This window comes from Sphaerodactylus townsendi, linkage group LG02 (genome assembly GCF_021028975.2).
Source record: "Sphaerodactylus townsendi isolate TG3544 linkage group LG02, MPM_Stown_v2.3, whole genome shotgun sequence".
Lineage (NCBI taxonomy): Eukaryota > Metazoa > Chordata > Lepidosauria > Squamata > Sphaerodactylidae > Sphaerodactylus > Sphaerodactylus townsendi.
The window spans coordinates 27,189,607-27,697,460 of record NC_059426.1 but is presented as its reverse complement, the minus strand read 5'-3'; the positions used below and the strand labels follow the sequence as shown (position 1 = coordinate 27,697,460).

The following is a 507,854-nucleotide window of genomic DNA, read 5'->3' as shown; positions in this document are numbered from 1 at the left end:
CACCCCCCCCCCCCCCCACCCCCCCCCCCCCCCACCCCCCCCCCCCCCCACCCCCCCCCCCCCCCACCCCCCCCCCCCCCCACCCCCCCCCCCCCCCACCCCCCCCCCCCCCCACCCCCCCCCCCCCCCACCCCCCCCCCCCCCCACCCCCCCCCCCCCCCACCCCCCCCCCCCCCCACCCCCCCCCCCCCCCACCCCCCCCCCCCCCCACCCCCCCCCCCCCCCACCCCCCCCCCCCCCCACCCCCCCCCCCCCCCACCCCCCCCCCCCCCCACCCCCCCCCCCCCCCACCCCCCCCCCCCCCCACCCCCCCCCCCCCCCACCCCCCCCCCCCCCCACCCCCCCCCCCCCCCACCCCCCCCCCCCCCCACCCCCCCCCCCCCCCACCCCCCCCCCCCCCCACCCCCCCCCCCCCCCACCCCCCCCCCCCCCCACCCCCCCCCCCCCCCACCCCCCCCCCCCCCCACCCCCCCCCCCCCCCACCCCCCCCCCCCCCCACCCCCCCCCCCCCCCACCCCCCCCCCCCCCCACCCCCCCCCCCCCCCACCCCCCCCCCCCCCCACCCCCCCCCCCCCCCACCCCCCCCCCCCCCCACCCCCCCCCCCCCCCACCCCCCCCCCCCCCCACCCCCCCCCCCCCCCACCCCCCCCCCCCCCCACCCCCCCCCCCCCCCACCCCCCCCCCCCCCCACCCCCCCCCCCCCCCACCCCCCCCCCCCCCCACCCCCCCCCCCCCCCACCCCCCCCCCCCCCCACCCCCCCCCCCCCCCACCCCCCCCCCCCCCCACCCCCCCCCCCCCCCACCCCCCCCCCCCCCCACCCCCCCCCCCCCCCACCCCCCCCCCCCCCCACCCCCCCCCCCCCCCACCCCCCCCCCCCCCCACCCCCCCCCCCCCCCACCCCCCCCCCCCCCCACCCCCCCCCCCCCCCACCCCCCCCCCCCCCCACCCCCCCCCCCCCCCACCCCCCCCCCCCCCCACCCCCCCCCCCCCCCACCCCCCCCCCCCCCCACCCCCCCCCCCCCCCACCCCCCCCCCCCCCCACCCCCCCCCCCCCCCACCCCCCCCCCCCCCCACCCCCCCCCCCCCCCACCCCCCCCCCCCCCCACCCCCCCCCCCCCCCACCCCCCCCCCCCCCCACCCCCCCCCCCCCCCACCCCCCCCCCCCCCCACCCCCCCCCCCCCCCACCCCCCCCCCCCCCCACCCCCCCCCCCCCCCACCCCCCCCCCCCCCCACCCCCCCCCCCCCCCACCCCCCCCCCCCCCCACCCCCCCCCCCCCCCACCCCCCCCCCCCCCCACCCCCCCCCCCCCCCACCCCCCCCCCCCCCCACCCCCCCCCCCCCCCACCCCCCCCCCCCCCCACCCCCCCCCCCCCCCACCCCCCCCCCCCCCCACCCCCCCCCCCCCCCACCCCCCCCCCCCCCCACCCCCCCCCCCCCCCACCCCCCCCCCCCCCCACCCCCCCCCCCCCCCACCCCCCCCCCCCCCCACCCCCCCCCCCCCCCACCCCCCCCCCCCCCCACCCCCCCCCCCCCCCACCCCCCCCCCCCCCCACCCCCCCCCCCCCCCACCCCCCCCCCCCCCCACCCCCCCCCCCCCCCACCCCCCCCCCCCCCCACCCCCCCCCCCCCCCACCCCCCCCCCCCCCCACCCCCCCCCCCCCCCACCCCCCCCCCCCCCCACCCCCCCCCCCCCCCACCCCCCCCCCCCCCCACCCCCCCCCCCCCCCACCCCCCCCCCCCCCCACCCCCCCCCCCCCCCACCCCCCCCCCCCCCCACCCCCCCCCCCCCCCACCCCCCCCCCCCCCCACCCCCCCCCCCCCCCACCCCCCCCCCCCCCCACCCCCCCCCCCCCCCACCCCCCCCCCCCCCCACCCCCCCCCCCCCCCACCCCCCCCCCCCCCCACCCCCCCCCCCCCCCACCCCCCCCCCCCCCCACCCCCCCCCCCCCCCACCCCCCCCCCCCCCCACCCCCCCCCCCCCCCACCCCCCCCCCCCCCCACCCCCCCCCCCCCCCACCCCCCCCCCCCCCCACCCCCCCCCCCCCCCACCCCCCCCCCCCCCCACCCCCCCCCCCCCCCACCCCCCCCCCCCCCCACCCCCCCCCCCCCCCACCCCCCCCCCCCCCCACCCCCCCCCCCCCCCACCCCCCCCCCCCCCCACCCCCCCCCCCCCCCACCCCCCCCCCCCCCCACCCCCCCCCCCCCCCACCCCCCCCCCCCCCCACCCCCCCCCCCCCCCACCCCCCCCCCCCCCCACCCCCCCCCCCCCCCACCCCCCCCCCCCCCCACCCCCCCCCCCCCCCACCCCCCCCCCCCCCCACCCCCCCCCCCCCCCACCCCCCCCCCCCCCCACCCCCCCCCCCCCCCACCCCCCCCCCCCCCCACCCCCCCCCCCCCCCACCCCCCCCCCCCCCCACCCCCCCCCCCCCCCACCCCCCCCCCCCCCCACCCCCCCCCCCCCCCACCCCCCCCCCCCCCCACCCCCCCCCCCCCCCACCCCCCCCCCCCCCCACCCCCCCCCCCCCCCACCCCCCCCCCCCCCCACCCCCCCCCCCCCCCACCCCCCCCCCCCCCCACCCCCCCCCCCCCCCACCCCCCCCCCCCCCCACCCCCCCCCCCCCCCACCCCCCCCCCCCCCCACCCCCCCCCCCCCCCACCCCCCCCCCCCCCCACCCCCCCCCCCCCCCACCCCCCCCCCCCCCCACCCCCCCCCCCCCCCACCCCCCCCCCCCCCCACCCCCCCCCCCCCCCACCCCCCCCCCCCCCCACCCCCCCCCCCCCCCACCCCCCCCCCCCCCCACCCCCCCCCCCCCCCACCCCCCCCCCCCCCCACCCCCCCCCCCCCCCACCCCCCCCCCCCCCCACCCCCCCCCCCCCCCACCCCCCCCCCCCCCCACCCCCCCCCCCCCCCACCCCCCCCCCCCCCCACCCCCCCCCCCCCCCACCCCCCCCCCCCCCCACCCCCCCCCCCCCCCACCCCCCCCCCCCCCCACCCCCCCCCCCCCCCACCCCCCCCCCCCCCCACCCCCCCCCCCCCCCACCCCCCCCCCCCCCCACCCCCCCCCCCCCCCACCCCCCCCCCCCCCCACCCCCCCCCCCCCCCACCCCCCCCCCCCCCCACCCCCCCCCCCCCCCACCCCCCCCCCCCCCCACCCCCCCCCCCCCCCACCCCCCCCCCCCCCCACCCCCCCCCCCCCCCACCCCCCCCCCCCCCCACCCCCCCCCCCCCCCACCCCCCCCCCCCCCCACCCCCCCCCCCCCCCACCCCCCCCCCCCCCCACCCCCCCCCCCCCCCACCCCCCCCCCCCCCCACCCCCCCCCCCCCCCACCCCCCCCCCCCCCCACCCCCCCCCCCCCCCACCCCCCCCCCCCCCCACCCCCCCCCCCCCCCACCCCCCCCCCCCCCCACCCCCCCCCCCCCCCACCCCCCCCCCCCCCCACCCCCCCCCCCCCCCACCCCCCCCCCCCCCCACCCCCCCCCCCCCCCACCCCCCCCCCCCCCCACCCCCCCCCCCCCCCACCCCCCCCCCCCCCCACCCCCCCCCCCCCCCACCCCCCCCCCCCCCCACCCCCCCCCCCCCCCACCCCCCCCCCCCCCCACCCCCCCCCCCCCCCACCCCCCCCCCCCCCCACCCCCCCCCCCCCCCACCCCCCCCCCCCCCCACCCCCCCCCCCCCCCACCCCCCCCCCCCCCCACCCCCCCCCCCCCCCACCCCCCCCCCCCCCCACCCCCCCCCCCCCCCACCCCCCCCCCCCCCCACCCCCCCCCCCCCCCACCCCCCCCCCCCCCCACCCCCCCCCCCCCCCACCCCCCCCCCCCCCCACCCCCCCCCCCCCCCACCCCCCCCCCCCCCCACCCCCCCCCCCCCCCACCCCCCCCCCCCCCCACCCCCCCCCCCCCCCACCCCCCCCCCCCCCCACCCCCCCCCCCCCCCACCCCCCCCCCCCCCCACCCCCCCCCCCCCCCACCCCCCCCCCCCCCCACCCCCCCCCCCCCCCACCCCCCCCCCCCCCCACCCCCCCCCCCCCCCACCCCCCCCCCCCCCCACCCCCCCCCCCCCCCACCCCCCCCCCCCCCCACCCCCCCCCCCCCCCACCCCCCCCCCCCCCCACCCCCCCCCCCCCCCACCCCCCCCCCCCCCCACCCCCCCCCCCCCCCACCCCCCCCCCCCCCCACCCCCCCCCCCCCCCACCCCCCCCCCCCCCCACCCCCCCCCCCCCCCACCCCCCCCCCCCCCCACCCCCCCCCCCCCCCACCCCCCCCCCCCCCCACCCCCCCCCCCCCCCACCCCCCCCCCCCCCCACCCCCCCCCCCCCCCACCCCCCCCCCCCCCCACCCCCCCCCCCCCCCACCCCCCCCCCCCCCCACCCCCCCCCCCCCCCACCCCCCCCCCCCCCCACCCCCCCCCCCCCCCACCCCCCCCCCCCCCCACCCCCCCCCCCCCCCACCCCCCCCCCCCCCCACCCCCCCCCCCCCCCACCCCCCCCCCCCCCCACCCCCCCCCCCCCCCACCCCCCCCCCCCCCCACCCCCCCCCCCCCCCACCCCCCCCCCCCCCCACCCCCCCCCCCCCCCACCCCCCCCCCCCCCCACCCCCCCCCCCCCCCACCCCCCCCCCCCCCCACCCCCCCCCCCCCCCACCCCCCCCCCCCCCCACCCCCCCCCCCCCCCACCCCCCCCCCCCCCCACCCCCCCCCCCCCCCACCCCCCCCCCCCCCCACCCCCCCCCCCCCCCACCCCCCCCCCCCCCCACCCCCCCCCCCCCCCACCCCCCCCCCCCCCCACCCCCCCCCCCCCCCACCCCCCCCCCCCCCCACCCCCCCCCCCCCCCACCCCCCCCCCCCCCCACCCCCCCCCCCCCCCACCCCCCCCCCCCCCCACCCCCCCCCCCCCCCACCCCCCCCCCCCCCCACCCCCCCCCCCCCCCACCCCCCCCCCCCCCCACCCCCCCCCCCCCCCACCCCCCCCCCCCCCCACCCCCCCCCCCCCCCACCCCCCCCCCCCCCCACCCCCCCCCCCCCCCACCCCCCCCCCCCCCCACCCCCCCCCCCCCCCACCCCCCCCCCCCCCCACCCCCCCCCCCCCCCACCCCCCCCCCCCCCCACCCCCCCCCCCCCCCACCCCCCCCCCCCCCCACCCCCCCCCCCCCCCACCCCCCCCCCCCCCCACCCCCCCCCCCCCCCACCCCCCCCCCCCCCCACCCCCCCCCCCCCCCACCCCCCCCCCCCCCCACCCCCCCCCCCCCCCACCCCCCCCCCCCCCCACCCCCCCCCCCCCCCACCCCCCCCCCCCCCCACCCCCCCCCCCCCCCACCCCCCCCCCCCCCCACCCCCCCCCCCCCCCACCCCCCCCCCCCCCCACCCCCCCCCCCCCCCACCCCCCCCCCCCCCCACCCCCCCCCCCCCCCACCCCCCCCCCCCCCCACCCCCCCCCCCCCCCACCCCCCCCCCCCCCCACCCCCCCCCCCCCCCACCCCCCCCCCCCCCCACCCCCCCCCCCCCCCACCCCCCCCCCCCCCCACCCCCCCCCCCCCCCACCCCCCCCCCCCCCCACCCCCCCCCCCCCCCACCCCCCCCCCCCCCCACCCCCCCCCCCCCCCACCCCCCCCCCCCCCCACCCCCCCCCCCCCCCACCCCCCCCCCCCCCCACCCCCCCCCCCCCCCACCCCCCCCCCCCCCCACCCCCCCCCCCCCCCACCCCCCCCCCCCCCCACCCCCCCCCCCCCCCACCCCCCCCCCCCCCCACCCCCCCCCCCCCCCACCCCCCCCCCCCCCCACCCCCCCCCCCCCCCACCCCCCCCCCCCCCCACCCCCCCCCCCCCCCACCCCCCCCCCCCCCCACCCCCCCCCCCCCCCACCCCCCCCCCCCCCCACCCCCCCCCCCCCCCACCCCCCCCCCCCCCCACCCCCCCCCCCCCCCACCCCCCCCCCCCCCCACCCCCCCCCCCCCCCACCCCCCCCCCCCCCCACCCCCCCCCCCCCCCACCCCCCCCCCCCCCCACCCCCCCCCCCCCCCACCCCCCCCCCCCCCCACCCCCCCCCCCCCCCACCCCCCCCCCCCCCCACCCCCCCCCCCCCCCACCCCCCCCCCCCCCCACCCCCCCCCCCCCCCACCCCCCCCCCCCCCCACCCCCCCCCCCCCCCACCCCCCCCCCCCCCCACCCCCCCCCCCCCCCACCCCCCCCCCCCCCCACCCCCCCCCCCCCCCACCCCCCCCCCCCCCCACCCCCCCCCCCCCCCACCCCCCCCCCCCCCCACCCCCCCCCCCCCCCACCCCCCCCCCCCCCCACCCCCCCCCCCCCCCACCCCCCCCCCCCCCCACCCCCCCCCCCCCCCACCCCCCCCCCCCCCCACCCCCCCCCCCCCCCACCCCCCCCCCCCCCCACCCCCCCCCCCCCCCACCCCCCCCCCCCCCCACCCCCCCCCCCCCCCACCCCCCCCCCCCCCCACCCCCCCCCCCCCCCACCCCCCCCCCCCCCCACCCCCCCCCCCCCCCACCCCCCCCCCCCCCCACCCCCCCCCCCCCCCACCCCCCCCCCCCCCCACCCCCCCCCCCCCCCACCCCCCCCCCCCCCCACCCCCCCCCCCCCCCACCCCCCCCCCCCCCCACCCCCCCCCCCCCCCACCCCCCCCCCCCCCCACCCCCCCCCCCCCCCACCCCCCCCCCCCCCCACCCCCCCCCCCCCCCACCCCCCCCCCCCCCCACCCCCCCCCCCCCCCACCCCCCCCCCCCCCCACCCCCCCCCCCCCCCACCCCCCCCCCCCCCCACCCCCCCCCCCCCCCACCCCCCCCCCCCCCCACCCCCCCCCCCCCCCACCCCCCCCCCCCCCCACCCCCCCCCCCCCCCACCCCCCCCCCCCCCCACCCCCCCCCCCCCCCACCCCCCCCCCCCCCCACCCCCCCCCCCCCCCACCCCCCCCCCCCCCCACCCCCCCCCCCCCCCACCCCCCCCCCCCCCCACCCCCCCCCCCCCCCACCCCCCCCCCCCCCCACCCCCCCCCCCCCCCACCCCCCCCCCCCCCCACCCCCCCCCCCCCCCACCCCCCCCCCCCCCCACCCCCCCCCCCCCCCACCCCCCCCCCCCCCCACCCCCCCCCCCCCCCACCCCCCCCCCCCCCCACCCCCCCCCCCCCCCACCCCCCCCCCCCCCCACCCCCCCCCCCCCCCACCCCCCCCCCCCCCCACCCCCCCCCCCCCCCACCCCCCCCCCCCCCCACCCCCCCCCCCCCCCACCCCCCCCCCCCCCCACCCCCCCCCCCCCCCACCCCCCCCCCCCCCCACCCCCCCCCCCCCCCACCCCCCCCCCCCCCCACCCCCCCCCCCCCCCACCCCCCCCCCCCCCCACCCCCCCCCCCCCCCACCCCCCCCCCCCCCCACCCCCCCCCCCCCCCACCCCCCCCCCCCCCCACCCCCCCCCCCCCCCACCCCCCCCCCCCCCCACCCCCCCCCCCCCCCACCCCCCCCCCCCCCCACCCCCCCCCCCCCCCACCCCCCCCCCCCCCCACCCCCCCCCCCCCCCACCCCCCCCCCCCCCCACCCCCCCCCCCCCCCACCCCCCCCCCCCCCCACCCCCCCCCCCCCCCACCCCCCCCCCCCCCCACCCCCCCCCCCCCCCACCCCCCCCCCCCCCCACCCCCCCCCCCCCCCACCCCCCCCCCCCCCCACCCCCCCCCCCCCCCACCCCCCCCCCCCCCCACCCCCCCCCCCCCCCACCCCCCCCCCCCCCCACCCCCCCCCCCCCCCACCCCCCCCCCCCCCCACCCCCCCCCCCCCCCACCCCCCCCCCCCCCCACCCCCCCCCCCCCCCACCCCCCCCCCCCCCCACCCCCCCCCCCCCCCACCCCCCCCCCCCCCCACCCCCCCCCCCCCCCACCCCCCCCCCCCCCCACCCCCCCCCCCCCCCACCCCCCCCCCCCCCCACCCCCCCCCCCCCCCACCCCCCCCCCCCCCCACCCCCCCCCCCCCCCACCCCCCCCCCCCCCCACCCCCCCCCCCCCCCACCCCCCCCCCCCCCCACCCCCCCCCCCCCCCACCCCCCCCCCCCCCCACCCCCCCCCCCCCCCACCCCCCCCCCCCCCCACCCCCCCCCCCCCCCACCCCCCCCCCCCCCCACCCCCCCCCCCCCCCACCCCCCCCCCCCCCCACCCCCCCCCCCCCCCACCCCCCCCCCCCCCCACCCCCCCCCCCCCCCACCCCCCCCCCCCCCCACCCCCCCCCCCCCCCACCCCCCCCCCCCCCCACCCCCCCCCCCCCCCACCCCCCCCCCCCCCCACCCCCCCCCCCCCCCACCCCCCCCCCCCCCCACCCCCCCCCCCCCCCACCCCCCCCCCCCCCCACCCCCCCCCCCCCCCACCCCCCCCCCCCCCCACCCCCCCCCCCCCCCACCCCCCCCCCCCCCCACCCCCCCCCCCCCCCACCCCCCCCCCCCCCCACCCCCCCCCCCCCCCACCCCCCCCCCCCCCCACCCCCCCCCCCCCCCACCCCCCCCCCCCCCCACCCCCCCCCCCCCCCACCCCCCCCCCCCCCCACCCCCCCCCCCCCCCACCCCCCCCCCCCCCCACCCCCCCCCCCCCCCACCCCCCCCCCCCCCCACCCCCCCCCCCCCCCACCCCCCCCCCCCCCCACCCCCCCCCCCCCCCACCCCCCCCCCCCCCCACCCCCCCCCCCCCCCACCCCCCCCCCCCCCCACCCCCCCCCCCCCCCACCCCCCCCCCCCCCCACCCCCCCCCCCCCCCACCCCCCCCCCCCCCCACCCCCCCCCCCCCCCACCCCCCCCCCCCCCCACCCCCCCCCCCCCCCACCCCCCCCCCCCCCCACCCCCCCCCCCCCCCACCCCCCCCCCCCCCCACCCCCCCCCCCCCCCACCCCCCCCCCCCCCCACCCCCCCCCCCCCCCACCCCCCCCCCCCCCCACCCCCCCCCCCCCCCACCCCCCCCCCCCCCCACCCCCCCCCCCCCCCACCCCCCCCCCCCCCCACCCCCCCCCCCCCCCACCCCCCCCCCCCCCCACCCCCCCCCCCCCCCACCCCCCCCCCCCCCCACCCCCCCCCCCCCCCACCCCCCCCCCCCCCCACCCCCCCCCCCCCCCACCCCCCCCCCCCCCCACCCCCCCCCCCCCCCACCCCCCCCCCCCCCCACCCCCCCCCCCCCCCACCCCCCCCCCCCCCCACCCCCCCCCCCCCCCACCCCCCCCCCCCCCCACCCCCCCCCCCCCCCACCCCCCCCCCCCCCCACCCCCCCCCCCCCCCACCCCCCCCCCCCCCCACCCCCCCCCCCCCCCACCCCCCCCCCCCCCCACCCCCCCCCCCCCCCACCCCCCCCCCCCCCCACCCCCCCCCCCCCCCACCCCCCCCCCCCCCCACCCCCCCCCCCCCCCACCCCCCCCCCCCCCCACCCCCCCCCCCCCCCACCCCCCCCCCCCCCCACCCCCCCCCCCCCCCACCCCCCCCCCCCCCCACCCCCCCCCCCCCCCACCCCCCCCCCCCCCCACCCCCCCCCCCCCCCACCCCCCCCCCCCCCCACCCCCCCCCCCCCCCACCCCCCCCCCCCCCCACCCCCCCCCCCCCCCACCCCCCCCCCCCCCCACCCCCCCCCCCCCCCACCCCCCCCCCCCCCCACCCCCCCCCCCCCCCACCCCCCCCCCCCCCCACCCCCCCCCCCCCCCACCCCCCCCCCCCCCCACCCCCCCCCCCCCCCACCCCCCCCCCCCCCCACCCCCCCCCCCCCCCACCCCCCCCCCCCCCCACCCCCCCCCCCCCCCACCCCCCCCCCCCCCCACCCCCCCCCCCCCCCACCCCCCCCCCCCCCCACCCCCCCCCCCCCCCACCCCCCCCCCCCCCCACCCCCCCCCCCCCCCACCCCCCCCCCCCCCCACCCCCCCCCCCCCCCACCCCCCCCCCCCCCCACCCCCCCCCCCCCCCACCCCCCCCCCCCCCCACCCCCCCCCCCCCCCACCCCCCCCCCCCCCCACCCCCCCCCCCCCCCACCCCCCCCCCCCCCCACCCCCCCCCCCCCCCACCCCCCCCCCCCCCCACCCCCCCCCCCCCCCACCCCCCCCCCCCCCCACCCCCCCCCCCCCCCACCCCCCCCCCCCCCCACCCCCCCCCCCCCCCACCCCCCCCCCCCCCCACCCCCCCCCCCCCCCACCCCCCCCCCCCCCCACCCCCCCCCCCCCCCACCCCCCCCCCCCCCCACCCCCCCCCCCCCCCACCCCCCCCCCCCCCCACCCCCCCCCCCCCCCACCCCCCCCCCCCCCCACCCCCCCCCCCCCCCACCCCCCCCCCCCCCCACCCCCCCCCCCCCCCACCCCCCCCCCCCCCCACCCCCCCCCCCCCCCACCCCCCCCCCCCCCCACCCCCCCCCCCCCCCACCCCCCCCCCCCCCCACCCCCCCCCCCCCCCACCCCCCCCCCCCCCCACCCCCCCCCCCCCCCACCCCCCCCCCCCCCCACCCCCCCCCCCCCCCACCCCCCCCCCCCCCCACCCCCCCCCCCCCCCACCCCCCCCCCCCCCCACCCCCCCCCCCCCCCACCCCCCCCCCCCCCCACCCCCCCCCCCCCCCACCCCCCCCCCCCCCCACCCCCCCCCCCCCCCACCCCCCCCCCCCCCCACCCCCCCCCCCCCCCACCCCCCCCCCCCCCCACCCCCCCCCCCCCCCACCCCCCCCCCCCCCCACCCCCCCCCCCCCCCACCCCCCCCCCCCCCCACCCCCCCCCCCCCCCACCCCCCCCCCCCCCCACCCCCCCCCCCCCCCACCCCCCCCCCCCCCCACCCCCCCCCCCCCCCACCCCCCCCCCCCCCCACCCCCCCCCCCCCCCACCCCCCCCCCCCCCCACCCCCCCCCCCCCCCACCCCCCCCCCCCCCCACCCCCCCCCCCCCCCACCCCCCCCCCCCCCCACCCCCCCCCCCCCCCACCCCCCCCCCCCCCCACCCCCCCCCCCCCCCACCCCCCCCCCCCCCCACCCCCCCCCCCCCCCACCCCCCCCCCCCCCCACCCCCCCCCCCCCCCACCCCCCCCCCCCCCCACCCCCCCCCCCCCCCACCCCCCCCCCCCCCCACCCCCCCCCCCCCCCACCCCCCCCCCCCCCCACCCCCCCCCCCCCCCACCCCCCCCCCCCCCCACCCCCCCCCCCCCCCACCCCCCCCCCCCCCCACCCCCCCCCCCCCCCACCCCCCCCCCCCCCCACCCCCCCCCCCCCCCACCCCCCCCCCCCCCCACCCCCCCCCCCCCCCACCCCCCCCCCCCCCCACCCCCCCCCCCCCCCACCCCCCCCCCCCCCCACCCCCCCCCCCCCCCACCCCCCCCCCCCCCCACCCCCCCCCCCCCCCACCCCCCCCCCCCCCCACCCCCCCCCCCCCCCACCCCCCCCCCCCCCCACCCCCCCCCCCCCCCACCCCCCCCCCCCCCCACCCCCCCCCCCCCCCACCCCCCCCCCCCCCCACCCCCCCCCCCCCCCACCCCCCCCCCCCCCCACCCCCCCCCCCCCCCACCCCCCCCCCCCCCCACCCCCCCCCCCCCCCACCCCCCCCCCCCCCCACCCCCCCCCCCCCCCACCCCCCCCCCCCCCCACCCCCCCCCCCCCCCACCCCCCCCCCCCCCCACCCCCCCCCCCCCCCACCCCCCCCCCCCCCCACCCCCCCCCCCCCCCACCCCCCCCCCCCCCCACCCCCCCCCCCCCCCACCCCCCCCCCCCCCCACCCCCCCCCCCCCCCACCCCCCCCCCCCCCCACCCCCCCCCCCCCCCACCCCCCCCCCCCCCCACCCCCCCCCCCCCCCACCCCCCCCCCCCCCCACCCCCCCCCCCCCCCACCCCCCCCCCCCCCCACCCCCCCCCCCCCCCACCCCCCCCCCCCCCCACCCCCCCCCCCCCCCACCCCCCCCCCCCCCCACCCCCCCCCCCCCCCACCCCCCCCCCCCCCCACCCCCCCCCCCCCCCACCCCCCCCCCCCCCCACCCCCCCCCCCCCCCACCCCCCCCCCCCCCCACCCCCCCCCCCCCCCACCCCCCCCCCCCCCCACCCCCCCCCCCCCCCACCCCCCCCCCCCCCCACCCCCCCCCCCCCCCACCCCCCCCCCCCCCCACCCCCCCCCCCCCCCACCCCCCCCCCCCCCCACCCCCCCCCCCCCCCACCCCCCCCCCCCCCCACCCCCCCCCCCCCCCACCCCCCCCCCCCCCCACCCCCCCCCCCCCCCACCCCCCCCCCCCCCCACCCCCCCCCCCCCCCACCCCCCCCCCCCCCCACCCCCCCCCCCCCCCACCCCCCCCCCCCCCCACCCCCCCCCCCCCCCACCCCCCCCCCCCCCCACCCCCCCCCCCCCCCACCCCCCCCCCCCCCCACCCCCCCCCCCCCCCACCCCCCCCCCCCCCCACCCCCCCCCCCCCCCACCCCCCCCCCCCCCCACCCCCCCCCCCCCCCACCCCCCCCCCCCCCCACCCCCCCCCCCCCCCACCCCCCCCCCCCCCCACCCCCCCCCCCCCCCACCCCCCCCCCCCCCCACCCCCCCCCCCCCCCACCCCCCCCCCCCCCCACCCCCCCCCCCCCCCACCCCCCCCCCCCCCCACCCCCCCCCCCCCCCACCCCCCCCCCCCCCCACCCCCCCCCCCCCCCACCCCCCCCCCCCCCCACCCCCCCCCCCCCCCACCCCCCCCCCCCCCCACCCCCCCCCCCCCCCACCCCCCCCCCCCCCCACCCCCCCCCCCCCCCACCCCCCCCCCCCCCCACCCCCCCCCCCCCCCACCCCCCCCCCCCCCCACCCCCCCCCCCCCCCACCCCCCCCCCCCCCCACCCCCCCCCCCCCCCACCCCCCCCCCCCCCCACCCCCCCCCCCCCCCACCCCCCCCCCCCCCCACCCCCCCCCCCCCCCACCCCCCCCCCCCCCCACCCCCCCCCCCCCCCACCCCCCCCCCCCCCCACCCCCCCCCCCCCCCACCCCCCCCCCCCCCCACCCCCCCCCCCCCCCACCCCCCCCCCCCCCCACCCCCCCCCCCCCCCACCCCCCCCCCCCCCCACCCCCCCCCCCCCCCACCCCCCCCCCCCCCCACCCCCCCCCCCCCCCACCCCCCCCCCCCCCCACCCCCCCCCCCCCCCACCCCCCCCCCCCCCCACCCCCCCCCCCCCCCACCCCCCCCCCCCCCCACCCCCCCCCCCCCCCACCCCCCCCCCCCCCCACCCCCCCCCCCCCCCACCCCCCCCCCCCCCCACCCCCCCCCCCCCCCACCCCCCCCCCCCCCCACCCCCCCCCCCCCCCACCCCCCCCCCCCCCCACCCCCCCCCCCCCCCACCCCCCCCCCCCCCCACCCCCCCCCCCCCCCACCCCCCCCCCCCCCCACCCCCCCCCCCCCCCACCCCCCCCCCCCCCCACCCCCCCCCCCCCCCACCCCCCCCCCCCCCCACCCCCCCCCCCCCCCACCCCCCCCCCCCCCCACCCCCCCCCCCCCCCACCCCCCCCCCCCCCCACCCCCCCCCCCCCCCACCCCCCCCCCCCCCCACCCCCCCCCCCCCCCACCCCCCCCCCCCCCCACCCCCCCCCCCCCCCACCCCCCCCCCCCCCCACCCCCCCCCCCCCCCACCCCCCCCCCCCCCCACCCCCCCCCCCCCCCACCCCCCCCCCCCCCCACCCCCCCCCCCCCCCACCCCCCCCCCCCCCCACCCCCCCCCCCCCCCACCCCCCCCCCCCCCCACCCCCCCCCCCCCCCACCCCCCCCCCCCCCCACCCCCCCCCCCCCCCACCCCCCCCCCCCCCCACCCCCCCCCCCCCCCACCCCCCCCCCCCCCCACCCCCCCCCCCCCCCACCCCCCCCCCCCCCCACCCCCCCCCCCCCCCACCCCCCCCCCCCCCCACCCCCCCCCCCCCCCACCCCCCCCCCCCCCCACCCCCCCCCCCCCCCACCCCCCCCCCCCCCCACCCCCCCCCCCCCCCACCCCCCCCCCCCCCCACCCCCCCCCCCCCCCACCCCCCCCCCCCCCCACCCCCCCCCCCCCCCACCCCCCCCCCCCCCCACCCCCCCCCCCCCCCACCCCCCCCCCCCCCCACCCCCCCCCCCCCCCACCCCCCCCCCCCCCCACCCCCCCCCCCCCCCACCCCCCCCCCCCCCCACCCCCCCCCCCCCCCACCCCCCCCCCCCCCCACCCCCCCCCCCCCCCACCCCCCCCCCCCCCCACCCCCCCCCCCCCCCACCCCCCCCCCCCCCCACCCCCCCCCCCCCCCACCCCCCCCCCCCCCCACCCCCCCCCCCCCCCACCCCCCCCCCCCCCCACCCCCCCCCCCCCCCACCCCCCCCCCCCCCCACCCCCCCCCCCCCCCACCCCCCCCCCCCCCCACCCCCCCCCCCCCCCACCCCCCCCCCCCCCCACCCCCCCCCCCCCCCACCCCCCCCCCCCCCCACCCCCCCCCCCCCCCACCCCCCCCCCCCCCCACCCCCCCCCCCCCCCACCCCCCCCCCCCCCCACCCCCCCCCCCCCCCACCCCCCCCCCCCCCCACCCCCCCCCCCCCCCACCCCCCCCCCCCCCCACCCCCCCCCCCCCCCACCCCCCCCCCCCCCCACCCCCCCCCCCCCCCACCCCCCCCCCCCCCCACCCCCCCCCCCCCCCACCCCCCCCCCCCCCCACCCCCCCCCCCCCCCACCCCCCCCCCCCCCCACCCCCCCCCCCCCCCACCCCCCCCCCCCCCCACCCCCCCCCCCCCCCACCCCCCCCCCCCCCCACCCCCCCCCCCCCCCACCCCCCCCCCCCCCCACCCCCCCCCCCCCCCACCCCCCCCCCCCCCCACCCCCCCCCCCCCCCACCCCCCCCCCCCCCCACCCCCCCCCCCCCCCACCCCCCCCCCCCCCCACCCCCCCCCCCCCCCACCCCCCCCCCCCCCCACCCCCCCCCCCCCCCACCCCCCCCCCCCCCCACCCCCCCCCCCCCCCACCCCCCCCCCCCCCCACCCCCCCCCCCCCCCACCCCCCCCCCCCCCCACCCCCCCCCCCCCCCACCCCCCCCCCCCCCCACCCCCCCCCCCCCCCACCCCCCCCCCCCCCCACCCCCCCCCCCCCCCACCCCCCCCCCCCCCCACCCCCCCCCCCCCCCACCCCCCCCCCCCCCCACCCCCCCCCCCCCCCACCCCCCCCCCCCCCCACCCCCCCCCCCCCCCACCCCCCCCCCCCCCCACCCCCCCCCCCCCCCACCCCCCCCCCCCCCCACCCCCCCCCCCCCCCACCCCCCCCCCCCCCCACCCCCCCCCCCCCCCACCCCCCCCCCCCCCCACCCCCCCCCCCCCCCACCCCCCCCCCCCCCCACCCCCCCCCCCCCCCACCCCCCCCCCCCCCCACCCCCCCCCCCCCCCACCCCCCCCCCCCCCCACCCCCCCCCCCCCCCACCCCCCCCCCCCCCCACCCCCCCCCCCCCCCACCCCCCCCCCCCCCCACCCCCCCCCCCCCCCACCCCCCCCCCCCCCCACCCCCCCCCCCCCCCACCCCCCCCCCCCCCCACCCCCCCCCCCCCCCACCCCCCCCCCCCCCCACCCCCCCCCCCCCCCACCCCCCCCCCCCCCCACCCCCCCCCCCCCCCACCCCCCCCCCCCCCCACCCCCCCCCCCCCCCACCCCCCCCCCCCCCCACCCCCCCCCCCCCCCACCCCCCCCCCCCCCCACCCCCCCCCCCCCCCACCCCCCCCCCCCCCCACCCCCCCCCCCCCCCACCCCCCCCCCCCCCCACCCCCCCCCCCCCCCACCCCCCCCCCCCCCCACCCCCCCCCCCCCCCACCCCCCCCCCCCCCCACCCCCCCCCCCCCCCACCCCCCCCCCCCCCCACCCCCCCCCCCCCCCACCCCCCCCCCCCCCCACCCCCCCCCCCCCCCACCCCCCCCCCCCCCCACCCCCCCCCCCCCCCACCCCCCCCCCCCCCCACCCCCCCCCCCCCCCACCCCCCCCCCCCCCCACCCCCCCCCCCCCCCACCCCCCCCCCCCCCCACCCCCCCCCCCCCCCACCCCCCCCCCCCCCCACCCCCCCCCCCCCCCACCCCCCCCCCCCCCCACCCCCCCCCCCCCCCACCCCCCCCCCCCCCCACCCCCCCCCCCCCCCACCCCCCCCCCCCCCCACCCCCCCCCCCCCCCACCCCCCCCCCCCCCCACCCCCCCCCCCCCCCACCCCCCCCCCCCCCCACCCCCCCCCCCCCCCACCCCCCCCCCCCCCCACCCCCCCCCCCCCCCACCCCCCCCCCCCCCCACCCCCCCCCCCCCCCACCCCCCCCCCCCCCCACCCCCCCCCCCCCCCACCCCCCCCCCCCCCCACCCCCCCCCCCCCCCACCCCCCCCCCCCCCCACCCCCCCCCCCCCCCACCCCCCCCCCCATATCATCTGCAAACTTGGCCACCACGCTACCCACCCCTACTTCCAGGTCATTTATGAATAGGTTAAAGAGCACTGGTCCCAAAACGGATCCTTGGGGGACACCACTCCCGACATCTCTCCATTGTGAGAACTTCCCATTTACACCCACTCTTTGTTTCCCGTTTCTCAACCAGTTTTTAATCCATAGGAGGACTTCCCCTCTTATTCCTTCATTGCTGAGTTTTCTCAACAGTCTCTGGTGAGGAACTTTGTCAAAAGCCTTTTGGAAATCCAAGTAGACAATGTCCACCGGTTCACCCCTGTCCACATGCCTGTTTACACCCTCAAAGAACTCTAGTAAGTTTGTAAGACAGGATTTGCCTCTGCAAAAGCCATGCTGACTCTTTCTCAGCAGGTCTTGCTTTTCTACATGTTTAATAATTTTATCTTTAATGATAGATTCTACTAATTTACCAGGAACAGATGTCAAACTGACTGGCCTGTAATTTCCTGGGTCCCCCCTAGATCCTTTCTTAAAGATTGGTGTGACATTGGCCATCTTCCAGTCTTTAGGGATGGAGCCTGATTTCAGGGATAAGTTGCATATTGATGTGAGAACATCAGCAATTTCATGCTTGAGCTCTTTAAGAACTCTTGGGTGAATGCAATCTGGGCCAGAGGATTTGGTAACATTTAGTTTATCAATGGCTGCCAGAACTTCTTCCTTGTCTACCACTATCTTCGCTAGTTCCTCGGATTCGCCTCCTAAGAAGCTTGGTTCAGGTGCAGGAATGTTCCTCACCTCCTCTTGGGTGAAGACAGATGCAAAGAATTCATTCAGCTTCTCTGCAATCTCCCTGCCATCTTTTAGCACACCCTTTGTTCTTTTGTCATCTAACGGGCCTACCGCTTCCCTTGCTGGCTTCCTGCTTTTGATGTACTTGAAGAACTGTTTGTTGCTGGTCTTGATGTTCGCAGCCATGCGTTCCTCATAATCCTTTTTTGCCTCCCTTACAGCTAACTTGCTTCTCTTTTGCCACCATTTGTGTTCCCTCTCATATTCTTCATCAGCCAAACTGGACTTCCATTTTCTAAAAGACATTTTCTTTTTTCTGATAATTTAATATTGCTCCTGTATTAATATTGCTCCTATGGTTACTACTAAGAGTAGGGGAATCATTCATATGTCTACTGTACCACGTTGATCAATTGGATAAGCTGCAGTCCAACCGTCACTTGAACGGCATCTCGATGATCATTGACTGGGCGGACAACTTTGTTGTAGTTCTTGAATAAATCTTCAACCAGACGAGTTTCGTGTTCTGAACACAGGACCAGAACAGCTGCAGGGAAATAAACAGCGACTCTTGTAACTTTGCAACAGAATATATGGCAGTATAAACACAAGGTTTCTATTCCAATTAAATTTCTAATCATTTCTATTCAATTCCATTCATTTACATTTATTCCCTGCCATTTACTGTGGTCTCAGGGTGAGTTACAATAAAAACGGACTATCTTATCCAGGTATATTTGATAACTTTTCTCCATGGGCAACTAATTCCCCCTCCCAAGTATTCTGTGCCTTAATCAGGAGCAGGAATGCTTGCGGAATGTGCTGGAGGCAAACTATGGTATTGATTCAGATACCTTGCAGGACAAGCTATCGTTCTCCATTTTTATGTTTATTTGCTGAGTAACACCTTCTTCTGGTCTAGGAAGGCTGAGGCAGGGATTACATCTTGATTTACAGTGCAAACCAAAACAGACAGCTACAACCCTAAAGAGTCTTGAACAGAGTCTCCCCTCTAAATTCACTGCATCACTTGGTTCAAGGTCATCAGCAAGCTTCCATGACCGAGTGAAGAATCAAACCCAACTGATCCAGAGTCTAGTCCAGGATGCTGACTTACCGCTTGCACCCTTCTGGTTTCTTGCTTGCCCTCTCCTTGTTTATGCAACATGTTGCTGTGTGCAAAACTGTATTAATTTACTCTAGTCTTGCGTATGGCTCACCATTTAGAGCAAGGATAGCCAAGCCAACTGGCAGACAAAGGGTTGGACCCTTCCCTGAAGCACTCCAAAATTATCTACACTTGATCGATGGTGGTGACCAGTGGTGGGATCCAAAATTTTTAGTAACCAGTTCCCTCGCCAGCCCCCCCCCCCCAGCAAAGGGGGCAGAGGTGTACCTAGGCAAACCTGAGCCCTGGGCAAAACCTGAGTTGGATGCCCCCCTTATGGGCAGCCACCCCACCACGACCCCCCAAAATTTTTATGCAACAGGTCATTTCTAAATCACATTATAGAAAAGGCCCCAACTCACAAATCTGAACACAGCAATGGTGAAACACACAGGTTCTTTGATAGAGACTGGTGAGATGAAAGATACAAAAGGCTGAGAATCAATGAATTGCAGTACCTGAAAGGGATTAACCCAGTTCAGGGAGTTACATTAGTAGTCGCAATTGCCATATGGAACCTTCACGTTCAAAGGCAGTATGCCTCTCGGGGAGGCGAGGGCGTGGAGATGGAAAAGCGGACCCAATTAGTAACCCCCTCTCGGCACACACAAATAATTAGTAACCCACTCTCGGGAACTGGTGAGAACCTGCTGGATCCCACCTCTGGTGGCGACTCTGTTATGGGTTCTGCCTGACCAACAATTTCAGATGCAGTGTGTACACTGAAAAAATCTCCTTTTCCCTTGATCAGTTTTCAGAAAAGAATATATCACTCTGACAACACAAAAACTGGCAAACCTAGTTTGCAGGCTGTCTCTCGGTTCCAGTTCTATTTTGGATGGACTTGGGGTGATTTCTGTGTTTCATTGAAAGAACAAAGGACATGGATGGGATACAGTTTCCCAGAGAATGTGCTGTAACTTAATGCCCCGACAGTGAAGTTAATTGCCTACTTGCATCTCAGAGAGCAGGCGTGCAAGATCAGATCTTAACATCATGGCCTCATGAATATACTTTCCATCCTTCTATCTTTTTAAACATTGAACATCCAGTCTCAGAATCATATAGTTTATTACAGTCATTGACCAGCTATTACACACAACCAATTTTACAAAAGCAGCAAACTTCGATTTAAAACAAATTAAAACAAAGATCGTTTGAATATATCCCGTCTAAAAGCAAAAGAGATTAAAATAGAAGGATAGGACCTACATCTATTTCATAATTTGAAAGTTAACTTTAACAGTCAAATATGACAGACTATATACACAAATACACAGGACTTCACAATTTGCATAGTAACCTGTGGCTTTTCATCAGAAAGGAGCTTTTCAATCCAAACTGATTCTCAGTGCTCTGAGTTACGGACAATGGCCCCTTCCACACATGCAGAATAATGCACTTTCAATCCACTTTCACAATTGTTTGCAAGTTAATTTTGCTATTTCACACATCAAATCCAGCTGCAGAGTGGATTGAAAGTGCATTGAAAGTGCATTATTCTGCATGTGCGGAAGGGGTCATTCTTAGAGCTAACAGGCGGGGGGGGGGGGGCATATTCCAGGCATTTTACTTTTCCTCATGTGCATATGCACAGCCCCTCTGACCTAGGAACCCTTCTATACTTTGTATTATCGAAGGGTTTCACGGCTGGATTCAACTGGTTCTGGTGGGTTTTCTGGGCTGTGGACCGTGATCTGGTAGATCTTGTTCCTAATGTTTTGCCTGCGGCTGTGGCTGGCATCTTCAGAGGTGTACCACAGAGAAAAGTCTGTTTCACACTGTGTCTAGTGAGAAGGGAAAGTTTAGTGGGGTATATTGTCCATGTCCCAGGGTGGGGAACCAATCAGTAAGTGTTTGGGTGGAACTTGCCATGCATAGGTGTGGTTGAGTGCATTGTATTGAGGGTGGGGTTATCAGTCCATTTTTTAAGTACTGGTAGCCAAGCTTTGCTAATTTTCAGAGTCTCTTCTTTCCTGTTGAAGTTGTCCTGGTGTTTATGAATTTCAATGGCCTCCCTGAGCAGTCTAACATAGTAACCTTCCGAATTGTCCAGAATTTCAGTGTTCTCAAATAAAATGTTATGTCCAATTTTGTTTAACGCATGTTCTGCAACTGCAGATTTTTCAGGATGGTTAAGCTGACAGTGTCTCTCATGCTCCTTAATACGAGTCTGAATGCTGTGTTTTGTGGTTCCTATGTAGACCTTTCCACAGCTGCAGATAGACTCCTGCAGAGAGACCTCCTCACTTCTGCAGGAGTATCACATACCCTGCAGCTGTGGAAAGGTCTACATAGGAACCAAAAAACACAGCATTCAGACTTGCATTAAGGAGCATGAAAGACACTGTCGGCTTAACCATCCTGAAAAATCTGCAGTTGCAGAACATGCACAGGGAGACCATTGAAATTGGATTTTGCATTGACCAATATGGCTGTTCAACTTTCCCCCATTATAAAAAGCCATCTCTGAAATCCTGACTTTGGAACATGTGTCTTATGGCAGCTTCTCTTTAAAAATTACATCATTCATTCATATTAATTAATAATTTATTTTATTGTGTTTTTTAAAACCACACAAACAATTGTGGGTGACAATTAGAACCAAAACTACCAAATATATTATATCTTTCCCTCAGGCACATCTTATTGATCTTTCCTTTTTGGTGCACAAATTTGCAAATGTGCATCACTGTAGATACTGTAGATGGTGGGAAAGCTGTTAGTATTTTAGCAAGCGTCTGTCACACAATCCAGTTACTAAAGGGTTAACTGTCTGTATGCACACCAGTTGCTGAGGTCACTGTTTTATGACCTGCCCTATTGATTAGCTATTGGTCAGTGAATCGCCACTGCTTACATGTTAGCAAGCATGTATATCAGAGGTTATAAAGTTAACTCTATTTCTTTGTTCTACACACACACCACGATGTTATCACGAGGTAAGATAGACAAAATGTAACCAAGTGTAGTACTATAGATATGTAACAGTATAGCGTTCGTTATTTTACTTTCCATGTAACCCTTCCCTAAGTTAGTAAAGTGTTTTTATTCAAAAGCAACTCAAAGGATCTCTGGCTATCTTTTTCCCCCTTGGGAGACTGCTTCCGCACTCTGCTATTAAGAATTCCTTTGTATATGCCAATCCAACAAAAGCTGAGTTGTTGTTTGCTTATTTAGATGTTGATTCCCTGCTTTTCTTCTTGGTGTGAATACAGGGTGGTTAACATCATTGTTCCACCGTCATCTAGTTTATCTTCACAACTACAACCCTATGAGATAAAGGCCCATTCCGCACATGCAGAATAACGCACATTCAATCTACTTTCACAACTGTTTGCAAGTGGATTTTGCTATTGCGCACAGTAAAATCCAGCTGCAAAGTGCATTGAAAGTGGATTCAAAGTGCATTATTCTGCATGTGAGGAAGGGGCCTAAGTAGGTCCAGGAAGGGTGATTAGACCACAGCCCCAGCAAGTTACCAAGTAGTGTGGGGATTTGAACGCAGATCTCTGAGATCTTCGTCTGACACTAGAACATAAGAACATAAGAACAAGCCAGCTGGATCAGACCAGAGTCCATCTAGTCCAACTCTCTGCTACTCGCAGTAGCCCACCAGGTGCCTTTGGGAGCTCACATGCAGGATGTGAAAGCAATGGCCTTCTGTGGTTGTTGCTCTCAAGCACCTGGTCTGTTAAGGCATTTGCAATTTCAGATCAAAGAGGATCAAGATTGGTAGCCATGAATCGACTTCTCCATAAATCTATCCAAGCCCCTTTTAAAGCTATCCAGGTTAGTGGCCATCACCACATCCTGTGGCAGCATATTCCAAACACCAAACACTGTAACCAGATATCATGTCTATAGAACCGAATAAACAAATAAATAAATATACTATTACTAGAGTGAGGAGTCAACAATTAGGAAATGTCTCAGTGAATAAAAGTATAAAAGCCTAACTTCTTGTAAGTCCTTAGGTGAGGCCTTGAATCTTCCAAGCCTTTTGTATGGACTAATGTCCTCAGGAGTTCAACTTCTCCCATTCATAAACTGCTGGTGCTATTTAAAATGCCTTGCATGAGACAAGGGATCATATTCAATGAATTGCAACTGCCAGTACTGGTCTGAAAATATGCCCACGAGGCTCTCTCCCAAGAAAAAAAAAAGTGTCTCCTATTTCTTCTGCAGACCGGAAAGGTGTCTTCTTTCAGAAGGTCTACGATGACCCCGCATTCATTTCTAGGCCAACTTAGATCGGCTTTTAGGAATTTACTGACGAAATTTGTGTCAAGACGCTACATTTGTCAGACAATCCAGCCCTGTTCCATTCAGATAGGGCCCAAAATTATGTATTTTCATTTCGGGAAAAGAGAATGGAAATTGCAAAGCACCCATAATCTCTTAAGAGCAATTTGACTGGAATGATTAACAAGCCTTTCCAAAACACATGTTGCTGTCAATCATTTTGGCTTCCTCCTCAGAGTTCTATATAAATAAATGAAAATATTCAGCCAATTACCTTGTACCTAAAAAATTGAACACAGTTCAAATACCCACAGGTTTTTATGTCGTCCCATCCTTGATTGCAAAACAAGAGATAAGAATCTTGAATTTTGCTGTAAATTCTTACGGTTGTTTATGGTTAGGAATACACTTCGCTATCACACTTCACTGGTTATGGTTAGGGGAAAATGTTAACTGTATACATTTCTTAAGTATCTTCTATTCAACAGAAAGTTCATACAGCTACATTCAGAATCTCATCTTAGTAAACAATGCTCCGCCTTCAAGAAAGTTGTACTGTGAAATAACAAACAAGTCAAACTAAAATCATGCCAACAGTTGAAATAGTTTACCTGACCCAACAAGCAGAAGGATAGGTAGACTGTGGACTTCCATCTCTTTTCCTCACCGGTACAAATCCTTGCACTTCTCACGAGTTCACAGTCTGTTGCTGACAAATGTTTTGCTGTTCCCAGCTTGGGTACTGTGAAACTGTGACCCTGGAGCGATTGTTTTACACCACCTGTTTATGGGAATGACAGCTGAGCGATGCCGGTCCACTTTGGAAACAGGAACAGTCTATTTTTGCCAGAGTCTCTCTGGCTTACAGCAGGAATTCTTTTTGTCTAAGTTACAGATTCCAGGATGTGAACTAACTGGTCTCTGACTCTAGCATAACAGGTCCCTTTGATTAGAATAAATCTCTCTGATTTTCTGAAGGCTTCTTCTACATAACATAAGCTCTACTAGACTGGGCCAGTGGTTAGCATCTTGCTTTTAGGCAGGCGTCAGTCAGTTGTCCTGGAGGTCTAACAAACAGAGCACAGAGGCTGAGGCATTCCTCTAATGTTGTCTCCTAGCACTGGTATGCAGAGGCTTGCTGCCTCTGACTATGGAGGTTCCTTTAGTCACCATAGCTAGTAGCCAATAATGGATCTCTCCTAGAGGACTGCAAACACAATGGTGTCACCAGACCAACCTATGGTTTGTCCGGACACCTAAGAGGTTTGTCCCTCCCTCACTCCCACGGAGCCCAGAGAGGCTGCCTGCAGGGAGCCTCCCTCGGCCCCTCCCCTCCCTCCTCTCCCCCTCCCTTTGCTAGGATGAGTGGGCCTTGTCCAGATGCCGGGCCCCTCCGCTTCCCTCCCCTCCCCTGCATGTCACCCCTCACTCCCTCCCCTTTCCTACACAGTACTCCAAATGAACCATATATCTACACTCTATTACTATATTGGCTGTTTTATTTTCATTTCATTCTCTAATAATCTTCTGTATAAAGTTTGCATTTTTTCCCCACTAATACAGCACTGAGTTGACGTTTTCATTGAACTCTCCATTGCAACCTCAATATTATTTTACAGAAGTCTTCCTAGGACCAAGATGTTGGATGCAGACTAACTTTGGGGATTTCCACTGATTTTCCCTCCTATCTCCATTTTGGTACTCATCCGGTTCCTAGGAGGTCCCCTGCCCCTCAGGGGCAGCATTTGGGGGAGATCAGTAGAATACAGCACGAGTTGGGGAAAAGGAAAGTTTCATCCCACCGTCAGAAGTATTAGTGGAAAATTTAGCCTGGCTCCAAACCCATAACATTAACATGCTATTACATGAGATGCTCAGTACTTTTTAGCATGAGCCACTTGTGAGCCAGAAATAAGAAACAAATAATTTTTCAATCCAACATATATTCTAGCCAATCTGTCTCCCACTCGCAAACTTGAGAAATGCAAAAGTTGATTGAACTGTCACTTCCAAGAATAGCTGCCTATTTACGACTGACTTAATACCAACAGCAATTGGCCAGGTTCTAAAGGACTGTGAAACCATGAGGACACACCAAAAATTATGTTAAGTCTTCTTTGTCGTGAACAGCTGACCTTGCCCCCATGACTGAGTGGACTTTTCAAGGTACTTTGTGGAGTTCTGGCCTAGAAGGTATAGGATGCTGCGAGGGTTGTTGTGTGTGTAAAACAAGCACAATTTTATTAAGATTGAAGACAGAAAGGAACCCAAGGCCTACCAGAGTCCGTCACAGAAGCTAGACAAGCCAGTTTATGGACAGGTATAAGCAAAACCTGGGCCAAATTTCAGTCAAACGCTAGAGCATCATCTCCATGATGCGCTGATGTTATTTCTGGTTGTTCTGGAAGTGACATCATTATGTTGTCAGCGAGGATCACCCAACAGCAGTGAGAGTCCAACTGGTTGTCAGCATTGCGAGAGCTACCATAACTAGGTAAGGCCTGGAGGTTGTCTGGAATTATAACTAACTTCAAGACTTCAGATTCAATTACAACCTGCTGAAGTTCCTTCTCTCTCCAAACCCCGCCTTCCCCAGGCTCCTCCCACCAATTTTCCAGAAATTTTTCAACCCACACTTGGCCACCCTAGTCTACTTTGCAGCGACCGATTCACTAGCTGTAATTTCATGTGGCTGCTACTCCATGTGAGTCCTGTGACCTCAAAAATGAACTTTTCCAGGATTAGACATGGCTACTGGAAGGAGAGGAAAACAGGAATTTCTGCAACATCAGCCCTTTCCACAGACAAAATGCTGTATCCAAGCCATTTTTTAAAATTACAGCTATGAGATGGAGGGAATTGAACATGGGATATGGTGCTGGAGGCAGCGGCATGACTTTGTTCCCCAATGCCCCTTTCCCTGGGGTAAATTTCTCCCACCAAGCTGCTATTTTGCCTAGTGAGGAATAAAAAGAAGGCTAGTATGTCTGCTTCTGTACGGAAGCATTGTTAGCTTGGGTGATCCCATTTTCCTCCCCTGTAATTTTTCTCTATCCCTGACGCTAAAGTGGCTTGCCAAAAATATAATGGATTCCCTTTTTACATGGCTTGCTTTGTAATCATGTTAAGCCGAAACACGTTGTCCTATCATTCATTTCCCTTCTATTACATAAGCATTCTGGCCATAATTAGCCTTTCCTAGGTTGTAATTACACACAAAATCCATAACGCCACAAATTGCTAGGTTCGCTAGAGGATTTTTCATCGCGCAGAACAATTATATGTAGATTTTGAAAAAAGAAATCCAGAATGCTCTTCCCTGCCATGCAAAAGCTTAGCTCAGCAATATGAAGGAATTAAATTGTTTTGGAGATTTATTTCTTTGCTGTGCTGTTTAATGAACCACAACGTTAAATGTTCTTTCTCACTGATGGTCTGCTGTCTCGGACCCAAAAGTTTTGATGGTGCAGCATTCTGTCTTCAGGAACCGCCAGCCAGGTGCCTCAAGATGCTAAGCAGCACAGAGAGGTGATGGCCACCCACTGCTGTTTACCTAAGCAAGTGCTAATTGGAGTTCCAAAGCCTTTAAACAACACAGAGGTCTAAAGATGAAGGTTCCTTTTTTTTCAGATAATAGCCACTGGAGTTCATTTCAGAGCTACTGTGGTGTGATAGTTGGCATGCTGGACTGGAGATAGGGAAAGCTGTGTTCAAAACCCAGACAGGATGAATCTGAGATAGGGAAGTAGAGCCATTTGGCTGGGCCTCAAGCTCAAAGAAGACTGAGAAGTTTGCCTCAGTTACATTAATTGTTTCGCATTTGATAAGTTTTGCTACTGTCAGTGGTGGCACCTAGTTGATTGAATGGCATTCTTAACTCAATGGAGTTGCTACAGAATATAGTGGAACTCGGTTTTCGTTGGTAATCCGTCTGGAAAACCTCGGTGAAAACCGAAACTGACGAACACCGAGGAAACCACTTGCAAGCAATGGAGATGAATGGATCGTCGGTTTTCATTGCAAAATGTGCCAACGAAAACTGAAGCAAGTGACAAAAACTGAGTCAAAATTTTCACTGAGAGAATAGTTGAAAATGGAAACCGACGAAAGCCAACGATGACGAAAACCGAGGTTCCACTGTATATGGATGGTGATTGTATCTGGGTGATTGAGATGCATTCCTGTCAGTGTAATTGCTTCTAGATATATGTACTTATTAGTTTCTACCGCTGTAATGGAACATTCTTTCCTTGATCTTTCTTTCATGGTTTTACATGCTTGGTAGATAACTTGGCTTACCCCTGACACCCTCTACTCCCATGGGAACAGGGATGTTTCCACTGCTCTGTGAGAATAGGAGTCCAGGTGTCTTTATCTCTATCTGTCACTGACCTTAGAGTGCTTATGCTCTGGAGTAACTCTTTCTCACATTCTCTGGGAAAACAGAAGGGGGGATTGTTTCTGAATAAAGAGGATAGCAGAGGCCAGGTTCACTAGAACTGGCTTCTTGCGAGCTGGATGCTTCATTACTTTCCAATAAACCCTGCTGATCAACTATCCAGAGTCCGTTTATTGATTCAAGGGTCGAGATCTGACAGCATCCCCCTTAGATACTTTTGTCTAGTATTTTTATGCTGTTTGGTGTGTTTACGAGAGAGAGATCTGCATTCTTGTTTTGATGTAGATATTTTTTACTAAATTGGAGATTTGTAAACATTGACTGTAAATAAAGTCTACTACTATGACAGCTACTTATGTGCATTATGTTCCATCATTTTAATTTTAACTAGCGGGGCCCAGCCACGCGTTGCTGTGGCTTATTGTGGTGAAATGGGAAAGGAACAGTAGCAGCAAATCAATTGCAGAGGCCAGCAGTACGTGCTCATGCAAACACGCAGCCTGATACTGTGCGATGTCATTGATGTGTGTGCCCACATTCCTTGGGGGGAGAATGGAAAGGTGCTGGGCCCCCTGCCTCCCCTCCCTTGCATGCCACCCCTCACTGTCTCCCCTCTCTCACTTCTCTTCCCTTGCATGCCTCCCCCTCCGTCCCTTTCCTCTCCCTCCCTCTCTTCCCTTGCATGCCACCCCTCCCCCTCCCTCCCTCCCTCCCTCCCTCCCTCCCTTCCCTCTCCCTCATGTGTATGTGTGTGTATGTGTTTCACTTCCACTCGAGTTACTGCCTATGTACTGTTTCCACTGCTCCTATCTGGCCATCTGAGTGAACATTCTAAGCAGCACGAACATTCTAAGGGTGACAGTTACACACAGGCAGCTGCATGTCCTTCACCAGGGAGCGCCAGGAAAAAGGCGTTTTACCTGGGCCAGGTGTGAAATTTCAGGTATGTGAACATCTAAAAACACTCTCGCCTGGCTGACTATAGTGGCTGGGAATTTTCAGAGGAATTGGCCCAGCAGTTACTGAGGTATACTGTCATCAACAAAAACACTGTTAGCTTTTTATATATATAGATAATCGCTAAGGTCCTTAAAAAGGACTAAAGGTTGCCTGGGCTTTTCTTGATTTCTAAGAGAACCTGATCATGGCCCATCATTGTACTCTAGCAGACACCATAGGTCAGGGGTCTGCAACCAGCAGCTCTCCAGATGTTCATGGACTACAATTCCCATCAGCCCCTGCCAGCATGGCCAATTGGCTGGTGGGATTTGTAGTCCATGAACATCTGGAGAGCCGCAGGTTGCAGACCCCTGCCATAGGTGGTACTGGTTTGTTCTCTACAAATGTACGCTATGAGGGTTATGATGATCTGAACATATAGTAAAATGTTTGCTGAAGAGGTAAAAATGAAATTTCTTTACTGTTAAACTGCTGCTAATCCTTCATGTTCTAATTGTGAAAATGTTTTTTTTTCCCTGCTGGAGCCAAATCTTAATACATAGCTGTTGAGGTGCCCTGAACCATCAGACATTTCTTAAGCTAGCATTGATCCCACCCTATTTGGGGAGGCATCACAAAACAAATATATAAATAAATGTGTAGAATATTAACATATATATATTAACATATATATATAAATGTGTAGAATATTAACATATATATATATACATTTTGTAAATAAATAAATAAAATAATTTTTATGGATATATGAATCAGTGAATCAGGAGAGTAGATGGCTCCAACACCTGGGAAGGTCTGTCCGGACACCTGGGAGGTCTGTCCGGCCACCTGGGAGGTCTGTCCGGACACCTGGGAGGTCTGTCCGGCCACCTGGGAGGTCTGTCCGGCCACCTGGGAGGTCTTTCCGGCCACCTGGGAGGTCTGTCCGGCCACATGGGAGGTCTTTCTGGACACCTGGGAGGTTTATCCGGACTCCTGGGAGGACAGTCCGGACACCTGGGAGGTCTGTCCGGACACCTGGGAGGTCTGTCCGGCCACCTGGGAGGTTTGTCCGGACGCAACGTTAACAACTCCACAAACCACAAACGCGCCGCATCAACCGCTATTTTATCAATTGCGCTGAGCCCACATATAAAGTGCAATACATAAAGTGCAACCAGTGAAAAGTGCAAACAACATCAGAGCCTGGACTCTTACAATACTACACATATCACATCACCATATAACGTAGTCAAGGTGACTAAACGATGTCTTCTTCACTTGGTCCTATATCTTCATCCGTATAGGTACTTGGACGGGACCTGTTCTTTGGAGATAATCCATCACTTATCAATAGCTGCATATACTGCATTCCAGTCAGTAGAAGTAAGTCTATATGGCAAAGTGGACCCTTAAAAGTTTTTAATGCCAAACTGAATTCCCAACTTCTCTATGGAATTCCAGTATGGATAAGTGCCTTGAATTGGGATGTCGAAAGCATATAATCAGATTTTTTTACACAAAATCCTTGAAACTCTAAAATGCATGCCGTGTGCAGCTCTGTGCCTTGAAACAAACCAAAGGCTTTTAGCTACCAGAACCTGGCTGGCCACAATTAAATTCTGGCTTCACTGTCATTTCAAAATGGAAGCTAATGGCTTAATTTCCTAGATGCTAACTGAATCCCAGTCATCAGTGTGGCTGAGACACATTGAGGAAAAATTAGTTCAGTAAGGATCTCTTTAGAGTCCCTGCACGGCCTTGCTGAAGAATCAGTATTCGATGAGATTAAGTGTAGATTGTTAGACATAGAAATGCCGGTGTTTTGGAACCAAGGTAGAAGTAGGTGTTCCCCACCGAGATTTGGGCAAATAGCTACTCTATAGCATCATATTTTTCATATTTAACTGGTCCACTTCAACCTTCCTGGAGAGCATATATGCTCACCAGATTCGATGCTCCCCCTTTATCCTTGTTATATGGGAGATATCACAAAATTATGTTTTTGGATAGAGTTAACCCCTGCAGGCAGTGAGTTAGAATCACTAACCCATGATCTGTTATACTGCTCTTTTAATTCTAGAATGGGTGTTGAATTTATTGCTCCATCGCTTTGTGGTAGAGAATGGTACTCGGAGGAGAGCAAGACATCCTTCCTCGTGACTGACCAAACCCCCAGAACAACTGAACCAGTTGCAAAGTTTTTTACAGAAAGGGATTAGATACTATGAATGGAATGTAGCATATCTCAGTGGTTGATTTTGAAACGTTTTATTTACTGTATTATATTTGGCTGTACTGTATATTCATTTGTATCTCTTCTAATGCCAATTAAGTCCTGGTGTATGTCCTCTCCCAGAAATGTTAATGTGTGCTGCTGAGTCAGCCCATTGTTCTAGGAATGAGGCTAGTGTGCGCAACTTATCAATCTAATGGTGCAAAATGCTTGCCCTGCCACCAGCTGTGCAGCGTGTTTCTGCAAAGTCTGCATGTTTGGTAGCCGTTGGACAGCATCTCGGTCTGTGTGCCTTACTTGCTGGGATATTATGTTTCCTGACAGGTGTTTATGAAGCGGGAAAGGCCCCACTATTGGCTACTACCATGAGGATTGGGCTGGCATTTGCCAACTCTTCATTGGCCAGCCGGTTTGTCAGTTTCCTCAGGCGACTGTGGCCAAGAGGGTGGGGCCAGAGGTGGGATCCAGCAGGTTCTCACAGGTTCCCGAGAGTAGGTTACTAATTATTTGTGTGTGCCAAGAGGGGGTTACTAATTGGTGATTTTGCCACATGATTTTGGCCTTAGTTACGCCCCTCCTCTCAGCAGTAGCGCGCAGAACTTGAAGCAGTCTAGCAGGAGGTGCACCGGCGTGCGTGGCAGCCTGCGCCTGCGTGCATTCGTTTCCCACCCAAGGACCGGCGCAGCGGCTGCGTCCTTGCCACATCCCCGCCCAGGAATGGCCTGCCCCCGGAATGCCCAGCCACACCCCCGTCATGCCCCGCCCAGCCCCATTGGCGCTACGCCACAGTTTGAATCCCACCACCATGGGAACCTGTTACTGAAATTTTTGGATCCCACCACTGGGGGGGGGGGGCTGCACTGAGGAGGGGGTGGGTGACTCTGAGATCATGAATGGGGCACTGTGAGCCGTGCCACGGTTTTTGATGGTGTAACTTTGCCCTGGCGAAAGTGGGCTCCCATTCTGAAAGGGCCCACAGAGGTGACTAACATTGGCCTAGCCTCTGGAAACATCTCCTTTTGCTTAGCACAGGCCCCTGTGCCGGAGGTGCACTGGCGTGTGGGGCAGCCATGCTGGTGCCGTCATAAATGCCCCTGACACCAGCGCAAGGAGCGCTTACGCCATGATGACGCCATGACGCCTGAGCACTTCCAGCCCCTCCCTTTAGATTGCGTTGTACAGTGATGCTGTACTAAGCAAAAGGCTTTTTATCATGCTGGACGTCTCTTTTATTTATAGTAATGATTTGCTACCAGTGGACGAGACATAAGAGGAAGGGTAATTAGACATAGATTTATTACAGTGGAGACCTGGAATTTTAGAAATGAGCAGGCAAGATGACTGCTCTGCCTACTTGCTAATTGGGAGGGAGGGGGCGCGAGTATGCAGAGGATTAACCTTCTTTGGGAGAATCCTGCCAGCCAGCTTCCTCCCTCACCACAGAAACGGTTTGTCAGCCTCATCCACTTCAGTGCTACTGATGGGTCTGAGAGGTTGCCTCAGCTGTGGGCGGCTCTCTCACTAATGCTTGCTTGTCAAGGTCACTTGTGGTGCCTGTAGGTGGTTCTGACCGCAGAGTATAAAGATTGAATGCTGAACAATCTCAACCCTGCTTTTCATGCGCAGGAGGATTGCAGCACCAGCTGTTAACATGTGAGACCAAAATTTCAACGCATTCCTGGAGTGAAAAGACTGATTTGACTGCTAGTTGGCATTGCTGATAGCTGGAGATATCACACAGTTTGGGTAAGGAACTGCCAGTGTTGTTGGGTAGGTATCATTAATTCTAACAGCCGCTCTTTAAAGAGAGCAGGACTATCCTTGTTGAAACTATGAATCTGTTAAAACATTAGCCCCATCGTGGTGTAGCGGGTTAAGAGCAGGTAGATTCTAATCTGGAGAATTGGGTTTGATTCCCCATCTCTTCCACCTGAGTAGTGGAGGCTTATCTGGTGAACCAGATGTGTTTCCACACTCCTACATTCCTGCTGGGTGATCTTGGCCTAGACAGTTATTCATAACTCTCTCAGCCCCACCTACCTCACAAAGTGTCTGTTGTGAAAAGAGGAAGAGAAAGGAGCTTGTAAGTCACCTTGAGTCTCCTTACAGGAGAGAAAGGTGGGATATAAATCCAAACTCTTCTCCTTTTCTTCTTCTTCTAAAAAGGCTAGTTTTGAACAGACAGAGTACAGTTCTAGTAAAAGATTCAATAATCCTAAATACTCCTAATATGCAATGCACAATTTACTTGGTATGTGTAAGGAATTCCATAGAAGCAGAAGTAAAAGGCTTTTTGGGTGTAAAAGTCCGTTTATTAAGACATCTTAGAAAGCTCACATACACGTAATGGCAGGAATGGCACTTCCCGCCAGAAGCACAGGTTATAACACCATTCACCCCATCCCCCCTTCCTGCTTCCCATGGGAACGGAGTCTTCATCTCCCGCGCAAAGATAAAGTCTCCCACTGGTTTGAATCTTTTCGGGCTCCATCGCCCTAGGCAGAGAATGCACTCAAGGGGTTACTTCTACTCATCAACACCCAGAATCCTTTACAGTATGTGCAATTAGCAGCAGCAGTGGCGTTGTGGTTAAGAGCAGGTGTACTCTAATCTGGAGGAACCGGGTTTGATTCCCCGCTCTGCCACTTGAGCTGTGAAGAAGAAAGGCCAGAAAGCAAGCCTTTATTGGCATAGACACTTGAGCTGTGGAGGCTTATCTGGGGAATTCAGATTAGCCTATGCACTCCAACACATGCCAGCTGAGTGACCTTGGGCTAGTCACAGTTCTTCTGAGCTCTCTCAGCTTCACCTACCTCACTGGGTGTTTGTTGCGAGGGGGGAAGGGAAGGAGTTTGTAAGCCCCTTTGAGTTTCCTATAGGAGAGAAAGGGGGATATAAATCCAGCTCTTCTTCTTAGAAATATATCAATCAAGATCCAGCCCAAACAATGGCTACTAATAAATCTAGTAACTGGTCTTCCTCACAAGAGGTAACGTCTCTGTTCAATAACAGTAGTTCAGATATAACAATCTTTGAGCAGCCATCATGACCAATAAGTCACATAGAAGGTACTGAATGTTGTTCAAATTGCACGTTCCAAAGGCACCATGCTGGAAACATACCACTTCCTGGCCAGTTTGGCGTAGTGGTGGGCCCTAATCTGGCAAACCAGGTTTGATTCCCCACTCCTTCACGTGAAGACTGCTGGAAGACCTTGGGCCAGTCACAGTTCTCTCAGAACTCTCTCAACCCCACCTACTTTACAAGGTGCCTGTTGTGTGTACGTGTTTGTGGGGGGAAGTCAGTCATAAGCCACTCTGAGACTCTTCAGTGTACAGAAAAGTGGGCTATAAAAACTCTTCTTCTTTTCTTCTTGCAAACACATAAGTATTTTTACTAGAGCATTCCTAAAGAAGAAGAAGAAGAAGAAGAAGAAGAGGAGGAGGAGGAGGAGGAGTTTGGATTTATATCCCCCCTTTCTCTCCTGTAGGAGACTCAAAGGGGCTTACAAGCTCCTTGCTCTTCCCCCCTCACAGCAAACACCCTGTGAGGTGGGTGGGGCTGAGAGAGCTCCGAGAAGCTGTGACTAGCCCAAGGTCACCCAGCTGGCGTGTATGGCAGTGCACAAGCTAATCTAGTTCACCAGATAAGCTTCCACAGCTCAGGCGGCAGAGCTGGGAATCAAACCCGGTTCCTCCAGATTAGAGTACATGAGCTCTTAACCTCCTACGCCACTGCTGCGTAGTCATATATCTTATGCCCCATTCACACACTTTCCAGACACTGCTTCTTTCCCTTTTGCTTCTGGTTCATTCTTTCTGTGTTCCTGGTGTCCATACCTTTTTATCCTGTACTTCCTCTGGCAGTCTGGTCTTTCATTGCCAATTCCTTGCCCAATCATGGAGCGTTGAACAGCCTATTGCCTGGTAGCATAAATACTCTCCAGTTCCCCTTCATTTCTGCTCCTTCCTTATGCTCCTGATTCCAGATCTGGAACAGGATTGCCAACGTGTTCTTGTCAGCTATTTTTTTTCCGTTAGCATCATCCAGACTAGCAACTGTTTCTTGCATGATTTGGTATTAAGGGGAATTGAGAAACTTGTCTGCAAGAGAGATTATGATTCTGCATAATGATCCTGACACAATTTGTATTTTGGACTTCACCAGGTAGCGTAACTTCGTGGTATTTCGAATTCAGGTAGCTGGGGTTGAAGGGAAGATTTCACATGTATTTATGCACACTGGGGACCTTCTTGGTGATGGCACTGAAACTTTGGAACTCCTTGCCCCAGTGATTGGTCTGTCTCCACTAGGCATTGGCTTCTGATAGCAAGTGAAGTTTTTTTTTTTGATCTGGTTTCCTTCTTAGCCCTCCTTCCTGTTTTATATGTTTTTAAACATTATTTATAGCTTTGCATTTTAAAAGCTGTTTTAATGTTTGAAACATTGCCAGCCTCAGCGACCCTGAACTGGGTGGAAAGGTGGCACAGAAAGGATTTAAATTAGTTAATTACAGATCCCTTGCTCCAATCACAAGTGAAACTCGGGGGACATTTTTGCAGGAAAGTACCTGGCATTAAACCTTCTCCTTCCTCTTCTGTACTCTTTAGATCAGAGAAATCTTTAATCTTTCCATTTAAATCATTTGTATTCCACTCTGGTATCGATACTCACGGTGCCCGATTATGCACAAAGTCTTTGCTGCGTAGTGGGGGGCCAGTGTTTGCCAAAGCAAGAGTTCTTGGGTGGACATATTTTCTGGATATGTTTTGTCATCAGAGCGAGACAGATTTGCCAATGGGCACAGCCTTGCCCCGGAGCTCTTCCCTCTGCCCATGACCAGCTTTCTCACTGCTTGCAGCACTTTGCATGCCTTCCTTTTCACATTCCCTTCATGTTGTTGGCTCCTTCCTGCTTCTCTAAGTGCACTGATCAAAAGATTGATCAATAGATCTCTGAGATGTACAGTGGGGAGGAGACCCCTGACATGATATATAAAAAAGAGCAAAAATTCACAAGAAAGTCATCTTCTGAGTTAGCAGAGGTTTGCGAACCCGAAGGCCAGAGACAGTCGGTCTAGGCGGGCAAGAGGTGGCAAACATTGACCTTTAATATGATTGGTGAATTCAACTGTAATTCTAGACCAATGAGAGGCTGTTGTGTGGACGGGGAAAAGTATCCATGATGTATGCATTGTATATGCTGAGTTGAGTTGAGATAGAGACAGAGGCCCTTTCCGCACGGGCCTAATACAGCGCCCTGGGGACGGCAAAAACGCCATGTCTCCTCAGGGGAGCCGCTCGCGATGGGGGCAATAACTGAGCTTCAAGAGTCGCAAATGCCGCTCTTGCTCCTCCCGGAAGCCGGCGCGGAAGCTGCCGTTTTCCCACCTCACTTCCCAAGTGAGGTTTACGGAAAATGGCGGCTGGAAGGCGCCTTCCCTCCCCCCTGTGCCCAGTCGACCTACCTGCTCTTAAGCGATTGTTTCGGCAAGCAGTGTTGTCGAAGCTCTGGGCCTGATAGTTCTCCCTCCTGCCCGCGACGCCGGAGTGGAATCAGCGCAGGGCAGGGGATGTGTCCCTCTGGTCCTCGGGCGACGCCTGGGCTGGACGGTCACCGTGCAGCAGGTAGGGTCGATCGTAACGCATCGGTAAGTTCCGTGGATTGCCTGTTTGCTCATCGCGCAATCGGACCGCTCGCGGCGAACGGTCCCGGGGGGGCTTGGGTCGGCGTCATGTACACCGACCCAACCCCCAATGTGGCCGTGCGGAAATGGCTTGAGTTAAGTTCTGAGTGTGTTGAACTTTGTTCTTGCTGAAGAGTTCTGTATAGTTTAATAGTCTTGTATAGAACAGACTTGTGTAACCTTGCAACTGCTAAAGTAAAAGCCTTCCTATGGAAAGAACATCTTGCGTGGAGAGTATTCTTTTCCAAGTATGGTACAAGGTTGCAGTGATTGCAAGAAGACTAAACATTCTCATCTTACCAGAGTGACTCCGCTTTACACTCTGCTGATAACCCCCTCCCCCATATCTGATGTCTGGGTTCAATCTCTCCTCCACCAGCACAGCCGCAGCACAGCACAGGCGTATGCATGGGGGTAGGAAAAAACGCAGCAAGACATCATAAGGTTCTAAGGCAAAACTTTAATAAATTAATACGCATGCCCAATAAAAATACAAAATGACAGTTTGAAAACAACAACAAATCCATCTTCACTCATTCAGTGTTGTCCTCTTTAGCCAGAGTCATAAGAAAAAGCATTACTTAAAAGTGGCACTCAGAATCTTTTTTTGGCACAAGAAAATGTACTACCAAAAACCCAAAAAGTTACAGAACCTAAGATGAAATTATCCTGCAAAGTAGGAAAGAGAACAACACACAGTGAATTAACAGCTAGAGGCTTCGTTTCACCTCGGTCTGCTTTCCTCCCTGAAACCTATACGAAATGTAAAAACGAATTCACAACAGAGTTACACTGTGAAACATGCCAAAGTACAACCACAGACTACTCCAGAACACAGATGCAGTGCTGTTCTTTTGCTGTATCTTTTGTAGCAGAAGCTGCACAAAAGCGGGGCAGCAGGGAGCGGATCATATAAGCTCGAGTTTCCTGTACCCTTAAGAAACACTGACATGGCTAGGGCTGCAAAGCAGAAGGACGTCTTAACTTTCCCCCAGCGTTGTCTGGAATGGAGCCACAGAAGCAACATATTTAAGCATCTTTCACACAACACCACCTCACATTAAGAAATTCAGCTAGAGCAGCTGGCTCAATTATTTCCAAATATTCCTTCATCTTCCACGGGATTTTCATCCTTGTCCATTTTTAAAAAACACTCTCGTGCACACACCGCCTCACAAATCAGAAGTTCAAAATAGAATATCTTCGTTCTTTATAAGCATCTCCACCACAAGTCTCTGGTAACGGATGTCATTCAAGGCAGCCATGGCGTCTTGTTCCGGCGCTCGCATAAGTGTTGGTCCAAACACAATGCCAAGGTTTTCTGCATTCATGAGGTTCTCCTTTTCCTGAAGCGTTACCCTGCAACAAAGGTGGTTATGGTTACAAAGGAGGATATGGTAACCGACCGCCTTGATCCTGTGAACATGGAAATAAAAACTTAAGAGGCTAGAAATTAAAGCCAGTTGTGCACAAGTAAATCGTCTTGGCTTCCTGCAAAGGATCCTGCAGGTTCTTGTTTGAGAAGGTAGCATTAGAGATCCTCAGACCCAAGCCACAATTCCCAGGGTTGCTTCGGTGGGAATGGCGGCCACCAAGTCTTGAGGAAAGGCTGCTCTGGAAAGCAGTAGCCATAAGGTAGACTGAGGGTGAAGCTGAGGTCACTAAGGTAGTTAAACCCCACTTGGTCAAAGTTCCTTTATTAATTTATTTAGAACATTACCTATGAAGATTGCTAAAAAACAATTTGAGGAATGGGATGGGAAACTGAAAGCATGGGTGTTTGATAAGAAAAATGCAAGAGTAATGAACAAAGTAGTATATATGCCAAATAAACTTCTAGGATGGGGAATACCGAAAACACAGGAATATTTTGAGGCATCCCAGATAAAAAGTTTCATGGACATAAAAGAAGATAATATAGAAGAATGGACAAAGTTTGAAAATGAAGTAAATGAAGGAATAGGCAAATATGGTATTTATACAAATGATTATAAAATTGTAAAACAAAGAGTTATAGGCCCGAGAAAAGTGAATATGGAAATATGGGAAAAATGGAGAAGCAAATGGATGCCTGACATCCTGGACAGCGTGATTGGAAAAGAAGGATGGAAAACTATAAAAAACTGAAGGAAAAAGGAATACATAAAGTGGCGGATCTAGTCCATGAAGGAGAGGTTATATTATTACAAAATTTAATAGAAATTGGAGGGAAAGAGAACGGGCTGGTATTAAGAGGGATTTGGGACAGAAATTTAGAATAAAAGGTGATTGTATAATAATTCAATGGTTGAAGAGCCATGAAATACTAGAAGGAAAAATATTGGGATTAGTTTATAAATATATGTCGGAAGATAAGGATTTTATGTCGAGAATGTTGAAGCAAAAATGGGAGAAAGAAAAACTCTTTGAGGATGAAAAAATAGAAAGAATCATGGATAGTATGAATAAGATAAAAGATTGACAAATATGTGGAACTGGAAAGAAAGGTAATACTTCAATGGTATAGAACCCCAATACAACTAGCCTATATGATTAAGGGATTGAGCCCAAGATGTTGGCATTGTGGTGAACAGGTCATGTTCCTTCCTATTTTCCTTGGTTCCGTACAGCAATCACTTGCAGTAGAAATTCAGCCGTCTTTTCCAGTGTCTCCTGTTTCTTACTATTGAGAAGGAAGTTCATTTGCAAGTCAGCTGGACAAGTTAGTGCTTTAATGGTATGTGGACTGTGGTAATAAGTATCTGATGTTTGAGTACTTAGGACAGAAGAAAATCACGTGATTTAAGGTTTCTACTTGGTTCAGACAATAGAAGAAGAAGAAGAAGAGTTTGGATTTATATCCCCCCTTTCTCTCCTGCAGGAGACTCAAAGGGGCTTACAATCTCCTTGCCCTTCCCCCCTCACAACAAACACCCTGTGAGGTAGGTAGGGCTGAGAGAGCTCCGAGAAGCTGTGACTAGCCCAAGGTCACCCAGCTGGCATGTGTGGGAGTGTACAGGCTAATCTGAATTCCCCAGATAAGCCTCCACAGCTCAGGTGGCAGAGCTGGGAATCAAACCCGGTTCCTCCAGATTAGATACACGAGCTCTTAACCTCCTACGCCACTGCTGCTCCTCCTACGCCACTGCTGCTCCAATAGGGACAAAATCTTTCATTGGACGGGATAGAAAGCAGTTGCCCCTCCTCTATTGCCGATAGAAACACATTGCATCTGGTGCGGGTTAGGGCCCATCTCTGTGTTGGCTCCAGTAATAGATCAATGTAGTGCGCCAGCATGTGGTCAGTCAATGTGGTACAGTGATTAGAGGGGCAGATGAGGATCTGAGGACCCAATCTGAAATCCCTTCTCTGTCATGGAATCTCACTGGGTCCTGTCACTCATTCTCCCTCTCGGTGTAATCAGCCTCCCTAGTTGTAGATAACATTGAAAAAAATGTATGCTGCTTTGAGTCACACAGAGGAAGGACAGGATAAAAATGTACTAATTACATACTACCGGTATAAGTTATCTTGGCATGTCATTATTGCCTGGTCTGAGCCACCCCACAGGATTGCTGAGATGCTATATGACATTACAGACACATCTGGAGAACCGGGTTTGATTCCCCGCTCTGCCACTTGAGCTGTGGAGGCTTATTTGGGGAACCAGATGAGCTTGTGCACTCCAACACATGCCAGCTGGGTGACCTTGGATTAGTCACAGTTCTTTGGAGCTCTCTCAGTCTCATCCACCCTCACAGGGTTTTTGTTGTGTGTGTGGAGCGGGGGAAGGGAAAGGAGATTGTCAGCCCCTTTGAGTCTCCTTACAGGAGAGAAAGGGGGGATATAAATCCAAACTCTTCTTCTTCTTCTAAAATATCATGTGATAGGTCTGAATAGCATATACTTTTTCCCCTAAAGAAACCACAGTTAAAAACATCACTTACAGTTTAGAAACTGTTACCATAACAACAGATGTACATGTTTAAGCAGCTCGGTACACACATGCTGCATGTAGTTAAGTATGTAAGTGCTGTCAAGTTGCCATTGACTTAAGGTGACATCAGCTTGGGCCTTTCAAGGTCATAAGAATCAGCAGTGGTTTGCCACAACCTTCCTCCGCAGAGTCTTCCTTGGCAGTCCCCCAAACCACTGCATAGCTTCCAAGATCTGCAGTGATGGGACTATTCCCATTCCACTTAACTAGTGATATATTAAGACTGACTCCTTCCTTTCTCCAGCTGCTGTTTCAAGGGAATAAGCTACAAACCACTGTCTTGAGAACCTTTGGTTTCCTTTATGGCAATTAATTATCTCTCTCATTAAAACAGATTTCCATTTGTAAATTAATTTGTTAGCAGATTTTTAAAAAACCAGCTCTAACAATGCATTACTGATCCATAACTGAAAATAAATGTTTTTCTGGGTACTGATAATGGTCTAAATATCCACTGCTCAGTAAGCGATGAATTATAAAACCAAAACATGAAAATTATTTTTCCCCATTAAGGCCCTATTCACTCTCCAGCGTGAAATAAAACACTTTCAGATATTTGCTTTGCAGTCAAGAGCTGCCAGTCAGTGGAAGTTGTCTGGAGGGTGTCCAAGCTCAGAAGCTTCTATTTATAGGGACTCCAGATATACTGATTTGTTGGCTGACAGCTGAAGCTCAAAAACAAAAATTCCATTAACGGGTCCCCCACCACAACACCTCTTAGCAAGCCTGCAGGTAAAAAGGTAAAAGTGGTCATTAGGCTGGGAAGTGAAACAGATCTCTGAAAAGCTCATAACACAAAAATCTTATTGTCTCAAGGGTGCTACTGGATTTGAATCTAGTTGAAGCAGGTAAGGTTGACTTCTTACATGCAGCTGCACCTGAGAAAAGTATGTGTTCATCTCATAAACTCTGGGACTTTCCCCACTTACCTTAAGCCTCGCGCTACTCTCCTCAAGTAGTGCGGGGTCCCGGGGCACTCCCCACGACAGGGGCGGCAACAGCGCAGCTGCCGCTGTCGCGCCCCCTCAGCGCGCGGCATCCCTGGAGCTCTTTTAAAGGGCGCCTTTTGATGACAACGTGCAGAGCGCGGGGTTGTGGGGATGCCCAGGCGCACGCCAGGAATGCCGCGCACTGAGAGCAGCGCGCGGCATAGGGCGGATCGGGGTGAGTGGGGAAACGCCCACAGTAAAGGGAGTAATGGGGGGGGGGATTTTTCACCATCTATGATTGGTCTTGCTGTTTTAAATACTGCACTAATGGTTATTTTATTATTGAATTTGGATTCTGTGCTGTTGCCGCCCTGAGCTCTGTTGGAGAGGGTGGGATATAAATAAAAATATAAATAAATAAAATATAAATAAGAAAACTGGTTGCCCTCCCAGAATCTCTGCAAGCACGACAAAACTGCCACATTCAGTTTCTCATCCTGCTTCCTTTTAACTCCCCCCTTCATTTGTTTTCAGATGTGTTTGCGTTTCTATCATTTTTGTGTTTCCTATAGACTGTTTCCTACATATTTCAAAAACAGAATATTTATCTAAATCATAAGATCTAATAAAAATGATGTCTGTGATGACTGGTGTCTCATCTATTGATACCGTCAAGATTCCACTGGCTTTTGATGGAGAAATAGAAAGAAGCATCAAAGAGAACTAAGATGGGCCTGAACATACCTTCGGGACCGCATTACCCCATATGTCCCTATTTGCTGGTGGTTCCCGGCCCCTCCATGATGCGGCTGGCCTCCACTCGGGCCAGGGCCTTCTCAGTCTTGGCCCCTGCCTGGTGGAACACTCTTCCTCCAGCTGTCCGGGCCCTGCGGGATCTTGGTGAATTCCGCAGGGCCTGTAAGACTGAGTTGTTCCACCGGGCCTTTGGAGTGTCCAGCCGCTGATTGAAGTGCCCCTTCTATTCCTCCGATTGGGAGTTCCTCTGCCATCTAAGGGACCCACTTCCTTGTTCTGCTTCCCCCTCTCTGGGAGGGTTTTAATTGGGGTGTACTGCTGACGCCATCTTTGTAATTACCGATGTGTTTTAACTTAATCTAATTTTAATAGGGTTTTGTTGTATATGTTGTATGAGGAAATCATGTTGTGCACCGCCCAGAGCCCTCCGGGGGTTGGGCGGTATACAAAACCCATAAATAAATAAATAAATAGATAGATAGATAGATAGATAGATAGATAGATAGATAGATAGATAGATAGATAGATAGATAGATAGATAGATAGATAGATAAAAAAATGCTGACTAAGCACCATGAGGGCGCATTTCAGAATTATTCATCCGGAGAGATGGCAGTGCCATACTTTGGTGCCACAGTTGTTCTGGCAGAGAATCAGGTGGCACTGGGGCTTTAGGATGGACCTGCCCATTTCTTTGTACACATGCAAGGGCAATACCATTTGCGCAAGATGTCTACTAATCCTCGCGACCACTGTAGATCTTCATGTAAGCTTTTTTACCTTTAAGTATTTTCATCTCATATAGATACATATGAAATTGTTTATTTAGATATTCATCGCCTCTTTTTCTCCCCAAGAGGGAACCAAAATAGCTTACCACAGAGGCGTAGCAAGGGGGAAAAGCGCCCGGTGCACTGGTGCGGCCCTCGGCCCGCTCGGGCCTCTCACTGGAACGCCGCCGGCCCTGCCCTGGAATGCCCCCCCAGACCATCACTTCATAGGGGTTATCACACACTTGGTAAAGGCGCTGTCACTTCCCATCCCTTTGGAGCTATGCCTCTGGCTTACCACACTATTCTACCCTCCTTGATTTTATCCTTACAACCATGACCCCGGATGGTAGGTTATACGGAGACAGTGTCCCTCTACTATATGCCCAGTAAAGATGGTGATAAGCCATTTCTTCTGGTTTAGTTGGCACCAATACGCATCATCTACCCAAGTGAAACAAAAATCTATTTTAAGTTGATGTAAAAGTTGCTTGATAAATAAGAAGAGTAGAAGAAGAGTCTGGATCTATATCCTGCTTTTCTCAGCTGTAAGGAGTCTCAAAGCGGCTTACAACTCCTTTCCTTTCCTCTCCCCAAAACAGACACCTTGTGAAATAGGTGGGGCAAGCAGAGTTCTGAAGAATTGTGACTAACCCAAGGTCACTAAGCAGATTTAATGTGTAGGAGCAGGAAAACAAACTTAGGTCACCAGATAAGAGTCTGCTGCTTATGTGAAGGAGTGGGGAATAAAACCTGTTCTCCAGATTAGACTCTACCGCTCTAAACCACTACACCACCCTGGTTCCCTGCCCCTTCCCCAACACGTCACTTTGATGTTCCTAAGTCCCATACCTTTTTAAATGTGCCATGAGATACCGTAATGTTTCACAGTGTGCTGGTGGCAGCAGTTTCAGTGCTTCATGAAGTATTTCCAACTGTTTGTCAGGATCCGTGGTTTCTGAAACAGAAAAATCACATTTAAACTTAAGTTAACAAATGTCAGACAAACTCTGCTGAACTGCAAGAGACTGCGTTCCATTTTGGTCCATGGAGGTGGACACCCAATACTTATTTGTTTATTTAAAAACATAAACATAATGCGTCACTGTATAATGGACTGCTGTATCTACTTTATATCTATCTCCTGCTTAAAATAACATGGTGTTTAGAACTAGGTAGACAGCCTTGTTTAACTTTAAGGCTAGAATTCTGCAGTCATTTCCGTGTCCCTGAAAATGGAATTCTGCAAGATGATTGGCTGACCTATATGCATGTTGTCTTCAAGCACTGGTGGTGATAGCTTCTCTGGCAGAGACATGTATTTATATGGAATGGGACTCAGCCAGAGGTGGGATCCAGCAGGTTTTCACAGGTTCCCGAGAGTAGGTTACTAATTATTTGTGTGTGCCGAGAGGGGGTTACTAATTGGTGATTTTGCCACGTGATTTTTGCCTTAGTTACGCCCCTCCTCTCAGCAGTAGCATGCAGAACTTGAAGCAGTCTAGCAGGAGATGTACTGGCATGCGTGGCAGCCTGCGCCTGCATGCATTCGTTTCCCGCCCAAGGACTGGCGCAGCGGCTGCGTTCTTGCCATAGCCCCGCCCAGGAATGCCCCACCCCCAGAATGCCTGGCCACGCCTCCGTTGTGCCCCGCCCAGCCCCATTGGCACTATGCCACAGTTTGAATCCCACCACCATGGGAACCTGTTACTAAAATTTTTGGATCCCACCACTGGACTCAGCATATGGAAAGCTGTTTTCTCCTGAAAAGAGACAGCATGGCCAAATGCTTTGCCTATCAGCTGTTTATTCCCTTAAGTTGCAAGTAAATTTAACATAGGGGGAAATCAAGGTAACTTTGTTATTAATTAAGACCACATAAAGCACTAATAGGAAAAACAAAAACTTTGTGGGGAAAAATGTGTAATTTCAAACTTACTTGCAGACTCTATAAACTTTGGGTAGGCATCATATGTGATGAGTGGAATTGGCAAATCCCTGAAGTACAGTTTAAGTGCACCTGAGATAATATTGATATCTTCATACATATTCACAGAAATGTCTGCCTTTTCCCCATCTGTGTGGTAAAAAAGGAAAGGGGAGGAGAAAGAATGCAGAAGGATATGTTAATAGCAAACATGAAAGGTTGAGCCACCATATATTAAGATTAAATACAGCCATAGTATGTACACGTGACACATATACAGATCGCATAATAGTTAACATGGGGTTGCCACTGGCACATTGCCAAATTCTTCGCTCTATCCTACATCACACTGTTTTCCCTCAAAAAGGACAACATGATAATGTCACAGTAAATCGATAAACTGAATAGAATAACAGAGAAGACTGAAAGAAGGGAAATGAAAGAAGAGTTAGTTTTTATAGCCCGCTTTTTTCTAGGAGCAGCAGAGGCATAGTGGTTAAAAGCAGGTGCACTCTAATCTGGGGAACCAAGTTTGATTCCCTGCTCGGCCCCTTGAGCTGTGGAGGCTTATCTGGAGAACTAGATTAGCCTGTGCACTCCAACACATGCCAACTGGGTGACCTTGGGCTAGTCAGTTTTTCAGAGCTCTCTCAGCCCCACCCACCTACCTCACAGGGTATTTGCTGTGTGTGGGGGGGGGGGAAGGGAAAGGAGATTGTAAGCCTCTTTGTCTCCATATAGGAGAGAAGGGGAGGATATAAATCCAAACTCTTCTCTTCTTCTACTGTAAGGAGTCTCTATGCAGTTTACAATCACAGTCTATTCTTCTCCCCACAACAGGCAACTTGTGACTGGCCCAAGGTCACCCAGCAGGCTTCATGTGGAGGAGCAGGGAATTGAACCCAGCTCTCCAGATTAGAGTTTGCCACTCTTAACCATCATACTACACCAGTGATGGCGAACCTTTTTGAGACGGAGTGCCCAAACTGCAACCCAAAACCCACTTATTTATCGCAAAGTGCCAACACGGCAATTTAACCTGAATACTGAGGTTTTAGTTTAGAAAAAACGGTTGACTCCAAGGCGTGCGTTACACTGGAGTAAGCTTGGTGGGAGTCGGTGGCTTTGCTTTGAAGCAACCGTGTAACTCTTCCAACAGGTGAATCATGACCCTAGGAGGGTTTACTCAGAAGCAAGCCCCATTGCCAGCAACTGAGCTTACTCCCAGGTAAAGGATTGTGCTTAAGTTCTTCACATGAAAATCAGTGGGGCTTAACAGCGCTTAACAGGTTTACCTACACTGCTTCCCCAAAACTAAGTCTTAGGTTTAATGCTAATAATCAAGCCCAGTGGCCCAAGCCAGCCTAAATGTGTATGGGAGGGCACTGTGTTTGTGCGTGCCAGCAGAGAGGGCTCTGAGTGCCACCTCTGGCACCCGTGCCATAGGTTCACCACCACTGTACTACACTATAGATTATACCACTCCAGCTTTTTTCAAGATGAAAAGGAAGTAATAAATAAAATGCTTCATGTATTCTCCTGCACAACCCTACAATGATAATTTGTGATTTGCAAGACCCCAATGCTGACATTGATGAAAGATTTCTCCATCTTTTTTTTTTGCTCAAGGAAAGGTTGTAATATTCTCAATTTTTTTCCTTCTGTAAGGTCTTTCTTTGAACTAAAAAACAGCCACTTTCCCCAGTAAAGGCCTGTTCATGCCACATACTGACCACCTAGGCCAGGAGTCTGCAACCTGCGGCTCACCAGGTGTTCATGAACTACAATTCCCATCAGCCCCTGCCAGCCAATTGGCCATGCTGGCAGAGGCTGATGAGAATTGTAGTTCATGAACATCTGGAGAGCCGCAGGTTACAGACCCCTGACCTAGGCAATGGCTGGACTCTGGAAAACTAGTTCAGGCTTCCATATCCCTACAGTGAAACTTTCCACCTTTGAACCACCTCCCACCTCTTGGTTCCCTATTGTAAATTGCTTCTGAAAACAGTCTCATGTTTGTAATTGACTTGCTGTGTGAAATGGGGGCTGCTGTTCTAGAAACACATGCAATTCTCCCTTTGGCGCAGGATTCTAGTCAAGATATTGAATGTGACATTTACAGCAAAGATCATACCTCGGTCAAAAGCCATTTTGACATCTTCAATTAGTTCGCTGAATCCAGACACTCTGTAAAGTCCTTCAGAATTGAGTCCTATTCAGTTAAGAAACAACAACAACGTTAGATTAAACTATATTTACCTTTCTGACCGACAAGATCTTTGCCAGCAGCCACGCATATAAATCCAAATACAGTTTTTAAAACCTCATTTTTCATTCTAAATAAGACTTAACAGCACGCCCTCACTCTTGAATGTACAGCATAGCTATGATCAGTACCCAATCATTTTGTATAAGCATATTTATGCTAATCGACCCTGGAATGTGGAAGATGTCACCAAATTGCAATGAAATTTAAAAGCAAGCCACTCAAATCAGTAAATTAATTTGCATGTATTTAAATATCACAAGAGCAATATTCTAGCAAAAGGGTCATTATTACAAAGAGGGAAACAGAAGAGGAAATGCATGATAACTGGGGAACCCAGGTGTAAATGTATTGTCGAAGGCTTTCACGGCCGGATTCAACTGGTTCTGGTGGGTTTTCCGGGCTGTGTGGCCGTGGTCTGGTGGATCTTGTTCCTAACGTTTCGCCTGCATCTGTGGCTGGCATCTTCAGAGATGTATCACAGAGGGAAGTCTGTTACACACTGTGACCGGTGAGAAGGGAATTATCCATTTCCCTGGGTGGGGAACCAACCAGTAAAGGTTTGTATATGCTCTTTTCCATGAGGACAGAGACATACCATGTTTAAAACAATGCAAAACTACCTATCAATGGTTCAAAGAAATCAGGCCCTTGCAAACCAAAATCTGACCTTTTATTCAGCTCAAACCAGGTGCATTAAAAGGATTATGAGCAATGCAACCAAACACTGGAGGAACGCCTCACCTCTAGATTCAAGCTCCCTGATGCACATATCTACAACCATAGGCCTCTTTGTGAAATGTGCTTTCACTAGTGTGGTCAGGTCGCAGCTGTACACTTTCTTGACATGCTTCAGGTCTGGCTTGCAGTCGTTAGGGACCATCTTGGAACACTGCTTGTGAACATTTAAGCCACAATCTGATGGAAGAAACAAACAAACAGACAAGGTTATCTCAAGATTTAGTGCTGTAAAATTGTAATTGTTCAAATATATGTTATTCCTGAAGAGTCCGATTCTGTGAAGATTCAAGTCCTCTGCAGAACAGTCCCTGCATTGACTCCATATGGGAAGGGAGAATGGGAATGAGTGTGTTGGACCTGCCCTTTCAGCAGTCACGTAGCTACCATGGGGGGGGCACCCTATCCCGGGCCATTGGAAAATCACCCCCCACCCCTCCCCACAGGCCCTGCAGAAGCCCAGAACAGTAAGAGGCTTTCGAGGCAAGGAAGAAGCAGAGTATGCAAAGTCTTCTTTGGTAGTCTTTTTTCCAAGTACCGACCCTATTTAGTTTCCGAAATCAGACTAGATCGGGCTATACCATTTGGTCTTCTCTCCCCTTAGGACCTACATGCAATAGAGGAATTCAAAAGCACCAGGAAATCTCCACACAAATTCCTGGAGAATTTATCTAGGATAGATTCATGGACACAATAGCGAAATGGAATCACCATACTCAGGAAGCGGACCTCCAAGTTAGTCCTTCGAGAACAGTGTGAAAGAACTGGTTGTAGATCATCCAGGGGTATGTGGTTTGCCATTTCTAGAAAGGGTATATTTTACTAGATGGGCCTTTAATCTGGCCCTTAATCTTCTTTTGTTATATTTATTATATTCAAGGGCCATTGCTCCAAGAGAGAATTCATCTCAGTTGGTAACCCTCCCTCGGGATACATAGAAAAAAGTTTCCCAACACGATGCACGTGACAACAAAAGAGAAGCCCTATCTCCTTTCAAGGAGCAAAGAAGAGCAATCATCCCATACTGACTCCGTGCTAGTGGATGTAAGTGGACTAAACAGTATGGTGTAGTGGTAAGAAGGGCAGACCAGAGTCCGGGAGACACAGATTCAAATCCCTGATTTGCCATGGAAGCTTGCTGGGTGATTTGGGCCTCTCTCTCTCTCTCTGGCCCTTTCCCCACTTACCTTAAGCCCCGTGCTACTCTCCTCAAGTAGCGTGGGGGCCCTGGGGCACTCCCCACTACAGGGGCGGCGACAGCGCAGCTGCCCCGATGCTGCCGCCCTCGCGCCCCCTCAGTGCGCGGCATCCCTGGCGCTCCTCAAAACGGCGCCTTTTGAAGATCCCGCGCCCTGGGGACGCCTGGGCGCGCACCAGAAATGCCGCGTGCTGAGAGTAGCATGCAGCAAAGGTCAAAGGTAAGTGGGGAAAGGGCCTCTCTCTCTCTCTCTCTCTCAGCCTCAGCTTTTGCGATGGGGGGAAATATGTATCCCACCCTGCATCCCTTGTAGTAAGGTCAGGATAAAAATGTATTGATAAATAATAAATAACATTTACATGTGAATAGTTTTAATGTCTGATTAGCCCCTCAGAGGAGGTATTTTCCATCCCTGTTATCCAAGATCCTCTTGATGAGAGGTGACGAGGATTGAACCTTCCGCATACAAAACAAGTCCTCTCTCATCCAGCCACGGAGCCTCCCCTATTTTTCAAATGCAAGAGCGTAGCAGAAAACTAATTATCTGAATTCAACATCTGCCTTGAAAACCAAGCAAATCTCGATCTAATTTTTAGACATTCTGGAAATTCACAAAGCGCGGAGGTGGCGGAGATGGTGCTTTATTTGATCCGATTAGCAGATGGCGCTCCTTTTCCGCACGTTACGTGTCAAGAAAGCTCCAGAATGCCGCAAAATAGATTTTCAGATAACACTGCGCTGAATTGTCTCAGATAAGATGTTCTTTCTCTATGCCGGGAAATCCCAGGTAAGACTTAATAACAGAGACCAAGGAAATATCGATTCCAGTGTACTCCGCTGAAAGTTGAAATAATGAGCTTCCATTAATGCATGAGCAAACACAAAAACTGTAAGCGCTGTATATTAAAGAGGCCCCAAGAGGACCCATTTCAAATATTTGCTGAGAGTAGAATAAGCAGAGCTGTCACTTTCCCTTCCCTTCTTGATTTGATTTTAGTCCGCTCTCACCTTCATCTTGTTTCTAATTCACTGAAAAATATAGCTGCTGAAGCTGCCCTATAGAAGCAACATCATATGTTAAATGCATGACCCTCTTTTTAAAAAACACTGATGCAAGAGAAGTATTTTGTCACTTTTGAGAAGAAATTAAAAAACAGATGTATGCGTTGCTTACATTTTTTTTAAAAAAAACCTTGCTCGATGGCGGCTGTAAGATCAGAAATGGGAAACATGGACAGGGTGGATGTTCCTAGCACAAGATAAGCTTCACAACTGATACACTTGGATCCAATTAAGAACATAAGAACTAGCCTGCTGGATCAGACCAGAGTCCATCTAGTCCAGCACTCTGCGACTCGCAGTGGCCCACTAGGTGCCTTTGGGAGCTCACATGCAGGATGTGAAAGCAATGGCCTTCTGCTGCTGCTGCTGCTCCAGAGCACCTGGTCTGCTAAGGCATTTGCAATCTCAGATCAAGGAGGATCAAGATTGGTAGCCATAGATCGACTTCATAAATCTGTCCAAGTGCTTTTTAAAGCTATCCAGGTTAGTGGCCATCACCACCTCCTGTGGCAGCATATTCCAAACACCAATCACACGTTACGCGAAGAAGTGTTTCCTTTTATTAGTCCTAGTTCTTCCCCCCCCCAGCATTTTCCAACAGAATGCCCCCCTGGTTCTAGTATTGTGAGAAAGAGAGAAAAATTTCTCTCTGTCAACATTTTCTACCCCATGCATAATTTTATAGACTTCAATCATATCCCCCCTCAGACGTCTCCTCTCCAAACTAAAGAGTCCCAAACGCTGCAGCTTCTCCTCATAAGGAAGGTGCTCCAATCCTTCAATCATCCTCCAATCCTTCAATCATTCAGGGCAATTTTGGATTTGGGATGAAAACTCTAGTCACCCCAGACCTCAATCTCAGAAGCTAAGCAGGGTCAGTCCAGGTTAGAATTTGAATGGGTAACCTTCAAGGAACACCGAAGTCTTGATGTGGAGAAAGGCAATGGCAAATCATCTCCGAACATCTCTTGCCTTGAAACCCTGAGGGCCGCCACACCTCAGCTATGTCTTGATGGCACACACACACAAAAATCAAGACTCAGCACCATAATAAGAGACAAGTAGAAATTTATTTATTTAGTCACCTCATTTATACCTTGAACTTTCTCCAAACTGGGGACATAAAGCTGCTTTGGTTGTTTTCCTGTCCACCCCTTTATCCTCACCTGTGAGGTAATTTAGACTGAGGGAGCGTGACTGGCTCATAATCATTTGGCGAGCCTTCATCACAGAGTGGGGATTCAAATCTCAGGCCCCTTCCGCACATGCAGAATAATGCACTTTCAATCCACTTTCCCAATTCTTCGCAAGTGGATTTTGCTATTTCGCACAGTAAAATCCAGCTGCAAGGTGCACTGAAAGTGGATTGAAAATACATTATTCTGCATGTGCAGAAGGGGCCTCAGTCTCCCAGATTCCAGTCTGACACTCTAACCACTACACCAGAGGTCTGCAACCTGCGGCTCTCCAGATGCTCATGGACTACAAATCCCATCAGCCCCTGCCAGCATGGCTAATTGAGCATGCTGGCAGGGGAATTGTAGTCCATGAACATCTGGAGAGCTGCAGGTTACAGACCCCTGCACTACACCATATTGGCTTTTTTGGAAATTCCCTTGACAAAGAATTTTTGCAGGGAAGAATCTATAGCTGGGGTAGGCAATCTGTGTTATATGTGTCATACATTAAATTCTGGTTAACATATTTGGCTGGTTCTCTCTCCAAACCATGGAGGCGAGCCCCTAACCTAAGGCATGGCAGAAGGTAAAGGGGGGAGGGGCGTGGTTTATGCCTGTTATCGCATCACAAGTTTGGCCAGTGCTTTGAGACAAGCAAGCCTGGGGCTCAGATACTTCTATTGGGGCTTTTGGTGGAAGGCCAACCATGACTCTTATCTTCCTCCTGCACATTTGCATTGGCCAGGCCACTAGCATCTTCATGGGTAGGTGTTATGCTTTTTTTTGGCACTCTGACCGAAAGGGTTGTCTACCTGTTGTCTATCGTTTGTTTACAAAGATGACAGCAGACAATTTTGGACTAAGTACGTGCATTTATATGACACTTTCCTCTTCTAGGTCAAAGTGGTTGAGGATGTGTTTGTGCACCCATGAAGAAAAACACTGCCCTTGCGGAAGACTTCACTGGCTGTTGTATCCCTCCAAATTGCATGTGCTTTGTAGGTACAACTGACAAGCATATAGACCTCACAAGCAACCACTAGCCTCAGACTTGACGAGGAAGGAATTGGCAATATTTGGACAACTGGCCAATTTCCCGGTTAAATTCTCCCACCGATGGCTTCTCTTTTTCTCTCTGCCCCAGGCAGTCAGTGTTCTCGAAGACTCCCAACAGAATAGCAGCAGCGACTGATAGGTCCTCCTGTTTCCCGCATCCCCTTTGTCATAAGGCACTTGGATCAATCTTATGCTGCACATGTAGTGGAGTGGCCTGTATTACTAACTGAAGCAGGGCTACTGAGCTAGAGGGCTTAAGGAGATGGTATAATCAGAAGTGGAGCCCTTGGGGATGTCTCGCGATAGCTCATTGCACTTCATCAAACATTAGTGCTGCAGCTCCACTTCCGAAGCCTTAAGATTCTCAGGAGTCTTACAGGAGTGTTTTCAGGAGACTCAAAGGCCTATCAGCAGGGTTCCTTGCCATTGTTACACCACGGCAGCATCCTGGCCCCTTTGCCTGATTCTGTAGGCTGATTCTCCAGCAAGCTGTCCTTGGGATTGGTCTGATCAAAGGTTTCCATCCATTACCTGTGTTGCTTTTAGTATCCTAACTAACCATGAATATTATCTGGTACTATTATGTAGCTGTTTCCCAAGGGTGGTTTCTTAATCGAGAAACACAGAAATTGTTTTGGAAAACTGGAGAAGTACATTGCAAGCTATATATTCAATAGTGATTGGTGCTTTCCCTGTAGAGATTAAGAAAAATCAACTCAAGTGTGGATGCAGTTGTATTTTTGTGCAAAACTGGGATAATCTTTAACATTTGCAGAAAGATATGAAAAATTAGAAAAAGTGAGCTAATGGCCTTCTCACCCTCAAAAAAAAGTCTATCTTGGGTGATATCTTGGTTTCCTAAGCACATTGTTATGCAAAAATGTTAACAAAAATTAGATTATCAGAAGGGAAAATCAACTGGGCAAATGGCTGGTTGGAGAGTACAATAAAAACAGGTTAACTGGGCAATTTGTGGGGAATGGAGGAGTTATTCGGCAGTTTGGGGAAGGGGAAATAGGCAGACAGGCGAAAAGATGCAGAACAAGCAAGACCAGGCGTAAGAACCTTCACGGGTCCTCCTCTTGTACCTGTTTAAATATGATGTTTAGTGAATATTGATCTATTGGAGACAGATGCAGTAATAATCTTGTAAAATTCCCTTTTTATCTTGTGATACAACCAACCTCAGTGTGCTGTACTAATAATAAGATAGTCTGAGCCTGTTGCAACAAAATATAAAAAGGAGTCCTGTGACACTTTAAAAACAAATCGATGCACTTTAACAACAAATTGACGTGCAGTTTTTTGTAGAGTTCATTTTGCAAGATACGTTTGCCAAAATGAGCTCCATGTTGTACAAAACTGTATTGCCTTCAAGGTGTCACAAGGCTACTTTTTTTTGGGGGGGGGGGCAGAATCCTGATAATCTGCTAACCCCCAGAGAATGTTGCCCTGCCCATGTGCGGTAAACAATACTCTTGCCTTCTAGCGGTTAAAAAAAGGTACAGTTTGAGAGCCACTTCAAAGGAGAGAGAATCCTTCAAGAGAGAATGAATGTCTACAAAGCCAAATTCCATGCATGGGAGATATCTTCTCCACCTCCCACCTCCAGCCCCCTAAAAAGCTGCTCTCAATAACATAGGATGTAGAGTAGGAGGCATCAGTGGAAGGGGGAGATTCATAAGAAATCAACCCCCTCCATTCACATGAGCAGAAGTATTCTTCTGCTAGTGCAAGAACCCCTCTGAATCCCAGAAGCTGCCCTTCAACCCACCTGCTCTATTTCTCCAAATTTTTATTTATTTATTTATTATCATATTTATATACCGCCCCATCCCCTGAGGGCTCTGGGCGGTGAACAACAAATTAATATTACATAAACAATAAATAATTAATATAAATAACATCATTAAAAACATAAAATTACAGTGTTCTACAAAAACCACTTGGCGTCCAGTATTAAAACTATCAACAAAACCCTCCCAGAGAGGGGGACAGTAGATCTAGGTGTCACAGCTCCCAGAGTGTTAAAAAGGGAGAGGCAAAGAGGGAGCTCACCATCAATGGCTGGCCTCCCCAAAAGCCCGGTGGAACAACTCGGTCTTACAGGCCCTGCGGAACTCTCCAAGATCCCGCAGGGCCCGGACAGTTGGAGGAAGAGTGTTCCACCAGGCAGGGGCCAGGGCCGTAAAAGCCCTGGCCCAGGTGGAGGCCAGCCGCATCATTGAGGGGCTGGGAACCACCAGTAAATTGGCTTCTGCTGAACGCAGAGGCCGTGTAAGGACATATGGGGTAAGGCGGTCCCGAAGGTACGAGGGCCCCAGGCTGTGCAAGGCCCCAGGCCGTGCAAGGCCTTAAATAAGCTCTCTTTGATTATTCAGACTATATACACACTATCTTGGAAATGCTGCTTTGCTCTACTTATGTTGATGTCAATGCAGCAGAAATAGAGCTGCATGCATTTACACATCCAACTTTCATCCAAGAAATTTAACTGCATTCTTTCTTGAGTTTACTTTTTGATCTGTCTGTCTGTCTGTCTGTCTTGCGTACATCCCCCCTCCCCTTGTCTAGCAAGACTCAGGGTGGCCAACAACATCTACAAACATAACAACAATAAACTGTAAGCCACTAAACCGATTGCAGTAAATTAAGCTATTAAAACCATTGCAGTAAATTCAGCAAATTACATCTAAAGCCATAAAAGATGGCACTTAACAAAATCAATAGCCCCTGGATTAAAATATTACAATATAAAAGTCCAGGAGGATAGAGTAGCTAACAGCCCAGGTGACAACACAGAGCTTGGAGAGACTGGATAGCAATTCCACAATCCAGACCGGCATCCGGTGTGAGCCGTGTGAATCTTTGCTGTGCAACAGTCTAAGGCTGGGAGCTGCCGATTTGTTAGAACTGCTAGTGAGTAGTGTGGCAGAGAAGAAACCTGAAACAGGGTTTCTCTTCATGCTCAGAATTGTAGCCTTACACCAGTCAGGATCTAACAGCAGTCCAGACAGCACATCTTAGCTCAGGGGTAGGGAACCTGCGGCTCTCCAGATGTTCAGGAACTACAATTCCCATCAGCCCCTACCAGCATGGCCAATTGGCCATGCTGACAGAGGCTGATGGGAATTGTAGTTCCTGAACATCTGGAGAGCCGCAGGTTCCCTACCCCTGTCTTAGCTGAACCTTGGAAGTTGAAAAGAAAGGCTGCGGTCAGTACCTGGATGGAAGATCACCAAGGAAGACTGAGGTTGCTATGCAGAGGAAGGCAATGGCAAACCAGCTCTGCTCTGCTCTTGCCTGGAAAGACCCTGTGGATGGGCTTGTCACAAGTCTGTTGGGACTGAATGGCACATTTTCCTTCTTAGGTTGGAGCTGACGGTTTCATTCCAGCGTGGTGTAGTGGTTAAGAGCAGGTGGATTCTAATCTGGAGAGTCGGGTTTGATTCCCCACTCCTCCACCTGAGTGGTGGAGGCTTATCTGGTGAAACAGATGTGTTTCCACACTCCTGCGTTCCTGATGGGTGACCTTGGGCTAGTCACAGTTCTCTCACAACTCTCCCAGCCCCACCTACCTCACCAGGTATCTGTTGTGGGGAGAGGAAGGGAAGAAGAAGAGTTTGGATTTATATCCCCCCTTTCTCTCCTGCAGGAGACTCAAAGGGGCTGACAATCTCCTTGGCCTTCCCCCCTCACAACAAACACCCTGTGAGGTAGGTGGGGCTGAGAGAGCTCCGAGAAGCTGTGACTAGCCCAAGGTCACCCTAGCTGGGATGCGTCAATGTGGGGCATGTACAGGCTAATCTGAATTCCCCAGATAAGCCTCCACAGCTCAGGCGGCAGAGCTGGGAATCAAACCCGGTTCCTCCAGATTAGATACACGAGCTCTTAACCTCCTACGCCACTGCTGCTTGTAAGCCACCCTGAGCCTCCTTACAGGAGAGAAAGGTGGGGTATAAATCCAAAACTCTTCTTCTTCTTCCATTAGTACTTGGGTGTTGCTGTGGCACAAAGCACCTTCCATTGACAATTAAATGGAATTAAAGGGGGGAATTCAGCCCTTCACCGTTACTGCCATTACTGTAGCCCATCGTCTCAGTAAAATGCAATCCTTACTACCACCAGTAAGCATCAAAAAACTTTTGCAAGAGAGGTAAGTAACCTAGTGTCTACGAGAAAAACTGGTTTGGAAATGAATATTGAGATCCTGGGATGCAATCTGGGATGTAATTTCAAATAAAAATGGATATGAAATTTTTATAACTTGATTGAAATGCAGAAAATTAGGAATGCTTCTAATATTTTTTTTCTTATATAAGCATCAACTCTTATGTAGGAAAGCATGTATGTATCTTGTTCAAGGTGTAGTACAAATGCCACCTCTCTAGGTACTTGTGTTGGGAAACATACTGAAAAAATGTAATAAAAAAGCTTCGTCATCACTCCTGTCCCTCTCAACTGAGTAAAGGGCAGCCAAACTTAGACATAACGTTGAATAGGCAGTTGCCATTGAAAACAACCTTGCTCCTGTCACCTATTTGTACTTTTTTAATGTCTAGAAGAGTACTTCATACTGACATTGGAGTATTTGTCATCTTCCTGTCAACACTTCACATCGTTGGCAGCCAGTGTCGAAGAAAAGTGATAATTCAGTGTATTATGAAATCATTGCATGAGGAAAGTTCTCCACAGGCATGACAAAGGGTAGAAAATCTAAATACACAGCTATCATTTAGGTTATTCTCTATTTTGGCTCAGAAATGCTGCACCCACAGAAAGGAATGCACAGCGTAATCTGTGGATCTGGAAAATGTGTAGTGCAGGTCTTCATAAAAGAGATTGCGGAAACAATTTTGCACAGCCAGATAAGGGGGTGGTGTGGATATATTCAACAGCAGTTTTAAAGAAACTGATCTGCTGTAGAGGGAGAAACTTGAGAAACAATTTAGTGAGAAAATAGGAGATTTACCAGTCCTTGAAGACAGGGCGCAAAAATTTGCATTTAAGTTATAGCATTTACCATGTGGCTAATGCATTATGAACAGTGTAAAACTGTTTGCAAACATTGTGGTTGATCAACATATATTTTGGTCACATTCACTGAATTATTCGTGAGCATGATCGTAAAACCTTAATTATACTTGGTTACATGATTGTCTTATATTGAATGAATGAATATTATATTATATTGTCTTGTGTCACTTGTCTCTCCCCCTATGTCCCTACTCGGCCTCTGCATTCTGCAGGGGCAAACCTGCTGGTGGTCCCCGGCCCCTCAGTGATGTGAATAGCCTTCACCCGGGCCACGGCTTTTACTGCCTGGTGGAACACTCTTCCTTAGGCCATCAGGGCCCTGCAGGACCTTGGACAGTTCCACAAGGCCTTTTGGGGAGGGAGGTCACTGATGGGGAGAGAGGGAGGTCACTTTTGGGGAGGGAGGTCACTAATTCAGGGAGAATTCCAGAGCCCATCTTGAATTTGGCAGTCCTAAATGGGCATGTAACACAAGGCCTTGGATTCAAGAAGATGCTGCTATCCAAAGGAGAAGCTGCCTAGCTCTGCCCCACTTCCGGTGAGAAAAAAAATGCCATTTTATCTTTAGCAGTGCAAAGTCACGTCAAGTGATTTTGAAAAACTATGGAAATATGAAAGGACGCTTTCAAAAGCTTAAAAAAAATTCAGAATGATACAAGCAGCTACCCCCTCCCCTTCTCCCTCCTACTCAAGGCTTTGGGTAAAAAGACATGGCCCGAAGGGTCTGTTTTAATGTAGGTGGTTGGCCACGGCGTGTGAAAGAACATTTAAATTATATAAGCCGAATCCATGCAGGAGACAAACCACCCACTTGTGTCGGAATGGAGAGAAGGGACAGTCTAGTTGCCATGGCATGTCACGTGCTAATGAAAAGATGCTGATTATAAATTTACCCTGGAAAAAGGTTCGCCTTGAACTCTACTCCCATAAATTAATCTACCTGCTCATCCAGGAAATCTCCTCACTGTATTTCTCTGCCCACTTCTTTTCCACGGGCATGTGATATTGCAAAAGGAACCCTGAAATGAAATGCCTGCAGGGGTTTGTCCCAACATCAAAACAACTTCAGCACAATTGTGAAAAAGTTTTTGTGTGCCTCATGGATGTCTCTGGATATCTCGAAAGTCTGCACAAAATAATTTGCTTAACGTTCCTTCCTTCCACTGAACATTTTGAAGAAAGCAATTGAACTCCGTTTTCAAGATTTCTCAAAGGAAAGGAAAGCTGAAAAATCAACTATGTTAAAATATGAGCAGTTCTAGAAGAAGAAGAGGAGGAGTTTGGATTTGCAAACCCCCCCCCCCCTTTCTCTCCTGTAAGAAATCCTGTCTGGATTTATAAAACCTGTCCCCGCCCCCGCGCTTCTCTCCTGTATGCATTTGACATGCCATGGCAACTAGACTGTCCCTTCTTTCCATGCTGCCACAAGAGGGTGGTTTGTCTCCTGCGTGGATTCAGCTTATATAATTTAAATGTTCTTTCTTTGGATTTATAATACACCCCCCCCTTCTCTCCTGTAGGGAGAGTTTCCAGAAGCAACTCTAAACAGGTCTGCTTAGAAGTCCCATTTTATTCAATGGGGGTAATTCCCAGTACTGTAAGCTCAGATTTTCAGCTTTTATCTGTAATTTAGAAATTATGATCCTTAATTCCGAGATCGCTGTACCAGCAAACTGTGGGTAGAATGTGTACTCTGTCTGTGCTTCGTGGCACTCTTCAGTATTATATGTTCTTGGCATTCAGGGCAGCTGGGCTCTTTCCTGACTCTCCTCACAACTTTTAAATGAGCGTTTCTCATCTGAGAAATGGCTGAGTCGCATCTTCTGAACAGGCTGCCAAAGCTAAAATACTAACAGACTTGCACAGATAGTTATAGATAGACCACAGAGGCTATTGGTAATAATTCCCTCTGTGGTTCTCATATCCATATAGATGTCAATACGCAACCACTAAAACTGCAGTGACCTTTATTCAAAACTCAGCAGCTGTGTGGACACCTCTGCGGGGGGAACGAAATGCCAACTCTATGTGAACTCCTCTCATATTGCTGTGTGCTTTTTAAGCTTTTCATATTTCTCGTTCTGTTTTTCTGGCCTTCTCAGCATAGATGTCAGAATTATATTAAATTCAGACACCTGTGTGAGATCTAAGGCTGCTTCCGCACGGAGGCGGAAGCGGCCGGGTCGGCGTAGTCGACGTTGACCCGACGACGCTGGGACCGTTCGCATGAACAGTCCCAGAAAGAGCCGGGACGACGGCGCCGCAGAGCGCCGTCGTCCGGCCGACCCGGCATGTCCCCGGGCCTCCGGCACGTCACCGAGGCCTGAGGACACGCCCCCCTGGCCCTGCGCGCCTGCACCAGCGACGCGCCGGAGGCCCGGGGACAAGGTAAGTGCAGGGAGGGAGTGGGGGGGGGGAGGCGCCGTAAAGCCGCTGCCGTTCGCACAGCAGCGGCTTCAAGCCGCCGTTTCCGGAAAAGTGCACTTCCAAAGCTTGCTGCTCTGGGAAGAGCGCCCGACCAGCGCTTCGATCCGGGTCGGGCGGCACAGCAAGCATAGCGGCCCAGCGGCTCGCGATGCAGCTCGCCCACAATGCTGAATGGCGGCCTGGGGACAGCGTTTTTGCCGTCCCCAGGCCGCCATAAAACGCCCGTGCGGAAGGGGCCTAAGTGTTGTACAATTGAGAAGGCTCACCATTTTTCATATGTGGTGGACCTGACTTTGGGCCTCAACATTTTGGAATACACTGTATTATCAAACTCCAGAGTCTCTTCTCCTTCATTGTATGGTTTATCTACTGTGGGATAAACAAGCTGTTTGTTTAAGAGGATGCCTCTTTCTAAAAAAGAAAATACTTGTCGTGTAAACCAAGTAGAGATGCCAGGTCACTTTCCCAGGCATCCCCCTCCAATGGTTTCTGGGACCGCAAATCTTGCATAGGAATAGGAGGCAGTATTCTGGAATTTGGGTGAAAACAGGAAGTGATGTCATGGCACTGGGGTTGTCCAAAATCCTTGGCAAATCCTGGAGGCTCACCCCTAAAATCATGATTTTACTTCCATTTTTCTGCAGAAGTAAAGTTCTATCCTGGCATGCCTGTCCCTGCTTCCAATTCATCCCAGGAATTCCAAGATTTATTGCAAGTTTTACCCAGCTGTTACTGCCTGTCCTCTATGTTTATAATTCTATAATCTGTACTGTTTATGATATACGCATACTTTTTTTCTGCATTTCTTGCTAACTTTTGTAATCCTGTTGTATTGTTAATTAGCATCTTATGCTGCCAGATTATATTGTTCTGTACTGTGTGATCTGCCTTGAGTCTCTGTGAGAAAGGTGGGCTATAATTAAAGGACATAAATAAATAAACACGTGAATGGCTGTCAGACTTTTTTCTGCAAAAGTTGGAAACTTAAACTTATATCCAGGAAAAAGAGAATGGTTGGGGAAAGTTAAGGACTTTTTCATCTTATTAAAATACATGGTTTTGCACAGGGGATGCATGGAAAGATACAATTATTCAGATGTATCCGTGCAAATATGATATTTGATTTTGTATTATAGACTTGTCATATCTGTTATATGATCCTTCTATGAATGTTTTCAAGTTTCTACAGGTATTAAGCTTTTTTTTTTTTAAAAGAGAGAAATTTAAAATAAAGAAATCAAAGTTATTTGCAATAGGTAAATTGGCTGGGATCCAATAGAGGGTTTTCCTTGATGGAAGGGATTTCCAACCATGGAAAGCAACTTTCCTGCTTTGCTCCTGCTGCTGCTCCTGGACGACAGTAGACTACAGGGAGGGGGAAACTGGTAAAAATCAACCCCTCCCTTGTGAGCCTGACAATTCTCAGTTGGATCCCAAGCCCTGATAGAACAAGCTGTGTTCACAATGTACGGCTTCCCTGTACATGTCAAAATCCATTCATAAGAAAGAGCCAACAAGCATTCATTTTACAAATGAAACTGGGAACTAACGCCAAGACAAATGTGGGGTTTACATTGCATGTTGAGTGATACATTTGATGCTAAAGGGGATATGAAAACTACTCAACACACATATGAAGTAAAATCATATGTACTCTGTCTATGGATTGTACATCCGTTTACTGTAACCTGTGGACTATTCTATTCCCGAAGACCCTCCCCCCTTTCATGTTACATTGTAGGATAGAGGTATTCTTGCCCTGCTTGTGTTTTCCTTTAGGCTGCATCCAGTGAAATGTAATTTTGTACTCAAGAGAACATAAAATCCATTAATGCAACCAATACTTCTAAGAAAGCATTTCTACTATTTCTTCCTACACATATACACATGCAGAAAGAGAGAGAGAGGGAGATTTTTTAAAAATTTTGGGACTGAAAAATAAAATTGCAGCAATTTTCACCAATTCTCTCCTCAGGACTTGGGAATGTTCCAAAAAAAGCACCAGTAATTAGTACCAACAAGTGCAGTCACAAACAACAACACACAAATATATATGCTTGAAAGGTATGAAATGAATTCAAGTTAATTTGAAAATATACTTTCCATAGAACTGACCATACCATGAGGCAAAGTGAGGTAACCTTCTTAGTCAGCAAATTCTTGGTACCATCAAAGGACCCAAATTTGGCAACTATTACTACTTATCTTTGTTATGTTCCAGGGGAGAGGGTACTATTTAGTGACCTTGTTTTCAGTACACCGATATGTAACCTTTACAATGTGCGTCTTGAACCCAATTTCCATTTCCTCTGTGATGACGATACCTCAAAAAAGTGCTCCTTGGATTAGTGAGCCTGTACTCTCACTTTTAGATACTAGCCACGAGTGACTGCATATCACTGGGAAAGCCATAGTTGGAAGCATTACAATTTAATGATGGATTTACCACTGCTTAATTATCCAATTTATTGCAAACAGCTAGTATGGTGTGATGGTCAGATTGAAAGTCTAGAATCTGGGAGCCACAGGTTTGAATCCTCAATCATCAAAGCTTGATGGGTGATTTTGGGCAAGGCCAAACCCCCAGTTTAACCTCCCTCACAGATTCCTAATGAATATACAGTGAAAGACAAGAAAACAAAATCAGCCCCTTTGGGTAACCATTGGGAGAAAGGAGCAAGGCAAAGCATAAATAAAGCAAATAAAAATAAAACTACTTGTGTTTCCTGGAAAATAAGACATAATTAATTTTTGCTCCAAAAGATGCATTTTCAGGGGATGTCTTATTTTTCTCCATGATTTTGTGCCCCCCCCCCCCACATGACCAGCTCAGCTGTTCCGGGAAATCTGTAACTAGGGCTTATTTTTGGAGGAGGGCTTATATTTCAAGCATCCTCCAAAAATCCTAAAAAATCATGGTAGGTCTTATTTTCGGGGTAGGTCTTATTTTCGGGGAAACAGAGTATGTGAAGGAACACGTCCAAATAATCAGTATGCATATACTGACTAACAGCCCATTCTCCTTATAGAATGGGAATCTTTCCATTGCTTATAGCTGGAGTCACCGGGTTTTCAAATCTGGTTTAATCCTTGCTCACAAAGTACAGTTCACTAGTTTGGATGTTATGGGTGTGTGGCTTTGCCCAAGCTTCCACGATTTGCCACCAAACCTGAAGTATCTAAACAGATGGCCAAATGTAATAGAAAGAAGGAGTATGTGAACCCGACAGCTCTCTAGGTTTGCTTATGCAATACAACCACTGACATGTCTGAATCATATCAAAGCATCAAATCACATTTTCATCTTTTATGTCACTGCAATGTAACAGAATAAAGATTAGTTACCTGCACATTTCACTCCCTGAGCAATGAGGCCCCACATAAAGTTGGCACAATATTCACACCAGTGTGGCCCCCTGAATGTGTGAACCTAGAAAAAAGAAGCAAAAATATACAAAATCTGTAACAAGTGAGCAAAGTATGATTGGCAGGTATATTATTCAAAGTGGTACTTAACAGGGGTTTGTCTCCCAAAATATGCTGCTTATCCTTTATTTGATGTTGTATCACACAGAAATAAAGAAGTCAGACATAACAAATTCAAAGAGACATTTATATGAGAGAGACTGATTCAGCTGCAAAGAGAATGCCTTCTTTTCAGCCAGTGGGCAATTCTGAACAGTGGAACAAGACTTCCTCAAAAGGATTTTACCAGAGGCGTAGCTCCAAGGGGATGGGAGGGAGGCAACGCACCCTGCGGGGGTGTGACGAGGGCGTTCCGGGGCGGGATGGGGGAAGATGTTGACGTTGCAGGGGTGGAGGACGCACCAGTGCACCAAGCGCTTTCCCCCCTCGATCTGTCCCTGGATTTTACTCTACTGTGGTTCCCCAAAAATAAGACAGGGTCTTATATTAATTTTTGCACCAAAAGATGCATTAGGGCTTATTTTAGAGGAAATACAGTACCTTCACAATTCATTAAGGCGGGCTCTCAGAAGCCCTGTTGCTTCCCCATCATATGTGATGCAAGCTGCATCCTCATTGGCCCAGAGCACCCTGCTGCATCACACCATCCTGATCTGTAACTACCAGCAGTGCTTATTTTTGGAGTAGGGATTATATTTTAAGCCTCCTCCAAAAATCCTGAAAAATCACGATAGGCTTTATTTTCAGGGCAGGTCTTATTTTCGGAGAAACACAGTACATAAATGACTTCTGTGTAGATCCTTGGGTAGGATGCAACAGAAAAGTTCATGGAAGAAGTTGAAGATATTTCCCTCAACCAGCCAGCTATTTGTCTTGAAACTTCTCTCTAAATATTGGGAGGACCTCATTAAGCACCATATGCCACAAGATGTGACACAACTGCAGGAAGTTGGAGTTGGGGAAAAAACAGTCCCTTTCTTGCACTGATCTCAATGGCCCAGGCGACCCAATTTCCAAAGCTCAGCAGGATCAACCCTGGTCAGTATTTGGATGGGAGACCACCAGGAAGGTCCAAGGTTGCTACATGGAGTCAGGCCATGGCAAACCACTCTGAATGTCTCATCTTGAAAACCATACGGGTCACCATAAATTGATTGTAACCGGATGGCACTTTCTATCACCGCAGTCTCTTTTTCGCTGTTCTACTTGTAGCTTGTATTAGTGGAGGAGAGAGGAGAAGGTGATTTTACCTGATTCTCCCTTGTTGCAGGAGCACCATGTTCTATGATGTATTTTATTTGCAAAGCTCTCTGGGCCCTCGTGTAAGATTCTGGGGTCAAACAGCTGGCTGCTTGGGGAAAGAAAGGCAGGGAAAGAGCCAGTTTTGGCTGGGGTGGTGGGCCTCGGTGGCAGGCGGCCGTGGTGCCTTCCTGGGCTGCCCGTTGTGGCACCCCACCCTCCCCCCAGGCCAGCTTCTGCCTTTCCCAGGCCCTGGGGAGGGCAAGAGCAGGCCTGCAATCAGGCCATGGGGGGTGTTCTGCAGCAGGTGGTGCCCACCTGGACCGCTCGCTGTGGCATCCTGCTCCCCACGGCCTCCCTGCAGGCAGGAGCTGGCCTACAGAGAGACCATGGGGGGCAGGGCGCCACACAGCCTGCGGTGCCCATCCAAGCCACTCCCTTGAGCCCCACCCTCCTGCTGGCTCCCCTAAGCGGGGCGTGGGTAGCTGGGCAGGGAGAGCAGTCATGCCCCTGTGACCATTTATAAGGTGACCAGATGGTCACCTTTGCTATTTGGGACGGGGAGGTGGCCGTGTCAGCGCACGGGCTTCTGGGGCTCGCGTGTCAGCGCACGGGACGGGGAGGTGGCTGCAGGAGCGCACGGGCTTCTGGGGCTCGCCGTTTGCTGCCCTGTGACAGTGCAGTGCAGCAGCCTCCCCAATCGGGACAATTTGTTGAACCCGCGGGATGCGGGACAAATTGTCCAAAGGCGGGCCGGTCCCGCCAAAAGCGGGACGGATGGTCAGCCTAACCATTTAGGCCCGGCACACCACTGCTGCAATGGCAGGGCAGATTCTCCCTGACTATGGACTATGGCACAGAAGAAGAGAGGGAAATAAAGCAGGGAGGCCCCTTTTCCTGCCTGGCTGTTTGCGTGACAGTGGCTGCAACCCTGGATTTTTCAAAATGATTGCTGTTAGCGATTTTTGAAAATCCTGGGTTGTGGGTAATAAAACAGGGCAGGCTTGTTTGGGGGGCAGGACCTGTGCGAACTCCCCCCCCACCCCCCCCAAGACGGGTTACATAGTATCCTACATCTGTGACTTTTGGCCTGAGCGGAATTGACCAAAGACATTTTAGAAAAAAATTGCGCCCAGCAGCCTAATATTTGGGCAGCAGGAGTGGTGTCCCTTCCTAAATGGAAGAGAAGGATAAAACATAATATGGCATGGAGTGTTTTCTTCCAAGCGAATTTTAAACCTTACATTAAAAGCTTGGCAGGAGAATTATGTAACTGTCAATATGCATGTCTTACCATTGTCGGCAATTTTTGCCCGTTAAATGACAACAAAAATGACACCCAGGATCTGAACCGTGAACTCAACTGAGACCCCACCCATATTATGGATCAGTGTTTTAAAATATCCTATGCCACATTTCTTTGACTTATTACACAAGGCATATTACGCCAACAGGCACACTGACTGAATAACAGATGATAGCTACCAGTTAGCATTCCAGAGATAAAAAAACACAGTTCTATCAAGATTATTTACCCAAAGACAAATTGTGTGAGGAAGCCCAGTATTCTGACCTAATGCATCAGACAGCTGCTCCTCCCTACACAGGATACAACTCCTCCTCCCTACTATGGGGAAAGCATAGACTGCTTTCCTAGCAGTATGGCTCTGTGCTGCTTTTCTATTCTCTAGTATAATGAGAAAACATATTCCATATGCTGTGGGTTCCTGTAAATCTATGCAAAGAGGCTATGGGATTAGGGCATATGATCAGAAAAGATTCCAGTTGGGAATAATATCTTTGCTCAGAGCAGAATTTATGAATATGCAATTAGCACTCTTCTTGGTTCAGGATGAGAGTTGAGGAAAAAGCCCCCTTTTCTACAGACTGATGTGCTTTAGAAGCATTATCTGCGGGACCACAGTAGGTTAAAAAACATAAATAGGAACCTACCTATGCAAAAAGAAAATCTAGGCTGAGGATGAAAGGAATCAAAATCTCTTTAAATCTCTAGCTGTAAGCACTATGAGCTAACTCTGGCTTTATTATGATAGGCTTCCTGCTGAACCACAACATTCTTAGCCCAGAAAATCATTACTTCTGCAGACCGATGCTCTGTAACCAAACTGAGCTTGAGTTCCCGTTCTCTGCAGCTGAAGCAAAACTAAATAAATCTAACCGCTAATTAATTCCTCGGCAGTATCCCCCATTAAATGTGTTGCCGCAGACGTGGCAAAGAGCCGTGTGGCACCTTAAAGGCTAACAAAGAACGCTATTCAACAAAAAGCTTAACCATTTTACATTCTGTTGGTTTCAGGGGCAAAAAATTAAGCATTGGTATAACTCTCCCAATTCATAGCAGACCTTAATGTGCTCAAGTTTGGCTATTGGTACCCACAACAGGTTACGGCAAGCGCTTTCAAACATGAGAAACTAGAAAAGGGATAGTTACACAAGCTAAATTTGATGAAATGGTACGAGATGCATGATGGAATTTCCTGATTTTCTTCGTATTAACAGAATCCATGGAGGTGCTCAAAATGGATTGTGTCTATGGCATTTGGGGAGAAGGCTTTAATTGTGGCCTCTCCACCATTTTTCTCATACAAACACTGAGCTGATATATTTTTCCCAAGTTGTGTGTCAGGGCGGCGGCGGGGGGTGGGGGGTGGGCGGGCTATAAGTACTATAAGGGCCAATGTAAATCAGGAAGGTGAAAGAAAGGGAAAGGGTTAACCTGTTTTCATGTACACACTGTCGAAATAATCTGCTTTGCTATATTAAAAAATTGGGAAATGGACCCTAATCTGAACAACATTGTTCCTCAGTCATCTCCGAACTGCGCTCTGCCATATGCCCGGAACCCCATAATGTCAGAGGAGCCATCAAATATATTGTCGAAGGCTTTCACGGACGGATTCAATTGGTTGTTATGGGTTTCCAGGTTGTGTGGCCGTGGTCTGGTAGATCTTGTTCCTAACGTTTTGTCTGCACCTGTGACCGGCATCTTCAGAGGTGTATCACAGAGAGAAGTGTGTTACACTTCTCTAGACTGCTCAGGGTGCAGGGCAAACACTTTTTTATTTGGGGGGAACTTAAAACTCCAACTTGATATTATTTTTTTACTTTTCAGATTTTTCTGCAGTGGGGGGGGGGGTATTCTGAAAGCCTGCTGGGCGTGAGTGTGCCCTCTATCTGCAGATTTAGATATCTGAAGATTGGGGGCTCGCTTGAGAATTAGATAGATACATTTACATTCCGTGTTCCTCATGTGGAATACAAGCTAATGGACCAGAAAACATGTGCATACTCCTGTTTCCTAGGATGTGCAGTTGCAAAATTTTGGGATTATGCTCCTGCAACCAACTAATTTAGCACTTCTGAAAAGGGTACTTGAGATTTCTTTTTAAAATGTATATGTATTTTTAGCCTACCCTATACCCAAAAGTTGTTTGGGGGGGCGGGGTTAGAAGATAAAATAAAAGTAATAAATATTCTTAAACTTACAATCATTTCCAATATATAACAATATAACTTATTAAAAATCCATAAAACCTATTAAACCTATCAAATCCTATAATACAACTTATTAAAATTCATTTTACCAAAAGGGGGAAACCATTTCTTCAGTCAAAGGTCAGGGGAAATTGCTGTGTCTTTCCTAGTTTCCGAAATGCATATAAAAAAAGATACTTGACACACCTCAGGAGGGAGATTATTCCACGGTCTCGGGGCCACCACTGAAAAAGCCCAATCTCAGGTCTTTACCTTTTTTAACCACTGCAGGTGGAGGTACCACCAGAAGGGCTTCATCTGCTGATTTTAGGGCATAGGCAGGTCGATATGGGAAAAGGCGTTTCTTTAGGTATTACAATAGTCCAATCGAGGTTACTGGAGCGTGAATTACTGTAGCTAGTCTCTGTCCAGAAGGGGCCGTAGTTGATGGAGCTGGAAATAGGTACTCCTGGCCCTTCCACCTGAGCTTCAAATGTCATAGCAGAGTCCAGGAGCACCCCCAGATTTCATGCCCGCCCCTTCCAGCGCAATACAGGTACAAGATGTCTTCCCACTTCATGGAATTGAAACCCACTGACACACAGCACCCACGTCTTGTTTGGATTCAACCTCAATTTACTGGTCCTCATACAGCACTGCCTACAAACACCTGCCAAGAATGTCAACTGCCTCTCCTGATTCAGACTGCACAGAGAGATAGAGCTGAATGCCATCAGTATGGCATTCTCGCTCTACGCGGAATGCCAGCAGTATGGCATCACTCGCTCTACGCGGGCCTACCCTTGCGTTTGATCCGGAAGTTACAGCTGGTCCAACATGCGGCGGCCCGCCTACTCACAGGGGGCGCCTTTCGTGATCATATCCAACCTGTGCTGCGCCGCCTGCATTGGCTCCCAGTTGAGTTCCGGATCATCTTCAAGGTATGGGTGCTAACCTTTAAGGCCTTACGCGGTCTGGGACCCTCGTACCTTCGGGACCGCATTACCCCATATGTCCCTTCCAGGCCTCTGCGTTCGGCAGAGGCCAATTTGCTGCTAGTCCCCGGCCCCTCTATGATGCGGCTGGGGCTTTTACGGAAACCCTGGCCCTGCCTGCAATTGGAACACTCTCCCTCCAGCTGTCCGGGTTCCTCAAGGAGGATCTTGGTGAATTCCGCAGGGCCTGTAAGACGGGGTGGTTCCGCCGGGCTTTTGGAGTGTCCGGTCCGCTGATGTGATGCGCCCCTCCCTCCCCTTCTACTCTAAAGTTCTTGTTTTAGGGTCCCTCCACCATCTATGGGACCCCTCCCCCCTCCTTTGCGGAGGTTTTTAAAATTGGATTTTGTTGCTGACGCTGTTTTATATGTTTTATATGTTTAAACGCTGTATCTATTTTAAATCGATTTGATTGTATGTTTTAGACTGTTGTTCACCGCCCAGAGCCCTTCGGGGGTAGGGCGGTATAAAAAACTCAAAATAAATAAATAAATAAATCAGTACAGTGATGACACCTTACTCCAAATCTTCTGATAACCTTCCTGAGTGGCTTCAGATGTTAAAAAAGATGGGAGACAAAATCAACCCCTGAGGGACCTCACAAGAGAGCACCCACAATGTTGAACAAGAGTCTCCCATGACTACCTCGGTCTTGGAGGTAGCAGTGCCCCCAACTCCCAAGCCCCATAGCTTTTCTAGGAAGATATCACAGTCAATAGTATCAAAAGCTGCCAAGAGATCCAGGAGGACCAACGGTGTCTCATTGCCTCTATCTCTCTCCTGAAAAAGGACATCATTCAGGGCAACCAAAGCGGTTTCAGCTCCATGACGGCATGAATCCAGATTGAAATGGATCCAGATAATCAGCTTCTTCCAAGCATACCTGCAGTTGACTGGCCACAACCCTAATATCTTGGCTAAAGAAGTATGTTAGCCACCAAGCGATAGTTGTTTAGATCTTCAGGGTCTAAAGAAGACCTCTTAAGAAGGGATGCACCACTGCCTCCTTGAGGGCCAGAGGAACAACGGCCTCTCTCGAGGAAGTATTCACAACCCCCTCCCCCCGGTATCCAATTAGCCACACCCAGGAAGCAAGTTTTTATAAACTCAGAGCAATTGGCCATGCTGGCAGGGGCTGATGGGAATTGTAGTCCATGAATATCTGGAGAGCCGCAGGTTGCAGACCCCTGACCTAGAGGGGCAAAGATCTAAAAGGCATGTTGTTGACTGGACCCCAGCAAGCAGCTTTTGCCAAACACCTGAAGATTCTTGTGGAACATGACAAGTGATTTCCTTTTTTTCACCCCTTAAAATTCAGTATTCATTGTCATGTCCTGTGAGATGTGAGGGCACAGCTGCTTTAGTAATCACCCACAGACAAAAATTCCCTCCATAATTTCCAAAGCAAAGAGTAGCATTTCTAAATTATACATTATGAAAACCTTGCTGCTGTATGTTATTAAACATTTGTACAAAAATAAAAGATACAGCTCTCACGGAAAAAGAGTGTTTCTTAACAGCAGTTTTTAAATACGCAGCAAAAAGGTATTTATTCCAATCTATGGCCCTTTCCGCGCGGGCGGTAAAGAGCGCCCCAGGGATGCCAAAAACAGCGTCCCTGGGGAGGGGTTTGCACGGCCAGGGCCGCTGCATCGCAGCAGCGCCGGCCTCGCAATCCCCGAGTGGTGCGAAGACGCTGCTTCCGAACCTCGCTCCCCCAGCGAGGTTTTTCGGAAGCAGCGTCTTCCAACCACTGCCGTTCGCACGGCAGCAGCTGGAAGGCCCCATTTCCCCCGCACCATCCCTGAACACTTACCTTGTCGCCTGGCTTCCGGCTCGTCGCAGAGGCCAGGGGACACGCCCCCCTGGCCTGTGACTCCAGAGCCATTGCTCCAGCCTGCGGGAAAGTGCATGTCCCCTGGCCCTCTGCGAACTGAAGCTGGAAGCCAGGAGACGCAGGGGTTCAGAGCAGCAGCCGCACACGCAAGGCTCAGCGGCTTCGCCGCCTGCAGCCTCCGCCGCTGGACCGGGCCCGTGTGGCGAACGGTCCCGGGGTGTGTGTGTGTCAGCATTGTATATGCTGACGCACCCGTGCACTGTTGCGGTGCGGAAAGGGCCTATTATTAATGTATAAATCATATATAATGATCACAGCCTAAGGTGTACATGTGAAGGCCAAATACTAAACTTTGAAAAGGGCAGAATGCATCTTCAAAGTCCTTGGCCCACAAATCACTTGTGGAATAGTCCCACAGAACCTAATCAGACTTCTCTGGAGTAAATGCTTATCATACCCCTGTCATAAACCCAAAGATATATGGCGTCTTATCATATTCTCCCTTGCAGTTAGCTAGGAAGCTTTTTTATTAACACATGTCACTACCAACAGCCTTAAGAGACACCCAGGCCTATATTTCTCTCTTCTTCCTATTTGACTGTGCGGCTTTGGAAATTAATAATGTGGTTGCTAGGGAGGTCAGTCTAATTTATCAAGAGTCAGGCAGGGAAGTAAAAGTAACCTCCACACAATTTCTCCCTTCCCTGCCTGGGTATCTGGCTATTTTTATAAGGAAGAATCAAGGTGATCACATGCCATAGTTCACTAAGATGGGGGAAATACAGAAGATGCTTGAGGCTCATCGATGGGAATCTAGTTAGAGGAGAGAGAATGCTCAGAAGAGCAATGGGATGTGTAGATTACAGAAGGAAAGAAAGCAAGTAGAAGAGGAAGGTGAGCCCAACAGATAAAAAAATGAGTGATGACTGGGTTCTTTTTATTCTATTTACATTTATTACCTAGACAAAAGTCTCAGTGCGAGTTACAATAAAACATGCATCATTAAAATCATGACAATGAAAACACAATAAAAACCCGTTCTAAAAACCCAATAAAAACCCAATTTGAAGAGCACAATAAAACCCCATTCTAAAAACCCAGACGCAATCTAAAATCTCCCACACCCACCCCACCCATGAAAAAGAAGGGGTGTTCAGATGTCCTGGGGGATCCTCCCAGCGGGGGTGGGGGTGGGGAGGTGGGGTCAGCCAAACACCTCTAAGAGAGTAGGCACCCAGGGAACCTCTAGAGGGAGGGCATCCCAGTGTATACACCACTGTGGAGAAGGCCCCTACCCCCTTTACCTGTGATGGGGGGTTGGACAGCCAGGTTGGCCTCCACTTCTGATCTTAGTGCCTGGGCAGGGATATACGGGCGGATGCGCTCTCTTAGGTACCCAGGACCAAACCTGTATAGGGCTTTATAGATTAACATCGGCCCTTTGAATTGGGTTCAAAACTGCATCAGAAGCCAGTGCAGACTCCTCAGAGTAGGGGTGATGTGATCCTGGTGCAAAGCACCAGTCAGCAGACGAGCTGCTGCATTCTGCACCAGTTTGAGCTTTCGGATTTTCCTCGAAGGTAGCCCCACGTATAGCGTATTACAATTATCCAATCTGGCATTTACCAGAGCATGGGTATCCTGGTCCAGGATAAAGTGGAGCTGGCACACCAGCTGGAAATATTGATGGATCCTCCTGGTTGTCTCCTGATTTCTAGAAACAGCGCCCCATCCAGGATGACCCCAAGATCCCGCACCCAGCCTTTCTGGGACAGAACCACCCCTTCCAGTACCAGATTGTACAGTACCAGATTAGGACTGTCCCTAAATTCCTTGGACTAGGGTGCTCAGCACACAGAGCATCTCCATCTTACTGGGATTCAGTTCAATTTATTGACCCTCACCCAATCAATGAAAGCTGCCAGGCAGAAGTCCAGAATTCGGGCTGCCTCACTTGATGTAGAAAGAACCAAGAGGAACAGCTGGGTGTCATCCGCATATTGGTGACACTTCACGCTGTATCCTCTGATGACTTCCCCAAGCGGCTTCAAATAAGATTTTAAATAACATAGGAGACAAGACCAGGCCCTGAGGAACTTCACAAGAGAATTTCCAAGGACCCAAGCATTTGCCTTCCATTTCTACTTTCTGGAGTCTGCCACTGACATAGGACAAGAACCACTGCAGTACAATGAACTCCAGTCCTAATTTCCTCAACTGTTCCAGAAGGATACTGTGGTCGATGGTATCAAAGGCAGCTGACAGATCTAGAAGTACCAGCAGGGACAACTGACCTTTGTCCCTTTCCCTGAGGACGTCATTCATCAGGGCAACCAAGGCTGACTCTGTCCCAAACTCCCACCTGAACCCTGACTGACATGGATCTAGAAAACCAGTTTCCTCCAAGAATCCCTGCAACTGTGCCACCACCACCAACTCCAGGACCTTTCCCAAAAGGGGGATATTGGCTACCAGGTGATAGTTGTTGAGATGACTACAGGGGTGGAGGGGGATGCTCCATCAGCAATTCCCACTTTGAACCAGACTGCATTTGGTTTATAGTGAGGAACCCCAACCCATAAGACATGCGCATGAGGATGTCCCCACTTAATTTGGGGGCTTTTCTGCACAGCATGTACGAAAAAAAACCAGGTGGGTACAGAAGCAGCCCAAGACTAGAGTCACCAAAAAGACAAGAACGTGATAGGCAGGAGAGACTGCTTGCTTCCCCCACCCTGCACCCCCGGGGATTAAATCAGTACTTATTGAATTTGTGTTTATATTTTAACCAGATAAATGTTTCCAACAGTTATTAAATATACAGAGGAAATGCAATACAATTTCCTCTGAAGTAGTGAGAAAAGCCTTGATAGAGCCACCGATCAAGTGACTATGTGCACAGAGGCGATAAGCATAGCTGCCCAATATGCCCAAGAGGAAAACGAACCTCTCTTAGTGCTGGGCACTTTTAGATTTTTTTTTCTAAAGCCTCTGTTCTATGAGCACAGCCAGGCATGAGTTCCTCCTTCAGCTGCTCAGATAAGATTGTCTCCTTAACAGATTTAGCACCGTAAATCGCGCCCCAGGCTTCAGCCTGGAGGCGCCGTTGCGTGGGGGGAGGGACGAGGGAAAGCCTCCTCCCCGCCGGCCGAGTGAGGCCGTCACGTGGCCGGGTACCGGCATGTGACAGGGGCCTCCAGCAGCCTATTAAAGGCTGCGTCGGCGGGGGCCGGGCCTCTTTCGAGGCCGGCTGGTTGAAAGGCCCACCCTCCCTTCCCAAGTTAAGGGGTTTTTCCGCGGTTGTTTCAATTGTTATACTTGTCGCAGTTCACTGGGCGGTAGGGCATAAGAGCACATCCTATTTGGGGAAGGCAGAAGCTTGCATGCCAGACCTTCCCACCTCGGGGGCCTCCATATGAGGTCCGTGGTGGCGATAGAGCTCTCGAAAGCCAAGCCTGGGGGCTGCGCTGAGAGCTCGCTGCCCGGCAGGGAGGGGTGTCACAAATTGGGTTTGCGTCCATGTGGCACCTAGTAACTTCCTGTTCCGTTCCCTCGGGGGATGTACCGGACAGGGATTCTGTCCGAAGGGCCTAAGGGGTCAGCTTGGGCTGCCCTATAACCAGGTCAGCGGTTTGCTACCTGGGGGCCAGGATGTGCTCTGGTATGCTCGCCCAGCTTCAAAGTTTTAGTTATGTGTTAAATAAATTTTGGGCTGCGGCCGATTTCTATTCCAACAAGTTGTATTAGTGTTCTTCTGGCGAAGTGAGTCTCCACACATCCCCATGCAAATGTACTGCATGTTGCAAAAAAAATAATAATAATAAATCAGACAAGAGATGACACATTTTTACTTTTATATGCACTACAGAACAAGTGGTATCAATACTGTACTTCCCTAACTGCAACTTTGTTAGATGCTCTGGTTTGCATGGGACTAAAACTGGACCTGGTTAATGTTATGAGAGAAGGGCAAAGAGCTGCACTAAACTGGGGGGCTCAGAATAAGAATGGGACATTCCTCAGATCATTGAAGAACCAGTGACCTCATTGGGTGGCAGGGGGGAGGGGCTCTGGGCTGGTGGGCCAGCCTGTCTCAGGTGGGGCAGCTCTGGCATAAATCCAGTGTCAGTGTGGAGCAGAAGGTGGGTGAGCTGAGATTTCTTCCAGCCTGTTCAAAGCATATTAAACAGGCTGGGAGGCCATCCAGGTTCTTTTTTGCTCAGCAGGTCAGCTGTTCGGTAGGAAGCTCAACTTCCTGCCAAACGCACCCCTCCCTTTCTTCCACTGCTTCCTGAAGCTGCAAATAATTGGAAGGTTAATTAGCTAAGGTTCTGTTTAAATTTGAATCGCACAATTGTTAACGCTTATTCTTTGTTTTACCGGATTTTTTCTTTCTTTCAATGCTTCAAAACATGGACTTTTGTAGTTCTGAAGGCAAATATTATTTCCATTCCATAGATGAGGGGGGAAAAATTGAAAAGGGGGAAAAATTGAAAAGAATACTTAGGAAACCGTTGACATTAATGAGATTAGCATATTCATAACGGAGATTGTGGTACCCGAATAGCTTAAGGGGACGGCAAGTTTATTTGAATAGCCTGAAGAAGACATCCAAAAGATTTTGATAAATGCGCATAAGTGGGAGATGTCGTTAGATAGAAAAGGCTTAATTAACAGGGCTCGAAAATCTGGTCATCCAGGAGATCTGATGAAAGGTTTAAAACACTAGAGGTTCTTCAGTAGCTGCTTCCTTTCATCTGATGTAACCAAGTTCAGTTCAAAGAAATGAGAGTTTATCTGAGATGGGCTTCAGGCTGCAGGGCTCAGATAATCTCTCCTGCTTTCATATGGTATGCCAAGACTAAGGTCTTCCATTAACTCTGATTTGTTATGATGTCAAAATATGGGCACTCTAACCAGTGCTGTACCAGAACTAAATTGCACCCAGCGGCACGACCACCTTCCCACCCACCCCCGCACCCCACTTATGGGATCCAGGAGGGGGGCAGTGTGTGTGGCTCGGATGGGCATGGCAGCAGGACTGCTCTTGGGTCGCCAGCCGAGCCCTGCCCCCCCCCCCAGCCTCCCTGCAGGCCCAGGGGGCGAACTTGGGGGCGGGTGCCCGGGGACATGGGATACCCCATGTCCCCATTAGCGGTACGCCACTGACTCTAACAGAGATGAGTTTCCATTGCAGTAACTGGGATTCTGAATTGGGAAGTTGTGGTGGTTCAGAATTCTAATCACTGGGAATAAACACACCCTATTTCTTAAGGCACCCTGATCTGCTCACACTAGCCTGATCTTGTCAAATCTTGGAAGCTAAGCAGGGTTGGCCCCGGTTAGTACTTGAATGGGACACCAGGTATGCCACAGAGAAGCAGGCAATGGTAGTCCACTTCTGTTCATCTCTTGCCTTGAAAGCCATATGGGGTCACGATAAGTTGGCTACAACTTTACGGCACTTTACACACACATTTCTTAAGGCATTCCTATCAGGATGTTACAGATGACTGGAGTTAAAGACTGCCATCTTCAGTTATGGTATGATGCATGAAGGAAGGAGGGAGGAAGCGTGTCAGGGTTGTGATCCTCCACAAACTTTGGTTTGCTTGTGACATCTGAACCAAGCTTAACAAACCTCTATGCTCTGCTCCTTACAACAAGGCTGAGTTTGGAGAAAATATGGAGTTTGCCTTGAATCAAGGCCAACAACTTTACTCAGGACTTCAGAGGACATTGGGGACATTTGTCACTGGGCACTCCAGCATCCTTCACTGCTGCATATAAATAGCATGTTTATCAGCAAAGGACAGAGTGGCCCTGAATGCCGAGTAGCTCAGCATTCTTTTCAGCCCTCACTCGTTCTGGCCAGAAGTTTGGCCATGTCTTGTTTACTTCCCCTACAGTGTATTGATCTGTCAACGAGAAATGCGAAGTGGAAATTGTGTTCTGTGAGGCCACAGCGAAATCAGTACAGGAAATGAAAGACAAAGGAACAGTGTCTTATTAATGTGTGTATATACACATTTTTGTAAAGGCTATAAAGCATGCTTAGGAGTCTAGCATTGCAAAGCTAAGCAGTCTCACACCCTTCTAAATCCACTGAAGTCTCCGGGCTTCGAAAGCCGTAACTCTAGTGAGGACTGCACTATAAGTCACAAATCCTGCAAAGTGGCAGCATTCTTAGAAGGGCGGCTGAACCCAAATACATAACAGAATGTCACAAGAAGTGGACTATGAAAGGCACTCGTTTAGCAATGATGCTCTAGCTAATCTTTTTCCCCTTTGGAGGGGTGGAAGCAGCTGACGATAAGACACTGTGACACGCCATATCAAGTCCTTGAGGCAAGGGCCTCGGCTGCCTCATTAGAGTCCTTCCACACTTCATCACATAGCGAGCATCTCAGCTCCTCAGGCCCCACACGTGTAAGAGCAACACACTCAGCGGCAGCAATGCATCAGTGTGAGATTTGTCGGGAAACAATATAAGGGGGCCCCTGCTAATAGTGGGGCAAGGCCTATTTTAACAGATTTAAACGTTCTGAAACAGAGAAAGCAATGCAGCGTGTTACTTTTGCATGGTGCACATACCAATTAAATGCTTAGGATCCAGAAAAATTCATACTGCTTAAGCCTGGATGGAAATAAGATTTTTTTCCAGATAGTTCCCCCGATTCGTAAAAGCATGCATGCGCGCGTGCACACACACACCCCTGCGAACTGGGGCTGCAAAGAGACTAATGAAACTTTGCATAGCAATCATCTGTAAAAAACAAATCACCATAACACATAGGTTCAATTCAGTGTTTTCGGCGGACTGCAGTTCACATGCATAGAACAGGTGAGACTGCATTTCTTTGGTTACTGTGCGATGCTGTAGGGACATTTCTAAAATTATTTTGGAAGTACAATGTTTAATGACGCCCTGACCTAGACAGCCCCAGAATAGCCTGGTCTCATCAGATCTCAGAAACTGAGCAGGTTCAACCCTGGCTACCAATTGGAAGAGAGACCTCCACAGACTACCAAGGTCATGATGTACAAGCCGGCAATAGGAAACCGCCTCCAAAAGTCTCTTGCCTTGAAAACTCTACCAGATTGCCATAAGTCAACAAAAAAAGAATGCTGAATTAATGAATTCATTTTGCTTGCACAGGGTGCAAGCACTAGTCAGTTTCCCCTTAAGCAAGCTGCCAAATCTTCCATAAGCAGGAAGGGTCAATGGTCTGTATTGCACAATAGAGGACCACGCTGCGTAAGGGGGAAGGAAAGCATGGTACCGAAGCCTCTACCTGCAGACCTGGTCTTGGCTCCTCTGATGACTCCTGCCATCAAGATCATATGGGCAAACTTCGTTTCAGTGTGTGCTCCTGCATTGCAGGGGGTTGGACTTGATGTTGGACTCTTCCAACTCTATGATTCATTCAAGCTCTCTTGAGCACCTGACCTTTCATGAAAGAAAAAAAATGTAAAGAACTATCAAAACAGGAGTTAACCCTGTGTTGCCCTCCTGAAGGAGGGAGAATTTGGGATGAAGCAAGAAAGTGTACCAGCGTTAGTTGGGAAAGAAATTCCAAATTGTCATTACTGAGAACAACTGCTCCTAATAAATGCTGCTCTGCACTGCGTCAGTTCAGGAGCTGTGAACCAAGATCTGCTAACTCCTGCTCTTCAGTAAGTTGCCCAAATGTATACAGTTTTCTTCTACCTCAAGGTTGGCATTCAGATACTGAAGAGGAAATGGGTAGAGCTCAGGAAAACCAGTAAAGGTGATAGTCTCCTAAGAAAACATTACGTAACTTTGGACACAGTGTGTAATAGACTTCTCTCTGTGATACACCTCTGAAGATGCCAGCCACAGATGCAGGCAAGACGTTAGGAACAAGATCTCCCAGACCATGGCCACACAGCCCAGAAAACCCACCACAACCAATTACATAACTTATTTTTAAAAATAATTCTAATGTAGTACAGGACCTTGAAGTGTATAGCCCAGTGGTGGCGAACCTATGGCACAGGTGCCAGAGGTGGCACTCAGAGCCCTCTCTGTGGGCACGCACGGAGCCCCCCCCCCATCTAGGCTGGCCTGGGCCATTGGGCTCGATTATTAGCATTAAACCTAAGACCTAGTTTTGGGGAAGCAGTGTAAGTGCTGTTAAACCCCATTGATTTTCATGCGAAGAACTAAAATGTGATCCTTTACCTGGGAGTAAGCTCGGTTGGTGGCAATGGGGCTTGCTTCTGAGCAAACCCTCCTAGGGTCGTGATTCACCCATTCAAAGTGTTGCACAGTTGCTTCAAAGCAAAGCCACCGACTACCACCAAGCTTACTCCCGAGTAATACACGCATCGGAGTCAACTGGTTTTTCTAAACTGAAACCTTAGTATTCAGGTTAAATTGCTGTGTTGGCACTTTGCGATAAATAAGTGGGTTTTGGGTTGCAATTTGGGAACTTGGTCTCGAAAAAGTTTGCCATCACTGGTATAGCCTGTCCTGTGTGTTTCCTTGGCAAGCGCTGCCATTGCTTTCTACTTGTTAGGGGCTTAATGATTTTCACAATCTCTGCAGGTAACTTTAAAACAAACAAACCACAGACACACGAAGCAATCAGCTTCCCTGTAAGAGCTGCCAGGTCTGCCCTGGCCAGTGGAAGGGAATGGGAGGCAGGGTTGCCAGATCCGCTGTCTACCTGCTTTGGCAGGGAGAACAGGATATAAGTCACATCAACAAACAAACAAACAAATAAATCCAGGCTGGGACACTCCGGGAGATTTGGGGATGGAATCTGAGGAGGACAGGGATTTCATTGAGAGCCAGCGTGGTGTAGTGGTTAAGAGCAGGTGGACTTAAATCTGGAGAACCGGGTTTGATTCCCCACTCCTTCAAAGGAGCGGAGAGTCTTACCTGGTGAACCAGATGTGTTTTTTCACTCCTACATTCCCTGCTGGGTGACCTTGCGCTGGTCATAGTTCTTCTGAGCTCTCTCAGCCCCATCTACCTCACAAGGTGTCTGTTGTGGGGAGAGGGAGGGAAAGGAGCTTGTAAGCCACCTTGAGTCTCTTTACAGGAGAGAAAGGGGGGGATATAAATCCAAATCCCTCCATCTTTTTCTTCATTGGCATACAATGACATAGAGCCCATGCTGCAAAGCACCCATTTTTCTCCAGGGCCCCTTCCGCACATGCAAAATAATGCGTTTTCAAACCACTTTCACAACTGTTTGCAAGTGGATTTTGCTATTCCACACAGCTTCAAAGAGCACTGAAAACAGTTTGAAAGTACATTATTCTGCATGTGCGGAAGGAGCCCAGGGGAACTCATCTCTGTAGTCTGGAGATGGACTGTAATTCTAGGAGATTACCAGGTCCCACCTGAAGGCTGCCATCTCTATTCCTTCACTTCCAATGCACCTTCAGCAAGACTATGGGCCTTCTCTCATCTCCCAACCCAGGCATTCTGGGAATTGTAGTTCTACAAGCGAAACTTTCTGAATGACAGTTCCTATGGTTCTTCATAGAGAATGATGAACTACTGTTAAAGCAATTTCAAATCAGTTTAAATCTGCAGGGTGTATGTGCCTGTTACATTCAAGCCTGGATCCTGCCCTGCAGCTATACTGGGAATACAACCCAGTTTAGATGATCATTAAATCATTTGCAGTGCTGAGGTCCTAAAACATAAAATCAAATCATTTTGTTTAAAACCATCATATCAACGAGTCTAATTTAACGTACGTAAGGATTGTATTGTGAAAGTAAGTAATGGAAAATTTGCATTCTTTAATGGGGTGGTTCCTAGTTTTTTTATGCTCAAATTCCTTCGTTTGCTTTTAATTTTCTGGCTGTTCTTTCTGTCTTTTTTTTAACACTCTGGGGAACACCTCCTTTCAGTGCTCCTAAAAGCACAGTAATAGCTCCCTGAATGTTCTATGTATCAGGGACAGCTTTTACACCAAGTTATTCTAATATTTCAGGTAACTCATGACAGATTTTTCATTGTGTCTTTTGAGTGTCAGGTATGAAAGTTTATTCTTGTTTCCTGACTCTGATTCTATTCCTTGCCCGCCCCCCCCCAGCAGCTAATGCCCAAGCATAATTCAAGCTGATATAAAAGAAACTAAAACTGAGCAGCCTTTTGGGTTGCCAGGGATACACATACATGCATTTTAGCTGCAGAGTTCTTTTTTTATTTTTAGTATTTTAAAGAATTAGTCCAAAACATTAGAAGACGTCCCAAGAGGTTACTGGAGAGGAGAAGGACATCCATTTCAACCTATTAAAATAATACAAGATTTGACAGAGGCATTAGCAACATTTTTTAATGTTTTGCAGGGACCCAGAAAGAATAAATTGCTGAAAAGGACATTTCAGCAAAAGGTCGCTTTTTGTGTTTTATGAACCAGAGTCCCAGTGTGATGTGAAGGGTGTAAAGGTTAAACAGCTGAACTAGGATCTAGGAGACCTGCGTAGAAGTCCCCATTAGGAAACCTGAAACCTGAACTGATAACTCTCTTCCAGTTTTACCTACCTCACAACATTATCAAGAGGGTAAAATGGAGGGGAAACCAATGTATATCGCCCTGAACTCCTTGGGAGAAGGGCAGAATAAAATGTACCAAGCAAAATAACAGACAAATGTGCAAATGAAAACAGCTTCAGTCTGAAAACATTTATGTATCAGGAGGTTGCCTGTGTGACTGAAGTTTGAAAATAGTGTAGTCTGGCTGTAATCCTATGCGCACACCTAAATCCTCTGGAAATGAGTGGGAGACACTTCTGGGTAATGCACAAGGCTCGGATGCATGTTCACTGCACATCACCACAGTGTGAACCTAAGCACAGCATTATTTATTTATTTATTTTATTAGATTTTTATACCGCCCCATCCCCGAAGGGCTCTGCTATTCCATTACAGCTGCAAGTGCCCAGAGAGAGCTGTTGCCAACTGAATAGTACTGAAGGACAATCCTAAAGGCACAGGACATCTTCACAAGTTATGCCTCATCTCTCCCCACAACACTGGGAGAATGAGCTAAATTTCAAATATTTCCAAAGTATGATCTATGATCCCCTAAGCAGTACCACAATAAAATAGCAGGTAATTTGAAAGTGGATTTTACACATCTCTGGTTTGCAGCTCTGTGAACACTCTGGTGTGTTTATACACAGCGGGGCTCAAGACATTTCAGTGGGGAAAAAAATTATCAGGTGCATGCCCATTTCATCCCTAGAGGTGGAGCTCTGTAGGGGTCCTGTTGTTCAAAAGTCTTAGAAGGCATTTCTGGATCAGAGAACTTAAAAAGGCAAGTGGGCAATATTTTTATGCTTGACTACTGCAGCAACTTTTTAGAACATAAACTCACAGCCTCTGGCATACCAAGTTCTCTTTTTTGCTCATTAAGGAAATATTTTGTTTACAAAACCTTAATTCAACATGCATCCTTTTAATTACACGAGTGGAAGAAACTGTCAGCAAACAGAACTGAATTAATACGCACAGCACAAGTACATAATTTATACCCAGTTCCCCAAGAGATAGTGAGAGTGTTCTATTTTTAAAAATTAATTAGGCAATAATTAGAGGTTATGTAAAAATGTAAGAAAAAAAGCCCCAGCCCCTGCTGAATGAGTAAAGAAATACAGATGTAGTAACTTTAAGAACTCTGTGGGAAGACTCATTCTTTTCATCATGGTCAATTCATTAATGGAGCAAAGGAAAAAAAATAGAAAGCAAGAGGATGTCGACCATCTGTCTGTCCAGATGCAACTGAGCATGTTGTTGGCATTTGCTACTATTTAATAGCACTAAGCAGGGATAAGTTCTACTTAATGTTCTGACCAAAGACAGGGAGAGGGGGAGATCTTTGGTACAAAATTCAGTTAAAACAATCCCCTTGACACATTTACACACAACGCTGGTTGTAAAAACTCAGCTTCAATTGTACCTTTCCAATTGTTTAAATGAATGTAAATATGCAAAGTATGACTTTACTCAAATGATGTTCACTGGATTCTCCCACAACCTCCGCTCTCAGGATGTGCCTCCAACAAACCCCAAGAATCCAGCAATAGGTCTAATGAAGCCAACAATTGTCTTACCTTGAAACTGTGAACCTTCTCGTACTTTGGAATGTGTTCATTTTCCTTCAGAGTCGCTCTTCTGACAAGCGATGTCAGCTGCGAATAAGCAAAGAGTTTAAGAGGTTGCCAGATTGTCGTGGATGACTTTTGAAAGCCCAGCCGCATTCCTAAAGCTGCCATCAATAAATCTCTGTGACGGCTCTCCTGTTTCGAGTTGTGAACGGCAGATCTATTAGCTTTTTGCCCTGACCAAGACTCTTTGGATGGCATTTTGGAGAGGGGGAGAGAGAGAAACAAACACTGCACTTATATCGAATTGATTCTTTCAAAAAAACAAAACAAACAGCACTACTCCAAAAGCCTAAGCTGAGCTGCAGAAAGCATCACTTTAAAGTTTTTGTGATTAAACACAATGCAGGAGTGGCTACACAGCTTCTTTTCGATTCTGTTTCTTTTAAAAATCTCTCTAGGTTAAGCTGGAAAACTTATGGATCTGAATGTGAAAAAGAATGGAATCACTGTTGTCAAAAAAATGTCCAGTGTCTTCATCCATTTAGAAACCCACAAAATAGATGTGAAGGAAGCGCTCCTCTAAGGTTCTTTTTTCCCCCTGTTCCCAACCATATTGATGAACATTTTGTATGAAAAAAACACTCACATACTGAATATAATCAGTTTCCAGTTAATAGGTACCCTGCTAACCTCAGTCTAGCAAGAAGAGAAAGGAGGGGTGGGATATAGCCGGCAGTGAAGAATCTGACTGGTTACATTAAGAGGGCATGCAACCAATGGAAAGCCAGCAGTCGAATTTAAGTACCCTGCTGTTTGACTCACTCATCCCTCCCACCCCACCTCCCACATGAGACTTTCTTGCTGGCTCAAGAGAAAAAAAAATCAGCAGGAAGATAATGAGCGGTGAATGAGTCATGCATCATTGCAAAATGGCTTCTCTGCCATTTAAACAGCTAAGGAGATTGCAATTCATTTTGCCGCACTGAAAGTAAAGTGCAAAGCAGAAAAACCTACTATTACACAGACAATTCGCATGAAAACTGATTTAGTTGCTTAAGGCTTTTCATAACAATATGCTTCTGCCAATTCTGTGTCTGTAGATACTGTTGGTAAGGTAATAGAGCAGCCCTTCCTAGTTTTTCTGTAGATAGATCAGCATGCACTTCAAAGGTGTAGATTATTTTTGTGATCTGTTTTCTCCTTTAGATCTTTTGCACTGTTCCCGGTTGCCTCAAAATGAATCACCAAGAAGGAATAACGCTATCAAATCACAGCGCTTTCTTCTTGTTCCTAATATTTCTGCAGAAATTACAATATTCTGATTTACAAGGGATAGTTTGCTCAACCTGTCAGTCTTGGGTTTCCAACTTCCATATGGGGCCTGCACATTTCCCAGAATTCCAGCTGATCCCCAGATGGCAGAGATCAGTTCTCCTGGAGAAAAAAGCTACTGTGGAGGATAGACTTTATGGCATTACACTCTGCTGAAGTCTCTCTCTCTTTCTCTTTCTCCTCTCCATGCTTCATCCCCCAAACCTCAAGGAATTTCCCAACCCAGAGCTGGCAAGCTTAGGCCCCTTCCGCACATGCAGAATAATGCACTTTCAACCCACTTTCAATGCACTTTGCAGCTGGATTTTACTGTGAAGAATAGCAAAATCCACTTTCAAACAATTGTGAAAGTGGATTGGAAGTGCATTATTCTGCATGTGCGGAAGGGGTCTTAGATCAGGCATCCCAGACCTCACAGTTGGGAACAAAATTTGTGCCAAAGATACATACTCATTCAATGCTAATAACTACATTCTCCAAGACAACTTTGAGATAAGTGACTGGCAAGTGCCCTTGTGAAATTAAAAAAAAAAATCTTCTCACAACTTCTCTCATTAGCTATAGAAAATGAGCTGTCCACAATCTCTTGATTTTGAGTTATGAAGCCTCAAGGAAATTCATTTACAATTTGGTGAATGATGGAGCTATTTTTTTTAAATACCCTTTTTAGCTCCTCTCTCTCATGACACCCTTGGTGTTTACATTGAAGTGAAGCAAGCAGTTTATGGCTTGTTTCCCTACCGTCCAATGAACGGAGAGAAAATGGGGTGGTAATGGGCAGCAGCCCATGATTTCTACCCATGTCCAGATTTTTTAATTGGTCAGTGGGGCTGCCCCTTTTGCTGCTCAAACAGTTGTTTGAACAGTGTTCACCTCAACTTCCCTTCCCTTCTAGGAGCCTAACTATACAATTGGCTTTTTCATGTACTTCTCTGGAGTCAGTCAACAGGTATAATCCATGTTCTCAACTTGATCCCCAGGCAAAGAGGGACTCAATGCAGACTGGGGATGCAGCATATAGATACAGGGGTCTTAAGCTTACAGCAAAGCTTATAGATACAGGGGTCTTAAGCAAACAGCAGCTCGCCCAAGGATCATTTCAAGTCATGCCCATGCACCTCAGTCCTAACCTAAATTGGTTTTCTGTTACTGGGCAGAAACAGCGCCCATTAATATCAGTTCAGGGTGCATTCCAGTCTGTCTGTCTGTCTGTCTGTCTGAATGCATGTTTGTGTGTATACATACAGTCATACCTTGGGTTTCACTGGTAATCCGTAATCCATCCGGCGATGCTCGGCGAAACCCGAAACTGGCAAAACCTGAGGTTACGGTGTATATGCATGCGCTACGCAAATGGCGTAGCAAATTTACACAAATGGCATAAATTTACGCCATTTGCATAAACGAAACCCGAGGTGACCGGCGAAACCTGAGGTAAAAAAATGGCCGGGAGCGATTGGCGAAACCTGAAACCGGTGAAACCCGAGGTATGACTGTATATATAATTTCTTTATTCGATGCTGCCTTTCCACTCAGCTCAGGGACTCCAGGTGGCAGTCAAAAACATTAAAACAAGCTTTGGAAATGCACACACAATTAAAAACATACACAGAAGGAACAGTCAGTCAGGGAAGGCCGAACAAAACAGTTATTGGTGGAGGACAATGATAAGAAGGAGAAAGATGAATCTCCCTGAGGAGGGGATTCCATAATTGTGTCTTAGTCAAGGATTCTCCTCCTATTACCCTAATCTCTGTTCCTGTGTATCCCACTGCAACTTCTGGCTTCATTTCAAGCAGCCCAGCACCTATCTCTTATTTCTGGGCTGGTCTGCTCTGGGCTAGCCAAGCACAAAGCACATAATTTGGATCCTAAAAGATAACTTTAATTGAGAAAGGAAGTGCAATTTTGCACTCTAAGACTGGGCAGAATGATTATTTTTATTTGGTTTATGTTGTACATCTGCCTGCTCACGGTTTTCTTCGCAGATTCTCTATTTCTAGTCTGTATCATGTTAAGACAATAACAGTACTTTGCATGTTAACCGCTGCGTTTCTCTTTTTCTCATTGGTCTTAGAATTGCGGTGTAAAAAAATGGGATTTGTGCATATAACAGACAGAAACAAGTTGCAATTTAGCCCCAGACCTTAAGTCTAGGTTGTACATGCCATACGCATGCAGGGGATGCTCTAATCTGCCAGACCCCACACAAAGACCAAATAGATAACACCCCTGCACATCTGATAATCCAGCTCAAACAAACCTGGAGACCTACCTGGCAAAAGCATATCATGCATTTAGGTTGCAGGAAAACAAGCAGACAGAATGAAGACTACACCATGGCTACCAGGATTCAATAATAGCACAGAGGCAGAGGTTTCTTTATTTGCCATTTTCATTTGAATTGGAAACCCCATACTTTTCTGCATACCAGACTGACCCACGGTGGGTTGGGGGAACCCTGCTTTTAAGACAGCTGTATCTTTACTCATCCTGCCAACCCTTGAGGTGGCTAGCAGTGCTAGCCATTAAAAAAAAACCTATCTCACACCCTTCCGGAAGAGATTAAGAGAGCACAATGATCCTGCCCTAGAGAGAGTTCCCATCTCCAGCTCTGGACTGTATACCCATGCAGGACTTGTTAATGTGTTTACCCCGAGTGCTCCTGCCAAGTGTTGCATTAACTCAAGAACTTCTTCCTCTGACTAATCTCTCTAACAACCACCTCGTTTACATTGTCATTGTTATAGAAACTGTAATGTCATTAGTTTCCTCCCACTGTCAGGCATTCCCAAGCTTGGCCCATCAAGATAATGCCTCAACCATTAGATTAATAACTCAAACCATTAAGGTTGATGTCGGTCTCTTGTCTTTCCCCAGAAAGGCAGGACTCCTCTTTGTCCTGGGACATTACGGGCCACTCTGCATAACCCTGAGGGTTCCTTTTTACCTATAAGAAGCCCCCTCTCCCAGTAACCATTGTTCAATATCTCCAGATATCTCTGTGTCTGTGGGTACAGTCCCACAATGTGTTCTTCTTCAGTTCAATGCAGTTCAATGTAGCAAAATGTAAAGTGATGCACATAGGGGCAAAAAATCCAAACTTCACATACACGCTACAGGGGTCAGTGCTATCAGTCACAGACCAGGAAAGGGATTTAGGCGTCTTAGTTGATAGTTCCATGGGAATGTCAACTCAATGCATGGCAGCTGTAAAAAAGGCAAACTCTATGCTGGGGATAATTAGGAAAGGAATTGAGAATAAAACTGCAAAGATTGTCATGCCCTTATATAAAGCCGTGGTGCGACCGCACTTGGAGTACTGTGTTCAGTTCTGGTCGCCGCATCTCAAAAAGGATATTGAGGAGATAGAAAAAGTGCAGAGAAGGGCAACAAGGATGATTGAGGGACTGGAGCACCTTCCTTATGAGGAGAGGCTGCAGCGTTTGGGACTCTTTAGTTTGGAGAGGAGGGGGCTGAGGGGGGATATGATTGAAGTCTACAAAATTATGCATGGGGTAGAAAATGTTGACAGAGAGAAATTTTTCTCTCTTTCTCACAATACTAGAACCAGGGGGCATTCATTGAAAATGCTGGGGGGAAGAATTAGGACTAATAAAAGGAAACACTTCTTCACGCAACGTGTGATTGGTGTTTGGAATATACTGCCACAGGAGGTGGTGATGGCCACTAACCTGGATAGCTTTAAAAGGGGCTTGGACAGATTTGTGGAGAAGTCGATTTATAGCTACCAATCTTGATCCTCCTTGATCTGAGATTGCAAATGCCTTAACAGACCAGGTGATCGGGAGCAACAGCCGCAGAAGGCCATTGCGTTCACATCCTACATGTGAGCTCCCAAAGGCACCTGGTGGGCCACTGCGAGTAGCAGAGAGCTGGACTAGATGGACTTTGGTCTGATCCAGCTGGCTTGTTCTTATGTTCTTATGTTCTTTCTTCTACCAGAGCTAAGCATGGATTGCCCATTGCACCATTCCACTCCAAGGTCAGTTGTCTATAACCCTTACGCCCCAATTCCCTTCATCTATCCCATACCTATCCATTCAACCAGAGGCATAGCTCCAAGGGGGTGGGGGTGTGTGTGACGCACCAAGCGCGCATCCCTGTGGGGATGTGGCAAGGGCGTTCCGGGGCGGGACAGGGGCGGAGGATGCACCAGTGCACCGGGTGCTTTCCCCCCTTGCTATGCCTCTGCATTCAACACTGCTTATATCCTGTGTGTATATTCTGCTGCTCTGATCATTATGTGTTTGTTTACCCCATTATCCCTAAACAAATTTGTTAAACTTTATTTTGCTCTCTTTTTGCGCACTTTCTTGCAAAAGCTGACTTTTGTATACATAGGCAACAAAGATCCCAAGCTTGCCCGACCTCTTCCTAAGCCCAGAGTCTGCTCTCACTAATTCCTCACTCTAAAAGGGACACATTCCCATCATTTTGGGTAACAAGTAGATTCCCTTGGATATGAAGAAACGTCCCTCTTGCTTGTGAGTGGCCCCATTTTGCTGCTGGAGAGATCAGCACAGAACCACACATTTTGCTATTGGAACCGAGACCCTGAAGATGGTGCCACTTGCCAACAACTTTCCTAGCACCGGCAAGTGCTTTTAGAAGAGGGGCAGGGCCAGGTGTGGCTTTAGCCCAGCAAACTTCTGATTGGCTACTGGAGATTTGACTGTCTACATGGATTTTTTAAAACACTGCTTTGTCAGCAGCTGCCACCACAGCCCAAGGCTCTTCCCCATGTGACTGAAAGTCAGCTGTGCAGCCATTTTGGAGTTGCTCTACCTCCTGAAGCAGCCATCTTGGGGTTGTGCCTGCCACACTGCATCAAAATTACAAATGGGTCCATGAGCTGAGGACCCCTGTAATAAAGCAAATGATGGTTTCGAGGCCAACCAGAGTTTAGGTCAATAAGAATGTTTTTTTCCTTATTATTATTGCCTCCAGCAAGGGAAATAGCCTTAAATCTCTGTCTGCTATATGCAAGAAGATTCCTATGTGCAAAGCGATCAGGGCCCTTCACATTTTTATTTAGACCTGTAGCAATCTCAGTAGACAGGACAAGTTAAAGCAAAGTGAACAGCTGACCTGCTTTTTGCTAAACACCCACAAGATTAACTAGGCCTCCATACTCATTTCAGAACTATAAATCAGGACACAGGACAAATTTCTATTCTTGTACTACAATTGATCTGGGACCAACTTATAGAGTTCAGTGGTCACTGCAAGATATACTAAAAGAATGGAACCTACTGAGAGAAATGTGACAATTATAATCCCGAAGACGGTTTTCAAAGGAGACTTGGTAATAAATTAATCCATTAACATCTAGGAGGGTGAAAGTGTGAAAGGGGCAAAGCTGCCATCAGAAATGACATGAAACCAACACTTGCTTGCGGTTAGAATGTCAGGTTAGGTACAGTGGTGGCGAACCTTTGGCACTCCAGATGTTATGGACTACAATTCCCAACAGCCCTTGCCAATTGGCCATGCTGGCAGGGGCTGATGGGAATTGTAGTCCATAACATCTGGAGTGCCAAAGGTTCACCACCACGGGGTTAGGATATCAGAGACCCAGCTTAAAAATCCTGTTCTGCCATGAAGTGTGCTGCAGACAGGCGTCAGGTATGGTGTGTCAGACCAAGATCAAGGTAGGTAGTGGGCAAAGGTGTGGTCAGACAGTCTGAGGTCAAGAAAGGCAGCAGGCAAAGGCATAGTCAGTCCAGAGTCAAGCACGTCCAGGAGTTCAAGCAGGCAGGCTAGACACGAGGCCTGGAACAGGAAACCTGGCATGCGGAGCTTTCCAGTGAAACAAACTAATTACACCAAGACAGAGCCGAGTCCAAGACAGGGTTTATATAGGCAATCTTGGTTAATGAAGCTGGGATCCTGCAAGGACTCAGTCCTTCTCAGATGCAGATGCCTCCATTTTGCTGAGCCTTCTGCCATACCTAGCTGCAATGCAAGCACTTCTCCTTTTAGCACTTAGCTGCTGCCTTGGTCTTTGCCTTCTTTGTGCAGCTGGTTCATTACTCAGCCTGTCTGAGGAAACTGATGGCACTAGGCTCTGTTGGTGGCTCTGCCTTGACTGGAAGGGAAGGGCTTGAGCCTAGCTCTGTTGCCAGCAGCTCCTAGTCCACAGTGCCTTCAGCAGTGGCGAAGCTACCAGGGGGAAGGGGGGGTGCGCGCCACGCACCAGGCGCACGGATTTGGGTCACGTGGGGGGTGCAAAATTCCCCCCAGTCCCTCCCTCCACAGCGCCCCCCCACTTACTTTAGGAAACTGAGCCGGCTCGGTTTCCTAAAATAAATGGTGGTGGGTGGCGCCGTGGGGGGGGCGGGGGGGGGGAGCCAGAGTGTGCACTGGGCACACTCTGGCCCAGCTACGCCTCTGGCCCTCAGGCGCCACATCAGATTCTTTGTCTCCCAGGGACTGGCTCATAACATTGGGTGACCTTGTGCCAAACCTTCATGCAATTTGCCTCATGCAGTTCTTATAAGGATACAATCAGGAAAGGAAAATGGTGTATGCTGTGTTTAATACACTGAAGGAAGGAGAGTGGGATAAAAATACTCCAGACAGACAAACTGACATTGTCCATAGCAAGCAAGAACACAACTTTTTGCTTTAACTTTCGATGCAGGGAGGTTAGAATCAAGTTCTGTGTATGGAGAGGTGAATGAGAATAGCAAAATGCTATATTTGTTCCTACCAGATACATTTTTTACTGAATCTCAGTTTGCCACCTATGTATATGATCAGATTTAAAATAGAACAAAGGTAAAGAAAAAGAAAAAAGGATCAAAGAGAAAAGTATGCTAACAACTGTACAAATAACGAATGCAACACATACATCAATGCCACTGAGGTACTTTTAAAACAGACATCCTATAATGAGTCGTCATATTAATCAAGCATGAGTCATGAACAGCAACCCAGTTTTGCGCTGAAGCAAAACAGTTTACCGTCGTATCTGAGAGAAAATCTCCAAAGTTACCCTCCCAAAATTCAGACAAGCTCTTTTGCCCGTTCTTGCTCCCCTTTGCCTCCTCTGAGGTTTTTTGGAGACTACAGCCAAAGAGGACAGTAGCCCTGGATCTGTATCGTCAGAAAGAAAATAATCTGCACTGAACTCCTCCTGAGTTTCGGCGTTCTCTATGGGGTGGGGGAGGGAGTAGTAACAGAGGAGAGGAGTGAAAAAAGGACCACATGAGAGATTAAGGCTGAGAGTTAATATCACTCTGGCAACAACAAAGATAGACCTTGGAAGGAGGGAAAAAATGGACAGAAACTGGATAGAAATAATAGCTGCTGTGGAAAGGTATTTCCAACTGCTCTCCCTGGGCAAGGCAGGAACTAAACTGAGCTCGGGACTTTCCCACCTGGCAATGATGTAGGTATAGATCAGGGGTCTGCAACCTGCGGCTCTCCAGATGTTCATGGACTACAATTCCCATCAGCTCCTGCCACCGTGGCCAATTGGCCATGGTGGCAGAGGCTGATGAGAATTGTAGTCCATGAACATCTGGAGAGCCGCAGGTTGCAGACCCCTGGAATAGATTTTTTATGGGGTGGGTTCGGTGACTGAGGGCTTTCCAGCTGTTCCATTCCATGCATGGTTTCAAGCGAGCCGGACATGTATTGGGAGGGGTTTGAACCCAAGAAACCCCACCTTACCTACGTCCCTGCCTGGGCGTCAGGAAGTAATAAGTTTAGTCCTCCCTTCCTGAGTGGCTAGTGGGAAACACCCAAGATTCAAAATGCTCTCCTCCTCAGAGAGAGAAATTCTCATAACAGGTTAGGGGTCAAGGGGAGACAGCAGGCGAAATTCCAATCCTTTAACCAGGTGAGATCCCAATCAAATTCCAGTCTGATCATCTGTACAGGCTTCCCGACAGATGCAATGAACCTTCAGGAAAATGTTCCGTACTTCAATTACCAAACAAATAAACTAGCCACTAACTTTGCACTTATATAATGCATCTAATTAGACTGCATCCTCTTAGTTCACTGAATCATCATAAATAATTTTAAGTATTAACATAAATCATTCTGATTTTCCCCTCTTCTTCCCTGGCAAGCAGCCTGTTTATATTTTCAGCATGCTTATTTCTCAGTTGTCAGTTTCTTTCCCCCCATCCATTTTGTGAAACTTGATTTATTTTCAATTACACTTTAGGGTCACATTAGCAGAAAATGACTTCTGGAACCTAGAAAATTAAATCTAGAGAATGCCAATAAAAAGCTGAAGAAAACTACCTGACAGGGAGAGGTCATACGTCTACTACTGTAATTATTATTTTTTAAAAGTTTTTAATCTGAAAAAAGTAGTTTTATAACCTAATTCATGTCTGTGTGTGACTTTGGGTTATAACTATTTATGGGACGGCAGGTACAAAGGTTACACACATTAGTGAAAAACCTCACATAACTTTGGGACAACTTGATTAGTGGATTAAAAAATGACACAAAACTTCAAAATCATGCAATGATAAAGGGGAATGGATACACAAGTACTACTAAACAATGCAAAAATGCAATTAGTATCCAAAAGGATATCACCACATAGGAAATTTGTTGTAAGTTGAAATTCACAACGGTTGGGTTATATTATGATTGCCAGTTACCATACATACATGATAATTATATACATTTGCTTATTTCAGGAGGGGCCTTGGAAGGTTATACGAGGTTAACCAAAAATCCGGAAGGCTAACTAGCCCCACCTCACATTTTTGCAACTTTGAATTGCTTGTAACTAAGAATTGTTTATGTAAAATTATGTATTTATTTCTGATGTGATATAATGTTGGATGAAGAAATGCGCATGAAAATTTTTTTATTTTATTTATTTATTAAACTTTTATACCGCCCCATCCTCTAGGGGCTCTGTATGATTTATTGTAAATTTTCAATTATAAACGGATCAATTTGTTAAAATATACCACGTGGATACTAATTGCATTTTTGGATACTAATTGCATTTTTGCATTGTTTATGTACCAAACTTCAAAATGGGAAATACATTTATACAGCTAAAAGCATAATCCTCCAAATAGTTTAGTATGGTAACTAAGACCTAAGCTGGTTCATCCTGAAGATACCCTGGCACCAAGAATTGAGTGCTGCCAGTAGTGTGTTCCAGGTAGAGCAGGGTTTCAGTGTTTTATTAATCTTCTCTAGCCTAGGGTATGCCTCCAGCGCTGGCATAACATTGTATTATAAGAAGCACCTCAGACAGGACAATGAAAGTTAAAACCCCAAAGCCTTGCACCTCTACCCTGTCCCCAAGTATTCATGCCGGTTGGGACCCACTACAATGTTAAACAGAGTTCCACCTTTCTAAGCCCACTGAGGTCAAATGTGTGTGTGTGTGTGTGGGGGGGGTAACTCTGCTTAGGATGGCATTGTTTGTCTGCAGCCAATCATAGCCCTTCAAAGCAGTATGCCGGGGGTGTCAAATTCATTTGTTGTGAGGGCTGGATATGACATAAATGTGACTTTGTTGGGCTGTATGTACGTGTGGCTGCCTTGATTGGTGAGCCCTCAGTGGCTCATCAGACCAGATCAGCACTGCAGGGTGCGAGGTGGGGAAGGGGTGGCTGCCTGAGCTGGTGACACTGAATTAGACTCACTAGCCCAGGTGGGCAATGGGGGGGGGGGGGCCACCTCAGGTGGCGAACCCACGGTAGGTTTGCCAGCCTGGAACGGCTGAAATGGGGGGAAGGTGGTTGCCACTGCGGGGGGGGGGGGGGGGCTCCCTCAACTGGTAAGCCTACATCAACCTCACCAGCTCAGATCAGCATGACGGGTGGCTGCCTTAGCTGGTGAGTCCACAGCAATTGGCATGGGATGGTGGCTCACTGGGACAGATTAGGAGCGGGGTGGGATGGGAGCCTGGACAAGCAAGCCTGCAGCAGACTCACCAGGCTGGAGCAGGGGGTGGGGTGGCTTTCTAGGCTGGCTAGCCCACAATGGACTCTCTAGGCCACACCGGGAGCAGGTGGGGGTTGCCTCAGCCGGCTAGCGGGTCTGATAAGTCCTTCTATGCTTTCCTGAACCCCCATACTATGCTTTCCACTGGATATATTATATATCTACTAGGATAATAGCATATTACAAGGACTTGCAAAGGGCATTTTATTTCTCCGTCCCCGTTATTTCCTCTTTCTCTTTCCTGAAAGCCCAAACAGCCTCTCCCCTTTTCCTGCTCCGTTCTTTCCTTCAAGGATTATCAATCTCCTGGAGGTGCCTGAAGATCTCCTGGAATTCAAGTGAATCTCCCGGCTACAGAGATCTGTTCCCCCTGAGGGTTGTGCACAGGTTGGGGAATTCCTGGAAATGTGTGGGTAGAGCCTGGGGAGCACAAAGTTTAGGGAGGGAAGCAACCTCAACAGGGCATAATGCAGTGGTGGGATTCAGCCAGTTCGCATCAGTTCGGTAGAACTGGTACCTAATTTTTTGTTGAGTTTGGAGAACCAGTTGTTAAAAGCAGCTTTCAGAGCTCTGGAGCAGCCAGGTGCCTTGCCACCTGGCTGGTCTGAGGTGCTAAAAGCTCGGAACACACTCTCCCAGGAGAGTGAGGGGGCTTTCAGAGCAGCAGCGGCGAGGCCCCGTTGCCCCCCCTCCACTCCCACAAGAAGTTCCTCCACAGAAGGGAAGTGGGGGGCGGTGCAGCGGAGGGGGTGCAGCGGGGAAGGGCAAACCAGTTGTTAAATTATTAGAATCCCACCTCTGGTATAATGGCATCAACCTCAACAGGGTCTAGCCACTACAACACACTGGCCCTATGCAAATGCCACAATTATATTTCCTCATGCAAATACAATCACAGTAATATAATATTTTAGTTGTCAGATAACGTGACACACAATTTTGGAAACATATAGTTGTCAGTACGGTGTTTCTCATGCGAAGATGTTCTTCCACTTGTCATTTTTCCCCCATTGTTTCCAAAGGCATGTGAATGGGCTGAACTAGACCAGGGGTAGGGAACCTGCGGCTCTCCAGATGTTCAGGAACTACAATTCCCATCAGCCCCTGCCAGCATGGCTGGTGACCCATGCTGGCAGAAGACTGATAAAGTATGAAACGATTCTGAGCAGAACCAGGGGTAGGGAACGTGCGGCGCTCGAAGTGTTCAGGAACTACAATTCCCATCAGCCCCTGTCAGCATGGCCAGTGGCCATGCTGGCAGGGAGTGCTCTTCTAGGCTCAGAAGAGCTGCATTCTGAGCAAACTCTTCACAGATGTGCAAGCTTAAAATTCTATCTGACACATTTAATTTTGTAGCTATTCAATTCATGAGGCCGATTCAGCTCAGGGGGAGTCTGGTGTATTTTGCTATTACAAACATCTTTGTTAAAGGTTTAATTAGATGGAAGTTATCAAAACTAGCTGCTTAGAAACAGCAAATGAGAACTGCAAACTGGCCAAAGCATTTCACGGTGACCATTCATTTATCACTAACTCGCATCTTTGCCAAAATAATTTCACTTTCACCCCAGGGAAAACACAGTTCACGATTACACAAAGTGAGCAAAAATCTGAAAGTCAACAGGCAAGGGATTGCTCTGTTTTTCCATTAAAATGGTACAAATCTATCAAGTTTTATTGGATTTCGCCAAACTGCTCAGAATGCTGATGGTGCAACCCTAAGCAGAGTTACACCTTTCTAAGTCTGTGGAAATCAATGCACTTAACTCTGCTTAGGACTGCATTATAAAGTCTTCTGAAGTTTTCCCAAATCAATGCTCTTCAGAGACGTCTTGTCAATATTGCATAAAACTGAATTGCAAAAATGTTGCTGTTGGCCCTTAGTGACCTTTTCTTCACTGTCAAGTCACATCTGATTTATGGCAACGCCGGTTGAGATTTCAAGGCAAGAGACATCCAGAACTGGGTTGCCAGTGTCTATCTCCGTGTCATCACCCTGGTATTCCTTGAAGGTTTCCCATCCAAGTACTTGCCAGAGTTGACCTTATTTAGCTTCTGAGATCTGAGGAGATCTGGCTAGCTTGGACTATCCAGGTCAGGGAAGTGACCTAGTTTTACAGAAATTGAGATGATGACACACAAACTGAATGGCGAACTCAAGGATTCACACAAGGTCACTTCTTCAGTGGACAAGAGACTAACAAACCAGAAAATGCACAAGACTGTCACCAGAAGATATATAAACCATGACCCTCGCCTATTTGCCAAACATCTCAGAAGCTGTTCACAACTCAAAAGTTATGGGTTTCCAAGCAGTACAGGGGGATACTGCAGGGAGGGAAGAGGTGAAAAGTTCCTGTGTAAGAACATCTTGCAGTAAGCAGTGCATTGGATCCTGGCAACAGTCACAAGTAATTTTGCATAGATGCCTATTTCCACAAATGGGAAAAAGTTTTTTCTATTTTTTCCAGGTTATCAAGATTCCACAGAAATGGGGTCATGGCTCAGTGGTTGCATGTCAAAAGTCACAAGTTCAGTCACTGGCATCTCCAACTACAAAAAGATGAAATAAAAGTTGATGAGAGAAAAAACTCATTCTGGAGAGATGCCGTCAGAGCACACAAGACCACTGGCGTTCCTGCCTAGGGACATGGGGTACCCCTTGTCCCCGGGCGCATCGATTGAGGTCACGTGGGGGGCGCCAAAACATCCTCCTACACAGGGAGGGATTGAGCAAGCCCTAGAAAGCAGGCACTGAAGCAGCCTAGCCCCGCCCACTCTGTACGGTGGCCTGGAGTGTCCAGGGGGCGGGGGAAAAGTCCCACTGGGCTCCCAGGAGCAGGACTGGGGAGCTCCGCCTCCCCTCCCTCTAACCCAGCATGCCTTATTCGCCTTAAATTAAGTGTGGCATTTCTCAGAAGCCTTCTCCCCAGCAGCCAGGCGCCGGCAGGCACAGGAAAAGGCAAGCTGAGCAGGGAGCCCAGCAGCAGCAGCAGCAGAACTGAAGATGATGCTGACGTTTGCTTGGTAAACCTTCAGATGGGGGGTGACTTGTGAGAGATTTACATGCTTAAAAGTTAATTCCCCTTGCACTGGCTTGGAGCTGTTTCTCAGGCTAGCAGCCTACCTCACAGGGTTGGTGTGAGGACACAATTAGGAAAGTGGTGGGGAGAGAGCCATGCCTGTTTTGCTGGGGGTAGGAGGTGATTTGTGAGATATGATGCTGATGTTTGCTTGGTAAACCTTCAGATGGGGGGTGACTTGTGAGAGATTTACATGCTTAAAAGTTAATTCCCACTTGCACTGGCTTGGAGCTCTTTCTGAGGCTAACAACCTACCTCATAGGGTTGGTGTGAGGACACAATTAGGAAAGAGAGTTGGTGGGGAGAAAGCCATGTATGTTTTGCTGGTGGTGGGAGGTGTTTTGTGAGCTGGTGCCAAAAATCATTGTTTGGTCGTTGTGGGGGAGGGTGGTCATCCATACCTGGGGTGGGGGTGGGGGAGCACCAAACTCAGATTTTGTCCCCGGGCTCCAGTTTTCCTAGATTCGCCCCTGCACAAGACTGACCTTGATGGACCAAAAGTTCTGACTCGGTACAAGGCAGCCTCATGTATAATGTGTATGTGACTGGAGTATCTGTGTTTCATGTTATCATCTGCTAAAATATGGATTCAGATTGACATGAGAGTGAGTTTTGTTTTGTGCTATTCAATATCTGCTTCGCAGTCATATGTTCCCAGGTTCAATCCCCATCGCTCTCAGGTTAAAAGCGCTCAGGTGACTGGTGATGTGAAAAAGCATTACAAATGATCCCAGACAGCTGCAGCTAGTCAGAGTAGACCAAGCGTTACTAATGATCCTCCCTCCCCTCCTTTGCATGCCATTCCCCTTTGCATGCCATCCCCCCGCCCCTTTCCTCACCTCCCTTGCATGCCACCCCTCCCTCCCGCCCCTCCCTTGCATGCCACCCCTCACTCACTCCCCTCACTCCCCTTCCCTTGCATGCCACCCCTCGGACCTACTAGGGTGGGTGGGCCATGTCCAAGCGTTACCAATGATCCCAGACAGCTGCAGCTAGTCAGAGTAGACCAAGCTGTCCTTGATAGATCAGCAGTTTGATTCAGCACCTTTATGTGCTTGTTAAATGTTATAAGCATTTATTTTTCTGCCTATCTGGCCATTCCATTCCTCAACTGGTCAATCTTTTTTAAGATAAAGGAGTGGGTTTTTTTTAAATCAAACAGATGACCCCTAACAAAAACAGAAATTTGGGTGCTGTGGGGTTTCCGGGCTGTATGGCCGTGTAGAGAATGCTGCTAGAACACGACCATACAGCCCGGAAACCACACAGCACCCAAGTGATTCCGGCCGTGAAAGCCTTCGGCAATACAAAAACAGAAATCTTTTCCATCAAGTCATTTTTATTCTAATGTAAATTGCCATAACCAAGACCCAATTTCCTCAGATGAATGAGAGATTAATTAGATCTCACAGAGGATTTTACCGGGGCGGGGGGGGGTTTTTTGATTTTTGTTAATGTTCCTCTCCTGCAGTAGCCCTCCCATTTTAAATCTTCTCTCTAAGAATAGGCATTCTCGGCAGCAGTGGGAGAGGGGAACAATGGGAAGTCCCACACCATGCACAGAAATTGCATCCATGAAAATCACTGGTGGATTCAAGTCACAGGATCTACCTTGTTGGCTCCAGTCCATGGAGACTTATGCTAGGATAAAAACTTTAGTCTTTCGAATGCCACAAGGCTTCTATTTTGTTTTTACTGTGACACAGACTAACACAGCTACCTCTGTAAGATAGGTGGTCAATGAGAAAACTGTATAAAATAAAGGCAAATGGTTACGGCCTGATTTCAATACCAGGGTCCTCTGAACATGGCCAAACTGTATATGGCCAAACTAGTGATTGTATTGTTGAAGGCTTTCATGGCCGGAATCACTGGGGGGGTTGTATGGTTTCCGGGCTGTATCACCGTGTTCTAGAACACCACAAAACTACTGATTGCAAGTATATACTGGCCAGGGCTAAACAATACAAGCCAGCTTAGAGAATCCTCTGTTAGGAACAGCACAGCATCAGTTTTGCAGAGGGTGCAGGGATTTAAAGGCTGTGGATGGTCAGATGGTGTAGTCCAAATGCTGATGCCAACATCTAATAAATTATGTCATCTTTCATTATGTCACATTCATCTTTCATGGTTCAATCCCCACCCCCCCCACCCCACACACACTTTTTCAGATTAAAAATCTGTTCAGAACTGTCTTTGGCTTAATCTAAATGGTACGTCTTAACCATGTTCCTGGTTGGTGATGCAATATCTGAAAAAAGTACCAGCCATGCATGTTGATCACTGGAAGGATAGAATGCACTGCATGGAGTAAAGGATTTTCTTACGTTTCCATTATGATATATTCTCCTCCTCCTGTCTGCTGGAGTTCCAGAGGTTTCATATCCAATCAGTCACTGACTGTCTGAAGGAAGTTGTAGAAGCTATAGCCAAAGCCAGTACTTTGAAGGAGAACTATAGAAACGTTGCCGAAGAGTCTCCATTTCTACTGATGGTTTGGAATCAGAACTCAGTGGCCGACAGATGCCCCCCATGAGTAAAACACGTTTTCACGACTCATAAAATCTCTTGTGTAAATACTGTTTTCCCCCGAAAATAAGACCTACCCCGGAAATAATCCCTAGCATGATTTTTCGGTATTTTTGGAGGTTGCTTGAAATATAAGCCCTATTCCAAAAATAAGCCCTAGTTACAGATTTCCCGGCACAGCTCCTGCCCTGCCCTGCCCTACCCCACCACACGCCCGGAACACCCCTGCCCACCCCCGGAACGCCCTTGCCATGCCCCTGGAACACCCCCACCCCCTGGGCGCTGTGCCCCTGGGGCGCAAAAAATAAGACATCCCCTGAAAATAAGCCCTAATGCATCTTTTGCAGCAAAAATTAATATAAGACCCTGTCTTATTTTCGGGGAAACACGGTATGCACTAAGTGAAAGCTACACAGGTCTGAGCATTCCTCCCCTCTTAAGATAATTCAGCTAATCGTATAAATATGGGTGTTTACTCACTGAGAATTCACTTTGTGTACCTAGCCTGTTCACAAAAGCTCGCATTACAATTAATCTGCTAAACTTCAAGTCTCCACCCCACAAAAATATGATCTGCCATGCTCATCTAAAAAGAGAAAAAAATCATCCAAATGGTAAGGTATATTATGCTCTAAATTTCTATCTAACTAAATTTGCTGAGCAATAATACATCCCACATTTTTGTCTTCTATTAAACGAGGCCGGCTGTCAGTTCAGATGGCTGTTTCTCAGAGGCAGCTATTAATCACAAGCTTTTGAAGCCTGAAAATTAATTAAAAACTGTCATTTAGAATTTGAAAACCTTCCATTCTGAGAAGGGCACAAATCTATTTGTTGCCTCTTCCAATTTTCATGCATTTGAATTACACACATCCCGACTATCATTCATATCTGAGTCATGGCAATGCTGGAAATGTAAATATTTATGCTTTGTCAACTTTGATTATTATTTTATACTCCATCCATTGATATTTGGCCGTTGTGTCCCGCAGGCCATATATTGCAAGAGGCATAACATGTGCCCATATGAAGAAGCTCTTAGGTAAAATTAAATTTGATTCAGTGAAATACAGAATAACCTGGATGTAGGCTACATTTTCTAGATCAGAAATCTATACATACAGGAAGACTGGAAAATTGCAGCTCTTGAATATCAAGATGTGAAAACTACCTTGAACCTGTGCCCAGAACAGTATTTCATTTCGTTTATACTCAACCTTCTTCCGCAAGAAAGACTCAAACTGCCTTAGAGTAGTCTTGAATATTTAATTTAAAAAACTCATAAACATCATATGAAAAAAGGATCTCAATGAGCAACATTTTTTACATTGTGCAGGTGGTGGAGAGTGGGATTAGACCACCATGCAACTCCCCATAATAGAGTGTCAGTAAGTAGGGTGGCCAGGTCCCTCCCAGCTATGGGGGGGGGGGAATGGGGGGGCAGGGTTGCCAGATCCAGGTTGGGAAACTCCTGGAGGTTTGGGGGTGGAGCCTGAGGAAGACCGGGACATCAGTGGGGTACAATGCCAGAGAGTCCACCCCCCCCCCCAAAAAGCATCCATTTTCTCCAGGGGAACTGATATTTGTTGACTGGAGATGAGCTGTAATTCCAGGGGATCCCCAAGTCCCACCTAGAAGCTAGCAACCCTATCAGGAAACCCTCTTAGCTACAGCTCTCTCCACACTCACTTTTCTTGTCTCTAATTTGCCAAAGGGAAGTCTACAATAAAGTAGATTTGCGGTCTCGGGCTACTAGCTGCTGATTTGCGGTCTCAAATGTTTCCATTTGGCTGTTATGTCAGAGATAGGTCTTTTTCCAAAATATTGGAACCAAACACAAACGACACCACATAGCAATGCAAAGGCAAAACTTGGTTTTATGTATGCAAGTTTGCGAATTCATCTGTCCACACAATTCCAAGTGATGGGTTTGACATTTAGCCCCTAGCAGGTTTGAGCGCAGACTATCTTGAGGATCATATGTACCTAGTGGAAAGCTTCACCGCTACTTCTCTATCAGTGCCATCCTAAGAAGAGTTATGCCCTTCCAAGTCCATTGACGTCACGGGCTTATAAGAGTGTATCTGCATGGAGGACACCTTGTTTCACAATTGTTTGCAAGTGGATTTTGCTATTCTGCACAGTAAAATCCAGCTGCAAAGTGGACTGAAAATGGATTGAAAGTGCATTATTCTGCATGTGCAGAAGGGGCCTTTATGTGTCCCTCCCCAAAGGAACCTTGATGGCTGCCGGAGGCTGAGTACTGATAGCATTGTTGTGGAGGGAAGTCCGCCCAGCCTGTTCCTGTTAATGTTTCATGGCAGCAGAAAAGAAGCGTATTTAACAAGGCTTTAGAGGAGTTTGAAGCAGTGGGGGAGACTTCATTTCTCGATGACAACTATCTTATTGTATGTTGGCTGGTGACTAATTTTTATTCTGCTTATTTGTGGAGTTCTTCCAACTGATTTCACTGTTTCATATTGTTGTAACTTTGGCTGTTGTAGGTTTTCTGGGCTATGTGGCCACCGTCTGGCTGTGAAAGCCTTTGACAATATATTGTTTTAACTTTGCTGCAGATTGTCTTAGAAATCCTACATAGGTAGGAAAGGAAGAGAAAAAAATGTTTTAATCATTAATACACAATCCTGGGACTAGATTATCTGAAGGACAGCGTCTTCCATATAATCCTGGCTATTTTCTTAGGTTATTGTCCCAGCACCATGCTCTTACTTTCTGCAGATGCTCTTAATTTCTGCAGTGGCCTGAGAAAACTTTTAAGCTTTGAGTCCCATTTATGTAATGCGCCCCACCCCCACCCAAAGGGACAATCATATATGATGCTCTTTCTTCTTTCAGGTCCTCAGTTAATATGTTTATTTCCCCAAATATTAAGATTCTTTTTTAAAAATTGACCTTTTATTAATGAACTTGGCAATTTATGTAAATTTCAGTGTTTTATAGGGTTTTAGAAGAGGAAGAAGAAGAAGAGTTTGGATTTATATCCCCCTTTTCTCTCCTGCAGGAGACTCAAAGGGGTTTACAGTCTCCTTGCCCTTCCCCCCTCATAACAAACACCCTGTGAGGTAGGTGGGGCTAAGAGAGCTCCGAGAAGCTGTGACTAGCCCAAGGTCACCCAGCTGGCGTGTGTGGGAGTGCACAGGCCAATCTGAATTCCCCAGATAAGCCTCCGCAGCTCAGGCGACAGAGCAGGGAATCAAACCCGGTTCCTCCAGATTAAATACACGAGCTCTTAACCTCCTACGCCACTGCTGCTCCTAGGTGGGGCTGAGAGAGCTCCGAGAAGCTGTGACTAGCCCAAGGTCACCCAGCTGGTGTGTATTGGGAGTGCTCAGGCTAATCTGAATTCCCCAGATAAGCCTCCACAGCTCAAGCGGCAGAGCAGGGAATCAAAGATTAGAATGCACCTGCTCTTAACCACTACGCCACTATTGCTCCTTTTAAAAAATATACTGAATTATTTTATATACTGAAATCTATGTAAACGCTTTGATTACTTTTATGCTCTCTGCTTGGATTACTTTTTTGGTAAGGCACTTTGAGAACAATAACAAATCATGTAAATAAATCAAACAAGGGTCTTCAGGAAAAGCTCTATGGGGCATTCCTTGGTCTTTATGCTCTGAACTCCCGATCCTTGCATCTGGACAGGTAAATGAGGGAGAACCCAATTTTGGCTTTAATCCTTTCCCTCTTCTTTTGAAATACTGTCAACCACTGTTTAGCTTTTAGCTCTTTGAAATCAAATTAGGAATATTAACAGGATAGACTTAAAAAAATCTACCTCGTGTGGGTCGTAAGCCAGTATGTGGACTCTAATCTGGAGAACTGGGTTAGATTCCCCGATTCTCCACATGAGGCTTGCTGGATGGCCTTTACATGTGTTGCCACCAGAGATACAACCTCCACCTTCTTAGAGAGGCAATATGAATTAAAATGTGCTTCATGCTTAGCTAAACAGATCGTGTATCCAGAAGCTACACTTGGATAGACTTAGACCTTGTGACATTGTACCCCCAGGCTGCCTTGATTGGCTGGTTATAAATAAGGATTCTAATGCTGGCAGACTAACCTCACATTCACATCAAAAGATTCAAACTCTGCAATACGGACATTTTTCCAGAACGGGTTTTTTAAAGCCAGACTCTGATCCCAATATATAATTATCAATATATATTTAGGAAATGAACACATCATCTAAAAACAATGTCTAGTTTTGTGCTCAGTCTGCTAAGCAGTCACAAGCAGCAGCACAGCATCTCTTCTTGACTTGATTTATAATTTGACTGATTACCAAAATTCAACTAAACTGAAATCGTTGCTGAGGAACAAAGCCATTTCCACAGAGCATGTCTACAAGATGAGCAAACTGTTTTGTATATGTGATGGCAACCTTCTAGTGCATCTCACAGGAGTTTGATTTTATCTTCTATCGTAATGTTTTATGTTAACATTTATGTAGCCACATACAGTTTTTGCTTTGTACTGACAACCACAACCTTATCTTAACAGTACATGGGAGTTAAAAGATGAGCATTTGGTGGAGACCCACAAATGCAATTATTATAATAAAAGAACAAGGACTGGAGGGGTTAATTGGAATCAACTGCAATGACATTTTTCCGTATAGCCCTTTTAATTAAGTGTGGGAACTAAGATTGGACAGATGAGTGGTTAGACTGATCTAATAAGGGCAAGAAAAGTACAAACAATTGCAGAGCGCAAGTAATGAACTCTGGAAAGAGGTTTTGGTGCTTGGGAAACAAGAGCTGTCCTTGTTGAGGATTCTTTAGAAAGTATTCCTGGTTGGATTCATTCTTTTTGAATGAGAGCAACGGCGGAATTAGAAGGCCCAGCACCTTGTTTAGAATTCTGATTACCTCTCTCCATTTTATATTAGAATCTAGGATCCAAAAAATTAAACATCTGTGTAAGTCACTTTTCACACGCATTGCCTATTACAACCACCATCAGATGAGACAAGACTATTTGAAATGAAAACTAGATTTGAAGTGGAGACACCACAATGCTAATTGCAGGGCTAAGCAGCCATGGAATGCAGGAAATACAAAGCAAAACATAATTACGGAAAATTCAAATCCAATAAAGAAAAATACACAATTTACTAGCAATGCTAACAGACCAATTCTGACAGCTCCAGCAGCAGGGGACCAGCGCCACTGATGCGCTGCCCCAGGAGTCCTTCCAGGTGGCGCGGTGAGGCAGCAAACATTAGAAACTCTCCAGCCGCCTGAAAGTCCTCCATGGGGCTAAGCAGACTTACGCCACCCTTTTGGGTAGCTTAACTTCAAGGCCTGCACTGGGGGCATTCCCGGCTCCAAAGCCCGGTGGAAGCCAACTAAAGTCAGTTCCTCCCAGAGGTGGGATCCAGCAGGTTCTCACAGGTTCCCGAGAGTAGGTTACTAATTATTTGTGTGTGCCGAGAGGGGGTTACTAATTGGTGATTTTGCCACGTGACTTTAGTTACGCCCCTCCTCTCAGCAGTAGCGAGCAGAACTTGAAGCAGTCTAGCAGGAGGTGCACTGGCGTGAGTGGCAGCCTGCGCCTGCGTGCATCCGTTTCCCGCCCAAGGACCGGAGCAGCGGCTGCGTCCTTGCCACAGCCCTGCCCAGGAATGCCCCGCCCCCGGAATGCCTGGCCATACCCCCGTCGTGCCCCACCCAGCCCCATTGGCGCTACGCCACAGTTTGAATCCCACCACCATGGGAACCTGTTACTAAAATTTTTGGATCCCACCACTGGTTCCACCCCCTGGAATGCCTACAGTTTGAGGTTGGCATGGCTCTGCAAGGTGTAGGCTCTGGGAGCCAGTATGTTTGCCCACCCTGCCAGCATAAGCGGCACTTATGCTGGTGGGGCAAATGGGGAGGTGGGAATGCAGGAAATACAAATGTCCCTGATGCCTGATCCGGAACAGTCTGCGATGACATAATGGTACGGTGGTGCCCACCCCGAAAGAACCCACAAAGTTAGCACCTGTAAAGGGCAACCATCACAGTCAGATAGAAATCCTCAACCTCAGTTCAACCAGTATGTGAGTGTGCGTGATACTTTCTAACTATGAAACTTGGAAATGAACCAGCCGTTTGTATACTGGAGTCTCCCTCTGAAGTGCAACCACTTCCAGGACAAAAACAGAGTGACCCTTGGGTGAAACAGAGGTTTGGCTGATATACCGAAAGGAAAAGAAGATATTAATGTAGAGTTGTTATCCAAATGCAGTGATTATTGTACACGGAATTCTTTATCCATCAACCCTGCTAAATCTAAGGTGGTTGTATTTGCTAACATTTATAAACCCAGTAGATGGATGTTAGATGGTGCATTGGTTGAACAAGTCAAGTTCTGCAAATATTTAGGAATCGTTTTCCATCATAAAGCCTGTTGGTATAAACACAGAGACCTAGCCATGACAGCTTGTAGGGCTACTGTGGTGGGTGTGGAGAACTTTTCTTTACAAAAGGCAATAGGTTTTATCCCCACGAAAGTTAGAGTCTTTAACATGAAAGTGATTCACTGTTTCATGGAATCCCCATGTGGATTAATGCTTGGAGCCAAAAAGTTGAAAGGATCCAGTCAGCCTTCTTATACAAAATATTCGGAGTGTCCACATTGCATTCCTTATGCTGCACTCTGTTTGGAAGCGGGACAGCATCTGCTATTGGCCACCCTTAAGTTCTACCGGACACTGGTAGCCTTATCAATCATATCCTCCCCAGCTCCATGGATCTAAGTGAGTGGCGGGCAGTTGAAATTAAAAATACTTTCCCTGGATTCTCCTGGGAGTCTTTGCAAATGCTACCTCCTTCCGAACTCTTTTTTCAACTGGGCTTAACTCCTTGACCAGGAGCTACAAAGTTCTACAAGAATCGCCGGTAACTGTTCCCCTTCTTTTTCAACATCAAATTCAAAACCAATGTGATGGCAGTCTATCTGAGTATACTCTCAAGAGCCCAAGCTTAGATGGATATAAACAAGGGCTCGTTGTAATTCCTTCCCTTGTTCTGTACTCCAAGGAAGGTTTCTTAAAATTGACTCGCAAGAGCGGAAATGCCCCCACTGTACTATAGTGGTGCAATCCATGGAACATATAATGCTCAACTGCCCCAAATACGAGGAAGCTAGGACCAGGCTTTTGACCTTCCTTCCTGCTAAGTTTAAGGAATACTCTGTTGCTGGGAAGGTGGCATTCCTACTAAACAACTCTTCTTCTGTGATTTTAAATTCTGTAGCTAGGTTCCTTTTAGGAACCTTGGAATAATACCTGTGGTGGTTTTATATATGGAACATCTGTCTGGATAATGTAGAGGGGCCAGCCTTGCAATGAAACAGAACTGATAACCACAGCTAGTATTTCAAATATGTAATATCTTTCAAATAATGGTATCTGAGGCTGGACCCAAGCAACCCAAGAAAGGGCCTACTCAGTTGTGGCACTACAATTATGGAATTTCCTCCCCAAGGAGATTCATCTATCCCCAATGATTACTGTCTTCTAATAGCAACTATTTTTCTGTTTTCTCTGGCATTCCCTTACTGACCCTATTCTTTGTTTGTTTTAAATTGCTGGTGTGTGTATGTGTATACATACTAGCAGTAAAGCTCAGTGTAGTAAGCAATACAGCAAGCTCTAGACAGTTGTTAGTGGTGAGCCCTGCTTGGTTTTGGGGGGAGGGTAGAGGGTGGGACTTGGAGGGTTGATGCCATCCAGGCAGGAGGGCGCTTTGCTGTTGTCACGCTCTGCATTCCTGATTGTCTTGTCCCGGTGACCCCAAGTCCCCCAGGTCTATCACTGGGCCTCAGATAGGCTCTCCTGTGGGCGTTGCCCAAGTGAGCCAGTGGAAGAGGCTGACTGACCTTACTGCAGGGCAGTCGCCAGGTAGCCTTCTAGGTTTTTTGTAATATCCCTCCCTTATGCAACCTCACCCCCAGGCCTGCCCCCATGGTTGGGCCATTCCTGGGTCCCTGCCTTTAAATTCCTGCCTTGCCCTCTTCTCCCCTTTTGCTTCAAGGGAGAGGGAGCGTCCTTGTTGTCGGGCTGCCAGCCAGCCTCTCATGGCACAACTGTCTTCAGATACACCTGGCCTTGGCGAGCCAGTGCTAGGCCCACCCTCTGGCCAGTCAAGAGTTTCCCCCGCCACCCCCTTGTTCCTGGGATGCAGGCTGCTCTTGCGCTGCCCTGTGTGGATACCGACAGCCAACCCGTCCTTCAGGGCCCTCTTCTTCTCAGCCACTGGCCTGTTTCCTGTGTGGTTCCTTGTTGCTGCCAGGTCACTAATCCGCTCGCCTGCCTGTTTTGCAGCTTGCAGCCCCTCCTCTGCTGCCTCCCTCCACGGAGCTCACCCAGGGCCCGTCAGTGAGTTGCTCCTGGGTCTGCTTGAGTGTGGATAGTTGTGGGAGCTGGAAAAGTCTGGAGCCATAGGCCCTGGTCAGTCACCACTGCCCCCCCAGGCCCTGCTTCTTCTTGGAGGTCGGGGTGGGCAGGGGATTGGTGGGCTGGTGCCGGGCCAAGCAGGAGGGCACCTTGCCTTCACTGCCCGGCTTCTTCTTTGTGGTGAGGGGTGGGCGGGCGGGGGAACTTGGCAGGCTTGTGCCAGGTCAAGCAGGAGGGTGCTTTGCTGCTACTGCCCTGCTGGGCCCTACTTCTTCTTTGGCAGGGGGAAGATCAGTGGGGGACTGGACCGCCGGGCCCGACAGAACGTGTGGCGATTGGATGGAAGTGAGTCATCGCCATGCGTTCCATCCTTAGGCAATTATGTCTTAGGATAGATGTATATGTGTGTGTGTGTGTGTGTACAGACACATATGGAGGGAAGGTGGCATGGCATAAGATCTCGGAAGCTAATCAGGGTCAGTACCCTGTACCCAGGGTCAGGGTCAGAGGAAGGGAGATCTCCAAGGAAGGCTCTGCAGAGGAAAGCAATGGCAAAACCACCTCTGCTTCTCACTTGCCTTGAATACCCTTTGCTGGGTTCTCTATAAATCAGTAGCAACTTGCTGGCACTTCACACACAGGTATATCTGTGTATGTGTACTTTCAAAAAAAATGATTTTTAATGTCTGCTTAATTGTTGTTCGGTGTCCTGAGGACCTACTTGGACAGAATGGTGGGATACATACATTTTATATGATAATAGTAGTAGTCAAGTATTTATTGTTTGAGCCATTGGCTATAACAATACAGTAATACATTCAGTATGATAATAGTAAGGATTAAAATAAAATAGAAATGAATATAAACATAAAAGAATAAACTTGAATAAAGACCCCACCTGAACAATGCAAATGCGGACAAAACCCCGCTGTCTGGGAAAGAAGGGGAAATGGTGCAGAACAGAAAGGGGCAATTCTGATGCTCTCATTTGCAAAACTACCAGATTTTTCTTATTTATTCATTTTAGGTATTCTACGCCTTTCTTCAGAGACTTGTTTGTGGTGAAATGCAGCAAGTTTACACGCTTACTAGCAAATTAGACAGAGTCCCAGTTATCAAAAGAAGAGAGTTATTTTCAACAGTATACACACTTATAATAAATGTGGGCTACTTTCCAAATGGAGAATATACCACAAACTCACTTCTCGCCATATAAAAGTAGTTAAGTTTGCTGCCAGCAAAGTACCACATTGCCAGCAGAACAGCAAAAGCCAGGGATACAACAGGGCTAAACAACTGCTTGATGATCTATGGTACATAAACACAAAGCATTTCATGCGCAGTCTACGTTGTACCTACTGATTGTTATGTGAGCATCTCACTTGCCATGAATGTGGCTCATACGCTCTAAGCAACCATCGACCTCTCTCTCTCTCTCTCTCTCTCTCTCTCTCTCTCTCTCTCTCTCTCTCACACACACACACACACACACACACACACACACACACACGGTAAGTCTTCCATCTTGCTTTCCTAATCCTTGTTAAAATTACAAATCAGTGCACACACATTGAAATCAAATATTCTATTCAGTCAACTCATACAATAAATATTGCACCCCCTGATTTCTAATGTTTACCTATCACAGCTTGATCACGTGAGAATTTCTGGGGGGGAAAAATACTTTCCCAAATATACTGCACACAATACAGTTTCTCAGTTTTTTAAAACTCTCAAAATAATATGGCTTAAATACTCAGATTTTCAGAGCAATTCCTTGTCATTCAAGATGGAGGCATTAAGATTCCGAACCAGGGTAAAGCTAACAAAAAAGAAAGTTTGCCTGAATAACTTACCCTTTTTTCAACTATTTCGTTGTCTCCTGTTGGCTCTTTCCCATCCAGTGTGTCTCTGACAGTCACTGCATGTTTCTTGTTTGTGGGCTCTCGGTTTAAAGTTGTATATCCTATGTGTTCATAAATTGGATTTATGGTCATCTTGGCAATGTATTCCGCTGCCTTGGTTTCAATATAAAGGGTGATCAATCCATCTGTCACCAGGTCGTGGATGGACTCGAAACGTTTCTCTCCCACAAAGTGTTTCCCGTCATAGTAGAGTCTGAAGTTTCTGGTTTGATTTCCAAACCTGCCTCAAAAGAACAGAAAAAGAAATATTTTGGTTTTTAGTATAAAAGACTTTGCATGTAATAAACAGTCTCTTGGGACTGAGGCTATTATGTTCTCTGCATGTGCAATGTAGATTGGTCAGTCTTTGGCTATAGTTGCTTGCTTCAGTTACTATGCACAAATCAGAACGAAATAATACAAGCCAAATAAGGGCAGAAAGCCAAAGTCGTGGCCAGCCCTGAAAGACATGATTCGTCCTCTAGTTATTTAATTACCTTTCCCCCTAATAAATGTTTTTATTCACAATCTTGAACAAAATTGGTGTGTCCCATGCCGCAGCTGGCTTAACTCTAAAGAAGGTAGTCTAAATTGATTCAATGTCTTTTGTAAGAACTAAGTGCCTGGAAAGTTCTGCTCTCAACTACTTCAGAAACTTTGCTTATTGCGGCCATTCAGAGACCCAGAAACAGAAGTGATTCCACTTTCATTCCACACTGCAGTTTCTGATTGAGAATATTTTTCAGCAGGAAAAGGCCTAGGACCTGCGCACTAAATCCTTTCCTTTCCCATTTTATCTTCCCTTAAAAATACACCATGATGGAGAACACTGATTGATGGGATGACACACTTCCACCCCGCACAATCCATTCCAGATAACATGATAACACTTTGCCTTTCTGGTTAGATATCACATGGTAACACCTCCTAACCACCAGCTGCTTGACTGTAATGACACTGAATGTTGGCAAACATTCTGACTGTTCAAAGCGAAGGTGTCAACGACAGAACAAACCAAAACCACTTAAAAGTGCAGGAAGTAAAAGGTCAGTACTGATGACAGAGAAGTTCGGATAGAAAGTTCAGATAGAAAAGGGCACAGAGGCTGGCACACTGAGGGCACACTTCAAAGGGGACAGTGGACTAACAGCCTTGCTACACATTACAAAGTCCTGGTGTTTGCTGGTAGACAAAACAAGGGCGTTGTAACAGATATATAGAAGAAGAAGAGTTTGGATTTATATCCCCCCTTTCTCTCATGTAAGGAGACTTGTGAGGGGGGAAGGGAAAGGAGTTTGTAAGCCCCTTTGTGTCTCCTACAGGAGAGAAAAGGAGGATATAAATCCAACTCTTCTTCCTCTTCCTCCCTCCTTTTAAAAAAAAATTTAACTGATATTTTGGATCATTTCTTGTTTATGCTTTACAACATTTTATTACATCCTCCATATCCTTTTACCCCCCTTTTCCCCACCATTTTCTTCCTTCTGTTCTTCAAATGTGCAGCAGCAGGTTCATTCTTTCTGTTCTTCTTTTCCAGTTTCCTTCTGTGATTCCAACTTCATTTAGCCAGTCTATGAATTCAGTCCAGATCCACAGTGTGGCCTTTTGTTTTTCTTGCCATGTTTGCTTTCTTGTCATTACTTCAAAGATTTCTATATACTCCATATATATTCCATCCATTTCTGTATTGTCCAGATACTTTTATCTTTCCAACCCAGTGCTATTAATGCATGGGCTGCTCTGATCATAAATTTAAATAACATTTTTCCTTTGTTCTATTATTTCATAATCCATTATTCCTATAAATAATAGATCTATATTTATCCTTGGGGCGCTGGCACTGGGATGCAGGCACAGCATTGGGGACTGCGGAGGACAGGTCTACCCAATGCCTTTCAATAGGTGGTAGACCTGTCCTTTGAGTGGCTAAGAGTCTCATAGCGTGTCCTATGTTTCTTTGCAGACACCTCATCGAAAATATTTTTAAAATAGGAAAACTATATATAGCTGGAATTGACAGGATGAGCTGAATACATCTATGTACTTTTGGGGCTGAAAAGGTGCCCAGGATTGGAGCCTGCAGACCAAACGTCCTGGGGCAACCTTCAGCAAATGGAGGCAGAGAGAATCTTTTCACCAGCACACAAAATGTCAGGTACAAGCTGAGGAGGAAACTGACCAGAGACCTTCTCCCGTGGCTTAGAGCAGTTTTACGGAAACTATCATATTATGGACTCTCTCAACAACTAACTACCAGCATGAATTATGATAGAGCTAGGGATCTTGTTAAACTTAGAATCATAGATGTCGAGAGGCAACACGATCTGAATAAACTTAAACACCCAATTTTCAGTAAAATAATGCTGAATAAACTTTCAATAATGCCTTATCTTACTTCTTTGTTTAACATTAACTATCGAAGAGCCTACAGCCTACTCCGTTACAACGCCCTTTCGTCTAACTATACCAACGGGATTTATAACAAAGTACCAACTGGGTAGAATTTGCAGTTGTCAAATAGGAGGTATTGAAAACTTGGAACATATATTATTTGAATGCTCATACTATGATGAGATACGTTGGATGCTTCTGTCCTTTGACCAGACAAACTCTCCTTTGGCTAAGAAAGAAAAGGTTAAAATACTGTTATCAGATACCAATAAAAATCTAACGTATTCTGTTGCCAAGTTTGCCTGGATATCAAGTAAAATCAGGAAGGCCCGACAGAGAACTACTGGCTCTGCCAGCTAATCCTTATTATTAATTATTATTAGACTGACCTTCCACTCATTATCTTGAGCTGATGTTCTGAGTTCCTGAGGCCTATTATCTGCATTTTGTTAACTGTTTTAATCTGTATATTTGTAATATCTGTAAATTTTATGATTTTAATTCTTTTGGATCTTGCTGGTCAATGACCGTAAATAAACTATGATGATGACCAGAGACCTTAATGGTCAGTGGGAAAAATAAGATGCCTTCTGAGCTCCTGAGCTCTGCACAGCCAGGCAGGAGATGTCTTGCAGACTACCTGAAGGAAAAAAGTCCACCTTTTAGCATCTTCAAAATTACTGCTGTTAAAGTATAACGGACTGTAAGCCACCTTAGGCTGTTTTGATGGGGAAGGACAGACTAGAAATCATATCAAGCTAATAAACAAAATGTGTTGGGGAGGATTTCTACAAGTTGAAGGTCATTCATTCTCCTTGACCTGTTAGCAATAGAAAATTAGAACAATCTAACTAAGGTCAAAGATTTTTTTAAAACAGTCAGATCTCGAGAAACTAAATACATCCAAAGATTGCAATGATCCTCACGTTTCAAAGAAAAATTCTGATGAATAAGACATGTGAACACATAGTAAGGCTAGAAGGATTTCAGAGCAAACTATTCTATTAGAAAACAAGATCCCAATCCAAATATTTTAAAATAGCATCTACAATCACTGACCAAAACTTCTGCATCTGTGGGCAGTTTTAAATTAGCGGTAATCAGATCAGCTTTGCTGGTCTCAACTCCAATACGTATCTAGTGAACTAGAATAAATTTTCAAGAAGGGATTAGGGATAAGGGTACCAGTGAAAATGTATTTTAACAAAATGTACTTCAAATTCAAATATATTAATCTCGGCCACTCTTTCCTCCTTGTCCAATCCTTTTCTTCTTGCTTGACACCTTCACCTTATTTAGTCACAAACCCATTACCAGAACATTCTAAAATTTTAAGGATATTAAGTATACAATTGATCTTCTCTTGCAAGATAGACCCAATGCCATTATCCTTTCAAACTCTGTTTCAGTTCTCTATACAAAGAGATTCATAGTATGACAGGTTATTTATTGCTCCCGAACCCTAAAAGAAATATTATGTTATTTGAAGGGGATTATGGCAGTGTCACATTTGGATATTATTCTTAGTTTTACTACAGCAGCTAAATTTTGTGCAGCTTTTAAAGTGGAGAAAACCAAAGGCACCATTGGTTGAAAAGTAGTACCAAATAGTACAGAAAAACCCACTAATGATACAATTGTCATATTGTGGAAAACTTTAAGAATGGATTAATGACATTCCACGTAGATCAGTTATATTTTTTATGATGGACTAAGTCCTGGTAATAAAATGGAAGTAGATTGTTCTCCAACTATGTTATTACAGTGCCCAGAATGGGTTCTAACAGGAGGCATACTGGGAGAAATTGCAGTGGGATAGCTGTGTTAGTCTACGGTAGCAAAATAAAACCGAAGCCCAGCATCATCCTAAAGACTAATATTTATTCCAGACTCTCCAATGAACTCGAGAACTATCACAATACGCATAGCTTTTATATGTCTTATGTTACGAGTATGTAACTATAGACTGCCACAACTTGCCAGACAGCTTTAAGCAATTCTCGCTGCCTCATATTCACATAATTTGATATAAGGGAATAATACTAGCTTACTCTTCCAGGATAGTTGTAAGAATTATGGAGATAATGCATGTGCTCTGAATACTTGAAATGAATTATATCAACGCAATTATCATCAACTTGGAAGCATTCCTCATTATTAAAATATTGCTTTTCAGTCCTGGGTATTGTATTTTACCTGAATTCGTTTAACTTTTTTGCCACTGGGAAGTGTAATTCTTCATGGGTTGCAAACCTTACTATTTTATACAGAAATGAAATAACCTTTCACGACAGCTGCTTTTTGTTTATTAAACAGGAAACTGTATGTATATAAATGCATACCCTTATTTCTCAACAGATTGATGGAAATGTTATTCCAGGAGTATACAAAACAGACTCTGACGCTGTCATCAGGACGCTCTTAATGGATCCGCCCTGCATTTTATTTGAAAGCAGCAATAAATAATTTGGCTCCACTAAAAGGTGTTTAGAATTGCTGCGCCTGGTCTCACCAGAGAGATGGAATTCCACATACAAGCTTGGAGAGGGAGTTAATCAGAACGGACAGGGCTGACCCTGAAAAAATACACAACATTTGGCTTTGTATCCTGTGACAGAACAGTGGGCGGTCGGAAGGGTTTCGAAAGCTGGCTTCTTTTGATCACCTGATGGACGGTTTCCTTTCCTCTCCAGTGGATTTGCAAATCTCCAGGTGGTGGCTGGAGATCTCCCACTATTACAACTGATCCACAACCAGCAGGGATCAATTCATCTGGAGGAAATGGCTGCTTTGGAAGGTGGGCTCCGTGGCAGTGTGCCCCAAGGAAGTCCCCCCCCTTTCCCAAATCCTGCCCTGAGGCTCCACCTCCATTTCCCAAATCTCCAAGCAGTTCTCAGCCCAAGCTGGCAACCCTACACTCCGGTGTGCCCCAGCAGGAAAGTCAAGGGAAGGGAGGATAGGAGCAAAACGCCCACCACAACAGGTCCTGTGAAACAACTTGACAAATGTGAACTACTGATGTCTTCCCCCATCTGAGGGAGGATATTTCTGCCTGCCAGAATATGGCAGAAAGCAGAAGAAGAGAATTAAGAATACAACAACAAAGGAAACACAAACACAACCCAAAAGGCCTTTTCCATCTAGCCAGCCCGATCAAATAGAATTAGATAATCTCTTTTCGGCTGCCCGGGATGGGGGGGTGGGTGGGGAGGTGGCGGTGGTGATTAATTATTAACTATTTAATATTTATTAGTCATCACCATCCATTTTTTGACTTGTATTAACAGTTTGGTGTTGAACGTGTTATTTTATTATTTTAATTGTTTTAATGTTGTTCTGATATTTATATATTAATGTTGTTCTGATATTTATATTTTAATACTTTTAATGAGCGTATAATTGATTTTAATTTGTGATCCGCCCTGAGTCCTGCAGGGATAGAGCAGGATATAAATGCAATAAAATAAAATGCAATAAAATAAAATAAAATGAAAATTCATTAGGTACCTCAAAGGTTGAGCAAAAACCTTGTTAAAAATGAATTAAACAAAACACATCAATTTATTGTACAGACCACTTAAAATTCCATTTAAATATATAGGTCTTGAACTTAGACTGTTGATTGAAACCATCGGCTCAGTAGCAGTAGTCAACAATGTACATTAAATAACACAAATGAATATTCACAAATCAATGACATACAAATAAAACCACAATTGCAGTAAACAAGATATATCAGTCCAATGGAACTTCTTCAGTGGTCACTTAGATATACATACACACCAAGAACAATTGTTGGCATAATAAGTCAAAACAACTCCAGTGCTCTGGGGTATTTTGTCAGATTGCTGTGCTGGTTGATGTATACATACACACTATGCTGAAACAAACTGCCAAAATTAAATAGAATTATAACCATACATTTTTATGTATGACCATGAAAGTCATGGAACAAGATCCATGACCTGAATAATGTCACCATTTGGTCACAGAGTATAAAATGTGATTCAATCAACATCTGTTTTGGCTTATTATTCCAACAATTGCTCTTGGGTTATGTTCCAATACTTTGCCTGATCATGTACCTAGGAAACAGAAGCTTCCGTGGCACGGTGGGTCTGCTAAATCCTAGGCTGACAATCTAACCACTACATCAGATTGGCTTTTGAGAGTGTGTGTGTGTGTGTGTGTGCGCGCGCGCTGTTGAACAGTAGCAAGCAGCTGAACCTGAGTGAGTCATACAACGGCCACTAAGTGGGAATTAGTTTCTTAACACTACAGGTGTGGCTTCTATTATGGGGCGGAGGGGTGTGTGTCAGATTTTCCTGCAAACCTGGGGCCACATTTGTAGAAAGATATGTCTTGTCTGTTCATGGCTCCAGTCTGTGGATTTATGTATCCACAGATTTGGCATTGTTGAGAATTAGATTTATTTACTGCATCGGATTTCACCTTAAATTCTGCAACTCTAATTATCATTTAGCAATGGAGGCAGGAACAAGCTATTTTCCAGCACTGCTGAATGTTTATTGAAGCTATTTCTCCTACCACCCCTCCCATTTAACATGAAAATTTATAGGTTCGGGGGGGGGGGAGGGGGGAATAGGGCATGTACAAAGAAATAAATAACTTCATGGTGCAAACAGCTGATCTGAATAGCGATCAGAGTTCATGTGGCAAGGCCGGATATAGTTGAATTCTGCGTAGTTATTTCTGCATGCTGTAAAACCATAAACAGTGGCAGAAACATACACTGTAATTTGTTTTGGGTGTGTGTGTGTGTGTGTTTTACATTGGTGTCCTTGCTTTTTCTTCATCTTTTGTCACATTTGCATAATGTATTTTCCTCTTTGTACATTAAAAGATCTAAATGAATCATGGTGTCTTTCCAACAATAGCCCCTAATTACTAACATATTTCATTGGACTTAAAATTAAACTCCTGCAGTGGCTTAAAATTATTGGTATTAGTGAACCATTGTTTTATATCCATTTTATACTGCTATAAATCCATCGACAGTGCTAGAATTATACTCAGGATAATCTGGGAGACACCAAGTTGTGGAACGTTGCAAACCCATTACACAATGTGTATATATTCTAGCACTGTACATATTAGTATAGGTATAAGATAGCCTGGGCAGTTGTGCTATTTTTTTCTTATTTTTTCTTTTCATCAGGATTACAAAAAGCTATTTAGTCAGAGGTTTTATTTCTTGGCCTTGAGAGCATCAGAGTCAAACACTCTTAAGTTTATGAACAACAAAGACATCAATAGGAGCATGAGCTCATGTGCAGCACAGATTTATAAAACTCCACAGGAACAATCCAACTTTCCCATGTAAATTAGAAGAAGATATTTAGCTCACTTCACACAAACACATGGAGATTAGATGTGGGCAAATTCTCACCTGGTCATTTTGAATAGGTCTCATTTAGGTTGATTATTCGTAAACCTTTCAAACATTTGGGTGCTGTGGGGTTTCCGGGCTGTATGGCCGTGTTCTAGCAGCATTCTCTCCTGACGTTTTGCCTGCATCTGTGGCTGGCATCTTCAGAGGATCTGATGTTGGGAAAGCAAGTGGAGTGTATATACCTGTTGGAGTGTCCAGGGTGGGTGAAGAAACATTGTCTGTGAGTAACAAAGAAGACAACCAGGTCAATAGTTGATGGCATCTGAATAGAAGTATGAGTAACAATGAAGTCTATAGCATGGGAGTGACCTTGCTATCTCCATTGTTACTCCCATGCTATAGACTTCATTGTTACTCATACTTCTATTCAGATGCCATCAACTATTGACCTGGTTGTCTTCTTTGTTACTCACAGACAATGTTTCTTCACCCACCCTGGACACTCCAACAGGTATATACACTCCACTTGCTTTCCCAACATCAGATCCTCTGAAGATGCCAGCCACAGATGCAGGCGAAATGTCAGGAGAGAATGCTGCTAGAACACGGCCATACAGCCTGGAAACCACACAGCACCCAAGTGATTCCGGCCGTGAAAGCCTTCAACAATACACTTTCAAACATTACTTTAAAATAAATATTTCTTCAATTGTTTATGGGCTGCATTTCAGCTCTTCTGTTGGCATCGCTGGCCTGTGAAAAGCTTGGATGGTCTCCGACAATATTCACTTTCAATCTATCTGCTTCCCCCAAACTCACCTGTGACAACATCATTGAGAAGTTGGGGGTGGGGTAGGGGATTATTGCCTGTTGTCACAAGGATGTGTGGAGGTCCCCGGGGCCATCAGGAATTGCAGGAAATTTAGTTCCTGTGGTTCTGGACCAGAATTATACTTCCTATGATTAGTTGCATGTTGAGATAGCACCCAGAGCCTAAGCAAAGTAAAGTTGGCAGGCCTTACTGTCGCTAGGTATATTTAGGCCAGGGGTAGTAGAAGTAGGTTGAGCTTAAGCAAGCTATGAGCTATGGAAAAAAGATTACAATTTTTTTATTAATCGGACCCTATCTGGAAGGAGCTAAGCGGGGGGGGGGGGGGGGGTTGAACTTGGGCTTGCTGGGAAATTCCTGGGGATTTTGGGGGAAAGCCTGTGGGGGAAAGCTATAAGAAGGGAAGGGAGCTCAGCAGAATGTCATAGAGTCTGCTTTTTAGTGCTGCCATTTCCTCCAAGAGAACGTATCTATGTAGTCTGGATATCAGCTGTAATTCCAGGAGAGCTTCATGCTCCACCAGTGGCGTAGCGCCAAAGGGACTGGGGGGCATGACGCCCCAGGCGCAGTTTCCCATCACTCCACCTCTGTGCTTCACCTGGAGGCTGGCAAACCTAGCTGAATGCTACAAATCCATATTTTGAAGCTTATACATTTGCAACTGCACTTCTCTAATTACTAGAGATGTCAAATTCCTTTAAGGAGACTTTTAGATGGGGGAAAACTCATTAAACATGCTTCCATGTGTGAATTGCTTCTTTTGCATTCAAACATAAATACAAATCCTCTGCTTTCTCCCAAAACAAAGTGGATGTCAAGGTGGGCAACCATAAAGCTATCAATGAAGTGTCATGGTTACAGTGTTGAGCTAGGACCTGGGATTTGAATCCCCATTCTACCATAGATGCTTGTTGGATGACCTTGAGCAAGACTCACACATACAACTTAACTCGTCTCACAGGGTTGTTGGGAGGGTAAAATGGGGAGAAGATCATAGAATAATAGAGTTGGAAGGAGCCATACAGGTCATCTAGTCCATCCCCCTGCTCAATACAGGGTCAACCCACAGTGTCCCAGACAACTGTTAGTCAAACCTCTGCTTAAAGACCGCCAGTGTGGGGAGAGATCACCACCTCCTTAGGCAGCTGATTCCACTGTTGCACATTTCCCCCCCCTTAAAATCCATTAGGAACCTTTCCCCTTGTAATTTATAGCTATTATTGTGAGTCCTGTCCTCTGCTGCCAAAAGAAATAGCTCCCTGCTCCTCTCTAAGTGACAGCCCTTCAAATACTTAAAGAGAGCAACCATGTCCCCCCCCCTCAGTCTCCTCTTCTCCAGACTAAACATTCTCAAGTCCCTCAGCCTTTCCTCCTAGGCAGAGGTCTTCAAACTATGGCCCTCCAGATGTTCATGGACCACAATTCCCATCAGCCCCTGCCAGCATGGCCAAGTGGCAGGGCTGATGGGAATTGTAGTCCATGAACATCTGGAGGGCCATAGTTTGAAGACCCCTGCTCATAGGGCTTGGTCTCTGGGCCCCTGATCATCCTCATAGCTCTCCTCCGGAGAACAAAAAGAAAATTACGCAACTTGCTTTGGATCCCCATTGAGGAGAAAAGTAGAGCAGACACATTCGAATAAATATCATCAGAATAAATACTGAACAACTAAAACTAAGCTAGAAAGGAAATTAAAATAAAAAAGTATTATCAGTTTTGGATTTATTCTTACTTTTTATGTTTTGCTTAGTAGCGTAGCAATTTTTAAACCACCAAAGATAAAAACAGCTAAACTTGGTTGAGTTTATTCACCCTATTACTTCTCTTGGCCACAATTACCTAAACAAGATATACAGGGACAAGGTTCCAGTTACAGAGGCAAATTGAATTAAAATATATTTCTGAGTATCGTACAGCTACCTGCTAATAAAAGTTTAAATTTATATGGAAAGAAAATTCAATAAATACTGACTGTAAAAATAATGTACCAGCTAAAATTGCCTGTCCAATGGTGAACTGGGGGGTAGTGACCAGCTCACAGAGGAGAAGGCAACCCCCCTTTGCAATGGTCCTGTTTGCCCTCAGGGATGGCTAAACTTCCCTAACCCACCCTTGATTCCTTCAATTCAGAGGGCTGTCACCAGCAAGATCCTATCTTTGTTTCTCAGAAGAGGACCTACACACTTCTGGATAAAAAAAGAGGGAGTGGGCTGCCTTATGGCCGAGAACGTCCGTCTCCTCAAGAAAGTGAGAAAACCCTCACTCTCCTTTTTATATCCCCCTGGCCAAGATTGTGGGTGGCCTGAGAAAGTTAAAGGACTACTCTCCTCACAAAACAAGTTTAAAAAGGTAACCAAAGTACGTAGGTTTTCTTTAAACAAACACTCAATTCAGAAACTTTATACCATATTCCCCCCTTTCAGCAGAACCCAAATGTAACAAAAACACAAAGAGACACAACCAACCGCATGTTCTTCACTAACCCTGCTATCCTAAGACCCCTGACCTTTTCCCAGTCCACCAAATTCTCCTCAGACAGAACAACCGCCTCAGTCAGAACTCACCAATGCTAGCCTCCCCTTGATTGGTGGAGAGCCATCAGTGGAAAAATTCTGATTGGGTACTGTAAATCCATCACAGAACCACATACTGAAGTTGCCGTAGAGCAGTGGTTCTCAACCTTCCTAATGCCGCGACCCTTTAATACAGTTTCTCATGTTGTGGTGACCCCCAACCATAAAATTATTTGCGTCTCAGTTCCTAAGACCATCGGAAATGGTCTCAGGCAACCCCTCTGAAAGGGTCGTTCGACCCCCAAAGGGGTCGCGACCCACAGGTTGAGAACCGCTGCCGTAGAGACACTTACCATATGATTCGATGCACCTTTTCCTACTCCATCATGGCCAGGTTGTTTGCTATAGGAATCTTTTGTCTGTTTTTTGCCATATCCTTGTGGCAGCTGAAATGGGAGTTTCCTGTCCAGTCATGAAATTCTATGCATTATGGGCTGAAGTACATAAAGGCATGTGAAACTGGAATGTGTATAGAACAAGTCCTAAATTTCACTGTCAATTGATGCAACTCAAGGTCACTGAAATAATTTAGCTTCAAAGCCAGTATGGTGTAGTGGTTAAGAGGAGTGGACTCTAACATGGACAATTGGGTATGATTACCTACATCTCTGCATGAGTGGTGGACTGTTATCTGGTGAACTGGATTTGCTTCGCTGCCCTTCCAGATGAAGCCTGCTTGGGTTAGTCACAGTTCTCTTTGAACTCTCTCAGACCCACCTACTTATTGTAGGGACAGGAAGAGAAAAAAGCTTGTAAGCTGCCTTTTTCTTCTTACAAGATCAAGAGCTAACCACAGAGCTCATGAAGGGCATAAATATGGCTTCTTTCTAACAATTTCTAACTTCTCCAGATTTTTATACATGAACCATCAGAGTAATCTGGAACTGGAAGCTTTCTGGTTTCTCTTTTCTGGCTTTCAAACATATTCCATTTGCAAGGGATGGTGAAGGGAACGTTTGAACGCAGGAAACAAGCTGTGTTTGTACCAATTATGTTCTGATGTCTAAATCCCTCTCTGGGGTGAGGTATGAATGGGGCATTTGTACAGATTAAATACTTGTTATAGGTTCTACGATGTGACAGTGACAATGAGGATTCCCAATGACTTCTTTAGCAGTATTCACTTGGACGTAAGCAGGAGAAGAATGACTGATCTCTGGACCACATTACTCAGTCTTGCTAAAGCTCACGAATAATTACTGAAGGGATAAAAGCTGGTGGAAGGCTGTTGCTAACAGAACAGCGAAGGATGATCTAGGCATTCTGGTGAAAAGATGACAGAACTGACAACAAACGACAGATTGGAGTAGGAGGCAGTGATGGAGAAGAGGAGAACAGAGACACGGCGAGAACCATACGGCAAGAAAGAGATACCAGCCCAGAGGAAGACCAAATGGTCACATAAGTCATTTCAGTCCTGAACGCCATTATAAATATTGCCTGGACCACCAGCTATTACCACTGCCAAAATAGCTGTGATGGAGAGAGATTGCACCATATCTATAGGCCAAAGGGCCTTTTTCTTTTTCACAGACCTTCTACAACAGTGGTTCTCAACCTTCCTAATGCTGCGACCCTTTAACACAGTTCCTCATGTTCTGGTGACCCCCAACCCTCACATTTATCCATTTTACAGATGGAGAATGCCGATGCAGAGAGTCTTAGGCGACCCCTGTGAAAGGGTCGTTAGACCCCCAAAGGGGTCGCGACCCCCAGGTTGAGAACTGCTATTCTACAAACTATAAGCCAGGAAACCTGGACTTTTAATCTTGTGCGGAGTGACCAGGGAGCTGCAGCCAATTGTTTGATGAATTTAATTATTACATTTTTTGTTTTTACTTTACATCATTTATATCCCACTTTTCTCCCCTGTGGGGTCCTAAAGCTTACATCATTCTATAGAATGGTATACTATAGTGGTTAAGAGAGGTGAACTCTGGCAAACCAGGTTTGACACCCCACTCCTCCACATGAGCTGCAGACTCAAATCAGGTGAACTGGATTTGTTTCCCTGCTCCTACACATGAAGTCTGCTGGGTGACCTTGCGCTAGTCACAGTTCTCTCAGAACTCTCTCGACCCCACCTACTAACTAGGTGGATTATCTTTACACATCTGTTGTTCAGGAGTTACACAACAGACTGCCACTAGTGCAGCGATAGTGCAATGAAAGCCACACGCGGCTCTTTGACATGCCACCTGTGGCTCCTCTGAGCACTGCTCCCTAGAGTGCCTCATGGGCCCTCTCCGCACACACAAGGCAACTCAGGCTTGATTCGTGTCCGCGGAAATCGTTACCTGAGCTCGAGTCCTCCGTTTCTCCGCACAGCAGCTGACTCGTGTCTCCGGAGCCGAGTTCAGAGGGCGCGATTACCTCCTCGCGTCTTCCGCTCCTCATTCCCGATTGGCTGCCGTTCTATGGCGGGAAACGTGAGTGCGCGTCCTTTTCCCCCCGATAACTGATGTAGAAGCTACGTAGGAGGATTTTTTTTTAAGGCGTGCTTCTGGCTGCCGCCACGAGTCTCCCGTTCTGCGCATGGCCGAAAATACTGCACTGTGATTGGCTGGCTGGCAGAGTCGAGGCGAGAAAGATTCCGCACTCCGCCGGTTTAGGCTTGAGTGCAACCTGAGTTCAAAAATTTAACGGTGAGAGGGGGGATGAGTCGAATCAGACACGAGTCCAACGCTACGGCTGTGCGGAGTACCCGGGTCGGATCCAAGTCGAACTAAGGTCAAATCCTACAGTGCGGAGGGGCCCATGGTTTAGGAAAGTAGGCAAGCCATTTGCTGGGTGCGGCTAGTAGTCAGCTGGTGGTTTCCACACTGAAACAACCCCCACCAGAGGAATGGGGTTTGATATATCAGGGTTGTTTGAATGTTCTGGCAGAATGTTTTTCCCTCTTACCCATGTATCTACCAATAAAGGCTTCTTAACCTTCCAGTTACAGCAGCAGTACTCAACCTTTGGGCCGCGACCCCTTTAAGGGTCGAACGACCCTTTCACAGGGGTCACCTACGACTCTCTGCATCAGTGTTCTCCATCTGTAAAATAGATAAATGTTAGGGTTGGGGGTCACCAGAACATGAGGAACTGTATTAAAGGGTCGCAGCATTAGGAAGGTTGAGAACCACTGAGTTACAGAGTCTGATTTGGATCATAGATCCGGGGTCTGACATTATCACACCAATAGGTAGGTAGCACCACATGATTAATGCCTCTTCCTCCTCAGCTTGCGAGTAGAAGCCTCAACTGACTGGAAGTGCCTTAAACGAAAATTAACCTAAACGAGAAAGTCTTTTCCACTCCACAGTCTTGGTCTTAAAGCTACTTCAAAAAAAAAATTCTCCATAATTTTCAAATTAAGTTCCCTGCCATTTCGTGTCGCAGCGCCTTATTTTCCTGTACATCTGATAATGCGACAATAGGTTTTGCAGGAAAAGCAACCATGGCAACGTCTTAAAACACACGGTGCGTGGCAGCTATCGCCTCAAAAGAACACACAGTGCTCCTGTACTTCGATGCCTACCACCGGTACAATTTCTTCTTGCTTTCTTTTAATCTTTGTCCTAATTAAACAAGTATCCAACCACACAAAATATCGACACCAGGTTTGAGGTCTTTTGTTGTCATTGTCTGATATAGGCCTTGGCATGAAGCAGAGCCTACTGTTTTGTTTAGCTGACTTTAAAAAGCAGACTGAATACCCTCTGGAGTTAATTAGGAATTTCCTGCTCCTTTCAGCTGTAAGGAATTTCTCATTTCCATTACAATCTTTTTTTAATGCTTTTAAATCGCACTTATGTTTTTAGCCTGACTTTTGGGGGAAAGGTATCCTTTTATGGGATGCAATGAATTAACAAGCAGTTTTCCTATTTAATATTAATAAACAATGTTTATTTGCAGAAAATATTTGATGCTGTTGCATTTTTGGCAACATGTGAAGCTACAATTACAATCAGGTAAATAACTCTTTGGGGGAAAAAGTACAAATTATTTTCAATGTCAAAAATACACTCTTCTTTGACATTTTAACATGGTATTGTGAATTTCAAAGCCCAAATCAAAACTACTGTGCACTGTGAATCATGGAATAAGTGCCCACGATCTCTTAACAAGAGCAGGGAAACAACTGGTAAGAAACTGAATTCAAATTTCTGAAAATTGGCAAACTAACATCATGTTCCTCTAAGGTGCCCAAATCTCCTTCTCACTCTGAACAGTCAGTCTTTCATAATGTTGGTACAGTTAGAGGAATCTTATACAGGTAGCCAGTTGCTGACAAGGAGTAGAGTTAAGGGTATCTATGTTAAGGATAAGTAACCAACCAACCGAGCCTTTAATGGCATAGAGGACGATACAGGTAGGATACAAAAAACAAATTTAAAACAATCCCCAAATAAAATAATAGTAGAGAATCTCTTAATAACAGAGTGACACAACAAAATTAAAAAGAACAGAGCTACCCTTTAGGGTATATCATTTCTAGTGAAAACTTGGCCACCAGTTCACAAACTACAGGATCAGAATTATTTAGCAAGGATATAAGAACACAAGAACAAGCCTGCTGGATCAGACCAGAGTCCATCTAGTCCAGCACTCTGCTACTCGCAGTGGCCCACCAGGTGCCTTTGGGAGCTCACAAGCAGGATGTGAAAGCAATGGCCCTGGTCTGCTAAAGCATTTGCAATCTGAGATCAAGGAGGATCGAGATTGGTAGCCATAGATCGACTTCTCCTCCATAAATCTGTCCAAGCCCCTTTTAAAGCTATCCAGGTTAGTGGCCATCACCACCTCCTGTGGCAGCATATTCCAAACACCAATCACACGTTGCATGAAGAAGTGTTTCCTTTTATTAGTCCTAATTCTTTCCCCCCAGCATTTTCAATGTAAGCCCCCTGGTTCTAATATTGTGAGAGAGAGAAATGTCTTTCTGACAACATTTTCTACATAATTTTATAGACTTCAATCATATCCCCCCTCAGATGTCTCCTCTCCAAACTAAAGAGTCCCAACACTGCAGCCTCTCCTCATAAGGAAGGTGCTCCAATCCCTCAATCATCCTTGCTGCCCTTCTCTGCACTTTTTCTATCTCTTCGATAGAAAAGATAAGATCTTTTGTGCATGTGATATCCTGTCACAGTTCAAGAAAAGAGTATTTGCATCTTTCCCCCCAATTCCCTCATATTTGGTACAATGGAAGAGTGTGCGGGCTAAAGTTTCCAGTTGATTTGAGTTACAGGAGACTTTAGCCCACTCCCTCTTCCATTGCACCAAGTATGAGGGAATTAGGGGGAATGCAAATACTCTTTTCTTGAACTGTGGCAGGATAGATAAGTAGAAACCACCTGCTTGCAACTGAAGACCTTATTTGCCTGAAATTTGGGCAGTCCTTTCTCTCACTGACTCTGTACCAGTTGATGGAATAAGTTTTAAAATTTCAAGGAAAGATTCAAGGTAAGATTCAAACAGGATTCTCTTGGCAAACAAAAGACAAACAGGTAGCTGAAACTAACTTCCTGCTTTACTCGCTTCTTTGACATGGATGCAATAGTAAGCCCCCATTAATCACCTCCCCGCCATGGCTTCCCTCCCAATGGCTTACAAATTAAAGAACTTACTTAGATTTCGAGGAACCTGCTCCACATAATATTTAAGAGCCGGCAGTGCAGTATCAGGGAAATATGTACTTGACTATGGGGGCGGAGGGACTTTTCAGTGCTAGAAATATTTACTTCCTTTTATATTTCTGAAAGGTTTGTTAGAAATGAAACACAACAAAGTGCATTCATACATAACACTTACCCAAGGATAAGTGAAAAAATGCAGGCAAAATGTTAGGAGCAAAAATTACCAGACCACAGCTACCCAGCTTGGGAACCCCACAATGGCCAGTTGATTCCAGCCATGAAAGCCTTTGATAATTCTCCTTGTTCCCTTATGTGGAGAATCCTGGTTAATAAGGAACACAGGTAACCAGAGGCGTAGCAAGGGAGAAAAGCGCCCGGTGCACTGGTGCGTCCTCCCGCCCCGCCCTGGAACACCCCCATCCTACCCCGGAATGCCCCCACCCCCACCCCCTGTGCATCATGCCCCCCCCGTCCCTTGGTGCTATACCTCTGCAGGTAACACATGCCAAACGAATGTATCTGCACAGCACAAATGCATTTGTACATCATGGGGTACCAGAGCTGGCCTTTAGCCACAATTTTCTACACAAGAAAAAAGAATGGAAAAGTGAGCTCTGCAACAAACCTGGTTGTGCATATTTTTAGTGAACTGCAGTTAAGTGCACCCCAAATGCACCCCAAAATAAATCCACTCCAGATAGCAGCCCCAATGAAACTGTTTCTTTGCTAACTTTCATGAATTATGATGGGAAGAGACAGGTGCCCAGAACCAACCAATGCAAAGTCTCGTGTTGTCTGGCATAACTGAACTTCGCTTTTAACATTCTAGTTGTAATTGGCAGAGAACTGCGGTAGGTTCCATTAAAATATCTGACAAGAGCAATTTAGAAATACCAACAGATCTTTCTTCTGGGCTAGAGTAGTAGAATAGCGTAATCACTTAAAATGATGTTGAAAGGAGCTGTAATAATGCTGCCAATGGTTAAAGAAACTGTTTACTTTTTAATCATGAACACAGGAAAAGGATAAAGAATACTTGAAAGAGGCAAGTAAAACTAATGGCATAATTAATGGTAACAGAAGACTTCAAACTTGGACGGGTAGTGAAGAAATACGAGAGCAGGGGACAGCAAGAGACGCTCAGTCAAAGCTAAAAGACAGCAGACGCTTACTGTTTTCTTCCTACTGGGAAGGAAAGGCACATTAGAAAAATTGGACGTTCCATCTGCAGGAAACAATGATGCTCAAAGATCAAAAATATTCATAAGCCAATCAATGCATGAAAGAAAAAGCCGAAGAGAGGAAAAGCAGGGTCCCCCAAAGCCACTGTCACACAAGTCAATGCATGATGGTACAGGCTTGTGTATGTTGGCTTGTATCCCACCGTCATTCTCCTCCCATGGAAGTGGCCTGTTGTTGGCAGAGATATTTTGTGCAGGTTCTTCTGCATCACTTTGGTCCCTTTGCTGTTTATGAAGGTCCAAGAGCAGATTTCTTCTCTGCCCTGGATGGTCCAGGTTTGCCTGATCTTGTCAGCTCTCAGATGCCAAGCAGGGTCGAACGTGGCAAATATCTGGATGGGAGACCTCCAAGGAATACCAGGGGTGTGAAGTGTAGGCAGGCAATGGCAAACCACCTCTGAATGTCTCTTGCCTTGAAAACCCCACAAGGTCACTGTAAGTCAGCTGTGACTCAACAGAACAAAAAAAAGAGAGAAAACAGAACTGGCGGGGGGGGGGGGGGGCTCAAGGGGATGTCGGGGTGGGAGGGGAAAGTTCCACTGTGTGATTTTTCTGCCTGTGCTTCCTTAGCTGTTGAGTTGGATCTAAATTGGAAATTTCCACTGATTCCCTTTTCCTCCTCATATAACTCTTCAGGGTCGCCTTTATCCCCCAGGCACAGCATTTCATGGGGATCAGTGAGATGCAATGGGGTCAGGGAGGCAGAAATATCCTGTTCTGCCACTGAAAACAGTGGTCTGCGTCCAGCCCATCATATATGAGACAAAATAGGCTGTGAAAACTCTCATAACAGGCAGCCATTTCTTGTGCATTATAAAAGAAGCCTTCAGATGTCTGAAATGAGTCATTAGGTCGGTACCCAAGTTTGTGAATCATCTATTCGGGGCAAGTCTGGTACGATGATGGGCAGATGGTGAGCAGGAAATGAAGCTCCTGCTGAGACAATCCAGAACGACCTTTACCAACCATATCCACCCTCTGTTTGGTGTTCTGAAGCTGCTGACATGACACATGAATATTCTAAAAAGAGCAAGTTATTTTTTTCCTGTTCTTTTTTTCAATAGAAGAAAGAGAAATGGTTCTATTTGTCTACCGTTCAAAAGACACTTGTGAAATTAACAGGACATGAATGATTGCGCGTGTCACTTAACTTTAGAAAAGTTTTTTAAAAGGAAAAGGAAACTTTTAAAAAACACTAAAACGGACCCTAATTTCTGCAGAATATGACCAGTACTCAGTAGTCTTGGTAGGGTTGAGGTCTCAAGTACTTTACAACAGTGGTTTGCCCCCTCTATCCTGCCCCCCCCCCAGACACACCACTGCCCCAGGCAATGACCCCAAGGAGAATGTTGCAGCCCCCAGAAGAGCTGTGGCAGGGTTAGCAAAGAAGCCAGGGCAACTGGACCGGAAGTCTATGGGAATGGCAGGGGCTCCAACACTGGCTGCAGCAACTACAGTCAAATTAGGAAGGGAAGGTATTAATAACAACTGCAAGAAAGGTCAATCCATTCTAACAAATGCCACTTTCTATCAGCGTTTTTATTTTCTTACCCTGTGTCCCTTACTTCTGAAACCAAGCAATTTACTTGCAAGTGCAGTGATGTTTCAGAACTACCTGCTAAATAAATAACTTTGAAGGTATTAGAGCTATAATCTAGGCGCGAACGCACGCACGCACTCACACGCACGCAACTACTTTGGTTAAATGCTGACTGTTTTAAAAAGCTCCGTAAAGAAAATAAGAAAATAACTAATCTTAATACCACCTCCAAGAACATTCATAAATATTCTAACAGTCAAAAAAATGAATTATTAATTGCCAACCTTAAAGCCAAAGTGTACGTTCCAGGTTGCCGTTGGCTTTCACGAATGAGATAACTTCCCTCTGCTATGCTCAATAATTGATCTGCTTCCTCTCTTGATATGATCCCGTGAAACCTGAAAAACAAAGTCCATTTTTATCAGTACAATTAAGAGCTTTTTAAAGAGAAATGCACACGCCAAAAACATATAACCCCATACTTTTAATTTTTTAAAATACAAAAGTAGCATATTTTCTTTTTAAGAAACACATAGCAAACTATAGTCAGCCTTGAATATAATTATGTTAATTTCTCTACTTAGCATGCGGCTGACTTTATTATTTTTTGGCTGGTAAGCTTTAGTTGTCAAACTCATTATACATATATACATATACAGCCTAAGGATACTCCCTCCGTGAATAGAAATTCTGTTTATAAGAGGCACTTCTTGTTGGCTTGACTTACAGAGAAGTGTCCATCTTATCTTACGTTTCTTCTAAGAGTTGCACACTCTTCACAACAATGAAGACCAGTCGGGCAACTTGCCAAGAGCCTCTCGGCAAGGCTTAGATTTGAATAACAATCTCTATATTATTCCGCAAAACATTTACATATATTAGTGCCAATATGTACAACCCGTCCAACAGCTTTTTTTGCACTTCTAAGTAGAGTCACGTTAGTTCAGTAGAATTTAACACAAAACATAAACAGCAAAATACTATTGGCATTGAAGTGCTGTGTGGTTTCCGGGCTGTATGGCCGTGTTCTAACAGCATTCCCTCCTGACATTTCGCCTGCATCTGTGGCTGGCATCTAAGATGAAACGTCAGGAGAGAATGCTGCTAGAACACGGCCATACAGCTCGGAAACCACACAGCACCCCAGTGATTCCGGTCGTGAAAGCCTTCGACAATACTATTGGCATTATCACAAATTTCTGTGCGCACGTGAGCCGGAACAGAATAGCTTATCAGTCTTATGGCTGTCTGGTCATCCATCAGTGCAATCCTAAACAGAGTTTATCCTCTTCTAAAGCCATGCAAATCAATGGACTTAGAAGGGTGCAGCTGTTTCAGACTGCACTGTATGTTACTTAAAATGGGGTGAGATTTAATTCTGCCATATATTCCTGTGTGCACCAATGTCTGGAGGCATAGCTGGGCCAGAGTGCGCCCAGTGAACACTCTGTGTTTTCCACCCCACTCTGCGGTGCCCCCCGCCCCCCTTACCTTACATGAGACCCAGGGGCTTGCAAGGTATCCTGGGAAGTGTAGTTCCCACCAGGCTGTTGTCAGCCTGAAAGGAACAGGCTGCTTCTCCAGCCTGCACTGTTTCATGAAGGGGGGGCCGCCGCGGGGCGATATTCTGCCCCCCGGTGTGCACCTGGTGCAACATGCGCACCCCGGCCCCCTGGTAGCTCCGCCTCTGATGTCTGGGGCCTGAATTTTGTTGTAAGGATCCCTCACATCTCCTACATGGATGTAAGGTCATTTGCATTAGTAATCCATGGCTGGTGAAACTGACTGGGAACGTTATTACCAAGAGCTGTAAAGATTTTTGGTTAGAGTTTTCTTTTAAGAAATGTCTTGTTGTCCCTGATTTTTTTCTCCACAGATTTCACATTTTACTACTAAGTAATGTTTATATACTCTGAAACATCTAAATAGTTTTCAGGAGGTATTTTACTGTTTCAATTGCCACGTATGTATCAGAGGTATTCCTTTGAACTGTAAAACCAAACTCTGACAACCCTGAAGCCGTATTCGTTTGTGCGATGCAAGGCTTGGGGTGTGTGTGAATATATACATTTTGAATTTATTTAATGTATTTGTTTAAATGATTTCTATTTAGCTTCATAGCAATGCTTTCTGAGGCATGCAGCAACAGCTAAAATAGAAAGAAAACCTCTTACCAATTAAACTCGAACAACCAAACAAGTAAAATACTCAACAAAAAATACAAACCAAGATTGCCTGAGAGCAGTAGATAAAATAAACCAATAAACAAATCAAAATCAAAGCAAAATCTTTACTAAATGAAGAAGAAGAATTTATATCTCCCCTTTCCCTCCTGTAAGGGGACTCAAAGGGGCTTACAATCTCCTTTCCCTCCCCCCCCAACAACAAACACCCTGTGAGGTAGGTGGGGCTGAGAGAGCTCTGAAGAACTGTGATGAGCCCAAGGTCACCCCGCTGGCGTGTGTTGTAGTGCACAAGCTAATCTGGTTCACCAGATAAGCTTCCACAGCTCAAGTGGCAGAGCAGGGAATCAAACCCGGTTCTCCAGATTAGAGTGCACCTGTTCTTAACCACTACACCACACTGGCTCTCACCACACTACCATCTATGTCTTCAGATAGCCATTTGTAGGCTAACCCAATATTTTGAGTGGCCTGTCTGGCATCGATCAGGGCCCAGGCCTTTTCCATTGTAGTTCCTGCTCCATGGAATGGGCTCTTTGAGGAGATGAGGTGACTCCCTCCATGGAGATCTTCAGGAGGCACTGAAAGGCCTGTCTGTTAGCTATGGCTTTTGTGAGGGGATTGAATAGGATGCATCTTTTAAGGGCAGGCAGGAAGGAAAGATTTGGGGTTTGTTGTATTATTTTGGCTTTAACTAGAAATGCTTCTATTATTGGAAGCCACTCTGAATTACCAGGAAAGATGGAACATAAATGTTTGAACAAACAAATAAATAAACAGCTCCAAATATATTTACACAAACCTACATTAATCCAGGCCAAAGAACCTGTTTACTTAGCACCTATAACTCATAATGCTAGGCTCTGGACAAACAGCTGTGGGAACACAGTTCGAAAGTCCCCTACTGCACCTGTACCTCATTAGACATTTCATTATTATGGTACAGCTACAATAATTTGGGACTGGATTTTTGTGTGTGGAAAAGACAATATAGTTGCAAAAGACTGAAATAACATGCTAATAGAGCAATATCTGGCATTGCAATGATGATGAAGAAGAAGAGTTGGATTTATATCCTCCTTTTCTCTCCTGTAAGAGACTCAAAGGGGCTTACAAACTCCTTTCCCTTTCCCCCTCACAACAAACACCCTGTGAGGTAGGTGGGGCTGAGAGAGCTCAGAAGAACTGTGACTAGCCCAAGGTCACCCAGCTGGCGTGTGTGGGAGTGTACAGGCTAATCTGAATTCCCCAGATAAGCCTCCACAGCTCAGGCGGCAGAGCGGGGAATCAAACCCGGTTCCTCCAGATTAGAATGCACCTGCTCTTAACCACTACGCCACTGCTGCTCCTAGATTACTACAGAAAAGACCCTGTTTCTGCCAACCCCCACCTTGCTGTTAGTGAGGGGGAAACATGAGCAAAGTAACTGGACCTTGCAAAGTATTCTAATTTTATTTCAAAGCAGGAGTGGTTCTGTCCAAACTGACTTGGAGCAGTGATGCTGGAGGACGCAGAGTTAATCCTCCCCTGCCCTACTTCCACAATTCAATTCCCGACAAGCCAGAGCTGTCAGTAGCCCTTTCTAAGAACAGTAACCCCAGACTAGCCCATCTCGTCATATCTTGGAACCTAGGTAGGGTCAACCTTGGCAAGTATTTGGGTGTGGAACTACCAAGGAATACTAAGGTGGTGATGCAAAGGTAAGCAATGACAGACCCCCCCCCCACCCCCACCCCCCGAATTGGTCTTGCCTTGAAAACCTCATGGGGTCACTGTAAGTTGGCTGCAACATCGCAGCACTTTCTACCACCAAAAGAAATGATAGCAACAACAATTCTGGTAATTTTATTCCACGCATATCTTCTCTTTACTCAGGACAGCTACTTACTCTCGTCCATAGTATTTTGGTCTGTTTTCCACCTGTTGGAAAAGAAAATAGGAAAACCATTAAACCTCGGTGTGCATAAATCAGAAATAATTTTCATTTTTATGCAGTGTGTCTTCTAATTAGCTGGAAAGGAGTTTAGAAATTTTCCAGGGATTAACATGTCACTGTATTTTTTTTTCTGCCTGCCAGTCCATAATCTACTACCTCTTCTATAATCTACCACAGTCCATAATCTACCACTTCTTACCCAAACTGTTATGTCTTTAAATAGTTTTGCAGGACTTTCCACAGTTATTTTGGCTTTGCCAAATGCAAACCCCTATACGAGGGTCTACGGTCATGAAGACCCAACCTCTTGAACTGAACCCTGTAACAGATGGGCAGACAACAGAGTGACTAAGATTGGTTGCAATGTGTAACCCCAGCCTGATTGCTGATAATGGCCAAGATATCATATTCTGCACCAACTTTGACTCCAAGCTGGCTTCAACTGCAGACCCAGATAGAGTGCATTGTAGCAGTCTAATTTTGATATTACTGTGGAATGGATCAAAATGGCCAGACTGGCTGAGTGAAGATAAGAGGGACATTTTCCAGGCTGAGGTGGGTAGAATGAACAGGAAACAGAACAAATAGCAAGGGTTAACTTTCTCTGCCACATGCACCAGAAACTGGATTCTATTAGAGATTCTCTGTGACTTTTTATATTTTTAAAAAAGCACAGCAGATTTAGATTACAGATCTCCCACACCTTGTCTTGTCACAGTTCTCATGTATTTAACAGGATTATGAATAAGCAATGTCAAAAAAAGTTGTGAAGATGAGTATTTCCCTGAAATCACTCAGCCCATTACAAGGCGCTAGAACCTTTTCGAGGTCAGGGTACCCTTGATCTCACTCGTCATATCTCACAGTACCCCTGCCGCCACCCTCCACCTTCCCCTCCCATTGCCCCTGCTAGCCACACCTCCCACCTTCCCCTCCCAGGGTGAAGAGAAGCACTGGGGGTGGTGGTGGCTGCTGACCTTGTGGCAGGCCTTGCCCCATGGGCCAGCTCCATGTCCTTGTTGGCGCCGGTGGGAGACACCACAAAAATGAGGGGGAGGGGCGGTAGTGTTGCCGTGGTACCCCTGGGACATGCTCACGGCATCCCTGGGCACCACGGAACCCTGGCTGAGAATGGCTGCGCTAGATTATAATAACCCAACAGAGAGGAATATTAGATTGTGGTACTAATAGTACAAAATATCCTTTTTTGCAGCAAACAACTTGGGTAGGAGATGAAAAACAACAGCAATTCATGTGGATGACTGGGCATCATTGGCCACAAACAACGCCCCAAACTAGATACCATCACAGAAGGATCATTCAGCACTGCTTTGACACTTGAAGACTCACACCAGGCAATGGCTGCACATATGAGCCTCCTCCTCCAGGCCTCAATTTAACAGGCAGCAAACATCCGATCGCTTCTTGGCCTCCTCCGAACAGGCCACCTGAGACAAGACCATTTGCGGATACTGCTCACTCAGGCTTGAGAGTAATTAATGCCACATTAAGACGAAGACTCATCATACGGTTAGAAGGGGGATTGCTGTGTTAATTAATTCAATCACTTGGTTCACTTGATCTCTTTTCACTTGAGATTATTTCAAATCCCTGGTGAGATGCCCAGTGTTGACAGCAAAGGGCAACCTATACATGTGTATGTCATGCAAACAAACAAATGATGGGAGCATCTGGGTTGAAAAGGGGTTGGGGGAAGCAAAAGATTATGTTACAACCTAGGCATTGACAGTTCAATTCAAAACTGAGCTACACCTTTCTAAACTCATCTCTGTTTAGGATTACACTGTACATCACTTTATTTGTCTTATTCACAACATGTTAAAGCTACCTTTCTACTCAGCTTAGGGTCCCCAAGGCAGCTAACAATAAGAACAAGATCAAAAACAGATATAATTATATAAAAACATGAAAACAAAACACGGAAATGAGAGGAAGGGTCCCTGAGAATCAGCAAGGTGCACCTGCCAAAAGAGAAAAGTCCTCATCCTATGGTGGAAAACTTTAATAGAAAGGGACAAATGATATCACTATTTTATTTTCATGAACACTTTTTTAAAAAAATCATCATGTAGAGAAGACTCTGGTCCTTATGTCTGAGGCCCAGCTTTGCTTCACTGTAAAGTTACCACCATAAAACAAAAAACCATCATCGGTGGATTCATACTCGAACATCTTAGAGATATCCTACAGTTGCTTATTTACTTAAGATGTTATAGATTATAATTGTGTGCATCACCCAAGAGAGTGACCATTGTCCAGATGGCTAACCATAGTACAACACTGCTTTTTCCAAATGGCCTAGAGATGTACCCAGGTGTATTCAGAGAATGAGGCTGCCAAGTAAACAAGTGATAATTTGTTAAGGCTTAAAAAGTTCTCTGTCTATGCTGGATGGCCCAAGCTAACCTGATCTCATCATATATCAGAAGCTAAGCAGGGGTCAGCCTTGGTTAGTACTTGGGTGGGACTGGAGACCACCAAGGAAGTGTGCAGAACGAATTCTACCCCAACTTTGACAGTCTTGCAAGCCAGTTCCTCGAAATTCTGTCACTTGGTTCTCCCTCTAGTCCACAGGTGTCAAACTTGTGGCCCTCCAGATGTTATGGACTACAGTTCCCATCATGATGCTAGCAGGGGATGATGGGAACTGTAGTCCATAACATCTGGAGGGCCGCGACTTTGACACCTATGCTCTAGTCCAAAAATATCTGGCCAATCTGGAGCTGAAGAACCAACACTGAAGACAGCATAGGCCCGTGGTGGCGAACCTTTGGCACTCCAGATGTTATGGACTACAATTCCCATCAGCCCCTGCCAGCATGGTCAATTGGCCATGCTGGCAGGGGCTGATGGGAATTGTAGTCCATAACATCTGGAGTGCCAAAGGTTCGCCACCACTGGCATAGGCCTTCAAGGTTAGTTACTAGAAAGGCCCTTTCTGCCCAAACCTTGTACAATGTTTTCAGGCAAGAAGTAAAATGTTTCCTCCATGGAGTTCCGCATTGTTTTTAACCCAAAATATTTTGTTTCCAGCCTTAAAATGTTTTAAATGAATCCCCGTTTAAAACGATTCTCTGGCTGAAATGTTTTGAAAACGGCTTCAGTTGCTGTTTGATCTATTGACTACATTTCCCTTGCTTCCCTGAACTTTCTGCTCAGCGACATTTTTTGAGCTCACTCAGTTCTCCCTCGCCTGTTTATTTGAAGCATTTCTCTCTTTGTTCTTTTACTTTGGAGGGGGGGGGGACTCTTCGAATCATCAAGTATACTTTGGAGGGGGGGACTCTTCGAATCATCAAGTATACAAGGAGTACAGAATTCAGAACGAGCATTGAATAATTGATTCACCAACTAACTCCAAAAAAAAAAGGAAAAAAGATCATGTAATTGCAGCCAAATTGTTTTGAGGGGATGAGTTTACTTTCAGTGATCCACTTTATTCAGTGGATAAAGTGAATTCTACCATCATTAACTGCAGTGTTATCCAACAGTGTTCTGCTGTTTTCTTTACACATACCAGGATTCAGTCCAAATGAAATAAAGAAATGCTGAGGGTGACTGTTAAGCATATTTATTTTTTCTGCTTGTTAACAGACCAGTTCTCCATATTATGGTCCCAGAATACTTTTGAGCTAGATTTCATTTCCCAATATAACCCAGCTGCTTGTACAGCTAAGTAATCCAATTATTTTGAGAAGCTGCTGCTATCTCCCTAACTCCTAACTCACAGAGAAAGCGTTGGTAAAGACTGAAAGACAGATCAAAAAGTGAAGCATTAAGAATAAGTAGACTTAAAACAGAAGACCCCCCCCCATCATCTCACCAAAGTAAAATTAAGAAGAAGAGAATAATATATAAAGGTTAGTAGAAGTGAAGAAGAGAAGAGAAAGAGAAGGAAAGAAGGAAGAGGAGCTAAGAGAAGAAGGAGAGAAGAGAAGAAAGGAAGCTTTGAATTTATAGAGTCCCGCCTTTTTCTCTCCTGTAAAAGAAGTGAGGATGCAAAGGGGCTTATATTATCCTTTCCCTACCCCCACCCACAACAAATACACTGTGAGGTGGGTGGGGCTGAGAGAGCTCCAGAGACCTGTGACTAGCCCAAGATCACCCAGCTGGCATGTGTTGGAGTGTTCAAGCTAATCTGGTTCACCAGATAAGCCTCCACAGCTCAAGTGGCCAAGCGGGGAATCAAACCCAGATTAGAGTGCACCTGCTCTTAACTACTACACCACTGCTGCTCCTTTAGAGTTTCTTGATGAGTCTGCACAGTTGGTCAAGGATGCATGAATGTACCCCATACTTTATATGCTTATCTCTGGAAACACTACTGCACATGCAGCAATCAGGTTTACTGCACAAAAAGTGTAAAGGTGCCCCAATTCACATTACCATTCACATGAAAAGAACTGCAATTTAAGCATCATATATGAAAGTACTAACCTGAGGAAACTTGTCTGAACCTAATTTTAAAGGTTTTTTCCCACAATTAAAACCTCCATCAGTATGTGCACTGCCTGCTATCCTGATTCAAATTAAAAATAAAAAACCTGGCTGAAATTAGGCAATATTTTAAAATGGCAGTCTTCACTTTTCATAATCTTGACAACATACACAAACAATACAGATTTTTTAAAAAAGTATTTTAAGTGCCATTTGTGGAAACACACTAATATTATAGATAGAGCAGCTACATATGCAACTCAAATGATATCTTGACCAAGTTTGCTTTGCTAAAATTCTCAGGACTTTTGAAGGACTCCCATGGCACGTCCACAGATAAATGCAATTTCTGGATAAGCATAAAGTTAATTGCTTCCTGATCTGAGGCTTCAATATCTATGTAATTCCTAACAAAGCATAAAATAAAGTTCTGCTTTCCCAAGCTTTTCTCTCTGTGTTTTGTTGAATTGGATTGGATTGATGACACAAAAATTCTTGACACTCTGACAGTTACAATGTCAGACCTTAGACTACACAAGGAAGCCATTGAAATCCACAAACACAGAGTCAGTTTCAAAGGAGTATTCATTCCGATGCAGAATAATGTGCACTTTCAAAACTGCTTTCACCGCTCTTTTGAAGCTGTGCGAATGGGTAAAAAATCCAATTTGCAAAATAGTTGTGGAAAGTGGTTTGAACGCATTATTTTATCGTGGTAAAGCGGAAGGCAATGGGAGAGTCTGAAAATCAACAAAACCTGGTTACTGGTACTAAAAACCACTAAAATAAAAAACAACAACAGGGGACTTTTCAAACACCAATCAACAATCCACGGGGTGCAACAAACTCCTTCCCTCATCTTCCCACCACCATACCTCATTTTGCAAATAAACGCCGCCAGGAAATATGCAAATGCCCCTCACCTTCGCAACTCAAGAGGCGGACAAAACAATGCCCAACTACATCATACGCTTCCCATTGTGCCACAGAGAGAAACACATCTTACCAAGACATGCCTCTGAAGATGCCAGCCATAGATGTAGGTGAAAAGCTAGGAGCTAAAACTGCCAGGCCACAGCCACACAGCCCAGAAAACTCACAGCAGCCAGTATTTTATTATTTATTAGCTCCATTTCATTGCATGCAAAATCCTCATTCTGCTAACAAAAATGGCTACTTCTGAGGGAAGACGGACACCCAGGATGGCGGGATCTGGCAAAACTACCTCCCAGGAATTGGGTTTATGCATGTTGTCATGAAAATCTAAAGGTTTGTTGCCCAAATTGAATTGCAGATCAACTAGGAAGAAAGGTTAGGAAACCTAAGAAAAATATTTTATTTGCTCAGACAGATGTTTGTCATACACCAAAAACCAGCAGGCCACCCCCAGCTGTCTGTGCTCTAATTTTGTGTAATATTTTCTCCACAACTCCTCTCTTGTACTCTTTGCATCTACAAACATAGCAAGGATTACATAGTTCAGCTATTCAAGTAATATTTCATTAGCTTAATTCTAAGGTTAAGATAATCTTCACCAGTCTGAGGCCGTTTCCGCACGGCCAAATAACAGCGCCCTAGGGACGGAAAAAACACCATCCCCAGGGTGCTGTTCACACATGAGGTGCTGCTGCATTGCAGCAGTGCAGTCCTGGCCACCCCAGAGTGGTGCAAAGGTGCCGCTTTAAACCTCGCTCAACAAGCGAGGTTTTTGCAAAGCGGTGCCTTTGGGCCGGTGCGGTGCGAACCGCACCGCCGTGAGGGCGCCACTTTCGGCCCCTCTGGTGTGTGCAAGGGACTTCCCTTGCTGTCCTGTTCAGCTCTGGGAGCTTGCAAAGACAAGCCCACGCTGCCCTCTGACCCCCAGGGGTCAGAGGACAGCGTGGGCGTGTCTTTGCAGCTGCCCGGAGCTGAATAGGACAGCAAGATAAGTCCCTTGCACACACCCTGGGCGGCTCCGTGCAGAGCCGTCCCTGCGGGCAGCGATGGCATCAGGGCTGCCCTGCGCAAGCGGGACTGCAGTCGCGAGAGCAGTCCCAATGCCCCACCGGCGCATCAGTTTTAAAGCTGGTGGGATGCGCTGCCGCTGGCTTGTCTTGAGGAAACAGCCTTAAACGAAGTAGGATAAGCTTCTAATTTCGAGGACTGTCAGGCATCTGGGTAAGGCACTGCTCTGAAGAGACAGCTCCTAACTAACTGCTCATTAGTGTCCTTTTCTTATTTTACCAGATACAGCTTACCTCAATAATAACAATTATAATTCAACTGGCAAATAGCAAACAAGCATGGAGTTGCTTAGGGCTAGCTTAGCTATTTTTCTATCTCAATGTGCAGTATTTCCTTCTCCAGTTAGAGTTGTGCACAGAATGACCATTGGTACTCACCCATGAAGGATCCTTCTCCTTTGAATAGAAAAGGACATCTGGGTGTTTCCCACTGACCAATCAGGGAGGCAGGATCAAATTCTTGCTTCCATGATGTTGCTGGGCCCCACCCCTTCTTCCCCAGTTTCAGAGACTCCAATGTAAATCTCAACTTGACACTCACTAACTTGACATTAAAACAACAGAGAAGACTTCCATAGAAGTCTGGGTAGAACCGGAAATGGAGGAAAGGCATAGAGACGCCCTGCAGGCCACTTCGTTGCTTCCGCTGCTTGGTGGAAAAAGCGGGAGTAGAACTTGGCAGTTTGCTAATTCAGGTGGGATGCAAATAGGTCCAAGATTGGAACTCCCAGATGCTCTGTTATCCAATGGTAGACCTCCTTGTGGAGGCGCCACTCCCCTGAGTGCAAAAGCGGTCAACTCAACCAGTCAGCCTGGGGGTTGGCAGTTCCCCTGATATGTTCTGCCCTCAGGAAAAGAACATGTGTCTCTGCCCAGACCAAAGCCTTGTGCACCTCTCGGTGAAGAGCTGAGGATCTCAAGCCACCCTGTATGTTCAGGTAGACTTTGAAGGCCATGTTGTCCGTCCTGACAAGGACATGGGAGCCTAACAGATGATGCTTAAAGTGCAGGAGAGCTCGGTAGATCATTCTGAGCTCTGAACAGCTGACAGGAAGACAAGATTCCACCAGAGACCAGGTGCCTTGAACTAATGGCTCCTCTAGGGTGGCCTCCCAGCCAGAGAGACATGTCCGTGAACAACTGCTTGGTGGACAAAATCCAGAAGGTCTTCCCCTGGTTTAGGGGCTGCTACTTGGCCCACCACAATAGGCTGATCTTCACATGCCTGGGAACGATCACAGATATGGCCCTCTTGAGGGTGATTCAATGTTGGTATGGATGGAGAAGCTGCTGTAACTCCCTCAAATGAAGATGATCCCTCTGGACCACTTCCATTCCTGATATCAGGAGAACCATCAAGCTAGTCAAAGTCACAAGAGGTGAGGAGCAAACAAACATGGGGTTGCTTAGGGCTAGTTTAGCCATTTTCCTATCTCAATGTGCAGTGTTTCTGTAAGGAATTCCATAGAAGCAGAAATAAAAGGCTCTTTGGTGAAAAAGACCGTTTATTCAGACATCTTAGAAAGCTCAAGTACACGCAGTGGCAGGAATGACACTTCCCGCCAGAAGCACAGGTTATAACTCTATCCATCCCATCCCCCTCCCGGCTTCCCATGGGAGCGGAGACCTCATCTCAGCGCAGAGATAAAGTCTCCGCCCGATGAAACTGGCCCATCGCGGGCTGTGGAATGTACTCAAGGTTGGCTGCCTTCCCATCAACACCATTGAAACCTTTACACTCTGCCTCCCTTAAAAGAAGACCCCTCCCCAGGTTTATCTTGGGAAAGCAGTGGAAAGCAGAAATAAGGGTAGAGAGCATCAATATTTTGGAATAAACCCATTGATTATACCCAAGAGGAATATCCACCAAGAGACTAAATATTACAAAGCGTTCTGCTGATTAAGCGAGAGTCCAGGGGATAAGGCGTCAATTTAGTGCTTGTGGCCATCAATAATAGTTGGTGGGGAAGTCTCTCCAGAGTCGTGCAAGGCATCGGGCGGGAGCCTCCTTGAGTAAACTGGAATGGAAGACAGGATGAATGTTACTAAGAGTTAAAATAAATCAATCGGGCAGTGACATATTAGTACTTTAGTAATCTGAAAAGATCCCACGAATCTTTACCTAGTTTGGAAAATTGTTATGCCGTCTCTGAGATTTTTGGTAGACAAATGCACCCAAAGCCCACTGCGCAGAGGAAATCAGGCGGTGCTTGTCACGTACAGCTTTGCAGGAGTCTTTAGCCTGTTGTAAAGGCGGGTCTGGATTCGATTCCGCACCTAGACTAGGGATGAAATCCATTGTTGAAACTCTGGAGGATCAATGCTGTCATGGGTAGTTCTGCGGTATGGGAAGGGCGACCAGACACAATTTCAAAGGGAGTTTTCTTTGTACTGCTATATGAACCGCATTGTTATGAAGTGCTCATAAGCGGAATAGGCTTCGCACCAATTATGCTTTGGTGGTAGTTGGTGTAACAAAGCGTAAATACTGCTCTAGGAGTTCTGTTTGTTCTCTCCGACTCACCGTCGCTGAGCGTGGTAGAAATTTGGCGACGCTTGACATTAACAACCTAAAAGCCTTCAGAACTTTGAAAATGAATTGGGGCAGCGATTACGGAGACCCTGCCAGAAGTGGTGTAGGCGGTAAACATGATGTTGAATGAACAGCGTGCTAACTTAGGAAGCGGAGGGATGGAAGCACATGGAATAAAATGGGCTTGTTTAAGAAAATGATCCACCACTACCCATAAGAGCGGTGTTGCCATGACTTTCGGTAAATCGTAATAAAATCCCATGGAGATGACTTCCCAGAGGCCACGGGGAGAGTTTCAACAGCCCATGGGAGGGCTTTCGGAATGTTTTGGCTTCTGCGAACCAAGGCAACCTTTAATACTCGCCTCAATGTCCTTGCGCGTACGCCACCAGAACTGTGGCGGGCCAAATGCAGAAGAGTTTTCAGAAAGCCAAAATGTCCAGCCTTGGCCGGGCATCGTGGCGAACTTCAAGAATCTGCTAGCGGAGGGGGGGAGGCGGTAACCTCCCCCCTCCGCCCAAACTCCATTCTCCAAAGCGCCAATTGAATCCACCTTCCCTCGCTGGAGGCTGGTACAGCCGCCTCTCGAGTTCCGCAGAAAGGAGGCGACTGGGAATGGGAATGGGTGGTGAAGGAGAGTGGGCGTCTGAGATCGGGTGACAGCCAGCCCCAACTGGAGGAGAACAGTCGCGTGGAATGTCACCGTGGGCAGCTCCACCTCCCGGTGGCGGAAGCATCCAGCCAGTTATTAGTTTCCGGGGAAAAATGGACTGTGAAAGCGAGAAAATGGGCTGCCGGAGTTGTTTTGCGGACATCTTGAGGGGGGGTGGAAAAATGACCAGGTTTTTTGTGATCCGACCAAACCTGAAAGGTGTTTAGCCCCTCCAGCCAGTGGTAAGTGGAGAGATGCTACTTTGATAGCGCCCAGTCTCTTTATCCCACAGTCCAGTTGAGTTCAGCACGGAGAATTTCTTTGATAAATAGCGCGGAACCAGCCTACCATCTTTATTTTTTCTGCAGCAGGGCTTGCCCCGGTGCTGCTTTGTCGAGGCATCCAGTGAACCACAAGCGGGAGATCTGGGTCAGAATTGCTTTTAGGATGGGTTGATTGGTAAAAGCAGACTTTAAGAGCTGAAAGGCTGTTTGACATTCTTCAGACCAGGAAAGGGGTGAATGGCGGGCAGTGGATCTTTGCCCTTGGTCGTAGAGGTCATAATGAGAGGGAGAGTCAGTTCAGCGGGTGGGGTATGAAGTCGGTAGAAATTAGCAAAACCCAGGAAAGATTGGAGTTCTTTAGGTTGGTGGGGAAGACTGAGCCATTGGAGGGACCAGCGTCAATTTTAGCAGGATCCATTTTAAGCCCTGTGAGATCCGGTAACAAATAGTCAATAGAGGTCTGGTGGAAACAGCATTTGGAGAGTTTGGCAAAGAGAGAGTTGTTGAGCAAAGCGTTTTAATACTTCGAACCAATGCTTCATGCTCTTCCATGGTTTTGTGAATAAATTAAAGCGTCATCTAAGTACTCTACAACTCCTTGTACAATAAATCATGGAAACCGTTGATAAGGGCCATAAAAGCCCGGGGGCCCACTTAACCGAATGGCATTATTAAGTATTCAAACTGTGCTTTGTGTTAGCAGTCAAGTGTTCCTTGGCCTTCAGCAATTTCTGACCTGTAGTAAGCTTCTCTCAAGTCTAATTTGAAGTAAAGATCGCCCTTTGCCCAATGCGTCTTAAAGGTCCTTTAATCAAGGCAAAGGGTATTTATTGGACAAGGAGACTGCATTGAGACCTCGATAATCTGTGCAAAGCGTAAAGACCCATCTTTCTTTACAAACAAAAGCGGGAGCAGCGTGTGTATTGTTTGGTAGCCCGCCCGTATTATGAACCCTTGGCCCGAAGGTTCTTGTCCAGAACGCGGTTCCTTCTCCTCATTGGGACTCATCACGGTAGATTCTACCTTTGGGCGGATTAAGCCCGGCTGTATACTTGATTTTGCAGTCAGTGTCTCTATGGGGTGGCAACTGATCGCATTCTTGCTCACAAAGAAAAACTCTGGCTAGATCTTAGTACGCTGATTGGGATACCAATAGAATTGGGGAACAATGGCTGATGAAGCCAGGGGAGGGTGTCAGGAGAAGTTAAGGTTTTTTTCCCCCAATTCATGTGTTCACCGCCCAGGAGGTCAGTGAATTCACAGATCCTTTCTTTCCAAATGAACTTTTGGTTCATGTAACAATAACAAGGCATTACTTAGAACTATGGAGTGTTTGCGGCCACTGGCCATAAACTAATTTTTTTCTCCCAATGGTGAGCATGAGGAGAGAACGGTTGTGTTTGAACTGGGCGGTCCTTACCGTTCGAGAGGGCTGCGTCCATTTAGTGTGAATGGTATGGAGCTTAGCCAGGAATTTGGTCGAACCTAGCTCTCACTTACCGCCTGGGGTGCGCATTAAGCAATGGGCAGCCAGAATCCCTAAGGGCGAGGCTATATCTTGGTATGCTTAAGCGGGTTGGCCAGAAAGCGCTTGGACGGTAATGGGGCTGCCTTCACTCACCCGGCGTCAGGGGAATTCCGGACCCATGTCCATGGGGGCTGAAAGAAAGGCAAACGCTGCTTCCCCTCCTCAGGGTAAGCCGATGACCTGAATGGAGCCGTCGAGGCGTGACCCCGATTCGTGGTGGCTTGGCAGATGGGGTGCGTGGCTGGAAGCGGTTGGTTTGTTTCTTGGACAGGTGGTGGCTAGATGACCTACCAGTCCTCCGCGGAAGTAAAGACACAATCCCAGTCGGCGGTGGCTCAGAGAATTGGTCGGTAGAGGCTGGCTGGGCAGCCGGTGAAGAGCGCAGTGGCGGAGTTTGGGCGTGTAGGCGGCCTCCGGCAGCGTATTCAAAGCGAGAGAGCGCCACTTGGGATTAACTGGATCAATCAGCAATAGTCTGGCGAGAACCGAATTAAAACACCGTTTCCGCGCAGCTGCGTCAACAGCATCCGAAGTATTAAGCATTTCATGCGTTCAGGCCTCAGGAGAGTCGAGCAGCCGCGCCTGAAATTCCGCGGAGCAAATTCTGCCATGGCGGTTACCCTGCTGGATAGTTTGATAGATGCGGATAGCTTCATTTTCGGCGCCCGGATCTTGGGCAGCTCTTAAGGCTTGGAGAATCACGGGCACCGTCGCGAGAGTCTTCATCTGCAAATCAAAGAGTCCTGGCCATTCGGCTGCTGCCCATCCAGGACTGAGCGATGTCCCGTATTTTAGCGCTCAGGCCGGTATAAATCATCATAGTCCTCCATGTGGGCATCGAGTTGTAAGATGAAGTAGGGGGGGAGTTTAGGCCGGTCCCATCAAAGCGGGCAGGTATGTCGAGGGCCTGTAGCTAACCTTTCCACGGCTCTTAACCTGCAGTGAATCGCCAGGTTGAGCAGGTTAGGCGGGCAGCGGTTGCAGGGCGGGATGCGGTGGCGGTATTAATGCGGTGCGCTGGCGTTCCGGTGGGAGCTGGTCGCGGAAATTGGCAGAGTTTGGCAACGTTGCCCCTCTGGCGCGGCAGTATCAGTGACAGCGTAGACTCAACTTAGAGGCTTCCTGGTCTGCTTCTTCCTCAGTTCCCTCTCCAGGCAACCAGCTCTCTCCTTGCGGATCAATGCATCACAAGATGCGCTATGCAGAGCTGCTTTCGTTCAATTTAGCCAGTTAGATCCACGTTTAATGGCTGCAGTAAAAGCTCACTTTGCGTGCGCAAGGCCTGAAGCAGCTTCGCGTTGCCGCTGTAAATCCAGTTTGGAAGCGTTCAGGACCTTATCATGGACTGACAGATTCTCGCATATTGTCGTTGGGCGCATCTTTGTACGGTCAACTTCGAGTTGGACTTCTTTGCCGTTACTGTTCCGGTCCCTCTGCGGGTTTTTAGCTCTTGCTGCAGCTGTGCCCGTTCCTCCTCCATAGCTGGCGTTCTGGTCCATGCTTCTTGGGCATCGCCAGTCGGTACTTCATCATCAGCTCTCTTTCGATGGGAGAGGAACGAATCGGCTGAAGTGCAGGCTTTCGCCGGACTCGCCGTGCGTCTTTAGGCGAGACATGAGAACACAGTAGCCACCGGTGGCTCCCGGAGACACCTCAGGTGCAACCGCTGACCGGGATCCAGGGGTCCCGATCGGAGAGCGATGCGGATACCTCCCAATTCAGAGTTTGATCCCAGTGTCGCCGGACGGGGCCCCAGTGCTGTGCCGCGGTGGTTCCTTAGGAGCATCACCAAAATCACGAGTCAGGAATGGATTCAATGGACTCCTGGAGTTTGCCATGAAAGGTGGTCAGGCCGTCTCCTCCATGACAGGTTGCATCTGAGGTTTGTAATCCATGCAGCGGGTAGAGATCCGATCCACGGGGAAAACGATCCATAGACAGCCCCAAGCGACTCATGTAGTCACCATGGTGATACGTCCGTCCCTCGTTCAGCGGAGTAAAAAGGAAGACTTCGTGCTGATCACGAGGGCGGAAAGAAGGTCATAGCGAGACCAGTTCTCCACCGGTTCCTCCAGATCCAGAAGGGAAAGGTCCGAACCCTCTTTAAAGAGCTTCGCTCCTTCCCCAGAAACATCCAACCTCTCCATGCGAGACACCAGAGGGTCCACTGCACTAGGGATGTAGATGAATTAGATTCCTGCAATGTAAAGAATTCCATAGAAAGCAGAAATAAAAGGCTCTTTGGTGAAAAAAAGACTGGTTTATTCAGACATCTTAAACTCAAGTACACGCGGTGTAGGATAACACTTCCGCCAGAAGCACAGGTTATAACTCTATCATCCATCCCCTCCGGCTTCCCACATGGGAGCGGAGACCTCATCTCAGCGCAGAGATAAAGTCTCGCCGATGAAGCTGGCCATACGCCGGGCTGTGGAATGTACTCAGGTTAGGCTGCCAGCACCATCAACACCATTAGAGCAGTTTCGCTTCCTCCATGTTAAAGGCTATGTACACATAGAAAAGTCTGTTTCTATACTTGGACACAGATTTAGATGGATCCGGTCAACTGTGTATCATTTGGGTCAGTCTGATAAAAAGAAGTGTTGAAATTTATTAAAATCTCAAGTATCAGGGCTACACTGAGAAAAGGGGGCATTTTCTTTTGAATACAATGTGATCATCATAAAAAAGAACATCTAACTGGGATACTCATTAATAGTCTGGAAAGCAAACCTAGAAATTATTCCAGATCAATTTTTATATTCATACTCAGGAATCAAAGCTAGATAACTATTAAAATGCTTGCCAAATCAAAATTGGCAAGGACCAGCATTTTCTATGAAAATATGAACTGTTTGCTCCCGTTAGAACTTTATTTTTCTCACTAGAGGTTTATGGCAATATTTGGAAGAATTGCAGTTGGCATTTGAAAGACTTCTGCACAAAGAAATTCCTATTTCATTCAGTAAATTAATCCTATTTGTGATCTAAGCGGAATGAACTATTAAGGCTATGACAGTAATATGCTCCCTGGTATTTAAGACTATGTCAAAATGACAAACATACTTGGAAGATTAATTTTCTCTTCCCTCGGGTGGACGATGAAAGTGTTGCAATAAAATTTAAAACTTTAATCATTTTCAATGCCTGTTAAGCATGAACGGTGGTTTGTTAGCAGCACTATAACAAGTCAAACCCAGCACTGTAGTATATTCAGAATTGCAGTGGATGTTTCTACAAGATCCAGCAACTCGATATAGTACAGATAAAAGCATTTGCTTTTAAAATGATGAAGCTACTAGATTTTTAAATATGAATTTATTAAAAGGCTTCAAAAGTCCAGTAGAATGCAAGAAATAAACAAGATATCATTCTTCCTCTTCCAGACACCTCTTCCGGGACCTTGCTTGAGGTGTTTTTGCAAAATAAAACATAATAAAATATTTTAAAATTCTTAATTAAAACCTAGCATAAAACAACCAACCAGGCCATAAAAACACAATTTAAAATGAATGCCGGTGACCAGACGAAAACATTATTAAAATGGTGACAAAATAGCAACCTTTTAATTAGAAGCCTAGGTAAACAAACATTTTGGCCTGGTGCCTGATGGAGTAACATAGGTACCAGGCCAGCCTCGTGGGGAGTAGCATTCAACGCGCAAATTGCCACTACTGCGCTGCAAAAGCCTGGACTGTGGTTGCCATCCATCTCACCTCTAAAGACAGTGGCATGGGCAGCAAGCAGAGATGGAGCACTCATGGGGACATGTGGGGTCACATGTCCCTGGGGGCACGCCAGCTGGTCACGTGGGGGGTGGAGAATAGCCCCCCTCCCCTTCCCCCCACCCTACCAGGCTGCTCGATGGGCGGTAAGAATGTACCTGGTTTTAGTGCTTTTCTTTCTTCTAAATAGAACTATTTGGTTAAAAACTTAGGAGAAAGCAACTGCAGAAGCTAAAAAAAAAGTCTTGGAATGAGTAGACCACTATAAAGTGGATGAATAATGCATACAAGTTGAAAACAATAACACAGAAAGAACATTCTAGTTTAACCTCTCCAGAGATGAAGAACCAGCTGGGAAAATAAGCAAAAACAACAGATTCTGTATTCCTTTTTAGGTTTCATGGTACTCACTTCTGATGTGCAAGTAATTCTTCTCGGATTAGGAGCTTCCTGTTGCAACTGGTACACTAGAAGAAGAAGAAAGTAAAAGAGATTTCAATTTTTGTTTTACTTTTTAAGTATTTGAAGGGTAGGGAATGAGCCAGGGGGCAGGGGAATACACTTAACACCACCAAGTTATAGCTACTTGGGCTTTGTTATGCTGGAAGATGGTTCAGCAAATTTCACCTTGAAAGAATCTACCCTGAACATCTTTAGGCTTCAAGGTAAGACTGCAGGTAACTGTATTAATTCAGAGAATTTTTTTTAAAAAATAGTGGGATGTCTTTGTATTAAGCCCAGTCACGTTTATTAGAGAGCAGCAGTGACGTAGGAGGTTAAGAGCAGGTGCATTCTGATCTGGAGGAACCGGGTTTGATTCCCCGCTTTGCCGCCTGAGCTGTGGAGGCTTATCTGGGGAATTCAGATCCCAGCTCTGTATACACTCCCACACCATGCGCCAGCTGAAATGGCGATCTTGGGCTTGAGTCACAGCTCTTCGAGGGTAAGCCCAGCCATGTGGCGTGTGTGGGAATGTATCCCACCTTAACAATTTCACAGGGGTGTTTTGTTGTGAGGGGAAGGAGACCAAGGAGATTGTAAGCCCCTTTGAGTCTCCTGCAGGAGAGAAAGGGGGATATAAATACAAACTCTTCTTCTTCTCTTCTTAGTTCCCTACAACTGTTCATCTGGCTAGATTTTCAGGATTTCTCGAGAGAGAAAAAACAAAAAGGTGTTCTTTCTTTTTAATACAAAACATCCCACCTCACAGAGTTCTGGGGAACTCAAAAGCCTGTTAAGTATCCTGTGGTAATTTGGTTGGCCACGTGAACAGATACTTTATTAATGTTTTTTTTGGAAAACAACAGAAGGCAGACCAGGGGCAAATTTTCAACAGAACAACATCCTTCAGCTGTGTGTTTATATGTTGACATCACACTTTATAGTACTTATTTACTGACATCATACGTTACTAAAACTGTTTTTCAAAATGGCACAAAACTGAGGATGGATGTGTTTAATGCCTGTTGGCCCCAGGGTTGTCAGGCCTTGCCTGGTGATCGGAGGGAGTCCAGTTAGTGCCATGCCAGGAGCACTTTAAGGGGTAGTATTGGCCATAGTGTGACATCACTTCCAGAAAACACCCAGAAGTGATGTTATACCTTTCTAGGGATTGCCAGTAACTTGATGGTTTTACCTTTTCAGGTTTTACCTCAGAGTTTCTGGCAATTCTTACAAAAGATTGATGCGACTTCTGGGTTTTTCCTGGAAGTTATATCATGCCATCACTGATGATGCTTTAAAAGACGTTTTTTCTTGTCCCAGCCACTCACAATCTGGTAGGCAATGGCTGCTGGGAGTGAGGGATCTCCAGCACTGAATAAACAAATCACATCCTTAGTTGGCCCTGATGTTCAACTGGGCATACTTTCAATAACTGAAATTAGTTTTCCAATAACTAGGATTCTTTCCCATAATTCAAAACAGGACTGTAGTCAATGTCACTTTTTATGCTATATACTACCCACTTGTTGTATGTATTATCCAGATCTTACTGCATGTTTTCAGCTTTTGTAATTCCATTTTACATATTGTTTGACATATGTCTGGTCCTTTTTTGTGTTGTTCCTAATTTTTTTAAACCAGGTCCTATTATATTGCTCATCTCATGCTATTTGATTACTTTGTTTTGCACTATGTGATCTGCCTTGAGTCTCAGTGAGAAAGGCAGACTATAAAGTAAATAAAGAAACACAATTATATTTAAGGACATCAGTTACTGGGAAGAAAAGTAACCTCAATTAATGAGGGCACCCTCAATGGGGAATTAAAAGGGGTGGAAGTTAGTTTAGGACCAGGGGAAGAAGCAATTCTACCAGGTTTGTGCCCTTCACAACAAAGGTTTGTGAGGTCTGAAATGCAGCCTGAATCTTCCAGTATATGACACAGATGGCATTCCAGATGAAACCAACAAAAAACACTGTAGGCCTTCAATTAAAATCTGGGAATTCAGGAACAGTGCTGAGTCCAAAGTTCCTTCTTGAGCGTATGGAAGAAGCACAATTTGGCTTTGGCCTCAGCGCTCAAAGGATACCTCAAAACTAGGCACTGGTTAATATTTTGACATAAATGTTGCAACTTTTTAAATATATCACAGGTGTCAACAGTTTTTATTCTTATTATCTGAGGGACCGCATCTCCCCGTATTGCCCCGTTAGGGCCCTCCGTTCTTCGGAGGAGCGCCTGCTAGAAATCCCTGGCCCAAAAAAGATCCGGCTGGCCTCTACGAGGGCCAGGGTTTTTACCACCCTGGCCCATACCTGGTGGAACAGGCTCCCTAAGGAGACCAGGGCCCTGCAGGACCTTCAAAGTTTCCGCAGGGCCTGCAAAACGGACCTGTTCCGCCAGGCTTTTGGCCAGCCGGGATGACCATCAGACCCTCATGTCATCTAGGCCTCCCATGGGCAGAGTTGGGGTTAGGGTTGGGAGGGTAAAGTCGCCATACTGGTTGTTTTAATTGTGAAATGTAAATTAGTGTTATATGAGTTTTTATTGCATTAATACATGTTGTACATTTCCCTGAGCCTTCTGGGGAGGGTGGTCTAAAATAGAATGAATGAATGAATGAATGAATGAATGAATGAATGAATGAATGAATGAATGAATGAAAGATGGCGTTGGCACAGGCCACTCTGGATCTCTGAGAGACTCTGAACCCTGCCGCCTCCCCAAGCAGCACACTTGACCTTTTAAGCAGAGGATGACCCTATCCAAGGCAAGTTGGAAAGAGGACGGTGTTAAGTTCCATAAACATTTAAAATCATCAGAATTTGGGAAGGAAGTTCCAAACTGTTCAGTATATAAAGTAAGAACCAAAGGGGTGAGATGTATGTGTGTGCATACATACAAAAATACTGCCATTTTGTTTTGCAGTCCCCGCCAGTGTTGGCTACAGCTCTATTGGATTAGGATTTGGGAGACATGGAGGGCTCTGATTTATCCGTTCTACATACTACAATTCACCTAGGGACTGTACTGATCCCTTCTAGTTCAAATGGCCAGAACTGCTTACAGACACCATCCCCCAGGCTCTCACATAATAAAAGAAACAAAATTACCTCAGGAAAGAAAAGAGAGGGAGAGAAAAGGAGTTCATCTTGAGAAAAGTAAAATAATCCCCCACAGAACTCAAATGAGATTAACTTCCTTTCCTCTGAGAGATTTAATTCCTTTGAGAGATTTACCCAGCATAGCAAACGGGAGCGAAAAAGAGATACAGACATATGCTACAGAAGTGAAGGACTGAACTCACCCTTGCTTGAGGGTGCAAAGCGAGAAAATCTCTCTTTGCTTAGCTGGAAAACATAACAAGTGATTTAGGAAAGAACTTGCTATGATTTCAAGCCAACCAAAGGGTGAAGTGAGGGATTATGGATTCCTAAACAGGCATCTAGTGATTGCTGAAGATGCACTATTTAACATATTGGCCTAGCTGCCAACAAGCATTTTGTAGACCACTTCCTTCCCTCACGTAAGAACAAAATGAGGCAAGTTTGGCCTCTCAGGTCCTGAAACCAATTTGTGTCTTGGGAATTTTGTAATACTCCCAGCAGTCTTTCAACTGGTTTGCTTAGCACAGGGGTCTGCAACCTGCGGCTCTCCAGATGTTCATGGACTACTATTCCCATCAGCCCCTGCCACCACGGGCAATTTTGTTCACATCAGATTGGCAGGGGCTGATGGGAATTGTAGTCCATGAACATCTGGAGAGCCGCAGGTTGCAGACCCCTTGCTTAGTAGGATGAACAAGTCACCATAGACATCACAGTTCAAAACAAAGATATGAAAAGAGAGTGTAAAACCACCACTGAAATTTGAGTATCTTCTTCAGTTACTGCTTTCCTTCCCCCTAAGAATTGCTCCATATGTTAAAAAATATTTACTATCCCCTTTCTCATGAAAAGATGGCAATTCAGTCAGCAGCACACAACCACATTGTAAAGGAGTGCAGATTCTCTTTTAAGAAGAGTTTGGATTTATATCCCCCCTTTCTCTCCTGCAGGAGACTCAAAGGGGCTTACAATCTCCTTGCCCTTCCCCCCTCACAACAAACACCCTGTGAGGTAGGTGGGGCTGAGAGAGCTCCGAGAAGCTGTGACTAGCCCAAGGTCACCCAGCTGGCGTGTGTGGGAGTGTACAGGCTAATCTGAATTCCCCAGATAAGCCTCCACAGCTCAGCCGGCAGTGCGGGGAATCAAACCCGGTTCCTTCAGATCAGAATGCAAACCCGGTTCCTTCAGATCAGAATGCAAACCCGGTTCCTCCAGATTAGATACATGAGCTCTTAACCTCCTACGCCACTGATTAAAGAGTCTTGCTTATGCACCAGTTTCGTCAAAACTATTACTGTCTGCACTGGTAAATATAGCACTTGCATTAAAAAATATTTTTTATTGCTTGGGACAACTATTAGCAACACTGTCACTTTTCTACAGTTGCACCAGCCATTTTGCAGGCTCTGTGCTTCTGTGGGAAACAAAATGGCGGGCGCAACTCTAGAGAAGCTAAAGTGTTGCTAATAGCCGTCTAGAGCAATAAAATGCTTTTTAAAATCAAAGTGCTATGTTTTCCAATGCAGACAATAATGGTTTTGATGAAACCAGTGCACAAGAAAGTTTCTTTAATCTTAATGGAGTATCTGGAGCGGGGACAGGAAGATGTGGTGGTTTGATTCACATCTTTCTGTCATCTTTTCATGAGAAAGGGGATAGCATTTATTTACTATACATGTTATTTGACCTTCTAAAGGAGTAGCTGAAAGACAATGAATCTGTTGTAGTATTTTTGCAGTGTGTCCAAATTTTTGAGAATCTTGGGCTCATTACCTTCTTCTAGAACAATTGAATTGTAATCAGAGCTATCCAGCAATTAAATTATTTAGGTGATTATTTTGTCAATAACATTTAATTGATTTGTACATATTAAAACTCAATATAGACACCTTGTATTGAATAAAGCATACACTTGCAATTTAGCAAAAGCTACCTGTTGTTCATAGAAAGAAACACCATTTTGAATCTATGAGCATCTGAAACATAACTTGGAGATCCAGGGAAGCTAGCAAGAATGTATTCTTAACAGACTTTGCCAGACTAACTTCTTCTTTGATAGAGTAATGAGTTATATTGGATCTTGGGAACATTGTTGATATCGTTTACCTGGATTTCTGTAAAGCTTTTGATAGGGTCTCATACAATGTTCTAATAGGTAAGCTAGACCTCTGCAGACTAGAGTCAAGGATAGTTAGGTGAATAGGGACCTGGTTGGAGAACAACAGCAGCAGCAGCAGCCACAGCAGCGAAAGTAGTCATAGTAGTGGTTTGGATTTATATCCCCCCTTTCTCTCCTGCAAGGGGCTTACAATCTCCTTTCCCTCACCCACCCCCACAACAAACAGCCTGTGAGGTGGGTGGGACTGAGAGAGCTTCAAAGAACTATGACTAGCCCAGCTGGCATGTGTTGGAGTGCACAAGCTAATCTGGTTCCCCAGATAAGCCTCCACAGCTCAAGTGGCTGAGCGGGGAATCAAACCCAGTTCTCCAGATTAGAGTGCAATCGTATTTCATTAGATTTGGATGGAGGTGTTCAGTGGGTTGTTACAGGGCTTGGTTCTAGGCCTGGCACTTTTCAATATTTTTATAAATGATCTGGGTGAGGGAGTGGAGAAATCACTCATCACATTTGCAAATGACACTGAATTGAGAAGAGTAGCAAACATCTCTGAAGATAAAGACAGAATTAATTGGGCACATTGGAAAAGTGGGCAGATGCCAGTTGAAAGGGCAAGTGCGGAGTTCTACATCTGGGTTATAAAAATGAGAAGCAAGCACAATTGATGGGGAATACACTACTGAGTAGCAGTGTGTGTGAACAAGATCTAGGGATATGGGGGGGACTGTAAGCTGAAATATGAGCAGTGAATGTGATGCAGTGGTAAAAAAGTCTAATGTGTTCTTGGGGCGTATCAACAGGGGCACAACATCCAAACTGCAAGGTGTCATAGTCCTGTGTATACTGCACTGGTCAGGATGCACCTGGAGTACCGTGTACCATTCTGGAGATCTCACTTCAAAAAGGATGTGGACAGAATAGAGCGGAAACAGAGGTCAATGACAAGCATAATCTAGGGCAGTGGTGGCGAACCTTTGGCACTCCAGATGTTATGGACTACAATTTCCATCAGCCCCTGCCAATTGGCCATGCTGGCAGGTGCTGATGGGAATTGTAGTCCATAACATCTGGAGTGCCAAAGGTTCGCCACCATGGATCTAGAGCCTGGAGACCAAGCTACCTTTTATCTGCCTCCTACTTTCAGTTATATTTATTATTTGTTTCACAGTAGGGTCCAGATCAGCTTACATTATTCTCCTCTTCCCCTCCCCCCCCTCACAACAAACTTGTGATTTAGGTTAGGATGTAGGTATGTGACTGGTCCCAAATCACACCATGAGCTTCCACAATAAGATGGGGATCCAAACCTGAGTCTCCCAGACCTTGCTTTGATGTTCTAACTGCTACACCATACTGGCTTTCATAGGCTGGCTAATGTTGAAGAAAGCAAGCAGCCAGACCTAGGGAAGTCATGCAGATCAGGTGGTATCAATCACTCAGTGGTTGCTGTCAGGTCTGGCTTCGATTAGTGTTCCCTGGAAAGGACTCTGCCCCCTCTCGCCTGGCCTTTTACTCACAAAAACAAAGACTTGGAATGCCTAGCAAAGGCCACTAAAGGAATCCATCTGTTAAAGTTACAAGAACTCCTTTCAACATTTTGGTGGGGTTCCTAAGCTGCCACACAACATATTATTTTAGATTTCAGATTTTTTCCCCATTGCAAATATGGATGTTGTTCAGATTTGTAGAAAGATCTGTTTTACCCATTCATGGCTCCAGTAACCTGATTTAAGTACCCTCAGATTTGGCTGACTTCACTATTAGAATATAAGATAAAGGTACCATTCTGGACTGTTCCATTTAGTTCTTTAAAATTTTATTTTAATTTCAAATCAGTTTCAGATAGATGTTTTTCTTTTGGCGGGGAGGAATATGATGCATCTGGCAATGTATTCCCTCGCCTCCTGGCAGACTGCCAACAAGACCTCACTATAAGAATGACTGTGTTCCTTAAATATTACAGGGTGACATGTCTGCTAAAGTGAACCCAAAAAAAAGGACAACTTTCCCTGCAAAAGGTTATATTTCAGCCATTTATTATTTTTATTTGCAACTTGAAACAACACAGCCACATGTCTTGCTGACAAGTACTGTAGGTATGGCTGATATGATTAATGATGTTTAATATAAGCGACACGATGAGCACTGATTTTTATCCTTTAATCATCAGCTTGAAGACAAAAGCCTGCTCCAAGTTACTTTTGTGTGTTAATGGTTTTATATTAAGTGACTAGCTTGGCATATGACGAGCAACTAATATAATAATTTATGACTCAAAAGCCGCACAGTGGGACACTTTAAGAGCTCTGAAACAGACAAAGACCCTGACAATACTGATTATGTGATAGCAGCTATGTGGGCAAGGGATTTTAAAGGTGGGGCAGTCCCTGAGAGAAAGTTTGGGCACAAATGAAACAGAATGAGCATTTACATAAATTTCAGGACAGAACAGATTAAAAAATATTGCAGAACGCTGTAATGAACACACTGCTAGACAGGTTAGATCTGTGATCCAGCTACTCTATACAACACAAAATATATACCAGTTCCTCATCTGTTGGTGTAATTTTTTCCTAATTCCTTCCATTGATAGGGTAAATTTCTACAACTCAACTGTATGCAAAAACTAGAAAAAAAGAACTTCCATTGTATGATAATTTGAGATAACTTTAAAAGGTTGATCAGTATTATTTGTTCCTGGTTTTAAGAAAAAATGTCTTGGATTATTACTCTGTATGGGAAAACTGAGGAGCAAATAAAAAGGCTGGATAAAGTTAGAATCTTTAAATTTATTTATCTTATTTCCTCTCTGAGACTCAAGGAGGATTACAGAATACACACACAGAGAGAGATGTAATCATACAGTATAGGACAGTGAATAGTTAGTGTCAGACTTGGGCACTTTCGCACATGCAGAATAATGCAATTTCAATCCACTTGGGGGCAGCTCAGACAGGCACCGCAGTGGCAGGCCGCCCCCCTGGCCTCCTGCAGCTCACCTCCTGTCCTCCCCAGGCCCACAGACGCCTAAAGACAGAGCAGGCCGGCTCTGTCTTGAGGCACCTCCCCTGCCCTGACCCAGCTCTTCCGAGCAGGGTCAGCAAGCGGGAGGAGGGGGGGGGCAATTTTTCACCTCCCCCCACCATTCCACCCAGGGTCATTTGACCCCCCTGTCCCCATTGCATGGTGGGAATCATGGAGAAAAGTCACGAAGAACGGGATTAGTAAGGAGGAGGAGGAGGAGGAGGAGGAGGAGAATTGAGGAAGAACAAGCAAAAAAGCTGACTGGACTAAACCTCTAGGCCTACTTCAATAGCACAACTGGATATTACAATTTTTGAAGAGTTCCGTTTGGGTTCCTAACTCTTGTCTACCACAGCCAGACAGAAGTTGTGAGGAACTACTCCTTTTGTAAAAGAAAGAGAGAGCCCAGACAGGCTCAGAACAAAGCTGTGGAAGGAGGAAAGGCTCCTGCTTCACCCCCACTACAAGCCATTTCCCTGCATGAAAATCATGCCGGGGAGTGATTTTGTCAATTTTGTTGCTCCTTGTATTGTGTCTGTGCACACGGAGCAGCAAAAATGGCAAATAATTGCCCCAGCATGATTTTCACATAGGAAACCAGTTGGGGGGGGGGGGGGGGGCAAGAGCTCTTCCTTCCTTCCTACAGTGCCCTTCCAAGACCCCCGGGCCTCTCCTTTCCCCCCCCTTAGAAGCCGTTCCCCGCAGCTGCTGAGTGACTAAAGGGAATGTGAGTTCGGTCCAGGGATTTGTAATGCACAATATGTCTCAAAAAAAGTTTTTAAATATATATATACACAAAAGACACATTTAATGTTGCTGGCTTCTGTTTATGAAGAAATATGCAACGTCTTAGTTACAAACATAGTCAGCTGTGATCAGTTCATAGGTATCAAACTCTGGGGATTAAGAAAAATGAATCTTCAGCTTAATATCTGTGTTTTTGTTGGATTTGGTCTTTTTCACCTGCTCCCCAATGCATATATGAGTCCCGCTGCAGCAATAGGGTGGCTAGTATAATACAGACAAGCAGCTTCCTTTCTTTCTAATCTGGTCATGAACAAATCACACTTATTTATTCTCCAGAAAATGTTCTTGCCCACCACACCACCCAGAAAGGTCATACATAGCACAGTGCCATGATTCTCCCTCCTCCCACAGCAACTAAATATGTAGTAACTATGGGATCTCTTCTCTTCATGTCAAGCTTGAAGGCTTCCTGCAAACATCTAGATGACTGTTATTAGCAACCCCCATAGTGGTTATGTAAGTTACACATTAAAGCACAGACATTTTGGAATACGGTTTCTATGATACTTATTTTATTTGTTCAATTTATAGATCAGTCTCCCCTGTTGAAACGAGGACTAGGGAAATGAAGACTAGGAATACTTTTGAAGGGATTAGGGGAAATAGTCCCTTTCAACTCTTGAAACGTTGTTGTTGTTGTTGTTGTTGTTGTTATTTGTTTGTTTATTTATTTAACTTAATATACTGCCCCCATCCCGAAGGGGCTCTGGGCGGTGTACATCATAAAATATCATACATAAAACATCATAAAATATTAGCTAGAGGAGCGAATCAAAATTATAATTAACATATACGCTCCATCACTCTAAAATCCATTTAAACAGAAGTTATTTCTTAGTACAGGCATCCCACAAAACCCTTACTTAAAACCTAAACCCTCCCAGAGGAAAGGGTTGCTTAATTGTGTATGAATTATACCTAAAGAATTACAAATAATTAATTACTGTCATCAGACTGGCGTTTGTTTAGCAGTGGAAACAACAAGAATCACAAGAGAAACAAACCTGGCCAGTTAAATTAAGAGAAACTTTCACATTACTATAACTTACTGCAATTATGAGATCTATTGAAGAAACTGAACAACAGGAATATTTCTGGAATGTATGCATTCATGTGGAAATGGTTTCTGCAGACTAAATAAAAAGGCAGGCTTATTTTGATTGAGTTTATCATAGGTATCTTCTTTTTTCTGTTTTCTATTAAATCCTTATATGTGTATGTTTAACTTTGCAATGTAGCAATTAAAAAAAAACTGACTACTGCCAGGAATAGGAGGCTAGACAAGATTGACATTTGGTTTGATCCAGCAAGGCTCTTCTTAGGGTTTTTATGTGTGCCTGAAGGTTTCACGGTTTCAAATGCAACGTTTCACACAAATAATGAATGTATGAATCCAGTCTGATAGGAGTCAAAGTACAAGGTTGGATCCAGGCTGACAGAAGGGGGTGGGGTAATTTCTACTAATTCCCTCTTCCTGCTGCAGACCCCTGATTTGACTCTCATGCTGTGCCAAAGGTCCCATCCCTAAGGAGAAGCATTTTGGGAAATTCAGTGGACAGGGGGGGGGAGGGGGGAGGGGGGAAATGAGCGGAAACCTTTGCATGAGCGGAATGAGCGGAAACCTTAGTCTGCATCCAAACCATACCTCAATGGTGATTCCCAACCAGGGTTCCGTGGTACCCTGGGGTGCCGTGAGCATGTCCCAGGGTCACCGCGGCAACGCTACCGGTCCCCCTCACTTTTGTGGTGTCTCCCACTGATGCCAGCAAGGACATGGAGCGGGCCCAGGAGGCAGGACCTGCCGCAAGGTCAGCAGCCACTTCCTGCACCCTTCCCCCACCCAGTGCTTCCCTTCACCCTGGGAGGGGAAGGTGAGGCGGTAAGGGTGGGGGATGGCAGGGGTACTGTGAGATATGAAGAATGAGGTCAAAGGTATCGTGACGTCGAAAAGGTTGGGAAACACTAATCTGTGAGTTAATGGGTCTTTACTAGAAAGGTACTTAAAGATTTTCCCAAATCAACAGATTATTGGCACAGCGAAGTTCAGAGTTCTGGTTGCCGTAAAATGGCAATGACTTGGCAGCACTTTCTACTACCAAAGTTCAGGGCATCCAGCTTCACATCATGCATGCTGTGGACAATGTGGAGCATCATGTTTTGTGCATTTTTAAGAAAATTAAGAGGATGGATTTTAAAACACTAACAGGATGCGGAATAGTAATAAAACATAACGGTGTACTCACAATAAGACTTCCATACTGGTGGCCTGTATTCATCAGTATCTGAAAGAACAAGGATATCCAAATAAGTATCACAGCAGAAAAGCAGCTCGCCAAAATGTAGAAAAAAAATTGACTGATGCATTTGTAAAATTCATCCATTTATACGGACAAAAATATTCAGCTTCACTTCAGCATTTCGTTTTTCCAAACTGCATTTTACAAGAACAGATCTTGAAACAAAAAATTCCTTTCGTTCAGTTTATTCCAATCCCAAACATAAAAACTAAATTGTCAAACTGCACATAAGGAGGCGAAAAGTACGACAAATTTGCAGGAAGCTGCTATCTTTTCTTTTCTTTTTTAATAATTTTTAATTGCATCATTTGCATATTTCATTTTATATTAATGCTTTTCTTCATTCGTTTTCAAACAATACATTTTCCCCCTTTCCCCCCTCCCCCCTATATTTTTTCATAGTTTTTTCAAACAAACAGCAGTAAGTTCATTCTTTGTAATCTCTTCTATTTCTCCTCATTGACTCCAGCTTCTTTCATCCAGTCCGCGTATATGGTCCATATCTTCAAGATTTCGCTCTGTTTATCTTGCCACTGTTTATTCTTTGTTATTATGTCGAAAATGTCCAGTGTCACTTGTTCCCAGATATATTCCAGCCATTTCTGGATTGTCCATTTTTTCTTTTCTTTCCAGCCTAAAGCTATTGTTGCATGTGCTGCTTTGATCATTATTTTATACATATAGCGCTGCTATCTTTTCAATGGTATACTGAAAAGGCAGAGAGAGCCTGACTTAGTGGTTAAGAGCAGGTGGACTCCAATCTGGAGAACCAGGTATAAATCCCCTACTTCTCCACATAAAGCCTGCTGGGCACCCTTGGACCAATCACACTTCTCTCCAAACTCTAACCCAGTGGTTCTCAACCTGGGGGGCCGGGGCCCCTTTGGGGGGGTCGAACAACCCTTTCACAGGGGTCGCCTAAGACTCTCTGCATCAGTGTTCTCCATCTGTAAAATGGATAAATATTAGGGTTGGGGGTCACCACAACATGAGGAACTGTATTAAAGGGTCACGGCATTAGGAAGGTTGAAGACCACTGCTCTAATCACCTCCCTCACAAGGTGTCTGTTGTGGGGAGGAGAAGGGAAGGTGAGTATACTCTGCTTTCAGAAAAGTGGGGTATAAAACCAACTCTTCTTCTTTGTATAACACAAGAGAAACGGAAGGTTTCAACCTAACAGCATCAGTCAGGTATTTTGAAGCTCTATGGAGATCAGCTTCTCCTGGTCCAGCTCTATAAAATAGCTCCACAGTGCTCCCAAGTGACATCATTTACTGATGCCTGCAATCAAAACTGGGCCTTGGGAATACTTACTATAGAGAAGGGTGGCCAACCTATAGTGCTCCAGATGTTCATGGACTACAATTCCCATCAGCCTCTGCTATTTGGCCATGCTGGCAGGGGCTGATGGGAATTGAAGTTCACGAACATCTGGAGTGCCATAGGTTAGCCACCCCTGCTCTAGAGCCACCTGATCACTTCCCAGATCTTTGATGGGATTTTGTTTCTATCTCATAATCCTGGGGTCTTTTTTTTAAATTTGGATTTGTTTGTGCAATCTTAAAAGGCACTTTACTAACAACTTACAGCTGCATGGTTATTGCAATGTTGTATGCGTGTGCCCAAGGTTACCCAGCTGGCGTGTGTGGGAGTGCACAGGTTAATCTGAATTCCCCAGATAAGCCTGCACAGCTCAAGAGGCAGAGTGGGGAATCAAACCCGGTTCCTCCAGATTAGAATGCACTTGCTCTTAACCACTACACCACTGCTGCTCCTTGTTCATTTCACTTTGCATCAACTCAGACACTACACTTTTCAAAAAGTTTACACAGAATCATCAAGTGATATATGCTCATGTGTGAACTACCCCTTTAATAAGTCTCTGCAGATGACTGTTTTGGCCCAGCTGGAACATTTCTATTTTCTCAGCAACATGTGCATGGGAATTCACTTCACAAGTAAATCTTTAAGTAAGGAACCAAGTATTCAACTACAGAAACACACAACGAGAGAGCAAATGTCTTTTGGAAGGACTAGCAACACTGCAGTTATATATCTTTATCCCCAGGAAGGAGAAACACGATCATCAACTGAAAAGCAAAAGTGTTTTTTTAACCCAAAGCAAAACTTCTTGATCAAACCCAATCAAGAAGCAAGCAAGTTTTTTCCCACATACACTAGTATTTACAATTCAAATACTGGAAAGGAATGATTTATGTCGTGCAGGTGTGCAGCAATATTTTGTTTTCAAAATGCTGTCTACATGCTTTACAACCGTAGTGTTGTTTGCGCAACCTCGGGCCATCTGCATAACTGAACAAAACCACAAACGTTATCTGAAGAAAATACATCCGTGACAGTTAAAAATGAATTGTGCTAGTGCTTTCCTGGAGCAGTTTTTTTAAACGTGAAATATATTAGTGTTGCCTTTGTCAAGAGGACTTTAAAGTTAATGCAAAGAAAATAGGATCTGCTTCCCCTCACAGCAGGAGATGACATTTGATCCAAGACGTTCAGGCAGTGTAATAAGGATAATCTATTTCCTGTATGAAAAGAACACTGGAAAGGAGAAGAATACTTTCAAGTTCCACTTAGCACAACAAAACCTTAAAAAGCATAATGGAGATATGTTCTATTCCTTCCTCCTCCTCTGTGTAGGGTGAACCACTGGTTTTCTGTGCAGTATGAAAAAACTCAGTCAGTCCACAGAGGGCAGGTCTACCCAATGCTTTTCAATGGGCAATAGACCCATCTTCCAAGTGGCTAAGATTCATTTATGTCTACATAGCTATGGAGATAGCTTCTCAAAAAAATAACTACCATATATACTCGTGTATAAGTCGACTTTTTCAGCACATTTTTAATGCTGAAATAGCCTCCCTCGACTTATATTCTGGTCGACTTATACTCAAGCATCTCCCACCCTAGACTGATACACGTCAATAAGTTTTCCCAGTTTTTTGTGGTAAAATTAGGTGCCTCAACTTATATGCGGGTTGACTTATACACAAGTATATACGGCATATATTGCCGGAATTGGCAGGGCTAGCTGAGTACAACTGTGTACTTTTTGGGCTGAAAAGGCGCCCAGGATCAGAGCCTGCAGAGCAAATGTCCTCAGGCAACCTTCAGAAAATGGCAGCAGGGAGAATCCCTTCAGCTGCACACAAAATGTCGGGCTCAAGCTGAGGGTGAAAACTGACCAGAGAGCAAAATGGTCAGGTGAGAAAAATAAGACACTTCTTGAGCTCTGCATTCCGCACAGCCAGGCAGGAGACGTCTTGCAGGTGGCTTATGGGGGGAAAAAAGGTGCACTTTAAAGCGTTCTCAAAAAAAGACCCCTTGAGCATAAATAAGGCATTCTGAGGACATCTTGGGAGGAAAAAGCTGTGTGTAATTCCTTCCCAATTCCTTCCTTTTTAAAGGGCCTCAGGACATCTTATTTGTGCTGTGCGGAATGGACCACCAAGTGTCTTCTGGTAATTTAACCTGGAATGATCAAGTAGAGAAATTTTAATTGTTTTAATGATGTGTATGGATTGATTTTAACAGTCTTAAAATGTAGTTTCATCATGCTTTCAAGACCAACAACTTTCAAGACCAACAACTAATTATGCATCAAGGAGACCAAACGAACAAACGAGTTCTGGAGCAAACCTTCATATAGTCAGAGATTCAGCAGTAACAAGAGCTCAATAATAATAAGATTTAATTCCCAAATGCTCACCGGAAACAAGCTACCCTGTATGATGTCCAAAACCAGGTCAGAGAAGGTTCCATTCTTGTTGCAAGGGGCCATTTCAGAGGATGGGTGCTACCATGAAGAAGGCAGCCGATCGTACAAAGGCCAAATATGCCTTTCAAAATGAAGAAATCTCTACGAGGTGGTTTGGACAAACTTAAACTGATACGCAAGCCCAGAGGTGGTCCACCAGGGAGCAAACCTTTCTATAGCCCCACATCCTAGGCAACTCCTGCTAATTTAGAATCACTATTGAGACACTGAAAATTCCCTGGGGCATTAGAGAAACTAAGGGGCCCTGTAAGTCTCAAGGGGAGGAGGCAGTTCCTTGCCAGGGAGGCTAATACAAGTGGAGGCTTTAGCAGATATGATTTAATAAGGATCCTTAACTGGATTATAAAAATCTTGCTCAGTGTGGAACATTAGGTCCAATGTATGCCTTTTTTCAAGGGCTGGCCCCCAACCCTCTAGAACAGGGGTGTCAAACTCGCAGCCCTCCAGATGTTCATGAACTACAATTCCCATCAGTCCCTCCCAACATGAGCATTGGCAAGGGCTGATGGGAATTGTAGTTCATGAACATCTGGAGGGCCGCGAGTTTGACACCTGTGTTCTAGAACACTTGCACAATTGACACTAAGACTGAGAAAAGCCAAACAGGGTGGACTTAACATGGATGTTGAAATCCCCGAGAATGATCTTTGAGAAAGCCTCTACCAGGGCATTCAGTGGACATCCGGGAGGTGAGCACACCAATATAATCCCTAGCTTGGCCCTGAATGCCAAAGGACACATGTGGTTGTTTGCCAAAACATAAAACAAACAAGATTTAAATATTCCGGTGATCTACGCATTAAAATTTTAATTAAGTAGAAGCCGATTGGTGTTTTCTCCAACTACACAGTACACACGAAACAAAGCCATCTTGAAAATTCCTCCTGCCTAGTTCTATCTTTCCATAATGTATATGCAAAGGACAAATTAATTTTCATAAGGGATGTTTTACTCACATTTTAAAGAAGATAGACTTCATATAGTTTTTTAAAAACACAGTAGTGTTTGAATACTCTCTAAGGTGAACATAAACCTTTGTCCATTATACAAATTAATTTGCTTTTCCCTTTTATCTTGAAAGCTGTTTTATGGTTTTGTTAATATAAAACACCTAATCTCCTTTCACTTAGGATTTTCTAATACATTAAACACTAGAAATATTCATGCAGTGTTAACAATGGGTTTTAATCCATGGCAGCAAAGAAATTAAATATTACAGTCCCAAGGATGCCATTACCGAAGCCCCTGATGAAATATACAGCAACCAGAATTGCCGCAAACGGAATAATTCAAACCTTAAAAATATTTCACAAGGAAAATTTTATTGGAGGACTCACTGCCATAGACATTTGTACAAGACAATGAAAATAGGTGTTCTCACACTACATCTGCATGTAAAGTGTTGAAAAATACTGTTCATTCAAAAGCCACATGAGGTGAATACCCTTAATTTAGTTATTATTTCTTAATGGTTCACACACAGCATTCAAATATTATAATAAACCACAGTTTATAAACCACATTCTATTTAAACTCTAGTTTGCCATCTGAATGAAGGCCACTTCAACAGGTTAATTGGCGGGAACTAAACTGGAATTTTAAACAATGGTTTGTCGATGGATTGTTAAACCGTGGTTTGTTGTGACACTTGAATACCAAAATCTCAACCTGTTCAGTAGGACTTCCTCTTCAAGCTCCTACAGAAGCACAGACCAACAGAACAAACAGCCACTTCATCAGCTTTACCTGTTAAAAGTGCTTTAATTTGTCAGATTTGTAGAAGAGAGGTTCATCAATGGCTACAAGTAATGATAACATCCTCCACATCCAGAAGCAGTAAATCTCAGTGGTAGCAGGAATCATCAGAGTGAAGACTTGGCCACTTCATCTAGATTGTTAGCTATCTAAAGGAACAGGCTGGCTGGCCATTGGACCAGTCTACCAGAGCATCTCTTGATCTTGCGTTTCTCAGGACAGTTCCTCCCTCAACTTTCTTTCCAGGGTTCATCCTTATTAATTGGAACAAGCAGAACTGCACTTTGTGGATGTCAAGGTAGCCTATTCTGAAGGATTTTTTTTTTTAAAAAATCAGTAGAATATAGGCTCTCAGTCAGATGCAGATTGGAAGTATGACAACTAAGGTGGGCGTTCGGTAAATCTGAACCGGAAAACACCCTGAAAAAAACCTGTTCAGTACTTTTTGGGAGGTTTCATCCTCAATAAAGGCAGCAATAAAAGAAAGAAGAAAGAAAGAGGGAAAGAGAGAGAGAGACAGAGGAAGGAAGGAAGGAAGGAAGGAAGGAAGGAAGGAAGGAAGGAAGGAAGGAAGGAAGGAAGGAAGGAAGGAAGGAAGGAAGGAAGGAAGGAAGGAAGGAAGGAAGGAAGGAAGACCCTCTTCCACTCTTATTTACCTGCAACCTGGCTATCTCCACATGGACTTTGGAGGCAGAGTGTGCAGTTTAACAATGGACCTGGCCAGGTCAAGTTCACAGATCAACGCTGGGCTTGGCCTGGCCAGGTCCAGCTTTATCCTGATGGATCCACCTCCAAAGGTCATGTGTACTTCAGAGATGGAGCCTGTAGTTGAACACTGGTCTTGGCCTGGCTGGTCCAGCTTTAAACTGTGGGTTTCAGAAGCTGAGCCCAGCAGTTTAAAGCTGGATCCGGCCAGGCTGAGCCTGCAGTTGAATGCTGGTCTCAGTCTGGCCAGGCTCTGAGTCCAAAACTGTGCCTGCCCCTGGATTCCATGTAGGTTGTGGAAGAAGCAGGTTGCACCAGTTCTTCTCTATACCACATGGAGTCTGGAGACAGGTGTATTTTTGGGGTTTGGGTTTAATAACCTGAATTTTTTTTGGGGGGGGGAAGCTGATATGTAGAATCAGCCTTTTTTGCACATTTTTGGGTGCAAAAAATGCCCACCTAGAATGACCACATTTAAAAGAATCAAAACTGCTTCACACAAAATATTACTACCAGTTCACAACCTCCTACATATCTATTCCCCGCCCCCATAAGAGAGTCTCCATTACATTCAGAGTTGTCTGTCATTGTATTTTGCCTCCTGAGAGAAAACAAGGTTGTGGATTGAAAAGAACAGTAAAAAAGAACATAGGCAGAGGCATATGGTGGGTAAATGGCACCCAGAAACAGCCATTCTCTGGACATCCCCCACTATGCTCAGGGGGGTGGGTCCCCCTGGGGGCTCCCCGGCTCCCAGCTGTAAGTCCATTCTGCCTTCCCCTCTGGGGAGAGTAGAAGCAACTGAGGCTCTGTCCTCAGCTCCTTTGCTTTTACAAGCACAGGGGGCCGCCCCTCGGGGGTGTGGCCTTGCCCCCCAGCCCCGTCCCTGTGCTTATAAAAGCAGAGATGAGGATGGAGCCTCAGTTGCTTCTGCTCTCCCCAAAGGGAGGCAAGGCTTGGGGGGGTGTCCTCGGGTTTCCATGGCCCCGCCCACGTCAATGATGACATGGGCTGGGCCAAGGGCACCAAAAAAGGACAAGGCAGCAGGACTTCCTGCTGCCTTGCTGTCTTCCTGGTCACGTGAGGGGCCGATTTTGCGCCCCCACATGACCAGATTAGTGGCCCCCAGGGACAGAGGGTACTCCCTGTCCCTAGGGCCATACACTACTGGATATAGGGTGTAAACAATCAGATCAGGAATGCAATGAAATGGCTGGACAAAAAAGGGGGGATACCTGCTTGAGGAGAAGGACTATTTCAGCATAACAAGATGTAAGAATTCAGTGAAACAGTTAAACAGGAAGCAAAGGGACACTGACAGTCCTCAGCCAAATGGAAGGAGAAGGTAGCCCACAATTTGTTCCCTTTCCTTTCCCCCTCCTATTTATTGAAGCTGACCAAATAGTGAGCAGGCTGCATATGTAGTGAAGCATCATCACAAGCCAGGGTATGCAAGGATTCTGGCTGGAGGCAGGAAAAGAAGCAAGTAGCAGACTATAAACAAACTATGGTGTTAAATCACGACGGGGTGGTCCTGTTTGTCTGTCTGTAGCTGTAGAAAAGAGCAAGAGCCCAATAGACTTTAAGGACTAACAACATTTCTGGAAGGGTATGAGCTTTTGTGAGTCACAGTTCACTTCTTCAGATATCTGACTCGCGAAAGCTCAAACTCCGGTGCATTATGCACGTTTTGCAGACTAACCATGGTTTGTGCAACCAATTATAACTTAAACAAACCACAGCTGCTTCCACACGAAGGATTTTCCACATTTCAACTGCCCAACTGTCCCCTCTGCCCCATGTTTTCACATGAGATTGTTCTGTATTGTGCACAGACCATTAGTATTAGTATTTCTACACACACAGAGAAAACCTGCTTTATTTCAATACTACTGTCAGGGTCTCTTCCCCTGCTGTGTCTGACAGTGAGGATGATGGCCTGTCATGCTGGTCTTTTGACTCCAACGAAGGTGAGACCCCCGAAGCCAGACCTGGCAGCAGTGACTCACTGCGGCCACACCGGCCCTGCTCTGAACTGTTAGACCTGACTTCTGGATTACAACTCTGTTTATGGACTTTGCTGAACTGATTCCTTGTGGACGTCCTTGTATGACCTTTGCTAAACTTGTGGACTTGCTCTGTATGGACTTTGCTGCACTGGGGCTTGTGGACTTACTTGGAGCGGACCCAGCTGCACCAACGGAGCGGTGAGCTTCTCTGAGTTTCTTTGCCTATGTTATATAAAGTAAAGCTGTGAGTGTTCAATACACCTTGCCTCGTGCCTCCTTTGTGGCCAACCCGTGACACTACCCCCCCGCCCCCCGGCCCACCCTGCAAAAAAGATAGTGTTTTCTGGGCAAGGACACTATCCACAGGAACAGTTTCCAGTACAACTGCAAGATTTGAGTAGTCAATTATCTCAATTGTTTTCATTTGTTGAGAAGCCAGCCCCCGCTTACCATATCAGGAAAGAATCACCTGCCTTTTAGACAAAAGGAAGGGGATTGTTGGAGGTTCCGCGAATACAGTTTTAAAGGGTTTTTAAAAGGTTGTTAAAGGTACTGCATTATTTCTATCCAATTAGTCATTTTTAAATGGAACTGAATCACCCACAGCTGAGCTTGCCTTTTAGGGAGGCAAGACATGAGATCACAGAGATGTCTGCAAATAAGTGAAGATTCTTTTTTTTTTTAAAAGGGTTTTCTAAAGATAATGCGTTTTTTCTATACAGTGCTGAATTACCCATGCTTTTCAAAATGAAAAATTAAAACAGGGTAGGTGAATCCTGGGGGTGACGTGAGAATACAGCATGGTGGGGGGCTTCAACGCATATCAGATGTGAACAGTAAATGAACAGTAAACCATCACACAAAACAAAGAGAAAATGGATTACCCTAGGCTGCCTGGAATCTCCAGTTGCAAGAGCAATTTCACACATAATTGCTTCCGCTATCAGACCACCATGAAAAATCACCCTGGTGTGGATCAAGCAGCCCTGATTCTGGGTTAGATCCCATGGAAGAGATCTGCATAATTTTTTGGGGTGGGGGAGGATCTTAATTTTCACAGATTCCACTCTCTTTCTCCATGTAGATATAATATTTCAACTCGCAGATATAACTTCTAAAAGAAATGAAATAACAACTTTTTGAAAACACTTAACTCTAATACACGGGTGGCCAACCTATGGCGCTCCAGATGTCCATGAACAACTGGAGAGCCATAGGTTGGCCACCCCTGAATTACACAACCTTTAGTAGCATCTTCATGCAAAGTAATGTAGTATCAGTATTTAAATGTATATATCTAGTACTTTTTTCTTTCCTGCTCTTGTTCCCTCCCAAGAGCTCAGGCCAGTGTGCTTGTAAGACATAAGGCATTTAGCTTTTGAATGCTTGTAAGGTATCTGTGTAAGGTATCACCATCTGATGCATAAAAGAAGTCCCCTGAAAATTAACTTTGCTATGGATACCAAGACAATGTTATTAGGAATTTACAAAAGCACATCTCCCCAAAATTGGAAAAACTGTTTCAATATTTGACAACAGCGGCCAGAGTGGTATTTGCAATTAAATGTAAAGCAAAAGAATGTCCCAATCTAAAAAAGAAAAAAACCTGGGAAAACACATTAAGAGAATTTGCTACAATGGCAAAAGAACTTTGTGAATAGAAGACCAAATCAAGCGTTCCAAGAGAAATAGAAGTTGCATTTTGCATATTATTTTTGAAAACAAGAGTAGGTGTATTTTTAAAAAAATTGAGACTAAACAAGAGATTAAAATTATAGAGATTTAATGCTAAAGCTTAGACATAATAAAATCATTTTAGCAATATTGCTCTTAGTTAATGTGTATCATAGGTAATAGTTAATTTTTAACATTATAATCAAATGTCTACGAATTTTATGGAAAATTACTGAGAAACTTAAAAGGCTCTTTTAAGTATAGGATATTACTAATGTTTAATATCCATTTCAGTTAAATTAACGCACAAGTTCTTTTTTTATTAATTATACAAAATAAAATTTGTCAGAAAAAATCCCCAGCCTAGATCTATTGTCGAAGGCCCTTCTCACTTAGACACAGTGTGAAACAGACTTTTCTCTGTGATACACCTCTGAAGATGCCAGCCACAGATGCAGGCGAAACGTTAGGAACAAAATCCACCAGACCACGGCCACACAGCCCGGAAAAACCACCAGAACCCCAGCCTAGACTTTATTTGTAGAAGAAGACTTAGAAGATAGAACCTGACCTGACAATTTCATCCAGTCATCTCTAATGTTTGGATTTTTCCCCCAAATAATGATGCAATAAGTATTACAGTGGACAATGATGTATACTTCTGATACAAGGAAACTTTCGCTGATACAAGGTTCTCTTTTACCCACAAAAAAATCTTTTATGTCCCTGAACGATTTTTTGCAGTGGAGGAGCGTGTTGGTGTTCATGGAACATACTAGTAGATTCTGATCCAGCGTTACTGAACAAGTTGAGTACTGCTCAGTTGATTACAAGATTCATGGTGATCATGAACAATGCCACAATGATTTAGAAAGCTGAGACATATACATAAGTAGCTAAACACAGCCATTGTGGTAGAGCGGTTGAAATGCTGAACTAAGACCTGCAAGGCCCAGGTTTGAATTTCCACTCTGCCATGGAAATTTTATGAGGTGACCCTGAACCTACCATAGGATGGTTATTCTTAGGATAAAATGAAGTAGAGGAGAATGACAATATAAGCGAACTCCTCTTGGGGAGAAAAGTGGGATATAAATTTACATATATAAATGGATTTGTCCCTGTATATTTAAAATGAAATTAATCAACTCCAGGAAAGAAAGATACTTGGATCATAGGGGGTTCTGACTGCATTATAAATTTAAAAATGTGAGTGGAAGAAGAAAGAGATGCAAAAGGATGGTCTATATGGATATGAGGACAGAAAGGAATTAAGGGAAGAATACTTGTTTATATGATGGCACAAAGTACTACATTCCAAAACCGAGCTAGCAGAAGATTGAATTGAATTATATTTAAAATATTCCTCATGATATGTGTTCTTTAGAAAAACTCTGAGGTGTATGACTGTCAAGAAGCTTGCTAGACAATGCATTGATAACTTTCTCAGATATCATTGGGCCTTGTGATTCTAAGTTAGAGAGACCATAAAACATGTGCAGTTTAGCTCAGTTAATTGGTTCCAGGATGCTTCTTGATGAAGTCGATGTGTGATGGGAAGGGAGAGAGACACTAATACATTTTGGGTACTTTTCTTTAGGAGCAGTATGCAGAAAATACTTGGATAGCGATAGATTTTGAAGTTTTAAATTATGAAATGTAATTCTACAACACACTGCAGCAGCAAACAAGTTCATTTAAATGTAAAAATGTGATTCCCAAAAATGATCCCACTAAACAGTCCCCCAAAATGGTCCCACCAAATGGAGCTACACTCTTCTAAATCAATTGGGTTTACTTAAAAGACATCTGGCAAATCATCACCTTTCTCTCTTCCTTTTACTCTGAACTCAATTTGCCCAATTTCCCCTCTCATTTAAATATGAGTTGAATGGCCCAAGTCCCCTTTGTACCTCACAACAATACTTTTAATAGTTTGTTGACTTTATTTCTACCAGAAGAATTAATCTGTTGTGATGAAGGCATTTGGAAGCTTGGAAGAGGAAAAGCGCCATCTTGTGGAAATTAGATCCTCAGCAATGGAAGGCAATATTTCATCTAGTTCTTGCACTCATTCTCAAATTTTCTTGTGTTCCTGTCAAGAAAACATTTGGGTCTCCCCAGCATTAAAGATGACAAAGGAAACAGTCATGCTTGGGTTCAGCTCAGACATCAGAGAAAATTCTCCAAGGAAGGTTAGAGACATAGAGCACAACCCTAAAGAGAGTTGCTTGTTGTATCCAACAAAGTGAGTTTTGATTGAAAAGCTTACACCCTGGAAAATGCTGTTGGCGTCATATTTCGTTCAGCTACTCTTACACAGCTACCCACCTGAAACACTTTTAAGCCCACTGACTTCAGACTCAGGAGGGTATAATTCTGTTTTCACTCTACAAGTAAGGGTGTATAACATGCACAAACCTTCCTTCCTTCCATCCCTTGTCTTTTCTTCACATATATGCTAGTATTTTCTTTCAACAGACTTTTGGTGAAGTTAAGCATTGCTGAATATTGCACTGTAACAATCTTGAATTGTCTTGTCCACACTAGAAAATCGAGTTCTAAATTACTGCTACTATCCCAAAGATGCACAATCCCAAAGATGCACAAATAAGACCTCAGTAAACAGGCTTTCTTCTATCAAGAAGAAGAAAAGAGTTTGGATTTATATCCCCCCCTTTCTCTCCTGCAGGAGACTCAAAGGGGCTTACAATCTCCTTGCCCTTCCCCCCTCACAACAAACACCCTGTGAGGTAGGTGGGGCTGAGAGAGCTCCGAGAAGCTGTGACTAGCCCAAGGTCACCCAGCTGGCGTGTGTGGGAGTGCTCAGGCTAATCAAAAATCCCCCAGATAAGCCTCCACAGCTCAAGCGGCAGAGCTGGGAATCAAACCCGGTTCCTCCAGGAAGGCTGAGTTTTGGGCTGAGTGAATTGCGACAAAACCTACATGGATTCAGGTGCCTAAAAAGAGCACTGAACAACCTCATATAAGTTTTCATTACAGATTAAATGCCATCAAACTCCTTGGAAGAAAGAAGGGAGATACCGTTGCAGTGTCCTCTTTATGGACAAACTACCGTCCAACAATTTTTTCTCATTTGCAATGCACAGCATCTCAAAGCAGGATTTTTGATCCCGAGATAATGTAATTGTTCTCATATACAGCCAATGTATGTCTGTCACTGTTGTGTCGGGTGCAAATTTAACAGAGTTTTGGGCTGATCTGTCATCAATACACTGATGACACTCAGATCATTAGGTTGATATGGAGGGGGGGGGAGGTCTCTGCCCCTGCGGCTCTACAGCATTGTTTGGAGGCAGTGGCTGGTTGGTTGAAGCAGAGCAGGTTAAAACTTAGTCCATCAAAGATGGAGATCCTTTGGCTGGGCTGCAGGGAGGGGATTGAGGGTTTTCAGTCGCTGGTCCTAGAAGTGGTCCCTCTTTGGCTCGCAGCCTGGGGGTCCACCTGGACTCACCTTTTTCCATGTGACTCAGGTTGCTTTTTTCCATCTTCCCCAGGCATGGTGGCTGGCCCCCTACCTTTCCCAAGCTGACCTGGCCACAGTGATCCATGTGACGGTCACCTCCAGGCTAGACTTTTGTAACTCGCTCTACGCGAGCCTTCCCTTGAGGCTGATCCGGAAATTGAAGCTGGTCCAGCATGCGGCAGCTCGCCTTCTCACGGGTGGTTCTATCAGGGACCACGTATCTCCCGTGTTGTTCCCCCCCCCCCCCCCCCCCCCCCCCCCCTCCCCTTGCCCCCCCCCCCCCCCGCCCCCCCCCCCCCCCCCCCCCCCCCCCTCCCCCGCCTCCCCCCCCCCCCCCCCCCCCCCCCCCCCCCCGGCTGCCCCCCCCCCCCCCCCCCCCCCCCCCCCCCGCCCCTCCCCGCCCCCACCCCCCCCCCCCCCCTCCCCCCCCCCCCCCCCCCCCCCCCCCCCCCCACCCCCCCCCCCCCCCACCCCCCCCCCCCCCCACCCCCCCCCCCCCCCACCCCCCCCCCCCCCCACCCCCCCCCCCCCCCACCCCCCCCCCCCCCCACCCCCCCCCCCCCCCACCCCCCCCCCCCCCCACCCCCCCCCCCCCCCACCCCCCCCCCCCCCCACCCCCCCCCCCCCCCACCCCCCCCCCCCCCCACCCCCCCCCCCCCCCACCCCCCCCCCCCCCCACCCCCCCCCCCCCCCACCCCCCCCCCCCCCCACCCCCCCCCCCCCCCACCCCCCCCCCCCCCCACCCCCCCCCCCCCCCACCCCCCCCCCCCCCCACCCCCCCCCCCCCCCACCCCCCCCCCCCCCCACCCCCCCCCCCCCCCACCCCCCCCCCCCCCCACCCCCCCCCCCCCCCACCCCCCCCCCCCCCCACCCCCCCCCCCCCCCACCCCCCCCCCCCCCCACCCCCCCCCCCCCCCACCCCCCCCCCCCCCCACCCCCCCCCCCCCCCACCCCCCCCCCCCCCCACCCCCCCCCCCCCCCACCCCCCCCCCCCCCCACCCCCCCCCCCCCCCACCCCCCCCCCCCCCCACCCCCCCCCCCCCCCACCCCCCCCCCCCCCCACCCCCCCCCCCCCCCACCCCCCCCCCCCCCCACCCCCCCCCCCCCCCACCCCCCCCCCCCCCCACCCCCCCCCCCCCCCACCCCCCCCCCCCCCCACCCCCCCCCCCCCCCACCCCCCCCCCCCCCCACCCCCCCCCCCCCCCACCCCCCCCCCCCCCCACCCCCCCCCCCCCCCACCCCCCCCCCCCCCCACCCCCCCCCCCCCCCACCCCCCCCCCCCCCCACCCCCCCCCCCCCCCACCCCCCCCCCCCCCCACCCCCCCCCCCCCCCACCCCCCCCCCCCCCCACCCCCCCCCCCCCCCACCCCCCCCCCCCCCCACCCCCCCCCCCCCCCACCCCCCCCCCCCCCCACCCCCCCCCCCCCCCACCCCCCCCCCCCCCCACCCCCCCCCCCCCCCACCCCCCCCCCCCCCCACCCCCCCCCCCCCCCACCCCCCCCCCCCCCCACCCCCCCCCCCCCCCACCCCCCCCCCCCCCCACCCCCCCCCCCCCCCACCCCCCCCCCCCCCCACCCCCCCCCCCCCCCACCCCCCCCCCCCCCCACCCCCCCCCCCCCCCACCCCCCCCCCCCCCCACCCCCCCCCCCCCCCACCCCCCCCCCCCCCCACCCCCCCCCCCCCCCACCCCCCCCCCCCCCCACCCCCCCCCCCCCCCACCCCCCCCCCCCCCCACCCCCCCCCCCCCCCACCCCCCCCCCCCCCCACCCCCCCCCCCCCCCACCCCCCCCCCCCCCCACCCCCCCCCCCCCCCACCCCCCCCCCCCCCCACCCCCCCCCCCCCCCACCCCCCCCCCCCCCCACCCCCCCCCCCCCCCACCCCCCCCCCCCCCCACCCCCCCCCCCCCCCACCCCCCCCCCCCCCCACCCCCCCCCCCCCCCACCCCCCCCCCCCCCCACCCCCCCCCCCCCCCACCCCCCCCCCCCCCCACCCCCCCCCCCCCCCACCCCCCCCCCCCCCCACCCCCCCCCCCCCCCACCCCCCCCCCCCCCCACCCCCCCCCCCCCCCACCCCCCCCCCCCCCCACCCCCCCCCCCCCCCACCCCCCCCCCCCCCCACCCCCCCCCCCCCCCACCCCCCCCCCCCCCCACCCCCCCCCCCCCCCACCCCCCCCCCCCCCCACCCCCCCCCCCCCCCACCCCCCCCCCCCCCCACCCCCCCCCCCCCCCACCCCCCCCCCCCCCCACCCCCCCCCCCCCCCACCCCCCCCCCCCCCCACCCCCCCCCCCCCCCACCCCCCCCCCCCCCCACCCCCCCCCCCCCCCACCCCCCCCCCCCCCCACCCCCCCCCCCCCCCACCCCCCCCCCCCCCCACCCCCCCCCCCCCCCACCCCCCCCCCCCCCCACCCCCCCCCCCCCCCACCCCCCCCCCCCCCCACCCCCCCCCCCCCCCACCCCCCCCCCCCCCCACCCCCCCCCCCCCCCACCCCCCCCCCCCCCCACCCCCCCCCCCCCCCACCCCCCCCCCCCCCCACCCCCCCCCCCCCCCACCCCCCCCCCCCCCCACCCCCCCCCCCCCCCACCCCCCCCCCCCCCCACCCCCCCCCCCCCCCACCCCCCCCCCCCCCCACCCCCCCCCCCCCCCACCCCCCCCCCCCCCCACCCCCCCCCCCCCCCACCCCCCCCCCCCCCCACCCCCCCCCCCCCCCACCCCCCCCCCCCCCCACCCCCCCCCCCCCCCACCCCCCCCCCCCCCCACCCCCCCCCCCCCCCACCCCCCCCCCCCCCCACCCCCCCCCCCCCCCACCCCCCCCCCCCCCCACCCCCCCCCCCCCCCACCCCCCCCCCCCCCCACCCCCCCCCCCCCCCACCCCCCCCCCCCCCCACCCCCCCCCCCCCCCACCCCCCCCCCCCCCCACCCCCCCCCCCCCCCACCCCCCCCCCCCCCCACCCCCCCCCCCCCCCACCCCCCCCCCCCCCCACCCCCCCCCCCCCCCACCCCCCCCCCCCCCCACCCCCCCCCCCCCCCACCCCCCCCCCCCCCCACCCCCCCCCCCCCCCACCCCCCCCCCCCCCCACCCCCCCCCCCCCCCACCCCCCCCCCCCCCCACCCCCCCCCCCCCCCACCCCCCCCCCCCCCCACCCCCCCCCCCCCCCACCCCCCCCCCCCCCCACCCCCCCCCCCCCCCACCCCCCCCCCCCCCCACCCCCCCCCCCCCCCACCCCCCCCCCCCCCCACCCCCCCCCCCCCCCACCCCCCCCCCCCCCCACCCCCCCCCCCCCCCACCCCCCCCCCCCCCCACCCCCCCCCCCCCCCACCCCCCCCCCCCCCCACCCCCCCCCCCCCCCACCCCCCCCCCCCCCCACCCCCCCCCCCCCCCACCCCCCCCCCCCCCCACCCCCCCCCCCCCCCACCCCCCCCCCCCCCCACCCCCCCCCCCCCCCACCCCCCCCCCCCCCCACCCCCCCCCCCCCCCACCCCCCCCCCCCCCCACCCCCCCCCCCCCCCACCCCCCCCCCCCCCCACCCCCCCCCCCCCCCACCCCCCCCCCCCCCCACCCCCCCCCCCCCCCACCCCCCCCCCCCCCCACCCCCCCCCCCCCCCACCCCCCCCCCCCCCCACCCCCCCCCCCCCCCACCCCCCCCCCCCCCCACCCCCCCCCCCCCCCACCCCCCCCCCCCCCCACCCCCCCCCCCCCCCACCCCCCCCCCCCCCCACCCCCCCCCCCCCCCACCCCCCCCCCCCCCCACCCCCCCCCCCCCCCACCCCCCCCCCCCCCCACCCCCCCCCCCCCCCACCCCCCCCCCCCCCCACCCCCCCCCCCCCCCACCCCCCCCCCCCCCCACCCCCCCCCCCCCCCACCCCCCCCCCCCCCCACCCCCCCCCCCCCCCACCCCCCCCCCCCCCCACCCCCCCCCCCCCCCACCCCCCCCCCCCCCCACCCCCCCCCCCCCCCACCCCCCCCCCCCCCCACCCCCCCCCCCCCCCACCCCCCCCCCCCCCCACCCCCCCCCCCCCCCACCCCCCCCCCCCCCCACCCCCCCCCCCCCCCACCCCCCCCCCCCCCCACCCCCCCCCCCCCCCACCCCCCCCCCCCCCCACCCCCCCCCCCCCCCACCCCCCCCCCCCCCCACCCCCCCCCCCCCCCACCCCCCCCCCCCCCCACCCCCCCCCCCCCCCACCCCCCCCCCCCCCCACCCCCCCCCCCCCCCACCCCCCCCCCCCCCCACCCCCCCCCCCCCCCACCCCCCCCCCCCCCCACCCCCCCCCCCCCCCACCCCCCCCCCCCCCCACCCCCCCCCCCCCCCACCCCCCCCCCCCCCCACCCCCCCCCCCCCCCACCCCCCCCCCCCCCCACCCCCCCCCCCCCCCACCCCCCCCCCCCCCCACCCCCCCCCCCCCCCACCCCCCCCCCCCCCCACCCCCCCCCCCCCCCACCCCCCCCCCCCCCCACCCCCCCCCCCCCCCACCCCCCCCCCCCCCCACCCCCCCCCCCCCCCACCCCCCCCCCCCCCCACCCCCCCCCCCCCCCACCCCCCCCCCCCCCCACCCCCCCCCCCCCCCACCCCCCCCCCCCCCCACCCCCCCCCCCCCCCACCCCCCCCCCCCCCCACCCCCCCCCCCCCCCACCCCCCCCCCCCCCCACCCCCCCCCCCCCCCACCCCCCCCCCCCCCCACCCCCCCCCCCCCCCACCCCCCCCCCCCCCCACCCCCCCCCCCCCCCACCCCCCCCCCCCCCCACCCCCCCCCCCCCCCACCCCCCCCCCCCCCCACCCCCCCCCCCCCCCACCCCCCCCCCCCCCCACCCCCCCCCCCCCCCACCCCCCCCCCCCCCCACCCCCCCCCCCCCCCACCCCCCCCCCCCCCCACCCCCCCCCCCCCCCACCCCCCCCCCCCCCCACCCCCCCCCCCCCCCACCCCCCCCCCCCCCCACCCCCCCCCCCCCCCACCCCCCCCCCCCCCCACCCCCCCCCCCCCCCACCCCCCCCCCCCCCCACCCCCCCCCCCCCCCACCCCCCCCCCCCCCCACCCCCCCCCCCCCCCACCCCCCCCCCCCCCCACCCCCCCCCCCCCCCACCCCCCCCCCCCCCCACCCCCCCCCCCCCCCACCCCCCCCCCCCCCCACCCCCCCCCCCCCCCACCCCCCCCCCCCCCCACCCCCCCCCCCCCCCACCCCCCCCCCCCCCCACCCCCCCCCCCCCCCACCCCCCCCCCCCCCCACCCCCCCCCCCCCCCACCCCCCCCCCCCCCCACCCCCCCCCCCCCCCACCCCCCCCCCCCCCCACCCCCCCCCCCCCCCACCCCCCCCCCCCCCCACCCCCCCCCCCCCCCACCCCCCCCCCCCCCCACCCCCCCCCCCCCCCACCCCCCCCCCCCCCCACCCCCCCCCCCCCCCACCCCCCCCCCCCCCCACCCCCCCCCCCCCCCACCCCCCCCCCCCCCCACCCCCCCCCCCCCCCACCCCCCCCCCCCCCCACCCCCCCCCCCCCCCACCCCCCCCCCCCCCCACCCCCCCCCCCCCCCACCCCCCCCCCCCCCCACCCCCCCCCCCCCCCACCCCCCCCCCCCCCCACCCCCCCCCCCCCCCACCCCCCCCCCCCCCCACCCCCCCCCCCCCCCACCCCCCCCCCCCCCCACCCCCCCCCCCCCCCACCCCCCCCCCCCCCCACCCCCCCCCCCCCCCACCCCCCCCCCCCCCCACCCCCCCCCCCCCCCACCCCCCCCCCCCCCCACCCCCCCCCCCCCCCACCCCCCCCCCCCCCCACCCCCCCCCCCCCCCACCCCCCCCCCCCCCCACCCCCCCCCCCCCCCACCCCCCCCCCCCCCCACCCCCCCCCCCCCCCACCCCCCCCCCCCCCCACCCCCCCCCCCCCCCACCCCCCCCCCCCCCCACCCCCCCCCCCCCCCACCCCCCCCCCCCCCCACCCCCCCCCCCCCCCACCCCCCCCCCCCCCCACCCCCCCCCCCCCCCACCCCCCCCCCCCCCCACCCCCCCCCCCCCCCACCCCCCCCCCCCCCCACCCCCCCCCCCCCCCACCCCCCCCCCCCCCCACCCCCCCCCCCCCCCACCCCCCCCCCCCCCCACCCCCCCCCCCCCCCACCCCCCCCCCCCCCCACCCCCCCCCCCCCCCACCCCCCCCCCCCCCCACCCCCCCCCCCCCCCACCCCCCCCCCCCCCCACCCCCCCCCCCCCCCACCCCCCCCCCCCCCCACCCCCCCCCCCCCCCACCCCCCCCCCCCCCCACCCCCCCCCCCCCCCACCCCCCCCCCCCCCCACCCCCCCCCCCCCCCACCCCCCCCCCCCCCCACCCCCCCCCCCCCCCACCCCCCCCCCCCCCCACCCCCCCCCCCCCCCACCCCCCCCCCCCCCCACCCCCCCCCCCCCCCACCCCCCCCCCCCCCCACCCCCCCCCCCCCCCACCCCCCCCCCCCCCCACCCCCCCCCCCCCCCACCCCCCCCCCCCCCCACCCCCCCCCCCCCCCACCCCCCCCCCCCCCCACCCCCCCCCCCCCCCACCCCCCCCCCCCCCCACCCCCCCCCCCCCCCACCCCCCCCCCCCCCCACCCCCCCCCCCCCCCACCCCCCCCCCCCCCCACCCCCCCCCCCCCCCACCCCCCCCCCCCCCCACCCCCCCCCCCCCCCACCCCCCCCCCCCCCCACCCCCCCCCCCCCCCACCCCCCCCCCCCCCCACCCCCCCCCCCCCCCACCCCCCCCCCCCCCCACCCCCCCCCCCCCCCACCCCCCCCCCCCCCCACCCCCCCCCCCCCCCACCCCCCCCCCCCCCCACCCCCCCCCCCCCCCACCCCCCCCCCCCCCCACCCCCCCCCCCCCCCACCCCCCCCCCCCCCCACCCCCCCCCCCCCCCACCCCCCCCCCCCCCCACCCCCCCCCCCCCCCACCCCCCCCCCCCCCCACCCCCCCCCCCCCCCACCCCCCCCCCCCCCCACCCCCCCCCCCCCCCACCCCCCCCCCCCCCCACCCCCCCCCCCCCCCACCCCCCCCCCCCCCCACCCCCCCCCCCCCCCACCCCCCCCCCCCCCCACCCCCCCCCCCCCCCACCCCCCCCCCCCCCCACCCCCCCCCCCCCCCACCCCCCCCCCCCCCCACCCCCCCCCCCCCCCACCCCCCCCCCCCCCCACCCCCCCCCCCCCCCACCCCCCCCCCCCCCCACCCCCCCCCCCCCCCACCCCCCCCCCCCCCCACCCCCCCCCCCCCCCACCCCCCCCCCCCCCCACCCCCCCCCCCCCCCACCCCCCCCCCCCCCCACCCCCCCCCCCCCCCACCCCCCCCCCCCCCCACCCCCCCCCCCCCCCACCCCCCCCCCCCCCCACCCCCCCCCCCCCCCACCCCCCCCCCCCCCCACCCCCCCCCCCCCCCACCCCCCCCCCCCCCCACCCCCCCCCCCCCCCACCCCCCCCCCCCCCCACCCCCCCCCCCCCCCACCCCCCCCCCCCCCCACCCCCCCCCCCCCCCACCCCCCCCCCCCCCCACCCCCCCCCCCCCCCACCCCCCCCCCCCCCCACCCCCCCCCCCCCCCACCCCCCCCCCCCCCCACCCCCCCCCCCCCCCACCCCCCCCCCCCCCCACCCCCCCCCCCCCCCACCCCCCCCCCCCCCCACCCCCCCCCCCCCCCACCCCCCCCCCCCCCCACCCCCCCCCCCCCCCACCCCCCCCCCCCCCCACCCCCCCCCCCCCCCACCCCCCCCCCCCCCCACCCCCCCCCCCCCCCACCCCCCCCCCCCCCCACCCCCCCCCCCCCCCACCCCCCCCCCCCCCCACCCCCCCCCCCCCCCACCCCCCCCCCCCCCCACCCCCCCCCCCCCCCACCCCCCCCCCCCCCCACCCCCCCCCCCCCCCACCCCCCCCCCCCCCCACCCCCCCCCCCCCCCACCCCCCCCCCCCCCCACCCCCCCCCCCCCCCACCCCCCCCCCCCCCCACCCCCCCCCCCCCCCACCCCCCCCCCCCCCCACCCCCCCCCCCCCCCACCCCCCCCCCCCCCCACCCCCCCCCCCCCCCACCCCCCCCCCCCCCCACCCCCCCCCCCCCCCACCCCCCCCCCCCCCCACCCCCCCCCCCCCCCACCCCCCCCCCCCCCCACCCCCCCCCCCCCCCACCCCCCCCCCCCCCCACCCCCCCCCCCCCCCACCCCCCCCCCCCCCCACCCCCCCCCCCCCCCACCCCCCCCCCCCCCCACCCCCCCCCCCCCCCACCCCCCCCCCCCCCCACCCCCCCCCCCCCCCACCCCCCCCCCCCCCCACCCCCCCCCCCCCCCACCCCCCCCCCCCCCCACCCCCCCCCCCCCCCACCCCCCCCCCCCCCCACCCCCCCCCCCCCCCACCCCCCCCCCCCCCCACCCCCCCCCCCCCCCACCCCCCCCCCCCCCCACCCCCCCCCCCCCCCACCCCCCCCCCCCCCCACCCCCCCCCCCCCCCACCCCCCCCCCCCCCCACCCCCCCCCCCCCCCACCCCCCCCCCCCCCCACCCCCCCCCCCCCCCACCCCCCCCCCCCCCCACCCCCCCCCCCCCCCACCCCCCCCCCCCCCCACCCCCCCCCCCCCCCACCCCCCCCCCCCCCCACCCCCCCCCCCCCCCACCCCCCCCCCCCCCCACCCCCCCCCCCCCCCACCCCCCCCCCCCCCCACCCCCCCCCCCCCCCACCCCCCCCCCCCCCCACCCCCCCCCCCCCCCACCCCCCCCCCCCCCCACCCCCCCCCCCCCCCACCCCCCCCCCCCCCCACCCCCCCCCCCCCCCACCCCCCCCCCCCCCCACCCCCCCCCCCCCCCACCCCCCCCCCCCCCCACCCCCCCCCCCCCCCACCCCCCCCCCCCCCCACCCCCCCCCCCCCCCACCCCCCCCCCCCCCCACCCCCCCCCCCCCCCACCCCCCCCCCCCCCCACCCCCCCCCCCCCCCACCCCCCCCCCCCCCCACCCCCCCCCCCCCCCACCCCCCCCCCCCCCCACCCCCCCCCCCCCCCACCCCCCCCCCCCCCCACCCCCCCCCCCCCCCACCCCCCCCCCCCCCCACCCCCCCCCCCCCCCACCCCCCCCCCCCCCCACCCCCCCCCCCCCCCACCCCCCCCCCCCCCCACCCCCCCCCCCCCCCACCCCCCCCCCCCCCCACCCCCCCCCCCCCCCACCCCCCCCCCCCCCCACCCCCCCCCCCCCCCACCCCCCCCCCCCCCCACCCCCCCCCCCCCCCACCCCCCCCCCCCCCCACCCCCCCCCCCCCCCACCCCCCCCCCCCCCCACCCCCCCCCCCCCCCACCCCCCCCCCCCCCCACCCCCCCCCCCCCCCACCCCCCCCCCCCCCCACCCCCCCCCCCCCCCACCCCCCCCCCCCCCCACCCCCCCCCCCCCCCACCCCCCCCCCCCCCCACCCCCCCCCCCCCCCACCCCCCCCCCCCCCCACCCCCCCCCCCCCCCACCCCCCCCCCCCCCCACCCCCCCCCCCCCCCACCCCCCCCCCCCCCCACCCCCCCCCCCCCCCACCCCCCCCCCCCCCCACCCCCCCCCCCCCCCACCCCCCCCCCCCCCCACCCCCCCCCCCCCCCACCCCCCCCCCCCCCCACCCCCCCCCCCCCCCACCCCCCCCCCCCCCCACCCCCCCCCCCCCCCACCCCCCCCCCCCCCCACCCCCCCCCCCCCCCACCCCCCCCCCCCCCCACCCCCCCCCCCCCCCACCCCCCCCCCCCCCCACCCCCCCCCCCCCCCACCCCCCCCCCCCCCCACCCCCCCCCCCCCCCACCCCCCCCCCCCCCCACCCCCCCCCCCCCCCACCCCCCCCCCCCCCCACCCCCCCCCCCCCCCACCCCCCCCCCCCCCCACCCCCCCCCCCCCCCACCCCCCCCCCCCCCCACCCCCCCCCCCCCCCACCCCCCCCCCCCCCCACCCCCCCCCCCCCCCACCCCCCCCCCCCCCCACCCCCCCCCCCCCCCACCCCCCCCCCCCCCCACCCCCCCCCCCCCCCACCCCCCCCCCCCCCCACCCCCCCCCCCCCCCACCCCCCCCCCCCCCCACCCCCCCCCCCCCCCACCCCCCCCCCCCCCCACCCCCCCCCCCCCCCACCCCCCCCCCCCCCCACCCCCCCCCCCCCCCACCCCCCCCCCCCCCCACCCCCCCCCCCCCCCACCCCCCCCCCCCCCCACCCCCCCCCCCCCCCACCCCCCCCCCCCCCCACCCCCCCCCCCCCCCACCCCCCCCCCCCCCCACCCCCCCCCCCCCCCACCCCCCCCCCCCCCCACCCCCCCCCCCCCCCACCCCCCCCCCCCCCCACCCCCCCCCCCCCCCACCCCCCCCCCCCCCCACCCCCCCCCCCCCCCACCCCCCCCCCCCCCCACCCCCCCCCCCCCCCACCCCCCCCCCCCCCCACCCCCCCCCCCCCCCACCCCCCCCCCCCCCCACCCCCCCCCCCCCCCACCCCCCCCCCCCCCCACCCCCCCCCCCCCCCACCCCCCCCCCCCCCCACCCCCCCCCCCCCCCACCCCCCCCCCCCCCCACCCCCCCCCCCCCCCACCCCCCCCCCCCCCCACCCCCCCCCCCCCCCACCCCCCCCCCCCCCCACCCCCCCCCCCCCCCACCCCCCCCCCCCCCCACCCCCCCCCCCCCCCACCCCCCCCCCCCCCCACCCCCCCCCCCCCCCACCCCCCCCCCCCCCCACCCCCCCCCCCCCCCACCCCCCCCCCCCCCCACCCCCCCCCCCCCCCACCCCCCCCCCCCCCCACCCCCCCCCCCCCCCACCCCCCCCCCCCCCCACCCCCCCCCCCCCCCACCCCCCCCCCCCCCCACCCCCCCCCCCCCCCACCCCCCCCCCCCCCCACCCCCCCCCCCCCCCACCCCCCCCCCCCCCCACCCCCCCCCCCCCCCACCCCCCCCCCCCCCCACCCCCCCCCCCCCCCACCCCCCCCCCCCCCCACCCCCCCCCCCCCCCACCCCCCCCCCCCCCCACCCCCCCCCCCCCCCACCCCCCCCCCCCCCCACCCCCCCCCCCCCCCACCCCCCCCCCCCCCCACCCCCCCCCCCCCCCACCCCCCCCCCCCCCCACCCCCCCCCCCCCCCACCCCCCCCCCCCCCCACCCCCCCCCCCCCCCACCCCCCCCCCCCCCCACCCCCCCCCCCCCCCACCCCCCCCCCCCCCCACCCCCCCCCCCCCCCACCCCCCCCCCCCCCCACCCCCCCCCCCCCCCACCCCCCCCCCCCCCCACCCCCCCCCCCCCCCACCCCCCCCCCCCCCCACCCCCCCCCCCCCCCACCCCCCCCCCCCCCCACCCCCCCCCCCCCCCACCCCCCCCCCCCCCCACCCCCCCCCCCCCCCACCCCCCCCCCCCCCCACCCCCCCCCCCCCCCACCCCCCCCCCCCCCCACCCCCCCCCCCCCCCACCCCCCCCCCCCCCCACCCCCCCCCCCCCCCACCCCCCCCCCCCCCCACCCCCCCCCCCCCCCACCCCCCCCCCCCCCCACCCCCCCCCCCCCCCACCCCCCCCCCCCCCCACCCCCCCCCCCCCCCACCCCCCCCCCCCCCCACCCCCCCCCCCCCCCACCCCCCCCCCCCCCCACCCCCCCCCCCCCCCACCCCCCCCCCCCCCCACCCCCCCCCCCCCCCACCCCCCCCCCCCCCCACCCCCCCCCCCCCCCACCCCCCCCCCCCCCCACCCCCCCCCCCCCCCACCCCCCCCCCCCCCCACCCCCCCCCCCCCCCACCCCCCCCCCCCCCCACCCCCCCCCCCCCCCACCCCCCCCCCCCCCCACCCCCCCCCCCCCCCACCCCCCCCCCCCCCCACCCCCCCCCCCCCCCACCCCCCCCCCCCCCCACCCCCCCCCCCCCCCACCCCCCCCCCCCCCCACCCCCCCCCCCCCCCACCCCCCCCCCCCCCCACCCCCCCCCCCCCCCACCCCCCCCCCCCCCCACCCCCCCCCCCCCCCACCCCCCCCCCCCCCCACCCCCCCCCCCCCCCACCCCCCCCCCCCCCCACCCCCCCCCCCCCCCACCCCCCCCCCCCCCCACCCCCCCCCCCCCCCACCCCCCCCCCCCCCCACCCCCCCCCCCCCCCACCCCCCCCCCCCCCCACCCCCCCCCCCCCCCACCCCCCCCCCCCCCCACCCCCCCCCCCCCCCACCCCCCCCCCCCCCCACCCCCCCCCCCCCCCACCCCCCCCCCCCCCCACCCCCCCCCCCCCCCACCCCCCCCCCCCCCCACCCCCCCCCCCCCCCACCCCCCCCCCCCCCCACCCCCCCCCCCCCCCACCCCCCCCCCCCCCCACCCCCCCCCCCCCCCACCCCCCCCCCCCCCCACCCCCCCCCCCCCCCACCCCCCCCCCCCCCCACCCCCCCCCCCCCCCACCCCCCCCCCCCCCCACCCCCCCCCCCCCCCACCCCCCCCCCCCCCCACCCCCCCCCCCCCCCACCCCCCCCCCCCCCCACCCCCCCCCCCCCCCACCCCCCCCCCCCCCCACCCCCCCCCCCCCCCACCCCCCCCCCCCCCCACCCCCCCCCCCCCCCACCCCCCCCCCCCCCCACCCCCCCCCCCCCCCACCCCCCCCCCCCCCCACCCCCCCCCCCCCCCACCCCCCCCCCCCCCCACCCCCCCCCCCCCCCACCCCCCCCCCCCCCCACCCCCCCCCCCCCCCACCCCCCCCCCCCCCCACCCCCCCCCCCCCCCACCCCCCCCCCCCCCCACCCCCCCCCCCCCCCACCCCCCCCCCCCCCCACCCCCCCCCCCCCCCACCCCCCCCCCCCCCCACCCCCCCCCCCCCCCACCCCCCCCCCCCCCCACCCCCCCCCCCCCCCACCCCCCCCCCCCCCCACCCCCCCCCCCCCCCACCCCCCCCCCCCCCCACCCCCCCCCCCCCCCACCCCCCCCCCCCCCCACCCCCCCCCCCCCCCACCCCCCCCCCCCCCCACCCCCCCCCCCCCCCACCCCCCCCCCCCCCCACCCCCCCCCCCCCCCACCCCCCCCCCCCCCCACCCCCCCCCCCCCCCACCCCCCCCCCCCCCCACCCCCCCCCCCCCCCACCCCCCCCCCCCCCCACCCCCCCCCCCCCCCACCCCCCCCCCCCCCCACCCCCCCCCCCCCCCACCCCCCCCCCCCCCCACCCCCCCCCCCCCCCACCCCCCCCCCCCCCCACCCCCCCCCCCCCCCACCCCCCCCCCCCCCCACCCCCCCCCCCCCCCACCCCCCCCCCCCCCCACCCCCCCCCCCCCCCACCCCCCCCCCCCCCCACCCCCCCCCCCCCCCACCCCCCCCCCCCCCCACCCCCCCCCCCCCCCACCCCCCCCCCCCCCCACCCCCCCCCCCCCCCACCCCCCCCCCCCCCCACCCCCCCCCCCCCCCACCCCCCCCCCCCCCCACCCCCCCCCCCCCCCACCCCCCCCCCCCCCCACCCCCCCCCCCCCCCACCCCCCCCCCCCCCCACCCCCCCCCCCCCCCACCCCCCCCCCCCCCCACCCCCCCCCCCCCCCACCCCCCCCCCCCCCCACCCCCCCCCCCCCCCACCCCCCCCCCCCCCCACCCCCCCCCCCCCCCACCCCCCCCCCCCCCCACCCCCCCCCCCCCCCACCCCCCCCCCCCCCCACCCCCCCCCCCCCCCACCCCCCCCCCCCCCCACCCCCCCCCCCCCCCACCCCCCCCCCCCCCCACCCCCCCCCCCCCCCACCCCCCCCCCCCCCCACCCCCCCCCCCCCCCACCCCCCCCCCCCCCCACCCCCCCCCCCCCCCACCCCCCCCCCCCCCCACCCCCCCCCCCCCCCACCCCCCCCCCCCCCCACCCCCCCCCCCCCCCACCCCCCCCCCCCCCCACCCCCCCCCCCCCCCACCCCCCCCCCCCCCCACCCCCCCCCCCCCCCACCCCCCCCCCCCCCCACCCCCCCCCCCCCCCACCCCCCCCCCCCCCCACCCCCCCCCCCCCCCACCCCCCCCCCCCCCCACCCCCCCCCCCCCCCACCCCCCCCCCCCCCCACCCCCCCCCCCCCCCACCCCCCCCCCCCCCCACCCCCCCCCCCCCCCACCCCCCCCCCCCCCCACCCCCCCCCCCCCCCACCCCCCCCCCCCCCCACCCCCCCCCCCCCCCACCCCCCCCCCCCCCCACCCCCCCCCCCCCCCACCCCCCCCCCCCCCCACCCCCCCCCCCCCCCACCCCCCCCCCCCCCCACCCCCCCCCCCCCCCACCCCCCCCCCCCCCCACCCCCCCCCCCCCCCACCCCCCCCCCCCCCCACCCCCCCCCCCCCCCACCCCCCCCCCCCCCCACCCCCCCCCCCCCCCACCCCCCCCCCCCCCCACCCCCCCCCCCCCCCACCCCCCCCCCCCCCCACCCCCCCCCCCCCCCACCCCCCCCCCCCCCCACCCCCCCCCCCCCCCACCCCCCCCCCCCCCCACCCCCCCCCCCCCCCACCCCCCCCCCCCCCCACCCCCCCCCCCCCCCACCCCCCCCCCCCCCCACCCCCCCCCCCCCCCACCCCCCCCCCCCCCCACCCCCCCCCCCCCCCACCCCCCCCCCCCCCCACCCCCCCCCCCCCCCACCCCCCCCCCCCCCCACCCCCCCCCCCCCCCACCCCCCCCCCCCCCCACCCCCCCCCCCCCCCACCCCCCCCCCCCCCCACCCCCCCCCCCCCCCACCCCCCCCCCCCCCCACCCCCCCCCCCCCCCACCCCCCCCCCCCCCCACCCCCCCCCCCCCCCACCCCCCCCCCCCCCCACCCCCCCCCCCCCCCACCCCCCCCCCCCCCCACCCCCCCCCCCCCCCACCCCCCCCCCCCCCCACCCCCCCCCCCCCCCACCCCCCCCCCCCCCCACCCCCCCCCCCCCCCACCCCCCCCCCCCCCCACCCCCCCCCCCCCCCACCCCCCCCCCCCCCCACCCCCCCCCCCCCCCACCCCCCCCCCCCCCCACCCCCCCCCCCCCCCACCCCCCCCCCCCCCCACCCCCCCCCCCCCCCACCCCCCCCCCCCCCCACCCCCCCCCCCCCCCACCCCCCCCCCCCCCCACCCCCCCCCCCCCCCACCCCCCCCCCCCCCCACCCCCCCCCCCCCCCACCCCCCCCCCCCCCCACCCCCCCCCCCCCCCACCCCCCCCCCCCCCCACCCCCCCCCCCCCCCACCCCCCCCCCCCCCCACCCCCCCCCCCCCCCACCCCCCCCCCCCCCCACCCCCCCCCCCCCCCACCCCCCCCCCCCCCCACCCCCCCCCCCCCCCACCCCCCCCCCCCCCCACCCCCCCCCCCCCCCACCCCCCCCCCCCCCCACCCCCCCCCCCCCCCACCCCCCCCCCCCCCCACCCCCCCCCCCCCCCACCCCCCCCCCCCCCCACCCCCCCCCCCCCCCACCCCCCCCCCCCCCCACCCCCCCCCCCCCCCACCCCCCCCCCCCCCCACCCCCCCCCCCCCCCACCCCCCCCCCCCCCCACCCCCCCCCCCCCCCACCCCCCCCCCCCCCCACCCCCCCCCCCCCCCACCCCCCCCCCCCCCCACCCCCCCCCCCCCCCACCCCCCCCCCCCCCCACCCCCCCCCCCCCCCACCCCCCCCCCCCCCCACCCCCCCCCCCCCCCACCCCCCCCCCCCCCCACCCCCCCCCCCCCCCACCCCCCCCCCCCCCCACCCCCCCCCCCCCCCACCCCCCCCCCCCCCCACCCCCCCCCCCCCCCACCCCCCCCCCCCCCCACCCCCCCCCCCCCCCACCCCCCCCCCCCCCCACCCCCCCCCCCCCCCACCCCCCCCCCCCCCCACCCCCCCCCCCCCCCACCCCCCCCCCCCCCCACCCCCCCCCCCCCCCACCCCCCCCCCCCCCCACCCCCCCCCCCCCCCACCCCCCCCCCCCCCCACCCCCCCCCCCCCCCACCCCCCCCCCCCCCCACCCCCCCCCCCCCCCACCCCCCCCCCCCCCCACCCCCCCCCCCCCCCACCCCCCCCCCCCCCCACCCCCCCCCCCCCCCACCCCCCCCCCCCCCCACCCCCCCCCCCCCCCACCCCCCCCCCCCCCCACCCCCCCCCCCCCCCACCCCCCCCCCCCCCCACCCCCCCCCCCCCCCACCCCCCCCCCCCCCCACCCCCCCCCCCCCCCACCCCCCCCCCCCCCCACCCCCCCCCCCCCCCACCCCCCCCCCCCCCCACCCCCCCCCCCCCCCACCCCCCCCCCCCCCCACCCCCCCCCCCCCCCACCCCCCCCCCCCCCCACCCCCCCCCCCCCCCACCCCCCCCCCCCCCCACCCCCCCCCCCCCCCACCCCCCCCCCCCCCCACCCCCCCCCCCCCCCACCCCCCCCCCCCCCCACCCCCCCCCCCCCCCACCCCCCCCCCCCCCCACCCCCCCCCCCCCCCACCCCCCCCCCCCCCCACCCCCCCCCCCCCCCACCCCCCCCCCCCCCCACCCCCCCCCCCCCCCACCCCCCCCCCCCCCCACCCCCCCCCCCCCCCACCCCCCCCCCCCCCCACCCCCCCCCCCCCCCACCCCCCCCCCCCCCCACCCCCCCCCCCCCCCACCCCCCCCCCCCCCCACCCCCCCCCCCCCCCACCCCCCCCCCCCCCCACCCCCCCCCCCCCCCACCCCCCCCCCCCCCCACCCCCCCCCCCCCCCACCCCCCCCCCCCCCCACCCCCCCCCCCCCCCACCCCCCCCCCCCCCCACCCCCCCCCCCCCCCACCCCCCCCCCCCCCCACCCCCCCCCCCCCCCACCCCCCCCCCCCCCCACCCCCCCCCCCCCCCACCCCCCCCCCCCCCCACCCCCCCCCCCCCCCACCCCCCCCCCCCCCCACCCCCCCCCCCCCCCACCCCCCCCCCCCCCCACCCCCCCCCCCCCCCACCCCCCCCCCCCCCCACCCCCCCCCCCCCCCACCCCCCCCCCCCCCCACCCCCCCCCCCCCCCACCCCCCCCCCCCCCCACCCCCCCCCCCCCCCACCCCCCCCCCCCCCCACCCCCCCCCCCCCCCACCCCCCCCCCCCCCCACCCCCCCCCCCCCCCACCCCCCCCCCCCCCCACCCCCCCCCCCCCCCACCCCCCCCCCCCCCCACCCCCCCCCCCCCCCACCCCCCCCCCCCCCCACCCCCCCCCCCCCCCACCCCCCCCCCCCCCCACCCCCCCCCCCCCCCACCCCCCCCCCCCCCCACCCCCCCCCCCCCCCACCCCCCCCCCCCCCCACCCCCCCCCCCCCCCACCCCCCCCCCCCCCCACCCCCCCCCCCCCCCACCCCCCCCCCCCCCCACCCCCCCCCCCCCCCACCCCCCCCCCCCCCCACCCCCCCCCCCCCCCACCCCCCCCCCCCCCCACCCCCCCCCCCCCCCACCCCCCCCCCCCCCCACCCCCCCCCCCCCCCACCCCCCCCCCCCCCCACCCCCCCCCCCCCCCACCCCCCCCCCCCCCCACCCCCCCCCCCCCCCACCCCCCCCCCCCCCCACCCCCCCCCCCCCCCACCCCCCCCCCCCCCCACCCCCCCCCCCCCCCACCCCCCCCCCCCCCCACCCCCCCCCCCCCCCACCCCCCCCCCCCCCCACCCCCCCCCCCCCCCACCCCCCCCCCCCCCCACCCCCCCCCCCCCCCACCCCCCCCCCCCCCCACCCCCCCCCCCCCCCACCCCCCCCCCCCCCCACCCCCCCCCCCCCCCACCCCCCCCCCCCCCCACCCCCCCCCCCCCCCACCCCCCCCCCCCCCCACCCCCCCCCCCCCCCACCCCCCCCCCCCCCCACCCCCCCCCCCCCCCACCCCCCCCCCCCCCCACCCCCCCCCCCCCCCACCCCCCCCCCCCCCCACCCCCCCCCCCCCCCACCCCCCCCCCCCCCCACCCCCCCCCCCCCCCACCCCCCCCCCCCCCCACCCCCCCCCCCCCCCACCCCCCCCCCCCCCCACCCCCCCCCCCCCCCACCCCCCCCCCCCCCCACCCCCCCCCCCCCCCACCCCCCCCCCCCCCCACCCCCCCCCCCCCCCACCCCCCCCCCCCCCCACCCCCCCCCCCCCCCACCCCCCCCCCCCCCCACCCCCCCCCCCCCCCACCCCCCCCCCCCCCCACCCCCCCCCCCCCCCACCCCCCCCCCCCCCCACCCCCCCCCCCCCCCACCCCCCCCCCCCCCCACCCCCCCCCCCCCCCACCCCCCCCCCCCCCCACCCCCCCCCCCCCCCACCCCCCCCCCCCCCCACCCCCCCCCCCCCCCACCCCCCCCCCCCCCCACCCCCCCCCCCCCCCACCCCCCCCCCCCCCCACCCCCCCCCCCCCCCACCCCCCCCCCCCCCCACCCCCCCCCCCCCCCACCCCCCCCCCCCCCCACCCCCCCCCCCCCCCACCCCCCCCCCCCCCCACCCCCCCCCCCCCCCACCCCCCCCCCCCCCCACCCCCCCCCCCCCCCACCCCCCCCCCCCCCCACCCCCCCCCCCCCCCACCCCCCCCCCCCCCCACCCCCCCCCCCCCCCACCCCCCCCCCCCCCCACCCCCCCCCCCCCCCACCCCCCCCCCCCCCCACCCCCCCCCCCCCCCACCCCCCCCCCCCCCCACCCCCCCCCCCCCCCACCCCCCCCCCCCCCCACCCCCCCCCCCCCCCACCCCCCCCCCCCCCCACCCCCCCCCCCCCCCACCCCCCCCCCCCCCCACCCCCCCCCCCCCCCACCCCCCCCCCCCCCCACCCCCCCCCCCCCCCACCCCCCCCCCCCCCCACCCCCCCCCCCCCCCACCCCCCCCCCCCCCCACCCCCCCCCCCCCCCACCCCCCCCCCCCCCCACCCCCCCCCCCCCCCACCCCCCCCCCCCCCCACCCCCCCCCCCCCCCACCCCCCCCCCCCCCCACCCCCCCCCCCCCCCACCCCCCCCCCCCCCCACCCCCCCCCCCCCCCACCCCCCCCCCCCCCCACCCCCCCCCCCCCCCACCCCCCCCCCCCCCCACCCCCCCCCCCCCCCACCCCCCCCCCCCCCCACCCCCCCCCCCCCCCACCCCCCCCCCCCCCCACCCCCCCCCCCCCCCACCCCCCCCCCCCCCCACCCCCCCCCCCCCCCACCCCCCCCCCCCCCCACCCCCCCCCCCCCCCACCCCCCCCCCCCCCCACCCCCCCCCCCCCCCACCCCCCCCCCCCCCCACCCCCCCCCCCCCCCACCCCCCCCCCCCCCCACCCCCCCCCCCCCCCACCCCCCCCCCCCCCCACCCCCCCCCCCCCCCACCCCCCCCCCCCCCCACCCCCCCCCCCCCCCACCCCCCCCCCCCCCCACCCCCCCCCCCCCCCACCCCCCCCCCCCCCCACCCCCCCCCCCCCCCACCCCCCCCCCCCCCCACCCCCCCCCCCCCCCACCCCCCCCCCCCCCCACCCCCCCCCCCCCCCACCCCCCCCCCCCCCCACCCCCCCCCCCCCCCACCCCCCCCCCCCCCCACCCCCCCCCCCCCCCACCCCCCCCCCCCCCCACCCCCCCCCCCCCCCACCCCCCCCCCCCCCCACCCCCCCCCCCCCCCACCCCCCCCCCCCCCCACCCCCCCCCCCCCCCACCCCCCCCCCCCCCCACCCCCCCCCCCCCCCACCCCCCCCCCCCCCCACCCCCCCCCCCCCCCACCCCCCCCCCCCCCCACCCCCCCCCCCCCCCACCCCCCCCCCCCCCCACCCCCCCCCCCCCCCACCCCCCCCCCCCCCCACCCCCCCCCCCCCCCACCCCCCCCCCCCCCCACCCCCCCCCCCCCCCACCCCCCCCCCCCCCCACCCCCCCCCCCCCCCACCCCCCCCCCCCCCCACCCCCCCCCCCCCCCACCCCCCCCCCCCCCCACCCCCCCCCCCCCCCACCCCCCCCCCCCCCCACCCCCCCCCCCCCCCACCCCCCCCCCCCCCCACCCCCCCCCCCCCCCACCCCCCCCCCCCCCCACCCCCCCCCCCCCCCACCCCCCCCCCCCCCCACCCCCCCCCCCCCCCACCCCCCCCCCCCCCCACCCCCCCCCCCCCCCACCCCCCCCCCCCCCCACCCCCCCCCCCCCCCACCCCCCCCCCCCCCCACCCCCCCCCCCCCCCACCCCCCCCCCCCCCCACCCCCCCCCCCCCCCACCCCCCCCCCCCCCCACCCCCCCCCCCCCCCACCCCCCCCCCCCCCCACCCCCCCCCCCCCCCACCCCCCCCCCCCCCCACCCCCCCCCCCCCCCACCCCCCCCCCCCCCCACCCCCCCCCCCCCCCACCCCCCCCCCCCCCCACCCCCCCCCCCCCCCACCCCCCCCCCCCCCCACCCCCCCCCCCCCCCACCCCCCCCCCCCCCCACCCCCCCCCCCCCCCACCCCCCCCCCCCCCCACCCCCCCCCCCCCCCAATAGTGTTTTTTAAAAATTAGCAGAACCCTAATTTTTATTTGACTAAATTATAGACAGATCTCCATCACCAGGGGTTTCACCCACTTTCAAGACATATTTAAGCGGAGCAAACGCGGGCGTTCTTCTCTCCATAGGTGTGGAGCAAAACAGGTTTGACGTTTCCTCCTAATCAGTTTGCCATGCAAAAAGTTCAGAGAGAGAGAGAGAGAAAGTAACTTTCTTTTCGACTCGACACAGAAGGAGTAAACACTGAGGGAGGCGTCTCAGGGCTTCTCAAAGAGCAGGAAAAAACTCATTAGTCGAATGGTCGCGCACGCACACACACACACAAAGCAAACATGAATAGCTGTGCGAGTAACAAAGGCCGAGGAGACACACGATTAGATGCAACGTCTGGAAGCTGATGCCAATCGGCTCACCTTTGCACACAATCTGGAGAAAACAAGCACACGCCCATCAGCTCTGCCTGGGAGCGGAAACAATGGGAGAGGAAGCGCCCCCTGATCTTGCCAGCCACCCCAATTGAAGACGGGCTACCAAAAGCACCCAGGGAGCCCGCGCGCCTCACCCACGCCAGCAGCAGCAGAGCACCTTCCTCTATTCATGCCATTATTTTGGGGGTGGGGGGGCTGGAGGGAGCACAAAAGGAGCACCTAAAGTTTAGCGACTGCATTTACTCACCAAACAAGGTAAGAGCCATTGCAAAGCGGAGGAAACCAGGCGGAGGATCACGGCGGGGCTGCCCAGGCGAGATTGGCTGGACATTGGCTCTGCGGCGCGCACCGATGCAAGCCAGGCGGCGGCACCAAAAAAAGTTAGTGGCGGCGCATCGTCGGAGGAGCTGTAGGAAATTAAATTAGCCCGGGGGATGTTTGAATGGGAAAGGAGGGCGGGCGAAGCTGCGTCAGAAATGGCGAGCGGAGAGAAGCGAGGGGGAAAAAACTTGAGGCGCGAGCAAACAGCTGTTGCCTCCCAGCTCTCCCCACCCACTCACTCCGGCTGCAGCCTTCTGGTTCGGGTAGCCATCTTGCTTCACCACATGACCAGCTTTCTCCTCTGTCCTGCCTTGCAAAACCCGTACGGTTACCATAGCAACGGGAATTCAGGTCCCCCCCCCCCCTTTCTAGCCATTACCCCCTCAGACAGGCCCTGGTGGACTGAAGCGAAGAGAGAGACAATGTCACCACTTGCCAAGAATTGGAACAGATTTGCTTCTGAACAGAGGAGTACCATCTTTCTCTAGCAAACTTCACTGAGAAGAGGTTTGGTCTCCTGTCTCCAAGAAGGATCCTGCAATACAACTACTTCCTGACATGCAAAATTTCAGGCTGCATCACCCTGTTGCATACTGGGCTATCACTGGACCCATTTGCAACTGGATTTCCAGTGTGGAAAAAACAATCCAGTTGTGTGTAAGCACTATACCACAGTAGTAGAGCAATAACCAACAAACTAGGGTTTTCCGCATGAGTTAGTATGGGGTAATTAGTGGTGGTGGAAACTGCTGTCAAGTCACAGCTGCCTTACCTGGGTTTTTCAAGGCAAGCAACGTTCAGAGGGGGTTTGCCATTGCCTGCCTCGTTTATAAATTCTCAGAATTCCAAGAACAAAGCGCTGTACTTATATGACAACTTTGACATGGTGGTGAAAAGCACCCCCTCAAACACACACACTCACATTGTGAATACGGAAGGGCTGCAAGGACAGAGCGAGGGAACTGCACCCTGTGCGGGTGCGTGCCCTGCACCACTCCAAGCCCTCATCCGCCCCCGGACTGCCCCCCGGCCCCTACTCCCCAAGAACGTCACTTCACAGGGCTTCCATCCGGTGCGGCTACCCCCCACCACGCCTCTGGCTCCCCTTGGTGCTACACCACTGAAGGGCTGTTCAACAAAACTAGCATATATTCCATCTGAAAACACAAAGGCTAAGTCAGTGGTGGGATCCAAAAAATTTAGTATCAGGTTCCCATGGTGGTGGGATTCAAACAGTGGCGTAGCGCCAATGGGACTGGGTGGGGCACAACAGGGGCGTGGCTGGGCATTCCAGGGGCGGGGCATTAATAATTTCTCTGTTACTGTAAAAAACTCTTACTGTAAAAAAGAAGTTAGTAATTTCCAGCTGGTATCTTTCTGTTCATAATTTAAACTCATTATAGCAAGTCCTATTGTCTACTGCCAACAGAAACAACTACTTCTCCTCTAATTGACTGTCTGAGAAATGCTTAATACTTTCAAATACTTAATTTTGGTCCTAGAAATCAAAAGGATACTTTCCTACAACAATTGCCATATTTCTAAAATATGTTTTTAAAACAGCCCAACAGGGAGAATTATCCCGTTTTCTACCTTCGCTAACCAGCCACATAGGAAACAACAGGACTTTATGATTTTTGGACCTAATGGAATTTCTAATGGAAAGCAGACCCAATTAGTAACCCCCTCTCGGCACACACAAATAATTAGTAACCCACTCTCGGGAACAGGTGAGAACCTGCTGGATCCCACCTCTGGGCTAAGTAATAGCTTTTATTAGGAGCAAAACATCACAAAACAGCAAGTTTTTGAGTTCTCCATAACATTAATCACGAGAGGCGTGGGGAGGAGGAATGGTGCCTGGGGCAAAGCTTACTCCGGGCGCTCACCGCCCCTGTCCTTACCTGGCCTGGCGCCCCTCAGCCCCACCCCACTAGGGGCAGAGGGAAGGGCTGTGGGGGTGATTCTTTACCCCCATGTGACCAGCTGGCATGCGCCCGGGGACATGTGACCCGTGAGTGCTCCGCCTCTGTTAATTAGGCTTGGTGTTTGGTACAAACAGGGCAAGCAGGCCAGGAAAAGATTTCAAGCAATGATAGAGGGGCCTCCAAGTCTGCAGCCATGTTCGACAATTTTTGGATGTTTGACCTGGCTACTTTAGAAATCACACATGTAACAGCTGTTATACTTTAGCAGAAGACCCAAGATGGCTCACAAAAAAAGGCCCATAGGCAAGGGTAATGCAGTTACAATTAATCCAAAAGATTAAAAAACCCCAAAGCTTAGTGGCCGTATCAAGATCTTCAGTGTCTAACTGAGCAATAAAATGCTTTGCTTTTCCCAGAACTGTCAACAATGTGCCTGCCTAACATCCTTGGACAGGCGGTTTCATAAGACTGCAGGAATAAGGGGAGAAAAAACAGGGTAGAAACACCTAAAACAGGGGTCTTTTCCCGGTAATACATGGTTTAAATGAACACAGGACCAGAACAGTTTATTTCGACTGACTTTCCTAGTTTCAGTGCACCAGACTCTCCTATTAAAAACCCTTAACGAAAGGATTTACATACATACATACATACATACATACATACATACATACATACATACATACATACATACATACATACATACATACGAAGAAGGAGGAGGAGGAGGAGGAGGAGAGTTTGGATTTATATCCCGATGTGGAGAAATGGCTCCTTTCCCCCCCCCTTCCGTTTCCTTTTTCTTTCATCCTCTCCTTCTCCAACCAGGTACCAGAGATTTGGAGGACTTAGAAATCCCAGAGAAACATCAAGAAATGCTACCTGACCTAGGGGGAAATGATATCTTGACCCAGCCTGACCTGGTCAAAGGAGGGTGGGGTCTGGGATCTGATAAATTGAGGGGAAGAGAGGGGCGGGCAGGTGTCCTTGGCTCAGCTGTCTCTCTGAGAGGGGAGCAGAGCTCTTGGCCTGAACTGGGAAGGCGGGCAACCATTTTCTGGACCATGTGCTCAGCCAGGTAATGGGAGCTCTTTGCCAATGGCAACATTTTTAAGCTTTAAGGACTCATTCCCTGCTTAAAGCTACCATCTTTAGCCAGGGTGCATGTATTAGTGATAGGAAAAGAGGATTTGCGTTTTATCTCCTTTTCTATTTTGTAACCCTTGCTAAATCTGGTGTGTGCTAAAACATATGGTAATTCATTTTCTTTTTAATAAATACTTTTTAAAACCTTAGCTGTGGAGGAAAGCTTCTCTGTACTCACTTATGCTCCCTCACCGCCTTGGACACGCTTATTTAAACAGGGAGAGGTAGAGGAAGGCTGAGCCGATTTTCCTCCAAGGTATCCAGTCTACTCCGTGGAACCCAGGAGAGGGGAACCAAGGGGAAACTGAGGGAAGGGCCTCGTGCAGTTGGAAAGGAAGCTGGGAAATCCTGATCTTCCCCAGCAGGCAGTCCTCTAATGATCAGGTGGTGGCAGCATACCCAAAGAGAAAGTTAGCCCTCCCCAGGAAAAGTCGGTAACTCCTGGGGGTGTGCAGAGTGCGAAATAGGGCCTGCCAGCCAAAAGCAAGCCCGTTTCGCCACACCCCCCTTTCTCTCCTGCAGGAGATTCAAAGGGGCTTACAATCTCCTTGCCCTTCCCCCTCACAACAAACACTCTGTGAGGTAGGTGAGGCTGAGAGAGGTCCGAGAAGCTGTGACTAGCCCAAGGTCACCCAGCTAGCGTGTGTGGGAGTGTACAGGCTAATCTGAATTCCCCAGATAAGCCTCCACGAGTTCTTAACCTCCTACATACATACATACATACATACATACATACATACATACATACATACGCACGCCTTTATTGGCATAATAACGAAAGGATTTAAAAGATTGTCTCTTGCATTGTGTTATATTAAGAAATGAAGGTTACTTTGGTGTTATTTCAATTTAGGTGCACTTCTTACCAATATCAGGTGGGTCTGTAGTAGAACAATTAGATTTGAGTCCAGTAGCACCTTAGAGACCAACGTGTCTCAAAGTATACGCTTTTGAGAGTCAAAACACCCTTCATCAGTCCCAGTCTTGTTCAGAGGTTTGTCAAGGTTTGATTTAACAAAAATAAATAAATAAATCTGGTGCACTTACCCCCCCCAGCCATTTTTTAAAATTAAAAATGGGGGGGGGGGGCTAACATTATTTACTTATTTAAAAAGTTTATTCCACCTTTCCAAGAAACCTGTCCAGATCAGTGCCCAAAGAAAAGCATAATAAAAACCATAAAACAATAAAAATACTAAAAGAATTAACCCAGCATTAAAAACCCACCCACAGCATATAAACGTCAATAAATGAGCAGCTTAAAAAGATTTTAACAGTTTTCAGGCTAAAGGCACATTATAAAAAAAAGGTGTTAAAAGGCCAAACCCTTAATTAAAAGCCCGGGTAAAGAAGAGAAAAGTTTTGGCCTGGCGCCACATAGTGTAGACACCAGGCAAGCCTGAAGGGAAAAGGCATGCCATAGGAAGGGCTGCCAGCTTCCAAGGAGGCCTGTCGATCTCCCAGAATTAAACTGACTCCAGATGACAGAGATCAGCTGTCCTGGAGAAAAGGGCAGCTTCAGGGGTGGGCTGTATGGTGTTATACTATGCCAGTGATGGCGAACCTTTTCGAGACCGAGTGCCCAAATTGCAACCCCAAACCCACTTATTTATCGCAAAGTGCCAACATGGCAATTTAACCTGAATACTGAGGGTTTAGTTTAGAAAAAACGGTTGGCTCTGAGGCGTGCGTTACTCGGGAGTAAGCTTGGTGGTAGTTGGTGGCTTTGCTTTGAAGCAACCGTGCAACTCTTTGAACGGGTGAATCACAACCCTAGGAGGGTTTACTCAGAATCAAGTCCCATTGCCAGCAACCGAGCTTACTCCCAGGTAAAGGATAGCGCTTTAGTTCTTCACATGAAAATCAGTGGGGTTTAACAGTGCTTAATCGGGTTACCTGCATTGCTTCCCCAAAACTAGGTCTTAGGTTTAATGCTAATAATCGAGCCCAGCGGCCCAGGCCAGCCTAGATGTATGGGCGATCTCCCCCCCCACACACACATGACGAACTCTGTTTGCGTGTGCCCACAGAGAGGGCTCTGAGTGCCACCTCTGGCACCCGTGCCATAGGTTCGCCACCACTGTACTATGCCGAGGTCCTTCCCCTTCCCAAACCATTCTCTCTCCAGGCTCCGCCCCCAAATTTCCAGGAATTTCCCAACCCATGGAGGGGCCACTACTGAAAGGGCCCTGTCTTTGGTTGCTACTCAACTCACCCTCTGAATCACAGACCCATAAAAAGAAGATGTTAGCTAGTGGATGTTAACTACTACAGCACGCTGGCTCTCATGAAGCTTATGGTGAAGGGAACAACTATTCACACAAAGGATCCTGTGACTTGAACTGAACTGCAAGTTCAATTTGTGAAGCTTTTCTTGGCCCAGAAACATGAAGCTGAGGCAGAAAGCATTGCTTTTGGGACTTCTGCTTACCATGAAGATGTAAACGAAAAGGGCCTGCTCAGGGGGTGGGGCAGGTGTGCTTTCAAGAAAGGATTAAGTAAGTATTGCCGAAGGCTTTCACAACCTGAATCAATTGTTGTGGGTTTTTTTGGGCTGCGTGGCTGTGGTCTGGGCAGGCATTCTTCAAAATCCAAAACTGAGAATTTGTGCAGATTCAGCTGGCCAGACAGTAGGTCCTTTTGCTGTTGACAGAGTGCTATCAGCCAATTTGTATCTTGGTATCATACCAACTATGATATGAGGAGGAGGAGAATGGCAGAAGCACATTGTTCTTTGTACACAGATGCTGTAGAGGACTTTCCTTGGAGAATGGGCTGGGCTTTCCTTGGAGAACACTGGTCCAAACTGGTTGAGCTTGCTTCTGTATACTCCAGCCTTGAAGACTATCCTATTATATGAGAGGCTAGCTGTTATGGCGACAAATCATTTCCAATCAATAGCCACACATGACTCACTTCCAGCCAATCACCATGCACAAACAGCTTGGGGGGAGGCATTGCACAGAATGGGTTAAAAAAAAAGAAACAAAACAGCGGAATGTGGCGGTTGTTCACAACCTCATGCGCTCGCCCTTCTCCCCTTCTACTGAATAATTGCAGTCACCATACTGTCTGCAGCTACCTGAGGAGGAGCAGACGCAGGTGTCAGGGTCACGACTGCTGGCGGCCACAACTGCACTGTTAACTGTTGCATGGCAATCTGAGAACAGGAGCATACAGGAAGAGGAGGACAAGGAATAGGGAGCTGGTAACATGAGGCTGAGGGGGGAGGAAAGGCAGGAGGGGTTGCTCCCCTTGGTGGCTGTCATTAACCCTTGCATACCAATGCAAGTGTGCAGGAAGAGGATGAGGAAGGAGTTGGTGATGCATAGCTGGGGCGGGGGGGAGGAGGAAAGGCAGGAGGGATTGTTCCCCTTGGTGGGCACTATTATCCCACCAATAGTTTTCTAGGGTCCACTGTATTTGTTCGTACCACAGGCTTTACTGCTGGTGGTTGCATAAATTCATGCCAAAGCTATAACTTTCAGATGATCTACACAAGAAACCCTGATCAAATGTTTATAGAGAACAGGGAATGCATGCGAACAATCACTGCTGCCGCCATTATTTATTTATTTTTTCTTCACCTGCTCCCCTCTCTTCTCAAGTCATAAGAATGCAAGGAGTTAACACATTCGTTTCAAGAGATTTCACAATATTTCTAACATTAGAGGCAGACAACTAAAAATACAACCATAGAAGCGGCAATCCTTTCTCAGTCCTGAAACAACAATAGTGTAATATCTTAGACAATAGTGTAACATCATAACAAAAACTTTGCAAAGTACTTTGGATTAGATCTAAAGGTGATGTTGCAACAGAGCATTACTAGATAATACTTCCACTGACAAAGCATGAAAGGGTATTTTCTGCTAATTTCCCCGCTCATTGCAACCTTCCCCATTTTCCTGCCACGTTGCTCCTGAAAGTCTTTGGAGTCCCATGGTGTGCGTGTATGTGCGTGTGGAAGATGCAGTAACACCAGGGACACCTACCCTGACAACAGTATATGTGAAAGGGATCTGGGAGTAGACCACAAACTGAACATGAGTCAGCAGTGTGATGTAGCAGCCAAGAAACCCAATGCAATTCTGGGCTGCATCAAAAGGAATATAATGTCTAGATCGAGGGATTTGATAGTACCTCTCTATTCTGCCTCGGTCAAATTTCACTTTGAACACTTTGACCAGTTCTGGGCACAGCAATTCAAGAAAGATATTGACATACTGGAATGGGTTCAGAGGAGGGCGACCAAAATGGTAAAAGGTCTGGAATCCATGCCCTAAGAGGAGAGACTCAGGGAGTTGGATATGTTTATTCTGGAGAAGAGAATGTTCAGGGCAGCTATGATAGCCATGTTTACATATTTGAAAGGATGTCATGTTGACGAGGGAGCAAGTTTGTTTTCTGCTGCTCCAGAGACTAAGACAACCAGTAACGGATTCAAGAAACAGGAAAAGAGATTCCACCTAAACTTCAGGAAGAACTTCCTGATCGTAAGGGCTGTTCGACAGTGGAATACATGACCTCAGAGTCTGGTGGAGTCTCCTTCTTTGGTGGTTTTTAAACAGAGGCTGAATGGTCATCTGTCAGGAGTGCTTTGATTATGCCTTTCTGCATGGCAGGGCGTTGGACTTGATGGCCCTTGTGGTCTCTTCCAACTCTATGATTCTATGGGATGCTTGAATATTTCATGAATATTCTCTACACCCTCATATGATATTAGTGCCACCATGGTATAATGGTTAAGAGTGGTGGACTCTAATTTGGAGATCCAGGTTTGATTCCCTACTCTTCCACATGAAGGCTGCTGGGTGGTCTTGGGCCAGTCACAATTCTCTCAGAACTACCTTAGGCCCATTTTGCACTGGCCACTGCAGTGGCGGCACTTACATATATGATGTTGGTGTGGCCCCGGGACCATTCGCACGCTCCCGTGCAGATGGCCCCAGAGCGGTTTCCCCCAAACTTACCTTCTCTCCCTGAGGAGCTCTGCAGAGACAAAGAAACATGCTCATGCTGCCCTCCGACCCCCGGGGGTCGAAGGGCAGCATGGGCGTGTCTCGTTTCTGCGGAGCTCCGCAGGGAAAGAAGGAAAGTTTGGGGAAAACAGGAAGCGCCTAAAAGCGGCACCTCTAACTCAGTGCCGTTTACACAGCGCCAGCAGGGAAATGGCATTTCCCCGCCGGTTGCAGGTAAAAAGCACGGTGCTGCCTCATTGCAGAGGTGGTAGCCGTACGAACAGCGCCTCTGGAATGGTGTTTTTACTGTTCTGTTTTGGCCCGTGAGGAGTGGGCCTTAGCTTATGCAGAGTTTAGCAGTGACAAACCACCTCCAAATGTCCTTTGCCCTGAAACACCCATGGGATAATCATAAGTCAACCATGACTTGACAGCACTTTTCACCACCCTCATATGTGTGTGGGGTCATGCACAAGGCATACAGTACTCATGTGGCTCTTTTGGTTGATACTAATTGTGAATTTTGCTGCTGTCCCTGTGGAATGAGTACCACTAACCGAGAGTGTCCTTACAGGTTCTGATGACCAACCTTTTTAAACAAGCTGGACTTCTGCAGTTTCCCCTGAATGCACGGAGTCATCACACATGGAACCTGTCAAGACTGTCTAGTTCCAGTTCCCACCTAACATGCTAAGAATTTTTTTGATTCATCCTGATTTATCCAGATCTGCCCTAATGATTATACAAAGGAAACATTCAACGAAAGAGACATGTGCAACACAGTTTAATTACAAGATACATAACCAAGTAAGCTGGTTATTTATAAACAGAAGAATGAAGCATTTGTTTTGAGCTGAGTGGGAAAGAATGATGACTACGGCCGTGCTGTTATGTTGTCAGATACAATTAAGACAACACTAAGCTACCATTATTGTTTGGAAGTTCAATGAAGTTGATGAGGAATTCAGATTGATTTCCCCCCAGGAAAATAATTATCCATGACTGACTGTTATTGTATGAGATCCAAGACCACCCCATTAAGTACCCTATTCTCCAAAAACAGACAGTTCTTCAGGACAATCATGTAGCCAGAGTACATTCTCCATTCTGTGCTACTTATTCTAAATTTCCAAATATTCTATTGTTAACCAAAAACCAACCCCCAGGCTGTGCAACCCAACTGATGGGGAAAGAAGCAATATTTTGGGCAGGCCAAATGGCAAGAAAAAGGTATGCATTTTGGGAAACAATCCTTGATCTCTCAAAAACCCCTTTTGCAAAACAACATTTTTCCACAGAACTTTCTCTAAATACATTAGAGAAAGTAGTGGTCCTTTTTCCACACTTGAAACGATCATAGGAAGGCCAGCCTGGGACTGTGGATTCATGGAGCCTCTGGTATTCTTATTAGCATTCTTTGCATAATGTATATGTTTATGTAAAACATGTGTCTCTCACCTTTCCATAAGAATGAAACCTTCAGGGGACAGGACTAATGGGAGTTGTTTTTTCAAACTGGAAATAATTCCAATGATACTTTTACAATGAAGAATGGAATTCTGTGTCAGGGTTGTAATGTCACATTATCAGTATTGGAGAATTACCAAGGGGTAGCCCTGTTGATCAGTTATTGCAAAATAAAACAAAGGTCCAGAGACACCTTAACGTCTGGCAACATTTATTTCAACATTAGTTTTTCTGAGTCAGATCCAACTTTGTCAGCTATCTGACATAGCAAGCTGTGACTCAAAAAAATCATATTGAAGTAAATGCTGTCTTTAAAGTGCCACCAGACGTCTATATTGTTAACTACAGAAACCAGCTTCCGCCTCCACTTAGGCCTGAAATTCACCAGATACCTTTTAGCAAGTGTATCCTTTCTAACAATGTTGTTGTGTGAATAAAACAGGATACCACAAAACATGTCAAAAGAGCTTAGAATATAATTATCACCAATCTCTCACAAAGAAATTTTAGAGCTTCTCAAATTCATAGAGAAAAAAGAGGCTCAGGAAAGATCAACATTTAGAACAAGAACACAAATGTATTGCAACTTAGAACACTGTATTACTAAAAAAAGGTAGAATATGTTTAACTAGTGGTTCTCAATCTGGGTACATTTTCTTAGGATTTTGGGTTTCAGTCACAAGGCCTTTTTTTTTAAAGTTACCATGAACTGGTGGGGGGAAGAGCTAGAATTATTTCTACTGGGTTGGGCAGTTTTGCCAAAACCTCTTCTCACTGCTCCACTTTATTCCATTCCTAAAAATCATATATCCCCCCAGAAGCAGATCTAGAGGGCTCAGTGGGAAAGAGAAAACAGGACATTTTCGTTTAATTAGCACAGCTCTTTGGATAGATACTTAAAATTTACCTACTGTCCTTATCATTTGGATTATCTGTAAAAGCTGAATATGGGTATTGAAGTTCCCCAGCTGTAATAAACACAGCATTTTTTTTTATAAAATAGATTGCATTGTGACTGGCCACTAGATGGTGCTTTATTTCAGAGAAGTGACATGGGAGAAATGCTGGGTTTTGATTTGTAAGCGCCACCAAGGAAGATAAGCAATGAACGGGGAAGAAGTCATCCTACTAATGGTGCGCAATTATGTTAAATGATTGACCAGTGCATATTCTGCAGGTTACTGCATTTCTTTTTCATAGAACGTTTCACTCCGTTTGAGTCTGTTCTTCGGACTTTTTTAGAATTAGAATAGCAAGTTTCAGGTGGATAGCCATGTTAGTCTACATCATAGGTGTCAAACTCGCGGCCCTCCAGATGTTATGGACTACAGTAACCATCATGCTGGTAGGGGATGATGGGAACTGTAGTCCATAACATCTGGAGGGCCACGAGTTTGACACCTGTGGTCTACATGAGCATACCAAAATTGGAGTATGGGTCTGACGAAGTGAGTTTTGATTCATGAATGTGTACATCCTTAAAAAAATTAGCCTTACACCTAATGCCCAGCTGCCATTGACAGGGTTGGAAAAAATACAGGTAGTACAATTTCTTGAGATAAATGGAACTTAGATACCACCTTGAGTTAAAATTCTAAGCTAGGCTTAAAAACCACGCCTTGTGGAAAGAACTTAGAATGGGAGATCAATTCTGAGGGTTGCTAACTCACTCTCCTAATGAAAGTAACAGTCAGGAGAAAACACACCATCATGGAAAACAGTCCTGATGAGCATGTGGCTAAGGACTCAAACAGCTCTAGTGTTAGATCCTACCAAAGACAGAGACCACTATGGTATCATTGTAGGCTAAGGCGGGTACATATTGAAAAGACCATTTAGGAAGTATTTGGATAGCTTTCCGATTGATAGGGCCATAACTTAACCTTCAGATGTTATGGATTGTTAGTAATTATCATCCCCTGCCAGCATCATGCTGGCAGGGGATGATGGGAACTGTAGTCCATAACATCTGGAGGGCCGCAAGTTTGACACCTGTGGTCTATGTTATCCTCTATAGGAACATGATAGGCTAAGATAGCAGCCAAATGCACTGTCATAAAAGAATGTGATAGGTTCAAAGTTAATAGTCTTAGAATCCAAGATAGAGAACATAGTGAAGAAGACACTCTCTTGATCTTTGCCAATGCTGCAAAATGCCTCCACTTGCTGAGATAAGAACACTTTGTAGATAATTTGCAAGATTGAACGAATACATCTTGAAATTCATTGGAAAACTCTAATGGGTAGCATGGATTCACCCGGCCACGAGATTTAAGTGTGTAACTGGTGGTACAGGGGTCCATTTCTCAGTGCATTTGGGGCATGTGGGAAGTTAATGTGATCCATTTTGGTCAGCCTGGTGATGAATCAGACCAGGAAAGGCCAGAAGGAGGCTGTGAAAATGTCCTGCACACCATCCGCCATAATTGTTACAGTCACTTTGGTTAACAGTGGCAAGAAGGAAAAGGTATAAAACAGAGTTCCCCTCCAAACTAAGAGGAATGTGTCCCTGACCCATAAATGATCATTGCCACTATAAAACAGAAGATTGAAGCTTTAGCATTGTCTTGGATAGCTAACAGGTCCACCACTGGGAAATCCCATTGAAATCCTATTGAAAATAGGCTAGATAAACATGCCCACGAGGGACTACTAGTGATTTGACATACATACTCTGCCGAGAAGATGTGCTTGTATCTTCTGCATCCTCGTGATATAGATGGCTCCCAGTGATGCTTGATGACTCAAATGCCACACTTCTGTGTCCTCTGAATTCAAATGTCTTGATACCTCCATGCCTGTTTGTACAAAATACTGCAAAAATATTGCCTATCTGAATAAGGATTTTCCTGCCACATAAGATATTAGTTAGGAAGCTGAAGTTGTATCTTATAGTTCTCAGTTCAATAATATTAATACGCAATTTCTTTTCCCCAGGCAACCAAGTACCTTGTACGGTTAACCCTTCACACCCCCCCCCCCCCCCGACCCATCTTGTAAGAGAAGCATCCATGGCAAGGACCACCTTGTGTTGTCTAAGGCCACATAAGGTGCTCACAAAGATATTTTTTTTTAAAAAAATTAAAATTAATTATGGTCATTGACTAGCAATATAAAAATGATACATAGAAACAATGTAAAAAGTCAAACAGCCAACAATAAAAAGAGGAATTGCAAGGACAGCAGCAACAAAAGAAATACAAATGGAAATAAATATTACCCCTTTTCAAAGTGAGGAACTTGCATGCTTGTTTATTGTGAGACTATGCTTTCACATACAGAAAAACAAAATTTTGCCAGGGCATATGAAATATTAGGCTCCTTACCCTCAAGCAAAATCCTGGTCAGAAATGCTCTCTCTCTAGTTGGTTCCTCTCAACAATGTAAAATTCACAGTGGAGTAATGTCTGAGTAATTGTCTGTACGCCCTTGGTGCTGCAAAGGCAGCGGTGTGACTCCAATGATATATTTGGAAACCTTCCAGATATTTGGAAACCTACCAGATAGGACAGCTGAGGGAAGGGCATCAAAGTGAGCTCTGGAAAAGGCCCAACAAAAATTTAGGCAAGGTGATGGAAGATAAATAGGGTGCAGGAGATGTTCCTGTCCATGTTTGTAAGGGTCTATATAGCGGTGGGAGGAGTGCAGTCTCAGTCTGTGATTCAGTGTCGCTGAAGCGTTGAAAGATCAAAGTCTTAGCTTTACACTCACCCAGCTCCAGTAATTGCATAGGGTCTAAACCAGTGGTGGCGAACCTTTGGCACTCCAGAGGTTATGGACTACAATTCCCATCAGCCCCTGCCAATGGCCAAATGGCCGTGCTGGCAGGGGCTGATGGGAATTGTAGTCCATAACATCTGGAGTGCCAAAGGTTCGCCACCATGGGTCTAAACCAATTAGTCGGAGCATTTGAATTTCTTCGTACATCAAGATGGAAAGGGTAGGAGCCCTCCAGGGGAGGGCGGTTATATAAAAATAATAATAATAATAATAATAATAATAATAATAATAATAATAATAATAATAATAATAATAATAATAATAATAATAATAATAATAATAGGACAACCACAGAGAGGTTAGAATCCTGAGACCACCAAAGGAGAGATCTAGTAAAAGCTCTAGGTATTGAGAAATACTGATTGGGGGGGGGGGGGGGGGAGGAATGAGTTGTAGGCTTAAATCTTGACAAAAACCAAAGTTGTCAGAGCTGCATAAAAAGTTCAGCCACAGGAAGGACAGCCACGGGGGAGGCCATTAGATCTCAGTCTCTGAATAGAGCTAGCCAACTGGAAGCAATTCTGGATAAAACAGTGAACCAAAATCCTGATCATAACACCACTACCCTTAGGGAGACAACCTCTGCCAGCAAGGGAATCCAGTGTTGCTCCAATAAACTGTATCATTTGGGATGGTTGGAACCTGGATTTCTTCCAGTTAATTAGGAGTCCTAATCGCTGACAAGTTTGGAGTTTATGGCCACCTGATCCAACAGCAAGTCTCTTATCATCTGCTACTGCTAGCCAGTCATCTAAGTATGGAAAGACTGTACATTCCTGAAGGCATGCCGCCACAAGAGTCATGATGAAAAACCCCAGTGCAGTTGCCAAACCAAATGGCAGCTCAGAGTACTTGGTAAACCTTGCCTTCATAACGAAAACAGAGGTTATCTCCTATGCTCTGCATGTATTGCTATATAGAAGGCATCTTGTAGATCAAGTACAACAAAGTAAAAAATATGTTTTAATAACTGCAATATAGAAACTAAGAACATAAGAACAAGCCAGCTGGATCAGACCAGAGTCCGTCTAGTCCAGCTCTCTGCTACTCGCAGTGGCCCACCAGGTGCCTTTGGGAGCTCACAAGCAGGATGTGAAAGCAATGGCCTTCTGCGGCTGTTGCTCCTGATCACCTGGTCTGCTAAGGCATTTGCAATCTCAGATCAAAGAGGATCAAGATTGGTAGCCATAAATCGACTTCTCCTCCATAAATCTGTCCAAGCCCCTTTTAAAGCTATCCAGGTTAGTGGCCATCACCACCTCCTGTGGCAGCATATTCCAAACACCAATCACACATTGCGTGAAGAAGTGTTTCCTTTTATTAGTCCTAATTCTTCCCCCCAGCATTTTCAATGAATGCCCCCTGATTCTAGTATTGTGAGAAAGAGAGGAAAATTTCTCTCTGTCAACATTTGCTACCCCATGCATAATTTTATGGACTTCAAACTAGAGATACCATTTTGAATTTGGATACCAAGAGAAACTTGTTCAGATCCCTTGCATCTAAAATGAGATGGAAACCCCGTATCCTCCTTATAGTCAACCCCCTGAATCAGGACCCAATAAACACTCGATGGGTTCAAGGATTTTATTGGCAGACCTCAGAGAACAAGGAAGAAGACAATTCTGGCAAAAAGGTGCCAAGCACTTGATAATATGAGCCACACTACCCCCACCCCCACATGAGAACAGAACAGCATAACGAAACCCAGACATGAAGCCCATCCCAGCAGTAGACACTCAAGGCCAGACCGAACAGCCAAGCACCTGCAAAAGCTACTCCACACACCACCCCCTCCCAAGCCAGGCCTGACCGGTTATTCACAAGGAAAAACCTGGAATCAAACCTGGGGTTAAATCAGATGTAGGTACATCCTCAACTGCTTCTTTCTCCAGAAAAGAGATAAGTTGTGTGTGCAGTTGAGGCAAAAGATGAATGGCTGCCTATACAACCACTTGGGTTTGGGATAAAGAACAAAATTCTGACTTGCAACGGTGAGCCATAATGGGAAAGATCCATGTTTCATTGGTTAGGGTATGCCATTGATCAGTGTATCTGAACTTAGCGACTGAAAAGTCAGTGTGACCTGGTCAGAAGGAGGATTTGGGCTGGGGGGCCCGAGCCTCCTTAGCAGAATAAGGTGGGTGTCAAGAATTTGCTTGGAAGAGCTGTAGTTCTTCAAAAAAGGCTACTGAGAAGAACAGGACCTCTGTGTAAGACACTGCTGCCTGAAGGATGCATACAGTCTCTGTTCCCTCTGGAAGAGGTACCATTGCTGTCTAAAAGTATTGTCCCCCCAGAGACAATACTCCATGTCTTGGGGAGATGGGGTTCTGTCTACTTACCAAACAAGTAAGAAGTAGGAAGTTGCATTGGTCCACAGCAACGCCCCCCAAACAAAACCTATGCAAAACCTTTTAAAACCAACCAATATAATACAACATAGTGTGTAAGCTTTTGAGTTCTCCAGAAATCTTCATATGGGTGAAGACGCTAAAAAGCAGAGGGAGAGACATTTTTCAGTCCATGATATTAAGGAGTTTTGTCAACATCCTGTAAAGAATCCTTTACTCTGTCAGAAACAAGACACAAAACAAAACAAAAAACCTGAAGCCATCCTGCTGAAAATAGAACCACCAATAGCTGATCAAATCCGAAGCCAAATGGAATGTACAATCCCATTACTAGCAATAGAACAAAGGAAAAAAATGTTATGTCAACACTAATCACAGTTAGTCACAGTTCTTCTCAGCTCTCTCAGCCCCACCTACCTGACAGGGTGTTTGTTGTGACGGGGGAAAGGCAAGGAGATTGTAAGCCCCTTTGAGTCTCCTACAGGAGAGAAAGGGGGAATATAAATCCAAACTCTTCTTCTTCTCTTCTTCTAATGGAAATTAATCTGAGTTGATGACTAGGAATCAACACAAACCAAATTGTAGTAGTGTCGCGTCCTTTTTCCTCCAGTTGAAGCATCATTTCTTTTAGTGACCCCCTTGCAATAATAATGTTTTGTATTGAATACATAATTTCTGAGAATATTCAGACAATTCATGGCACAAACAAACCTAGTCAGGTGCAGATTCAATGCGGGGTTTATGGTAGAATTCCTAATGCATCCTTTATTAACTTCTGGCCCAAAGTACAACCTAGCTGGAACAACATACTTAGACATAAATCAAAATCAGTCCTACTTGCTTCAAGGGTACTAAGATGGCCTGTATCCAAGTACTTCTGCACATAATCTGGTGGTATTGATTCTTAACTCTCAATGAGAGCCATTTAGGAAATGTTATTAACAGCAAATTCACATACTGTTTCACTGTCTTTTCTTTAAGAGATAAGCTCTCAAAGGACAGATTATATTGCAGCAAATACTGTCAAGGAAGTATCCCGAGACATTCCTTTACGCTTCTTAACTTCCTGAGAGGGAAATCATTATAGCTGCTATAAATATGGAAAACCCTTTCTTGACAATCCTATACTGTGTCCTCATAGTTTACAAAAGATCATATAATGCAGTACGGGACTCCCAGAGTGGAGGCCAGAGTAGTGCCAGAATAAAAACAGCCCTATAGTGGTGCCGCAGATAAGGGTTGGGGGAGGCTAGGTGGCAGAGAGAAAGGCAGAACTTATTCTACAAAGTATGTGAAGGAAGTGGACCTATGACTACCATGGGCCCCTTCTGCACAAGCAGAATAATGCTCTTTCAGTGCACTTTGCAGCTGGATTTTACTGTGCGGAATAGCAAACCATTGTGAAAGTGCATTGAAAGTGCATTATTCTGCACGTGCAGAAGGGGCCATGCTTTACAATTAAATGGCACTTTAGCTTTTGTTGGAAAACGTGAAGGATCTCAATGACAGCAACACACAGTTTTATTCAGGCATAGAGAATGGATGGATCCCTATGGATTGCTTCCTATTAATGAGAAATCATTAGACGTTTCTCAGAGAGAAAGCTAAGTCTTCCTCTTGATAGCTACTTCTCTAATTTGCTGTCAAGTCACAGCTGATTTATGGTGGCCCCTAGAGTTTCCAAAGAAAAAGACACCCAGAGGTAGTATGCCACTGCCCACTTCTGTGTCATGATCCTGGTATTCCTAGGTGGTCTCACATCCAAATACTAACCAGGGCCAAGCCTGTTTAGCTTTTGAGATCTGACGAGATTGGGCTTTTTGGGGGAGGGGGGGTGCGGGGTAGAAAGATCCCCCATCTCCAACCTGAGCTGGTACAGCCCAGATACAGATTTACCATCTCAGTAAGGACTCTGATAGCAGAGTGGGGGAGGTGGTTTTAAATAGTGTGACCTGCATATGGAAGCTGAACATTCTTCTTTCCTCCCGCATCCAGCCCCAAAACAAATTGAGACTGGAGGAACCCACAGTTTGTACTTGATGGAGCAGAATCAAGATGTTTGATCTTAGTATCAATGTTTGACCTACAAGAACTTGGACTAAGATGTGTCACTTGTGTCATGAGAACATTTGAAGAGGCCTAGGGAATAGGTGTCAAACTCAGGCCCTCCAGGTTTTCATGAACTATGATTCCCATCAGCCCATGCCAGCAGGGCCATGCTAGCAGGGGTTGTTGGGAATGGTAGTCCATGAACATCTGGAGGGCCTGAGTTTGACACCAATGGTCTAGGGAATTGAAAATAGATTGGTATCTCTCTCTGTCATAATGGAATCGGAGCAATCTCCAGGGAGATGAACAGGAGCACAACTCAAATCCGGACTGCAGCACAGAGGGAATAGGGCTCTTGCATTCCCCCAGTACCCCTTTCACAACTCAAATGGGTACAATGGGGCAAATAATGTCCCCAGAGACAAACATTCCTTTCCCTTCTCCCGCACTGCAAACTGTGGTCCCAACCAGAACTGGGCCCATGCAGTGCTTCTAAATTGAGTTGCCACAAGGAACTTGCGGCTCATATCCAACTGCAAGTCTCTATTAGGACCACACGTTAAACACAATATCTAGCTTGGCCCTTAGCTTTTCTCTGTGGAAGGAATAAGACTTTCCTTCATCTCAAGGAGGAATACATTCAGGGCCTCCCCAAACTGTTTTATCTGGTCACATCTACATTCTAGGGATCCATTCTTAAGTTTCGAAACAACCCAGCTAGTTCTCTTAGCAATACCAGAGTCCTTGACTCAGGGCAGGTAGCAGCATAGGTATTACCTGTGAAATTTAGGTGCAAGGACTACCTTCTAGAGATACTTTTGAGACCTTCACAAGCAGCAAAACTTGCCAGCTTTGATATTCCTGACAGCCAACACAGAGAAACACAACAAACGTTTCCGTCATTCAATGACAAATACACAGCATCTGTTCTTCATTTCGCTGGATTATCTATTCTTTTTCCTGCAGAAAAAAACATTAGACCTTCACTACAACGTGCCTCAGTTTTTGGATGGAGAAAGCAGAAACTAGTATGAAGAAATCAGATCATCAACCTTCTTCTTTAGAAACGGATGCACAAAAATGCGGAAGATGCAAGTCAAATAATTTCAGAGCTTGTGACAGAAGCAGCACCAATAGGAAGAAGTACAGGGAACGAGCTCTGCAGAACACACATTTTGCCTCTCTGAAGCAACCTTGCACAAAGAAACACAGATGTAATTTGGAAAACACAAAACCTATCCTTCCCTCTCTAACAAAAACACAAATCCTAAGTACTCAGGTTAAGACTCGTGTGTGCCATATCAGGGGGAGATAATTCATTTTTATCATGTCTTTACTTTCCAAGGGTGGTCCCTACCTCCTAGCAGATTGGTGATACAGTTTAGGCTCTGTGTGTGTGTGAGAGAGAGGGGGGGGGGGAATAGAGAGAACGAACATTACTGGTTGAAGGTTACCCAGTGAGCTTCATAGCAGAGAAAGGATTTTAGTCCAGGTCTCCCCAATCCCAGTTCAACACTACCCACTCTAGAGCACTGGAAACAAAAAAAGTCAAGGTACTCAAGTTGGAGAAAGAGCCTTCATTTTCAGAATATAGGATCACTAATAAGCTATCTTCCAGAGTAAACGGAGTCTAACAAGAATAATGAGGCCCAAAACCCACGCCCATCAACTACTTGGGGTGCCAGACAGAATAAGCCTCAAGGTAGGACAACAAAACAAAAAACACAGAAAACCAAGCTGGGCTACGTCTTCTGGTACATTTGCTATTATTTGTTCATGGCTAATCCTCTCTTAGAGCCTCTCAGACAGCATGACATTATAGAGACCCCAATTTACAGTAATCTCTCATGAAGAAGTGCATGACCATCTGTGAAGGCAAGGGAGCATGAGGGGAAAAATCTCCCAAACCGCCTTTATTCCCAAGGGCAAGGAATGTTCCCTAATACTTCTGATCTTCTTTGCTTCTGATCTTCATGCTGTTGGCTTTTCTTCTAAAAATAACCTTCTGGGGGTTCTTTTCCTATGCCTCTCACCCAATACCTCTTTAAAATAAATTTGTCTCTGAACCAGCGTAGGGAACTGAGATGATTCCCCCTTCTTTATTCTCTTTCTGTTTTACCATGCAACCATCCAAGAATCTTTTTCAAAGTTTAACACATAAATAGTAGAATTTTATTAAACACTTCAGGGGAATAGGATAGAAGGAAATATTGGTAATAGGAAAGAAGCAGTTCTATATACATGTACGAAGTTCGTTTTCAAATGGTGTTTTCAACAGCTGGTGTTTGGCTGATGTTTAAGATTTCAGTTGGTTACAGAGTTCTTAATGCTTTAAAATATGGTAACTTTCAAAATGTTTCTTAGATCTAACCCAAACAGCATCCAGAGGTTCATGTGGTAACTTTGGTGCATAGAAATTATACAGAAAGAAATATTTTTCCCAACTATCCCTTCAGACTTTGCAAACTTTGGGATCACTTCACAGTGTTTGAAGCAAACTCTTCTAAAGAACTAGGGATGGGAATTCCACACACAGTGTAAACTTCTCTTCAGCCTAGAAAATTGTTCCTCTCTGACACAAACTCTTTCACTGTCCGTTCCCTTAGTTCTACCCACTCTGTCCAGGACGAACTAGCTCTGGTCTTAGAACCTGGGCTTCAAATTCTTTTCTCTCTAGAAGTAAATCCCCTTCCTTGACTATAGTAGTGTCCTGCCAACACCATAGGTCAATGATGGCGAACCTTTTTGAGACCGAGTGCCCAAACTGCAACCCAAAACCCACCTATCTATTGCAAAGTGCCAACACGGCAATTTAACCTGAATACTGAGGTTTTAGTTTTTAAAAAATGGTTGGGTCCGAGGTATGCGTTACTTGGGAGTAAGCTTGGTGGTAGTTGTTGGCTTTGCTTTGAAGCAACCATGCAACTCTTCCAACGGGTGAATCACGACCCTAGGAGGGTTTACTCAGAAGCAAGCCCCATTGCCAGCAACCGAGCTTACTCCCAGGTAAAGGATCTCACTTTAGTTCTTTGCATGAAAATCAGTGGGATTTAACAGCGCTTAACAGGGTTACCTACACTGCTTCCCCAAAACTAGGTCTTAGGTTTAATGCTAATAATCAAGCCCAGCGGCCCAGGCCAGCCTAGATGTGTGTGGGGGGGGATTCCCCCCCCCCCACATGACGAACTCTATTTGCGCGTGCCCACAGAGAGGGCTCTGAGTGCCACCTCTGGCACCCGTGCCATAGGTTCGCCATCACTGCCATAGGTCTTTCACCAACACTAAACACATCTGCTCTCTCTGGATCTCAGAGGTGAACTTCTTCTAATCCTGTCAGAAGCTGACTACGTCTTCTAAAACTGACCATTCCCAGCCTGTCATTTACATACCTTGAGGGATTAACACTTCACATTCAGGCTTTTCTGCCTCTGCCTGCTCCTTAGATCCATGACACCATCCTGTGTCTGGCATCATGGTGAAGCACTAAGACCCCAGTACCTATCTGGGCTTTATGCATAGCACTACAGTTTGTATCTCTTAAAGCCCAGAGAGGCCCATACATTCCATTAGTAAATATTTGTCTGGACTCACAATTGTCAGGTGCTAAGAGGCAGAACAGACTGTAATTCTGGTCGTTTTACCAGTCTGATAAGCTTAAATACGTATGCCATTCTCCAGTATCTAACATTTCACTCCCAGGGAATTCATAACCATGGATATCAGTTCCTTGTAGAGCAACAGGTAGGCATTAGTGTGGAAATAGGTTCGACAAGTGTAATAAGAGCATGAAAGCGAAGTTGAAATATGTAGAACTCTTTCTTAGCAATCATACTCTGACATGCCCATTATTAACTTTCCAAAAGGGTCTTAAGGAGAGGGGACTGAGAAAGAAAAGAATCAAAACAATCTTCCAAGTGTATTTTTGATCTCAATAATTTCTTCCATTTATATCATCTGAAAGTCTTTTTTTTTTAAAGAGAATTCTCTGGAAGCCTAGCAGAACTTTTCAGTTGTCGTTTCATTAACTTACTGAAGAATTGTTGCTGTGGGATGTTTGTATCAGATATTCCAAGTTCTCCAATGATGCCTTTCAGCCCCTCTCCTGGAAGAAGGAGGAGTCAGGACTTTCATGATGCCTTTCAGCCCCTCTCCTGGAAGAAGGAGGAGTCAGGACCATCATGCAAATCAACAGAAAAGCTTCTTTAGTGGATTGTCAAAAGGCAGACTCAAATTCATCTGCAGCTCCCCCCTTTCTACATAAGAAAGAAAAAAGGAAATCCATCAATAGGAAGCAATTGCTTGTTTCTTCTGAAGAGATGCTCTACTTTACAAATGAAATATCACTACACATCCTCATTTTCTGCCTTCTGTATCCACTCCCCGTCTTCTGTCTTGCTTTCATGTAAGTTATGAGACTTTGGACAGTGATTATTATTTTTTAAGATGCATAAGGGGTTTAAAATACTATACATAATCAACAATAATGATTGTATTAGTGGCATAGTTAAGACATTGCAGTTCATGCTTTAGTATGTTGTAATAACTTTGCGGCTGAAGTAGACAAAAGCACGTACTGGACTTTTGAGTTTCTCAGAAAAGCTGAAGGGTTTTAAGATCTGCCTGTGGCATTTCCCTTCAGTATGCTACCATTAGATCTATTGGTAAATGCGAAGTTTTAATTTCCTCTTCTCTCACACATAAAGATTGCTTACTTATAGCTAGCAGTTAACTACCTACCCCTTCAGCTCAGCTGAACTGACATCTTAACTACAGCAGTTAATATCCTCTCTTTATCAAGCTGATTTTTATGGCAGATTCTGTAATCCATCCCTAAATATGAAGGCCAGTGCAGTTAGCATTTCTCATATTTCTGGTGCTTTAATGGTGTTACTATAAATACAAAAGAAAAGAGATTTAAAAACAACTTACCTCCTAACACATCAGTGAAGAAAGTGTTTGTAGATAGATTCTGCGACTCACAGCCGCTGTAATGATGTAGAACACGGTCCTCTAACATGGTGCCCATGGTCACCATAGCGCCGACACCTTTCCTGGTGCCCAACAGGGGTATTTAGAAAGTGGGAGGTGCCAGATGGAAACCTTGCTGGGCAAAAGCCCTGATTTTCCATTGGAGATTTGGTTGGCTGTGCAGATTTTTAAAAACAATTTGGCAGCAGATGTTACCACAACACACAGACCTGATTGTACATTGGAGATTTGATTGTGGTGCAGAGTTTTGATAGTAGTTGCCACCATAACACAAGGTTCTTGGCTGTGTGACTGAAGGTAAGACACAGCAGCCATTTTGTGGCTGCACCCACCACACTGGTTCAGAACTCCAAAGGGGTCAACCAGCTCCAAAAGGTCGGAAGTTTCCTAGAGAAGAACTAGGAAAGGCTCTTGCTCGCAGAGGATACATCTTGTTCTATGAGGGCACCTGTCAGGGCATGTGAAGTCTTAATCTGCTGTTGCTAGAAAAGTCTTGCTTGCCATTTTAACTTGGACAGGGACTTCCCTATAGGTTAGCCAGTAGAACAACTTCATGTTGTCAGATGGTTGGGGACTAGCAGTCATACAAACTCAACTCTTTGTCTGGACTGTCAGATTTGCTAGAACAATATTCTCTTGCACCAATACAAGACTTCACTGTATGTCACAGGCAGAATACAGCAATGAGAATGGGGAAATTATAATAAAGATGGTCAAGGGTATCCTTGAAGACTTTCATGGCCAGATTCAACTGGTTGTGGTGGGGTTTCTGGGCTGTGTGGCCGTGGTCTGGTAGATCTTGTTCCTAATGTTTTGCCTGCATCTGTGGCTGGCTTCTTCAGAGGTGTATCACAGAGAGAAGTCTGTTAGACAGGGAAGCACAGCCCGAAAACCCCACCACAACCATGGTCAAGGGTGTTTGCATGGGAGGACTTGCGGAAGGGGTTCTTGCCACCTCCAAATCCTATGTTTACAGATCTTGTCATTACAATCAATAGAAGCCTGCTGGTGGACAGAACCCTTACAGCAGTGTACTTGTATGAAACTATGATTAATTTCCTCATAAAATAATCACTTAAATTCTTGGACATACACAAAAGTGATAGCATGTTGGTCATATACAGCATTAAGGCACAATCAATTTTTTTTCATTTCCTCCTAAATAGTCTGCAAGTTATAAATACTGGGAAGTATGTCCTGATCTATATAAGGGGTTTCTGTATTTCTCCCAGTCTTTGATAGCAACACTGAATGGTTTGAGAGGGCCTTTTGTTGAGAGGAGTTAGATTATAATTATTTTCCAAGGGCTGTATTTGTGCAGGTAAATGCTGTTGGTTTACTGTTTAAAATGTTGTTAGCTTGCTGAACAAGCTGGGCTTTATTCTACATAACACAAACCCCCTGAGCTACCTGGAAGGGCACCGTAGAAAAGGGGGATAGGATATAGGGAGCCACAGACAGGGGGCAATAAAGATCCCATTGTGTGCATCCAATACAATACAATGGAATGTATATGTATGTATATTTAAGCGGTTATCTCAACTTCAGTGAGCTACTGTTGTTGGGATAACTGAGTCTAAATAAATGAAAATCTATTTCAATATTGGATAAAGGTAATGTACGGCATTAGTTTTCCTTTATATTTTTACAGAGAATTGTTCATGATTATTCGTACCTTACATACACTTGAGGCGGGTTCACCAATGAAAACTTATGTCACAAACACTAGTTTGTTGCAAACACAACAGAACCTCGAGGCACTTTAAAGATCAAAATGCCAGTTTTCCCAACATCCTTCCCTTAATGGCAAGAAATACTCTCGAGCACAGTTGCTTTTAGGATGGGTATTAAGACCAGAATGGCTTGAATCAAACTGTACCACAGATGAATCTTATTTTTCTGGTAATGTGACAATTTTCTACAGAAGTGGAGAAGAGCTTCACAGCAGGTAAGAAATCTGATGCCCTCTTCGGCTTTTCAGAAGTTATTCTTGCAATAAAATAGGTACAATTTAAAGATAGATTTTATTCTCTGATGATTTACTCATGCAAACTGCACACGGAAGATAACAGTACAGTTTGTGAAACATGTCAAATGCAAAGATCTCAGAGGCGATGTACAGAAGTAGTGTGACATACATTTTGAGACAGAATTGATGGTTGTACAACTGGTGGCGGTTTTCTCTTCTGCTTGCTGAACATAAGATAGGATTTTTTTTAAAAAAACAACTAACCCTACTATTAAAATCATTTACATGTTTCCTCACACATATTTAGATTTTACTTTACAACAGCAATAGCTTTATTACTTTAAAAAAAAGAACCAAAAACAACTCTTATATTAAACAAGATTTTAAAAACAGCACCGCCTTATTACAGCACCAGGCATTGCTACTGCGGAAACACCATTCATTTCAAAGGTTTGCCTGGGAACAGAGATGAAGGGAGGTAGCAGAGCAGCATCTAGTGATCTATGCTCATAATATTTTGGGGAGCAAATGTAACCACATTGGTCCATATCTAACTTGTCCAGTCCACAATGGGAGACACTTGCCCTGATCCAAAATGGAGAAGTATACGTGGAACTGGATACAAAGAAGCACAAGGGTGCACCTTTTGTTTGCGCTGTTTCACTCCCCCACTGGAGTGGAATGCATCTCCATCCCCCAGCATATTCTGATATGACCAGAGGTGGATCAGGGCAATTATCTCCAAGGACCCTTCCGCTCATGCAGAGTAATGCACTTTCAATCCACTTTCACAATTGTTTGAAAGTGGAGTTTGCTATTCCACACAGTACTGAAAGTGCATTACTCTGCATGTGCGGAAGGGGCCTGAGAGTTTGCTTGCAAGCTCACATCTGGTGCCTGAGAGTCTCTCATGGTACTTGTGGTACTTTGGAAAAAAAAACACCAATGTTCAGAACACTTGTTTTTGAAAATTAAATTCTTTTAAAAGAAAACCTGATTAAATGAACGCATTTGGAATACTTTTCTAAAAACCTGTATCCTTACATTTTCAATACACAAAATATTTAAATCCTTATTTTTAGACGTAAAGCACTGAAATGATATATACATAATTTAAGATGACTTCGTCCAGCTTCCATTCTTGTTTGGTTGTACATCATACAAATAAAAGTTGTCCTCTGCCAGTACCACCAATTAAAATTCAATGATTTAAAACTGAATGTCTCATAGCTTTGATGGCACCTAGGTTAAAAACAGAGTATAGAACAGAGTAGAACAAATGAGTTACACAACTCACAATAAATGCATTAAAGTGTTCTGTTATATACATAATAGAATTCTGTTTTACTGCCAGATGTCGCTGCTGCGTAATTTACTTTGCTATATACAAAGGTGTCTTTTTTTAAATGTGAAAGAACACACACCTATTTTTGTTCTTTTACAATTTAAATCATAAAATATTATACTGTATTTTAAACATGGGTACAGAATTAAAATAGATAATGGCACATTTAAAAAAACTCAGTATCCTACAGATGATTGGATAATGAGAAAAAGTGTACCTACAATCATCTCATCAGAAAACAAACTACATCATGGAATGTTAGTTATCCAAGTTCACACAGTAAATAACGCTTCAAAACTTCAGTCCTCTATGAAGCCAGCATCACATTGAAGGCATCTTTAAACATTCAAGCACTGATTGCTGGCGTACACTACAGAATCATTCTCCCTGTCTCTCTCACACACAGACACACTTCACGCTATAATTACATTGTTTCCACGGAACAGTAGATATCGATTTTTTATTTTTCCACAAGAAAGTTATCAAAATTTTGCTACTAAAGGGTGACAGTGCTGACACAAGAATAAAGTACAAGTTACCTTGCAAATATTCAACAATGACCCCCCCCCCAAAAGAAAGCTAAACAAAAAAAAGGGAAACAGTCTTGAGTTTGCTTAATGAGGGGAATTTTAAAAACTTCCCTGGTATCCATCTCATATTGGCGCACGAATAAGGTTCTCACTTTAAAGACTCAAGAATCCACAAGACATCGAGTTGACTTTGAAAAAGTATTCCATCTTTCCTAACCCTGTCCGCTGTTCTTCATCCGTCTAGTGAGACAAGAGCAGCTGCAGAAATGAAGCTCCTGATTTTTTTTAAAATGGAAGTGCTAACGAAGCCAACCTCAGCTTTTTTTAAAACAAGAAAATCTAGCTAGTAGTGACCCTGATCAAGATTACATATGTGCATAAAAAGTACTGTATATCATATACTGTACTGGCCCTATTAAACAAAAATCTTTTCAAAAAACAACAACACCCAAACAGTAAAAAGCCAAAGAAAATGCTACACAATATAATCAAACATATTCTCCCAATTGTTTTCCTCTTATAATGTGCAAAACAATACAAAGGCAAAAAGACTGAAAGCAAATTTACTGTTCCTTTTGTTTCCCCCCCTCTTGCCTAGTGCTTTATGATCTCGTTGACTATACAAAGTCAACAGGAATCTATGCAGAACTTTGGCATAAAATGTTACAAGATTACTATCACAGTTTTGGAGACAAGCATTAAATAACTGATCTCGATGGTTCTTGGAACACCACCAAATGTTAGAGAAGCGAGTACATTTCAACTGTACCAACACTTTACACGACGAGCACGGAAAATAACGAGCAATCCTAATTAGAAATGAAAAAAAAAAACTAACCTGGGCGTCTATCAAGAGATCGGAACATTCTGTGCAATTCCTTTGTTTGCCAACTTTCAAAGCCAAATTCAAGTTTGAATTTTACAGATGAATAATTTCTAAGCTACAGAGATTCTCCTAGGTGAAGGCTGATTTCCTTGGTTTCCCTTTGAAGTTGTTAAGGAATATCTAAGAAGCAAAGCAAGTTTTTTAATCAACTTCCTGAAGGCTGCGATTGGGACGGAGGAGCCATTACAATCTGGGAAAGCACCGGCTCTGTACTCTGGTCTGCCATCTGGGCGAGAACGGACGTCGCCACTGCTTCTGCCTTGGAGGTCGAACTTACTCCGTTGGAAGTGCTGACAGAACTATGCTGAATAGCTTCTGTGTGTGGGCTGCTTGGCACGGAAATGTCTTCAGAACTATCGTCTTTATCTGCAGCTGACGAACGACAACAACAAAAAGCTCAGAACACGATCATATTCACATTGATGGTGCTGTAGTTAAGAGCACTCGAAACACAACTGGGATTGGAATTTTTACTGCATGAATTAGAACAACGTTTTAGAAATGGATTTGGATTCAAAGATGTCCTGGGGTGAGCAAAAAAAATGGCCCTTTGTGCATAACGGAAGGTATTAATTTTAAACTTACAGATGTAAGATATCTAAGTTTTCTCTATAAAACTAAGTTTTTCAAAGGGAAGAGCACACTTGCTTCCAGTCACCTGCGCCACTACGGGCACCTAAACCAGGCACAGTTGAGAATGTTATTTAGATAATGATTTGTGTCAAAATTTAGAAAACAAGCTGAATTGAACATGTTCTGCCTAGCATGTTTTGAGTTTTGCTAATAGTATGATATATTGGTACAGCCGAATGTATTCAGTGAAACTGGAACAGAAAGAGGGACAAATCACTTATCAATATAGCACTTATGTGATGCTTAACTTTTGAATTCCATAGCCATTTGTCCGTACCTGACCAAATGTACAGAACCAACACTGAAGTACACCCAATTTCTCTTTCTTATTAGCAAGAATTTGAATCTTGTTTTGACATTTGGCTATATAATGCTTCCATTTGTTCAGGTGTGATTTGAACACAGGACCTCCTAGTTAAATATCTTAAAAACAATAGGCTGCACTAGTATGCCAATTTACACCAGCTGTTTGCTTTTTAATCTGAAAATAGATGGCTATCGAAGGAAATTGTAAGTATGGCACTTAAGTAATTTATTTGACGCCAAGTTGTTGAGGTGATTTTTTCATAGTCACAACAGATGATGCCTATTTTGTTAGTAATCATACTTAAGAATAAACAATAATTTTAAAAAGCCTTCGACAATACAATAATAAAAATGCGACATACTACAGCACAGGTGTCAAACTCGCAGCCCTCCAGATGTTATGGACTACACTTCCCATCATGGGAACTGTAGTCCATAACATCTGGAGGGCTGGGAGTTTGACACCTGTGCACTACAGGAATTAGTGGGAGTTAAAATAAATGGACTGGACCCTGTGCACTGCTTACAGAGAATGAAGTCACAGTGATATCCCAAAAACAGCATCTGAGTTTGATGGATCTTGGGGACACCACGAGGTATCATGTAGGACTCTGCTCTTTTTGTATGTGTGGACAGAGGGAAACTGGAAGAAATCCTTCAGGATTGGAAGAATAGTTGGAATCAACCTGATATTACAGTGAGATAAAAATATTTACAAAGGAGAGAACAACATAAGCTGATTTGGGTCCCCATTTTGAAGAAAGGTGGGGGTGTGAATTAATAATATAATAACTGTAGCACTTTCAGTGGTGCCCTGAACAGAATTATCTTCAGTGTCATACATGAGGTTCTCTATGCCATCTGCCATTTCGAATCAATTCCTGCTAACAGCTTTACGTTAAGGAATGCCTATGTAATTTTTTTTAATCGCGCTGCCATCTGTCTGGGAAATTCTGAAAATATAATTTTTGCTGTTTGAGTTTATTTAACCTTGTTTTAATGCAGACCTCATTATGAGGGAACTGAACTGCTTGAAAGCCTGAAATCGTGTTTTTAAAAGGTTATCATGTTAGGCTGGGAGATGTATCCTTGCTGGAAAATTCAGAAGCCATTCAACATTTCTAGAACAATGTACATTTCCATTGCTTCCTAGAAGAGGTGATCGCAAAAACGTAACTTCCAGCCAAATGTATATAAGATTCATAAAGCAGAGTTGGTATCATTCAAGGCAGAATGTGACTCATTCTTTACATGCTATGTAACTAATATACTAATGATATTGTCACTGATCTTAAATAGCACTATTCAACTGCTCCAGCAATAAACCAACTATCCCTTTGCTATCAACTTTGGCACTCACTGCTGCAGATGTAGGTCTTTGCACGTGAAGGTATTAGTAAACACAAATCTATTTTTTCCGTGAACCTGAACTTGATCAATTAAGGCACTGCGCTAAGTCTAAAAATGTTACCATAGTTATTGCAGAATGTGTGCTCTGAATATTCCCAAGAATCTAGGAAAGGAAGGTTCTACAGTACATGGACCATAAATCTGACTCAATATACATTCTTTATTATATACTTACCATATGCAAGTACAGCTGTTTATGCAAACTATAATCCAATAACTAACTGCCGCGGATGGCAACGCTCAACACTACTGGGTGCCCTGCCCGCTTCTTTCCACAAAATTATGTTGATTTAGGAGTACACGGCATACATTTTGAAGAGCTTTCAGGTATTTAAAACAAGCATCTAGGAAGACTGTTCTCTTTCATAATATCAAATTCAAGGCAGCTAGGCTCATTCAAGAAACGACGTGTGCCTAATGTTCTTCTATGGCAGCCTCTGTATGAAATCACGTTGTTTTGTCAGATGGGAGCCGTAACGGGCTCATCCCGGCAACAATCATTGTTAATCTACACTCAAAACACATTTTTTTTTGCACGGTTTCAATTTGCTCCAAGATTTCACTTTCCATCCTGACTGGAGTTCAAAAGGACTGAGATTTATAAGCTCAAAACCGACAAAAAATCAGCGTCCCAAATATATACGGCAACGGAGAGCTGCTAAATCTCCCCGAATCTTTTAAATTAAAAAATATTGCCCGTTCTGATGAAACTGCTTACAGCGACTACAAGTAAAGATGGTGGCCATTAAGTTTTATCGCAAGCACCTGAGGAACTGTTTGCCTGCAATACAAAATGTTCTTTTATTCTCCTAAATTACTGACACTGGCAAATTAAAATGAAGTGGCTACATATGGCAGAAACAATCTTCACATTTACAAATATCCTGAAATATCACTAAATCATAAAAAGCGAAAGCGGTGGGTTATATATTATGAATGTTGCCTAATGCATTCCCAGCTCGGTTATTTGTAACAAATTTGTGCACAATGGACAAAATTGGCCATTTATACCGCAACAGCAGCTGGTTCTAGAGCTAAGCATTGTTTCCAAAAAAATAACAGAGTATCGAGAAAGAAACACACAATTAACCTCTAAACTGCTGAAAAGGGTAAACAAGCTACGCGCTTCATTTATAACTCTTCAGTTCTACTTGTACGTTCCTGAATCCATAAATATTAAAGCATATTTTCCTTCAAAAGGCCTATCTGTACAGTGGCAATAGAAATAAATGCTTTATGAAAAGATGAGTAAGCTTCACAAATAGCCAGAACATTCCTACACACGGTGTCTTGACTGCAACCTTTCTTTGAGGTAAACAGAAGGGGGAAGGTGGGCTTTAGCTGTGGAGGATTTTTTTAAATTATAGAATTAAGTACTACTTATGTTCAAAGAACATGTATCCCTCCAACATTTGTAAAGCTGCATTAGAACAAGGAGACCTGCATCACGGAAACAGCCGTACAGCTTTTAAAAATTTTCTAGGAGTTCAGAAAGTTCCTTCAAAGTTCGTAATTGCTTTTATCTTGGAGTAACCTTGTAGAAACGGTTACGCTGGGAGTGAAGTATCCGAACATCACTTTTCAGTTTTTAATGTTTTCTCTATTTGCTTTGGCAGTTTTTCACTGGTGCAGCCTAAGGCTATAGGTAATGGAACATTACTCACTATGATAGCCAGATTTCTTTTGCATGGCGGTTACAGGGCAATCTTTATGAGCCAGAAGAAGCTGTTTCAGCTGTGCCACTTCATTTCTCAGCAGGGTGACTTCACTCTAAAGGAGAAGAAAGTTATGCACTTTTAACCAGGATCGAGTTGCATACATTTCAGATTTTGTTTTACAAGCCTCTGTAAAGGCAAATAAAAGACACAGCAGATACTTTTAAAACGTATGTTACTACAACAAGAATCAACGTCAGAACAGGAATGCTGTGCATTTAATGACCCAACTTTCCATCTTCTACTTTGAAGAAAATACTGTAAATCACCTTACACTGAGTATATTACATTCAGGCGTTTGCAAACTCAGGCTTCCATACGTATCCCTAAACTTTCTGTTGAACATAATCTTTTAAGTAGTTCTCTGAGCTAACATTTTTATGTTTCTATTATTAGTATATATAAAAAAACAGAACAGAAAGAAAAGGGGTAACGATTGACCTGAGAGTGTATCCTTAGGACAACTGTCTACGAAATCAAGGACACAGTCAGTCTCTGTGAAATGTGGCAGAAATAATCCCACTTATTTTCCACCATACCTAGAATACCCAATCCTATCCTTCACCTCAGTTACTGGAGTCAGGAGCAAAGAAGCCCACTGTAACAAATATAGAAACCTCCTATGCAAAACAAGAGCAAGAACAAATATAGAAACCTCCTATGCAAAACAAGAGCAAGAACAAATATAGAAACCTCCTATGCAAAACAAGAGCAAGAACAGTAGAGAACCCGGCTTGGGTTGTTCAACCAGCGGACACAAAAGGATGAAACAACAAAATCACATCCCAAAATAGTTACGCAAGTCTGACATTTCTAAGTCTTGGATAATGGCCAGTAGGTTTATACAGTTAATAAAATGAGAGTTTCTTTTTTAAAGCTGCATTCTGTTCACTATTTTTTCGTCTTCAAAATTTAGCATGATTAACTTTTATAGTTATACTACCTTAGAATAAAAAAATAAACATGAAGGCTACTGAGCAACATTAAAAGGGATTTTGTGGGTATGTCATATTTAATCTGAATAAATCATGCACAAGACCATGTAAATAATATCTAATTGCACTGTCCAGTTGTCCTATAAGGAAGTAAGTGCATGCAACCACAGCATCAATAACAGTTTAACAGGTTTGTGGACTGTGACATACGTAAGAGTGCAAGGTAAAATCTAGCCCTAATTAGCATGAAACAATGTTGTCTTAACCTGATTTTGTACAGTTTTAACAGGATACGTTATAAAAGAAACTCTCTGTTGTAACATTTTAGTCATCCTGTTACGTCCATAAATTTTGCACAAGCAAAGTGCATAAATTATAAAATTAACTGAAGGGAACAGAATCCAGAGATACGCAAATCTATCTAACATATAGCAACTACAGTGGAACCTTGGTTTTCATTGGTAATCTGTCTGAAAAGAATCGATGAAAACTGAAACCGATGAAAACCAAGGCAAACTTTTCCATAGGAATCAATGTAAATCCAATTAATCTGTTCTAGGCACTCCAAAAAACATACCAAAACCACATTTTTGGTGAATAAACATAGTGTTTAATGCTGAAAACAGTAACAAACAATAACACTAGGACCAGCTTCAGAGCCAGTGGACCAATGTCGCACCAGAAAGTTGTCCAAAGAGGTCTGTTTCTGACGCCTCTTTAAGATTTGTCTGAAATGGGGAAAGGTATTGTCATTAAACTAGTGGCAGACACGGCCTGCAACAGCTTTGTCCAGGTGATTGTTCTCCACAAACCCCTGCACCTTACTGCAAATCGATGCAAACCGAGGCAAATCGATGAAAACCAAGACTAATTTTTCACTGAAAAAATAGATGAAAACCGAAACCAATGAAAACTGAAGGCAATGAAAACCGAGGTTCCACAGTATTAGGCAATGTATTATATATTTTACAGCACAATCCTGGAAGGGGGTAGATGCCCTCAGGAGGTGCCGCGGCCTTGGTGGCAGTATACATGCCATTTATCCCAGTGCAGAGGCACTTACATCAGTGTTGGGGAGCTGCATGGCAGCATGATCCTGGCACCAGGGCTGAAGGGGGCATTGACAGGGGCAGAACGGGCTTTAGTCAGCTTCCTGAGCCCTTTTGGGCCAGAAATGCCCCCTTTTTGCTGGCACTGACTTACATCAGCAAAATTGGTGGCGCAGCCCACTGAGCTGAATACACCACTTGCACGGGGAAAGGGGCAGACTCGCTTTTTGCTTGCTGGCCACAGCATAGCAAGCCTCTAAGGCAGTGATGGCAAACCTTTTCGAGACCGGGTACCCTAAGGCCCCTTCCGCACACGCAAAATAATGCGTTTTCAAACCACTTTCACAACTGTTTGCAAGTGGATTTTGCCATTTCGCACAGCTTCAAAGAGCACTGAAAGCAGTTTGAAAGTGCATTATTCTGCATGTGCGGAATGAGCCATAGTGCCAACGCGGCAATTTAACCTGAATAACCCCCTCGAGCAGGGGCCAGCCTGCTGTAGCAAGTCCTCCAGCAAGTCCCACATGTGCTGCTCTCCGCCTCTCTAGCATCTCTGCCACCTTTCCCCCCCACTCCGGGCAGCAGCCACCTGGAGCACAGGCACTAGGCACCAGGCCCGCTAGCCTCCCTGATTGCTGAGGTGCACGCACATCAAGTCCAGCGGCCCAGGCCAGCCTAGATGTGTGTGTGGGGGCGATTCCTCCACACAAGACAAACTCTGTGCGCACGTGCCCACAGAGAGGGCTCTGAGTGCCACCTCTGGCACCCATGCCATAGGTTTGCCACCACTGCTCTTTAGGAGATGGTGAGGGAGCCCGTCTTTGGCCATGCCACAACTACCTCCCCGCCTTGGGATTGCAATGTAAGTCTCACTAAAATATATATATTCTGCTCCATCTCAAACTATAAACAGATCACAAACAGGAACACAAAAGTTTAAGATTATTTTGTCTTGCAATTAATTTCTGAGAAAAGGATGAAATGCTGGCACATTTAAAAATGTTCAGGCACTCATGCATCCTGGAACTTTTTCTTCAGTTTTTAGAAGCCAGAAAAATAATTTTGGCATTGTGTTGTGGAAGGAAAGTAATGACAAACTCTCCAAAACACACCTTCTTGTAATTTCTGCACCTACACAGGACACAGCAAAATAGCCAGGATTCCTCTAAAGACCTTAAAGACTAAGAAAATTTAATTTCAAAAAAAGATTTTGTGGACTTCTTCAGACTGCAGAGTAAGACAGTAAGAGTGAAACTGGTTGAGATATCCACAGAAACTGTGCCAGCAATCCTAAGAATATTTTCATGGTAGTAAGCCCCACTGAATAAAAATGTAACTTTCTTCTGAGTAGATCTGCTTAGGACAGCTCTCTATGTACTCTAGAACATTTTAAAGAATCTTCTACAACACACAGTGGTTCTGCGGCAGATATGCAAAGTTCACTTATTCTTTTCCTTTGCTCATTAGAAATTACAGAGTTCAAAAAAGACTGAACAAGACTGAAAAAATTAGAAGGTTAGAAGAAAAACGTCACAGAAATATCATCACCGACAATATGGCTTAGTATTGCTATTTAACCATGTGCTGCTTTAAGAATAATTAAATTAACTAAGGTACACATGTGTAAAGTTAATCAAAACAAATTAATCAGTATGTAGTTAGTGAGAGAGCCAGAAATTAACCAAAAGTTCAACGCCAACATGTAAATTTTCATACAAAAGCTAAAGGGAAAAATACACTACTAAGATGATATATACCTTTATTTGTATTAATCCAAAATGGCATCAAAAGTATACAATGGCCCATTATACAAGGAAGGTTTACCTCAGGTCTCTTCACTGTGTAGTGGGCTCATAGTGGGGTCTCCTAATGTTTCCATATTTACACACAAGGAGGCAGCCCACACCCTGCCACAAAGTTTTTCTGCTAAACTCTGCTGGCTCTCAGTTCCTGGTTCTCTTAGCTCTGCAGATCAAATCAGCCTAAAAGGCACAGATCTCTCCTACCCCACCAAATTCACTCTCTCTTTCGTTCTCTCTCTCTCCCCCTGCCTCTGCTGCTGCTGCAGGGAACAGAGAGGATTGTTTTAAAAGAATGGTTAGTTTGAAATAGCTATTAAAAGCCCTCCTGATTATCAGGGAGGGTGGAAGCAGAGCATGGGAGATGGGGTGGAGTCAAAAAGAGATCCTGCTTGCACTATTCCTTGGAAAGGCCCTCTCTGTTGTTATTATATCAAGATATCAATATCTCAATATAAATGTTTAGAGAAGCAGGAAGGAGCTGGCAACATGAAAGAGGGGGCAAGGGGAAAGAATGGATGGCAGGGTGAAGCTAGGTAGGCTGGCTATGGGCAGAGGGAAGATGTCTGGGGCAAAGCTGTGCTCACTGACAAATCTGTCTTGCTCTGATGGCAAAGCAAATGAAAGTCATGCTAGAAGTGGTCTCACTTGCCACAGAGAGAATGAAAAGTGAAAGCGGGGCTCCAGAAAATAAGCCAGTACAAGAAATCTTGCTGCAATGGACATTCACCCCCATCGCACAGCAGACGCATTGTGCAAAATGGGCCAATGACAGAGATACGTTCCACAATTATGGGATATCTGAACCTCAGCAGATTCCTATGCAAATTTTGGAATACTTATTTACTTTATTTATATCCCACCCCTCTCCCCAGTGGTGACCCAAAACAAATTACACTCTTCTCCTCCATTTTATCCTTACAACAACATTGTAAGGTGGGTTAGGCTGAAAATGTGTCACTGGCCCAAGCTTAGCTAGCAAGCTTTCTTGGCAGAGTGGGGATTTGAATGTCAGTTTTCCAGATTCCAGTCTTGACATTTTAACTGCTATATTATTCTGGTAGGATGGTGGGAGAAAATAGTTCCAATGACTGTCAGCAAAGCTGAGGACAGTTTGATGTTCACAATGTCTTTTGTTAGAAAAGCTGGTATCAATTAATGATATTTAGAAAAGCAGGAATTAAGCGTTAATGATATTGTGGGAGTATAATGTGGCTTCTCTTGGGTGCGAGGCGTTTTGATTGTTACGGGAGAGATGCTGCCTTGATTGTCGGGGTGTTATGGCTCAGCCTGGTCTATTTGGGGACCCCTGGGAGGAGGACTCAGATAGAGAGGAGGGGACAATTTTGCTTCCAGATCCCCGGGCCCTTCCTATAAATGCAGAGCCTGACCAGTCATTAGTCCCTGCAGGACCAGGTCCAGAGACTCAGACAGAGCATGCAGGCAGGGATCCACAGCCAGATCCAAGCTCTGAGATTTCCCAGCCTCTTCATCCTCTTCACATGAGACTCTTCATCCTCTTCACAATGAGCCAGAAGGGACCCTGCCAGCCCCATCCCCCCCCCCCCCCGCCCCAACTCCAGAGCCCCAGGAGTAATGCAGGAAGAGACTATGTGCTAGGTTAAAGCAGAGGAGACACAGTAGCAGGTTAGCAGGAATAGGGCGAGCTGACTTGGATACTAAGTCCTTACAGGAGTCAGATTGAAGTAACCCAGGTGCAAGAGCTTATTGCTCTAGGGCCGTGGTGGCGAACCTTTGGCACTCCAGATGTTATGGACTACAATTCCCATCAGCCCCTGCCAGCATGGCCAATTGGCTATGCTGGTAGGGGCTGATGGGAATTGTAGTCCATAACATCTGGAGTGCCAAAGGTTTGCCACCACTGCTCTAGGGCAGGGGTAGGGAACCTGCGGCTCTCCAGATGTTCAGGAACTACAATTCCCATCAGCCCCTACCAGAATGGCCAGTTGGCCATGCTGACAGAGGCTGATGGGAATTGTAGTTCCTGAACATCTGGAGAGCCGCAGGTTCCCTACCCCTGCTCTAGGGCATAGGTGTCAAACTCAGGCCCTCCAGGTGTTCATAGACTACAATTCCCATCAGCCCTTGACAGTATAGCCCAGGGGTCGGGAACCTTTTCCCCTCAAAGAGCCATTTGGCTCACCACCAAATTTGGCTCACCACCAAAGAGCCATTTGGCTCACCCCCACCCACCCACTCGCTCGCCCCCCGTCCGCTCCCCCGCCGACTTGCTCGCTCGCCCTCCCCCCGCCCGCTCACCCCCCCCCCCGCGGGCTAGAGATGTGCCCGCCCTGCTTCCTGCAGGGCGGGCGAAGAGGGGGCCAGCACCTCCGCTCATGGAGCCGCAGAACAGCGGCGGAAGAGCCGCATGCGGCTCGCGAGCCGCGGGTTCCCGACCCCTGGTATAGCCAATGCTCATATAGGGAGGGACTGATGGGAACTGAAGTTCATGAACAACTGGAGGGCCGCGAGTTTGACATCCCTGCTCTAGGGAATGGGAGATTGGATATAAAAGAGGTTGCAGCTGGGCTATCTTGTGGCAGCAACGTTGTGTTTCGGTCTCCAGGTCACTGTCTCTGTTCCTAGCCTTGGATACTCAATAAACAATTGCAGTCGCTGAATCACTGTGTCCAGACTGTCTGCTGGTTCCTGAGGGCCTGTCTACCACACTGGGCCCAACAAGAGAAGGCCTAGCATAAAGACTGACTTATCAGTTAAAAAGGATGGGTGCATGTTTGTGTATTTTGATTCTGTTCCTTGTAGTATTACAAGCAGAGGGAGACTTCACAATGGGATTAGGACATACAGGGATGGAAAGGGATGAACAATTGCTGTATGTTCCTATTTCTGGCCAGACCAAACATGGACTTTACCATATTTTCATGTATATCAGTACAAATACTAGTAGTGAAGCATCACTAACTTTCCATACCACTGAGGCAGCACAGAGTCATCAAGTAAAGCTGTTCCAAACTGTGAAGGGACTTCTTCATTTGGTCACGGATGAAGCAATACTGAAATGTTCAAACCCCCTCAGAAACATGTTAGCTAAGCATTTTGTGGATAAGATTCATATCTACCAGTCCAATTGCAGTTGCTTGGATATGGGTCACTTCGTACAGTCTACTGTATTAACCCCCTCACCCATCTTGGCTGATTACTTCTAGTCTGTAGGGAACTGCCCAGTTGGGCTAAGTGCTTCCTGAAAGAAAGAAAGAAAAAACTCCAACCCAATGGTCTGGAAGGAGGTAGCTATGAATCCCCTCCTGAAGAAGGCCTTTCTGAACCCAAATATTTGAACAACAGGAGACCCTCCTGTACCTCTGACCTACTTCTGATATCATCATCCCCAGTATCCCATTTATCTGGTTCAAAGAGATGGGAATCAAAGTCACTGCACTGTGGTGGTAGCAATTCTACTGAAAATACAGAGAGGCCTTACACCATTTTAAACTATTGGTCCTTCATGGTCAGTATTTTCTTCTCTGACAGTCAAATGCTCCTAAAAACCTGAGGAATTGTTAACCTCTGGTAATGGAAATCCTTTGACTGGAGATTCCAGGGGCTGAACTGGGCACCCTGGACACACAAATTAATTGCTCCCCCCGGCTTTCCATTTGATTTATCATTTTACAATTGGAAGGATATTACTTTTAATCTCATTTGCTCAGTTACATGATTAAGAGAACCATCTATGTCAAGAAATTATCTGTGAAAAAAGGGGTTTCCATGTTAGTCTGATCCACAGACCTAATGCCCTTAGAAGTATCAAATGCTTTTCTAACATCTGGTGTAACATTTTACTGCATTTGGGGGTGGTGGGGGTGGTCAGAGGTCTGTAATGAGAAAAGGGACTTGGTGTCTCCCTCCCATTTATGGAAATTCACTGCAGGATTCATGCCATTGTTTCAAATGCATTATCTCGTCTTTACACCAATCTACTTTGAAATAGAACCGATCTGACCAATCCAAGTTAATAACTTGCCAACTGACCTTTCAGCCCCCCAAAGGACCTGAGTATTACCACTATACAAGTGGGAGACGTGCAAGGACTTGCGGAGAGCATCTCACTATTTCCTCTATTTCCCTCTTTCTCTTCCCCGAAAGCCCAAAAAGATTCTTCCTCTTCCCCGTTTCTTTCTCTCCTTCCTACCCCACCAGCCTATTTATTTTTACCTGCCTCCCTGTTTTCAGTTTCCTCTCTTTCCCTCCCTCTGGTACACTCTTCCTTGGAAAACTCTGCGCCCTTCCAGCTTCCAGCCTTGGCTTATTCCAGCTCTGTGGAGTCAGCTGCAATACCAAGCCTGGTTGCATGGTGGAGACCCACAAGGCCTTTCCTTTGTAGCCCCCTCCCCACACTACGCAGTGGCGTAGGAGGTTAAGAGCTCGTGTATCTAATCTGGAGGAACTGGGTTGGATTCTCTGCTCTGCCGCCTGAGCTGTGGAGGCTTATCTGAGGAATTCAGATTAGCCTGTGCACTCCCACACATGCCAGCTGGGTGACCTTGGGCTAGTCATAGCTTCTCGGAGCTCTCTCAGCCCCACCTACCTCACAGGGTGTTTGTTGTGAGGGGGGAAGGGCAAGGAGATTGTAAGCCCCTTTGAGTCTCCTGCAGGAGAGAAAGGGGGGATAGAAATCCAAACTCCTCCTCCTCCTCCTCTTCTTCTTTTCCTCCTCCAGGAAACCCCACCTATCCATGCTTCCTTGTCTCCCCCCCACCCATCTTTCTAAGCCCCTGTTTAGCTGTACTGATTATGTATTTACTTTGTTTATATACCGCCTTTCTCCACAACAAGGACCCAAAACAACTACCAACTTTCTTCTCTCTTCCATTTTATCCTCAGCAGTGGCGTAGTGGTTAAGAGCAGGTGCACTCTGATCTGGAGGGACCGGGTTTGATTCCCAGCTCTGTGGAGGCTTATCTGGGGAATTCAGATTAGCCTGTGCACTCCCACACACCCCAGCTGGGTGACCTTGGGCTAGTCAAGCTCTCTCAGCCCCACCCACCTCACAGGGTGCTTGTTGTGAGGGGGAAAGGGAAAGGAGATTGTAAGCCCCTTTGAGTTTCCTAGAGAAGAGGAAGGGGGGATATAAATCCAAACTCTTCTTCTTCATCATCCCCTGTGAAGCAGGTGAGGCGGAGAATCTGTAACTGGTCCAAGGGCAACTATGGGTTTTCATGGCAGAAGGGGGATTTGAAGCTGAGTCTCTCAGATTCCAGCCTGAAATTCTAACTAGGACACCACACTGGCTTTCAAGGGATGGCTCCTGCTGAACAGCAGCAAAAACTAGGCTTGGGTGAGTCAAGCAAGACGTCTGGCATCAATTCACTTGGTTGTTGCTGCCAGGCCTGGTCCTGTTGAGTCCTCCCTCAAAGACTAAAGCAGCTGTGGAAGTGGCCCGGACCCCTCCCCATGCCTTTGAATGACAAAAACCAAGGCTGAGGGGCTAGCAATGGCCACTGAAAAGCTATAGGTGCTGCTTATATTATTCGGGAGGGCGTTAAGCTCCCAATGTAATTTTTTTTAAGATTTCGGATTTTTCTGCAAACCTGGGGCTTTTCTCAGGTTTGCACAAAGATATCTCTTGTCTGTTTACATCTCTGGATTCAAGTATCCATGTTGAGAATTAGACACACTGACAACATTCCATATTTATATGCTCCTGCCTGTATTCCCCGAGCTGTGTATTATGTTGACCTGAGAAAGCTAGAACAAAAACAGCTGGAAATGTTTTGGAGACCAAACTTACTAACTCTGATAGTCAAGGTAAGCATCCATGGGGTCATTCCTGCCCACTATGCTGATCAACGATGCTGGTTTGTCAAGCGAAGAATGACTGTGGAAATGCATCAGCGTTTTCACATAAAGTGCTGCTTAATTATTTCTTTGACATTCAGCTTTCTTTACAAGTGGTTTCGTTCTTCACAGCTACTGGCTTTGCTGCTAGCAGATTGCAAAAGTCTCTCCTTTATTTCTGTTACTATGAGGTTATCTCTCAACCATCAGAAACAGTTTTTCGCCAAAATAATCCGACATTTAACAGAGGAAACTAATGGATGTCGGCTGTATTAATGAAATATAAAAATAATGAATTAGGTCACATTTCAGAGTAGGTAGCAGGAAAAGTGTTAGGAACTAACCAGAGGGTGCATGTTATGCCAGAACCTAAACAGGCATCCGCTAGGTTACTCTGGAGAAATAGCATATAAATATTTTAACAGCCCTATCCAAAGGGGGAGGGGATGGCTCAGTGGAGCCCGCGCAACAATATGCTGGCACGTTTGCCCACTCAGCTTGCATGTTTGGCCAATACGTCTGGGAGGTAGTCAGGTGCCGCAGACCTCGACAGCACCCGGCCCAGAAGGGAGGCCAATGTCAGGAGCTGCGCTGATGTCGAATTGGATGCCAGTGCCGGCGGGAAAGGGGGCTCTAGGGCATTCTTGTGAGAGGAGCCAACAATAAGCTCCCACCCAGGTCTTCATGCTACAGGCACTGCAGCTGTCGTCCCATCCATTCATCCCCATGGAGGCATTTCAGCCAGCTGGGGAGGTTTGTGGTTCTTCCTGTCTTCCCACACTCTGAGAAGAACACTCTTCCCAACACCACAAATAGACATTTTATTCTTTCAAAAAAAAATATGTACCCCACCTTTTAACCTACAAATGGGTTTTTTTCTTAATAAATATTAGGCCAAATGATAACCAATGCGAACAATTAAAAGAAACCATTCTGAACGGCAGCTTCTCGCATAACTGATCTTCAAAATCAGGACTGATGCATACAAAGGGAGAGCTGGAAAAACTCCATTCTTCCACTGCCTGTAATGTATTTGCTCTGTGGACAAAGGGAAGTCTTCCATTTCCTGGTCAATCTGGCACCTTTCATAAGCATTATGCCCAACTTTAACCATAAATAAATAAACAAGCACCTGAAAGAAAGGAAAATGAATTCTAATACAGGTTCAAATTTTAAAAAAGGCAGAATATTGTTATGCAAACATCGATAAAGGAAACCTGACATTAAGAGACAGTAAACTACCGGATACCTGTGCAAGCAGGCAACATCAGGATAAGGCTTCTATGTTCTGCCTTTGGCCCTCTCTAGACTAACTAGCTGGCTACTGCATAAGACAAAATGCTGGACTAGATGCACCACTCGTCTCATCCAGCAGAGTTCTTAAGTTTTTAGGTCCATGTTATCCAGGCTTTTTGACTTGCAGTTCACAACCAATGGACTTTCACAGCGAGTTGATTTCATAAGACAGTCATATTAATATGTAGAACGTGTTCCCAAGTAAGTGTAATGCAATAGAAAACGAGTGCGATCAGTTTTAATACATTTTATAAAGCTGTAGGTGCAGTGTTTACACAACAGTTAAAAGCAAATCAGGCTACTGCTTTGTTTTAAGCTAGACGCTAATAAGGGTAAGGGGGTGGGGGGGAAAACAAGAAAATACCTGTAATTGACCATTTAATGAGCTCAGATCTTCTGCCTTCTTTTCCAAAGACTGTACCCAGACTTTCCTTTTCTGCCTACATCTTGAAGCAGCTGCTCTGTTCCGCTCTAGGAATTTCCGCCTCTTCTCATCAGGATCTTCGTTTGCTGCTCTCCTTCGGCGACCGCCGGTGTTTGGAGTCTGAGGTGCAGGTTGGGCTGGAGAAGCCTGTGGGAACCAAGGAAACTTGTGATTCAAAAGGGAACCCAGCAATCCCTATGAATGGGGGTGGGGGTGGGTGGGTAGTGGTGGAATATGAGATCTGTTTTTTTCAATTAGTTTTGATTGTAGGTTTTAAAAACTGATGTTGAAAGCTGCCTTGAACCATGAGGAAAAGTGAGGTATAAATTTTTAAATAAAAAAATAAAGCAAGCATATAAACGGATAGTAACAGATAGAGTAAAGAATATCAGCTAGTGAAGAATATACTGTTACACACAGAATCCTGAGATATTTTTTAAAAAATTAATAGAAGAAGAAGAAGAGTTTGGATTTATATCCCCCCTTTCTCTCCTGCAGGAGACTCAAAGGGGCTTACAATCTCCTTGCCCTTCCCCCCTCACAACAAACACCCTGTGAGGTAGGTGGGCCTGAGAGAGCTCTGAGAAGCTGTGACTCGCCCAAGGTCACCCAGCTGGCGTGTGTGGGAGTGCACAGGCTAATCTGAATTCCCCAGATAAGCCTCCACAGCTCAGGTGGCAGAGCTGGGAATCAAACCCGGTTCCTCCAGATTAGATACACAAGTTCTTAACCTCCTATGCCACTGCTGCTCCTAATAACAGAATAACAGTCTATACAACTGACATGATGTTCATAATGGGTATATTTAACATAAGTAGGCTGTGTGATGTGAAACCACAACCATCTAATGGCTTGTTTCGATCATTAAAGCAGAATGGGTCAAAGTCACCGTGGTAACATTACAGAAGGATAAATGTTGATTTAACTTCCTCATCTTAAAAAAAAAACCCCATGCAAATAAGTCCCACCGTGCACTAGCAAAAGAATTGTCCAAATAAAAAGGTTTTGCCATTGCCTTCCTCAGTAACCCCATGGAACAGGTTTCAGGGGAAGAAGTTGCACCCTGATTTGGGAGGGATTTCCCTGATTCGGGAAGGATTTCAACCAGATAGCCAAAGAGATCCCTTGCTTGTAAATACTTGAGTGCTTAAATTGTGGCACTGTCCTATACACAGGAGGACATTTAGCCTAATTTAATCTTCAGTCAGACACTGAGGATGCTTGCAATGTGGTGGCAGCTGTTGTCAAAGAAATGTTTCTAGAAATCTCCACCTGCAATCAGAAGCAACCAAAAATACTCTGCAGTCACAAAATGGCTGCCCCAGTTTACCTTTAGTTACACAGTAAAGATCCTTGTGCTGTGGAAGTAGCAACATAACAGGGCCAATCAAAATCTCCAATGGCCAACTTTCCAAAAATCATTCGGTGGCACCAGTAAAAGTACTGGTGGACACCATGCTGGGGATCCCTGCTTTAGTACCTATGCATTAGCTAACGACTACTGGATTTCTTTTCCATCAGCGGGAGGCCTAGAAAAATCCTCTCAAAGATTAAATCTGCGTTTTGCCACAATACTATTTTCTATCTTATCCCCCTTTTTGTGCACGTCTAAATTCGATCAGTGCCACTCAGGGGATGGTATGTTGTATTTTGACGAGTGACTCAGCGAGAACTTCATTTTCTAAGATTTTACTTCCATCAGGTTTGTTGCCTTGGGGATTCTGAAGTTTGTGTAGCCTTTGCCTTCGTGAATGATGTCTTCCCTGTGCTTTCAGCTCGTGAATTACCTCACTCAGAATATGAGTAAATGTGAGTAGCTAAGCTGTGCAGTAGCAACACATGGAGCTTAGTCAGACTGGAACATTAAAAAAAATATTTTAAGGGAATAACTGACAACACGCTGGAAGCCCACACACAAACATGTCACTGAGCAGTGCCAGTTTTATGTGATGCTAAGATTCACATGGTCCATAGCCCTACAGGGTTTCTAGAAGAAGAAAAAAAGCAACAAATTTGGGACACAGCCCTACAAGTCGGTAGAGCAGAGGCTCAAACTTATCCATCAGTAGAAAAAAAATTGTCCCAGCAGAACATCTTTAAGCCTTAGAATTCCCCAAATATAAAAAATCCTTCACTTTGGCCAGTTTTAAAATACTGCCTTCACCTCTTCTGTGAGGAACATACTTATGCATCATCTGTGCTCAGCATGTTTCACCTTGCCAATCAAATGCAGCTGAAACAGCTAAACACGTGATATTATTTCAAAAAAGACATTCGTGCATTATACATCACTCGAATCTCATCCAATTTTCCAGACACATCTGACACATTTTATACGTCCCTTCTCCTGTCACACAAATTCTGTGCTTCGGCCTGTTTAACAAGGAAGCCCATAGTTAAATCATTTTATTAAAGGTGCATCTAGCATGAAAGTTAGATTACCGAAGCTATGAATTTTTACTCTGCCTATGCATTTTGACTGCTGATTTAGGATCATAATATAATTAATTAAACCAGTGGTTCTCAATCTGTGGGTTGGGACCCCTTTGGGGCTCGAACGACCTTTCACAGGGGTCGCCTAAGACTCTCTGCATCAGTGTTCTCCATCTGTAAAATGGATAAATGTTAGGGTTGGGGGTCACCACAACACGAGGAACTGTATTAAAGGGTCGCGGCATTAGGAAGTTTGAGAACCACTGAATTAAACTGAAAAGAAAATCCACATGATGGATCCACAGTTCCCATTCCACTAGTGGTAGGGCCTTCTTTTGATGCAAGGGACTCTCTGTCAGCGCAACACGTCTCTTCTGCTGCAACAGGGCTCCTCATGCCAAATGGATCCAAAACCATTAGATCGCAACCCGTTTGCGGTCACAAACTACATTTGCACCTACGGCAGCACTCTCACTCCCTAATTTATCTTCAGAGTTTTGTCTTAAAGCTGAACAACCACAGGGACTTTTGTGCTACAGCAAAACAAAGGTAAAAGTCAGGCCTCCTACCGGCGTTTCAGTGGTAGATGTGGCAGGCTGTTGTAGCGACTGCGGTCGTACTTCTTCAGACTGAGTTCTAACCAAGCCGCTAGTTTGTCCCTTGGCAGTATCTCCGTTTGTTACCTGAGAGTGCTGTTGGGTCAAGGCAGCTTTTAATCTCTGGAAAGAGAAAGAAAGGAAAAATGCACATGTTCATCTCCGCAATGAGCCACATTCAGTATCACAAGGTGGATACTCTGCAAGTCACCATTTTATACTGCAACAAGTACTTTCCAAAAGGTCAGGTGAACTCACCCCTGCCAAAGTCAAGGAGTATTCACACCGTAGGGGAAAGGGGAAAACACCAACCTTTTGCTCTCAGAGCATCAGCTATCGCTATTTAGGTTCACTAAGCAGACAAAACAACATAAGTAGAAAATGCAAGGGTGTCATGTTTGCTCCAGTGCAGGAGCACAGAGTGGTCCATTAAGCATGGAACGTTTACCTCAGGGCTCTTTTCCGCACAGTGGGCTTGTAGCGGGCTTTCCTTGCATTTCTCTGTTAACATGTGAGAAGGCACTCACTCCTGAGCATGCAGTTTTTCTGCACAGAACTCTCCCAGGCTTGCTTCCCTTAACTCTCCCCATCAACTAATTCTAAAAGGCACAGATCTCATTACACCCAGTAGATCTCATTACATCCAACTGGCCATGGTGGCAGGGGCTGATGGGATTTGTAGTCCATGAACATCTGGAGAGCTGCAGGTTGCAGACCCCTGGCTTAGCCCTTTAAACTCCAAAAGCGCTAGTTTCAGGGGTAGAGATAACTTATCCAGCTGATGCACCGCCCTCTTATCTCAATTAAATTTCATTTAAGTCAGCCTTTCAAGTGATCCCATATACCAGTTCAGAATATTCACTGCCTTCCTGGAATCAGATGGGAGCCAATTATCAGGTACTGATAACATCTCACTCCAGATTTCCAAATGATCTCTTCCAGTGGCTTCAAATAATTGCTCAGTACTACGAGAACCCCATGGCACTTGGAAGCCTAATGGCTGTGGGGTAAAGTAGTCATTTGCCACCACTGAACAGAACTGTTGCAAAACCACACTGACAAACCCTTCACAGCCAAACAATGCGAAATATAGTTGCTTGATACTACTGAAAGAAGCTGAAAGGTTTAGCACAAGGTTTAGCACAAGCAGAGATGAACCTGTACTTTTCAGCTGACTGGTGTAGGCTATCAGCCAGGGCAACCAAGGCAGTTTCTCTCCTGTACCCTGGCCAGAAGCTATGTAACCCGATGTTTAATTTACAAACATGTTTTTCAGGCTGTTTATCCATATTAAGACTAATAGAAATAATTATCACCAGAAACCAAATATCCATGTGTGACAAATAGACTGCAGAGGATAAGCTTGACTACCCTGATTTTTACAGCACCACCACAAATAACTAATTACTCAATCAGATCTGAGAGAACAGACTTAAAACTGAACTGCATGGTGTAAATGTATTAAGTCTTTTGGGGTAAAAATAAAAAGAGCCTTCTGGTACCTTAAAGACTAACATTCTTATTCCACTTGGCTTCACATTTTGAATATTTTTTGAACAGCACGTAGCCCTTCAGAGACATTTTGACGGTCCAGAAGTAGGCCGAACAAGGGAAGATGCTAAAAGCATGTCTTCTCAACACAGTGCCGAAATGAAAACTGACTACTCCACCCCCTCCGACTTGTGACCGCTTTGGCAAGAATCCTTCCTGCCTATGGCTCCAAGGGGATGGAGGAATCCTCTGTTGCTGTGGAAGAAAAGCTTGCTACCCTTCTCTGCGGCAGGTCTGGGCATGCGCAGACTGCACATAAGACCACAAAGATGAAAAAAGGGAGTTTCCTGGTACCTTGAAGATTAACATTTTTACCCCTGGATGAAGGCTTTCGTGCATTACAGCCGACTTCACCAGATGAATGGAATGTGTCTTCACTAGGCAGACATTTAAGAAATGAGGTTATGAGGATTTTTTAAAACAAGGTCAAACAGCTATTAAGGTGAAATGTTGTAAACGTATGAATAAACTTGAAATGACTGATAGTTATATCTAAATAATGTTGAATGCTTTAATGTATTTTCTGAAGCACATTGTTTCCAGTGAAAGGGGAAAAAAAGCAACTGTCACACACTGCATAAATTTAACACATCTGCTTGTATTTTTCTCTTCCTCCAGGGCAATACCTGTATTACAACAACCCTACATAGTACGTTAAATGGAAAGGGATGACATGTTCAAGGTAATCATCTATTAAGCTTTGCAACGGAACACCACTAACCAATGCATGGCATAATGTTGATGTACTGGGGGGGTTTTTTTGGTCTGTTGTGGGTTTTGTGGGCTATGTGGCTTGGCCTGGCGATTTTACCTACAACGTTTCACCCACATCTGTGGGTGGCATCTTCAGAGGCATGTCACGGTAAGATGCATTTCTCTCTGTGGCTGTGTCGCATCTTACTATGACATGACTCTGAAGATGCCACCCACAGATGTGAATAAAAGTGAAGGAGCTAAAGCCACCAGACCACGGCCACCAGCCTGAAAAACCCACAACAGCCAGTTGATTCCCGCAGTGAAAGCCTTAGACCACAGGTGTCAAACTCGCGGCCCTCCAGATGTTATGGACTACAGTTCCCATGCTGGCAGGGGATGATGGGAACTGTAGTCCATAACATCTGGAGGGCTGCGAGTTTGACACTCATGCCTTAGACCAGTTGTGGTGAACCTTTGGCACTCCAGATGTTATGGACTACAATTCCCATCAGCCCCTGCCAGCATGGCCAATTGGGGCTGATGGGAATTGTTTCCATAACATCTGGAGTGCCAAAGGTTCACCACCACGGCCTTAGACAATATCCTGGGGGGTTACATTTCTCTCTCTCATTTTTGGTTACACAAAAACTGCAGTTGGCGTCTATAAATAATACAGTAATATGAACTCCATGACTTTTTGCAATACTGCTGAAACGCTGCGCTCTTCAATGGCAAAGGTGCCGAAAAACATGTCTACCCTTGAAACCAACTCCCTTCCACATCTGTCAGAATTGGTGGGAATTGATCAGTCCATCATCAGTTCATAAAAAACAAGAGAAAACACTCTAGAAACAATTTATGGAAGACTCTGATCCATATTTCATATCTGCCACAAAACCTCATCAGAGTAATAACCCTCCTCCTCCTGGGTGTTATCCTACCATCTGCTGCACTATTACTTATCTTTATTTTGCAACTAATTAACAGCATAATCTTCTAAATTCAGCAAGTTAATTATCATTATTGTGGTCTTTGCAGCATCATCAGTCCTCATGAAGTCTTCTTCCCCTCCCCTCCCCCCAGAGGATGTATGAAAATTAAGTAGGTTGGGAGAGGGTCTGTTCCTTTAGAGCAGGCTCATTAGGTGTTTGCTGATTAGCTCGGCATGCGGAGGCAGGTCAGGAGGATTCTGCTGAACACAAGGTCCCATGCCGGGCTCGACAAAGTTAATGTGCGTTTCTGAACATTTGCCAAGCTGCCCTCTGTCAACCCCCAGTTGTAACCCCCTGCAGAAAACCTACTGGCTACCCACTATGCTTCAGGTATTTCTCAGTTTGTCACCAAAAAAATGGTATATGGATAATTTGGGGGAACGGGGGGGGGGGGCGGGGGAAGCACTGCTTAAAGTTTTGTGTTTTCGAAGCAAGGCAATTTCAAGTGCTTTTTAGTCCGCTTCTATCTGAAAACAGCTCAGCTTTATAGGTTGCAAATCTGACACTTTTAATTCAAACAAATTGGGACAATTATTAAACAAGTTTGCCTTTGCCACACTGCTCCTTTCATTTTACGACACTTTTCACATTCTAGAAGGGATTTTGAAAATATTGGGCAATTCCATTGTTCATCATGAAGGAACAGAAATGTGGGCGTGAATTATGGAATGTGAGAAGCCAGTTCTCATGTAGGCCTCCAGAATTATTTTTTCCCTTTAAGAAAGCAACCTACAGCACCACAGAATCTTTATTAACCAGAATCACTGGGAAACGGAGCCCACTGGTTGACCCAATGGCCAATTAAAAGTTTTAGCTGCTAGTGGGAGCAATGAGTGGCCAAGGTCACCCCCCTGGCGTGTGTTGGAGTGCACAGGCTAATCTGAATTCCCCAGATAAGCCTCCACAGCTCAGGCGGCAGAGCGGGGAATCAAACCCGGTTCCTCCAGATTAGAGTACACCTGCTCTTAACCACTACGCCACTGCTGGGTGACACTATGCCAGCTGGGTGAAGCACAAGTGACCTCGGCAGGCCTCTGCGGCTCAGCCATGCCAGTTAATTAAGACAGCCAATTATTTTGGTGCCAGTTAACAAAACTTTGACTGTAATAAATAAATAAAAATATATATACCTGGCAAGGCTAAATAAAGGCCAAGAGCTCACAAGATCATCCAGTTAATGTCCACTTCAGGTTTCTTTTGACCATGATTATTATTTACTACATTTATATCCTGCAACTCAAGAAACTGCATGCATTTGTTTCCCAGGAGGCTTCACACCCATGTATGTACTAGACCTGTACATGTATCAATGAGCCTTCTGACTAATCTGGGCCTGTGGGATAATGTCAGTGGGTAACAATTATAGGGCAACGTTCACCCAATTTTTATATACACGTAATGCCATTCAAATAGGCACAAGGCAGAGAATGTCATATAACCTAGTGATTTTCCAGCTGTCTCGGGCAAGCTGCACAATTAAAAACTAGTAACATCCAGAAACACCACTAGAGAGCATCCGGCTGATTTCAAACCAAAAGGAAGGAATACTCTCGGAGCAGCAAGCAGTTAGAACGTACGTAACGGGCAGAAGGACATTGTTTGTATGAATGCAGTCATGGATGCAAATTTGGCATGGAAGATAAATTACCCATCCTTATTTCTAGAAGGTGAAAGAAAGCAAAATGAAATTTTAATCATGATGTATGCAGACATCTTATATATCGGTTTAATTCAGCAGTTCCTTTTCACTAAATCCCAAGTCCCAGGGCAGTCACTGCCTACTTGTAAATAAAAATCTGTACACATGTAACACTGGAATTGGAAGCACCTAATTAACCTATCAGTAAAAGATATGTATATGTTTGTATGTATGTACGTACATGCAATTTAAATTTATCTGATCAGCTTATCTTCTTAGAGTGTTGCAGCATCTCCCAATTGCTCAGATAATTAGTCAAAATTTCCTAATTATCTCATCTGAATGGAGGAAGTGTAATAATTACCACATTTAAAATCACATAAAACCTGTTAAATGATGTAAAAAATAACTCATAGCTCTAAAAGATAGTTATGAACAATGGCCTAGAATTTCTGCAGGTGCAAGTGGGCCAATTTTCATCAACTCCTCCTCTGCTGAGCCCTCCCCCCCTTAAAAAGCCCTATTTATGGAGTCGCACATTCCCCAGGAGCAGCATTTTGGGCTGCCAAAGGATCGGAGAATCAGCGAAAGCCACATTCCCCACTGCACCCACTGAAATTCTAGGTAAGACAGAAGCCAATTCTTATTCCGACAATATTAAAGTTGAAATTCTAGGGTTTTTTAAAATCAAAGTAATACCACTACATTTTTATTGAGCCAGTAGAAAAATCAGGACAGTGCTTATGATTCTTCCTCCGTGGCAATTCCAGTCAGATATATTTCTTCGGTTTCTGTCTCGTGTCCGCATGGGCACCTTTAGCTAAAACGGAATGCTAAGGATGTGACGACTAGTCTTTAAAAATTATTTATCATGCCACTGAAAGACATAAATGCCAATACTCGACAATTTGTATCTACTGCAGAGATTGTTAAATTTTAAATTATGTGATTTTATCTTCTGTGCCTTCAATGGGTGCTTGTTTTTCGTCTGTAAAATCAAAAGCCTTTATTATAAGCTTTGTAAAACACAAAGTGATTTTGTTTTTTTTTCTAAAACTGGCCTAATAAATAATTATACAAAAGCCGTTTACGCAAACGTTCCTTGCCCTATGATGCTAGGCCATGCGCCAATTCAGAGTTAACAAAAGTCCTTCTCTAATGGGTTGTGTTCTGCCACCTCATACAGCTCATAAAGCTGGTGTTTTCTACCCACAGAGGGCATCTTGCACCCATAGAATGCACCAACCTTAGCGGTAGCTAAGATACAACTAAGGCCCTTTCCGCACATGCAGAATAATGTACTTTCAATCTACTTTCACAATTGTTTCAAAGTGGATTTTGCTACGCCGCACAGCTGCAGAGAGCATTGAAAATGGACTGAAAGTGCGTTATTCTGCATGTGTGGAAGGGGCCTAAGTGAGGGTACCAGGTCTTCCAGACCAGTATCTTGGGCATTGGTTTGACTGCTAGGCAGAGGACACTTTTTATGATTAAGTATAATAGTGCTTGTTATGGGATAGGGTCCTTGTAACTGAAGATCTTCAAGAGATGGGAAACTATCAGCAGGGGTAGCTCTGCTCCGTTCTACAGCTGCTACAGCGAGAATCTACATTTGCCAAAAAGTTTCCTCCTGCTCAATATTAAAGGTATTGACACCCTGCTTTGTGCAAATCAGTCTAACATGTTGGAGCCCCTTTCTTCAATAACCCATGCCACTACCGAGAATATTTCAAGACTTTCTGAAATGAGCTAAAGAACAGAAGGAGGCATCACAGGTTTCCACTGACCACATATCACAGATACTCAACATTTATACTCACGTCATCTCACTGTGCTTGTCATGAAATGTGCAGTAACAGAAACTACATGTTCCCTTTTCCACTGTTAAACAAAAGAGTGGGTGCTCAGAGTCCTGCTCGAAGCAACCCTACATGCATATGATTTGCCAGATTTTTTTTAAAAAAAGTATTCTCTATAGTTTATTTATGGCATACATCTTCCTCCATTTTACAATAATAAATGGAACAAAACAAGCTGAGTAAAGAACTTATTGAAAGAATTCTCACACTGCGCAACAAAACAATTGGTTCAAACCAGAAAAAATTACAATTCCATACAGAGAGGTTTGTTTAATGCTTGTTTTTGATAACAACATTTCCCGTGTGTCCTTGCAACAAACGCCTATAGGGGAGGTGGTTTCAAGTGACAGACAGCATGGAAATGGTTAATTCCTGCCCAGTCCTGATTGGCTGTGTGAAATTGCCTAAGGGCAGAAAAGGGGGCAGCAAAAGTCCTGAGGAGGGTTTTTTTTAATTTTCTGGGGAGAGTCCCAGGAAGGGGGACTCCGAGAAAAGGGTTTGAGCCCCAAAACCTGACAGGTTACAAAATAAACAAAATTAGGATTAGATTGACTATCTGATCATTGTTTAAATATCATAACTTGGAATATTGCTGGTTGGCATAATAAGATCCAGGATGTTGAATTCTCCAATCTCCGAACCAGGTTTAATATCATAAAATAAAATTAGGGTGACCCTAGGAACGTGTCATTAGGGCTTGTTTACTCTCCCTGAAGGGGAGGTCTCCTAGATATGGCTGCAGGGAAGCACCTGAGGGGGACTAGTTAGTTTTGAAGTGGGAGACCAGCTTCCTGAGGGGAGAGCTGTGACCCTTCTTGGAGTAACCCAGTGGACATAGGAATTCTAGGCAGGGACCCAAACAACTCACCTTAGGACCATATGAGAGCCTAAATACTAGTTTGACAATACACACTTCTGGGTTTTTTTAATATGTTTATGTGTTCCTCAATTTAGCTTTTCCATTTATTCAAAGAAAATCTTTTATTGTTGTGCTATAAAGCAATGTGGGCTCTGGTGCTGATTATTCCAGATGTACTCAGAGGAAAATGGGGAATAATTCCTGAGGAGATAGTTCCTCAGTTTTAGGGCTTGTGAAAGAGGAATTATCTTTTCCCACCTTTTGGCACACTACAGTCCTTTTATCTTGGTAGCCAGAACAGTGTGTATAATAAATATGCTGGCTTGAACACTATGAAGGGGCGCAGGGCTCTCCCTTGTGTTTTATCATAAGCAAGGTTCTCTTGAGCAAGGAACCTTCCCGGATGGGTTGAAGGAGGCAGTGGTCCACCCACTCTTAAAAAGACCACCGTTAGATCCAGGAGATCTGGCCAATTACCGCCCCGTTTCGAATCTTTCGTTTCTGGGGAAGGTAATTGAGAGAGTGGTGCTGGAGCAGCTTCAAGGTTTTCTGGATGACGATCGGCCACCCCTTCCAGTCCAACAAATTGCTGGGCATGGGACGGAGACTGTTCTCGCTAAGTCAACACAGACACACCCGTATCCAGCTTCGACCAGGGCGTGATCGGCGCTTTGCCGGTGCTGTTGTGATCTCACCGCAGCGCTTTGATGGCTTCCACCACCGCACCTTTGGCCCACCGCTTCCGTCCGAAACGTCCAGCGGGATAACCTCATTCCGGACTCAGCAGCGAGGCGCGACCAGGCCTCCCGGAAGTGCCCGGGCCACGCGTTCTAGCATTATTGTCCCCGCCGTTATTTAACATCTTAATATTGAAGCTGAAATCACCATCTAGTGATCCATGCAACGTCATTTCCAGACCCTGACTATTGTAACCGCCTACGGGCCTTCCCTTGCGCCTGATCCGCCAAAACTTTGGTTCACCATGCAGCAGCACGCCTGCTTTTTTTTACAGGCAGCACCCTTCGTCATTATCCAGCCTGTGCTGCGCAGCTGCATTGGCTTCCAGTAGAGTTCCGGATCATCTTCAAGGTGTTGGTGTTGGACCTTTAAGGCCATTCACGGCCTGGGACCATCGTAGGATCTTCGGTGACCGTGATCACCCCATATGTCCTTTAGGCTGCCTCCGATAGGCTGAGGCCAACTTATTGGTGGTCCCTGGTCCTTCGGTGATGCTGGTTGGTTTCCACGCTGGGCTAGGACTTTTACAGCCCTGGCCCCTGCCTGGTGGGAACGCCTCCCTCCAGCTGTCCGACCTAAGTGGGACCTTAAGGGAGTTCCGGGCCTGTAAGACAGAGCTGTTCACTGGCCTGGAGGACCCAGCTAATAGTGCCCTGCCTGTGGCTCCTCAACACCTGGGCCAATGCATTCCATCACTGAGACTCGCCATGCCTCCCCTTCATCGGGAGGGAGGTGGGATTTTATGTTGCTGAAACGCTGGACTTCACCTTACATCTTGGATTTTAATTTAATTTATATTTAAACTTGATCACTGCTTTAAATGTTATTAATTATAATGGTTTTAACAAGGCACCTGAGTTCCTCCCTGGGACAAGGCATAAAAAATCCAATAAAATAAAATAAATAAAATAACAAACATCACACTTGAGGCTATCAGGCATCTTTTCTTACTTCCTTTTTAAAAAATAAGCAATGAAGATTGAAGCACTGTGGAAACTAAACTGTACATTTCTCCATCATTTGGGGGGGGGGGGGGGGGTCACCTACAGGGAACACCCAGGACATTCACACAGAAGATGACAGAAATATGTCGGCCCACTTCATAGCTGAGCCTACTGGTGTGACAATCTGTGGAAAATGTCTACAGTTGTCTAAAATGCTATATAAATAAGAAGCATCATTATTATTATCCAATGTAGAAGGCAGTTTTAGATGTCAGATGAACTAATATAAACGTATTACACAATGATAGAAGGGGTTCACCACTCTCCTTTCCCTTCTGACAACTGCTGTTGCTTAATAAAATTAAAGTAAAGAAAACGAAATATTTGTATAGCACTCTGGCAATTAAAAAGCAGCTGACTGCTTTACATCTGTATTTATAGTAGGGCCCACTGACAAATAAACTACAACATTTTGTGCACAATCATTTCAGCAAACAATTGTGGAAAGCTCACTTACCAATTTAGCTTCTGACTGCACAGGCTGTGGGGAGGAGGGGCCGGGAATTCCTGGGATGCTAGGCACCACGGTGACAGGTCTAACAAGCTGTCCAAGAAATTCAGAGTTAATACATAACAGTGAGCATATCCTACTTCATTAGCAGCTAGGATTGGCTGTTCCTTTCTAGTCAAGGGTCCAAGACAACTGAGCTTCACAACAAACCCCAAGTTGTCCCCCCACAGAAAAGGCTAGTAATTCTATTTATTTACTGTACTTCAGAATGGCGTAGTGGTTAAGAGCAGTCGCACTCTAATCTGGAGAACTGGGTTTGATTTTCCGCTCTGCCACTTGAGTTGTAGAGGCTTTATCTGGTGAACCAGGTTAGCTTGTGCGCTCCAACACATGCCAGCTGGGTGACCTTGGGCTAGTCATAGTTCCTCTGAGCTCTCTCAACCCCTCCTACCTCACAGGGTGTTTGCTCTGGGAGCAGGGGAAGGGAAAGGAGATTGTAAGCCCATTTGAGTCTCCATAGGAGAGAAAAGGGGGAAATAAATCCAAACTCTTCTTCTTCTCTTCTTCATTCATACCTGGCCAGTCTCCTCAGTGGAGACTGAAAGCAGCTTATATCATTTTCATCTCCTCAATTTCATTCTCAACAGTTATTCTGGAAGGTAGATTAGGCTGAGAGTCTGTGACTAGCCCCAGGTCACCCAGTAAGCCTCCACGGCAGAGTGGGCAGTCGAACCTGGATCTCTGGATCCTAGTCCGACACTCTAACCATGGCACCACACTGGCTCTGAGCATCAGGAGAGGCTCATAGATGCTGGAATTCAGACTTTCACTTTGCACCTGGGGAACGGAGAAAAAGCAAGGTCCCTACCAGTGGCTTCTTTTCACTCAATGGGATTTAATACTTCCATTTTCAAAGGAAGGCGGATAAAAGAAAGTTCCAGAGGGTAGCCATGTTGGCCTGTGGTAGAACAGCTAGATGCAAGTCCAGTAACAACTTAAGAGACCAACAAGATTTACAGGTTATACGCTTTCAAAAGTCAGAACTCTGACAAAGGGAGTTTTGACTCTTTATACCCTCGAAATCTTGATGGTCTCTAACTGCTACTGGGCTTGAATCTAGCTGTTATAACAAAAAAGGGAGGATTAATTAGAGAGGGAGGGAGGGAGGGAGGGAGATTTTACAGGCCCAGGATGGATGTTACTTATAAACAGGCATCTTTATAATTATGTTTATGACCAGAAGCTTAAATAGGTTTAAACCCACAAGTGGAGGGTGCACCACCTTGGGGAGGTAGGACGGGATGGTTGCCTCGGGTTGGGGAGACAACTACCTGGAGATCTTTGATGCTGAGTGCTTCTCCCACCCCCATCAGTTGCTCAGAAGATCCTCCCCTTTCCCAGGTGCATCCCCTTTAAGCGTTCCTTCTCTCTGGATCCAGAAGCAAGGAGTGGCTGCTCACGCTTCCGCTCCTGTTTCTCAGCATGCTGTTCTGCAAGGCCCTCTTCTATCTAGCTGGGAACTCCTCACATCACCTTCACTCATATATGCTCTTCTGGATTAAGCAGAGCTGCAGACCACCAACTGGTTTCCAGCCCTGGGTCTAGACCAGGGGTAGGGAACCTTTAACACTCAAAGAGCCATTTGGACCCGTTTTCCACGGGAAAAGAAAACACTTGGAGCCGCAAATAATTTTTGACATTTAAAATAAAGATAACACTATATATATAGGGGTTTTTTAACCTTTTACTCCACTCATTCTGAGAAGCGCATGGATGAGCCCGCCTTGTTGCCTGCAAGGCGGGCAAGGATGAAGCCGGCGACTCAGCCTCGCCAGCCGCCGGGAAAGCGCCCGCCCTGCTCCAACGGGGCGGGCGAGAGGGATAGCCCGCGGCGCAGCCCAGCAGACCATGGGCAGTTGGTGCGCCCACCCTGCTGCCTGCAGGGCGGGCAAGGATGGGGCCGGCGGCTTGGCTCGTGGAGCCACAGTGCAAGGACAGAAGAGCCACATGCAGCTCTCGAGCCGCAGGTTCCCTATCCCTGGTCTAGACTCATGTCTGTATTTGCCTTGTGGAAACCTGGAGTGGACTAAAACCAGAGGCAGGTTTCAGCTAGTTCACACCGGTTCAGCAGAACCAATAGCTAACTGGCTAAAATCCCACCCCCACGGCGGCAGCAGATTGGGTCGCATGCCCGGGCCGGCAGTACGACCTGCCAGGGTGGTCAGTGGCCTGTTGGCTCTCCAGCAGGTCGCCTCCCCAGAAGGCCGTACCGCTGGGCCAGAGGCCCGGGTCGCCAAGCCAGGCAAGCTCGGAGAAGGGAGGCAAGAAAGGCCAGCCGCCATTAGCGGTTGCACGATTACAGCAGTGCTTCTCTCACCATTAAAAGTGGTGCTCCAGCCTCCGCCGTCACCTCCTCCTCTCCTTCCTCCTCCTTATATCCTTCGTTGGGCGCAGGCCCGCTGAGCAATTCCTGGCTACTGCTGGTGCTGCTGCCGCTGGGACTCTCCGCACTGGGATACTCCATGGAGGCCGAAGAGCACAGAGAACAGGAGCTTAGCGACTCCCCTCCCTGCAGGCACCAAGCTGGCCCTGGAGAGGACTGGTAGCCGAGTGCCGCAACCTGCCAGTCCTCTCCCAGGCCAGCTCAGCATCTGCACGTAGGGGGCGACAAGCCTGAACTGCCCAGCGGGCCTGCGCCCAATGAAGGAGACAAGGAGGAGGAAGGAGACGAGAAGGTGATGGCAGAGGCCAGGACACTAGTTTTCCTGGTGAGAGAAGTGCCATCGTAATTGTGCAACTGCCTTTGGGGAAGGAGGCCTGCTGGAGTGCCAGCAGGCCACCGGCCACCCTGGTAGGCCACACCGCTCGCCTCCAACCCCGCCCAACATTGGAAAGGGGGGCCTAGCAGCCAGGTAAGTGGGTAGCCGGGGTGGGGTTGGGGGGGACGGCAGCGAACCAGTGGTTGGAGTTTTAGAATCCCACCACTGGCTAAAACATGCCATTTAAACACACTTACTGGAACTGCAGTTGGGACATGAACATTAGAGTTTGTGATCGAGGCGGGAATAGCAACAGGCATCGTTTGTCCATTAGGAAGATGCAACAGCAGGGGGAAAGGACCTGGCACCGGCCTACGAGAAGCAGAAATAAATAAACAACTACAGCACACTTCTCGCACAAAATATTTTACACTGTCTATAAGTAAAAGCCCTGACAGCACTGGAGCACAACCTCTGCCTGTTTTAAAAGACATAAGTTGACAGATGTTGATATATCTAAGACAACTGCCCAATTATATTTTTATTAATTGTAAGATTGCTCAATACAGATTATAAAAGGAAATGAGACCCACATTTCTGGTTTCAAATACTACATTTTTATTTTTTCAAAACCCAACCTGTAGCCAATAATCTTTCATTCAATCTGCTGCAACTTTAACAATCCAAAGCATGCAAACTGTTTTAAAGACAGATGTATTGCGAGTAAAAGGAGGTGCTTAAAAACAAGCCTTTGGCAATATTTTAGCGTGCACACTTATACACGAAACTCACACTATTGGCCTATTGGAGGATGGTGCCTGTGTTATGACGGTGCTAGAAGTTGGTGAAGGTATGGCTTGCTGAATAATGACGCTCGAGTCAGAACTTGCAAGCAACACATTAGGAACCTGTAGAGAAGGTGGACGAACAATCGTTGACGTCGGCTGCGCAGTTTGCTGCAGAGACACTTCCTGGGAGGGAAGAGAGAGAACGGAATGCTCATCGTTGCACTTTGACCCCTCAGAAGCCCTTTACAATCAGCATGGTATCAATATAAAGTTATCATTTACAATTCTTTTTTTCCTCATTGCAACTGCGGTAGTTCTTACATTCGGGCCACTCCATGGAAATAATCTCTGGGCCAGTTCCTATGGTAGAGATACCAAAACTAGTTTCAGCAGAAATGACTGCTAATGTGAAATGGCATCACACAAGGTGAGCAACTTTCCATGCCGCAAGGCTATAATCCTATAGTAGCACAATTCAAGACAGAAGCTTTCCAGGCAGTACATGACTTGGTGACCCCAGTAGAGAACTCATCAGCTCAAACACTGCATTTTTTCCCAGGTGGGTGGGGAAGGGCTTTTGAAAGTTCTGCATCACAGAGCCATTGACATTGTATAGGACACAGCATAACTGACCAAAGTTCTTGCATCCATAAATGGAACACTGTACATTAAATACATTTATTACCTTATGGCAATGGGTTCACAAGGCACTAACCAATCATCTGACCTATTCAAATACAATTATGTAAAGCATGTGCAAATACAATTATGTAAAGCATGTGCACATACACAGACACGCTCCTTGTAAGCAGCCAGATAGATCAGACAAGGTAAGAACTGCCCTTCAAGTAACCAAAGACACTTGTATAAAGTTTAAGTGCCAAGAGTTATGTCCCACAGTACAGGACTTCTCATCGGACAGAGCGATAGAAGATTCAGATAAGGATGGGCTGAACACCTGACATTACCATAGGAGGAGACATTTGAGACATCTTCAGTAACCCCTTTTGATGTGCAAGAGAAGCCCTATCTGTGACGTATCTCACCTACCTTCTGACTCCACCCCCGTACTCCCCCACACTGGAGCCCAGAGCAGGATCTGACAACATCTCTCCCAAACTGAACCCTGAACCACCCCAACCCCACTGGAGATCTCCTAACGTCAATGGGACCCACTGTCTTTTCCTCTTTGAGAGGGTTTTAAAATTTGATTCAGATATTCGCTGGATGCTGTTTATATTGTATTAACTGTTATTTTAATGGATTTTTAGCTTATAGCAAATGGAGTTGCGTATTTATTGTCTGTAAGTTATTTATTTGTATTAGCTGTTTGCTTCAACTGTTTTGGGTTTGGTTATTTTGTTGGGAAGTTTGTGTTGTACACCGCCCTGAGCCCTTTTGAAATAGGGTGGTATATAAATTTAAATGAATGAATGAATGAATGAATGAATGAATGAATGAATAAAATCAAGCCATCTTTAAGAGCTGGTAGTCTGGAGTGGCGGGGTTTGCATTTCCTTGCAGGAGGATTTAAGGAGTTCACCTTCAGCTTCTGACAGAACAAGATCTAAACTCCATTTCTGCCAGCTCCAGCTGTTTGATTCCTGCATCTCAGATCTTGAGCAGAACGTTAATTCTCTTTTCTATTCAGTTTGGTCGCGTGTGGGAAGACTGGCCTGCCACCCACAACTTCTGTGAATGGGTTTCCAAAACTCTCACATGTCAACTGAAAAGATCCTGACCTTTTCATCATTGGTGGTGGACTCTGGATGAGGTAAAGGACTATCCTGGTGAGTTGTCTCGACAACTGAAGGCTCTTCAATCTTATTCCTTATAATTGGTGTTGCAAGAGGCGATAAATCTAGAGGCATCTGGAAAAAAATAGGAGGAAAACAAAAAACAAAAATCAACTGCACATCACCTCAACAAAGCAGGTCTTCTTTTCAACACGTGGCCAATTTATAATGAAAAACGCAATCCACGCAATACTACTATCAGGACCAATCCAATAAAGCAGCTCATGTCTTGGCTGTAGCATCTTTTTTCAGTGACTTTTGGCAGTAATAAGATGTCTAATGAAAGGAAATTATGCTCTGCTGGCACCACACTTACACTCTTTAAAAAGATATCACTCATGGCACAAGCAGCAAAAGTTCATCCCAAGCAAAAATCAGAAATACGAACATGGGAAAGCAGACTTCCTTTTCAAACTTTTCAAAAATACTTCCTTTTCAAGCAACACTATTTGTTAATATTTCGGTATCTTCTATAGAGTTATTCCTAGCACTCCTCCAGTCTGCGTTTCTTGTCAAAATAGATTTATAATAAAGAGCAAATTACATGTAGGGCCAGAACTCCCTACAAAGGTGATTTCCAAGGCAGTTTATACTTACCATCTGAAAAAGTAACAGTGACCACCACAATTTCCAATGGTACAAGAATCGCAACAGTAAACTCAGTTCCGACAGTTCTGCACAAAATTATTTAGCTTAAAACTCTGTATCATCAACTTACTTTTTTAATATCATCTTCGGAAGCTTTTTTGAATTCATTTTCAAAAGGACTTGCTAGTTCGTTGAATAAACCTACTTCTTCACAATTCTTCAGGAATCGGGTTGGTGTTGGGGTCTGATCTAAAAAGAAAAGTGACATATATGCTGTTATTTTGTATAGTTACAGAACTTTGTCAATTTCATTGTTCCCATGTGCCTATTCTTTTTTCGTAAAGCTTTAAGCCTTTGGCTTTCTTTTAATAGTATATACTATATTTACCTTATGATCATTTACACTGGTCTATCACCCTAATAAAGATTCTGATTCTCCTGTTGTTTTAACACTGCTTAGCTACATGCTCATTTACACATATCTGCATAAACAAGTTGCCATTGCTACTAATGCCCCAGTAAATACACAACAGATCCTAACAAGAATGCAGCATAAAACCAATTATAACTTCACCCTTTTTAAAATTAAAAATATATCCAGAATGCTACTTTTCAACCCCATTTTTTAATTAATTGGTGCTGCCTATACAGGAAAACTTTGAAGACATTTACAAAAAGGTTAAAAACGTTTTAAGATATTTTGAACACTTTTAGACACGTATGGCACAACTATATAATCTTCAGATTAAGGTAAAATGCACAAAATAATCATAAGTGTTTGCTTCACTGCAACTGGTAGCCTCACCCAAATAAACATAAAAAACATAAAAATAAACAGTCATTCATTCTGTTAGTTGTAATTCCATAGTTTACTGATTGAACAACTGGGACTTAATTGACGAAATAGTATGGAACAGGAGTTCCAGCAGGGGTGTCCATCCAGATGTTCATGGACTACGATTGCCATCACCCCATGCTGGAAGGGACTGATAGGATTTGTAGTCCATGAAGATCTGGAGGGCCAGAGTTGGATACCCCTGAGTTAGAGTGTAGGACTAGGAAAGAGGGAATCAGAGATCGAACAAATATTGTGCTATGAACTTTGATGGGTGATCTTGGGCCAGTTCCTTTATTTTAGGGTAGCTTACCCCACAAGGCTGTTGTGAGGATAAAATGGAAGAGGGGGAACCATGCATGTGCTCTGACCTCTCTAAAGGAAAGGTGGGATTTTAAAAAAGTGATAAGATTTGAACACCAGGGTTAGTTTGCCTTATTTATAAACTTCTAATACAGCTAAGTGACTGCAATTATTTCCGTGTTCCTTGGGGAATAATTTCCTTTTGTTCCAAAGGGGTTTGCGCCTAAACAAGTGGGAACAGAAGAGCACCCATCGTCAATACACACTCTCCTTAGAATACATTTTCGTTTCCAGCTTGATAGCCACCATACCTAATATGACGCACAATAAAATATTATTCCAGTTCACAATTAACTTCTACTACAGGGGATGCTAGCAACAGAATACCACTGTGGGTTGGATCCAGACATATGACCTGAAATTCTGTCATGGGAGAAAAAAAAAGATATTCAGGAGGTCCTGTTATATTGCTTTTGCAATATAATGTTTTCTAGGATCAATGCCAACCTAATCATCCTACTTAAGTCTACTCGATGGAGCTTACCCTCAAGAAAGTGTCCTCAGGATCACACTATTACTGTAAAGCTGATGCCTGCCATGTTGGCCAAGATCAAAGTGTCATTTAACTGGACTGTTATTTGCTGTTAAGAAGTCCAAGCTGGCAAGGCACGCTACTTTGACAGGCAAAGCAACAGCCGAATATGCTGCAAACATTTTGTTGGTAAAGGAGTCCCTTTGATATTGCTTTTTTATGAATTGAGACAAACCAGATGTAGGAAATACACAAAATGTGTGCACATTCCAGAAGAGGGATTAATAAAAACATATACTAACCAGCTACAATGACACTGTCATTACGAGCTGGACCAAATTTCAGTGTCATCTCATGTTTATGTTTATGGACAGCCAAATGATCCTCGTTGGTAAAACGCTGTGGCAAAAAGTTTTAAAATAGAGTTAAAAAGCGAATTTTGACTAAAATGATAACAACACGGAGAATCATTTTCATTATAGGTAACAGCTGATTATTTTTTAAAGCCCTGAAAACACTGGTGGTACAACTAAATACATTCCCCACCCATTGCACAAAAATATTTTTTAAAGAAAAAGCTTCTCTGTGTTCTTCATTTCAGCCGAATCACCATAAGTAAAAGTATGAGACTTTCAGTAATTCCAGAGCCAACAACCTTTTTGATGAATATCTGAACAATGATTGTAATACCATACCTACAGCAAGAAATCTAGCAGTCTGTCAAGACAATTTGCCCAGTTATAAAATATGAGGGCATGTGGAATTCTCCCAAGACCACAGCTATGATTTTCAGCACAGTAGCACTGTCACGTGGTCATTTCGTTTTTGGGAATGTAAATCCAAAACTGCTTTAAACAAATTGCTGATGAAGTCTCCTAAACTGTAATAAGGTTGAAACAAGCCCCCTTCCGATAAATCAGTTTTAATACTTCAATGATCATTTACCTCTGGAAAAATACCATGAACATCTCTACTTTTTAAAGAAAAATCTGTTTTCATCCTGGTTAGTGACACAATAAATATAAAGGTAAAGTTTCCCCTCCAGTCATGTCCAACCCTGGGGTACCACTGTGAGCAGTGATTTCATAGGCAAGCCCCTTTTGTGCGGTAGTTTGCCATTGCTTTCCCCGGCTATTCTTTACCCCCTAGCTATGTGCTAGGTACTCATTTACCGACCAAGAAATGGATGGATGGCTGAGTTGACCATGAGCCAGCTGCCAGGATATCTGACCCACAGGGGGCTCGAACTCCTGTGTGAGTGGCAGTGCAAGCACTTAACCACTACACCACGTGGCTCCTACAATAAATATACCACTTAACAAAAGGCTGGAGTAGGCAGTAATATCTAATGCCAAAGAAGTGCACTCAAATTACACCTATCCATACTTTCATCAGTCATTTGCTGCAGAACTACTTCTCTGTTGTGTATTACTCAACGTCTCATCAGTAACTAGACTATAAGTGTCTCCAAACAAAAGAAGGGAGCTGTCAATGCTGGCTATTATGAACCGAGAGCACAGACCTTGGCTTGTGTAGGAGCTATTGCCTGACTAGGCACATCTGGCCATTAGAATTGACAGGGCTGATTATCCCGACAGAAGTTAGTATATGCAATTGAGGATTGTGACCTCGTTGGGATGACTGACTCAGTAGTCATCATAAACAATCAGTAAAAGTCAAGCAACCCCCCTCCCCTCTCATTTTTTTCTTTGTTGATTAAAATGGAAAATTCCAACATATATTACCTGTCCACATCCAGGGGCAGTACATAAAAAAGGTTTGTCATCACTCATATTCCACAGGTCCTTGTATTACCTACGTTGGAACAATAACCAATTCTAATGATTCAGAACAATATACCCAAGTTACAAAACAGGCTGCACAAGACACAAACAGGCTGCAAACCCCAAACATGCAATCCTACACTTGCTAGTGCTTCCCCTGTGCACAAATGTCTCTATAAAGACAAGCTTCAAAAGAGCCAACATCTCAACAAGGCAGATTAACAAGGCAGATTAGGGTATGTTTTCTAACAGAGGCAAGGAAGACATAGAAGCTCAAAACAGATCTGTGCAAGGATGTCCACCAGGAGACATTTCCACAAAATATGGAAATTATGCTTTTGACTAAAAACAGAAGTCGATATTGCATAACATATATAAACATACCTGGCAGATTTCACATGTAAGCTGATTTTCATAAGGATGAACTTATTATAATCTCCTTTTCATGACAATGGTCCTGTAATTCGAGAAAAAAATGTTATTACTTTCTTATTCTATATGGCAGCCCATGGTGGGTTATGAATACATCTTTAGCTGATCCTTTTCCATAGTAACAGAAGTATGTTACACTGAGGACAAAAATACATTTTTGATTGCAAGTTTCTGGGGATGTGTTCAGAGACAACCACAATGTTTGGGCAAGGTAGGACATCAGTGAAAGTAAATCTTTTGATAACAGCACTTTCTACAACCACTAAGATCACACAAATGCTTTCTCCAGGACAGTTGTGCTCAGACATTACATTTGTCCCTGTTCACCAAGCCCCTCCCCAATGTACTATGTTAACTGTAAACCTAGACATAGAAATGAGAGCCAGCCATGTAGTAGTTAACAGTGGCAGACTCTAATCTGGAGAACCAGGTTTCATTCCCCAACCCTCCTCATGAAGTCTGCTGGGTAACCTTCTGGGTCACAGTTTTCTCAGAACTCTTTCACCCCATGCAGAGGCAGGCAATGGCAAATCACCTCAGCAAGTCTCTTGCCTTGAAAACCCTGTGGGTTTGTCATAGCAGTGACTGGGCAGCACTTTTCCCCACCACAGTACAAAGTTTTTATTTATTTATTTATTAGTTAGATTTTTATACCGCCCCATCCCCGAGGGGCTCCGGGCGGTGCTAAATGTGGTCCTATGATCTCACACATACAAAATTTTACCCCATATATCCATGATTTGGGAGGGGAGAAAATAGTCTATTTGAGATTCAGGGTAGTTCCTGAGTTTGCAGAATGACATTATAAGACAAAGAATTATAGTTGTTTGGCAAACTTTCTGGGGGTCAAAGAAAGTTAATGGAGACTGAAGTTGATGAAGTATACAAATTCCCAGTATGCTGCAATGAGGAAAATACCAAGAGATACAGTGGCTCAGTTTGTAAAGAAGAGGATGAGAGATCTTATCCCATAACAGCATTTTGATACGTGATTGAAAATTGATAATGGGGACATAATCATTTTGAAACAAATACCTTTCAAAATTCAGTCTGAGAGAAAAGAATATGCTTTCCTCTCTGAAACAGACAATTGTGTTTCATGAGGGAAAATGGGAAAGCGTACCTTTTATTTTATATACTCTGGAACCCAACTATGTATTATAAATGTCTAACGTGGAACATAAATGGAGCTGATAAAAGAGGAGAAAAATATTTCATCTGAAAAAACTAAAACAAGATATAATCTGCCTACAAGATACCCATATTCGAAAAAAGGATGAAAACTTATTTGTCCCACAGATATTTAGGTGAAGAATTTCTCAGCCATTATTAAAAAGAAAAATGAGATAGTAGTATATATCAAAATGCATTTCAATTGGTTTTGACCAAAGGACATGGCAGATATGTGGGGGTGAAAGTTATCTGGCATGGGATTAAAACTATATCAGAAATTTATGCTCCAAAGGAAGACAAAGGAGTATTTTATAAACAACTTACTGAAAGGAAAATTATTAACCATGTTAAGATTGAAAAAAGGTAAAACATCTTGAGTGATGTCAACAAGTATGAATCGTATGATAGTTCAAAAATTATGTCAAAACATGAAATTAAGTTAAAAAAAATCTATCAAGGTAGAATAAACTTCAGTTACCACTGATGGAGAGAATTTCTGTGATTAAGATTTCTGTGATTAAGATTATACTACCAAGGAAGTTACTTTTGTTTCAAACACTACCAGTGTTAACAAACGATAGTCCATTTAAACAATGGCAGAATTATATCTCAAACTTTGTTTGGCGAGGAAAAATAAAGAGGAGATCTAGATTTATCTGATCTGAAATTCTATTTTACTGCTTGTTGTTTTGTTGGGTTGAAAGAATGGGTTATACTGAGAAACAGATGGCTGCTTGATTTAGGACATGATTTGAAAGTCAACACCCCCCACCCAAATGTTGTTCTGGGCTGGTGAGCCTACTTCAGGCTCACCAGTCCAGGTACCTCCCCCCTTGCAAGTGCCGACCACTTCCCCCAGTGCATTTTGGGTTGGCAAACCCAGAGCAGACTAGCCAATCGAGGTAACTCCCCCTCCAGTGCTGATTGGACAGCCATCCCCCGGCCCCAAAGCACGGCCAAGTACATTTCTGTCTTATCTTGCCCTTGTAACAAATGAGTTCAACACTCTGACTTTAACGATTAATATACAAATGAAACCAGAAGCTTTTCTTTTTGAGTCTTATGATCAAACAGTGAGGGAAGAATGGAATTTCATTCTTACGTATGAGATCAGCAGCAAGATTACTACATGCACAAAAATGGAAATTTGAATCAATACTTACTATAGAAGATTTGTGAAGGTTTGTGAAGTTACTGGAATGGGAGGAGATAGCCAAAGCTACCTCTTTGCTTAAAGAAAATAACTCATCTAAATTCACTGATAATTGGAAAGTGCTGATAGATTTCTTCATGAAACAGGAAAAAAATGAACGGATGATTTATGGTTTTGAGAAGCAGAAGAACAAGAAAATAGGTACAATAGAGAAAGGAATGATTTTATTAGTAATATACTTTGGAATTAGCTCTTTAACTGTAATTAAAGAGTAAGTGGTAAAATTGCTAATTGTGATTAGATTTGGTGTGGGGGAAACCAGGAGCTAATTATGATTACATCTGGTGCAGGGGAAACCCTTTCCCTTTTTAAACATAGCTTTTTCTGTTTGTTCTTGGTCATTGCTTTTGTTTTGTCTTGTAAAAAGTCTTAATAAAAAGTAATTAAAAAATTAAAAAGCCTGAGTTTCCTAATATTTATTTATTTGACCTCCACGTGTCCTATGTTGTTGTTTGAAAATAAAAATGTGTAGCACAACACATGCTTTAGAACAGCAATGACAAACCTATGATATGCATGTCAAAGGTGACACACCATGACATTTTGGTGACATACCAGTGTTCACCAATATCTGACAGCTATTCTCCCTTTTTGAGTTGGAGTCATTTTTGTAATTATTTGACGTTTGTGTATATAATACATGTCACCCCACATAATTGGACTGCATTTTTAAAAAAATGAATATGCAAAAAGTTTGATTCTCTTTCATTTGGGTGAAGGGGTGTGTGTGTGACATGCCAGGAGAGTCAAGTTGGACATTTTTCAAATTTTTGACATGCCAAGCCCAAAAGGTTCACCATTAACTAATGAGGGAAGAAGCAAGGAACGCACACACACAAAACACAGGATAGTTTTAATACGAAGGTTAGAAAAGGTTCAGGGTTCTCGTGAAAATATGGATGAAAGGAAATTCTGGATGAAATAAAGATAAATGCTATCTAGTCCTGGGTCTTCTTCTCAGCACTGGAAGGTGGGGTGGGGTGGGAGAGCACAAGGGGGAAGGCAGTATATGCTACTCCTGCAAAATTGCTCTATTTGTAGTTGCTTGGTTCAAACACACAGAGTTACTCACTGGCCAAACCTAAATCCAGATTTCCTACAGCACTGTTCACTCTGTTAAGAAAAACTAGTATACTAGTATATAGTATATTGGTATAAATACAGTCGACATCTATCAAATGCCTTAAATTTTAACTGATAATTTCCACTTCCATGGATGTGCAACATACAATTATGTAGGCAAAAAGATTGCAATTGAATTTTAAGGTTTGAATTGGAATATTTTAAGGTAAATTAAACTAAGTTTCTTTACTGTCTAAAATGGTTCAAGCCATGATGTCTCAAGCCATGACAAGCACCGGCAACCGACCACAGCCCAAGCAGCAGCATAGCTGCTATCACTGGATACAGGCCCTCTTTCCCCTTGCAACACAAACAGGCTACTCCAAACAAAGATAGGTAATAGCTTGGAACTCTATAGATTTTTCTACTGAGCTGGAACACAACCCTTACTTAGACAACCGCTTTCTTGTAGTAAAGAGATTTTAATGGGTGGGCAGAGAATAATGCCTAGATGCCAGGCATCAATTGCCACCACCTGACTTAAAATCTGAACAGCAGCTGCTAAAAACAATCAAGCACATTCCAGATAATTATGCATTAACTCAGAGAATGACGTAGATCAGGGAAGGCCAACCTATGGCACTCCAGATGTTCATGGACTACAATTCCCATCAGCCCCTACCAGCATGGCCAACTCCAACAGGTGTTATATACTCCAACAGGTATATATACCTCCAACAGGTATAAACACTCCAACAGGTATATATACTCCACTTGCTTTCCTACTATCAGATCCTCTGAAGATGCCAGTCACAGATGCAGGTGAAACGTCAGGAGAGAATGCTGCTAGAACACGGCCATACAGCCCGGAAACCACACAGCACCCCAGTCAACAGTGAAGTTGTTATAGGTGTTTCAGTAATTACCAGAAGGCATTTCACATACAGCATAATCAGCAATGTCCTGTACACAAGGATACCTGAAGTACTCATGCTGGCGACCCTCCCCTTTACTATACCAGTGGCACAAGGCATTGGTGTTGGTGCAGAAATCGAACATACACTATAAAGCACTGCAGAATCTTTTCCTTTTCCAGTGACAACACATTTCAATCATTCATCCCTTATGAAATCTACCAGAACAGACAGCTACGGGCAACTTCCTTTCCTAACTTTCCCTCACTATTCCTAGTATGCTTTCAAGCAAAGTAAGGGCAATGTTCCAGTGACTAGTCTGTTTCATGTAGCGTCTCACAATTCTGCTAGTTTTTGTTACCTCTTGATGAGTTTCAAAAGCAGCACCTCAGCCCCTTAATTAATGGTCAATTATGACGTTTTGTTAAAGCACGTGTTCTGCCATGAAACTTTCAAATTAGCACCATTTTATTTATTTCAGAATGTTTGACAAAAAGATAGCGGTGGATCAGTTTTTTAACATTTCATCAATGAAATACTTTAGAATCCATAACTGACACAAGTCACCGTATATGAAAGAGAGAAGTGAACAAAAGGCATCAGACATGGATATGGGAAAAGGGGCAAGAAGGAAACTAAAACCTGCACTTCATACAGAATGCTCAGTTCATGGGTGAGTCTAAAAATGCAGGAAGGCCAAAAGATGCTTGCCAGTCAACCTTAATGTATGAGCACAAGCCAATGTAGAAACCCGACAGAACAGTGTTTAAAACTCGAAACATGTTAAACAGTGCAAGCAAGGCTCAAAAATCCTGGTACTTATCAGTTCCATCTAGACCTCCATCACACCATTTAAAATCATACACGCAACTCACATTGCCCTAACCCTACCACTGACACATGACTTAACATCATGCACCTGACCCTTTGGGGAACTGGCTGAATAGGGTCTTCCTCCAGCAACAATGGCACAGGTTTCATCTTCTTCTGTTGCCAAAGCAGAAGGCAAAGCAGCTAGGATCTGTTTCCTCTGCTTGTTCACCTGCCTCCCTCCAGCACGAGAGCTGGCATGGCATAGTAACTAAGAGCGGCAAACTCTAATCTGGAGAACTGGGTTTTGTTCCCTGCTCTTCCACATGAGCAGGGGACTCTAGTCTGGTGAACCAGGTTTGGTTCACAAGAAGCCTGCTGGGTGACCTTGGGCTAGTCACAGTTCCCCAAGAACGCTCTCAGCCCCACCTACTTCACAAGATGTGGGGAGGGGGGAAGGCAATTGTAAACAACTTGGAGACTCCTTAAAGGTAGAGCAAAGTGGGGTATAAAAACCAGATCTTCTTCCTTTGGGGCAGTAGTGGATCTCATAAATGGATTCAGCGGCTACCAAGACTGCCCCAAAATTGACAAGCAAGCAAGGAGTGGATAAGTGGATACTCTCACACACAGGTAAGAGAATATATTGCAGTGGCACCTAGCCACCCTCACTGCTCTCTTACCTGGGTGCTTCTTTGGGGTGGTGGGTTTCCACATAGAAGGGGAAGGTCAGTGCGGCAGTTTTTAAAAACAGCAAATACTGCATGCCTGCCAAGGTTTGGCAGAAGGTAGAGAGGCCACCTTGACAACATCTTGCCAATGGTGCCTAATTCTGGAGGTGGCCCTGCTTCACAGTAGGTCAACTGATATTTATCAGGGTGGCTCATTTTCTATGCGAAGGGCTGGTTTTTTAAGGCTACTCCGCACAGTCATGTTAACCCACACAAGAGGTTTCAAGAAGCATAGTCCAGTCACTGGTTCACTACTTTTTAATATATTTTTGGAGGGATTCCTCCTCCTTGCAGATACAATCTAGCAACACTCAATCATATTAATTTCAGTCAGGCGTTTAAGCACATTCGGCCTTTCCTACTGACGTCTGTGGAATTTCAAGAATGTAACACAAGTAGTATAAAAATTCTGGTGTTTATTAAAGAGCACTTGATTTCAGGTGAATGTATTCCCCCGAGAGTTGCAACAATTTCATGGCACTGCTGTGCCACATTTACACAAAAACATGGTAGCAAGTTTTTATTACTACAAAATAACGTCACGTTCCTTTAAGGTGTTATCTCCAGCAGTCCCTAAAGAGACTGTCTGAGTCAGTCCATCTGATGGAACAACATTGCTTGCCATTTCTTGATCTGTCAGGGTTTCTCGAACAAGAAATTCCTTCCAAACTTACTCTATTTGCTACCCCCTCACATGACGACATGTGAGATGTTGTTGCAAGTGAATACATAAGCTGAACCATATCCTTCATAGCATCTCACAACAAGGTTGCTTTTCCCTTGCCTTGAAAACAGCACTGGCTACAACACTAACAACACTGGCTACAAAGAGTATTTGCTTGTGTCAAGTTCCTATGCATGATTTTAATGCATCTGCTTTTCAGATATCTCGCTAGTTGTCAAATTATCTGTACCTTGAGAAAACATCTTCATCACAGCATTATGGCTGATTACTGACCTAAGTGTACAAATACTTTGCGTTTATGTTCTCAGCAGCACAATGGTGCAGGGAGATATCCATTCACATGTAATGCTGATAAGAAAGCAGCATTAGAAGTAGCTAAATCAATAATCATATGGTGCTGACCACGGCACTGGAAGCCAAAGTAGAGTCTCTTATTGGAAAAAAAAGAGGAGATTTTTACACACCGCTTTCCTCTACCTTTAAGGAGTCTCAAAATGGCTACAATCGTCTTTCCTTCCCCTTCCTCCCTATAGACACCTTATGAGGTTTGTGGGAAGTGGTAAGATTCAAATAATTTAACAACCGGCTCCGGTGGTGGAATTCAAATAATTTAACAACTGGTTGTTTACAAGCACCATTTTAACAACGGGTTCTGCCGAAGTGGTGCAAACCTGCTGAATCGCACTACTGTATGTGGGGCTGAGAGAGTCCTGAGACACCTGCGACTAGCCCGAGGTCACACAGCAAGCTTCATGAAGAGGAGTGGGAAATCAAACCCAGTTCTCCAATTAGAGTCTGCCACTCTTAACCACTATGTCACCTGGCTCTCATGCTGACCATGGAATGGAATTCCAAAATTCATCTGAAAAAAAGGACCAATGTGTACCTTAACAGAACATTCTTTGCTTACAACACCAAAGCTTCATAGAACATAACCAAACTATAACTGTGATGCCCACTTATTTCATTACAAATAAGTATAATAGGTGCAAAATAATGTTTATTCCTTTCTTTTTCCTTCTATATTTTGCTGCCCCAGGAATTTAATTCCAAACCCCTTTATACTTTCCCCTTAAATAGCGTGTCCAAGCTTTAAAGCAGTTTTAAAGGGCTATGCGGTCCTGAGGAAATTACTAGTGTAGGATTCCAGGTTGTAATTAACAAATAAGATTTTATTTATATATGCGTGTGTGTTCTTTAGCTTAAACGTTTCAAGAAATAACTTACACAAAATAAAACAAACTGAGGCAACAACTTCCGCTGAGGTGACTTTACATCAATTCACTCTCTCACTCCTTTACATCTCTGAGATCATATCAGGATGTGACTCCTTTTCTAGACAGTATAGCAGAGACTGCTACACTGAAGAGTGAAGTCTCTCACTTCAGCACAGAACACTACCCCCCCCTCTCTGTTCAGCACATAATATTTTCCCTCTCTCTCAAGTTTTGTATATACTCTGATACAGTTTAGCTCAGGCTGACAGCACAGACTGCTGTTTCTCTCCCAAGTTTTAACACACTTGCTCTACTCAGTCACTCTCCATTGTTAACCTCTCTCACCTCCCTCTCTCATCCCCCATCCTCCTTCAATTCATCTCTCGATTTAAAGAAACACACACATAACAATTTAAAACGTTACAGTAACACTTTAAAGGAAGAACCTGACCACTTCAGAGGAAGAAAAGCCAAACCTGAGAACATTCCTCAGAAGTTATTTGAAGAAAGATACAGAATTAACAATGGGTAACAGGAGGCTGAAAGATACAACCCACATGAATTGAATTTATCACAATGGTAGCTATTTACAGGAACTGTACCTTATAGAAACTGTTTTCTATTAATGAACGAGCTAAGAAGTAACAGAACAAAAATAGCAGTTGGTATAGTCACAAACTGTCCTCACCGCCTTGATGTACTTTCATTAGATTTGCAGATAAGATTCATTTGAATTTCATCTTCCCACAATCAATACATGGTAAGCAGACATAAATATCCACACCAAAAAGATGGAGGAAATGTTTAATATCTCTCCATCTACACCTGCATCAAATAGATGGGAGAATGTCTCTTCTTTCTCCATGTACCAGTGTCCAGTTTCCAATCAGTTTGAATGTAGACGGAGCAAATTCAGTCCCCAATACCACCAGTTAAAAAGGTCAGCAGACTAGGCTTTCCCAACTCTGCTGTGGGGGGAAAGTACAAAATTCAGGCTTCGATGCACTCAGGTGGTGAGCTGGGACTCATGAAAACTCACGCTGAAATTAATGTTGCTAGACTTCAAGGCGCCACTGGACTTTTATTTTTCTACAACGGATGAACACGGCTACCACTCTGCATTCATTTCGCTCATCATCCTCATTCAGTGTACCACACATATCCTTGTTCTAGGCCACTTCACTTCCTTCCTCTCTCCCTCCCCAGTACTGGGAAGGGAGGCATTATTAAAGGAGAAAATCCCCACAATCAAATTAACCGTAGGATGTTAAAGTGAATGGAGGGAAGGATGCTTAAATACTGTTTCTCTGCTCCTCCCCCTTTGCACTATTTATACATGAGTAGACTAAACAATCTCCTCCTGTGGTGCAAATATTATAAAAGGAGAGGAAAGTGACGGCTTCCTACAAATAGCATTGGGTGGGGAGGATGCTCACCTTCTATTGCTCCCAGCATTAGGGGGAGGAAGGGTACAGAGGAGAAAAATCCCCACAACCCATATGGGGCATTTAGGTGAATAAAAGACAGGAAAGGACATTCTCCTTCTCTATTATGTTAATGCATTTTTTAAAAGGCGGGGAAGGAAATTATTCATACAGTAAAGAGGCGAGAAAAAGCAAGCACGGAATATAAGGCACCTCCCCCCCCCCTCCCTACCGTCCCTGCAGCCCATGGCTTTGGGGTGGGGGGATCCTGTCCTTCTATGGGGCTCCTCCCAGTAATGCTGTGGGCGGAGGCCCAAGGGCGGCGTGTATTTGCACGGGCCAGCCAGGCTCGCTCGTCCACCGCGAATAACGGGGCTCCCCGCAAGCCGCAAACCGTTCTGCGGGTGGAGAAATAGCCTTGTGTCGGCAGCAGCACCCGAGGCGCCATATTACAGCCTCCCAGACAGGTTCCCCCACCTCTTCTGCCCAGGCAGGGCCCGTCTGTCGTCCACTCAGGCCGCGTCCCGGGGAAGGGGTCCAGCCACGCCCGACCAGGCGAAAGCGCCGCCCTCACCCGCCTCGGCCTTTATTTCCCACAGAAGGGAAAAAAAATAAATCACCGCTCACCCCTCACACGACCACCGGCCGAACCGCACATTAAAGCCCAGGTCCTCCACAGGCTTCCGTCACATCTCGCGAGAACTCACGAACACATCTCATTCTCGCTCGTCTGAGGTTCGCTCGCATCTTCGCCCCCGCTCCCCCCTGTCCCCCTCCCCGGCGAAGGAGGAGATGTCACGTGACGAGAAAGGAGCGCGGCAGGGGCGGTTCGAGGAAGGAGGAAATGACACGTCATTGGAGAGGGTGACGTCGCCGAGGCGGCCCTAGAAGGGTCGGAAAGAGCCGAAGAGGCACGGAAATAACCGAACAGGATGCCTCTGCGCTTAAGAGCCTGTGGATAGAGGAAAGCGGTGGGAAACGAATGGACGGGAAAGAGGTGCGGGGAAATCCGAAAGTCTGCACCCATAAGCCAGGATTTCTATCCCCAAACGTTTACAAGGCACGTTCAGCGTGTAAGAAAACCGAATCATAGAGTTGGAGGAGACCACAAGGGACATCAAGACCAAGCCCCTGCCAGGAAAAATACATAATCAAAGCACTCCTGACCAATGGCCATCCAGCCTCTGTTTAAAAACCTCCAGAGGAGGAGACTCCACCATTCCACTGTCAAACAGCTCTTACTGTCAGGAAATCCTTCCTAATGTTTAGGTGAAATCTCTTTTCTCATAGTTTGACTCCTTGTCCTAGTCTCTGGAGCTGTAGGAAACAACCTGACATCCCTTCAAATATTTAAACATGGCTATCATGTGGCCCTTAACCTTTTCTTCTCCAGACTAAACCTGTTTTAGGAGCCGCGTGGCGTAGTGGTTAAGTGCTTGCACTGCCACTCACATGGTCAGGAGTTCGAGCCCCCTGTGGGTCGGATATCCTTGTCAGCTGGCTCATGGTCAACTCAGCCATCCATCCATTCCTGGGTCGGTAAATAAGTACCTAGCACCAGTAAATAAGTACCTAGCCAATTGCCATGCTGGAAGGGGCTGATGGGAATTGTAGTCCATAACATCTGGAGTGCCAAAGGTTCACCACCACTGACCTAGCACGTAGCTAGGGGGTAAATAGCTGGGGAAAGCAATGGCAAACTACCCCACAAAAACGACTTGCCTGTGAAATCACTACTTGTAGTGGTACCCCAGGGTCGGACACGACTGAAGGGGAAACTTTATTTTTATCATGTGCCCCCTTAACCTGTTCTTCTCCAGACTAAACCTACCCGGATCCCTCAGACGCTCTTCATAGGGCACGGATTACCTTTTACCATTTTGGTTGCCTTCCTCTGGACCCATTCTAGCCGACCAATATCTTTGAATTGTGGTGCTCAGAACTGGACACAGTATTCTAGCTGAAGTCCCCACTGATACCCCTGAAATGCTCACAAATTGTGGGTCCATTTGCGATTGGTGCTACACTTGTGCCCCAAGAGGAAATGGAAACTTTGCAAGGTGGATTCTCTGGAATCGTATCCCCATTGTGCTCCGTCCAGGTCTTCCCCAAGCACCCCACCTAATTCTTCAGTCATTTACCATGCCTGAGTTGGCACTCTGAATCAGTGGTATACTGTCTTGGCATATGCAGGATCTGCTTATCAGTCATGGGTTACATTTTACCCACTGCACTGTCCTTTTTATGTGCATGGTATCTGTGGCTTGTAATTTATTTGTACATTTGATGTTTTCAGGATGTAAATATTGTTTTTCTTTCTAGGTTTTAATGTGGCATTTTTATATGCATGTTGCTATTTGTAGAGTAAGAAAGAGGGGGGGCTTGATGGGTGATTGGATGGTAGCTGTGCACATAAGAGAGGTGCTGCAGAACATGAGGGATTTGTATTAGCCTAAGCAGCAAGTTAGAAAACTAAGCTTTATGGAAGTTATCAGTTGAAGTGATGAGTGAAACAATGAGGCTTCGTACCGAAGTCTAACAAATTTTTCAGAAAAAAGCTGTATTTTTCTGAACCCATTATGCTTATGAACTTTACTATAACTGTTACATTGTGATACTTTCCCATAAACTCTGTTTATGTTTAAGAGAAAATAAAAATTAACTGCTTTATTTAAAGGTTCCCCTTTTATCTCAGAGCAGCCCCCCACATGCTGATAGTTCTGTCAGTCTACCACATACAACTGACAATAAAAATAAGTAGGGAATGCAAAGGCAGGCAAGGAGGCTGGGTAACACAGCACACAACAGAATCTCAGAACACAACAGAGAGAGGGGCTTTCACATAAAGGGATCTCACAGAAAATAAAAAGTACAGTACCAAACACTGATTATTTTCTGGCATCTGCTTCAGGGATAGTAGTGATTAGTAGCAGGCTAGGATTTGACAGACGCAGGTTCAAATTTCCATTCTGCCTTGGCCCTGACCTATCCTCAAAAAACCCTTTGAGGTACAACAAAGAACAACATAATCTGTTCTAGGTCCCCAGTGAGGAGAAAGGTGGAATATAAATGGAGCTATACATATTTTGCAAGAGAAAACCAGACCCATTCTGCTGCTGTGCTGGTTCTCACCTGAATCTCTTAAAATGCTCAAGCAATTTAATTCGGTTACCAATTTCTGGGTTTATGAACCTGTACCTGACCATTTCTCTTCTATGCCACTTACCTGACAGCATCATGCTGGCAGGGGATGATGGGAACTGTAGTACATAACATCTGGAGGGCCACGAGTTTGACACCTATGCCTTGGATGGTAAATATGTGGAGAAGCCCTGGCTTAGGGGAAGAGTATCTGCTTTGCATGAATAAGGTCCAAAGTAAAATCCTCTGCATCTCCCATTAAGAGTCAGTTAGTAAGCAATATGAAAGACCTCCACCTAAGACCCTGGTGAGCAGGTGCCAGTTAAGCATAGAGAACACTGACTTTGAACAAAACAATTTCATGTGTTCCTGCAAAAGGCCGGCTATTCCTAAGAACGGCGTGCTACTGTTATTCAAAACTACACATAACCTGGGTCCCCCCCCCCCCCATTGAACACTGGGTGTCAAATGCTCGAAAATTTGTTTGGAAAATTCCTACAAATATTTGTGCATCACTTTATAGCCTTCCACTTTTAACAGCACAATCCTAGGTCTTCCACCTGAAAGGGCCAAGACATTCAATCCAGCTCACTCCCTAGTATTTATTTCAGGGACTTTGTATTGTAAATGGAGGATTAGTTGTGACTGAGAGAATAGCAGCTTTCCTCAATCCACTTAGGATCAAACTGGACAAATTTATTTTTAAGAGCAGAATCACAGTAACCCAGGGGACTCCTGCTTTAGGCCAGAGTTGTACAGGCAGAAGGATTTAAACCTGTTATACTCACACTACTGATGGAGCACAACGTTAGGGCTGGGGGAGGGGGGGTTAGGCTGAGAAGACTCCTGCCAGGAACATTACTTACAGATCTTCCTACCAGGTTGACAGGGACACAGTGCCTTTTAAGGCCATACATGAATAGACTAAGGTAAGTATGTCCAGGATGAGATGCCAACATCTATAATGCAGCCCCATTAAAGTTTACCAGGAAAGGATTTTCCTAAATTGGGTTTTAAAAGCTTCCAAGGCAAAATAAAACTAGAATTCTCTGGACAGACCATCCCTACTTGATTGTGTGTTCCTGCACTGCCGGGGGTTGGACTTGATGGCCTTTGGGGTCTCTTCCAACTCATATGATTCTACTCTACTGCTCAAGGAGGAAGAAAGAAGCCAACAGCCAATCACAGGCCACAGCCTGAGTTTAAACTCGTTACCATCTTTAATTAAACTGCTTTGGAAGTAGCATACGTTTCCATGATAAACGATTTCTGAGCCCAAGTACACGGAATCACATTTGTAGTTCACTAATGCCAGAGTTCAGCAGTTCTCTTCACATGGCGAACAGGATCAGGAACGCAACCATCAGACAGAAGAGACCCATAGCTTCAGAGAGAGCAAATCCCAAAATAGCATATGAGAATAACTGCTGCTTCAGAGAAGGATTTCTGGAACAGAAAATTATGGCATGAGTTATTTTAATGTATAAACAGTAAAAGGCAGTAATTTAGTTCTAAACGGATGTATCTATTTAGATTTTAGTAACTTTAGAGTGAAAAGCCGAGTGACTTTCAGTTACATAGTAAGACAACTGCGTACATGCTTTAAATTACAGACTGAATTACTGTTTTATGTTTTATTTTATATATTAAATTATGATGTACCACCCTGACCCTACTGGGGAGGGCGGTCTAAAAATATAATAAACAAATGAATGAATGAATGAATGAATGAATGAATAATCAAAAACCCCTTGCCGGGCTGATTACAGAGCTGTGGTAATTTAATACAAATCTGAACAAGATCACAATTGCAACATTCAGCACTCCCTAGGGAGGGAGGGAGGGAGGGAGGAAGGGAGGGAGGGAGGGAGGGAGGGAGGGAGGGAGGGAGGGAGGAAGGAAGGAAGGAAGGAAGGAAGGAAGGAAGGAAGGAAGGAAGGAAGGAAGGAAGGAAGCAAGCAAGCAAGCAAGCAAGCAAGCAAGCAAGCAAGCAAGCAAGCAAGCAAGCAAGCAAGCAGACTGGAAACCACGTGGTGGCCATTCAAAGCTTCCATTTGGTAAGGCATGAGGAAACATAAGACAAAATGGTAAACTTCAAAACAACCAGAACTCACTCAAATGTGGGGAAATAATGTTCTTATGCTTAGATTTCCATCCATCTCTTCTGTTTACCAGGTACTCATGGTCTCTAGCAAAGAAGTCAGCCATTTCCTAAGTTCCCTCCCCCACCAAAGCAGAACCGTGTGGTTCCCACTCAATTTCCTGATGCAGCAATTTTCTACAACTTCATGTTCAAATATTTCACTACTACGTCTGTGCCAAAGTCAAGAGGAGCTGTTAAAGGAGGAGATGTTAGAGGACCCCTTCTGACTGCTCCAAAAGCTATGCTGGGGCTATCATACATAAAATCCATGTGGAATGGGTGAGTGAGAAGACAGACGAGATTAGGTGAGACTGAGGGGAAAAAAATGATTAAATCAAATTTCTAGGCATTTCCTTAGGCTATCTAGCACCACTGTTATTTAGGACTGCGCTATGACCCATTTTTCCAAAACTGTATGGTATTCAAGAGTCCTCTCAATACTGGGTAGAATCATACATGAATTAGTAACAGGAGTCTCAAGAATTAAACCTATTAAGACTCTTTTTCTTCTTTTCAGGGGTGGCCAACCTATGGCGCTCCAGATGTTCATGGACTACAATTCGCATCAGCCCCTGCCAGCATGCCTAATTTGCCATTGTAGTCCATGAACATCTGGAGTGCCATAGGTTGGCCACCCTTGTAGGGACACTACACCCATCAATTATTTCTATTTGTATATGAACAGAGAACCTTCTCAGAGGCTTTACATAAGAACGAGCCAGCTGAATCAGACAAGAGTCCATCTAGTCCAGCACTCCGCTACTCACAGTGGCACACCAGATAACTTTGGGAGCTCACATGCAGGATGTGAAATGAGAGGAGACGTCTGAGGGGGGGATGTGATTGAAGTCTATAAAATTATGCATAATTATAAAATTATGCCCTTCTGCTGCTGCTGCTCCTGAGCACCTGGTCTGCTAAGGCATTTGCAACCTCAGATCAAGGAGGATCAAGATTGGTAGCCATAGATTGACTTTTCCTCCATAAATCTGTCCAAGCCCCTTTTAAAGCTATCCAGGTTAGCGGCCATCACCACTGTGGCAGCATATTTCAAACACCAATCACGCGTTGCGTGAAGAAATGTTTCCTTTTATTAGTCCTAATTCTTCCCCCCAGCATTTTCAATGTATGCCCCCTGGTTCTAGTATTGTGAGAAAGAGAGAAAAATTTCTTTGTCAACACTTTTTACTCCATGCATAATTTTATAGACTTCAATCACATCCCCCCTCAGGCATCTCCTCTCCAAACTAAAGAGTCCCAAATGCTGCAGCCTCTCCTCATAAGGAAGGTGCTCCAATCCCTCAATCATCCTCATTGTTCTTCTCTGCACTTTTTCTATCTCTTCGATATCCTTTTTGAGATGTATAAGACTGCAGAACTGGACCTGCAGTACTCCAAAGAATGCAGTCGCTATCTACCGGCTTTATATAAGAGGGAGCATGACAATCCTTGCAGTTTTATTATCAACTCCTTTCCTAATTATCCCCAGCATAGAGTTTGCCTTTTTCACAGCTGCCATGCATTGAGTTGACATTCCCATGGAACTATCAACGAAAACGCCCAAATCCTTTTCCTGGTCTGTGACCAATAGCACTGACCCCTGTAGCGTGTATGTGAAGTTTGGATTTTTTGCCCCTATGTGCATCACTTTACATTTTGCTACGTTGAACTGTATTTGCCATTTCTTAGCCCGCTCACCTAATTTATCAAGGTCCGCTTGGAGCTCTTCACAATCCTTTGTGGTTCTCACAACCCTACATAATTTGGTATCATCCGCAAGCTTGGCCACCACGCTACCCTCCTTTCCCTTACTATATTAGGGGATGCCTCAGTCTGCGAAGGCTCTCCATAGAAGACTGGAGTTTCTGTTACGCAGACTTAAAAAAAAATTTATTACCTGAAAGTATACCCCTCCCCTTTTCTCCCCAAGGGAGACCAAAGCACCTGACCTAATTCATTACTGGCAATGGGCTGGATCCAACCAGCTGATTTAAATTGAGGGAGACCCTTTGATCATCACAAAGGCTAAGCCAGGGTTCACAGGGCCTGCATGGGCAAAATCCACGCGAGCAGGGGGCAGTGACAGCAATAAGGGGAACTGCAGAAGACTGAGCAAAAGGATGGATGGAACCAACCCTGGATCTTAACACATGCAACAGATTTACTGTAATTAATTTATGCAAGATTTTTTTTACATCTGCCTGGAACTAACAGTGCAATCCTAAGAGCACTTTCCTAGATGCAAGATGCAGATAATAAAACAAGATTTACTTCTGTGTAGACCTGTTTAAGATTTACCAAGCTTACTGGGGCATAATAAGGGAAATGTCCCGAGGTAAGCAATAAGTTCTTCCATTATCTGTAATAAGAGGCATTATCTGTAATGAGAGTAACCAGTATCTGCAATAAGAGGCAAATGCATGGAACTGCCACAGCTCCGCATAGTTGTTTCTAGCTCTCTCTACCCATCAGCTTCATCAAAGTTAAAAGAGGTAGCAAAGGAGGGTAGTACAAGTAGAATATAGGTGACTATAAGGTCCACGAGCAGGATCCAACAACTCAGTGCTTGAATGGCCAGCACAATAACTGCAACATCCATTTATGTAAACAATATGGAGAGTCAGAAGTTTTACCTGGCATAGCCTATGATTAGACTCCCAAAGACTGTTCCAATACCAGCACCAGAACCAGCCACTCCTACTGTGGCAGCCCCAGCACCAATAAATTTGGCAGCCGTGTCTATGTCCCTGCTGACAGCACTAGTTTGAAACTTCCTTAGTGCTAACTGACTGCTGGTTTCCTGAGGTCCAGAAAGGAAGGTTGTGTTGCCCTTCAAAAGGAGAGAGGAAAATTAAGGTTAGTGTACAGAAGTCCAGAGTTCTAGGAGAGAACTATTCAGTTGTATTATGGAAGTCACAGACATTCTACAAGAAACGAAGACATCTCTGTTTGTCAATAACTAAAGGACTTGAACACCCTCATGTTCCATTTCCTTTCAGGGAATACCTTGAAAAACTGGCTGAAGGCAAGTAAGCTTGCAAAAAGGAAGTATAAAATATGAAATTATTGTGATTTGACAACTTTTATTAGCTGGAGATTATCATCCTAGGAGTGTCTAGGAGCAACCAAGAGAAAGCTACTTCCTCCATGGCCCCTTCCGCACACACAAAATAATGCGTTTTCAAACCACTTTCACAACTGTTTGCAAGTGGATTTTGCTATTCCGCACAACTTCAAAGAGCACTGAAAGAGTTTGAAAGTGCATTATTCTGCATGTGTGGAATGAGCCCAAAATGGTCTTCACATTTTTCTTTAGCGTTTACATTAGAAAAACCATTTATCAGTATGAACTTAGGGGTTTGTCCCATGACAATTTACCTGGATAACAGGCTGCCTATGAATCAGAAATTAGTAGTTTCCAATCCTTTGGAGGAAAACTAGAGTATTAATGTAACCATGCTGTTTGATCAGTGGCTACATCTAAAGTTATTTTAGACACCTTATTGCAATAATAATAATAAGTGAAACATGCACAGTTAAGTCCATTCTCCCCAAATTAGCTTTTCAACTTAAGGCCTTGACCAGAGCTAGCGTTTGATATTTTGTTGTGAATTATAGTAACTAGAACAAGAACACACAAGCTCACCAGATAGTTTAAGGATTGGAAGCTACAGAATTGTTTAAGGTACCTCGCCAGTCCTGATTTCTGGCCTAGACAACACCGAGGCAGAAATTGGTCTGTACAGGATTCTTGACCCCGCACGCATCTGAAAGGAAAGAAACGTAATGAGATGTGACCACAATTACCGTAGTTTTCCAAGAACAGTGAAATGATCCATAGAATCACAAAGAACAAAATCTTTGCTCTTCAAAACCTATCGAAGGTGTAAGATCCTCCCCCACCCTGCCTGTCCGCCCAACATTTGCTAGGAGATCATTTTCACCCCTTTACAGTTTCACTACACTGGAGACAGTTAATATCAGTCCATAAGTTCTCAAAACCATCTCCTCCCTGAAAGTCTGATATTCAATGTTGGCAACTATGGGTTGACGAGAACATTGCTTTTCTACAAGTCAGTTCCAACTTCTTTTTCCCCTACAGACAGTAAAAAATGCAATTTGTAGGCATGCTGTGCTTTTCCTAGGGGCAAATGTGCTTAAAACAAATCACAGTCTCCTCCTGCACCCCTCCCTTCCCATTAAGGGATCCATAATATAGAGAATAATATACCAGAGGTTATACAGTTCTCTCTCTCGGGAAACATAAAACATTTTAAGTTCTTTAACAGAGATTACATGTTGGAGTGGAAAAAGGATTTTCCAGACCAGGCTACCTGATAACCCTGATTTGTTCTCTAACATTTCCCACAAGTACCATACATCAGTACCTTACTGAAACGTCATAATATATGTATCTCATGTTCTTGCCAGTGATATGTTACAGCTCAGGAACTACGGGTCACTGTAGCAAGGATACCTAATTCCTACTGCAGAAGGAGCCAGCCTCAATGACCTTGAGATTACACCAACCAAGGAGTTTTATTTGAAGCTATTTTACAAAAAGAGTACAGCAGGACCCGCGACTAGCAACTGAACGAAGCTACCCAGGTTCACTGAAGCAATTCAGACTGCCGGAAAAGCAAATTGCATCCCTCATACCCAAGGAAACCCCTTCCCCAAAGGGTTACAGCACTGCAGGCTGAGTGGCTTCTCACAAGCATTAAAGAGGACAAGGCTGCAAGTCGTGCAAGCTCACCAAGGCCCAATGAATGAATGAGAAAATGAACTCCAGCCCAGCCGCGGCCTGTTCCTGCCCTTGGATTACCTTCGCAGTAAAGGTCACAGATTTGCACGCCAGCCTCTTCCCGGGGCAGGAGCTCAACCGGGAAGAGGCTGGTGTGCAAATCTGTGACCCGGAGCTTCTGCAGCAGGTTTTAATTCAGGCAAAGGAGGAGGGAGCAAGTTTTTTTCTCTCCAAAAAGGGCTTTTGCTAGGAGGAAGGCAACCAAGAGCTCCTTGCACGTTTGCAGTTTTGGCAGGGTGGAAAATGACCCGCAGCAAAGCCAGCCCCGCTGGGCCTTCCGGCCAAGGCGCAGCCCGAGCCCCGGGGCCCCACCCGTGCACCGCAAAGAAAAAAGAGACTAGTCGCGAGAGGAGCCCCGTTGCAAAACCGCACCCCATAACTGCAGAGGCCCCACTCACCAACGCAGGCGAGCCGGCGGCGAGGTTCACGCAGGCGAACATGACTGGCGGTGGGGCTGCGGCTTCTGCTGCTGCTGTGGCTGCCGGGCGGCTGGAGGGGCGGCCGCTGGAGCTCTGCGGGGGCTGTGGGGAGACAAAGGAGAGCTGGAGGGGCTGCAGCAGGGGGGAAGGGGGCGCCGATGGAGACAGATGCACCGCGGCCCCCCGACCCGCCTCGGCCTACTACTTACCCGGCAGCGGTAGAGGTCGAAGCGGCTACGGGCTCTGCACGCAGGCGCAGTGGCGACGTGTTATAAAGTGCCCGGATGCTGGAGGAGGCGGAAGGGGGTGGGGGAAATGGAAGCAGTCTTTCTCAAGGTGACTTTGCAATACGCCTGCAAAGGGACGCGCAGTCTGGCTGCCAGGTGCGCTGGAGAAGCAGTTGGGCAGGCTGCACAGAAGCAGCTGGAGAAAAACCTTGAGGATCAGGAATGTTGTTTCTGAGACCGTTTCCCCACTTTGAAAAGAAAAAGAAAAAAGCGATGGGCTTACACGGGCTTCGTTGACTGGATCAAGTGGTGTTTCTTGAGTCATCGCGAGTCATGTTTCCTCTTCTAACTCTGGTTCCCGGGCCAGCCTCTGCGCGGGGTTTTGCAAAAGGCGCAATTCTGAACAGGGGCAGAAATGAAGTGCGCTGAGGTCGCGAGGGCGGCAGAATCGGGGCGGCTGTGTTGTCGCCGCTCCGGTAGTGGGGAGTGCTGCTGGACCCCACGTTACTTGGAGCGAGTAGCACGCAACAAAAGGCGAGTGGGGAAACGGCCTGAAAAGCAGGACTTTTTTATGCGCGCTTTGCTGCTGTTCTTGCTTTGAATACCGTGCAATTAGCATGGAAGGTACGGTAGGCAGTCAATGAGGCCGCCTTATTTTTTACATATCTCCTCATTCCTGAGTAGAGCACTCGGGAAAGGTTTCTGACAAAGGGAAGGTGCAAATGTATTCAACGGATAGCAAGTCACCGACAGAAGATCCTGTTGTGCTTTCAGTATTCAGTATTCATTAGAAGTGCTGGTTTTGTCTATAAAGGTCTTCAGAGTGGAGCTGTGAGGGTCCAGAAAAAAGAACATCCTGCATGTGAGCTCCCAATGGCACCTGGTGGGCCACTGCGAGTAGCAGAGAGCTGGACTAGATGGACTCTGGTCTGATCCAGCTGGCTTGTTCTTAAGGGGTGGGGGGGTGTTCATGATTTTTTTTCAATTTTTCTAATGGAAAAATTGAAAACCTTGGGGAAGCACTGAAATTAACTGGTTGTAGCAGGATGCAGGCAAAACGTCAGGGACAAGATCTACCAGACCCCGGCCACACAGCCCCAAAAACCCACAACAACCAGTTGAATCCAGCCGTGAAAGCCTTCGACAAGACATTGAAATGAAACTCCCATGAAATAGTTCATTTTTTGGAAAGAAGGCAAAGTTTTTCACATTCAAAATGTACAGCACAAAAAAGTCCTTCGGCTTTCTTAATTTTTCCCATTGGGGAAAAACTGGAGAGGAGAACCTCCTACAACAGCGAAGGCGAACCTTTTCAAGACCGAGTGCCCAAATTGCAACTGAAAACCCACTTATTTATCGCAAAGTGCCAATGCAGCAATTTAACCTGAATAACCCCCTTGAGCAGGGGCCAGCCTGCTGTAGCCTCCAGCAAGTCCCACATGCACCGCTCTGTGCCACTCTAGAATCTCTGCTGCCTCTGCCTCCCCGCCCCCCCCCGCCCCGCCCCGCCCCGCCCCAGGCAGCAGTCACGTGGAGCACAGGCACCAGGCCCGCCAGGCTCCCTGCTCGCTGAGGTGCACGCATATCAAGTTCAGCGGCCCAGGCCAGCCTAGATGTGTGTGTGTGTGGGGGGCGATTTCCCCCCCACATGACAAACTCTGTACACGTGTGCCCACAGAGAGGGCTCTGAGTGCCACCTCTGGCACCAGTGCCATGGGTTCGCCACCACTGTCCTATAAGAACATAAGAACTATCCTGCTGGATCAGACCAGAGTCCATCTAGTCCAGCACTCATCTACTCGCAGTGGCCCACCAGGTGCCTTTGGGAGCTCACATGCAGGATGTGACAGCAATGGCCTTCTGCTGCTGCTGCTCCCAAGCACCTGGTCTGCTAAGGCATTTGCAATCTCAGATCAAGGAGGATCAAGATTGGTAGCCATAGATCAACTTCTCCTCCATAAATCTGTCCAAGCCCTTTTTAAAGCTATCCAGGTTAGTGGCCATCACCACCTCCTGTGGCAACATATTCCAAACACCAATCACACGTTGCGTGAAGAAGTGTTTCCTTTTATTAGTCCTTATTCTTCCCCTTAGCATTTTCAATGGATGCCCCCTGGCATAAAATGTCTCATTTTGAGTGAGGCAAAACATGGTCTTCAATCTCAGTCACTCCAAATGTATAGCATGACAAAGTCTGAAGACTTTGGAAGCATTGAAAAATACACTTCTTATACAAAATATATACAATATTTTGAGGGGTTTTTGTTTAAATGTAAACAATTTTGGTAATTGCTAATGTGCTATAACGTGTTTCATGATAAGACTTTATTAAAAGAGTTCAACATTTCCAGTGCTATGTAGTTTAATATAGTATCATGCTGGCAGTCTGACCAGTTGTGACTTTATAAGAGAGTTTCTGTCCATGTGCTGAATGAGGAGATAATCCCTGAGTGTTTTCCATGTGGGCTATAAATTCTTTTATTTGGGTGATACAAGCCCAGTCCTAAATCTTACTAAGCCAGCATGTCATAAGTGAGATGCTAGCATACCTAGTCAGTATCCTGTGCTTTCTCAGTTTGGTGAGTAATGGTGGTGGTGATGGTGGTGAAGACATTTTTAAAAGAGAGAAAAAAGACTTATCTTCTTGAGGAACTGAAAGCAGAGCAGCAGCCCTGGAATCCAGCATCCACCTATTACAGAACAACTTGTGTCAGCCGTCTATGCACAAAGTCATTTGATGCGTCAAGATGCAACGCTTCTGCAGAGTCCCTTGCAATTCTGCTGTGTGCTGACTGATCACAAGAAGAAGAGTTTGGATTCATATCCCCCCTTTCTCTCCTATAGGAGACTCAAAGGGGCTTACAATTTCCTTTCCCTTCCCTCCCACAACAAACACCCTGTGAGGCGGGTGGGGCTGAGAGAGCTCGAAAAAGCTGTGACTCACCCAAGATCAACCCAGCTGGCGTGTGATGGAGTGCACAGGCTAATCTGAGTTCCCCCGATAAGCCTCCACAGCTCAAGCGGCAGAGTGGGGAATCAAACCCGGTTCCCCAGATTAGAGTGCACCTGCTCTTAACCACTACGCCACAAGCATGCAGATAAAAACACCAAGACACAATTCAGTACATCATGGCAACTTTGTTGATCGTTTTCTTCCACCAGTGGGTGAACTTTTGTTTGGTTTGGTGTTCCCCTTACTACTCTTTTTTGTTTGTTTTAATTCTAGTTGGTTGATGGGGTGCCATTTTGCCCTGGGCAGCATCCCCCCCCCCCCAAATGCCACTGCTGACATAGCAAATGTGTATCTTGGTCATGGGAAGTTCCATCAAGTCACAGAGAACTTGTAGCAACTTGTAGCAGAAGATGAACAGAGGTGTTTTGCCATTGCCTGCCTCTGTGTAGAAATTCTGGGCTTCCTTAGTGGTCTCTCCAAATACTTATCAGTGCTGATCCTACTTTGCTTTCATGATTTAGCGAGTTCAGGCTGGCCTGTCTATTTAGGTCAAGGCGTTCTGTAGCTTAGTAGATATTATTTAGTGATGATGAATTCATGAATAACTAGGTATGTCAACTTGTTATGTGTTTCCCATTTGGCTGTATAAGCTACTGCCAAAAATTGCAGAGATTGGATGGATGCAACTTTGTTGTCCATTAACCTTTAGTAATATGAACCAGACTATTGGAGAAACTTGGCCCTCATTGGGGCTCCCACTACATCACTTTCATTGGGCTCGTGGACAATGACTCCATTTTTCTTTAATCAAGGTGCAGCAAAAACAGCTTGCAAGCATTTCCACAGGCAGAGGCAATTCCACTGCATTCACCTGCAACATTCGAGCAATCCACCTTGTCTGTTTCAGACTAGGTCTAGACAGAGGAGAAGAAAATAACAGTCTGTCTCTCTGGTATGCCATTTAGCTCAAGAAATAATAATCTCACACAGGTACTCTTTCTAGGAATTGGACCAATCCTTTGATAACTGAATATGTAAACATATATACATATATATAGAGAGAGTGCAGTCAACATAGTGTATTTCCCACAGTGCCCCTATCCAAACTTTTCACCCCGCAAATTAATAATGTTAAGCGCATAATTAAGTTATTCTTCTAAAGCACCACCAGTAATCCAGTTTGGACTTTCAAAGGGGACGGCACACACTGTAAACCTGATATTTATTTGTTTATTTTTAAAGACCATTCATACTGCCTGTCATGTTTATATTCCTGGAAGGAAACTTCTCCCTAATGTTAACGTTTTGATGAACACGCTTGGTTCTTTGGCATGGCTCAGATTCATTTCCATCTGTTTGTTTTGGCACTGTTCCCATTGTAAATGTGCCGTGCCAATTTCAACAGGGCATAGGTGTTAACCAAACAGGGCTTTAGAGGAGGGGGCTCTTCATAACACAGCAAGCGCCAGTTCTACTGCCAGGAGATCCCGCTGTTTGCAAATAATTCCTGCTTAGGGCCACATGCTTCATTACATGAGATCACATCTGTAGGTGCTTGTGGGCATCATAAAAGCAACAAATGTCTACTGGAGTTCTCTTTCAGTCTAGCGCAATGTTTGGAACATCGCATGGGAAAGTTACACCGAGTCTGGAAGCAAGAGATTTTTTATATACTCCAAACATTTTGACAGATCCCTACTTCAAATTAAGAAACCTTTGGAGTTTGCACCGTTTGGTGTATTTTAATTGGCCCAGTGGTGTTACAGATTTTGGAGGCATGCAGGATTGTTTTTCTAATAGCTTAGCTGTGGCTGAGATGGCTAGACTCATATAGCTGATCTAATTTGCTAGCAAACCTGTATAAAATAATATTCATACAGGTACAAAGTTGGGCAAATCCTGTCTATCATAGGTTGTCAGAACACAATTACAATCAGTTGTAATTGCACTAGAAGTGGTATGGGATTTGAAATAGCAAAAGGTGATTGTAATCATTACACTTTTAAATGTGGCTTTGAATCTCTGGAATGGCTATAGCCAAAATGATCCGTGAGGTGAAAGGTTTCGTTATTTGGGAGGGCTTATTATCTGTCTTATACCCAAAAGTAGGGTCAAAATCTTTGGACTTGTGCACTACTATGAATCTCATTAAAAAAACACAGATCTAGATTCACTGCTTTGAGTCAATGTGTTTATTTCAACAGCATTTTAAATCTACAAATCTCTTATATTTCTTGCATTCACTGTTATTATAGTTCTATGAGGTAGAATACCACTGTTCCTGTTTTGACAGGATGGCGAGTGGAAGATACTGAATATACTCTCCCTCAAATAGTCCGTGGCAGTCAAACCTCGGAGCTTTCTCCCCACAGACCCACCAGAAGCCCTTGCCATTGCCCAGGTCCACCGGTGTAAAATGCTACGCTGGAATGGCCAGGCTGGTGGGCATGGTCAACCTCAGTCAGCCTCCACTGCCTAGCAGGGCCTTGAGTGCCAGTGGAACAGTTGGCAGAGATACACTATGATTTTCATGGCAGATCTCCCCCATTTTTTTGCTTTTCTGGTTACTTTTTGGGCTTCCCACGCGACCCGGAGCGGCACTGCCCTCGCCTGCTGGGCCTCTCTGGATGGGCTGTTAATATACCAGACTGTGTGCATATCCACTTATCTAGCAATTACAGAACAACCTCCCCTTGGAAGTATGCTTGGCCTCGCACTTTTGATTTTCAGGAGAAGAAGAGTTTGGATTTATATCCCCCCCTTTCTCTCCTGTAAGGAGACTCAAAGGGGCTGACAATCTCCTTTCCCTTCCCTCCCCCAGCAACAAACACCCTGTGAGGTGGGTGGGGCTTAGAGAGCTCCAAAGAACTGTGACTAGCCCAAGGCCACCCAGCTGGCATGTGTTGGAGTGCACAAGCTAATCTGGTTCACCAGATAAGCCTCCACAACTCCAGTGGCAGAGCGGGGAATCAAACCTGGTTCTCCAGATTAAGAGTGCACTTGCTCTTAACTACAATGCCACTGCTGCTCCTGGTAAGGGCCCATTTGATCCTGGCCACTAATTCCTGGTGGCAGCGAAATATAAAGGGAGAAAGAAAGCAATAAAAAACATAATTTTGCCTTACTATGTTTATGTAGAAAGAAATAAGAGAGGGGGCATCACAGATAATGGTTGATCACAATTCATTAAGCCACTGCACCACTGCTGGCTCTCTTAAGGAGTCAGATGAAGACAGTTTTATTTAGGGCTGCATTTGACTAATGTAGTTTTTATTTTTATTTTTTTGGCAGACCAGAGATTTTGAACTGTCATCTTTTTATGTGTTTTAGACCCGATGTTTCGTTTATACTGAGTGCCAAAAGATGGGAAAACAGCCATTAAAAAAAATAAAATACAATTTTCTTGCAGTAATTTTGTTGTCTCCCTCCTCAAAGTTGCATGTGCTCACCAATGTTCCCGTCCACAGAGTGGTCCAACATTTATGGAGGCTTTGTGCATAATAGCTACATAACAGCTGCATTTTCCCATAGGGCCACGGGGCTACCCACAGCCAGGACTGAGCTGCTCCCCAGGGAAAGACAGCGACTATGGAGAGCTTTCAGACTCTGGGAAGGATCTGGTGAAATGAAACCCTGTGAAAAGGTGCTCAAGGATCGAAACAGCAGAACGCTTTCCCAAGCCACTTGTTTGATCTCAAAAGCCATCATGCAGTGTTGGGCTGAAGCTTAATGAGAATTCAGCATAGTATATTATTTATAAATCACAATAAAACGGCTGTGGAAGTGCATGTTTTCCTAATGGGCCCAATGAACGCTGAAATTCATTTTGCAAGAAATGCGCTGTTAACTGCTTGTAAGAGCGAGGCATTTCACTTCAAGAGAGAAATTTGGGCATCCATGCTTCTGTGTTGAGCAGTTTCAAGGAGTGTTTACTTGAATGATGCATGATTACTTCTCCCTCTTGTGGTCAGGGTGTGTTGCAGCCACCTGACCATGCGAAGCCAGGCAAAAAGATTAGCCACAATACAGATGGTCAGATATACACTTAAAACCAGAGATAATTAAAATTGATTAAAATCCATAAAATACAAATAATAAGATGATGCCCCAAGCTCTCGGGATAGCTGAATCCTGAGAACAACAGACGTTCCACAAAGTAAGTGTGGAAACTGACTGAAGGGAGCATTTAAATGAGGAGGCTCTACGTGGTGACTGGTGGATGTAACAGAGGGAACATTTCCATCTTGCAGGTCCTACAGAACTGGGCCAGCTCATGCAGGGCCCAGGTCTCAGACAGAAAGTTCCACCGGGCTGGGGCCATGGCTGAAAAGGCCCTGACCTTGGTCATGGACAATTGGACAGATCTTGGGCCAGGGATTTCAAGTATGAGAACTAAAAAGAACCACCGTTGGGGGACATAGCAGGAGGGGCAGTCCCACAAGTATGAGGGTCCCTGACTATTAAGCGTGTCAAAGGTTAAAACCAGTACCTTAAAACCAGCACCTGATCCAGAAGCATACCGGCAACCAGTGTAACTGGCGGAGAACAGGTTGGACAAAAACTCTCTCAGGGTCCTTGTTAGGGCCTATGCAGCTGCATTCTGTACCAACTGAAGCTTCCAGAGGAGTCTCAGGGGCAACCCTACCTACAGTGAGTTACAGCAATCCAGTCTGGAGATGACTGTTGCATGGATCCCTCTGGCCAAGTTGCAGTGAGACAGGTAAGGGTCTAATTGGCAAACAAGGTGAAGAGGATAATAAGCCATTCCGGTTAGCAGTCGAGATCTTCTGTTCCACGGTCAGCAACACATCTAAGATGACACTCTGACTCCTGACGGGTGGTGTTGATTCTAATTGTGCCCTATCAAGAGCTGGTTGCTGTGGCACCTGTCCTAGTCTGGTCCATCTCAACCACAGGACCTCTGCCTTAGATGGATTACATTTCAGGCAGCGCAGTTTCGTCCACTTTACCATGGCCTCCAGGCAACTAGTCAGGTCCACTGCTGCCGATTTCAACTGGTCATCCACAGACAGGTAGATCTGGGTGTCATCGACATAAGAACATAAGAACATAAGAACAAGCCAGCTGGATCAGACCAGAGTCCATCTAGTCCAGCTCTTTGCTACTCGCAGTGGCCCACCAGGTGCCTTTGGGAGCTCACATGCTGGATGTGAAAGCAATGGCCTTCTGCTGCTGCTGTTCCCGAGCACCTGGTCTGTTAAGGCATTTGCAATCTCAGATCAAAGAGGATCAAGATTGGTGACAGCCCAGCCCCAAACTCCTGACTAACTGGGCAAGGGCGTGCATATAAAAGTTGACAACATTGGGGAGAGGACTGACCGCTACAGTATCCCACGCCACAAGAGGGTGACAGGATACTTTCCCCCATCGCCACCCTTTGTCCCCAACACTGGAGAAATTGGAATCAACACCGTCCGTCAGGAGTCAGGGTGTCATCCTTGATGTGTTGCTGACCATGGAACAGCATTTCAAGCCACTGCCCAAAGTCCAAGGTTGGCAAGGCAGTGGCTTAATGGATTGTGATCAACCATTATCTGTGATGCCCCCTGTCTTATTTCTTTCTACATAAATACAGTAAGGCAAAATGATGTTTTTTATTGCTTTCTTTCTCCTTCTATATTTCCCTGCCACCAGGAATTAGTGTCCGAGCTTTAAAGTAGTCCTGAGGAAATTAGTAGTATGGGATTCCAAAGTCGTCGTCTTCCTTTCAACCCCCTTCCTTCTACAACTTACCTCTCATTTTAAGGAAACAAACTCAGCGTTTTAAATGGTGACAATATCAAATGCTGCTGAAAGATCAAGACAGACCAGTAGCATTTACCTGCCTCAATCAGTTAACAGTGGAGATCATCTGAGTGGGTGACCAGGATGGTTTCAATTCCATGATCAGGCTGGAAGCCCAAATGGAAAGTGTCAAGAGCTGATGTGTCATCCAGGAATTTCTGGAGCTGGGGGTGGAGCCAGGGGAGGGAGGATGTGGAGGTGAGAGACTTCAACCAGAAATAATACCAGAGAGTCCATCCTCTAAAACAGCCATTTTCTCTGAGGGAACTGATTTCTGTAATTTCCAAGGACCTGCAGGTCCCACTTAGGGATTGGAAATCCAACATAGCACACAGATAACCTGTGGATATCGCAGGTTATCACCGAGTTTTAAACATTAGTTCCTCATGCAGCAACCTGGATACAGACTTTGAGAAAATAATGTCAGAGACCTTGTGAAGACCAAATACCTAGCAGCTCTTGAAGAGAGTGGTCGGACGACTCTTTTCTCAGAATTAGTATTCGAGTAGCTATCTGAGGGACTATGCTCAGTGGTGGGATTCAGCAGGTTCGCACCACTTCGACAGAACCGGTTGTTAAAATGGTGCTTGTAAACAACCAGTTATTGGAATCCCACCACCGGAACCGGTTGTTAAATTATTTGAATCCCACCATTGATTATACTGATTCGGTTTAGTAGCCATCCAAAATAAACATTTATCTTGTTTTGATGTTGGAGTGTGGGACTGACATTCTGTCACATCCCCATCTCATTAATATCTAGTGGAATTTACCATGTGATGCCTCAAGGTTTTGAAGTTTACATTCTTGCCGGTGGCAGGCAGCAACATGGGGCAGGGAACACACAACACTGTGATGTCACATCACAATATGAACTGATATTAAATGCCATAACACAATAAGGGTATATAGGCATACAGCAGTGATTGATATTATTCTCTTTTTCCCCACCTGCTGGCTGATCGAGCTCTTGCCAGTTGAGCCCGCCATTTTGTATGTTGATGCAGAGCCTGCCATTTTGTGTGTTGAAGCAGAGCCCGCCATTTTGTATGTTGATGCAGAGCCCGCCATTTTGTGTGTTGATGCACAGATTCTCCTGTCTCTGCCATTTCATGAAGGTTCCCCCTGGAGGTTTCCTCTGCTTGTATCTCCTCTGCTTTGCAATTTCACTGTATAAAGTACATGAATGAAGTTTGTTTTCCCTGGAGATCCTGCGCATGTGTTATTTTTCCTTTTTTTTGTCTTCAGGGGGATGTCTGCGAAGCTGCGGTGTCACAAATATGTACTTATTGCAGATTCTCCAGTTGTGTTGTCATAGCTTTGCAGACATCCCCCTGAAAACAAAGCAAAAGACACATGCGGTGGATCGCCAGGGAAACAAACTTTATTCATGTACTTTTTACAGTGAAGTCATGTACGGATGAGCTGTAAGCGGAGGAAACCTCCATGAGAAACTTTCACTAAATGGAGAAAGGGATGGAGAACCCCTGCAGCAGCACACAAAATAGTGGGTGATTTATATAAAGCCGTGGTGCGACCGCACTTGGAGTACTGTGTTCAGTTCTGGTTGCTACATCTCAAAAAGGATATCGAAGAGATAGAAAAAGTGCAGAGAAGGGTAATGGGGATGATTGAGGGACTGGAGCACCTTCCTTATGAGGAGAGGCTGCAGCGTTTGGGACTCTTTAGTTTGGAGAGGAGACGGCTGAGGGGGGATATGATTGAAGTCTATAAAATTATGCATGGGGTAGAAAATGTTGACAGAGAGAATTTTTTCTCTCTTTCTCACAATACTAGAACCAGGGGGCATTCATTGAAAATGCTGGGGGGAAGAATTAAGACTAATAAAAGGAAACATTTCTTCACGCAATGTGTGATTGGTGTTTGGAATATGCTGCCATAGGAGGTGGTGATGGCCACTAACCTGGATAGCTTTAAAAAGGGCTTGGACAGATTTATGGAGGAGAAGTTGATCTATGGCTACCAATCTTGATCCTCCTTGATCTGAGATTGCAAATGCCTTAGCAGACCAGGTGCTTGGGAGCAGCAGCAGCAGAAGGCCATTGCTGTCACATCCTGCATGTGAGCTCCCAAAGGCACCTGGTGGGCCACTGTGAGTAGCAGAGTGCTTGACTAGATGGACTCTGGTCTGATCCAGCAGGCTCTTTCTTATGTTCTTATGGGTGCAAGTGGCGGAAATGAAAGCAAAAGAGCTGGGGGAGAGAGAGAAATAAAGCGTCTCCTGCCTGCTTTGGCTCTCAAAGCAAACAGGAGATGTCTTCAACCTGCCTTCAGGAAAGAAGATATTTTCAAAAAACCCAGGGTGAGAGAAATAAAACATTGTGAAGACGTTCTGGGAAAGAGAGCTGTGCGAACCTCTTCCCCAAAATGCTTTTTAATGATGTGCTCAAGATGTTATAATTGTGCAGGGCAGAAAAGGCCTTTCTGAGTAGGATGACGCTGTTAGAATAATGCCTAGTTTGGCCTAGACAGGAAGCTTCTTTAAGACAGGTTTAAACCAAAACTACTCCCTTACTTGAAATCTTGTTTTACTATCGGTCTGTGTTTTAAAATTTATGGTGACCTCACTTAGATCTGTGAAGGTCTGTGTTGCCTGAGGTCATTCAGCTCAAAGCTGTACAACAGGATCCCCACTCCCAATTTAAACCCCTTTCTTTAAAGATAGTGAGCTGATTTGAATATTAATTACTTGCCAAGTTTAACACAGCTCAACAATAAACATTTCCTTCCTGTCTTTTAGGGCATGGGACACAAGTGTTGCTCTTGGATAACGCCATAACTTTCTTCTTCTTTTTAATGACATTAGAAAGTCTCTGATTATTCCCAGGTGTTTGTTTCTTTCTCCCTTTCCTCTGCCGTGAGTGTGACCATTAGGGCAAAACTCATAAAGGATGTGTTCACCACTTCCTTCAATGACTGTCTTTTAACAGAAGTGCAAGCCCAGCCTCTTCAATTCCCCATGGTATATGCCTAGTATTTGTGTTGACTGCCTTAATTTTCATCTCCTCTAATCATGCTCTGCCAGATGGTAGTTAAAGTTTAATGGCCCCTGTAAAAAATAGTTCCCTTTCTTCTTTTAAACAGTCACGTGGGCTTGCTGAGTAATCTGTTAACTGTTCATAAAGCCTGCAAAGACCACCAACGTAATTATTTCGAAGTTCCCATCCATATCATGATTTTAGCGGAAAATGAGACTGGCTTAGAGCCAGCGTAGAGTAGCTGATAGAATAGGATTTTGGAGACCCAGTTTCTAAACCCTGCTCAGCGGAAGCTTACTGAGTGACCATGGGCCACATACTCTCAGCCTAACCTACCTCAGAAGTTTGTTGTTGTTGTTGTTAGGGTAACAGGGTGGAGGGGAGAATGATATAAGACACTTTGAGTCCCCATCAAGGAGAAAGATCTAAATAAATAGATTTCTGTTGGCTTATTATTCTTAAGCAGCTAGTCCCTTGTGACACTTCATCTCATCCGGTGTCAGAAGTTATATGCATGTGCATTTGGTTTGGTATGCATTTCGTTTCAGATTTGACAAGCTTCCACTCCTCACAATTGTTGGGAAGTTAACAGACAGTCAAGATGTCATTTCCAGTTCATCAAAACTCTTAATTGTCACTTTAGCTTTGCGAGACGTTAATTCCAGGTTGATAAAGTAACTGCCATGTATGAAAACCAGTTCTCAAAAGTTGCCAATTTTTTATCAACCTGTCAATAGTGGCACACTGATACCAAAAAGGATTATTTGAAAAAAAAACTGTCTTCTTTGAGTAGATTTCCAGTTGAGGTGAATAGGTGGATTTGTAGAGGCCTGGAAATAATGTCATACCAGCCTAGTTGGTAAGAGAGCAGAGAAAATGTTCCATCTAACCAATCCAGAATACAACAGAAAAAAGTAGTAGTTGAAGAAAAAGAGTTTTTTAAAAAAAACCTCCTCTCTTTTCTCTACTTCAAGGAATATCAAAATGGCTTCCAATTGCAGTCCCTTCCTCTCTGCACAAAAGACAACGTGTGAGGTAGGTGGGACTGAGAGAGTTTGGAGAGAGCTATGATTAACCCAGTTCTCAAGATTAGAGTTCACCACTGTTATCCACTCTGCCATGCTGAGTCAATCACTGGAAATGAAATGAACCAAGCCTTTGGGCACTAACATGCTGGTACCCTTTCACACAATACACATACAGCCTTGACATTATTAGTTACCCACTTCACATTAATTTTCCTCTTGAGGTAACTATAGCAGAACACTAATAACCTGACTAGGAATCCACTTGTGGGTATAATTCCCATTCTAACTGGCTTAGGAATTCTTCTTCTATACCCAGAAGATATATTCCTTCCCTTTTATTTATGGTCACCAGTGGAAAGTCTCACTACTATTCCATTTTCAGCCTTGGCCATTAAATAAAACTCCCAGCTTTCTTGTCTTATTTTCTGCGTTCAGCACACACTGGCATTCAGTATATTTCAATCAAATCTACTCTCTGACTGAAATCCCCTCAGAGTAGATGTTTAACCCACACAGTTAAGGGACTTGATGCTAGCTCTGAGGAATCCAAATCCAAAAGCTCACCAAACTTTTCCTCTCAGAGAGATACACCTCCTCCCTCTAAGTCAGATGGTTGTACCACCAATCAAAGCACAAGTCAGTTTACCTAATCAGACCACTTTCCCATTCCTGGGAAGTTTTTTCCCCACTCTGTTGTGATAAGCACCTTGTTACATTGACTGGCTTTTGCATTTTTAATCCTCTGTTTTACTGTGCAGTCTGTCATACATGCATACAAGAAGAATTCTCAGAGATATGCTCTTTCTTATGCACTGCATGAATGAGTCTGATTTGATTCTTATAAAGGATTCGTTTGAAAATCTGTACTGTCTTCAGATTAGAAACAATCCCAACAGGCTCAAAGAATTTTAAGAATAGTGCCAAACTATACAGGCATAGAGCAGTGAGATTTATCCCAGGAAGTTATTTATTTAAAACAGTTAAACCCACCTTATCGCCAGAGACTTAAGTAAGATGACTAAAACAGCCTGGGCATAAGAATATCATGTGTCCATAAAAAAGAGAAAACTGAAGCAAAATTAATATACACGGTTGAAAATCAATGCATACAATTATACAGATCTATGCATTAAAAAGCACTTCCAACTGAATTAAAAAATACTTCCAACTGAAAAAAGCTACCATTTGTAAATATTATGGGATAACATTTTATTATAATGTTATAGAACTGCTTTTGAAATGTTTATTGTAGGCCAGCTCTGAAGAACTGGAAGCACACTGTGGACATTTCATTCAGTAACCACTGGATCCAAAGTTCCTTTCTCTACACTATGAACTGGTAGAGAGGAGGAGTCATAATGTATAAATGAGAATAACTCATTTATCTCATCAGCTGCCGCTCCATCTCAATCTCTATACTGTAGCTCTGTACTCTGCTATTGATTCCTAGAGATGTCCTACTTTTTTGACAGTGTTACCAATGGCAATCCATAAGCAGCGCCACCTAATGGCTCTTCTGGAAAATGCTAGCTTGCCAGATGCCCATATCCTGCTTTTCTCCATATTGGGGTAAAGGTGACTTGAGGCTCTCCACCAACCCCTATAATTCAGATAGTTAAAAGAAAACCATATAACACAGCTGCAGCTCCTGAATCCCCTGGGCTGGCTCCTTCAGAGCCACAGAGCCAATTATGAGGCGCTTCTGGCCACACCTGGCTAAATACCTGCAACAGAGGAAGAAGAGAAGTCCAATTCAGATCCCATTCAGCTGGCACAATGATGTCTCTAATACATATACACTAAGGTGTTATTAGCGGAAGAAGAAGCCTCCTTCCAAAGTATAACTTGGTTTGTAGGGGTTTTGGCCTGTTTTTAGGATAAAACAGTTTGAGTAGACCAGGCCTTAGGTCCTGTTCTGGAATGAGGAGACCCCCCCCCCCAACCTTGAGTTGTGGCAGCTGGAAGGTAGGAGAGCTGCCGCTGCTTCAGAGATATTCAGTGGAAAGTGGAGGCAAGGGTGCAGCAGCAGCAGCAAAGCAGCTCCCGATCTCTTGTGAAGGTTAGTACCTTGTGAGGGCCAGAGGCAATAGGTGGGCATGAGCAGGTCATGTTGTCTTCAAAACAGTTTTGGGGAGTGATGAGAAGGCTCCCAACTACTTATTCCAGGTGGCACAGGAGGGGAAACCCACAAGACAAGAATGAACAGGGTTTCTGGAAACCCCTCCTCTCTTAACCCAAGACCATTGAGCTGGGGACACTGGGGGTGAGCTCAGTGGAGAGCACGTGACCCCCAACCCTCATAGTCCTACTGAACTTCCTACCATGTCGGTGTGGTCTTAGACCAGTGGTTCTCAACCTTCCTAATGCCGCAACCCTTTAATACAGTTCCTCATGTTGTGGTGACCCCCACCCCTAAGGTGACCAGATTGTCACCTTTGTAAACTGGGACCCGGGCAAGCGGGCGCGGTTGCGCGTGCAGCCGCAGAAGCGCACTGCCTTCTGGGGCACTCCCATTTCCCGCCCTGTGACAGGGCGGGAAACGGGAGCGCCCCAGAAGGCAGTGCGCTCCTGTGGCCGCGTGCACGGGAGGCTGCCGCACTGCCTTCTGGGGCGCACCTTCCAGTGCGGCAGCCTTCCAAAAATCGGGACGGTTCAAAAAACCCACGGGACACGGGACAAATTGTTTTAAGGCGGGACTGTCCCGCCAAAAGCGGGACGTCTGGTCACCATACCCAACCCTAACATTTATCCATTTTACAGATGGAGAACACTGATGCAGAGAGTCTTAGGTGACCCTGTGACACAAAGGGGTCGTGACCCACAGGTTGAGAACCACTGTCTTAGACTGTGGAAATAACTAAGCTTGAAGAAAGGTGCTAAAACTAATGGAACACAGTAACAAGAGGTGGCTGGCTGTTGTCACCCTCCATTTTCTTTCTTTTTTAAAAAATGGGCAGTCACATGACAAAACACAAGCCAATCTCCCTCACGAAGTGCAATTGAACTTTGAATGTACATAACAATTCATGCCTGACAGTTATCTACTTTCTGAAATATAATACAAGTGGTAAAGAAGGAGGCCCAAAGTATCGAGCACCGCGAATGTTCCAAGAGACCTTCTTTGTCGAAGTGCCCGGCAACAAGTGGTCATGTCGTCCTCTATGGGTCCTTCAAGTGTTATCAATGTGATTCTCACCAGATGCCCAAAGATAATCTTGCAAGAGCTAAAACAAATCCCTTTGAACTGAAGCAAAGCTTAAGTATACCAGCCATGAGGATTTTTTAATAGTTCTCAGAGAATTTCTGAGTCGAGAGCTTTTGGTTTTAGTTACAAAACTAATACTCATATCATTGTACCATAAAATGAAAACCAAACCACCCCAAAGCTATTTCTGGGACTAGTCTGCATCATACATATTGAATTATCTGCACAGCGATGCCATGTATGATTCATTTTTCTAGATACATATTTTCAAAAGGCTTCCCTATTGCATTACAAAAAAAGGTGGGGGGGGGGAAGATCAGGAAATATCATTTGTCAACTCTTGGGTTAACAACAGGCTGGAGTTTAGAGAAAAATAGAGCTTTTAATACACACACATGCAGCAGATATGAGCCATCAGCCATTCACATTATAAAAATGTAAATTATGCTACCATTATCCCGAGGAGCTGATTCTGATGAATGAGGCACTTTGTTTTTCATTGGATAAATCCACAATGTGTGTCACTCATAACTATCAATTTGAAAGGTTACACAAAGGGTAAAGTTAAAAAAAAACACCACACACACCCTGAGATCACATCCAGATTTCAAGTTTTATGCTCTTATTCAGATCCAGTGACTTCTTACAAGCACGGAATCTTTGATAAACCACCAGTGTTCCTTTATGGGGCTGCCCCATTCAACTGGCCAAAGGACGCAGATCCCCACATATATTCCTTTGTGCTGCATGTGGATTTGCTTCCGCTGCTGAATCAAATAAAAATAACACTAATACTGTTATTTGTTTCAGTAGGGAAGTCTGTTCAATACAGGGAATCTTTTATGTGTGGGAGAACTGTATTATGTGTGCTGATGGGTCTGCAAACTGGAGCCCCTGCCTATCGCCATGGAATAGTTGCAAACAGCTAAAAACAGCTTTATGTTTTACATGACAAACATATTTGCAGAAGTTGTTTTCAACATTACACAAAGTTTAGAGAATGGGCACAAGCCAACATTTCTGGAGAAATCTCCCGAGCACAAGGTAGTTTCCCCCCCCCCCCATGAAATGCTAACTCAGAAAGCACGTGAATACCCGTTTCTCCGAGAATAAGACATCCCCTGAAAATAAGACGTAGTCGAGGTTTTGCTGAAGTGCTAAATATAAAGCAACCCCCGAAAGTAAGACGTAGCAAAGTTTTTGTTTGGAAGCATGCCTGTCGAACAGAGCATGCAGCTGTGGAGCGGAAAAATAAGATATCCCCTGAAAGTAAGACATAGCACTTCTTTGGGAGAAAAAATTAATATAAGACACTGTCTTATTTTCAGGAAAAACAGGGTACTATTACATTGGAAGGGGCGTGGCTATGTAAAATGGCACCTGGGGTTCACTCTTTGGGTACCGTGCCCCTGCCCACAGCTGTGCCCCATGGAGTTCAGGACAAATTCAGGGGTGCAGCAATGCTCCCCCTTCCAATCTCCATGTGGAGATCAGGAACTGTAAGGGCCCATTTGATCCTGGCTGCCGCCTCAGTGAGGCTTAGATCCAGCTTTAAATTGCAGACTTCCAGCCAGCAGTTTAGAGCTTTATCGAAGCCTCGCTCAGGCCAGGATCTGACTGAGAGCTGACCAGCTCTAGTTTTATACGGTTGGCTCCTCCTCTCGAGCTCTACCTGATTGGAGGTGGAGCTTGGGGGTGGAGCCAACACTTCAAAGCCAGAGTGGCAGCTCCAGGTACTCAGTCTGATCCTGGCTCAGCAAGGCTTGGATCAAGCTCTAAACTGCAGGCTGGCTTGCCCCACTCTTGATCTTCATGTGGAGATTGCCCCACTCCAATGGGCTTTCCCCACTCTTGATCTCCACATGGAGATGGGGGGGTGACCCCTGTTGGCCTGCATTCAACTGTACCCCTGTCCTGAACTCCACGGGGAGTTTGAGGCACAGTTGCAAGGTTGGGCGTGGCTCTGCAATGTGCCCCCAGGAAGTGGTGCCTGGGGTTCCCCCCACGCCCACCAGCTACGTCACTGTGCACTCATTATAAATTGATCTGAAGGGAAATTATTTTGGCCCCAGCCTGGTGGAACTCTCTGTCCAATGAGATCAGAGCCCTGCAAGAGCGATCACAGGGTCTGTAAGACAGAGCCTTTCTGCCAAGTCCATGGTTGAGGGCAGCAATGATATTCCAACTCAGCGGGCCTCTCCTCTTGTTGATAGTTTAATTTTAGATCTCAGGTCAAATGCATGGGTGCCATCCTATCGGTACTTCCTACTGTTGATTTTAATAGTTAATTTAATGTTGTACAACCCTCTGAGCCTGTTTTATGGGGAGACTAGTTCAGAAATCAAATAAATAACAATATTGCCTCACTTTTCAAACTTGACAAGTGTGCCACTAAAGGGTGCTTTTTGAGGATTCATTCCCTTTCAGGGCTGTTACCTTTTCAGTGTCTGCAGCCTAAGACTGCTAACCCCCCCCACGTGGGTCTTGGGGTTTTCCAGGAATCGCAGCTGATTTCCAGATTCCAGAGATCAGTTTCCCCAGCAAGTTTTGAGGGTGAAATCTGCGGCAGCAGATTCCTGCTGAGTTCCTTTCAGTCCCTAAGCTGTGCCTTCTACAGGCATCACCTAAAATCTCCAGGAATTTCTCAGACCAGAGTTGGAAATTTCTGCAACCACACAGGCAAACCAGGCCCATGAGTCTTTTAATATTAAAATTCCACCCAACTGGGATTTGGGGTGGCGATTTTGTGTTAAGGCTCTGCACACAATAGATGGTTTTGGTCAGTGGTGGGATTCAAAAATTTTAGTAACAGGTTCCCATGGTGGTGGGATTCAAACTGTGGCATAGTGCCAATGGGGTGGGTCGGGGCATGATGGGGGTGTGGCCAGGCATTCCGGGGGTGGGGCATTCCTGGGCGGAGCTGTGGTAAGGACGCAGCTGCTGCGCCGGTCCTTGGGCGGGAATCGAATGCACGCATGCGCAGGCTGCCACGCACGCCAGTGCACCTCCTGCTAGACTGCTTCAAGTTCTGCGTGCTACTGCTGAGAGGAGGGGCATAACTAAGGCAAAAATCACGTGGCAAAATCACCAATTAGTAACCCCCTCTCGGCACACACAAAGAATTAGTAACCTACTCTCGGGAACCTGTGGGAACCTGCTGGATCCCACCTCTGGTTTTGGTGATTTAAACATGATAACCACCCTTCAGGATGGATCCACAGAAAAGTGGTTCCTACCGTGCTACCGTTACACTTAAAAGATATGACTTCTTAATAATATGATAATAATGATAATATGATAATAAAATGATAATAAAACTGCTGTTATAAAGATTACTAAGCTAAAGCATGCAAAATGCTTTGAATTCTTTGAATGGGCTGTAGAAATGTAAGTGATTAAATGTAAAGTTTACTAAAGGAGGAAGAATCAGGCGGTCTTCCTTTTGGCTGCATCCCACACACCACAAAATCTTACGCTACCCCTGTACTATAGTAATCATTCACAATTTATTATTTCGTCCACACAAGTACATCCAATTGCAAATGATGGCTACAGAGCAGGGCTATCATGGCCTGGGTATTGGGGCACCTGCCGTGGGTATCATGGTGCCTGCTGACACCTTTCCTGGCACTCACCAGGTGTTTTTAGGCAGCAGGTGGGGCCAGGTGGAGCTTTTGCCCAGAAAGGCTTCTGATTGGTCTTTGGAGATTTGACCTATGCAGGTTTTTTTTTAAACCCTTGTTTTGGTGTGGCTGCCACCAAAGCTCACGGGTCTTTGCTGTGTAAGCTCTGGCAGCACATTGTGGCAGAATTTCAAAAGTGCCCACAAACTCAAAAAAGCTTGGGACTCCTGCTATAGAACAACCATCAGTGCACTATCCAGCAATGTGCGGACCTGCAACTATTCCGTGCTGGATTGAAGCAAAGGAGTGGGTTGAATGTATTACTCCTCTCAGGTAAATGTCAACCATTCTCTAGAGCAGGGGTAGGGAACCTGCGGCTCTCCAGATGTTCAGGAACTACAATTCCCATCAGCCTCTGTCAGCATGGCCAATTGGCCATACTGGTAGGGGCTGATGGGAATTGTAGTTCCTGAACATCTGGAGAGCCGCAGGTTCCCTACCCCTGCTCTAGAGTAAGAAACCCTCTTCTAGGAGAAGAGTTTCTTCTGTTGGAGGAAGACACAATCCATGGTATGGACAAACACTTCATCCTTAGCTAACTGGGGTAGCAGGTCACAACCCACTCTTTATCTCCTTTATATATACAGCTATTGCGTTAATTTTGTTACTTTACTGATGACATTAGCGGTACAGAATGACCCAACCTTTCTTGAAACCTTGAACTAGAAGGCACAATTATTTACTCAAAGTGCTTTACAAATCTCTGACCACAACTTGCATTTCTACAGTCAGAAATGCCAACTCTCTTTCATTTACAATGAAAGAAGAGAAGAAGAAGAAGAAGAGAAGAGTTTGGATTTATATCCCACCTTTCTGTCCTGTAAGGAGACTCAAGTTGGCTTACAAACTCCTTTCCCTTCCTTTCCCCACCTTGTGAGGCAGGTGGGGCTGACAGAGTTCTGAGAAAACTGTGACTGGCCCAAGGTCACCCAGCAGGAATGTAGGAGTTTGGAAACACATCTGGTTCATCAGATAAGCCTCTGCCACTCAGGTGGAGGAGTGGGGAATCAAATCCGGTTCTCCAGATTAGAATCCACCTGCTCTTAACCATTACACCACGCTGAAAGAAGAACGCAGCCTCTCTTCACCTTAAAGTGGCAATAATATAGAAGGATTCTCAGATGTGAGCTTTATACATTATCCCAGTACTAGTGTTAGGTCCGAAAAAATTCTGTCCAGGAATTGCAGTTATTTCACAAAAACTAAAAATGCATCTTTTTAAAATGCAGAAATGTTCCCTGTGATTTCTTTCCTACCTGGGAAAAGAACCATGGGCCATAAACTTAATTTAAAATAAAAATATATCAAAACAACGCATTCAAGGACAAAAGTGAGAAAAGGAACAAATAATACAATCCTTTGAAGACTTACAATGCAGTCCTATTCAAGATACCCAATCTAAGTTCCTTGTGCTCAGTGGGATTAGACTTGAGTAACTCTGCAAAGGCTTGAAGTGTTAGAAAAGTAATTTTGTTGAGGCTGCAGTTAAATCCATCAGCATTCCACATGATCAGGTATCTGTCTGGCTGAAAACAGGGCACAAGACAAATAAGAATATTAATGAAATGTCTCCCCTTCTTTCACCCCCTCCACCTATTTCACCCTTTGCACCTTTGATGTAAAACAAAAACAATCTGATTTTCAAATGTTTCTTCCCCAAACATATTTATGCAAGCTGTTAAGAACGAAGGTCAGCGCGTGTTCCAAACTGGCTTGTCACTTTACCAGAATCCTTGTCAGTCCAAGAGGCCCCGGGGTTAATTTCCACACGTCAGAAAGAATCCTAATGTGAGTGATGTGTTTGGGTAGGTAAGAGGCAAATTCCTAGCACCGTTTCAGGAAAACTGTTTAGGATTATTTTACAGATTGTGCTGTGAAAAGAGAAGAACAGGGAGGGATTTCAGCCACAGGGATAGTACAGCCACACCGCACTTACAAATACAATTGCTGGGTTTGCAGGAAGAATAGCGCAAGATTGCCCTGACCTGGATAGTCCAGGTTAGTTTGATCTCATCAGATCTCAGAAGCTAAGCAGGGTTGACCCTGAAACGTCTTTGGATGGGAGACTTCAAAGGAATAGCGGGGGTATGATGAAAAGGCAGGCAATGGCAAACCACCTCCAAATGTCTCTTGCATTGAAACTCCACCAGTGTTTGCTATAGATCAGATGTGACTTGTTGACAAAAAAAGTGGGAGATTGCAGATGATGATGAGGAAATGGAGGAGGAGGAGGATTTCAGTTCGCCTTTCTCACTGGGATGCAAGGCCGATTACCATAGGCGGAGCTACAAGGGGAATGGGGGTGCGCGTTGCAGCAAAATTTTCAGGTTTGTTTTTTGTATTTTTTAAAAGTGTTTTTCAGTTTTTGGCCTGCAGGGGGCAGCAAAAATTTCAGGTTTGTTAAGAACATAAGAACATAAGAACAAGCCAGTTGGATCAGACCAAAGTCTATCTAGTCCAGCTCTCTGCTACTCGCAGTGGCCCACCAGGTGCCTTTGGGAACTCACATGTAGGATGTGAACGCAATGGCCTTCTGAGGCTGTTGTTCCCGAGCACCTGGTCTGTTAAGGCATTTGCAATCTCAGATCAAGGAGGATCAAGATTGGTAGCCATACATCGACTTCTCCTCCATAAATCTGTCCAAGCCCCTTTTAAAGCTATCCAGGTTAGTGGCCATCACCACCTCCTGTGGCAGCATATTCCAGCAACACCAATCACACATTAGCGTTTGGAAAAAGCAGTTTCTTTTTATTAGTTCTAATCTGCTTTTTAGCATTTTCAATGTATGCTTACCCCTGAAATTCTAGTATTGTGAGAAAGAGAGAAAAATTTCTCTCTGTCAACATTTTCTACCCCATGCATAATTTTGTAGACTTCAATCATATCCCCCCTCAGCCGCCTCCTCTCCAAACTAAAGAGTCCCAAACGCTGCAGCCTCTCCTCATAGAGAAGGTGCTCCAGTCCCTCAATCATCCTTGTTGCCCTTCTCTGCACTTTTTCTATCTCCTCAATATCCTTTTTGAGATGTGGTGACCAGAACTGGACACAGTACTCCAAAGTGCTGTCAGCATTATCGTGACTTTATTATAAAGGGCATACGACAAAATCTTTTGCAGTTTTATTATCAATTCCTTTTCTAAATGATGTCCTTTCAGCATAGAGAGTTTGCCTTCTTTACAGCTGCCATGCATTGAAGTTGACATTCTCCATACGGGAACTATTAACTAAAGATGCCTAACATCCCTTTTCCTCGATCTGGGCCTGATAGCGCTGACCCCTGTGGCGTGTATATGAGGTTTGGATTTTTTTTGCCCCTATATTGCATCACTTTACATTTTTTTTGCTACATCCAGACTGCATTTGCCATTTCTTAGCCCACTCACCTAATTTATCAAGGTCCGCTTGGAGCTCTTAGCAATCCTTTGTGGTTCTCACCACCCTACATAATTTGGTATCATCCCCCCCCCACCCTCTCCCCCCTTCCCCCCACCCCACCCCCCACCCCCCCCCCCTCCCGCCCCCCCCGCCCCCCCCTCACCCCCCCCCGACCCCCCACCTCCCCCCCCGCCCCCCGCCACCCCCCCCGACCCACCCCCCCCCCCACGCCCCGTCCCCCAAACCCCCCCCCCCCCGCACCCCCACCCCCCCCCACCCCCCCCCCCCCCCACCCCCCCCCCCCCCCACCCCCCCCCCCCCCCACCCCCCCCCCCCCCCACCCCCCCCCCCCCCCACCCCCCCCCCCCCCCACCCCCCCCCCCCCCCACCCCCCCCCCCCCCCACCCCCCCCCCCCCCCACCCCCCCCCCCCCCCACCCCCCCCCCCCCCCACCCCCCCCCCCCCCCACCCCCCCCCCCCCCCACCCCCCCCCCCCCCCACCCCCCCCCCCCCCCACCCCCCCCCCCCCCCACCCCCCCCCCCCCCCACCCCCCCCCCCCCCCACCCCCCCCCCCCCCCACCCCCCCCCCCCCCCACCCCCCCCCCCCCCCACCCCCCCCCCCCCCCACCCCCCCCCCCCCCCACCCCCCCCCCCCCCCACCCCCCCCCCCCCCCACCCCCCCCCCCCCCCACCCCCCCCCCCCCCCACCCCCCCCCCCCCCCACCCCCCCCCCCCCCCACCCCCCCCCCCCCCCACCCCCCCCCCCCCCCACCCCCCCCCCCCCCCACCCCCCCCCCCCCCCACCCCCCCCCCCCCCCACCCCCCCCCCCCCCCACCCCCCCCCCCCCCCACCCCCCCCCCCCCCCACCCCCCCCCCCCCCCACCCCCCCCCCCCCCCACCCCCCCCCCCCCCCACCCCCCCCCCCCCCCACCCCCCCCCCCCCCCACCCCCCCCCCCCCCCACCCCCCCCCCCCCCCACCCCCCCCCCCCCCCACCCCCCCCCCCCCCCACCCCCCCCCCCCCCCACCCCCCCCCCCCCCCACCCCCCCCCCCCCCCACCCCCCCCCCCCCCCACCCCCCCCCCCCCCCACCCCCCCCCCCCCCCACCCCCCCCCCCCCCCACCCCCCCCCCCCCCCACCCCCCCCCCCCCCCACCCCCCCCCCCCCCCACCCCCCCCCCCCCCCACCCCCCCCCCCCCCCACCCCCCCCCCCCCCCACCCCCCCCCCCCCCCACCCCCCCCCCCCCCCACCCCCCCCCCCCCCCACCCCCCCCCCCCCCCACCCCCCCCCCCCCCCACCCCCCCCCCCCCCCACCCCCCCCCCCCCCCACCCCCCCCCCCCCCCACCCCCCCCCCCCCCCACCCCCCCCCCCCCCCACCCCCCCCCCCCCCCACCCCCCCCCCCCCCCACCCCCCCCCCCCCCCACCCCCCCCCCCCCCCACCCCCCCCCCCCCCCACCCCCCCCCCCCCCCACCCCCCCCCCCCCCCACCCCCCCCCCCCCCCACCCCCCCCCCCCCCCACCCCCCCCCCCCCCCACCCCCCCCCCCCCCCACCCCCCCCCCCCCCCACCCCCCCCCCCCCCCACCCCCCCCCCCCCCCACCCCCCCCCCCCCCCACCCCCCCCCCCCCCCACCCCCCCCCCCCCCCACCCCCCCCCCCCCCCACCCCCCCCCCCCCCCACCCCCCCCCCCCCCCACCCCCCCCCCCCCCCACCCCCCCCCCCCCCCACCCCCCCCCCCCCCCACCCCCCCCCCCCCCCACCCCCCCCCCCCCCCACCCCCCCCCCCCCCCACCCCCCCCCCCCCCCACCCCCCCCCCCCCCCACCCCCCCCCCCCCCCACCCCCCCCCCCCCCCACCCCCCCCCCCCCCCACCCCCCCCCCCCCCCACCCCCCCCCCCCCCCACCCCCCCCCCCCCCCACCCCCCCCCCCCCCCACCCCCCCCCCCCCCCACCCCCCCCCCCCCCCACCCCCCCCCCCCCCCACCCCCCCCCCCCCCCACCCCCCCCCCCCCCCACCCCCCCCCCCCCCCACCCCCCCCCCCCCCCACCCCCCCCCCCCCCCACCCCCCCCCCCCCCCACCCCCCCCCCCCCCCACCCCCCCCCCCCCCCACCCCCCCCCCCCCCCACCCCCCCCCCCCCCCACCCCCCCCCCCCCCCACCCCCCCCCCCCCCCACCCCCCCCCCCCCCCACCCCCCCCCCCCCCCACCCCCCCCCCCCCCCACCCCCCCCCCCCCCCACCCCCCCCCCCCCCCACCCCCCCCCCCCCCCACCCCCCCCCCCCCCCACCCCCCCCCCCCCCCACCCCCCCCCCCCCCCACCCCCCCCCCCCCCCACCCCCCCCCCCCCCCACCCCCCCCCCCCCCCACCCCCCCCCCCCCCCACCCCCCCCCCCCCCCACCCCCCCCCCCCCCCACCCCCCCCCCCCCCCACCCCCCCCCCCCCCCACCCCCCCCCCCCCCCACCCCCCCCCCCCCCCACCCCCCCCCCCCCCCACCCCCCCCCCCCCCCACCCCCCCCCCCCCCCACCCCCCCCCCCCCCCACCCCCCCCCCCCCCCACCCCCCCCCCCCCCCACCCCCCCCCCCCCCCACCCCCCCCCCCCCCCACCCCCCCCCCCCCCCACCCCCCCCCCCCCCCACCCCCCCCCCCCCCCACCCCCCCCCCCCCCCACCCCCCCCCCCCCCCACCCCCCCCCCCCCCCACCCCCCCCCCCCCCCACCCCCCCCCCCCCCCACCCCCCCCCCCCCCCACCCCCCCCCCCCCCCACCCCCCCCCCCCCCCACCCCCCCCCCCCCCCACCCCCCCCCCCCCCCACCCCCCCCCCCCCCCACCCCCCCCCCCCCCCACCCCCCCCCCCCCCCACCCCCCCCCCCCCCCACCCCCCCCCCCCCCCACCCCCCCCCCCCCCCACCCCCCCCCCCCCCCACCCCCCCCCCCCCCCACCCCCCCCCCCCCCCACCCCCCCCCCCCCCCACCCCCCCCCCCCCCCACCCCCCCCCCCCCCCACCCCCCCCCCCCCCCACCCCCCCCCCCCCCCACCCCCCCCCCCCCCCACCCCCCCCCCCCCCCACCCCCCCCCCCCCCCACCCCCCCCCCCCCCCACCCCCCCCCCCCCCCACCCCCCCCCCCCCCCACCCCCCCCCCCCCCCACCCCCCCCCCCCCCCACCCCCCCCCCCCCCCACCCCCCCCCCCCCCCACCCCCCCCCCCCCCCACCCCCCCCCCCCCCCACCCCCCCCCCCCCCCACCCCCCCCCCCCCCCACCCCCCCCCCCCCCCACCCCCCCCCCCCCCCACCCCCCCCCCCCCCCACCCCCCCCCCCCCCCACCCCCCCCCCCCCCCACCCCCCCCCCCCCCCACCCCCCCCCCCCCCCACCCCCCCCCCCCCCCACCCCCCCCCCCCCCCACCCCCCCCCCCCCCCACCCCCCCCCCCCCCCACCCCCCCCCCCCCCCACCCCCCCCCCCCCCCACCCCCCCCCCCCCCCACCCCCCCCCCCCCCCACCCCCCCCCCCCCCCACCCCCCCCCCCCCCCACCCCCCCCCCCCCCCACCCCCCCCCCCCCCCACCCCCCCCCCCCCCCACCCCCCCCCCCCCCCACCCCCCCCCCCCCCCACCCCCCCCCCCCCCCACCCCCCCCCCCCCCCACCCCCCCCCCCCCCCACCCCCCCCCCCCCCCACCCCCCCCCCCCCCCACCCCCCCCCCCCCCCACCCCCCCCCCCCCCCACCCCCCCCCCCCCCCACCCCCCCCCCCCCCCACCCCCCCCCCCCCCCACCCCCCCCCCCCCCCACCCCCCCCCCCCCCCACCCCCCCCCCCCCCCACCCCCCCCCCCCCCCACCCCCCCCCCCCCCCACCCCCCCCCCCCCCCACCCCCCCCCCCCCCCACCCCCCCCCCCCCCCACCCCCCCCCCCCCCCACCCCCCCCCCCCCCCACCCCCCCCCCCCCCCACCCCCCCCCCCCCCCACCCCCCCCCCCCCCCACCCCCCCCCCCCCCCACCCCCCCCCCCCCCCACCCCCCCCCCCCCCCACCCCCCCCCCCCCCCACCCCCCCCCCCCCCCACCCCCCCCCCCCCCCACCCCCCCCCCCCCCCACCCCCCCCCCCCCCCACCCCCCCCCCCCCCCACCCCCCCCCCCCCCCACCCCCCCCCCCCCCCACCCCCCCCCCCCCCCACCCCCCCCCCCCCCCACCCCCCCCCCCCCCCACCCCCCCCCCCCCCCACCCCCCCCCCCCCCCACCCCCCCCCCCCCCCACCCCCCCCCCCCCCCACCCCCCCCCCCCCCCACCCCCCCCCCCCCCCACCCCCCCCCCCCCCCACCCCCCCCCCCCCCCACCCCCCCCCCCCCCCACCCCCCCCCCCCCCCACCCCCCCCCCCCCCCACCCCCCCCCCCCCCCACCCCCCCCCCCCCCCACCCCCCCCCCCCCCCACCCCCCCCCCCCCCCACCCCCCCCCCCCCCCACCCCCCCCCCCCCCCACCCCCCCCCCCCCCCACCCCCCCCCCCCCCCACCCCCCCCCCCCCCCACCCCCCCCCCCCCCCACCCCCCCCCCCCCCCACCCCCCCCCCCCCCCACCCCCCCCCCCCCCCACCCCCCCCCCCCCCCACCCCCCCCCCCCCCCACCCCCCCCCCCCCCCACCCCCCCCCCCCCCCACCCCCCCCCCCCCCCACCCCCCCCCCCCCCCACCCCCCCCCCCCCCCACCCCCCCCCCCCCCCACCCCCCCCCCCCCCCACCCCCCCCCCCCCCCACCCCCCCCCCCCCCCACCCCCCCCCCCCCCCACCCCCCCCCCCCCCCACCCCCCCCCCCCCCCACCCCCCCCCCCCCCCACCCCCCCCCCCCCCCACCCCCCCCCCCCCCCACCCCCCCCCCCCCCCACCCCCCCCCCCCCCCACCCCCCCCCCCCCCCACCCCCCCCCCCCCCCACCCCCCCCCCCCCCCACCCCCCCCCCCCCCCACCCCCCCCCCCCCCCACCCCCCCCCCCCCCCACCCCCCCCCCCCCCCACCCCCCCCCCCCCCCACCCCCCCCCCCCCCCACCCCCCCCCCCCCCCACCCCCCCCCCCCCCCACCCCCCCCCCCCCCCACCCCCCCCCCCCCCCACCCCCCCCCCCCCCCACCCCCCCCCCCCCCCACCCCCCCCCCCCCCCACCCCCCCCCCCCCCCACCCCCCCCCCCCCCCACCCCCCCCCCCCCCCACCCCCCCCCCCCCCCACCCCCCCCCCCCCCCACCCCCCCCCCCCCCCACCCCCCCCCCCCCCCACCCCCCCCCCCCCCCACCCCCCCCCCCCCCCACCCCCCCCCCCCCCCACCCCCCCCCCCCCCCACCCCCCCCCCCCCCCACCCCCCCCCCCCCCCACCCCCCCCCCCCCCCACCCCCCCCCCCCCCCACCCCCCCCCCCCCCCACCCCCCCCCCCCCCCACCCCCCCCCCCCCCCACCCCCCCCCCCCCCCACCCCCCCCCCCCCCCACCCCCCCCCCCCCCCACCCCCCCCCCCCCCCACCCCCCCCCCCCCCCACCCCCCCCCCCCCCCACCCCCCCCCCCCCCCACCCCCCCCCCCCCCCACCCCCCCCCCCCCCCACCCCCCCCCCCCCCCACCCCCCCCCCCCCCCACCCCCCCCCCCCCCCACCCCCCCCCCCCCCCACCCCCCCCCCCCCCCACCCCCCCCCCCCCCCACCCCCCCCCCCCCCCACCCCCCCCCCCCCCCACCCCCCCCCCCCCCCACCCCCCCCCCCCCCCACCCCCCCCCCCCCCCACCCCCCCCCCCCCCCACCCCCCCCCCCCCCCACCCCCCCCCCCCCCCACCCCCCCCCCCCCCCACCCCCCCCCCCCCCCACCCCCCCCCCCCCCCACCCCCCCCCCCCCCCACCCCCCCCCCCCCCCACCCCCCCCCCCCCCCACCCCCCCCCCCCCCCACCCCCCCCCCCCCCCACCCCCCCCCCCCCCCACCCCCCCCCCCCCCCACCCCCCCCCCCCCCCACCCCCCCCCCCCCCCACCCCCCCCCCCCCCCACCCCCCCCCCCCCCCACCCCCCCCCCCCCCCACCCCCCCCCCCCCCCACCCCCCCCCCCCCCCACCCCCCCCCCCCCCCACCCCCCCCCCCCCCCACCCCCCCCCCCCCCCACCCCCCCCCCCCCCCACCCCCCCCCCCCCCCACCCCCCCCCCCCCCCACCCCCCCCCCCCCCCACCCCCCCCCCCCCCCACCCCCCCCCCCCCCCACCCCCCCCCCCCCCCACCCCCCCCCCCCCCCACCCCCCCCCCCCCCCACCCCCCCCCCCCCCCACCCCCCCCCCCCCCCACCCCCCCCCCCCCCCACCCCCCCCCCCCCCCACCCCCCCCCCCCCCCACCCCCCCCCCCCCCCACCCCCCCCCCCCCCCACCCCCCCCCCCCCCCACCCCCCCCCCCCCCCACCCCCCCCCCCCCCCACCCCCCCCCCCCCCCACCCCCCCCCCCCCCCACCCCCCCCCCCCCCCACCCCCCCCCCCCCCCACCCCCCCCCCCCCCCACCCCCCCCCCCCCCCACCCCCCCCCCCCCCCACCCCCCCCCCCCCCCACCCCCCCCCCCCCCCACCCCCCCCCCCCCCCACCCCCCCCCCCCCCCACCCCCCCCCCCCCCCACCCCCCCCCCCCCCCACCCCCCCCCCCCCCCACCCCCCCCCCCCCCCACCCCCCCCCCCCCCCACCCCCCCCCCCCCCCACCCCCCCCCCCCCCCACCCCCCCCCCCCCCCACCCCCCCCCCCCCCCACCCCCCCCCCCCCCCACCCCCCCCCCCCCCCACCCCCCCCCCCCCCCACCCCCCCCCCCCCCCACCCCCCCCCCCCCCCACCCCCCCCCCCCCCCACCCCCCCCCCCCCCCACCCCCCCCCCCCCCCACCCCCCCCCCCCCCCACCCCCCCCCCCCCCCACCCCCCCCCCCCCCCACCCCCCCCCCCCCCCACCCCCCCCCCCCCCCACCCCCCCCCCCCCCCACCCCCCCCCCCCCCCACCCCCCCCCCCCCCCACCCCCCCCCCCCCCCACCCCCCCCCCCCCCCACCCCCCCCCCCCCCCACCCCCCCCCCCCCCCACCCCCCCCCCCCCCCACCCCCCCCCCCCCCCACCCCCCCCCCCCCCCACCCCCCCCCCCCCCCACCCCCCCCCCCCCCCACCCCCCCCCCCCCCCACCCCCCCCCCCCCCCACCCCCCCCCCCCCCCACCCCCCCCCCCCCCCACCCCCCCCCCCCCCCACCCCCCCCCCCCCCCACCCCCCCCCCCCCCCACCCCCCCCCCCCCCCACCCCCCCCCCCCCCCACCCCCCCCCCCCCCCACCCCCCCCCCCCCCCACCCCCCCCCCCCCCCACCCCCCCCCCCCCCCACCCCCCCCCCCCCCCACCCCCCCCCCCCCCCACCCCCCCCCCCCCCCACCCCCCCCCCCCCCCACCCCCCCCCCCCCCCACCCCCCCCCCCCCCCACCCCCCCCCCCCCCCACCCCCCCCCCCCCCCACCCCCCCCCCCCCCCACCCCCCCCCCCCCCCACCCCCCCCCCCCCCCACCCCCCCCCCCCCCCACCCCCCCCCCCCCCCACCCCCCCCCCCCCCCACCCCCCCCCCCCCCCACCCCCCCCCCCCCCCACCCCCCCCCCCCCCCACCCCCCCCCCCCCCCACCCCCCCCCCCCCCCACCCCCCCCCCCCCCCACCCCCCCCCCCCCCCACCCCCCCCCCCCCCCACCCCCCCCCCCCCCCACCCCCCCCCCCCCCCACCCCCCCCCCCCCCCACCCCCCCCCCCCCCCACCCCCCCCCCCCCCCACCCCCCCCCCCCCCCACCCCCCCCCCCCCCCACCCCCCCCCCCCCCCACCCCCCCCCCCCCCCACCCCCCCCCCCCCCCACCCCCCCCCCCCCCCACCCCCCCCCCCCCCCACCCCCCCCCCCCCCCACCCCCCCCCCCCCCCACCCCCCCCCCCCCCCACCCCCCCCCCCCCCCACCCCCCCCCCCCCCCACCCCCCCCCCCCCCCACCCCCCCCCCCCCCCACCCCCCCCCCCCCCCACCCCCCCCCCCCCCCACCCCCCCCCCCCCCCACCCCCCCCCCCCCCCACCCCCCCCCCCCCCCACCCCCCCCCCCCCCCACCCCCCCCCCCCCCCACCCCCCCCCCCCCCCACCCCCCCCCCCCCCCACCCCCCCCCCCCCCCACCCCCCCCCCCCCCCACCCCCCCCCCCCCCCACCCCCCCCCCCCCCCACCCCCCCCCCCCCCCACCCCCCCCCCCCCCCACCCCCCCCCCCCCCCACCCCCCCCCCCCCCCACCCCCCCCCCCCCCCACCCCCCCCCCCCCCCACCCCCCCCCCCCCCCACCCCCCCCCCCCCCCACCCCCCCCCCCCCCCACCCCCCCCCCCCCCCACCCCCCCCCCCCCCCACCCCCCCCCCCCCCCACCCCCCCCCCCCCCCACCCCCCCCCCCCCCCACCCCCCCCCCCCCCCACCCCCCCCCCCCCCCACCCCCCCCCCCCCCCACCCCCCCCCCCCCCCACCCCCCCCCCCCCCCACCCCCCCCCCCCCCCACCCCCCCCCCCCCCCACCCCCCCCCCCCCCCACCCCCCCCCCCCCCCACCCCCCCCCCCCCCCACCCCCCCCCCCCCCCACCCCCCCCCCCCCCCACCCCCCCCCCCCCCCACCCCCCCCCCCCCCCACCCCCCCCCCCCCCCACCCCCCCCCCCCCCCACCCCCCCCCCCCCCCACCCCCCCCCCCCCCCACCCCCCCCCCCCCCCACCCCCCCCCCCCCCCACCCCCCCCCCCCCCCACCCCCCCCCCCCCCCACCCCCCCCCCCCCCCACCCCCCCCCCCCCCCACCCCCCCCCCCCCCCACCCCCCCCCCCCCCCACCCCCCCCCCCCCCCACCCCCCCCCCCCCCCACCCCCCCCCCCCCCCACCCCCCCCCCCCCCCACCCCCCCCCCCCCCCACCCCCCCCCCCCCCCACCCCCCCCCCCCCCCACCCCCCCCCCCCCCCACCCCCCCCCCCCCCCACCCCCCCCCCCCCCCACCCCCCCCCCCCCCCACCCCCCCCCCCCCCCACCCCCCCCCCCCCCCACCCCCCCCCCCCCCCACCCCCCCCCCCCCCCACCCCCCCCCCCCCCCACCCCCCCCCCCCCCCACCCCCCCCCCCCCCCACCCCCCCCCCCCCCCACCCCCCCCCCCCCCCACCCCCCCCCCCCCCCACCCCCCCCCCCCCCCACCCCCCCCCCCCCCCACCCCCCCCCCCCCCCACCCCCCCCCCCCCCCACCCCCCCCCCCCCCCACCCCCCCCCCCCCCCACCCCCCCCCCCCCCCACCCCCCCCCCCCCCCACCCCCCCCCCCCCCCACCCCCCCCCCCCCCCACCCCCCCCCCCCCCCACCCCCCCCCCCCCCCACCCCCCCCCCCCCCCACCCCCCCCCCCCCCCACCCCCCCCCCCCCCCACCCCCCCCCCCCCCCACCCCCCCCCCCCCCCACCCCCCCCCCCCCCCACCCCCCCCCCCCCCCACCCCCCCCCCCCCCCACCCCCCCCCCCCCCCACCCCCCCCCCCCCCCACCCCCCCCCCCCCCCACCCCCCCCCCCCCCCACCCCCCCCCCCCCCCACCCCCCCCCCCCCCCACCCCCCCCCCCCCCCACCCCCCCCCCCCCCCACCCCCCCCCCCCCCCACCCCCCCCCCCCCCCACCCCCCCCCCCCCCCACCCCCCCCCCCCCCCACCCCCCCCCCCCCCCACCCCCCCCCCCCCCCACCCCCCCCCCCCCCCACCCCCCCCCCCCCCCACCCCCCCCCCCCCCCACCCCCCCCCCCCCCCACCCCCCCCCCCCCCCACCCCCCCCCCCCCCCACCCCCCCCCCCCCCCACCCCCCCCCCCCCCCACCCCCCCCCCCCCCCACCCCCCCCCCCCCCCACCCCCCCCCCCCCCCACCCCCCCCCCCCCCCACCCCCCCCCCCCCCCACCCCCCCCCCCCCCCACCCCCCCCCCCCCCCACCCCCCCCCCCCCCCACCCCCCCCCCCCCCCACCCCCCCCCCCCCCCACCCCCCCCCCCCCCCACCCCCCCCCCCCCCCACCCCCCCCCCCCCCCACCCAGTTCATGACCCGTGACTCATCGGGGGGTGAGGGGCGGGGGAGCGGTGTGACCAGAAGACCGTAGGAGCGCCGGTGTTCCAGCGCTCTACTTACGGTGCTGCTGGGTCAGCAGTTCATCCCTACATCCTTACTTACTTACTTACTTACTTACTTACTTACTTAGATCTTCCCATGCTAAGTAGCATATCAGGCAACAAGTCCGCTACTAGAAAACTAACCACATGAAATTCAATAGGAAATGTTTCAAATTTGGCAACAGGAGATTTAAAAAAAAAAAAACCCTTGTCTCTCAAGAGGAGAAATCTTCCCTTGTGTCTGATAGGTCTACGGGCGTAACTACTGGAACTCTTTCCACATAAGTATAGGCTTTTAAAGGAAGCTTTTGGCATGATGTATTGTCGAAGGCTTTCTATGCTTTTTGGCATGATGCTGTAAAATAACCTCTGGGTCTGCACTCAGCTGGCTACTAAAAATCTATATATGAAATAGATGCTCTGTGACACTACTGGCAACTCTTCCCATGGTTTCCCAAGCATTTTCTTTTTCTGCAGAGGCAGGTAGGCATATGAAAACAACCCTGATGCAAGGTGAGCTGAGTGGGCCATAAGTGATACTAAAATAATCAGGGCTACTTGGCAATGCATGTTTTAAATCACCAGTGGCCTTCCAGAGCTACTTGCAGTGGTGTAGCAGCAAGGGGATGAGGGGATGCGTGATGCACTGGGAGCTGGTATGGGGGCATGGCAAGGTCATTCCAGGGGCAGGTAAGGCGGGGCAGGGGTGCAGGGTGCACGTGTACCCCGGGCGCAGTTCCCCCTCGCTCTGGCCCTCACTATTTGGCAACCAACAAGGAACTTTCTTGGTAAGTTAAAGGGCTGTTTCACTCTGCTTGTCTGCCTCTCTAGCTGAGATGTGCAAGGAGCAGTGGAAATAGTGTGTTGTGGATTCCCCTTCCCACACAATCTTAGGTCTACTTTTCCAGTGGAGCAGCTTTTGTTAAAACAAACTAAAATCCCCCAGAACTAGCTCTCAACTGACAGATTTTTTACTATTATCTTAAAGAAGCTTTACACATCTGTTGTTTTTCTAACGTAAATATGCCTCTCTTCGTTTATGCTGAGATTGATAGCTGAATGGGAAATGTTTTGGTTTTAAATTAGCCTTAAAAGCTGGTTTGTGTGTAAGGAGCTTTCAGCTGTAGTTTTCTTGCTCACTACCAGTAGAGGGAGCTCTAAGGATTCAACTTATGAATCCTGCTGCTCTGACACTTTCGCCTTTTTGAAAAAGAAGAAAATAGCCCATAGTTAGGATGTACAAGGCATGTTCCATTCTGTTTGACTTCACTTGTGAAGATTACACAGAAATTCGAAATACAGCTCTTAAATGCAGTTTTTTTAAAAAAAAGGAAAAAAGAAACATTTCTGAATTCAGTTCAAATTCCTTGGTTAGGGCAAGTACTTGCACAAACACCAAATTGATAGCCTGTGTAAATTATTATTATTATTATTATTATTATTATTATTATTATTATTATTATTATTATTATTATTATTAAACTTCATAGACCGCTCAACCCCCGGAGGGCTCTGAGCGGTTTACAAGGCCATGATAAGGCGATAAAACAATAAATAGAAAAGCAAGAATATATTAATACCAAAGGTGGGATCCAACCAGTTCTCTAGAAGTGGTTACTAATTTTTTTCTGAGTGCCAAGAAGGGGTTACTAAAGCAACCTCCCTGCCCAATAGGGACTGGAGGTGCGTGTGTGCGGCGGCACCACTGTTTGAATCCCACCACCATCGGAACCTGTTATTAAAATTTTTGGATCCCACCACTGATTAAAACTCTTACATTACATAGAGGCGTCAACATAAAATGTCTTTCAACTGACAGAGAATGGCATTATTTGCAGCGCCCGGTCCTAAGGCTGGGCTGGGAGAGGACCAGCAGAGCCAGAGATAGTAAACTGCAGTGCCGGCAAAGCTGGGACGGAACCAGGGGCATCAGGAGGGGGCAGACAATCCGTGGCTGGCCTCCCCCCAAACCTGATGGAACAACTCCATTTTGCAGGCCCTGCGGAACTCACCAAGGTCTCGCAGGGCCCTAACAGCTGGAGGAAGAGTGTTCCACCAGGCAGGGGCCAGGGCCGTAAAGGCCCTGGCCCGGGTTTAGGCCAGCTGCATCATTGAGGGGCGGGGGACCACCAGCAGATTGGCCTCTGCTGAACGAAGAGGCCTACTTGGGACATATGGGGTGAGACGGTCACGAAGATATGAGGGCCCCAGGCTGCGAAGGGCCTTAAATGATGTTTATAATGCAGCCATTAGGCAATGCTTAATAGCACATGTCTATAGGGCACAGTAGTGCCTTGCAATAGCATTTTTACAGGATGTACCATCACTCACAGCCAGCAGCACCATCCACTATACTGCCCACTTAAAAAACAAACAAATCAAGCTCAGACAGTGCCAGCCCTACCCAGCAGGAAAATAAGTCACAGGAAGATAGATTTCTTAAGTAAAACTGGAAATTGAGCAACAAGAATTACTGTACCAATTAATTAATGTATAGACTATGTTTCAGTTTTAAAAAATCACCCAAATAATTGACAATCCAACAAAATGCCATTCCGAAATCAATAAGAATCCAGTGAACACAGTAAAAATGGGTTAAAATACAGCAAAATAAATAAAATGGAATATTTTAACTGTGGTGCTCCCCCAGCCATTTCTTACAGATGTAACTAAAGACCTCCTAGAAAAGGCAAGGAATAATTTGAAAAGGACAATTTGCAGCACAAAGAAAACTTATTAGGATGAATATACAAACTTTTACTGCAACATGGCACAGAAATAGAACAAGTGAACACATGTAAGATTAAATGAAGGCAAAACTTTGAGGAAGAAATATGGATGGAAGGAATAAAATTCATTGCATGTCAAACCTTAAGAGAGAACTGGTATAAGATGTTTTACTGTTGGTATATCACTTCAAAGTTAAGAAGATAAACAAAATTACAAAGGAAAATGTTGAAATATAAAGCAGCACACGGTTTTTTAAATCAAATGTGGTGGTTGTGTAAAAAAGTGAAAAAATTCTGGAAAGAGATACGTGCTCTGTTGTGAATTTAGTACAAATACAATTTGAAAGATGGGCAGCCCAATCCGGGGGTAGGGTGCGAAACATCATCTGGGAGTGGCGTGGGCCCACGCTGATGTGTTTGCCCACCCGGCCGACAGAGACGGCACCTACACTTGCAGGGAAAGCAAATGGCACCTTACCCAGAAGAGGCTGGTTGCCCTAGAGCTGCGCTAGCATAACTGGGGACAATGGCATGGCAGGAACAGACTAGGGGTGTTCCCAATACTGTAGCTGACCTTGGTCGGCACTTAACAGCATGAATGCTCAAGACCAGGGGTGTCAAACTCGCAGCCCTCCAGATGTTCATGAACTACAATTCCCACCAGTCCCTCCCAACATGAGCATTGGCTATACTGGCAAGGGCTGATGGGAACTGTAGTTCATGAACATCTGGAGGGCCGCAAGTTTGACACCTGTGCTCAAGACCAAAAGCCTCCCAGTTTCTTCTGACAGGGAGTTAACCTCCTCCCCTTACTGCATCATAGAGTACTTGGCCAATCAGAGCAAAGGAGGCCACAGCCAATCATTTGGTTCCCCTGTTCCTAGGTCTTTCTGCCTCACTCCGACTGTAAACCGTAAGTTGTATTAAACAAAACTGCACTTTAAAAAAATCATATTTCCTTGCAGTCCATTACAGGGGCTTTTCAGGCAGCTGGGGATTCTGGGTTTTTTTGCCTTCCCCAACACCTGGACGCCCTCTGGAGTTGACATGGTGAACAGCAGCTCAGCCGTCCCTGGCTATTACAGCCTCTGGATTGGCTTGAAAAGATAGACAAGAATCGAGGCTTTCCCAAGTGGTCTGAGACCGCCAAAATGGACTTTGCTATTTTTCCATCAGCCCGCTACAATCCTACCCCAATTTATTGTTGAGGAGTGCGGGACCCTCCACAACAACGACTGGCTGAAATCCTGCCCTCCTCACTCTTTGGTCTGTATAGCTCACTCTGCTCACCATTGCGGAAAACACTGCTCTCGCAATTTCAACTCGTTCTTACAAACTCTGCCAGTTTATGTAATGCACCTGGACTACACTGCCTCACAAAAAGCGTGACCACTCTCTCCTTCCTACGAACAGAGTTTTGCATTTGGTAATTAAAATGAGTGTATGTTTTAAAGCATCTGTGAATAAAGACAGATTTTTTACCATCAATGTGATCCACCGTGCTGTTAAATTGAAGGACTGAGATTGATTTTAAAGACTGGAGGCAGATGATTAGCTCGAAGCGATTACAATAATGTTACAGTTCCTTAAACTGGCTGAAATCCAAATCCCAGCACTTAATTGGACTGTGTGTATCAGCCTACATATCGCCTTCCAAACCATGGAGCTTTTTGTGTGCGTGGGGAATGACTTCATGATCTCCTTCCTGTTACTTAAACGCAGTTCTTAAATGCTTGCATTAATTATGCTACTGCTCTTTTTTTTTAAATTCCAAGATTCAGAACTCAGCAGCTGCTAATTTGTGTTTTCTTCACCTCATAATGGCGGAAAATGTGTTTGAAACATTTTAGAGTGCAACCACCGAGGTGTTAAATATAGCATAGGTGTCCCATTCTCCAACCTCCCCTCAGGCTTAAGAGTTCCCCATTTAGGTCATATTTATTTAAGTAACCAGCCATTTGATCTTTCCCTGGAGAGAGCCCTGTATTGTTTCTTTTCATCTTCTCCACATGCTGTTCCCAAATGGCTCCTTGAATGTTTTATGGCTAATATTTGTGTTTATGGATAAAAGGCCGTCGAATCTATAGCAAGGCAAATAAAAGGAAAGTTTATAAACTTCAGTTGTGGATAGAGAGTGACCCTGGATATGCCTGTTTAGTTATGTTTGCATATTGGAGTTTACTGTCATGAAAACTTGTATCAAGGACTGAAGGTTCGTGTGACAGATATAGGCTTGGCAAAATTGTTCTGTTCACTGGAAAAATGATTATTAGGCATAAAAGTGTTGATGTTGATGCAAGATGTTGATGTTGTTGCCTACTTTCAAAGAAACCTACCCAACAGCTACTGTCAGTCTCAGAGGATCTCCTTTGGGCACCTCTGCTCTCTGAGATGGGTGGCATCCCAAGAGGCAGCCTTCTCAGTTATGACACCAAAATCACGGAGGTGCCTTATTCTGCCTGGTGTTGCTTCATTGATTTTCCTGCCTTATTGATTTTTTGGATGGTTTATGATGTATTTTAATGTGGTTGTTTTAACTGATAGTCGCTTTGGTACCTTGAATAGGCAGAAAGGTGGGGCAAAAATGTTCTTTGGATATATAATCAGTGGTGGGATCCAAAATTTTTAGTAACAGGTTCCCATGGTGGTGGGATTCAAACTGTGGCGTAGCACCAATGGGGCTGGGCAGGGCAAGCATGGCCAAGCATTCCGGGGGCAGGGCATTGCTGGGCGGGGCTGTGGCAAGGACGCAGCCGCTGCACCGGTCCTTGGGCAGGAAACAAATGCACGCAGGCACAGGCTGCCATGCACGCCCGTGCACCTCCTGTTAGACTGCTTCAAGTTCTGCGCGCTACTGCTGAGAGGAAGGGCGTAACTAAGGCAAAAATCATGTGGCAAAATCACCAATTAGTAACCCCCTCTCGGCACATACAAATAATTAGTAACCTACTCTTGGGAACCTGTGAGAACCTGCTGGATCCCACCTCTGTATGTAATGTGATATTCCCTCTAGGCTTTTGAATGACTGGATGCTTGAAAGTGCTTAATGGCTGTGAGTTATTTCAAGAGACTAACACGGCTACCCCTCTGATATTGCTATCAAGTTAGTAGGACTTGTTACCACAACTGTTTGTAGGAGGGCAAGCTAAAGGGAAGAGTTTTCTAGTATATGTTTGTCTAAAGAAAGGTAATGGCTTAGGAGCTGGCTGGCTTTGATTATGGCTGTGCATGGACACGAGATGATTGCTTCGGACTGTGGTGCCTTATAAAACTTTCTGCTGCAGTTGTTCAATTTAATTCAAGGTGCTTTAAAACCCTGTAGGGTCTGGTGGTGGTGGGAGGTGCGGTCAAGTCACATCTGACTTACGCAGAGACGTAGCAAGGGGGGAAAGCACCTGGTGCGTCCTTTGCCCCTGCCCCAGAACGCCCTCACCACACCCCCACAGGGGCGCGCCCCCGGTGCGTCATGCACCACCCGCCCCCTTGGAGCTGCACCTCTGGACTTACAGAAACCATGTAGAGTTTTCAAGGCAAGAGAAGGACAGAAGTATTTTGTGATTTTCTTCCTCTGCATAGCAACCCTGGACTTCCTTAGTGGTCTCCCAGCCAAATACTAATCAGGGCCAACCTTAGTTAGTTTCCAAGATCCAACTAAATTGGGCTAACCTGGGCTGTCCCAGAAAGCCGTGGAATACACATATTTGAAAGACCATCTCTTCCCAAGTCCTCATGTGCCAACTACAGATCTCAAGATGCCATCTACTGGCTGTTCTACTTAAGTTACTTTTCTGGCATCCACCAACACCAGTTCCTTTTGCATTGTAGCTCCTACTTTGTAGAACAGGCTCCCTGAAGAGATGAGGGAAATGCCACCTGCAAATATTTTGACAGGTTCTGCCAGGCTATTATGTTTGTCAGGGCGTTTTGTTAGGATTCTGCAAGTCAGTGGCATAGGAGCCCCAAGGGGGTGGGGGCACGACACACTGGGGGCGCGCCGGTGCAGGGGCATGGTGGGGGCATGCAGGGGTGTGGCAGGGGCGCAGGGCACACCCGTGACCCAGGCAAGTTCCCATTTGCTCTGGCCCTGCTGCAAGTGTTTGTCACAACTGTTAACCGTGTGTATGTAAACAAGTTGCTGAACTCACTGTTTATGAACTGATCTATTGATTGGCTATTGGTCAGTCAGATAGCCATTGCTTACATGTTAGTGAACACATACATCTGAAGTCATAAAGTTAACTCTAATTCTTTGTTTGAGCAGACACGACACCAGAGAGGAGACACGAGGTAGAGAACATCTGGTGAGACAGTAGATAGGTAGAAAGATGTAACCAAACATGCAGGAATGTAGATGTGTAACAGGAAAGAAAGGGTTTCTCATTTTATCTCCATGTAACCTTCCCTTATAATTAGTAAACTCATTTATATATATATACACTTAACACTTTTAAGCTGTGGAGGTTTATCTGGGGAATTCAGTTTAGCCTGTACACTCCCACACACGCCAGCTGGGTGACCTTGGGCTAGTCACAGCTTCTTGGAGCTCTCTCAGCCCCACCTACCTCACAGGGTGTTTGTTGTGAGGAGGGAAGGGCAAGGAGATTGTAAGCCCCTTTGAGTCTTCTGTAAGAGAGAAAGGGGGGATATAAATCCAAACTCTTCTTCTTCTTCTTAATGTGGTACAGATAATAGATATTTTATTCTGTGTGTTCTTAATTCTTGATTTGTAAGCCATCTTGAGTCACTAGGAAAGACAGGACATGTTTTAATAAACAGGATATGTTTCAATAAACACATTTACTTAAAGTATATATAGCTAAAAACAAAAGCATGGTAGTTTCTTCAGAAACTATCCTAGCCTACTGGTTCAGCTAATGAGAGATAGTTTTCACGTTTGTGATAAAGTTGGATGCTGTGTATGGCATTAAGCTTCTGAGACAGAAATAGTAATTAAAGTCCACTCCACACACCCCGTGTTTACAGTTTGATTTAGGAAATAAGCTGAATATTGTTTGATCTGTGTACTGGAACCAGTGGAGGTGTTTTGGGTACTGTCAAAATATTTGTAAAAAGCAATCTCATAACTACAATGCATTTCAAGCTTTTCAGAGAACTGAATGCATGCTTGAGCTTTCAGAAGATCAGAGTAATTATGTAACATAGGAAATTGTTCTGTGAGCTTAGCCAACAAGAAGTAAAATTGCATTGAAGGCAATTCGCTTCGATGAAATTTGGCCTGTATATTTCTGCTCTTCTCAGCGACGTCTAAAGCTTTTCACCAGACTAAGGAGCCTTAAAGCAACACTAAGAACTCACATCCTGCTTAAATCAAAGATCTTGAATATGAGCTTCAAATGCAAGAGAAAGGCAAGCAGTCATGATGACTTCATCTGCTCATAAAACAGTGTCTACAAAAACAAAACTGTTCTATGCTCTACAAAACTTGCAGTGTACAAATCCACAAACTGAATACACGTGGCCAGGGTGGATAAAAATCAATCTATATTTTTTAAAAAAATTAAATCAGATTTTAAAAAATTTAAATCAGATTTTTAAAATAAAGTTGTTTTTGAGCAATCATAGAATCACAGAGCTGGAAGAATCCACAAGGGCCATCAAGTCCAGACCCCCTGACATGCAGGAATACACAATACCCTTGACAGATGGCCATCCAACTTCTGTTTAAATACCTTGTAAGAAGGAGATTCCATCTCACTCCAAGACACTTTATTCCACTGTCCAACAGCCTTTACTGTCAGGAAATTATCTAAAGATAAGATTTATCTAAATAGTTTTCTGTTTAAAATAGTTTATTATGTAGACTTATCTATTTAGAGTTATCTAAATAGTTTTCTATTTAAAATACATTGTTGTCCAAAGGTTATTTATCATAAGTATTAGTTTCTAATTATGTAGCATATAGTATTCATGCAACTTTTAATTTTTTGGGTAAATTAATTCTGTTAATCCATTCACAATGCCAAAGTCTTTCAGAGGTTTTGTAAGATTACTTTGGCCTGTTTTTCTATCTAGAAGATAGAAAGGTGGGTTGCTGTCCCATTCTAAAGCTTACAATATGAATCCATCTATGCCCAGGTCTACATGTCCTTCCTGAGAGGAGAGTGCTCTGTTAACAAATTACGTCACACTGTTCCAGGAAAATGGAAAAGAATGCTTCCTTGGGCTTGGTAGTGATAGTCTATAAACATTTTGGCTTTCAACAGGCAGATCGATTAATTCAACCATTACAACAAATAATGGTTTCACTTGAGTAAATAACAGGCAATTCTTTTAACTTGAAGAGAAAAAAAATCATCTTCCCTTGATAGGCTAGATACTGTGTTTCCCTGAAAATAAGACAGGGTCTTATATTAATTTTTGCTGCAGAAGATATGTTAGGGCTTATTTTCAGGGGATTTATTTTTTTCCATGCTTTTGTGCACCCCCCCCCCCTCCCCGGTGACTAGATCAGCTGCGCCAGGGAATCTGTAACTAGGGCTTAATTTTGGAGTACGGCTTATATTTCAAGCATCCTCCAAAAATCCCGAAAAATCATGCTAGGTCTTATTTTCAGGGTAGGTCTTATTTTCGGGGAAACAGGGTAGCTCTCATTGAAGGACAGCATCCACTCAGAACTGTGTTGATTTGTGTGTGTATATGCTGCGATTAGTGAATTCATGGATTCATTTCTCTGATTAATCTATGCACTATTGCAGAGCTATAATTTAAACTCTCTCACACACACAGCTGAACAGATGTGGTATCTCAAGATCTACATTCCAAACTTTCCGTTCGTAAGCACAAACAAGATATTCTATATGTATATTCCCAGGGAAATACAGAAAGTGGCTTTCAATTAAGCCATTTTCTTTGCACCTGAAAAAATGTGCAGATGATAGAACAGGCAGCCGTGATGATTGCTTTACAGATGAGTATTTCTTTCATCATCTTCAAGGACATCCAGATTTATGATCTAATCACTTGGTTCTTTAAAGGGGTGCATTTGAATTTGATTAAAAAGAAAAACAAATCGCAGGGTAGATTTATTAATGAAACGTGCTTGACCTTTTCACTTACCTAACGGTCTCTTATAAGATGCTCAAATAAACAGCGGCTTTCTTGACATAACTGAACAGTTTAATATCTAATGTCCTAATGCGTTTTGGCACACTTTTTTTTGCGTGCTGGTCAGTGGAGTCAGAGGGGTGGGTGGGATGATCTTTTCTCTCTCTTCTTGGACTTTAATTGATCAACCAACATCCTAATTCAGGCTGCCCATAAACCCGAGCCTTTGTTGTAGGTCGAACAGCTGCATTATGTCAGTAGCAAGTAAAAAACGCTTGCAAAGTTCCGGAATGTTGCAAGACATTTTATGAGGACTGCAATAAAAGATAAATTGAATTTACTCCCCCCCCCAATTGTCACTGATTAAAAATGTACAAAGTTAATTGGAAACTCTGGGTAGGTGTTGCCACACAACTAGAGGTGCAAAGGAGGGGTGTGTGTGTGTCCTGATTCAGTTCAGCACAGTGTGATAAAACCTGAGAATGTAAATATATATATCCTGACATTCCTTTAATAACACTACCCTTTATTCCCTGTTCATTGCTTAATGGTGGATCCAGTTTGCCCTCACATGTTTGACATATAAAAATGTTTATGTAAGAATCAGCATTCTACTTCCAGTTCAAATTTCAAAATTATAACCCAAATGGAAACTGGACATGGCTTATATTCAGGCCTGTTGCCAGACATCTTGGGGCAAGCAGACCAACTGTTATACTGTAGGTGTGTGTGAACCAATGGAGAAGAGCCAGACCTTTCATACAGGTAGACTACTACGTTTAAATTTAATTTAATTTAATACATATCGATAAAACCTGATTTTATTTAATGTTTATACTCCCTGTGCTTTGTGGATAGTTTATTTTAGATGCTTTAAGATTGTTTCATTTGAATTTTTTTTTGTTTTAATCTACTGTTTTAGCTGCCTTGAGGACCCATGTGGGTAGAAAGACAGCCTATAAACATTCTTAATAAATGAAATAAGTTAAATTAAAAATAGGCAGGCCTACTGCTTGCCATATATTTGGTGTCTCTGAATCGGTTGGACAGAATGCTGGACGGTAGAAGGCCGTTTGCTTTTTAAGTGAACGATCGGGTAGAAGATTTCTGGCATGTTTCCCCTCACATTTTCTTAGAAAAAAGGGCCAGAGGGGAAAAAAAAAGAAAGAAAGCGAAATATTTAAGAAAAGGATTTGAAATATCCCTGAGGGAGCCAAGCGTCCAAGACTGCCCTGTGGCTTTCAGCCTTATATAAATCATAATGCAGTGTCCCCCGGGAGTCATTTTCAGGTTTTCTCTCCAGCCTTTCCTACACATCTCAGCATCTGAAAATTATTTAAGTCTATCTGTTAGTGAAAACTGAAGAGACTACAGCAACAAATAGTAACAAAAGCAGTCGGCCCTTTCCTCCCCGGAGCTGAGTGAATTATCTCCACATAATCCACTTAACCTTTGCCATAGCAGAACTGGGGGGGGGGAGGAGGGGGGTTGGGGGGGGGCAAGCAAAGTATATTTTAAAACTGAGTCTTTTAATTGCCAGTTTATTGTTCCTCTAGTCCAGCTCAGCTGGAAAAAAAACGTGACTGGATAATAGTTACATGGGGCAGTAGCTTTTCACCTCAGGCAGGAGTCCCAATTATGTCAAATTACGTGGCCTCTAATAGACAAATCCTAAAGATAGTTTTGCAAAAAGCCCTTTCTGGTTGCTACAGGTTTGGCAATCAAATCGTGCATTAAGGAGCACCACCTGCGACCCTCCTGTTATGTGTGGGTGCCATTTGTGTGACAGCAAAGCTATGTACCTTTTCCCAGCATTGACTGGTCCGGTACCCTCAAGTTATTTGGGCTTTTGATCACATGTATCAATGGTGGAACATTCGAGGATTGCCTTATTCAGACAAAATGGCAACCACGTGTACTGAAAGAATCGGAAATAGCATGTTTTCTCCTGATGCAAAGAGTGAGCACAGAAACAATAATGATTAAAAAGGGCAAAAATTCAAAGGATTTGGTAACGGCTTGTACGTTTTCTGTGGTACACCTCCAGATACTGAGTCAAAGGAAACTCATGTATCTTCTGCCAGGTAGACCAGAAGTATTTTCACAGTTCTTAATTCCCAAACCCATATTTGATAGTTGTAAGCGCAAATAACTGCCCGTAGTTCCTTATTTATATAATGTGGTTGTTTGTGTTGCATATTGTACTGCAAAAGAGATCCTTTGCAACCAATCTGAGCTTTCTCCCCTGTTTTCTATGTCAATCGTGTGTGGAATAAGGACAAGAATTTGGAGCATTATTCCATCACACAAATTATGGGAAAATATCAGGTAAACAGCTTTCCTGTTAAAATGGGCGGAGACTACAGAGTGACAGGACAACACTCTACAACAAGAACTCCGTGGAATAATAATCATCATGACACTTGTGCAGCCAGGCATAGACCCAAAAAGCATCACATACACAAGCAAGATATGCAAGTGACATACAGCATTTTTTACAACTTGTAGTGCATGCCAATAGTCAAAATTACACAATGAGAATATAAACACATACAAACATGCCATGTGAATACTACTCATACTGTCTCCAAACTACACCACAACCCCAAAAGAAGGCACGGGAATTATCTGGCTCCAGATTCTGGCTTACAAATTGCAGTGTGGTGACTGAAAAACAGTACTCCAGTCAACCATGGGCAGGAACCCACACAGAGAAGCCTACTTTGGCCATCTGCACATCTTCCCTTCCAACTTCCCTGTAAGGTAGCAAAAGCCTCTCAGTTCAACTGAACAGGAATAATTATCCCTTTGTTCAGATCTCAGTTTCATCACAAATTGCAATCAGGACTCTCCAATATTACAAATGTTTCAAATAATTCCTAAATGATATCTCAAAAGTGTCTCCTGCATGTTCTCACATTGTTTCACAGGTCCCTTGTCTGAGAATATGTGTATTGAACCTACATTTTTTAATTCTCCCTATCAGCCCAAACACTCTAAAGCACAGGTGTCAAACTTGCAGCCCTCCAGATGTTATGGACTACAGTTCCCATCATCCCGTCAGCATGATGTTGGCAGGGGATGATGGGGACTATAGTCCATAACCTCTGGGGGGGCGCGAAAACTCACAAAAATGTGCTTTGCTTGGTTGTCTCAAACCAGGAGGAGGTGGTGGAAAGGAATCCACATGGCTTGCCCCTTTAATACTGCAGCCTTATTTGCTTTCCAGATCTGCTAGAGTTGTTATCCATTGTAAAATATTTATCCAGCACTCTGGGAATTGTAGTTTGATCCTCTGCATTCTGACCATGTACTAACATGGTGAAGGATGATGTCATCTGTACAGGTGCAAAAGCACATGCAATTTAAAAGGGACTTTTAAGAGAGACTTAAGTGACTAGTGACCTGTACAGGATGATCTAGTGCCTTGTGTAATCCATGCAAGTGACGACTATTTATGTACATACACATAAGGTTTGAGGTACAATGAAAAATAAACCACTGTAAGCAGAAACCTGTTTGGAAGCACAGATGAGCCAGTGGGTTTTGTAGTGGTTAAGAGCGCTGGACTCTAATCTGGAGAACCTGGTTTGATTCCCCACTCCTCCACATGAGCACCAGACTCTTGTCTATTGAACTGGGTTTGTTTCCCTGCTCCTACATATGGAGGCTGCTGGGTAAACTTAGGCTAGTCACAGTTCTTCGGAACTCTCTCAGTCCCACCTACCTCACAAGGTGTCCATTGTGGCGAGAGAAGGGAAGGAGTTTGTAAGTTGCTTTGAGACTCCTTACTGGAGAGAAAGGCGTATAAATCAAAACGTATCTTCTTCTCAAATGTTGCCCCCCCCCAAAGTATTTAAAGTTTGCACTTATCCTGCTCATTGCATTGTTTTGCAATTGTAAATGCAGCTGCAAATGAAACTGCAAACCAACTCCACCTGGGTACATGCAAATACCCCCTAAGCCCCCTCCCACCTGTGAGGTGGACAAAACATATAACCCACCACACAATCGCTACACACTGTGCCACGGAGAGAAACACATCTTGTTGTGACATGGCACTGAAGATGCCAGCCACAGAAGCATTTGAAACAGTAGGAGTAAAAACTACCAGACCACGCCCACACCACCCAGAAGACCCACAGCCGCCAGGATTTTAATATTGTTTTTTCTGCGAATAGTTTCCAATTCAAGAAGTAAATACTTAAAAAGATGATCCACCGAAAATAACAGGAGCTTATTTCTAGCAAAGTGGTCAGGATCAGCGCAGGTCTGCACAACTTGTGGAATTGCTCTGAGGGATGAATTCCACAATATATTCAAGGTAAGTCAATGTACTTGCTGTGGTTTATATCTACTGAAAACATGGGTGGGGAGAAGACTACAGTACACGGTTTTTGAATGGCAATACCTGGAAATCCTGGGTTACCTGGAAATCCTGGGTTACCAAACCCAGAATGTTGTGTCAGCATCATGAATTGACTTCAAAGCATACCCGGTGCAGCCAACTTAAACAGGTATCATATGTTGCCTTCTTGTTATTATTGAGAGGAGCGATTTATGCCACAAATGCAGCTTTCAAATTGACTGTATATGAGTAATGTTTGAAATACCGCTGAATGCAAAGGAATGAGGCAACACAGCCTATTTGCTTTACAACAAGCTCTAGGTCCTGCAAAACTTCTACAACTCATGCTCTTTCTTCAGTTCATAGCTCCCAACCATTTGGTATACCATTACTATTGCAATAAGGCTCCTGAAACAAGAAGTGGATAGATTTCTGTGCTGTTTCTTTTCATGCTTCTGAATATATTTGTGATTTCTTTAGAGATCCACACAGACAATGTGCTGTACCACTTGAGTCTCTTGGGAGGACAACCTGGCTGCACAAAAACTCAGTGTACAAATTTAAAATGATCTTTTTCCCAATCCAATTTTTTTCTCCAAAAGGTGTGTGGAATATGTTATTTTATACACATGCATGTGCACACACATGGACACATATTTAACAAATATACATTGTTTTGAAGCTTTTTGCTTTCCACTTCAAATGAAATATTGGATTCCACAATATTTATTTTTCAGGACACAATTCAATGAATGAGGTGATACCAAAATAATATTTAGCTACATGACATTTTCAACAACACCACAACACAAGCCTTTATTGGCATATAAAACAGGACAAAATTTTAAAACAAAACAAGGTTAAGAAATACAGTTAAAATTGCTAAAATTACTAATTTCCAGTAAAAAATTTGCAACCGTTTCACAAAAGAGTACATCAGAGCTGTTCAGGAGATTGGGTATCTTATAACACTCATGCCACTGAGAACATTGCAAGAAAATGGAATTCATGTATTTCATGCGTATCTTATTGTATTTAGGGCATAGAAAGAATGGTCAAGTGTTTCAACCGTAGTCCTATCACATGAACAAACTCTTTTAGAACGTTCCATATTCTTAAATCTTCCCTCCAGCAGAGCTGATGGCAGCACATTACATCTTGCAGTAGCCAAGGCTCTCCTCTGGGTGGGATTAATCAGCAGACGAAGATAGCTACATGACATGGTTCTTCCACTTCAGAAGGCTAGACTACTGGGAACTGAGTAACAAGTTAGGGTTAATTCATCCCCCAAATGATTGTTTCATTTGACTCTGAAATAGTCATGTTAGCAAACGACGTCTGAAGCAGTAGGACATGGCATAAAATTGTCACATTAAGAATTAAGAAACTGCAAATGTGACCAATGTTAAATCACAGGTCAAAAGTTGTAACAAGTCAGAAGAAGTGAAATGTTACTCATAACCCACTTGGGTTTAAGTATCACTTGGTGACCTTTTGTTTTCTAATACTGCAGAAATCTTGAGAGCTAACTTCCATGATGGAGAGATTTGTTCTAACTCAACAGATGGTATAAGTACTTAAGGAAATAATGTTAATAAAATTAATTGCACAAAGAAGGAGCGCTCCTTGGGATTTATTTCCAGGTCACTCTTGCCCTCACTAGGAGAAACTACACAAAGGGCCAGTGGGACAGAAAGAAGTATGTGCTAATAAAAAGTGTATGTGGAGCAGTGGAAAAAATTCTGAGCAAAAGATACTCTGCTTGCTAGGAAACTGAGCAAGAAGATAGTCAAAAGAAGGGAATTCCACAGATGAGCGATGAAAGAAAGGAAGGACAGACTAACTAGCTTATATGTTGAAGAACAGGGAGTAAAATGAAGGCTGAACAGTGGAAACAGATGACAGAAGGAAAGAAGAAAAAAGTAGGGACAGGAGGAAAAACATATTCCAGCAGATAAGAGGTACATTTTGTGGGTGTGACATTTGTGGGTAACATGATCAAAAGAGCTGGAAGCCAGAGGTCGAATCCTCACTTGAAATTTGCACGCAGATTCAAACCTGTTTGTTGTGAAACTGTGTCCTCTTCATCAGAGTTTCTCCCTCCCCACTGCAGCGAGCACACAGCAGACACACTCGGTTGCAGAACTCTTAGCAATCCCCACTACCAGGCTAGCTCGCTTCGCCAGCCTCCCCTGATTGGCTGGCGTGCCTTGATGGGGTGGGACCTTTTCCCACTGCGGAAATGTACATTGTGGGGGTGTGATAAAAAAAACCAACGTGTAAAAGTTTAACGTTTAACTGTCTAACTGTGCAAACAGTTAATCGTCACCTGTGTAAACCATTAATGATTCAAAGTTACGCGTTTGACTGTTTAATGTTTGTATCCCCTTCTGCTGGCCGATCGTAAAAGCGGAAACTAAACCAAGGAAAGGCTGTGCGTGCATCACAGCGCTGACTGGTTGCCCAAATTCTGCATCACACTCCAGGGCGGGAAACGAGTCAGGGTTTCAACCCTCATCCCTCCCCTTGGATCAGCTGTGAACCATGTTAATGGGGTCTATGCCACTTGCAACCAGGTCCTGCCGGAACCTGGATTAATGGGGAGAACGAGCGCCAGAAACGGAATCTGCCACACAAGCAATGGGGAGGTCGTCCCTCAAACCTGGTTAGTTTGTGTTCTGAAACTTGGCTAAGACGGTAGTGGGGATTCGACCAGAAAGAGGGTCATGAAGGTTAGGAAGTGGACCATGGCTGTGATAAATGGAAGGGTGTATGTAGTGATATGGATCTGAAATGACCAATTTGTGGCAATTCTTTTGGTTTTTTAAAAAATCTTTTCATTAATTTAACTTGGGCTTTGTCATTTTCTTTTAAAATTGTTCAGTGTAAAGCAAAACTGTGGAAGATTTTTTTTTAAAAAATCCCTTTAATCATAAGTCCTGATTGCCACTGGTATCATTTCTCAGGTAGCTTTTAGCTGACTAACAAATCTTCAGTTTTATTGGCTGTCTAATTTTGTTCTCTTTCATATTTCACAGTTATGATGCATTCAGACATTTCCCTGTTTTGTTAAGCAGGAATCGGTGTGGTCTTTGATGTAAGACATAATTTATTTGACAAGGAAATATGAGATGGTGCCCTGAATCCACATTTAATTGATGGATTGAGAATTTTTAGTTTTTCAACAAGATAGATTCCCATCCCAAATGTCGTGGAGGTAGCATTTTGTTAATCTATCCTCCTGTGGATTAAAATATATGTAGATATAATTTTGGAAACCATTTTTAAACTTCTGCATTGGAAGTGGCTGACTGGATTTTTCTACATGCCTGAAATCTAATCATAAATGTGATTTATATTACTATCACCAAATAAGATTGTTTTTATACCCTCAGAAAGCAGTGCATCACAATTCCGTCAAATCAATGGTACTAGGTACCTTTCAACACAGCAAATAAGCAATGAGGACCACAATTCTCAAAGCAATTATTCCAGAGCAATCCCACACTGAAATAAGTAATATTGCCACGGTGTAAATGGGTTGAGAATTATAATGGAAGCATATCCAGATTACAAATGTATCTATAATTGATTTTGTATATTTCATAAGTCTGTATGTCATTTTTGATTAATATGAAATTCTTCCTTGGTATATTCTTTTAATTGTTCCAATAACAAGAATGTCGGGTTTGCACATGAGAGGAGACCTTGGTTCAAACCTCTGTACAACGAATTATTAGTTATCGTCTCCTGTCCTGGCTTTGAAAGAACTCTGGAAATAGCATCTTCTTGATTCCCTTCCCACTTCTGTTAGCTCACAGTCCTCTCTGACAAGTTGCAGTGAGGAAGGAGGGCCTTTTTATTGGGGGAGCGGGAAAGAGGGTAGAGTCCTTACAAGTCCTTATGAACAAGAACTAGATTTTTAAAAGATGTCTGAAAAGATGAATTGGACTTACTGTGAAGATGTCTTCTCTTCAGTGGTGCAACATTATCCAAGCTGGTTAGGTCACACTTCCAGCTGTTCAGGCAAGGCAATGCAAATATTTTCAGCTCTTCCAGACTGTAGGGGGCCTCCCTAACCAGACGTACAAAAGCACTACTCCACTATATTAACTCCCTACCCCAAACTATCTCTTTAATTAGGATGGGAATTTTGGATGAATTCACCCCACTGAAGTGAAAATACCTTCACGGTTAAGTCCAATTCTTCTTTCTTCTTCATGTGTTAGGGCCCAAAAGTAGCAGTGGCAAGACCGTGGACAGGGCAGGCGGGGAGCTCTCAGCTTTTTTCACACACAGCTCCCAGAGTCCTTCTGTGAGGTGGCTTCACTGCACTCCATTGAAAATGGCACCCCTTTTGTGGCCCTCCCTCCTGGTCCCTCCCTTTAGAGGTCTGCCAAACCCTCTGTGTTCCACCCTCTCCCCGGGCTCAGCAGGCTAGATAAGCCAGAGTGGAGGTCAGGGTGAGGGGACGCAATTTGAAAGCTGGGTTGAGGGTGAAGGGGCTCAATTTGAGAGCTTGCATCCAGGTGCCGTTTTCTGTAAATATGCCCCTGTCCACCTCCATTTTCTCAGCCATGTTTTGTTTTCCTTAGTGCCTTTCTGAACTTCCTGGGGGGAGAGGCTGATTGAACTGACTCTGAATCCAGTGGTGGGATCCAAAAATTTTAGTAACAGGTTCCCATGGTGGTGGGATTTAAACTGTGGCGTAGCCCCAATGGGGCTGGATGGGGCACAATGGGGGCGTGGCCAGGCATTCTGGGGGCATGGCATTGCTGAGCAGGGCAGTGGCAAGGACGCAGCCACTGCGCCGGTCCTTGGGCGGGAAACGAATGCACGCAGGCGCAGGCTGCCATGCCCACCGGTGCACCTCCTGCTAGATTGCTTCAAGTTCTGCATGCTACTGCTGAGGAGCGGAGGAGGGGCGTAACTAAGGCAAAAATCACGTGGCAAAATCACCAATTAGTAACCCCCTCTTGGCACACACAAATAATTAGTAGCCTACTCTCGGGAACCTGTGAGAACCTGCTGGATCCCACCTCTGTCTGAATCCCTTCTGTCACTTGGATCAGGAGAGGCAGAATGGTGAGGTCATTTTGATGACAAAGGCTCTGTCTATGCTTGACTGCTCGCAGATGTAGCATTCTCTGCCATTGGTGGAGGGTGGGTTTGCTTCAAGCTGATGTGGCTGTGGCTTGTTGTAAACCAGGGAACAAACTAACCATTCAACCCCCTGCAAACCAGGAGCTGTGGAAGAGCCCAGGACATTGCTCATGGGGGTGGTATCCAGGACATTGCCCATGGGGGTGGCATCCAGTCATTCAGCTGGCCAGGAGTGGGAAAATTAGTTGGGCAAAATGGTCCCACCGCCATTTTGAATAACTCCAGAGCAACTGCAAAGCAACTGTTACGGGAGAGTTTCCCACCCAAGGCTGAGACTGTTGAGAAGGGCCTGATCCAGGCAATGGGGCCTGATCCAAGTTCTCCTGCCACCCCCAGTGTTGAACACAATCCCAAGGTAAAATTTACAGTCCCACCCAACTTCTTGATGGTAGGTGCAGTCACTCAGGAGGCATTTCCAGGCAGGAAAGCAGCAGGAACCAGCCCCAGGAGGTCATTGGACAAACCCAGAGGTCTGGATTTCAAAACAGCAGGACTTGTGGACATCTCCTGAGGTAGCGATTGTCCAGCCTGTAAAGCCCCAGTGAGGCACAAAGGTGAAACCTCCCCTTGACTTGATTCAGGAAGAGAGGATTTTTCCTTGACCTTCTTTTCCTTTTTAGGTCCCACAGAAAAAGACGATGATGAAGAAGACTTGGAGCTCTTTTCCACAGACATTTTGACACGAGGTATGTGCTGTAACATTCCTAATAATCAGCTACTATGTACTTAGTAACTAATAGCTAGTAACTGTCAACTACTATTTAAGAGATCAGTGGAGCTAGGGCAATAGAAACTGATGGACACAATTCTTTACAATCTAAGGAGGTTACAAAGAATATACTGTAATGTAGAAAAGTGAAGCCACCTACCCATTTCCCCGAAAATAAGACATCCCCTGAAAATAAGACGTAGTAGAGGTTTTGCTGATGTGTTCAATATAAAGCATCCCCCAAAAGTAAGACGTAGCAAAGTTTTTGTTTGGAAGCATGCCCATCGAACAGAACACCAGAGCATGCAACTGCGGAGCGGAAAAATAAGACATCCCCTGAAAATAAGACATAGCGCATCTTGGGGAGCAAAAATTAATATAAGACACTGTCTTATTTTCGGGGAAATACGGTACTTGTATAAATCAATTAACCGAGCTATACAGACCTCTTGAGTGGTGAGCCCACTCTTGATCCACAGTCATGCCTTTTAGACAGATACATACACTGTCACCACTGATAGCAGACAGAACAGCTCTTCCTCTTTCTAGGAGAAGCTAGCTCTCTAGCATGCTGATTGTCCCAGTCATGAAGTCCCCTCCCCTATCATGCTGCAAAGAGTGCCACAAGGGTTAGACAACCAATAATCATAACAAGTCATCTTCAGATGTTACAACTACTGGGAATCTACCAACTAATCATAACAGGAGTGCAAGGTTATGCAAGGTCACTATTTTGTGTCAGAAGGGACAACACATGTCTTTTCTGTGTACATACTGCATCAGTACAGGTGAACCAACCACTGGATTTTTCAGGTTTTATGTGTGCATGCAACAAAAGCTGCACATTCCTGGAAAATATACGTGTTGTCCCCATTCACAAAAAATGACAACCACATGTACACTATTGGGAGGACTGTGGATGGCTGAACCCCCGTTAAGTATAGCTGATGGACTCCCAGTATTCGTGGTTGCAGCATCAGAAAAGGACTTAAGAAATGTTTGAAATTCTTCAAAACTCCATAGAATGTCTAACTGTAGCCTGTTGATATTGAGTGGAAATGATACAAAATGTTCTACTAATACTTCCCTGGCTTTCCACAAAGTATGCAAAACTGAATTACTAAAGAGGACATTTCTCCACAAATAGTAGGGTTGCACTGTACAAAATGGTTTACAAACTTACTTGGATAAATTATTAGAAGCTGTGGTCTGTACTGTTGGGTATTGCTTATAGTAGATAGGATCATATTATGTAAGTTTTGCACCCCTTAGTGTGTCATATTGAGAAGAGTTTATGTACAATCATTTGACCAGCATAAAACGTGTAATGTTAATGTGCTATGCTTCAGTTCTTTCTAGATGATTACAGATGTCTACAATCCTAACACATTGTGTATTGAATGTCCCATTTTGTTGATTATACTGAGTCACCATAAGTAATCCACCTGGAGTCCCTGTGAGAGAAGCGGACTATAAATAACACAAATAAATAATGCTGCCAATCAAACATATACCATACTTTCATGGGGATGTGCATAAATGTTGGTTTGGATTGGGGCTAATAAATGCAAACCACAGGAAATTAAACATGCTTATTAGACATTGAACTGAACAAGCAATAACCGTATGGTTGAGTTATTAAGTTCTCCTAGCTAAGCAATGTCTGAACCCATACAACCGACTACCCCGCTACGGTTACTGTATTCAAATAGCTGCCCTGACTTGGATAGCTCCAGGCCAGCCTGATCTCATCAGATCTCAGAAGGTAAGCAAGGTTAGTGTTTGGATGGCTAGTATTTGGATGGGAGGCCTCCAAGAAATACCAGTATTGTGATGGGGAGGCAGGCAGATGGCAAACCATTTCTTAATATCTCATGCCTTGAAAACCCTACGGGGTTGCCATCAGTCAGCTGTGACTTGACAGCAAATAGATAGATAAATACTCAGATATTTATCCCAGTGGCACTAGATTTCACCACAAAAAACAACACCCATGTCTTTGATATGAATAGGATCCAAGAACCAAAGTGTTATGGTATGAAGGAAAAGCTCAGGTATACGGACACTTTTTGCTTGGAAAAAGCAATACATAGTTGGACATATTTAAGGGAATTAAACTTTTCTTCTCACTTTTTGTAGTAGGATTCTATGAAATAAAGACATGCATTCTTTCTTAGAGCCTTTAATTCTAACAGACTGTTTCAGTAACTTGGTCGCTTCTTAGATTCCTGTAAGAAAACTCTTTGCTTGTAGTTGCTACAAAATCAATCTTGCTTCACGTTCTGGATCATCATAGAGGATTTGTCGACTGGACTCTGTATTTTGCACATAAGTAATTAATGCATTTTTTCCCTCCCCACTCTAGACTTCTGAATTCAATTCCAAAATAGTATGTTTGTGAAGGAACAAAGCAAGATTAACAGCCAACTCTGGGGGTAGGGGGGGTTGCAAAAGTGCTTGAGGGAGCGCCACACCCTTGCACCAATGCAACTGCCCCCCCCCCCCACACGAGGTACTTACCCTGGCAGAGAAGGCAGACATGTCCCTGAGCCCTGCTGCCGCAAAACCTGGAAGTCCAGACGACCGCAGGGCTGAGCTGGTGTTCCAATTTGATGCCAGTGTGGGGGCTGGGGCGTTCCCAAGGGCAGACCCTCCAGCAGTTGGCTCCCAACTGGGGTTTAGGGCCAGGAACATGGTGCCCCAGCCCTTGGACTTGGATGGAGGACTTTCCAGTGACAGGGTGGTTTTTTGCATTTTTTGCTCCCCATGCCGCCAAAAAGCTCTCTTGGAGGCAGTGGGACGGCACCGCAATGAGGCCATGTTCCTCTGTCAAGGGCTTTGCATGGGTTGCCCAATATTTTAAATAATATAAAGATTAAAATATTTTGTTTTCAATCTTACGAACATTTTCTTGGGACTTTAATTTGAGTAGACTGCTTGGAATTGACCCCTTCAGTAGCTCACTAATATGAATTCCTTGATGACTCACCTAATATGAATAGCCGTGTGGCATTCCAAGACCATTCCCTTCACTGTGTGATCTTCACTCAGGTGGGGAGCAACGTCGTGACTTATCTAGGTAGTAAACAGTGGAATCCAATGAGAATTACATCCATCTAAATTTACTGAAGACTGTTGGCTTAGAAAGGTATAACTGTTTAAAACTGTAAAAACACTAATATGGCACCAAAGTGGAAGCAAATAGGGAAACAGTTGCATTGAACAAGATTTTTTAATAAGGGGAGTAATTAAGGTTTGGGAGGCTATATTTTTCCCTTATTATCATTACTTTCAGCCTCTAAAACAAAAGAGAAGAATATTCATTGTACCCCTAACTAGAATAAAACTTCTGAAAAGTATGAAAAGATTTTTGTCAAAATAAATGTCAATAGCAATTTTCAACAGAACTCTTCAGAGGAAAAGTTACAACCCTTCTGGGATCGCAATCTATAAGAATCTTTTCCTGATGCAGTCCTAAGAGAGTTACACCTTTCCAAGTTTATCAGAGTCAATTGGCTTAGAAGGGCATGATTCTGTCTAGGATTGCATCGCTAAATCAAAGGCATTCCAATTAAATTGTCCCTTTGATGGGCCATGTTAAGGCGGTTACTCTTAGATCCAGACATTTCTCATAGGGTTTTTTTTAGTAGTTTGCCCCTGTTTTCCATGTATGTGTCTGTTAATATTCCCACTAACATTCTATTTTGCAGATAGTGGGTTTTTAAAATATATATATACAGGAGGAATTGTATCTGGTTTTATACAGAGGATCCTTAAAATAAAATTATCGGGGTGGGGGTGGGGATTCAAGACATTTACAAGCTTGCATCCAAAGTCCACTTACCTAATCTGGGATCTTCATATCATTTTCAAAATGTTATATGGAAATTGTTGAGAGACAGCATGGTGTAGTGATTAAGGTGCAGGACTAGAATCTAGGAAGCCCAGGTTTGAATCCCCACTCTGTCATAGACACTTGCTGGGTGACCTTGGGCAAGTCACATACTCTCAGCCTTGATCCTGGCAAGTATTTGGATGGGAGACCTCCATGGAATTTTGTGGAGGCAGGCAATAGCAGACTACCTCTGAATGTCTCTTGCCTTCAAAATCTTATGAGGTCACCATAAGTCAGCTGTGACTTGATGTCTTTGATCCTGAGAATCTGAGAGAGTGCATCAGTCCATATATTCCTGCCCGGGTGCTGAGCTCAGAGGGAAAGGCCTGCCTGGCTGTCCCACCCTTGTCAGAAGTAAGGAGGATGGGGGCGACCTGGAGAGCCTTCTCCACAGTGGTGCCTACATTGTGGAATGCCCTCCCTGCAGAGTGTTGTCAGGTGCTTGCTCTCTTGGAGTTTTGGCGCCTGGCAAATATCATCCTCTTCACCCAGGCTTGCTTGCTTGTTCGCTAAGCCGCCGTCACGTCTAGATTCAACATACGCATCTATGAATTCATTGGAGGGTAAATTCACCCCTTTCTTTTTTGTGGGCGGGTGGGATGTGTGTGGAAGATTTTAGATTATGTCTGGGTTTTTAGAATGAGTTTTTATTGTGTTTTTTGAATGGGGGTTTTATTTCATTTTTGAATGGGTTTTTTATTGTGTTTTATTGTGTTCTTGTGATTTTAATATTGCAAGTTTTATTGTAATCTTCCCTGAAATTGTAGTAAAGGTTTGGTAATAAATGGGAATAGGATAGAATAGAAACAAAAAAGAAAAGGGAATTGTAGTCCTGTTTTAAACTGAGCCTCAGTTTTCATTCCACACGCTGGCCAATTAGTTACATAAGCGGTTTAGTAAGAACAAGTGATATCACTATGATAAAGCACTTTGCATACAATACAGTAGTATAATAAGGATTAATATGCAGCTCAGGGAGTATTATGTGACTTCTTACAACTGGAACAATAAGTTAGAAATGCTGTATGAACAAAGATTAATCTCTAAAGGATAATCCATTAAGAAAAAGAAGAAGAGTTTTGGATTTATATCCCACCTTTCTCTCTTGTAAGGATACTCAAGGTGGCTTATGAACTCCTTTCCCTTCCTCTCCCCACAACAGACACCTTGTGAGGCAGGTGGGGCTGAGAGAGTTCTGAGAGAACTGTGACTAGCCCAGGGGTAGGGAACCTGCGGCTCTCCAGATGTCCAGGAACTACAATTCCCATCAGCCTCTGTCAGCATGGCCAATTGGCCATGCTGGTAGGGGCTGATGGGAATTGTAGTTCCTGAACATCTGGAGAGCCGTAGGTTCCCTACCCCTGGACTAGCCCAAGGTCACCCAGCAGGAATGTAGGAGTGTGGAAACACATCTGGTTCACCAGATAAGCCTCCGCCGCTCAGGTGGAGGAGTGGGGAATCAAACCCGGTTCTCCAGATTAGAACCCACCTGCTGTTAAACACTACACCACGCTGGCTCTCATTAAAGAATAAGAGGTTCTTATAATATAATGACAGCCAGCTTGGTGTAATGGTTGAAGTGCATCCATCTGTGAGTCTCTACATTGTGCATCTGTCCTCCACTGCAGCTGCTCAATAACTCTGATGTCACGGAATCATCTGAATGGGAGAGTCAAGATGATATGGAAATTCTTACCAATGAAAAACCACACAAGGATGGCTAATAGCAAGCTAGGTTTATTATCATGTCTGCAGTCATGGAGAGAGTAGTACCATGGTACCAACTCTCTCAAGTCTGTATCGCAGTACAACTAATTTTAAGACATCCCTGAACTGTCCCTCTGACCACTCCTGGCCAATCCCGGCCGGCTGTCCACGCAGGCTCACAATCTTAACCTTTAGCATAATCAGCACATTCCAATATATGTGTAAAAGAATACATTTTAAAAGCATACATTCAGCATCACTTGGTTACTCATGGAGCTACATATATTTTCTGTCCAGTAAGCATAATCAGCAAAAGCCTAACTAGCAGGGTTACATATCTCTATATACTTAAAAGCCCTAGGTCAGTGCCTACTGTTGACCTTTCACCCATAAGCAAATATCAACTGATTCTTGCCAAATAGCAAACGCAGCAGTTTCAGCAGCACCCAGTTACTGATTTCTCAGGGGCAACCGCAAAATGTATTTTCAGCTATGAATATTTCTCAACTGTGGTCTTGCGACAAGCATAAGTTTATAATTTCTATATCAAAGAGGATGCACGCTTGGCATAGGAGTATAGGGCATGACTCAAATGTGAGTTAAGTGCATTGGAGCCTATATTCATATCCAAATTCCTTTTGTCAGCAATTCTCTACAATGTCCCAGTTTCCCTTCTAAAGGTTTCAACTTGCCTCCTTCTACATGGTGACCTAAGTACACAGCCTTTTTTTGTGTTGGGTACATTTCCATAGCCTTTCCGGTTTCTCCATTCAGAGATCAAATCTACCTGTCATGTTGGTGTGATTTTGCCTTTTGGAATTACAGGATGCAACTGCATCACAATGACGTTTTGTAGTAGAATTGAAGGGCTCAAAAAACTCTTCTGCTAAAAATCTCAAGGAAGGCCACACCCTGGGTTCCAGAAGCCACATTTGACCTGGTTTCCGAACCAGTTTCATATTTTCGAGCCAGTTTCATATTTTAAAAATAACTGGAATTTGTACCACACATCATCCCCTTTCATTCAGAATGAGAGTGAGCTGCGTAACTTGGATTGTGGCCATTATCTCAAAGCAACAGAAAAGAGCAAGAGTCCACTAACACCTTAAAGACTAACAGAATTTCTGGCGGGGCTTTAGTGAGTCACGGTTCGTGTCTTCAGACAGATTAACATGGCTACCCCATCGTGGTCTATCTGAGAGCAAGTTACTGAAATCAGTGGAGAACACTAGCAGGTAACAGGTTTAGGGCTGGGGGAAGGGAGGGATCGTAAAACTACAATCCAGGCTATCATAATATATCTGCAGACTCTTCTCATTCTGAACAAATGAATTCTCATTCCACTTAGCCAGCAAATCTGAGTGATAGCATTATCAGTGTTTTCCATCATTATTCCTTTGATAAGAAAGCCCCCTCTCCTTGTTATCTTGATACACAGCTGTAAAAATTATATATATATATATTAAAAGATAGCAGTTGCCGTCTTTGCAAAACAATGCCTTCTTTAAAGCGCTGGTGTTTAGGCCATGATGAATTGCTGAATGGTTGATTTCCCGACACTTCCTCGCTAACCTTTCCTGACAGATTCTGGATTGCTCTACCCGGTAATTTGCACAATAGTAATGGCTACAGTGAGATGTCTCCTAACTATTTCCTTTACTTTTAACAAGGATTCTGAACACCCTCTGTAGGTGACAAAATGCAATTACAGACCTGAAGTGTTCCCTTGGGCAGCCTGCCGATCACAGATGCTACCAATCCTTTGGCAGCACAACCGTTGGGGTGGAGGGGAGAGAGAGACTCACACTTTGGAATGAAAACAAAAGGCCTTTTGAATTCTCTCAATATCCTGTCCAAATTTTTAAAAATTAATTAAAAGTTATGAAGGCATTTCATTGATTAACAATTTTGGTAATTAAATCTTGTAGTTGGCTAATTTTTTTTTTCCGGTTGGATTTTGTTCTTCCTTGGAGATCTCTAATTGTTGTATGGCTTTACATTTATTGATAACTCTGTTTGATGAATACAGATGCCATCTTTTATGGCTGTCGTTGACAGAGTAATCATATTGTGAGAAACACCAGGCTTATGTGGTAACAGCTGTTGCCGTTAGGCATGCTGACATCCACGGGGAAAGTGTGTTTGCAGCTATCCTGGGCACGCAATAAATGGAAGGTGCAATAAAGCATGAGCTAACATTTTGAAAATCCTTACAACTCGAGGAACTTTATTGCAGATTACCAGCACTTTGATCTCCATCCAGTACTTAAGTCTTAATTATCAGACTAATTGCACAGACTATGTTCATTTTCACGGGTAATCCTTCTGTGATTAGCTTCTCTGTTCAATAACTGACTTATCCCTTAATTAAAAGGACTATTAACCTTAAGGCTGCCTGCTCCAGTTTGGGATTAAACCTATGCAGAATTAATATTTAATATCATTGTGGAAAGATGTTGGTGGAAGGTACGGAATGAAAATATAGACAGTGGATAGGCTGGGATTCTGTCACTTGCTTGACTGATGAAGGAGAAAGTGATGCAGCTAAAGGAAGTTCCTGCCCCTCCAGAAAGCCTTCTATGATAAGAAGAGATGGGGTGGGATGGGATGGGGCGCGATGCCCCAGGTGGAGCCGAGACAGAGGCATGACCAGGCCACGGAGGGGACTGGCGGGGGTGTTCTGGTATGTGTGTGTTCCAGGGTGGGGCGGGGGGCACCACGGCAGGAGCATAGCGCATGCGCCCCGGGCAGAGTTTCCCCTCGCTCCGCCTCTGATGATAAGACAGTAATGGGCATATGCATGATATTTATGTACAGTCAGAATGGCAGTAGAAAATCTGCTCACACAATCCTCTTAAGGCCCAGGGCAAGAGAGAATAAATGGAAGTGCTCTCTGAATTCTCCAAACGTCCCGCATTGCAAAGATCCCTTGCCTCTGGAATGTGGGTGGTCTGAAAAGCAGCCAGAGGAAAAGGTTTGACAGTGAATATTTACAATGCCTGGCTTTTCCTCTCCTCCCACTAATAAAATCTTCTTGTAATAATAGACTGGGAAAGGTACACGGAAGATCTTAAGATGGTTGATAGGTTGTCGGGTTTCGTCATTCGTAAGTCACCGGCAAATATTATTTAATAGAAAGGGGACAATGGAAATCAAGTATTCTGTAAAATGCTTATTTTTGCATTGCACTACATCCACGGCAGTATAGCTGGCTGAGAGATAAAAGAACAAATCCACATTATCACCATAATGGTGTTCCATGGTTGCCAGATAGGCAAATGTTTTTGCAGGGATCCCCCATATCTAGGCCCCACAATGTTATCTTCAGATTCAGGGTTCAATGCATGATTCAGGGTTCCATTTCTGGCCCATCTGTTTTATCCACGCACTGCCATCTATTATGGGACATGAAGATGGCCAAGGGCCAGTGTGGCGTAGTGGTTAAGAGCAGGTGCACTCTAATCTGGGGAACCGGGTTTGATTCCCCACTCGGCCACTTGAGTGTGGAGGCTTATCCAGTGGACTAGATTAGTTTGTGCACTCCAGCTGGGTGACCTTGGGCTAGTCACAGTTCTTCGGAGCTCTTTCAGGCCCCCCCCACCTCAGAGGGTGTTTGCTGTGGGGGGTGGGGAGGGGAAAGGAGATTGTAAACCCATTTGAGTCTCCTTGCAGGAAAGGGGAGATGTAAATCCAAACTCTTCTTCTTCTTCTTTCCGTCATAATGGTTGCATATGTTCCAGCCACTATGACCACAGGAATAGCTGTGACTGTCTCTGCATATTGCATAGTTCATGTTAATAGGTTTGACTCAGAGGTGCCATCCTGTCTGCACAACAGCCCTTCTGTTGGTGGAGGAATGGAACACAGTTTTTGCTGATTCCCCCCAGCTGTCCCTTGACTCCCAGGAGGGCAAAGGCGAGCAAGCCCCACTCAATGAGCTTAATTCCACTTGTGGGCATTTGGATCCAACACAGTGTTTCTACATAAGGCCATAGGGAGCAGCAGTGGTGTAGTGGTTAATAGCAGGTGTATTCTAATCTGGAGGAACCGGATTTGATTCCCTGCTCTGCCGCCTGAGCTGTGGAGGCTTATCTGGGGAATTCAGATTAGCCTGTGCACTCCCACACATGCCAGCTGGGTGACCTTGGGCTAGTCACAGCTTTCGGAGCTCTCTCAGCCCCACCTACCTCACAGGGTGTTTGTTGTGTCTCACCTTGCGTCTGAGAGCACTGTCATTTTAAATGTTGTTATTCCACCTTGGCTTACTCCCAGAGGTGGGATCCAGCAGGTTCTCACAGGTTCCTGAGAGTAGGTTACTAATTATTTGCGTGTGCCGAGAGGGGGTTACTAATTGGTGATTTTGTCACATGATTTTTGCCTTAGTTACGCCTTAGTAGCGCGCAGAACTTGAAGCAGTCTAGCAGGAGATGCACTGGTGTGCGTGGCAGCCTGCACCTGCGTACATTCGTTTCCCGCCTAAGGACAGGCGCAGCGGCTGCATCCTTGCCACAGCCCCGCCCAGGAATGCCCCACCCCCGGGCATTGGCGCTACGCCACAGTTTGAATCCCACCACCATGGGAACCTGTTACTAAAATTTTTGGATCCCACCACTGCTTACTCCTGATTCTGGGGACAGGCTTGGAGAAAAATGCTTAAAGCAATGGAAAACAGTGTGAGAGGAGGAGGCCAGATTTTAATTCCTTTATTTGGAAACTCAATTTTCCCTCTCTTTTTTTGGCCATAAAGTCACAGTTGACTTATGGTGACCCAGGGTTTTCAAGGCAAAAGATGTTTGGAGGTGGTTTGCCACTGCCATCTTTCATAAACAGAGGACTCCCTGGTTATGCCCAATTGTATCCTCCCAAGGTCAATTTTATAAATAGCAGTTAGACACTTGTTGAATGTTCACATTTCCTGATCCTTAAGATTTTAGGAGGCCAGATAGACAGATAGAATTCCAACAAAGAATTCCGATATGGTCTGGTAAATCTCAAGTGCCTCTTTCCCTATGGACAAGTTTACGTCTCATTTTCATCATTTACCATGAAATATCGTTCCAGAAAATGGCTTTCATGGCAGCACCTTGACCACATAAATGAACAAAAATTAAAATTAAAAATATTTTAGGTTTCTCTGTTTATATCTATGCCTACAGTCGAACTCATTAAGGACACTAATATACAAAACACAGATTTTGGGGGAAAGAACAGGTTGAAGAGTTGTTGTAGAATGCAGCGTTGAACACACGTGAAGCTACCTTACCCCACTCATAGGCTGTTTCAGCACGGCATTAATTGTGCTGGTGGAGGCTTGGGACAACACACACGGTGTTGTGTGGGTGGCCCCGAGGCTGCAGCGAACCACAGAGGCGGCTCTGCATGGAGCTGCCTCGGGTTAGTTTTGTTTACTTACCTCTCCTTCCTGTGCAGCTCTGGACAGCTGGAGGGACATGCCCATGCTGCCCTCCGACCTCGAGGGGTTGGAGGGCAGCGTGGGCGTGTCCCTCCAGCTGCCCAGAGCTGCGCAGGGAGGAGAAGTAAGTAAATAGGACACAGAGGGGCCAAAAACGGCACCCTTGTGCCAGTGCGGTTCGTACAGCGCCAGCCTGAAGACAACGCTTTTGAAAAAACTTGCTCCTCGAGAGAGTTTCAAAAGTGGCATTTTTGCGCTGGTTGAGGGGGGTGAGCATGGCGCTGCTGCGATGCAGCAACGCCAGCTGTGCGAACAGCGTACCAGAGATCTGTTTTTACCGTCCGTAGGACACTGTTGTTGGGCTGTGTGGAAACGGCCATAGAGTTGCATGCTTCAGCTTGGGAAATTCTTGGACATTTGGGGGTGGTGCATAGGGAGGGCAGAACTTGAGGAAGAGAGGGAGTGCAGCAGGGCGTGATACCATACACTGGAGGTACATTCAAAGCTGTCATTTCTTCCATCATTGTATTTCACAGTTCATTTATAATACTGAGAGAACCTCAGGCCCCACCTTGAGGTGGCAAGCCTATGCCACTTGTCTACCAAGGCTGCTGTGATTGATAGCAGATCTCCAAGGTTTCAGGTGGAGGTCTTTTACACCAATCATTCCTTTTTCCTGGAGATGCACTAGATTAAACTAGGGAACCTTCTGTGCGAAAAGCACATGCTCTGCCCTTGAGACACACCTGAGCCTCTCCCATAGCCCTGCTGTCAAACTGATGAGAACAACCCACTCAAAAACGGGCATGGATAGAAAACAGCAATGCCAACTTGTACTTGATTCTGCCTTGTCCAGCCCCACAATGGTCCAAACAGGCTCTGATGATTGATGGGATTTGCAGGAAAACAGCATCAGGTTTATTAAGCCATTGGGACAGGAAGTAACCTTATTTAACTGTGAATGTTGATGTTTGTGGATCACTGTGCTTCATAAGCACCACTGTGTATTGGTTTGGCGGGAGGAGAAAGGAAAACGAAGGTTTTATATGATCAACAGATGAAAAGTTCCAGAATCGCTATTTTTTAAAAAATGGCAATGTCATGATTTTTTGGGAAAAAATAATCGAAGGTATTTTGTAGAGTGATAGAAGAGAATCAACTAAACTGAGATGTTATCAGTGCTTGGTGCTGGCCTTAACTCATGTGGCTAACATTACCGATCTGTCATATTGAGCGACGTGAGAATGTAAACAATTGGTTGCCGATCATTGGCCATTTCAGTCAAGAGCACATGTAGAATGTCCAATGACAGGGCTATTCCAATGAGTTGGTGCTCCTGCTAATTACTCCCAAGCGCATTTGCCCTCTTGCCTCTGCAGCACATTTTCTGTATCTTTCACTACATTCCAGATCATTGGTGGACTGACATCCTTTCACACTGTTCTGTGTGTACCTCCAGTGATTTTCAAAAAGGCCAGCGTGGGGAAGTGGTTAAGAGCAGGTGCACTCTAATATGGAGAACTGGGTTTGATTCCCCACTCTGCCATTTGAGCTGCAGAGGCTTGTCTGGTGAACCAAATTAGCTTGTGCACTCCAACACACGCCAGCTGGGTGACCTTGGGCTAGTCACAGTTCTTCAGAGCTCTTTCAGCCCCACCCATCGCACAGGGTGTTTGTTGTGGGGAGGGGGGGGGGAAGGAAAAGGAGATTGTAAGCCCCTTTGAGTCTCCTGCAGGAGAGAAAGGGGGGATATAAATCCAAACTCCTCCTCCTCTTACTCATCCTCCTCTTCTTCTTGAAGAAAAATGTGCCATCAAGTCACAACTGACTCGTGGTGATTCCTTCCATGGTGCTTTCCAGGCATGAGATGAGCAGAGGTGGCTTGCTATTGCTTCCTCTGCATAACAAACCCAGTCCTCCTAAGCAGTTTCCCATCCAAGCAATGACCATGGTCAACCCTGCTTGGCTACATGTGGAACTGCATTCCAAATGGTCACTTGCTGGGGGGGTTTTTTTTGCACATATTGGACTATGGATGTTTGTTTACACATGCCTGGTGAGCTTATTTAACTTCATAATTATCAGAGCCCATTTCACAGAGCAAGAGGAAAAGGGAGAATGCCACCCTGAATTCTTTGGAGGAAGGGCAGTACAAAACTATACGGCATTAAAGGTTGTTTATTATTGTTGTTGTTGTTGTTGTTGTTGTAGATTTCACATCTGCCAGATCTCTAGCTGGTTGTTGGCCTTCATTACAATTCGAGCCAGAGGCCTAGGAAGTTGTAATGTAGCGACGTCGTATTTGTGCTGATCCCAATAGGGCTGCCTTCTGAATCTGACAGATTTTAATTTTGTCGATTTGAAGATGTTTCAAGTGCTGCCCTAGTGTTTTCAGGATGGCGCCCAGCGTACCGATTACCACTGGGACGACCTCAGCTGGTTTGTGCCATAGTCGCTGAAGCTCGATTTTCAAATCGGGGCATTTAGTGACCTTCTCATGTTCTTTTTCAATGACCCTGCTGTCACCGGGCACTGCTATGTCGATGATGGTCACTTTCTTGTCCTCGAACACAGTAATGTCTGGTGCATTATGTTTCAACACTTTGTCCGTTTGGATTCGAAAGTTCCCATTTTCCATTACTTTCTCTGGACAATGTTCCCACCAGTTTTTAGCTGATCTTATGTTGTAATTCTTGCATAAATTCCAGTGGACCATCTTGGCCACTGAGTTGTGCCTCTGTTTGTACTCAGTCTGGGCAATCTTTTTGCAGCAGCTGAGGACACAGTCTACACTTTCGCCAGCTTCTTTGCACAATCTGCATTTTGCATCATCCGAGGATTTTTCGATTCTGGCCTTGATCGAATTTGTTCTAATGGCTTGCTCTTGGGCGGCTAAAATCAGGGATTCAGTTTCCTTTTTCAGACTTCCAGTAGTTAACCACAGTCAGGTCTTTTCGTTGTTCACCTTGTCTTTGATTTTCTCCAGAAATTGGCCATATGGAGCTTTGTTGTGCCAGCTTTCGGTCCTCATTTTAATAACATTTTTTCTGTATTCTTGTTTGGTTTCCTGGGTCGTCAGCAAATGTCTGTTCTTCACCTCAATCAATGCCTGTTCTTGACTTTTATTCACATAATCAGCCAGCGCATTTTTCTCCTCTTCCATTGTTTGCTTTCCTTGTAGTAAGCCTCTACCACCAGATCTCCAGGGAAGGTATAATCTATCAGTATCACTGCATGGGTGTAAGGCATAGTGCATTGTCATAAGCTTCTGAGATTTTCTATCCAAATTCTTATTCTAAAACTATGCTACACAGAAAGGTAATTAAAGCCATGTTTCTTTTGCTGAATTCAATAGGGTTTTAGTTTTCCCCAGAGAACTTCCATAGGCTTCACTGATCTTGTTGATGATTCTGCTTGTGTCCAGACTCTAGAGCAGGGGTTGGCAACCTTTAACACCCAAAGAGCCATTTGGACCCGTTTTCCACGGAAAAGAAAACACTTGGAGCCACAAATACTTTTTGACATTTAAAATGACATTGTCTTTCTCACCTGGACTCAGTCAGGCTGCCATCCACCAGGAAAACCCCTGGAGCTCAGTGGGGCTGCTGGGGGGTCTGCAACCCAAGGTGGTGGTGCTGGGGTCCCCCATGTGGTCCCTCACCCCAAGAAGGACCCAGGGGAGGGGGAAATGAGGCCACCCAAAGCAGGGTCAACCCTGACCCTCCATTCAAGGGGGTGGACTAAAGTTAGGATTGCGCTGGAAATCGGTGCTCCTGCAACTCCCTCCCATTTCCCACCCTTCGCCGCTCACCTGTTCAAGAGGATTCACCAGCGGTGCTCTGCCCCTGCCAGCCAACCAGGCAGCTGGGACAGGGAAGCCGGAAGTGGCTTGGGATAGCTGTCTTGGGCTGTGCCTCTCTAGGAATGGGGACTCTTTCCCATTAACCCTTTGGGCAACTCTCAGAAGGAGGCTGAGAGGTCCCAAGCCACGTGGAGCTGCAGTACAAGGACAAGAGAGCCGCATGTGGCTCTGGAGTCACAGGTTGCCGACCCCTGCTCTAGAGCAATCGTTTCTAGCATGGGGTACACAGAGCATTTAGGATTATTTGAAAACAATACATAATGGGTTTACTAATATGGGGGTACATTTACCCCAAGGGGTAAATGAGTGAAAAAAAGGTTGGGAACCACTGCTCTCGAGTGACCCCTTAACACAACTTGCAAAACATCAAAACTCTTGCCTAAACCTAAGGTTCATTTTCAAGACATGCCACAGTATCACACACACAACATTCACTTGGAGCCTTAGCCAGAAAGAGTGCATTGATGGAGCTCAATAGCACATAGCGGCAGGTATGAGCACATGTAATGTATCTTTAGTCAGTGCAAAATGCACAAATCTGTTTGAATTAGGAGCAAATAACTATTTGTGTATACTTTAATGTTTTTAAGGGAATTAAAGTCTCCATCATTTTGTTCTCACGGTAGGAGAAATAAACGCAAAGTACACACCAAGCTGTTCTGAACCCAGAAAAAATGTCTCATGCCCACAAATTTGTATTCAAGTTAACAAAGGCAATGCCTACCAAACAGCCAAGAAAATAAATGTAACCATAAGCCCACCATCCAACCACAAGCAAAAATAATGTAGATAATTACATAAGGATAATACAGAAATCCTGCTCCTTCTTTGGTTAGTATATACAACCGAGATAAATGAAATAGGATATTATTGATTCATTTACTTGTTCATCATGAAATTGCTTTGCATTAATGGGCCAGAACACTTACGGTAGGAACAAATTTGCCTCTTAATGAACAATTCAATAGATTGCATACAATCTCTCTATTGCACAGAATTTTATTTTCAAAATGGATGTTAAAAATTCAGCTGCTGACAGATGTGTAGTTGGAAGGGTGCCTAATCCAAGCAAAATTATTTCCAACATTTGGGAGGTGCTGGAAGCCTTCCTGATCTGATGGTTATTTTGCTATTTCATCTGGTTTTGATTTGTACGCCAGCAAGAGGTGGGAAGGGCCAAGGCAGCAAGGAGGAAAAGTGACTCAGCATCAGCCAATAATAAATGATAGGAATGCCATCCAATCAGAATAGCTCGAATCCAACACAATAATTCCAAATGATATTTTTGTACTTAGCCAGAGGTGGGATCCAGCAGGTTCTCACAGGTTCCTGAGAGTAAGTTACTAATTATTTGTGTGTGCCGAGAGGGGGTTACTAATTGGTGATTTTGCCACGTGATTTTTGCCTTAGTTACGCCCCTCCTCTCAGCAGTAGCACGCAGAACTTGAAGCAGTCTAGCAGGAGGTGCACCGGCGTGCGTGGCAGCCTGCGCTTGTGTTCATTCGTTTCCCGCCCAAGGACCGGCGCAGCGGCTGTGTCCTTGCCACAGCCCCGCCCAGGAACGCCCCCCCTGGAATGCCTGGCCACGCCCCTGTTGTGCCCCGCCCAGCCCCACTGGCGCTACGCCACAGTTTGAATCCCACCACCATGGGAACCTGTTACTAAAATTTTTGGATCCCACCACTGTACTTAGCTATTCTACTTTCACTAATCACACCTGGTTTGAGGAAGGTTTTCTGAGAATAGTTTAGCATGCATTCTGGTTGCTGGAGCTATTTCATGATCTAGGACTGCATACATGTTAGGCAGGCAAAATAATTTGCTTGCATCTGCTGGGAGACAGGCATGGCAGAAGCACAGAGGTTATGACTTGCCTCCTATATTAGAGTCTATCTGTCTTCCTCCTAAGAAATAAACAGATATTTTGCTTTTATGGACTGGCAAGCAGACAGGGCATTACAAATGGGGGATAGATGTCCAGACTTTATCGGTCCTTGACAATAGGTAGCCTGACTGTCTTGCAAGGGGCTGACAGAAGCAGACAGAAGTCATGAATATAATTTTTTTGCATTTAACCAGCCTAAGATGCAAGAAATAAGTGAAGAGAAAGAACCAGATAATCTCTCTATGTGAAAAATGCTGATTCGAGATATGAGATCCTTCAACATCTGGAATTTTATGCAAAAACTCTCTCACTGCTATTATTAGGAAAATGCCAAGTAACCCCCCTGTTTGAACCTAAAGGAAGAGGATGTCTAGCACACAACATCTAGAAGTAATTAAGGGCACCATCTAAGATTTCAGTCAGAAGGAAGAAGAGCTAAATTTAGGCTTGTTGTGTTTGCAAACCCTGAAAACATAGCAACTGTTTATTTTCATGAAAGAGGGGTACGAATGCATCAGGACGCATCCAGAAAACAGGAATTGGGTTTCTGCAGGATAAAAAGTCAGTGGGCACCAGTTATAAAAACCTGATCAGGGTAAGGAGACGAGGGCTGTGTGCCATGTGGCTTGATTATGACAGCACAAGTTATCTCCTATGAGGGGTAGGATTTCTAACTCTGGATTGGGTTTTTACCAAAGTAGGCAAAAAGTTTCAAATTTTCCTTTGTTGGTTTAAATACTTCACCCAGATGCCTTGATCAATGCTGGGACCCAAACTCTTCTGCAAAGAGGCAGTAGGCTTTAAGGATGCGTTTGCTCCATCTAAACTAAAGTCACTGCCTTATATTGTTGCTTAGCTAGACTCAAGTTTGTGTTCTTTTCCTTAGATCTGGATTTGCTAGGCAAGAAAACTATTTTCCATGTAAGCACTGTAGTTTAATCTTTAGCTTTAAAAGTTTATTTAGTTAAGAAAGCAGACTGTTATTCAAATCCTACCCGCTCACCGAGACTGCTCTTACACACTAAGAACATGAAAATAAGGCCGGGGGTGGGGGGGAGCTAAAGTAATTGGAAAGCTCAGTCCTTTGTACATGCTTAAAGGCAGCCTTATTATGCACTGGTTACATGATAGCCTGAGTTTTATATTTTGGGTTGATGGCATGAAGAGCACACTTTTACACGCAGACAAACATGCAGCATGCATGTGAGAACACACAGAACCAAGATGGATTTGTGACATGGTCCAGTTCTTGAATTCTTCAGAGGTTAAATCTCTTCTTCCTCCCCAGTGCTTTAGCTGTTGCTTTTATTTTTTGTGTATATCTTAAGCTCTGGTTTTAATTTGTTTTAATTATGTATTTATTTGTTAGCTTTTAAGAAAAGATATTACCTTGTATGTTTTAATTTGTTAGCTGTCAGGGCCCTTCTATCAGAGGCAGAAACACTAGGTTAAAAAAACTTCTTATTATTACTGTTCTGCCCCCAAGTGAATCTATTTTTGGTGCCCCATACTTGGCTAGGACAGAGTGGGGGAGACACAAGCCAGGTTCAACAATAGGTTTATTACTGGAGAGAATCAAGACCCTAACTCCTCCCTTGGGTCTCTCTAAATCAGAGTACTTGCTTGTCTTGAGCAGGTTTGAAGCTGTAGACTGTGTCTTCTCTTGGCTTCTTTCAAGAAAGTCCACTGTGTCTTGCTTCCTTTCAGTTCTTTCAGTCTTTGTCTAGCTCTAATTTCTGTTAAACTTAGCTTGTGCTCTATGGACCACCATATACTAATATGTACGTCACGAATATTCCAGTCTCCAACTACCCTTGGCACCTCACTCTGACTGACTGGCTAGAACTAAAACAGGGGATTGCTGGGTAAAGAAAGGAAACTGCCTATTGGGAAATGTCTTAAAGGGACAGGGGCTAACTAAAATACCCTCCCTTAGAAGACTTATCAATGAACTAAAACTATGTTAACTATGGGGTAACTGAATCTTAATGGGGAAATAACAAAAGCCTCTGTGGGGGCATGACAATTATTATCATCAACAACGTGAAAAAGATTCAGTTTAGCAACTTTTGGCAACCTCTGACAACAGGGCAACTTTTACAACAAAAAATATTTCCCACCACTGATATGCTCACCATGAATTAAACAGATAGAATATGCATAATTCTAATAAAATAGGGCGCATCCAACGCAAACCCGCAAATCCTGTCCTGTGGCAATTTTTTAAATTAAAAAATCACTGTTTGCAGTTTGTGAGGCATTTCTTGAACATTTCTTAAGTGCAGATTCTTCTTGCCACTATTAACATTATTACTTAGAATTAACATTATTACTTAAAAAATATCACTCTAGTTAATAATTAACATTATTATTAACCTTAACTGAAAAAGATTCAAACTGAAATAGGACATGTACTATAATCACATCAAGATCTTAAAAATAGTTCTGGTTATTAAAATTTGACATAAATTGTATTGTCATAAAAAAAATTGAGAAGCGTCCTAGAACTTGCTATTACAAATGTAAATAAGTCCAATTTCTTAATACATTTGTCTGCCTGCATATTATTGCTGGAACTCATCAAAGAGGTGTCAAATCCTTCTAGACCATTCTGAGAGTGGGATTAGCATTATGAAGTCTAAGGGCAAGACACATGCTATACTGGCGCACAATAATGACAACCAGTCTAACTAAACAGACTAGCTAAACAGTGCAACTCTAAGCATGCATACTTAGAAGTAAGTCACAGGGGTCAATGATTTCAATGGGATTTAGGTGCGACTGCATTTTCTTAGATTGCGATCAATAAATAGTACTTGGGTTTTAATTTAGCAAGCCGTGAAGCTTGTAGAAGTGGCCACTTCAAAAGCTGATGAGTCCACAGAAATACATCTGCTTTCTCTGGAGATAAACAAGAAGATCAGACTGGAAAATACCAAGAGGGACAAATTTGGGCTAATTGTATAAGCTGCAAGGGTGAATGCAGAACACGCTATGAGCAGTGCAAAGGAAGACTGACGTGTACATGTGCGTATGTGTGTGTGAAAGAGAGAGATCAGATTGTCTGCACTAACATCTGGGAATGTCTGCAAGATGGTTTCATTTCCCACTGAAAGCAAAGTAAACCTCTTAATTGGACTGGAGCAATGAGTCCATTTTTTCCTGCATGAGATTTTTGCTAGTTGATTATAGTTTTGCTTCTTTTCTGCTACACCCACTAACAGGCAAGGGCCCTAAATGCAGACCACTTTCAAAATAATAATGGATCCCTTGAAAGTTCAGTGTTAATGGGGAGGACCGTCGCAAGCCAGTAAGTCGAATAGGATTTTCATTCCAGAGTTAGCAATGAATCATGGAAGGCAATAATGGGGGCATATGTCTCCTATAGCTTTCAAGGAAAGGTTATATTCTTAATGTAAACTAGTGGACCAAAGAAATAGTGAAGATTTATTTTCCCCTTTCCTGAAGGAAACAGATTCCTTTCCTTAGCATATTAATGATAATGCATTAAAAATGTTTACAAAAATACCATCGCAGAAATGGATGTAATTAAAATGTGCACAGGCCCTGAGGATTGTGAGCACCATCTTTAATATTAGTGAGACAGATTGCATGCAGGGGTTTCTAGTTGATTCGTGCACGCTGAGAAGAAGTGAAAACAGAGGAATCTGTCAAAGGTACAAAATGCAACGTGCTGGTTACAGGTGGTGAAGCTGCCACTGGTGTATTCATTTTCATAAAGCTCATAAGCATCTGATAGTTATGTTGGATTTATACACTCTCACCACAGGAGTTCTTAGGCATAACGACACCCGTCACTGGAATTTTGCCTGCATTTATTTGTTCATTTATTTGTAAAATACACTTGTTTAGACATACTTGTATGCAAATAGTATATACAGTTTGGTTTGAGCTTCTCGTCTTCCTCTGTTCACAGGTATTTAAACCCGGGCACGGTCAGTACTGAGTGTAGTGGTTAAAATGTCAGACTAGGATCTGGGAAACCCATGTTTGAAACCCCACTCTACCATGGGAACTTGCTGGGTGACCTTGGGCCAATCACACACTCTCAGTCTTGATTTGGATGGGAGACCTCCAAGGAATACCAGGGGAATGACATGGAATTAGGCAAAAGTAAACCACCCCTGAACGTTTCTTGCTTTGAAAATCCTATGGGGTTGTCCTAAGCAGTGGCGCAGTGGCAAGGGGACGGGGGGTGCGTTGTACACCAGGCGCATGCCTGGGGGGGCGGAGAAAATCGCCCTCGGGCCCTCCGCCTTTTCCTTGTGCTCCCCGCGCAGCTCCCTCCCGCCCCCTTCCCACATTTACCTTAGTTCCTTTTCTTTTTCTAGTACTTTTTCAGGCTGAAAAAAGCAGCCTATTTACAGTTCAGGCTAGAAACTGCCTGAGGAACTACAGTTCCCAGAAGACCTTGGGGCTCACAAGGTCTCCTGGGAAGTATAGTTCCTCAGGCAGTTTTTAGCCTGAACTGTGAAGAGGCCACTTTTACAAGACAGCTTGAAAAAGTACTAGAAAAAGAAAAGGAACTAAGGTAAGTGTGGGAAGGGGGTGGGTGGGGGCAGAAAAAACACACTGCGTACTGGGCACAGTTTGGCCCAGCTACGCCTCTGGTCCTAAGTCACAGCTGTGACTTGATGGCCAAAAAAATGGCCAGTATTGTTGAGCTTGGCATATGAGCCAAAAGACTTTGGGTCACATGAACATCCATGATGCTGTCTTACAAAGTCAGCATTGTCTATTCAGATTGGCAGTGGCTCTCTGGGGTTTCAAGCAGAGGTCTTTTTGCATCACTTATTGCCTGGTCCTTTTAATCAGAGATGCCAGAATTGAACCTGGGACTTCATGCATGCCAAACAGAGGCTCTTCCACTGAGCCACGGCACCTCCCATGGGAACTCCTTGCCTTTAAGCCTCCTGCTCTCAACCTGAGACCTTAACAGCACATTTCTAAGCAGAGTTATACCTTTCAAAGGCTTCAGTAGGTTTAGAGTGGTGTAACTCTACTTAGGAGAGCATTGCTAGTAAGCAGGAAGGATCTAAGAGCAGCCCAGGATACCGTATGTTGTACTGTCTGCTTTATTCCCCCCCCCCCCCCCCGCGTGCAATTATTTTTGTTTTTCACATTTTGTAAGCCATCTTTGGGAAGAAAACCCAAAGATGAAACAAATAAAAAAGCTATAGTAATAAACAAACAAAATTAAACAAACAAACAAAAAAAGTGAGCAGCATACTTGGCTAAGTGAGAATATGGGCTTTGTAAGTCAAAGCGAACATTCAATGAAGCAATGCAAATCAATTGGATATTTTTTTTCTCTTTGGACACGAGCCATTGGTGGTGTGTATGTTAAGTCCTGTAAAGTTACCTCTGACTTACTGTGATCCTGTGAATTAATGACCTCCAAAAGATTCTCTCATTAACAGCCTTGTACAGGTCTTGCAAATTGAGCCTTATGGCTTCCTTGACAGAGCCAATCCATCTCATGTTGAGTTGTCCTCTTTTCCTGCGGCCTCCAATTTTTCCTAGCATTATTGTCTTTGGACCACCCTTGAAATTAAAGTGAGCACCATGAGGACAAAAGCAATAGAGCCCACGCCGGAAAAAAATTCAGGTATATTTTTCCCCTTGGATGCAAAACCAACTAAAAAGCAGAGCTGTTCGAGCTGAGCTGAAGTTGCAAAAGGTGCCAAATATATCAAAATGGCACTGTCATTTAAAAAAAGAAAGAAAGAAAGAAAGCGGGACGTGGGAAAGAATCCATGGAAACATTTGGTATTTAGCTTGACTTCTCTTGCTTAGACAACTGTCTGAAAGAAATCAGACATGCTCTCAACTTCACTGCAAACATATCTGGAGAGCATACGTTGATCAAACAACCTCAGAAGCATGAAAGGTGAGCTCCTGAATGGATGACCTCAGTGATCTCTGAGGAAGTTTTTCCCGAGCGCAGAACTGCGCCAAGCAGCTTGCCTCTGCATTGTGGCCACTTGACTGTTTGCTCAGTTTAAGAGCTAAATAATTTCATCTATCAGAGAAGAGCTCTGAGCATCATGGTCAGGTTGTGAAATCAGCAACACTACGTCTTTTCCAGTCCGGCCACTGGAGCTGTGGGCCTACTGCTGGGGCTGGTCTTTCCACAGTAGGATTCTTCCTTTTTGTAGACCATCATAGGAGGATATACTCAGCCTAGAAGAGGAACTAGTAACGCCTTTCCTTCACAGGAGCAGCAGTGGCGGGGGAGGGCGGTCTATAAACCTAATAAACAAACAAACAAACAAACAAACAAACAAACAAACAAATTAAGAGCTCGTGTATCTAATCTGGAGGAACCGGGTTTGATTCCCAGCTCTGCCGCCTGAGCTGTGGAGGCTTATCTGGGGAATTCAGATTAGCCTGTACACTCCCACACACGCCAGCTGGGTGACCTTGGGCTAGTCACAGCTTCTCGGAGCTCTCTCAGCCCCACCTACCTCACAGAGTGTTTGTTGTGAGGGGGGAAGGGCAAGGAGATTGTAAGCCCCTTTGAGTCTCCTGCAGGAGAGAAAGGGGGGATATAAATCCAAACTCTTCTTCTTCTTCTTCTTCTTCTTCTTCTTCTACTACTACTACTACTAGTTGTACAAAAGATGCTTAAGGATTTTTGTGCTTGGAACTCCAGATGAGTTATTTGGCTCCCAATTGGAGGGAGAATATAGCTTATGGGGAGGAGTTAAACCACCCCAAGGCTTTTTCTAACTGAAATTAGCCCCCCTAGGCAAATTAAACCTTAGTAGCAGGGGCGGGGAGACAAGCCGAGTTTTTCTCCAATGGTACTTTAAAGCAGCTAATGGGAGGCATTTTCGACCAGGGAAATAGAATCAGGGAAGAGTTAACTTCCCATGACCATAATCCATATCAACCTTCCTGCAACTCTTTTACAGAGGTGAACAGCATGCTCAAAGATCCTTAATATCACCTGTCCTCAACATTGTGTGTCATTTGTATTAAGGTGTTTAGGGAGTGGACTGAATCCATTGATCCCTGCTGCCTCCCCTAGATCTGGCATGTCCTGTTCAACTGTTTCACATCAAGAATGTCTAAACTGAGTAATGTAGCCCTTTACCACCTTTCTACTGCAAGCCTGAGAACATTTTCAAGGGACTCCAGGTAGTAGTATCCTACGGGATTGACCTGAGTTGGGTACTGAGTAGACCCGCTTAGGATTATTCTCTTCATTACATTCTGATGTCCTGAGATGCCAATATCCATTGTGGGGAAAAATGCTGGTAGTTACGACCTCTGCTGAAAAGACACAAATCCCTGTAATATGAAGGACTGCTTGCCAAAGTAATTCGCAAGCCATCATCCCTTGCCGAGAGAGTTTATTGTTCGGAGTTGATACATCATCATATGTCTGTATCAGAATATGCCTCTGTACTACTTCCCTGAAAATACTTTTTTATCCGACTGAATGCTCCTTTGTAGCCTCTTTTAGAAACAAGAGCCCATAAAACTCAGCACATGACATATTGAAATTGACCTTTACTTGAAGCTTAGCTTTAACCATGTCAATCAATACTCATGCATTTTCTGCTGTCAGTCTAGGGCTGTTTACACAAAGAAAATCTCCACACCACAGTTCAGTACACTCACTGCTGAACTGACAGTGTGAAATCCACTTGCATTGCGCTTATTAGCTCTTGAATTTTCCGACAAGTACCTGCTACCATTGACAGTATTTCTCCAATGATCTAAGGGTTGTATTCAGTGGGAGTAGTAACTTGCTTGCAAAGCGTTGGTAATACTGGTTGGTAATATTTCCTTACAACTTTTTTTCTTGTTTCGGGGCTCAGCCAGACAATATGTATGACATGTTGGGTTAGGACTCCTCCAAACCCACATACATGAAACATATCATCAGGGAACTCATGTTCCCAAATTGGGGCTGGATTGAGCTCACGAGTGTGGTGTGGAGGAATGGTTTGAGCCTTCCTTCCCATGGCATTTTCTCAAGTGGAAACAGTAATGGAGAGTTCTGTTTGCAATAAAACTCCACGTGTACTGATACCAACCCTGTGGTGCTTGGGAATCTAAGTTTTCTGATGTTATACAGAAGTCTGGTCAAGAAATCCCCAACCTGACTCATGTTACGTATAGTTTCTACCTGAGCCCTGAAGATGCTGCTATTGTGGCCACTTTGGCTTACCTGCTGAGACGTGAATAGAGAACAACCAGAACTAAATGCCAGAGTTTGTAAATTTTACTTTTCTCATAATCCACTTTTCTCTAGGAGGCCCAAGGCAACGAGAAAGGCCCAAGGCAATTAGAAAGGCACTTTTCTCTAGGAGGCGCAAGGCAATTAGAAAGAAACAACTGAACAATCTGAAAGTGGGGGGGATGGGGACAGAGGCGTAGCTCCAAGGGAACCGGGGGGTGCACAACGCACCAGGCGCAGGCCCCTGTGGGGGTGTGGCGAGGGCGTCCTGGGGGCATGGTGGGGGCATTCCAAGGCTGGGGCAGAGGACGCACCAGTGCACTGGGTGCTTTCCCCCCTTGCTACGCCTCTGGATGGGGATGCGGTGTGAGAAGAATCTAGGGGAAATCTTTGTCTGGGAACCCATAGTGACTCTCAGCAGTTCTGGTCTCTCCTGCCTTAATGAACAAGAGTAGTGCTTACTTATTAGTAAACCCCTGGAGACAGGGTGCCGGAAGGGCTTTAGGACTGCAAGATATTTTTAAATGGTTTGATTTTTCCATTGCTATATATGATTTTAGCATTAGTTTTTTAAATAATGTTTTTATTTTCTAGATCAGTAAATTGAGTTCTGAACCACAGACATCCCAGTTCCAATTTCAGGGCCTTAACTTGCTTAATGAAGACAAGGAGGGGGGATTTTCCATGGGTCCGGATGCTGTGGGTTAGAACCCATGATTCTTTTCTGTAAAGGAAGAATGATCGTTCTAGGGAAAGGAGACTTGATTTACCGCAAAAGATTACTTCTTCTAGAGCACAGGTGTCAAACTCGCGGCCCTCCAGATGTTATGGACTACAGTTCCCATCATCCCCCGCCAGCATGATTCTGGCAGGGGATGATGGGAACTGTAGTCCATAACATCTGGAGGGCCACGAGTTTGACACCTATGTTCTAGAGCAGCCATTCTCAACCAGGATTCCCTGGTACCCTGGGGTGCCATGAGCATGTCCCAGGGGTACCGCGGCAACATTACCACCACCCCTCATTTTTGTGGTGTCTCTCACTGGTGCCAGCAAGGACATGGAGCTGTCCCATGGGGCAGGGCCTACCACAAGGTCAGCAGCCACCCCCCCCCAGTGCTACCCTTCACCCTGGGAGGGGAAGGTGGGGGGGTGTGGCAAGCAGGGGCAATGGGAGGGGAAGGTGGAGGGTGGTGGCAGGGGTACCGTGAGATATGAAGAGTGAGGTCAAGGGTACCCTGACCTCGAGAAGGTTGGGAAACAGTGTTCTAAAGTAATCTCCCTACTTAGTGGAAGGGAACTTAGGAGAAGGGGTTGGATCCTACAGACATAGTGCTGACAGAAGAGGGAGGAGAGAGGGGCCTTGGCTGCTCCCCCTCTTCACTGCCACCCGTTGTCTACATGTCTGCGCAGGGTTCACAGAGGAAAACCAGGGAAAGTCAGTAGAATCCACCCAAAGACATTTTGCAGCTGTTGGGCATATGGACTGTATTTTGAGAGGGCATGATAGGAAATCTGGCCTCTGTAACTTATCTTAAGAATCCTTTATGGAAAATATTTTTTTCTCCTCAAGACCATTTTATAACTATCAGTAGCTAAGAGATATTAATCTACATTTATGTTCGCTTTATTGCTACTAAAATTACACTGGCAATAAAACTAGACTACGATTTGCACAGAAAACTGTTTTTATTTTTAATAGCGTTTTCTCATTTGACAAGGAATAAGCTACTAATTTCTTGAAGCAGCAGCTAAGAGCTGGAGATAAAACCGTTTCTACAGAGCACATGGATCAGAGAAACAAATATCCATGGATCAAAGGGAATATAACACAAGGACTAGTCTAACACTCACCTCAGTTTAAAGCAATGTCTCCCTGATGAGCCGCAGACCGTCTGGCCCAGCCTGTTTGGCTGCTGTGGAAAGCAAAACAGTACAGAAAGTTGTTTTTTTTTAAAAAAAAAAATATGAAGGGTCCTTTGTAGTTACTGATCTTTAATACTGCAGAGCTCCTAAGGTTCCTACCATGTTCAGTTCAAGTTGCATAATACAGCACGAGGCTGTCTGAATGTTTGTTTGGTATACATTTTCACAGGCAAGTTAAAGTAGTAGCAGACAGACACAACTGCCTGGGAATTTTTCATGTTCTGAGTTTGGCACTGTAGCGCTGTGTCTGGAGACAATCGCTTTTAGGCAAGCTAAAAGTGACTTTGGAGAAGTTCCCATGGGGGTTGTGTTACGTGGTTTTTGTCCTCAACCATGTTAAGCCTGTGGGCGCTTGAATTTCTGAGGCAGAATACTATGGGCCACCACAAAATGGCTGCCATGGAAGGCAAGATCAATCACAAAATGGCTGCTACAGAGATACAGTACAAAATGTTCGAGGTTCCAAGCCAAACTTCCTCCCAAGATGGAGGCAGCTGTTTCTAAATGGGCACTCCCTGCAGACTTGAAGGTCTGTGGGTTTTTCTACTGGGGCAGAAGAAAGCCGGAAATGACGTTTTGCTTTAAAGAAGAGGAGTTTGGGGGATGAGGCAAGTTGTTGCCAGGAAAAAAAATTGAGCCCACAGGTGTCAGGTCACGCCTGTAGCCATAGTGGGGCAAAAGATGCTGGGCACCATCACAATAATTTTTCATGCTCCTCCAATCAGCACTAGGGTTGGTGTGAAACCCTTAACAAGTCTTTCAAGACTAAATTCTTTATGGAACAAAAGGAAGGAGCTGAGGTAAAAAGGTGTGACTCTTATCATAAATCTTTTAAATGTGAATCTGCAACTGGCTAGAACAGAATTGGCAGTTAGCAGGGCTGAAGCGTCCTAATTTTACAAAGCCGGGGGCAAGGGGTTCCACCCCCTCTGGTATGAATGCCTGTTTTAAAAGAAAGCACCGTTTCTTCCATCATACCAAGTTTGGCCCCGATTTTGCCTGCAGGTAGAACTGAATCAGTTTAATTATTTATTAAAATATTTATATCCCCTTGAACCACTTCCATGGGCCAGGGCTTTTTTGGTCCTGGCCTCCACCTTGTGGAATGAGCTCCTGTGCGAGATCAGGGCCCTGCAGGATCTGAATTCTGCAGGACCTGCAAAACGGAGCTCTTCCACCGGGCATTTTCTAGGGGTCATCCAGGTTGACATATATTATCACTTGGGGATTGTGGGGTCTAAATCGTCATCTCGTATATAAATGTTGGACTATTATATTTTAAATATTCATTGCCTATTTTACCCATATTGCATTTTAGATTGTTATATAGCCACCCTGAGCCCTTCGGAAATGGGCGGGGTAGGAGGTTAAGAGCTCGTGTATCTAATCTGGAGGAACCGGGTTTGATTCTCCGCTCTGCCGCCTGAGCTGTGGAGGCTTATCTGGGGGATTCAGATTAGCCTGTGCACTCCCACACACGCCAGCTGGGTGACCTTGGGCTAGTCACAGCTTCTCGGAGCTCTCTCAGCCCCACCTACCTCACAGGGTGTTTGTTGTGAGGGGGGAAGGGCATGGAGATTGTAAGCCCCTTTGAGTCTCCTACAGGAGAGAAAGGGGGATATAAATCCAAACTCCTCCTCCTCCTCCTCCTCCTCCTCCTCCTCCTCCTCTTCTTCTTCTTCTTCTTCTTCTTCTTCTTCTTCTTCTTCTTCTTCTTCTTCTTCTTCTTCTTCTTCTAACTACTGTCTCAGGTGCTGTTGAGCGTTTGTGGGTTTTTTTTAACTATGTCTCACAAAAGGGTCTCAACAGTAAGGATGAATGTTTTATTTGCATTAGGAAACGGATAAAGAATTTCAACTTGGATCAGTGTTGTACATGATAAAGACCTACTCAGCATTAGATGAAGAAATAAGCAGAGAATGCTGGTGGCACGGAACCCACTGTAAATCCGCATGCCAGCGACGGCGGCATCTCTCACAGATTGTGCCTTCCCAGTTAAAAAGCACTTCCCTTCAATCATCACAGCTGCAAAGCTTCATTTGGCAGAACAATGCCTAACTGAACTGGCAGCTCAGCTCACAATGCATAAATATTTGGACCCAAACACTAATTGCTGCCAAAAAGATTGGATGGTACTTCATGGAAAATATTGGCTAAATATGAGAGTCACAGGTGGAACATTCTGAGGCAGGATCTTCCTTCTCTGTCTGAATGTGACCTCATTGAAACCAACTGCAGGATGTTTGAAACAATGAAATTGAAAACGATGGTGGGATTATTAAAAAAAAGGCTTCAACATTCCAAGGAATGTTCTCATTTCCACTTTGCCTGACATGGAAATGAATCCTGTTCTGCGTTTTTTGCATTTCTCCAACAAAGGAGTATAGTGCTTTTTCATATTAAAAAATACAATCACTTTTTGTGAGCACGTTTCCTATCCACCCTTGATAGAAAACCTTTTATTTTTTTTTATTGCCAAAAGCGAACAAGTAGCCCAATCCGGCATTTTTGCTTTGCTCAAGTTGTTTTCCTCGGTGGGTTTTACTTGGGTAATACCGTGTTTCCCCGAATATAAGACAGTGTCTTATATTAATTTTTGCTCCCAAAGATGCGCTATGTCTTGTTTTCAGGGGATGTCTTATTTTTCTGTGTTCTGTTCGTCGGGCATGCTTCCAAACAAAAACTTTGCTATGTCTTACTTTCGGGGGATGCCTTATATTTCACACTTCAGCAAAACCTCTACTGTGTCTTATTTTTCGGGGATGTCTTATATTAGGGGAAACAGGGTAGGATGCTGTGCAACTTATTCCCCTCTTTCAATGGGAGTGCATGGGTCAGTTGCACATCATGCTTCTTGTCGGCCTGGGCCACATGGAAATATCACACCAAATGGTCCATATGAGATCTTACAGCACCAGTAATTTAGCGTGTGGCAATGTCCGGGAATTAAATCAACCTTCACTTCATCCCAATGATCCTCTGGACCTACTGAAGCGAAAGAGATGGCCACATGTTTGGATGGTACATGTATAGATTCTCACATATTTTGGTGCACACACTGTTCTCTATTAGTATTTCCTAGAATTTCAGTTTTGTTAAAAATTACAATTCCCAGAGACATTCACTTGACTTCATGAGAAACACAGTTATGGGCTACAGCAAGCAAAGCTTAACTACTTGGATAATGGTTATAAATCACTTTACTAACTTTTACCTTCTGCTAATTCTGGGGTCTTTGGCACTCCTTTTAATCTTGAGGTAAATGAAGATCATTATTGGTTCTAGTCAAATGTGACTGAACTTTGCCCCTTAATAAGTCCCTGATGGTCTTAGAGACTATGGTTGATAATACACTGCTCCAGCCCCGCTTTCACTTTCCATTCTCTCTGCAGCAAGTGAACAACTTTTGGCATGACTTTTAATCTGTTTTACTGTTAGAATGGGAAGATTCACCAGTGAGCACAGCTTTGCCCCAGACATCTTCCCTCGGCCCAGGGCAAGTCTTTCCATTCTCTCACACTGTTGTTCACACCTTCACCTCACCCCCATTCCAGGTTGCTGGCTCCTTCCTGCTTCTCTAAATGCTCTTATTGATATATCAATATATTGGTATAATAACAAAAGAGAGTTAACAGTACAAACAGGGTCTCTTTTTGGCTCCACCCTTACCTCCTCTGCTCTGCTTCCGTCCTCCCTGATGATTGGGAGGGCTTTTTAGAACTTTATTTCAAATAAGACTCTATTTTAAAACAAATATCTCTATTCTCTTGCGGCAGCAGTGGCAGGAAGAGTGAGAGAGATTGAGTGAGTGAGTGTGTGTGGAGGGGAAGGGAGGGGGAGAGAACATCAGCTCTAGTCTTGAGACTACTGAATGTGATGAGATCATTACCTTTAAGGCTGAGCGGAGTTAAGAGAACCGGGAGAAGCAGAGGCCTGGCAGAATTCAGCAGACAAACTGCATTGCAGGCTGTGGGCTGCCTCCTTGTGTGTATACAGAAAACACAAGGAGACAGCATACCAGCTCTACAAGGCCACTGTGCAGTGAAGAGCCACGAGGTAAGCACTCCATGTATAATTGGCCAGCTTTAATCTCTCTTCTCAGTTTCGTATCATTGAGAGTCTGGTTCATTTGCAACCTTTCAATTTCTGAGAATTTAGGATATCTGCAGGTACAGATATGTCTTTGGTTACAAGGCTGGCACATGCCGTTTCTGTAATTAGGATCTGAGTAATACAGCAAGTAGCTTGAGAAGTAGACAAGTGGACACAGCGGGAGAAGAAACATAGAAACATAACCTGCCTTTCTCTCATGTAAGGAGTCTCAGGGCAGCTCATAAACTCCTTCCCTTCCTATCCCCACAACTGACACCTTGTGAGGTAGGTGGGCCTGAGAGAGTTCTGAGAGAACTGTGACTAGCCCAATGTCACCCAGCAAGATTCTTGTGGAGGAGCAGGGAAACAGATTCAATTCAACAGATAAGAGTCTGCCACTCTTAACTGTTACACCATGCTGGCTATCCCGAGCTGGCAGGAAAACTACAATGTGGAGATAGAATGGGTGTCTTGAACCGAGAAATAAGCTAAAAAGGTGTTGGCATACCTTGAGGTGGAGCAGCTGATTGGGCCCAGGGCTTTTGATGGGCCTCAATGCCACCAGTCTCCCATTCACATGCCATGCTGCTAGCTAAACATTATACCCTGCATTATTGGGGAACAGCATGCACATGGTGCCCAGCAGCAGTGCCCCTGCAGCCGTGATGGCAGCTCCTTCAAGTACTTCCACTGCCAAGTGCCATCAGGTAAAAGGTGTACAGGCAATGTAGGCAGCTGTGAGTGCAGGAAGTGGAAAGGCTTGCAAGTAGGAGAAGGACATGGTGAGGTAGAAAGAAAGATGCAACTGGTGGGGTCTGGTGGTAGGCAGAGAGGGGATCCATGGAATCTCTGCTTGGCCTCCCGCCAAAAACATGACACCACCCTAGAACTAGTCATGCTGCAGGAAAGACCGCAGCAGTCTCCACATATTTTTTATGAACTTCCTTTCCTTTCCTGGCCATCGTGTCATAGCTGCTTCATGGCAACCCAGTAGGGTTTTCAAGGCAAGAGACATTGGGAGGTGGTTTGCCAATGCATTCTCCATCGTCCTGGCTCTGGTATTCCTTGGAGGTCTTCCATCTAAATACCAGCCACGATCAGGGCTGAAAGCATGTGACTGGCACAAGGTCAACCAGCAGTGGTGGGATCCAAAAATTTTAGTAACAGGTTCCCATGGTGGTAGGATTCAAACTGTGGTGTAGCGCCAATGGGGATGGGCGGAGCACGACGGGGGCGTGGGCGGGCATTCCGGGGGCGGGGCATTCCTGGGCAGGGCTGTGGCAAGGATGCAGCCGCTGTGCCGGTCCTTGTGTGGGAAACGAATGCACGCAGGCACAGGCTGCCACACACGCCAGTGCACCTCCTGGTAGACTGCTTCAAGTTCTGCGCGCTACTGCTGAGAGGAGGGGTGTAACTAAGGCAAAAATTACATGGCAAAATCACCAATTAGTAACCCCCTCTCGGCACACACAAATAACTGGTAACCTACTCTCGGGAACCTGTGAGAACCTGCTGGATCCCACCTCTGTCAACCAGCAAGTTTCTATGGCGCAAGTGGCGATTCGAACCTGGGTTTTGCAGGTTCTCTAGTCTGACACCACGCTGTTGTTTTTGTTACGTAGTTGTAGGAAGGTCAAATTATCACCTTCCAAGCTGCCTCCTTAGCTTGATACTGGATCCGTTAACTGTCCAGCAAGGGAGAGAAAGATCTCAGAGATGGAAATGTTGATGCTGGGAAAGGATTAGGCCTCTTTCCCTTGCTTTTGTTCTAATCAAATCTGCAACTCCTTGTGCTTGAATATTGGGAGAGGAGTACGCCTGACGATTGGCCATGCATCTCCTCGAAGACAGGGCCGGAGTGAGGGGGAACTGCACCCAGGGCACATGTGAGCCCTGTGCCCCAGTCACGCCCTGCCTCTGCCCCAGAATGCCCTTGCACTGGTGCGCGCCCGGTGCGTTGCACCCACCCCCCGCCACAGCTCTAGGATGTTTTGTTTGGCCTCTTGGGTTCCACAGAGGTAGGTTCATATGGGTCTTCTGAGCAATTGGACGGTCTTGATGAGCAGAGGAATGCCCACCATTCCTCTATCAAGTTTTCTTTTTAAGGGGTAGGCACTTGAAGGAGGAGGTTTCTCCCAGATGAATTTCTGTTCAAACTTCCCTTAAGAACATAAGAACATAAGAACTAGCCTGCTGGATCAGACCAGAGTCCATCTAGTCCAGCTCTCTGCTACTCACAGTGGCCCACCAGGTGCCTTTGGGAGCTCACATGCAGGATGTGAAAGGAATGGCCTTCTGCTGCTGCTGTTGCTCCCGATCACCTGGTCTGCTAAGGCATTTGCAATCTCAGATCAAGGCGGATCAAGATTGGTAGCCATAGATCGACTTCTCCATAAATCTGTCCAAGCCCTTTTTAAAGCTATCCAGGTTAGTGGCCATCACCACCTCCTGTGGCAGCACCTTCCAAACACCAATCACATGTTGTCTGAAGAAGTGTTTCCTTTTATTAGTCCTAATTCTTCCCCCCAGCATTTTCAATGAATGCCCCCTGGTTCTAGTATTGTGAGAAAGAGAGAAAAAATTTCTCTCTGTCAACATTTTCTGCCCCATGCATAATTTTATAGACTTCAATCATATCCCCCCTCAGACGTCTCCTCTCCAAACTAAAGGGTCCCAAACGCTGCAGCCTCTCCTCATAAGGAAGGTGCTCCAGTCCCTCAATCATCCTCGTTGCCCTTCTCTGCACTTTTTCTATCTCTTCGATATCCCTTCCCTCTCAGTTTCCAGCAGTACCTCTTCTACATGTGCCCACAAAGTGGTTCCAGAGCAGAAAACAGACTGATTTGCAGAAGTATGGGACACTGCTATATAACATACCAGCTCTGCTTAACTGCTCTTCAAGTGTCACGTGCTTGTGGGAATTTACGTTTCAGACCTCTCTTTCTCTCTCTCTTTTGCAGGCAGCTTGGAAACGAACTATTACCACAAAACCTCATGTACCTTCAGTATGTAGATAGCTAGAGTATCATGCAGGGGGTCAATCAGATTAGGAATCTGTTGCCATACAGGGGTCTTTTCCTTCCCCCTTGTCAGATCAGAAGATTTCAGAATTAATTAAATCTCCTGAAGTACTTGGACAGCTTGCCGAGTAAATGCTAAGGTATTAAAGACACTGAACTTGTTCATTTGATTTCATCTCTGTAACCTTTCCAATTTAATATTGTATCTTCTAACCTCTCAGAGATTAATTACTGCGCCAGTTAGTAAGTCAGTCCGTTTCTTCCTCATGTGACAAGCATTCATCAGTAGAAATGTAATGCAGGTATTATGCTGGCTTTACGCACAAGAACGAAGAGGGCAGGAAATGCTTGGTGGAACTGAACAGGGAAACTTGCGGTGAGTAGAGTGTAGGTGGATTTCTCTTATTTTAAGGGACACACTTACTTTAAAAGGGTTTAACATAAATGTTATTTTGCTAAAATAAAGTAGATATAGCTCTCTATAGGTGGTGCCCAATTTTCAAGACAAAACATATGGCAAATTCATATGGGTCTAATGTATTCAAAAATGAGAAAAAGATGAATGTTGGTGGGTACTAACTCTATGTGCTTACTACAGCCATTCCACCATTTAGGTCTTGGGTAACTTACAAATAAACTATGTTGTTTTAAATCTCAGAGAAGGCAGGTCCCCCCTTGCAGATCTACCGTGCTAAGACAAGCAAATTGTCCCACTTATACCTAATATCTACAGCACAAGGTACACACTGTATCCATTCCTTCATTCAATCCAATACCAAAGAAAAGGAGAGTATGTGGAGAGGGAGGGGAGTTGCCCCTGCCCAACAGTTTTCCTCACAGACTTTCACACATGCAGAATAATGCCGTTTCAATTCACTTTCATACTTTTTACTGTTATTTCACACAGTAAAATCCAGTTGCAAAAGTGCATTGGAAGTGGACTGAAAGTGCATTATTCCTCATGGGCGAAAGTGCCCTCGGTGGCCGTTAAAATCCCCACCTTGCCAGCAAAATCTTCCCTTGCCGGCATCAGGGAGGGCTCTGGGTGTCTCATACTTTCATTAGAAGAGAACTACTGGTCACTTTTACCTCTGCATAAAAGTGTAGTGGTTGAGAACGGTGGACCGTAAGAACTGGGTTTGATTTCTCACTCCTCCACATGAGGCCTGATTTCTCACTCCTCCACATGAGGCCTGATTTCTCACTCCTCCACATGAGGCCTGATTTCTTACTCCTCCACATGAGGCCTGATTTCTCACTCCTCCACATGAGGCCTGATTTCTTACTCCTCCACATGAGGCCTGATTTCTCACTCCTCCACATGAGGCCTGATTTCTTACTCCTCCACATGAGGCCTGATTTCTCACTCCTCCACATGAGGCCTGATTTCTTACTCCTCCACATGAGGCCTGATTTCTCACTCCTCCACATGAGGCCTGATTTCACACTCCTCCACATGAGGCCTGCTGGGTGACCTTTGGCTGCCACAGTTCTCTCAAGACCCCCTCAACCCGACCAATCTCACAAGGTGTCTGTTGCGGGGAAAGGAGGGGAAAGGAGTCTGTAAGCTGCTTTGAGGCTCCTTACAGGAGAGAAAGGTGGGGTATAAATCCAAACTCTCCTCCTTCCTCTTCTTCTTTGTGCACAGAGGTGCGTGTGAGAGAGAGACTGACTCTACATTTTCACAATGTTAACTGTGGCTGGGAGGTTCCTGGAGATTTTGAGGTGGAGCTTGGGGAGGGAGCTCAGCAATAGTGTCCACCCTCCAAAGCGGCCATTTTCTCCAGAGGAATTGATCTCTGAAGAACTCCAGGTCCTATGTGGATGCTGGCAACTCTAGCCTAGATTCCTGCATATCAAAATTTGAGTTTTGCTTTTTCACATGTTGAGCTGAAGACAGGCTGCTCTTTATTCAGCCTGTTATATCAGTTTTTACCCTCTGCATGGAGGAATCTGCACAGGACAATATAACGAGTGTAGGTTGGTATATAAATGGGGTTTTTTCGGGGCGGGGGGGAGACTTTGCACAGGTCCCATCCCCAAAACAAATCTGACCTTTTTCCCTTAACCTGGGATTTTGCAAAATCTCAGGTTGGAGCTGCTCCCACGCGAACAGCCAGGCAAGAGGCGTTTTATTTCCCTCCCTTCTGCTGTACCATCCGCAGTCAGGGAGAAACCACCTGCCACTCCCCCGCTATGGCAGAGGGGCCCCTTTTTCTTTTTTTTAAATTTTGCATGTTGCACATGTGCAGCTACACAAGTGCAGCCGATCGTATTGCATGGCTGTGGGGGTTCATGTCTGCATGCCTGCATAGCTATGAATGTATTGCAGGAAATTAAAAAAGAGAGAAGTGTCTCCATATGAAGACGCAAAAGCAACCCATGGGCTCCAATCGCTGCCTGAATGAGTGATGGGCACACATGTGAATGGGAAAAAGGAAAACGGGTTCCTTCATAACGACTGCAGCCCATGATCCATTTGCTGTGCAGAATTGATCTACATGTCTTGTAACTTCCAGAACGACTATGGTGCGAGGATTCCATTTGGCTGCATCAATGATGACCACACATCCCTGATAGTGAATATCAGGAAGAGGTTGTTCTTTAACAGTATTTTTATTGGAGGGACATTGGTCATGCCACTGGATGTGAGGAATGCAATGGGAACTGATCCTCACATGTGCTGAAAAACAACAGCGCATTGAGTGAATTCTTCCCAATGAACCAATGTAAAGGAATTTTTAAATTCATGATTTCCTCATCAGGTTCACTCCTCTAACCAAGTTAGATGTTCACAGGATTCTATTTCTCAACTGTGTTTTACTAACTAATACTACGTTATAACCATGACTTGCATAAAGTCTCAAAGGGACTTACACTGCTATCCTATGTTGAGTTAAACCCTTTGAAATCCATTTGAAGTTGATGGGCTTAGAAGGGTGCGATTCAAGTTTAGGATTGTAGTTACCCTTCTATCTAAGGACATTTTGTCCCCTGCACAGAAAGTACCATTATCACTGTCCTCATTGGACATACATGTTGACCATCACAAACTGGGGAGGGGGAGTCTTGACAGCTTGCATTGCTTGATTTCATTACATATATAGAAAGTAATATCTTTGTTTTCACTGCATCTGAAACTGCTTAATATTTTTGTCAAAAATAGATCATTTGAAAACTCATGCCATGTAGGCAACATTTTCATTTTTTAAAAAGTTGTTTGTAGACCACTGCATTACAAGGATAAAGGAAACTTTTCCAACTCCAGACCTGGCAACTTTACCATATTCTAAAGCCAATCTAATTCAAACGGTTGATTAAGACTGCAATCCACTCAACGGATGTAGAAGTTCATAATTCTTATTTTGTGTCATTGAAACGTTAAAGATAATAGACACCTTCATGCCTCGTGATTAGGAGACTGATTCTGAGCCAATATCCAAAACTTGAACAATTCAGCAGAGTAATTACCAAGCCTCTCTCATTTTTGTTTGACTATATGCAGAAGTTATAGATAAATACGAGTCAAGGGGAACCTAGTGTTAAGTAGGTTTGACCTATGTGACTTGTTAATGCTTGCATTTTGACATGATGGGCTGAGAAACCCAAGTAGCAAAGTAAATCCACCAGCATTTTCCAGCTCGCTTAAATTCTGATCTTTTTGAATACGGACCTTTTAGTTGAATCATGCAGAATGTTTCTATGGGTGGAAGGTTTTCCACCGCAGAATGTTTAAGACCCCAAGAAACAACATCTCAAGGGACATTTTTGGCTGCAGTGGAAGGCCAGAAAATCATACTTGGTAGGTGAAAGTCCTTCTGGGACCTTCGCATTTTTGGGACCACATCTCCCCATATTGCACCCAGAGAGAATTTTGCTCTACTGGTAGAAGCCTTCTGGTAGTCCCTGGCCACAGGGACATCTGACTAGCCTCAACCAGCATTCATAGCCCTGGCCTAGTGGAACTCCCTATCATCTGACATCAGGGACCTACCAGACCTTGGTCAGTTCTACAGGCCCCGCAAAATAGAGATGTTCCCTCAGGCCTTTAGTTGTGGCAATCATGGTCCCTTTCCAATTTGCTGGCCCCCTGATACGATTTCCTCTTCTCCTCCCCCTCCCCCCCCACAACTGCTGCAGAAAAATTTGAGGGGAGGGGGTAGAATTTTTAGGCTATAGTGGGACCCTTGATGGGATTTTCCTAATGGAATTTTAATTCTTAAGTCGCTATCATAGCTGAAATTCAGGGTGGTGATTTTTAATAGTTATTGTGATTATATGGCTTTTATTTGTTGAGTATGTCTGAATTTGATTTATTTATGTCGTTCAAATATGTGTGTAAGTCATCCTGAGCCCAGCCTTTGGCTGGGAAAGAGCAGGGTAACACATTTCATAAATTAAGTTAAATAAATTCTGCCCTCCCCAAAAGCTCTGCTCGCACCAAGTCGTTGGCTACCATGAATCACATCAAAATGAATGGGAATTGTCATGCTAATTTACTTCCTTTTGTGCTACTCCCGTTCATCTCAATGGAGTTCAGCCAATGACACTTTCCAGCGGATTGTGCTTTTGGGCTCACCGCATGTACTTCCAGCTGTGCCTCTGATTATCTTTCTCTTCCTCACTCTGGAGCTATCAATATGGGGCCAGAGGCATATCTAGGGAAAATGTAGCCCGGTGCAAAATCTGAGTTTTCCGCCCCTCCCCCTGCTCCCACATGGGCGGCCACCCTCCCCCACCATGACCAAACAATTTTTTGTTTGCACCAGGTCTTGAAGTCAGTGTATGGACCACTGGTGGTGGTGATGGCCACTAACCTGGATAGCTTTAAAAGGGGCTTGGACAGATTTATGGAGAAGTTGATTTATGGCTACCAATCTTGATCCTCTTTGATCTGAGATTGGAAATGCCTTAACAGTCCAGGTGCTCAGGAGCAACAGCCGCAGAAGGCCATTGCTTTCACATCCTGCATGTGAGCTCCCAAAGACACCTGGTGGGCCACTGCGAGTAGCAGAGTGCTGGACTAGATGGACTCTGGTCTAATCCAGCTGGCTTGTTCTTATGTTCTTATGACCCTGGGGGGGAAGAAGGAGGGGTGTCCCCCCAAAAAAACATGGCTAAATGGCCGCAGCCCGGGGACATTTGGCCCCATGTGTCCCCTTGAGTAATACGTCCCTGTATGGGGCTGAACATCATTCTGCCATTTTTATCCAGAAAAGTTTCTTCAAGGGAAATTCCACCAACCAATACAAAACAACTGCTATGGAACAACGAATACCTCAAACAAGATGTCTTATTAAAAAGCTAATGGGTCATACCGGTATGTAGTATTTGGAGAAGGAAAACGTGAACAATGACTTTACCATTTGTGAGTAGGACCCCATTAGGATGTGGATAGACCTTAGGAATGTACAGTGGTATGGAAGAGCAGAGAAGGCCTACAGGTGCAAACGCAGAAAACGACCCTTGTGGCTTGAATTCCATTGCCCCTCGTAGCCAAAAATACCCCTTATGATTACAGAAATGTAATTACAGTTTTGTCACTCCTTTCAGACAGCTTTTATCCACCTCCAAACATAGAAATATAATTAGCATCTTTGTTTTTAAGGCGCCTCATTTTCAAATTAGTCTGCACAGCAAACCATTATGGCAACGAAATCGTTAAAATCATGTAAATGCTTAAAGCGCTTCGGCCTGGGAGATTATAGTTTCATTAGAGAAAAGGCTATAAAGTTAGACCTAGGTAATTACCTTTCCCATTAATGCTCGAAAATTCTTTGCTCCACTGAGAAGTGATTGTGGTCCATCATGCCTTCTGTGCTTTTTACATTCAAACGGCGGGGGCCTTTATTTCATCAGCACAAAACTGCACAGAAACAGCAGCGGCTTTCCAGGTGTACTTTGCAAATTGGGGGTTTAAATGTGGAACACATCAAATTAAAATTCAATATTAATTATTTTGTCTTGCTAGGAGCCTGAGTAGTTTAAAGCAGCAAGGGTAATTGTCTAATTCATTGTGTGTGTCTACAGTGAACTTAATCATTATGTCAGCTTCCTAATAAAAGGTTATTATAGAAACAAAGATCCCCATTTTACATATGGTAGGCAAGGGAGAATTCGACGAGCTGGTCTCCAAGGTAGATTTGAGGTTCTTGACAAATGATGCCCATGCTGTGATCAGATACTTAACAAGGAATCTCGTTATTAACTAGGCCTGTACAGATAATTAGCACTTGAGCTTCAAATTTTAAATCTGGCTTGAGATGTATAATTTATCAAATGCTCTCGCTTGCTGTCAAACCTCTATAATAAGGCAGCGTTATTGATGAATTGAGATTAAGAGCAGATTGAAGAGAAAATTAGGCCACTGGTTAGTCTGGGAAAAAAAGTCTGATTTCAATATTTACAGTACTAATTTGGCATTATTTTGGTAAATGGATGCAGTCCCAAAGTGCACAGCACACGGCATAAAAGGGAATCAACTATGCATCATTATATCCTAACAGAAACAACATTGTTTACTGGAAGCTGGATTCTGCAGCATTAGCAGTCTAGTTAATAAGCTGCTTTATGAGATAAGTGTACCTGCTTTTACAGCGTGCATTTATTATAACACATTCAGAGGACAGAGCTTTTAGCAGAATTTGAAAATGTTGTGCCTTTATGTTTAAAAAAGATATTACGTTAGAGGAATTGTGATGAATCAGGCAGACTCTTTGACTTAAGTCCATTTCATTTGCATCTTCGGATTGTCTTTGCGCTGAAGCGTGGGCTAAGTACTTCCATTTAATCAAGTTATGTACAATCAGCAACCTCTTTTTTCTTTTTTTAACGACCGCAGGTAGCACTTCATCGCAAGTGGTTCTGGGGTAGGGTGAATATGAGTTGCCGTGTGCGATCAATCTATAGTCAGCCACAGCTGCAAAGACGTGAGACACACATTCATGCTAAATCTTTTTTGATGCACATAATAAAAAGGCATTTGAGGCAATAAGCCGGTTCCCAGGATCGTATTAGGTAAAACATAAAGATGCGGGGGGAAGCATTTTCGTATTTTTGTCTCACCTTCGTCTATTGCCAAAAAATAGAAAAGCGCACAGCGGAGATGCTCAAGATTATGTGTCAGACGACCAGTGTTTTGCTGTTTATAACCAGTATATCCTACCCACATCCTCTACCAAAATAATCATGTCCATGACAGCCTCTTTCCAGGCAAGTTTGCATTGAAAATTCCCTGTAATTCATTACTGACAGTCTCTCCTCTCTCCCTCAGCTTCCAGCTGTCCAATGGGGTATGCCAACTCACAGCAGGACTTGAGGAGTGTTTATATTCATGCAGGCCGGGAAGCCTTTGGGAGATTTCCCTTGTATGCACACAGTATATCCAAAGGCAGGTCCAGGATGGTTGACCCCTGGCTTACATAGCGTCTTGGCCAATTAATTCTTTTTGGACAATTATGTTTTACTTAGAAGGGAGACTTCTTGAGTTCCATGGACATTATTTCCCAGTAAGCGTCACAAGGAGCATTTGTCAATGCAGCGTAGAAGGTTTTGTGTATCGGCTCAGTGCAGTTCTAGGCCAGGACAGGGATGACTGTGAATCTGTTTCTGCAGATCTGAACTTGAGAACAATTATGAAGGTTTCTTGGAAGAAGGTGGAACTGGGCCTTGAAATTATCCATAACGTTTATAGAAGTGAATAAATAAAATAGCTTTGGGGGATGGGCAGAGGTGGGATCCAGCAGGTTCTCACAGGTTCCCGAGAGTAGGTTACTAATTATTTGGGTGTGCCGAGAGGGGGTTACTAATTGGTGATTTTGCCACGTGATTTTTGCCTTCGTTACGCCCCTCCTCTCATCTGTAGTGCGCAGAACTTGAAGCAGTCTAGCAGGAGGTGCACCGGCGTGCATGGCAGCCTGCGCCTGCATGCATTCGTTTCCCACCCAAGGACCGGCACAGCGGCTGCGTCCTTGCCACAGCCCTGCCCAGGAATGCCCCACCCCCGGAATGCCCGGCCACGCCCCTGTCATGCCCCGCCCAGCCCCATTGGTGCTACGCCACAGTTTGAATCCCACCACCATGGGAACCTGTTACTAAAATTTTTGGATCCCACCACTGGGGATGGGGGGTAGCTGAGGCCCATTTAATAGCTTCAATGGATATATCCTCCTCAGATTTCAAATTCTGATCCACTATGAAGTCTCTCAGCCTGACCGCCCTGCTGGATTAGTTGCAAAGAGTAAGAAATTCAGGTCCACGTTCTGTGCTGAAAATGTATTCTAACATTATTGGCTATGGTTAATAATGATGCAATAGTTGTAAACTTAAAAACCCAATAGAGAAAGATTTTAATCTGAAATCCTAAATAACCTTATTGTAAAGGAAAACTCACCCACCTTGGTGAGACCAGCTTCCAAGAGAAGGAATGTGTTTGTAAGTGCCTACCTTTGACCTTGAGTTCTGACTGCCATTGCTACTGGAACCATGATGGAGATAAGGTGGCCATGTTAAATAGTTCCCGACTGGCACTCCCTTAGAACATATCCTAAATGCTATCAGTAATATAAAAACAACAGTAACTAACTGAAAAAATAGCAGTTCTCTCTTTGGATACCAAGTTACAAAACCGGCTACTTGCTGGCAAAATTGGGGCCTCTAGCTATTCAGCGAAACCCAGTGGCATAGTGCCAAGGGGGCAGGGTGTGTGTGTGCGCAACGCACTGGGCACGTGCCGGTCCAGGGGCGTGGTGGGGGCATTACAGGGCGTGGTGGGGCAGGCGTGGGTGTGACAGGAGTGCACGCGTGCCCTGGGTGCAGTTCCCCCTTACTCCAGCCCTGGCGAAACCTCCAGGTATATGGAAGTATAGGATTCTGAAAATTAACCACAAGAAAAAATGCCCCTCAAAAACCAGACTAATGAAGATTATAAATGCTCTAGGAAGAACAGCACATCCTGAGCAGCTGAAAATCCATCAAGAGAAAAATGGGAGAGGTGGAATTTTCAGCCCGACCCCCTCATGACTCTTTGCAAGCCCCTAGCTGGTTACCATTACAGTAATAATATGCTTCTCATTACCAACTTTTCATAGCTGAAGAATCACTTGAAACAAGTGGGGCACACATAAAAATATGACGGGCAAAAGGGAAGGCGCATACTTAGTGTGCCAAAGGCATGACGTGTGACATTCCTCTGTTAAAAGGATCTCAGATGGCAACGGAAGATTCAAGTCCAAGGCCTTTGAAAACCACCAACAATCCGGAGCTAAAGGCAATGATAGGCACATTTCATATGGTCAACTACGCATTTTTCTAACTTATGCCTTTTCTTTGTAGGATGCTGACACAATCAGTGCAGATTAAGACTCCAGTCCTGTGCACTTCGGAGTAGGTTCCATTGGACAGTGTGACTTACTTCTGAGTATATATGAACAGGTTTGGGCTACTACAAATCTTGCTAAAACTGAGCTAAGTAGCTCAGATCTAAAGCTTTAATCTACTGTCTAGAACAGGGGTCTGCAACCTGCGGCTCTCCAGATGTTCATGGACTGCAAATCCCATCAGCCCCTCCCAGCATGTTGCAGGTTACAGACTCCTGGTCTAGAATGAAGGTCCATAGTGGGCCACTACTCATGGAATGCTTACTTTGGGGCTGGTAGCTGCGTGGTGGGGCTGAAGTGTGGTCTCACATTTCTCTGTTTACATGTGAGGAGGTAACACAGTGCCTGCCTCGCAGCTGCTTGCCAATCTCAACTGGCCTTTCCGTTTGCTGCTTCTCTTAATTCCACTAATCACCGGTTCTCTTAACTCTGCTGATATCTGTCCCCCTCCCCTCAATTCCTCTCTCTCTCTCTCTCTCTCTCTCTCTCTCTCTCTCTCTCTCTCTCTCTCTGTGCTGCCTCTGCTGCTGCAACAGGGAGGCTTGTTTTTTAAAAGAGGCTTATTTCAAATGAAGTGGCAGAACGGGGGAGGTGAGCTGGAGCCAGAAAGACACTGGCTTATCTCAAAATCTCGATATAAGTATTTAGAGAAGCAAGAAAGGGCCAGCAACATGGAATGGGGGCGAGGGGGGAGACATGGACAGCAGCGTGAGGGCCTGGGAAGGGTGGAGCTAGGTAGGCTGGCTGTGGGCAAAGGGAAGAGGTCTGGGGCAAAGCTGTGCTCATTGGCACACCTGCCTGCTCTGGCGGTGAAGCAAAATTAGATTTGTGCTAGAAGTGTTTTCACTTGCCTCAGGAAGGACAGAAAGTGAAAGTGGGGTGTGAGGAAATTGGTCTGTACAAGAAATCTTGCTGCGATGGACATTTGCCCCCATCGTGCAGCAGACACGTAGTGCATAATCAGCCAATAGGCTTCTTTAAAAGGTTCACCATTATATAGTTTCTTATGCCCCTTCAATGGAATCGTTTGTGGACAAGATGGATAGTGAGATCACCATGTAGCGTTTGCAGAAAGCATTGATCTACTCTTTCCAGGATGTGGCATTAAAGAAGTGTGAAGTTTCACCTCTAAAAAGTACAAAAGTCTGATAATTTAATTCAGTTATGATGGAAATCAGTTGGAGAGTGCTTTGATATTATAAGTTATCTATGGACAACTCATGGACAGTTTTTGCACATTTAACAATATGTGTACTAAAAAAAACCCCTTAGGACTACAGCGTGGGAGCACGACATAAAACATAGTTTGAAAACAACTCATTAAACATTTTTAAAAGCATAATACAGTCACTGGTGTATGTTCTTAACCCAGCCTGCATTTGCTCTTCTGTCTATCAAATAATACACTGCTTTAGAAAAATGCCACAATTTGTTGATTACATGGCTTGGAACGAACACACTCCCAAATGATCTTATTGTGCCCCTGGCGGGGGTCTTTTTTGGATGCCCTCTCCATATGAGGCTAGATGGTGGCAACCTGAGGAAGGGCACATTTACCTTGGGCTAGTCACAGTTCTCTCAGAACTCTCTCAGCCCACCCACATCACAAGGTATCTGTTGTGGGGAGAGGAAGGGAAGGAGTTTGAAAGCCGCTTTGAGACTTCTTACAGTCAACAAAAGTGGAATATAAATCCAAATTCTTCTTCTCTTTCCCTTACTGCAGGTTTGTTGTTGTGGCTCTAAGAGTCTCTACATAGACAGCAAGAGTCACTAGGCTAGGAGAAGCTGAAGGCAGCAGGAAAAGAGGAAACCCCAACATGAGATGGATTGATCCCATCAAGGAAACCACAGCCTTCACTTTGCAAGATACTCAGCGAGGCGTTAGTGAGAGGACGTTTTGGAGGAGATTAGCCCTGAGAGTCACCAAAAAATGACTTTGGACAGCATTTAACACACACAAATATAGGCATTAAAAATACTATGCAAAATGAAATACTTTGAAATCTATTTAAATAAATGGGTAGATGGTGCTTGATCTTGGTGCTTGATCTTGGCCAAAGCTTCTGTTTTGTGGAACTCATAGCTCTGTTTTACATAAGAAAAGTTTAAATAGTATGTTAAAGGTATTTTATAGCTGGTGCATCAGTCAGAAGATCAGTCATTTTAGGCTTTCCACATGGGCACATGCTTGTGTGGTTCCCCCACCTTGATGCAGCATCCGCTTGACAGGGTTCCTTATATTTCCCTTCCCCAGTATCCTAGCAGCAGCGATTCCCTCCACACACAAACACGTTATCAGTTGGTTGTGGTGGGTTTTCCAGGCTGTGTGGCCTTGGTCTGGTGGATCTTGTTCCTAACGTTTCACCTGCATCTGTGGCTGGCATCTTCAGAGGTGTATCACAGAGGGAAGTCTGTTACACACTGTGTCCACTATTACACATTGTGTCGCTGATTCACCAGACCACGGCCACACAGCCAGGAAAACCCACCACAACCAGTTGAATCCAGCTGCGAAAGCCTTCGACAATACTTTATCAGTTGTTGTTTTCAACTGGCAATTGAATATCTATGGGATGTTTTATGATATTTGATTGTTTTTATATTCCATAATCTGTCTTGAGTTTCAGTGAAAAAGGTGAGCCATAAGTCAATCAATCAATCAATCAATCAATCAATCAATCAATCAATCAATCAATCAATCAATCAATCAATCAATCAATCAATCAATCAATCAATCAATCAAACAAACAATATGCATATCAGGTTCTCTAAATTCCCAGCTTTCATGGTAAAAGAAAAAGTCTTCAGTCCCTTTTATTGTGAAGATATAAGGGGAAAGGTATATTTATACAATAAAATATTTACTTTGTTTTATTAAAAAAGAAATCTAGGAATTCAGAAAACCTGATAGATACATTGTTATGATATTACAGTGATATAACAATATGCTACTATTGGTATAGCATATTTATACTGCATGAATATTATACTCATATACATTATCTAATTAATTTTCACCATAGTTACATGTTTTCAGTATAGTGGATTCCATGATGCTGTCTGGGAACTGAAGATGGTTCTGGGTCTGAAAATGTATTTATTTATTGTATTGTGGAAGGCTTTCACGGCCGGAATCACTGGGGTGCTGTGGTTTCCGGGCTGTATGGCTGTGTTCTAGCAGCATTCTCTCCTGACGTTTCGCCTACATCTGTGGCTGGCATCTTCAGTGGATCTGAATTTATTTATTATTTGATTTATATGCTGCCCTGCCCCATTGTGAGCTCAGGATGGCTTGCAGACAATTTAAAACTCAATTTCAGGAACTCTGCCCTATTCCAGGCAAGGAAAAGTTCTTTCAGAAAGAGAATGGCAAAAGCCATTTAGGCTGCATTCAAGTATTATTACACTATCATTGCTCTTGCAGGGATGGCCAATCTATGGCACTCCAGATGTTCATGGACTACAATTCCCATCAGCCCCTGACAAGAGCTGATGGGAATTGTAGTCCATGAACATCTGGAGTGCCATAGGTTGGCCACCCCTGCTCTATATCAATCACTCTTCTGAACATTCCCAATTTTTTTACTAGTCATAATTTTAATTTAACGGCTTAATGTTTCCATAACAATCCATAACAAAACCCATAACAAACTTCTATTTATTGTATGTCCAAATAGATTTTAATTTATTCTCTATTCGATATGCCATTAAAGGTTTGTTTGTTTGTTTGTTTGTTTGTTTCATTCATTCATTCATTCATTCATTCATTCATTCATTCATTCATTCATTCATTCATTCATTCATAAAGCAATCACTCACCTCCAGGATTAGCTCTGTGCAGATGAGACATTTCAGAGCCAGAGAAATCCGGGTTCGAATCCCTACTTTGCCATGGAAACCTGCTGGGTGACCTTGGACCAGTCACACACTCTCAGCCTTGACCCTGGCAAGTATTTGGGTGGACGCCCTCCATGCACATGGCTGGGTCACCAGAAGATGCTGTGGTGCCACTCCTGGATCATGTGGTACTATGTATGATCCAGAAGTGGTACCCTAGCAATATCTGGAATGTTGCAAGTGCTTGGGACATACGACTTGAACAATGGTGCAAAGTCATTTAGGAGGGTGAGTTATTATGGGACAGTCATCTTTTTAGCCATAGTATTTTATATACATATACTTCACTGGACTGCATGGTTTTTGTTATATCATTGGGTTTTCAATGCAAGGCATTTTTTTTAAAAAAAGAAAAAACCTACTATGTGCACTTTGAAAATGCCATTATGTGCAATTTATATTAATGGACCAAATTATGTTGCTTTCCATTTTAATATATTCAGATTGTTTAAGGGTGCAAACTGTTCAGAGGCTTTTTCTCGACTTCGTGCTTGCTAACCAGTTCTTCCTATAGCTGTCACTGTCAGAAGCTCACCAATAGGGGTCTCCAGTGTATCACAGAACTCTTCATAGAGACCATTCACTCATGATTATTTACAGTATAAACTGTGAAAAGACAGAGAAAGAGAAAGTGAGAAAGTCCATGAGGCTGTTTGCTAAGATGTTCACGGCACATGATGTTATTTTCAAGAGACTGCATCACATTTTGCATTTAGTAAAGCAAAGAGATGGATTCCACGCAGAGACAGGTTGCAATCAACACTTTCTAAGCGCAACGCGAAGACCAACACAACAGCCTTCCATTTCTGCATTTGATGAGTGAATATATGTATTTTGTTGACCTAAATGTGTTCCACCCATTCATCTGTTTAGAAAAATGTCTAAATATCATAACACAACAGGGAATTCCTATTCTTTCTTCATAAATGTGTAGGAGTGTTGTGGGGTAAGATACCCCATGTAGCTAGAGTTAGCCATGACTCAGGTTCTGATAGAATACATGCTTCAATGGTACTATGTCCCACTGAACCCAACCATGTATTTGGGTTTGCATTCAATGCAAGCAATGGCTTAGAATAAATCATGGATAACTCATTCCAATTCTTTTGTGGCACATAATCACAAATAACTGATGTTCCAGTTGCAATATCTACCAAAAAAATTAATCCATCTGCCCAACCACGATATAATCTGTTGTGAATTTATGTGAACTGTTCTGTATTTTATCTTGTTGTGATCCGTCCTGCGCCCACCTTGGTGGGGGAAGGCAGAATATAAATATTACGATTGTTATTCCATCTACTGTAGAGAGGATCAAACAAATCTCTCAGCATTCCTTCCCCTCCTTTTTTCCCCAGTTAATTTTTTCCTTCCTTATATTTATCCATATTTAAGAGCAAAACTAATTTCTATAGCATTTTCACAGGAATAAAGATATCAACAAAAGCGAAATGTTAAACTTTGTTTTAACAGCCTGTTTCTATTTAATTTGATTCAAGTCTCTTTACTTTACTCAAGTCTTTACATTTAAGGCTCTTTGCAGTTTTAGTCATTTACTCTTCTGTTGACTGGCATTTTTTAAATATGTAAACAAATACAATTATCCATTAAAGAAACTGGATTGGGGCCTATCATATACAATCACATATTTCTGGCTTTGGATGTAATGAAATGATACCTTCCTTTCTATCCTACATAAATGGAATAGCAGGCTATTTTTTTCAACTACAAATTTTTCAACTACAGTTTTTTTCCCCAACTACAAGTTACCCTCATGGATGCAGCCTTTGAAAGCAGTATTTGGAAGGAAATCTTTTCAGGAAGCTAAGATAGTGTCCGCTAACATTATGTGAGAGGTTTTAGCCTTTACGCCTTTCAGTGTAGATTTTCTAAAGGTATCCAGTCAGGTTCTCAGTTGGTATATTTTACATTAAACTGTGAGAGGAGATAACTGTCCCAAAAGCTTCAGGCCAACTTAAAAACTCTTGCGTAGCTCTATAGTCTGTGACAATGCGCCGGCGGTTGATGAGTTTGTTCTCGAGGCTTCTGAATTTTAATGATGTTGGAGATGATATTGTGTGTCCTTCAGCTTGTTAGAGTGACACCAGCACTCCATAAATCATAATACCTGTGTATTGTAAAATCAATAAAAAAGTGCTACCTCAGCGCAAAACCTTAATAAGTTTTTTTTTTCCCCTCAGTACTTCTAACAGCTTTAAGTTTGCTGTAATGCCATTGGGCCGGAAGGTTGGGGATCAGCGCATGCCTAATTTGTTTTGTAATGGAGACTTTTCTTTAATGAAGAAGTGATTAGTAAAGGCTTGGTTGCCATGCCGGTGATCAGTTGGCCGAACAAGCCTCCACAATTAAACTCGTGTATCTCTGTCCTGAAGCACAAAAAGCAGGCTTAAACAGTCAATAAATGTTAATCCAGTCAGAACCTGTCTGTGCCTTTGAAGGCTGCCCATGAGAGGCTTTTCAAATAGCATTTTTTTCATCTCGTTTTTAAGTGCACTGGTCCCTGTAGACTTGATACCTAGTGTACAAGGCCTCCCACTGTTCTGTAATAAGACCCAGCATTCTCACACTATTCTATAAAGATCTGTCATCTGTGGGTTCCGTTCCCACAGACTATCTGTTTTATCTCTTGCTTAAGAATAAATGTGGATTCCCATTAATTTTCAAACTGGAGAGTAGAAGGAGAGCATTATACTTTAAAAAAAATTTGGGGACATGATGGAGATTGGTCTCCGTGTTTGTTATTTACACAGATCCTGATCGTTTACAGAGATGTAAACTCGCGTCCTCATAAGGAACACTGCAGCTTGAAGCCAGATTCTGCTTTTTTTTATGAAGCAGAGGCATTTTCAAACAACTTTCAAAACAACGGACATAAATGAAACCTCACAAGGCAGATATTGTTTGGTCCGCAGAGTGTCTTCTATTCTCTTTCTGTATTCTGGTTCTGAAGCCTCAGTTTGCCACAGTTTATTGCAGGTTAATCGCTGAAAGCAAACAGAGGTTCCAGCCTAAACCTTCCTTCTAAAATAGCGAGGAGTCGGCGTCAGTTACAGGAAACAGCCAAACAATTACATGCTCTTTAGCTGGCTCTGGGCCAACGCCATTTTCCAGGAATTGGATTATATTTCACGAATATCAATAATCTGGATTGTGTTATCTTTATCAATGCATCTGCATATGTGTCTTTGGCTATAAATATAATAGGAGCATGCACCAGAGAGTACAGTATAAATTGGCCTAATTATAAATGGCATTAGATTTATGATGCTTTGTGTAACTCAGCTTGTGCTCATTATAAGCAAACTCGAAAGGGAGCCAGGCAAGGGGGGGGGGATGGGGGAGCAAACTGGATGGAGGTAGTTGTGTGAGTAGAACAAGATATACGGCTGGATACTTTACCTTAATATAAGTTCTAATATGTTAAAATTAATTCATGAATTATGAACCATAGGTGTCAAACTCATGGCCCTCCAGATGTTATGGATTACAGTTCCCATCATCCCCTGCCAGCATGAAGCTGGCGGGGGATGATGGGAACTGTAGCCCATAATATCTGGAGGGCCACGAGTTTGACAACTGTGTGCCATTGGCCCCTCTAACTCAATATTTGGAGGTACTGTGGCTCAGTGGTAGGACATCTGCTTGGCATGCTAGAGGTTCCAGGTTCAATCCTTGGCATCTCCAGTTAAAAATGTGAGGTAAAAATATGAGGTAAAAATATGAGGTAAAAATATGTGGTGGAGGTGATGTGAAAGTCTTCCGATTGAAATCTCAGAGAACTGCTGATTGTCAGAGTGGGCACTACTGATAGGCCATTTATCTGACTGTACGTACGTATGTATGCACATACAGAGGCGTAGCTAGGGAAAATGGAGCCCAGTGCAAAATCTGAGTTTTGCGCATGTCCCCCCCCATGAGTGGCCGCTGTGATGCTGGAATCCACCCCCAAACAGCATTACTTTCAATGGTGTTTAAACTAGGGAGCCCAAATTCTCCTTTTAAATCCACCTTAAAGGGAGAATCTGGGGTCCTCAGTTAAAACAACATTGAAAGTGATGCTGTTTTGGGGTGGATTATCCCCCACCTTGAACAGCATCACTTTCAATATTTAAACTGGGGACCTCACATTCTCCCTTTAAATCCATGCTGAAGGGGGTGGATTTAAAAGGAGAATCTGGGGAAATTTTGGGGGGTGCCTGCTATCAGGGGTGCAATTGTTAAGCTAGCAGCACCAAACTTTCAGGGTATCTTTAGGAGACTCTCCTGATGATACCACCCAGGTTTGGTGAAGTTTGGTTCAGGGGGATCCAAAGTTATGGACCCTCAAAGGTGTAGCCCTCATCTCCTATTAGCTCCAATTGGAAACAATGGGGGATGGGGCACCCCCTTTGGAAGGCCATAACTTTGGACTCCCTGAACCAAACCTCACCAAACCTGGATGGTGTCATCAGGAGAGTCTTCTGAAAAATCCCTGAAATTATGGTGCTACTAGCCTAAAAACCGCGCCCCCTGCAGGCCACAAACTGAAAAAACACTATTAAAAAAACAAAAAAACACAAATGGGGGGCGGGGCTTTGGACATGTAATGTGGGGCTTGAACCCGAGAAAAAAAAAACCCTTACCTACGTCCTTGGTTCCACCAGATAACATTCTCAGTTACAGCTTCCACAGAACCTAAGAACATAAGAAAGAGCCTGCTGGATCATCTAATCCAGCACTCTGCTATTCACAGTGGCCCACCGGATACCTTTGGGAGCCCACAAGCAGGATGTGAAAGCAATGGCCTTTTGCTGCTGCTGCTGCTCCTGAGCACCTGGTCTGCTAAAGCATTTGCAATCTCAGATCAAGGAGGATCAAGATTGGTAGCCATACATCGACTTCTCCATAAATCTGTCCAAGCCCCTTTTAAAACTATCCAGGTTAGTGGCCATCACCACCTCCTGTGGCAGCATATTCCAAACACCAATCACATGCTGCGTGAATAAATGTTTCCTTTTACTAGTCCTAATTCTTCCCCCCAGCATTTTCTTTTCGATATTCTTTTTGAGATCTGGCAACCAGAACTGAACACAGTACTCCAAGTGCGATCGCACCACTGCTTTACAAAAGGGCATGACAATCTTTGCAGTTTCATTATTAATTCCTTTCCTAATTATCCCCAGCATAGAGTTTGCCTTTTTCACAGCTGCCCTGCACTGAGTTGACATTCCCATGGAACTATCAACTAAGACGCCCAAATCCCTTTCCTGGTCTCTGACTGATAGCACTGACCCTTGTAGCGTGTATGTGAAGTTTGGATTTTTTGCCCCTATGTGCAACACTTGAATGTGCATCACTTGAATTGTCATGCCCTTATATAAAGCCGTGGTGCAACCGCACTTGGAGTACTGTGTTCAGTTCTGGTCGCGACATCTCAAAAAGGGTATCGAAGAGATAGAAAAAGTGCAGAGAAGGGCAACAAGGATGATTGAGGGATTGGAGCACCTTCCTTATGAGGAGAGGCTGCAGTATTGCGACATTGAACTGCATTTGCCATTTCTTAGCCCACTCACCTAACTTATAAAGGTCCGCTTGGAGCTCCTCGAAATCCTTTGCAGTTCTCACCACCCTACCTAATTTGGTATCATCCGCAAACTTGGCCACCACACTACTTACCCCTACTTCCAGGTCATTTATGTGGCACTTCCATGTCTATTATAAAGGCATGGAGGCAATATGGCATGACTGTAGGCCAACTAATTCACCTGATATATCTTCCCTCAAAAAGTGCCCTTTTCCAGCTAAAGGCATCCCTGGTCAATCTCAAAACCTATTCCAGGCGTGGGGAGAGAAGAGTGTGCGAGAGAGATGGTTCATGAAAGTTGCCTAGAAAAGACTCCCTCCCCCATAGGTATGTGTAGGAGTGTTTGGAAACTGGACTTGTAGATATATCATTCTATCGTAAGCCTTTCCATTTTGGTTAGAGGTTATGTACACACATCTGTATGTATGTACGCCGAAGCAAGGAAATGAGATACTAGATTATGTCAACATTGGAGAATATTGTGCTCTGTTTCACATAAAGATGCTAGTTTGGTCAGTTGAGGTGCAGCAATTGAGAAAATTGTATGCTTCTGCATTAGAATATAGTCCCAATCAAATATGAGAATTATCACTCATTCTTATGCACCGCCTTTGTGAAAACCATTTTTGTTGTGCATTATTGAACATGGTGCCTTGATACAATAGCATTTAAGCCAAAACCTATTTTTACTTTCAAACAGATTAGGGGAACAGGGTTAGGTGGCCACTAGGACCCAGGCGGAGCATTTACAACAAAAAAAGGTCTGGCATGCTTTGTTTTGTGGTGGAGGAATATACAATTTACTACCGTGTTTCCCCGAAAATAAGACAGTGTCTTATATTAATTTTTGCTCCCAAAGATGTGCTATGTCTTATTTTCAGGGGATGTCTTATTTTTCTGTGTTCTGTTCGTCAGGCATGCCTCCAAACAAAAACTTTGCTATGTCTTACTTTCGGGGGATGCCTTATATTTCTCACTTCAGCAAAACCTCTACGTCGTCTTATTTTCAGGGGATGTCTTATATTCGGGGAAACAGGGTAACATCTTTATGTGAAACAGAGTATACTGAAGAACAGGACACAGCTAGTGTGTTTTATAATTCTCACTAAAAAGATCTGCTTTGCAGGGGAAAAAAAGTCAACAGTTTATGATCCGAATTATAACAACAAAAGATGTTGCAGATGCAAGAGATACAACATTAAAACATCAGTTTTCATATAGCAACCAGAATCATGTTCTCATCAGTTTCAGCATGGCCAATTGGCCATGCTGAAAGGGGCTGATGGGAATTGTAGTTCCTGAACATCTGGAGAGCCGCAGGTTCCCTACCCCTGAGCTAAACTCAGTAGTTATGCAAGTAGCAGATGAATACCAACCAATGTCTATGTATTATGACCACATATAGCCAGCAGTAATTTTTCTAGCTTCTGTCAGTATCCGATGACGTTTAAGTGAGTTAACTTAGCTGAAGGAATGTCCTATAGTTACAGAAGGACCATGTATATATTTTAGTATTTAGTATTTTAGTACCAGTGTCTATAATTGTGAGCAATAATGGGCAAATTTTGTATGCTGATTTTGTATGTTTATTTTATGCCAATAAAGGCTTGTGACTGACTACTATTTTATTTATTCAATTTGTGAAAACAGAGCACAGTGACATGCTGGTCCTACATTCTCTTCTGAATCTGGATGAAGATAGTTACTGCCACTCTGAATCCTCATTAACCTTCTTTAACAAACTCCACCATTGAAACTTAACCCCAATTGAAATAATGTTGCAATAAAAGTAAAATCTCAGTTTGCATAACTGCCCTGAACAGGATGTGCTGCAGTTTCAGGCATCTTCAGGAACTGATGAGCTTTAACTTCCTCTCTCTGGGCTCCTCAGAGATATCAGCATCCTTTCGTTCAACCGGTCCTCCAAACATCAGGCGGGTTCAAGCAAGAAGCCATCGGATTGCCTTGGCTTCTTGCTCACAGCAAGGGAAAGAGCTGCAATGCTATTTCACCATTCATCTGATCGCCAGCGTCGCCCAGACGTTCCAAGGTCCTTGTGCATCTGCTAACGTTTTCGGGGAAGCCAATGATTTTCCTACTGACTGCTCTGAAAGTCAACAGCCATGAATAAGAAGTCCGGGAGGGAATGAAGGCTCGCGGTATTGGAGCAGGATGCCTGAACTATCATGCCAGTGGAAAGGTGAACAGAGCAAAATTTGCTTGAAAATACATGCTGTTTTCAGGAGTTCACCAGCTACTCTTTCAACCCACATAGTACTGGAAAGAGATGCGTATCCACGGTGGACAGATTTACATTACAGAACTAAGCTGACTTATTCCTTTTCCCCAAGCAACCTTGGGGAATTGTAACTTGGGGAGAGGGCAAAGACCCCCTCCCAAGAATTCCCAGCACCTTGACTAAAGTTTTCAGGACTCCTCACAGGGGCCAAGAGAGGAATTTTACATAGGAGGAAGAAGAAGAAGAAGAAGAAGAAGAAGAAGAAGAAGAAGAAGAAGAAGAAGAAGAAGAAGAAGAAGAAGAAGAAGAAGAAGAAGAAGAAGAAGAAGAAGTAGAAGAGGAGTTTGGATTTATACCCCCCTTTCTGTCCTGTAGGAGACTCAAAGGAGCTTACAATCTCCTTGATCCTCCCCCCTCACAACAAACACCCTGTGAGGTGAGTGGGGCTGAGAGAGCTCCGAGAAGCTGTGACTAGCCCAAGGTCACCCAGCTGGCATGTGTGGGAGTGTACAGGCTAATCTGAATTCCCCAGATAAGCCTCCACAGCTCAGGCGGCAGAGCTGGGAATCAAACCCAGTTCCTCCAGATTAAATACATGAGCTCTTAACCTCCTACGCCACTGCTGCTCCGCTGCTATCCTACATGTAGGACACTCCTACATGTATTTTCTCAGAAATAACCCCCCTTTGATGGGCTATTCCCAGGAAACATGCATAGGATTGCTGCCTTAAAGTGGCATAAAGCCACATTTATATACAATGTAGGTCCAAATTTCTAAAATTGTTCAGCCTGAAACAAATCAAGAGAAGAAAAATGTGGCTCAGAATGCTGTGCCTTGCGGGACATTTAAAAAAAAATCATACACTCAAGTACTTCAAAAGAATTATTCTTTCTGATCCTGGCTGAATCAGGGCAAAGCAAGTTGCAGAAACAACGGGAGAGATACCCTTGAAGCAAAGGAAGGAAAACTCCTCAGCACGCTCCTCTGCCAAGCTTAATCTGAGCTGGGCCTTGGGATATGTGAAATGCAGTAAAGGGTGTCTCTGGGCATGTGCCAAGTATCCTATTTATCAGAAAGGAAAACAAAGGTTTTTTTTCCACATGTGCTATCAAGAAAAAAAAGGCATGTCTTAAATCACAGCTATGTATACCAATATAAAACCTTTCGGGCATAACCTTGAATAAGGGAGCTTTTCTTACGTTAAGGCAAGGGTGTGGCCAACCTGTGGTGCTCCAGATGTTCATGGACTACAATTCCCATCAGCCCTCACCAGCATGGCCAATTGGGGGGAGGGAATTGTAGTCCATGAACATCTGGAGCACCACAGATTGGCCACTTAAGAACATAAGAACATAAGAACATAAGAACTAGCCTGCTGGATCAGACCAGAGTCCACCTAGTCCAGCACTCTGCTACTCGCAGTGGCCCACCAGGTGCCTTTGGGAGCTCACCTGCAGGAGGTGAAAGCAATGGCCTTCTGCTGCTGCTGCTCTTGAGCACCTGGTCTGCTAAGGCATTTGCAATCTGAGATCAAGGCAGATCAAGATTGGTAGCCATAGATCGACTTCTCCTCCATAAATCTGTCCAAGCCCTTTTTAAAACTATCCAGGTTAGTGGCCATCACCACCTCCTGTGGCACCACCTCCTGTAGCAGCACTTCTACATTAAGGGAACTGTTCTGCCCCCCACCCCAAGTGACTCTGTTGGAGGTGCCCTGTTCTCGGCTGGGACACAAGCCAATCTTAACAGTTCAAATAATGGCTTTATTTACAGAGATGGACAAGCCTCTAACTCCTCCCTGGCTCTGACTAAGGGGGTTACTTGCTTGTCTGCTGATGATAGGAGCTGTAGACTGTGTCCTTTTCTGGCTTCTTTCAGTTGGAACACCGTCTCTTGCTTCCTCATAGCTCTGTTGGTCTTGGTCTTTGCTCTGATAGACTTGGCTTGCTCTCTTTAGACCACAGGTGTCCAACTCGCGGATGATGCTGGCAGGGGATGATGGGAACTGCAGTCCATAACATCTGGAGGGCTGCGAGTTTGACACCTATGCTTTGACACCATCACAGGGACATATGGACTCCTCTTTGGATCACCATATGGACTCGTGAACTTTCTCTTTGGACCACCATATAAAGATACGGACGTCACAAATATTAAGGGACCCCAGCTTCCCTTTGCACCTCAATGAGACTGACTGACTAACTGATAACAGGGAAGGCTGGGTAAGGAGAGGGAATTGCCTGCTGGGAAAAGTCTTAAAGAGGCAGGGACTAACTAAAATACCCTCCCAAGGAAGACTTAACAATAAGCAAAACCATACTGACTATGGGGAAACTAAATCTTAAAGGGGAAATAACCCAAGGCTCTGTGGGGGCATGACAGGAACTCTTTCTTCAGGGTAAATATGAAGGGATGCCAGTTGCCAAGCGGATCCTGGTAATCTTCCAGAACTAGAACTGATCCCCAGATGTCAGAGATCAGTTTCTCTGGAGAAAATAGCTGATTTAGAAAATGGACTGTGTGGCCTGACACCCCACTGAATTCCTTCCCTTCCCTTCCCAAACCCTGCCCTTGTTGGGTTCCACCCCGAAATCTCCAGGAATTTCTGAGCCCGGAGTTGGCGACCTTGGGATAACTTCCCTTCATGGCAATCACACAGACCATATTAGTCCTAACAAGTTTCTGGAATAAGGGCAAGGCTTTGAGGCAGACGTTATCTGCTGTACTTGAAACACAAAAGAAAGAATGCCAGTGTTAACTACAAGCGTCTCATTGGTCTGCCTTGATTCAGTTTTCTGCAGAAGGTATGCAAGGAAGCCCTCTGGGCACAATTGCACATGCAGAATAATGCACTTTAAATGCACTTTGAAGCTGGATTTTAGAAGAAGAAGAGTTGGATTTATATCCCACTTTCTCTCCGGTAAGGAGACTCAAAGGGGTTTACAATCTCCTTGCCCTTCCCCCCTCACAACAAACACCCTGTGAGGAAGGTGGGGCTGAGAAAGCTCCAAAGAACTGTGACTAGCCCAAGGTCACCCAGCTGGCCTGTGTTGGAGCGCACAAGCTAATCTGGTTCACCAGATAAGCCTCCACAGCTCAAGTGGCAGAGCCGGGAATCAAACCCAATTCTCCAGATCAAAGTGCACCTGCTCTTAACCACTATACCATACTGGCTTTCCTTTTTACTGTGCGAAATAGCAAAATCCACTTGCAAACAATTGTGAAAGTGCTTTGTGAAAGTGCCCTCTGAGAAATCGCAGTGACTGTGCAGCTTAATGCTGAGCAAGAACCTCTGACTTCATTGAAAGCAAACTCACATAGTATCACAGTCCAAAAAAGTTTGTGGGTTGTACTCTTCTGCTCCAGTCATCTTTCGATAACTGGAGACAACTGGTTCCCCAGACACAGTAGCTGAAAGTGGCCCCCTCTTCTGAGATCTGAAACGATTGTAGCTGCAAGGAGAGGCAAACTTTTGCATTGCCTCCAATTTATAATTGCTTAATTTGCAATAATTGATTTGCCTTCATTTAGCTCAAGATCAAGCAACTCATCTTAATATGTGTAATTTGCCTAATTTGTTTAATGTGTCTAATTCATCTTTGCACAAATGAACATGAAGCTCATACTGATCTACTTAGCTATACCCAGGATCTCTGCAATTTTGGCTGAAAGCATGTGACATGCTATTAGCCAATCATCAAGGGAGAATACAAAGCTGGCATCTTTCTTTCTTTCTTTCTTTCTTTCTTTCTTTCTTTCTTTCTTTCTTTCTTTCTTTCTTTCTTTCTTTCTTTCTTTTTCTTCAAATCTATTTACTGTTGACTTTCAAAGGTTATTTTAAATTCTGCATTTCCTAAGAAGATAATCTGCTTATGCACCAGAAAAGCTAAGGGGGTGAACAGAAAACAGTCCAATTTGGTTATATATCTTGTCCCTAAATAAATAGATAAATATGCCAAGCAGAGATACATCATGGAGCGTGGGTATTCTTATGTGTGTGAAGTACTGTCATGTGGCAGCTGACTTATGACAACCCATTAGGAGTTTTAAGGCAAGATACTTCCAGAGGTGGTTTGTCATTTCCCTCCTCTGCATAGTGTTTTTGGTGGTCTCCCATGTAAATACAGTGGCACCTCAGTTTTCATTGCCTTCGGTTTTCATCGGTTTTGGTTTTCACTGATTTTTTCAGTGAAAAATTTGTCTCGGTTTTCATCGATTTGCCTCAGTTTTCATCAATTTGCAGTAAGGTGCAGGGGTTTGTGGAGAAAATCACCCGGACAAAGCTGTTGCAGGCCATGTCTGCAACCTGTTTAATGACAATGTTTTGCCCCATTTCAGACAAATCTTAAAGAGGCGTCAGAAACAGACCTCTTTGGACAGCTTTCTGGTGCGACATTGGTCCACTGGCTCTGAAGCTGGTCCAAGTGTTATTGTTTGTTACTGTTGTCAGCATTAAACACTATGTTTATTCACCAAAAAATGTGGTTTTGGGTATGTTTTTTGGAGTGCCTAGAACGGATTAATTGGATTTACATTTATTCCTATGGAAAAGTTTGCCTCGGTTTTCATTGGTTTCGGTTTTCATCGATTCTTTTCGGACGGATTACCAACGAAAACCGAGGTTCCACTGTACTAACTGGGGCCAAACCTGCTTAGCAGCTGAGGTCTGACAAGATCAGGTTAGGCTGGCCCATCCAGGTCAGAACATGGGCATTCTTATGCTGAACCAAATTATTAGGGTAGCCAAGCCTATTTTTTACTAACTCCATCTAATGGCAAGGTTTGAATTACTTTTCTTGTATTCTTGTATGTCAGGACTCAGGCAGCACAATCCACAGTCCAGGGACGACGCCACTGCTGTGCTGCCCCATTGTCTCCAGAGAGCTTTCTGGTGGTGTGGGGAGGCAGAAATAGGGCCTTCCAGACTGTAATCTGAAATCCAACCACTACATCAAACTGGCTTCATGAGTTGGTTGCTATTAAGCAGTAGCAAGCAGCTGGGCTTGGGTAAATCCTGAGAAATCACCCACCAGTTCCTGATCCATCTCGCCCCAATGAATCCTCAAAGGCCAAAATTGCTCTGTAAGGGGCCCTGCTCCCCTACCTTTTACTGGTAGAAACTAAAGTTTGAAGGCTGGCAATACTGTTGTGGTTACCTAGGAATGACTCCTGAAGGCATTCATTTTCAACAACTACCATTTCTATTATTTTAACTCCCAAATGTTTTGGGGTTTTTGTTTTTAGATTTCAGATTTTGCTGCACAATGGGTACTATTCTCAGGTTTGTAGAAAAAGATGCATTTTCTGTCCATGGCTTCAGTATTCATTCATGGGGGCATACTGAGAATTAGATATATTGATAATTATGTGAATGCTCTCTCTCTCTCTCACACACACACACACACTCAGTCTCATTCCGCACATGCAGAATAATGCACTTTCAAACTGCTTTCAATGCTCTTTGAAGCTGTGCGGAATGGCAAAATCCACTTGCAAACAGTTGTGAAAGTGGTTTGAAAACGCATTATTTTGTGTGTGCGGAAGGGCCTCACTCAGAGAGTTTTGAAGTCCATAGGAATTTATAACTCATATCAGTAAAAGAAGTCCCGACTCGTCAAAAGAAAGTTAGCATTCCTGCAAACAGTAATTCAGTGCAATTGCCCTCAACATTTTCATTTAAACTAATAAAAATAAATGCCATTGACTTGAGAAGCCTGCAAAAGTATCTGTTTCTATTAGGTAACAATTATTTTCTTGCAAGAGTGACAACAAAATTAATAGAATTCATTTTAAAACTGATGAAAAAGCTCATTGTTCCCATTATTCTGCATAACACGCTCTTATCTAGTTTAAGGATGAACCTTAATGCCATTAAAAAAAATGAATTACAAACACCCACCGTGCCGCAGCGGTTAGATGCTACATTACCAAGTTGCAAACTGAAGCCGGTTTTAACAGCCAAGTTATAAAGCTCCTAAAAAGGGACTTTTATAGCCAAAATGCTGACAGAACCACAAACAATTTGCTACTAGTTGCTCCCTCAATTAAATGTACACTCCCCCCACGCAAGACAATAACACTGGCTCGGGCTACAATTGTACATCTTCGCCAGGCATTTCATGCTGTCAGAACACCACATAAGATATTTTTGTCCTTTTTACTGTTTGTGGTTTTCATGACAAGCCCTTATTGGCTTTTCTAATTATACGAATATTCAGGAATGCTGTATGGATTTCAGTGGCTTTCATCTATTGCCTCAGTGTTTTTCTTTTGCCCTCTGTTTGAAAATGTAGGAGTTCCTGGTATGCTTGCTCCACTTGGAAGCCGACATGAGATCCCCACAAGGCTACAAGTTGCTAAAAGATGTTCTCCATGTTTTACCAATAAACCTCTGTCCAAACTGTGTGCTAGAAAAACATCCTGGCAGTGGACCTAAATAAATGATAGGACACTAGGAACTGAAAGCCCCATTACTTGACTTCTGTCTCCCTCTCGATCCCCATGTTTGCATCCATACATTTAAGTGGTGGGGAGTACAAGTATATCGTTGTACAACCAACCAAGTCTGTACAACCATATTTGATTCTTTAACTGCCACACTGAGACTGCATCTGTAAGTTGGATATTGTACTATTATAGTATAGCAAACCTTCACAGCTGAACAAGACAGTGTAAGAAATAGTGCACACATGCATCCTGACAGAGGCGGAGTACTTACGGGGACATGCGGGGTCACACGTCCCTGGGCGCACCCCTCCCCCTGACCCCGCCTCACCAGGCTGCTCCTTCGGCCAGAGGGGCCTCTGCTGGCCGAAGGAGCAGCCTGGCTGGGCTGCTGCTGGCTAAATTAAGTGGGGCACAGGGGTGGGTGCCCAGAGCAGGTGTTGCCCTGGGTGCCATTCCCCCCCCCCCATGCCTCTGCATCCTGGCTTTACAGCAGTGGCGGATGATGTTAAGAGCTTGTGTATCTAATCTGGAGGAACCGGGTTTGATTCCCAGCTCTGCTGCCTGAGCTGTGGAGGCTTATCTGGGGAATTCAGATTAGCCTGTACACTCCCACACACGCCAGCTGGGTGACCTTGGGCTAGTCACAGCTTCTCGGAGCTCTCTCAGCCCCACCTACCTCACAGGGTGTTTGTTGTGAGGGGGGAAGGGCAAGGAGATTGTAAGCCCCTTTGAGTCTCCTACAGGAGAGAAAGGGGGGATATAAATCCAAGCTCCTCCTCCTCCTCCTCCTCCTCCTCCTCCTCCTCTTCTTCTTCTTCTTCTTCTTCTTCTTCTTCTTCTTCTTCTTCTTCTTCTTCTTCTTCTTCTTCTTCTTCTTCTTCTTCTTCTTCTTCTTCTTCTTCTTCTTCTTCTTCTTCTTCAGTGGGTTGGATCCAACAGATCCTTTCCATGGAGCATGCCTCCCCCCTCCTTTACAGCCCAAATTGCCTCCTGAAATGATTTTCCTACATATTTTAAGCCAAGTAAGCAAGTATTTTTATTTTCAGAGTGACATACTGGGGGCAGGTCTAAGCAGGTCTGCTGACTATATCCTACATTGTTCACTTGGGCTGACTCCCAGGAAAGTGACCTTAGGATGGCAACCTTTGGAACTTCTCATTTTGATGCTATCACCCATTCACAACGTCGGCCTGTAATTAAACTGGAATAGATCTTTGAATGGAAATGTTATTCTATACCAGTGATGGCGAACCTTTGGCACTCCAGATGTTATGGACTGCAATTCCCATCAGCCCCTGCCAGCATTGGCCATGCTGGCAGGGGCTGATGGGAATTGCAGTCCATAACATCTGGAGTGCCAAAGGTTCGCCATCACTGTTCAATACTCTTTCTCTCAGAAAGAGATGTTAGGAAAATCAGTTGAGGTGTAGCGGTCAAGAAAATGGTATGCTTTTGCCTTAGAATATAGTCCCGACGGATACGAGAATCACCACACATGTGCATGCCCTGCCTTTGTCAAAACCATTATTTTTTGAATTACCACACATGATATCTTGATACAAGACAATTTATATTTAATCAAATGACTATCAACTGGATGAGGGGGAGCAGGGCTAGGTAGGTACTAGGACCCAGGCACTCTACAACAAAGAAGGTCCAGCATGCTTTGTTCTGTGGCGGAGGAATGCACAACCTTACGAACATATTTATGGTAACTGAGGAGTGGTCTGTCCTTCCAGTTTTTAGCATGCTTTAACCTCCCACCCCTAATCATTCCGTAAATCACATATTTCCATCTTCCACTCTGGCCCACCTACTTTAGATATATGAAATGTTTGAGTTGCGACCTACACCATATTCTACAGAAAACTAACCCAGCTGATGAGAAGAAATTACGGCCTTTTATTCCTATTCTTTGTTTACGTTTACCTTTTTGTGTGTGTGCAAAGATTGCTTCTGCCTGGCCCTTGGCAGTTACCAATGAAGAGGCATCAGAATGAATTTAGTACGTCTGATGAAATTACATTAGAGCACAGCAGCAACCATCTCCAACAAAGTCCTGACAGAGCTAGCTCTGCACGCAAACATTCCTGCTTGTTCAGCAAGGCACCCTCCCCCCCCCCCACCCTGTGTTTTATTTTCTCCTCACAAAATGGACGGCCTCCTTTCAGGAGTGCCCTGATGGCTTGGTGCTCTGAGATATTGACTCAACCAGATCTGACCAAACCAGCAACACTGACAATTAGACTGCAGTCTCCCGAGTGCATTAAGATCTACAACCTAGAGGAGGTCTATTAGTCTGTTGTGCCACTAGAGTAGCCCTGATTGAAATTACCATTTTGATGCGCTGGCCTTCAAATCTATTAATAAAATAGAAAAGTACCCTATCTGGTTGTCCTCTTTCACTGTAGAGAAATAATGGGTTGCCCGCAAGCAGGAAATGTGATTTTGAGAATTACAGGCAGTCCACAATAAAAGAACAGACCCAACAATACAGGATCAGTCAGAACAGACCCAATTTGCCAGACACAAGTAGTCCTTGACCATTCTGGGATGTTTACTGATATTTTCTTAACTCAGAGAAGACAGGCCACTCTAACCCAACACAGAGGCTATTCCTATTTCCTTAAAATATAATTTGGCTTTAATTATTACAGGATATCTCCGGCAGCAAATGATCAGTTGCACTCTTCTGAAGCAGGCTGCGTTTCTTTAAATTCCTGCTCTTTTCTGTTATGTGGGTAAAATGGAATGAGACTTGTGGAAATTCAACTGAACAATAAGATGCATGGTTTCCAAGCATGCTAAGGCCTAATTCACAGAATCAGAATCCCTGCAGCGTTTTAGAAAACTGAAACTAGGACTACAAACTCTCCACTTTCTAAACAGCTATGAATGCACAGCAGATATGTCAATCACTTCGGAAGGAGATACATCAAGTAAAGAGTAAAAATGGCTTTGATCCAAGGAGTTTTTTAAAAATGCCTTTTCTCTTGCCAGCTTCCAGGTGGGGCCTGGGGATGTCCTGGAGCTTCAACTAACTACTCTCAAGCTAATAGAAATCAGTTCCCATGGAGAAAAAAGCTGCTTTTGAAGGCGAACTCCTTTGGCGCCTGTGAGTCGAAGTGGCCTATCCTGCAGAGGTGGTCAGCAGAGGGGGCACTCGCAGTATATCTTAGATAAGGTGACCAGATGGTCACCTTTGTGATCTGGGACGGGGGAGGCGGCCGCGCGCGCATGCGCACGCAGCCGCAGGAGCACACTGCCTTCTGGGGCTTGCCGTTTCCCGCCCTGTCACAGAGCGGCAAACGGCAAGCCCCAGAAGGCAGTGTACTCCTGTGGCCGGACGCGAGGGAGGCTGGCGCACTGCCTTGCGCCCCAGAAGGCAGTGCGGCAGCCTCCCCAAAATCGGGACAATTTGAAGAACCCTCGGGACGCGGGACAAATTGTTTAAAGGCGGGACGGTCCCGCCAAAAGCGGGACGTCTGGTCAGCCTAATCTTAGAACACTCTGCTCCTTCCCTATTATCCAGTTATTTAGTTTGGGCCTACTAAGTGGAGAGCTTGGTTTCAGTTTCTAGTACTTGTGTGCCAGCTAATGCTGATGGTTGTAAGAGCTGGCTTCCTTGCAAATAAAAGCTTTTGTTTGGGACCAGCTTGTTTCTGCTGAATGGATCTGAGAACCAGGCCTGAGTCAGTACTCCAACCCACTCACAGAAAACTGTGGGGAAACCCCACTGTGAAGCAAACAGCTTTGAGCCAAGCAGTAAGTGAACAAAAGCCCTATATTAACCAAATCTCAGTCTAAGTGTGCTCTTCATTTAAATGAACTGGGGAACATCAGAAATAAGGGATAACAAATGACAATACCAACTTTAATTTGCCTTTGAAAAACCCTCCAAATTGATGCTTGTCTGGAGCCTGCCATGCTATTTTTTAGGTTCCAGGTCAGAACATTTCTTTTTTCTTCTTCATCCAGGCTTTTAACAGAGGGGTTTCAGCTTTTAAAACTATTTTTGTGGTCCACTCCTAGCCTGAGGAATATTTTATGGATATGATGTTAGATTGCTGCATGTTGTTTCATGATGCCTAATTTATTTTTACGGCTTGTTATAATAGCAGTAATTCTTTGGCTGTTGCTTTTTCTAAAGTGACCTTGGTTGGAAATGAAGGAAAATGCTTGAACAAAAATAATTTTGTTTTTCAGTAGCAATGGCAAAAAGGAAAAGAATGCCTCTAAAGATTTTCAGTTTTCTCAGTTTCTATTTATTATTATAATAATAAACTCCTTTATTGAATACACATTAAAAAGACAATCCCAAGATCTACATCAACTAATACTCATCAACAATACGGTTTCCACAATTATAAATTTTGTTCCTGGTTAACATTTCCTCCCAACCTATGACCAGGAACAACTTGTTTAAAAATGATCCAAGGCCACTGAGAAATTATTACCAGAGAGAAAATACAGTCAATGTCTAATTCTCTTCCTATATTAAAAATTCCATATAGATGGAAGGACAGTTCATTAAATATAAAAAAGCAAAAAAAAAATTCAATAAGGCATTATTTAACTTACATAATCAGACTATACAAAATGCAATTTCTAACTGTTTTTTTTTTCTCATACCACCTACAATTGAAAACCTGCAGTTGTTATATGGGGATATTTTATTTTTAGAAAGCTTATTAATGGTTTCCACATCTCTGCAAAAAAAAAAAATCTGGTTTCTCAGCAAATATGATAGTTTATCCATTTCAGCCAAGTCAAATAATTTAATTAGTAAATCCTCCAACGAAGGTATTCTCCAGTCTTTCCAGATTTGGGGTATAACAACCTAGCAGCCGTAACCATATATAGTATCAATTTATCATAATTCTGTTTTTCTGGGGTTTAGGAGCATGGGGTTTCGGAGGAAGGTTTTCAACATGTTACACTAAAAGAGAATTTCTATACAATGTTACAGAGAACATATCTAACTTCCAAGAGACTATCATTTATGTATAAATTGGTCTCCCCAAAGTGTTGGAAATGTAACTGTATGGTGTGTTCTTTTTTCCACCTTTGATGGACATGTAACAGATCAAAGAATTTTGGGGTAAACATTCATTGAGTAAGTCTATAACCAAAGTACAGATCAGTTTCACTTCAAAGAGACATTTATTACATATAGTTTTCTCAGTTTCTAGTGAAGGATATCCAGTTATTAGTAACCATGCCCAATGCCAGTTCAAATAGCAGGGTCAGCCTTTATTCCCACAGCCATTCAAAGAGATTGGTTAGATTGACATGGACCGCGTGGAACCCAGATCTCATTTGTCTGTCTGTTTTACTAACCATTCTTTAAAAAAAAATCAAAATCTGTTTTGGTGTAATAGAATAAGCAAATAAACTTACAACAGCCAAACTATTAACAAAGTTTTAAAACTACACGTAGCCACAGTTGTGCTGTATTTCATATTCTACTTCATAATATAAGATTATTCATTACACTATTTCATTATTCAAATCCAAACATATGCTTGTTTTTCATGAGATCTGGCAAATGCTTTTATTGCTTTGGGAAAAAATTATGGAATTGTACTCTATAAATCCAATCTGTAGATAGAATTTTAATGGTTGATATATATTATATATGTAATGCATATATAATTAATTTAAAACTGTGTTCCAACTACTGAAGTTTGATGTGCACAAAAGCACAAAACGTACAAAAATGACAGCAAATGGTGGTAAAAATGTTGGAGTTTACCACATGGAGAAGTGGCCAACGCACTGATTAAAAGGGTAAAAGGTAAATGTTTATTAGGAAGTGTGTTTAGGATATGAAACAGGGAAAGATAACATGCTGCTATCTTGCTAGCTAAGAATAGTCTCTGCAACTAACTTAGAAGAAGCAGGATTTTAGAGCCAAGTGTATCAGTCTAAGGACAGACAAGCAGTGACACAAAGGGACAGAGGGGCCACTAACTTTACAGCCCTCTCTCGCTGACCATTCCCCCCCCCCCCGCTGAGTCTTCTTCTCAGTTCCTTTGCACATTAGACATTGCTATATCCAACAACCCTTCTCAAGGTCTAGTGTGCAAAGTCCACAAGATTCATCTTCTTTTGCAGACTTTCAAACTTTTCTCTAGGTAAGGGCTTGATGAACACACATGCAACCATTTCTTCTGTAGGGCAATACTGCAAGCCAACAAGCCCATCTTCACACAAGTTTTTCATGAGACATTTCACATCCATATGCTTGGTTCAAATGATGAACTATTTCATCACAGTTCTCTTTGCTTTCATAGCATAGGAGCAGATCATCCACGTAACTCAGAATGTAAGTCCGTCTGTTGTTTCTGTACTTTGAGTCAGAGGTAGAGCTACCAGGGGGCCATTGCACCGGGCGCATGCCTGGGGGCCAGAAAATCCCCCCTGGCACCCTGCTCCCCTGCCCCCACACTTACCTTATTGAAACAGTGCAGACTGGAGAAGTGGCCTGTTCCCTTCAGGCTGAAAATGGTCTAGTGGGAACTACACTTCCCAGGAGACCTTGCGAGCCCCAAGGTCTCATGGGAAGTATAGTTCCCACCAGGCCATTTTCTGCCTGAAGGGAACAGGCTGCTTTTCCAGACTGAACTAAAGTAAGTGGGTGGGGGGGGGCAGGGTGCCACAGAAGGGGGGAGGAAAACACAGAGTGCGCACTCTGGCCCAGCTACGCCTCTGCCTTGAGTACAGGCAAGTTTTTGCTTCTGCCTTGTTCAAATTGTTCTTTGGTAAGCATCTGATGAAGTTTTTGATTCCAACACTGGGCTGCCTGTTTTATTCCATAAATGCTCTTCTGCAGTTTGCACACAAGATGCTTGTGTTGTTCAAATCCTGGCAGTTGTTCCATGTAGACTTCTTCCTTTATTTCTCCATGTAGAAAGGCAGTTTTTATGTCTAGGTGTTCAACTTGCATCTTTCTTGCAGCTGCGATACTCAACAGCAGTCTCACAGAAGTGTGTCTGACAGCTGGTGAAAAGGCTACAGTTGATTTTGCTTTGCTGAGGTGAAATCACTGGAATTTCCTTTCTTTCTTTCATCAACAGAAATTGTATCACAAATTTTTCATTCACCAGTTTTAGGGTTAAGGAGTCTGTACCCTCGGCAGCCCTGAGCATATCCTATGAAAATATCTTCTTCATCCTGAGACCCATTTTTGAATGCTTTTCCTTAGAAATAAAAGCATCTGCTTTTGATTGAAAAACTTTCAAATGGCTCAAACTGGGCTTCTGCCCACACCAAAGTTCTTAAGGAGTCTTATCATCTTGCTTAGTTGGCAGTCTGTTTTGTAAGTAAGTTACTGCATTAATGGTCTCTGTCCAATATTTATCTGGCAGTTTGGCCTCAAACAACATGAATTGGGCCATTTCAGTAGGAGTTCTATTTTTTCTTTCAGTCTGGCCATTCATATCAGGACAAAATGGAATAATCAATTGATGCTCAACTCCATATTCAGTCAATAATGCTTTCATTTCATTTGAATATTTTTCCCCATTGTCTGAGTGTAGGGCCATTGGGGTCCTCTAGAATCTTTTTGATTGATGCAAAGGTAAACTTTAAATTTACAAGGAACTTTACTTTTGTGTCTGAGGAAATATGTTTTGAAAAATCATCTATAAAATTGAGGTAATATTTGCTTCCAGATGGAGTCTCTGTTTTAAAAGGTTCACACACACCTATGTGAATAAGCTCTAGAGGACATTTTGCTCTTCCTCTGCTCAGTTCCTTTGCAAAGCTTGGCCTAAAACTAAGGCAAGTATCACACCTCTTTTTGTGCTGACAGCAGTTAGCAGTTTGCATATTCTTTGTTAGATTCTGGCTCTCAAGTTGTTTTATTGCTTCAAGTGACTATGGCCAAACCTTCTTTGCTCCAAATTTAAACATTGTCTATTAATACACTTCTGAACAAGATTCACTTTCTCTGCATGTACAGAATACAGAAAATACAGCCCATTTTGCTTAGTTCCTTGAGCCACTAATTCCGAGCCATCCTAAAATAAACATACTTCATCAAAGGACACTGAAAAGCCTTTCTCTGTTATAGCACTTATAGAAATCAGATTATTTGCAAGCAAGTGTACATATAAACAGTCTTTGATAGTTGTCTCTCTCACAGCTCCTCTTGCAAGAGCACATTTTACGGTCTGCCACCCAATCCCCTCTGCTCTGATCATTTCATCAATGTAAAATGACTCCTTTTTTACTTTCATCAAATACACAAACAAGCTTTTATCTCCACAGAGGTGGTTACTACTTCCACTGTCTAAAATCCAAGCATTTGGTTTAATTTCTCCAGATTTCACCACCAAAAACTGCTTAGATAGCTTGCCTGCACTCTCAGCGCTCAAAGTACATAGTGAGCTTCAGGGCTAGGTGAGAATGTGAAGTCTAGTTTACCCAATCATAGACCAACTCTCTAACAAGTACACTGCTCACATACTGAATATTCATTATAAATCTCCATATCAGTAAATCCAGAGTAAATACTGGTTTCTCAAATACCCTGGCCTGAAAATATAGGAGTATTTGTTTGCTTGAAGTAAGGTCCTGAACAGCAGAGTTATCTCACTTTCCATATTTGGGGAAGCAGCTTAATGTCTTCCCCAACCCCTGTACAGACACACAGAGACAAACAGCAGGCCCCAGGATACCAAAACCAAAAAAGGTCTCTGCAGGTGAGACCTTTGCACATCACCCCCACCCCCCAATGCACAATGTTCCATATTTGGACTACACTCTTTTGGACTCCCACCCCAGTCTAAATATACATATAAAATGGAGATGGAACTGAAATATTTCTTTACTTAAAGGGGGGGCCTCAGTAGTGGAATAATCTTGCCAGCTCTAAGGAACCAGAGGTGCTCTCTTTCATGTATATCTTTGGACATGTGTGGACTCTCTAACTTGGGCTGAGGCCAGAACATGCAGCCAGAACGCTAACCAATTTGGGGGAGATACACTCACTATCAGGAGGAAACTTCTTCTCACTTTCACAGCCTGGCTAGCTGGGAAAACTGAAAGTTGTCAATGGGACAGGGAGCAGAATGTGTGGTTTACAGATCTTTACTTGGATAATATGCCTCTAACACGTTGCCAGTAACCATAAAAGAACCTTCCAAAACAAGGTCTAGAATTTATTTAGAGAAATATAGGAGTACATGAATTGAAAAGATCCTCAAGAACAGTGAAACTGTTGCATTCAGAAGGACATTGTATGAAGTCAGAAGAGAAAATGAAAGAGAGGCAAGCCTCTGGCTGAATGAGAATTCTGTGTGAAGGAACAGCCATGAGAAGGACTAGTTGAGAGAGGGATTTAAAGACAGGGAGAGGAGGAAATCCTGGTGGGGCATGAGCCCCACAGCCCCCTGAAATTTATGCCACTGGTACCAATATCAGAGGGTAGGTAGGCAGGAGCCCTGATGTGTATATTTAGTCTGCAAATTCATGACAGTTTATTTCATATTTTACTTTAAAAAATTGGTCCTGTAGCATGGACACACTATGGCCGATTTCCCACTGCAGTCTGTTTTCCACCCTCAACCCGCTTTGGAACCAAAAGTTCCATTGGGACAAGATTTTTTGCCCCGATGTTCCTCCTCTCTTGATCCACCACAAAGAAAAAGTGCATCAAGACAAGATTTCTTGGCCAGAGAAATCAGCCAGAGAGAACATAAGCCTGTTAATCACATATCACCTGTCACTTGAAGGTATTTCAGCTTCTGACTGCTTGAAAAGCAACTAGAGTGGGAAGGAAAGTGTAGGAATGGGATTTTAATATCTGTGGAGAAAAGCATTCAAGTTGATCGGGAAGAACTGGCCATTTAAGAATAAAAAAGTAATGTAGACTGGGGCCATTTCCAATCATTAGCTCCATGGTTGTCCATGTGGAATATTATCCTCGATTTCAAGAGGTCATTGCTCGTATGAAGTGTCCAGCAGATATCAGAATGTGGTCAAACGTCTAGTGAGACTTGTGGAAGAATCAAATATAGAACACTCAGAGAAAAGAACCCCCAAGTTCATTAAATATGTCTTGATCCTAAGAAAGCTCTTCGAGTACAATTTACTATCTTAATATATGACATTGTCTGTTGTTGTCGGTTAAATTCTACCACTGAAGGAAGTGGTTTGAGCTCCTCCTGTATTCAATTTCTCTGTCAGGAAATAATTCCTTTAAGGAAGAGATAAAAATGTCATTCCCCAGAACGATGTTCCCTATCCAGACTGGGCACCCCATTGATTCTTTTTAGGATCAAACTACACACTTGTTATTCCAAGCATTTTAACTACTGATTTTCTCCACAGTGAGATCAGTGGTGGGAGGGGCTTTTACATTCTTCTCTCATACCATTCTCCCCTTCTCCAAGTGCCAACCCCAGGCAACTATTATCCCCACTAAGAAACAAGATACAGAAGTCATTTCAGGTCCTGGCAACAGTTCAAAACCCCATAATCCAAATCTATATCAGATTTCCCTATACCCATGGTGGCGAACCTTTGGCACTCCAGATGTTATGGACTACAATTCCTATCCAATTGGCCATGCTGGCAGGGGCTGATGGGAATTGTAGTCCATAATATCTGGAGTGCCAAAGGTTCGCCACCACTACAGTTGCTATTTACAAAGAAAAACTGCTTGACAGCTCAGCTCTCTCAGTATCTTGTCTAGCTCAACTCAACTGGGAAGTTCTCCTAAAGTGAAAAGATGGTACAGTGATTGGTAAGCAGTGGAAATGCTTGCACATGAAAGCCAGTCTGTTTGGTTGGAAGACTGGCTAACTGTCATGGATGGATGACATCCATGTCAGGAACCTATCAGCCATGTCGGCCATGTCGATTGCACACCTTCAGACTGTAAGTGGATAATGCCGTTTATGAATGCTCTCTCAAGAAAAATAAACCCAACAAGTAAATACACAATAAATCAATCATAAATTTTGCAGCCTAGCCTACTACGTGGCATGCTAGGCTTCTGCTTCCAAGACTTTTAAGTAGGACAGCATTAGAAAAATGTAGCCTCCCTACCTGCAGTGTGAAATTTACAGCCCTTCTACCACCTCGAGGATTCCACCATCTCATTCAGACCAGCAGTAAGCAGGGTGGGTACGCCAGTGTTCAGAAATGCCTTCAGGCTCCAGCCTAAAGAAACACAAATAACTCTCAACCATAGCACAGTGGGTCCCATTTTTAATTTGGCATATTACGTAATTATTATCATTTACTTTTAGTATTTCTATTTAGATTCAGAACTTTATTCTCCTCTCTTCTTGCCAAGAGATGTTTGTGGAACTTCAGGTGACTTATTGAAGGTAAAATCCTGTGCTTCAAACTGAAGAGTTGTGGCATTCTGGATCATATGTCAGTAGGAGCATTTCCAGATAATTTCCCAACTTTTCACCTCTTTCTATCACGCCAAAAACAAAACAGCACCGAGAAACCCACCAAACAATTTGTTTGTAAAAAAATGACTCTTCCCGTGTGACAGTCAATGAACTGAAAGAGATACATCAAGGAGTTAATGGTGGTTTACTAAAGGATAGAGGAAATGTGACAGAAGATATTAATTTATGAAAGCAAGATAGCAAATAGGGAAACTGAGGCCTTTCACATCTGAGCAAATGTTATGAAACATGAGTTCAGGCAAAGCTGCTAAGTGGGGAGAACAATACTGACTGAAGAAAAGAGAAAGGAGAAGCTATGATTCCACATATACATCAACAGCATTCATAAGGCAGTGCAGACTCATTGCACTGTTTGAAGTGTAGATGGATTCATGCAATGCGTAGCAAACGGTGGCTCAAAAATGGGAATCACAGCACACTGGTACACTGGGTAGCTTCACATCTGTACGGTATAATGCGGAGGGAATGGAATAGGAACAAACTTTGCAGGCAAAAAGTCCCTTGAAGCAAGTGCTGGGAATGATTCTTCACTGATTAAAACACTGGACCGACCAGAGTACAGAACTAGACAGAAACACCCTGACTTAATAGTAGTAGCTTCTTATTTTCAAATTTTGTAAAAGAACTTTGCTAGATGATGCAAAATGGCTGACATTCATTTTTTCATTCATAGAGAATCTGATCCATTCTTTTGTGAGATCCATACTGTAATACCCAACATCCGTGGGCCCAGAGGCCATGCAATATTCCACAGCTGTTTCCAGTGCTGGGGGGGGGGGGGGAATCCTGGATCCTGGACTGTTCAAGAGGACCCAAAGCATATTCTTCTTCTTTTATATTCTTCTTCTTCTTGCTCCCTTTCTGTTCCTCCTAATTCCTTAGTTGTGAATTGCAACCAGCAACCATCCACTGCAGGAAGGGCTCTTGGGTTGGAGATTATGATTTCCATATAGCTTAGGCCCCTTCCGCACACGCAAAATAATGCGTTTTCAAACCACTTTCACAACTGTTTGCAAGTGGATTTTGCCATTCGGCGCAGCTTCAAAGAGCACTGAAAGCAGTTTGAAAGTGCATTATTCTGCATGTGCGGAATGAGCCTTAGTTAGAAAGCAGGGGACCGGAAGGTCTAGAACAGGGGCCTGCAATTGGCCATGCTGGCAGGGGCTGATGGGATGTGTAGTCCATGAACATCTGGAGAGCCGCAGGTTGCAGACCCCTGGTCTAGAAGACCATAGCAACAATAGGATCATTCCTTGCACTGTCACTGGCTTGCAGAAAATCTGGCTCACCCCTAAGTATTTCACTCCTGGAGGTTACATATGCAGCATCATTATCCACTAGTTTATATACAGCATGTTGGACCCGGAGCATAGAATAACCATTTAGGGCTACTTCTAGACTGCCTGTTTAGAAAGTGGTTCTCCTTTACACAGGAATGATAAGGTATGAGACAAGCTAACTTCAGCTCTATCCACAAGACAATGTAGATGACGTTGTGTCGGAACCATTTGCGGCTTTGCAGCTGGATCTGCGAAAATCAGGCAAAGAGCAGGCCTAATGTGCACCGCAGCTAGGGTGGCCACAGATCATCCCTATGGCAAACAACCTCCTCCTCCAGTGCTCCTAGCCTCTGCTGTTGCTCAATATGGCAGTGGAGCAAAAATGGGGAGGGAGACTGTCGCGTGACATGGTGACATCACTTCCTGGGAAGACTGTATCGAGTGACCCCCTCTCCCAATCCCCTGCCCCTTTCCGAAACCCCTGCCCCTAGGTTATATCTGGCAACCCTTAGTACAGCTATTGGTCTGTTTAGTAGTTTCACATCCATTTCACCCTTTTGGCATTATTTAAAAAGTGATGCAGCAGCAGGAGAAGGGAGGGGGGAGAACTGAGAAAGCCTGAAGGAAGCGAAATGCATGCTGACCTTCACTTTTCCTGCCCTGGGGGGGGGGGGGAGTTGCACTTTACCAGGTTTTGGAAACCACAGAGGTTCTCTAATCTGAGAGGGAAGTGAGTTTTGAAGAGAAGAAAAAGTGTGCGTAACCGAGAATCCAGTCTGAATGCGAAGGAGACGACAAGTGCATTAATGGCCTTAGTCTTATTTGTCAGCAAACTGAGATCCACACAGGCAGGGGTGGGATCCAGCAGGTTCTCTCAGGATCCTGAGAGTAGGTTACTAATTATTTGTGTGTGCCGAGAGGGGGTTACTCATTGGTGATTTTGCCACGTGATTTTTGCCTTAGTTACGCCCCTCCTCTCAGCAGTAGCACGCAGAACTTGAAGAAATCTAGCAGGAGGTGCACCGGTGTGCGTGGCAGCCTGCACCTGCGTGCATTCATGTCCCACCCAAGGACCAGTGCAGCGGCTGCGTCCTTGCCACAGCCCTGCCCAGGAATGCCACGCCCCCGGAATGCCAGGCCACGCCCCCGTCGTGTCCCGCCCAGCCCCACTGGCGCTATGCCACAGTTTGAATCCCAACACCATGGGAACCTGTTACTAAAATTTTTGGATCCCACCACTGCACACAGGTATGGCCATATTTGCATGTGACATATTGAAAGAGGGCTGCCCAACCTATGTTGCACTGATTACTGCTGATTTACATAGGTACCAGCCGATTTTGCTGCATTAGAATGAATGAACTGCCAGTGATCCTGGCCAGCTCAGTGTTATGAAGTGGTCTGTAATGGCTGGACCAAATTACTGGATTGTTCCACATTATCGGCACAGCTTCAAAGGGATTTACTTACAACTGTGCGATACTTTCTATGGTGTGTTCTGTTGAATAGCCTTTGAGACCACTTTAAGAAGTGTTCAAAAAGCTCTCATCGATATTTGCGTATGTATTATATATAATGAATCCCCGCTTACAATATCACAGCACAGCAGTAGCTCTGTATGTACAATTTATTACCTCAAATCCCAAGCAAGTTTCCCTTGTTCATCATATATACAAAGCGCTGATATTTGGTGTTCTTTTGCAGAAGTGCCTGCCTGTGTGAGGCATTATTCATAACCTAACAAGTTCTGGTGTTGTCATTTCTGTGGCAGCTTTGTTTATATGATTAAGTGCCTACAATGAGAAGAGTGTCCTCTGTCTCTATCTGTTCCTAATGGGGCTTCCAAGATGTCCAGCTGCAAACGACAGGGATAATGTTCAACAGGTACTGCATCTCACTATGTTGTAGTGCTTATCTGTTGTAATTATGGATTGAACTACAGCTCAGAGCTTGGCTATGGCACTGGAAATCTTAGCAAACGGGGATGTCTGTTTGGTCAGATCAGAGCTTGTTGTGTTCCAGGGTCTGTCTGGGTCAGCATCCAGGTTTTAGTGGTAGACAGGCAGATGGGAATCAAATAAGTAGGGTATGCAAGCAATAGGAAAATTAACAATTAAGTGTTGTCAAGTGGCAACTGTCTTATGAGTAGAGGTGGTCTACCATTACCTTCCTTTGCATAGCAACCCTAGTCTTCTTTGGTGATCTCTCATCCAAGTACCCCCAATGGCTGACCCTGCTTAGCTTCCTAATCTGGGTTCTTCAGGCTGCTATGTAAGCAATATCCTTCCCAAATCTTGTGCTTCCTGAGACATAGTTCTTTGGCACAGCCTTCTTCCAGCAAGCATAAGAGACAAAGAAAAGTTACAGCATTTCAGGTAGGTTCAGAATAGAATAGCAATGCTAGCCCCATAGTAAGTTTTTAATAAGGATTAATCAATCATGGTCAGGTGAATCCTGACCATGCCCCTGCCAGCATGGTCAAAAACTTCTCCTCTCTTCTCCAGTTGGCCATGCTGGCAGGGGCTGATGGGAATTGTAGTCCATGAACATCTGGAGTGCCATAGGTTCACCACCACTGCTATAGTGGGAGAGAGGGAAATGAGATGCTCTCCGCAACTCTTGGAAGTTCACTGTTTTTTTTAAAAAAAACATTATCAACTGTAATTTATTAATCGTTTGAGATATAAAAAGGTGAAACCATCCAAAAAAGGGAAGAAAAAGGGATGTTGAGAAATGCAGATTCCTTTGCCAATACCTGTCCCCTTTGGGTAGCCTCTACCTTTTGTAGTTGAGAGACTCTTGCTATAATCTGTGTTGGATCTGTGTTGGTTTTCTCTGGCAGGTTTATACATAACAGCAAGTTTCTGGACCTTGTTAGTTCAGGGCAAAAAGTCATGCTTTGGTGCAGTTGCCCCAGCAGGACGATAAAAGATGATGGTTGGTAATTACATCAGTTTTGCACTGCTGAGCAGATGTTCTTGCAGATAGATTTTGGCTGGCATTTACAGAACATCACTAGTGAACCTCATGGCACTGTTGGAAGGCTGCTGCTCCAAGCACACATAATAAAAGATTATGAAGAGGAGTGAAAACATCCAGTGAAAACATCACTGCTACCTTAACATGAGATAATTGCTTGAGTAAAGTTGGAAAGATCACCACAAAGATATTAAAAAGGGATGCATAAATTGATTACACCGCTTTTCTTATTGGTGCCTGTTGTTTTTGTTCCAAGAAGAATGGTGAAAATCAAGTAGTGGGATCAGGACCATTGTAGTATTACCACAAAAAAGGACATGCAATACATTACACATTTGAAATGGACCAAAGAAGATATCAAAAGACAATACATTACACGTTTGAAATGGACCAGTAAACCAATATGATACATTAATGGGGAAAGAAGATATCAAAAGACATATCTTTAAGTTTGTAAAGAAGAACTTTATATGTATTGTCGAAGGCTTTCACGGCCGGAATCACTGGGGTGCTGTGTGGTTTCCGTGCTGTATGGCAAGTTCTGCGGCATATGCCAACCATAGATAGCGTTTAAGCACCATGTGGGTAGCGTCAGGAGAGAATGCTGCTAGAACACTGACCATACACAGAAACCCATTTAAGAACTTTATATTTACTCTGTCTTTATGTTGGATGCATTAAAACAATAGGTTGGATACAACCCAGAAGTATGGATCCCTTGTCTCATGGAAGGACACTGTCAAGGAATGGAAAAAACTTCTCCTCTCTTCCTCTCTATGATAACATCCAAAACAAATTTTTGATTTCCTCCTCTCTAAGAGGAAAGGGCAAAACCAGCAAAGCCAGCATATTATTTCTTTTGGCAGATCAGAGCCCAATCACAATAGAATTGGTTGCAAAGATTTTGCAGCGTGCCACAAGACTCTGTTAATCTAGCTGCCCATGTTCTGATATTTTAGAATGTTGTCAATATCTTATGTATATATCTTATGCTGCTGTAAATATCTTATGCTCTGTGTTTTATGTAATTTTGTATTTTTATTATATGCCAATAAAAGGTTACTGTTGCTGAAAGAACTCCAATCAAATCTCTGGATGCTCCTCATAAGGAAATTCTGAACTGGACTTCTGAAAATCCTGAAATTCTGAAAATTCTTCTTGCATTAAACAAGAGCTGCCTGATTGTATCCCTGCCACTCCATTTATTTAAGCATGGAGTCATCCACTGCGTGCTGATTGGCTGGAAAGCCGTCGTTTCACTCCCAATGGCGCGAAAAACAAACGCATATCCGACTCCTGTCCCTCCCCTCGGATCCGGCATGTATTTTATTTTGAAAAGGTTCACATTTGTGCAGGTTCTGAAAAACCCCATGATGAGGGGTGGAACGAGCAACAGAACCATGATGAAGATGTGTTCAGCATGTAAGCGGTGGGGAGTCCTTGCTCAAACTGATTTTTTTTTTTGCCTTGAATGCGTTTTATTGTCAGTGGCCTTTGAAAGTGAGGCCCTTTCCTCCAAAGAAGAGCATCTTCTGCTCAAGGTGGGGCTCCTTGGGTTGGTGTAAGGATCTTTGGGGTTGAAGAATGATCCCACACTTAGCTGACTGGAATGGCAAAATATGCCTGCGAATTCCATCAAGTTGTAGCTGACTTGGAGCAGCTCCAGCCAGGAGGTTTAAACAAGTGAGAAGCAGAACTGGTTTGCCAGGGTTCTCCTCTGCAGATTCTTCCTTGGTGGCCTCCCATCTAATTCCCAATCTTGCTTAGTTTCCGAGAGCTGATAAGATGGGGCTATACCATGCCACCTTCCCCCCATCCCAAGTGGTAGAATACAACACATTATATTTGACTGAGTGTAGTCTGACAGAATCTGATTACTTCGGTGAGAAACCCCCATAGATAATAAATGTAAACATATCAGAATGCAAAGTTGACACTGATTTTACAGGAATCAGAAATGGCAAATAGACATGGGGCAACAGCAGAAATAGACACTGGTCAACAGCAGGTGGACTCTAATCTGGAGAACCAGGTTTGATCCCCCACTCCTACATATGAGCAGTGGGCTCTTATTTGGTGAGCTGGATTTGTTTCCCTGCTTCTCCACTAGAAACCTGCTGGGTGACTTTAGACTAGTCACAGTTCTTCAGAACTGTCTCAGCCCCATCTACCTCACAAAGTATCTATTGTGGGGAGAGGAAGGGAAGGAGTTTGTAAAACTCTTTGTGACTCTTTACAGGAGGGAAAAGCGGGGTATAAATCCAAACTCTTCTTCTGATCCATGTGGAATAATACATGTGAAAAATAATGTTCTAAAACTCAACATCCCGTGCGCCTAGAAAGACCAACAAGCTGCAAAGTAGGTTATTGTCTGCTCCTACTCACTTCTGCACAAGACTCTTTGTCATTCCCAAATAATTTTTCTTCCAAAGATTGACATGAAAACATGATGTAAAATATTGCAAGTTCTCAATATTAGTGAAGGTATGTCTGGCTTATTTCGACAAAGACATCCCGTAGCTGCACCTTCTAAGCCCATTGACTTCAAAGGAATTAGAAGGGAGTTACTGCTTAAGATTTACGGTTAGTCATATGACCTGGATTGGTTCGCACAATCAAGTTGTTCAGCGCACGCTACAGCTTGGTAAAAGGGAAGAAAAGGAGTGTAAAAGCACAATGAAGACAACAAGATAAGTAACCAATATTTGCTGTAACCTTGGACAGCAAAACAGTTCAAAGGAATCAAAATCTTATCACTGTGATTCCAAAAACATGCCTAAATGAGGGCCTAGCTATACAATAGAATGACATGATAATATGCTAATCTCACAGTCACACACAGAATTCGAGGACTCACTGAATAAACCACTTGGACACTTGGTGTGGTTCTGCAAAGGGGAAGAGATTTCTCCCACACCATTTTCCCTAGCAGAAAAGGCAGCAGGGGAGGCTGTTTCCCCTTTTGTGTGTGTGTGTGTGTGTGTGTGTGTGTGTGTGTGTGTGTTTCCATGTGTCCTTGGATCATGTAACTAAGGACACATGGAGGCTGAGAAAGGGCCAACAGTGCCCCTCAAGTGTTATTTCCCTTAGGTAAAATGGCATAGGAGAAGCAGAGGCCTCTCTACCGGTAGTGTTCAGAGTCACACCATGCAATGGAATGGTTTGTAAGGTGAGTACCCCAAAGTATGTGTCACTTCAAGCCTGTGATTTGACTTGTGGAGCATCTATCATATTGTTATGCCCTAACAGAAGCTTTCTTCCTCTTCTTGGATATTAACAACTCTTCCAGAGAAGGTTCCTCTCAGCTACTGCAGAAAACACCCTGTTACGCATGGGTCTTCTGATTTCACTGGAGGCAGAATTTTCAGCAGGGTACACAAAGGTGGTACTCCTGAAAAATCGGGAATTAGGGCAGGTGGCAGGCACAGGTATGGTCAAGGCAGTCCAGAGTCATGGCAGGCAGCAGGCAAAGGCGTGGTCAAGGTAATCCATAGTCAAGGCACAGGTAGAAGGGCAGGTGGGCAGGCTAAGAGCCAGAGAACAGAGGAAGACCTGGCACATGGAGCTTACAAGGAAGTATACTCATTGTATCCAGGCAGAGCCAAGCCCAAGATGGGGTTTATATTGTAGATTTGGCTAATGAGGCTAGGATCCTGCAAGAACTCAGTTCTCCTCAGAGGCAGATGCCTCCATTTTACAGAGCCTTCTGCCATACCTAGCAGCAATGCAAACACTTCTCCTTTTACTCTAAACTGTAGCCCCTCTCTTTGCCTCCATTCTACACCTGGCTCATTACTTGGTTCTACTGAGATTCCTGATGGTTCTTCCAGCGGCATGGCATCAGGCTGTGCCTTGGCTTGCAGGGAAGGGCTTAGAGCTGGCTCTGCTGACTGCATTTCCTTGCGAGGAGCCAGCTCTGGCTCCACAGTGTCTTCAGGCTCTACATCAGAGTCCTCAGTGTCCAGGGACCGGCTCATGACACTCTGTGGCTGGGCCAGGGAGGGGGAAATGCTCAGAAAAGTTCAGCTTCCCACTCTGAATGCAGTCTGATTGAAGCCAGCTTCCTCCATCAAGAGGATCGTGGATACCTCCCTTCCCTTGGAGGCCCAGGTGACACAAATTGCCAGGCTGGCATTTTCCATCTTCCATCTTCGCCAGGATTGGCAGCTGACCCCTTATCTGGCTCATATCAATTCAGCCACAGTGTTTTAAGGAATGGTCACCTCTAGATTGGACTACTGCAATTCACTCTGCACAGGGTTACCCTTGAGACTGCTCCGGAAAATGCAACTGGTCTAGAATGTGGCAGCTCAGGCCCTGATAGGGACCCAATGGAGTGTCCATATAACACTGGTGCTCCACCAGCTGCACTGATTCCAGAATGAATTCCAGATCAGGGTCAAGACACTGATATACCTTTAAAGCCCTAAAACATAGGTGTCAAACTCGCGGCCCTCCAGATGTTATGGACTACAGTTCCCATCATCCCCTGCCAGCATCATGCTGGCAGGGGATGATGTTGAAACTATGATCCATGCTCCTAATACTAAGGTCTGGGATCATTGCATCTTTGGGACCACCTCTCCCTATATACCCCTCAGAGAGCATTACGATTTACTGGTTCTGATCTCTTAGCAGTCTCTTGTCCTAAAACTATCCAGCTGTCTTCAACCAGCACCAGGGCGTTTTTGGTCCTTGCCCAACCTAGTCAAACTAGGTTTAATTCCCTAATTTTTAAGGTTAAAACTGCAAAAAAAAAATTGTGCAAACACCATATAAAACAAACCACCAGAGTTTAGACAGTATTCTAGATCACTGTAGCAAACATCATGTGAACACTGGTGGTAATGAGGATCAGAAGGACAAGCAGAGGCCAATCATCGAAAGAATCAGGGCAGTACAAGAGTCAGAACTGGCTAGGAAGAAGGGGGCAGCTGGAGCTAGAGTGGCGAGTGGGGTGGGGAACTGGATTTCCCTTCCATTCACAAGTTCTTGAACACTCATTAAACTATATTTGACCCCTATTGACGTGGAGCTCTAGACAAAATGTCTCAACAAAATGATATCAATGTGACTTCCTGGTACAAGAGGAAGTTGCTCCTCTCTGGCATTTTTTTCCTCAGTGTGTGGAAGGGAGGGGCTGTCTTTGTTCCAGCTCCAGTTTTGTATCTTGGCTCTGCCCTTGTATTCTCCTCTCTTGGCTGTCGTTTCCTGGCAGTCGACCAATGGTGCTTTCTAATCTCAATTGCAGGCTGTTCCTCAATTTTCTCATCTGGCTCTTAACCAATTCAGTACTGAGCTTGGCTTAACCCCAGCAATGTTTAGCAGGATTCTGGTCCGTCGGGTGAAACCTGAACTTGGCTCAAAATGTTCCTTGCCCTCGACATTTTGGTACATTCTGTAAGCAAACAGGAACAATTATGTCTTCCACAGGCACTTCAAAACATCTCGCCATTTATTTCTTCCTCTCGCCAATCTTCCCTATTCTCCACTACAACCTCACTCCTCTCTGAACCATCACACAACTCCGACAACAATTTGTTGGAAGTGTCGATTTCTACCTCGCCTTGTCAAAGGACCGGACTGCTATCCAGCTAAGTTATGGTTCCACATGGATTGCAGATATGAATGTTTTCATGCCAGGTTCACCAATGATGATGGTTGAGAGACCCAACAATGATTTGTAGAAGAATAAGGGGGGGAGCAGAGAATTTGTTGGCAAGGTTTTGTGCAGTGACTGTGAAAACCTTGATAGCATTTCCCTTTTTGTTGGTGTTTGGTTGAAGGAGTCTGCTGTAAAGGTGGGATAAGGTTTTCCTTTGAGTAGATTTATTTGGTGCTAATGCAGCGACTGTTCACATATGGGCCCCTTTATTAACAAATCAACCCCCTCTCTTTCCTCTCTTCCATAATCAAACTCCTGTTGTCTTCCCCTTCACACACACAGGTGTTGAGGCTTGAAAACAGTGACATGTTTTAGTATCAAGGCTTGACTTCTGTTTTTGTTTATGCCACAACCAATCAATGTGCTTTCTGAATGAAGGGTTTATTGACGATGAACATTAAAAAAAAATACATTTGCAATTAGATTAGAATCTGTCTGCGAAAACGCTGACTTGAAAAACAAATATTCTCACCTTATTTGGTCGGGGCTGGGCAAACGTTTCTAATAAAAGGCAGGAGCCCATCCAAACTGGCAGGATTTGCTGGTGGAGAAAAGCTGATGTGTTGATCTTGCAGGTCACTTTCCAAAACTGGAATGTCGTTGGGAGGAACAGATGGCTCACCTGTACCTGGGGTTGGAAGACAGACAACTTTTTTTTTATCAGAGAGCTTAAAGGACTGCTCCACAGCATGAATCTGACTTTCTCTTCTGCTAAACAACCACCCTGCAAGGTTTCGTACTGTTTGGGTTTGAGGTTAAAATAATCCACTCCCAAAGCACAAGACACTCAATGGTCAAGGAAAGAGTATAGAATTAAAAGACAACGCAAACAGCAAACCGCCTAAGGCACCATATTGCATGAACCAAAATAGTAAGCAGAAATACAAAGGTGGAAGACTATACAGTAAAATCAATTATAATACCCACCAGAATGTCCTTGGGAGTAAAACGACAAACTTATTTCAGTATAAAGTTGGTCTCCTGAACTGTTCCAATCTGATGTAGTTCTAGTTAATAATAAATATGCGTTTGGCCAGCCGGGTTGATTGTTTAATCCCATTACATCTAGGCCTCCAGTGGAGCGCAGTGAGTCACCATGGGATATGGTTCCTGCTTTATAACATATTAACCTTATTTTGCTATTGTTTTTTTTTTATGATTGTTTTTAATGTGTTTTAATGGATTATGATCGAAGCATTGTATTCTCCTTTGTTGTTCACCGCCCTGAGCCGTTTGGGGGAGGGCGGTCTAAAAGTCTAATGATAAATTTTTTAAAAATCCCTTTAGTGTTTAACTTCCTAAAATGCCATTCTGTCCCAATCTGGCAGTACAGTCCTAAATAGAGATGCAGCCTTCTAAAGCCATAGATGTTGAGCTCCACCCAAAGGGGGGTGGGGAAGTGAGCAGAAGTAGGACGGATGGGCTCCTAGAGACGTGTGCCCACCACGCCAGTGGATTTGCCTTGCCTGGGGCACCTACCCTGGCGGAAGGGCAATCCTGCTGGCCTCCACCCTTAGAGCTGGAATGCTGTGCTGGATGCTGCACCAGCACCCCAGGACTCCTACCACTGCTGCCGGTGTAGCAGGAGTGTGACAGAGGTTTGGCCAGGGGAGAAGTCCACCATACTCCACTCCCTCCCAGCCTTTGCTATTGTTACGCTGGCGGGCTATGCTTGGGACTTAAGCCGCCATTTTTTGTGTATATAGGATCCATTGGCAGCCATTAGAGGCTCTCCTTGGCAGCAGGCCGGGAAGCCTCTTTGGGGTTGGTGGCCGGGCATGGTTGTGACACCACGACTGGAAGATTGTAGAAGACTGTTAGGTTAATGTTTAGGATTGCTCTGTAAATGACCCAGGAATAGAAATTTCAGTCCTCTTTATCTTTCCCTGGATATGCCTCTTTTCAGACACTAATTTTAATTGCAAAATAATCTAGTTAATGTATAAAAGTAAGCTTAAGCAGAGATATTCCCTTCTAAGCAGTGGCGTAGTGGCTAACAGCAGTGGCTAAGAGCAGGTGCACTCTGATCTGGAGGAACCGGGTTTGATTCCCAGCTCTGCCACTTGAGTTGTGGAGGCTTATCTGGGGAATTCAGATTAGCCTGTACACTCCACATGCCAACTGGGGCGTTGCTGGGCTAGTCACAGCTTCTCCGGAGACTCTCTCAGCCCATCCCGCACTTCTACAGGGTGTTTGTTGTGTGAGGGGGGGAGGCAAAGGAGTTTAATAAGCCCAGAGTCTCCTAAAGGAGAAGAGGCCGAGGGATATAAATCCAAACTCTTCTTCTTCTTCTTCTGAACTCAATGACTTCAATGAAAGGGTACAGTTCTACTTAGGACCAGTCTAGGAAGGATTTTCTTTATACGTATATTGGGCATGTCAATACTTCCACCACTGCCTACCACAGAGGAATATTGCAATCTTTGCAAATGTGTTTGAAAACTGGTCTTACCCTGCACATGCCATGGCTGTTTTCTCTCAAACACCCTTTCCAGCTTAATGAATTCATAGTGATTTAAAACGTATTTCAAGTGCATTTCCGTCTGTGAAACTGGGGGAATTTTTCACCAGCTAGTCATCATCACATCTGTCCCACTATGTCATTACAATGTTTCAAATTGTACTTAAACCAGATATTTGCATATCCAATATTATCATGTACTTTATTTGTATTATGTTAGATTAAATTCCTGATGAGGGGGCCGAACTGTAGGTTGTTCTGGACACATAGTTGCCTTGGAAAATGTCAAAAAAGAAATGCCCACCGCAATGTTTAGGCCAGGGGTAGGGAACCTGCGGCTCTCCAGATGTTCAGGAACTACAATTCCCATCAGCCCCTACCAGCATGGCCAATTGGCCATGCTGACAGAAATGGGAGTGTGGTCCCTAATCTGAAACACTGATTCTGAACTAGGCTGCTATTATCCACATGTTGTGGTATCGTCACACAGTATGACTTCACAACTTCACTTTACATCACTTGGTGCCCTGGTTGGGGCAGAGAAATGCAAAACATTATGATGTCTGTACACATATAAGGGGACTTGCATATTATAGAGGAAGTGGAGGAGGAGAATGTGACATTGGAATGTCATATTTTGGAGTCCTTGTGTTGAAAGTAACCTATTTCTGCTACTTTCAGAGGGTAGCTGTATTGGTCTGCAGTAGAACAGCCAGATTTGAGTCACCTTAGAGACCAAGAAAACATCTGGCATAGGAGCTTTGACTCTTGAAAGCCCACACCCCCAAAATCCTGTTGGGACCTTTGGTACTACGGAACTTGAATTCCTGCTGTGAGTTTCCTGTGCGGTAGACTGCCTAGGAACTATGCAACCTTGGTCATCTCTTCAGAGGAAAAGCCAAGTCTAAATGTAATGCATAAATAAGTACATTTGTATCCCCACGTTAAAACTAGACAAGACTAATAAACTCTGGATCAAACTAATCTTTCCAAGGATGTTGCCGAATTCTGGACTCTGATGGTTGTATGAGATGTTTTGGTAAAACCAAGACATCGGGGGGCTGCCAAATGTTTGTAGCCCCAACACAGCGGTCCCCTCTTCATTGGTTCCCCATAACATTTTAGGGGACCTGCGGCTCCCCTCCTCCTGGGAGGGTTTTGAGATTGTCCCGGTTCGAGATACATGGTATATTGGGCAGCTGTGTGTTTTAATGAGGATTTATTGTTTTAATCCAAATTGAGCCGTATATATGTTGCTATATATGATAACATCTACATGCGACCCCTTGCTCAGCTGGTTCGGAGTTTTGGGCTGATCTGTCATCAATATGCAGATGACACTCAGCTCATTCTCTGTTGATGGAGGGGGAAGCAGCACGCTGCCTGCCCTCTTGGCTCTACAGCATTGTGTATGGAAGTTTGCTGGTTGGTTCGCGACAAGAGCAGGTTAAAAAATTGAATCCATCGAGAAGGCCTTTAATGGAGATCACCTCTGGCTTGGCGCAAAGGGCGGCAACTTTTCAGCCCCGATTGTGTGGGAGGGAGCCATATTAAAGCATGAAACCCCTCAGGTACCTGCACAGCCTGGGGTTGCGTGGATGCGATCTCTCTCAATGGAGACCCAGGTATTATATAACCAGGTTGCCTTTTCCACGGCATCTTAAGCCAGGCCCGGTGACTGGCCCCCTTCCTCCCAAAGCGGATCTAGCCACAGTGATCCATGCAGTGCATCTCCAGATTAGAGCTAGCCCAGCAGCTTCGCTCCTGCGGAGCCTTCCCGCTGCGTTTGATCGAGGAATAAAACTGAGATTGCAACATCGCGGCCCGGTCTGCGTTTCGCTGTAGGCAAGCGCCACCTAAGAATTTATCCGCCTGTGCTGTGTCCGGCTACCGGTGGCTCCCAGTAGAGATTCGGATCATCTTCAAGGTGTTGGTGTTGACCTTTAAGGCCTTACAGCGGCCTGCAGGACCGGTATTGTAATATCTTGAGCCGCATCACCCCATATGTCCCTGTCGCGGCCTCTTCGATCAGTTGAGGCCAACCTACTGAGTGGTCCCTGGCCCTGGTGATGTGGCTGGCCTCCCACCGCGGGCCAGGGCCTTTCTGGCTCTGGCCCGGCCTGTGGTGGGCGGCTCCTTCCCTCCAACTGTCCAGACTACAGGTTCTGGGTGAGTTCCACAGAGGGACACTGTAAGACAGAACTTTGTTCAGCGAGGCCTTTGGAGGAACCGACTGCTGATGGTGCCCCCTTCCCCCCCCTTTCATGGCCCTCTACATCTGGGCGTTTGACCGATATCAAGCAGGGACCTACCATTTCCTCACCTCTTGGGAAGAGGGATTTTGAATATGGAGCTGCTGGACGCCCTTTATGTTTTATGCTGGTATTTTTTATATGTGTATTTATGAGGATCTAGCTTTACTGTTTTATAAGCTGTTTTAAAGATTTAGCCATTTATGACATATTGAACATTATTGTTGTACCGCTTGAACTGATTCGAGGGATAGGCGTTAGGTAAATCTAATTAATAATAATAATAATAATAATAATAATAATAATAATAATAATAATAATAATAATAATAATATAGTTTTGTTATGTCTTAAACTGTGTTCTACTATATATATCAATATGTTGTGCACCACCCAGAGCCCTTTGGGGGAGGGGGGTATACAAAACTAATAATTAGTAATTCTATTCTAAGATTCGTTGACTGAGAATGCCAGGGACTGCATTCAAGGCCATGTGTATGCAAACCATGTGCTGCTTTTTTCTAAGATAAACCTGCTCCAGGATTTAGGAAGAAAAACAGATTGCCCTAAACAGAAACACAGCCGGCTGTGTGAATTTGCTAAAAACCAAAAGTGGTCCAGGTGTACCTTCTCTGTGAGTTGTCGTCTCCATTTCCTTTCTATAGCCTGTGCCCTAATGAAAGAAAAACAAATGCCGCTTATTTAGATATTGAGGTTTACTGGTTAAGTGATTAAATAAGAATCATTTGTATGATTAAATGCTGGAAAGGAGAGTGCCTTTCCCTATGAACCCATAGCGCGGATCTCATTACCCAGAAGCACTGCATATTAGTTGAAGCTAATTAACATTCAAACACTTTCTGGAGCGGTTGCTAATCACAAACTGTTAATTACTGTCATTACGTTCGACTGTGGAGGAGACTAGCCAAGGAATCGTTCTCATGATCTTGGTCTTTGAAAGTGATCTTTGCCAATAATAACAAAGAGGCAAATTCAAGCGGCGCGCTTGAAGCTACGCAAGGATACCGAACTTGCTGAGGCAGTTCGAAAATTTAAGCCATTTGTAAAGTAGCACAGTGATGGATGCATTCTTGACACAGTTTTGGTGTTTGAACTTAGGAAATAATGAGTATCAATGTCCTAGCAAGGGAATATGCAAAGTCGAAGGAGCTCTTTGTATCCTTAATTAAGGAAAGGAGCAGCACAGCCTGTTCGCAAATAAGTGACTGTACATAATAATCATGTATTTATGTAAGGGACTGCTATGCTATATCACCATTGTGGCAATTAAGCCTTCACAAAGTAGAGTTAATAAGGGATATACTTAAGTAAAAATCACCTAATTATCCTGCAGACTAATTGAGAAGGGACAGAAACATTTTAAAATATTTACAATATTAAGATTCTGACCCAGAAATACGCCCTGTGAGTTTACACAGAATTTACGCCTGTGAGGCAAGGATAGATGAGAGCTTTTTAAAAGCAGGGTACAAGAGTGAAGTTGCATTATTATAAGCATGCTGCACGCAAGGTTTCTTTTCTGATGCATGGGATGGAAAGTATTAACATTCAGAACTTTATTAGCATGATCTGACCCAAACACCCTACCTCCACATTAGAAAAATACTGCAAATGTTTTTCAAACAGAATTATTGCTGACATTGGGGAAAAGGTAATGCCTTCTGATCTGATGGTTATTCTGGTGCCCTGCAGTCTTATTTTAATTTCCTAGGCTGCGTGATGAGGAAGAGCCGGCAATGAGGAGAGAGAGTAATTCAGCATCGACAATTTGTGCATGACTGGGATGTTGAGATTGGGATTATCTCAGTTCATATGCTTTGTATTTCCACTTCTTGCTAACCATTGCGTTCTCTCAGACTTGAGAAGGACTGACTGTACAGAACAATGGATTATTTGAGGCTATGTGTACTCTAATCCCAGAGAATATATCTTGCTTGCATCTGCTGGCAGGCAGGAACAGTATAGATGCTAAGAGTTAAAAAAATGAACACAATGGACACTTGAATTTACCAGAGTCAAACTTTTCATTTAAAAGCAATTAAACCCCTTCCACTGAGGATCCAGGGAATTAGAGGAACCTGCTCATGACTCTCAGATGTTCAGGAACTACATATTCCCATCAGCCCTACCAGGCATGGCCAATTCTGGCCATGCTGACGAAACTTGATAAGGGAATTGTAGATCCTGGACCATCTGAGCCTGCGAGAGGTTCCCTACCCCTGCACTGGACTGAGTCAAAGATTTTATCCAACTGTTGAATCAAACATCTTGCTGAATCACTTTCCATCTGCACAGAGGTAATTTCTATAGCCTTTTTTCATACATTGCTAAAGCAGCCAATCAGAAGAAGTCATTGTCATGATGCAGTTTCTCACCATAATAACTACAAATCATATGAGCAAGACTACACAAAGTTGAATTATTTCCAATGTGGAAAGTTTGCCTTCCATTCTGGTTAACAAATACTGAGTGATGCAGAATCAAGAATATGTGAAAAGTTTAGTCAGGCAGCCCAAAGGCTTTAGCTTTTTTCCTTGCCAACTAAGATCAACTCTAAAGACTATGGGATGCATATGGAAAAAAACCCCACTACCAGTCCCAAGTGATAGTGTGTGAATGTTCATATTCAAATTCTAGACACTAGGTTGTTGTGGGTTTTCCAGGTTGTACAGTTGTGTTCCAGTAGCTTTTTCTCCTGATGTTTCACCTGCATCTGTGGCTGACTGGCATCTGTGACTGGGTGGATGCCACTTAACACATGCAAATTACACTAGCAAATTGAACCCTTAATACTTTTAACAAATGCAAATGGTTCTTTCTCCCACCCTGGACATTCCACAGGTACATATACTCCACTTGCTTTACTACCATCTGATCCTCTGAAGATGCCAGCAACAGATGCAGGTAAAACATCAGGGGAAAATGCTACATGGCCATACAACCTGGAAAACCCACAACACCCTAGTGATTCTTGCTGTGAAAGCCTTCGACAATACATTGATATCTAGACATTTTGCTTGTCTTTTCCATTAAGAACCACTTATTCTGGCAAAAAAGGGGGGGGGCATGGGAGGATCTCTCACAACAATAAGCCATGGTGAAGTGCAATTTTGTGTGTGTGTGAAAAGAATATGGCGAGTAATAGACATGGAGGCAGTAGCAATAGCAGACAATGAAAGTAAGGCAAATAACATATACTTCAAGGATATAAGGACTTTGGCGGGCAATGCAGTGGTGAGAAGCAACGCTGTCTGCATATGGTGCAGTGATTTCAATTTTCCACTTGTATTTAAACTTATGGTTGGAGTAGTTGTTATTTGCTTTACTCTCATGCTGTTCATTTCAACATCTTTGCAGAACCTGGATGGATAATATGCATGGAGCAATTGCCACAGGATTTAAAAGAGCACATTTACAATGTAAGTGTTTAATTCTGGCACTTCGGAATTGTAGGGGATTTAGAAATTAGGATGGCTCTTGTTTATTATTTACTTTTAGAATTCTGACTTACTTCAAGCCTGTGAAGATTGCAAAGCAAGATTATATCCAGAAACTTGCCCTTGAAGGTCACTTTAAGTGCTGTTTTCTTTGTTAGAGGGAGTTGAGCTGATTATTACAATATTGGATATTTGTAAATATTTTCATTACTGAGTGCATAGGTGCCATTTGTTATATGTACTGTTGCCAGCTTGGGATGACTGGGTTTCTAATCTTCTCTCAGAGTGTCAGGTGTGGTGGCGCCCAGGTTCTATTTCATTCAAGGTGTGTGCGGTGTTCCCCCGCCTCGCCCAGGCCCTTTGGGTGGCATATCCTTCCCTCCTACCCTAACCTGGGGGTTGGTCTCCCCAGACGGTGACTCTCCCAATTGGCCCGAGGGGCCAAGAAACAACCATGCCCACAGGACGCCTGGTGCACGTGGCAACCCTTGCCCACGCCACCCCCCTCCTAGCAGGTCTCTTTGTCTTCCTTCCCCTGGCTGACTTGAGGGTTTGCACCCTCCCACTCTCTCTCCCTTGTTGCTTCACAGGGAGAGGAGTTTCCAGGGTTTGCCTCTCCCTGTGGTCCTCACAGGGAGAGGAGTGTTCAACATCCAGTGTGAAAGATTCTACCCCTGCTCACTGCACAAGATGAGGGACCATGCCACTGCGCGTTCCTGCCTAGGGACATGGAGTATTGCCCTCGTCCCAGGCATCGATTGAGGTCACGTGGGGGGGTGCCAAAACATCCCCTCCCTAAGCACAGGGAGGGAGGTTAGGAGGCAAAAGCTCCTGAGAAAGCCAGGCACTCGAAGTAAACGTGGACTGCTCCCAGTGCCTGTATTAGGCCCCGCCTACCTCTGTAATGCGGTGGCCTGGGTGTCCAGGGGAGCGTCCCACTGGAGCTCCTAGGGGCTCCCAGGAGCAAGGACTGGGGAGCTCAGCTTCCCTCCCTCTAACTCCAGCATGCCTTTATTAGCCTTAAATTAGAGTGTGTGGTGCATTGCCTCCAGAAGCCTTCTCCCGGGCAGCCGGGTGCCCGGCAGAGCACAGGAAAAGTGCAAGCCCCAGACAGGGAGCCCAACATGGCAGCAGCAGAACTGGAGATGATGCCTCCCGCGTTTGCTTCTAAGTAAACTCTTCAGATGGGGGTAGACTTGTTAGAGGAATTTTACATGCTTAAAAGTTAATCTCCAGGTTGCACTGGCTTGGAGCTGTTTCTCAGGCTAGCAGCCTACCACCTCACAGGAGGTTGGTGTGGAGGAAACACAATTAGGGAAAAGTGGACGGGGAGAGAGCCATGCCTGTGTTTTGCTGGGGTAGTAGAGGTGGATTCTGTGAGAGAGCCATGATACTGGCCCGTTTGTTTGGTAGAAAAACCTTCAAGGATGGGGGGGTGACTTGTGAGAGATTTACATGCTTAAAAGTTAATTCCCCCGCCACTGGCTTTTGAGCTGTTTCTCCCGAGGCTAGCAGCCTACCTCCCACAGGAGGTTGGTGTGAGGGACACAGATTAGGAAAGGTGGTGGGAAAGGAGCCATGTATGTTTTGCTGGGGGGGGGTAGGAGGTGATTTGTGAGTGAGAGATGATGCTGATGTTTGGCTTGGTAAGAAAACCTTCAGATGGGGGTGACTTGTGAGATTGTACATGCTTAAAAAGTTAATTCCCACTTGCAGAATTGGCTGGCTTGGAGCTCACTTTTCTGAGGCTAACAACCTACCTCATAGGGTTGGTGTGAGGACACAATTAGGAAAGAGAGTTGGTGGGGAGAAAGCCATGTATATTTTGCTGGTGGTGGGAGGTGTTTTGTGAGCTGGTTGCAAAAAAATCATTGACTTTTTGAGGTGGATTTGTGGGGAGGGTGGTGCAGTCCCATACCTGGGATGGGGGGGCACCAAACTCAGATTTTGTCCCCGGGCTCCAGCTTGCCTAGATTCGCCCCTGGGACCAACCTAAACAGTGCTCTAGATTCTGGCAGGGGGTCTGGGCTCTAGGGTCCTCTTCCCTCTTTCCCCCTTTCCACCATTGAGCTGTCCCTTTCCCTTGTATGTTCACACCACCACCCAGATTCCCTGCTACTGTGGCAGCTCCTGACTTTCCCTTTCCCACTTCCTTATATCCCTTCTGCCCTCTCTTTTCTCTCCCCCGTCCCAGCTGCTTCCCCAGCCCATCTCCTGCTTCTGCCTCAGCTGTGGGCAGGCGGGTCCTGCTGGGTCTAAAACTCCTCTCTTCCTTGCCTCCCTCTTTGAACAAGGCCTCCACCGTCCCTGCAGGAGGCTCCTCTGCAGCCTTTCCATCTCCCACGTTGCCAGCCCGTGCATGACCCAGCGGGGCAAGTCCGGGTGCTGCGGCCGAGCCCGGACAGTGTGGGATAGTTTTGAGTTCTGTTTCTTTAATCTTGGACGTGAGTATTGTGGTTTTCCTTTTTTGTTAACAGTTCCTTGTTTAATAAGAAACCACTCAGAACTTGCACTGAAGGACTGAAGTCTATTTATTTACAGTTCTTAACATCTGGTTACAGTGTTTAGTCAACACTCATTCTATTTCAATGTCTATTTAAATGTACAGTCCTTTGAGAGACCATGGTACAGTAGCTACTTGTGACTGCAATAGCAGACAAGGCATGTGGAAAGAAATTGTGGGAAAACAAGACTATGTGACTGCATATATGTGTGATACTTTCTACGTAGATACTTTCTATTAAAAAATGCAAACTCTTTGCACATAGGTGAACAGTCTGTCAAATGTTTGCACTGCCCATAACTGGTAAATGATTAAGCAGAGGTGTATCTAGGAAAAAATGTAGCCGAGTGCAAAATCTGAGTTTTCCGCCGCCCTCCCAATGGGCAGCCACCCTCCGCCACCATGACCAAACAACTTTTTTGCACCATGTCTTGAAGTCACTGTATGGATCCGGGGCAGGGGGGTGGGGGAGGAAAGGTGTGGGGGTGATTTTCTGCTCCCACATGACTAAATAGCCACAGCCCAGGGACATTTCACCCCATATGTCCCCCTGGGCAGTACGCCCTGTGATTAAGCCTCCCTGAGGTAGGGCAAATATCAGGGACAAGGTAGACAAAAAAGCTACAACTTGTCTCTTTCCTGCAATGAACAGCCAGCAAACTGCAGTGGCTAAAATGTTGGACTAGGATCTGGGAGACCAAGGGGCTTTCCGCACAGCAGAGGTGACCTAGGTTCGACTCACGTCTGCGGAAATCATTACCTGAGCTCAACTCTTCTGTTATTCCGCACAGCAGCCGGGTCGTCTCTCTGGACCTGAGTTCAGAGGGCGGGGTTAGCTCCTCGCATCTTTCACTCCTCATTCCCGATTGGCTGCCATTCTATGGCAGGAAACGTGTGTGCGCGTCCCTTTTTTTTCATTTTGCCATGTTGTGACATGCTACATTTTGCTACGTTGTGACATCACAAAGTGCCGATTTCCCGCCTGTCACAAACTGGCGGGAATCTGCATTTTCACAAGCCTTCTCTGTCAGAGCAGAACGAGCAGAGCTGAGCCGTTGCTTCATGCACGAGAAGGGTTTTTTTGAAGGCGTGCTTTTCGCCGCCGCAAGTCTCCCGTTCTGTGCATGGCCAAAATAGTGTGCTGTGATTGGCTGGCCGGGAGAGTCGAGGCGAGGGAGATTCCGCACTGTGCCGGCTTCGGCTTGAGTGCAACCCGGGTTTGGCAAAAAGTCGTACCTCCCAGTTAAGCTCGAAAATTTGACGGTGAGAGGGGGGCAGCAGAGACAGACACAAGTCAAACTCTACGACTGTGCGGAGTACCCGGGTCGAACTTACATCAAACTACAGTCGAATCCTACAGTGTGGAAGGCCTCCAAGGTTCCAGTCCCACTCTGCTTGGGAAGCTTGCCAGGTGATCTTGGGCCAGTCAACGCATCTCAGCCTTTTCAACTTTACAGGATTGTTATTGTGAGGATAAAGTGGTGGACAGGAGAACAATATTGTCAGCTGTCTTGGGATCCCACAAAGGAGAAAAGCAGGGTATAAATATCCAAGTAAAGAAATAAAATGTCCCTTAGGAGCCAGAAATAAAATGTCCCTTAGGAGCCAGAGGAAATGCTAAGCTTGGTCAGAGTATGTTCTGTCTTTTTTAAGAAGCATTCACTATCTAAGAGGGGTTTAGTGGGGGCTAATTTCTTGTCTGGCTATCTAAGAGCTCTTGTAGTTGCTGCTATTAGAAGGTTAATTCAGCTGTTTAAACCAGACCCCTACAGTTGTATTGTGTGTGTAGTTCTTTTCATCTTGCGATAAATATATCAGCCAGCTGTAAACAAAAATGTGTATGTTATTTTAATGGAACTACAAATCAGGACCATTAGAAACATCAGCTGTTTCCGCACAAGTAATCTAAAATGTTTTTAAAACGTTTTAGATTCCCCCCACCCCAAATAACACCATTGTTTGTTCACACTCACCCCCTCAAAACTTTCTGGTTGCCATTTTCTGTTTCCCCTGTTTTTCCCCAATGCATTGACTGTGACCTTGTGCTCTATTTCCTTGAGTCTTCTGTAGTCGACGCTGTGAAGATTAAGCCCCACTCACAAAAACACTCTGAAATGCTCCAAAAGCAGGTGAGAGTGAGCTCAGAAAATGGCGCCGAGGAAAAAGTTCAGAAAAGGCAGGAAGTGGGAGAAATGTTTTAAAGTGTTCACACAGCAGAGAATCTGTTTTCAAAATGTTTCAGACTGAATAATTGTTTTAAAAGGCGATTCATTTAGAATGTTTCCAAGCTGGAAATAAAACATTTTGAGGATGAAAGGGGGAAAACAATGTAGAACTTTACAGAGAAAACCCCCCCCCCCCCCCCGCCTCAAATACAATGCACACTTTCAAATTGGCAAAATGCTTGGCTATTGAAGAGCTCGTGCTAGAGAGAAGAAAGAGGAGAGTGAGAAAACTCTCTTTCACGCAGAGAGGTAAAAACCCTCCAGATGTAAAAGTTCTCTCATAAAGTGTCTCCTATCTAATGGCTTCCCTCATACACTAATATAATACTGGTGCCAACGCTGTAAATATTAATTAACTAAGGAAGAAGCAGACTATATATATTCTGGTGCTGGGAGAATTTATCAGTCAGGTCACCTGCAGTAATGCAGTTTCACCTACAGAAAATGCAATCTCTGGAGAGGTTTTGAAAAAAATAATGTAATAGTTTCTCTCTGCGCTGTTGTCATGTTCACACAATCCTCCACACACAAATAAATACATGGTTGCGGGGCAGAGGGGAAACGTGACTACACCTGCTGGTTCTACTCCAACATTCATTCAAATCTCTAGCCCTCCTTCAAATGACTTATGCCAGGTGAAAAGACTGAATATAAAAGGGTCTGTACCCATATGGGATTGATGGAACATGGGCACTATGCTTATGTAATGGTTGCTGAGACCCACCTTCTTTAAGGGATGCATGGAGATTTAAACCTCATTGACTAAATTAGAGCAACACATTAATCACCAAATCATGGTGCTGTTGGTTAATTGAACGCTCACTTAAAACATTCAATCTTTGCAGGGCACAGCCCTCAATTTCTAAAGGAGACATTAAGATTTAGTTTGTCCCACGTTCAAAGTAAAACTCTGTATTTCCTAGCCAATAAGCAGTCAATATATTAATTAAAACTTTTGTTCAAAGATAATCTGATCACTCTCGATCTGAATAAACAAAACAGAATCAACTGGCTGTTGTGGGCTGTGTTGCTGTGGTCTGGTAGATCTTGTTCCTAACGTTTCTATCATACATCAAGGGAATCACAATCAATTAAGGAAACTGTGAAAAATCATAACCTACAAACGATCTTCAAACCTACCAGAAAAATACAGCTGACGCTACACTCAGCAAAGGACAAGAGAGACCCCCTCACTTCTGCAGGAGTCTATCACATACCCTGCAGCTGTGGAAAGTTCTACATGGGAACTACAAAACACAGAATTCAGACTCGTATTAAAGAGCACGAAAGACATTATCGGCTTAACCATCCCAAAAAATCTGCAATAGTAGAACATGCTGTAAACAAAACTGGACATAACATTTTATTTGAAAACACTGAAATTCTAGACAACTTGGATGGTTACTATGTCAGCCTACACAGTGAGGCTATTGAAATCCACAAACACCAAGACAACTTCAACAAGAAGGAAGAGACTCTGAGAATTAACAAAACTTGGCTACCAGTACTTAAAAACACCAGAATCAAGAGCCAAGGGCATGCTAGGTCCATGGACAATGAATTTCACACAGACACAGGATTTGCATTCACTAATACTGTTGCTACTGCAGGGAATGCAAGTGTGAATACAATTGTAAATGGACTGAAAACCCCACCCGCAATACAATGCAGTCCACCACACCTTTGCATAGCAAGTTGCATCCAAACACTTACTGATTGGTTCCCCATCCTGGGACATGGACAATACATACCCCACTAAACATCCCCTTCTCACTGGACACAGGTGTAACACACTTCTCTCTGTGATACACCTCTGAAGATGCCAGCCACAGATGCAGGTGAAATGTTAGGATCAAGATCTATCAGACTACAGCCACATAGCCTGGAAAGCCCACAACAACCAGTTGAGTCCAGCCATGAAAGCCTTCGACAATACATAAAACAGAATCACACTGGCATACGCTACAGAAATCAATCCTATTCAAGCAAATATGTTATTCCCATTTTATCTAAGTTGACTTTGAGGGGGGGAAAGGGTTAAATTTAAAAGCTTCTTATCCAGAGCTTCAGAAAAAAAGGAAAAGGGCATATTTCACAGAATTCTAGATCTGAGAGATTCGGAGATTCAAGCCATTGTATATAGTTGCTATAGCACAAGCCAACACAACTTTTCTAAACCTTCTTGTTAGTGTTCTCTAAAGGCATCTTTATGTCTCTAAAGAGAAACCATTACAAACTTTGTTCCACTTGTTCTGGGATTTGTTCTGACCATTTAGTCATAAGTTATTCTTCAGGGCTAAAAACTGTAAATTGGCCAGAACAGTGAAAAAATACATGTTTGCAGATCTATGAAAGAAACTAAAAGCTAACATCCTAAACAATGACTTAAAGTTAAAATTGATACCACTTATATGTGTGGAATGTTTGAGAAACCAATCATCTGGTTCAGCAACTGAGTTTAAGCAGATCCAGTACACTCATTCTCCTTTGGGGAGCTAGCAATATTTTTTTTCTTGACCAGTCTTCCCTCTGACCTCATGATAGCCTTCAGAACACTATATTAGTTGATCAACACATACAGTTTACACAGGTTGGGTCTGGGGTCCCTAACCTGTGTAATAGCCAGACATGAGTTGTAGGTTCTCCTTCATTCTTGTAGACCAGAGGCGTAGCTCCAAGGGGACAGCAGGGTGTGTGTGCACGCAACGCACTGGGGTGTGTGGTGGGGGCATGGTGGGGGCATTCCGGGGGGGTGGCGGGGGTGGAGGACGCACCATTGTACTGGGTGCTTCCCCCCTTGCTATGCCTCTGCTGTAGACACAATGCCGAATTTGGCATGCATGGAGCAGGGCCTTCAACCTTCTCCTGTGCCATTTTCCTGACACAAAACGATTCTAATATGGAATTCAATTCAGTTACTGGTGGCCAGAGCTTCCTGTTTGTTCCATTTGGCAAACCAGGCTTTAGGTCCTGTTTTGACCTTCAGAACAAGAGACTATAGGCAATTTTCTCATACTTGATTACTGCATGAATGGTGACTTGTGAGTGTGAATTGAGCCAATCAGGAGTTCAAATGCTGCAGCCGGAACCCTCACACAATACTTTTCAATGGAGGCAGTTCTACCCGTTCAATTGTGATGAATGAAAACCAGTGACGCGATGCACAAGTATGTGGGAACAGGCAGAACAGTTATCTTCTAATATGTCGACTCCAGGTAGGAAACCAGCTGGCTCTAAATGACAAAGTTTTAATTTGCACAAATAAAACTTTTTGAGATCAGAGCCATTCCATTTAATTGCCTGTTCTCCGCATTCCACCCTAAGCTTACACGATGCGTGATGGTATATTATCCTGTTGTTCTAAAGGTTCTGAGGTGATGGGTAACATGTCCAGGGAATAGCATGGCATTTTCCTCTGTATTTGTACTCAAATCACTTTACTTATTGCCCATCATGGGAAGAGCTGAAAGTGGAGCAGTCTGTATCGCTGGGATGCCGGGATCGCAGCAATTCTCTTCCCAATTCTGCGCTGCTCCTGTCATCAATTCCATTCGGGGAGCAATTATCGTATAATTGGCTTTCAGGCAGATGATGATGGTGTTCAAATGGCTACACCACTTATCAAGCATTAAGTGCATGGACTGATCCCAGTGCATATGCTCTGTTCCTTTCGTCGTGGTCCTGGTTAAAATTTCAGACAATCAGCTCGTCTTCTTCATATATTAGACCCGAAGAAGTTTCTGGCAATTCACATTGTTGGCAGGGTCAGGGTCCAGACTCAAGAAGGAAACAAAGCTAGAAAAATGATGCAACGAAGCCGTGATTCTTACCACTGTTAATATTGATCATGCTCATTCTCAAATGCATTCAGACGTTGAGGGGGTTTCATGTAACGGGTATGAAAATACCACTTACCATATCTGTTTCTCTTGATGAGGGTATGCAGGGTTGCAAGGGAGAGGTGTTGTGTCTAATAGTCTCAGCCATATTTTGTTTACACAGGTAGTAAATCACAGGCAATCGAACTGTTTCCCCTTGAACATGACCTGGACAACTCTTGAGAATTTGTTTTCTGGCTCTGTGAGTTTGTGCATGAGTGCATGCTATGAATCGAAAATGCCAACAAATCTGCCCACCAAATATTTGCACTTTAGGGTTGTCCCTGGGGGAAATACCAGGGGTGGTTGTATTTTGTTCAATATTCATGTACTTATTTAGGATACTTTTAACCCACTTTTCTCCATAAAACACGGGCTTCAAGCGGCTTACAATGTACAAAAGATAATCAAATTCCACAGCATAAGACAATCTGTTAATTACTTGCCATTAACAAAGCAGTTCATAAGGCAGAGCAGGTGGCCACGGTATCTCCCCAGGCAGGCAGGCACTTACAATATTATATCATCATTCTGTACAATTAAAAGATTAAAAGGTTCTTTGAAGGCCTGATTGTCACTCTCTGGTGTGAGAACTTTCCTTGTTACACCCTGTTGTGTGGAGACATCACCACTTGGCAGCCATTTAGTAGTATTTCCAATTATTTCTCCAGAGTGACTTTTAATATATCTAATTTTTAACATGGCAAAATATGAGGCTACTTATAATCAAACACTTAAAAAATCAGAAATATTTCTACAAACCTGGAAAAAAAAACCCAGACTAGCAGAAAAATCTGAAATCTTAAAAAACTAATGGGGGAGGGGGGGAGCTTAATCCTCCAAAAATAAGAGAAGCTGCGCCTGCAGCCTCAAGACATCAATGGCTTCAGTGGCCGTTGCTAGGCAACCACAAGAGTACTGGCAGCCTGCCAGCCTTGATTTCTGTAAGTGAAAGGCCAGGAGAAGGGGCAGGGCACTTTCCAGGGCAGTTTTGGCCTTCAAGGGAAGACTCATGGGGCCAGGCCTGTGAACAGCCAATGAGTGACTTGTTATCACCTGACTTGCATGATTCACCCAGGTCCAGTTACTTGCTATTGTTCAACAGCAGCCACCCTATGAACGCCAGTATGGCGTAGTGGCTACCCTTTCAGACAAGCATCTGGAAGAGCCAAGTTCAAATCCCCACTCTGCCATGAAAGCTTGCTGGATGATCTTTGGCCAGTCACACAAACTCGGACTAAAAGAAAGATATAAACTGCTTTGGGTTCCTATTATGGACAAAAATAGGATATAAATGAAGTCAGAAAATGAATATAGGTAATGTGAGGTAATAAAAGTTGGTTAGTGAGCAGGAAGGAGAAAAATAAGCAGGGAAAGATGAGAATAAGGGATTTGCTAGCATGAGGAAAAGAGGAACTAGTGTGGGAAGGGGAATGCAGAGGGACATGAGGGCCCCCTGTAAGCCCTTGCAGGTTATCCAATATGCAATTGGACTGCACAATGTTTTCCCAGGGAGAGGCTGCCAGGAAAAGGAAAAGCTGAAGAAGGGGGGGGGGGTAGATAAATGTAGGGCAGCTTTGTATAGGGTTGCATTTAGCAAAACTCATTATTTCTAACGTGGTTTTTGCTGTGGATGATATTTTGATCTAATTGTACATATTCAGTATGGTTCTTTCTGTCTCAGTGCTGTCTCATTAGAAATCAGAGTACTGTCTATACAAGATTTTACCTTCTCTAATCAGAGTAGTAAATCAAAAATCACTGTCCTCGAAACTACTCCAAGTTGGCTAACAAACACAGTCGAGGAGAGTCTTTCCTTCCCTACAAGAACAGCTAGAAGTGATCTTGTCCCCAGGTTTGCTCTAGGAATGCATTTCCATTGTTTAGTTTAAGAGCACCACTGAACCCAATTCTGGTAACCATGGCTGAGGAGGAGGAGTGGTTCCTACCTTTCCTCCCTGCATTCCCTGACCTGGAACGGCACCAGGGTGCCCTAAGTTAAGAGCAAACAGTGGCAGCTGCACCTGTTGCTACTTTTACATCACCTGTAATGTTGAGACTGAACCAGCCACAGGTTATTAGCGTGTACTCTAGCATGTTATTTTTTCTACACAAAACTAAGAGCCTAAAAAGGAAAACCCAGTTCCAGTCCATGATAAAAATTGCCAGAGTGGATTATATAGATGTAACTCTTATAGCAGAGGTGTCAAACTCGTGGCCCTCCAGATGTTCATGAACTATAATTCCCATCAGTCCCTCCCAACATGAGCATTGGCTATACTGGCAAGGGCTGATGGGAATTGTAGTTCATGAACATCTGGAGGGTCGGGAGTTTGACACCTGTGTCTTATAGGAATCATATGTTTTTCACCAGATTGTTACTTAGTTTTGGATATTAGATTTACCACCATTATCTTTCTATTATTTCTGTTCAGATTACTTTCTTGTCCCCAATCTTTACGAAGTTGTAGCTATAAGGCTTTTATTACTTCACATAGTTACATAATCCATTTATAATAACTAAATACGGGGGAACCATCCCATGCTAGACAACATACCTGCAGCGCTAAGAGAATAAATATTTCAGAGATGAATCTGTACCTATCCCTGCAATTGTATGCTGTTGGAATGTTTACCCTTGCACAAGTTGCTCGGCTATTCACAAAAGCTACTTGAAATGATTCATGGGTCTGACAGATGTCTGGTGCAGCTGGATGTGTCCTTGATTATCCCAAAAGCCCGGACATCCCTGTCATTCGCCATTGCCCAAATTATCTCTGTATTGACTGCAGAGCCCTGTGTGACAGCACCGTAATGGCTAATTACCCAGGATACCTTTGGTACTTACTTTATAATGGTCTAGAAGGGTAGGAGGGAAAAACAGCATGGAAGAGAAATAGAGAGAAAACACACCGATTAAAAAAAATAGTCCCATCCTGTTTTTTTTTTTAAAGAATAGATCCTGTCGTGGCCTATTTTTAAAGGAAAAAATTACAGTGTATGCATATCAACTCCAAGGGCCTCCTTTTAAAAGAGATAGATTTCCAATGCAATAGATAAAAGAAGAAATAAAATGTGAAGAAACCCGACATTGATAAATTGTAGACAATAGAAGGCGCTATTAGCTGGGAGAGTATTGTATGTATTATGCTTGGAATAAAGGCATGATAGACAGCCATTTGCTGGCTTCGTATGTTGTGAGGTGGAAATGAAGAAATTCCAAGTGTCTGGCAAGCAACAGGGAAAAAAGGAAGTTGGGACGGAGCTCCTAACGTTTGTATCTTCTTAGTTAGAAAAGGAGGCCCACATGTAGCGATTTCATTTTTTTCCTTGCGGTGATATAAATTAATACATTTTTGACAAATGTAGTTTCCATGAAGTAGATATGTATTAGGAATAAAAGGTGAGGACAGAGAGGAGACCAAATCCTATTTTGACTTTTAGTGAAGATGATGAGTTCCCAGGAGAGCAGGGGAAGCAGAGTTAAGATCAGCCTTTTACACAAAGAATCCCATAATTTGCCACATTCTGTCCAAGCTGTGTTCGAATGTCACTCCTGGCTTAATTACTCAGACTAATAAAGCTACACTCAGTTCTATTAGGCTGCCTTGACCTCCGTTTCTCATCTACCAGAGGATGGGTTTTCCATCTCACTCCCCAACATATTTGATGGTGGCAAAATATTAAGCCACTGTGCATATTGTACAATAGATTGATTCCACCCCTTTGTATTACCTTTACATCTACAAGTAGGGGTTTTCGCCCCATACACTTAGTTTGTGGAGTAGTCACCAGCACGCATTCAGCTACAATAAATTAGAACTTTGTGATATAAGATTGATCTATATCCAGTATGGTGTAGTGGTTAACAGTGGCGTCTAATCTAGGGAACTAGGTTTAAAGAAGACGAAGAAGAGTTTGGATTTATACCACTCCCCTCCTATAAGGAGACTCAAAAGGGCTTACAAACTCCTTTGCCTTCTTCTCCCCATAACAGACACCTTGTGAGGTAGGTGAGGCTGATAGAGTTCCAAAGATCTGTGATTAGCCCAAGGTCACCTAGCACGAATGTAGGAGTGGGGAAACAAATCTGGTTCACCAGATTAGTCATCCTGCTCTTAACCACTACACCACGCTGATCCCCACGCTTCTACATGAAGCCTGTTGGGTGACCTTGGGCCAGTCACAGTTTTCTGAGAATGTGACTATAAGCTCTTTTGAGACTCATTAAGATAGAGAAAAGCAGGATACAGAGACCTTCTCATCTTCTTTTTCTTCTATCCTACCATTCCACTAAGCAAAGTTTGAAGCCTTCCTCCAACCTAAGGGAGGGCAACTGATAGTTAAGCTGGTACCTTGATGGTGAAAAGTGGAATGAATCCCAGATCGTCTGGAAAAGCATTTCCCATTGTTATCTATCTATTGCTTGGGAAATGCCTTTCCAGATGATCTAGGGTTCATTCCACTTTTCAATTCAGGTTTTGCATATATGAAAGTAGATGGAGACAGGGAAGGACATCCATGAAGGAGCTAGAAAAGATTCTTCAGTGTAAGGATGTGTCATTGGCAATCAAGATCAATTTAATTCATGTCACTGTATTCTCTATTACTATGTATGGGTGTAAAAGCTGGACAATGAAGAAAGCTGACAGGAAGAAAGTAGATTCCTTTGACATGCAGTGTTGGAGGAGAGTTTTATGGATACCTTGGACCTATCATGGAACAGCCAGATCCAATAGTCACTGTGCTGCTAGCAGGCAGGGGTGTGGCTGGGTCTGACCCCGCAGGGCAAAGCAGGCGGCAAGCGCAAGCATGGTGAGGTCACAATCCAATGGGTCAAGGCAGGTGCCAGGCAAGGCGTAGTCAGGTCACAGTCCAATATGTCAAGAAACCTGAGGATCAGGCTAGGAATCAATGCAGAATCAGGCACACAGTGGTGACAGGTAACACACTTGTTGCACCCAGGCAGAAGCAAGCTCATAGCAAGGCTTATATAGAGAGCCATGTTCAGGGGGCTGGGATTCTGTGAGGAGTTTGTCCTGATCAGATGCAGAGACCATATCTAATCTCCCATATCTTGCTGCCAAACAAGCACTCCTTCTGTGCTTCTGCAGTAGCAGCCTGCTTCTGCCTCCTATGCACAGCTGGCTCATCACTGGGCTTGCTAGAGGGATCTACAGGCTCCGCCACCTGCATGTCATCAGGCAGGAAAGGACTGAGCGTTGGCTTTGCTTCCTGGTGTCCTCAGGCTGCACTGAAGAAGAAGAGAAGAAGAGTTTGGATTTATATCCCCCCTTTCTCTTCTGTAGGAGACTCAAAGGGGCTTACAATCTCCTTGCCCTTCCCCCCTCACAACAAACACCCTGTGAGGTAGGTGGGGCTGAGAGAGCTCCGAGAAGCTGTGACTAGCCCAAGGTCACCCAGCTGGCATGTGTGGGAGTGTAAAGGCTAATCTGAATTCCCCAGATAAGCCTCCACAACTGTGCCCTCAGGTTCTGCCTCAGAGTCCTCTGTGTCCTGGTAAGTACCCATGATACCCACTATAAACTCCTGTGCTGCAGGCAGGCAGGGTGTGGTCAGGTCCCGTCTCACAGGACAGAACAGGTGGCAGACAAGAGCGTAGTCAGAACAGAGTCCAATGGGTCAAGGCAAGCGACAGGTGAAGGCGTAGTCATGGGTCAGTTCAACAGGTCTCGGCACAGGCTGGGAATCAGCAGTAGACCAGGCACATGGAGGCAACAGGAAACGCACTTGTTGCCAGTGGCATAGCGCCCACTGGGCGGGGGGGGGGGGGCGTGACGCCCCGGGTAGAGCCACAGAGGAGTCATGGCCAGGCCATGGAGGGGGCATGGTGGGGGCATTCCAGGATGGGGCGGGAGTGGGTGGTGCTGTGGCAGGAGCGCAGGGTGCGCACACACCCCCGGGAGAAGTTTCCCCTTGTTCTGTCCCTGCTTGTTGCACCCAGGCAGAAGCAAGCTCACAGCAAGGCTTATAGAGAGAGCCTTACCCAAGGGGTTGAGATTCTGCAAGGAGTTAATCCGCATCAGATGCAGACACTTCTATTTTCCCAGATCTTGCTGCAGTACGAGCACTCCTCCTTTGCTTCTGCAGCAGCTGCCTCTGCTTCTGCCTCCTGTGCACAGCTGACTCATTACTGAGTTCCCTAGGAGGATCTCCAGGCTCCTCCACCCCGCACATCATCAGGCAGGGAAGGGCTGGGGATTGGCTCTGCTGCCTGTTCTTCCTCAGGAGCAGCCAACTCTGGCTGCACCGTGTTGTCAGGTTTTGCCTCAGAGACCTCTGTATCCAGATAAGTACACAGTCTCCCCTCACTGGCTTTCCCCCCTAGGCAAAACAGCCCTAAGAGTTTTAACCAGTTACACAGGGCAGCTGCTCTAGCCCCTTGATTATTTTAGTTGCTCTTTTCTGCACCTTTTCAAGCTCTACAATATTCTTTTGCAGGTACAGTGGCCAGAACTGTACAAAATATTTCAAGCGCAGTCTCACTATGGCGCCGTATAAGGCAGTATGATAGTGGCAGCTTTATTCTCTACTCCTGCTCCAATAATGGCCAGTATAGAACAAGCCGTTTTCACAGGAGCTGTTGTGTGTCTGCCTGGCTGTCAAAAGGAAGGCATACACACCGAACAAGATATGCTCTCTTTTTAAAAAAAAGTTCTGACCAAACTCTGCCTATTTAACTCACCTACAAACTGGACCTTTCCTTTTATCATTGCCCTTCTTTAGAGAGGCAGTGTGGTATAGTGGTTAGAAGTAGGTGGACTCTAATCTGGAGAACAGGGTTTGATTCCCTTACCTTAATGTAAGTTCAAGTTAAAAAACTGGAATAAAATTGAATAAAAGATAAAATCATTAATCCAAAGTTCCTATTTTTATTGCCCTACTTGTCCACGCCTTTTAACCACATAAGCACTGAATTTTGCCACCTCTCATACATGTAATATTATCAGTCAGTTTACTGTGTGTTTTGGTATACTGTCAGCTGTCTTCAGTATTCATATCTCCTGCTTCTATTAAGGACAGTTTAAGAGAGTTAAGAGGTATATCCTTGGGCTTCTACATAGGCTCTGGGCTGTAAAGCACAGAGTTCCCTACAGTCAAAATTCCTTTAAGAAAATTTTGCATAGGGGTGTTGTGTGGTTTCTGGGCTGTATGGATCTTCTGAAGAGGCCAGCTACAGATGTAGGCAAAACGTCGGGGGGAAATGCTACTAGAACACGGCCATGCAGCCCGGAAACCACACAACACCCCAGTGATTCCGGCCGTGAAAGCCTTCGACAAAGTTTTGTGTACTTTTTCTGACAGATACTTTCTGAGGATTATATGCCTCTGGAGACTACCTCACTTTCCTGAGACCAGGCAATGGAGAGCCAAATCTGGGCAACTATTCCATATCTCTGTTTTCAATCAGGTGCTATAGCTAGTCCAGGGGTCTGCAACCTGCGGCTCTCCAGATGTTCATGGACTACAATTCCCATCAGCCCCTGCCACAATGGCCAACTGGTGGATGGGAATTGTGGAGAGCTGCAGGTTACAGACCCCTGAGCTAGTCATTAGAAAGCAGAAAAACAACGGAGCTACTAAACAACACTGCTGAATCTGAACATTTTCCAGCATTAGCATGCAATAGAAAGTAAAATCATTCCTACTACCTTTGTACTTAGCTGGTAGGAGCATTCCAGCAGTTAAAAAAAAACACAGGGAAGGAAAGGATAGAATAACTCATCTCCTCACTGTGGTCACTGTCGTCACCATTCGTCTGTCTTTTTTTCAGTTGTCACCCGTTCTATTCTCATCCAATGAAAGAACTGTCAAAAATGCTACGTTGAGATACTTTAAAGAAAAAGATTGATATTGCTCTGCCCATGCTTCTTTTGTAGCAATCTGTGCCAAAGGGGCCATCTTAGTGGGATAGATTCAACCTTCCACCAACTTACTTCCCATTGCCAGAATAACATCAAAATGGGCATAGGCATGTCTGGAAGAAAATAAGTACCCTGTCACGGATGCATTTACAGGGACTAGCCAGTAAGGGCTGCAACTATTGCTCAACCACATTATGCACAGGCTTCCTCAAGCAACCGTGGCGCTAGCAAAGATGGAGACTTGCATTTTAGTAGCAGTATCAACCTTCATCAGTAAAAGCCCTCAGAATCTGCTCTCACTGTTTTGGTCCGGTTCCAATGACTAAGGACAGTGGTTGAAGATAGGGACAGTTCCATCCTAGCTGACCTCCCTCCTCCTGTCCCTCGTCCCTTTCCTTTCCCCTTGCTTCTTTCCCAATGGTTCTCCCCATTAGTGATATTAGTCTTGTGGGGGTGTAACCCCCATGCTCAGAATGGGTTGACCCAGAAAGGGGTGGAGACCCAAAGCAGGAGGAGGCTGCAGAGCTCATGTAGTTTGGAGGAGACAAGGCTACCAGACTCGGACCTTGATTTGTAGAAGTCCTTAACACCTTGTTAAGGTAACTGCAATGTTGTTGGGAACTAGTGGGAAGGTAGTTGTTTAATTTTGCTATGTTGTAAATGTTGGAGTTTATTGTTTCAGGGGGTTTTTTTGTTTGTAATGGGTGAGAGTTCTCCTGGAAACCTTCATCATGCTGAATCCTGTTCATCAAGCCCTTGGAGTCTTCAAGAGCCAACCCACTTGCAAGGAAGAATTGGACTTGGCAATATCAGAAGACTGTAACTAGAAGGACTTGAAATGAAACCTGAACAGGACCTTGAAGTGTGATGTTAAATGTTGTTGTTTGATGTTATATGTTAAGAAAGTAAACCATTTTGTTTTTTTAAAAATTGTTGTTGCAAACTCATTCCAAGTTCTGCCCCACAGAACCCACAGATAGAGGTTACAGGGGTACTTGATAAGATTTTAAATTAATATTTTAACTATTAATTTATATACCATATTCAGTATTTTTAACTGTGGTTAGCGGCCCTGAGCTGGTCAGGAGAGAACGGTGTAAAATTAAATAAATAAAGTTTGCAAGTCTAAAACTGAGATAGGTGGAAGACCTATCTTTGAACTTCAGTTAAGGGAAAATGGGATGGTAGAGAGACTTGTTCTTTATTCATCACGTATATAAGGATCAACTAATGCAGGGCATCAAGGAAATGTCATTCTAACCAAAATAACTGGCCATAATTTTTTCAAGCTAATTGTTTTCTCGTTTCACAGCCATGAATAGACATCTGCCTATCCAAATAATATTTGCATAATTCTGAAGACTTTTGTCTGAATGATTTACCTGAAATACTTTTGAAGGAAAAGTGAGTTGTGATTTTACTTCAAATTTTACAGTGGGAATATTAATATACTTGGCACATCTATGCAGGCAATCCCTTTACATCTCTCTACTCTGGTTTTTACATTACATACTATGATAAAAAGAATATATCATGTAATGCTAATGTTGTGAATACTTTCTATTTCTTTCATGTAATGCTAATGTTGTGAATACTCATATTTTTGATGAGAACAAAAGAGGTACTTGAACATTTCTCAGGCAAAGGGGAGGAGGGGGGGTCATCAAACGATCTGAACCCTTCCCCCCCCCCCCGTGTTTTCTTGAAAATGAAAGTGGCCTGCATATAAATATTTAAAACAGGAGCTTTGAGCCATTAACTTTAATCACAACCCCCTTCCCTCTTTCAAAAGTTTATTCCGTTTCAGCCACAAGGTTCGTTATGATTTTTTCCTGAATGCCTTAAGTTGGGTCGCCTAGCAGGAGATGACAGAAATGGGACTCAGCTAGAATTTCAGCAGGAGTCGATGGAAGCTTCACTGTTCTCTCCGACACTCCTTGCTGTGGGATCTATTGATGATTTTTTTAAAAACAGCCTTCTGGTAATAGAAGGAAAATTAGGATTTCTTCTCCTTTCCAGTTGAGATTGAAGTGGCTGTCCTTAATCAGCCTGCTCTTACACCAACTGGAGCGCACTTTAAAATAGATGTGCCGCTAATTTTAACAAACTTTGACACAAACTTCATAATTCATGAGATAAATATAATAAATTCTCAACGTGTCCCAGAATTGTATAAACCAAATCACATTTCCACGATACCAAGAAGGAAAAAGAAAAAAAAACCAAGAATCTGATGCCCAGAATATCTGAAATTATTTAAGACTTTACAGCTATGTACTTGGCCCTAATTTCGAAACCAACCAATCTGGTTGAGAATCAAATTACGCATATTTCTACATCAACAATGAAAGTAAAGAACAGATCAGACTCCTAAGTAAGCAGTCGCAAAAGACCTTTAAATAACTCAGCTTTCTACTAGGGTTTATTATCCTTCCCTTGTTTTATAGCATTATCTGCCAGAGAAACGGAAGGAGATTTGTAAAACACTATAGCATTTAAGTCATTACATTTTATAGCTAATTTCTAATGTGGATTTGATTTTTTATGAGCAGAAAAAGAATCTCATTTGCATTAGTGACAGTAACTGGAGAAATTTAACACCTGGCACTGGTTGTAGCTGAAATTGAATATTAGCTGGTTGGGTGCTAAAAACTGCATTACATACCTTCAAGGGAGATTTTTCATTTATTTATTCAGTTTTTCCAGTGTTATCGTTGTAAAACTGTTATTCCATCATGATGGAAGAAAACTCCCAGGAATATAAACACACACACTTGGAAAAAAAGGGACTTTTTGAGGGGGAGAGGGGTGGGGAGTAACAATATCAAAATGAATAATTTATGCTTCAAATAATATGCAACACCCCCCACCCCCAAACAGCAAATCTCCAGTGAGATATAAAAGTACAGCAGCAGCAACAGAAACCCAGTTGCCTCCTTCAGGCCTTTAATATTAATGTCAGAAATTGCTGGGATTTCCATCTCCCTGCCCCCTTGAAAAGCACCTAAATGGATAGTCTGCTTGGAAATTAAACAAAAACCCTGGTTTGTTATTATTTTTTTTAATGTACTGGTGACCTAAACAAAAATCACTTTAAAAAAACAACAACCACCACCACCCAGGACCGATCCATACATTTGTAAGGTATAGGAAAATTAGAGAGCTGCACAGAAATAGGCGAAAGCCGAAGTCAAATGATATGGGAAGTGACACTTTACATAGCCGGCTACAATTAACACATTGATGGCATTTTGCTGGGCTCCGTGCAGTGATCATGCTCTTGTCAAATGTGTTTAGTGCACCAAATCTCCTGGAACCTTCAGCTAGGCAGCCGGCTTTTGACAGATTGAAGGTTCGGAGATAGGCTATCATGACAGATGGAAACTGGCACCGACGTTCAGCTTTCGCCAATCGCAGGGGACCTGCCCCCCTTTATTCTTCTGGGCTAAACTCCGCAACCTCATCCCCCCCCCCTTCCGATGAAAGCAGGGGGTGGCATTGTTAAATAGCGCATCTGTGTGAGTTAGACTACTCTGATGAAAGCATAAGGCAGGCGGTCTGTGAAGCAAAAGACAGCCTCGGCTCTAACTGCATTTGAGATAGACTTGAGGAAGGCTCCAGGGAGCAGGGATAAAACTTTGGTAAATTTCAGACTGAGGAAAAGGGGGGGGGAGCCCACACGAGCCATTAAATGTTAGCTCTTATAGATCTCTCTCCCCTGCCTCCTCTTTCCTCTCAGCCTCTGTCCGCTGAAAGAAATCCATACGTTTAAGCTACCATGATCAGTTTCTTAAGGAGACCTCCAGTTAAAAAAATAAAATAAAAATTAAGCGTTGCATTGACCATAGTTTATGGAAGTTGGGATATTTCAGAGGGTTGGCAAAGCATCCCTCCCTCTCCCCCTCCCGCTGTTCCCAGGTAAGCTGTAGACAAGGAAATCCTGTTCTCAACCGAATAAGCATTCCACAGCTTCAGAAGGTAACTCAGTTTATGAGACGGCTGAGGTTCTCAGGATGAACTTCTGTTGTTTTTAATCAGTATGGGGATTTTTTTTGGGGGGGGGGAACTGAGGCTCACATCTGGGCATAAACATGCAGATAATGAACTGAATTAACCTTTCACCCTCTCACACCTATGGATGAAAAGCATCCGTGGTTGGAAATCATTTGCCCAGGGATGCTTTCCAAGCTTTCGTTCCTGGGGTCGGTTTGCATTTCTTGCTCCCCTCGACAAATTCCTCTTCGGTTTCTTTCAACGGGGTTGCAAAGTCTCTTCTCCCCTTCCCCCCACTTTGGGAGATTTTTTTTTTCCTTGCTGTCTTAATCTTCCATTCTGCTCTTGCTGATACAGTATTTGGAGCCCCACACCCTGCAAGCCCGTTGGAGGTATGATAATCAGCTGATTAGCTGGTGGAGTCGTTTTCCCCCAGGCTCTTTTGTGTGCAAAATCCTCACACTCAATTGACATGTGGACATCATAAAGCTGATGAAATGCAATTGTAATGAACAAGAGGGAGAGGCATCTGCAGCAGCCGAAATGAAGGGCCCTTCCCTCTCGACATGCTAATTCGGAAAATCTGCTCTTAACTTGTACTCCCTCTGGATTCCCAAATGGAGGCGCATCTCCATGAATGCATATTCAAACGGCGCATTAAGCCCTCCCGCCGCTGCAAGAGCAAGTCGAGCCTGGCCGGGCCAATTCTCATCTCAAGACAGATTATACTGCATCAAACGTAGCAATGATCTGACAGTTCATTTGTGACGAGAGTCCTGCAGTCAAGGTTTAATGCATGGCCAGAAGCAGGTGTGCAGCCAGCAGCCCCACCAGCCACAACAAGGAAATCTCTCAGATGGCGGACGGGCTGCTGTCAAATTATCTCAGCCAGGCGGGCTGGCGCGTGAGGGAAGGTGGAACGCATTTAAGAAATTAATGCCTTCGTAGCTAAAACAGATTGCTAAAATAGCTCACGGGGTGGACCCTTGTTATTTTCAGGGTGCCCTGTAAGCAGAAGTGACCTGAACTATATTTGTATATAGTTTACAACAAGTGCAGCTGATTGTAAATGGGTTATTTCCAAGTAAAGCCAGCTTAAATGGAAGCCGCAGGAGTCCAAGGATCACCAGTTCGGCCGCATGTCTGAATGCAGGCTGTTTGGAAAACTGGGTTGTTGCTTAAGTGCGAAGCTGGGATCCTTAAGGAAAGTACGTACCTGGCTTGGAACGAACTACGGCTCCCTATTGTGTCCAAATTTAGAAATCTCTGTTCACTGCACTCTTCTCCACCAAAAGATCTAAGTGCGGTCAGCCATGGTTTGATGGAAGTGAAAGTACCGTGTTTCCGCAGGTGAAAATAGTTCTGAATGTCTATGAGCATTTTAAGCACAGCCTTCATCAAAACCATCATTCTGTGCACTATTAATTATAACAGTTTGTCCATGGAGGACAGGTCTACCCATTGCTTCTTAATGGGAGGTAGACCAATCTTCCAAGCAGTTGTGATTCTTAAATGGTCTCTTCGTAGCTACAAAGATTTCTCATTTAAAACAAAGAAAAAGAAAGAAAAACAACACATGCACAGGTTCACCGGGAAAAACAAACTTTAGTCATCATTTTTTTTCAGTGAAAAGGTCTTTGGATGAGCTGCAAGCAGAGAAAACTCATGAAGCTGACAAAATGGTGGGCACTAGAACAGAACAGGGCAGGCACTAGGACCCACGCAAAGCAATCTACTACAAATAAGGTCCATGAAGAAGTGGTGGATAAATTTACAATTCTGCTTAGATCTTTCAGTGGAAAAGGGTTTAGTACTACTCATGTCAGCTAACTGGATAAAGCAGAGGCGTAGCCGGGCTATACTGCTCCCGGTGCGAACTCTGTGTTTTCTGCCCCCCCCCCCTCCCACAGTGCCCTACACACACACACACACTTACCTTATTGAAACAGTGCAGGCTGGAGAAGTGGCCTGTTCCCTTCAGGCTGAAAACGGCCTGGTGGGAACTACACTTCCCATGCGACCTTGGGGCTTGCAAGGTCTCCTGGGAAGTGCAGTTCCCACCAGGCCATTTTCAGCCTGAAGGGAACAGGCCACTTCTCCAGCCTGCACTGTTTCAATAAGGTAAGTGGGGGGGCACTGCTGGGGGGGTTGCCGCAGGAGGGGCTGGGGGCAATTTTCCATCCCCCCAGGTGTGCACCCGGTACAACGTGCCCTCCCGTCCCCTGGTAGCTGGGATAAAGAGGAGAGAAGAAGAGTTTAGATTTATACCCCACCTTTCTTTCTCCTGTAACTAGTCTCAAAGCTGCTTACAAACAATACCTTGTGAGGTAGGTGGTGCTGAGCGTACTGTGACTAGCCCAAGGTCACCCAGTAGGCTTCACGTGTAAAAGTGCGGAAACAAATTCAGTTCACCAGATAAGAGTTTGCTGCTCATATGCAGGAGTGGGGAATCAAACCTGGTTCCCCAGATCAGAGAATTTAACCATTACACTATGCTGACTTTGCTGAGCAGCAGGAAAAATTATTTCTTATTTTATTTTATGGGGACCCAAAGTAGTATGCAATATAATCCATCCTCCTCTATTTCATCCTTACAACAACCAGTCTGTGAGTTTAGGTTGAGAGAGAGTGACTGTCCGATGGCAGAATAAGGATTCATCCCTGGTTTCCCCAGATCCTAGCCAGACAACCACTTCAACACACTCCTGCAGCTATTGGTGGTGCTTTCTGAGGTCACATCTTTCCTTCTGCCTTCTCTTTACACTTCCCTCCCTGCTAGTGGTGGCTTTCCAAGCAGGGCAGTTTAGCTCCAACCTCTCCTAAGCGGGAGATGTACACAATACAAAACGTCTTGCTTGATCACAATACAAAGTGTCCTGTTTACTAACATATACAATCAAAATTGTATACAGAACCATCATGGTGTAGTGGTTAAGAAAGCCAGACTCCAACCTGTAGAACTGGGTTTGATTCCCCACTCCTCCTTGTGAAGAAGCATGCTTGGTGACCTTGGGCCAGTCACCATTCTCTCAGAACTGTCTCAGCTGACGCGGAGGCAGGGAATGGCAAACTACCTCCTGCGTCAGTGGTGGCAAACCTTTGGCACTCCAGATGTTATGGACTACAATTCCCATCAGCCCCTGCCAGCACAGCAATTGGCCGTGCTGGCAGGGGCTGATGGGAATTGTAGTCCATAACATCTGGAGTGCCAAAGGTTCGCCACCACGGTCCTACGTCTCTTGCCTTGAAACCCTACGGAGTCAGCATAAGTCAGCTGTGTCTTGACGGCACACACCCACACACAATCGAAATTGCTCCACACAAACATTGTTACACAGTCAGAAGCAGTTCACAACCTACTTATTGCTGTACTTTCCTCCCCATAAACAGAACTCCTCCTTTAACCCCCATTTACATTGCAGTAGAAAATAAGGGACCCAGTCATGGCCATGTGTACCCTCCCTGTGGCGTAGTGCCCACGGGATGGGGGGGGGGGTGCGACGCCCTGGGTGGAGCTGCAGCAGAAGCATGGCTGGGCCATGGACTGGTGTGGCAGGGGGGTTCTGGGGTGGGGATGGGCAGTGCTGCAGCAGGGGCGCAGAGCGCACACGTGCCCAGGCGCAGTTTCCCCTTCCTCCCTCTCTGCCCCCCCCAATCTTTTTTAACAAGGTCAGTGAGTTGTGACTGGCAAGAAAGAAAGGGGTAAGTGTGCTTTGTTTTAGTTTTATAAGGTTTAGGGAATGCAGTGAGCTGGTTAAGCAGAAAGGAAAGACAGACAGTAGCTTCAGTGAGAACTGCTCAGAAATCTCAGAGGAATATGGACTGCCCCTAAACTTTCCCATCTGTTTTTTAAGCAGGCAGCGCACATAATGATGCTTTGCAGGCAACTGAACAATGTAAAGGAGTTCAGGATAGCACCCAGGGATTAGGGAGAAAAAGACAGATATGTTTATCTGATAAACTAACCTGGGTTTGTGTGACAAACTGCATTTTATACATATAATGGTTCATTGTGATCTCTGAACACCCCCATATAGAAAATATGAATCCTGGTTTTCAGAGATGGTTAAAAATATGGCAAGACCTACATGGCAATTTTAAACAACATCAGGGGCTTGCATAATCCTGCTATGATGTCTGACTTTTTCTTTCTTTATCAGCAGGTCCACAAGTCATGTCTTAAACAAGTTTTTTTTTTTTTTAAAAAAAGTTTGCCATCCGTGGAAGAAAATGGTATACTTGGCCAGAGCCTCAGGAAGTCCATTACTATAATAAGGACAATTTATTTTAGAAATGAAATAATGAGATCAGGAAGAGAGGCAAGAAATATTGCTGCTCTTTAAGAGGTCGAACGACAACTTGGGTGCATATGCCTCATTGGCATCAAGGAGACTAACCATGAATAATTGTGGGCTGGATTATGACATGGTCTCCACTTTTATACGAACTATTTTCTCCAGCCGGTCTTCATTTCAATGTAGCTTTCACTGGGGAAATGCCCATGGAAGTAAGTCCAGGATTAGATAGGGTACAGGAAAGAAGAATCAAGTGTTGGGGACAGATGAAGGGTTTGAGTGAATAAAATCAACTCTGAGTGGCAATTGCTGTTGAAACAGTGTTAAATCTGTACAGCCCATCATGTTTCCAATTGTCACTCAGAAAGCCTACTTAGCAGAAGCCCCATCTTGCAACATTCGCTTTCTAAAAACACTCAGCCAGGAAAGGTGTCAGCAAGTGCCACAGTACCCACGGGCACCACATTGAGGACCCCTGCCATAGAGATTGTCAGGTTCCTCAAAGCATCACGTGGAAAAGATGTTGCATGTTCCAAAACTCCACCTGGAACTGATGTTCCAAAACTCTACCTGGAAAGGATGACATATACACTGTGACACTCTAGGAACTGAGCCCTTCAGGGGAGGGTGGCCTATCAGTTAAATAAATAATAATAACTGCCCCAGCCTCTATTGTTTTTACAATAGAGATTGAGGATGACATACGTACTGTCCTGAAAAGGATGACATATGCATTTTGACACTCTAGGAACTCTCCCAGTCTCCATGGTCTTTACCATAGAGATTGAGGAAATTTCTAAAGCGTCCCATCTCCTGAAACTCCACTGTCTTCAGGCACTGCCCCCAATATCTCTTGACCTTTGCCAACAAAGGGCTGCCAACACTGTTACTAGGCTGTCTTGGAGATCAATCTGGAACATTGTTCTATAAATGACAGAGCTCCGTTCAAAACCTCAAGACACTGCCAGCTATCAAGAAGGAAGGTTTGCTTGTCATCTAGACCAGTGATGGTGAACCTTTTCGAAACCGAGTGCCCAAATTGCAACCCAAAACCCACTTATTTATCGCAAAATGCCACACAACAATTTAACCTGAATACTGAAGTTCTAGTTTAGAAAAAACGGTTGGCTCTGAGGCGCGCGTTAGGAGTAAACTTGGTGAAGCAACCGTGCAATGCTTTGAATGAGTGAATCACGACCCTAGGAGGGTTTACTCAGAAGCAAGCCCCATTGCCAGCAGCCAAGCTTACTCCCAGGATCACGTTTTAGTTCTTCTCGCCCCCCCACATGACGAACTCTGTGCATGCATTCCCCCAGAGAGGGTTCTGAGTGCCACCTCTGGCACGCGTGCCATAGGTTCGCCACCACTGATCTAGACTGAGAACAACTAAGGAGTTGAAGTAGACAAAGTAACAAAGTTCAGAGCATGCTTTTCACTTCTACTCTGTGCAAAAAAAAAAAGAACATGTATCTGAAATTCATCTCAATGGGTTATTATTATTATTATTTATTGAATTTAGTATACCGTTGAGACCAATCAGCTTTTCTGTTGGTGAGAAAGAGAGGAACAAGTCCTCTTTAACCAGTAAAATGACTATGCTGCTGATCACGAGACTGAGATGGACAAAAGGGGGGGGGGACTGGATAAGGTTGTATGAAAAAAGGCTGGTGGCAGTCCAGAGAACACTTCCCTGAGATTAAGCCCAATTGAATGACATGGGACTTCTTTCTGAGCAGATCTGCTTAGGATTTTTCCCATTGTTAATTATGAACTAAGCGAGAGTCTGTAGGTAAAATTGCCCCAATACTAATCAACCCCATTATTACCAGTGGTGACCATTTTACCAGAAGCCTTTTTGTCTGTGAATCATCGGCATCACTAATTCAGCTTTGATAACTGTTGACGCTTTTGAAATGGCCTGTGGCGAAATACAAATAAATTCATTTCCATGTACTGACTCTAATACAGCTTCAAATGGGATAAAAAGAATGGTAGTGTATTGGCCCAACGACAGCCACACCCTGAACTATGCCAAGATGCTAGCTCACCGCTTCCAACGGACGAGGAGCAGCAGTGAATATTCATGAATAATGGATTCTTACATTCAGATTACTGATTTATGCTTTCAGTTTGCCAAAAAAGATGGATCTGTACTTCCACAACTGCAAGTTTCTATTTCAGATCACATCAAACAATTTATTTGGCAGCATTTCCAACGTTATTTTACAGTGGCATGAGTACAAACCCATTGAGTCGACCAAACTGGAAACATATATTCAGAATCTCTTGTCAGCATTTCAATTTGAGTCATATTGAGTGCAATCGAGCTAAAATGATATGTCCCTAAAGGTAATTATTCACTACACCAGCTTTCGTGCAACTCCCCCCAATATTTTTGGATGCTGCAACCTCCAGTCTGGAGGAAGAGAAGATGGGGTGCTTGAGTCTCCACTGACTCTTTTTCCACAGAATATCCTCCCCCATAAGAGTTATATTTCCCCTAAAAGTAGAGAAGATGGGCGCAGAAGACAACTTGAGTGGGTGATTTAGAAAGGAAGTCAGCCGCAAGACATACACCCCCTTTCTGTCCCTTTTCTCTCTCCCCTACAGAAACTTGTGCAGCTGCTTTACATTTTGTAAATGTATGTTTGGGGAAAGTTACTTGGATCTCAACATGATCTGAGGCCTCCTCCTTTATCACTGAAATGAAACTTTATGTTTAACAAAGCATAATTTAGCGTATTTGTTTCACTGGATCCCTGACCTGGATGGCCCAGGCTAACTTGACCATGACAGATCTCAGAAGCTAAGCAAGATCAGTCCTGGTTAGTAGTTGGGTGGGAGACCACCAAGGAAGTCCAGGACTGCTACATAGAGACAGGAAATGACAAACCACCTTTGAACACCTCTAGCTTTGAAAAACCCACCTCAGTGTCTCTCAACCTTCCTAATGCCGCGACCCTTTAATACAGTTCCTCATGTTGTGGTGACCCCCAACCGCCTGGAGACGGATAAAGGAGCGGTGTCTCGGTTCCTAAGACCATCGGAAATATGTGTTTTCCGATGGTCTTAGGTGACCGCTGGGAAAGGGTCGTTCGACCCCCAAAGGGGTCGCCACCCACAGGTTGAGAACCGCTGCCCTATCTGATGGCACTTTCCACCACCATGTCAGTGGGATACAGGCTTGCCCGATTCTTGCCAGATTGAACCCACTAGAACAAATGTATTGTCGAAGGCTTAAATTAGAATTAGATTAGTGCATCTGTTATTTTGTTGCTGTATGCAATGTATACAGCTGTATGCCATTTACATCAATGCATTTAGAAGGGTGTAACTCTGCTTAGGATGGTACTGACAGTCTTTTTACTTCCCCAGTAGCTATTCTATGCATATAATCACTGGTGGAATGTAACCGTCATGTTTTCACAGCTCGGCTGTGAAATTCATGGTTGCAAGGGTAACTGCTGTTGACGATAGAAGTTAATGGTCACATTTGCATTATCTCTGGATGTATTTCAATAACACACCAGCAGCATGTGTGTCCCATAAACCCTGTTGTTAAGCATAAGCATCCTAACGTGTGTTCCGGTTTGGAGAACACTGTAAAAAATTTAAATTGGCATCTCTTGTAATTAACTCTGCTTAAAGAGTTTACAGGCAACTTCAGATCAGTGCTTCACTTTGTTAACGGTTTCACAAGGAGGAAACCAGGGAGGAAAGGGAAAGAAAACAAACACTTCTGTTCCAGGGTAATGAAATTCAAAGAGGCTGGATTATCGCAGCCTTAATTTAATGCACAGCAACAGACTCCTATCGAGAAAGTGGCCTCCTTCCTTACACAACAAAAACAATGTTGGCCAAAGCCAATTATTTCATGATTTTGTTTAAAGAAAACTATACTAATGAACAAATCCTGGTGTGTGTGTTTTTTGGTGATATTACTAGTCTTTCCCAACATTTCTTGTATTTTATCTGGGCTACTGCTTTTATTTTCCTTGGTGGTAATTTCTTATTTTGAAAGTCTTACTTTCTAAAGGTAGTAAAGAACACTCCAGCCAGAAACCATGACTCTCAGGATCTTTAGCAAACCCCAGAATACATAATGGCTCAATAGTGTCAATAGTGTTCCAATGCTCCAGAAATGAATTTCATTTTATGCAGTGGACATCATGTGTCACTTTCTCACACAGCTTTCAAGGCACACTGTTTTTAACTTTGTAATTGTTCGTTTCAGGGGTAGATCAATGGAGTTACACAAACAGATGGTTATACTATTTCCCCCTGTATCTTAATCACTGATGAAATTTTCTTTTCCAATATTACTGATTATATTATTATGTTTACTACTATCATTAGGTATATGAAAGATAATCTAATAAATCTAGGCAGATATTTATTAGACTTGTTATTTTGTGTGTATACTGTACTCACGTTCTGACCTTGATAGTCAACCCAGCACAATCTAGTCAGACTACAGAGTCTAAGCAGGGTAAGCCCTGGTTAGTAATTGGATGGGAAACCAACAAGGAATACTACGGTCTGTACCCAAAGGCAGGCAATGACAAACCATCTCTGAAGTCCTTTGCCTTGAAAACTCTGCAGGATCACCCTAAGTTGGCTGTCACTCAACAGCAACCCCTTCTCCCCAAAGCCATATTCAAAACAGCTTACAAAGCATAGGAAGCACCAAACAAGAGTAACCCATCTTAAATAGGGGTGCACTCTCCAGGTTGGGGAATTGCTGGAGATTTAGCGGGGGCACACACACACACACAACTCAGTGATGGAACCCCAATACTGCCTCGAGCCCTCCAGGGGATTGGCGAGATATAAGTGCAAAAAAAGATTAAATAAATAAAAAATGCTTACGCACAATCTAAGCAAAATGTACAACCAAGCCAGAATGGCCACAGCGCTTGCAAAACGGCTGTGTAGATAGCAGACTTCATTGGGAACTCATGTGTTTTCCAAGAGAACCGGTTGAGCCATGCAGTGAAAACATGGCCTCCATATCATCTTTTTGGCCTTTCTACACAGCAATAGAAAAGCAATCCTATCCTATCCCTAATAGGTATAAATCTAGGATAGGATTCATTTGAAGGACTACAGTGCCCCAAACTCTGAACTGTTTATTTTCTTCATGTATACCCCATCTTTCTGCCCAATGGGGGACCAAAAATGGTTTACATCTTTCTCCATTCCTCACAGCAGCCCTGTGAGGTATGTTTGGGTGCAAGTATATCATGAGCCCAAGGTCACCCAGCAAGCTTTTAGCGACAGCATCATTCAAGAAGTACAATTCAAAGGTGGCAGCAGATATTAAAACAGCATTTAAATGATAAAACAGAAAATGGCAGCGACAGAGCAGCTTCTATATGCCACAGAATTAACTCTCCCCTCAAAGAGCAGCCCTGAATCAGTGGGGCCCGCCATTGCTGCTCGGGATGGGCACTGCAAAGAGGCCCCGCCATGCCTCCCCTTAGAAGGGCGGAAGGCAGGTGGTGGCCACACCCACTATGGGTGTCAGCTAGTGGGGCGGCTGGGAGCCTATATGAGGCTTTGACCCGACCCTTGGCCCCATCCTGGAGCAGAGTGATGCTGAGTTTCCCACCCACCTCTCCCCTTTGGACAATGTTAATGCACGTGTTTGCTGTCATAGCCAAGCCGTTGGCTGTGCATGGGAACTGATCTGATGGTGAGGGGAGCTGTGGAGCTAACCCTCTTTGGTGGAACCTCCTTAAGAGGTTTGGGGTGGAACAAGCCGTGGGTCAGGACGCCCAGCCGGGGGCTACTGAGGCTTGCGCCCCTTAGCAGTAAAATGGATCTTCAGACAGGGGCTGGGCACCCACCTGAATTTTCACTATCGCTGCACTGCGCAAAACGGATCTCCAGAAAGGGGCACTTCGCCCAGTTGGGTTCCACGAATGCTGCACAAGGTTAACGGTTTCCTCCAACAGGCGGGTTGGAGGAAAGTTTTCACTGGGGGACAGCACTCGGGCTGCCCAGTGTTCAGATCAGACCCCATGCTGCGCCTCACGCTTCTTTTCATCCTTTGTCAATAAAATGGTTTGGCTACGGCCAAAATTTTAACCCACAGACAAGAGTGTTGTGTTGTTATTTTGGTTGGGAACTCTGAGCAGTGCCAGTCCTGCCCTTGGGTGGCAATGACTTTATCTGACCCCTTCACCTGAGTATGAGGGGGGTCACCCTGAGGATCAGCATTCCATAATCTGGATGTGATCACCGAATGCCTTTGAAACCCAACTTTTATGCACACAACTTCTACACCAAAGTCATACGTTTGAAATCCTGCGTGTTGCCAAAGGCTTTCATGGCCAGAATCAACAGGCTGTTATGGTTTTTCTGGGCTGTGTGGCCCCGGTCTACTAGCTTTTGCTCCTGACGTTTTGCCTACATCTCTGGCTGACATCTTCAGAGGCATGTCATGGTAAGGTGATACGGAGAGCAACACATCACTGTGGCATGCCTCTGAAGATGTCAGCCACAGATGCAGGTGAAACATTAGGAGGAGCAAAAACTACCCAGGCCACAGCAACACAGCCCAGAAAACACACAACAGCCTGTTGAAATCCTGTGCTTGAGGTGGTATAAATGTATTGACGTTTGCTGCATGGCACATGGTTGATACACCAGGCAGATGACCACAGACATGTGTATCAAATAGGAGCATGCCAGATAATTTTGATTGGCACGCACAAGGGACCACAGCAAACCCCTGAGTCACTGGCAGTGGTGAGTGGAGCTGGGGGCCAGCTTGCTTTCACGGTCTTCTCTCTCACCACTCCATCCAGCCAAGTTTGAAGGCCAAGAAGGCCAAGTTTGAAAGCCAAGGAACTACATCTGACAGAAGAGGCCCTTCTTCCTTTGGGAGAAGGCTCCTTGAGTAAGTGAAAGCTTCCAACTTGGCTGAGTGGAATGGTATGATGCGATCTATAAAAATCACCTACTGCTTGATCTTTTTAAGAAGAAGGAGTTGGATTTATAACCCACTTTTCTCAACCCAAAGAGTCTCAAAATAGCTCATAAACTCCTTCCCTTTCTCTCCCCAAGACAGCCACGTGAGGTAGGTGGGGCTGAAGAGTTTTAAGAGAACTGTGACTAGCCCAAGGTCCTCCAGGAGGCTTCATGTGTAGGAGCGGGGGAACAAATGTGAAGGAGTGGAGAATCATATGAAAGAGCAGGGAAACAAATCCAGTTCTCCAGATTAGAGTCCACTATTCTTAACCAGTACACGACACTGGGGATTCTGCAGATCCCCAGTGAAGCAGGTGCTTCACCACTGAGCCATGTTACCCTTGAGGGCGATATATCTCATTCTAATAGGCTCGTCAATTTTACATTTTAGATTCTTCCAAGGATTTCACAGTATGTGTCAATCCCCTCCCCCTTAGAAGAAGAAGAGAAGAAGAGTTTGGATTTATATCCCACCTTTCTCTCCTGTAAGGAGACTCAAGGTGGCTTACAAGCTCTCCCTACGACAGACTCAAGGTGGCTTACCCTTCCTCTCCCCACAACAGACACCTCGTGTGGTAAGTGGGGCTGAGAGAGTTCCAAAGAACTGTGACCAGCCCAAGGTCGCCCAGCAGGAATTCAGGAGCGCGGAAATATATCTGGTTCACCTGATAAGCCTCTGCCACTCAGGTGGAGGAGTGGGGAATCGAACCCAGTTCTCCAGATTAGAATCTTATCCTTGCAAAAGCTGTAGTAACTGGATCAAGGTCTCCCAGTCAACTTCACAGCAAGGTAGAGACTGGAGCCCATGTTTCTCTACTCTGACCACTACAGCGGTTCTCAGTTCTCTAGTGCAGACAAATCTCAGGGCCAGGAGCTATTGTTCTCACAAATTACTTAAAGGAAATCCAACAGTTAGAAAAAAGTGTAGGGTACAGCTTCTTGGAACTGTTATCCCTTGAAACATACCGTCCATCTACACTATTAAGACTTTAATCAACTAGAGGAGAGCAGGACTACCAATTTCTGGAAGCTGCCTGCAATAATAGGTTTTCTTCGCATGGTGGGATTCTTAGAGACAGAACTGGAACAGAGGCACCCCATAAAAACCTTTTCCTGAAGCTGTGCATTCTCTTTAAATTCCAGTTAAAAGATCAACAGTTTTAACAGCTCTCAGACACTTGCCACCCCAGAGTTCAGAGAGATCCTGTAACTGAGCATAATTTTTTTTTTGTAGGTCCTTCTGTGCAATTTGCTGGATCCTTCTGTGCAATTTGCTGGAATATAATACCAGCATGATCTGAGACCCACCAAATGTGTACTTAAAAGATAATTAAAGAACACGCATTATTTCCAAAATCTGAAGAACTTTAATCACTGGCTGAGTACCTTTTGCCATTTGTTTGACGTAAAGGATTCTCATGCTATTTTTTAAATGATTATTTTAAGCAGTTCACCTCACATGAACCTTGAAGTTACGCCTCTCCATCATAAACAGACTCAGACTGTTCTCCTTGCTTGACAGAAGCCATTGACATCAGTGACAAGCAGTGGTCCTAACTTTATAATGCCATGTTTGTACAAAGTGTGGTCTCATAGTTAGTGTGTCAGACTGGTACGGGAGGCCCAGGCTCATCCCCACTCTGGGTCCTATTTCCCATCAACCTTTGTCCCATCTCAAAATACTGTTGCCAGATTATGGGAGCGGTAGGACATCACACATGGGGTCTGTGGGGTCTTCAAAGCCCCCACAAAGCTTAATCACTGCTTTCTTGAATTTGCCAATTACTGGAAAGTATCATGCGCCTGAAAGTGAGGTTTGCTTCACCCATATATATCCCCCAACCTAAAGAATGTTTTGTCATATATATAATCTTATTCATTATTCTTGGTTTTTTATTATTAAACACCCAAGCTTTCAGCTTTCTATCCCATTCCTCAAATTGTTTCTTCTAAATTTCCAATGGAAGAGTTCGAAATAAATAAAACATTTTCGGCACTACACACATTTTTAATGCTTTAATTTTTCCTGTGATCGATAAGGTCTTCTTATCCCATTCTTTTATTTGTTTTAATATTTTTTCCACCTTGCTTCATAATTATATTTAAACATCTTCTCCTTTCCATGTGACAGAGCCGCTTTATAAAGCTGAAAGAGCTGCATGCGGCTCAGAGCCGCAGGTTGCAGACCCCTGGAGGAGGAGGAGTTTGGATTTATACTCCACCTTTCTCTCCCGTAAGGAGACTCAAGGTGGCTTACAAGCTCTTTTCCCTTCCTCTCTCCAGATCAGAATCCACCTGCTCTTAACTACTGCACCACGGAGGGAGATATGGGACATGCATCCTGCCCTCATGGTTGCAAGGTTGAGAAGAAGAACATACGTGCAAGTGAAGGTGTGAGAAGAAGCAGAAGGGAAGGACATTTCTTGAGAGTAGCCATCTACACATCAAAAAGATAGTGTCAGAGCAGTAGAGAAAGAATGCCTAGTCTGCCTTGACCTCTCTATCTCACTGACTCCCTAGTCAAGTCCCCTTCTGAAGTCTGAGGTTAGGAGCCGCCAGCACAAAGCCCTTCACTCATAACCTTCATGCTTCCAGATGACAGAGATCAGTTCACTTGAAAAAAAATGGCTTTCTTGCAGAGTGGCTTCATACCTCTGAGGAAGGCCCATCTCTCCCCAGGCTCTGCCCCAAATCTTCAGGAATTTCCCAACCCAGAGTTGGCAACCCTGGAGGAGAGCAATTCGTGGGATCACAAAAGAGTACCACTGCCTGGTGGACTGGAAGGTATGAGTTCTATTCCCCCATGCCCTCAATTCCATTTCAAAATATATGGAGTACACTACAGTAGCCTAGTCTCAGGATCACCATGGTATGGATCCAGGTGGCTAGATTAGTCAAGTCCAGGTAGAGGGACTTGAAAAAAAAGTTTTTATAGCTAAATTAACCTCTTTCTCCAGTAATGCTGGATCCAGTATAACCCCTAGGCCACAGGTGTCAAACTCGCGGCCCTCCAGATGTTATGGACTACAGTTCCCATCATCCCCTGCCGCGAGTTTGGGCCACGAGTTTGACACCTATGCCTTAGATCAGTGGTGGTGAACCTATGGCACGGGTGCCAGAGGTAGAACTCAGAGCCCTCTTTGTGGGCACGTGAGCTGTCGCCCCAGTTTGGGCACTCGGCAGTGGCATAGCGCCAAGGGAGCGAGGGGTGCGCGACATACTGGGTGCGTGCCCCTGCGGGGGTGTGGCAAGGATGTTCCGGGAGTGGGGTAGGGGTGTTTCGGGACATTCTGGAGGCATTTCAGGGCAGGGTGGGGGCATGGAAGGGACATAGGGCACACGCGTGCCCCAGGTGCAGTTTCCCCTTGCTCTGCCCCCAGCACTCAGTGTCTAAAAGGTTTGCCATCTCTGCCCTAGGCAAGAAGGGTCACTTGAACCTCATCGAAGGTGGGAAGAACAACGTCCTTCAAGATTACTGCCTTCTCAACTAAGATTACCTTTGTCTTGTTAGGATTTCGTTTTTAATTTGTTCGGTCCTACCCAGTGGTGGGATTTAAATAATTTAGCAACCAGTTTCGGTGGTGGGATTTGAATTAACAACTGGTTGTTTACAAGCACAGTTTTAACAACCAGTTCTGCCGAAGTGGTGCGAACCAGCTGAATCCCACCACTGGCTCCTAGCCGTTTATCCACAACAGTCAGGCAGCAATTCAGGACCTCGTTGCAGAGAAAAATGGGATATAAATTAAGGTGACCAGCCGTCCCGATTTTCGCGGGACACTCACGCTTTTGCGCAATGTGTCCCGCGTCCCGCCGGGCTTTGACATTGTCCCGATTAGGCAATGTGCTCCTGCAGCCGCGTGCGCGCTGCCGCACTGCCTTCTGGGGTGCTTCCCTGTTTCCTGACCGGGGAGCGCCGCCACAAAAGGCAGTGTGCTCATGCGGGTGCGTGCGTGCGTGCGGCCGCCCCGCTTTTCAGTAGTAAAAATCTGGTCACCTTAATATACATGAAGTAAATATTATAAAAAGAAGTGATGAGCAGTGATGAGGCATTTAGCTAGCTCTGAAAGTCATGGCTCCTGAGACAAAGTCAACCCACTTGGAGCAATGCTTATTTGAGCGCATAGCAGGCAACCATCGTTTATCACAGGGGTGGTTTTTTTTTTGGTATGCAGCATTTTCTTTATTCCCAGGATTGCCCAGCACAAATTCCCTAGTTCTGAAATGGCCTTGTCCTTTCCCAAGTGGCAAACCCAATTGCAGCTGCCTGCTTTGGGGAGTTATTGTAGAAAAATCATTAAAACCATCAACCCAGTGCACGGCAGCAGAAGAAGCGGCAAATGTGATCTCGAGCGGTATTAGCAGGGGATAGAGCACTAACCGAAAAGGTGATAGGGGCTCTGCTTAAGAACCTTATTAGCTGGATCGTATCTAGACCTCACTACAGGGGTGGCCACTGTAACATGGGATGGATATTATTGCTTTGCAGAGGAGGCAGCCCAGGGCGACCAGGATAATATCGGGTCTCTAAAATCTAAGTTAGGAAGAAAGGTTAAGGGAATAGAGCGTATTCTCCCTGGAAAATAACAGACAGTGAGGTGACTTAAGAGAAGTCTTCAAAATTGTTGAAGCTATTGATAAAATTTACTACAGATATACTTTTTACACTGATAAAAAATGTTCAAAAAAGGAAAGAGATGTAAAAATTACAAAAATAGCTTTTTTTAAAAAAAGAGGTTTTCAGTGACTCACCCAACCAATTCAAAAATGGGGTCCCCCAGATTGCAAGCATTGAACAATTTGCAAATATATAATGAGGATTTGCTTGCAACCTCTGTGAACTTGGGTATGGATTTTTTTTTAAAAAGTAAACCAATAAAGTTCAGTTTATAGGGTTTTAAAAAAATGTAGGACTGAATGTAAGTGTAACTATGTGGGTTGACCGAGGCCCTATGAAATTATCAATATTGCACAGCGGTATCCTGCAAATTTATTTGTAAGTTGATAATGGCCTGATTGTCTTATTCTAAAACTCTGGTTTTAATATCTAACCAGCAACCTAGTGTTACCTAATCACAAATTAGCCACTGCATCACTTCTTCCATATTACTTATGTCAAAGGCTTCTCACATCCAGTTCAAACTGCGATACACAGATCAGCAATTTTTTTAAAAACAAAACTGGTGAACTGGTGAATGTTTTGAATTTATTTGTAGAGCTGGTACACAAAGAACTAGTTAAAGCCTTACAAATGGAGCAGAGTGGATGTCTGGAAACAAAACATAACTGCATGGTAAAAACTGTTTATGAGATGAAGCTCCACAGAACTGTTCTGGTACCTAGGGTGAAATTTAGAGAAAGTCAGTGTTGCATTGTGAGGAAAGCAGTACACATTGGCCCTTTCCCCACTTACTGTGTGCTGCACGCTACTCTCCCCAAATAGCGCGTGGTCCAGCGGTGCTCCCCTAACGCAGTCCAAAAGCGGGCTGCATTAAACGCGAGTCCGTCCCTTTAACTCTCGACGGCTCTCATCGTCCCCTCAAGCAGCGTCATTTCTGTTGCTGAAAAAACGGCACCTTCTGACTGCCCCACGCAGAGCTCGTTGCCCGCAGAGCGCGGGGCAGTGGGGAACAAGACCCCACGGCAGAAATCACTCGCGCTGAGAGTAGCGCGCCGCAAACGGTAAGTGGGGAAAGGCCCATTGAGATGCGGACATGAGAAGTGCCATTGGCATAATGGTGTTAGATCACTTCCAGGAAAAATCTGGAAATTGCATCATAGTACTCTAGGAACGATGAGACCACAGAGTTTTCAGCAACACCTAGGCCCCTTCTGCACATGCAGAATAATGCACTTTCAATCCACTTTCAGAATTGTTTGCAAGTGGATTTTGCTATTCAGCACAGCTGCAGAGTGCATTGAAAGTGTATTATTCTGCATGTGTGGAAGGGGCCCTAGAGAGATGTAATGCCATTTTTGTGTTTTCTCTGGAACTGACAAAATACCGTTGTGTGGAAAGCAATTTTTAAACATATTGTCTTTTGCTGGATGAAGGAGTGGCAGTGGGGGGGGGGGGGGTACCGGCAGGAGGTCGGAGGTCCTCTGCCATAGTGGAAGGCATGGTAGCCCTTATTTGCAGTGAGGATTCACACTGCCTCTCCTTCATTCACGCTAAATGGAAAGAAGGCCAAGGATATCATTTTAGTTCCAGCATGCATCATGCAGCATGCAGCCATTAACCTGTTCTCCCCGGTCCTCCTCCATGGGCCTGGCACTGTGGCCCAGAGGCAGAGGGAAGACAGCTGCTGCCCCCTGTTGCTGCTGCTGGGGCTGGATGCACTCTTGGCTCCGCCATCCTCGACATGCTGCTGTTCTGCAAGGCTTCCTCTGGCAATAGCAAGAACTCCTCCTGTCATTTCAATAGGGTGGCCAACTCTGTGTTGGGAAATTCCTGGAAATGTTGGGGGGGGGGTGGAACCTAGGGAGGGTGGGATTTGGGGAGTAGAGGGAGTTCCGTAGGGCATACCGTCATGGGGTCCACCCTCCAAAGCAGCCATTCTCTCTAGGGCAGGAGTTGCCAACCTATGGTGCTTCAGATGCTCATGCACTACGATTCTCATCAGCCCCTGCTCACATGGTCAGTTGGCAGAGCTGATGGGAATTCTGATGGGAATTGAAGTTCATCAACATCTGGCTACCCCTGCTCTAGGGGAACTAATCTTGGTTGCCTGGAGTTGATTGTAATAGAAGGAGATTTCCAGATGCCATCTGGAGGTTGGCAACCGTAAACTTCCTGACAGTAAGGACTGTTTGACAGAGGAATTCACTACCTCAGAGTGTGGTGGAGTCTCCTTCTTTGGAGGTTTTTAAACAGAGGCTCGATGGCCATCTGTCAGGAGTGCTTTGATTATGTGTTCCTGCATTGCAGGGGATTGGACTTGATGGCCTTTGTGGTCTCTTCCAACTCTCTGATTCTATGGCTCATTCCGCACATGCAGAATAATGCACTTTCAAACTGCTTTCAGTGCTCTTTGAAGCTGTGCGGAATAGCAAAATCTACTTGCAAACAGTTGTGAAAGTGGTTTGAAAACGCATTATTTTGCGTGTGCGGAAGGAGCCAAAGATTCAGTCATTCTGTGAAATTCTGAGGAGGGCAAGTAAGCATTTACCTGCAGAATAAAGGGAGCAATCTTAGTGGTAATACTACCTAAGAGTAGCCACTACCACTTGCACGTTTGCTCACGCACACACACACTCTCTCTCTGGCCAGCTGCTGTGGCTCCTAGTAGCAACTATCATCCCTAGTCCCTCAGATAAAACTGCACGTAGCCCCAACCTGCCCTCTGCCAGCCTTTCTTTGAATGAAAAAGAAGAAGACTGGCATGTCAGTAGTAAGACCTGTCACAGCTCAGCAGGCCAGCAAGGAGAGGGATCAGGGAGGAAAATGGTATCAGTGACATCAGCATGTCGAGGCAACACTCCAACATTCTCCCAAAACAATGTGATAAAACTTTATTGGGAATCCAGGAGGAAATGGCACCAAACGTTGTTGCAATATCACTGCCGGAAGAATCCAGAAGTTACATCAGCACGTTGAGGCGACACTCTAGCGGTCTCCCAAAACAATATGGTAAAACCATCAAGTTTCAGCAGCATGTTAGAGCATCACCTGGATGAGTAGATGTCACTTCCAATTCATACCAGAACTGGTAGATTCCCCCATCCCTACTATTTCCCACCCTAGAGGGCAGTACATTTATTGGGAGGGAGGGGTACTGCAGTTTAAGCCACGATATATTTAAATGCAGGTGTTTGAACCATCTGTGAATTTTGACACACATTCTCAAAACTCTACTAAAATCTGTAATGCCACACCTATTTTCACTAAATCTTGCTGCTAATGGTAATGGCAGAGAACTAGTGGTTAAGAGCAGTGATCTCTAATCTGGAGAGCTGGGTTTGATTCCTCACTCTTCCACATGAAGCCTCCTGGATGATCTTGGGACAGTCAAAGTTCTCTCAGAATTCTCTCAGCCCTACTAAACTAACAAGGTGTCTGTTGTGGGGGAGTGGGGGCGGGAGAAGAGAAGTTAATCGTAAGTCGCTTTGAGACCTCTCACAGTAGAGAAAAGAATGGCATAAACACTTCTTCAACTTCTAATATGTTTCACGGATAATAGCTATTTTTCTTTGTTCTTGGTATAACAACACTATGTAATTTTAAGTGTGGAGAATTTTCTAATTCTTGTCACCCTCCCCAGGAAGCCCATTATTGTAAACAATGTTCTCCATGAGGGAATCTATTCAAATCCACTCCCTTTTTCGTTGTTGCCCGCAGCTCTTGCTAATGAAATTAAAACTCTGCCACAACAAAGCATAATTAGCCAATGATAACAAATTATGCACGTTTCCAAGCAAACAGGAGAAAGCCTAATTATTAAGAGCAATGCTGCAGTAAGCCGTATGACCTCACATAATTTGACTGATGGAGTGTTCAGATCAACTGAATACATTCTGCAGGAGGAGGAGGAGGTGATTATTTCAGAAATGAAGAGAACCAGAAGGGCACATGAATCAAACAGAAAGAGGTTACTGGAGAGTAGCAAAGGGCAAGAAGAGGCCTGGCCCACATATAAGGTTTTCATGGGGAGATTATTTGAGGTATAACTCTTAGACTTTGAAGCATATTCTCCAAACCCCTCAGTATTTACACACAGTTTGTTCTTTTAGCATGCCCTTTCCTAAGATCTTGGGCACACAGGCCATTTATGCATGTAGTATCGACCCTGAAACTGTTTGCATTGCTGCGGGGTTTCCCCGCATTTTTCGGTTTACTCTCTGAACTGTCAGGGACAGCCCAGCCCAGCCGCTATTTTTGCTGCCCCTGCCTCGCTTCCTTGTTGGCCCTTTCCCCACTTACCGTTTGCGGCGCGCTACTCTCAGCGCGAGTCATTTCTGGCGCAGGGTCATCAAAAGGTGCCATTTTTTCAGCGCCAGAAATGATGCCTTGGCGTTGGCGAGAGGCATAAGAACGGCAGAGTAGGAGAGGCTGCGTTGTCGCCTTTAGGACTGAGTGAGGAGCGCCATGGACAGCTATTTGGGGAGAGTAGCGTGCAGCAAACGTTAAGTGGGGAAAGGGCCCTTGTTTCTGCAACTGCCACTATGAGACCACACTTTCTACAAATATGGTGTTACAAACAAGGTTTTACATGGTCTATCGCTCCTATGAGAGAGCTACAGCACCAAAATAAAAAAGAGAGAAGCCCCTCTGATCCTCCTGAAAAGCTGGCCTGAAGAGCAGGAGGAATTGCTGATGTGCAGGCAGGGGGAGCAAAAAGGAAAGCTGAACCATACTGGTCTCCTTTGCTTTCCCTATGAAGGGAGACAAAAAGCCATATTTCCCAAAAAGCCACACTGGTTTCAGAAATCACATGAAGAGTCTGACCTGAGAGCGCGATGAGTTCTGAAGAGGGGGAAAGTTGTGCATGCAACGCAACCCAAGGAGAATGTGCGCTCAATGCCAAGGAGACCACGAGTGCATAAATAACCTCAATAAATTATTAAACTATTTAATTACTCACATCATATATACCTGTCCTTTTCCCCACCAGGGGGTGGCCTACATGGTTCTGTTTAATCCTGGAAGCTGAACCAAGCAATCTAGGTTATTTTTTATTTACTGACAGATTCATATGGGGAATGAACAGTCTCAATAAACTCTGTGTTCCTTTCAAATCCAGAAATGAAAAAGAGGAGTACAGTGTGTGAACTGAAAAGACAAGCGGCAGGTCACCGTACTTCCGGCTACTTAACAACTACCATGATAGCATGGACAGTGCAATTTAATAAATAGTGCAATAAAGAGAAGCCGAAAGTTTCGTACAAACAATTATGCAAAAACTATCATCCGTTCCAAGATGCCCAGCTTGAAATTCAAAGTAGATGAGCAAAAGATTTCAAATGCTGTCGTCCTCCAGTACGTCTGGTAGAACTCTAGGGCATCTTAGCCTGTTTGGGAGAATGTTCGACAGGACTTTCCTGCATCTTTATTTCGGGACTGGATCGAGTGCAATAATAGTAAATAATAGTATAGTATAATATATAATATATAATAGTAAATAATAGTATAGTAAATAATAGTACAGCACTCCACTGATGAAGGCTTCTGTTGAAAACATGGTTGCTTACTGCAGAGCACATTTTGGATGCAGAGGCGGAGATACCAGGGGCAGGGTGTGTGCATTGCACCGGGTGCACACATGGGGGTGGGGGCGGAAAATTGTCCCCGCCCCTCTCCACCCGCAGCGCCCCCCCACTTACCTGAGTAAAACAGTGCAGGCTGGAGAAACAGGCTGCTTGCTGGAGAAGCAGCCTGTTCCCTTCAGGCTGAAAACAGCCTGGTGGAAACTACACTTCCCTGGAGACCTTGTGAGCCCCAAGGTCTCATGGGAAGTGTAGTTCCCACCAGGCAGCTTTCAGTCTGAAGGGAACAGGCCGCTTCTCCAGCCTGCACTGTTTCACTAACGTAAGTGTGGGAGGGTGGGGGGGCAGGGCACCACGGAGGGGGGCGGCGGAACACACAGAGTGTGCACCAGGTTCAATATGGCCCAGCTACACCTCTATTTGGATGAATTTGTGGAAGGTTTTGAGTGACTGAATTGTTCCCACTGCAATATTCCTTGCGTATTATCTGAAGAGTCACCATAAGAATCTTCACGTTGGAGAATATACGCACACAGAGTTTTGCTGTAGTTACTTGCGTGCCCTAGGAGCTCTACCGGATGCAATGGAGGACAGCAGCATTTGAAACAGTGGCGAGTGTTTTCCCTCATCTACTTTGAATTATGAGCTGTGTGTCTTTGAATGAACTATGATCTTTACATATTTATTACTGTTGCCAGGCATATGCCATAAGAATTATTTAGCAGTTGTTTGTATATAGCTTTTGACTTCTCTTTATTGCACTTTATTTATTCAATTGCACAGTCGATGCTATAATAGTATTTTTCAAGTAGCTGGGAGTACGATGACCTGCCGCTTGTATTTCCTTTTAAATCCGTCATCCTTTTCATACTGAAAACTCCTTACTCATTGCCAGCTCTTTCGGATACCAGTCTTCTGAGCCCCTGCACAAACACGCAAAACTAATTTCTCATGTTTAATCTAAATTTGGTTGAACTGAGAGCCAGCATGATGTAGGGGTTAAGAGCAGAGGACTTTAATCTGGAGAACTGGGTTCGATTCACCACTCCTCCACATGAACATTGCTGGGTGACCTTGGGCCAGTCACAGTTCTCTCAGAACTCTTATAGCCCAGACACAAACCACCTCTGAATCTCCCTTGTCTTAAAAACACTGCAGGGTCACCATTTGATGGCACTTTCCACTACACGATCTGAATGTATGTTCACATGTTTGTAGCGGTGTGGTAATAAATCTTCACCTCCAGATCCTCTTTTCCTTGGCACCAGCAATACTAATTGTCAAAGGAATCCATCAGAACAGTTTCTGTAGAGTGGGATGAGACAGGTAAGGACAGATCTCAGTCCCGGAGTGGTAATGTCTGTGAAGCTAAGGCAGTGGTTCTCAACCTTCCTAATGCTGCGACCCTTTAATACAGTTCCTCATGTTGTGGTGACCCCCAGCTAACGGATCAACCCCCAAAGGGGTCGCGACCCACAAGTTGAGAACCGCTGAGCTGTCATTTGCATCACAGTGGCATATGATTTATAGATACTATTTAAACTAACAAAAATTACTCATTGTCCTAATCAACACTCCTTGTAAACTGTGCACATGTGTGGCTGCCATATTGATGTCATGCAGATAAGGGGCCGCCCAGCACAGGGTGCTCTCCTGGGAAGCTAAGCTCCGCACAGTGTTTTGGAACTGCCACACAGCACTGGGGAAAAATTAGAGGGTAAGCTGGTCCTAATAATCAATCTCATTGGCCTGACATTGCACTAGCCCACTGTGACATCAGAGCACCTGAGCCAATAGCAATCAGAAAAGCATCACACCACTGTCTTTTCAAGCTCATTATAACTAGTACACATTGCCAGACAACAGTCAATTGGTGGGCTGCAATAATGCTAATTTGGGAATGTTAGGAGGAATCTATCAGCTAAGAAACAGTATGCAAAAAGAACTTTGCATTCTGGAATACGATACAGTTTATCAAACTGAACGTTGCAAATCTGATAATGGCATCTGGCTATGTGTAGATTCCTGAATCAGTTTTGCTATCACATTTCCTAGTTTCAGTGAAGAAATCAAATTGAATTTAAGAAAATGAGTGTGTTGTGCTGCTGTCCTACATATTACGATTCACATATTTGGGATTCGTTTAGGAAAAAATGAAGAGACCTTGTGCTGCAAATTTTTCTTCAGTAAAAACAGACGGTTTCAATATCTGCCACAGCAGAAAGTCTCACTAAATCAAGAAACAAATAGTTGTATGTTTCTTGAAAGGAAGCCAACTCAGCTGTCAGAACTCACTCATGCCTGGCAAAGTGACTTACAGTGCAATCCTATGCAGAATTACTCCCACTAAGTCCACTGAGATAAATAATTGCAATAGGATCAGACACAGTTGGATTCTCAATAGAAAAGAAAGGACATCTACGCTTCAGGGTACCAAACAGAAGCCAAGTCACTTAGCAAAAGACTGGTGTCCCATTAGTACCAATCCAGGACTACCGCAATCAATGAAATTAATTTGGATGTCTGGCCTTTTTGTGCCACGCTAGCTAGAAAAAGGCAGTTGGATCCACTGGGGCCACATTCCCCATCACTAAGAGCTGCAAATAATAATCTACTGGTGGTCCCTGGTCCAAAAGATGTCTAGTTAGCCTCCGTCAGGACATTCTCAGCCCTGGCCCCAACCTGGTGGATCAACTCTGGTGAGACCCAGGCCCTGCAGGACCTGACGAAATTCCACAGGGCCTGTAAGACAGAGCAGTTCCACCAGAGTTATGGTTGAAGAAGCCTTGGTTGTCCCATTTGAATGACCTCCCTCGTCTCTCCTCTATTGGTTTATATTGGTGGGGTTGTTTAATTGTGTTATTTATCAAATCTTATTCACCATCTTGTGTTGTTTAGCGAAATCCTATCTTATTCACCATCTGAGTTTTTATTATTGTTATTCATGGTTTGATATCTCGATTGTATTTTAAATGTTGGATATTGAATGAATAAACAAATAGCTCAAACAGAAACACTTGTAAAAATTAGGCTGGGTGGAGCCAGGGAGACACTACTGCTACTCATGCTAGGAAACACATTTTTTATTTTGACAGGCATAGTTCTAAAGGCATTTCCATAAATCTACTACTAATCAGAAAGAAATCACAGCAAGTGTAACCCCCATGCTCAGAATGGGTTGACCCAGAAAGGGGTGGAGACTCAAAGCAGCAGAAGGCTGCAGAACTCATGTAGTTTGGAGGAGACAAGGCTACCAGACTCGGACCTTGATTTGTATAAGCCTTTAACACCTTGTTAAGGTAACTGCAATGTTGTTGGGAACTAGTGGGAAGGTAGTTGTTTATTTTTGCTATGTTGTAAATGTTGGAGTTTATTGTTTCGGGGTTTTTTATGTTTGTAATGGGTGAGAGTTCACCTGAAAACCTTCATCATGTTGAATCCTGTTCATCAAGCCCTTGGAGTCTTCAGGAGCCAACCCACTTGCAAAGAAGAATTGGACTTGGCAGTATCAGTAGACTGTAAATATAAGGACTTGAAAATGCAACCTGAACAAGCCCTTGAAGTGTGATGTTAAATGTTGATGTTTGATGTTATATGTTAAGAAAGTAAACCATTTTGTTTTTTTTAAATTTGTTGTTGCAAACTCATTTCAAGTTCTGCCCCACAGAACCCACAGATAGAGGTTACACAAGCATTTCTGATAGTGCAGGATACCAGCAGTTTACTTTGAAAGACAAATTATTTTGTTTCTGTTGGGACTTGACATCCAATTCACAGAATTATTTTATGGACTCTTTTAAACTCCCAAGTACCTGCTCCTGGGAGTAAAACAGCAGAATCCCGATCTATTTCATTTCCCAGCAATAGCTGTTTTCTCCATAGCTGTCACCAACAACTTGTCAATTAAGGTCAAATGGACATCCGCCAATCAAACAAAAAAAAAACTAGGAAAGAACTACTTTTAAGGCCTGAAACCACCTCCTTTGCTCCAATCAGGTTTTTGGGTTCCCCTCGTTTTACCATGTTTTCATTAAAACGTGCAACCAATCAATCTCAATCCTTTTGCAGATAAAGCATAAAATTAGCAGAAACAAAATAAAAACAAGAAATACCAAAGAGTTCTTCCTCCTAAAACTTTATAAGAAAAACAGAGGTCGAAATTTTCCCAGAAGGCCACTGCTCTAGGGAGCCATTAATGGCTCAGGGACCATTTGAAACTGCCAATGGTTCAGGGACCACTTGAGCCAGATCCTTCATCAGCAATTGTAACTCGTCACCCAATGTCTCCTCCCATACTGGACTCATTGCCCACTGTTTGGCACAATACAGGCTGCTCAGCTTGGCTTGCTCCAGGGTCATTTTGCTTTCCCCGTTTGCTACTGTGTAAAAATACCTCATATATTGAAATGACAAGTCGCCATGTCTAATAGTGTTAGCTCTGCAGTGAAAATGACACATTGAGCATAGGTCATTTTTTGGTCGTCTGACAAATGTGAACACTAGCATTATTGAGACTGTAAAGGTGAATTTCTAAACCCAGTTAAGTATACAGAAATTAAATGGAAAGCAATCCAATGACGGAATTGTAGCCATTTGCCTTGTCCCAGCGATCTGCAGGGATCAGATTTACCTGGGGATCTTTGTGTCCATGTGCAAATGGATTTCCATTTATGTCAATATGTGGCACTCCATGAATACAAAAGGAATTATGCATGGGTTGACTACTTCCACTGAACTGAAGGAACAGGCAGAAGAGCTCTGCATGCAAACAGAATCTCCCACATCTAGAACCAAATGGTGGTCAAGTATATAAATGTCTAACATGAATTCTCAATGACTTCATTCAACTATGTCACTTACAAGTGTAGTCTTTAGTGGAGGGACACTGCTGAGGAGACAGCTTGACCCTGACCCTGGTGTAAATGCCACTTGTGCTGGTGTAAGGGGCATTTACTCCAGCACAGGGGCACTTGCGTATGGGAACTGCATGATGCTGGGGGACCAGTGACGCTTTTGCAGCAGCACTCCTCCACTACAGGAGCCCACACTAGCACAAAAGAGGGGTATTCCCAGGGATGGGAGCAGTTTTCGTGGGCTTCCTGAGCCCTTTTGGCCCATGAATGCCCCCATTTGCTGGCCAGCAAAATCAGTGGCATGGCCCATTGAGCTGCACAACTCACTTTCATGGAGGAAGGGGCAGCATCACTTTTGGCTTGCTGTCCATGACACCATCCCCAGCCAAGGAGCAACTACCCCTACCTCAGGACTGCACTGTAAGGGAGAAATCCTAACTAGGTTTATGCAGTGGTATATGGGTCCAAATGGTGCCTGGAGACAAAAAAAATCCTCTGGGCAACCTCCCCATGGAGCCCCACTTACTCACACAGCACCTTGTCCCCCTCACTCACTCATTCTTTCATTTCCCTGCAGGCTCTGAGGATCAGCTTCAGGGAAGCTGCCACTCGGGCAGCCTGTCTCTATGACTTTCTTAAAAGAGCATTGCCCTTTTAAGAAAATCATAGAGACAGGCTGCCCAAGAGGCAGTTTCCCAGAAGCTGAGCCTCAGAGCCTGCGGGGAAAGGAAAGGGTGAGTGAGGGGGCTGGCCAGCCAGCTGGCAGCGGCAGATGACGGGTTGGGCAGGAGCCTGCTGGGCGCCCCCACAGGCGTGCACCCGGCGACATGGGTAGCCCCATGTCTCCATAGGCAGTACACCACTGGGTTTATGCACAAGTAAGTCCCATTTTATTCAATGGGGGTAACCCCAGAAAAGTGCCTTTAGGAGTGCTGCCTAACATGTTAATCCTAAGGACAGCTACAATGCTATAAACCTGTGGATTGAGAAGTGTATAATTCTGTTTAGAATTACATTGTAAATGGCTTCCGAATAAAAATAGGAGTTGTGCGTGTATATATATTTATCATGTAGGGACAGGTTTAAACCAACATACTTCTGAAAGTGGTGATAGGGAGAATATAACAGAAAATTCACATCAGCAAAATGAAATGCAAATTGTTTGGCATTGAGGAAACCTGTGCTATTGTAGAGTCCATTATCCTGCTTCACCACCTTTGGAAAATATAAAGTTGTTCTTGCATTAATTTGCACAACAACAGGTAATCATGAAAACTGAAGCAGCATTTGGTGACAGGGGAAGCCATTTAGGCCACCATGCTTATGAGTATGCATGCCTAGTCACCCACACACACTGTCACTGACGACAACGGATGCATATCAAAAATGCCCTGCTAGGAAGCCATAGGAGGGGGAAAAGTGTAACTCATACAAACAGGTAACTTAATTAGTAAATATGATGCATACTGGGTGATGTTGCTGTCTTGGCAGCAAGTATGCAATAAAGTCATCTGAGGCTTTCAGGTCAGTTAAATAATTCTGCCTGTCTTCAGATCACAGACATACGTAGCTGTGATGGCAATATACTAAGAGTGGGGACGGGAGGAATCACATTTCCATTAAAGGGACCAGTATAACATCCCCCCAAAATATTGGAATGTGAATTGTTAATGACCGAATGTTTGAACAGGGGTGGCCAAGATTGCTTAATGTAACAGCCACACAGAGCAAACTTAAAATGTCTGAAAGCCACCCAACATGAACAAATATTACACACAGATTGTCATGCACATTTTGTTACAAACTGTTTATATAAATATTTTAAAAATATATATACCTAAAAAATCATGTATGCAATTTTCATTAACATTAAACGAGGCTGCCAAAAATAAAAGCAAAGGGGGTAAAAACAGATACTGCTAATCGTACTTCTTCGGCTAAGACTCTAAATATCTGGTCAAAACACGGAAAAATATTAAATTAGAGATAGTTACTGGCTGTTACTGCTAGGAGAAATATCGGGACTCTCCATCTTTGCTGTGAGTCTCCTCATCTTTGCTGTGAGCAAGGTTTCTGACTATAAGAGAGGTAATTGTCTGTGCAGATTTTTAAAATAAGTTGCTTTAGCACCTTCCGTCACAGCACAAGGAGGGTAAGATGTGGCAGTCATTTCGTGGCTGATTCTGTTTTTTGCGGCAGCCATTTTGTTGCTGCACCCACCATGCCATGTCAGAATTCCAGTTGTGCCAGCAGGCTTAAAAACTTGGGGGGGGGGGTGCTCAGTGGTTTTAAAACACTGGGAAGGGGCTCTGCAAAGACTGCCAGATATTCCTGTTTCCAAGGAACGCTTTTTCTGAAACGATATCCCATTGAAATTATTTTAAAGAAGTAATTGCATTTTGCATCTTCTGCTTCTGTTCCTAACATCTGCTGCATTGTGTTCAAAATGTCAGAATGAGCAGCAAAGATGGGAATAAACTCATTTTGAAAAAGAAGAAAAAGAAGAGTTGGGTTGAGTTTTATACCCTGCTTTTCTCTATCATGAGGCGGATTCCGCATGGGCAAAAACAGCTGTGTGAAACCGGTGTGAAAACAGCATAAACTCTTTTACACCGTTTTAAACCTTTTTACACCATTTTCATTTGGCTACATGCTTTAGAAGTAGCTGAATTGTAAAGAGAAGTTGGTTGCTAGAATTCCTTCCGTGTGTCCGTCAGGGGTTTGGGGCTTGTGTTTTTTCCTAACAGCAGTTCCTCTACCTACACATTCAACAGGGCAAACCACTTTTAAAACTCAGGCATCTATTATTATTTTTAAAAAGTCAAAAGCTAATTGTGTGAGTGTGAAGTGTGTCTTGGGGTTGCGGTCTCAGGATCAAACCAGACATGCTGGGGTGCCTTGTGCCACCCCCCCCCCCCAGCAATTTGTTAAAACTTAACTTTTGGGTGCATGGGGGCCAAATTTACATTAAGACCCTAGAACCCGGGGGGGGGGGGTCCAGCTTTAATCCCAAATGATGTTTTCTTGGCCTGAAATGGCCCCAGAAAAACCATAACCCCCAAACTCCTCTTCTTCTTGCTGGGGGTCACATAGGCCCTGAGGGCCAGATGGAATTTTGGCAGATCTTGCCTCATACAGTGCATGGGATACACCCATTCCTCACCTTGCCCTGTGCAGTGTGCAGAACACATCCAACGTGCCCTCACCTGGAAGGATGCACCCAGCCTCTCCGTATCCTGAGCAGAGAACAGAAGGGTGCACTTCGCCTTGGCCAGCCCCACTCTGGCCTGAAGCAGGTGGAAGTGTCCCTTGGCCCTGCCTTGCCCCTGCAGTGCATGGAAGGATGCACCGAGCCCCGCCATGCCTCTCTCTGCATGCCCTTCTCCAAAGTCATGTTTTTCCTTAGTCTGCTCTGCTTATGATGTGAAGTCACTCGGGAGTAAACTGGAAGAGCAAATCCAGGCATAAAGCTGGATAGTCAATTTCTCCAGGCCGGTACTATTTCGGACAAGAATTGCAGGAGTGATAGAGTCAAGTAGGGTTGTAATCATTCCAATATCTAGATTACATCACAATCATCATTTCAATACCGAGGTGAATCATTTCAATATCTAGAGTGCATCACATTAAGCTGTACAAGCAGGCAAATGTTTTATATTGGAAGGATATTTATTATTGAAGAGAACCTAATTATTTTATTATTTCATATTTTATATTGGAAGGACATTTATTATTGAAGAGAACCTAATTATTGAAGAGAACCTCAAAAGGATGTGCACATCTGCATACAGATTGCAGCCTGAGAAGATATTGGCCACTGAAGGCAAAACCACCCACCATTCAAGGTAGGTCTGAGTTTTCCCAACCACAGTATTAAGATTAATGTAAGTACAGCATTGGAGTAGAGGCAAAAGTACCCTGTTCCCGATTATCTCAACAATACAATCTTTAGCAGCACCAGACCCTTCAAGTCTGTTGATTTCAGTGGACTTTTGAAGGGTCTAACTGCTCCACACGGCCCTATGAATGACACAGATGAGAACCAGACTCTGCCCCGGCTCAACTGGTACGGTCTATAAACAAGTCTCTCAAAATAAGCGGGATTCTCTTGGCCCCACCCCGCCAGCTGAAGGAGCAGCCTGGCAGGGTGGGCTGAGGGGATGGGTGTGGGGGGCGATTCTCCACCCCCACGTGACCAGCTGGCGTGCACCTGGGGACACGTGACCTCCATGAGTTCTCCGCCTCTGGCGGGAGCTACAGCCCTACCCCTTCCATGAACATCTGGAGGGCCATAGTTTGAAGACCCCTGGTGTACACAAATATGTCCTGGACTATATTTAGGGGAAACATGCTAATAAATATAGAGATAGTGGTATTGATCTTAAAACCTTTGAACTATATACCAATACTGTCCCAATGCTAGGGCAACTTTACTGTAGAGGGCACCGGTCTCCAGTAGCCACTGACTGCCTCAAGTGGTTGGGTGCTGGTGCAATGAATTTTCAGCCTGTGCAGTCCAGCAAATATTCAGCACAACACACCACCCTGTAGAACTGCTTTACTTTTTTTTAAAGCCAATTTATTCTTTGGACCTCCAGCTCTGACACCTTCCACTTAATTGCTTTGATTGGATTTTTATTGGGCAGATATTAAAATATATAGTCTTAACGTTCCCATTTCTACGGCCAACGCCACATTCAACAACAAAGCCTGTCCATTGATCTTGTATCTCTGATGTAAAAAAGTTATTGTTTTTCTTTAATAGATATCCTTTGGCTTTTTTTTGCAATGCTTTCTTCATGCCACTGTGTTTATGACAGAAGAAAGCTTAGCATGTAAATGCACCTTTCTGGACTCTTTGCCTTTCTCCCTGCAGAATAATAATAATAAAAGGGGAGGGGAAAAAAGGTTTTTAGGAACTGAAATTGCATTTATATTTATCACCACTCAGTAAGAGTGTAGCGTTTATTTAAATACCCTATTGTTGTCCCCCCCCCTTTCTTTTCCACCCTCTTTAACAACAGGCAGCCCCAAAGTGCAGTTATAAGTCTGTTTACACCACACAGATATCAAATTGACTTGCTAATGGTAACTTTTATTCGGTATCCATGGGTTACTGTGTCATGTGATTTGACATCAAGTACAGACAGTGCTGATTAGTAGCATCTAGCTCTGTCCATCTCTGTGCATCACTGAACCATCTGGTCATTTATTCACTAATAAGCCCCTAATGGGCCAAATATTCACCGGCCTGTCATTGTGACATGGCATAAAATGCCTACATCTTTCAACTCGCTTTGACATGTTGCTTGTTTCACATCAAAACCCGTCATTTACAGGAAAAGAGCTCAGAGGGGTAAAATCTTGACCTAATCTGCAGTGTTAACACAAAGACAGAGGCTTTGTTATCTGGTAGCCTGACTGAAAGCATGTAAATGGGCATGAATTCATTTTGTACATTTTTCCCCCTCTATTCTCATTTTACAACATTTTTAAAGTTTGGGTATCATTCCTAATCTGGCTCTCTCTCTTAAAAAAACACACATCAAGGCTGTGCTTGAAATATCTTTTCTTGATCTGTTTGTGTGTTAAGGAAGGCTTCCAAGGGAACTTGAAACCTTTCCACCTTTTTACATTTCAAATACCACAAGCGTAAAGGTGTGGTTACAAAGCCACGGAAGCTTTCCTGGTTTATTAAAATATTCACGATTACCTTATTGAACTTTTAGGGATTTACTTTTCTTTCTTTTCTTTTCTTTTAAAAAAAGACTCTAGTTGCCAGCCTAGGTTGTTGTTTTCCCCCCAGGTTTGAACTAACGCAACCACTGCAATTTAATTTGCTTTTCTGAGTGTATCTTTAGCAGGAAAGCCAATTCTTATTTGGAGCACACAAATGAATGTTTAGTAGCTCTAATCTACGTGAGCCATAAAGTACTGAAATCCATTACACAAGAAGTCTCAAGGAAACTTTTTATTTACATCTTCCCAACTATACTTAGGTTTGTTTTCTTGCTTCTTTTTTTAAAGCCATTAAACTAATTGCTGTTGAAATCTTTATTAATACTTCATTAAAATGTGATTAAAGCATGATGTAATTGATTGTAACTGGAACAGTTAGAGGGGTTTTATGGCTCCGAAGTCTGGATATGAATGGAGCACATAATTCAAGCAGAATGTTGCAGTCTCTTGGCAAATGCCTGAATGGGTAGACTAGACTATTGAAGTCTACCAAAACCTGTTAATGATGGCCAATTTTCCCCTTCTGCTTTTGTGAATAGATTGTAAATCATTTGACTTGGGGTGGGGGAGGGGTGTTTCGCAGAAGAGCCATTTGATGCTTTGGGGAGGGGCAATACTCAGCTGGATCCAGAATCCACCTCTTAGATTCTTTTGAGTTTAAAGTGTGAAAAAGCAGGGTATTCTGAAAGCATTTCTTGTAATTATCTGATGTCCCTTTTTATATTTCACAGAAATGTGTAACAGTTCAGGTAAAGCAGTTCCCTTCTCCCTTAAGAAAAGGTATTTGTACCCCAGACCTACCTATGTGGGCCCAGTTAGTTGAATTAGTTTCTTGATATACAGAACTATTGAACTGGCTAGAAATATACAAAAATATTTCTAATTAAGAACAGCTATGTTGTCTGGAACAGATGGGTGGGCATCAAAATATTTCATGCTAAACATGAATACAACCACTTGCTACAGAGAAGAGACAACTGTGTATGAGTTAGTACCAGTGGAAGACTTCATCACTAGAATTTATTCATTACTAGAATTACATTTCTTAGGCAAAGAAATGAAGTCAATGAATGATTTGACCGGCACACAACATTCACCATGCACAGACTCAAATCACATTTAAATTCCACATTTCATATTCATCTTCTTTGCAGGCCACTTCATTATATAGTCTAGAGATGTATAGCCAATGTTAATAAACGCATCCCAAAGCTTATGGTTACTGTACTGAATCCTCATTGTTATATTAACTGCCTCTCAAGGGTATCAGTGAATGCACGGAATACCACCAAAATATGCTATGGAGCATATCTGCTCTCAGGGACTGGATTACTTCCCCCTTTTTGAAAAGAGTGAGTATCGATGCAAGTCATCTCTTGGTTTTCAACGTGAAACTTTCGTGTTTAACTCTTAACTTTGAAAGATACAGGGAGGGAGATATGCTCCTAAGGGCTCAAGTAGATGTTATGGTATTCATGCGTCTGACTGGTGGACACAGCTGCCATTCAAAAATGATTTTAAAATGCCATCATGGTCCAGCCTTGATCAGACCTGCAGAATGGCAGGCTGAGATGCTCTTGTCCTCCCTGCCCGTTGCTCTTCAGGTGCCAAAAATGATCATACTCCTACATCTATTTCAACACTTAAAAAGGTTGGTGGGGGGGCGAGAGCACCCAAGACCTTGGTCAGAATTGGGCCCTTGCAGGACTTCTAAATCACTTTAAAACGGCAGCAGTGTCCACCCTTTGGACCTGTGGATGACATCATGTCTAGTACCAGCGCCTTTTCAACATGTGCCACTCCATTTGTGAGTCGCAACTGCTCTTTTTTTGGTAGAAGGAAAAAACATGATATATGTAAATAAATGCATAACTGGATATTATAATATTTGTATGGAATAATGAATGGGAGGGACCTATCCAGCTTTTCTGCTGGTAGAGGAGGGAGGAGAAGATTCCCCCTTGGACCACCAAAAAGGCTATGGTTGGGATTACTAGATCTTCATGGCCGTAGTCCTTGCATCCTCATTTATGGCTGTTGATAAGTCAGGAGGAGTTCCTGCAGCATGGGCTGCTGCGATTATAGTTCCCATCTATAAAAAGGGGGATCATTCCTGCCCTTCTAACTATCGCGCAATCAGTCTGTTATCAGTTTCCAGGAAACTGTATGCTAAACACCTACTGAATACATTATCTACATGGATATCCGACAACAACATAATCGGCTATGAGCAGACTGGCTTTAAGCAGGATAGTTCTGCTATTGACCACTGTTTGGTTTTGAACACTTTAATAGCCAAATACACTAGGAGGCATAAGCTCAAACTCTATGCTGCTTTTCTTGATCTCAGGGCTGCCTTCGATTCTGTTCCCAGAGACTTCCTTTGGAATAAGTTGGATAGGATGAGTATAGAAAAAAGACTACTCTCCTTGCCCAGGCCAGAGACCTCCTTTGGAGTAAGTTAGATAGGATGGGTATAGAAAAAAGACTACTCTCTGTCATTATTGCGCTCCATTGTAACAATACTTGTCCAGTGAAATGCACCCATGAAGGAGCACTCACTGCCAAAATTCCATCCAATAGAGGGGTTAAACAGGGTTGTATTCTCGCTCCCACACTCTTTAACTTTTTCTGAAATGACCTGCCCCGGACCTGAGGGGAGTCGATCCACATAGTCCTACCCTCTGGAAATCAAGGATCTCTATCCTGCTTTATGCAGGTGATGCCATCCTACTTTCACACACAAAGAGGGGCCTAAATCGACTTCTAAACCAATGCGTGAAATATTGCAGTACCAACAACCTTGTTATCAATATGTTTTTTTTCTAAGATCTGGCACCCCTCGAGAGGGCTTCTTGACAGCAAAACGATTGAGCAAGTAAGCTATTTAAATATCTGGGCTTAAACTTCCACTTTAGGGCTGGGTGGTCACCTCACAGGAATCGAGTCCTCACAGCAACAAGAATTACTATGGAGGCAATTGTGCGCTTCTGCGGCAATAAGAGCCTTTAACGCCACATTGTGGCTGCAGCTTCTATACGAAGTCCCATTATGGACACAATCATGGAATAGGGATGCTGAGTGTATTCAATCTGTTTTTTTTTATACAAGACTTTGGGTCTGCCACACTCAGTACCTTATGAAGTACTCTGCTTGGAAGTAGGCCAACATCTACTCAAACTCTGCTTGGAAGTAGGCCAACATCTACTCAAGACCAGGGCATATAGTGCATAACATTCATACTAGTTGCATCTCTGTTTTAGACATGGAGACCAGAGTCTTTCTTCTCTGGTCCTAACCAATTAACATTCTTCAGATTGGTGGGCCTACATTGAAGCAAAGCTTCATGTTCTTGATCTATTGTTAGATATGTTGGCCATGCTATCACCAAATGAAATTCTTAAAAACATCAGGGCCAGATTGTATGAGTCTGAACATCGATCCTTCCTTGCCCAGGCCAGTAAATTTTGTTCCCCTGTTTTCCTTAGTATCCCATTTGGCTCCTCAGGCATGGCTGAATATCTCTTTGTCCTTTCTGATCCCAAACTCTGCTGGGCCTTTTCTTTAGCCAGAGGTAACATCCGCCCTCCTCTTTAAGATAGGGAAGAGGCAAAAAAAAATACCACATCACAAAAGACTGTGCATCTGTGAGATGCACTGTGAAGAATCTGTCGACCATGTTTTGCATCACTGCCCCCTTTATACAGACGCAAGAATGTCACTACTACTGCCCTATTTAATTGGCACAGACAACTGTACTGACCAGCAAAAGACCGTGTACTTACGAAACAACAATTCTAGAGTAATCCTAGAACAGACTGCAAGGTTTCTCAAACTGGTTGTCAATAAGCCATCTTAATTTATGTATGTAATATACAGGTCATGTTTTAACTCATTTATATTTCTTTTTGTGTATTAACAATATGCAATTAAAGGTTTTTTTGTATTGTACTGTAGATCTGCATGGACAAGGAACATGTGGAATAGACACTGCAGAAAGGAGGAAAATTCGATGAGATTGAGTGGAAAATTTGGATCTAACCTGATGTCTGGAAGAAAGAGAGAAACATATACCAACATCTAAAGCATATAAGGAGATAAAGGTGTTTTTAATACATGTCTATGCAAAATTTTACAATTGAGTCTCTTGTATCAGATTAAATACTAGGGACTACCAACTCCAGTTTGGAAAATTCCTGAAGATCTGGGGGCAGAGAATGGGGAGAACAGAGTCTGGAGAAGAGAGGGGGCTCAAAATGGGTGTGGTAAATCTACCATTTCCTCCAGAAAAACTGACCTCTGCAATCTGGAAATCAGGTCTAATTCCTGGAGAATGCCATTCCTCTCTTGGAGGTCGGTAACCGTAAGATACACTAATATTTTAACTAAGTTTCCATTAGGTCAAAAATGTCTTTTAAACTATATGTAGTACACACAGCCCATCAACCCTGAAAAAAATATATTCAAGTATTCATGCAATCATGTAACAGCAGTGAATTGAATAGGGATGCTCAGAGAAAAACATTTGTAAGAGCAGAATGTTCTATTGTTTTCCAAAGCTACGTTATATGCAACTATTTCAGCACCAAGCACAGTAAATGGTTCGAGGAACAAAACAAAAACAAAACAGAAGTGCCCTGCTAATGGCTGAATAATATTAAAAATTGTGATTAATCAAATCATACTCTATTTGAATCAAATCAAATACCTTTAATGGCAAATGAATAATTCAACATCAACATGAACATCAACACCACAAGGTAACAACAGCCTTTACAACTTTGGGAGAGTTAAAATAATGGCATTAAAAAAATTTAGCCATGGCTTCCAACAACTCGTAGCTGTGGCTATTTAAAAGATATATAACCTTCTGGTTATCTATAATACCTTCATTCCCTTGGAAGAAGGGAATTATGTGCTTCTTCCTCTCTATCTCATAGAAGGGACAATTCAACAGCATAGAAGGGACAATTCAACAGTGATTAATTATGACAAGATGATTGGACATAAAGTAAACTTTTTGGTATTGGTACTTTAATTTATATACCACCTTTCCCTATAAGGCTCAGGGCAGTGTACAACATAATATACATCAAACATAGTATAACAACAGTAATAATAATAGTATCAAATGGCAAAACAATCAAAGCATAATTGACACAACATCATAACATTTCAAAAAACAATAAGCAACATCAGAAATCCCAGATATCAAATAACAGATAATCAATAAAATAATGGAGAAAAAGTTACTTTATTAACTTCTGATGGAACTATTACTCTAACTAGTGAGGGACCCTTCTCAGATACCTCAATGTGATTTACTTACGGCCAAACAAGATGGTATGGCGCCAATGGGGATGCCACCACTATTTTATTGCTGGAATCCCCACATTTTACAAATGTTGTGGGGGCCCAGTCCTATTGGGAACTGTGATGCAGGAGGAAAGGCTCCTGTGCTGTTCCCCTCCCATTCTATTTTCAAGCTCCTGAAAATGGCATGGAGGAAATAAAGAAACCTTGCCTTTTCTGCACAGCCCTGGAGATGCTGCATCATAGGTGTTTGGCACTTAGACCTGGACTAACGTGCCGCAGAATGAGATGATAGAACCCTGAGGTAAAAGGGCAAGTTTTAGTCCATTGGGGAAGGGTGGATATTTGATCTCCATTATAATTATCCCCCAAGTTCAGTGCTTTACTTTTCTCTGCAAGAATGAACAGTAGTGATTGACTCGAGAGGGAGCAAAAGTAAAGAAATATACTTGTGGACAGTGTTGACCAAGAATCCTCATCTCCCCCCCCCCCCGCCGCCCCGCTGCCCTTAATAAATTCAGTGTTGGGTTTCATGGATGTGCAATTGGTTTTGATTCAAAGAACTGAAATGGAACTGCTGAGAAATAAGCCTGCAATATCTTGGAGGTGGGGGCATATTGGACGAGATAGATCAGTGGTTCTCAACCTGTGGGTCACGACCCCTTTGGGCGTCGAACGATCCTTTCACATGGATCGCCTAAGACTCTCTGCATCAGTGTTCTCCATCTGTAAAATGGATAAATGTTAGGGTTGGGGGTCACCACAACATGAGGAACTGTATTAAAGGAAGGTTGAGAACCGCTGGGATAGATAGACCATAGCAGGCCTGTAGCCAAAAACATTTAATGGGGTGGGGGCAAATGAGTACTGTGTTGGTCAGCCCATCATTATTATTTATTTTTTTGTGCTTTATGGTTTATTTGCCAGTTTTGTACTTGAGACTCAAGGTGGATACATGGCGTAAAGCAATGCAGTTGAATAGCATGGGGGATCGAATAAGCAGCGCAGTAGATCTAGGATTATGAAAATTAGAAAAGTGCAAAAACACTTCAGACATCCCATGTCCCCCCTGGGCCTGTTATTGTCCCTCAGATTAACCAACCTCACAGGAATGTTGTAAGTGTAAATGGAAGGTATGTGTATCATTCAAACCTCTTCCAGAAAAGGTAGCATAAAAATCAAATAAATGATGCCTTTTATGAAACAGGAATTTTTTTTTAAAAAAACCTATGAGCTGGATTCGAAGTAATCTGTTCTGCTGTCTTATTTTTATACAGGGGTCTAAAATGTAACCCTTTAAGGAGAAATGTTCATATTGTTATATAACAGCCTTTAGGTTTTATGCTTTCACTAGAACAAGATTTCCCCTTAGCCATCTTGTTAGAGATTGTGGCACATTCAAGTGGCTTTTGTAATGTCAAACTGAACATGAATGTATATTAAAGGGCAAATTGTACTGTGCACAGAATCAAGATGCAGTATTATCTCACAGTATGAACCCTAAACGGTACATCTTTCAATTAATCATTTCTAGACTATGACCAAGAACTTCCCATGAGGTGAGTAACATTTTAATGGTATCCATATTTAGTGGTGTTTGAGGAGATTCATTATAATCCAACGGAGACCCTCCCAATATTTTGAATGAAGTATTTGTATTTTACACTTGACTAGCGGCAAATGGCACATTTTAAATATAATTCATTGTAGTTTTAAAGATGACTTTTTAAAAAATTCATAATTACAGGATAGTACTTCAACATGTTAAATAGCACAGCTAAAAGATACCTTATTCATATCTATATCTATAATCGTGAAATACCACTGACTGACTCACTGACTCATCAAAAGAACTCAAAAACCACCGAACCTACAAAGTTGAAATTTGGCACACCAGTTCATTATGTGGTTTAGGTGCTCACTAAGAAAGGATTTTTCAAAATATTCCGTTTTACTTGAGTTATTACACATTTACTGTTTTAACTGCTTATCTCTGGCCATCTGCGCGAACATTCTAAGGGTGACAGTTAAACACCACCAGCTTCAACAAACAGGCTGCAAAAAAGCATGCTGAATTTCACCCCGAATGCCAGCCCCTCAGTCCACAGACATGCTGCACGAACATTCTAAGGGTGACAGTTAAACACCACCAGCTTCAACAAATAGGCTGCAAAAAAGCACGCTGAATGTCACCCCAAAGTTAACAGACAGGCTGTGAAAAAGTTCTCCTCCACCCACCCTCACGTTAACAACACCGCTACAGCCAAATACAATCAAAACAGATTACAAACCACACTATCACTTTGGAGTACTAAACATTTGTTGTGTTTTGCATATGGACATCAGATTGATTACTGTGCAGACAAGTTTACTGGTCTCGGCCTCTGATCACCCTGTGCTTGGTGTCATGCTCTGAAGTGGCGGGATGAGTCCCCAGGAATGTGCTGCAGTGGCGGTACAGTCCAGCTCCCTGCCCTTCAACCCTACCCTGAACCTCTTCACAACCTTCTCACTCATCAGCATCCAATGGCAGAACACTTCCTTTCTGCATCCTGAAAATACAACGGCTGCTTCCACATGACATCTTTTGGAGCCCACCAAGTGAAAGAGAGCATTAACACATTGCATTAGAAAAAGACAACTACAGGAAGCTGCAGCAAAATATGTGAAAACAAACCCATCAGTCCACAGACAGGCTGTGAGGAAATATGCCGCATGTCACCCCAAAGTTCACAAACAGGCTGTAAAGAAGTATGCTGAATGTCACCCCGAAATTCATAGAGAGCCTGCGATGAAGTATGCGTAGTGAAGCACGGGCGCCCTGCTAGTTATAGATAACCAAGTGGATTGGGGATAACTCCAGTGAGTCAAATCACAGCCAAAGTTAATGAGATCTCCTAGAATTCCAACTGACCTGCAAGTTACAGAGATCAGTTCCTCTGAGAAAATGGATGCTTTGTATGGTGGATTATATCCCTCCTAGGAGCCCTCCCCTCCCCAAAACCTTCCCCCCCCCCCGCCCTCACCCGAAATCTCCAGGAATTTCCGAACCTGAAGTGGACGATCCTCACCTTACACCTCCACAGGGTGAAAGAAGTGAGCAAATAACTGGAATGAACCAGAGAAAGAAAAGGAACCCTAGTTGCGGAATTGGCTTGAGGCTGTTTCTTTCTGGAAGCAGACCAAGGACAAGAGGAACATGGGACTACAGACTGAGTGAAGCACTCCCACAACTCAGGAAGAGTTACCAAGCTGGCTTAAGTTACTAACATCTGACGGGTAAAGGTGAAGCCCGGGAACTGACTGAGTGACACATTGGGTCATGTCACATCATTTATTAGGCATTTATTAGGCATGTCACACATTTATTAGGCAGACATTGTTTATGGGGTGGTTTGCCATTGCCTTCCCTAGTCATCTACACTTTACCCTAGTCATCTACGCTTTGCCATTGCCTTCCCTAGTCATCTACTCAATCTGGGTGCTCATTTTGCCAGCGATGGCAACATCTTGGTGCAGTGATGTAGGTATACATCAGGGGGTGGGGCTCAAGGGGTGAGGCGGGGCTATGCCTTCCCAAGCTCCGCCCCATGCCCTACTCCCTGGGGCCCAGCCGGCAGCCAACAATTCCTTTTGCCCTCTCCTCTGGGGAGGCCAGAAGAGACTGCGATCCCTGGTCTCAGAGAGTTGCTTTTATAAGCACTGAGGCCAGGGGGTAGGGCTTGGGGGGCGTGGTCACACACCCAGGGTGGGGGTGGCATGGCCCTGCCCCCTGAGTCCCACCCCCAGACTCAGTGCTTATAAAAGCAGCTCTCCGAGGCTGGGGACCACAGTCTCTTCTGGCTCCCCCAGAGGGGAGGACAAAAGGGGCTGCCGGCTGCCAGCTGGGAGCCCAGCTGGTGGGGGGTGGAAATGTGCAGAGCCCCACCCTGCCCACCCGCCTGCAGGGGGGCACTTCGGACATGTAATGGGGGGTTGAACCTGTGAACCCCCCTTACCTATGTCCCTGCCTTGGGGGTCAGATGGCAGGAGGCATGTCCCCTCATCCCTGCTGAGATGCACAGGGAGAAAGGTAAGTTGAAAAGAAAAAAGGACATGCCTAAAAGCAGCTCCTCCCCACCCAGTGCCATTTGCTCGGCACTGGGTGCAAAACGGTGTTTTTAGAAAAACTTGCTCATTTAGCAAGTTTCAAGAACACCGTTTCCCACGGGGGGGAGAGATGATGGTTGTTTGGCAGCCTCTTTCTGTGGTCCTGTGCTACTGCTGGATAAAAAGAGACTCGGGGTGATGGGCTAGGTAATGAGGAATACCACCTGGACCATGTTGGCTTATGAGGGTGTGTGAAATGTGTCTTCCAGGGGAAATACCTGCGTGAAGAGCAGACACACCAGCCAAGGAAAGGCTCCCTGCACAATGGGTCAGAGTGGTCAACAGATGATCCTTGAGTTTCCTGGTTGAGCTTTGCCTGATGGCCTCCGCAATAAAAAGACCTGCTCTTGTTGAATCCGATCTGCTTTCACACGACCCGCAGCCAACAATCACAGTGCCATGATCCATAGCCTTAGGGATTCTTGTAAAAATCCTTTTCTTCTTCTTATAGAATCGATTTTGTTGCTAGACCTGGCTGGTATTTTCTTTTTAACTGCTTTCACTTACCAGTCGTAGGACACTCTTTCAGGCTTTCACTGTTTCTTGTTTAGCTCCGGTAATGTTTTGCTTTCCTAGACTACCTTCCTTCCCACCTTTGATTTAATTTCTGTTCTAAATTCTGCTGCCGACATTATCCATCTTGCGCTGCATTTTTGCTTATGTCAGTTCTCCTCAGTGTTCACTCTGCTGGATTTCTATTTTCTTTTTCATTCCAATTTGAACTTTTTTTTGCTTCTTATTCTTAAAGCTTTAAGTAGTCTGCCTTCTCCATCCTTGTCATCTCTTCCTATGTACTGAGATGTACTCTGAGCTCTTTCCACACGATTGTTCTTCCAACGCCTCACCTTTCTGGCACTGTTATCCACCTTTTCCTTATCTGCATGAGCTTGGAATGTGTCCCTCCTCCCCCAAATAGCATCCAGAGTAAGCTGAAGCTATTGTGTTGTGGTCACGTTATGAGGAGGAAAGACTCTCTGGGGGAAAAAAACACAATTATGCTAGGAAAAGTTGAATGCAGCCGGGAAAGAGGAAGAGCTACCATGAGATGGATGGACTCAATAAAGGAAGCCACAGTCCTCAGTTTGCAAGACCTAAGCAAGACTGTTAATGATAGGACCTTGTAGAAGACATTGATTCATAGGGCCAATCATGAGGCGGAAGTGACTTGGTGGGCTATAAAACACACACATAATAAGTAGCATTTTCATTTTCTTATAAAAAGCCCATTTGCCCCCTTGGGTTTTTTTTAAATTATTTTATTTATTTTATTTTCATATTTATACCCCGCCTCCCCATAAGGGCTCAAGGTGGTGAACAGCAATGAAGTTAACCATAATAAAACAACAATAAAACAGCATCATATAAACAGTAGAAGCGATTTAGACGTTTCGTATTTAATTTTAATTTTAAATTGAACAAGGAGGAAACCAAGGCATTTGGTAGGCTTCATGCCTAAGCAAGCCTACAGCCAACTAATTTCTGTTCCACGTCTGGCCCTAAGCAAGCATACAGGTAACTAATTTCTGTTCCACGTCTGGCCCTAAGCAAGCCTACAGGTAACTAATTTCTGTTCCACGTCTGGCCCAACATGGGTCTCTGGGCGCCCACTGCTAGCCCCCAACAGACCGCCCACCGACTCGACTCACTTTGGTGGGTGGATGACCTATGACAAGGCAAAGAGCCACAGAGAGTTGGAGGCAGTCGTAGAGCCAGAAGCCGTGGTGGGCCCAAGAGCCATGGCAGGCTCAGGAGCCACGGTGAGCTGGAGAACCGCAGTGGATCAGGAGGAAGGCAGCCCAGCAGGAGCCCCCCCCCCCACTCCCCGCAGCAGCCGAAGCCCACAAAAGTGTGTAAAGACTCCCAGGGCAGCTTCATCGGGGAAGGTGGTGCAAGGCCAGGCAGGTTGGGAGCAGGTCTCGGCATTGGGCCAACAATGGGGGCTGTGGAAGGGATCACCCCAGCATAGAACTATTTTTGAAAATCAATCAATCAATCATTTATTTACAGTCAATGACCAGTACAACAAAGCAAATATGCATCAATTTCACAGTGCCATTAGCATAAACTATATGTGTACAAAAAACACACCAAAAGCACAGATCAAGGATAATACATAATCTAAGGTATATACAAAGGGGATATTCGTGTGAACTGAATATTATTCTTGAATATCTACATTTCTGTCTTGTTAATTTTTTCCTTTTTATTGCACCTTCTCTGCACACAATGAGGCTTGTTTTACAAGAATGTGAGAAATGTTTGAAAGTGCTATTCAGTGCATAATCATTATTATGAATACATTTATTAGCAGTCCTACCAGCTTTACAGTATAACCGAAATAAATAGTGTGGTGTAGTAGCTGGAGGACTAGCTTGGGGAAGTTTCAAGTTCAAATCCTACCTCTGCTTTGGAGGACTGCTAGCTGATCTTGAGTCATCCATTCTCTGTCCTAGAGTACCTCATATGATTGCTGTTACTACCAAGATACAATGGAGGATAGGAGAAAGATATTGGCTCATTCCGCACATGCAGAATAATGCACTTTCCAACTGCTTTCAGTGCTCTTTGAAGCTGTGTGGAATAGCAAGACCCACTTGCAAACAGTTGTGAAAGTGGTTTGAAAACACATTATTTTGCGTGTGTGGAAGGGGCCATTGAAAGCTATTTTGGGTCCATACTGGGGCAAAACTTTGTACATTAGCATATATTCCATTAATGAAAACAAGAGCAGCAACAGTGTCAATATATTAAAAACTGGGATGACTATAATGCAGTCTTTTGCCCTGTTTAACAGTCAGTCATAGTCTTGCGTAGGGTTATACATAACCTGAATTATTCCACTATGGATTTTAGTATATTTGCATGAACTCCATTTGTTGAAATGTGATGTCTTTCAGTACAAGGATCCTTCCCGGCAGAAGAAAATGTTCTTGCTAATGTACACAACTTGCATATACACAAATTCTCAGACCTTATCTCTAGCTTCCCATGCAGACTCCAGATGCCTCCCTTTAAAACGAGCTGTTCTTCCTTACAGTTACAGGGTGTAACTGTTTTATTAGCGGCTAAAGATTTTTTTATGGTTCTATTTTTGTTTTAGTAGCTGCTTATAGAATCTGCTCGCTCGGCAAGAAAGGGGTCTCATCTGTTGCAACAGACACAGTTAGCTGTTATATTGAATTTGTTCCTACAAGATCTAGCGCCAGAAGCCGGGTGGAATTAAGTAAACCAGTGGGGGGTTCCTTAGGCAAAGACGTGGACGCTGACCATTTTGAACTGCAGTGCTTCAGAAAGAAACCAATTGGAAAACTTTAAAACATCTTAATTTGCTACTTCACACTGGCTCTCGTCTATCCAGAGCTCCAAACCTGGTTATTACAAGATGCCACCCGAGTCGGCCCTGAGGGGAGGCTTTACAAATCTGAATACTTTTTTCCTTGAGCAGGCCAGCTTGTTAAAAAGTCTGTCCGGTTGCAGAAAACTGGGAAGGCGAGCCAAAATTATTCTAGTGTCCTGCAAGATCTAAAGTAATCTCTGCTAATGAAGCATTTGCCTCAGGGCATGTCCAAATGGCAGCTTTCCACACTATTGATTTAGCACTGTAGCACTAAACTGGAAGTAAATCCACAGGACAGAAAAGAAGCGCCCCCCCCTTTTTTTCAAGCAGAAAAGAGATGAGTGTTGTACCAGCACCTTCTTGGTTCAGTACGCAGGACGCTTGGAGCAGGGAGTAAAGGCTACCATCTTCAGCCACCCACAAACACAACAAAAGAAGCCTTGCCATTCTAGGGTGTCTGTGAGTTGGCCACTCTATGATAAAAATGATACAGGTGTAATGCAGTGGTGGGATTCAGCCGGTTTGCACCACTTCGGCAGAACTGGTTGTTAAAATGGTGCAGTTGTTAAATTGAAATCCCACCACCGGAACCGATTGTTAAATTATTTGCATCCCACCACTGGATGTATTCGCTGCACAGCTTCAGTAATGATTGCATGTTGCTATTTCCACCTGCCACTGATGAGTCAAGGAAAATAAGCAGACACCATTGCTAGGCAGCAAAGATGAGAGCTAGTCCATTTCATGTGGCTTCAGTTACCCTCCAGTGGCTAGAAGCATTGTCAGCTAATGACATCGGCCATTCCCAAACCACCATGTATATAATATGCCCCTACTTACATGTTCAAGAGCTGCGTGGCATAGTGGTTAAGTGCTTGCACTGCCACTCACACGGTCAGGAGTTCGAGCCCCCTGTGGGTCAGATATCCTGGCAGCTGACACATGGTCAACTCAGCCATCCATCCATTCCTTGGTCGGTAAATGAGTACCTAACTCATACCTAGGGGATAAAGAATAGCCGGGGAAAGCAATGGCAAAGTACCACACAAAAGAGACTTGCCTATAAAATCACTGGTTGCAGTGGTGCCCCACGGTCGGACACGACTGAAGGGGAAACTTTACTTTTACATTACCTACATGTTCAACATCCAGCAAAGACAGTCGTGTGTGTGTGTGTGTGTGTGTGTGTGTGTGTGTGTGTGTGTGTGTGTGTGTGTGTGTGTGTGTGTGTGTGTGTGTGTGTGTGTGTGTGTGTGTGATGTGCCATCAAGTTACTTCCAGTTTATGGAGACCTTATGAATTAGTTACCTCCAAAATGCCCTAATTTCATATCCTCACTTTTAATCAGTATCTTGGCGATGGTGGCTGTATTTAGCCTCATAAACTCCACTGGTCATGAAGGCCCTTTCTGCACGGGCCAAAAACAGTGACCTCGGGACAGCAAAAACACCGTCCCTAGGGAACTGTTCGCAGGGGGGGCACTGCTGCATTGCAGCAGCGCCGCCCTCCCTCCCCCCCAGCAGCGTGAAGCCGCTGTTTCCCAACCTTGCTCCCTGAGCGAGGTTTTCTGGAAACAGCGGCTTCCAGCCGCTGCCGTGTGAACGGCAGCAACTGGAAGGCACCATCCCCCCTTTCCTGAATGCCTTACCTTCCTGAGCTGTCGCGCAGGGCAGGGGGGCATGTCCCCTGGCCTGGGCGACGAGCCAGAAGGTTGGAGGGAAGGGAAGGCATTCAGGCGACGGCGCAGCACTGCACCGTCTTCCCCGCCCCTACTGGGACCGTTCATGCAAACAGTCCCGGGGGGGTTCGTCGGCGTCATATACGCCGATGCACCCCCGAGCGTGGCTGTGCGCAGTCTCACATGTCGGTTCTCTCCTTCCCTCCCTTGCCTGATACACCAAAATTAGAGAAGGAAACCTTCAACTAATTCCAACTTTGGTCATGTCTGAAAGTAGGCATCTTTAAAATTTGTTTCATTTTCTGAAATGGGGATTCCAACTCCACTTAATTCCAATTGAGAAACCCAGTTAATGGGCGATAAACTGACTTCCCATTGGTCAAGGCACATACGTTTCAACGTCGCTGTGAATTGGATCAAAGGCTGCCAAAATCGGAAGTCTTCGATCGCTGCTCTACCTGTGAGGGATCATGTCAGCCCAACAATTAGAAATGTTTATGCCCACCATAAATTAATTTGGATTTGTAGCTAAAGTAGGTAGCTAATGCCAAGAACACTGAAACACAGATTATTTTCAAAACTGCTTTACAGTCCAATCTAAAGGAGGGGAGTAGAAGAGAGGAAGAAGAGTTTGGATTTATATCCCCCCTTTCTCTCCTGCAAGGAGACTCAAAGGGGCTTACAATCTCCTTGCCCTTCCCCCCTCACAACAAACACCCTGTGAGGTGGGTGGGGCGGGGAGAGCTCTGAAAAGCTGTGACTAGCCCAAGGTCGCCCAGCTGGCGTGTGTGGGAGTGCACAGGCTAATCTGAATTCCCCAGATAAGCCTCCATAGCTCAGGCGGCAGAGCTGGGAATCAAACCCGGTTCCTCCAGATTAGATACACGAGCTCTTAACCTCCTACGCCACTGCTGCTCTTAGAGCAGTAGAGCTATGCAGAGAAGGGCAACGAGGATGATTGAAGGATTGGAGCACCTTCCTTATGAGGAGAGGCTGCAGCGTTTGGGACTCTTTAGTTTGGAGAGGAGACATCTGAGGTGGGATATGATTGAAGTCTATAAAATTATGCATGGGGTAGAAAATGTTGACAGAGAGAAATTTTTCTCTCTTTCTCACAATACTAGAACCAGGGGGCATTCATTGAAAATGCTGGGGGGAAGAATTAGGACTAATAAAAGGAAACACTTCTTCACACAACGTGTGATTGGTGTTTGGAATATGCTGCCACAGGAGGTGGTGATGGCCACTAACCTGGATAGCTTTAAAAAGGGCTTGGACAGATTTTATGGAGGAGAAGTCGATCTATGGCTACCAATCTTGATCCTCCTTGATCTCAGATTGCAAATGCCTTAGCAGACCAGGTGCTCGGGAGCAGCAGGAGCAGAAGGCCATTGCTTTCACATCCTGCACGTGAGCTCCCAAAGGCACCTGGTGGGCCACTGCGAGTAGCAGAGTGCTGGACTAGATGGACTCTGGTCTGATCCAGCTGGCTCGTTCTTATGTTCTTATGTTCTTATGGCTGGGGATGGTGCCATGGTACAGACTCCAAAGGGGGAATCAGTGGCACAAGTGCCAGAGGAGAGGGAGAAAACACTCACCTCTCCCAGGGTAGCCCATTCTCCTGAAAGACTTACGCCATGCTTTTAGCATTCTTAGGTCTGTGCCTCTGGGAGGGGGAGTTCCCAGGCCGAAAATGCATTGGAAGCCAACTAAAGTCCTCCAGGAATGCCCCCCTCCATACCGCTGCAGGCATTTGCAGTGGTGACCAGCTGTCACAGGGCTCAGCTTCCAGGTTTGGGATTTGTGGCAGCTGGCCACTGGGATAAGTCCCTCTGCACTGGCATCTCTTCCACTTGACATGACGTGGGGGCACGGATGCCTGTGCAATCCTGCTGCTTCCAATGAGACTTCAGCCCCGCCCCCTTTATATTGCACAGTAAATCATTCTGCTTTACTTAAAGGGGAAGAAGAGGGAGATTAGATGGCTAATCTGCAAATTTAATCCATGTTATTAAACGAAGTGAAATGAAAGGAAGGAAGTTATGTCCAGATTACTTGGCTGAGAAAGCAAAGTTGTGACAGTGGCCGCAGTCCTAAGCACACGTGCGAAAGAGTGTGTCCCAATGAACTGAAAGAGATTCACTTCTAAGTTAAGGTGACCAGATGGTCACCTTTGTGAACCGGGACAAGCAACCGCGTGCGTGCACACATACGCCCGCGCAGCCGCAGGAGCGCATGGCCTTGTGGGGCGCTCCCGTTTCCTGCCCTTTCACACAAGGCCGTGCGCTCCTGCGGCCATGCATGCGCGGGAGGCTGCCACACTGCCTTGCGCCCCATAAGGCAGTGCGGCAGACACCCAAAATCGGGACACTAGAAATAACCCGTGGGATGCAGGACAAATTGTTTGAAGGCGGGACTGTCCCGCCAAAAGCGGGACATCTGGTCAGCCTATTCTAAGTATACACAGTTAAGACTACACTGTAAGAACAGCTGTTTCCAGAACGGTGCTGCTGCTACTACCATTGGGTCATCCAAAGCCTCTGAGAAAGAGAGAACCGTAGGCGGCACCTCAGGTTTAAACATAAACAACTGAAGCGATTAGTCCACATTTTGGCACCAGAGACCTCTAGAAATGCTGGAGTGACAGGAATACTAGACATGAGTAGAAGGAGTAAACTGCCGAATGTGTGAAACTGATGAATATTAGCCATTACTGAAGTGCACACAGTGCTGGAAATATCAGTATCCCATAAAAATCCTTTCCCAAAAGTTATTGATCATTTCGTACCTATTAAGTATACACACTGTGCTACCACCCACATATGAATGTTTTGGGAAGGGGACGCATATGTACTTCTGGTCTGTGTCACAGATTTAAAGGCTGCAGGAGGCTCCCAGATCTTTACAACCAGTGAAAATCGGCACCAGATCCGTAATTCTGGCACAACATGTCTTCCCTTTGAAGTCTGCTTACTGTTTTTTACAGTTCTATTTTTAAAATGTATTAAAGGCATTTAAAAGTGGCAGAGCCTTTCTATAAAAGCCACGCTGTCCAGAATCAGGATGCCGGTCCCAATTTAAAACGGTTGTTAAACAATAGTATATCCAAATAAAAAGGGGGTCCAACTTAGAAAATACCTCTGACTAAATTCATTTTTATTACCAAATTCTTCTTCTGCAAGGCCACAGAGGTCAGTTTCTCTTTATCTTCCACTATCTCCAGTCTTTCCTGTAACTACTGTGTGGGAAATTGTAAATGAGATGCTTTTACACTGCCCATTAAAGTGAAAATATTAAAACAGTAGAAGAGAAAGAATCTAATAAATGTTCTGTATTTACTACTGCTTTGCTGATGATTTAAACAACAGCTAACACTACCTCTGCAATGCTTGGTAATCTGAAATGGATTCTTGAAATCAGTCCGCTGTTTTGTAATTGGCCAAAATTTGCATTTTTAATCTCCCCCCCCCCCCCCCCCAACTTACAAACAGTGCATCAACAGCATCTTTGAATGTTGACACATCAAACTACTATGGGGCAGAGGCAAAATGTAATGTATTGAATTACTTCTCAATGGAGTAGGAGGATTCCATTTACAGTGGAAAAAGTTACATTTCATTGGTTAGTAGTTGGAGAATGGGGAAGGGAAAGGGCAGTATAATTGCGACATTCTGAATTCCTGACCCGATTTTTAAGAACATAAGAACATAAGATTTTTCTCCACAATTCATGGAGATGGCAGTGCTAGAAGAAGATAATAAGGAAAAGATGAGGAAGAAAATAACCCATGTTGAAGCAGTGGATAGCTTATTCTTGTCCCATTTCTATAGACTGCTGTTTCTATATACCCTTCAGAGACCATTATACTAATTTCATTCCAATCTTTTAGTGATCCCTGGCCCAAGACACATCCGGTTGTCCTCAAGTCAGAGCTTTTTCGGTCCTGGCTCCAACCTGGTAGAACTCTCGGTCTGAGACCAGAACCCTGTGAGATTTAGCCCAATTCCACAGGGCCTGTAAACACGGGAGTATGGTTGAGGAAGCACGGACCCTTGAAAATTCAAGCTGGCCTTCCACTTCCTTGTTCCTCCCTCCTCTCCCCTGTGCTGGTACTCCAGCCTCTGCTGGACATATTACTATGTGGCTGCTAGTAGATTACCCCTTTAGATAGGATACTGGAATATGCACCAATTGTAGAAAATTTATTATTGTATGCAAATGTATTTTAATAGTTTCGATTAAGTCTACGGTTTTAAACCTCACTGTATTTACATGTTGTATCACATTGTACTATTCTGATGTAAGCTGACCTAATCCCGGTTTCATCAGGGGAGGGGGTGTAAATAATATTTTCATTCATTCATTCATTCATTCATTCATTCATTCATTCATTCATTCATTCATTCTGTTTGGCATTTCAATCACGAGCAGAATCTGTTTACGTTTATTTATGAAAACTGCAGATCTAGCAGCCTCTTGGGGTACAGTATCTCCTCTTTCAGATCCTCTGAAGATGCCAGCCACAGATGCAGGCGAAATGTCAGGAGAGAATGCTGCTAGAACACGGCTATACAGCCCGGAAACCACACAGCACCCCAGTGATTCCGGCCGTGAAAGCCTTCGACAATAAAAGGAGAACTTGTTCCATTATGGGTGTCAGGCTGGGTTTTTCTACCTGCAAAGCAGGATGGGGGTGGTACCTACTAAATATTATAACCAAGGGGTTGGATCCCTCTAGCCAAGTGAAATACAGCTAATTTTAAATAGTTAAAAACACTGGGGATCAAACCTGCCCTTCTCAGGTTTCCCAAACCATGAAAGATGTCAGATAACGATATGGCAAAAGGGGACAGGGTTCTGACTTGGATGGGGGCTAAACCTTCCATGACATTATTCAGAACAATGTGGAACTTCTTTGTCCCTGGTGACTGGCAGAAAGGTCTCCCGCTGTGACTCCCTCTCCTGTTTAAGATGTACAAGACCTATTGCGAGATCATCATTCAGCTCACTACTTTCTGCCAACTGCTCTTTTCCTCTCAGGGCCACTTCCCAGGCTACAATTTTGCAGTCCTGCTGGTGGCTCCGTGGCTCAGGAAAATGTTTTACGACCATGCCTTTCACACAAGCATTTAGGTTTCTTGATTCCCGTGGCCTTTGCTAACGTGCCGAGCTGCCTCTGGAATGTGGAATTCTTAGATAATGCAAGATGATGCACAAACTTTTCAAACTCTCAAGAAATGATTTTGCAAATTCTCAAGAGATGCTTTTGCATATGAAGACAGAAGCTCTTTACAGGTATCACCCTCTGCTAGCATTCCATTCATACAGTGTGGAAGACCACCTGTTGCTCATTAGGGGAGTGTGGTACATGAAATCACTGTATTATGGTATTATGTGAAGTAAAATATGATTTTTTTTATGAAGATGCAGCTAAAAACCTTGGAGACTTGTGCACTCCCAATATATGTGGCTTGCAGGCTCCCCCACTGCATGAATGGAATACCAGCCTAATATCTGTTCATAGCTACAGTCTGTCTCAGAAAGAGATGTTAATAGGGTTATATATTCCTCCACCATAGAACTCAACATGACGGACCTTCTTTGTTGTAGAATGCTCTGGCTGGCCCTTAGTGCCTACCTAGCCCTGCTCTCTCTCTCCCCCACCCCATCTGAAAATTTGAAAGTAAAAATACAATGAACTTGCATCAAAGTACTATCCTAGCACATAATTGGCTCAGGGATGGAATGGGTGGACAACTCACTCTTAACCAATGGGTGTGCAGGACTCAGAAAGCGAGTCCTGCGCACCCATTGGTTGGAAGTGCATCCCTCACATTCCAACCAGTCCCCCACCTGCCTTCTCCAAAAACAGGAGCAAGCTGGGCCTGGTGGTGAGGGTGGCAGGAAGCCGCCCTTCCTGCCGGGTCTCCCAGCACCCTCCCCATCACCCCATCTCCCTCCTCCCACCCCAAACAACAAGTTGTACGCCGAGGAAGTGGCAGCTCTGTCACCCTCTGCCCCGCTGGCCCCAGCACCACCCTCCATATTTCCCCCCACCCTCTCCCCACCCCCATACACCAAGTCGGACCCCTGCCCTCCTCCTGTCCCAAAGTCCAAGCTGGGCAGCAGGGCAGTGGCAGTTTGCTGCTCGCTGTCCTGCAGGCCCTGGTACCAGCCTCCCATTCTCCCATTCAGCGTCCCTTCATCCCTCCCAATCCCCCGCTTGGGCTCTCCCCACCTCAAACACAACCCAGGGCTTGCCAGGGCAGTGGGATCTCCCCACCCACAACCTCACCGACCCCCGGCCCCAGTCTCCCATTCTACTGCCCTCCCTGCACCTGTCTAGTGCCCGTTTTATTTCAGCATAAAATGGGCTTTACTGCTAGTGTTCAACAATGCACAAAATAATGGTTCTGACAAAGGGAGCACATAAAAATGAATGATAATTCTCATATTTGTTCAGGACTATATTCTAATAGGGTTAGGGAAGCATACAATTTTCTTGACTGCTACACCTTAACTGACTGTACTGAAGGGGAAAGGTGATGTGAATGGAATGTTGCTTGTAGAACCTTCCTCCACGAGTCTACAACACGGGTGGGTCAGAATTTGTCATCTACCCCAATTCTTTTTTTTGGCACTCTATCAACAGGAATTCAATTGGCCCAGATGTTCCCAACAGCTTCTAAGTTGGAGTCTGATCGAAACATCAATGACGTGTGTGATTGCCCATGGGAGGCCAAATTTTGGAACTCTCCTCACACAGCAAAATTTGGGTTGATACATTTGGCCCCACAGTTTACCCTAAGTGTGTTCAGGTCTGGATAACTCACCTAGCAGCCAGAGTTCACTACAACAGCCCAACCCCATCAATCGTAACTTGTGTTCAACTGTTTGCTGACAGGCCCCACCCGGATATAACGACGGACCAAGACGTCATACTGGGTAATAAGTGATTCATCTATAAATGGTAAATCTCAAATATAAAATTAAAATACCTATTTTGCATGTTTGTGTGTGTGTGTGTGTGTGTGTGTGTGTGGAGTGTAGATAAATAAAAATGAGCTGCTACAAACAACCAAGTCTTATATCTGGATTGTAGGATTTCTCTTTAAATACACAGCTGGGGGATACCGTCAGAGCAGTGGCATGTTTGCCTTTCAAGAGTCGGCCGCAATAAACTGGCGTTTTGTGTTCAATATCCACATGCAATCTTCCTAGCCTGTATAGGCAATCATAGCGCTTCATTGTCCAGTGCTATCATTACAATATTGTTATCATCTTGAGCTTGAGTCTGACACTTTCTCTAAGACCTTTCAAATAACCCCTTTACTAGGCTTCAGTACCAAACCATTCAGGGCAAATCTCTGCTTTGTGCTTGTCAGCCTTAATAGACTGAATGTCACTTTTGCCTGTAAAAAGTGCCTGCTCTTCAGCTGTCAGTCAGTCCTTGCGGTGTCAGCTGAGAGCGCGGCTGGAGCCGGCTGGATTAGAGGGTAGTTACCATAGCTGTCAGATTACTGACAACCTGACACCCACATTCCCAACTTCCTTTTACTGTATTTGGTTTCCATCTCGCTCCTTGGACCTTTCTTAAGGTGGATCCATCTGTTGGAAAGATTTCATAAGCAATATAGGGAAAGTTTCTGCTACGCTCGCTGCATTTGCCGGTTACATTTTTAGACAAACCACTTGCATGCAAACGGCTTTTTTTGTTGTTGCAAAATCGCTCTTTTATAGTGAGGGGCTTTAGGGGAGAGGGGAAACCATCAAATGTCTGTGCATTAGTAGAAGTGGGTTTCATTACTCCAGGGGGGCTGTGGGGGCATATAAGGAAGGCCACCATGCAAGATACTTGACCCTCACCTTACTTCTCTGCTCCGTACATTTGCAGCGACGCTCGGTTAATGCAAACTCCTTCCCCGTCGCCAACAGGGGCTAAGTGACATTTTGTGCTATTGACACTTACTGAAATTAAGCGTATGGCATGATAAATTGCAAAGCTGTTTTCTTGTTTGTAGCTTTTTGCACCTTATTCTTCTTGTCTGTAAACTAGGATTAGGGAGAATGATGCGGCCTAATTAAATAAACATTGCTGTGCCCAGTTCACTAAATAAAGAAAGAAAGTGACCTTATGAAAATGCCTAGATGGTTAGTGGTAGAATCAGCTGTAAGGTTGGTCCCTGCATATTACAGGTAGCAACTGAGAACCCTTAGCAGAGCAATCCCAAACTGGTTTACTGAGATGGAAGTCCTAGTGGGATTTCCTTCCAGCACAGTGTCCTTCTGATCGCAAACTTAGAGGCCCTCCTTTTGAACTCAGCTGAAAGGCAGAGAGAAAAACGCCCAGCAATTTAAACTATCATTCAATCAAAAGGGAGCTAGCATAAGAAGAAGCACATGCAGCAACTGAGGACCTGGCGGATCTGTATTTAAGACAGAGCTTTACAGACCCCCCCCAGAGACAACTCTCCGTATGAGGTTAGGGCAAGGTAGCTAAGCTTTGGTCTGCTGCAGTGTTTCTTCAGAAAAGGAGCAGGTCACGTCTAATGAACCAAACTATTTGCAGGGAAAGTGGTAAGGGTGAGTTTGACCACACGGATTACTTTCTTCCTCTTCACTTCTTTGATATCACCACGAGAGGGTGCAGGCGAGCCTGTTCATCAGCTGACTTAGGATCAGGAAGCGGAAGAGTTTGCATTTATACCCCACCTTTCTCTCCTATAAGGAGACTCAGGGAGGTTTACAAATTCCCTTCCTTTCCTCTCCTTATCACAGACACGTTGAGAGGTAGGTGGGGCTAAGAAAGGTTGGAGAGAACTGTGACTAGCCCAAGGACACCCAGGAGGAACGGAGGAGTGGGGAAACAAATCCAGCTCATCCAATAAGAGTCGGCCGCTTATGTGGAAGAGTGGGGAATCAAAACAGGTTCTTTAGATTAGAGTCCATCTGTTCTTAACCACTAAACCACACTAGCATAGTCCCTAACTATTATCTCCTGATCCTATGAGATGTCCAAAAATTTCAGTGTAAGTGTTGGTGGCCCCAAGGTAAAGAGAACAAAGGAGCTGGACAGAGAGGGAAGGCAAATATCATGTGATTACGACCACATCTAGAAAAATTGGATAACATTTCCTTTGGCTGAATTCGCCAAAGAATGGGAGAGCCACATCTGCCAACTTGAATTTCTTGGGAAAAGGGCATGATAAAAATATAATAGACAAACGGTATTGTGTTAGAACACAAGAAGAGCTGTCAATGGCGAAGCTGCAACGGGACGGGGTGTGTGCTGCGCCCTGGGCGCGCGCCGTTGCCATAACTTGGGGGCAGAAAATTGCTTCCAGACCCTGCTTCCAGGGGCGTGGGTGGGTGTGGGCAGATTGGGGCATAGGCAGATCGTGGTGGGGCATATGAGGGCTGGGGGTGGGGCATTGGTGAGGCACGGGCTCATGCGGGCAGGTCATGCCCCAGGCACAGTTCTCTCTCCCTCCGTCCCTCAGAGCTGTGCTGGATCAGACCAATGATCCATGTAGTCCAGCATCCTGTCTCACACAGCGGCCAATCAGTTATTCTGGAGGACTGACAACAGGATGTCTTCCCCAAATGTTGTCTCCTAGAACTGGTATCCACAAATCTACTGCCTTGGATTGTGGAGTCTTTAGTCACCATGACTAGCAGACACAACTGGATCCATTCTTTATTAATTTATCTAATCCACTTTCCAGCCATGTAAGTTTCTGGCTGTCACTACATCCTGTGGCAGCGAATTTGATATTGTAATCAGCCACTGTGCCTGATTTTAACAACTCACTGATTCTTAGGGTTGCCAACCCCCAGTTGGGGCCTGGAGACCTCCCTAATTTACTACTTATTTCCAGACTACAGAGATCAGTTGCCCTGAATCAGGGGTCTGCAACCTGCGGCTCTCCAAATGTTCATGGACTACAAATCCCATCAGCCCCTGCCAGCATGGCCAATTGGCCATGCTGGGAGGGGCTGATGGGAATTGTAGTCCATGAACATCTGGAGACCCACAGGTTGCAGACCCCTGCCTGAAGTGGCTGCTTTGGAGGATAGACTGTATGGTCTTATATCCCACTGAGGTCCTTCCCCTTCCCAAATCTCCAGAGATTTCCCAGCCAGGAGTTGGCAACCCTGTTCAGTTCATTTACTTACGTTAGGTTCCTGTTTTATATGCCACCTAAATGTGTTCTTTCCAGTTATGTTATTTTTAGCTTTGCTACCCAAAAGACCAAAACTTGGATCTTCTGCTCACAGGCCCCTTCCATAGTGCACTTCCAATCCACTTCCAATCCACTTTGCCCCTGATTTTATTGTGCGAAACAGCAAAATCCACTTGCAAACAATGGCTAAAGTGGATTGAAAGGGCATTATTCTGCATGTGCGGAAGGGGCCACAGTCTAGTTTTCTCCAGTTCTTAAGTTACCACCTTTGGAGCAAGGATGGTGAAGCCACAACTGTCAACAGCAACTTAAGTAAATAATCACTGCTCGAGTTCCTTCAGTCATGTATCCACAACGGCATCATTCATAATCACTGAAACTCATACCATACTATTGAATAGGTCTTTTTAAAGTGATAACATCAAAAATATAAACAGAATATTTATTTCTGTTCTCCGTAGCTTATCTAAGTGCTACCTCCCAGAAAGTGAGGCACTGCTCAATAATTTTTAATAGCAGAACCAAGTAATGTCCTTACTCAGTATGTGTGGGCTTTTATAATTTAACATGTCATGGTGAAAAAGTGGTATGTAGGCTTAGCTCAATTTATTCATCTTGTTCATTAGAGTAGAATTCATCCCCTTTCCACAGAAAGCCAGAATAATTGGGATTTGTGTGGGGAATGGTTGAGAGAAATGGAGACCATAATTTACAGCAATTCACAAGAAGGCTTTGAGCTGCCAGATGATGGCTCCCACAGCAGTTATGCACAGCTTTTGGCGGGAAAAAGCCAGTGGGCTTTACCAATATTCTGTCGCCAGCCAGTGGCTTGACAGGGACTAACTACGGCATTTCCCAGCCCAGTAGCAGCCTTATGCACGGAACTGTGTGCAGGTTCACTGTTTATTAATGTTTTTTAGCAACATCAGCATATTTTAACACAAGCAGTGGTAAGCAACTCTGAAATGTAAAGATTTACAGAATCTTTAAATGACAGAACAACATATGCAAAAAACCCCACCACCCTTCAAAAGAGAAGATAAAGAGAGGATAGCTGAGAATGGGCAAGTATGGACCAGTTACTGAATTCCAACGGCTACCTCTCAGAACTATAGAACATTTGGCCTATTAGGGTAAAGGTAGTCCCCTGTGTAAGCACCAAATTATTACTGATCCATGAGGTGATATCACATCATGATGTTTACTAAGCAGACTATGTTTACGGGGTGTTTTGCCACTGCTTTCCCTCGTTGTCTATAGTTTACCTCCGGCAAGCTGGATATACTCATTTTTTCCAACCTTGAGAGGATGGAAGGCTCAGACAACCACAAGTTGGGATGGAACTCAGATCATGAGCAGAGCTTTGACCGATGAAGAAGAGTTTGGATTTATATCCTTCCTTTCTCTCCTGTAGGAGACTCAAAGGGGTTACAATCTCCTTGCCCTTCCCCCCTCACAACAAACACCCTGTGATGTGTTGTGGGGCTGAGAGAGCTCCGAAAAGCTGTGACTAGCCCACGGTCACCCAGCTGGCGTGTGTGGGAGTGCACAGGCTAATCTGAATTCCCCAGATAAGCCTCCACAGCTCAAGCGGCAGAGCAGGGAATCAAACCCGGTTCCTCCAGATTAGAATGCACCTGCTCTTAACCACTGCTGCTCCTCAAAGTCTTAGGTCGCCATCCTCCTGGTGAGGCCTGGAGATTTCCTACAGTTACAATGGATCTCCAGACTACACAGATCAGTTTTCCTGAAGAAAATGGCCGCTTTGCAGGGTGGAGTCTGTGGCATTCTACCCTGTTGAGGTCCCCTCCTGTCTACAAGTCCCTACATCCTCAGAATCCACCCCCAAATCTCCCAACCCAGAGTTGGCAACTCTACCAAAGTCCCATCTCCTGAGATTTCCCCTCATTTCCAGCTGCTGTTAACAAGGCCTTCAGAGACAGAGGAGGCAACTGTTAGGTACCAGCAGTCCATTGTACCTGGGTGAAGAGTGCTCTCATTTTCTCTTGCATGTGCTTAACGTCTTATATTATAAATTATAAATCAAATACTGGCAGGCAGATGGCCTTAAGATTGCCTAACTGTGGCCGAATCTTGCTATTCCAAATTTCAGCCATGGATTCAATGAATACATTTCGCAAGGTTTTTAGGTATTTTAAGATACCGAACAGGAAGAAAAAAATTGCTAGGGAAAAAAAATCTTTGGTGTCACACATTAGCAGTAAATAAGACTTTAATCCAAAAGGTTAAGTGAGGCCGACCTGTACAGCAGCACATTTTTAAAATTTACTTATTTTTATCCAAAAAATTCTTAAAGGGAAAAAAGCAAATATAAGCAAACAGTTAACTCACAGATCATTCACTGTCCTTCAACTAAGGTTGCACTGACTTTAAGTTCTGGTCATCTGTGAGGTTTGGAAGAAGAAGAAGAAGAAGAAGAAGAAGAAGAAGAAGAAGAAGAAGAAGAAGAAGAAGAAGAAGAGGAGGAGGAGGAGGAGGAGGAGGAGTTTGGATTTATATCCCCCCTTTCTCTCCTGTAAAAAGATTCAAAGAGGTTACAATCTGCTTTCTCTTCCCCACCTCACAACAAACACCCTGTGGGGTAGGTGGTGCTGAGAAAGCTCAGAAGAACTGTGACTAGTCCAAGATCACCCAGCTGTCATTTGTTGGAGTATATAGGCTAATCTGAATTGTGCTTTAACAACCGGTTCTGCCGAAGTGGTGCGAACCTGCTGAATCCCACCACTGGTCATAACTTTCAAGGCCCTGAGTGGCCTGGGGCCTTTGTATCTGCAGAACCACACAACTCCATATTGCCTGTGGAGGACACTCCAGTCCTCCGCTAAAATCTCCTGGTGGTCTCTGGTCCCAGGGACGTGCGGTTGGCCTTGACCAGATCCAGAACTTTCTCTGCCCTGGCTCCAGCCTGGTAGAACTCCCAGATAGGCTTCAATTGTGCTTGATATCTTGTGTTCTAATGATATGTGTGTTCAGTGGTATTTTATGTGTCAGTTAACCTGTTTTTAAATAGGTTTGTTCGCCACTCTGAGCCCGACTTTGATTGGGGTTGGTTATAAATGGAATAAAATAAATTGAATAAAATAAAAATAAAGTAAAAACTTTGGGGGTGACAAATGTCACTAAGTAGTTAAAAAGAGACTGGAGTCAAAAATTTCCTTATGGGTAGCTTTTTCTGATAGTTAACCATCCGTCACAGGGTGTTTGTTGTGAGGTGGGGAAGAGAAAGCAGATTGTAACCTCTTTGAATCTTTTTACAGGAGAGAAAGGGGGGATATAAATCCAACGCTTTTCTTCTTCTTCTTCTTCTTCTTCTTCTTCTTCTTCTTCTTCTTCTTCTTCTTCTTCTTCTTCTTCTTCTTCTTCTTCTTCTTCTTCTTCTTCTTCTTCTTCTTCTTCTTCTTCTTCTTCTTCTTCTTCGAGCACCTCCACAGAGATTGAGTTAGGACAGCGCCCTTTGAACAGTCCTTCAGCGGTTCACTGTTGAATATAACCAGATAATGGTGGACCTATTCTATAGCTAGATAAGGGACAACCTAAAGTCCATGGAAGTGACTCTGACTTTTTTGAGAAAGAAATTTAATCTTGAATCAATAAATGTCCTATAAGACTTTAACACTTGGTTTCTCCCATAATCTTCCCATTATAAAAAGCAAAGTACGGTCATAGTAGCTTATCAACATCGTTAACAATCATTTATACCAGTCGTATTTTCAGAAATGAAAACGCAAGAGAGGTGAACACTTATAATTTGTTCTTTAGTTCCATTTTTTTAAAAAATGACAAATCAATTAGTGTTAATTGCTTTATTATTGTTATTATTGTTTTTTTACACTAGGCAGAAAACTGGGGAAAGCAATCTCCAGCCTGAAGTGATATTTTTTTTACAGCTGACTTTTAAAAACCCTGAAAATAGACTTTATAATGGAAGTGCTGACACAACCTTATCCGCAATATATCGGTGTGAACTGTATAATAAGCAGTTATTATGTATGTGTAAAAATAATGAGAGAGCCAGTGTCTGAAGAGAGCTAATGTAAAATGCTAAGCAATTATAGTTGGTTACACAGTATAGGTTAATGTTCTTGCGTATAGCTACACATTTCCCCCTTCTCTTTTGTCCTCCAAAACTCCTAATGAAAATTTTGAGACCTGACGGTAATGATAAGCAGCCATTCACATGTCCTCTGTGTCAAGACTGGAGCATTAATGCCTTCCTTCATATAACATTTTGCATAGCCTAAAGCATCTATTAAAATCCTTTGTAAAATTCATGAAACAAAAGTGGTCGGTTGAGTCTAGTGGGAGAGAAAGTAAGCTGCTTATTAGGGGGGAAAAAAAGTCAAAAACACAGAGCCAATTACAGAGCGGGAGCAGAAAAGGCAGAGGAGCTGCGAGGGGAATAATTCTTCCCTCAGCCCAACGGGCTCAAGCATGAGGCAACACGGATAAAAATTATTTTTTATATATATACATACGTACATGTGAACCAAATATCCTAAGCAGTAATTAAACGAAAATGTTTTGGAGTTAGAAGCAGCTCTACAACAACTGAAGGAGCTGCTGAAGTTTGGGAAAAAATACACAATTGCCTGATCTCTTTCCATAGATGCTAAATTGGAAGGATTTAGAGTTGCTCCCTGAAGAAACAGCTAAGGGGTAGTTAAGAGGAGCTGGGAGCTCAGGAGATATGTAAAGAATCTGTTTGGTATTTCAAATGCTATAAATTAGATAAAAAAATGAACCTTCCTATTGAACAAGCAACATAAAACTGAATAGACCTCGAATAAGATTGCCCTTTTTCTGTTATAAACTTGACATTAAGCTTGTCATGTTCAATGACAACCTAACAGACCTCATTCTTTACCCTTTGGAATTTGAAAGATTGGCACATGTCATGATTTCCTTAACATAAAAGACCTTACAGATGTTGGCTGCGCTTACTTTCGCTTTCCCAACTTCACTCCCATACTTTCAGAATCATTGCGTGAGATTTGAAAATCGGGGTTGGAGATTTGCCTTTGGTCAATAATTGCTTCTGACCTCACAGAAAATCTCTCTTTTTTTTACCCGACAAAGGAGAAAAACGTGACCAGGGCAGCAATTCCACCCCCCACCCCCCAGACTTGCTTTGCTAGTCAAAATATGTCCCTACATCCATAATAATAAGATGCTTTGCACAAAACAGTTCATTATTATAAAAGAGGCCGAATTACTGTAAAGTTCTGAGAGATAAGCCAAGATAAGCCAGGACACAACTTCACCACTCAGAAAGGACAAGCAGCGCTCTCTGTAACGCCATCTACTCCTTATTTAAAACCCAACATCAGATAGACCGAGAAATCAACAATTTGGAATGTGGTGGGAATACAACTTGGCTTTTTAAAAATTCAGTTGAGTAACTTCACATTTCAAAAACATCCCTTTTAAAGATTTATTCTACAGAATTCTACAAACTTGTCACCATTTTTTAAGAAGAGAGTTTTTAAAAAAATATTTGATAGAAAGAGATGACTTGATAAGTGTTGGAAGTGAAGGACTTTGCTATCCCTTAGCCTCAGACTTCAGAAGGTGACTATAGAGCAGTGGTGGCAAACCTTTTCGAGACTGAGTGCCCAAATTGCAACCCCAAACACACTTATTTATCGCAAAGTGCCAACACGGCAATTTAAGCTGAATACTGAGGTTTTAGTTTAGAAAAAATGGTTGGCTCCGAGGCGTGCGTTACTCGGGAGTAAGCTTGGTGGTAGTTGTTGGCTTTGCTTTGAAGCAACCATGCAACTCTTCGAACGGGTGAATCACGACCCTAGGAGGGTTTACTCAGAAGCAAGCCCCATTGCCAGCAACTGAGCTTACTCAGATGGTGGGGTGGGGTGGGGGTGGGGGCGACTCTGTGCGTGCCCACAGAGAGGGCTCTGAGTGCTACCTCTGGCACCCATGCCATAGGTTCGCCACCACTGCTATAGAGAGTCAAAAGTAGATAGGTAAGGACCCTGAACATCTTTTCTACTGCTCCAATGCTACCCCTTTGATATATAGATTGCTACTCTTAGGGAATCTTCCTTCCTTCCGGCTGACATAGCCTTTCCACACTCCCTTCCTCTTCATCTGGGCACCATGAGGGCAGGACAGGCCTTCTGCATCTCTATCCATCCTAACTAGTTAGACCAGATTAGAACTATGTCTGTAACCTGTCTGGAATGGAGTTCCTTACAATTTTATTTATTTGTTCCATTTATGAAGAGCTCATAACGTGATGACCTCATGTTAGTTTTGCATCAATAAAGAGTCTGAATGTTTTGTTTCTTAGCAGCACATACAAAACAGATAGACACTGCCGCTAACCTCATATTCCAACAATAAAGAGGTGTCGAAGATTTATTTATTTATTTAAAGTAGTATTTCCCTGCCATCAGAGAGCTCCAAAGTAGT

At 48.3% G+C, this 507,854-nt stretch overlaps 3 protein-coding genes and 1 long non-coding RNA gene across 7 annotated transcripts; 1 reads left to right on the top strand and 3 right to left on the bottom strand.

Moving 5' to 3' along the window:
* Nucleotides 1-36,222: 36,222 nt before the first annotated feature.
* On the bottom strand, nt 36,223-194,782 carry CHN1 (chimerin 1). The gene is made up of 13 exons (XM_048486628.1): nt 194,421-194,782; nt 160,012-160,050; nt 148,679-148,734; nt 133,037-133,068; nt 129,250-129,363; nt 109,364-109,652; nt 82,197-82,274; nt 62,448-62,532; nt 47,151-47,324; nt 46,275-46,352; nt 44,153-44,290; nt 43,066-43,171; nt 36,223-37,141 (listed from the first exon to the last, which is right to left on the bottom strand). The coding sequence occupies exons 1-13, from the start codon at nt 194,437-194,439 to the stop codon at nt 36,970-36,972; spliced, it is 1,380 nt and encodes a 459-aa protein (XP_048342585.1). The 5' UTR covers nt 194,440-194,782; the 3' UTR covers nt 36,223-36,969.
* Nucleotides 194,783-197,435: 2,653 nt separating this feature from the next.
* On the top strand, nt 197,436-205,011 carry LOC125427342. Its single transcript, XR_007243671.1, has 2 exons — nt 197,436-197,500; nt 203,104-205,011. It is a non-coding gene; the product is annotated as an uncharacterized LOC125427342 (long non-coding RNA).
* A 14,162-nt stretch (nt 205,012-219,173) lies between these two features.
* Nucleotides 219,174-269,908, bottom strand: ATF2 (activating transcription factor 2). Of its 4 annotated transcripts, none has more exons than XM_048486623.1 (13): nt 269,777-269,908; nt 259,873-259,945; nt 259,450-259,519; nt 258,007-258,103; nt 256,165-256,283; nt 255,393-255,521; nt 253,655-253,833; nt 253,120-253,234; nt 250,110-250,196; nt 240,288-240,437; nt 237,226-237,432; nt 225,912-226,017; nt 219,174-222,270 (listed from the first exon to the last, which is right to left on the bottom strand). In XM_048486623.1, the coding sequence occupies exons 3-13, from the start codon at nt 259,495-259,497 to the stop codon at nt 222,044-222,046; spliced, it is 1,464 nt and encodes a 487-aa protein (XP_048342580.1). In that variant the 5' UTR covers nt 259,498-259,519; nt 259,873-259,945; nt 269,777-269,908; the 3' UTR covers nt 219,174-222,043. The 4 variants fall into 4 exon arrangements, with proteins under 4 accessions (XP_048342580.1, XP_048342582.1, XP_048342583.1 ...); XM_048486625.1 differs by lacking the exon at nt 269,777-269,908 and adding an exon at nt 269,627-269,767; XM_048486626.1 differs by lacking the exon at nt 258,007-258,103.
* Nucleotides 269,909-273,491: 3,583 nt separating this feature from the next.
* On the bottom strand, nt 273,492-280,018 carry ATP5MC3 (ATP synthase membrane subunit c locus 3). The gene is made up of 5 exons (XM_048486787.1): nt 279,866-280,018; nt 279,636-279,758; nt 278,123-278,200; nt 277,067-277,263; nt 273,492-273,736 (listed from the first exon to the last, which is right to left on the bottom strand). Exons 2-5 carry the CDS (start codon nt 279,675-279,677, stop codon nt 273,622-273,624), a joined length of 432 nt encoding a protein of 143 aa, XP_048342744.1. The 5' UTR covers nt 279,678-279,758; nt 279,866-280,018; the 3' UTR covers nt 273,492-273,621.
* Nucleotides 280,019-507,854: the final 227,836 nt, after the last annotated feature.

Bases quoted from the DNA above. Each gene is read 5' to 3' on its own strand.
- CHN1 (XM_048486628.1), bottom strand. The intron at 46,353-47,150 runs GTGAGGCGTTCC...TTAACTGAATAG, and splicing joins CAGGGAGCTTGAATCTAGAG to GACTCAATTCTGAAGGACTT. The intron at 37,142-43,065 runs GTATGGGACTTA...CCTTTGTTGCAG, and splicing joins CTCATGGCACATTTAAAAAG to GGTAACGCTTCAGGAAAAGG.
- ATF2 (XM_048486623.1), bottom strand. From the start codon at position 259,497: ATGAGTGATGACAAACCTTTTTTATGTACTGCCCCTGGATGTGGACAG. The intron at 258,104-259,449 runs GTAATATATGTT...TTTTTGCCACAG, and splicing joins CTGCCCCTGGATGTGGACAG to CGTTTTACCAACGAGGATCA. The intron at 240,438-250,109 runs GTAAGTGAGCTT...TTCTCTTTCCAG, and splicing joins TGCAGTCAGAAGCTAAATTG to AGATTAAAAGCTGCCTTGAC.
- ATP5MC3 (XM_048486787.1), bottom strand. From the start codon at position 279,677: ATGTTCGCCTGCGTGAACCTCGCCGCCGGCTCGCCTGCGTTG. The intron at 278,201-279,635 runs GTGAGTGGGGCC...CTTTCCTTTCAG, and splicing joins CCGCCGGCTCGCCTGCGTTG to ATGCGTGCGGGGTCAAGAAT. The intron at 277,264-278,122 runs GTACCTTAAACA...CTCCTTTTGAAG, and splicing joins CAGAAATCAGGACTGGCGAG to GGCAACACAACCTTCCTTTC.